The sequence below is a fragment of the Balaenoptera borealis genome (assembly GCF_965194805.1).
Source record: "Balaenoptera borealis genome assembly, chromosome: 3".
Classification (NCBI taxonomy): domain Eukaryota; kingdom Metazoa; phylum Chordata; class Mammalia; order Artiodactyla; family Balaenopteridae; genus Balaenoptera; species Balaenoptera borealis.
In genome coordinates this window covers 143,022,777-143,442,644 of record NC_138866.1, presented here as the reverse complement: position 1 = coordinate 143,442,644, position 419,868 = coordinate 143,022,777, and the positions used below count along the sequence as shown (strand labels likewise).

The following is a 419,868-nucleotide window of genomic DNA, read 5'->3' as shown; positions in this document are numbered from 1 at the left end:
CACTCAATTGTGTGAAAATAACACAAGCAGCATTAAGGCAGGCATCAATACTCCAGTGGCTAGCATCAGTTATAACAACACAAATGCTAATGCTCATGTTCACCTGCTCTCTTTTCACACATTTTCACAGCTATTATGAACCATAAACTCAAGAATGTGGACAGGGCTGTGACGGCCACAGATTAAGGAGGAGGCCCTTCCCAACATCCCACTGCAGGCCCTGAACACCACAACATCAAACACACCACCTATCAAGGGGACAACGGCCAACACACCTTGGAGAAAGACGAGGCTGGCATCCATTCCAAAAACAGCCCTTGCACCAAAAATATTGGATTCACACAGTTTACACAGGGATGCTCCACATAAAAACACCCCTTCAAGACTACAGTAGGTAATTGTTTCTTCTAAATTTGTAGAGACAAACATAAAATGAAAAAGCAGAGGAGCTAATCCCAATTAAAAGAACAAGAGAAATCCTGTGAAAGAACAAATAATGAAGCAGACCTCACCAGTCTACTAGACCGAGTTCAAAGAGGAGGTAATTAAAAAAAGTAATTAAGAAAGGTTATTGATAGAAATGCAGATGACTGTAACAAAAATTAGACACTATAAAGAGGAACCAATCAAAATTAAACAATTGCTGAGATAAAAACCAATCTAGAAGCAGTGAATAGCAGACTAAAAATGCAAAACAGTGAATAAGTGATCTGGAAGATAGAATAATGGAAATCACCCAGTCAAAACAACAGACAAAGACACAAATGAAAAAAAAGAGAAGAAAACATGTATGGGACAATATAAAACCTGCCAACCTACACATAATAGGGGTTTCAGAAGAAGAATAAGAGAAGGGCATTGAAAATGTATTTGAAGAAATTATGGATGAAAACTTCCCAAACCGAAAGAATGAAACATATCCAGGTACAGGAAGCACAGAAAGTCCCAAACAGACCCACACCAGGATATATCATAGCTAAAATGGCAAAAGTTAAAGAGGACTCTAAAGGCAGCAAGGGAAAAACAGAGTCAGTTACAAGGGAACCCACATAAGACTATCAGCTGATTTCTCTGCAGAAAATTTGCAGGCCAGAAGCGGGTGGCAGGATATATTCAAAATCTGAAAGAAAAAAAGCCTGCAACCTAGGATACTCTACCCAGAAAGATTATCATTTAGCTAGAAGGAGAGAGAAAGAGTTAGTCAGACAAGCAAACACTAAAAGAATACAGCAATACTAAACCTAACCAAAAAGAAATATTGAAAGGTCTTCTCTAAATAGAAAAGAAGCAAGAATCTATAGGAAAGGGAAAAATCACAATAGGAAAGGCAAATACATAAGAGGATTAAAATCATTTATATAAACCAGTACATACATTAAAATACAATCAAAAAATTTTTGTAGAAGTGATTATAACTTTTAGAATGTGTTTGTTTGAACTTAAATGACTGTAAGTCTAAAGCAAGTAGATATAGCTATGAGTTAACATACTTGAAAACCATGGTAACTGCAAAGCAAAAGCATACAATAGACTCACAAAAGCCAAAAAGAAAGGAACTCAAGCATAATAAAAAAAACCCCATCAAACCACAAAAGGAAAAATGAGAAGAAATGAACAAAGAACTCCAAAATCAGCTAGAAAACAAGGTTTAAAATGGCAGTAGGTGCATACCTATCAGTAATTACTATCAGTCAATAGACTAAATGTTCCAATCAGAAGACATCAAGTGGCAGATTGGATAAAAAAGCAAGAACCTACAATATGCTGCCTACAAGAGATTCACTTTAGAGTGAAAGACTCACACAGATGGAAAGTGAGCGGATGGAAAAAGCTTTCATGCAAATGGAAATGATGAGAAAGTGGGGGTTGCAATACTCATATCAGACAACATAGACTAAAACAAAGTCCGTTTAAAAAAAAGACAAGGACATTATATAATGATAAAGGGATCAACACAAGAAGAGGATATTGCACTTGTTAACATATATGCACCCAGTACAGGAGCACCTAAATATATAAAACAAATACTGTCATAAAGCAAGAAATTGATGGGAATACAATAATAGTAGGAGACTTTAGCACCCCACTGGCATCAGTGAACAGATCTTCCAGACATAAGATCAACAACACAACAGAGAACCTAAATGATACAATGGAACAGTTAGACTTGATATCTACAGGACACTACATCCAAAAAAACCAGAATACACATTCTTTTCAAGCACACATGGAACATTCTCTAGGATAGACCACATACTAGGTCACAAAACAAGTCTCAACAGATTTAAGAGGATAGAAATTATTTCAAGCATCTTTTCTGAACACAACGGTATGAAACTAGAGATCAATCACAGGAAAAAACCAAATACATGGAGAGTAAACAACATGCTAGTAAAAAAAAATAATGGCTTAATGATCAAATCAAAGAGGAAATCAGAAAATACCTTGAGACAAATGACAATGAGAACACAACCTTATAAAATCTATGGGATGCAGCAAAACAGTTCTAAGAGGGAAGTTCATAGCGATATGGGCCTTCCTCAAGAAATAAGAAAAATCTCAAACAACCTAACCTACCACCTAAAAGAATTAGAAAAAGAACAAACAAAGCCCAAAGTCAGCAGAAGGAAGGAAATAAAAAGATCAGAGAGAAAATAGAGATTAAAAAAACAAAACAACAATGAAATTAAGATGGTTTTTAAAGAAGATAAATCAACAAACCTCTAGTCAGCCTCACCAAGAAGAAAAAAGAGGACCCAAACAAACAAAATAGGAAATGAAAGAGGAGAAATAACTACCGATACCACAGAAATACAAAAACAAACAAAAAAACATACTACAATACTATGAACAGTTACATGACAACAAATTGGATAACCTAGTGGAAATGGACAAGTTTCTAGAAATATACAGCCTGCCAAAATTGAGTCAAGAAGAAACATAATTTGAACAGACCAGTCACTAGAAGTGAAATAGAATCTGTAAAAAAAAAAAAAAAAAAACTCCCTGCAAACAAAAGTCCAGTACTGGACGGCTTCACTGGGGAATTCTACCAAACATACAAAGAAGAACTTACACCAATCTTTCTCAAACTCTTCCAAAAGACTGAAGAGGAGGGAACAAGCCCAAAGTCATTCTATGAAGCCATTATCACCCTGATACCAAAACCAGAAAAAGAAAGACACTACAGAAACAAATCACAGGTCAATATCTTTGATGAATATTGATGCGAAAATCCTCAACAAAATATTAGCAAACCTTGGCAACCGGCAACCTAATGAGCAGGACGCATCAGGATCACCGGGTGGCAGGGACTCGTGGTATCCCCAGGCACATGGCATGGTCCCAATCCTTCTGGTAAACATTTCTTGGCCTGGGATTGGGGCTGGGGATCAGGAACGGGGGACTTGGCAACTTTTTTTCAAACGTTCCTGAGCCAGGTACAACTGCTGGGTAGGGGCGGGGAGGGCTGATTCCTCTCCAACATGCCTCCTGGTCCATGCTGGGCTGGTTCCAGGCACCAGAATTCACTTCAAAGTTACACTGCAGCATCCTGCTGGGGCTGCCTTCAGCCAGCACAAGCACACTGAGAAATATTCAGCAATGGAAAGACGTCCTTCGTATATAAACTTCTGTCAATTGGACACCCTTTCTGTGTGGAGAAAGTTTACTTTTATCCCCCACTGCTGCTGCAATGAAAAAAAAATCAATAAATAAGACTAATAAAAATATAGGAATATTTAAAATAAAATTAGCTAACTGAATTCAGCAATACATAAGAAGGATCATACACCCTGGTCAAGTTGAATTCATTCCAGGTTTCAAGGATGGCTCAACATGTGCAAATCAATCAGTGTGATATACCACATTAACAAAAGAAAAGACAAAACCCACATGATCATCTTGACAGAGAAAAAGCATTTGATAAAATTCAACATCCATTCATGATAAAAACTCTCACCAAGTGGGTATAGAGGGAACAAAGCAATTTATGACAAACCCACAGCTAATACGACATTCAGTGGTGAAAAGCTAAAAGCCTTCCTGCTAACTAAATTCAGGAACAAGACAAGGATGCCCACTCTCATCACTTCTATTCAACATAGTATTAGAAGTCGTAGCCACAGCAATCAGACAATAAAAGAAATAATAGGTATCCAAACTGGAAGAGGTAAAACTCACTATTTGCAGATGACATGATACTCCATACAGAGAACCCCAAAACTCCACACAAAAACTATTAGAGGGGAAGCGTAAGCTGGGTGAAGTGAGAGAGTAGCACTGACATATATACACTACCAAATGTAAAATAGCTAGTGGGAAGCAGCCGCATAGCACAGGGAGATCAGCTCAGTGCTTTGTGACCACCTAGAGGGGTGGGATAGGGAGGGTGGGAGGGAGACTCAAGAGGGAGGAGACATGGGGATATATGTACACATATAGCTGATTCACTTTGTTATACAGCAGAAACTAACACACCATTGTAAAGCAATTATACTCCAATAAAGATGTTTTAAAAAACTATTAAAACTAATAAATGAATTCAGGAGGGTAGCAGGATACAAGATTAATCTGTATACAAGATTATCTGGATAAGAAATCTGTTGAATTTCTTTACACTAACAATGAAATACCAGAAAGTAAAAAAAAATCCTGTTTAAAGTCACATTAAAAAAAATACCTAGGAATAAACTTAATCAAGGAAGTGAAAGAACTATATGTTGAAAACTATAAAACATTGATAAAGGAAATTGAAGATGATTCAAAGAAATGGAAAGATAGCCCATGCTCTTGCATTGGGAAGAATTAATATAGTTAAAATGGCCATACTACCCAAAGCAATCTACAGATTTAATGAAATCCCTATCAAATTATCCATATATTTCACAGAACCAGAACAAATAATCGTAAAGTTTACATGGACCCGCTAAAGACCCAGAATTGCCAAAGCAATCCTGAGGAAAAAGAACAAAGCTGGAGGCATAACCCTTCCAGATTTCAAACAATACCACAAAGATACAGTAATCAAAACAGTGTAGTATTGGCACAAAAACAGACATAAAGTTCAATGAAACAGAATAGAGAGCCCAGAAATAAACCCACACACCTACAGTCAATTAATCTACAGCAAAGGAGGCAAGAATATACAGTGGAGAAAAGATAGTCTCTTCAGCAATGGTGTTGGGAAAGCTGGACAGCTACATATAAATCAAATTAGAACACTTCATATACAAAATTAAACGAAATGGTTTAAAGACCTAAATATGACATGACACCATAAGACTCTTAGAAGAGAACATAGGCAAAATATTCTCCGTCATAAATTGTAGCAATATTTTCTTAGATCAGTCTCTCAAGGCAAAAGAAATAAAAGATAAACAAATGGGACCTAGTCAAACTTAAAAGCTTTTGCACAACAAAGGAAACCACCAACAAAACAAAAAGACAACCTACGGAATGGGAGAAAATATTGTAAACAGTGCAAATGACAAGGGGTTAATATCCAAAATATACAAACAGCTCATACAACTTGATATGAAAAGAACAAACAACCCAATCAAAAAAGGGCAGAAGACCTAAATAGACATTTCTCCAAAGAAGACATACAAATGGCCAACAGGTACATAAAAAGATGCTCAAAATCACTAATTATTAGAGAAATGCAAATCAAAACTACAGAGGTATCACTTCACGCAGGTCAGAATGGCCATCATCAAAAAGTCTACAAATAATAAATGCTGGAGAGGGTGTGGAGAAAAGGGAACCCTCCTACACTGTTGGTGTGAATATAAATTGGTGCAGCCACTATGGAAAACAGTATGGAGGTTCCTTAAAAAACTAAAAATAGAGCTACCATATGATCCAGCAATCCCACTCTTGGCATATATCCAGAAAAGATGAAAACTCTAATTCAAAAAGATACATGCACCCCAGTGTTCATAGCAGCACTATTTACAATAGTCAAGACATGGAAACAACCCAAGTGCCATCAATGGATGATTAGTTTAAGAAGATGTGGTATATGTACACAATGAAATATTATTCAGCCATTAAAAATAATGAAATATTGCCATTTTCAGCAACATGGATGGACCTAGAAATTATCATACTAAGTGAAGTAAGACAAAGACGAATATGATATGATACCATTTTTGCATGGAATCTAAAAAAATAATACAAATGAATCTATATACAAAACAGAAACAGACTCACAGATGTAGAAACTTATGGTCACCAAAGGGGAAAGGGAGAGGTGGGGGAGGGATAAATTAGAAGTATGGGATTAACAGATACAAACTACTATGCATAAAATAGATGAGCAACAGTGATTTACTGTATAGCACTGGGAACTATATTCAATATCTTGTAGTAACCTATAATGGAAAATAATCTGAAAAAATATATATATATACATACATAGCTGAATCACTTTGCTGTATACCTGAAACTAACAACACATTGTAAATAAACTATACTTCAGTTAAAAAAAAAAAAAAGAGTGTAGGCACAGGCAAGACACGCCACTGGGCAGTGTCTGTGATCTGATCTCAAGGGGCCCCTCAGTGGGCAGCCCAGTGGTTGGGTGAGGGCACCTCTGCTCTATACCTCAGCAGTGTGCAGGCCCTCAGAGCCGAAACTGGGCTTTAACACTGTGAAGAAATGCTTCAGGTGCTGAAGTAGGGGTATTACAGCACATTTCTCATAAAATTGATCATCACCTGAATGAATGAGTGGATCTCAAAAGTATGGTGCTGGTAGAAGAGCCAAGAGCAGAGATGCCCTTCACAGCCCCCAGGCCCAGCCCTGGGAGGGACACCCTGGCTAGATCACACTGTCCGCTCCTGCTGCAGTGGTGAGGACAGCCAAGGCAAGCACCACCTCCTCCCAGGCCTGAGATCTGGTCACTTGAGTTCAGCCTCTGGTTAGGCTGCTATAGAAACAGCCCAGACAGGAAGTAAGGGTGTATTTCTTGTTTATGCAGCCGTGACGTGAGTGTAAACAAGCCAAGGCTGGAGTGGCTGCATAGGGTTGGCTGCAGCCTCCTTCTATCTTGTGGCTCTTCCAGCTTCCATGCAGGCTTCCACCTCCTAGCCCAACAGGGCCACCTAGCCCCTGCCATCTCATCTGCATTCCAACCAGAGGGAAGGGAAGAAGATGACATGACTAGCAAGCCTCTTTAAGGACACATAACTTCTGCACACTCCCAAGGGAGGCTGGGAAGTGTCAGTAAACCTCTATTACTGAGCAAAGGGGAGGGAGGCTATTGAGAGACAATAGCAGCCTCTCCATATTTCCACCTGGTGTGGAGTGGAACCTGCCTACACTGACCTGCTCCCCCCTTCTCTGAGCTGGGGAAGCGGGACAAGCGTGCCCAGCTATCAGGCCACTTCAAGAGCCTGGCCCTTGCGTGCGTACTAGCATTTGTCAGCTGCAACTCTGCTGCCCCCTGACCAGTGCTTTGCATAACTGCCTCATTTAATCCTCACAGTGACGCCCTGGGAGGTGGGCATCTTTGTCCTCTTCCTGCTGGTGAGGAAACAGGCCAAGAGGTTAAAGCTGCTCACCACGGGCTCACACTGGTAGGAGGCACCAGGCTGCTGTGGGCAGAACGTGGTCGCTGGGGCTAGGCCCGCTGGGTTTGGGTCCCAGCTCTCTCATCTGTGTGCAGGCTTGGATAAACCATTTGATTCTCTAATAGAGGTTTAACAATGAACAAGTTCTGTAAAGCACTAAACACCTGGAGAGCCCTGGATACAGTGGGAGTGGCCACCACCATTGCAGCGAGTGGGATTCGCACCCAGGCACTGACCCACCGGCTCCTTGGCTTCCCAGGGGCCAGACCGACTCTGGGGTGAGAGAGGGAGCTTTCCCATCAGTGATGGGGCAAGGGATCCTGGGGACCTCGGTCCCAAGAGGACCAGCAGAGTTTTCATGGGTTGTGGCTCCCGATGCAGGAAAGAGGACAGGCCACCTGGAGGGTCAGCGTCCCTGAAGATGCTGCGTTTCCCAGGGCAAATGGGGGCACTGACTTCCTCCCCTAACTGCTCTTCAGCCAGCCCTCCCTGGTCCAAAGGGCCTTCTCGGCGGTTCTGGGCACTTTCTCCGTAAGAACCTTTGCCATCGACATCTTTGTCCCAAGCATTTTCACTGCCTAACTAATCGGCCATAAGGCAATTTTGCTGTAAAAGATAAAATAACTGGTTGACAGTTTGGTTTCATTTCTCCAGTGACACAATACTCCCATTTACATATTACATAAATCTTAGGAATTTTCAGGAACCTCTGGCATTTAGCATTTTCATAATAGCCTATACAGTGACGGGTAGATGCAGGGGTCTTAAAATAGTGGATGATAACCATTATGTATGTGGACGTGATAGGAAATACGGTGATGAAACTTACCGGAAGTGTGAAATAAAGTGTAAAGCCACACTGCCTGCTATACTAGGAAATGATAACATATCAGTTCGTAAATCCTTTAGTGACTTGAAGGCCCAGAGTTGAACCCACATTTCCCGTAGAACTTTGGAACGTCTATCAGCAGACATATGACAAAATGCCAAAAACAAAAGAGCAGTGAAAGAGGCTTTCACAACACAATACAGAGCTCAGCTATGAATATGCTCTTAGTACTTGGAAAACATACTTTCTTAATGAAGGAAGAAATTTTAATGAAAAAGAAGTGTGATGTCAATGAAACAGATGAACAAGCAAAAAAAAAAAATGTATAAAATACTATGACTTGGAAGACAAGGGCTTAGATACAACTCACAAAATAAAATCAGCTTTTTGTGCAGTATTGCCATGAATCTACACACATTTTAAATGTATTCAAATATTTTGTATTTCACAACGTTTTTAATTTTGTTATTCATTTCTCATACTTTATTATGTTCTTTTTAACATTCCTCTCTTATTTTTCATTATTTTATCTTTTACAGCAAAATTGCCTTATGGCCAATTAGTTATGTGGTAAAAATTCTTACAGCAAAGATGTTTAGGGTGAAAGTACTGGACATGCTTCCTGGTACACCCGAGCCTGTAAATCATAGTGGGGAAAGAAGGAGCTTTTTTTTTTTTTAAATTGAAGTATAGTTAACTTCTAATATTGTGTTAGTTTCAGGTGTACCGCAAAGTGATTCAGTTATACATGTATATATATACATATACATATACATGTATATGTCTCTCTATATATTTTTTCCATTCTTTTCCATTATAGAAGGAGCCTTTTGGGACTTCCCTGGCAGTCCAGTGGTTGAGACTTCGCCTTCCAATGCAGGGAGTGTGGGTTCGATCCCTGGTCGGGGAGATAGGATCCCACATGCCTCGGGGCCAAAGAAACCAAAAACAGAAGTAATATTGTAGCAAATTCAATGAAGACTTTAAAGAAAAAAAAAGGAGCCTTTTAAGCAGCTATTGTCTTTAATAAGCACAGCTTGGAAAGAGCTTTGGTTCTTCTCGGTGGGTATTTCGCACAGCAAGAAACTTGCAAACTCCATCCTGCCCCAGCCCCCCAGCCCCGATGGCTCCACCCACCGGCCTCTCTCCTTCAGGAGGGGGAACGTTCTTTTTTTTCTTTGGCTGTGTCAGGTCTTAGTTGCGGCACGCAGGCTCTCTAGTTGTGGCGCATGGGCTTAGCTGCCCCGTGGCACGTGGGATCTTAGTTCCCCAACCAGGGATCGAACCCACATCCCCTGCATTGGAAGGTGGATTCTTAACCACTGCACCACCAGGGAAGTCCCTGGAGGGGGAACATTCTTGAAACACACAGGTGGACTTCTTGATGGGGGCCAGTCTCCTGCTGCCTTCCTGCCCCTCCAGCAGCCGGGCCAGAGCCAGCCCACCTGACCTCTAGTCCCAGGCCCACAGCACCTGCTGGAGTGGCCCTGCCCAAGCCAGGCAGGTTGGGGAGATTCTCCAGCATGTATTCTCACTTGCCTTGTTGGTGCCTAGGGCCTGGGCTCGGCCTTATTAGCCATCAAGATGAAGCCTGGAGAGACCCCAGGCCTTCTTAAACTGGGGTTCGGGACCAAATTCAGGGGCCCATGCACTTGGATGGGAAAGAATTACACCCTTATTTTCAGGAAACTCTAACTGACATTTAGCATTTTCTTCAACTAGGAAGTAGGCAACCACTCCACCGGTCTCAGCAGTCCCCAGGTTAGTGTCTCTGGATATTTTCATATGACACTACAGTCACAGATATCTTGAAATACTACATACACTCATTACCATCTTTAAATTACAGTGATTCTTAGACCAGCCACTAGATTGCCTTACTTAATGTGTTAATAAAGGAGCATGGATATTACTATTAATATATTTTTTTAGTATTTTTTAGGTGTTATGGGTTGAATTGTGTCCCCCAGTTCATATGTTGATGACTTAACCCCCAGTTCCTCAGAATGTGACCTTCTTTGGAGACAGGGTCCTTGCCGATGTAATTAGTTAAGACGAGCTCACACTGGCCCCTAATCTGTTATAACTGGTGTCCTTAGGTGGAGGGGAAATTTGGACACAGACGTGCACACGGCAACGCATGTGAAGACTAGAGTTATGCCACCACAAGCCAAGAAACTGTAAGCAGACAGGAGAGGCCTGGACAGGCCCTGCCCTGGTGTGAAGATAGCGGGTCCTGCTGACACCTTGATCTTGGGCTTGCAGCCTCCAGAGCTGTGAGATGCTAGGTTCCTGTTGTGTAAGCTACCCCATCTGTGGTACTTTGTTATGGCAGCCCCAGCAAACTCATACTACAAGCTTCCTTTGCTGGCCTGGGTGTCATATTTTATGTATTTAAAAACATTCCCCCCGAGCAGTCCACAGAGGGGTCAGAGCACGGAAAATGTTAGAAAGCCCTGACCCAGGGTGAGCCGAGGGGCACAGAGTCCCGCACAGAGCTAGAGGGTCCCATCTGGACAAGAGCCCGCGACCCCGGCTCACTGCGGGATGTCCAGCAGCTACGGCCTCTGCAGGGCCCTCAGCCCAGGCCCCAGCAACCCTCCTGCCCCCCTGGCATCCCGGTCCAGGAGGGGCAGGGTCTGCCCAGCCTCAGGTCCATTCCAGGACCCTAATGGGCAGGACTGGGCAGGCACTGGGGTGGGCCACCCTCACTGGCAGCGGGGTCACTCTCTTCCCCGCCGGCTCGTGTGGCACTGCTCCAGGGGCCCCAGCCAGACTTCAGGTTATGTGCCCGAGCACCGGCCACTCCATCCCAGGGTCCCAGAGCTGTGCTCACACACTGAGCCTTCCCCTCCTGACCCTCTGCGTTCCCAGGCCATGGCTGCAAGAGCCGCCCCTGGGTTCACGTCCAGCCTTATCCTCCCTGACCACGGGAGGCCAGTCCTGGACCCTGGGTCAGAGAAGTGCCAGCTGGGACTGTTGGGAGCCCTGAATACCATGTACGAATTTGTAATGGGTGCACGGAGGCCAGGATCCCATTTCGCAGATCGAGGACATGAGGACCGGCCAGAGCCACAAGCTCCTCCCCCAGACGGCCAGGGCACAGCCTGCAGGTGGGATCGTGCTGCATCCCTGTGGCCCATCATCCTTCTGTATCCACTCACCTGGCCTCCAGGTGCTCACCCAAGCCAGGGACCCCCCGCCACCTTTGTAAGAAATGACTGTAAAAGATCTAAACAGAGGAGGGGAACTAGTTCCCACCACACGCTCTTCACCTCCTCTAGATACATGTCCATCTGATGCCAGGCTCTGGGATAACCCTCCGCAGGACCAGCTTTCGTCCTGCTTGGCTTTTGTGTGTCTCCACGTCCTGCTGCTCCATACAGACAGGACCCCGTGGCTCTCACACACTCTGGCCTTGGACCAGACACTTAAGGTCCCTGTGCTTCAACTGCCACGTGTGTAAAAATAGAAAACGTCATGAGTGGCCATGTCACTGGGTCCTTAGGAGAACTGAACACAAATGAGTCTTAGACACTCAAAGTCCTAAGACAGTGCCGGGCACTCAGCAAAGGTGGGCCATCATTATCCTTTCCTTGTGGTTCCTGTTGGCCGAGCGCGGTGGCCTTTCCTTGTGCCGAGACCCCACCACAGCTCAGCCTGTCCCCCTGCACGAACCCATGGGGCCGATTCTTATCTGTGGTTTCTAGGTTAGCGGTTATCAGTTGAATCACCATGAACATTTTTGCACACATCACTTTTTCCTTCTCTTGTCAATGCTTTGGGCCATATTATACCCCAGAGTGGTTTTGGAGGTCAGAGTGCCATGTAGTTTTAATGGAGAAGACACAGGCTTTGAGGTGAAAGGGCAGGGTCTGCACCAGAAGAGACTCCAGCTTCAAAGCCAAGCGGATCCAGATCGAAATCTGGCATCGCTCCCCTCAACAGCCTCGCCTTGGGCAAGATATTGTCTGAGACTTTACATCATCTGTAAAATAAAGGATCCTTTCACCTACCTGGAAGGATAATTAAAGGGCTTTAAATAAGAACATGTGTATTTTCTTCCTTAAAAAATGAGTTGGGTTGGGAGTGATCTGGGGGTGAGGAGGGCCCTCTCAGCCTCAGGCTCTGAGGGGAACTTAGGATGCCCTTGGGACACAGACCTCGGGCCTTCCAGCCATCCAAGGGAGATTGCTTGTCACCTGGAGCCCCAGGTGTCTCTGCCCTGTCTAGTTTAGGGCATTTTTTTTCAGGTGGGCTACAGAGGCCAGGGGTTGCCTTCAGGAGAAAGCTGAGCAGAGCAAAGCAACAGTGGCCAGTACCTGGGTGGGAATGGGGAGGCTCGGCACCGAGTGTGTGGGCCTGGATGGAATTTCCTCAGGGAGGATTTGGGATTTGGTTAAGAGAGCCTGGGGAGTTTGCGCCCATGTCCAGGGTGACCAGCTGTCCTGGTTTGCCTGGAACTGAGGGTTCCCAGGATGTGGGAAAGTCCCATAGAGACCAGGACAGTTGGCCACTCTTCCCGTGGCCCCTCTGGTGTCCCCTGGCCCTCCCGGCCCCCTGAGCTGCAGGAGACTTGCTCTGGGCCTGGGGCTGAACTGGGCGCTGCAGCTGACGTCAGGGCCCTGGGTTTAGAGCAGAGAAGGGGAGCAGTGGCTCTTTCAGACTCTACACATCAGCCGTGCGCCGTCCGGCAACCTCACTGCCTTTCAGATCCTGCATCTGTAAAGAGGGCTGGTTAGCCTTTCACGGGGTTAATTACACACACTCTAGTCTGAACGCGCCCAGGGGGCAGTCCCCGCAGGCAGGCGCTCAGTAACTGGTTTGTTGAGTTGAATTGGGTAAGACTGGACCATTTTCCTGGCCTTTCTGCAGCTAAGGGAGAGGAGGAGCCTTGCTGTGGGATCCCAGAAGAAGCTTCCAGACACCCCTGCACTGTACAACCAGCTAATTCATCTGATGTATGGGGCACCAACCCCAAGCCAGGCACTGGCTCCAGTGGGTTCCCATCTCCCCAGGGTCCAGCCCTCCCTGTGGGTGACAGGCCCACCCACACGCTCCGCCCCCAGCCAGGCCCCCGTGGCTCTAAAGTAGTTTGCAGGTAGACTTGTCACTGCTTCACCTGTAACACCCAGGGTGGTCCCGCCCAACCAGCCCCGCCCGTGGTGAGGAACCAGGAGAGGAGGGACCAAGAGGCACTGCTCCTGTCCCCACCTCCAAGACTCATCCGGACGCCAGCACTGAGGGCAAGGCAGGCTCTGAGACCGGACAGCTTCTTTCCCACATGCTAGCTCATTTCAGCTTGGTAATAACTTTGAGACAGCCCTACCTGTGTCCGCTTCACAGAGGGGACGCTGGTGCTCTGGGTCACATCTCCACGCTCCTATGAGGGTCTTGTCTCTTCCACTCTCCAGCTTCCCGCTTCTCAGGGAGAGACACGAGATTTTAACACAAGAGAAGAAACGACACCCCAAAGCCCGGGCTGCTGAGTTCTGCTGGGAAGTCACGACTCGAAGACGGGCCGGCTGAGGCTCCAGCTCCCCCTGTGCTCTCCAGGCTGCGCGCTGATGCTTGGGTGAGGCTCCCGGTGGGCCACGCCGTCCCGGCCGCCTCTGGCCCCTCCCAGGGGGAGTCTGAGCTGTGCTCTGGGGTCAGGCCTCGCAGACAGTGTGCATTGAGCCCTCAGGGTGCACAGCACAGGGTAGGGGGGACACACTGGGAGTCAGGCCAGCTGGGGCCCAGGTCACAGCCCCCCTTGTATGTGGTGACCCTCCTCCAGAAGGTCCCTTTACTCCTCAGGAAAATAAAGAGGTTACAGGTTTCCTTCAACAATGTCCATGTCCTCTGCCCCATGTAAGGTTCCAACTGAGTAATTTTTGTGTATGGATTAGGAAAACCATTATTAGAAAGGAGAAAGCATTCCAGAATTTTGGGGGTGGTGGGTCAAAGGAAACTCCATCAGAAATACATGTTTCCCTTTGAGCCCTGGCTGCCAGGAAGCCCCGAGCCAACCGGGAGGCTGAGCACAGAGGCCATGATCTCCCTCTTCTTGGCACACCTGCTTCCCCCTCCTGCCACGGCCCGGATTTTCATTTCATGAGCCAACAGTTACTGCAATCACAGGACCTCAGCTCCTGCTTGGAAAGTGTGCAGAGTCTTAAGAAACTTGCTATGGCTCCTGATTCTGAAACTTTTCTCCGTGGGAGACTGACTGCCTCCAGGAAGAGGGATGCCCTGTGTTGCCGGCGGCCCCGTCCCCTTCGGGCCCAGGCCTCCGTCTGGCGCTGAGAGAGGAGCGTTTGGGTCCATACTGTGCACAGCGCACACCCAGCATCGAGGGGCCCGGCCGCCGCTCGGGGGTCTTCTCCCAGGAGACCTCACGGGTCACGGAGTGTGAGCAGGTGTCAGGGCGAGCAATTCGGGAGGCCTCTCTCTCCAGGTAAAAGCCGGGGCTCCCGACGCTGGTGATGATGGGGAAACAGCCGGAAGCCCCGTCAGGAGAAGTGGCTGGTCCCCAACCCCAGGGAAGCTTTGGGACAGACGCTTTTCCCCTGCTCCTCCTTTCACACCTCCCTGCCTCCATCGTCCTTTCATTCCACAAAAGAAAGACACAACTCTCCCCTCACCTGAAACTCATTATGCTGCATGGCCCAGAGTACAAAAACTGCCAGAGCCTCCAAGGGATGCGTTAAAAACAGCCGGCACTGAGGACGAGGTTGACAGCAAAGCACAAGTTTATGAAAGAGGCCCGTGCCTTTGGAATTCAACTGACAAAAGCATGGCTGGGTTCCCCATCTTTGTGTGTCTGTCTGTCCACATGTCCATCCATCCATCCACCTGTCCTAGTTACCTCCCTATCTATCTACCTCTCTATACAATTCTTGGCTTGAACCATAATTCAAAAATGAGAGTGTTGTCACTGGGATGTAGGTTAACAATTTTTATTTAACTTTAAAGAACAAAAATCAAACTTTTTCCGGTGGAAACAAATTCCGAATTGGCCAGTTTGCCAGTAAGGATTGGCTTTGCTAATTAGGTTACGTGGTGGACATTTTCTATGAAGCAAACAGCTTAAATCTTCAGCCTTAAATCTATTTAAAGCACGTAAATACTGTGTCCCAAATTTTATATTTTGTAACTATTAAACTTGTGATATCATTTTAGAGATCAACTTAAAAACGCAAGATTGTTTTGCAATTATTTTCGGGAGGACACGTGACCCCAAAGGCCTGCTGGTCACTGTCTGGGCCTGCCCTGTGCTGGGCCGGGGCTCAGATGAATTCCTCTCTGCCTCTGGGCCCATGTGGGGCTGAGGCCTGGATGTGGAGGAAGAGGCACTGGCATTGAGCCCATTCCCAAAGCTGGCCCGAGACCTTCTCAGCACCTGGGGCCACCAGGGCAGTGAGAGGCAGGAATGTGAGGAATGAAGGGCTTCCCACAGGTTCCCCACCCAGGCAGGGCGCTGGTTCTGAAGGTCCCTTCCAGAGAGGCCAGGCCAGGCCCAGCGGAGGATGGGGGCTTGGAAGCCTGTCCCAGCTGGGGCAGAAGAGGGGTTCCTGCAGCCAGAAAGGCTCATAAGGATCATCTGGGATTCCGCTGTTTGGAATAAATTTACTGCATCATTGAACATAAAAGGCTATGTGGCCATTAAATATTTAATAAGTATTTAATGACTTGGAAAGATGTTCAGGATATATTATCAAGTGGAAAAAAAAAGCAGGGTTGCCCCATTTTGTAAAATAAAGTGTGTGTTCATAGAAAAGAGATTGGAAGGATATATCATAATGTGAATTGTGCTTATTTCTAGATGCTCACTGTAGGTGATTTTTAGAAACAGCTTTATCGGGTATAATAGATATACAATAAATTTCATGTATTTAAATTGTACAATTTTATAAATTTTGAGATATGGATACATTTGTGAAATCATCACAATCACTGTCGTGATATATCCATCACCGACGAAAGTTTCCTCCTGCCTCCTTGTTAATATATATATTTTATTGAGATAGAATTCACATACTGTACAATTCACCCACACCAAGGGTACAATTCAATGGCTGTTAGTATGGTCACAGAGTTATGCAACCATCATCAGAGTCTATTTTAGAACATTTTCATTCCCCCCAAAAGAAACCCCATCCCCATGAGTAGTCACCCCCCTTCCCCGCCAACAGTCCTAGGCAATTATTGATCTACTCTGTCTCCATGCATTTGCCTATTCTGGACATTTTGTATAAATGGAATAATACAAAATAATAAGTGGAGTCCTTTGTGACTGGCTCCTCTGACTTTGCATGATGTTTTCAAGGTTCATCCTTGTAGCAAGGATCAGTATACAATGATTAACCACTTGAGAAATTGTCAGAACATTTTCCAAAGCAGCTGCATCATTTTATATTCCCAGGAGCAGTGTATGAGGGTTCTAATTTCTCCACATCCTCCTCAACACTTATCTGTTTTCTTTTTTTATTATAGCCTTCCTAGTGAGTGTGAATTGATATCTCATTTTTTTGTGTATGGTTTTGATGTGCATTTCTCTGATAACTAATGATGTTGAGCATCTTTTCATATGCTTATTGGCTATTTATATATCTTCTTTGGAGAAATGCCTATTCAGATGCTTTGACCATTTTAAAATTTGGTTGTCTTTTTATTATTGAGTTATAACTGTTCTTTATATATTCTAAATAAAATTTCCGTGTCAGATTAATGATTTGCAAATATTGTCACCCATTCTGTGTGTTGTCTTTTCACTTTCTTGATGGTATCTTTTGAGGCACAAAAGTTTTTAAATCTGATGAAGCCCAGTTTATGTATTTTTTCTTTTGTCATTTGTGCTTTTGGTTTCACATTTAAGAAGGCTTTGCCTAACCCAAAGTCACGAAGATTTGATCCCATGTTTTTTTCTTAGCTCTTACAGTAGGTCTAGCATTAATTCTGAGTTAGTTGTTATGCGTGGTGTGAGGAAGGGGGGGGGTCTAAATTCATTCTCTTCATGTAGGTAACCAGTTGTCCCAGTATGATTTATTGAAAAGACTGTTATTTCCACATTGAATAGTCCTGGCACCCTTGTCAAACATCAATTGGCCATAAATGTGAGAGTCTATTTTTGGACTCTCAATTCTATTCTACTGGCATAAGGATAGATCGCCATGTCTATCCTTAAGCCAGTAATACCCTGTCTTGATTACCATAGCTTTGTAGTGAGTTTTGAAATTGGGAAGTGTGAGTCTTCAAACTTTGCTCTTCTTTTTCAAGATTGTTTTAGCTATTCTGGGTCTTTTGAATTCCCATATGAAGTTTAAAATCAGCTTGTCAATTTCTGCAAGGAACCATCTGGGCAACCACCAACCACCTCTGCCACTTTCCCCCCTTGGTGTCCACACATTTGTTCTCTACATCTGTGTCTCTATTTCTGCCTTGCAAACCAGTTTATCTGTACCATTTTTCTAGACTCTACATATATGCATTAATATATGATATTTGTTTTTCTCTGACTTACTTCATTCTGTATGACAGCCTCTAGATCCATCCACGTCTCTACAAATGACCCATTTTCGTTCCTTCTTAAGGTTGAGTAATATTCCATTGTATATATGTACCAAATTTTCTTTATCCATTCATCTGTCAATGGGCATTTAGGTTGCTTCCATGACCTGGCTATTGTAAATAGTGCTGCAATGAACATTGGGGTGCATGTGTCTTTTTGAATTATGGCTTTCCCTGGGTATATGCCCAGTAGTGGTATTGCTGGGTCATAGGTAGTTCTATTTTTAGTTTTTTAAGTAACCTCCATACTGTACTCCATAGTGGCTGTATCAATTTACATTCCCACCAACAGTGCAAGAGGGTTCCCTTTCTCCACACCCTCTCCAGCATTTGTTCTTTGTAGATTTTCTGATGATGCCCATTCTAACTGCTGTGAGGTGATACCTCACTGGAGTTTTGATTTGAATTTCTCTGATAATTAGTGATGTTGAGCAGCTTACATGTGCTTCTTGGCCATCTGTATGTCTTCTTTGGAGAAATGTCTATTTAGGTCTTCTGCCCATTTTTGATTGGTTGTTTGCTTTTTTAATATTGAGCTGAATGAGCTGTTTATGTATTTTGGAGATTAATCCTTTGTCTGTTGATTCATTTGCCAATATTTTCTCCCATTCTGAGGGTTGCCTTTTTGTCTTGTTTATAGTTTCCTTTGCTGTGCAAAAGCTTTTAAGTTTCATTAGGTCCCATTTGTTTATTTTTGTTTTTATTTTCATTACTCTAGGAGGTGGATCAAAAAAGATCTTGCTGTGATTTATGTCAAAGTGTGTTCTTCTTATGTTTTCCTTAAAGAGTTTTACAGTGTCCAGTCTTACACTTAGGTCTTGAATCCATTTTGAGTTTATTTTTGTGTATGGTGTTAGGGAGTGTTCTAATTTCATTCTTTTACATGTAGCTGTCCAGTTTTCCCAGCACCACTTATTGAAGAGACTGTCTTTTCTCCATTGTATATCCTTGCCTCCTTTGTCATAGATTAGTTGACCATAGGTGCATGGATTTATCTGTGGGTTTTCTATCCTGTTCCATTGATCTATATTTCTGTTTGTGCGCCAGTACCATATTGTCTTGATTACTGTAGCTTTGTAGTATAGTCTGAAGTGAGGGAGTCTGATTCCTCCAGCTCCGTTTTTTTCCCTCAAGACTGCTTTGGCTATTTGGCATCTTTTATGTCTCCATACATATTTTGAGATTTTTTGTTCTAGTTCTGTAAAAAATGTCACTGGTAATTTGATAGGGATTGCACTGAATCTGTAGATTGCTTTGGGTAGTATAGTCATTTTCACAATATTGATTTTTCCAATCCAAGAACATGGTATATCTCTCCATCTGTTTGTGTCATGTTTGATTTCTTTCATCAGTGTCTTATAGTTTTCTGAGCACAGGTCTTTTACCTCCTTAGGTAGGTTTATTCGTAGATATTTTATTCTTTTTGTTGCAATGGTGAATGGGATTATTTCCTTAATTTCTCTTTCTGATCTTTCATTGTTAGTGTATAGGAATGCAAGAGATTTCTGTGCATTAATTTTGTATCCTGCAACTTTACCAAATTCATTGATTAGCTCTAGTAGTTTTCTGGTGGCATCTTTAGGTTTCTCTATGTATAGTATCGTGTCATCTGCAAACAGTGACAGTTTTACTTCTTTTCCAATTTGTATTCCTTTTATTTCTTTTTCTTCCCTGACTGCCATGGCTAGGACTTCCAAAACTATGTTGAATAATAGTGGTGAGAGTGGACATCCTTGTCTTGTTCCTGATCTTAGAGGAAATGCTTCCAGTTTTTCACCATTGAGAATGATGTTTGCTGTGGGTTTGTCGTATATGGCCTTTATTATGTTGAGGTAGGTTTCCTCAATGCCCACTTTCTGGAGAGTTTTTAACATAAATGGGTGTTGAATTTTGTCAAAAGCTTTTCTTGCATCTATTGAGATGATCATATGGTTTTTATTCTTCAATTTGTTAATATGGTGTGTCACATTGATTGATTTGCATATATTGAAGAATCCTTGCATCCCTGGAATAAATCCCACTTGATCATGGTGTATGATCCTTTTAAAGTGTTGTTGGATTCTGTTTGCTAGTATTTTGTTGAGGATTTTTGCATCTATATTCATCAGTGATATTGGTCTGTAATTTTCTTTTTTTGTAGTATCTCTGTCTGGTTTTGATACCAGGGTGACGGGTGTCCTTGTAGAATGAGTTTGGGAGTATTCCTTCCTCTGCAATTTTTTGGGAGAGTTTGGGAAGGATGGGTGTTAGCTCTTCTCTAAATGTTTGATAGAATTCACCTGTGAAGCCATCTGGTCCTGGACTTTTGTTTGTTGGAGGATTTTTAATTACAGTTTCAATTTCATTACTTGTGATTGGTCTGTTCATATTTTCTATTTCTTCCTGGTTCAGTCTTGGAAGGTTATATCTTTCTAAGAATTTGTCCATTTCCTCCAGGTTGTCCATTTTATTGGCATAGAGTTGCTTGTAGTAGTCTATTATGATGCTTTGTATTTCTGCGGTGTCTGTTGTTACTTCTCCTTTTGCATTTCTAATTCTGTTGATTTGAGTCTTCTCTCTTTTTTTCTTGATGAGTCTGGTTAATGGTTTATCAATTTTGTTTATCTTCTCAAAGAACCAGCTTTTAGTTTTATTGATCTTTGCTATTGTTTTCTTTGTTTCTATTTCATGTATTTCTGCTCTGATCTTTATGATTTCTTTCCTTGTACTAACTTTGGGTTTTGTTTGTTCTTCTTTCTCTAGTTCCTTTAGGTGTAAGGTTTATTTGAGATTTTTCTTGTTTCTTGAGGTAGGATTGTATTGCTATAAACTGCCCTCTTAGAACTGCTTTTGCTGTATCCCATAGGTTTCAGATCATCGCGTTTTCATTGTCATTTGTTTTTAGGTATTTTTTGATTTCTTCAGTGATCTCTTGGTTATTTAGTAACATATTGTTTAGCCTCCATTGTTTGTGTTTTTTACGTTTTTTTCCCTGTAATTGATTTCTAATCTCATAGGGTTGTGGTCAGAAAAGATGCTTGATATGACTTCAATTTTCTTAAATTTACCGAGGCTTGATTTGTGACCCAAGATGTGATCTATCCTGAAGAATGTTCTGTGTGCACTTGAGAAGAAAGTGTAATCTGCTGCTTTTGGATGGAATGTCCTATAAATATCAATTAAATCTATCTGGTCTATTGTGTTATTTAAAGCTTGTGTTTCCTTATTAATTTTCTGTCTGTATGATCTGTCCATTGGTGTAAGTGAGGTGTTGAAGTCCCGCACTATTTTTGTGTTACTGTCGATTTTCTCATTTATAGCTGTTAGCAGTTGCCTTGTGTATTGAGGTGCTCCTATGTTGGGTGCATATATATTTATAATTGTTATATCTTCTTCTTGGATTGATCCCTTGATTATTATGTAGTGTCCTTCCTTGTCTCTTGTAATATCCTTTATTTTAAAGTCTATTTTATCTGATATGAGTATTGCTACTCCAGCTTTTTTGATTTCCATTTGCATGGACTACCTTTTTTCATCCCCTCACTTTCAGTCTGTATGTGTCCCTAGGTCTGAAGTGGGTCTCTTGTAGACAGCACATATATGGGTCTTGTTTTTGTATCCATTCAGCGAGCCTGTGTCTTTTGGTTGGGGCATTTAATCCATTCACGTTTAAGGTAATTATCGATATGTATGTTCCTATTACCATTTTCTTAATTGTTATGGGTTTGTTTTTGTAGGTCCTTTTCTTCTCTTGTGTTTTCCACTTAGAGAAGTTCCTTTAGCATTTGTTGTAGAGCTGGTTTGGTGGTGCTGAATTCTCTTAGCTTTTGCTTCTCTGTAAAGCTTTTGATTTCTCCATTGAATCTGAATGAGATCCTTGCCGGGTAGAGTAATCTTGTGTGTAGGTTCTTCCCTTTCATCACTTTAAATATATCATGCCACTCCCTTCTTGCTTGTAGAGTTTCTGCTGAGAAATCAGCTGTTAACCTTATGGGAGTTCCCTTGTATGTTATTTGTTGTTTTTCCCCTGTTGCTTTCAATAATTTTTCTTTGTCTTTAATTTTTGTTGATTTGATTACTATGTGTCTCAGTGTGTTTCTCCTTGGGTTTATCCGGCCTAGGACTCTCTTTGCTTCCTGGACTTGGGTGGCTATTTCCTTTCCCATGTTAGGGAAGTTTTCACCTATAATCTCAAATATTTTCTCGGGTCCTTTCTCTCTCTCTTCTCCTTCTGGGACCCCTATAATGTGAATGTTGTTGCATTTAATGTTGTCCCAGAGGTCTCTTAGGGTGTCTTCATTACTTTTCATTCTTTTTTCTTTATTCTGTTCTGCGGCAGTGAATTCCACCATTCTGTCTTCCAGGTCACTTATCTGTTCTTCTGCCTCAGTTATTCTGCTATTGATTACTTCTAGTGTATTTTTCATTTCAGTTATTGTATTGTTCATCTCTGTTTATTTGTTTGTTCTTTAATTCTTCTAGATCTTTGTTAAACATTTCTTTCATCTTCTCGATCTTTGCCTCCATTCTTTTTCCAAGGTCCTGGATCATCTCTACTATCGTTATTCTGAATTCTTTTTCTGGAAGATTGCCTATCTCCACTTCATTTAGTTGTTGTTCTGGGGTTTTATCTTGTTCCTTAATCTGGTACACAGTCCTCTGTCTTTTCATTTTGTCTATCTTTCTGTGAATGTGGTTTTCACTCCATAGGCTGCAGAACTATAGTTCTTCTTGCTTCTGCAATCTGCCCTCTGGTGGATGAGGCTATCTAAGAGGCTTATGCAAGCTTCCTGATGGGAAGGACTGGTGGTGGGTCTTCTCTCAACATTCTTATTCAGCATCACATTGGAAGACCTGTTAGTATTGGAGGGTCTCCTGCAGCGGTGGGGGGCAGCTGTTGCTCACTGTGGGGACAAGGACACTGGAAGCCAATATTGGCATCTTAACAATGTTAAATCTTCTGATCCATGAGCACGGATGTGTTTCCATTTACTTAGGTCTTCTTTCATTCCTTTCAACAATATGTTGTCTTCAGAGTATCCGTTTTTCACTTCTTCTTGTTAAATTTATTCCTGGTTTTAATTTTTTGAAGATGTTATAAATGTTTTTTCTTAATTTTTATTTTCAGTTTTTTTGTTGCTAGTGCATAGAAAGATAATTAATCATTTTATATTGAGTTTGTACCTTGCAACTTTTTTGATTTCGTTTATTAGTTCTAATTGTTTTTTAGTGGATTCCTTGGGATTTTCAACATCAAAGATCATGTCATCGCAGATGGAAAGAGTTTCATTTCTTCCTTTCCAATCTGAATGCACCCCCCCCCCACATTTTTTTTTGCTCAGTTTTCCTGGACCTTCAGCGCAATGTTGAGTAGAAGTGTTTGTGTCCCTTTTAAAATCCATCCCTCCTGCCCCTCCCCAATTCCCCACTGTACATCTCCAGCAACTACTGCTCTATTTTTGTTATAATAGTTGGCTTGCATTTTACCATTTGATAAATGGTATCATACAGTGTGGTCTTTGTGTGTGTGTATACTTTTACTTAGCATAATAGTTTTGAGATTCATTGGTTTTGTTGTGTATACCAAAAGTTTTTCCTTTTTGTCCATTTACCTGTCCATTGATATGTGGGTTGTTTCCATTTGGGGCTATTACAAATAAAGCTGTTATGAATATTCATGTGAAAGCCCTGTATGGGTATATGCTTTAATTTCTCTTGGGTAAACACCTAGAAGTTGAATGGCAGGATCATATGGTAGGTGTATGTTTACATTTTTAAGAAGATAGTAAACTGTTTTCCAAAGTGGCTGTACCATTTCACATCCCCACCAGCAGAGTATGAGAGTTCCAGTTCCTTCACATCCTTGCAATGTTGGCATGATTCATCTTTCTAATTTTAGTCACTGCAGTTGGCATATAGTGGTATCTTGTCATGATTTTAATTAGCATTTTTCTGTTATGTAATGATGTTGAGCATATTTTCATGTGTCTATCTGCCATCTTTATATCTTCTTGGATGAAATGTCTGTTCAAATCTTTTGCCAAGACATTGCTTGCATTGTCTGCTTTCTTATTGAGTGTTGAGAGTTCTTTATATATTCTAGATAGAAGTCCTTTCATAGATATATAATTTGCAAGTATTTTCTCCTAGTCTGCACTTCGTTTTTCCATTCTCTTACCAGTGTCTTTTGAGGAACATAAGCATTTAATTTTGATAAAGTCCATTTATCAATTTCCTTTGTGGATTGTGCTTTTTTAGTGTAATATTTAATAACTCTTTGCACAATCCAAGGTCAAAAAGATTTCTCCTATGTGTTCTTTTGTACCTTTATAATTTTAGCTTTCACATTTAAGTCTGTGATCCATTTGGGGTTAACTTTTGTATATGGTGTGAGGTGTGGATTAAAATTCATTTCTCCTCTCAGTTGCTTTAGGGCTCATGGTACATATCTTCAACTTCTCACAGTCTACCTTCAAGTGATATTATACAACAACTTCCTATATAGTACAAGAATCTTACGATAGTTTACTTCCATTTCTCTCCAACTGGCCTTGGTGCTATTGTTGTCATTTTACTCTTACGGACGTTAAAAACCCTATACTATATTGTTATTATTTTTGCTTAAACAGTCATCCATCTTTTAAAGAGTTTTAAATAATAAGAAAAAAACATATATTTTCCCAAGTAATTACTTTTACTAGTGCCCTTTATTCCTTTATATATATCATATTTCCATCTGGTATCATTTTCCTTCAGTTTAAAATATCTTGTAGTGAGGGTCTGTTGATGATGAATTCTTTTAGCTTTTGTACATCTGAAAAAGTACTTGTTTTGCTTTCACTTTTGAAAAATGTTTTCAATGAGTATAGAATTCTAGTTTGACAAATTTTAAAGATGTTGTTCCACTGTTTTCTCTGTTACATTGTCTCTTACAAGAAATTTGCTGTCATCCTTATCTTTGGTCCTCCGTACATAACGTGCCTTTTTTCTCTGGATGTTTTTAAGATTTTCTTTTTATCACTGGTTTAGAGAAACTTGATTATGATGTGTATTGATGTCATTTTTCTCATATTTCTTGTCCTTGGGGTTGGCTGTACCTCAACTATGGGTTTATATTTTTCATCAAATTTGGGAAAACTTGGCTATTATTTCTTCAGATAATTTCTTTCTGTCTCTTATCCCCTTTCTAGGACTCCAATTACAAATTTATTAGGCTGCTTGAAGTTGTCTCACAGTTCACTGATGCTATGTTAATTTTTTTCAGTCATTTTTTTGTTAGACATATATATGGTTTTTATCTGTAGGAATTTAACTTGCATCTTTAATTATATCTTTGATGCTTCTAAAACTTTTTGAACATATAGAACATAGTTATAATAAGTTTTAACTTCCTTGTCTGATAATTCTAACATCTGTGTCAGTTTACATGATTTTTATCCTATAAGTTTTTTTTTTTTTTTAACATGTGTAGTAATTTTTATTGGATGTCAGACACTGTGAATGTTACTCTGTTGTGTGCTGGATGTTTTTGTAAGTATTCCTGAACTTTGTTCTGGGATGTGGTTAAGTTACTTGGAAACTGTTTGATCCTTTTAGGTCTTGCTTTTAAAGACTTGTTAGGTAGAACTGCAGCAGTGCTTCATCTAGGGCTAATTATTCCCTATTACTAAGGAAAGACCCTTCTGTGTCCTCTACCCTGTGCCTTGTGAATGATTTTTCCAGGCTGGCTGGTGGGAATAGGCACTATACCTGGTCCTGTGTGAGCACTGGGTATTATCACCTCTAATCCTTTGGGATGATTCTTTTCTAGACTTGAACACTTTTCTCACATATGTGCACTGATCAGTCCTCTAATGAATACTTGAGGGGGACCCACTGAAGATCCCTAGAATTCTGTGTGCATCTCTCTCTTCTGTATTCTGTCCTGCCAATTCTATCTGCCTTCATCTCCCCTGATTCTCAGCTCCATCCCCTCAACTTGCGGAGTCTGCCAGATTCCATCTGAGTCTTCATCCTTTGCTGCAGCCTGGAAACTCGGGGCAGTTGCAAGGCCTAAGGCAGTCATAAGGTTCCCTTGGTCTCTCAGGGATACCTGTACTTTGTTGTTTGATTTCCAGTGTCCTTAAAACCATCATTCCATATATTTCATCTGGAGTTTTGGTTGTTTTGGGTAGGTAGGTAAGGTAAATCTGGTCCCTATTACTCTATCTTGGGTGGAAGCAGAAGTTCCTGCTATGGTTGATTTTCACTTATTTATTCTACTTATCAATAATTTCCACATTTTCTCTAATAAACATGTTTTTACTTTGAAACAGGGGGAAAAAAGATTCTATAAATTAGTGCTGTATGTTATTCATAAGAATGAAAAATTGGAAATACCTAAATTCCCAACAGTGATATATCTAGAAAGTGGAACAATAATAATATCTATAAAGTGGACTATTAAGTACCCAATGTTTGTATGAAAATGTGGAATGAAGTAAAAAGGATATAAATGTCTATATAGAACATGACTTTAATTTTGCTAAATAAAAATGTCTACAAAGACTGTTGGTGGGAATGTAAATTGGTGCTGCCACTATGGAAAACAGTATGGAGGTTCCATAAAAAACTAAAAATAGAGCTACCATATGATCCAGCAATCCCACTCCTGGGTATATATCCAGAAAAGATGAAAACTCTAATTCAAAAAGATATATGCACCCCAGTGTTCATAGCAGCACTATTTACAATAGTCAAGACATGGAAACAGCCCAAGGGCCCATCAATAGGTGATTGATTTAAGAAGATGTGGTGGGTCTTCCCTAGTGGTGCAGTGGTTAGGAGTCCACCTGCCAATGCAGGGGACACGGGTTTGAGCCCTGGTCCAGGAAGATCCCATATGCCAGGAGCAGCTAAGCCCGCGTGCCACAACTACTGAGCCTGCGCGCCACAACTACTGAAGCCCGAGTGCCTAGAGCCCATGCTCCACAGCAAGAGAAGCCACCGCAATGAGAAGCCCACTCGCCGCAACTGGAGAAAGCCTGCTCACAGCAACGAAGACCCAACACAGCCAAAAATAAAATAAATTTATAAAAAAAAAAAAAGATGTGGGGTGTGTGCGTATATATATATATACATATATATATATATATATAAATATTACTCAGCCATAAAAAAGAATGAAATATTGCCATTTGCAGCAACATGGATGGACCAAAAGAATATTATGCTGAGTGAAATGAGTCAGACAAAGACAAATACTATATGATATCACTTATATGTGGAATCTAAAAAAGAATACAAACGAATCTATATACAAAACAGAAACAGACTCACAGATGTAGAAAACAAACTTACGGTTACCAAAAGGGACAGGGTTGTGGGGGAGGGAAGAATGAAGAGTATGGGATTAGCAGATACAAACTGCTACACATAAAGTAGATGAGCAACAAGGATTTACTGCACAGCACAAGGAATTATGCCCAATGTCTTGTAATAACCTATAATGGAATATCATTTGCCAAAAAAAAAAATACCCTGAATCACTATGATGTACACCTGATTTACAGTATTATAAATCAGCTATACTTCAGTTTTTTAAAAATGTGTATGAAGAAAACATAATGAAATATTAGTGGATCGTTTCTTCTGGGTGATGGGACTATAGGTGTTTAAAAATGTTTTAAAAACAAATCAGTAGTTCCCATTTTTTTTTAGGGAATATGAGTTACAATTATATCAAACAATAAATCCCCCCTAAATGTTAAGACAGCAGCCTTGCAGAGGAGTGGCTCCTATCAGGCTGGGAGAGGGCAGATGGAGAGGATGTGGGTGTGAAAGGGCAGGTGGGGCTGGGGCAGGGATCACGATGGTCTAGAATCCTTGGGGGGAAAGTCAGCTGGAGGTTGGCACCAGAATCTGGGACTTGCAGGCAGTGCTCGAGCCAACTGAGCTTGGCTCAGACCTCCAGAGTGGGCTGGGGTGGGCCTGTCTTCTCTGCCCACCATTTTCATTACTTCTGGAGGCCCCTGGAGTGTTCCCTCAAGCCCAGGCCCAGTTCCCCTTGGGCTGTGCTCCTCCCACGGGCAACACTTCTGCCTTGTTCTCCCTCATGTTTACTCTGCTGCTTGGCAGACTCTAGTGGGATTCAAGGCCCCAAGGAGAGAGCTGTCATCCTTCAGGCCCAGAGCCCCAGCTACTCAAAGCCCAAGCTTCCATCAGACACAGAGATGGCTCCATCTCAGGGGCTGTTTGGAGACCCTGGGGGAGGGAGCCTCACCTGCAGAACAGAGCTGATCTCTGAGATCAAGCTTGGGGATCATCCAGCCTCTCAACCTCAGCTGCACGTAGGAACCACCTGTAACTGTTCAAATGTACTCATGCCTGGGCCCCATCCTAAAGGTTCTGGTGGGGATCCGCCACACGTGTGGCCTGGGCCGCTGAGGCGCAAAGCCCCCCCAGATGATTCAAACGTGTGCAAGGCTGAGAGCCGCTCTCTAGTCCAACCACCTACTTTGTGGATGTGACACATTCAAGGCCACCCAGCCCTTCAGTGACAAGGTCGGCACACACAACAATGGCAGGAGAAATCTACGGAGCACTGATTCTGTGCTGTCCTGTCATCTCATCATCACAGCAGCCCTTGGGGTCGTAGGGTTCCTACCTTGCAGATGAAGAGACTGAAGCCTGTACCTTGCCCAGAATCATGCAACTGCTCCCAGACTTTGTCAACAGGTTTGTAAACAGCCAGAACGTTCGTGGAGCATTATCTGCAGAACAAGAGTGGGATTCCATGGAGGGAACTTCCGTTTGCAGAGTGGAAAGGACCTCACTGCTCTGAGGGGTGGGACACTGGAGCTCTCTCCTTCTTCATCTCCCTTTCCACCCCCCCCCCCACCAACTCGCTGGGGTGGGAGTATTGGGTGCACCCAGGGTCTCTTGAACTGTGGTATGCGTAAAACTCCCCAGGGAGTTGGTGAAAGCTGCGAATTTCCTAGCCTCCTCCCAGGAGATTCTGACTCATTAAATCTGGGGTTGGGCCCAAGGAGATGCATTTCTAACAAGCAGCCCAGATAGTTCAAATGCAGGGGTCTAAAGTGTCCTTTGAGGAACACTGGTCTAAGGGCAAATCTTGGGTCTGCATGTGGGCAGGCATGGGCCTGCTGCTGGCTCTGGCTGGGCCGATCACCTAACTCCATGAGCCTTGGTGTGATCACCCACAAATGGGGGACTCGGACCCCCTTTACGTGGTCAGGTTCAATGGCATCATGGATATGAGACCTATGGGTTCCAGCCAGTGAGAGCCCCTCGCTCTTGGGCCTTCCATGGGAAGGTCATTCCAAGAAGACGACAAGACACTGGCAAATTTTCTTTGACCCAGAAGAATCTGAAAGCTTGGGGGAGCCCTGAAGTCACAGTAAATGCTCACACCTGCAGGCCCATATGTCTGCACAGTCCCAAGATCCAGGCTTTTATCTTGTCTCTTCCTGCCAAGCAAAAAGAAAGGGCACGTAATTTTTTTTTTTTTTTTTACAGTACCAGTATGGGGGTAGGTGCCATCATCCACATTTTACAGAGGAGGAAACTGTACTCAGAGATGTTAAGCATGTTGGCCCAGGGCACACAGGAGTGGGGCACCAGGGTATGAACTTGAGTGGCTCTATTTCCAGACCCGGCTGCTTTGGCTCTCCCAGCCCGCCTTTCTCGGAGACGCTCTCATCTCCAGTGGGAGAGGGTGAGAGAGCCCCCCTGGGCTTCCTGGTCACAGATTGGGCAGAGTGGCCTGGCCCACTTTGGGCTGCAATACCTGATGGGGGTGAGGCTCAGCTGCTTTGTAGGGAAGGGGGCTGGCGGCCATCCCAGCCCTGGCAGCAGGACTCTGTACGGTTCAACCAGAGGCCACCCATGGGGAGAGCCTTCTTGGAGTTAGCTGGAGCTGAGGGCCACCTGCCACCTTGGCCCTGCTGGCAGAACAGCGGCCCCTGCCTCTTCCAGGCCCCGGGACAGTCCTGTCTGTCCGCTCCCAGCACTGTGGTCTTGGAATGAGGGTGTGTGGGGCCTGGGCTTCGGGCTCAGCCTTGCTTTCTGGTCTGGAAGCTAGGGGGAGGGGACACTAGCCGAAGGCTGGTGGCTCCAGGTGTCATGTATTCTGTGTAGGCCGGAGGGTTCCAGACACTAAGGGCAGACAGGAGGGAGGGGTTGGGCTTGCCCTGGCTGTCAGGGAAGGCTTCCTCTGGGAAGTGACAGTTCACCTGAGCCAAGTGAGGGAAGGGGGACAGGTATCCCAAACCAGAAGCCCAGAGACAAGGAGCTCCGAGCCACGCCCTGGGCTGGGCACCACTGCCAGGCGATGGGGAAGGTCGTTCCTTCCTCCGGGCGCTCACCTCCAGGTACAGAGACGGAGGTCAGGTATGGGATTCTGGCACTGCTGCTGGGACAAGCTCCTGCAGCTGCGGGTAACAGGCTCGGGAATCAAGAATCATGTGCTGGGGACCAACATTCAGCATCTCACCGAATTGTCACAGCAAATCTGCAAGCTAGATACCCTGGTTCCCGAACTTAAGAGGAAAACAGGGATAGACAGGTTCAATAACTTGTCCAAGGTCACTTGGCCATTAGATGGCTGGACCGGACGTTGAGCCCAGACTCTGATCCGAAGTCTGCGCCTGTTCTTTCACTCACCCCATGGCCCCCCAGCCTTTGTCCACTGCCCCCTCAACGGAGCAGGACCCCAGCCGGGCCCCGTCCCCAGCTCCTCCCCCCAGCTCCTCCTGCGGGTGGAGGGAGCATTGTTTCAGGTGACCAGCGTCCAGCTCCTTTGTCCTTTGGATGCAGAGACCAGGCAAGGCTGGGAACCGCGGTTGTCCAGGCAACGGCCCAGCTTCAACCCCAAAGCTGCTGGGGGTGGGGTGGGAAGTTCAGGGCCCTCAAAGGATGTGCTGACGAGGGAGGGGGAGAAAAGCAGGCCCGGTTCTCAGCTGGTCTAAGGAGCTCACTCCCCTCACGCCCCCTGAGCCCCGCCAGCCAATCCCCCCAGAGGCCCTCCTGGGTCCCCCTCCCCTCCCACCTCCATCCCAAGGGTCCAGATACCGTTTCCCAGGAAGAAAGTCTCACCAAGGCGCCTGGAGGAGCAGCCCAAACTTCAGTGGGACTATTTACAGCTGTGTGAGTGATTACCATATGAAAGAAAGAGGCCAGAGGGACCTGGGGACGCCCTGGCTGTAACTTGGACACCAAAGGACTTGGGAGAGGATGTATGGGGGAGGCCGGTGGGGCCCCGCGGCCCACATCCCCCAAGTCTGGGGTGCACCAAGCTCTGCCTCCTTTTCCACGTCGGACTCCTCTTGGGACCCTGATGGGGGTGGCATCACGTCCACCTGGATTGCTCCACCACCTCCGGGCAACCTTCTGGCGGTGACCTGAGGCCCTGAAGGAATGGGGGTAAAGTTAAGGGAAAAGGAGTCTCCCAAGAATCCCAGAGCAGGAGCTGTGGTGGGCGAGGCCCTTGGGGGCTGAACCAGGGAGGCGGTGATGGAAGGAGGTTCTTGATCTTATTCCTGACGCTCTGCAGCACAGCTCACCACGGATCGACTTTTGTTCCCGCTTCCTAGGAAGTGACGAAACCTGGGCGCTGTATTTCCTCCCTGCCCTGCAAGCTCTTTTCTGGACTTTGCAGCATCCCAACCTCTTCCCGGCGTTTGGGACTCAGGTTTCTGTCCTGCTGCACTGGTTAGCACACTCCCTTCCTGGGCACATGGCTGCTACAACCTGGTTTCCCTTCCGGTGGGAGGTCCTCAGACACGAGTGGCCCCTTTTATCTGTGGCACCTTCTCCCTCAGGAGCAGGCAGAGCCCCCACGCCCCACTGGATGGATGGCCGGTCCTCGTGGAGCCCTGCGCGCTTTGCGCCTCTGCTCTTCTCCTGGAACAAAGGATGGCACCTCCTCCCTCTTCTGGCCTGCCTCCCACGTGGAGCCTGTCCCTGGCTCAGACCCAAGCACGATGGCGGGAGCAGAGCGGCGGAGGAGGGAGGCCGTGGGAACCACTCTCCCAGCCCCGCTGGGGGCGTCGGGACGCTGCAGCTGCCGTGACAGCCAAGTGCAGGCGGCAGAGAGAAGGGACCAGTGTTTGTTGGCTTCTGGGGAGGCATCTATTGCCAAGGCTGCAAGACTCCTTAGAAATCTGGGCACTTCCAAGTTCACTGAGCAAGGGAAAGCGCTTGGCAACCCAGCAGGACTTTTTTTTTTTTTAAACATCTTTACTGGAGTATAATTGCTTTACAATGGTGTGTTAGTTTCTGCTTTATAACAAAGAGAATCAGTTATACATATACATATGTCCCCATATCTCTTCCCTCTTGCGTCTCCCTCCCTCCCACCCTCCCCATCCCACCCCTCTAGGTGGTCACAAAGCACCAAGCTGATCCCCTGTGCTATGCGGCTGCTTCCCACTAGCTATCTATTTTACATTTGGTAGTGTATATATGTCCATGCCACTCTCTCACTTCGTCCCAGCTTACCCTTCCCCCTCCCCGTGTCCTCAAGTCCATTCTCTAGTAGGTCTGTGTCTTTATTCCCATCTTGCCCCTAGGTTCTTCATGACCTTTTTTTCCCCCTTAGATTCCATATATATGTGTTAGTATACGGCATTTTTCTCTTTCTGACTTACTTCACTCTGTATGACAGACTCTAGATCCATCCGTCTCACTACAAATAACTCAGTTTCGTTTCTTTTTATGGCTGAGTAATATTCCATTGTATATATGTGCCACATCTTCTTTATCCATTCATCTGTCGATGGACATTTAGGTTGTTTCCATGTCCTGGCGATTGTAAATAGAGCTGCGATGAACACTGTGGTATATGACTCTTTTTGAATTATGGTTTTCTCAGGGTATATGCCCAGTAGTGGGCTTGCTGGGTCACATGGTAGTTCTATTTTTAGTTTTTTAAGGAACCTCCATACTGTTCTCCATAGTGGCTGTAATCAATTTACATTCCTACCAACAGTGCAAAAGGGTTCCCTTTTCTCCACACCCTCTCCAGCATTTATTGTTTCTAGATTTTTTGATGATGGCCATTCTGACCGGTGTGAGATGATATCTCATTGTAGTTTTGATTTGTATTTCTCTAATGATTAATGATGTTGAGCATTCTTTCATGTGTTTGTTGGCAATCTGTTTATTTTTTTGGAGAAATGTCTATTTAGGTCTTCTGCCCATTTTTGGGCTGGGCTGTTTTTTTGATATTGAGCTGCATGAGCTGCTTGTAAATTTTGGAGATTAATCCTTTGTCAGTTGCTTCATTTGCAAATATTTTCTCCCATTCTGAGGGTTGTCTTTTGGTCTTGTTTATGGTTTCCTTTGCTTCCTCTTTTTGGTTGTCGCTTGGGGAGGGACAGGGAGCTTGGGAGCGTAGAGCTGGGAACTGAGGCAGCTCTGCCCACGTTCTTCGCATTACACCACGCGGCCAGCTGGACTGAGGGGCCTCTCATAGGGACAGCAGGCCTGGACTCCGGGGAGGCAGCCAGCGATTCAGGAAGAGCGGCACAGGTGCCCGCAGGCAGCAGCGGCAACAGCTCCTACCGTGCATTCCAGCAATTTTTCAGAGGATCAGACCCAGTAAATCCCTGTGGAGCTACATGCAAATGAGATTCTTCTTCCTGAATTAGTTCTTGGCAGCTCCCTTGTTCGGGGGTGGGATGAGGTGAAAAAAGTTGGCAAAGAAAGGCAAACTGACATTCATCTTTTTTACGTAGCAGAATCTATAGCAAGGACGTTTCTTACTGCGCTGATTTGACCGGAAATGGTTCTGACTCTTGGTGCCCCCGGGGTTAGGGTCCAGCTCCAGGGGACTTGAGTTCCCCGGGAGCTGCTTTGTGCTCCGGGGCTGTCCTCCTGAGTCCTGTTCCCGAAGGTACAGAAATAGGGTTTTACTGGGGAGAAGGGTCCCTCAGAGCTGGGCAGGGAGTGCCCCTTCACCAGGAACCCAGAGTATCCTGGAAGCCTTCACTTCAGGAAGCCCACAGGGACAGGAATACAACACAGTCACCACCGAGACTTAAAGGACATTTATTTTTTTTGAAAGGGTGGAGGGGGACTTTACAAGGGTCGGAAGCCGCTAACCAGAAAGGAAGATAAATAAAATACAAAGCCAGTACGTTGTGGCAAAATTCCAGAAAACACACTGAAAAAATCTTTACAGTTTAAAACTGCTTCACTTTATACATAATTACAAATTAATATACAGCATCTGGGTTTTAACCCCTTTTTATCTAATAGGATTCAGCACAGAAACGTTCATTTAGCATTTGAGAACAACAAACGAGAGCAGAGGTATAAGGTGCATGGTAATCACCCTCCTGCATGTCATGGTGTCCCCTGCGCGCCTGGCCGGGCGACACGCCAGAAACCTCAGGCTAAACCGTGACCGTGGGCCAGCCGACCGGGCAGGCCCCTGTCAGTGCTCTGGAGCTGCCCATCCTGGCAGGTGGTCACAAAAGGCAGATGCGTTCAAGGGGGTGACGACTGGGGTGAGCAGAGACTGGGCTCAGCCTGGGCGTCTGGAGCAGGCTGTCACCGTCTGCGGCAGGAGAGACGTTAGCCAGCTGGGTCTGCCTGTCTTTAAACCTTAGCAAGATGGAGAACTCACTCAAGGCCTGTCGAGCTTTTGACAAATTAAATTCGATTGGTACATGGAAAGAAGCCTTTGTTTTTTTCCCTCTTGTGGCAGCACTGAAAGACTTTTCACTTTAAAACCTGGCCAGCAGGCAGTAGATCCCAAAGCTCCGGTTAACTAGGAATGTTACGCTACATGGAAAGAAAATGACGAACCAAACCAAAACAATCTCTTTGCCCCTTTCCTTGTCTCCGAGGGTCAATCGGAGCAACAGCACCAGGTGGGGCCGTGACCCCAGGACCACAGGTGTGTGTGTGCCACACTGCCCCGCTGCAGGAAAGCAAGGCACACATTCCTCAACCACTGCCACCGTGGAATTGGCAGGGTTCTTTCTGGGCTTCCACATTCCAAGTGTGTCCACACCCCTTGGCAGTGTCTGGGGTCCCCTCCAAGCCACCCACTTCATGGCTGCTGAAGCCCACTCACCAGGACCGTCTCTCTCAACGCGCCCCGACCCCAGTCCCTGGGCTTAGCTGTCCTCTGGGCACAACTGGCCCCCCATCAACGCTGTATCAACAACTGCAGCTCCAAGGCCGATACCAAATCCTTGGGGAGAAAGAACTGGCTGTGGAAAAAGAACCTTTGTGACCAATGGATGAAATAGAAAGTACTTCTGTGAACGGGACCTTCGGGATGGAGTTCTGGCCCCTAAGGTTATGGTGCTACCTTTTATTTAAGGCGGGGCCTATTTATAAACCCTACACACAATACCCACTTTCCACATAAAGGTACGACAAACCCCAAGGATCTTAAAAATGTGTGCTCACTACTGCTAATACTAGGGGCTTGGGAAGATAACAAATAAGGGAGAATATCAGCAAAGTAACAACTTTTAGTGGTATTACCCTGAGACATGAGAGGAAAAAAGGTAAGATTCGTACCTTTCCAAAAAAAAAGTCTTGATAAGGATTTCTTCCCCATAGACAGCTCTCATGGGGGGTAGAGGATGGAATGTTGGCAAAGGTTGAATTATGGCAATCTGCATGTTTTTAACCCTCTCCATTTTCAAAGAAAACAGTTAGCATAGTTGATTGTCTCGAAAGTGAAGCTGACTGTAGAGAGCGTTTAAAGTGCACATGCCACCCGACTGGGATGACGACCACTGAGATGATGTAAGTTTTGAGAGAAGATGCAGCCTCCTTCCAGGCAACTCACGAGATTCTGGAACTCTGGATGGTGTTTCCATCTGTCCCCCAAAACCTAAATACAAGGAAGGCCAGGCATCTGATTTCCGGAGCTAGAGAAGCACGGCCCCTAGCGTGGGGACATTGTGGAGAACTGAGTCTGAGCTGTCGCGGGAGACAGCCCCTTCTCACATGAAAGACACCTCAGTAACCAGGTCAGGCCTCAAGGTCAGAGGAGACCTCAAGGCCATCAGCAAAAGCAGGAGCAGCAACAATCCCAGGTGGTTCCCCAAGCGCAACAACAAAATCCCCGACTTCCTTATCAAAGGGGGAGAGGGAGAGGATGAAGGCATGGAAAAGCATGGGTCCGGGTAAGTGGTTCTCTCTCTGCACCGCACACTGTTCTGGGGGAGATACCTTCTGATTCTGATTCTAAACTTGTCCAACCACAAGCTGACCAAAGTATTTTAAGTTAGTGGGGTGCAGGTGAAGGGGAAATCATCATTTTAAAAAAACTACCACCGAATAACCAAGGCAACCGAAACTTCACAACTAGTTGGGAGTAAAAGACCCTTTAAAGTTGAAAGCCAGCTGTGCAGCTATATACAGAAACTCAGCGTCCAGGGTGCTCTTTGTGAAGATCCTGCGTTAGGGCAAATGCTGTCAGCACTGAGCTCTGGTTTCAAGCCCGGAGACAGGGAGGCCCGGCCTACACGGACAGAGGAAGGAGGACGCAGGTCCTCACTCACCAGCCCCACCCCTTTAGAGCAGAGCTTCTCTCTGTGGGATGGGGACCCACAGAGGTGAACCTGAGCCAGCGACAGGGACAGACGGCTGGGCTCCCGGTGGATCTGAGAAAGGCACGACAGGCTGGCCGTACTCAAGCTGAGCTGTACGGACTGGTGGCAGGAGGCAACCTAACCTTTTGCTGTTTAGGGTCTTTGTGGGCGGGGGAGGGGGGTACATCAAGGTTCAATAGAAAATCAGCTGCTTCTGCTCAAAGTGTGTTTCTGAAGGGTAAGAAATCTCCATGACAAAACTAGGCAAATGTAGCCCATGGGTGGCAAGTTTCTTAACTCTCAAGCAAGGAAGAAGACATCCCTTGATCAAAGTATGAGGTGAGGGTGGGAGGAGGGAAGGAAATGGACCCCTCCCCCAACGCTTAATTTTCCTTTGGGCCTTCGAGGCACTTTGACAGACACGGGGGAGTAAGGAAGCAGCACCCGCTGCTTGACTGGACAGTTGAAACCGTTGGGCTGGTGTGTTCACCCTTAAAACACACACACACACACACATACACACATGCACACAACACACAAATAAATAAAACAAATCTAAGCTAAAAATTTTAAACCAGACCTCTTTCAAATAAACTGAAAGATAAATATCTCCATCTGCAAGGCCAGCTTGCAATTCATCAACAAGCACCAAGTTACAGATTTTTTTGTTTGTTTTTAAAAAGTATGTTCAAAGACCCATGCTCCTGAGGGGCAAAAGGCAGGAATCAAAGACCACATTTAAAGCACAGAATTTTCCAGGGTCTCCCCTCCTGGGGGGTTAACAAGTGTGGCAGGTGCAGGGGCCTCAGGGAGAAACATCCTGCACCTCCCGGCTGGTGACAAGCCTCAAGGAATACAGATCAAAACACAGTGGGACAAGAAAAAGAGAGAGAAGGAAAAGAACAAACAGGCAGCATCTGTGGGTTCCTCAAGGGGTAGAGTACAAAAAGCAACAGGCCTTTCGTTTTTAAAACTTTTTAAAGAAATCAAATTTTGCCAGGCCTCCTGATAGGAGAACTTTCCAAGCCATACCTTCTGGCCAGCTCTTCTCTCGGTCTGTACTGGTGGGAACCGCTTCATATGGGCCTAACACACCCACCTGAACCTGCTTTTCGGCCAGCTGTCTAGTACAGGGTGGGCATGCCCTGGCAGCAGGAGAAGCAGGCGGTCCCTGTGCGGTGGAGCGCGGACGGGGCCACCCTCTCGCACGGCGACTGCCAGGCAGGAGCAGCTTCCCTGGGGAGGCACCTCGAGGTCTCAGGAACGCTGCCAGGAGGCCGTGGCCACTGCTGAATGGCCAGTGACAACCAAAAAGTGTCACGCCACAGCGGTGATGGTGAGGAGGCCTCTCTACTTCGTCTGTGCCCAGAACATGTGGGCAAACATCTTGGAAAGCCAATATATGATTTCTTTTAGACTTGATAAAATTAGATATTTTTTCTTTTTAAAGTGACTGAAACACCAAAATCAAGGTGTTTCAAGATCGTCTGCTTTTTAAAGACATCAAGCCTTCTCTCACTGGTTCTCACAAATGTTTGTCGTCCCTTCTGAAGTGAAATGAGAAATACACGCGAAAAGGGGTGAGGCGTGCATGGGGTGAGTTTACAGGGAGACAGCCTGGGAGGGCTAGTGGGTGAGGCTCTGAGTGCGCGCTCCCTGAGCGGTGGCGGGCAGCGCCCCTCGTGCGGGGCTTGAGCCAAGCCCAGCAGGCATCTGGTATAGACCGTGCACAGTTCTGGCGCACTCCACGTGTATGTGCAGACGGGCTACTGTACGTGTTCAGATGAAGTCCAAACTATCTGCTGTTTGATTTTTGGTTCTGTTCCCTAAAATAAAAGGCAGTAAGAGTTTCAGACTGCATTTGGAAACACTCTTTCAGCCTCTAGGAATTCCTGACATGTCCAAAACCATCACCTGGACTTCTGGGGCCACTACTCTCGGTGTAACATCCACCATCCAGCAGGGCTGGCCCCAACCCGAGAGGCATTGGGTTGCCAATCCTGGGCCTCCTTTCCCACCCTGACCCCCAAGACCATTTGCTCTTCTGGTCCAGGACCTGGGCAGTGCAGGAGGGCTGAGCGCCGCAGGGCACGGGTGTCAGTGTAGGAGAGTGCGCGCACAGGACAGCAGGGGGTGGGGCTGTAACCGCGGCGGGACAGGAGCGGCTGCCTCGGAGAGGAACGGGGTCAGCAGAAGATCTCCTCCCCCTCTGCAGGTACTTCGGATGCAGGGCCATCTGGAAAAAAGGAAACCAAGGCGGAAAAAGAAATTCAGAACTGCTCTTTTCACCGGTAAATTCTGTTCTTTCCTCCCCAAACACAAGTCTTCTGGGATGCAAACAGATGCCGGGCTGGTGGGCAATGACATCTGCCAGCCGGGCCTCCAGGTGACGTAGTGCACGAGGTCGTCAGTGATGTCCTCCGTATCTACAGCTCCTTAAACTTTACAGAAACACTAGGCTTGCTGTTTATAAACAGGCCCGGAAGTAGGGATTTCTCTTCAACCTCCCACACAGAAGGGAGAGAGCAATCCTAATGAGAAGGACTCAGACCTTGTGCAGTGTGATTTGATAGCACGCCCTGTGGCGGCAGGCAGGTCAGTTAATCCCGAGCTTCAGCTTCCCAGTGTGTCTGGGGGTCAGCAACACCTCTCTCACAGTCACCTGCAGGATTAAAGCAGCCCTCAGAAAATGCTCACCAAGCCCCTGTTATTAATATTACTGGACCAGGCCTAGAAAGGCAGGGAGGACTGTAGCTGCTTCACTGAGGTGAGTTTCAGCTCCTCAGCTGGACAGTAAGTGTGAGAACTGGGCCCGCACTCTCTACTTCGTGCACGTGCCACACAGAGTGGGTTGTTAAATGTTCTCTGAATCTGTGTTCTTAGTGTAAGTTCCAACAGTCCTTTACGGGCAGAGCAAGTGGGTTTGGTGAGATGTATGTGGCTCAGCTTTTACACACCGGAATGGCAGCCACCTCTTTTTAACCACTCCCACACCGCCAAAGCCACCCACTCTTCAGGATCCAGGGACTACGCGGCCAGAGGGAGACCTGGTGTGTGTAACTCACCACCGGGCTGCGAGCGGCTTCCTTTGTTCTTCTTCTTTTTCTCCTTCTTTTCCTTTGGCTTAGCTAACCCAAACAGGCGGGTGGACGTGGACACTGGGGTCTGGCTCTGACCCTCTGGTACTCTGTTTGTCTGGCTGGTGGAACCCAGTATGTGAAAAGGCCCCTTTTCTTTGTGTGTCCGAGAGATGCTGTTCCTTTTTGGGGACACTGAGAGTTCTGAGTCCAATGACCCTGATTTGGCTATGGAAGGTGCCGGTGGCAAGAGGGTCTCCTCAGGATTCGGAAGGAAGGATGGGATCCTCATCAGCCTGGTGTGTTGATGTGAAACCTGCACATGGTCAAGAAAAGGGGTCTGACTTGGAGGCCAGCAGCATCCCCAGTGTCTACTCAGTGAACACTACCTGAGGTCACCGGCTGTGTCAGTGGGTCAGCCCCGTGTGCACCCACTGCCTTGGACTCCAGGGAAATGGTAAAAAGATTCTGATCTTCTCAGTTCCATTTCCTCCCTCCCTCAGGTAGTATCTATGAAAGTGCTAAAAATATCATCTGATACCATTACTATTTTTATTAACAGCAACATAAAGAATTAACAGTAGCTTGGAAGAGGCAGCTTAGAACTCCCATTCCCTGAAGAAGCAGGAAGAGCTGCTTATCCAACGACTGATTTACACGGGGGTGTAGATAATTATTTCAGGGCTAAGAGATTATAGAGGTCTGTTCAGGTTAAAGGGCAGGTGGAGACGTGCTTATACCAAGATCCTAGCCAAAGGTTAAACCAAAGATGAAGAGAGATAATCAGTCTAATCTGTGCTCCCGCTGGGCCTTGCAGCCTTCCCTGTGGAAGCCATCCTTGTGTCACGAAAAGCACACAGAGCCACTGGCTACTCCCCCACAGATGTGAAAAACTCTGCAGGAAGCTAAACTGCTCCCTCTGGAAGATGTCAGTTTCCTTTTCTTTCATGATCCAAGGTCAATCGATCAAACAAATGGCAACCTGAGCATCAGCAGACAGGAGGATCTGTGCGCTCCCAAGCTTCCCACCTGCCACAGGGGCCCGTTCCAGAATAACCGTAAAACACCACTGAAATAAACTCGGGGGGTCAGCGTGCTTCCCACATACGTAATTCCTTCCCATATTAGTAGCAGCTGCAGGAGAAGAAAGGCTTCATCCACAGTAGCGAGGCAAATCAGGAATTAAGCTGAGCCCAGATGTCTGAGCATCCCTGAGCAGGAATATCCTCTCTCCGTAAGAGGGGCTGCCTTCCACCATTTGCTGGGATGGGCTCCTCCCTGTAGTTGATGCCCACTGACCCCACCATGTGGGTTCTTTCAGGAACTCAGGCGTTACTGCTCTCTGTGAGCCCAGGCACTGTACTCTGGGGGGACCTGTGTCCTCGGTGTGTTGTCCCCATCCAGCTACAAGTTCCTTTAGCTGGGGACCATTCTGATTTCTTATGTGGCACAGGGCAGAGGGGTTGCTCCCCAAATCCTGGACGGCTGACTTCCATCATCAGAGATGCTGAGGCTACTCCAGCCTAAGCCACTGAGGGCTGAGGCAAGTGCCAGGCACCCATTAACCCCCTGGCCAAACCCCAGCCCATCATGCTGAGAGATGCCAGAAAAAGGCTCACTTCCTCACCTGCCCCCTGGTGGTGCATAAAGAGATCTGTAGAAGCAGCCTTTATATTATCTGCCTACTTTCCTCCGCTGCTCAGAGGGTTCTTGGTTATGTGGGTCGTGACCCGGCCCTACAGTACCGGCCCGACAGCGACCCGGCCCCCCAGCGCCCCGTACCTGGCCGATGTCACAGTCGGCGGGCCTCTGGCTGAGCCGGTCGGCCTCCCGCTTCAGCTGCTCCTGCTCGCGCTCGAGCTGCCTCTGGGCGGCGCGCAGGCGCTCCAGGTCGCTCTGGTAGGCGACCTTCCTGTGCTGCAGCTCGTCGTGCTCGCGCTCCAGGTCCTGGCGGCCGCGCCGCAGCTCGTCCTCGCGCTGCGCCAGCCGCGCCTCGCGCTCCTGCAGCGCCCTCTCGCGGGCCTCCCACTCGCGCTCGCGCCGCCGCTTCTCCTCCAGGTGCTGCGCCTGCTGCCGCTGCAGGTTGGCCAGGTCCTGGCGCTGCTTCTCCAGGCTGCGCTGCTTCTCCTGCTCGATGAGGGAGCTGGGCCGCGACGCCGTCCGCGTGAGCACCCGCTCGGTCAGCAGCAGCTTCTGGTCCTCGATGTAGCTGTCCTGCTGCAGCACCACCCCCTGCGGGGGAGACGCACGAGGGGGAACGATGTGCCTCCGCCCGGAGGACGAGGACGCCACCCCAGACTACGGCCCTCCCCTGGTTTCTAAGCTGCTCTGGGAAAATGCTCCAGCGTAACCCTGGGCGGCAACCAAGTCGCAATGTCAATGGTGCGGGGACTCGGATTTTTGCAGTCAGCAGCTTTGTCTGGGGTGGGGAGTGTGTGTTCTGGAGGTGGGAGGAGGTATATGAACTGGACTGGTTAGAAATTGAGGATATTCCCAGAAAGCTGTGTGGGGAGGGTCACCCTATCCAAATACCACACAGAGACATGGAATATGGAAACTTACAATCCTACCAAAGGCCTTCCAGACTGAAACCACCTCCTCTGTGCATGTCAGCACCCCATGTGCTCTGGGGCATGGCTGTCAAGGGTACCTGCAGTCCACCACGTGCTCATCAAGTCTAGTCTTAGCAGGTCGATGATACTCTAACCACTGCATTCTGGAACCTTTCTCATCATGAGAGCCAGTCTTCTCTAGTCTGAGGGCCCCATTTACCCATAAGAAACCTGTAAACCTCAAAGATCCAGGCCAACAATACCCTGGTCACTGATTCTCTCGAAACAAGTAAGTGAAGGGATAAAGGAGAAGGGCACACACCTGCAAAGTGCTGAGGAGCTCGTGGAGATGGACGACGCTCTGCACGACCTGCTGCAAAAGGAATCAAAGGACCATCACCTCAGACTCTGAGGCTCAGACTCCAGCACACTGCGTGTCATCTGACAAGAACCCACCCTACCACACAGCAAGGGGCTTGCATTTGAACCAAGTACTTTCAGACTGAAAGCACCACAGAGAATAAGCCGGTACAAGTAGCCAAGAAAAACAAGATCAAACGAAGTAACTGTGTATGTAGGAGGGAAGTCAGCACACAGTGAAAGGTATTACAAAGCTCCAATTATTTAAAATGACTGGCACAAAAATGGCACACACACCAATGTAACAAAACAGAAAGCCCAGAAGCAAACCGCAGCATTAGTATACGATACAAAGAGCATTTCTAGTCAATGGAGAAGGAAAGAATATTCAGTGAACTGTTCTGAAAAAACTGGCTAAATCTTTGGAAGAAATTAAGTTGGGATCCACAGAAAAAACATTCAAATGGATTGAAATGTTAAGTGTAGAAAAGAACTGTAAAAGAGCTGTAAGAAAATGTGAGAATGTTTTCTGATCTTGAAACAGGGAAGGCTTTTCAGAGACGGAAACAATGGAAGAAACCACACACACACACACACACACACACACACACACACACAATTTCAACTTTTACTATGTAAAAATGTATAATAAAAAGGCAAAGGAAACAGTGACCAGAACAAAGCAAAAAAAACCACTTTAATTTAAAAAAGGATCTCGTAGATCAATAAAATAATGAATATTCTAGTAGAAAAACAGGCACAGAACATAAACCAGCAATTTACAAAAGAAGAAATACAAATGGCCAATTATATAACATATTAAAGAGGATTCAACCTTATTTGAAATCAGAAAAATGCAAAAATAAAGAAATAACCACTTGAACTTATCAACAAAATGTCAATTAAAAAATAATTCCCAGTGTTGGTGAAAGTATGATGAGAATGGATACTCTTGTACTGACAGGGATAAACGCTGTATAACCTTTCTAGAGAGCGGATGACATGCTGAGGAAATAATCAGAGCTGTGCAAAAAAAAGTATGAAGATGCTCTTGGCTGCATCATTTAAAAAGAAAAAAAGTAGAGAAAGAACCACTGGAAAGATTAAATAAATTATGGCACATAACATAATAATATGCAGCTGTTAATTAGCATGTTTTGTATGAATATGCCCTGGGGAAAATGCTTCTGGTGTGTTAAGAGGAAAAAAAGGAGGATATGAAGCTCCAGGGAGTAGTGAAACAAATTGCATAAAACTATGTTTATGCAATTCACACTCACACATAAAATACACGTCCTGTATAAGAAAAGGCTGGAAATATGAACACCAAACATTTAATAGTAGCTATTTCTCAGTGGTACTATGTTTACTTATTTTTTTCCTCTTTTACATTATTGGATGTTTTCCAAATCTTCTACCACAAACATGTATTCCTTTTATAATATTTAAAACACAAAAACTTAATTATCAGGCTTAGCTCTTCTGAGAATACGATTTACCCCTCGTTTAAGTTTATTCTTAATTAACAGAGAGAGGGAAAAGTCACAGCAGACCAGCTGACTCTGGCTGAGCATCCGCAGTGTATAATCCATGCTGGAATGCCTGAAAACCACTGGGTCTTGTACTGTCTCTTATCTGACTCTTCTCACTAAATATGAGGGGAAAGTTGCCAGGTGAAAAAATCAACCAAGGGCTACTTTTTAAGCAGCACCAGAGCACAACAGCCTGTGTGGGAGCAGGTTTACTTCATTCAAGGATGGACACCCTGAAGGGGGTTACGATGTCAGCGTGTAGACTAACATGCCAACAAACAGAAGACAACACCCTTTTGTGTTTTAGGGAAAAAAGGAAAGATTTCCTTAATCTGAAATTTCAAAAGAAAGCTCCTCAGGGACTTAAGGTATATTCTATTAAAAGCAGGAAGAAACACAGAGAACACCCTGAGAGGTACACCCTAGCACCCCACTGTCCTGGGTCCAATTCCAGCCTGCTGACACAGTCACACGCTTGGAGTCAACTAGGTTTGGAGACGGTAGTAACCCTGGGGAGGATTTCCTAAGAGGGACCCAAGGAGATGGGGAAACAGTGAAAGACGTGGGTTATCCTGCAGGGTCAGCAGAACTCAGCGGAAGGCAGGTGAAAGACTTGCATGGGGACCTGATCTCTAGCTAGGAGACGAGAAGGCTACTTTTAGAGTGACACACACAGAGTGAAAAGCAGTGCTCGAAGAAGAAAACTCAAGCTGATTTGCAGGATAAGACATTATTATGCAAAATTACCCACAAGTTAATTTGCCACGTTCCAGACTGTGGCTTTTGGTGCCAGGCTTGTGTTACAGCAAAGGTGGCTACAAATTCTACTCAGTGTGCGTCGATGGAAAGAAATCACCATGGGAGCTTCATGGCCCAAGTTTAGAGAAAGCAAGGGGCTTCTCAAGGACAGAGAAGCGGAGGCACTACTCTGGCAAAAGGGCAAGACGAGGCCCTGGGGCCAGGGAAAGGAAACACAACCGCACAGATCAGCCCGGAGCCAAGCTTGTTCATCATGGCAAAACAGAAATGAGTATTCCTAACCTAGCAATTATAACAAAATCATATTCTTTTAAATAGCTCATAATGTTCTCACCTCACTGTTTCTTTTAAGCATAAATACCAGGTTAGCATTTCCACCCTATAAAACAAACAAAAAAAGTGCATTTAAAAACAACGAAGACTCTGAGGCAAAAATGATATTCAGCGTGTGTCTGAGTTATGCTGTGACTTCCCGTTTTCGTTCTTTTCTACAGTAGCTTCTCACTGCAGGGCAGTGAAGATCTGAGGCCGAACTGTTACTGAAGCCTTGCAAAGAGTTCAGGTGGGTGTGTGCATATAAACGAGCCTCTTAATGAAACTGGTCCAGCCACGGCCGCGGCAGAGCTGTGCACGTAGACACGGTGTCTGGAGACAGGCCCAACGGCCAAGAACGTGGGGCTCTGAATTGTACTGTTTGCTTAAAAACGTGCTTTCCTCTTAAGATAAAACAGGAAATAAAAACGGCAAATTGGGCATCCAAAACAAAATCAAAGTAGGCTAATTTCAAAGACTATGAATTTAGAGGAAGTGCCAGGGAGGACTTAGGGAGTGTATTTTAGAAAGAAATACCTTTTTCAGACCACTATCCGATTCTGTCCTCCTAAGATCTTGACCATCATCTCCCTCTTCCTTCTCACCTCCTAAACAAACAAACAAGGTTTTTTTTTTTTTTTTGCAGTTGTAAAACAGATTAGCCTAGGAAACATTATATACATAGCTTAGGGATAGAATATTTCTGAATCCTATTAATGCCAATGGCAGCTAAGTGATTGATTATTAATAATTTTACTGATGCAGAAGAACTAGAAGCAGAAAGGAAAAACAAGTGTTATTACCCCCCTTTGGCTATAGCTTAGCTGAGATCTCAGGAAAACCTCTTATATTACTCAAAATGAACATGACATTCATAGAGGTTCCTGAGTGTTTTAGCAGCTAGATACTCATTAGGGTCTGACTAAAACATTTACTGACTGATTGGGACAGAGGAGATAGAGCTACCAGAGTACAGATCACTTTTAGTTGTGATAGTTAAGGATTGCCCATAAGAACGCATGAGTTCAAAACCACTGACCTTTTGAAGCATTCATCTGATGGCTGTCAAATCCTCCAAAGGTCTCTGCTCTCCGGGGCAAGGAAACGGGGCCTACCATGCCTTCTTGTTCAACAGGGCTGCTGACAGCCTGCCCAAGTGTGCCTCCCAGGCTTCCACTCACCAAACCCTGAAGGATCTCCACTGCAAGAAAGGAAACATGCAAAACTGACATCTCCTCTTTCAATGGGAAAAAGAAAATCTCATGGTAATACACTATATGTACAGGGAAGATGAACAGAAAATTCCAAAGTGACTACGTGACTTCCTTTGCTCAGAGAAAGCTCTCAGCTCAGGATACATGCGTTGGATTCTACTGGAAATGCAGAGATTAACTCTTCAGCCTTATTCACATGAGACCTAGGAGATTTAAAAGGGTACAGGGAAGGCAGAGTAATTTACTGGAAGGAGCACGGCTCTTGGAGTCAGATCCAAAGCAGCCAAAAGGAATTCCCTAGGAAGTAAGGTGAGCCAATTTGAGAACTGCAGTTCAAACTGGCAGGCTTTTTGCCCCTCCCATAGGGTGGTCAAGGGGCTAGAGCAGTCTATGCATCTGAATTCTCAAATCCAACCAGCTAGGGTTCTCTTCTAGAGCAGCAGTGTCCCACAGAAAGGATAAAGTGCTGAAAGTGGAATGAAAATTGAGCAGGAGAGAAGCAACAGAGATAAAGGAAAAAGAAGGTCCAGATGGAATAAGGGAGGAAACAGAGGCAGGGAATCTCCTAAGACAAGCCATTGTTATTTTCTAAAAACACTACATGAAAACAAGACATCGGACAAGAGTCCGATGAAGTGAAACAAGCTATCTGAGCCTAAAAATTTAGGAAATGTATTTCACGCAAAAATGAGCAACAGAAAAACATCAAAGTCAAATCCCACACAAAGTTAAGAAAAGGCAGAGAGAGAGAAAGAACAAGGGGCATAACTTCCCTACATATAATAAAAGCACATCAGAGGGACATGTCCATAAAATAAGTGAGCTAATAAAATAAAGAAAATGACACAAGACATGAAAGAACCTAAGTCAGAATCAGAAAACACAGAAAGGAGGTGGCAAAACTCAAGTGGAAATGAAAGGAAAAAAGGTATCCCTTTAAGATATGAAAACTGAACTAGAATATGAGAGCAAATAAACCCAAAAGAAAATGACTTAAGATAATAGATGGTGAAAGGATATTTAAACATTAAAAAGATGAAGCTGTAAAAAGTACTATGGGAAAGCAAGTAGTATTGAAGACAGGCAAAGATGATCCAACGTATGGATAGCGGGAGTTCCTGAAGAAGAAAATCAAAGCAAGGGTGCAGGAAAAATACTAACAACTATAATATAAGAATACATCTCTGAAATCTGAAAAATCTGAAACTATATATCAAAATAGAACACTGTGAACCCCAGAACATCATTCCAGAATAACCAACACCAAGGTATATTCTAGTAAAACTACTCCGATTTAGGGGAAAAAAATCCTTTGGGCGTCTAGGCAAAGAGCATGCGACTTACATGGGGAAAATCAAATTACCATCAGACTCTGCCAGCAATGCTTTACGTCAGAAAAAAATAAATAACATATTCGAGAATTAAGATACTCAGAGGAAGAAAACGTGAACCAAGGATTTTATATCCAGCAGAACAGATTTTCAAGTATAAAGGGCACAAATTATTACCAATATGCAAGGACTCGGTATATTATCCTCGTGAACCTTTCCTGAGACATCTACTAAAGAATAAGCTTTAGACATCCAAAATGACTGGAGAGACACTGATAAAAACTGGTGGTGGTTCTTGCAGAATGAAGACTACAGGTCGGGTCTGAAAAGGGGAGAGTGCCGTATACAGTGGTTGTAAGCTGACAGTATAGACAGAGTACAGCTGGTAAATAAAAAAGGGGGGAGGGAATGGGGATAGCATAAAAGAGTCATATTCAGTGACAGTAGTTTTAGTATTGTTATTCTGATGTGTATGTTAGGGTAAATATAGGATATTTTATTTCTACGATGTATCCTTGAGAATGAGGACTCACAATGTGGAAGAAAAGAGATACAGATGTAATATAGAAGAGATTAAGCCCTGTAGTCCACAATTTGAATTAAATATGTATCAGTGTGAATTCATCACCCCATCCCCTCACGCACACACACAAGTATATTTCCCCCAAAGCGGCCCACTGAAAAGGCCCAACCTAGTAACAATGAAAACCCCAGCAGCAATAACCACCCCTAGCGCCTAGACAGTGGTCTTGAAACATCATTTCCCACTAAAAGAAACCAGAGCTTCTCAGAAAGATGGCTAATTCCAGGTATGGGCAGAAAACAAGATGAGCCTGGAACATCTTAACATAGCAAATAGCAAAGCAGCTCTCAAAGACTGCTGGGGTCACGCCAAAAGGACTCAGAGGCCCCACAAAGAGGTGCCCCTTGGCAAAGAGAGGACCTTTTTAACTTTTAATAAGGATAAGAACTGCAATGACTTGAAGCGCATCAGACATATTTAATTCATGGGTCTATAATAGTATGTTAAAAGTACTGGTCACTTTCAGAGAATGACCATAAATCAATTCACTACTTTGAAAACTGGTAAATAATGGGGGGGGGGGGTGGAAATCAAGCATTTATCCTTTTATCTTGTTTTTCCTATATGTTACAAAATAAAGAAGACAACTGGACATTTTGTGTCCCCAGATGAAAGAGCACAACACTACGGTAACACAGCTTGCCAAAGGGATTATGTCTGAGCAACTGAGCCTCCGAGTCCAGCAGAGGATCTGAAGGAAACGGAGGGCAGAAGAACAGAACCCCTGTGTGAATAAAACCCAAAAAGAGAAACCCATAGGTCAAAGCTCAAGGATAAATTGTGTGGAAAAGAAAGGGATGGTGGGGTGGGTGGGGGACTGTAAATAAAGAATCCTAAAAGGCATATCAAAAACCATGAATACAGCTGAACCACAGGGTCTATGAACAGGCACTTGGCCATAAAACCATAAAGAAACCTAAGTGATTACTATAAAAGTCACAATATACCTGTTCCTTTCAGGAGGGAGGGAGAGAGCTCTGATGGGGACAGGACATGTGGAAGGGCTTTTAGGGGTTTCTTGACCCGGGTAGTAGTTACAAAGATGCCCACCTGATAATAATTTACTAAAGCGAAATATGTATTGCGTTGTTTTCTGTATTTGTGATTTATTTTACAATAAAAAAGTATGAACTGGTAGATAATAATAGTGTGTAAACCACTGTGGGAGGAGACAAAGAGGGGGGCAATGCTGAATGTAAATTACCCTCATTTATTGCACTTTTCATTAAAGGCCCTCCTTTGAGAGCCTCTTCTGTGTTGGATCGGAAGAGGATTCTAGAGCTTTGAGTTGGGGAGCAATCCTCTGGCAAGGGAGTGCTGCACTCAGTCATGTCCCGGAAAATCATCTCCTTCTCTTCCAGTAAGAGTAGGATCTGCTGGTCCTTTTGTTGAAGTTGTTCTGCAGGTGCACAGAGAAGAGATCTGGTGACTTGACTGTTCACTATGATGAGATGACTAAGACATGAGCACCACCTTGTGGTAACGCCTGGAACCACAAGGAACACAGCTTCCCCACTTTCTTTTTCATCATGAAGGCAGTATCAAGCTTTTGACCTGTAATGTCTACCTGGAAAACTATCCCGGGTCTTTCTAGGCAAATACTAGAATTTCTGACATAACGAACTTGCACTCTGTTCCATTCTCCTGCCTCCTGTTTATTTCTCAACCCACACACTCTTCTCTGGCTCCTGCCCATCACTCTGCATCTGCTCTTTCCAAGGTTACCCTTCACTACTGAATCCAGTGAAGTCTTTCATTTCATCTTTTCCAGCATGGATGACTTCCCCCATTTAAAACTGTTTCCCGGACTTCCCTGGTGGCGCAGTGGTTAAGAATCCGCCTGCCAATGCAGGGGACACGGCTTCGAGCCCTGTTCTGGGAAGATCCCACATGCCGCGGAGCAACTAAGCCCGTGTGCCACAACTACTGAGCCTGCGCTCTACAGCCTGCGAGCCACAACTACTGAAGCCTGCGCACGCCTAGAGCCCGTACTCCGCAACAAGAGAAGCCACTGCAATGAGAAGGCCCCACTAGGTGCAACTAGAGAAAGCCTGCGTACAGCAACGAAGACCCAAGGCAGCCCAAAATGAATGAATGAATGAATAAAATAATAAAATAAAATAAAACTGTTTCCCTCCCCATCCGCTTTTGAGGACACTGCTGGTTCTCTTCCTACCACTCTTACTCCAGCACTTTACAGACCAGACCTGCCACCTGCCATGAATGAATATCTGGGCTCCCCCCACCCCCCAGCCCCGGGTTCCATCCTAGACTCCTTTCTATACTTTACATGCTTTCCTCTCGGGGACCTCAGTCACTCCCATGGCTTCAATTACCTCTTACGTGCTGATAACTCACAAAAGGCACCCCAAATCCTACCCACGTTTTGAGCACCAGACTGCTGAGTCCCACTGTCAGGCGGCCCTCTCCACCTAGACGCCTTGTTCTCCGCAGGTCAGAAACCTCTGTTCTCCCTTCTTGCCACCCCGCCTCCTCCCTGTAGCCTGTGGCCTCTTCCTCAGGCAACAACATTGTCATCCCCCAGTTACCCAGCTGGAAATCTGGGAGCGGTTTTGTCCCCTCACTCTGTCCCACCACCCACAGTGGTTCCTTATTTCTTACTCCGTCCATCCCCACTCCAGCCCATTTCTCACCAAACTTATCCCAAGAGTCCCCCAACTGGCTTTTCCACTCCCAGTGGGCTCCCCCAGCCCCCCAAGCAATTCTCCCAACTGGTGTCAATACCAATTAAAAAAAATTTAAGTTTAAATTTTACTAAAGAAATTGTATCTTTCCCTTGTTGCCTTTCAAGATGTGGTGGCTTCCTGGCTTAATCTCCCATCACTGAGCCCTGACTCTCCAGACATACCAAACCTTCATTCCTTGGCAGACATGTCAAGTCCTTTTTCACTTTTCACCTATTTTTCATCTGGTGAGGTAATTTTTTTCAGATGTAGCTCATGTGTCATCTTCTCTGGGAGACTCACCACAGGCAGGATTCGTGGGTCCTACACACTTTATATGTGCCTGTGGTCTAGGTGGCCTGTCATTTATGTAGATCTCCCTTGCCAGAGTGTGGGTTTCCCGATGGCAGGGACAGTGTTTTAGGAATTGTTGCATCCCTAGCACCTAGCGTTATGCCTGGCCAGGTGCTTCATACATGTGAAAAGAAGGCAGTTCTTATCTCTGCCATCCTAATCACAGGCAGAGATTAAAAAATGTGATACTGGCTCCAGTCTAAATCTGTCCATCTCTTCTTTTTTTTTCTCCCCATTGAAACAGAATGAAGTAATAAGTAAACTCCTTGGGTGCCTATATTTACTTGACTCTGGGCCTTACTTCTACCCAAAGCACAACACGTATTTACTTCAGAACACTCAGCAAGCACCGGCAAAGGGGCACGAGCACTGCGCCCTGCAGGTGAGCAGACAGGGAGCACAGCCCTGGCTCTGCCATGAACTGTGCGTGTGTGTGACCCTGGGTTGCTTGGCCTTCATGGGCCTCAGCTTTCTCACCTACACAGTGGGGATTACAATACAGGTCTTGCAGGGATGCCAAGAAGACCACATGAAACAGTAGGGCCTCGACAGATAGTGGCCAAACATAACCCATAGTACACTTCTCCCCAGACCACCTCATGACGGATCTGGAACGCAGGGCACAGTGGCGGGGGTAACCGATAAATGGATTAACTGGAAAATTCTTTCCCGCAAGTACCTTTCTCTCCTTGTTTTAATCTTAGATGTGACCATGAATTCTGGCAGATTCTTCTGTGACAAAGTACAAAGACTGTCACCAGGGTCCAAGGACACTGATACCGAGACGAGAGACCCAACATCCCCTCGATCTAGTATCAGACACATTCCTACAGCCATTGTTCACCGGGACCTGTGCCAGCTCAGATTTGGTTTCTCTTTTGTTAGGAGCTATGCCCGTCCCCGGTTCACATGCCTGCCGGGACGGCTCTGGGATGGAGGAGCAGCGGGGACCCTACGGGACTGCAGATGCCCCCAGACAGGGCCTCAGACTGCTTCCACCCAGCTTTACCTTTTAACTCCCGAGCTTTGGTGTCCAACATCTTCTTTTCTTCCTCATTCTCACTAGGAATTCCTTCATCTTCATCTCTGTTCCTAACACAACCACAACAAAACAGCACATTCTGAAGATGTCAATTAGTCTGATGGCGGCCCAACCATTATGAAACCACAGAGGTGCCAGGAGGCAGGGGTGGGCCAGGGTGTGTGACTCACAGGGTGCTGATCGTGTCCTGGATGATCTGAATCCAGCTGTTCCGCTCCTCTTTGGAGCTGGCGTGGACTTCCACCATCTCTGGATCTTTCATCCCCATACTGATTAGGAATAAACCTTTCTCCTCGTGTGCTACCTCTCTTACAATCAGCTTCTTTAGAGAGATCACCGTTGACTTCTGGTCCTGGAAAATGGGGAGAGCGCAGATATAAGACATGGATACAACATTCTAGCTCTTAAGACAACCTCCATCTAAGGTAAGACTAGATGCCTTTTAAAAGCATACGGCTCACTCACATTTTATCCAACAGAAAAAGATTTCCAAAAAGGAAACTAAAATTTAAGGTTATCAAGGTGCGAGTCCTGTTTTCTGCACGATGAGTCCTTTCCGGTTCGTCACAGAATCTGGTTGGCAATGTTATAAATTGGCAAGATTTGTAATACGTAATGTGTGAGACATACTCCAGTGACAGATTTCTTTTTAGATCAAATGCCAAAGGCTCTCAAAAGGATTATGAGGGAACAGAAAAATAATTGGTGGGGAGGGAGGTGGGCAGAAAATTGCAAGGGTATGTAAGAAATGACTCGGAGGCATTTGTCCTGAGCCAATTTTAAGAAGGTGGGAGAGCAGTAATACAGTGTTAACACTCACCACCTACTGTCATGGGTTTGAATACTATTAATTACAAACAGCAGAGACAAACAATTCAGCTTACCAATGACGCAAAGATGTATTTCTGGTCTTTTTCTTGAAGGAAAACTAAAATGTCAGTAAGCAGGACCGCTTGAACCTCTGTAGAGGGGGGAAGGGAAGAGAGAACAATGACCACTGAACGGTGAAGCACCTTCAGGGCACTTCATTAAAGGAAAACTCAGCAACACACCCGCACAGCACATTATTACACTCCTCCAAGGCAAGGGTTTGACATTTCTGCAGGGTCCAGATCTGATCATTAGATTTTTAGAGGCATTTTAAAATGGGATTTCTCACCAAAGCCTTGTCTTGGGAAGGTTTAAGCACTCAGTGCTGGAAAGATATATCCCAAAGGCAAGATTTTTAAGAATAAATACTTTAAGAGTAAAGCTGGAAAGCAGGACTTTAACAGATGCTAAATAGCAACACATTCTACAGGTCATAATACTCAGGTCATAGTATTTCTCAACTTCTGATCATAGTAATGGGAAGAAGGCGTGGGACAGCAGACAGGAAGGCTGCCAGAAGGTGATGTACAAGAATATCTCAGTCTAATGAAAGGCAGGCTTCATCCACACGTCCTAGAGGACACGGATGGCTAGACAACACCCGCTGCCGTCACAGGTACACGGAGTACAGTGGCTCCGCTCCCAGCTCCAACACAGCACAGTCAACCTCAACCCTTCTGCACCGTGGAAACAGCCTTCTCTTCTTCTCAATTAAGAAAAAACAAAAGCCAAATTAACATCTCTAGTTGGATCCAGGAATCAAAAGAATGCCACAAACTCTTGCTCTAATCCTCTAGGAGTATGAAGTGACATTTCCCATTATTCCCTTAAGGACAAAGTGGGACCTCCCTGGAGGTGAGCCGTCTACTGAGACCTAACAGGTCCCTCTGTACCACCTTTACTCTGGAAAGGGGAGCCTACAAATCTTTGGGAAAACAACGGGCTGACTTATGCAGCCGCCTCCTGGGTGGTCAGGACCCTCTTGGCCTTTTCTACCACTACTGCCAAAACTGGGGTGCCCTGTGTAATTCATTGCAAAGCTATGAGGAAAACAGAAGCAAGGGTGTCTGATTCCTAGGGTGGTCTAGTTTTTCAGCTTAGACCACAGTAATTTTCCATGCACTACCATTAGTTTTGACAAGTTTTTTTTTTTTTAAACTTTACTTTTAAATCGTTCAGGTGTCTGCCAAAAAAAAAAAAAAAAAAAAAAAAGAGCTCTAAAACATAAGTTTCAACTTTATGGAATCCTGAAGTTTACGTGATCACAGCGTCAGTAGATCAGAGAAAAACAATCCCATCCCTTTCAAGGGTTACCCAACACAGGACTGGCTGTTCTTGGCACAAGTCATTTTCACTTGGGGGTGAAAATGACTAAACACCAAACTCTTATCTCCACTGGAGACATTTTAGGCCAGAAAACCTATCGTTCTGCCATTGCTTTGACCGCAACATTATTCCAACAGCTGGAATCTATCAGTTTTTATTTCGGGAATGAATAAATAAACTGCTGTGTAAAGAAAATACAGCACTGGCAGCAACTCTAGGAAATCCATCCTTACAAGAGCGGGCAGGTGCTTCTCTACCACCAGGCTGCCTCCGACACGGCCTCACAGTGGCGGTGAGGCCAGAGCCCTCAACTGTGGTCTCAGGACATCATAGAGCACCAGGGCTGGAAGGAAGGAGCTGCAGGGATCGCACAGTTCAAGTTCATCATGGAGCAGTGAGAGGCACAGCTGGCTGGTGGCAGGAAGGGGTATTTCTTCTCTCTGAGATGACCCTGCCCAGGGGAGCCCTTCCCGGATCCCTGCAACAGTGACCGCCCTCGTCTCGGTCACTGGTACCTCCGCATCCCTGCTGTCCTCTACCCTGCCCCCAGCAGCTGAACTACACACACTCTAACTCACCCCTTTCCTGCTCAAACCCTCCATTCTGAGCCCATCCTTCGCTCACTCCCATCACCAGCATCCCTGCCAGCCCCCTGGTCCGGAGCACGCACCCACCCCAACCTGGTCCCCGGCCGATTCTTCAGCCGTATTTCCTGCCTCACTCTGCTGCCAGAGACCCCGCCTGCCCACCCCTCCCGACGGGCCAGACCCTTCAGCTCCACGCTTCCAGGCGTCCTCCTCCCTTCTGCCTGGCTCCCTCCTCCTGTCCTCAGTTCACGCCTCTCTATTCTAGCAGCCATCACACTGCAGAGTGAGAGCCTCTTCACAAGTCTCTTCATTCCGAGCCCAACTTCTATGCAGGGTGTCCTGCGACATTCACCTTTGAGAGCAGCTGAATGCCTGGGACTTCTTTACTCTGTGGTCTGAGCACGGTGAGACCCTAGCTAAGGACTCCTGGGAATTCTCCGAGAGCAGCTACCTATAGCATTACTTATACCTCGGCGACGACAGAAGCACACATTTCACTCCCCTGAGTTTTATGCCAGCGGGGCTGACGGCACTGGGCTGCTTTGTGTGCTCAGCTCACCGAGGCCAGGGAGGTGGGCTGGGTATACTCAAGGCCACTGGTGAGGTGAGAGTTACCATATAGGCCCAGAGGATACAGGTTTGATGAAAACAATTATTAAAAACAAACCAACCAACCAGATGTACAGATGAATGAACAAACCTCCTAACTTCCTTCACTTGATGGGGCTGATCATTTAAAAGGTAAAAACTAAAATCAAACAGAAAATGAGTACCTTTTATGATCTCTTTTGCTTAGAGAAAGATAAAAGATGAAAAACCAAGTCTAATCATAAATCTAGTTGCTGTGAGTTAAACTTTCGTTTCTCTAAGGTCTCAGGAGTTGAAAATTCCTCTGCCGTCTCTTAGGAACGAGTGATGTATTTTTAATCTCAGAGAATCTATGAATTGTGCAGCTGATGGTATTTCCCTCCTAGCAATTGTTTTGCCAGAGACCCTGACCCCAAATTTGTTGCCCCTCTTTCATAGGGAAAATATGTCTTCCAAAACACCTTGCTTTTTTGTATGAATCTTACCCTTTGCTTTGTTCTTTAAAAAAAATTTTTTTGTTTTTCATTTCCCCTGACTGCATCATTTCCTCGTTCTCTTACTGTATTCTATATGGTTTTGTAAGCCGTCTCAAACCAGTCTTTTCGGACACAAGATTAAGATCAATTAAATGACTGCTGCTCCTGTGTGATGTCTGGACATGGGTCCCTGGGAACAACCTGGTGACATCTGGATCCTGCCCGCTGCCCTCTGGCACACACTTAGACTCTTAGACGAGAGCGAGCCTCACCTTTCAACCTCCCTGTTGTGCTCTTCAGAAACACGCTCCCATCCCGCACGAGCTTCTTCCGCTTCAGATCCTCCTTGGCAAACATCTGACCACTCTTCATTCTCATGATCGACTTGCTATCTGTCTTTGTATAAATCTCATTGAGACGGACCTTCTTTTCATAACTTGCCACTTTGCTGTCCACAGCTCCAATCACATCCTTCACCAGGCCCAGGGACTGAGCTAGATCTTCCTGCTCCACTTCACTGTCTGAGAAGGAAAGAATAACTGTCTCTACTGGGCAGAAGGAGGGGGACCCTGCCTTCTTGCTCCACATCACCGTCTTCCCTCTGTGGGCACGCCGGCAGAGCGAAGCCAACACGTCGAAGGGCACGTGCCTACCCCTGGCTCTGTCAGAGTTTAAATCAAGTTAGATGTTTCAATGATACAGATGACATGCAATTATGTGCCGTGTTCTAAAGTGGAAGGAACCCAACATTCTTAGGGAGGGAGAGGAGCAACGAGTTTTTTATTTATGTCTTTGTTTTACCTAATCCTTAACATACCTGCCTAGGAGCAGGATTAGCTGAGAGAGAAACTACTAAGTCGTGATTAAACGAGAAACAGCGGTGATTCTAGCACTTGCAGGTGGGAATCATCTCCCAGTCTAGGGACAAGTGACAAGTTGCTCAGGTCACTGAACTCTCGTTGGGATCACTAAGTGGTTCCTTCCCTTCTTGTTCTCATTCACCCTAAGTCTGCTGATATCACACTTTATGTTTTCACTCAAGAAAACTGTTTTTAAGATAAAACACAGGCTCTCTTTTAGACCTTCTCGACGTAAAAGAGTTCTTCTACGGGGTCTCCGGTGCTGTTGGACAGACCGCAACAGTCCACTGGCAAACAAGACTGAGTCCAGAGAGAGACGCACCTTTGGTACATTGCAATATTCTTTGGAACAAAACCGGGTATTTGGTGATCCGCTGGGTTACAAGCAATACACACTCTGGGATTCCAAGCCTCCGTACGACCGAGCTGCTCATCTTCTTCTGCAAGGAAGTAAACCAAGTGTCAGGAACTACCCAAGGGAGAAGGCTCGAGCTAAAACTGACAGTGACACAATGCTCTGGACAACATGGAAATCCCCACCGTTTCACATCAATACCTTCACAAAGGCCTGAAAACGCTTATCCTTGGTATAGAGGTCTTTGAAGTAGTTTACAGACTGGTTGTGCTGCCCACAAAACTTGCCGTATGTCTTCTTTAAGCGTTTTGCGTTCTCTCCTGAAAACTGCAGAGGAAAGAGAACAGAAGTTATGCCATAACTCAGGGTGCTAAACTCCTATTATCATTTTGTCCAAAGTTTCCAGTCTACTTGTGAAACCCAAGAGAGCTTCCTCATAACTTCCCCCCAAAGATTAAAAGATTAAAATGGTACAGGAGCTTTGGAAAACAGTTCCTCAAAAAGTTAAATATAGAGTTACTATATGAGCCAGCAATTCCACTCCTAGACATAAAAACATATGTCCACACAAAAACCTGTATACGAATGTTCATAGCAGCATTATTCACAACAGCCCCAGAGTGGAAATAACCCAAGTGTTCATCAGAGGATAAATGGATAACGTATGAATGAAAAAAGCCAATCACAAAGGACAACATATTGCTTTATTCCATTTATATAAAATGTGCAGAATAGGCAAAGCCACAGAGAAAGCAGATTAGTGGTTGCCTAGGGCTGGGGAAATTGGTGGGGGTGATGATGATAAAAATGTTCTACAACTGACCGTGGTGATGGCTGCACAACTCCACGGATATACTGAAAACCACTGGACTGTGTGCTTCAAATGGGTGGATCACATGGCATATGAATTATATTTCAATAAAGCTGTTACATATATTTAAAAAACAATAAACACAGAAATATCTATGTACTGTGCACATAAGAAATGCAAGATGTGTTTTAACTCCCATTTGTCATAACCCAGTAATAAAACAGAGAGACTCACTAGAAGTCTTTCATGAGGTAGCAGTCTCAAAAAAGTCATCCTGCTAAGTTAGAAAGACATCAGAAACGGCCGTCATTACCTAGGGAATCTGTTTATCCTACTTACCTCAGGCCAGCAGGCCTAACAATTCTGCATGGCCCTTACATCATTCCCAAGCGTGTGCAATCTCAACGGTTCATCTGAAGCTACGTTCACTGTGGGGTACCCGCTGAGTTTCTGTATGTGGTCCACAAGACACGTGCTAAGCATCAATTCCCGCTGGACTAACAATCTCTGGAGGCAACACAACTTGATCCTTACCCCAAAACTTGAAAAAACGTTCAGGGTAGCCTTTCCTTTTCCCCTTTACCAACAGAGAAGCTGAGGCAGAGAGATTTTTAAGTGATCGGCTCCCATCACAAAGCAAGTGCTCTAAAAGGGTGATTCTAGCACTGGCGCTCAGAACCAACAAATGGACACCACGGGGCTAACATCTTACTAGAGGACATGCACAAATACAAGGAGCTACAAGGTCAGAGGAAGTACCAGTGCAGGTCTGAGGGTGGGGAGGAGGGGCAGAGGGAGAAACATGGAAAATGGCAGGAGGGGGATGTTTGGGGAGGAAGGGTCCTCACTTGCAGAGCTGATCGTGCCCACTTTGAGGCCCTGACCACCAGTGTGAACGCATTCACTACACTGCATCTGCATTTACTTCACGACATGCCTATCCTTCACTCCTAGAACATGAATTCCATGAAGCAGAGGTCTACACTATATTTACCTTTGTGGTTCCACATGGTACTGAGTAAATCCCCAGTAAATACTTGAAAAATGAATGAATGAAGGCACCAATGAATTAATAGGGCGAGGGGTACAGACTCAAGAATACAACGAAAGGACAATATTTCCAATTCTCAGGCAAATGTTCCAGCAAGTAAGCCTCTGCTTCCACAATGAGGCAGAGACTTGCCGGTGAGAAAGAGCTAGTCAGATGTGATGCAATGCCCCTCTGCCTATAAAGGTTATACTAGCATTATTCTTCTTTCAAAAAGAATGTTTTAAAAAAGAAACATTTAGAAACTGCTTATGACACATACATCTGAAAGTATCAAAACAATTTTTAGCTAAATTGCTTTTGACATAGGATTGAAACCATACCACACCTTGACGAAAATATTAGCAAGAAATATTTTATGAATTATTTTACAGATGGTTTCTTAGTCAAGTTTTTAGTCTCAGGTGGTTTTTAGATAAATGAGCCTTTTGATTTGAGTCACAGGTTGAAGTTGAGACTTCCAACAAATATTTTTTGATCTCTTAAACTATAGTATCTCTGATGTTGGTACAGACTCTGAGGAAGAAAAACTGGCTTTTACTGCATGTCTACCATGTATGCTGGGTACTTTATATATACATTATCTTTTAAATTTTAAAATAGCATTAAAAGAGAAAATCTACTGTCCTCAATTACAGAAAAAGAAACTGAGGGTCGGAGCGATGCAATCACTTGCGTAAGCTCACAGAGATCGTGAGCAGGACAGCCAGGATGTGAACGCACGGCTACGGGGCCCCCAGTGCGTATGAGAGGCACCAGGGGCCCTCCCGCTGCTCACCTGGTGCACAAGCACATCCCCAATCCTCTTGATGAGAAAGTTCTTTTCACTTTTATCCACCAGAGAGTCCTTCTTCCGCTCCAGGATCCTCTGTAAGAACTGGCTGTGGATACTGATCAGCTCATCCAAACAGGGGAAGAGCTTCTCCACCATCTGCTGCTCGAAGAGCAGGTCAGCCGTCATGCCCCGGCTGTACACGTCGCTCATGATCTTGAGTGTGCGGAGGTGGTGGAACTCCGTCTGCATCAGCTCTGGGGGAGGGACAAGGCTCAGTGGTCAGGAATGCTCTCCTCGAGGATTCTCCTGCAAAGTGTGTCTGCTGCTACTAAGAGCCCAATTTTGTCTTAAGGCTATTTACGGCCCAATTTAAACTTTAAAACTGAGTCAACAGCTGTCTTTTCCCTAAAGTGTTTTCATCCTATTCCTCGATTTTTTCATGGGACCTCACACTATTTTCTGACAGGTGTACTGGATTCCATCACTCTTAAGTGGTGGTTTCCAAAGTGGTCTTCATTGGGATTCAAGACCTTTCATAATTTACTACGTTCCTATTTCCCAGAAATGACTTGTGTTTAGTCTAGTTTCTACTGTAGCTGAGGAATTAAACTGTACTGTCACAAGAGATCTCTTTTTAGGACTATCGCATAAATAAGCACTCATATTAAATAAAATGTCCAATAAAAGTAAAGAATATAATTTTACAGAGAGAGAAAAGGATAGAAATAAGATGTCTTTATACCTCAAAGTTTTCAAAAGAAAATCTGAGATGCTACATACTTGAAAATTGACTTGACATAGCCCAATAAATCCCCTAATAAACAATGCCAGACAATGCAAATCAAATATTAGCACAGCACATTGAAGAGTCTCACCATAAATCACTTCTTGCCGTTTGACCACATCTTTCTTTTGCTGTTTCAGAAACTTGCTGTCCACTATCTGACTCCAGGACTCTGCTTCCAGCTGTTTGGACTCAAGCTCAAAGTCTCCCATTAGCTGCCCTTCATTCATGTCTGTACCTACTCCTCAAAATACAAAAAAAATCAGTATCAGGATCCTGCGTCTGTGACCTCTAAAAAAAAACCTCTGCTGGACGTTCCTCAGGGTGATAATTTCATGAGACATAAACACTCTACACTAACACAGGGACATTCATAGAATATATATTCTATTAGAAAAGATCATTTTCTGTTCCGGAGTGACATACTCTATATATTCAAGACTTCGGTTAAGGGTGATAAACGTCACATAAATCAAAGATGATTAAGACATGATCAGGGTCCTGGTGACTTTACTTGTTTAAGAGAGTAGGCTTACAACTGTGCCAAAAGAGCTAGAACTGAATGTGTACGAAAGTCTAGGGGAAGAAGAAGCGTTTGTACCAGAGTCTGACCACATTAAAATCAATGACATTCTTCAGTGGACAACCATCTAACAACAGGATAAGTGGGTTTACCACTCATTTTAAAGCATGTGATGCTTTACAGACAGTTTAGAGAAGTTTCACAGGAGTAAGGAAGAGGCAGGAGATGCGTTAGTGCTTGCATTCTAGGAGATGGCACAAAGTCTCTGCAGACGCACACAATACACGCCGTGGCTTCTGCTTACCCTCATCAGTAAGGGACTCTGTTGACTCATTGACCTTGCTGATTTTATTTAGTGAGTCTGTTGAATGAGACAGGAATTTCCAGGTGTTTGATATGTTCTCATCATTGCCAACTCTGGGGGCAAAAGGAAACACATACTGTCAGATACATTCTGAGAAGCCATAGTTTCCGGTCTTAAGTGAAGATCTGAAAAATTATAAAATGACAGCTGGCTGCAAGTACTACAATGATGGAAGACAAATTACTTATGCCAGGTACCCAGCAATATGCAACACAAACTATTAAGGAAGGTTGGAGGCATTTAACATCACTGCAAGCATGAACTTTTTGAGCCTTGGGTTTTTTTAAACGATAGGTAGCAAGGAGAATGCTCCTCCTTCAAACTGCATACACATTATATAAGAAATTTTTGTTTGAAACTCATGTCTAACCACTACACTTTTTCCCTGTGTTCCCTAAATAACTATAGACCAAGCACTTATATTAAACCATATTCTTTGAACTTTTCTTGACCCCAACTCACCAGCTAGCACATTAGGCACCCAGTAGATGTTTGTGGTACAACGCAAAAGTAAGCCAGAGTCATTTAAAACTAAATTTTATTTAAAGGCCAACTTTTAGAAGTCATAATATAAACTCATTTGGATAACATAAGAACTTTGAAAAGAAAGCCTTTGGTTAATTACAACAGAAAGACAAAACAATATAAAAATACCTGAAACTTTTTTTTTTTAAGGAGGGGGAAACAGTAGCCAGCACAGAGGTTAGGAAACACAGACAAAAGGAGATTTGCATCCTTCAGTTGGGAATTTTCCTCCAGCCTAGGTTAAGAGAGCTGCAAGAGATGTTTTGAGTCCTACATTTGAGATGACTTCTTTACTGGATGGGAAGGCAGGCATCTTACCCCAAACAGCCAGCAACATCATAATCGGCCCTGTGCTAACCACAGACAGCCGAGGCCTGAACAATCAGGGGCCACAGCAACTTCTGGAGGGACCACAAAAGGAACTCAGTGCAGATGAGGGACGGGGAACCTACTGTAGTACCCAGCCCATTATTCACTCCCATGACTTAAGAGTCAAGAGGCGAGTTTAAAAAAAAAAAAAAAAGCTACCCCCTCCCCCCAGGTTCATCTGACCAACAGAAAAGTGTGACATATGAAAATACAAGTGATTGAAACCAAACATTCAGAATTAAATCTTTTTTCCTATTCCCACTTCTTATTTTGATCTGAAAATCATCATTTTAGAAGGCAGGTTCTTTAAAAGCAGGGCTGATCATGTATAAAAGCAGAGGACAACTGGCCTAAAAATGGTGTTTAAAGGGGATCCTTGCTACAAAATGGCGATCGTGACGGTGCATCAAAGTGTAATCCTCACCCCACTCATCTGTAGCACTAACCCATTACGTTATACATTTCTTTCTAAAACAATCTTTTTGTCAAATGGTATACATTATTATGCTCTGTCACCTAGATGTCAACCATGCTAGCTTTACATCCCCACTCACCCAGCAATGTTCTGAATGGAGACACTTTTGGAGAGCGACACACTCTGCTGGGACCGTCTGTTAACAAACATGGGGGCGGCAGTGGTTTCATCAGCCAGGAGGACTGCGGACCGAGGGCGCTCCTTGGGCTGGGAGGCTGTAAAGAATGAAAGGACACCAAATGAAGTATCACCGACACATGCCCACCAGCACTGACTCACCGGATGAATGCCAAATAGAAGCAAACTGCTTTAAAAGAGATTTACCCTGGGAGTGTAAATAGGCACAAACACTCTATGCAAGACAACTTGGCATTAGCTGTTGAAATTGTAAATGCCTATATCTTTGATCCAGTAATTCCATTTAGGATATGTTTATTCTACAAGATTTACTTGTTTATATTTGAAATGACATATGTCCAAAGTTATTCAATGCAAAGTTTGGTAAAAGCAAAATGAGTATCAAAAGAAGATCAGTTAATAAATCATGGTACAGCCTACATGTGAATACTATGAAGCTTTAAAAAAAAAATGAGGACTCTCTCCATGAACTGACACAGATCTGCAGATAACATATTAAGGGGGAAAAAAATCAAGGTGCAGAATAAAGTGCGCAACAGACCACCTTTTATGTTTTAAAAACGTAATTAATAATCCAAATTGGTATTTGCTTTATTTTAATAAAGAAACTTAAGGAAGATAAATATAAAACTAAGAAAAGTGGTTTACCCGTGGGGTGTGATGGAAATGAGGCGACGAGGATAAAGAATCGTGTGAAAGTATCATATATTTAAAAATTTAAACTAATTCAAAGTAAGAGAAAAGGAGACCGAAAGAGTTTTAAGGATAAAAGGAGCCTCAGAGGTAACTGAGGCTGGTGTTCTTTGGGAGGACCTACCAAGAAACGTGTGAGGGGCTGGTTAGATATGCAAATTCCCAGCCCTCCTTGTTCTGTGCGGGTGGGACCTGGGAGTCTACACGTTTACCAGCTCCCCAAGCGATCCTTCTGTACAATGTCTGAGAACACAGGTTTTGACCAATTCCTTTAATTTACAGATGAGGAAAATGCAACATGTGTTTGATGTCACATAGCTAATTTGTCCTCATACTGCATATTTCTCTTGAACTTGACCAAAGAGGAAACTGGGGCTCTAATTTCATGCTAAAGTCGTCACACTGCCATCTGGGTAACAAATTATTTTTCCTTGGTAGCTAACTAAACTGCTGCATTATCTGTCCATCCCCAGGAGCATGAGGAGCTGAAGGAAGTAAGACTGGGGCAGCTGTTACGGCTTCACAGTATTACAGGATGTTTCTGACTTAATACAATTAATAAAACCATTAATTTCCAATTCAAATTCGATTTAGAAGGTGGTGATATAATAAACACCAGAAACATGCTACCCTACAACACGACCAGACCCTTCCTGCAGGAAGCACACAGGAAACTAGGAGATGTGGGTCCCACACCAACAGGGAAGAAGGGCAACTGGCAGGGAAGAGAACATGCTCAAGTGTTCAAGAGCCTGGAGCACATCCTCAGTGTCTCAGAAGGGAAGCTGCTGAGCAGATAAAATCTGATGGAGGAAGAAACACCGGTTCTTGAAGAACAGTAGGATGTGGGTAAGTCAACAGAAAAAGAGGACATTCTGAAGAAGAGAACCGTATGAAGGAAGGCAGAAACACTCTATTAATGTGAAAGGGAGGTAACAAGCAGAAGAGGAAGTAAGTAGAGTGGTGTATATAAGGGATCAGTGAAACGGCTGGAGAAGCAGAACGAAGTCATGTCATGCAGAGCCCTGAAAATCTGAAAGAACAACCTGCATCTAAAAGGCAGCATAGCGGGGTGAAAACAACTTTCCCTTGTTGAAGCCAATCCACTCCACTCAGGGAAGTTGCTAACTACTCTCTGAGCCTCAGCATCCTTATTTGTGATGGTGATGGTAGCGGTGAAGCAAACACTGAAGGAGGCCTACCACCAAGTACTTCATTGGTGTGATCTCACTTAAACCCGATGACCACCTGCTAATACTATTACCATCTTTTCACAGAGGAGGAAAACGAGGTATAGGGGATTTAGTAAATGTCCGAGGTTACGCGGCTGTTAAGTGGGATGCTGGGACTCAAACCCATACAACTTGAATCCACAATCTGTACTCTTACCGCTACGTTACCTCAGGAATAAAACGGGTAAAACAGGAATAAGAATACATGTGGGGGTCAGACATAATAGGTATTTTTTGGAAAAATGCTATTTTATCTGATTTGAAAGAAAAAAATGGTTTCTGAAATAAGGGATAATGTCACAGAACAAAAGTTTAAGGAAGATTAGACTTGTAAAAGGTGTTGGAATGGGTTGGATCATTGGTTAAAGTGGGTGACAGTCTGGCACAACTTTTCTTCTAGGAATCTACATGCAAAGATGGGCAATAACTGGACTTCTCTCTAAAGGGACTCCACACCCTCCTGGTGGCACAGTCTCTACAGCCATTCCGGAGCCATCTGGAAGCACGCAGAGCAGTGGGGCACAGAGCAGTGGGGCACAGAGCAGTGGTCCTCAAGCTCGAGTGTGTGCATCACCATCACCTGCAGCATCTACTAAGACACAGATCACTGAGCTCCGCCTCTGGAATCTCTGATGTAGTAGGTCTGGGTAGGGCCCAAGAATTGGCACTTCTAATTGATCCAGGATCTACATTTTGAAAAACACGGCCTGAATGTAAGTTTCACATGGGTTCCCACAGAGCAAATTTAGGTGATATTCATGACTGCATCTTTATGGCAGGAGTTGGAAACAACTCAGACAACCATCTTTGGGGGAACTGATAATTAAAATGTGGTATATATTTATGAAAGAACACCATACAGCGATCTGAAACAATAGCTTACATATAGTAACACGCATAGATCTCAAAACCATATTGAGTGGAAAAAACCCCGGCAGAATGGATAAGCAAGTCATATCATCTAATTTAAATTGAATGCACAAAATCACAAGAGACATTTCCAGAGGTACACATATGTCTAAAGATACGGCAGATTAGAGAGGTTTACATTAAATATACTGCAGTGCGTGCTGAAGAGGGGAAAGGAATGAGATAGGGAATGAAGAATGAAAAGGGGAAAATATTAAGTAAAACCAAAGTGAAGCTTTGCACAGACTGGAGAAGACAGGTTGATGTGAATGGGAGAGGTGTGATTTACCCAATTTGTGTGCCACTGAAGTCCTTGGGAAAAAAAGAACTATTTTCATAACTTCACAGTTTGTCAAGAAGTTTAATAAGCAAGATCTCATCTGACGCAACTGTAACGCTGCTAAAAGCAAGTTTCACTGTCGACTCATGTAAGAGAAATTTCAAGACACACAGGGCTAAGGTGCTGCCTTTTAAGCTAAGACACACACTATTCTAGAACCTTCCAGAGAGTTTGATGGTAGAATGTTAAGCTTTTGGTCAATGAAACTGCAACCTTCTCTAAGTATTCAAAATAGGTATTCAAATCTTGCTTAAGAATAACAAATAAATACTACAGAAGTATGGGTAAGTCCTGAACCAGAGAGGCGAAAAGGAATCACGAGAGGTGGGCTGAGCTACTTACACTTGTTTCTCATAATGACTGTGGGCAGCGAAGATGTGTCGTGCGCTTGAAGGCTCCCTTTGGGCTGCTGAAAGGAAAAGAAAGTCTGAGTGAGCGCTGCATTTACAGTTTATCTTCTGTCAAGTTTCAAGAGGCCTAGAGCAGGAAGCCAGCTGCTCCTACCTTCCCGCTCTGTTCCTGCCGACGGTCCTCAGCATCCTAGCCCTAGCGACAGCCACCCACTCCGGCTCTCCTCTGGACCCGCCAAGCACTCTGATCCTGCAAATGCTGTCCCTTCTGCCTGGAATGCTCTTTTCACCTTCACAGGCACGGCATTCTTCTACTTCAAGATAATCCCTCCTTGGCAGAGCCATCTGTTAGCTTCTTTCTTCTCCTCACCCGAGGCAGCGACTGGCACCCCTTAGAATCCTGCACGCGCCCCCGCCCAGTTTTTTCCTTATTTATGGTCATCGCCTGCTTGTCCATCTTCCCCACCAGAATGCTGGTTCCTTAAGAGCGGCATCTGTGCCCTTTTTGTTTCTATTTCTCCAGTGGCTCGCATTTATAAGGTGTTAAATAATTCTTAGGCAAAGTGCTAATTTTAAGACTTTTGTTGTAGCATGGAACAGAGACACTGTGTGAGAAATTACAGACTGAAGCAATTAGTCTGAGATAAATCATTAGTGAAAAAGGGTCCATTTAAAATGGAACTCCCCCTTTCAGGTTACATTCTCTTCTATGGGATATGCTGTATCCCTATCATTCTCCTTCTCTGTAGCACATTCACAGTAACGGCAGTCTTACCAGAGATCACAAACTCAAATGCCTGTGGGGTCAGGCAGGTAACAAAGGACAGAGGCGAGTTGGAGGAGGGGGTAGTGGCAGTCTGGGGCTTGTACATCTTGTCTAGAGGGGGCAGCAGCCACTCAGCCCCAGTAGATTATCACCCACCACCCACCTCTCCAACATTGAAGGAACTACAGGCCAGATGCTGTTCTACATGCTTAGGAGCTATTAATGGATCAAACACTCCTGACTTCAGGCTGCGTGGCAAGTTTGGTGCTTACAGTCTAGTGGGGGGAAGGTACAGATCATAAAAAGTAAATGTAATATAATAAATACAGTGTGTTAAACAGACCCTAAGAAGGTGATAAGTACTATGGAAAAAAAGAAAAAGAGCAAGGTGGGAATTGGGAATGCTGGGTAAGGGGAAATACCAGGGCTGTGAGATCTTCCATTTATTTCCTCAGGAGAAATCAGAAATCCAAATTGGTGTGAAATACGATTTTTCAATAAATACACTAACTCAAATTAAAAAAAAATTACTCCATGAGCCAAACAAGATTTATGCCCATGGACCGAATAAGACCTGGGGTACAGAAGTCTGTCATCTTTACACTAGTTCAGTGCTTCTCAAAGTGTGGTCCTCGGACTAGCAGCATTGGCATCACCTGGGAACTTATTAGAAAGGCAAGTTCCTGGCCCCTCCCCACCCGCCAAATCGGAAACTCTGGGAGTGGGGCCCAGTGTCATCTTATAACAAGCCCCCGAGGTGATTCTAATGCACACTCCAGTTTGAGGCCACTGCACTAGATAAATGCGTTTGGTTACTGGAAGCACACCGCATGCTGAGCATTTGTGTAGACGGAGCTGGAGAGCACTCTTCTGACAAGGAACAAAGACATTTATGAGTGACTACGACACTGAAAACCACACAGGCCACCTAAACGCCCATCTGCCCCCAGCCCCGTACTCTTTCTTTAAGGGCTCTGATATGCAGTGCCTGTTATCACACAGCTGCATACTCAGAGCATGTACCATCATACACTTCCTGCTCCTGTCATGTGATCCACACGAGCCTGTGGAGGAAAGTGCTGCCAGACAGGCCCGTTTAACCCTGACACTCCCCAGCCCATCAGCGTGTCAGAGCCCCTGATTTCCACCTGCTGCCCTCATGGTCCTGAAGAAGGAAGCCAGGCGTGTGAAAGGCAGAGTAGGTCTGCAGACACAGTTAAGCAGAAAACCACTTCAACGGCGACACAGATTAAAATCACAGAGAAATGTGCATTTAACATGGAGAAGTTCTGAAAGCATTTTCCCTTCCAAAAGCCACAAATTCCCGAGTGTGTTAAGAAGAGAAAAATCATTTTTGGTTATTTTAGTCTCAAAGTAGGTACCAAATGATGAAAATAAACAAAAACTACAACCCCAAATCTCCCAACTCTGAAGATTTTATTGGTTTAGCCAAAAATGTCTTACCTTCATTTTGACCTTTGCACAGGAGGCCAGACTTTCTCTACAGCCTTTGTGGACAAAAGCACTACAATCTGAAAAGAGAGCAAAACCCCAGGTGACATTAATACACAGCAAACAGATCCCCCAGACTGATTTTCCACTGCCACAGCAACCGACAGACTGCCAGGTGAAGTCACTCACACGTCAGAATGGGACTAGCCGAAATTACAGATTGCAGCCCTCTTCTAGGAAGCAGGCATGCGATGCCATTTGGAGGAGGAGAAACAAGAGCAGATGTGATTTCCGATTAATAAAAACTAGAAATCTGAAACTTCTCGGGCAGGAAGCTGAGAGGCTACAAAACTAAAACTGAAAGCATCTGCCGTCAATATGTTAAGTCTAAGTCACAAATAATACATAAATGATATACATTTACATATACATATAGACATTTACATATACGTTTAATAACACCCACAAATAACACATAAATACAGCCCCTTAACAGGGGCTGTGAAATCTGTATGGCTGTGTCAAAGGTGGAATGTGAATCTGAAAATCTACCTGTTGATGTCCTTTGACTTGGAAACCTAACTACCCTGAACTTTTTGCAACACCCCGAGTGAGTCAAGAGCCGCAGGAGAAAGGTCATCAGAACCACCCTAAAGCACCTCTGGGAGCCCTGACTCAAGAGAAAGTGGGAGACTTCCTGAATGATGAACAGAGATTTCCCACAAGATGAAGCACGGCCCATAATCCTCCAAGGACACGATTTTATTTCAACTCTTATTTCTCACTCCTTGGCCCACAAGGGCCACTGATGTAAAAACCCCTCCCTCTGTGCCTCACAAGGGTCATCATCAGCGTGTACTGCTGCCATAAAGTCATAAAACAGAACTGCACCAGGAGGCCAGAGGTGAAGTAAAACAAATAAGAGAGCTGTCTGTGGGGACACCCCATGACGAGCATCTCTCCAGGGAAGGACTGCCTGAGAAAATCAACAGATACCACCCAGCAGGCAACGCTTCACACGCTGAGTCAGGAAGCACCACGGGTCCTGCCTATGCTAACCCACGAATCATGGGCCAGGATGCTCTCCTGGTTCCCACGTACGGATTATGAGGATACTAGAATGGAGACTGCCAGAACCCCAGACCCCAGAGGCTTTTTCCCATTCCTTCCTCAATGCCTACTCGGTTCACAGGTCTCTTCCCTAACACCACCAGTCACAATGCGTTGGATAATCTTATGGTTTTCTCCTCCACTGAGTGCTCCTCTAGGGCAGGGTCCCTTCATCTACTGCCGAATCCTTAACTAGGTCTCCCTAGCATAATGTCTGGCTCATGCCACCTACTCAAACGTCTGTTTGAGATCTTATGTCTATTTTATCCAAACGCCAAGTGCCCTGACACAACCTAGATTACAGTATGTCAAATATCTTATCAACACTAAAAGGAGTACTAGAAGAACAACCATCACACTAAATGTGATTTAGGTCCTGGCTCTCCTGATTAGTTAATGTTACCCTATGCAAGTTCCTTCTCTATAGGTCTCAGTTTCCTCAGACCTATAAAATGAAAGGAAGTACCACATTCTCCTCCAAGTTCCTTTTCTCTGTGATCCTATAAGACTCCTTATGCTACATCTCTTGAAGAAAGAGATAATTTTCCAAGTAAATCCACTAGATTGTTCTATAAGGTTCATGTTGCAGAAGAGTTTTCAACTTAGTCATCTGAATTATCACTAGGACAGACCCATCCTTCAGGGCATGGTTAGGGAAAGTTCCAACTGGAGGAATCTTGGCTGAAGCTATTTCCATAAAAGAGGCGATAGGGAGCAACTCTACTTTTGTTGACAGGATGGCCCAGAGCGGGAACTTGTCTGGAAGTGGGGTGGGGTGAAGTATTCTGGGCCTTTTACTCTCAGGCCTACCAAGCCTTCTATCTAGCTAAGCTCTTCTAGCTCCACCCCAAGTGAAATTCACTGCCTGGTCATTTTTCTGATGTTAAACAATCAGAAGAGACATCCATTTGCCAAGGGCAGCATGAGGAGAGACTCTCCTGGGAAAGGCTCACTCAGGGAATCAACGAGAGGAAAAAACCTGGAAGGTTTTATCTCAGTCACAGCTCTATTCTTATTTCCATTGTTTTCTTCTCCAGGAGGAGACTGCAAGGGAGCTACATGGATGCTATGCTCCCTGCAATTTCTACTGTTTGTGATCATGACCATTTCCACATAAGTCGTGAAACTGTTCCAGAAGTCAGCAGTTATAAAAGGGTTATGTATTATTGAATATTAACGCCAGGGTTTCTCAGCAACATCCCTTTCTGGGCACAAGGAAGGCTCTGCAGAACGAGACCCCTGGGGAGTGACTCATTCTAATCAGCAAAAGGAAACATTTTGAGGATATTTTTCTCAGGAACCGGAAACCACTGGCCCTCATTAAATTGTCTAGTTCTCTGCTACTTGAAAATAAGGATACATTTTGATAAAGAAATCATCTTACTACTCAGAGAAAAAAGCGGAATCACAAATAGAAATCCACATAACTCTGAGATGCCAATGCTGTTATGCCCTTCTATACATCAGGCAATGTAATTCATATTCCAGGATCTAGACTTGGTGAACTTTGGCTAAAGACTTTAAGCCTCACAAGCCAATGGTCTTCCAGAAAGGGTCAAAGAGGCAACAGGTGGGCTGGACCGTTCGTCTTTATTGATTTGTATTCAAAACTTTTTGCCTCTCACTTCTCAGAAACTTTTTTAATGGCTACCCATCATCTTTAGGATAAAGCCCAAACTTCTTACTTAGCTTGACATAGCCCATCATGTGCTGTGTACATTTCTAGCCCCTTGCCATGTTGTCACACCTCTGAGCTCTGAACAAACTGCTTCCTGTACTTGTGTCCCTTTCCCTCTCTTCCTTCCCTGACTAGGTTGGCAGGAGTCAGCTCTCTGAAGTCTTCTCTGACTCTCGCAGGGAAGATAAGACTCCCCACCTCTATGCTTCTGGTATTCCATGCTTGCCTCTGTCATGGTACTGTACTGTGATGGCCACACTCTTCCACTGGAGAGAAAACTCCTGGAGGGAGTCTAACTCTGTCTTTCTAAATTTTATATCCCTACCCCCAGCCTCCGGCCCACAGTAAGCACTAGATGTCTGAAGGAGGGAGACGGGTGGGCAGGTGAGCTCCAAGCTGCTAGACCCACAGCACGAAGTATAACAAAGTAGTTGAGGCAAACATGTACATTCATCTTCTAGTGAGACAGAACATGTTTCCCCTCCGTCGGCCCCACTATCCTTACTCAGGGTACATGTCTCCCCTCCCCTGCTACACAGATGCCTGGGACCACGGAGTGGTCTTGTCGATCCATCATCTCTTTCTCATGCACAGGCTTTCCAGCTCCCCTCCCCATCTTTTCCCTCTGTCTTTCACATACATCTTCTTTAATCCCATTCTTCCTTACCCTCTCTTGAGTCTTGCCTAGGTACCCTAGGAGAACCTCTTCTTCACTCCATTTTACTTAAACAAAATATACTTTAAAACATGGGTGATAAGAATATGAGGAAAACTAATGAATTCATATCATGGACAAAGAAAAGCACACATTTCGAAATGGAATTAAAGGTAGTGCCACATCCAACAACACCATCTTAAAAATGTTTAAAGCTCCTCATAAAACAGTAAGACAAAGAACCAAACAGAAAAACAATACAAAGACTATGAACAGGCAATTCACAAAAAACACAAAATGGTGCTCAAGCTCTCTAGAAATTAGAGAAATGCCAGCTCAAACAACATAGAGATATCATTTCACGTCCAACCAGATTGGCCAAAATAAAAGTCTGCCAGTTCTAGGTACTGGTGAGGATATGGTGATGCAGGAGCTGGCATCATCTGCCGATGGACGGTACATACATTTTGGAAAGTAACTTGGCAACATCTAGTAAAGGTAAAAACGTGCTCACTTTATGAATTAGCAATTCCCTTCTTGGTATATAGCCTGGTGATACACACAAGTACAATTAAGGATGTTCCCTGCGGCACTGTTTGTAACAGACAGAAATTGGAAATAACCCAAATGACTTAGCAGTGGAACAGATTTGATATAATCAAAAATGAAGTATCATATGAGAGTTAGAAGTCAATAATCTAGATCCACGTGTTTCAATATCCTGTCTGGATCCCCCAAATATGATGCTGAGGAGAATAAAGCAAGTTACAGAATGAGATATACTGTATGGTACCACTTATATAAACTAAAAACAACAACAAAAATTTTTTAATATTGTTTATATATAAGATAGTTATAAAACACTGGCTACATACACACTGAATTCATGATAGTGTTTGTCTTGGGGAGGAAGGAAGAGGAATGGGATTAGGCAGGGCAACAGGGGAATTCAACCTTAACTATAATGGTTTATTTCTTCAAAACTGAAAAATAATCTGAAGTAATATGACAAAACGTTACTTTTTTTTTCATCTTGAGTAATGGGCACATAGGTGTTGGTTATGTTATCCATGTACTATTTTATATTAGTGTGTTCTTTTTTAAAACCCAAATTCTAATTCCTTCAAAGTTCCCTGCATTTGCTTATCTTTTAAAACAAATATAAAACAATTTTCAACTAGATTTTATTATCTTATATTCCAGTTAAAAAACAGCATTTTCTCCTTTGCTGTAATGAAAATCGATATTTTAGGCATGAATGGGCAACACAGGGTGGTGGATTTGCTTGAGAACTTGCCACTAATTCTGATCTACAAAAATGACCAACTAGTACACCGTGACTTGCTCTCAAGTTGCATTCTTCCTGTTCCTTTCCTCCCCATCAGTTCCATCACCCTATACAGAATTACACAATGGGAAAGGTACAATCACTTTTAAACAGATTTTAGCAATATTCAAGTTCTCAGGCCAGTGTTTGAGATTTAAAAGACAACTGCAATTGATGAATCATAAAAGCAGAAGTAATAGTTAAAATGCACTTCTGGTAAACAACTTTTCACGCAGATTCACTTTAGTTAACTGAGACATGTCCCCAAACCCACAACCCAGCTGAAAATTTTAATATGCTTTATTAACATGGTCACAAGTCTTAGAGATAAACAGTTTGCATGGATGTCTGGTTAACTTACTCAAGTACCTACTTGCAAACCACTCTACTTGTTACCAGGCTGTCCTGGACTCAGTTCATGGCAATGGTTTTAGAGGTATACGTGGGTGATTTAGAAACTCCGGCCCCACTGACATCAGCCAAAGTCGGTGTGGTTAAAAACCTCTGTTTTGGAAAACAGACAATTACTGAGAACTTAAGAATCAAAGACAAATCTAATACACTTTCAAGCTCTCTGCCACAAACTATACCATGTTGTTAGGGAGACCAAAGAATTATTTGGCCTTTTATTTATTTTTCAAAAAGATTTCCTGATAGCAGTAAGCAATATACTTTCATTCTTTAAAGTTCTTCATAAAGGTCTTGGCACAGTGGTTTATGGCAACAGAGCTGACCCTTAATTAGACTCCTCTGAACTTAAAAGCAAACAGCCCAGCCTTCAACTTCTTGCTACAAGGAGGCATCAAACAAAAGGATATGAAGGAAAACCCACATGACTGGGAGCTATCATCTATCTGTTGCTGCGTTTTTTTTAACCTCTGCCACCAGATCTTTGGTGAACTGTAATATACTATACACTCTCTTTCAGCAGAAAAATCAAACAACCCGTTAGAGAGACTGGCTTAAGAAAATCAGCATTAGGAAGGGTAAGAGGAGTGGCCATGCCAAATTGAAATTACAGCATGGCATATTCCAGGCCTCCCTGTTAAGGGAAGGATTCACCTTGAGTTGTGTTGGGGACCTGAAGGAAGGGCTCTTCTGCCACTTCAGTCCAGTGGGTGATGTGCTGAAGAGTTCCTCCTAGAGACAGGTCTGAGCAGCAAAACCCATCTGGGGAAAATTCTCTGACCCTTCTTAAGGATAAAGGTTGGCAAATTTTTTAACTTTAAGGAGAGAAAGGTGCAACTTCTTCCTACTGTGTCAACCCTAACCAAGAAAACTCAAACAAAACAACAAAAACAAAAAAAAAAAACATTTAAATACCAACAATTTAGAAATACACGCTCCAAAATTATTTCCACAACTTCTTGTTTAAATTCTTTGGGGAGTGTGAGACACTGCCTGGTCTGGACTGATAGAGTGTAGATACAAAAGCCTTGTAAGATATTCTTGGTAGTTGGTGTAATAACCACAATGCTGATGTACAGGACAAGAGGAAAGCCACAAATGAGCCAAATCATCTTAGCTGAAGTGCTCACCTAGCAGCAGTTTTCAGAAGAACACTGGTAAACAAACAAACAAAACCCAAAATGAAAGTGCTCTGTTTGGATAAGAATTGACTTTATTGCTTCGGCTCTTTCACCTTCCTTTTCCATAAACGAACTTCTTTTCCTTAATCAGTTATATGTATTTTACTATCTAAGCAATGAATTCTAAATACGAGAAAACTGCCTATCTAGAGAGCTGTCTTCCTGGATAAAATCTAAAGCTGAATCCAACCAACACACACATTCTAAACTCTTATGTTTCCTACTTAGATTGCAGCTGGTCTACTTGTTTATTTTTTTAATCAAGAGAACCAACCTACCACAAAAGTACTCAGAAGCTGCTAACACAACAGAAAATAAATCCACAATAATCTCAATGTCATTTTACATCTGTTTAAAGCAAACAAAACAGAACCACTGGCAAGATCCAAAAAACCCCGAACAGAACGGATTCCATACTCTGAAAGACTCCACACCAAGCATTCCAAAGACCAAATTATCCGTGGCAGCTGGAAAGAACAGCTGATTATTCAAGGAAAGCTTTACGTAACTACAAGAAGTAAGAACTGGAAAGACGCTCTTCTTCTTTCTCCACTCAAGTCACTGAAATCCTAAAATAAGAGTAGAGTTTTGGCTGAGTTAAAAAAAAAACAAACAAACAACACACACAACCCTGTCAAGTTTCTCATAAAGTGAACTACTTTGAAGTAGTCCCGACACGGGGCTTCAGTCCCTGCGCTCACCATTTGTTTGTTTTCCAGGAGCAGACTGCAGAGGAACCACAGGGAGGCTTCGCTCCTGCTCCTTGCTAATTCTAGCATCTGTGATCTCGACCAGTTCCACCTAAGGGACTCAGCTTTCACCACGACTATGACTTCAGACCGGTCCAGGTGTGTTCTACTGGGGTCAAGAGATGCTGATTTGTTTTAAAAATTCTATCCTGCTGAATCTCTTAATATTTGAATGCAAAAAGATATATTAAAGTGAATAAAAACATTTGAAAGACGGGCGAAGATCAACATCAACCATTGTCACACATAACCATGACGAACCACCATGCGGCTGATCTCTCTAAACCACGCGTCAAAACTGACTGAGCAGCCACTTGGGGTCTGAGGCTCCAGGGTCAGCAAACACGGTTAATGTTAAACCAAAAAAGGGAAGCTAAGAGCACAAGGGTTTCCTGGGAGTTAAATGAACTGGAGGGATGCTATGTTTCCAGAGACCCCTGGGAAGATCCTGGACATGAGAGGGGATGGAGGGAGGGGGGAAAAGAGATTCTGAGTCCCCAAATTACTCATATTTTCCACTTCCTGCCAAGGTTACAGATGGTGCTTCATACACACAAACATGCACTGCAGGCACTGTTCTTCAGGAAGCTGGAGAGAACCAGCCCATTACTTTTGTTCCTTTGGGAAGATGACTACACGTTGTTCCTTTGCTTTCAAGCCTTGATTTTTTCCCCTCTTTTTATAAGTGGCAGGCAGCAGCACCCTGTCAACATACAGACCTTAATGCCACCACTAAATGTCGAGATTATTTCAACATTACCTCTGGAGCGGACTGCAAAGGTATAGTTGAGATAGGTAGCCCCTAAGATTCTGAGGTGGGGTGGTATTTAAACTAAAAATGTATTTTTGCACCTTAGGTGCATAGTAGGGTAATAATCAGGCCCTATCAAACAGTTCCTTTTTGCCGTCTGATTCTTTCAGTTTATTTATTTATTTTAAATTTTATTTAAAAAAATTTTTTTGGCCACACCACACGGCATGTGGGATCTTAGTTCCCCGATCAGGGATTGAACCCACGTCCCCTGCACTGGAAGCACAGAGTCTTAACCACTGGACCACCAGGGAAGTCCCTTGATTCTTTCAGTTTAAACTGAAAAACATTAACTTTTCTTCCTTGTTTTGCTAAGCGGGTAGAACTAAGATAATCTGTGACATTTTCAGTTTGATCAAGTGATTTCCATAAGTCAAAGAACCGCTGGCAGAGGACATGATGACGATACTTCCTCCCCCAGACTGATTCTCCAAACAGAAAAGACTCTTGTCATGACACACTGGACTCCACGAAATAATCTGCTTCCAAAAGAAATAGACACCTGAGGTGACTTTAACATTAAAAATGACAAATTAAACCAAAAAACCCCCATCCTACTTATTATAAACACTGTTAGCATAAAACGAGTAGTCGACCTATTTTACTGATTTTCTACTTTTAAAAAGTCTTAAATAAAATATTGTTATATTGTGTGCTATCAAATATGTAAAATATTTAGTATAGATATTTGAACTATAATTTTAACATTTACTTTTGAAGTCAATAAAAGAGACAATGAAGTTGTTTTGATGGATCCAAAAATGAGAAATCAGGTGCATATTATACTTGGAATTCACTTAACTACCTCAGCATCTAATTTATGTCTGTATTTAGTTTTGCATACATAACATAGAGAATATCTTCATTTTCATAGATAAGCTGGTACAAATATTAGCAGTTAAAAAAAATGGCTTGCCTTGCAATTATATTACATTCTTCAATTAATTCGAGATGGAAGGAAAAATCCAAACAAGTAGGTAGACTGACAGCTAAAGTTAATATGCTGATGTTAAAATTTGGTTACACTTTTGAGCATGTATATTTTTAAGTGAGTTTTAAATTAGTTTAAATCCCAAAATCTGGAACTTGCAAAACACCTGTTCCACAAAAAACATTCTGAAAACCACTGTCCTATCTACCAAACTATTTAATTACTACACAGATGTGTGGCTCAGAACTTAAGTCTACAAGTCTCAAACCTCTTTTTTTGTTTTAAATTTATTTAAAATATTTTATTTTTTGCTGCGTTGGTTCTTTGTTGCTGCGTGTGGGCTTTTCTCTAGTTGCGGCGAGTGGGGGCTACTCTTCGTTGCGGTGTGCGGGCTTCTCATTGCGGTGCCTCCTCTTGTTGCGGAGCACGGGCTCTAGGCGCGCGGGCTCAGCAGCTGTGGCACACGGGCTTAGTTGCTCCGCGGCATGTGGGATCTTCCTGGACCAGGGCTTGAACCTGTGTCCCTTGCATTGGCAGGCGGATTCTTAACCACTGTGCCACCAGGGAAGCCCTCAAACCTCTTAAGTCTGTTTTCTCCTCATCAGTACCAGACCCCACACAAGTGATTCTCCATGGGTTGCTCTGGTATCCTTGGGCCACAGAAGCTTCCAAAAGGTATCCCAGGTGTCCTCTCCAGGGGGAGTTCTGCCACACGCTATACTGACAGCATAAAGCAGTTCAACAGTCTGAGGTGCCCTAGCTGTATTTCATCATGAAGTGAGTCCAATAAGAGACTTTCTATTTATGTTTCACAGGAAAAGGTATGAAGAAAACAAAACTGGGTTTAGGATGCCTGGTTAAAAGAGGTGTGTTCTCCTACATCATAGTGGGTATTTTTGCTACCTGACAAATCAATCATATGTCAGTTGCAGGTTCAGTAGTCACTGTAGTCTAACACAGACTAACGATACAGTCAAGGAGAGTATAATTCAACTCTTTTAACCTGGAAATAATGTATACTCAAAAATCAATGACAATGATAAGATGTTTCATACACTGACATGCATTAGACAACTTTTTCCAGCCTGCATTTAAATTGAAAAGTTATCTGGAGCTAGTCATGGAAAGAGTCATCCACTCACTATAACCACAAACCTACGGTCCTCTATAGCACAAAGAAAAGGATTCTTTGGGTCCTCAAACAAGATTTTCTCTCTCTTTTGTCCCTAAAGCTTCTGATAATATTTCACTTCACAACTCAGAACTGAGAGTTGGTGGAATCAACGATACTGCTTCTTATTCATGCTGGTGCTATACAGAGCAACTCTCCGTAGGTCTTCTGTCAGGCTGACTGCTTTCCAGAGATCATTTTGCTCTTTGTCATTAAGTTCTTCATTCAACATCAACATATTTTACTCTTTCATCAGAGACTAGCTGACAACCAGAAAAACCTTTGAAACTACCAGTGATCTGATGTTTACATTTTTTTTTTACTCAGAGAAACAATATTTAAGTACAGTCTTAAAAAATTCAAACAACACAAAAGTATAAAATAAAAACTTAGTCCCCTTCAATCTCTCCTCTCCTATCCTCTTTTTCAAATTGTTAACAGTTTGGTGTATATCCTTTTAGATATTCTCATACATCTACGTAAACAATTACTGTTTACTTCTTGGCTTTCTATAAATTGGGATCATACACACAGTTCTATTTATTGCCTCTTAAGTTATCAAAATGTCTTGGAAATCTGTCTGTACCTGCAGAGCTATCCCAGTGGCTGGCAAACCGTGGCCTGGGGGCCGAAGTCAGCCCACGTCTGTTTTGTAAATACGGACTTACTGGAACATAGTCACATTCACATTTATGCCTTGTCTATGGCTGCTTTTGTGCTGCAAGAGCTGGGTAGCGTAGTCACCACAGACACCCAATAGTCTGCAGAGCCTAATGTACTTACTATCAGTTCCTTCACAGAAAAAGCCTGCCGACCTTTGATCTATTCTATTTTTACTATTGGCCTAATATTCCACCTGATGAATATATTATATTTTACTGTTGGATATTTAGTTCCTTTAAAATTTTCCACAATATGAATAATGCTGCAACGAGTAAATAAAATACCAAGGATTATACCTTGAGAACCCTTCTTTCTTTCTTTAATTTATTTATTTTTGGCTGCGTTGGGTCTTTGCTGCGCGTGGGCTTTCTCTAGTTGCGGCGAACGGGCTACTCTTCATTGTGGTGCGCAGGCTTCTCACTGCAGTGGCTTCTCTTGTTGCAGAGCATGGGCCCTAGGTGCGCGGGCTTCAGTAGTTGTTGCTCACGGGCTCTAGAGCACAGGCTCAGTAGTTGTGGCGCACGGGCTCAGTTGCTCTGCGGCATGTGGGATCTTCCCGGACCAGGGCTTGAACCCGTGTCCCCTGCATTGGCAGGCAGATTCTTAACCACTGCACCACCAGGGAAGTCCCGAGAACTCTTCTTATAAGCCACTGTGTAATAAGCAACTTGAGAAAGGTGCCTCTAATTATATACTCCAACCACTAAAAAGAAAGGATCATCATGTGATGTGATAGAGGTGCTAAATATGGCTACAATGGCAATCAGATTACAATATATAAATGCATCAAATTAACGCTTTGCATTCTTTAAGTTTACACAATGTTACATGTCAAATATATTCAGTTTTGAGAAAAAAGAGTAAGAGAAAGGTGCCTGGCACATTCAGCTGCTCAATGAATATTTGTTGATGAACTGCTTTTGAATGAACCACAGTGTCTTGCAGAGTTCAGGCAACTGATCTTTGCTGAATAACTTAAGAAACTCAAATGCATACTTACTGGTAGTTAAATGTAAAAAATAAATCCAGTTTGAAGTCATCAAGATCTCCTAGAATATTCACCCAGCTCTCCCCCACTGAAGCAGAGGACAGAGTGGAAGCCATTTTCTCTTTTATATACATAATAAATATAAATCAGAACAATCCACTGAGGACACAGAACACTGAAGTATGTGAAAATCTCCATGAAGATTCTTCAAGAACTACTTTCATTCTTGAAGTTTTATTCAGTTATTTTTCAAACCTACCCTTTGGTTGCGTAGTACTCTGAGCAGTAGAGAGCATCCCCTCAACTGGGGACAGGATATGCGGTCTCAGGGCACATAGTGGGAGCTGGAACTGAGACCCCTAAATAAAGCCAACAGCTTTAAACTAAAGACTGTAACAGCCATGCTGAAGGGCCTGGAAAAAGTTCACCTACTACTGGCCCTGCAGAAGCAGCAAGGAAACCTGCCCTCCCCAGGACGCTGAGTGAGAATTCTGTATCACATATGAATCCAGGGTCCAAATTTACACCATCCATATCTCCTGGAACCCTGAGTAAAGAAATCTTCTCTAGAGGTTTAATGGAATCCCAATCTAGGAATGATGAAACCCTGAGGGATCCAGCTGAAACAAATGCAGAACTGCTGCCTCACAGGGTCACTGTGACAAAACAGGGAATCTAGAGGTTCCCACGGGAGGGAAAAATGTCTTATAAAGCTGAAGCTGAACTTACGAAAAAAAAAACCAAACAAACCCAGATACCACGTAAGGAAGCAAACTGCTATGAAGAAGCGTTAGCAAATGCACAGGCGAGAGAAGATGTTGAGAGTTATTAAAAGTCCCTAATGGAAAGAACAGGATCTATACTGTTCGGGGATTTTCTTTTCTGCATGCTCAGTTATACATTAGTTTTCTAAAAAATATATTTTATTGAAAATACATATTTAAAAATTACGTTTTATAGCAGAAAGCAGGTGTTCAGTCTGCTGTACTGATGAAGTTCCTTGAATATTAATTTCATGCTGCCAGTCAAGAAATATGATCTTTCCCTATTCTTCTCTGAGACCAGTACTCCCAAAATGGAGATCAGGCACTTTGCAGGAGGGATGCACAAAATGATTCTTTGAAATAGAGGAGGAAAGTTTTACAGCTCTCACTTATATTGACTTAAAAGAGAAATGGAGTTAGTATACAGACTGATAAATGGGTGGCTCACTCAGCCTTAATGTTAGGCGGCTTCCTGTTATGTTTGATCCTAGAGGATTCTGGAAGGAAGAAGAGGCCCTCGGAAGGTAGGTCAGGGATGTGTAACAGTGGCACCCTTCCTCGTTTGTTTACTTTCAGCATCTTGTGATGAATGGAAATTTACAGGTGCTCAATAAAGTAAACTTATAAATTATATTTAGTTTCAACTAAAATAAAATGAAAAAGAGACAAATTCCTGCAAAGAAACTGTGCATCTAAGACAATATAAAGAAGACTAATAACTAGCCAGCAAACAAGAAAATGGCAAACCTGACTTCTCATTCCTAGAATGAGCTCCTTGTAATTATAGTATAGGACATGTATGTAATTTTTTACACACACACTACACACACACACATACCCCGTGTGAGTAGACTAAGTATGTTTTAGTGATAGATAAACATACTAAAAAGTGCTTGGTGACTACTGCCCTAGACAACCAAGTTATTCTAGCATTGAGAAGCTGTCTGGGTCCAGTGGCTGAGAAACTAAACTGGTGACTGGTGTCCTAAGAATGACTCCTATTAGAACCTGGGCTCCAGAGTAACATGCTGGGGGGATACTGAACAGTGACATTCTTGAGGTCACATAAAATGTATTACTACACGGGAGTCGTTATCATCATCCCGGTAAGTCACACATGAAGGAGGACATAAATGTGTGTGACATCTGTACACGAGGATGAAAAAAAGAGATGAGAGCTCCCTGGAAGTTTTCTTTAAAAAAAAAAAAAAAAACAAGGACAGTAAAACAAATATGGCTGTAGACAATATTGAGGTATAATATATCCATACGAGGCATTTTACAAGCACGTGAGCATTAACGCCAGTCGTTTAAAAAGTCACAACAGCTGCAGCGTGGATAAGATAGGCTGTGTGCCAGCTGTCACTCCACTCTTTCTCTAAATATCAAGGAAGCAAGTGAGTGGAAATTATTATTGCAGTAACTTTGACTCTGCTCAAATAAAGTTTTAAAAATTTCAAATTTCAGTAACTTAACTATTTTTAGTAACAGATCACTTGGGATACTTCACGTAAGTGATTGAAATCAAGACAATGTCATGACATCATGGTCTGAGAAGTGCTTCTTGGAGTCTGAGTTAGTCACTATTTGGTCTGAATTGGTTACAGGTATGACAAGATGCGAATCACCTCAGCCTCTGGAAGAGTGGACCTTCACACTGGCCACTTCTGACCACAAGCAGCCTCCTTGATTTTCCTTGGTGTGTACTATGAATATTATTACTTTCTATCTGTGTGCAACCACAAAATTTTGCGATGTAGTGCCTCAGAGCAAGGATATGCAAATTAACAGCCTGTGGGCCAAATTTGGCCTGTAACCTATTTTTGTATGGCCCGTGAACTACAAAGGGTTTTTACATTTTTAAATGGTTGAAAAAATAGAAAAGATTAATATTCCATGACACATGAAAATTACATGAAATTCAAATTTCACTGCCCATAAATGAAGTTTTACTGGAACACAGCCATACTCATTGGTTTATGTATTATCTATGGCTGCTTTTGCACTACAGCAGCAGAGTTCAGTAGTGTGGCAGAGACTGTATTGCCCATGAAGTCTAAGAAGTCTGCTATCTGCTCTTAGACAGAAAAAGTTGGCCATCCTCTGTTTCAGAGCATCTTGTCAAAACCAGGAAGCACGTTCAGTTAACAGACTTGGCTTTAAGGTGGTAGCAAGCAGGTCAGCAAGAGGTCAATACGGAACGTCTCTGCACACGAAGGTACTCTCCCTCTCCCTTGGCAGTTTCCATGGCTTGACGTTGGTCAATGGCTGAAGCATATACCAAAGTACTAGAGTATTTTTAAAAAATGAGCATATATGACCTGACAAGGGACTGCTGGGTAGCTTGAGGGTTTGAGGTTATGAGACTGCTTTCATGCTGACATGGACTTCTGGAATAAGGTAGTGGCTTACGGACAATGGGACAGAATATTTAAAATTCGGCTGTCTGAAAAAATTATAGGCTGTATGTTATATATCTAGAATTAATTTCTTCAATGCTATTCAAAGAAAGATAGAAAAAAGGTTACTTCTCCACATAAACGAGGAACAGATTAGGGGTGGGAAGGACAGGAAGTTAGAAATGAGTTTTTCTGAGCCAAGAGCGTTCCATCACACAGGAAGAAGCACGTCTCTTACTTGCACAAGTATAGGCGTCTTTGTTGGTGAAAGGCTTCGTGCACTGGCTACAGCTGATGGGACCCACAACAGGGATGGAACTGAAAGTGTGCCCGTTCACAGTCTTCTTGTCCTTCTCCTTCTCTTTGGAATCTTTCTCCTTCTCCTTAATTTTATCTTTCTCCTTTTCCTTTTCCTGCCAAAGAAAACAGTCGACAGTTAACTGAAGGCCTTCAGTTAACACTAGAAGGCCTTCCCTTCTGGAAGGGTACCCAGCTGGCATGTGGTCAACAGTGGCTGGTGAATGTTTTGGATGAAAATTCAGAACTCTGTCCTGGACAAAATTTTTTTTTTATTAAGCTGTGGACATTTGAGCTACATTAGAAAAACCTTAAGAGGACTGGGAAGGCTAAACAGTTCTGTCAGTGGCTTATTCACTGGTTATTTATGCCAGCAGACACATTCATTGCCCAATGACCAGCACCAGAGAGAAAGAGGCTTCTGGTGCTGGAGGAGGAGGAGTCTGCAGTGGCCGTGAATCGGCCCACAGGGGAAGCCAGCAATGAGTTCAGGGCCAGCTGCAGGCAGGAAGCAGAAGAAAGGATGGTGACAGTCCTGGGACCAGCCTGAGGGAGAGGAAAGATGATTGGGCAGCATCAAAAATGACTCGAGGGTCCCCCCTCTGACTGCCTCCCAGCCATCACATATCCCCACGTGAGGGCATGTCTCTGATGTTTCCTCCCTTACTCTAGCCAGAAATATTAACTATCCCCCCACATACACATTTTCTGTCCTTACTAATTAGAATTTCAAGGTTCATAGATATTAACTTTGGCCCAATTTTCAAATTCGGGGAGGAGGGATTTAAACCCTAAAAATTTAAAGAAATACTAATGAGTGCTAGATCCTTAATAAAATACCCAAAGCAGCCAGGGACATTTCAGGTACACACTACTGTCAGGAGATGAGGGCTGTGGGTCTAACTACACGCTCTCCACAAGAGGTCCTTCACAAACATGGTTAGGCACACACTTGGCTGGTTAACCAATACCAAATGAATCATTTTCTTTCAAACTAACTGGACCATGAACTACAATTCACAGAGGTAGGTAGAATGCATTTAACAGTTGTCATCACCACTAGCTTTGGGGTACCCATTTTCCAGGGCATACAATACTACTGTTGTAATCTAAAAAAATTCCTGGAAAATAGGTACCCCAAAGTCAGTGATCCTGACAACTACCAAATGCCTTACATTTTGAGTCAATGCCTTCTACATACATTATTTCATCCGATTCAATAATTCTGAGGTGAGTAGGGTGGGCATTATGCTCCCCATGTTCTAACTGAAAAGAGCAAGATAATACATAGCAGCTAAAAGTTTGAACAGTTACTGTGTGCCAAGCACTGTAGTATACAACTGACATGAATTTTCTCATACATTGGGTACAATCCAACGAACTAAGTACCAGCTATGATCTCCGTTTCACATTTGAGGAGACTGAGGCTTAGAGATGTCTCATACTGTACTGGAGGCCACACACCAGTAACTGCCCAAGCTGGGATTGAGTTCCAGATCTGCCAACTCTAAAGCTCAGTTCTCATTCACTACGCTCTACTGCCAAGGGCTGGAGAGGTTTGTTGACTCACAGAAGGTCACACAGCAAATGATCTGCAGTTAAAATCAGAACAGGTCCTCTGACTTCCTATTCAGAACCCATATGCTATACTGAAATGGTGAATATTTGCTAAGTCTATGATTCATGTAAACTCCTTTGTTAACAGAATGAATATCATAAAACTCTAAGAGCCAAATTGCTACACTTTAGAACCATAAAAAATAATGCAGAGGAAGGGAGAAAAACAAACTACTTCACTTTACAAAACAGGAAACTGTTCTGAGTGAAAATTCGTAACTGCTAAAGTATGTAAACTAATAAAAATAATAAAAATTGAGTTTTGCTAATAATTTCTTTCTTTTAACTAAATTTTGCTAAAGGCTTCTTCATACATAAAATGTTAAACTGAAAAGCACCTGACATTTTGCTCAAGAAAGCTAAAAAAAAGCATGCTAAAAAAAGCAAGAGTTAAGAAAATCTTCTATGGGGACTTCCCTGGTGGCGCAGTGGTTAAGAATCCACCTGCCAATGCAGGGGACACGGGTTCGAGCCCTGGTCCGGGAAGATCCCACATGCCACGGAGCAACAAAGCCCGTGTGCCACAACTACTGAGCCTGCGTGCCACAACTACTGAGCCCATGTGCCACAACTACTGAAGCCCACGCACCTAGAGCCCGTGCTCCGCAACAAGAGAAGCCACCACAATGAGAAGCCTGTGCACCACCATGAAGAGTAGCCCCCATTCGCCGCAACTAGAGAAAGCCTGCGCAAAGCAACAAAGACCCAACGCAGCCAAAAAATAAATAAATAAATAACTTTAAAGAAAAAAAGAAAAAAAAACTCATTTCTACCTTTAAAAAAAAAAAAGAAAATCTTCTATGGCAACTCTCTCAAGCCTTGCAATGCTCTTCGAATCTGAAGAGATAATAAATAATTTCCTCATCCTTTGCAACAATCCAAACTAGCTCCTCCAGGGATAAAAACAACACAAAACAATAAACTCCACTGTCTCTTTCTGTATTTATTAGGTTAGTGCTTTAAAGAAGTCAGGTGCTTACCTCCCCATGTTTTGGTCCTATGAATCTCACTGTTATAAGGGGTGCTTCATGAAACCGACCCCATTTTACCGACATGATTCGATCCCCATGCCAGGAAATGTGTTCTCACAGAAGGAGGGGCTCATGCCGGCGGGGCACAGCCCAGGAGCTCCGAGCTGCCATCAGAGCAACCATTAGAGAAACGGTTAAGAGGAAGCCACGGACTGGTTGAGAAAGGGAAGGAGGGAGGGCTGAGGCTGCTTGTTTCCTTAAGACAAGCTTAACTATTTGCATGCTGCCGGTACAGCCAACCACCCTAGTTACAAAGAACACAGGACACGAAAGAGAACAAATGCCCCCTAACACAGTGTGTGTGGACAGTACTTAAGTTGCAAGATGGGAACTCTGGCAAGATTGAGGCCGATTTTTTAACACTAGAAGTTAAGGAACACATCTATTTAATTAGATGTGCTCATTTTATAAAAAGCAATACATTTATGAAGAAAACTTTTTTTAGTGAAGTCACGCCTGTGGGTAAGGCGGCGACTGGTAGTTTTCTGAAGTTTGACTTTTCCTTGTTTAACACCTGCCAAAATGCTTTTTAAACCTGTGTGCTGGGGAAATAGAAACTAACAATATTTAAAGAGAAAACTGCAGGTAACAACTATACTAGGATACTATGAGGGAAAGTGATTTTTTCGTTTTTCTAAACCTACCATTTGAGACAAGTCATTACAATAAAAAAAAAGTCAGAGAACTTTCTGGAAAACTGTGAAGCATGCTGTGATTAAGCAACTGTCACACTGTAGGTCTTTAATCAAAGAAGGAACGAGAGAGATAATGATATTTAATGCTGATTTAAGCCTTTGCAAACACTACTCTACCCTAGTCGGCACCTTTGAAAGGCGGAGGGGTTTAGTTCTTTTTCAGACACACCACAGGAACTGGGAGTTGAAGCTGAATGTCTTGTTACGAAGTCATGGAGTATATTAACAGCTGTGCAGGAGTCTGATCCCTACATCCGAAAATGCCTGCTTCAAGTCAGATTACGAATTTGTCTCAAACATCCCTAACTGTCTCCCTGTTGTTTGCAAAGAGGAAAGCTTAGAGAAAAGAAAATCAGTGTGACAGGATGGTTTAAAGAGGGTCACCCCACTCCCTCTGTGAATGCGGACATTATGCATATTAGTGTTTAAATACTCTGCAGCAAGTAAACTTACTTAAGCAGGAAACAGTACTACCTCTTAAAGATACTAAAAGACAAAAGCAGAAACTGCCAGTCTTCCTGTTATACTTCCTGTTTAGGTTCTCCCTCTTTCAAAAAAAGATTCAAATATTTATCTAATAACTCATGCCAGTTAATGAGAATTCTTAAAAGGACATATAAAGGATGAGTACTCAATTTCCCCCAAATTTCTCATATACTGGCTACAGGTATGAGAATAGATGTATTATATATATAGTGTATACTATGTTATACACATGGTATATTATATATACTATAGAGTGCTTACACTAAATAATATAAAAAACCAGTGCTAGCATTTATAGCAGCATTTTCAATTTTTTAAGCACTATGGAGAACTAACATTATTCGACAGTTAAGGAAAAGAGTAGAGCTAGCATCATCACACCAAGAAATTATTCACTTATTTTTGTGTTATCCTTTAGAGAATAAAATACTTCTGAATGGTAAAGCTCTCCTGTGGGTACAATGGCAAATAGAGACAAGGTATTTAATTTTAACATAAAATATATTACTTCACCATTTCCCCTATTTCTTACTATCTTTTGGTACATTGACAAAAGCTGAGCTGTCCTGTGGGGGGATAAAACAACCTTATTTAAAGTGAGCTAGTAACAATGATCAAAGGTGACTCTTAAGCTTCTTAATATATTTGGCTACTGGGGCATCTAAACCCCTGATAATGTGAAAAGGATTGCAATCCAGGGTTACAGATTTGTAACTTTTTGCGAATTTCCATCACTAGAGATAGCACAAGCCCCCAGAGATCAAACCTTGAAGCCAAGAGCCTGAAAGAGGAAGCAACCTCATTGCAAAAGAGTGCTGTCACTTTGACAAAGGAGAAGATGGGAGGTGACAGGTCAGCTGATGCCGTCTTGCCACTGATGACAGGCTGCACTTGTACACAAACTGCCTTCTCTTCTCCTGCCCCTTCTCTTCATCACCCTACTAGCAAACTCCAGTCCTTCGAGGTTATGAAAAAAGTTAAAGGAAAAAGATACTGTGCAGTAACAGTTCACTCTTGTTGAAGAGTGAACATGAAATGAAGAGTTCTACTTGCTAGAAGTCAGATCACAAGATATGATCAAGTCTGTTACCTGAAGCATACTTCTCTGTGCTTCAGTCTGTAAAATAAGGAGGCTGGTGCGAGACTTTTTTAAAGGTCAGGTTCCAGTTTCTAAATTCAGTCTTACATCGTTTCTTTCTTGTCTGTTTGCATTACCTTGTCAATGCGATCAGTGGTGTATTCACTGCTCTGCCCTTAAGTCGGTGGTACTAGGGGGTGTATGGAAAGGGGGATCTCCACTTTATACTGGTCTTCCAATTAAAAGTTTGTTTGAAGAAAAGATTCCACAGTTTAAAAACAAGATAAAAAACAACAGAAACATTTGAAATCATCCAAACCGATCATAAAAATTTTCAAGGTAAAGACTATGTGGCTTTGGTTCTTCTGGGTGCTTGTTAGTACCTAGCAGAATGCTGATTACAGAAGCCACTCAATAACATTTGGCCAAATTATACTGAACTTTCAAGGAGATTTTCTTTTGTTGATGCCAACCAGCGTCCAAGCCAGCAGTGATAAGTAAGATAGATATGGCTCTATTTTAAGCCTTGCTGCCATATGTAGAATAATGATAAGCATTCTGCCCTCTTTAACCTTAATTTTTTTGAATTATAAAACAAGGCTAAACATAAAGTTAACGCTTAAATATGTGACTATTCTAGAAACGATTTGCTAGACTCTTTTTTTTCCTACAAAATTCTGAATTTATTATTCCAAGATTAAGTATCATTTCTATATTTTATACTATTTATTTGTAAAATAATAGTTCACGATTTGCTAGACTTTGCATCTTTTCCAGTTTGTCCATTTTCTGTCCATTCTGCCTTTGGGCAGGAGAAATGAAGAGAAAACACAATTCTGGTGGCAGGTTTTATGGAAAAATTTATCTGAGCGATGACCAAATCTAGTATTTGCTAAAAGAAAGAGATCTTATTTACAAAACTCAGTAAAGTACATTGGCTCTATTTCTACCAGTCCACTTACCTAAGGACCTAAGGACCTAAGAAGCTCGTCTGCGTTTGCGCTGGCGGCGGGGGTGTGGGTGGGGTGGTGTGTGCACTTCTACAACGATACCCTTGAGTCCAATGCTTGTTTATTCCCATACTTCTAAGTATGTATGTACCTGTGTATATGTGTATAACACACACATACATATAGTGATTCCTGTGCAAGAACTCCATAACTGATTTCCTTTTTTTTTTTCTTCTTACTTTCTTGGAGTTTGGGTGGGTGAATAGAGTGTAGGGGAGTGCGAGGCAGAAAGTTTTTCCCCACTAATATGAAATGGAATCTTCTGGTTTAGCACCAGGAATTGGTATAAGAAAGTTAATGCCTTTTTTATCCCTTTCTTTCTAAAAATACATGAAAAAAATATTAGAAGAGTAGTTATCTCTATGTGGGATTATTACAGGTAATTTTTATTTCCTTATTTTTCCCAGATAAGGTACCTTACTCCTAGAAAAGGGAGATAATATCTACCATACATGGTTGTAGAAAGGATTAAATGAGATTCTCTATGGAAAGTTCTTAGCCTATAGTAAACACTCAATTGGTGGAATCACCTCTTATTGTTATTTTTTTTGCTGTTAGTTTTCTTCAAAGATTAGGCTATTTGAGCCAGCATCTCTGAACTTATATCCACCTGTCCCCATCATTTAATTAGTTTCCTGGTGTGTGCAGGTTGTGCCTGGAGCCTACGGAGGGCCGGCTGAGGTTGTCACACAGAAACGCCCACGAGTACTTACCCTGCTCTTCTTACTGCTGGACATTTTATTCTTGATGTAGCTGAACGTACGACTGACTTTTGTTCCACTCTTCCCTTCAAAATCTTTCTTGGAGGGGCTTTGTGGCAGGAAATTAAAGTTCTCTTCTGTTATACTAAATAGAAAAAAGAAGAGTTTTTGAAAAGATTACAGAAGTTGATTTTTAAAAATTACAACACTCTACATATAATTCTTTGTAACCATCGTTGTCATGTATTATTTTAGCTACAAGTCACAGCCAACTTATATACTCACATGAAAATGGGAAAAGGAATAAGAGGTGGACAGAGGCTGCTGAATGGTCTTATATAATAATATCTATCCGAGAACAGAGCACGCCAGAATGCCCATGTTCTAATGTCAAAGCTTGGCTAAGTTTTCTTACATCACTTATTAGTGTTTTACTAATGGGTTTTTGTGATCTGATGATAGAGTCTAAAGATCAATTATTCATTAATTATTTTATCTGAAATTTTTTAATCTAAGCACCCATTTATAAACTTCTTTGCATTAAATACGTGTTTGAAAAGAAACCCGTATATGTGATGCAAACCAAGGAATTTTTATGACTGAATGAATATCCAAGTTCCCTAACAGGAGCGATCACACCTCTTTTTCAGTCCTCTGGCACACTGGACAATCAATACGTGAATTCAGCTATGCACAATTTTAGGCAGGCAAAACAGTAGGCAAAACTGACACCTAGTGTAGAAAGGTCCATTCTAGGAGTTTCACAGAGATCCAGATGTACTGACCTACTTGTTTAGGACACCTGTATTCTAAGTTCATCCATGACGGGCATGTCTGGACCCTAGGAAATTCACAAAGGTTGATTTCCTCAAAGAATGCTGGGCCCTTGTACACATAATGATTTGTATACATATACAATTATGTACAGTTGTATACATAATCTATTATATAGAAATCTATTCAAACTACTTTTCCTAGGTGTTCTCGAACAGTTATGTTAGAAGTTTTCCATAGAAAGTAGTGTTTGCCTCAAGGGCCTCTGTGAGAGGGCAGACAGGCAGAACCACAAGGGTCCTATTCAGTAGCTAAAGTCTATTTATATATAAAATATTGTTTACAATATAAGGCAGTCTGTTACAAAGATAAAGGGGAAATGGTGTGAAAATCACCACTGTAGAAAGAACAAAGAGTAGGTAAAATATGACAGAAGTGCAAAGAAGAGCACTCATATTGAGAGAGTTCTGGATCACTGAGTCACAACTGATGCCTTTGTGAAAAGGAAGGCAACTTAAAAAACACCGTGGGGCAACAGTCAGAACCCCATTTATGCTTAAATTAGAATATTTAATCTCATAAGCTTGAAAAGAGGAATACAAAAATAAACAATGAGTCGAAATAGCAGTCTTTTGCCTGCTGTCAAGTAAAGAACCAATTCACTTACTTGGACAGAGGTGTGTACCATATCAATGTATACAGAAGAAAATAGCTTTAAAGCTTAAAATGGCTAAGAAGGCAGCAATACTGCATGAACACGAACACACACACACAAATTATGAAACAAAATGTTCTTAAGACTTAGGAATTATAAATTCCCATAAGCAAAGAGTGCAAAGTTCATAAAGTTAAATATAAGTGTATCCTTATGTGAATAAATGCAAACAATAATCTTTATTATTCAGATGGTGTAAAGAATAAAGGTGGGAAACTATTCAAGACGTTAATTAAAAAGGATATAGCCTTCATTAAAAAAACATTTCTAACCATTATTCCAAATTTATACGTCAAGGAATTAAGATTCCAATGAGCTCAATTAACTTAGTTTGCCTAAATGCCGTAAGACATTTCGGATTTCCTTTATTTCATCTTGGGAAAAGGAGTAACAAAATAAATATATAGTACCTCTCAGTCAGATTAGCATTGGTGTTGTGGAAGGGCCGTGAATCTAGAAAACAAGAACGGCAGAATAAAAGTTAGAACAAAAGGATTTTACCTGTATAACAGATAAAATGTTTAGCGTTTTTACGACTGACACAGATAAAGCAAAAATAGCCTTTGAAAGCCAGTGTGGGATGTCTTCTCCTCATGAGGGTTTGGAAGAAGGAAAAATTAAAAATGAAACCCTCAAATCAGAACTGGAAAATTGGCAGCAATGGGGAGTGAATTTCCCATGTGGAAAAAAATTTTAATCCAGGATTCAAGTAACCAAACAAACCCCAAATCAACTTAAAAAAAAAAAAACAAGCTCAAATGCACGTTTAATTCCTGTTCTTGTGAAGGTACAGAGTCCATAGGCCATCTTTCTGAGATGATGTCAGAGGAGGAATATACAAAAGGAAATTAAATGTCATCCTGTATGCTGTTAATTTTGCTTTCATATATTTCTATGCTAAAAGTCTAGCTAATATAGGTCTGATATTTTCTTAAGCATTCCTAGAAATGGATTAGTGAACAGGAAAGAGCATCAGAGCTAGCCTATAAGGTCTAGGCCCTGCCACTAATTTGGGGTGAGATCTCTGGATTTCATTTCTTCATCTATGAAATAAAGAAGATAAAACAGATGCTAAGGTTCTTTCCAGTCTGATACTGATCGAATGAGTAGGGCAGATACATTTTTCCTCCTCCCACAACTATCAGACCGTAAACTAAAATGGGTCATTAAATCTAAGGCTAAGTCAGATAGGACAATAAGTAGAACAAATATAGAAGGAACAATACCATCATTTTACCTACGACATGTTAATCAAGGTTGAGCTACTTTAGGACTTAGATGAGAGAAAGGCCGCAATCACACAATGATAAATGGTTTCCAAGGTTTTAGGAGATCAAGTATAGAAACACTTGCGGTGTATGATTCCAGGTAGACAAAGGTTGCTCTGTATAACTATTTTTATAATGTGGACAAAACACACCCTTTCTCCTTGAGGTTACTTTGAGTAAAACTTTAATTTGATAGAGATTTGAAAATGTTCCACTACCAGATTACCAGCATTTGGAACTCTTAAAAACTCCAAATTGTTCCAGATTCTGAACAGAAATGCTAAGTTGAAGTTATTACTCACATACAGCCAACAGGTGGAAATAATGCATGAGAAACTTAAAAATGAATTCTAAGTCTTTAAAAGATTGCTTTCTATAGTTTTTCCTTTTACTTATTTGGGGTTCTTCTTCTATTTCAGTTATAATGCATGGTAACAATAGCCAGAAGAAAGAGAAAGATGAAGAGTAAGAATAAGATCTGGGATCTATCTTCCAGTTCTGCATGATCTAGGTGTGAAACCATCAGCATTTTAACCTCAGAATGCCTTAATTTACTTAAACAAAAATCAAGAGTATGGTTTAGATTTGGGGGCTTTAAAATTTTTTCCACTCAAGGAGCCCTGAATGATATAAGCAGCATTAAATTCTCTCAGGCTGCCAGGATTCTGTTGTACACTTTATCAGTTACCTAGTAAGTTACCACCCTAGTGATATGAACAAAGTAAAAATAAAACCCATAAAGAAAAACACCAACCAGCAGAGAGCATGGCCAAGAATAAGCTCCCAGAAGGTCTCTCTCAAATAAACTAAAAACAAATACGTGATTTGAATACTGGGAGAATCTATGACTCCTATAAGGATTTCCAACTTTTTTGCTGCTGAAAGGTATTTTAATTCATTTACTATGACCTCTGAGATGTGGTTCTGAAAACAGTGATTAACCCACCAATGCTTCTAAAATCAATGCCCCTGAAATTCCTAAAGTGCCATCAACTTTTCAGGGCATCTAAGAATATGATATAACCAATGTTACTTCCATGATATAATTGTAGACAGAAGCAAAGAAATCTGTCATTGAAGTTAGCCTATGAAGTACTGTTGCACGTAAATAGAAAATTTCAACTAGACCTTTTTTTAAAAGGCATGAAATAACCTGCAGACCTAATATAACAACATTCCAGGACTGGAACTACTGGATGGACACAGTCAATATTTTTTAAAGTATGTTCCTTGGAACACCCATCTCATGAGATGTTACACATCATCATGAACATACTGTAGTTACCTAGTTAGTAAGTTTGGGAAACACGGCATACTGAACGTTGCCTTGGAAATTCACAATGTACACATTAGCCTTTGAAACTGGCTTAAAACAGAGTTTCCTAAATTTATATGGCCAAGAACCAACCCTTTTTTTTTTCTTCCTTTTCCCCCTTCCCCATAATTCTCACTGTATTTTTGAGTTTAAGGAACACATTCTGAGGAATGCTGGATATTTGATTCAAAGGTTTCGTCAAGCTTCTATATTTTTATGATTACATCAGGTTGGATTAACTGAGTAACCAGTGCTGATTAACTGAATAACCAGTCATAATTTTACTAGTGGTAGAAGAGATACTACTGGGACCTTAGTTTTTTTTTTTTTTTTTTTTTGCTGTGCTGACCTGTTTCCCAGCATATTACAAATACTTTGAGATGAAACAACTTTGAGAAGTTCTGAACACTCAAAGTTGCAGATGGATTTTCACAACTTCCCTCCTATGACAACTGGTATAGACTGAATATCTTGTGTGCCTAAACCAAATGCCTTTTAATTGTGAGAAAATATTGAGCATATAAGACCTTCATTTGTGCATAAGCCACTTTCCTTTAAGAACAATGCAAAAATGTCTCCCTGAGCTTGATATTGCTTAAATATTAAATTTTAATATTAAATAATTATTTAAATATTGCTAAAACTTAGGATCAGCAAATGGTAGGGAATTAGGATGCTTAATCATATGGCTATTGTAATTGCCTGAGACTCATATGAGTTATATGAAATGAAAACAATTCATTATTTAACTTTATACTAGAAGTAGTTTTTCCATTAAAAATAGTAATCCTGGAATCATCTAGGAATCCTGCACAATTGAAAACAGTGATTTTCATGGGGGTGGGGGGGTTTCATTTCCTCTCCAAACTTACTAAAACTGATACCTTATAACGTTTTTAAACTAGGTTATTATCAAGTAACAATATAATAATCTGAAACCTACAGTGTAGTAAAAGGATTGAAAAATAAAAGTTCAAAAGGAGAAAAGGTAGGGAAACAAATATCTAACTTCCACCCAATAATCCACGTGGTTTAATCGCAAAGAAAAGGTATTCTTAAATAAATGGTCTGGGGGAGTTCCCTGGTGGCCCAGTGGTTAGGATTCCAGGCTTTCACTGCCATGGCCCGGGTTCAATCCTTGGTTGGGGAACTGAGATGCCACAAGCCGTGCAGCACGGCCAGAAAAACTCCAAAAACAAACAAAAAACTGAGAAAGATAAAAAAAAAAAAGAAATGGTCTGAAAGGTGAGAAGAAAAAAGTTTAACATTAGTTTTTAAGTATCACAAGTGGACATCTAGGCATCTGTCCCACGAGACAAAAAAAGCAAAATAATGAAAATGAAATTTACATGATCAAATGTAAAGTTTTGTGAAATTACTACTCAGCATTACAAAAGGTACAAGGTGGGATGGGAAGCCCTTATGCCTTTGAAGGTATCTCTGTTCTGAGAGGGTGTCTCAGGCCCTGGAATCAGGTCACTGGATCAGTCAAGCACTGGTAGTGCAGAGACGACAAAAACGTTGTTGTTTTATCCAAATTAATTTTCAAAGCAAAGCATGAAGATGAATGATTTAGAAATGATGACATGCAAGGGGAGAAAAGTCCCCAAATTTCTCAGTACCAAGCCTATAGCATTTTCAGCACTGGTCAGACACTGGAGCACAGCCACTGGACCCCAAAGTTGCTTACTTACTATGCAACTCCTCCTCCTCATCACTGGAATAAGAAGAGCCAAGAGAAAAGAGAGTTTTAGACTTAAGGAGGAGCGGAGAGATGCTGACGGAGAAGGAGATCCGCCTTGTTGGCTGCATCTGCTGCTGGGCTGAGGAGTGGGTGGACAGAAGACGTTAGAGCATGCAGATCATACCAGAACAGAGTGAAAGGCACCTCAGACCCACAGTGCCGAGAATGATGTCACTGGCCTGGATGATTCCAGGAGAGGCTGTCTAGGTGGACAACGTAATGTTTTCACATTTTCATCTTTATTTCTGAATATGCAGAATTCTAATGCAGCTTAAGAAAATTCATCCAACAAATAGATACTTGTTACATTATGAAAACAAGAAGTATATTACTTTTCACAGTCATCATTTACAGCTGGAGTTTTTTTCCTTCAAAGTAAGGAAATGCCTGTAGTGGTGGTGTTCCTCAGGATCCCGTACTTGGCTCTCTTCCTCCTCACCCCAAACCCCCTCATTCACTGTCTCCCCTTCGAGTACAATCTGCATGTGATACAGTGGTGACTCCACAACTTTCTATTTTCAAGCCAGGTCTCTCCTTTGAATTCACGCCTCATTCATCTCACTGCCCACCTGTGGGTGGATATCCCACAGCAGCTCAAACTGAACAAGTACATATATCAACTTACCCCCTTCCTCCTGACCTGTTCCTCCTCCTTTATTCCTTCCTTTGGTGAGTGGTACCTAACATCTAACTAATTATCCAGAACACAAACCTGGGTACCATCCTTGAATCCTTTTATCACATCACTCAGTCCTTTTGATTTTGCCTTCTAGAATTCTCTGAACATCAACTTTTCCCCTGCTGCCAGTGCTCTACGGCCTGGTTCAGGCCACCATCTGCTCTCACAAGAATCCTGCAGTAGCCTTCTACTGATCTACCAGTCTCTCCTCCCCAACACTTTCTTCAGTGTGGTCTCTCTGAAGTGCGTGAATCAATTAATTAATCGATTTAATCAACTTAAATCACTCCATTGCCCTCAGACAAGAAGCCCAAATTCCTCAGTCTAGCTTTCCACATACTAGTTCACCCAGCGAATTCCTAGACTCCTCTTGGTCTCAACTCTGGTATCACTTCTCCCCAGTAAGCCTTCTCTGGTCCCTCAAGTCGGAGGCTCCTGAACACCCAACGTTTCTTTCAATTGCTGCATTTATCATCTTCTGTTACACTCAACTGTTCTCATGTCCATCAGCTTAAGTGTGGTGAGAAAAGGAACCGTGTCTGGAAGTTCATCCCTCTCCTTCTACTGTCTAGCCTGGTGCCTAGCAAAGAGTAGGTACTCAAATATTTATTGAATAAATAAACAAATTAATAAATGAATTTCCTTTTGTCAGGCTTTCTGGAAGCTCAATAACCTAAATAAAATGAAGGAAAAAGCCCTGTATCTACCCAACACAAAAGCCACTCCACACCCCAGATAAATGCTAAGTGATGACCGACTGCAGGGTGCAGCCACTGCTCGTAACAGAGATCATCTGGCACAAATTCACGTACACTGGCTTTTTAGGCAGTGATGGTCTAGTACAAAAGTAAGATACCATTTTAATGTGTGTTCTAAAGTATTTCCAAATGTAAAGCAAATTTAGGAAATGAAAAAGAGCTCTCTTATTACCCAAAATCTAAAAGTATCCCCTTCTTTTGTCACACGATCATGGATCATAAAGAGAAACCTACTTGTATGAATAAGGAGTATCTTCAACATATATGGAAAGAATATGTTCTGTTAACACAGGGATTCAATTTTATAACACACTCAACTTTAATGACTATGTATATATTCCAGCCTTGCAATATAATCAAAAAGACCAATATAAAAAGTCTATTTTCCTGACTGAATTTTTGTTCTGACAAATTTGTCAAATGTTATCTTCTCCAAACAGAACTACCCTAAGAAAATAAATGTATTCCAATAAAGTCTCATCCCACTGTCCAGTTAGAGAGAGAAACTAAGCACAGAAAGTAAAGATAAAATATCCTCATTAGCATTGATGCCTAACTTTCTATACACCCACCCTGATCTTTGGTCGCATGGATCATTTAGCTTTGAAGATCTGGTGCATTTTATATATGTAACTGCCACACTTCAAGTTCTGAAGACCCACTTAGCTTTCGTAGTCTAATGCAAGCTATACAATTACAAGCTAGTGTTGCCATCAAAACATGCATAAGGAACTTGGTCAATTCACACACCATGAGTGAAGGTCTGAGAATGATTCCAAGGACAAGTGCCATTTGTGAACACCATTCTTTGTGATAAGAAACCCTGAAAAATGAAGGGCAAAATGAAATCTCATTAAGAAGCCCAGGAGGTTAAATTGTCTGATGGGTGTCATTCTCTTTTTAAGATTACCACCACCAATATGCTTAGCAGGGATACAACCGAACAGTTTACTGTTTCTAAGCATCTTCTGGGTGCAAGCAGTGAAAAGTTAAAAAATATAGTCTTGTTAAGGGATTGTCTGTGATAACTGAATTATTCCATATCTGCAAAAATAAAGCTTGTTTTTAAGCTCTACCGAGAAACCATCTGAGTCTCCTGGCAAGCTGGAAGTCTCCACTCAACCCTATGTTGGGAACACATTTCCTGGAGCGGTTCCTCTGAGGGCAGTCCTCCCCGGCATTTTCCCACATGATACAGGCAGCATCAGTGCTTTTCTGATTCCCTAAAAAGATGAGCCGGCAAGATGTCTCTGTCATGTTCCCCCCCCCCCACCAAGACAGCAAATGGAAGACATGGGCTAGGACAGCCTTCCTGCCCATTACGGTTCCTAAATCAGCTGTTGCCCATCTACTTTCCACCCCAGAAAATGACACAGAAATATTTTCGTCATCGCCTTTATTTGGTATTGTCCTCTACATCAATGAATTTTTGAAACAGATTCCAGTTTGGGAATAATGCTGAGTTTGTCTGTTTTTCTAATCTGGCCAGTGACCCAATGATGGGATATTCCAGACAACAGCTCGGTGGACACACGTTTTCAGAAATGCTCAAATGGTAACAGCTATGAAAGGTTGTGGGAGAAGCAGCTAATTTCCTTCAAGGTAGAAGCTAGAACACAAGTAATAGCTGGGAAGTAGTGAGATAAGGCTGAGTTTAGGAAGTATTTTGTCCCTAGACAAGCACACTCGTAAGACACAGCCACTTAAAGAAAATGAGGGACCACGTTCTAGTTTCTTCATCATTGCTTAGACTCTGGTCAGAGAAAAACGGACCCCGGCACTGCCTGGACACTGTGAACTCATCCCATAAAGATAACAAACGCTTATCATAAGCCGGGAAACACGCTAATGTGAATTTTAAATAAATTCAACTTAAGCCCTATCATATTATTAGCCCTGTTTAATAGTTCAAGGACCCAAGGTCACAAAGCCATTAAGTGTGCTTACAATAAGACATTAGTTAAAATATCTTAAGTGTACCACACACTTTGGGTTTTAAAATCACTGGGTAGGTTTTAATTATGATAGTTTCAGCAAGGAAGACCATGGCCAAAGATGACTCATGCAGAGTATTTAAGAGATCTGGAATGAAGATTTGTGTCCGTGCAAGTCGAGAACTGCCCAGTTACCCTGAGACTTAAAGGCATAGCATGCAAGATACAAGTTTTAGCCTTCTGTTTAACAGCCAGAATTTTTACATCTGCAAAAAATTTATGTTTCTAGAGCAGAATAAAAAAATACAGTTGGGAAAATTAATTGTATGTGGGGAGGGACTAAGGAGAAATACTGTCATTAGAGTTGATGAGCCCTCCAATTATAGTATATGCTAACTTAGGGAAGTAAGTGGGGCTGGCTAATCATTCCAATCTGCATGAAATGTACATGACAAATCAGAATGAGGGTACTCTACTTTGATGAAAGGGTTGGACTCTTGCTCCAAGCTCTACTCATGACAGCAGTCAGCTTCTGATCTCAGTACCCCTCAGTGAGCTGAGCCACAAGTCCCCAGCAACGAGATGTGCCAGAGCTCCTGGCGCTAGAGGACAGTGTTTCCTGGGGGTGACCCGCATCATTTAGCTGGTTAGCAACTGAAAGCACAGTCAAAAACCATCTTGCTTTTTGGAGGAAAAATAATGAAGTGTTTCATGCACGAGGCAAGAGAGTGTGTCACAGAACAATGGAAAAAGCTCTCTCTCCGGGCCACGTTCTGTTGGTACTGGGCAGCTGTTGCTGCAGGAGCAGGCCCTTCACCAGGCCACGGGAGGAGGGGGTGCAGAGCTGAAACGCCTCACTGACTGTCTTTGGTTATCAAGTTCTAGTTCTCTGGGTTCAAAGCCACTATAAACTATTTTGTTATAATAATTTTCGTTCTACACCAGCAAAGCCACTAACCCAAAGCCAAATGAAAACCAAACCAAACCAAGACCCAAACAAAAACAGGAACAGCTATTTCAGTCAAGTTCTGTGAGGTTGTACCTGTTATCTTGGGGAATAGGTCATTATTAGGCACCTTTAGTCCAACAGGCCAGACTGGTATCTGAAGTACTAATCATATGAAAATGAGGACAAAGTTAACAGAATTATCCATTATGCCTTAACTCCACCGTGGAAATTAAGAAAATGAGGCCTCTAGTAAGTCATGAATGGAGACAGAACATCCCATTAATGCAGGGCAGCTACTCCTGTCCTCACCTCTTTTAAGATGAGTTATATATCAGGGGACGCTGAAGAAACACCAGAAATACCAGGAGGTATACCCTTTGCTTCAGCCTCCTGAATACATGATCTTTCAGCAAAGAATGTAATGTACCATACTCTCTTTGATGAGAATTTAAATCTTTATATCAAGATCCCACACTGCAACTACTCATGAAAAAGAAATCTATTTTAAAAATAAAACAAAAAGAGTGGGGTTTCCCAAAGAAACCTTTCTGTGGCAAACATCTGGATCCAATTCAAATATGTTTTCGAGCATCTTTAATTTGCAAACGCTCTGTGCCTCTGGATGCCCGACGTCGCTACATAACTTTCACAGTCGTGGATCCTGAATCTGCATACGGCTCCAGTAATCATTTTTGGCTGTAATCCTTTTGGCATTTACTTAACTGACTAAAAATGTATCTCAGTCTCTCTTTGTCCTTCAAGAGCCTGACATTTTTGAAGAGCTCAGGAAACTAGTACTGGATAAAATGTGGATAATTGTACTGTGATAATATAAGAAAATATCTTTGAGACATAAGAGCATTATATGTGTAACTTACTTTCGAATGTTTCAGAAAAGTCTTTCAGGACAGAGATAAAGACAGGGAGCAAGATGGATAAAACAAGTGTTAAGGTAACATTTGGAGGCTCCAGGTGAAGAATGTGTGACTAAGTCTTTGTACTGTTTTTGCAACTATTTTAAAAAACAGTTACTTTTAACTAGAAAATAGTTATAAATATTTTTATTTATAAATAAAAAAGTTATTTTTAACCAGAAATTATCTCAAAATAGAAAGTTTTTAAAAATGTTTGTCAGGTTTAGGCCTAAGAATACAATGAATTTAATGTGTAAAGGAGATTTTTATGTAGTAAAAGGAGGAAGATCCCCAAACTGAACTCTGTGTCACCTTTTTTGTAAATGATGAGCCATTCATTCAGAGGAACAGGCAGGCAAATGCCGTAAGGTAACGGCATAAGGTCTTAAAGTGGAAAAAAAAAGAAAGAGAGAGAGAGAGAGAGAGGAAAAATGTTTAAAATATAATATACTTAATTAAAAAGAGTAGTATACTCACTGTCCAACCCAGGATGGCTGATTGTCATTAATGAGATGGATTTCGTCAATGGAGAAGAAATGGCTGATGTACAGTAATTAAATCCCTGTTGTTTAGATCTGTGACATGTCTGTGAAGGAAAAAAAGTAAACAGGTTGTGAGTACCTGCTCTCATATTTCTACATAAGCACCAAATTTTACATTCCGACTCAGCCTAGGGAAATAAGGCAGTACACAAGAGGGATAAGAGCACAGGCTTTGTAGTCAGAAGTCTCCCCTGCCACGAAATAGCTGCTCAACTTCAGAGAAGCTACCTAGCTTTTCTGAGCCTTAGTGTTCTTATCGGTAAAATGGGGATAGTTAGAGTATCCATCCTTTACAGTTGTCTCGTATCCCTCATGATACCTAATGATGTTTCAAACTTCATTAGTGCTTAATAAAACATCTACTGAATGCATAATCAGATAAAAATAATTTCACTGGAAATACCAAAACTACATATAGTTCTTGCTCTTTGAAAATCTAAATATCACTTACAGATATAGTAGGATACCAGTAATATCATTCTTATTTTAAAGAGTTGGAAACAGAGGTACAAACAGAAAGTGTTTTAAGATCACAAGCAAAGTTGCCTGTGCATCTGGACAGAAGCCTAAATCATTTTCACTTCCTCTTCTAAGATTAGACTGCTTCTACATGAACATGAGGGTGACTGAAATTTGACAACTGAACTCCCTCAGTAAATTCACAGCCACTTCAAGGCCATGTAATCCAACCCACTGCAGAAGTTTCTGCAACAAAACCCACGACAGTCAACTAGTGTTTACTAGTATGCTTCCGGTGATGATGGGATCCCTCTCCTTTTGCTTTGAGAGAGGCCATTCTAATTGGCAACTAACTTTAATGACCATAAATCCCTTCCCTTCATAGTAAGCTGAAATCTTTACATGCTGAAAGGGAAGCAATGAAAATCCGTTACCAGGGTGAACTCAATTGCGCCAACGACTTCTGATTATTTAGAGCTTGTTCCATGGGTAACCATGGAGTCTGAGGCAAACAGTTGCTATGTTTTGAATACAACTGTGAGGTCTGAAAAATGACATCAGTGAAAGGCAGAGACCTTCAACACAAGTTGGCTGCAGGCAACTTGTGCACATCAGTGATACCAGCAGCTCAAATATCCACTCTGAGGTTACACACAAGATGGAAAACTATGGGTGGGCAGAGCCCCCGGAAGGCTAAGCACACAAGGTGCTACACTGTCCACAACTTCAGCTAGGCAGACTCAATCAGAAAGGCCATTAGAAAGACATCACTTACTATAAAACAGGGTCATAGCTAAAATTCCTAGGAATGTCAGTTCAGGAAATGTTATTACATAAACAATATTAAGAAAATTAAAGTGTTCTCATTTCCTCATTAAAAGTCATCTACTTCAAAGACATGGAAAAAAACAGTGAGACTAACAGTCTGGAATTCTGAGTTTAATACTGTTCAGCTAATAGCCAGTTACGAGGCTTAGGCAAGTCATTTAAATGGGCTTGAAGTTCTCACACACCAAAGCTTAAGTGGAATAGGAAGGGATATATTGGCTCTAAGTCTATGATTCTGTTCACAAACACACAATTTTTGGTATTTTACGTGGTCCTACAAATGACTTCCAAAGGATTCTATACACGTAAAATGCAACTTTTTCACTTGTCAGACTTTCCACTTGTCAGAGATGCTCTTGGTAGTCACCAAATTACTGTTTCTTATTTTTTCCCTCCCTTTTCCTGTTACCATTAGGCTAAATAAATCTAAACCATTTACTTCAATGAATATATTCTCTGTATTCTTGTTATTTTTCTTAACTTTTTCTAAAAAGTATCAGGCCAAGAAGCCATGGGTGGGGGCCAAGAAGCCACGGGTGGTGGCCAAAAGGAGGTAAAATTCCTTTAGGCCTTCAACTGCATTTTCCTTAGGCCTAAATTCTCTTAGGCCTTCACATGAGCATAAGCGATACATTCATTACTAAGGTAATCCTCTAGTGCCAAATTTATATTTGGTCATATCATTGCTATGTAGCAGGATGTAATAAAAAATTAAATTTCTACACAAAACCTTAGTCACCGATTCAAAGAACAGGTTAAGGTTTTTGTTTGTTTAATTTGAAATGTTTCCTTACATTTCTATCTAAAATGCCAGTCACCTATTCAGAGACAGGTGTTTAACTTTTTTGTTTGTTGAATTAGACATGTTTCATTTGAATGTGTATCCCGGAATCCTCTCAGAAGTTAATCCAAAGTCTCCTTGGCCGAAGAGGAGGAAAAAGGACTCGGAGTGGGGTAGGATGCTAGAAAAGCATATGATTCGAATTCTCAACTCAAAAACTCCCTGAGGGTAAGTGATAAAGAGAAGATGAGAACTAAGAAAAAGTCACTTGGTCTGGTTGAAAAGGAAGCCCAGGACCTTCAAGACAGGAATTTCAAGAGCGTGATAGTGGTGGACGTTAGGTGGGGAGAAAGAGAAGGCAGGGAGTGTAGACGCTGTCTCAAATAGCTTGGCAGTGATAGGAAGCAGAGAGAATACTTAGTTGTTGCCTAGACAATGCAATGAGACAAAGAATTTTTCTTCCCCAGGAAGGAGAAACGTAGGACATGTTTTTGAGAATTGGGAAATTTAACAATGGTAAGTAATACACTTCAAGACTCATTTTACTACTGGCGTGGTAAAAGAAGTCCTCAGACAAGAAGAAAAACTCAATTTAATATCCTGGATACTCTCCTAATTTCAAAATGTTTGCTTTGCTGGAATATTTAAATCTATGCAGATTAATGGCATTCTTTAATTAGTATTAAGTGCTAAAAAACTGCTGTGTGCTACACGGAGATTATTACATAGTGGGTAAGTAATCATAGCTCCTAGCCTTATATTAACATAAATCTTGCCTTCTTTGTTCCTAATATGAGGACATATTTAGGGAAATAAAACTAATTTTTTCCAAATTAGCAACATATACCCATTTCAGCCTTACCTGCTGATCAAACATCCTATGTTCTCTCTGGCCTGATTCCAGATCCTCTTCTGAAAGTGACACCAACGAGTCACCCCTTTCCTCGCCACTAAAAGGGTGTCTGAGCTCTTTGGTGTTTGAAGAGTTTACTTCCAGAGATGAGGATGGCTTGTTTCCAATACCAGCTCCTCCTGTCAAGCCTTCTAGACTGAAACTGAACACAGAACCAAGAGTTAATTCATTCTATTTCTGAGTTTCAGAAAGGAAGGAGGATACAAAATCCCTTTAGCTGTATCTCCCTTGCTCATAAGTATTTCTATGTCACCCAGCAAAACCATCTGCAAGGGCATAGCCATGAGCGCCACCTACCCTTCCCCGCAAATATCCTGGTATGCTGAGAAACATACTGCACTTAGATTTTTTTTTTTTTAACCTCATTCAACTTATTCAAATGTTGAACCACTTAAGGTCATTTTCTCAGACATTTTTCAATATACCATAGGGACAGGCCACATTAGCTTACTGATCTTTTATTCATGTGTGTTTTTTCCCTTGATCTGATGTGATCAATCTTTGCCAGAATCTGAACTCTGCAAATGCCAAAGAATTAAATGGCATAAGTAACTTTCAGAAGGCAAAGAGGGAGACCTAGACTTGAGAGAGAGAGAGAATATGAGCATAAGTAACTTTCAGAAGGCAAAGAGGGAGACGTAGACTTGCCCTTGCATCCATCAAGTGGACCTTTATAACTTCACATTCAACTATAGTCTAGGTGACCTTTATAACTTCACAGGTATGCATCCACCCCCAGAAATCCCACATTACGTAGGAACATGACCATCTGTGCACACCTGCCCGGACAACAACTGCTTTGACAGGTTTCCTGAGAATTGTTATTTGCAGACAGGCACATGTGACACCTTAAAGGGCAAAAGCTGAAAAGCTACTGCATCTAAAAGAGGTTTAATTTTTTTTTTTTTCCCCTTAATACTGACAAAGGGGAAAAAAGCAAACTTAAGGTTTGGTATCTAAAATGGGATCCCTGGAATAAAGACTATGTGGTTTGCGGAGCGAAAAGCATTTTTTTGTAAGCAGGAGGCTACAGAGAGAGGTTGGCCATCTATCATCCTTGGGGTTGCTAGCCAGAATAATTTACATGCAGTTACAACTGGATCTCAGAATACAGCTGTAGCGGACCATGTCCTCAGTTACAAGCATCTGGAATTGTATTTGAAGGTATACTGAAGCTATTTAGTTATCTCTGCTCAAAGTTAATTGCTACAGGGCTTCCCTGGTGGCGCAGTGGTTGAGAATCTGCCTGCCAATGCAGGGGACACGGGTTCGAGCCCTGGTCTGGGAAGATCCCACATGCCGCGGAGCGGCTAGGCCCGTGAGCCACAACTACTGAGCCTGCGCGTCTGGAGCCTGCGCTCCGCAACAAGAGAGGCCGCGATAGTGAGAGGCCCGCGCACCGCGATGAAGAGTGGCCCCCACTCGCCGCAACTAGAGAAAGCCCTCGCACAGAAACGAAGATCCAACACAGCCAAAAATAAAAATAAATAAATTAAAAAAAAAAATGTGTACCTTATTAAAAAAAAAAAAAAAAGTCAATTGCTACAAAAAATTTATGTATGCCAGTCTAGAAGGGTTTCTATTTGCTCTTTTTCCCCATGAATTACTTATTATGAACTGAAACCGTATGCCTCTATTTTCTTGAGTAAATTAAGCAATGGATTTTGTTTTTCTTATTTCAATATGACAATAGAAATCATGACTAACTACACGTAAATGTCTCTGTAAAACTCATTTTCAATAGCAGGGATAAGAAGACAGACTAAGTGAAGAAATTTAGTTTTCTATTATGAATTATTTGTAAAGCCTGGGAAAGCCAGATCTATGCTTACCACAAAATTTAAACCTGAAAATGTTTTAGTAATTAAATCTGGCTGCTTAGTTGAGAGAAGAATATGCAATGATGAGGAATCTGTGAGCTTGGAATCTAAACAGATTGGTGGTCTTTGGTCACTTTGTTATACAGCAGCAACTAACACAACATTGTAAAGCAATTAAGCTCCAATAAAAATGTTAAAAAAATAAAGAGATTGGTGGATTTGGAAGTGTAAAAAGATGAGTGCATCTTATTAGCTGCCTTGTTTGTGTTATTGTTTTCCGCAGGATGTAGGAATTCCTAGGATCTGGGAATTAGGACAGATCAAAACAAACAGAAAACTGATTTATCATACCACGGAGACAAGTCTGTGCAGGAAACACCAAATCTATAGCCACTTGAGCCAAAAAGGATGCATCAGGGTACACCATCCAACTCCTAGGCTGGACCGCTTCAACTGGATCAGTGGTGCCCACAGCAGAGGCGGCACAACACTGTGCTCACAGGCAAAGCAGGCTGCCATATGCATTCCAGCCACACAGAAGCCAGCTCCAAGCCAAAAGCTCAAGTGCCATATTTTATGATTCCCCCTTTGGTGGCTGGACACATAAATACCATACCTTCTGTAATTAAAGTCAGCGCTCAGGGCAGCAGAGTATTGCACACCAGAGGGACACCAGCTCATACTGGGGATGACATCAAGGGAAGAAACAGAAACGGAAGAAGAGGAAACAGGGATGGGATTATTGGGTTTAAAAAGAAAGGGCATGGTTAGAGACAGACGGATTTATCTGATTATCGAAAAATTAGGAATGTAACATTGATTTAGAACTTAGAAAACGGCTGGAACAAAAAACACGGAAACTTAAAATTGTTCTACTGATGTCCATCTACATAATGTGCTGGAAATGACTACGTGAATTCTTTACAGGATAACAAGCCCAATCTTGGAAAACCAAGAATTCCTCCTAGAGAACCCTGAACAGAGAATCCACCCTACCTGTGGCTTCTTCTTTGTTCCAACCTCCACTACTGGGGACAATCTCTCTATACATCCCACCACTCCTCCAACTCCCTTACCCCAGTATCTCTAATCCTTAACTAAAAGGAACGATGACAAACTGCACTAGGGTAGGCTCACTGAGTCATCAGTTTTTTTCATGTTTCCATTAAGGATCCATCTAAGCCAGACAATTCATATATCTTTCATAATGATACCCAATCAACACTTAGATTCACCTTCAAACCCTATTCACCAGGCTCCTATGCTAAAGATAAAGCATATAACAATGATCCTGTTTCCTTGTATTTTAATGATAACGAAGGGATTTCTTTCCTTAAAAAGAAAAGGAATTTTATAGTACTGAGTGAGCAATGTGTCTCTTAATTTTAGGTTTGTATCCACTTTCCCACAAGATTTTAAAAAATCCACTTGATCATCTACTTCCTTGACTATCTCAGCACTGATATTTATTCTCAAGCAGCAAGAACAGAAAATCTGGGGTTGGAAATGCTAAGTAAACATAACCAGCCAAAAAATAACCAATTCAAAATATCAGATACTCTGTGAAAGGAGCTGCATCCATAGGAGAGGATTTCTGATTAACAAAAGCTATCATTTAAAAAATAACACTGCTACTATTTTGGCCTTAAGGTCCTCAGTGACATTGTTTTAAGAAGGGGGATAACAGTAAAACCAATCAGCTTCCTGAACCTTCAAATGGGAAGACCTACAGACACCAAAAAAACTCACTTTCGTCTTGAATACAGCTGATAACTCTGTTTTGTTGACAAGTGGGAGGTTTTTGACAGACGAAAAAAGACAAGGAAAATGGTGGGAGAATAAATATGAGCTACCTCTATGGATCCTCTAAAAGTAAATCTTAAAAATAATATCATTAAAAAATAATTTAAATGGTAAAACATTTTAAATCAGATTAAATTAATAGTACAAAGCTCACAAGTGCAAAAGCAGATAGTGGAAATACACACCTGAGACATGTCTCTACTAGTCTGCTAAGCAAGACCAGACTGACTTATAATTTACTTGTGGGAGGGAAGCAAGACTTGATATAGTCTGCAGACACACATGAGATTCAGAAGTCCATTCTTTGAAAATTAACTTAATTTGATATCTCTAAACTGTTAATAAAAACGCACATTATGCCTAAATAGCCAATTTATTAAAAACAGAACATAGAAAAAATTAGTGACTGAATATATTTTGCCAATTTACCATTCATTAAAACTAAAATAATGTCTTTCTTTCTACAGATTTAAACTTCCCTTTACTCTCAGAAAATGACAATGATGTGAGAGACTGGGATGAAATTTAGGATGAAGAGAACGAAGAACTACAGGGAGACAGAAACCGCATCTGAAAAGCTTTTCTAAGGATTCAGGAAGGAAGCTGCAGATGGTCCTACAGTAGCAGAAAATTTCTTTCACAACTAAGAGTATTTTTGAGAGCATCCTAATTTCCTCAATTCCTCAACTGGGGGGAGGTAACAATTCATGGTTCTTTAGCTTTATTTTGAGATTTAGTAGTTCCAGATTTAAAAAAAACAAAAACAAGTATCCCGCTCCCCCCACCTTTTAATACTTGTTGGAATGTTTCAATTTTAGTAGCTAAGGCTTAACACAAAATTTAAAATTATAACCCATGTTCTTCGTACAGAAATGTGACTAGGGATGAAACCGTCACTGGAGCTGCTGTGATGGCTGTTTCTACATGCTAACCTGGACTGTATCCAGCAACTTGTCATCTTCCAGTGTCATCCAGTGCATGATTTTAATAAGTCCATACTGAAGAGTTTAAAAGAAAGTCAGACAAATATATCTCTAAAGGTTTTAGATACTTCTACTGAAAAAGGCATTTAACAACCTGTTCCCCTGGAGAAAAACTTAACCAGGTTCATGATTATCTAAGATTCATGAGAACATTTGTATTTGAGCTCAACTCTCTGCCTAAAATCTGGAATTAAAGGAAACACCTACTTGAAAAAGATGAAGTGGGAAAGAAAGACTGTTATTTGCCTGCTTCCCAACAAACAGCTTCAGCTAATAGTTAAAAATACCTCTTTACAAGTGTCTCCTAATATGAGACACTAACAGTAATCAAACCATCGTTTTTAGATTTCTAAATTTTTTTCCAAACAAGGGAAGAAAAAGTCACAAATGACTTCTGTACGGTAAATATAAAACAAAACTCAGCATTCGAACAATTTAAAGCAAATCAGCACTTTCTGGCTAGAAATGACTTTTCAGCTTATAAATCACTATAATTTTTAGCTTCAAAATTTTACATGACAAAAAATACTTAAGGAATTGAAAGACTGAGAGGGCCCCTGAGAAATCAGCTGATGCCTCTTACTTGCTTTAAGGAATGACCACATCAGCAGTGGAATGGAGAGTGCCAGGTGGCCTAGGAAGACAGGCTTTCATCACATTATTAAAGAACATGTTGAAAATATTTTAGGGCCTGTACATGAGCACACTCATGTTTCTGGTTCTTCCCCTTTTTTTGGAAAGAAAGAAAAAGTACTCCCCAGGGTCCATTACATAGGCACAACAGACACTTCTTTGAATTCTCCTGGATAAAGCTGGGGAGACCCTATTATCAAAATTATCTGAACACCAAAAAGCACAAGATGGAAAAAATATTTTTAAACTGTTTTTCAAAAAATAAAAGTAGAATACGAAAAAACTTCAAATTCGAGAAACCATTTCATATGGAATGGACATTAGCAATTAATAAGTACCTGTATTTTATTTGTCTGAAGCAGACATGACATTATTTAAAAATAGACTATTTAATCACAGATGAAGCAGAATGAGATGCTTGTTAGTATAAGCTCAAAGGCAAACAGTTAGTCCATCAAGTTAGTGAGCTCTGTACCTTCTCCTATGAATGGGAGGTCTCCTGACAACATCCCCAAGAACTCGCATTGAACTGAAAATGAATGGTGGAAGAGGTCAGTGTCGAGTTGAAATAAAATGGATACAAATGCATGAAACATACAGACATCACACTGGGAAGAGACACAGTCGCCAAAGAGAAATAGTTCAGGGAGTAAGGGAATGAAAGAATGTGGAATCAGGAAAATATTATGACCAAAAAGGCCTGATAATTTCTGAGAAGGGCTACTTTGCTCCCTCCTTGCTCCAAGGAGTTAATCAGGTGACCAAGAATGAGGTTTATTAAATTATAAAAGTAAAAGGATTTTTAAAAAAGGCCATTCAAAACTTTAAAAGGGTTTTCTTAAGACTCTACAATTCAGGTTACACTATATGCAGATAATACTATAAGAATTAGTCAAACTAATTAAAGTGAACCCTAACTCTCATTCCATTATCTCCAGAGGTATTGGGACAGGGGTGCTAAGCAATCCTTAATGATAAACTCAAACAGGAGGTTCCATGGTATCACATAGGTTGAAAATATAAACAATTTAGGTGATACGGTTCTAATCTTAGCTCAGTCCTAAAATCACCATGTAATCTTGGGCAAAATCATTTAATCTGAGCTTCAATTTCCTCATTGGAGCTACATGACCCATGAAGGCACATCTAGCTCGGAAATCAAAGTCATGGCAAAGGGATCCATAGTGGTTTATAAAGGAAAACAGATTATATATAAAATAAATCCTCATTTCTCAATGTTGTCATCATCTAAGACAAGTATATCCTGTCAAGAAGCTTCTCTTGCTTCAGGAAGGGAATTGTGGCTGTAGGGATCATTCCCCCAACCTTATTTTTTCTTGTGGTGTGAATGCTTAAAAAAAAAAAAAAAAAAAAAAAAAAAAAAAGTACAGCTTGAATACAGCTGGGAAAGCTGGGAAGGAAAGTTTTAGAAACTGCTTTTTACATAATCTAGGATTTCAAATATATATAAAAACTGCCCATCAGATAAAGCAACCGCTTATTTTTAAGCTTAGCATCCTGAACTCCACCCCAGAATAATACGGAGTTGTAGAAAGAGCGCCTGACCAGGAAACTGGAAACCTGGATCCCACTGACCTTGGGTAAATGATATAAACTACCTGCAGAGTCTCATCTGCAAAAATGGGGTTAATCCCACCTGACTCATGAAGAGGTTGCAAAATTACATGAGACAATATGTTATTAAAAGAATCTGAAAAGGGTAGCAAGTCAGGAAGGTATAAGGTATGATGAAGGCAGGGACTTTGTTCACCTCTGGGTCTCCAGAACGTAGAAATGCCTGACATGCAGGCGGTGCTTAATATATGTTGGCCGAATAAAAGAATAAATGAGTGAGTGAATGTGATCAGATTACATGTACTTATAGCTATGAGCCAAAATATTAGGAGGTCAAGGAATTTTTAAAAAGCAAACAAACCAATAACTGCTGCCGGTGAACCGTTTCTATCGATTGTTTTACAACTGTCAGCCTCCTCCCCTGGCTGCTTGTCCTCATTAAGAAAGCAGCTCTGGAGCAGGCACACCTTTGTACATACAGTAGGCATCATGGCACTTGTTCTTTACACTTAAAGCCATCTGCTTAAATTCATCTAGGCAGCCAATGGTCAGAAGCCAATCCAACTTTTCTTATAGCCTGCTTCCAAACTGAAGGTATGAGACTGGGTGGCACTTACAAGAGAGCCCCAAGACTGAGTGATACATGGAAAAATAGCAACAATTGAATGATTATTATGATCTCTTAAGGATTAAACACTGGTAATTTAGACTTCATCAAAACTCTCTGCACTAGAAACAGATGGCAATTTCTATGAAGCACTGTGAAGACTTAGATGTGTTGAGACTGTAAGAGTTCATGTTTATTTTTTAATTCAAAATTGACATGAAACTATTCCCCCCCAAATTTTCTAATCTCTGAATTTCATGAACAAATCTGGTCTGAAAAAATGCTACCATTTATTAAACACCCACGTGACTGACATACTTCACTTGTAATCTTTATTATTACAAATATTCTGAAAGGCAAGTGTTTTACAGATGAGAAAGTTAAAGCTCAGAAGGGTCAAGTAACTTGCCAAGGTTATCCACATAGTAAGTTATAGAGCTAGAGTTTGAACACAGATTTTCCTGATTCCAAAGCCTATATTCTTTCTTCTATACCATGGGGTCCCCTAAAATCTTTTACTAATAACACCAAATCAAAAGCAAGCAGACACTGAGAGACTAGACAAACAGCCTGCCGTCTCACCTCCGCTGGTTCATTTCTGCGTCACTGGCTGCGTTCTTCCCAGGACCCCAGCTGTGCCTCCGGAAAGGGGACAGAGAGCGCATAGAGCTCCTCAGGACAGAGCAGTTCGCAGGCACTTCGGTGATGCTGTCCATCTCCTCCTCTTCCATCTCACCGGAGCCAGCAGGCTCACTCTCACTCTCTCGACCCTCAGCTCCCACCCCATGGTTGTAGAAACCATCAAGACATTGTTGGTCTCTGGACCTGTTCAAATTTGAAATCTGTGGGAGGGACACATCACTGCCATGAGAAGAATGTCGATCCAAGGACGCTGTGTCATCGGTGGAGGAACTGGATCCAGTGATATCACAGGCCAACTGTTCTTCCTCAGGCTGTAATGGAGAGAAAGCACATATGGTTGGAAATGGCAGGACCAAGCAGACAGCTCTCTGTTATTCCCCATCGAGCCAATGCCTTTACAGTGGGTAGGACAGGCAAGATCACAGTTGGCTTCAAACAGATTTCTTTCTTAAAGCATGATCACAGATGGATTCAAACAGCCTCCAGTAAAGGTAGGGTCGAGGTCTATGCTCTTTTTACCCTTTTACTAGAGGTGCTAGATGGGAAGTACATCATTTTCCCTTTCTTACAGAGGAACAGATCTAATTCAAGTCAGTTTTTTTCAGTCAATACCATCAACTGAAATGAAGGGCAACTATGTCTCTGAGGTTTCTGCTTATGAAAACTCTAAATTCATACCATATAAAGTTTAGGGTTTTTTTGTTTTGTTTTGTTTTGTTTACAAGCCTTAACTGAAAACAAGGTAGTGTGCTTGTCTACAACAGTGATATACTGAAGTTTATATTCCAAAAGTAAGTCTAATTGTTTTCAGTAGCATTTTGAAAAATGCAGAAGAGCTTATTATCCCACCTAAAGTCTGCCACAAATGCCCAAATTCTGGCCACGAACACCTAAATGCAAGAAATCTATCCCCTTTTTTCCTTTAACTGAGTACTGGCTGAGTTTTATCGAGCCAAACTGTACATAAAGTCATCAGTCCTGGCAATGCAGCCTTTGATAAAGTGATGATACGCTTTCCCTGGCCAACTTTTAGAGCCTAACAGGAATTGTGCCATTTGGATCCCAGTAGCCTGACATTCTCTAAGTGCTGAAAGACACCAGAACACATAATTTGATGGGTGAGGGAAAGGTAAGCGTCATGGCATTCAAAAAATAAATTTACCCAAAAGATAAGTAAAGTGTCTAAAAAGACACATGCTCACATTCTGAGTTACAGATGTGGGCACTGTACTATCTTAATACCTTTATTTTGCGTTCTTATGGGATAGGGAGCAGGGAATAGAGAAAGGTATTCTCTGATTTTTTTTTCCCCCTTCACAGTATTTCCCTAATTAGTCAGTCTACTCAGTTTTAATTAGGAGTAAAGAAACTTACAGTTCTTCAAGAAAGATTTTAAAAATTATGGAAACTAATGAGCCCTGTTAGCTTTGAAACAGAAAACAACTCCCATACTAAAGGGAGTGCCACTTTAAAGGCTTAACATAACACTGCAAAAGCACTCTACCTTCTGAAAGCATTCTTTATACCGCTGGGGCTGGATCTCACAAGCTCATATGAGCTTTTTTTCCCACCTTGTAGAATACAGTTTCCTACGTTAATTGCTCTTTAAACGATGAGTTAGGGAAAGATACGAGGGGACCATTGGACAGTCAGAAATCTGAGGCCCAGACTGTCTCCTGGGCTCCCCCACCCCCCCCAAGTACAGGAGAAGCAAGATTTGAACGGAGGTTGATTTCAACTTTCAAACTGCCCTGTTCTGTTATCTTAAAAAAAAGAAAACCAACCCTGTAAGGATAAGATCACCTTAAAAACAAAACAAAACAAAACAAAAAAGAAACCACTCTGTAAGGATAAGATCTCAAAGTCAATATCAGAAAAGTCCTCAGTGTTCCCTTCACTGGGCCACACTGTAAAATAAAACTATATGCTTTACCAAGTAGATTCTAAAACAGGGTAGGTCTTGTTTTAAAATAAAATTATCGATGACTTCTTTTAAGTTAGTGAGGATTGACCTGGACATCCTAAAGTTTCTATTCCTGGGGCCACTCTCCACAGAAAGGGAGACTATAAATGGTCATGAATACCAACTTTAGAATACACTTTTAGGATGTCTTAGCTTTTTCACTGTACTGTGTTGAATAGTAGTGTCCTCCTCAAATGCACATCCTTTTCGGAATGTGACCTTATTTGGTTGAGTCTTCGCAAATGTTATTAGTTAAGATGAGGTCATATCACACTAGGGTGGTTCGTGAATCCAAAAGGAGTAGTGTCCTTATAAGCAGAGACAGCAGCCCCTCTGATACATTGCTTTCAGGACCTCCTGCCTCCAGAACTATGAAAGAATAAATTTATATTGTTTCAAGCCACCAAACTTGTGGTAATTGGTTACAGCGGCCCCGGGAAACTAAAGCTGCCTAAAGCTGCCTAAATGTCTAATTCTCCAAACAATACCAAGGGACAAGCAGAATGGGCATCAAAAAAGCAAAATGTGTGACTAGCCTGTTTTAAAACACACAGGCAAGGCTTCAAAAGATATGAAAGCTTTTGAGCTGAAGTTTCCATTTATCACACATTCTTCGTACAAGTTAGCTCTTCCCAGTGTGAAGATGACTTGCAGATGGTAGAACAGGTATTTCTCTGTAAAAAGGAGAAATCTGCCTAGCATACAGCCTCAACATAGCCTTGTTCCCTGTGTGTGCTATGGCATTTCTTGGTGTGTACTTTTAACTCTGATTTTTAAAAAAAAACAAAAAACACAAAATAAAAGATCTGGGAGTTTTTTCATAGTAACACGTGATTTCTTTAGCTTTGCATTCCTGATCCTGATTTAAGAATTAGGTTCACACAGTATAATATTCTTACACTCAAGTATTTTTGTGAGCTAGCATTTATTATCTGAAAAGGGAAAAATAGGACAAATTCAGAAATTAAGACTGAGCTCATTTATTAAGTACTGAGGCAAATGGTTTTAACTTTAGATTGAACCTAAAGAAGGCTCTAAATTACTTTTTTCCAAATTTTTTTTAGCGTTCTCAAAAGAATTTCCCAACTTCATCACATCTTTACACTACCTTTGCAGACTAGAAAGTAGTCAGTGGTGTAATGAGAACTCAAACCCGGAGTATGGTCGTAGCCTTTCTATAGCTAGGTATGTGTCTATGGATAAGTCACATGATGATCTTTAGATCTAAAGGTTAGAAATTAATATAACGTCTGTTGAAAAGTATTGTCCATTTAAATCATGGATAACAGAGGAAAGAAGGAAAGCAGGTTTTTAAAACTTTTGAACTGTTTTTGCAATGTTCCCTTTCCAGTCCCTGAATTTGTTAGTGCTAAAGTTCTTAGAGATATCTGCCAAATAACAGATGTGAGAACTACTACTTCCACCATTTTCCTCCCTTCTCAAAAAAGTACCAGATCTTGGGGGATACTGTTTTTTCATTTATATATATTAGAAAGGGAAAAAAATGATGGCTTCTGACATAGACAGAATGTTCCATGCCTAATATTTGAAGCTCCTCTTAAGAGTTTTTGAGCTATGTGTCAGTCTTTCTTCAGAGAGGTCTTTTCTCTTAAAATGTCTGCTAATTAAACGACTTTCAAGACTTAGGAAATTATTCCTGATTGTCTGCAGGAATGGTGCCATGGGATCAGTTAAACTAACACATTTTTTAAAACTTAGTTTTGAATCCATGTAAATCAAATGTACTAGTTAAACTGATCCCATGGCGCCATTCCTCCAGACAATCAGGAATAATATCCCAAGTCCCATACATATATATATATATATATATATATATATTTATATGAATACTTATGCATTTATATATAAATATATATAAGAATGAAAATATATGTATATATATATTTTCATTCTTATAAACAAATGGCCAAAACACAATTGTGATGAGTATTAAGACTGGGTTAGGGCAGAGAAGTAGAAGAGATATTAAAAGGTGGAAAGAGGAGAGAAGGGGTGGTTGGGAGTCACGTATGTATGCGAGACAGCAAGCATACTAGGGAAACTAAGACCAAGTCTGTACCTGAGACTGACACACAAATCCTTCCTCTCTTGAGTTTTCATAATTGGTTTCCCTCCTGCATACAGGAGGATGGGAACACACACAAAAAACTATCATCTCTACCATCAGCTTCTCTCTCCTTGGGGTTTATAAAATTTTGAAAATCTGCAAATGGTTATCAGGCTAGAAAAACCCAATAGGCGTCAGAGAGAATGCCCTCTGAGCACTACAAAGGTGTGAGAGTGGCTGGTCTTTCCAACACTAGCCTTACACAGACAGTTCTGGCTTCAGTGGCAGGGGCTGAGTCCAACAGAGTGACCCAAGGATACTTGGGTTTGCTTAATTTAAGGCCAAATAAACTAGGGAGAATGAAATTACAAAATAATTACATAAGTAAAAGTTAATGTAAAAGTCCAAAACAAATGATGATGTTTATATAAAGCTTGAGAGAATCTATTACTTAAATATATGTGCAGTATAGCTATTATATAAATTTGAATAATAATTATTTACTGGATACTCACCATGTGTGGGCCTCTATACTAAGTGATTTCGATGTATGATTTCTTTTAATCCTCACAACTATTTGATTTAGTAGCTATTCTTATTCCCATTTTATAGATGAGAAAACTGAAGCTCAGTGAGGTTACATAATAAACTCAAGTTTCTAATTTAACTGATCTGGAGTAAGGGCCAGACTTTTTGTCTTTGTCTTTGTCTTTTTCCCTTCTTCTTCTTCTTGTTCTTCTTCTTCAAGCTCTCCAGGTGATTCTAGGTACAGCTAGGATTCAATCCTATTGCTAAAGACTACAGAGCTGTTACTGCAGCTGGGGGCAGACAAATCAATAACAAGATAGGACACAGGTAGCAATAACTATAAAAATGTGATAAGTTACACTTCATCAAAATTTTAAAAATTCAGTGCATCAAGACATAATTATCAAAGTGAACAGGCAGCCATAGAGTGGAAGAAAATATTTTCAAAACGTAAATCTAACAAAGGACTGGTAACCAGGATACATATATAGAATTTCTACTTCTCAACAACAAAAAGACAAATGATCTAATTTTTTTAATGGGCAAAAGAGATGAAGAGACATTCCATAAAGGAAGATACACACAAGTGGCCAATAAACACATGAAAATGTGTTTAACATAATCATTAGGTGTCAAGGAAAAGCAAATCAGAAACATAGTGAGATACCACTACATGCACACCAGAAATGCTAAAGTCAAAGCAAAACAAAACAATTATACATGTTGGTAAGGACGTGGTGCCACTATAATTCTCATTCTTGCTGTTGAGAATAAAAAATGGTACAACCACTTTGGAAAAAGGTCTGGCCATTTCTTATAAAATTAAACCTACACTTACGATATGATCCAGAAATTCCACTCCTGGGTATTTATTTAAGAGGAATGATAATATTTATATTTCATTTATATGAAGTTCTGAAATAGGAAAAATTAACCTGTGGTGAAAAAAATTAGAACAGTTGCTGCCTCTAGTGGGTTAGAGAGGAGACAGACTTGGGAAGGGGCATGAGAAAACTTTCCAAAGTGATATATCCTTATGGGGGTTTAGGTTACAAAGATGGGTGAATGCATTAATCAAAGGTCACTGAGGTACAGCTGTTATGGAAAACAGTATGGAGGTTCCTCAAAAAATTAAAGGCAGGACTAACTGCCATATATGATCCAGCAATCCCACATCTGGGTATATATCCAAAGGAAATAAAGTCACTGTCTTGAAGAGATATGTGCACTCCCATGTTCAAAGCAGCATTATTGACAGTAGCCAACATATGGAAATATCCTAAGTGTCCACTGACAGATGAATGGATATAGAATTAGTCAGCCTTGAAAAAGAAGGAAATCCTGCCATTTGCGATAACATGGATGCATCTTGAGGGCATCATGCTAAGTGAAATAAGCCAGACACAGAAAGACAAATACTGCGCGATCTCACTTAAATGTGAAATCTAAAAATGTCAAACTCATAGTAATAGGGAGTATAATGGTGGTTACCGGGGCCTGGAGGGGTGGGGGAAATGGGAAGATGTTAATCAAAGGGAACATACTTTCAGTTACGAGATGAGTAAGTTCTGGAGACCTAATATACACCATGGTCACTATAGTTAATAATAAGGCACTGTATCCTTGAAATCTGCCAAGAAAGTAAATCTCAAGTGTTTTCACCACACACATAAAAAGTAACTATGTGAGGTGACAGATATGTTAGTTACCCTGATTGTGGTAATCACTTCACAAGTATGTATGTATATATGTATATGTATATAAGTATTATATATATGTGCATTTATATATATATATAAAAACAACATGTCATACACCTCAAATATATATGATTTTTATTTGTCAATTATAACTCAATAAAGTTGGGGGGGAGTCATTGAATGGTACTCTTGAGACTGCATACTTCATTGTATGTAAATTTTATTAAAAAAAACCCAACAACCCTATAAACAAATACTGAATTCTAAGTATTTAGGGGTGAAGTGTATTGATATCTGTAAGTTATTTTGAAGGGCATCAAAGAAATTAGATGAACTGGTGGGTGGAAGAATGAGAGACAGATGCATAACTATGTAACAAAGCAAATATAATAAAAAGTTAATTGCAGAATTTAGGTGGTGGATGTTCACTGCACAATTCTTCTAACTTTTCTGTTTCAGAATTTTTAAAATAAAATGTTGGGGAAAAAAATGCCTGATTGGCTTTCTTAACCAGCGTTACACCATATAGGTATGATATAGATATGTATATAGAGAGGTGTAAACATTATATACACTTACATACATAGAAATATAGAAATAGCTATGCAGTTTATACCTTATTACTACACCTGAAGGAATCATGCTTAATATTGCCAAAATACTAGTCCTTTCATTTTCATTCATTTGCTCGTCAAATACTTATACATTATTATCTATTATATTATACACAGGGCACTCTGCCATGTGCCTTGAAAATAAAAGCTCATATTTTAAAATCCTAATGTATGCCAATCACTTAATCCATTTATGTGCAATACTTTATTTAAGTATCTGATAGCAAGCATCAGCCCTGATTCACAGTTCTGAAATTACAATAATTTCAATACTTATGCATAAGTGATTATAGTTTTTCTAATTTGGATTCTGTAAACATATTTACTTTTATCTCTAAAAGTTTAAAATAAAAGGTAAATTTTTGGCTTGATGTTTCACAGTACATGTTGTGTGGATGACCACAGAGGATGGCTTTTAAGTACCTGAGAGCAAACTACAGCATATGAAATAAAGGATTTTCCTTTAAGGGTTAGCATCTTAGGGGAGTTACTTTGATTTTCTTAATCAATTGTGGATATGTCTTATAACTTGGAGGAAAAAACAAGGTGTAAGGGCTTTACTTTATCTCTGGGAAAAGAGGCAGCAACTATTAGTATTTTCTGTGGCCTTCAATTATCCTTCTTAGCTAGTGCCAGAAAGCGTCCTAGGATTTCTTCTCACGTTAAAAACAAAATTTAAATTTTATGCTGTTGATCTATGGAAAAGAAAGAACTTAGAAACGAGCAAATATCCGTAAGAATAAACATGAAGCTCACAACACTCACCAAAGAGTCATACTTGCCAGGAGGCAGGCATACTGAGTGGAAACATAAGATTAAGTGGAAAGTTCTGACAAACGCCGCAGGCTAATGTTAAAGAGACCTCTGTTAAGGCCAGAGTCACACAAGTGGCTGCAGGAAGTGACCTAACGCACGACTCATGGTTCACAGAAAAGGATGTTGCAATGCCTTGCCTACAGATTATTTTTTAGAGAAGGGAGAGTGGGAGGGCTGGAGCCTGAGAATAAACTCTGGGACAGTCTGATGTTTCACAGTACATGTTGTGTGGATGACCACAGAGGAAGGCTTTTAAGGAAGTAGCTGATGGCCTGTCTGCCACTGCCATGCTTCTATATAAAGCACTGGTTATTAATGCAGGTGTCTGGAGGTTGAGAGCAAAATAACAGAAAATGAACAGATTTCAGAGTTAGGGCTAGGTACAAATCTCAATTTTGTTACTTACCAGCTGAGTAATTTTGAGTAAACTTCTTTACCAATCAGAGCCTCTATTTCCTCAGCAGTATAATGAAGATAAGACCACCCACCTTGCAGGGTTGCTGGGAGCATGAAATGTGATCACATACGTAAAAAATTCTGTTCAGTGCCTAGTATAAAGTAAGCATCTTGTACACATGAGTCTGTCTGTCTCCTTTTCCTTTCACATGTAAACCCTTGGTTTTATGAATGCTAGAGAAAACATTATTGCAAAACCTCTCTGTCACTAACAACCGTGGTAGAGCGGAGACACTAAGAGGAAGGACCCTCCAAATCTCGCCCCAGGCCATCAGACATTCTTCTGTCAGCATGAAGAGGTGAAAGTGCATCGCCATTTCTAGACTTGCTGAGGCACCCCAGTATGAAATGTTGGTAAAAGTTTATTCAGAAATATGCTGCGACCTTTAAAAATTGTATCTGTCCAGTCATCCTGAAAAAACTGCCAAATCTAGCACTGGCCATTTGTATGAACAATCTCCTAAATGCTTTTGGCAGTTTGAATAATTAGGTAAAATGCAGTAAATTCTAATTCTCCTTAGCTAGGAAAATCATTCAATTTAGTAACCAGAAATAACTATCATTCTGCAGAGATGGTAACACCCAGGGCAAGCTGTCATGCACCTAGGAGGTTCAAGCAATTATTTCTTAACAGAGACTTTGCAATTTGTTAAAAATTTCTAACTAAGAAAATTTTCACACATATATAAATGTTTAACAAATCCTCATGCATCCATGACCCAGCCTCAGTGATTACTGATGACTGTTTTAAAGCTGGAACTTAGAGATATTATCTAATCTATTTATCTCAGACAAAAGCAATACATTTTTAAAGACATGCACCTTTGGAATGGTATTCCCCTTGGGGGGAGGCAGACACTTTAGGAGTCCTTACAATGAAAACCTCAAAATCACAGTGGAAATTACCTAAATTCTGTTGGTTAAAAAAAAAAGATCATATTGGTGTCCCTCTCCCTAAATAACTTCAGAGAAGGACAGATCCTCCAAGTTGTGTGGACTTTTTACTTTACAGAATCCCTTCTATGAGTAACAATTCCATGAGTCTTTCCAAGGCCCTCTGGAAGACAATGACCACAAGGAAAAGGAACGAGGAAAAGGGCGAGGGGAGGCCAAGCGGCCGTATGAGAGCCGCTGAGCAAAAATGAAGGGAAAGTGAAAGTAAATGCACAGAGGCTTAAATACATTCCAGACCAGAGTCCCAGAACAGTAAGCCCAGAACGGTAAGCCTTCTTCTAGCGTAACTTTTAAACCCAGCATCATCACGCTGCCTTGGAGAACCTAATCAGCCACTAACCCAACTGCTCTCATCACTTCTCCAAAGTCATCGTGAACCCTCACAAAGGCGTCTGCACAGCTGCCTTGTTTCTGCCCCCTCAACCACTCTCTATTATAAAGACAAGCACTTGTGGCATATAACTGAGTACCATTTGCTGATCCTGCTGTGGGAAAGGGCTCTATTCTTCTTAGGAGACAAAACCAACCTTGCTGCAACTAGATACAAACATAAGCAAAAGAAAGCAACCCCCCCACCCCCACCACTCTCTTAGAGCCTCAAATTATATGAAAACACGAGGTGATTCATGTGGATGGGCTTGGCTTTTCACTAGTGAGAAAGCTTGGATTCCTGAGCAGAGCTCTAGAAACTTCCAATGAAGCAGGCTCGATGAGGACGGGTGACATCACCAAGCTCAGCAGCGAGCTTCAGGCCTAAACACATTAATCAGAAGGCTCTGTGGTTAGTTTATACACATGACGTCATACAGTCTGAGCTGTGGTTCCTTCCTGCCCCCTGAGAAGTATTCACTGTCATCTGATTTAATTCACATTAAAGGAACTTCCATTTCTTTAGGCTTCAATGTGACCTTCAAAACCTGCACGTAACCAGCCATGATTCTACAGAAAATAAAGTGGCCAAGGCCTCTTTCTAAGGCCTGGCAACCTGGAGCTTCATTCTCTGAAAGGGAGCATTTACACTTCTCTAAGACCTGAAGAGAAGCCCTATAAGGCTAGTAGGAGTCACACACTGAGGCCAACAGTACCTTGGAGAAGATAATGCTGTCCACTTCTTCACTCGGTGAGTGGAAGAGGTCAGAATCACTCCCAGATTCTCTTTTAAGGACACCTTGTTTTGAGGCACACTCTCTGCCCAATCCAACATCCAGGAAGTTATCACATTCTGAAAAAGAAAATTTATTCAACCACTGCTTTAAAAAAAAAATCAGTTTCTTTTCATTCCAGCCTTTTAAATCAACCAACTGATCAATCCCCCTCCCTCCTCATACTAAGAAGCTGTAAAGGACACAGTCGAATTACTAGCTTTCAATTCTCAGTTGATACAGTTACTACAGGACAACCATGAGTTTGTCATGTAAACCACAGGTACAGAAAGATAAAACAATGATTTAGAACCATAATTCCACCTATGTATTTAAATAATGATCTTTTCCTCCCGGTAGTTACAGAATTTATTTCTTTTGCTACCAAAATCAGAAGTTCCTTATTAGGAAACTATGTGATAAGGTTTGTGGGCAATTTCTGTTTTGAGACTTAAGTTCTTTCTGGAAACTTGTTACTTTATCAAAATACCGAGATAAAAGACAAAGGGGGAGCATAACTAATAAAACGTATCAGTGTATTAAACTCACGGGTTCTATTAAGCCATACCAGAAATATAACTATTTAAATTCTCCTACCTTAAATAGATCTGACATTGGACGAATAATGTGATGAAGAAAAATATATAATCTAGAATCTGTTTTCAGTTCAACAACTAGGATATGGACTCTGGTAAACCAGACAGAGGGGGCCTTGATAGAAATATTACATTGGTACATCTAGGGATTCTAAAGATCTGTATGCTTAAATTAGCAAAGTATTTAACCCATTCTCTTCTTTAACTCTGTAAACAAAAAGGACATGTGACCTGATGACAGCAGATAAAAATATCTCTATGTACATAGTGAAACCAAGAAAGATATCAACCTCCTTCAAGAAGTTTTGAAGAATGAAGCGTTTCCATTCTAGTTAGCATTATGCATGATTTGGAAAAACATACGTATGTTTATCAAACCTGCAGGTGATACTAAGTGATGAGGGACAGAGTGGATAACCTGGCTACCTAGTAGTTCATGAGAACTCTACCTGGAGGTTTTGCTTGAAAGCAAATTCAAGAGGAGGTGACAATACAAGGTTATGGCAAAACAAACAGAAATACTAATAGTTGTAGGCTCTATTAATAGACAATGCACCCAAATCCAAAATGGGGACAGTCTGGCCAGTATGTGCCACCAACACTGCACCTATACGGTTGTGTTTGTTCCTAAATATTGATAAATTAAATTAAAACACTGATAAACAAAAATGCATGCATGGTAATGAGGTCACCATGAGTGGAAACACCTGAGATGCATTCAGGTTGCAGAGGAGCTTGAAGAAAATGTGTCTTGAGGATGGCTGCAGATTTGCCCTGTGCCATTCAGGAGGGAGAACAAAGTCCGCCAAGTGGAAGCCAGAGCTTCACTATAACGGGGCTTCGGGCCGTAGGCTGGCAGCCTTATAAAGTCATGAGGCTTGTTCACCAGAAGGGCTGGAGCAAAGGTTGAGTGACCGTGGCAAGACATTTCGAAAAAGCTGTCTGCGCAGAAGTGGAAGTGGAGACTGAACTAGATGACCCCTCATGTCTCTTTTAATTCTTACAGTCTATGCTTAGACAATAAATGTATGTGTGTGTGTGTGTGTGTGTGTGTGTGTGTGTGCGTGTGTGTGTGTGTGTGTGCGTGTGTGTGTACAGGTCTGTGTTCAGAGATTATGAGAAGAGGAAGTTTTTCTTACCTAAATTAACTAATAATTGATCATCAATAAATAAATAATTTGCCCTGCATTAGCCAGGAATCTTAGAGGAAGGGTCAAAGAGGCACTGCACTGATACAGGTCATGAATCACTTGTCAATAAAATTACCTTTTCTATTAGTTAGGCATTTGACTAGGTACTGGGAATTATCCAAATAAAAAGAGATGTCTAATGTTTGTGTGTATGTGGTGGGGGGGAGTAGTTTACAATTTTGTAGTAGAAATGAATATATTAAGAGGTAATTTCAACACAGAAGTACAGAAAGGATGCCATAGGAATAGAGGCACGGCCCGCAGATTAATCTGAAAATGTTTCAGTTAAAGAAAAAATTACCTTGGTCCATTTCAGTCTTGGTCCAAACTATCTCTGAGTGTGTTACTTAATGGGAATAACCTTGCCTTTCAAAGGCCTTTCAAAGACTGGAAATCATGGGGATTCTGGAGTTCTGGTCCCTTTTTTCCCACATCCCAGAGTATGTACTAACTTAGGTGGAGCTGGTGGCTGTGATTTTTCTACTTGTTCCCCCCACACCTTTTCCCCACTTGGAAAAATCAAAAACTCCACTCCATGGTTGAGGGGAAAATAGGGGGACTGGCCAAGGAAAGAAAGGGCTGCCGCAGCAACTATGCTAAGGTGCTAGCTGTCCAGCTGGCAGTCAAACAGACCACGTCCCAATTCCAGACCTGGGAAACAGAGCAGCTCAAGACATTCTAATGGAAAATCCACGGGGAAGATCCAGACTCAGCCCTGGCAGGAATACCTCACCCAGAAAATAAATCCAAGCCAGCACTACAACGGACCACAAACCAAGTCTGGGATGAGAATCTGCTGCTGTGATACAATGTTGGTTGGTGAGCTGGGGCGGAGGGAAGACTATGAAAACAAGGAACAAGGGAGAGAAAAGGACCTTAAGACATTATGAAACCCCACAAATGGAAGTGGGGGGGACCCTAAGGCAGAGCTAATCTATACCCCATTTCACATGTGTTGACAAGTTTTCAAAATGGATGAAATCTTTCCTTTCTTCTTACATGCTCTCTTCCTAAGGAATAAAGAGGAGCAGCAAACAAAGGTATAAACAGGAACGAGTAATCATTGGTTTCAGAGTGAGGCTGATGTGGCTCAAATCTGGATCTGAATACTTATAGCAAAAAGATCCCAGGCAAGAAGGAATTTGACCCTCTAAGTCTCCATTTCCATACCAATGAAATGGGATGATTTGTACCTCCCTAAAATAGTTGTAGGGATGGTTAGAAATAATTTATACATATAGTAACCAGAACTCCGCCCCTGAGGACACAGCAGGCATGCGATAAACATGCCTAATGGAGTTAAGGCTTCATTAACCTGTAACATGTGATTTGACAAGTATCCAGTAAGGACATTACACCTTGAGGTGGGCCAGCCCCATTTTATGACCCACATATAAATCTGTCTATAACTTTTGTGTCCTGAGCCACTAGCTTTTTAAAAGCTAACAAAATGTGCACTTTTAAAGTGCTATCTAGTCTTTTAGGTTTCAATTATACATATGTAAACAAATTATAGTTGAGGAAGGGTAGGAAAACTTACCAGCAGCCCACTCACTGGGCTTTGCTGAACCATGTTAATCATAATGCATCTGTATTTATTTCTATTTAAATAGGTTTGCATTTATCCTGGATTGAAGAGTATACAAAGTGATTTTAAATGTTACTATCTTATTTAGTCTAATACTATTGCTCTCTTGAGCTGTGTTTAAAAGTAAAAGAAAGAAACCTACATGACTGAAAGTACCTAGAATTCACAAAAAACTATGCCTAAAATAAAAATCTCAGGTCTGAAGTTCAGAAGCATAATCCAGATCTTGGGTTTTGATAAACTGAAGTTTAAAAAGAATCACTCTAAAAAGATCAAAGTCTTTTGGGGGCTGGGGTATGGAAAAGGTGAACAAAATTCAAGATTATGCCCTGGGGAAAATGCTCAGGGGTTCAAAATTCATTTCCTTAAACGAGTAAAATAAACTGCAGCATGTGAAGAAACTTCCTGTGAATATTCAAATTATGAGGCAACCTCTACATAGCAGACAGTTTCACTGCTTGAGTGGTTGAGAGTAATTACACTTTTAGAAAAGGCCCCAAACAGCTTAAAGAACCAAAACATAGTAAGTACTATACTTTTAAGTAGAAGATTCTAGGGGGAGAGATGGGGAAAATGTAAGTTAAATCTGTGAACAAGGTCAGTCTTATAATATTCGGAGACCCGAAACACAACTACAGCATAATAATATCCTTTAACCTCTTTCTCCACGTGAGAGAAAAATAGAAAAGAACTTTTCATAATTGTTCTGACACTTCCTTTGGAGCAAAGTCAGAGGATTGAGAACCAGTAGGAAACTTCTCTGGAGATAGAGAATTTGAACCATTTGTCTTTAAATTTAATACTACTGCAGGACATCCACAGCTAAACTGTCTCTAAAAGGACCAGTAAATGAAAACTCGGTAATTTTTAAAGCAGGTCAGTGAAAATCGGGAAGGTTAACAGAGGTTTTGTTGGGTAAAGTCGACTCAAGAGCCCAAAATGCAAATTACCAGCTGCAAGAACAGTCACAGAGACTTCAGTTACTCACCAGGTCATTCGGACTCTTCCCTTAAGAAAGGCCAGTAAGGCTTTAGGGATGGAAGACAATAGAGCACATAGACATTAGGGAACGTACCTTACGTCACAGTGAATTAGTGGCTAAACTTGGATAAAAAGTTGGGATTCCTAACTAACCACAGATCATGTGCTGTGTCATTAACCAGCAAGGTCTTAAGAGCATTTTACCCTCATCCAATGTTACTAATACCTCATGGGTGCTTAAGGAAACACTCAACTGCTGACAATACTTCCAAAGATTATGGCTCTCAATCTTGACTACAAAGCAGAGGAACCAACAGAGCTTTTAAAGATTCTGATGCCCAGACCACACCCTAACCCAATTAAATCAGAATCCCTAGGGGCAGGACCCAGAGATCACTACATTTTTAAAGCTCCCTAGATAATTTCAATGCATAGCCAAAATCGAGAGCCCCAGGATTAGCCCTTAATAATACATATTTATAGTTTTATCATATTAAGAAACCTTTATCACATGTACATACATGTACAGCACATACGCCTTCACAGATGAATTAATAAATCATAAAGCCACATGTGAAAACTTAATACTGAAGTGAAATTTAGGTAATTACATGTTCATTTTCAACTCTGAAACAAAATGCCTACAAACCCAAATCACGTACACCCCTTCTTCTGATTTATCCCATAATGCTCATGAAGGACAGACCTTGAAATCAAACAATCTGTTATTAGAGTGGGACTGTGGCTCTAGAAAATGGACATTTTGGATGCAGTCATTCAAGCAAATTGGAAGTTGGAGAACCCCTGCGTACCTGGGCTCTGCGTGGGAGCCAAAAGAGATGCTGCATCTGGGCATGGCTCAATGGTACACCAGCTTTCTCGGTTTATCTGAAGAAAAAGAAAAAGAGATTGAGTTTCAGACAGTGAAGTAGTGTGGGATGTTTATACAGCTGTTTCAAGTATATCTACCACACCAACACTCCTATCTTTTTCTTTAACATTTTACTGCAAAGTGGGTAAAATTATGTCAAGAAAAAACCTTTTTCACAACACAACAAGGCAATCTATATTCAATTAAGACTCTAAAGAAACTGTCAGTAAAAGTTAGGCATATAAAAGCAAGAGGAAAAAAGATATACAAAGAGGAAGATCATGGTGCAGGCCAATGGTGAAATAAAAAAGAAAAATAAGTTAACAGGTGAAAAGGATCAAATATTGAAATATGCATTTCACATCCTAGGTTGCAACTTAGAAAATGCAAAAATAATTCCTATTTATTCAAGAATTACTGTATGTTGGGCATCAGGTTAAGAATTCTACATATATTATTGCATTTAATCCCCACACTAGCTCCAAGAAGTTTGTAATATCTCTATCCAAAGAATAGCTTGGCTTGGAGGAGTTGCTAAGGTAATAAATGGCAGGACTGGGAATGGAATACAAACCTATGTGATTCTAAAGCATATTAAGAAGCACATACACCCGCCCTAAAACATTTTTTTTTTAATTTAGCCTTTACAACTCCAAACCATCTTAACATTATAACTTTCTACTTTCATTAGATTAAAAATAATGTAATTTTTAAAACTACCATTAGAGATTTCAACAGCCTTCTCTCAGTAATTGATAAAACAGGTAGACACAAAATCAGCAAGAATATACATAAAGAACTTGGAAAACATCATCAACCAATTTGATTTAATCAACATAACTGAGCCTTTTACCCAACAATAGAATACACATTCTTTTCAAATGCACATGGTATGTTCACCAAGATAGAATATATTCTGTCGTATAACACAAGTCTCAAATTTGAGGATTAAAATCATATTAAACATGCTCTTTGACCACAACAATATCAAATTAGAAACCAAAATCAAAAAGATGTCTGGAAAAACCCAATATTTAAAAAAATTTTTTTAAAAACTTCTAAAAAGAAATCTTAAGGAAACATTAAATATCAGAAAATATTTCAAGCTGAATAAAAATAGAAATACCACATATGAAAATTTGTGACATACAGCCAAAATAATGCACAGAGCAAAATTTATAATATTAAATCCCTGTACTAGAAAAGAAATGTCTCAAATCAGTGATCTAGGCTTCCACCTTAAGAACTCAGAAAGAGAACAAAATTAACACAAAGCAAACATGATAAGTAAAACAAAGAGCAGAAATCAGTGAAAGAGAAAATAGAAAAATAAAATCAATAAGATCAAAAGCTGGATCCTTAGAAGATCAGTTTACTGATATCAGTAAAACTTTAACTAGATTGACCAAGAAAAGAATTCTAAGTTAAAAATTACCAGTATCAAGAATTTAAAGGGGGACATCACTACAGATCCTACAGACACTGAAAGGATAATAAGGAAATATCAATATTACGAACAAGAAATACAACAAGTTAGATGAAACGGAAGCATTTCATGAAAGACACAAACTACCAAAATTCTTTCAAGAACGTACAGATAATCTGAACACCCTTATTCTATTAAAGACGTTGAATACATAGTTTAAAACCTTCCTGTAAGGAAAACTCCAGGCCCAGATGACTTCAGAGGTGAATGGCACCAGACATTTAAGGAAGAAATAATAGCAATTCTACACCAACTCCTAAGGAAAACAAAAGAGGAGGGAACAATATACAGCTCATTTTATAAGCCCAGCATTACCCTGACACCAAAACTAGACAAAGACATAAGAAAATTACAAATCAATATCCTCAGGAACACAGACGAAAAAATCCTGAACAAAAGTTAGGAAAATGAATCCAGCAATATAGAAAAAAGATAAACATCGTGACCAAATTCATCCCAGTAAAGCAAGGTTGGTTTAACATTTGAAAATCAATTTATTAACAGACCAAAACCTCCCACAAACTAACGATTATCAAGAGATGCAGAAAAGAATCTGGCAAAATTCAACATTTAAAACTCACAGAACACTGAAAACAGAAAGGAAATTCCTCAACCTGATAAAGTGCATCTATTTAAAAAATCCTGATACTTCACTCTGAGATCAAAAACAAGGCAAGAATGTCCACTCTCAGCACTGTTATTCAATATGTACAGGAGGTTCTAGCCAATGCAGTAAAGCAGAAAAAGAAATAAAATGCATAGGTGTAGAAAAGAAGTAATTTTACTACTTTATTCATAGATGGCATGATTATCTATGGAGAAAATCTCAAGGAATCTACAAAAATGCTACTAGAATAAATGAGTTTAGCAAAGCTGAAGGTTATAAAGTCAATGTACAAAAAAAAAATCAATACTAGTCCTATATATTTGGAGTGAACAATTAAAAATTGAAGTTAAAAACAAAAGTAATATAATTTACAATAGCATCAAGAAATATAAAATAATTAGGCATAAATTTAATAAAATATGAGCAAGACTTGTACTCTAAACACTGCAAAACACTACTAACAAAAATTAAAGCAGGCTTAAATAGAGACACCATGTTCATAGATCAGAAAACTCAATTCTGTTAAATTGTTAATTCTCCCCAATTCATCACTACTTGATCTCAAGACTTACTATAAAAGCTTTTTTGGGAGATTGGTTCAGGATGGCGGAGTAAAAGGACGTGCGCTCATTCCCTCTTGCGAGAGCACTGGAATCACAACTAACTGCTGAACAATCATCGTCAGGAAGACACTGGAACTCACCAAAAAACATACCCCACATCCAAAGACAAAGGAGAAGCCACAATGAGACGGTAGGAGGGGCGCAATCAATAAAATCAAATCCCATAACTGCCGGGTGACTCACAAACTGGAGAACACTTATACCACAGAATTCCACCCACTGGAGTAAAGGTTCTGAGCCCCACGTCACGCTTCCCAACCTGGGGGTCCGGCAATGGGAGGAGGAATTCCTAGAGAATCAGACTTTGAAGGGTAGCGGGACTTGACTGCAGGACTTGGACAGGACTGGGGGAATCAAGAGACTCCACTCATGGAGGGCACACACAAAGTGGTGTGTGCATCAGGACCCAGGGCAAGGAGCAGTGATCCCATAGGAGACTGAACCAGACTTATCTGCTAGTGTTGGAGGGTCTCCTGCAGAGGCGGGCGGTGGCTGTGGCTCACCGTGAGGACAAGGACACTGGTAGCAGAAGCTCTGGGAAGTACTCCTTGGCGTGAGCCCTCCCAGAGTCCACCATTAGCCCCACTAAAGAGCCTGGGTAGGCTCCAGTGTTGGGTTGCCTCAGGCCAAACAACCAACAGGGAGGGAATCCAGCTCCACCCATCAGCAGACAAGCAGACTGAAGTTTTACTGAGCTCTGCCCAACAGAGTAACACCCAGTGCTACCCACAACCAGTCCCTCCTATCAGGACACTTGCACAAGCCTCACAGATAGTCTCATCCATCAGCAGACAAGCAGACTGAAGTTTTACTGAGCTCTTCCCAACAGAGCAACACCCAGCACTACTCACCACCAGTCGCTCCTATCAGGAAACTTGCACAACCCTCATAGATAGCCTCATCCACCAGCAGAAGCAAGAAGAACTACAACCCTGCAGCCTGTGGAACAAAAACCACAGTCACAGAAGAACAGACAAGATGAAAGGGCAGAGGGCTATGAATCACATGAAGGAACAAGATAAAACCCCAGAAAAACAACTAAATGAAGTGGAGATAGGCAACCTTCCAGAAAAAGAATTCAGAATAATGATAGTGAAGATGATCAGGACCTCGGAAAAAGAATGGAGGCAAAGATCAAGAAGATGCAAGAAATGTTTATCAAAGACCTAGAAGAATTAAAGAACAAACACCTAGAAGAATTAAAGAACAAACAGAGATGAACAATACAATAACCGAAATGAAAAATACACTAGAAGGAATCAATAGCTGAATAACTGAGGCAGAAGAACGGATAAGTGACCTGGAAAACAGGATGCTGGAATGCACTGCCACGGAACAGAATAAAGAAAAAAGAATGAAAAAAAAGAAGACAGCCTAAGAGACTTCTGTGACAACATTAAACACAACAACATTTGCATTATAGGAGTCCCAGAAGGAGAAGAGAGAGAGAAAGGACCCGAGAAAATATCTGAAGAGATTATAGTTGAACACTTCCCTAACATGGGAAAGGAAAGAGCCACCCATGTCCAGGAAGCGCAGAGAGTCACAGGCAGGATAAACCCAAGGAGAAACACACTGAGACACATAGTAATCAAACTGGCAAAAGTTAAAGACAAACAAAAATTACTGAAAGCAAACAAGGGAAAAACGACAAATAACATACAAGGAAACTCCCATAAGGTTAACAGCTGACTTCTCAGCAGAAACTCTACAAGCCAGAAGGGAGTGGCATGATATATTTCAAGTGATGAAAGGGAAGAACCTACAACCAAGATTACTCTGCCTGGCAAGGGTCTCATTCAGACTTGACGGAGAAATCAAAAGCTTTACAGACAAGCAAAAGCTAAGAGAATTCAGCACCACCAAACCAGCACCACGAAACAACAAATGCTAAAGGAACTTCTCTAAGTGGAAAACACAAGAGAAGAAAAGGACCTACAAAAACAAACCCATAACAATTAAGAAAATGGTAATAGGAACATACATATCTGTAATTACCTTAAACGTGAATGGATTTAAATGCTCCAACCAAAAGACACAGGCTTGCTGAATGGATACAAAAACAAGACTCATATATATGCTGTCTACAAGAGACCCACTTCAGACCTAGTGACACATTCAGACTGAAAGTGGGGGGAAGGAAAAAGATATTCCATGCAAATGGAAATCAAAAGAAAGCTGGAGTAGTTATACTCATATCAGATAAAATAGACTTTAAAATAAAGAATGTTACAAGAGACAAGGAAGGACACTACATAATGATGAAGGGATCAATCCAAGAAGAAGCTATAACAATTATAAATATATATGCACCCAACATAGGAGCATCTCAATACATAAGGCAACTGCTAACTGCTATAAAAGAGGAAATCGACAATAACACAATAACAGTGGGGGACTTCAACACCTCACTTACACCAATGGACAGATCATCCAAACAGAAAATTAATAAGGAAACACAAGCTTTAAATGACACAATAGACCAGATAGATTTAATTGATATTTATAGGACATTCCATCCAAAAACAGCAGATTACACGTTCTTCTCAAGTGCGCATGGAACATTCTCCAGGATAGGTCACATTTTGGGTCACAAATCAAGCCTCAGTAAATTTAAGAAAATTGAAATCATATCAAGCATCTTTTCTGAACACAACACTATGAGATTAGAAATGAATTACAGGGAAAAAAACGTAAAAATCACAAACACACGGAGGCTAAACAATACGTTACTAAATAACCGAGAGATCACTGAAGAAATCAAAGAGGAAATCAAAAAATACCTAGAGACAAATGACAACAAAAACATGACGGTCCAAAACCTACGGGATGCAGCAAAAGCAGTTCTAAGAGGGAAGTTTATAGCTATACAAGCCTACCTCAAGAAACAAGAAAAATCTCAAATAAACAATCTAACCTTACACCTACAGGAACTAGAGAAAGAAGAACAAACAAAACCCAAAGTTAGCAGAAGGAAAGAAATCATAAAGATCAGAGCAGAAATAAATGAAATAGAAACCAAGAAAACAATAGCAAAGATCAATAAAACTAAAAGCTGGTTCTTTGAGAAGATAAACAAAATGGATAAACCATTAGCCAGACTCATCAAGAAAAAGAGGGAGAGGACTCAAATCAATAAAATTAGAAATGAAAAAGGAGAAGTTACAACAGACACCTCAGAAATACAAGGCACCCTAAGAGACTACTACAAGCAACTCTATGCCAATAAAATGGACAACCTGGAAGAAATGGACAAATTCTTAGAAAGGTATAACCTTCCAAGACTGAACCAGGAAGAAATAGAAAATATGAACAGACCAATCACACATAATGAAATTGAAACTGTGATTAAAAATCCTCCAACAAACAGAAGTCCAGGACCAGATGGCTTCACAGGTGAATTCTATCAAACATTCAGAGAAGAGCTAACACCCATCCCTCTCAAACTCTTCCAAAAAAGTGCAGAGGAAGGAACACTCCCAAACTCATTCTATGAGGCCACCATCACCCTGATACCAAAAGCAGACAAAGATACTACAAAAAAAGAAAATTACAGACCAATATCTCTGATGAATATAGATGCAAAAATCCTCAACAAAATACTAGCAAACAGAATCCAACAACACATTAAAAGGATCATACACCATGATCAAGTGGGATTTATCCCAGGGATGCAAGGATTCGTCAATATATGCAAATTAATCAACGTGATACACCATATTAACAAATTGAAGAATAAAAACCATATGATCACCTCAATAGTTGCAGAAAAAGCTTTTGACAAAATTCAACACTGATTTATGATAAAAACTCTCCAGAGAGTGGGCATAGAGGGAACTTACTTCAACATAATAAAGGCCATACACGACAAACCCAAAACAAACCTCATTCTCAATGGTGAAAAACTGAAAGCATTTCTTCTAAGATCAGGAACAAGACAAGGATGTCCACTCTCACCACTATTATTCAACATAGTTTTGGAAGTCCTAGCCACAGCAATCAGAGAAGAAAAAGAAATAAAAGGAATACAAATTGGAAATGAAGAAGTAAAACTGTCACTGTTTGCAGATGACGTGATACTAAAGATAGAGAATCCTAAAGATGCCACCAGAAAACTACTAGAGCTAATCAGTGAATCTGGTAAAGTTGCAGGATACAAAGTTAATGCACAGAAATCTCTTGCATTCCTATAAACTAATGATGAAAAATCTGAAAGAGAAATTAAGGAAACACTCCCATTTACCACTGCAACAAAAAGAATAAAATACCTGGGAATAAACCTACCTAGGGAGACAAAAGACTCTTATATGTAGAAAACTGTAAGACACTGATGAAAGAAATTAAAGATGATATAAACAGATGGAGAGATATACCATGTTCTTGGATTGGAAGAATCAACATCGTGAAAATGATTATACTACCCAAAGCAACCTACAGATTCAACGCAATCCCTATCAAACCACCAATGGCATTTTTTCCGGAACTAGAACAAAAAATCTTGAAATTTGTATGGAGACACAAAAGACCCTGAATAGCCAAAGCAGTCTTGAGGGAAAAAAACAGAGCTGAAGGAATCAGACTCCCTGACTTCAGACTATACTACAAAGCTACAGTAATCAAGACAATATGGTACTGGCACAAAAGCAGAAATATAGATCAATGGAACAGGATAGAAATCACAGAGATACACCCACACACCTATGGTCAACTAATCTATGACAAAGGAGGCAAGGATATACAATGGAGAAAAGACAGTCTCTTCAATAACTGGTGTTGGGAATACTGGACAGCTATATGTAAAAGAATGAAATTAGAACACTCCCTAATACCATACACAAAAATAAACTGAAAATGGATTAGAAACGTAAATGTAAGACCAGACACTATAAAACTCTTAGAGAAAAACATAGGAAGAACACTCTTTGACATAAATCACAGCAAGATCTTTTTTGATCCACCTCCTAGAGTTAGGGAAATAAAAACAAAAATAAACAAATGCGACCTAATGAAACTTAAAAGCTTTTGCAAAGCAAAGGAAACTACAAACAAAACGAAAAGACAACCCTCAGAAATGGCAGAAAATATCTGCAAACGAATCAACAGACAAAGGATTAATCTCCGAAATATATAAACAGCTCATGCAGCTCAATATTAAAAAAACAAACAACCCAATCCAAAAATGGGCAGAAGACCTAAATAGATATTTCTCCAAAGAAGACATACAGATGGCCAAGAAGCACATGAAAAGCTGCTCAACATCACTAATTATTAGAGAAATGCAAATGAAAACTACAATGAGGTATCACCTCACACCAGTCAGAATGGGCATCATCAGAAAATCTACAAACAACAAATGCTGGAGAGGGTGTGGAGAAAAGGGAACCCTCTTGCACTGTTGGTGGGAATGTAAATTGATACAGCCACTATGGAGAACAATATGGAGGTTCCTTAAAAAACTGAAAATAGAATTACCATATGACCCAGCAATCCCACTACTGGGCATATACCCAGAGAAAACCGTAACTCAAAAAGACACATGCACCCCAATGTTAATTGCAGCACTATTTACAATAGCCAGGTCATGGAAGCAACCTAAATGCCCATCAACAGACGAATGGATAAAGAAGATGTGGTACACATATACAATGGAATTACTCAGCCATAAAAAGGAACAAAATTGGGTCATTTGTAGAGACGTGGATGGATCTAGAAACTGTCATACAGGAAGTAAGTCAGAAAGAGAAAAACAAATATCGTATCTTAATGCGTATATGGGGAACCTAGAAAAATAGTACAGATGAACCGGTTTGCAGGGCAGAAATTGAGACACAGATGTAGAGAACAAACGTATGGACACCAAGGGGGGAAAGCGGCGGGGGTGGTGGTGGGATGAATTGGGAGATTGGGAATGACATGTATACACTGATGTGTATAAAATGGATAACTAATAAGAACCTGCTGTATAAAAAAATTTTTTTAAAAAAAAGTACTTTTAGAAGTTTGGATAATTTCCCAAAATGTAGAGATAGTGAAGGTTTTAGTTCAGTGAAGTATTTGTTTTTGTATTGTTAATAGCTTTAGCTTTTGGAATGCTAAAATTAAAAAATTTTAAACTCAAAAAAACAAAACAAAACAAAAACAAAAACAAACAGATTAAGTAAAATCCATACCCCCCCCCCAAAAAAAAGAAGAAAAAAGAAAAGCTATATTGTGGCTTCCCTGGTGGTGAGGTGGTTAAGAATCCGCCTGCCAATGCAGGGGACACGGGTTCAAGCCCTGGTCCGGCACGATCCCACTAAGCTCATGCGCCACCACTACTGAGCCTGCGCTCTAGAGCCTGCGAGCCACAACTACTGAGCCTGCATGCCACAACTACTGAAGCCCGCGTGCCTAGAGCCCGTGTTCCGCAACAAAGAGAAGCCACCACAAGGAGAAGCCCGTGTACCACAACAAAGAGTAGCCCCTGCTCGCTGCAACTAGAGAAAGCCCACGCACAGCAACGAAGACCCAACGCAGCCAAAAATCAATCAATCAATTTATTTTTAAAAAAGGCTATATTAATAAAGCCAGTTTGGTACTGGTATAAAGACAGGCATACAGATCGAAAGAACAAGAGAGAATCCACAAATAGACCTTCACAGATATGACCTATTCATGTTTGACAAAGATGTCTAGGTATTCCAATGAGGAAAGAATAGGTTTTTAACAAATGACGTTGCAAAAATTGGGTGTTCATGTGAAAACTAACAAATAAATCTCCCTCAAATCTCAAACTTTATATTGTCTATAAAAATGAGCTCAAAATATATCTAAATGTTAAACTTAAAACAACAAAACTTCTAGAAGAAAACAGGGGAATGTTTTTTGTGACACTGGGTTAGGCAAAGATTTCCTAGCATGCATTAAAAAAGCATGAAAAAAAACTTGTAAATTTGACTACATCAAAATTCTTTTAAAGTCTTGCTCCTCAAAAGGCATTGTTAGGAAAATGAAAAGGAAAGCCACAGACTGGGAGAAAATATTTACAAAACATCTATCTACTAAAGGACTGGTAATTAGAATATTAAAATACACATAACAACAACAACAACAAAACCTCTTACAATGCCATAAGACAAACAACATGCTTTTTCAAATAGGCAAAAGATTTGACTAAACATTTCATCAAAGAAGATGTATGAATGGCAAATAAACACAGGAGAAGATGTTGAACACCGTTAATCATCAGGGAAAAGAAAATTAAAACCACAAGGAAATAACAGTCTACAGCCATTCAAATGGTTAAAATTAAAAACTGGTAATTCCAAGTGTTGCCAAAGATGGAGCAACTGAAACACTGGTAACATTGCCGGGAGAATGCAAAATAGTAAGTCACTTCAGAAAGCAGTTTAGCAGTTTCTTATAAAGTCAAACATATATTTATAGACAACATAGCAATCAATCCCACTGTGGTATTTACTCCCCCAAAAATCAAAATATACCTTTACACAAAGACTTTTACTGGAATTTCAAAGCAGCTGAATTCATGATAACCCCAAACTGAAAACAGCCCAGACTGTCATCAATGGGTAAATGGATAAACAAATTGTGATACAGCATTCAATGCAATAGACTCAGAAACAGAAGGAATGAACTACTGATACAAACAACATGGACAAATCTCAGGATCACTATGTTAAATTAAAAGAAAAAAGCCAGACAAAAAGACTACCTACTGTATGGTTCCATTTATATAATACCTTAGAAAAGGCGAAATTAATACAAGAAAGCGTATTAGTGATCAACAGGGACTGCAGGAAGAGGCTGACTGCAAGGGGACGGGAGGGAACTGCAGGGGTGATGGAAACGTTCCTATCACGACTGTGGCAGTGATGACACAATTCAATCAGTTGTCAAAACTCATCAAACTGTGAACTTAAATTGGTGAGTTTTATTGTATATAAATTATATCACAATAAAGGTGAAAAAATGTATCCCCAAAAGAGAAGTATAATATTATATTTTAGTTTTTACCACTCCCAAACACCTTAACATTATAATCCTCTAGTTTCATTAACACTGAAACAGTCAGTGGAGTCTAAACAATATAAGTAGGAGTATCTAAACAAATTACTAAGTAGTTGAATATTTATAATGCTCAAAGATGATTTTACTTAACGGTTTCTACAATATCATGTGTACCTACTGGTAAATTTCGGATCTTTGGTGAGAAGATACTAAACTATATTGGTGAAAGGGACCAACAGTTTTACTAAGTATGCTACATGGGATAAGGTAGAAAGCTATGGGACATTCTGTCAAATTACAACTGTTTGACAAAGAAGAAATGCAAGGAATTAAGCTGCTTGCAAATAACCATGAAACAAAACAAATCATTAGCTCCTTTCAGCTCTTTCACCATTAGAGAGGAGAGGAGGTGGGGACCAGGGGCCATCAATGTTTCAATTCCTGGTGTGCTACAAAATGATGCCAAAAATTTGAAAGTGATGTTGAATGGAAAAGAATCTCCAGCAGGTTCCCTAGGATTATGCAAAATATCCCCTTTCAAAATGCAATTTGAATGTGCCTAAGGAAGAAACCTCAAATTCAGTAATGTTAACAAACCCTATCCACATCTTTCAAAGAATCGAAGCAGCAAATTTTCTTTAAAAAAATCTTCCATTTAGAGAAGGATTTTCTTACTGTGAACTGCATCTCATTTGAAATGAGCCAAAGTTCACTTCCAGTGAAGTTTCTCTGTTAACAGGAAAAGCAAGAGTCCAGAATTGCTGTACTTTTGCTCCATGAATACAGCAACAAATTTAAGTAGGTAACAGAAATAAAAAAGCAGATCCTTTAAACAGCGAAGAATGCCAAGCCGCTCTGAATTATCACGACATTGCTCTCTCCCCTTCTATGACCTTCAACACCTCTTCAGTCAACATTTTAGGAAACTTTGTTAAAATTCTTTATCTGAGAATGTTTTTCATCACCTTTTCACACATCATTCCATAGCCAATAAGTAAACCGAACGTTCTTGCCTTCAATATTTGAGGGACTAATACTTTACACTTTTCATGTAATTTTAGGCATTTGCGTGTTACAGAAAGTGAGTTATACATTTTGCAAAATAACATATAATGTAAATAATCCATAAATATTTATTTAAAATAATGTATTATTTAACAAAAATAAAAATATTTAAGAGTATTACTTAAAATAATATATAATAAATACTGAAAGAAATTAAAATTAAATCAAACCTCTAACTAAATACACTAATTTCTGAATAACAATGATGAGAACATATTAGTGATGGGAGGCAATTCCCCATGGGTCTCCCCTTTTTCTGCATGTCTTGTAAGCAAAGGACACTGACTGTCCTTTTGTTCTAGACTATCTTTTCAAGAATGTCTATATATCAAACAGCCTTGGAAGATAGAGATATTGTTTCTTTCTGAAGCAAAGAGCAGATGTGTTGAATCAGAGCAAAGGTCAGGTAGGCTTACCGCCCAATGTAAAAATTCACGTTTCCTAAGGTTGGGGTTCCTCAGCTGCGACAGAGCATCTACCTGGGCCCCTCTGTATTGCCCCCGTGAGACTAGGGAAGCAAGAAGAACCAACGAGAAGCTGATGCTCATGGTGCTTTCTGAACGATGAGTAATAAATTCATCTGTCTCTGACCCAGGAGTTCCGTGACTTCAGCCAGCAGCCATGAAATTGTCAGGCTAACTTGGTACCTTACAAGCAGGGTAAAATCTCAGACCCATCACATTTTGAAAAATTAGTCTATATTAAACAGTATTAAAACATTTAAACACAGTGGCAGCCAAAAATCTCTCGATATGATCACACCTATGTGGTGAAAAACTCTAATCTGATTCAATTTTTCACTGAGTGGTTATTCTTGAATTATCATAAAGAGACAACTAATATCCATTTTAATTTTTCCATAGCTTCCTGAATTTTAATGACTGTGTTACTTTAAAATTTTTATTTTTATAAACTTGGATAGTACAGAGTTCTCATACACAGGGTCTCACCAGTTTCTTCAATGTTACATAATCACAGTACATTTGTCAATACTAAGAAACCAACACTGGTACACTATTAATTAAATTACAGACTTTGGATTTCATTCATTTTTCTAATAATCTTCTCTACTGTTCCAGGATTCAATCCAGGATACCACATTGCATTTTGTGTGTGTATGTGTGTGTGTAATTTTGCATTTTAAGACCTTAATTGAAATATAATTCATATACTCTAAAACTCACCCATTTAACAGAGCTGTGTAACCATCACCACTAACTAATTTTAGAATATTTTCATGGCACCAAAAAGAAACTCTGAGTAGTAGTCACACACCCCCACCCACCCCTAAACCCAGTTCTAGGCAATCAGTAATCTACTTTCTGTCTCCATGGATTTGCCTACTCTGGACATTTCATATAAATGGAATTGTACATTATGAGGTCTTTGGTGACTGGCTTCTTTCACTTAGCAAGAGGCTTTCAAGGTTCATCTGTGTCTTAGCATGTATTAGTACTTAATCTTACTGCCAAATAATGTTCCACTGTATAGATATGCCCACATTTTATTTATTTATTCTTCAGCTGATGGACATTTGGGCTGTTTTCACTTGCTGGCTGTTATGAATAATCCTGTTATGAATATCCACATACAAGTTTTTGGTGGACGTGTTTCATTTCCCTTGGGTATACATCTAGGAGTAGAACTGCTGTGTCATATGATAACTTTATGTTTAAAATTTTGAGGAACTGCCAGACTTTTCCAGAGTGGCTGCACCATTTGACATTCCCACTAGCAACGTATGAGTGTTCTAATTTCTCCACACCCTTGCCAATACTTGTTACTGTTCTTGTCTGTGTTTTGGTTGTAGCCAAACTAGCAGGTATGAATGGTACCTCATATTGAGTATATGAGATATACTTCCAACCTTCCATTCTTTTAAAATGGAAAGTATTTTTTAATCTATTGGTTACTTTCTAGGAAAGGAAGATTCTATAAAGACACAATGCTAAGCACCCTCAGATTTGTTTCCTTCCTTCTTTTATTAAAAAAAAAAACAAAAAAAACCTAAATAGGGACTTCCCTGGAGGTCCAGTGGTTAAGACTTCGCCTTCCAATGCAGGGGATGCGGGTTAGATCCCTGGTCCAGGAGTTAAGATCCCACATGCCTTGTGGCCAAAAAAAAACAAAACATAAAACAGAAGCAATATTGTAACAAATTCAACAAAGACTTAAAAAAAAAAAGTACTAAAACCTTCTGTGTATCAAAACATTGTGTCAAGCCTTAAAAGCAGAAGTAGTAAAAGAACTGAGTCCTCAAAGAACTCATAGTTTATGTGAGAGAGACATGGAAATGTTAAGTAACTAAGCGTTCCATAGCGTTTTGCACACATCAGGCACTGAAATGTGTGCTGACTTGGACAAGGTGTGCTGTGACCAACAGAAATGGGAATTACAGTGAATGGGATACTCTAACGACAAACCGTACTTGAAATGGTTTATACACTTCTGCCCAGGTCACAAATGTGACATACAGAGACACTGGGCCAGGATAACAACTCTTCTCTTTCACTTCATACAAGGCACTGCACAATACACAGAGGGGGAGGTCAGAGTTGCCACGCCCTTGTCGAAGCAGAAGAATTCAGAGAGGTAAGAGTTTCACAGAAGTTAAGGAAGCACAGGGCTTGAAAAGAGAAGGTAGGTCCACAGTGCCAACTGCTGCTGAGAAGTCAAAACTGATAAATTTTTGAAAGGAAGTTACTGAATTGGGCAACTGTGAGGTTTGTGGTGAGTTTGGAAAGAACAGTTTTAACAAGACAGGTGGTACCAGAATTAAAACTGTAAAACATCTCATTATATTTCTAAATTCATGGTACTTTAAAGTTTGCAAAGTATTGTCACCTAGATTTGACCTTTTTCCTGTCCCACAAGGAGGCACACTACCATTTTCGAGAAGAGGCCACACACTCAGTGCGGCTAGATTTGGGGATGGTATAGCTTTGTGTGTGAACTATATTGTACTGGTAACTTTATCTGCTCCAAAGACTGTAAGCTTCTTGAGAACTGAATCCCATCTTTTATTCCACGGATCTCCCAATGAGTAGATGGTAGATGCTTAGCGAATCATCTTTGAATTCCTTATCGTCAACGATTTTACAGAGAGCTAAAAGTTGGGAGAACCTTTAGGATTATCACTCTGCCTCCCTTTACTAGCTCCATTAAAGGGGGATGGGGGCACATCCCCCTTTAATAAGAGACTCGAAGGAGGTTAACACAGCACTTAGAGACAGAGTGAGGACCCAGTCTTCCTCACTTCCAGTCCAGCGCTCTTTCACCACCCCTGCAAATGTCTCTTCTTATTCTTAACTTTGTCTCAGAATTCAAATTTTGTTTAAACAATTTTTAATAGCAATATGAAATTGGATAAGTCTGGCAAAGTGCATTTAACATCTCTGGAGAAGATTTGTTGGAAAATATAGTCAATGTTTAATTTAGACCAAAATATTTAGAAAATAAAGTATTATCATAATGCAACAACTAAAATATGGAACTGTGGATGCCGATATTCTGAACATTGAAATGCTGTAATTGAAAGAAATGTTTTTTGTTTGTTTGGGCTTTGTCTATTTCAAGGAGCCTGCATTTTCAATCACTAACAGTTAATTACCAATGATGTGCTGAGAATGATGTGTCTCTAAGTACACAAAAAACTTCAGGAAATCTGGCACTGATGCAGTTCCAGTCTGTTCCTCCTTTGGAATTAGGACTCATTCACAAACACTGAAAGTAAAACCTATACGGAAAATTAGTAAATTTCAGGTAAATCAAAGACTTCCTCACCAGGAAAGGATGGGGAAATCTAGCATAACAAGTCTTCCTAGAACTATCTTGCTGATTCATGCACACGTTGGCCAGTCGGCTTTTGGGGAGTACTGTACCCACTTTAGGCAAGGAACAGTGACAAGGTAGAGCAATAGAAAGACAAATCATGATCCTGATGACAACTGGCACAATAGGTCCCACAGTTTTAAAGTATGAGGGACCTCTGTTCATTTAAAATGTCAAGGGTTACATCTGCCTCCACATCCCAGGATGATACACGTATAACCATACGGGTCTAAGGATTATCAGACCCCATGAAATAACTCCACAAACTGAGGACTACAGGTTGGGAAACAGACTAGTTTGTGAAATACAATAGGTACACTAGTACCTGAAACCCAGAGAGGTAAGGAAGTCTCTAGTATAAAAAAAGATAATTTCTGGCTCAGAGATTTGGGAAAAGCTTATTAACAAAGCTGGTGGTATATGAGGTAAGTCCTACAGGGGGGGAGGTGTGCTTAAAAGAGAGAGATGGTAAGGCAGGGCACTCCAGCCACGTGACAAAGAGGATAAGCAAACAGTCAGGACACTTCAGAGCTGGAGTACACAGCCTTTGGTGGCACAGACTCCTTCAAGAATCTGAGGGAAGCCATGGACCCCTTCCCAGAAACACACATGTATGTGTCCAGTCAGTGGTTCTGGAGCACAGCTTTACAACTCAGAGCAGAGACTTTTCCTTAGATGTTTTTGAGGAGCACAAAAAGCCCAAGAGTGTCCAGAAGTATAAACTGAGGAAAGAAGAATAACGGGAGATATGGCTTTGTTCTCTACCAGGGTGGACCCCTCTCCCCAATTATATAAGCAAGGGAGTGAAAAAAAAAATCAGTATTATACTAGGAAAACAACTGTAGAAATGTACAGATAAAATGGGACAGTGGGGAGGAAAGAAGCAGCACGGGACATCCAGGACACACAAGACCAGTCAGGAGGGGCCCAGACTGCTCTGGTCTGGAGAGAGCGTGTGCCTGGACTGGGGACATGGCCTTTGGAGCACAGAAGAAGCAGCAGGTCAGCAAGCTGGTACAAAGGGCAGAACCCACAGAAATGAGAGAGAAAGAGGAACCAAAAATCCACAATTTAACAGACTTAGGAAATCCAGAGGAGATGATGATGGTGCCTTCTATTTGACTGTGTTGAGTTTTAAGTGTTAAGATGTCTTCCAAACGGTTAAACAAAGTTATAGCTATTGAGAGAAAGGTTGGAACTGGCTTCATCTGTTCTTGAGCAAAAGGTGAAAAGAATGTGTAAGAGAGTAGAGGCAGAACACACCAAGAGAAAAGACACACTGAAGGCAGCACGCATGTTAGATAACACACATCTACAGATGAAGTAGCTTGGAAAGCTGGCTTCTTACAAACATAAACAGCATAAAATTGAGTGTGGATTAACAAAATGCAAATAAATCAAAACCACAGTGAGATACCACATCACACCCGTCTTAGGATGGCTGTTATTAAACACACACAAACACACATACACACACCACCAACAACAACCACCTCCAGAAAACAACCAGTGTTGGTGAGAATGCAGAGAAACTGAAACCTTTGTGCATGTAAACTCTTGAGAATGTAAAATGGCAGTCACTGTATAAAACAGTAAGGGGGTTCCTCCAAAACTTAAACAGAACTACCTTATGATCCAGCAATTCCATTTCTGGGTACACACCCAAAAGAATTGAAAGCAGGGACTCAAACAGATATTTGTATACCAACGTTCACAGCAGCAATATTCACAAGAGACAAAAGGGGAAAACAACTCAAATGGCCATCAACAGATGAATGGATAAACGAAAGGTAGTATATACATGCAATGGAATGTTATTCAGCCTTAAAATAAGGAGAGAATTCTGACACATGCTACAACATGGATAAACCCTGAAGACCTTATGCTAAGTGAAATAAGCCAGTCACAAAAAGGACAAATACTGTATGATTCCACTTATATAAGATACCTAGAGTTGTCAAATTCACAGAGCCAAAAAACAGAATAGTGGTTGCCAGGGACTGGGGGAAGGGGGAAATGAAGAGTTATTGTTTAACAGGTACAGAGTTTCAGTTCGCAAAGATGAAAAAGTTCTGAAGATGGACCGTGGTAATATAATAGCTGCACAACAATGTGAATGTACTTAATGCCACTGAACTGTACACTTAAATGTGGTAAATTTTATGTTATGTATATTTTCCTGACCAAAAAAAAAAGGGAGTGTGCAGCAGTTAGAGAGAAGCGAGCTTGTTTAGAGAAAAGAAGCCGGGCAGCCCCCAGTCAGAAGGAGCATTGGTAATCTGGGCCAGATGCTACCAATCATGGTCAATGCCATTAACCAGAAGACAAACTCCTTATGCACGGAGTGTGGAAAGAATGTCAAAACATGTATCAGCGTTTTCAACCACATCCTGTATACAGTAATAGCAACACCAAGCAGATCATATTCATGTGTGAAAAATACTGTGCTTACTATATATATAAGTAAGCTGTTTAAGATATAAACTGGATTACAAAACATCTCTCCCTCTTTCTGCCCGGTTTCAGAATCACTGATGTGACAAATAAATTTACCCTGGTCTTGGGTCTGTTTTTCAACAACTCCCCTGTTTGTCACTCACACAATGAGACAACTTAAAGGCCATACACACTACGTGGCTCCACTTGAAACATTTTCAGAGTGCCTGCTATGGGCCAGGGAAAATGCCAGGTCCTGATCATATACATGATAACACACCTCTTCTCATGTTAGTCTCTCTTCCAAAAGGTGACTTCTAAGACTCAGGTTCCTACATTTACTGGATGACAACCTGGTTCTCTGTACTACCGACACTCTTCTTAGCCAGCTCTGAGACTAGGCTTGGAAGAAGATTCTGATCGCTAGCAGAATTAGGAGACAGACTAGAAAGAAAGAGCAGTGTTGAGATTGCTAATAATTTGAGCTTAAGAGAAAAACAAAGATAATGATTAATAATAAGTCCCTTTAATCCAGGTTTTGCCCTATGGAATCTTTGAATTATTAGCAAAATACAGGATTGGCAACTGATTGAATGGGTAGGAGAGGAAACAGTTCAAAATGATTCTGAAATTTTGTTTAGCAAGTAGTTGGAAATGAGGAAAACAGAGATTTTGCCATTAAATATCCACATCTTTTGGAAGAATAAGTTACCAAAAACCACTTTCTGGCTCTGACTCCATTTATGATTCTTTAGCTAAAACACGAACTTGGTTCCTTTGTCCATGTTACATCTCCATGACCACCAGCCCATGGACACTACAAGTATTGAACACTCAAAGTCCTGGTGAGTTATAGTGCACATGGAACACGGGATAAGAGAAGTTAATTCAAAAGAAATGTCGACCCATCCTGGTAATTTTTCATTCCTGTCACGAAGCCTGGGATCCCTTGTGATTATCTAAACCACACCTAAGTTGCGTTCCCATCGGTCTGAAAATAGAGTTGTACATATTTTCAGTGGAGAGAGAACTCTTTTGTTTTTTGGCAGTGTTTCTGCTACTGTTTATATCTGAACATCCTAATAATACAGCTCATGGTTACACCCAGCCTTCCCAGCCATTGCCTGTATTTACTTCCTCTGCAACTGTCTCAGGAGATCTAGCCAGAGTTACAAGGCTGAACAAAAGGAAGCAAAAACCCCTCCATCCGGACATGGAAGCCAACACTTGAGTCAAAGTCTTTTCAGGGAATCTGAGTGTAACTGAGCAGACAGGCATAGTTGTCTTCAATCCTTAGCCTCCTTATGTCTTTTGTCTGAAGCAGCATGGAAGTGTCTTAAAACAAGTAAACTTTTTAAAGGATGTGTATTTCTCTGGAAAATGACACTGGAGTTAAAGACAAACTACTCCTTCTGCGCTTTCACTAATGAGCTCAGGTGGCCTGCCCAAACATCAAGGATGGGGAGGGGGTCATCCTCCTCTGTGAACATTTTTATTCAATGCACGCAAAACATGGTTGCAAATCTTTTAACCATTCATCTGATACTCTGAATTACTAGTGACAAAGTAAGTTCTCAATAAATCATCCCTAACATGAAAAATCATGTTATTATTAGTTGGCAATGTTTTTCCAGGTACCCAAAGTAATAAAACTAGTAAAACAGAAATGGTCCCTGGACTAAAATCAGTTTAAGTCAGCAGTTAATCCTAGATTCCGACTCCCCTCTTTCTGCTATGCTAGTTTTGCAGTAAGTTCCTGACACTTGGTAACCTCTTGTGTTAGGAGTGGTCTCTTACTCAATGCGCTCATGAGTTAGCTACTGAACCGCGTCAGACAAAGGGTCCTATCATTCACCAACTTGTGAGCTCAACACTAGCTTTTTGAAGGATGCTGAGGAAAATGGGCATGTTGATACCAAAGGGCCTCTGCCAACAATTAAAATTCTTCCTTATCCCATTCTGTGCACATGATTCATAGTTACCAACCACTTATCAATCATAAGAGCCAGAAGGCATATATGCACTGGGGGAGACGGGTAACCAATATGGTGAGGAAGAGAAGTGTGTATGCATGTACTGGGCTGGGGGATGACAGCATGGGTGACCAAAGGATACTATCAACCTACACCTTATTATTTAGAAAAAAATTCAGAAAGGAGGCAAGATTTCAGAGGATGCTGGGGGCTGATGATGGGAAGCAAGAGCTGATCTGAGGATAAAGACCAGTGTGCCCAGCCTTAGGGAAATCCTAAGAGATGGCTTTGATGCAGAAAAGCTACCATGAAACTAACTGTACAGAACTGACAAAGGGAACAGATCAGAATGCGGAATAAGCCCAAGAAAGTATGGGTATATAAAAGAGGATCAGAATCTTCAAGTTAATCTACAGTGAATTATTCAGATGCCAATGGGAGGGACTGGAGTTGTAAATGTGTGATACCAAAGGGATAGGCTCACAATCTAAATTTTGTGATGACTGTCATAATTCATCTCTCTGTTCTTACCCCAATCTCATCAGTATATTAAGTATAGTTTGCATAACATGAACAGATATTAAAAGATTAACTCATTCAATTAACAAAACTTACTGAGCATTTAGTACGAATGAGGGACACTGTTTAGATATAGTGAGTAGATGAAAAAATGACAAACTCCTTACTATAAAATAAAGCAATCTTCCACAGAAAAGGAGTGAGAAAATATACATGATCACTTGAGAACTGAAGTGGCATATACACCCAATATAATTATTTTTTTTAGAAAAACACTGATTAAAGACACAAATTCAAAATGGAAGATAATTGGAGACCACTTCTGAATGATTAAAAATCATTCCAAAAATTGTGTGGCAAAATGAATTTAGATGAGATCATGCACCTGTCCAAAGTGTTGTAGAACGAATTCCCGCACCGGGAAAAAAAGTGCTTGCGGTAACTTCTAAGACTTCTTCCGATAGAAAAAGTTTAAGATTTTTAAAAATACATATATATATATAAATAAAAGTTGATATACATATTCATGTAATAAGAGGAATTGGCCGACTCAAAGAGGAGACCTAGGGTAGCAAGAAAAAACATGAACTTTGAAAACAATCAGATCTGGGGTTGCATCCTATTACCTACTATGTGTGAGCTGTGAGAACTTTGGAAAATTACTGACTATCCGAATCTGTTTTTCCATATGTAAAATGAGACAAATACTAGGAATGATGTAAAAATTAAATGCCTGTATCTCATACCCATCCACTTACTACCACTTCAGACCACAAAGCCATTTCATCATGCCTGGACCACCATAATGGCAGCCTAAGTGACTCCCACATGCCGGAATGATCTTCTAAAAAAATAGAGAAGTAACATATCTAAGCAAAGCAAACTCCTCACCATGGCTGTCAAGGCCCAGCCCTTCCAGGGCCTGCTTATGACTCCACCCCGCTTGCTCAGTATTTTCTCATCACAATGGCCCTGCCCATTCTTCCCTACCTCAGGGCCTCTGTATCTGCCGTTCCTTCTTTCTGGAACGCCTTCCCTCGGTATAGCTCCAGCATCTCTTTATCCTCTGGAGAACAGTTTTTTAAATGTCAGCACCTCAGAAAGATCTTCTCTCTGAAATACGATTCCCATTATTCCCACAGAGCACACTGGTTATTTCTATCAAATCACTAACAGTAATCTGTACTTTTTGTTTCTCTATTTACTTGCCTGTCTTTAAGCAATACGAGGACTTTAAAGACCCGTGTGCCCCTTGGACCTAGCATGTCTGACATCGAACAGGTCGTTAACATAGTTTTCATGTAGAGCTCTCAGTGATGTCACCTTCTCTGTCTCCAAAGCAAAGAATCAGCACCAAACTCACCCATCTCATTTCAAACTGGAAATAGCATATTTTAAGGACTCTTGGTGTTTACTTATTTGTAATAAATGCCTACTTTCTGAGAAGTGAAGTTTCCTCTACTGAAAATCTTTCATTACGTAAGGGCCGTATGGTGCAAAAAAATAATACAAACACAGGTACATCTAAAAAAAAAACCTAATTATGTCCTTTATTAGCTGTGGCCTTGTGGAAAAAAAATCACACCACTCAAGTCCCTTACGTTCCTCACCCTGGCTCAGGAGAATCCTCAATCTCTTCATATGAAGGGGCGGGGGAACCGTTGCTGCCCGACCAGTCAGTCTCAAACGAAATAACATACATAAAAGTGTTTTGTTAAAACTGCAAAACAGCATCTACGAGGCCAATAAGGCTGTGCTAATTCAGACCCATTCCTGAGGGCTTTCATGCCCCATGAGAGTGAAGAGTACTGAACATTTTAGCACTATTTTAAATGTACCATACTCCTTGTGATACTCAGATTGAGATTTTCTATCCTCCCTCCCCTCTCTTCCTTCTTTCTTTTTTCCCCCAGACAGGTAAAATCATAAAGAGTCAAGCATATAAAGGTTCTAAAAACTAGGCTCTCCTAAACATGAGGACAAAAATTTTAAAACATGACTGTGATTTCACAGCGGAAATCACATTTCAGAGAAACTAAAATGAATAATATCTCGGATCAAGTTCAAAATGCCAAGTTGCCCACTGCTCTCAGCCTCGGCCTGGCATATCAAACCACCACCTGACAGCGATCATGGAGGGACAGACAGCACTCCCTCCACAGTCACAACTCCTGCACCTAGCCCCTCGTCTGGCATGGTAGTGTCATTTCACTGACTTCTGTGTCTAGCCTTCTGAGCCGTTTCTTGGCCTCAACGGACCAATGAAAAGAATTAAGGAGTCTCAAGTAATACACTGAATTGATAAATCAGTACAAGAGCTCCACTATTTCCCTGACCAGGGCGATACATTACTACTTTGCCTGGACTCCCCCGGCTCCACACCTTCACAAGTTCAGGTACTGAGGTTCTCTTGGCAACTGTGAAGCACTTGCTTGGCTTCCAATTTCCCCTGCCTTTGCCAGAAAACTGCTAAACTTCCAAAAAGTGCTCCGTGAGTCGTCCAACATTCCCAGACTCCCATCTTATGGCTGGAGGAGTCCTTACTAATTTTAGATTCAAGGATGCCTTCTGTGAGCAATCAGCCATCCAGAGTCTCCGCCCCCATCCTGCTTAGACACTCAGCATCACTAATGGGAGAAAACAAACAAATACAGCTATTAACATTCAAAGGCTAGACCTGAACAGCAGTCAAACCAAGCCAAAGGGGCCACTTTGCCACTTTAATAAATAGATGGACTGGAGATCCTTCCAAAGGAAGTAAGTACTGTCTATCTTTCCCCTCAGAGCTGTGAGGAGAGACAGCAGAAACAACAGATAGAAAAGACTCAGGCAAAAGACAAAGAGACAGAGGCAGAAGGAAAGAGACTGACAGAGAAAGATACCCCTCCAGATGGGGGCCTGGGGTGGGGATGACAGGGACAGAGGGACACAGACATCTGAGGAAAGGGCAACTCTGAAGGTGAATTTCTCCATCTGTGATTTTCAAGAGTATGAGGTTCTCCTGAGCATAAGAATCCATTTTAAAGCAAGTCAAATGACACTGAAACAGTAAGTGGCTCAATGCTGATTCTGAAGTCCCCACTGTTTCTGTTCAGATATTCTGCTAAGAACCTTAAAATCACCAACCCAACCCAGCACTCCCCACTGTTCACAAACACACACTTCTCAGACGTTCTCCCAATACAGGGGGGCCAGGGAATCCAGCTACTGGATTCAGAGACAGAAGAGCCTGAGAGCTTTGGAGTGGATGGAGTGTGGCCCCTTACCTTCAGCAACACCACGTCCACAGTCCTGTCCACCTTGGAGATGTCACATAGGCTGTAGCGCCTCTTGTGCCGTTCATACATTTTGTCCAAATGCAGAAGAGAGGAAGTAAGATGCAGGAGACGTACCCACTGTCAACCTGGGGGACCACCGTGCTCCCGCCAAGTCCAGAGCTCCAAATTTCTTACCGTGAGCTGGAGGGGATTTACGACTTCCAGACTCCTCTGTGTAGAAAACCCTCAAAGGGTCAAAAAATGAATTAAAGAAAACCAAGCAGGATCCCAATTCCTTGAACAGACTGAGAACTTCCTGGCAACTTCAGAGCACTGGGATGATGAATTTACAATTTACAATTCACAATATGAACAATAAATGCTTCCAGATGCTATACTTTAGGCAGATCTTGACCGAAAGAGAAGCACACACCATTTCCATCACTGGCGATAATTCCAGTGGAAAAATTAAGAATTAACCGGCTACACATAACGGCTGACGCACGTGGTGGAATAGCCCAAAGCAGGCAATAAAAATCCAGTATGTACTTCGTCAGGAAAAGAGAAAGAGAGAAGGGAAGACAACTCTAATTTGAAGGGATGATAGGAAAAAATTCTCTCATTAAATCCTCTTCTTGCTTATAAAACAAAAACAAAGACAAGGAAAATCAATTTTTCCTTTACAGGAAAAAAAAAAAAAAAAGTTGAAGCTCTGAGATTCTGTTCAAAGTAAAGAGTCTGTAGTCAGCCTCTTGCTCGCCAGGCGGTAGGGCTTGGTTCTGATTTCAGTTGAAAATATCTAATGACAGCAGAGCGAAAGGAGGGGGGAAAAAAAAAAAAAGACCACTCCTCCCTTCTTGCTCCCTCCCTTCTTGGGCGCTGGCCCTTCCCTACCCCAGACCCCTCACCCCTTTTCCCTCCCTCTCAGGAACGTCACTACTTGCCCTTTCAGCTCTGCACCAGCAGCCTCGGAAGCTTGAAAACCTAATGGCAGTGGTGGGAACATGATTCATCCACAGACGAAGAAGAGAAAAACAAGGCTTCCTTTTCCAACCCGTTTCCTCCTCCTCCCCTTTCTCCTCCTCACACTGTTCCCTATGAAAAAGGCTCTGTCAGGCATTTCCAGATGCACCCCAAGCGCTTTGATGTCGGGGGAGGTATGGTAATAGAGGGAGGGGGTGTCATCCTAAACACCACAGGCAAGTTCAACACAATTATCTGTTCCACGAAATCGGGGAAATTGAAACTACACAAGGCAGACACTGCATCTCCCTGCCAAACGCAAGTCAGTGATTTAATATGAGAAAAATGCTAGCCAATATTTCAGGGCTATGTTTCCAGGATCCAGAAGGAGTTACAGAAGTGACTGACAAGGCTTTGAAAGCCACCACTCACATTAACTGAGCCCGGAGTGTGGCTCCACCACTCCATGTACCCGCTCTCTTACTATTCAAGAGCCCTCCAGCCCCACCCTAGCCAAGATTCTCAGGGGCAGACCTGTTCCAGAATTCATTTTCTTACCTGGGTCACAAATGATCTGGGAGGGAAAGGAGAAGGAACTGAGGGGGACAAAAAGGGAAGAGTGGAGAAAGGAAAACTCCAAAGATGTTCTCCTTCTAGGAGCATTAGGCAGCTGGCATTTTCCTCAAGTGGTCAGAGGAGTCCTTGGCTAGAGTGTGAATGAGGGGACTCAAACATCACAAGTAGAAGGAAAAAAGAGATTTAATACTTAAATTCCTGTCAATATCACAAACAGAGCTGGTGATGAGGCTTTCCAGGAGCTATGAAAGGGGTAGAGAAGGTCTGATGAGTCACCATTTCCTCTGGTCAGGCATTCAAGTAGCTAACCAGCTCAAGGAGAGCAAGGCAGCGAGTCCTGCTAGTACGCATCTCCCCCTCTACCTAACACACCACATCTCTCCCTCTACCTAACACACCGCAGCCGCTGAGCCCAATCCCACACTGTTGCATCCACCGCAGGGAGGTAGACAGCCCCTCCCCTTCCCCACACGTCCCCACTGAGCCTAGTTCTGTGATGCTACCAACGTGGACAGTGAACCAGATGTTGCTTTTCATTAGAGTGAGGATGGGAAACAGTAGAAACAGATGATTAGAGAGAGATTAGAAAGCTGTAAATAAAATTCTAGCTCAGGCTTACCAAAAGGGTGGGAACCTGCACAGGGATTTACAACTACTCTGAAACTATGTGGTCTAGGGCACAAATCGAAAGGCCCTTTAGGCTTTAGTGTAGGGGAAAATGGATAGTTTATTATCTTTTCTGTATGAACTTTCACCAAGCAATAATTTAGAACTCTCCTTCCTCCCCATATAAACACAAAGCTGCCACCCCTCTGTCCTCAATATGGTTTATTCCTCACTGCCCCTCCCTTCTGTTTTAATTAGAATCAAATGTTTCCTGCCTCCAAGGTTCCCAGGCATCTCCCTAAGGATCATAGATGCTTTAATCACCACAGAGCCTTTCTATTCCCAACCTCATGTAACTCCTGACTTAAATAATCTATACTGATTTAACAGATATTTTGTGCCTTGCAGCAAAGGCAAACAAAAGAAACAAAGAACAAGGTCTCTGTCCTCAAGAAGTTTATATAATTAGAAACCTCTTTCAAAGTTATACAATTGTCTGAAATGGCTGAGATTACTGTTTTGAGACAAATAGATTAATTTTTGTATTTCTGATGATCTGCTCGCTGTGTGCTACAGGCTGGAAATCGAGACTTCCTACTTTCTCTGTACACATAAACATATTAAAAGGATTTGGAATTGTCCTTGAGTATTTTGTTCCTTCTTGGAGAACAAATTCTCTGGGTAGGGAACACATACTCGGGTGGGGGGGGGTGCAGAGGGTGGGGGTGGAGGAGAGTCTGTTTTGCTTTCCCCTCTGGATTTGTTCAAGCACTCTCCACAGAAGACTTGAGTCTGTAGTCCTGTGCTTTTGCTGCTGATGTGACAATTCCAAGTTTTTATCAAAAACATCTGGAACCACTGAACAGTTACTCTGTTAGGATTTTGAAACACAGAAACCAATCATTTTACATCCAAACCATAGAGCTGATACCTATGAATTTTCATTTTGAGAATATTCTCCTTTTCTTTAATTTTGGGAACTTGTAGTAAAACATGTTTATTATTCACAACCTCTTACAATAGTAATTATTCACAAGATTAATTATATCTCCCTTCTTTCTGTGTCCTCCATCCCACCCTCCAGCCACAACAAGGAGCCCTACGTTCTTCAATAGAAGCTTCAAGTGCATAAAGTCTGTTCATACCACAGACCCAACATATATTCTTAAAGATTCCAGAAAATGAAGTAGAAAAATATTTTATGCATTTGAAGTTAACTAGAGCATTTCTGTTCATGAATTAAATTTTCCCTTGATATTTAATTCTGAAGGTCTAACCCTTACCCAAATTATTTCAGCATTCTTATGGGTCAACTCTACTTGGCTCCTTTTGTTTCAGTTAAGGCAGAACCCTATTTAAAGTCTCACAGCAAAGTTTCTGAATTAGGACACCACTTAGTGGGTATATGAAAGATCCAAACAGAACACAAAGGCCAGCAAGCACTGGGGCGGGGAGGGGGGTGTCTACTGCTACTAAAACATTTGTCCTGTACCCCAAAGTGAACATAAAGTAGTAGCATGTCACTGGCTAAAAGACCCACCAATGATCAGTTTCATCTCCGCAAGGAGCACAAGGTGAAAATCAAAGGTTCTTTCCATTCCTAGGTGTGCCACTATCTCACTGAGCATCCTGGGATAATTAGTTTGACTCTTGGACCTGGGCTTCCAGAACTGGAAAATGAGAAGGGCTGGACACTAGATCGTATCTGAAGTTCCTTCTTGATCAGATACGGTCAGTCTGAGACTAACAAATCTTTATCACTTGCCATATAGCTCATAGGATGTGGGTAGATGCAGAGGAAAAAGAAAAAGGGATTGAGAAATTCTCTCAAAACCTGTTGTAGAAAACATGTAGTATACTCTTGCTTAATTATATTTTCCACCTCCACTTTTCATGTGAAAAGGAAGGAAACGTCTACCACAGTCAACAATTTTCATTAACCTATGACTTCATTAACTTAAAAAATAGTGAGGTCATCCAGAGCTACACATTTGTTAGTGGCAAAGTTTACTAAAATATAGATAAAACACTGTATTATTTTTATTATTATAGCCTCCGCGTGAGCAACTGCAGTCTGCTTAAAATAACAGTCTGCTCCAAATAAGATGTTTGAGTAATTGAGAGAAGATGGGAATTATTTACAACAGCTGCATTGTTTCCAGCGAGCATTTCCTTTTTCATTTCAATTTAGGTGTTTAAGCACTACTGGTCCAGGAGAGGGAGGCCTAAGGCCCCCACTCCCCTGGCTTTTCTTCCACTCCCAGATTTGTAGGTTTCAAGAAGGTTAAAAGAATAAAGGAGAAGGGGAAGGCCTAAAGGGCAAGCAACCAGTCAACCAGCAATTCTCCTCAAACTACCATCCCGTGGCAGCAGGCAGCTCCTCTGCCTTAACCCTTTCTTGACTTCTTCAAGAAGAAACCTTAACACAATTTAGCTGGTAGCAGCAGGTTGTTTGACAACAATGACAATAGCAAAAAGTAATTAAGATGGAAGTAAGACAAGACAAAGCTTTAAAAATGTCTCTTCACCAACCTGTGCTCCTCACAGGAAATAGGTCTCGTGGAACAAGCACACAAATGTTAAATTTTACTAAAATTACCAACAACTTGGTGAAATAAAAGGCAGGAGGAGGGGAGAAAGGGAGACAGCCGAATCAGAATCCATCTGGAAAAGTGGTGATAGGATAGTTTAAACTCTAGGACAAGTCTTCTGGGGCAAGATTTATTAATAACAACAACATTCACTGAGTGCTTCCTGTATGCCATGTGCTTCCACATGTACAATTTCAGTTATTCCTCATAAAAAGCTATAGGGTGAAACATCACTGTCTACAGATGCAGAAAAGTCGCACTCAGAGTTTAAGTCAGTTGTATCAGGTCACACAGCTAATAAAACGAGTCTGCATTAAACTCGGTTCTGTAAATCTTTCTTTCCATATGCATCTTATTTTGCGGTGAGTAATCCCCTAAACTGAAAGAAATGAAACTATCATGGAGAAAATGTTAAGTTAAAATTTGAGGAAAGAAAACTTAGAATTTGTTATTCATATCATTGGCATTCTTACATTTGATTTTATACAAATGCCAAAGGATAGAAAAAGATTTTATTTTTGCAATAAAAATGACAAATGGTTCCTAATTTTAGAAAGTACAGGTAGAAAGTGTGTCATTACATTAAACGGACTCAACTTCTTTGCCAACATTTTAATACTTGATATTTAATTTTTTTAATAGCTTCTCACTATTGGTAATGTGTTATAATAATCAGAATGAACACAGCCAGCATAGAGACTAAAAGATTTCTGGATACTGACAACTGTTCTCTGGGTCTCCTTTAGAATGAATGGGTATAGTGTTCCTAGTTCTCCTCTTGGGAACAAACATTAGTTACTTCTTATGGCAGCATTTCAAATATCTGAAGATACTTATTACGACTCGCTACCCTCCTCAAAGCTTCTCTTCTGGATCATGGTTCCCACAACTGTTCCTCATGCCACAGGGTACCCGACTGAGGGCTCTCTAGTTAGTCGGTGTCCTTCTTGTGATGCGAACACCAAAACAAAACCCTCTGGTGTTGAGTACACTGGGATGTTTAAGATCCAACTGGCTTTCTTAACACGAATACCACACCATTAGAAGTATATAAGCTTGTGGTGAAGTAAGTCACTTCTCATATCTTTTCTTAGTTGGATGTGTCAAAACAGGTCTCCTCCATACTATAATCTTGTGATTTTATTGTAAAACTCACTTTACATCTTTCCTTGTTTAAAGTGTACTAGATAATCTGTAAACATTTAATTTTTTTAGGTTGAATTTTCAGTTTCCCAAGGAATGTGGCTTTAAAATACATTAGTATTTTAAAAACCTAGACTGCTAAGGATGCTAAAAAGGGCAAATTTACTATCAGTAACAATTTAAACAACCAAGAAGTTTTACATGGAAAATCCATAATACTGTTGTGATTGTAAACTACAACTTCTCATGTGTCACTGTCCTGAATCTTCAACAAGCTTTTCAGTAAATGAAATTCGTTCAATCATTAGACAAATATTCACTGAACACCTATTTTTGGCACTGAGAATATAACAGAGAACCAGACAGACATTAAATAGTTACAATAATGTGTGTGAGAAGTGCCAGAATAGAGGAATCACAGGGTACCACAAGAACATCTCCCTTTAGATGTAACATAAACGTCTGTGTCTGGAGCTCGGGAGAACAGCTGGGGCTGGGCACACCAATTTGGAAACCAACACACAGATGTGACATCGAGGAAACAGAAAGAAAGAATGGTAAACAGTGCCAAATGTTGTGAAAAAGTCAAGCCAATGAGAGATCTGGGTTTTGCTATGTAAATGTTTCATGGACCTTGCTTGGTGAGGGCAAGTTCTGGTGTAGTAGTAGAGTGATGAAAGCTGAATTTCAATATTCTACCATTTCACAGGGGAAAATTTAAGTTCTGCCTGTACACTTCATTCGCTTTTTCCAGTTTTCTCTTAAGACATTTTACCCTTCAGACAAAGTGCCTTAGTGAATCATAAAAAAATGGTTGCTACAGGATGGCTAACCTGGAAATAAACACTTTAGTGTGTAAAAAACTTTCTGAGAAGTAAATGAAGCATTAACAGAGAAAACGGACCATTAACACAAAGTGAGTTCTATGCCCGTTCTTTCAATTCTTTCCAAGAGATCCTGCCACAGAGACCAAAAGAGAACACTTGAGTGCACACACTGCACCTTGGCCAGGAATATGAACAGAGGTTTCATAATAGCTAGAGCAGGGAAGGAGGGCGGACAGTGTTTTGGCAAGGAAATGGAAACAGAAGGAACGGCCAACAAGTAAGAAACTCCCTTTCCATATGATCATCTATGGAAATAAGAACAAACCTCATTCTATAAACAAAGGCAATGAGGTCAGGGAAACAACACTGACAATTATGGACGAGAATTTCCTCATGGGAGTCTGTCATCACCAGCATGTCATGCCAACTAGTAGCCAACTAGCTAATATTAGCCAAATTTATTTATCTGTTCAACAATATTTAAATCTCTGCCGAAGTTATGGTGCTCTGTGAGGTGTTATGAGAGATATGAAGATGGATGAGACATTTCTGGGACCTCAAGGAAACACAGCAGGGGCAATGGTATGAAATATAAGACGGCATGGGTAGTACAAATGAAATGTAGGGTTTCAGCAAGGAATAAAGATCTCTGACTAAACTGATTAGGCAGAAAAGTTTCATGAAGGTGGTGGTTTAACATAAAGGAGCAGAAAGAGAGAAAATGGGAGGGAGGAGGCAGGCATCCCCAGTGAAGACTGTGAGAGACGGTGCAGACGTTGATGCGCAACAGGTAGGACAGAGGACGAGCGAGCCGTCTGCTACCTGCATCAGATTCCTGTGAGAGCAGTGCTATGGCCCTGGCCTGCAAAAGCATTCACAGGCTAGATTATGGGAGCACATGATGCCGTGCTAAAAAGTTTAGACTCTATTCAGAGGCAACAGGGAGCCATCGAAGATGTGCCAGCACAGAAGCGGGATGATTTGTGCTGTAATTCAGAAAGGCTGTACAAGTCTCTAGCCTCATCAAGTCTGATCTCCCTTGTCTGGATATCATACTATGCCATGATCCTTATCCAATCTCATTTGCTGTCATTCCTCAAGAAAAGTAAATGGGTGATCTCTCAAGGTTCCACAATTAGGATATGGGGTTCTTCCTACCTCAGTGACCCTGGCTCTTAGGACAATCATGGTTTCTGGAATTCACTACCGTGTCTCTTCCACCTTAACCACAATCTACCCTTCAAATCCCACTTTTCTAGTTAGGCTCTCTGCCTGCTCTAACTCTCCTTCTAACGCTGTACTGTGAATTAAGATGGTCCTTAGACTCTGCCGCACTGGCTTTACGGTGCTCTGTCCTGTGTTCTTCCTTGCTGCTGCTGCTGCTGCATGTTAGTCTTACTCTAAGTAGAATGGTGACTTCCTTAAAGGCAACAGGTACTTTTTTTTTTTTTTTTAAATTTTATAGCTACTTTATTTATTTATTTATTATTTATTTTTGGCTGTGTTGGGTCTTCGGTTCGTGCGAGGCCTTTCTCTAGTTGCGGCAAGCGGGGGCCACTCTTCATCGCGGTGCGGGGACCGCTCTTCATCGCGGTGCGCGGGCCTTTCACTATCGCGGCCCCTCCCGTTGCGGGGCACAGGCTCCAGACGCGCAGGCTCAGTAGTTGTGGCTCACGGGCCCAGCTGCTCCGCGGCATGTGGGATCTTCCCAGACCAGGGCTCGAACCCGCGTCCCCTGCATTAACAGGCAGACTCTCAACCACTGCGCCACCAGGGAAGCCCCAACAGGTACTTTTTAAATCTCTCCCAGAGTGCCAAAAACGGTACTAGACATCCAAAGGCTGGCTGAGTTACCGATTATGCATTCGTTTCTTACCACAATCATAATCCTAAGACTTTTCAAAAGGCTGACCTGATTCAGTTATTAAAGGAGAGAAAAAGTGTTTGTCAGTGTTAACCGTACACAAAAGGTGAGTAGTCTAAAAGAGGTTCTAGATTTAAAGGATAAAAGTCCTGGCCAGACATGAAAACTTGTGTTTAAAATAACCATATCCTTAGGAAAAATTTGAATCTCACATAAAATGAGAATGTGCTACTTTAGTCACCCGACTTATTCTTATTTTTCACTTCACAGCAAAAAGAACAGCTCTACCACAGTCAGTCAGTCAGACAAGCCAAAAAATGACTCAGCTTCCCATGGAAGACATCCCTCATCCCTCCCAGGCAAACACACGCCAGTACAGTCAAGCCTTCCCAAAAAATGAAGAGGTATAACTTGCTCTTTATATCAACTGTCCAAAAGACAAAACAAAGGGAAAAGAGAAAAATCCTTCAAGAAGAAAACCTACTTTTTAACACTACTGTCAAGAGATAAAAATAATAAAGACATATAGTTGTTTTGTTTTTGTTTTTTTTTAATTTTTGACCGCACCATGAGGCATGTGGGATCTTAGCTCCCCAACCAGGGACTGAACCCTCGTCCCGTGCATTGGAAGGCGGAGTCTTAACCACTGGACCTCCAGGGAAGTCCCAAGACATACAGTATTGATAAAAGAAAAATGTTGCTATGAGGAATAAAGGAATGAATACACATAAAGTATTTTGTATAATGCCTGTGGCATGAGTACTATATAAGTATTAGTTGCTATAATATTTTTTATTTTATTATCATCGCTACATCTTTGCCTTATTTTTTAAAGAGGTATTTAAGTCAGTCTACAAGGGAGCATATAAGAAAAAAACAAGTAACTGAAAATTCTGACTTAAGATACAGCTGAAAGAAGAAAACAGCTCTGCTTTGATTCAGACCACCATGTTCTCTCTGAAAATATTTTGTATCATGAGACAGGAAAGCAGACAGAGGGAAAAGTTAGGTTCTCTTTCCTCTGATAAGTGGAGAAGGTAGGTAGCTGCCCCAGAAGCTAAGACTAAAGGAGCTACTATGCATCTGAATGCCGAGCTGTTTTATACAGAAACAGTTCTTTACAATTTAAGGTCAAGATAGGACTGGGAACTCAGATGGAAGAGTTAGCCTTGGGAAAAAAAAGAAAAAAAGCCTCTTTATCTGAAGCAAAGGGAAAGAAGTAAAAGACAGATATTTATAGATATTTTTCCTGGCCAATCCCCAAGTGCCTAATTTGGATGGAACTCAAAGTGTCCCTGAACAGTCCCCACCCAGACGGCCGAAATACCAGTGTCACCATCGGGACAGAAAGCATGTGGCTCTTGGAGGTGACTCTGGGAGGAAAGCCTAGCACCATGCCAGCCTCTCGGGTCTCTCCTCTCACCTCTCCTTGGAAAACTCTTCCACTGCAGTCACACGAGTCAACTTACTGTGCTCAGATTAGCTGTGACATCTGGCTGCCTCCACGTCCTGGACCTTGCCCTCCTGTTCTTCACCACAGAAGCAAAACCAGTCAAGTCTTTAAGACCCCTTCAAATGCCATCACATCCTGATACCTCCACTGAACACCTCAGTCAAAAAAACTGGCCTGTCAGGACTTCCCTGGAGGTCCAGTGGGTAAGACTCCATGCTCCCAATGCAGGGGGCCTGGGTTCAATCCCTGGGTCAGGGAACTAGATCCCACATGCACGCCGCAACTAAGAGTCTGCATGCTGCAACTAAAAGATCACGCATGCCACAACGAAGACCCGGTGCAGCCAAAATAAATAAATAATATTTTTTTAAAAATGTGATTCTGTATTAAAAAAACAAAAAACAAAAAACTGGCCCTGTCCTTCCTCCAACTCTATTAGAACTGCGTTAGCACTCCTATCACACTTAAATCACAGATTATCACAGTTATCTGGGTACCTGTTGAACAAGTCTCTTGGACCGAGACATCTGTTTCTTTGGCTTTCCTATAGGTTCTGGGGCTTATTTAGCATTCAACAAACGGTTCCTATGTGAATGAGTAAATACCCATCTCTTTGTCTGAAGAGGAACTTTCAGGCAAGGTAACCCATTCTCAGGAGTAGATCAAACTGGTGCAGGCAACCTAGATTCAGAAGCTCCTTTATTCATAAATGTATACAACCCCTGGATTTTTGATACAGAGACACGCACTAGAGAAAAGGGATCTACTCTGCTCACCACAAACAAATGGCATTAGTTAGACCTTATCAATAAATGGGACATGTCAGAACTTAATCAGCAAGTAAAAGAACAGAATTCTCTGCCTACCCTGAATTTTTTTTTTTTTTTAAATAAAAATTGCAGTTTGGGTGGGCTCTATAAGATTATCCATGCTGGAGATCTGTCTGACTAAATACATACTAATTTTGGGGTTACTATTTTATTTGTTCATAATTTTTAACCAACTGATATCCCAGTACCTTCCTAAATGTGCCTGTCTCTTTTCAAAATTAATGTGAATGTTTTTAATATAAACCCTGAAGAGAGAAAAAAAACTTCCCCTCGAAACTTAAAAATATACATACTCTGCACACAACAGTCAATTCAGGACCAAGTTTCATGGAAGCATTTTGATAATTTCTCCAAAAATATGTGTGTGCATATGTATGTATGTTTAATGGCTCAGAAGATTGCACAGCACTGACTGGCTGTGCACTATGTCAAGGACAGTGCATCTAACAAACCAGGGAACCCATGGAGATAGTGTAAGTAACTGGTAAGAGCATGAAGTATTATGAGGGTCAACCCCTGAGTCCCCAGCACTGAGCAGGAAGGACACAGAGAAGGCCTTGCTCTGTCCCTGCAACTTGCCATCTATAAGATTATTATTAATACTTCTCTTTTGCTTCCCTGTGAGGATGTGATAATAATAAGTTTTAGTAGTCTTCAAAAGAGCACAGTATTACAGTATTATTTAATATAGCTTACTGTTGCTATCTTTCTTTCATACAAGTAGAGTTTTCCTGGGTCTGAATTCTAATGGCTCTATGCCTCTAAACCTTTTACCGATAAACCCAAAGAAGCTTTGACCTATTCTGTGTCACTACAAAGGCAACTCTCCAAATTCTACATAGAGGTTCAATCCCAAATACTCATATTAATGGGTTATCAATGAGGAACTTCCTTTTCTCCACCTAGTTTTTAGTTGCAACTCCTGCCATATTGATTAAACCATTTTTAAGCTGAACTAACAAAACGTAAAAGCCTCAAATATATTTGCTATGAAAACAGGACATAGAATTTTAAAAGAAACGGAACTACTAAAGGTTATCAGTGCCCTAAGGAGAGAAATTGATAAATGAAGTATACTCTTAGGTAAAGTCCACTGAAGTCGTACCTACAAAAAAACTGTCAATTAACTAGAAATCTGCCTTGCCAAAGTTCTTCCTGTGTTTCTTTTTCTTTCAAGATACCCACCAGGCATCCTACATTGTAAACGCCCATCGTGTGTGAGACACTGTGGCAGGTCCCTGCCCACGAAACATGGCTAAGGCAGCGTCCCTATCAGGAGGTGTGGTACTGCGCAGGCCTCACGGTTCCCAGCACGGTTCCACCACCCAATGCTCCAGAGAGGGTAAAGATGGTGAGAGAAGGGTACGTGGGAGGCCTGAGAGAGTGCGGAGTGCAGCCCAGGACAGCGCTTCTGAGAAGGGTCTTAAAGAATCGAAGAGTAAGTACCCAGGTTGCCTCCAAGGATACATTTCAGGCAGAGAATTCCTCGTGGATAAAGAGGGGTCTGGCGTGGCTGGCAGCTGGACTGTGGAACAGAACAGCAGAGCTGACGGTACCGTCTGAGTAATCTCAGGAGCCAGACTGTGAAGTCCATGCCACACCACAAAGTTTAGCAAGAATCTCTAACATGAGCCAGAGCAGCGGGTCTCAACACGTGGTCTGCAAAACCTTCAGGGGCCCAGAGACCTCTTCAGGGCATCTGTGGGGTTGAAACTATTTTCACAGTAATCCTAAGATGTCATTTGCCCCTTTTACTGTGTCGACATTTGCACTGACAGGCCTTAGCACAAACCAAGGCAGCGGTATCAAAGTGAACCAGCAGTCACCATGTTCTTCGTAGTATAAAAAACAAAAACGGGCTTCCCTGCTGGCGCAGTGGTTGAGAGTCTGCTTGCCAATGCAGGGGACACGGGTTCGAGCCCTGGTCTGGGAAGATCCCACATGCCGCGGAGCAACTGGGACCGTGAGCCACAATTGCTGAGCCTGCGCGTCTAGAGCCTGTGCTCCGCAACAAGAGAGGCCGCGATAATGAGAGGCCCATGCACCGCGATGAAGAGTGGCCCCCACTTGCCGCAACTAGAGAAAGCCCTCGCACAGAAACGAAGACCCAACACAGTCATAAATAAATAAATAAATAAATAAAAAGAGAAATGCTTCTCTCCCCGTCAATGGGCAAAAAAAAAAAAAAAAAAGAAGCTAGGGATGTCACTGATTGATGAGCAGCTTCAAAAAAAAAACAAAAACAAAGAAACATTTTCACACAGAATGTCCTTGATGAAGCTGTAAACGTTATTAATATCATTCAATTTCAAGCTTTAGATACTCATCCTTTTAATACTCTGTGTGACAAATGGGAAGTAGACATAAAATACTTCTGTCATGGAGGTATTACAGCTGTCTTGAGGAAAATCACCTGTGCAATTGTTTTAAGTTGTGAGCCGATGCAGACACTTTTGTCATGGAACAACATTTTTATTTGAAAGAAAGACTGGCAAATGAAGCATGGCTCTTCAGCACTTGCGTATTTTCCTGAAAATGAACAAAGTGAACCTGTTTCTCAAAAGAAGCAACTGGCAGTATTTATTGCTGATGATAAAATTCAGACTTTCAAGGGAAAATGAGAATTTTGAAAACCTGTATCTGCCACTGTGAACTTGCCAATTTACTAATACTTAAAGACATTTCAGATGAGATTGGTGGTGATGCTACCAAATGTGATTTTCTGATTTGTAGAATGAAATGTTCAACATTTGGAAGAGCTGTATTATTCAGTGAATCAGCATTTCCTAAATGACCAATGCATGATGTTAGAAAATCATGCATGGATAAAAAATCCATTCAAAGTACAAGATAGACCAAATGGCTTTTAATGGGCTAGAGTACAGAAAGTTCAGTGATATGATTTCAGATTCCACACTACAGATAACTTTTAAGAACTTACCATTTGTCAATTCTCATCAAAGTATCAAAGAAGAATATCACAATTATCTGAGAAAACTATTAAAATATTCCTCCCTTTTCAAGCATATATCTGTGTTAGGCTGGACTTCCCCTATTGCAACAGTCTGAATGAATAAGGGATATGAGAATCTGTTTTCTACTGAGCCAGAAGTTTGAGTAAAACAATGTCACTCTTCTAATTTTGTTTTTGTTCTGGAAAAGTTATTTTTCATGAAAATATGCTCTTTATGTTAACAAGTAGTGGGTTTACTATTGTTACTGTGAATGAATTACATATTTTTAATGTATCAGTTTTAATTTCTAATATGGTAAATAATTGAAGATATAACTCATATAAACAAAATTTCTTCGGAATGCTCAATAATTTTTAAAGTATAAAGGAATCTTGAGACCAAAAAGTTCAAGAACTGCTGAGTTGTAAGGCAGAAAGAGATTAGTGGTAAGGAAACCAAAGAGTCCAGGTGAGAGACGATGAATATCTAACCCAGAAGTTTGAAGTGATAAGTTAAATTTGACTGAAAAATATTTTTTTGATTTGTGCTAAGAAGAAGGAATCTGGGATGAAAGCTTTCTAGCTTAAGAGACTGTATGCAGTCTCTTTAGCAAGTGGTGCTGGGAAAGGTGGACAGCCACATGTAAATCAATCAAGTTAGAACACATCTTCACACTACACACAAAAATACACTCAAAATGGCTTACCGACTTAAATATAAGACATGACTCCATAAAACTCCTATAAGAGAACACAGGCAAAACATTCTCTGACATAAATCGTATCGATGGTTTCTCAGGTCAGTCTCCCAAGGCAACAGAAATGAAAGCAAAAATAAACAAACTTAGAAGCTTTTGTACAGCAAAGGAAACCATAAACAAAATGAAAAGACAACCTACGGACTGAGAGAAAATATTTGCAAATGATGCGACTGACAAGGGCTTGATTTCCAAAATATACAAACAGCTCATACAACTCAACAACAAAAAACACAAACAACCCAATCAAAAGATGGGCAGAAGACCTAAACAGACATTTCTCCAAAGAAGACATACAGATGACCAACAGGCACACGAAAAGATGCTCAACATCACTAATTATTAGAGAAATGCAAATCAAAACTATAATGAGGTACCATCTTACACTGGTCAGAATGGCTATCATTAATCTACAAATAACAAATGCTGGAGAGGGTGTGGAGAAAAGGGAATCCTCCTACACTGATGGTGGGAATATAAACTGGTGCAGCCACTATGGAAAACAGTATGGAGGCTCCTCAAAAAACTAAAAATAGAGTTGCCACATGATCCAGCAATCCCACTCCTGGGCATGTATACGGACAAAAATGTACTTCGAAAAGATATATGCACCTCTATGTTCATAGCAGCACTATTCACAATAGTCAAGACATAGAAACAATCTAAATGTTCATCAAAAGATGAATAAAAAAGATCACACACACACAATGGAATATTAACTATTCGGCCATAAAAAAGAATGAAATAAATGCCATTCACAGCAACATGGAAGGACCTAGGGATTATTATACTAAGTGATGTAACTCAGAAAGGGAACAACAAACTTCACATGATATCACTTATATGTGGAATCTAAAATACGACAAATGAACTCATCTGTGAAACAGAAATAGACTCACAGACACAGAGAACAGACTTCTGGTTGCTGGGGTGGTGGGGAGGGGTGGTCTGGGAGGTTGGGGTTACATAGCAGATACGAGCTATTACACATAGAAGAGATAAACAACAAGGTCCCACTGTACAGCACAGGGAACTGTATTCAATACCCTGGGATAAACCACAATGGAAAAGAAAACGGAAAAGAATTGTATATATACGTATAACTGAATCACTTTGCTGTACAGCAGAAATTAACACAACATTGTAAATCAACTACACTTCAATAAAATAAATTTTTTAAAAAAGAAAGAAAAATAGAGAGAGACCGCATGAAAGCCAATGCCTTCAGTTTCATATATGTGAAGCGAGGCCCAAACAATTTCCTAATATTCTGAATGAAGCTGATGAATTAAGAGTAACTACAGCAGGAATGAAAAGCAGAGATGGTTTTCTGAAGAGCAAATAAAATTCTTTAGGAAAAGACTGTTTCCATGGTCTATGTGTGAATGAATTTAGCTGAAAGGCACTTTCTCATAGACCACATGGCCGACTGTGTCTCATTCCATTTTTGAAAGACTGAGGCAAATGACCAAGAGGTAAACTGATGTGAGTAACTCTTTCATCCAAGTTTCTGGACTGCTAGTAGGATTAGTGCCCACTGATGGACATCTTTATTACACAACAGTCAAATGATAGCCATAATGATACTCTTGAGCCATCAAGAAGAGGATAAATTTTGTTCAGTATTTAAGAAGCCAGTCAAATACATAGGTATTTTAGAAATATACTACAGCAAAGACTTCCAAAGGGAAGCACCAGCACTTAAGGGTTTACCTCCAGCTATCTGAAAACTCTGCAATTTCAAAAAGATTCACTTGTCAAAGCCTCCACAGAGTGGAAATGTTTCAGTCTAATTATACAGTGGCTCTTCACTCCTGGGGCAGGTAATATGAGGAACCACAAGGCACAATTCTAAGGAATGGAAGTTAAAAACACGGTCGAAGACTTGATATATTTTTCTCTCCCTGCCAGAGCTGAGTTCTCTCTGCTGCTCCCTGTGGTCATTAGAGCATACATGCATTTGGGGGATGCGGGGCGGGGGGCGGGGGGGAGTTATATCCCTTTAAAAGGCCATCCTGTTAAAATGTTTAAAAATGTAAAATCAATGACAAGCATTTGTCAAGCGTCTTACTACTATTTCTTTATTAAAAAGAAGTTCCTAAAGAAACATTTGTTTTGTGAAAACAAGTGCCAATATTTAAAGTCCTGTCTATTACACTAAAGATGGCCCAGCGGTGCCTCTGCTTAGCAACAGCTGTTGAAATTTCCTGAGTAACTGTGTACATCTAAAAGTTAGAACCTTGCTTTTAAAAATATTTTGACAATTCCCACTTTCTACTTATTTAGATTTGTGCAATTATCTCCCTCCATTAGACTAAGTTAATTGGTTACGTGATAAAATCCTTTTCAGAAGAGAAATCGGCCAGCTCTACTTCTTTTTTTAATATCTCATTTTATAATCTCATCTTCCCCAGTCTATGCTGGGGTGATAAATTATAAGAACTTATACGAACAACTGCTAGAAGAATTAGACAACCTAGGTCTTTTCACAGCTGTTGCCGTTCCAGGCCTTTAGAGCTTGGTCAGTTGTGGATGCTGTAAAGAGGCTTATGATTTGTTACCCTTCTGCTTTCTCAACCCCCACATTAAAGCTCTCCTTCATCCTCCCCTTCCTTTCTGCTACCTCCCTCCTTCCTGCTCCATGTTCCCACTAACCAGCCTTACGGAGGAAGGATCAAGGCAACTTTTCACATCAGTCGCTTTCAGGGCACCTTCATGTTTGTCCACTAATAAATGGCTGGGGGCGTCCCTGGTGGCGCAGTGGTTGAGAATCTGCCTGCCAATGCAGGGGACACGGGTTCGAGCCCTGGTCTGGGAAGATCCCACATGCCGCGGAGCAACTAGGCCCGTGAGCCACAATTGCTGAGCCTGCGCATCTGGAGCCTGTGCTCCGCAACAAGAGAGGCCGCGATAGTGCGAGGCCCGCGCACCGCGATGAAGAGTGGCCCCCACTTGCCGCAACTAGCGAAAGCCCTCGCACAGAAGCGAAGACCCAACACAGCCATAAATAAATAAATAAAATAAAAATTAAAAAAAAATAAAAATAAAAATAAATGGCTGGAATTAGGTAACCCATGGGGACTCTAAGTCTAAAAAAAAAAAAAAAATAACAAGATTGAGTCAAAACAATCACAACACAAGCATCACTTTCTGGAACTGGAATGAAAAGACTGGCTCCCAATTTTAAGGCCAGCAAGGCTGTCAACAGGGGAAAATCCCCTGGGTGAGACATTTCAGAACTCCACTTAATGCCTGATGTTATAATGCCACCAAAAGTAAACAGAAGGGACACTGGTATATATAAGCCTAAACAAGAGATGATTCTTGAAAGGGCATGCATTATCTTGTTTTTACTTAAACGAAGAGCCATGCCAAGAGATAGACATGTGGCAATAAAGGTCCCCATGGGGAATAAAACAAAGATGAGAAAACTAAGCATTATTAGGCACTGATGAGCCTTCCACCCCCAGTCCTCACCAGCTCCAGGGACAGCTGACAGTAGCTCCCAGTATGACACCAAAACCAAAGTGAGTAGGTAGAGATACATGGTCACTATGACACTGAGCAGCAGATGTCAATCATCTGTATTCAGCATTGCCAGCATTTCTTAAGAACCTCCACTGAAAAAAAAAAAAAAAAAAAAAAGAACCTCCACTGGCTTTATCGAGCCTGGGGGGCTATGCAGGTGGAGTGCGCCAATGACAAACTCTCTCTCAAAGCCTACAGGACACAGTCTTTCGACTTATAAAGCAAACCTCAGAGTACTGTCCACATTATGTGCCAGTCTTGAAACAGCATTTCTGCTCACAGCTTGCAAGGCAGGTTCAGCTGCAATAGCAAATGTACTAAAGTCCCACGTCAAGAAAGCCAGGATTTAAATCCTCTTCCTGAGTCAAGGAGGAAAGAACAGTCTCAGGTAAGGAGAAAAACAATTCAATGAGCTTGATGTGAAGCAGACACAGCATTAATGAGGGAGGAGGGCCAGAGCTCTATTTTCTTCCTCTAGATCATCCCATTAGGGAAACCTAATGACTCCTAGGAAGGAACACAGCCTATTGCGTTGTGTACAATGGTGATAGAGACAGGAACTGTTCCATGGCAAAACAATCACAACACAAACATCACTTACTGGAACTGGAATGAAAAGACTGGCTCCCTATTTTAAGGCCAGCAAGGCTGTCAACAGGGGAAAATCCCCTGGGTGAGACATTTCAGAACTCCACTTAATGCCTGATGTTATAATGCCACCAAAAGTGAACAGAAGGGACACTGGTATATATAGGCCTAAACAAGAGATGATTCCTTCCCTAAGTTCCCATGACTCAGATGCCAACTAGTGGTTCATTCCTTTATCTCTCCTAACAGAGCTTCTTGAGGGATGGGATGTTTCTTACTCATTTAACCCGTCAGGCACCCTCAGTTTCTATTATAATGTTCAACACACAAAACAGTAGGTGTCTGCAAATTAAAGGCTTGATTTAGTTTTGGAAATGTACAACAGTAAGTCAGTCCTGTAGGAAGGGAATACATTCTAACAGTATCATTTACCACTGGAATCTTTTGTTATAAACGTTTTAAAAGTAAGGAACTCATGCATGGATATATATGTGCTCTCTCCACGCTTCCCCTGCTGACAAGTCAGTCTGTGGCTTCCCATAATCCCTGGCCTCACAGGGGTGGAATGAGAGAAAAATCTCCTGAGTCTCTCAGAATGGATGTCCTGTTGCCCACAAAGTGGAGGTCACACACTGCACGGGTTCTGGGGCTTCTTGTCATGCATCCCCCTCCAGACTGGTCCAGGCCCTGGTCCAATCTCAAGAGGCCTGTAGCTGAGGCAAGCTAATCGATGATGTCAGAAACACAAGAGCCCACAAGCACAATTCCGTAAGTTATTATTTTCATAGAAACAGAAAGATGAAGGGCACTGGAAAGGAGATCCTCCCTTTCTGCTTTTCCCAGGGATGCTGGGTTATCTTCCCTCGTGGAGGACACGGCAAGCACAAGGCTCTTCCCTGTCTCACGCCATTCGTCTACCGTGGCACGGGCAGGAAGCATCATTAAACCCACCTGTAGTCCTGACCGACTCACACGGGCTCGTTTGGAACCAAAGACCTCCCTGCCCTGGTAAGTAACAATTTGCATTAAATTACAGGGAAGGCAACCCAGGACAAGCACACATCAAAATCAAGCTGCAGTGCTCTGGAAAGCAAAAAGCAACAGTGAGACTGTTACATCTGTCCAGATTGCCCTGCACTGTGACCGGCACGAGGCCCCACCACAGGCCTCCAAGAATCCACGTGAGACGGCACTTTGCTGTAGGCAGCACTGCAGAGCTGACCAGGCAGCAGATGCCCGCAGCACAGGACTCAGTGTGCAGATTCAGCTGTGCCCTTCCCATGGCTGCTCTCCGTGTATGGGGATGGCGCGAGGATTCCATAAAACAGAAGAGGGTCACTGATCAGGAGAGGTGGTCCTGTTTAAGTATTTCCCCAGCAGAGAAGGCACAGGCCTGGAGAGATTCGCAGGGTGCCTCAGCTTACAGTGGGACACTACGGAGCTGACTTCAGTGAGATGAGGTGATCTCTCAAGTAGAGGTGGGCAGGCAGGGAGAGGCTGGCCCACAGCAAGGCTCCAGGGTTTGGGGTCCTGGGCCTGGCTCTGTGCTAACCAGCTGGGCAAACAAGGGCAGGCCCTTTGAGCACTGGAGCACTCTGGGTATAGACTGCAAACTACAGGGTATAAACTGCATGACAGAGACTACAGTTGCCGCCCTACAATAAGATTTTATAACAAGAACAACATGTTCTGGAAGATTTTGATTTCCTGTAGTTGCAGAATCTGGAATACAAACAGAAAAGACCTTTATTTTTTTAGTTTTTATTTTTTTTAACATCTTTATTGGAGTATAATTGCTTTACAATGGTGTGTTAGTTTCTGCTTTATAAAAAAGTGAATCAGCTATACATATACATATGTGCCCATATCTCTTCCCTCTTGCATCTCCCTCCCTCCCACCCTCCCTATCCCACCCCTCTAGGTGGTCACGAGGCACAGAGCTGATCTCCCGGTGCTATGTGGTTGCTTCCCACTAGCTATCTATTTTACGTTTGGTAGTGTATATATGTCCGTGCCACTCTCTCACTTTGTCACATCTTACCCTTCCCCCTCCCCATATCCTCAAGTCTATTCTCTAGTAGGTCTGTGTCTTTATTCCCGTCTTGCCACTAGGTTCTTCATGACCTTTTTTTTTTTTCTTAGATTCCATATATATGTGTTAGCATACGGTATGTGTTTTTCTCTTTCTGACTTACTTCACTCTGTATGACAGTCTCTAGGTCCATCCACTTCACTACAAATAACTCAGTTTCGTTTCTTTTTATGGCTGAGTAATATTCCATTGTATATATGTGCCACATCTTCTTTATCCATCATCTGTTGATAGACACTTAGGTTGCTTCCATGTCCTGGCTATTGTAAATAGAGCTGCAATGAACATTTTGGTACATGACTCTTTTGGAATTATGGTTTTCTCAGGGTATATGCCCAGTAGTGGGATTGCTGGGTCGTACGGTAGTTCTATTTTTAGGTTTTGAAGGACCCTCCATACTGTTCTCCATAGTGGCTGTATCAATTTACATTCCCACCGACAGTGCAAGAGGGTTCCCTTTTCTCCACACCCTCTCCAGCATTTATTGTTTCTAGATTTTTTGATGATGGCCATTCTGACCAGTGTGAGATGATATCTCATTGTAGTTTTGATTTGCATTTCTCTAATGATTAATGCTGTTGAGCATTCTTTCATGTGTCTGTTGGCAATCTGTATATCTTCTTTGGAGAAATGTCTATTTAGGTCTTCTGCCCATTTTTGGATTGTTGTTTGTTTTTTTGATATTGAGCTGCTTGTAAATCTTGGAGATTAATCCTTTGTCAGTTGCTTCATTTGCAAATATTTTCTCCCATTCTGAGGGTTGTCTTTTCGTCTTGTTTATGGTTTCCTTTGTTGTGAAAAAGCTTTTAAGTTTCATTAGGTCCCATTTGTTTATTTTTGTTTTTATTTCCATTTCTCTAGGAGGTGGGGCAAAAAAGATCTTGCTGTGATTTATGTCATGGAGTGTTCTGCCTATGTTTTCCTCTAAGAGTTTGAAGGTGTCTGGTCTTACACTTAGGTCTTTAATCCATTTTGAGTTTATTTTTGTGTATGGTGTCAGGGAGTGTTCTAATTTCATTCTTTTACATGTAGCTGTCCAGTTTTCCCAGCACCACTTATTGAAGAGGCTGTCTTTTCTCCACTGTATATTCTTGCCACCTTTATCAAAGATAAGGTGACCATATGTGCATGGGTTTATCTCTGGCCTTTCTATCCTGTTCCATTGATCTATATTTCTGTTTCTGTGCCAGTATCATACTGTATTGATTACTGCAGCTTTGTAATATAGTCTGAAGTCATGGAGCCTGATTCCTCCAGCTCCGTTTTTCGTTCTCAAGATTGCTTTGGCTATTCGGGGTCTTTTGTGTTTCCATACAAATTGTGAAATTTTTTGTTCTAGTTCTGTGAAAAATGCCAGTGGTAGTTTGATAGGGATTGCATTGAATCTGTAGATTGCTTTGGGTAGTAGAGTCATTTTCACAATGTTGATTCTTCCAATCCAAGAACATGGTATATCTCTCCATCTATTTGTATCATCTTTGATTTCTTTCATCAGTGTCTTATAGTTTTCTGCATACAGGTCTTTTGTCTCCTTAGGTAGGTTTATTCCTAGATATTTTACTCTTTTTGTTGTAATGGTAAATGGGAGTGTTTTCTTAATTTCACTTTCAGATTTTTCATCATTAGTGTAGAGGAATGCAAGAGATTTCTGTGCATTAATTTTGTATCCTGCTACTTTACCAAATTCATTGATTAGCTCTAGTAGTTTTCTGGTAGCATCTTTAGGATTCTCTATGTATAGTATCATGTCATCTGCAAACAGTGACAGCTTTACTTCTTCTTTTCCGATTTGGATTCCTTTTATTTCTTTTTCTTCTCTGATTGCTCTGGCTAAGACTTCCAAAACTATGTTGAATAACAGTGGTGAGAGTGGGCAATCTTGTCTTGTTCCTGATCTTAGTGGAAATGGTTTCAGTTTTTCACCACTGAGGAGGATGTTGGCTGTGGGTTTGTCATATATGGTCTTTATTATGTTGAGGAAAGTTCCCTCTATGCCTACTTTCTGGAGGGTTTTTTTAATCATAAATGGGTGTTGAATTTTGTCAAAAGCTTTCTCTGCATCTATTGAGATGATCATATGGTTTTTCTCCTTCAGTTTGTTAATATGGTGTATCACGTTGATTGATTTGCGTATACTGAAGAATCCTTGCATCCCTGGGATAAACCCCACTTGATCATAGTGTATGATCCTTTTAATGTGTTGTTGGATTCTGTTTGCTAGTATTTTGTTGAGGATTTTTGCATCTATGTTCATCAGTGATAATAGTCTGTAGTTTTCTTTCTTTGTGCCATCTTTGTCTGGTTTTGGTATCAGAGTGATGGTGACCTTGTAGAATGAGTTTGGGAGTGTTCCTCCCTCTGCTATATTCTAGAAGAGTTTCAGAAGGATAGGTATTAGCTCTTCTCTAAATGTTTGATAGAATTTGCCTGTGAAGCCATCTGGTCCTGGGCTTTTGTTGTTGGAAGATTTTTAATCACAGTTTCAATTTCAGTGCTTGTGATTGGACTGTTCATATTTTCTATTTCTTCCTGGTTTAGTCTTGGAAGAGTGTGCATTTCTAAGAATTTGTGCCTTTCTTCCAGGTTGTCCATTTTATTGGCATATAGTTGCTTGTAGTAATCTCTCATGATCCTTTGTATTTCTGCAGTATCAGTTGTTACTTCTCCTTTTTCATTTCTAATTCTATTGATTTGGGTCTTCTCCCTTATTTTCTTGATAAATCTGGCTAATGGTTTATCAATTTTGTTTATCTTCTCAAAGAACCAGCTTTTAGTTTTATTGATCTTTGCTATCGTTTCCTTCATTTCTTTTTCATTTATTTCTGATCTGATCTTTATGATTTCTTGCCTTCTGCTACCTTTGGGGTATTTTTGTTCTTCTTTCTCTAATTGCTTTAGGTGTAAGTTTAGGTTGTTTATTTGAGATGTTTCTTGTTTCTTAAGGTAGGATTGTATTGCTATAAACTTCCCTCTTAGAACTGCTTTTGCTGCATCCCATAGGTTTTGGGTCATCGTGTGTTCATTGACATTTGTTTCTAGGTATTTTTTTGATTTCCTCTTTGATTTCTTCAGCGATCTCTTGGTTATTAAGTAGTGTGTTGTTTAGCCTCCATGTGTTTGTATTTCTTTCAGATTTTTTCCTGTAATTGATATCTAGCCTCATAGCGTTGTGGTCGGAAAAGATACTTGATATGATTTCAATTTTCTTAAATTTACCAAGGCTTGATTTGTGACCCAAGATATGATCTATCCTGGAGAATGTTCTATGAGCACTTGAGAAAAATGTGTATTCTGTTGTTTTTGGATGGAATGTCCTATAAATATCAATTAAGTCCATCTTGTTTAATGTATCATTTAAAGCTTGTGTTTCCTTATTTATTTTCATTTTGGGTGATCTGTCCATTGGTGAAAGTGGGGTGTTAATGTTCCCTACTATGATTGTGTTACTGTCGATTTCCCCTTGTATGGTTGTTAGCATTCGCCTTATGTATTGAGGTGCTCCTATGTTGGGTGCATAAATATTTACAATTGTTGTATCTTCTTCTTGGATTGATCCCTTGATCATTATGTAGTGTCCTTCTTTGTCTCTTGTAATAGTCTTTGTTTTAAAGTCTATTTTGTCTGATATGAGAATTGCTACTCCAGCTTTCTTTTGATTTCCATTTGCATGGAATATCTTTTTCCATCCTCTCCCTTTCAGTCTTCTGTGTCCCTATGTCTGAAGTGGGTCTCTTGTAGACAGCATATATACGGGTCTTGTTTTTGTATCCATTCAGCCAATCTATGTCTTTTGGTTGGAGCATTTAATCCATTTACATTTAAGGGAATTATCGATTTGTACGTTCCTATTACCATTTTCTTAATTGTTTTGGGTTTATAATTGTAGGTCTTTTCCTTCTCTTGTGTCTCCTGCCTAGAGAGGTTCCTTTAGCATTTGTTGTAAAGCTGGTTTGGAGGTGCTGAATTCTCTTAGCTTTTGCTTGTCTGTAAAGGTTTTAATTTCTCCATCAAATTTGAATGAGATCCTTGCTGCGTAGCGTAATCTTGGTTGTTGGTTTTTCTCCTTCATCATTTTAAATATGTCCTGCCACTCCCTTCTGGCTTGCAGAGTTTCTGCTGAAAGATCAGCTGTTAACCTTATGGGGATTCCCTTATGCGTTATGTGTTGTTTTTCCCTTGCTGCTTTTAATATTTGTTCTTCGTATTTAATTTTTGATAGTTTGATTAATATGTGTCTTGGCATGTTTCTCCTTGGATTTATCCTGTACGGGACTCTCCGTGCTTCCTGGACTTGATTAACTATTTCCTTTCCCATATTAGGGAAGTTTTCAACTATAATCTCTTCAAATATTTTCTCAGTCCCTTTCTTTATCTCTTCTTCTTCTGGGACCCCTATAATTCAAATGTTGGTGCATTTAATGTTGTCCCAGAGGTCTCTGAGACTGTCCTCAATTCTTTTCATTCTTTTTTCTTTTTTCTCCTCTGCAGTAGTTATTTCCACTATTTTATCTTCCAGGTCACTTATCCGTTCTTCTGCCTCAGTTATTCTGCTATTGATCCCTTCTAGAGAATTTTTAATTTCATTTATTGTGTTGTTCATCACTGTTTGTTTGTTCTTTAGTTCTTCTAGGTCCTTGTTAAACGTTTCTTGTATTTTCTCCATTCTATTTCCAAGATTCTGGATCATCTTTACTATCATTATTCTGAATTCTTTTTCAGGTAGACCGCTTATTTCCTCTTCGTTTGTTAGGTCTGGTGGGTTTTTGCCTTGCTCCTTCATCTGCTGTGTGTTTCTCTGTCTTCTCATTTTGCTTAACTTACTGTGTTTGGGGTCTCCTTTTCGCAGGCTGCAGGTTTGTAGTTCCTGTTGTTTTTGGTGTCTGTCCCCAGTGGCTAAGATTGGTTCAGTGGGTTGTGTACGTTTCCTGGTGGAGGGGACTAGTGCCTGTGTTCTGGTGGATGAGGCTGGATCTTGTCTTTCTGGTGGGCAGGTCCACGTCTGGTGGTGTGTTTTGGGGTGTCTGTGTCCTTATTATGATTTTAGGCAGCCTCTGTGCTTATGGATGGGGTTGTGTTCCTGTCTTGCTAGTTGTTTGGCATGGGGTGTCCAGCACTGTAGCTTGCTGGTCGTTGAGTGAAGCTGGGTCTTGGCGTTGAGATGGAGATCTCTGGGAGATTTTTGCCGTTTGATATTATGTGGAGCTGGAAGGTCTCTTGTGGACCAGTGTCCTGAACTTGGCTCTCCCACTCAGTGGCACAGCCCTGACGCCTGGCTGGAGAACCAAGAGCCTGTCCACCACATGGCTTTCACGTCGCCCTAGTCTCGAAGTTCCCGCCCTTGCTCCTCAGCCCAGGACCCCATGGGAGCAGAAAAGACCTTTAAATGGTCCCAATACAAATCTTACGATCCCATTCTATTTCTGCAAACAAACCAACAGGGTGGCGAGGTATCTCCAACTTAAGTACATTTTTCTACTGGTCTATCTTTCTTCAAGGAGACTCTGAGCAAGAAAGTCAGTCATACTTTTTCACTATTTATCCCCCCTCCTTTTTTTTTTTTTTTTTTACTACTGCTTCAGGAAAGGGGTAGAGCAAAATTTCCCAGATGCTGTGATGCTCGAAAAGTATCTCACGTTCTATGTAGTAGAAGAAATACACACGTTTATGTATACAGTAGTCCCCCCTCATCTGAGGTTTTAATTTCCATGATTTCAGTTACCTGTACTCAACCGTAGTCAGAAAATATTAAATGGAAAATTCCAGAAGTAAACAATTCATATGTTTTTAGTTGTGCACCATTCTGAGTAGCCTGATGTAATCTCGCATCATCCCGCTCTGCCCCACCTGGGACGTGAGTCGTTCCTTTGTCTGGCGTATCCTGCCCATTAGTCACTTAGTAGCTGTTCTGGTTATCAGATTGACTATCTCAGTACACACTGTGGTGTTCAACTAACGCTTATTTTATTTAATAATGGTCCCAAAGCACAAGAGTAGTGATGCTGGCATTTTGGATCTACCACAGATGTAAAGTGCATCTTTTAAGTGGAAGATGAAAGTTCTAGACTTAATAGGGAAGGGGGGAAAAATCGTCTGCTGAGGTTGCTAAGATCTATGGTAAGGATGAATTTTCTGTGAAATTGTGAAGAAGGAAAAAGAAAATAGTGCTATTTTAACCATAGCACCTCAAACTGCAAAAATTATGGGCACCGTGCGTGCTTAGTTAAGATGGAAAAGACATTACAGATTTAAGGTATTCTGAGAGAGAGATCACATTCACATAACTTTTATTACAGTATAGTTATAACTGTTCCATTTTATTATTGTTGTTGTTAATCCCTTACTGTGCCTAATTCATAAATTAAACTTTTTCACAGGTATGTATGTGTATGAAAAAACATAGTCTATATAGGATTTGGCACTATCCAAGGTTTCAGGCGTCTACAGGGGTCTGGGAACACACGCCCCACGGATAAGGGAGGACTACTGTATATCTCACATGAATGAAAGTTCCAAGTCAAATTTAGACATTCAAATAAACACTTTCTACAGTGTCCGCTTTGGGGAGCTATACACTTAATCTAATTATTCCTGTCATAAGTAGTTCAAACTGTTCCAGAAATCATCTTCTGCAGCTATCTTCAATAGAAATCCAGGAACCAAACACAAAAAATCTATTTCATTCTTATACTTCGGTTCGACCCCAAATTCCAACCGCATAATGACTAGGCTTTCAAAACTCTTAAATATATATCAATTCTGATGACTCAGGACAGAATGCCAACTGCTGCACAGATAAGGAAGATCAATATAATAAATATTTGGCTTACTGTGACTTCTGAGTAAGACTTAAACTCAAGATATTTTAATTGTGCTCCTAAGAGTATTTCCTGTTCTGAACTTTATAGAAAGTATCTTCATCATCAACTACCTTTCTATTGAAGACTACACACGTGGCAATGACTTAAGACCACGTCACAATTCTTTGGTTCCACAAGGAGGGATGGGGCTTTGGGGGTTCTCAGAATGGAAGCAAAATGGCTATATCACTGTATGAAAGAGGCAAGGAGGGAATGTAGATTTATACTGGCTGAATGGAAATATTTAAACAGAGGTACTACTCTTTTTAATTCCTACATGGTTCACATATTACCAAATACTTCCATTCTTCATGCTTCTTTTGGTAAATGTTACTTTTCAGTTTCCTAAACTGAAATTGGGGCGTTTCTGGCAATTCTTAGATCTTGGAAGGGCCAAGTACATTGTGAAAGCAATAAAGAACTATAAAGCTGGAGAGCACATCAAAGGTTCCCTGAACCTATCCCTACTTTCTAATGAATATTTATACCACGTGTGTTACAACAAGGTTATCACCAAGGAAACATCACTACATTTCAGACAAGCACTTCTCAGGAAGAATTCATCTCTCTGTGAACTTCTAGAGCACCTTAAAGGCACCTATGGCACGTCTCACATACTGCAGCCACAGATTGTGATTATGCCTGTATGTGCTTTCTTTATTTAACTAAACTGGGGACAAAGACAATATCTAACCTCTTTTCACTTCCCTACATATTCAATGCAATACCTTGAGAGGGAAAGGCATTCATCTAAAGTTTACTAAATGAATGAATAAAGGAAATCAAAGCCACAGACTACATCACAAAGTTGAGCAGCCTAATAGGCCCAAAATATCAGAAATCAGTACCTCTGAAACCTTTTCTGGATAAACAATTCCATACACAGCGTGCACCTTTTCTCTTATGGTGGCCAACCAGCAAGGCATCTTCTTAAAATACACAATCAAAATCTCAGAAATCTATAACTGTCCCAATTATGTGCGTCACTGAGAAGGACCTAAGCCTTTCTCCACAGATCAAATGATGTTTTTCTTTTAGTTTTTCTACTATGGAAGCTTCTTCTCTTAAGAGGAGAAAACAAGCAGCCATAAAGTCATGTTTATGTCAGTAAGATGAACATAGAACTTGGGGTCAGAAGCAGTACACTAGTTTTCCTGAGAGGTCGCCTACTGGGGGCCCTTCCAAGTCCACTGGCAGAAATAACGGTTACACCCAAGCCTGAGTTTCTGACACGGAATGCACATATCTTCACCCCCACAAAAGACAATCCTCCTTTAAAATGAAACTTGGGAAGCCACTTGAGGTAAACAGTGTAAAAATAATACACCATTCCTTAGAAACGTCCCTCCTCCCAGGGGCTATATAGGAACTTAGAGAGAAGAATTTACCATTTATCTAGCTGAAATATATCTATTCATAAGCCACCCTGAGTTTGTCTATATATTTTAACACTTACCAGACTGTATCTTATTGGTTTAGTAATTGTCTCTTCCCACTGGAATATGAATTTGAATGTGGAGACAGGCCTATTTTCATTTCAGCATTTCTAAGGTCTAGCACAGAGTTCAAGAACATTTGTTGAATGAAGTACTGAATAAATCAGTGCACCCTCACAGTAAACACAAACTGACATGGTAATTTAAATAAGTAACACTATGGCCTGATACAGTTGGTAACTTCTTCCAAGATCATTTTAACCATCACCTATTTAAAATCATTCATCCATCGAGTCTTAAGAGTGGGTCTGATAATTCTTAGTTTAAAATGAGATAGAGTTACACCCTACTGCTTATAAAACGTCTAGTACATGCTGGACACTATACTAACTCTAGTTAGTACAAATAACTCTTGAAGTTGGCATCATTATCCCAAATTTATAGATGAGGAAACTGAGCCTCTAAACAAATGGATCAAAGTGGCAGATCAAGGGCCATAACTGGGATTAAAACCGTGGTTTACTGGGCTCCATAATCTTTCCACTGTGCTTGGCTACTAACCTTGGCTGTCAATATAATGAGATAAGAATGAACAAAAGTGAGATGAGGAGTGTAACAAATGGGCCAAAAGAGTGATAAGAATCACATGTGGTTCTTTTGTCCCAACAGGAGGAAAAAAGAAAAGGCACACACGCCTCCTCCAAAATGCACATATGACCTATGATTAAGCAGTTCTTTGAGAGAAAGAAGTGGATTGTTAATCAAAGTTAAGACTGCAGAGCAAAACACCCTGGAAAATGTTCAAAGAAAAAGTGATCAGTAAGAACTGGCCATTAAAGAAAGTGTGATTTTAAAAAGTTCTGCGCGGTTGCCCTTTTACTCCAGTACAGTAAGATATACACCCCAACATTCATGAACTTATTCCTATCATTTTAGAATCACACACTGGTTAAAAATTAAGAACCTGAAGAAACCTTAGAGATTACCTAACCATTATACAAGTGGGAAAATGGAGATCAGAGAAATTAAATAATTTCCTCAAGGTCACTGAAAAATGTATAGCTATATACAATGGTATATTTGCACTACTACTCAGCCATGAAAAAGAATGGATTTTTGCCATTTGCAATAATATGGATGAACTTGGAAGGTATTACGCTAAGTGAAGCAAGTCCAACAGAGAAAGACAAATATTGTATGATATCGCTTATACGTGGAATCTAAGAAAGTAAAACAAACTAGTGAATATAACAAAACAGAAAGAGACTCACAGATAAAAAGAACAAACTAGTGGTCACCATGGGGGAGAAAGAAGGAGGGAAGGGCAAGATAGGGTCTGGGGATTAAGAGGGACAAACTACTATGTATAAAATAAATAAGTTACAAGGATATATTATACAACAGAGGGAATATAGCCAATATTTTTTAGTAACTATATATGGAACATAACCTTGAAAAATTGTGAATCACTGCTAAACAGCTGAAACATATAATACTGTACATCATCTATACCTCAGTTTTTTAAAAAAAGGAAAAAATGTATAGTTAGATCATTAAATTATACTCTTACAGATATTTTTACATTAAGGTTGTAGTTTTTCCACTTACAGCTTTATGATCTGGGCTTCTTTAAGGCACTTCTTTTTTGCAACTATCTTCTCTAGAAGAACACTTGGAGAATTTCTTGTTGACCCCATTTCATAAGAGACATCCAGAGTGTCTCCAAAGATTCTGTATGAAACAGCTGAGGAGTATGTTTCCCCGTGACTGAAGCTAGCTCTAGATTTGGACCCAAAAAGGAAAATTGGCAGCGGGGGGTGGGCACGGTGCTAGTTCTCTTACATGCCAAATATACGCAGAGGAGACTTACTGGCGACATGAAGAGGTCACTCTGCTTTTTCCTAGATGACACGTATACCACAAAACTATACATATGTAAATATGATAGCAGAGACATTTTTAAAAAGACCTTTTTTAAAATTGAAAACTGTTAAATAAGAGGGTAGGATGTGTGAGTCATTTTGAATATCAGTGCTACGACCGGTCCAGTTAGTTACCAGATACCCTGAGAGCTGCCATATTTTCCTATGGCAGGTGTGCATGAAGGGTGTGAAGAGCCACACAAAACGAAAACTTTTTTGAAGAGATTCCTGGACTAGGGATGGAAATGCAAGCTCGCCCCCTTGAGACAAGAGGAAGGAAACACAGAAAATAATCAAACTACAGGGAGAATTCAAGATTTTAACCAGAAATAGTCCAACACTGCCCTTACCACAACCTTGAAGAAACAAATATTAATATTGTTGTAAAAATAACTAAGAATGGAAATTCAGTTAATTTAATGTTTGGCTGTGTCGTTTTTTTTTTTTTAATAAATTTATTTATTTATTTGTTTATTTTTGGCGGCGTTGGGTCCTCGTTGCTGCATGCGGGCTTTCTCTAGTTGCGGCGAGCGGGGACTACTCTTCATTGGGGTGCGCAGGCTTCTCATTGCAGTGGCTTCTCTTGTTGCGGAGCACGGGCTCTAGGTACTCGGGATTCAGTAGTTGTGGCTCGCGGGCGGGCTCTAGAGTACAGGCTCAGTAGTTGTGGCGCACAGGCTTAGGTGCTCCGCGGCACGTGGGATCTTCCCGGACCAGGGCTCGAACCCGTGTCCCCTGCATTGGCAGGCGGATTCTTAACCACTGTGCCACCAGGGAAGCCCTGTGTAGGTATTTTTTTAAAAAGGGAGCATGGTTCTGATTGGGGAGTGTGTGTTAAATGAAGAGTAGACTTTCCCAGTAACCTAATACTCAACATATGGGATTTTATAGTTGTGCTTGAACATATTTGTTCTTGAGTGTTTGGCTGCCAGGACCATGGGCATCCTGACAAGATATACCTGGCTTGCTGAATTAACTCTTCCATATGGCTAATGAGCTTTTGCAATGATCATTTGGAAAAGGAATTATTACAGAAATACCTTAAGGAACAGATACCCCAGGGAAGCAAGCTCCTTCCTAATGAACTTGGCCACATGTTGAAAAGATTCATAGAGGACATGCAGTATGCTGGTTTGCAGCACTGGGGCAGGGAAGTAGGAGTCAGAATTCCTTCCTGGCCACCATGGAGCATTTTCTCAAGGTGAATGGTCCCAGAAGGCTTTCTGTTCTGGACTCAAGTATTGAATGTCACGTCTACACCCAGTCATATCATTCTTTAGGAAATAAATGGCAGGTTTGGAAAATCTTAGTAATTTGTGCATCAAATGCAAACTCTCTGGACAAATACCATCTTGATGGTACTTAGCTACAGCTAAACAAATTATAATAAGAACATGAGACTTATTTTAAAGTGAATCAGCTTAGATCCTAAAACAGCCAAAGGAATTTCTCCAACTATCACCGAAAGCACGAGAGTATAATGCAATGGTTTTAGAATCTTAGGGTGTGTAGGCATCATTCAGGGGTACTTGTTTAAAATGCAAAAACCCATCCAAGTGAACTGAATTCCCCAGAAGTATACCCTCAGGATGACTTTTCTGGAAACCACAGTATAGCAGAAACATCACGGATACAGAAATGAGGTTCTAGTCTAGTGTACAGAATTAACTAGTTGTAAAATGAGGCAAGTTGCTTAACTTTCCAGAAACCATTTTTTTCCTCCTATAAAGCAAAGGTATTAGACTTCAGATAATCTTTAAGCTTCACTCAAATTCTAAAGGTCTCAGAAGTAAAACAAGCACCATGTTTCCCAACTTAAATTAACATTTGATGCTATTCCTGACGCTTTTTTAACAACGTTCAAGAAGCAGAACCTGAGGCGTGATTGTTTTAGGAACCACCATATGCCACTGGTTACACAAATGAGTAAAAAGGATACTGGAATCTAAAGTTATAAAACTAATTAATAATAATAATGCTAAGTGCTACTTATTGCATGTCAGGCTCTAAGTACTTGATATATATTAACTCACTGAGGGGAAAAAAAGAGGACTACAGGAGGTAATCTGAGAACCTTGAAACCAGGAATGTATATAAGAAGGGATAATGTTGAATATTAAATTGTAACTAGTATTAAGGCTTTGGCAATACTTAATAAAAACCATGACTATAAAATGCTGATAAAATGACTAATGCGAATGGACCATATTGTGTATAAAACCTGGCCTTTGGAATTGTGAACAATTTTCGATTCAGTGAAGAAGTATCTGTTAGGACCACGTATCATGTATCAAGACACCTGTAGCATTTAACACATACATGTGTTTTCTCTGAGGATATAAGCAAGCACTATTCTTGATACTGCCTAATTCCTTTATGAACCTATGCTCTAGGTTTTCAAGACAGTAGCAAAGCGTAAGATACACAGTTTTTTCCCGTTTTACATTTGGAAAAGGATGATTCAGTGAAACAATGAGTCAATGAAGCAATGACTGGCTTATTCCCAAGGCCAACAAAGAGACTGGGCATGTGTCTGAAAGATCAAATTAAATAATGCTAAACAAATGCCACTCCACCCTCGACTACAATCACTAGCTCAAGTAACCCTTTTCAGACTTCAAACCCAGACTCCAGAAGGTTAAGGCTAGAAGACGAATAGAGTAAGGAAGCTGAGCCCTGGAGAGACTAAGTCAAAAAGCAAATTCAGGAGAAACACAGAATCGGAACTCTCCGCCTTCCTACGTGCAGTTTAATAACCAGAGCTTTCACGGCAAGCTGAAACAATTTATAAAAGAAAAAAATTCTACTTGCTTTCTCTTTCTTTTCATCCACTGAAGCACAAGTATTCTCTAGGCCAGGAGCCCACAAACTACCACCACTAGGCCACCGCTTGTTTTTGTACAGCCCGTAAAAAAAAACCTAAGAGTAGATTTTACATTTTTTTAATGATTGAAAAAAATTCAGAAAAGAATATTTCAAAATATTAAATTACTTCATGATATGAAATTCAAATTTCTATAAAGTTTTATTGGAACACAGTCACACTCTTGTTTACATGCAGCCTGTGGCTGCTTTCACACTATAACATCAAAGTTGATTAGTTGTTACAGAAACTGTATGTCCCACATACCCTAAAATATTTACTCTCTGTCCTTTACCAAAATCGTTTGGGAACTTCTCAATGAATATAGCATGTGAAAAGTTAAATGGGAAAAAAGAGAAAATGGGGCATTGGAAAGATCAAATTGTGTGTCCATGCTTTCTCCTTTCAATCCATAGCAAGTAAGGCAAGGCTGGCAGAGCAACAGGGAGGGGAGGTCAGTGGTCAGATTTCACGTCACTTTAAGAATGCCGTGAACACAAAACGCTCCACTGTGTAGACCTGAAAATCTTCATGAACTAAAAATTCCATTCACGTATGCTTTCTCTAACTACGCTAAGTGAAGGCAGACACAAAGCACAGATAACCCCTAGCAACAGACAACCCCTAGCAACAGACAAATTACATGGTTCTCACATATTGATGCTCCTTACAATATACCCCACAGTCACAGAGCCTGGGGTTAAGAGTCAGGGAGGAAAGCACCCCACTGGGCAAGTCCTAGGTTAGAACCAAACTACAAGCTCCCATTCTAGCAGGCTCTGACCTTGAGGTAGCCATGTGACTCTCTGAGGGTGTAATTCTTTTATCTGTAAAATGAGGCTTCATGACCAACCAGAGGAATATTACCTCTCTCAACTCCTAAAACTGGAGGAAAAATGAGAAGAGGAAAGAGACGAGAGGAGGAACTTTCTTTTAAAAAAACAGTGTTTTGTTTTCTTTTTTATAATAGTCAAGATACAGTCAGGACAGAGATATCCTCATGGGAAAGCAAAAGGTCTATGGCCAAGCATCAGGCTGCACTCAAGGACACTAATTAGCAAGACTTCAGATGGAAGACTACGAAGCAGAGGCATTTGAATTCAAGGATGTGAGTTTGTTCCTTTCCTTTTTTAGGGGCTCCTGGAAACAAAGACACATGTACCCATGCAGGGTGTGTTCTCTTTTCTTTCCCCAGGGGCAAAAGCAACATTTGTCTGTATAATGCCTGCTGTACTAGCAGCCACCCAGGCATGAGTCATGAATGCTATCTGTAATAAGGGGTGGGTGAAAACAGTCAGCACCTCCCGACCACTGTACTCCAATAAAATGAAGCTTGTTTATCACAGTCTATACACTTGAAACAGTTTGGGAGGGTATAGTTCTGTTTCTGTACTGGGGTAACTTTATGAAAAAATACTTAGCCCTCTGAACAGCAAACACAGTGCACCCTCAAGTCTAGACAAGGAAGGCTCATTTTCCGACGGGCAATATGATTTAGGCCAGTAACTCGATTTTTCAGCTTCCAAAAGGTGTTCTTTTTTTTAAAACAAGTGTGGAATCTAAAGCTTAGAACCCTGTTTCTCTCAAGTTTAAGTTCTCTAGTTTTACAAGTTAATAGCTTTAAACAAGAAGAACAATAATCTCAAGACCCTGAAGAAAACCATTTTTGAAAACTTAGTATTAAATATAAAATTACCATATGGGTCAGCACACCCATTACTAAGTATATGAAAACATATGTCCACACAAACTTATATACAAATGTTCACAGCAGTTATTATTCACAATAGCGAAAAAGTAGAAACAATCCAAATGCACATGTGGTATATCCATACAACAGGATATTACTTGGCAATAAAAAGAAATGAAATACTGATCAATGTTACAACATGGATGAACCTTGAAACGTTACACTAAGTGAAAGAAACCAGTCACCGAAGGCCACATATTCTATAACTGCATTTATATGAAGTTCCGGAATGGGCAAACCCATAGAGACAGAAAGGAGATTAGTGACTGTTAGCTGAGGGGGGTGGGAGTGAACTGCTAATGAACACGGGGTTTCTTTTCAGCATGATGACAACGTTACAAAATTAGATGGTGGTGACAGTTTTAAGACTTTGTAAATATATTAAAAACTACTAAACTGCGCACTTTACTTGAATGAGTGAATTTTACGGTTATGTGAACTATGTCTCAAAAGAGCTATTATGAAAACCTAGTGAACTTTTTTTTCCATCATTAAAAATGACATACTTCATATTTTAGTCAGTGTTGAGCTTTAAGTTAAAATCTCATTTTTGCTATCAGTTTCTATATAAAGAAAGAAGAGTCAGGTTTAAGAAGGGTTAATAGATCCCTTTTTCCGGTAATTCCCATTTTGTGACATGTTAAACCTCATGACAAATTGCAAAGTCTTGTGCTCACAGGAAAAGCGTTTTGCATTATAATCTCCAAGGGATCCCTGCAGGAGGGTCCATTCTAAAACTATGCTATGCAAAAGCTTCACTGCAACATGTCCACATTTGTATATGAGGGAACAAGGGAGAAAGGGAAAAAAATCCTACTGTGAATCAAAAAAATCCCCCAAACAAGGCCATAAATCAGACACAGCAGAGCAGGCTAAACACACTTTGTGCTCATACAGACTTACCGCCTGGGTCTTTGGGCCTTGTTTCACCTCCGGCGTAGAAGCTATGTTTCCTACAGCCACCTCTTCAGAAACTGAACTCTCCTTGCTATTACTCAGAAAATCCACTTCATCTTCAGCTTTCGTGTCTGGCATTTCTGAAGAGAACAAGGTGGTTACAAAGTGCATTTGAAAAATTGATTCCTGGGCCTTACTATTTACACAACATGCTCCAGGTTTCATGTGTTTTGTTTGCCTTTCCCTTTGTGTTAAATAGAAAGTATTATTTTGGAGCGGGTGTCATTTCTGACCTTGTGCTGAGCTAGTCCCTCATCACCTGGTTGTATGGTTTTCTCCAGCTTCTGTGTGGGTTTGTAGCTAAGGTAAGACCCAGTTCAATGTCCACTGAACTTCCATTTTCACTACTGACTTTTTCAATGACAATTTGATGAGTGTGGTGCTGACTTGCACATGGAAAAGAAAACTGACAAGCTTTAAGGGAACAGATTAATAGCTAAAGCTAGTAGCCCATCCTGACCATTATCAAAGAGGCAAGAGATGTATTTGTACAGGACAAAAAGGAAAGAGCTGCTGAGAATGAGATAAAGCCTTTGGGAAGAGTCTTCCTTTAAAAACATACTACATACACTCACCTACCCATCACAGCAATTGATAAGACTGAACTATTCTTAATAAATTAGTTTTTGTTTTAACTTTTATTTCTTCCCAAACCAAAACATAATTACACACTATCAACAGCAATTCCTTTTCTGAAGAAAAAGTTTTTTCATGTTTTCTTTAGAATTATGCTCAACAGACCAAACAGTAGTGGTTTTGTTACACGACTACCATATGGTCAAGCTAATACAGCAAGGAAGTGATAAAATGATGCCTGAGGCAACTTTAGGCTTCGACACTTCATTAAAGGGGACTGATGGTTGAACAGTCAAAATTCACCTTGATAATCCAAATACAAATGGAACTATCATCTCGATTTCATTTGGAAAATTTTCTGTGGTTGTTATTAATCTAGTCACACTACTACTCTGGCAGAGAAAAATGTTCCCTACACCAGAGGGCACAGAAGCTTCTTTCACCAAAGAATAAATTATATTATATTGTATTATGTATTTTATAATTATATAAATAAAATATATTAAGATTTTATTCTAATAGCACACTGTGAGAGTGTATACCTTTATACACTGTGACATATATAAAGGTCTACTTTAGATTTAGAAAGTGACATTCCCATAAATGAACAGTTGTAAGTCTCCTTTCTTTGCCCTAATTTTTTAATTACCTAATCTTACTAGTAATTTAAAAAATGGGCAAACACGTTTCCTTGCCCAAAGAACCAAAATCGTTCTTACATTTCATAAAATGTGATTAAAGTTAAAAAAAAAAAAAAAAAAAAACTGACTAAGCAACCCCCTTAGAAGTATTCCTTGATCAAAACATTTCTGAGTAAGATAGGGTTGTTTTTTGTTTTTTTTGGAGGGGGGCTGTTGATGATTTTTATTTTATTTATTTGGGGATGTGATTTCTGACACATCCTTACTATCCTACATCCATCAACTGAAAATATGTATCTTGGCAAGTAGCAACCAGTCACAGCGGTAAACAGAGATGAGTGAGACCTGTGGGGTGTTGGCAGCCCCCTCGGGACTGGCCTGGCTCAGTTATGCAAAACTAACTTCCCAAAGCACTGCGGCCAATGCTCCTGATGGGTAAAGGGCCACGTCTCCGCACTCTAACTGGAAGTTTTGTGTTTTCCTCATCTCAATTTCTATTTGGCTTTGTCAACAGCAGTATATAAAAGCAAAAGCCAATGCCATGTGGCTCCTTCCAAATCAGCAGTTAAACCGATGTCTCCTCACTTATAAAACAGTATGGTTAAATTCATAAATGGCATGTAAACTTCCTAGGAAATACCCTTTGGTCTGAGATCACACTCAGGTGCTTTTTCTCTAGGGCAATGTGACCAGGGACTTTCTCCAATCCTGGCTATTTTCTGAAAAAAGCACCAATTTCTTCATCACTGGTTACTTCTCTCTGTCCTTTGAGGCCATGAGCCTGGAGCACATATGACTCCTCTGGATAGCAGAATAAGTAACTCACCCCCCACCCCCAACACACACACCAAAATCCTAAGCCCAGAGACACTGCTGAAACTTGATTTTCATCTCATGTTCCTTCCTAAAGCCTTAAAATCTTAAACATAATTTCTTAGCACCTTTACTATCTTTGTGTGCTATTAAAAATCAAAGTCTGAAAAAAAAATCAAAGTCAGCTTGGTTTCTACCTTTTCTCATAAGGTACTATAGACACAAACCTTACATAGTTTGTACTTGCTTGGGTTAAATTCTGACTACTGAGCCAGAAAGAGAAATAATTCCAGCCCATGTGGCTAAGGACGCAGCACCCAAATGAAAACAACATAGCCAGGCATCAGCTTACAGCCACTCCCGTTCTTCTGAAATGTCAACCTGCCAGGGCCCCCAAAATAGACTTGCTGTTGTGCCTTCTTTTAAAAATTAGAGACCTTCTCATTGAAATTCTGAGATTGTTAGTGATAGAAATTTGTTGGTTGCTAACAATCCAAGACACTTTAATAAAACAAAAAGTGTGAAATCACCAAAAATACTACCTCAGGTTTCTTAAATCCCTCAACTGGAAAAATAGATTATAAATGGTTAAACACCCTCTATCAGGGAAAATGACCACTGTGTTTAAATTGCTCTTTTTCTAAAGCCACTTCTCTCCTTATTCTATTTGTTCATTTCTATTCATGCCCCACCCCCAAATTCTTAACACCTACTACAGTAAAGGGGTTTTCAAAAATTAGAAAGAACGGCAAGAACAATCAAACAATAAAAACAAAACAGGCTTCTTACCTACGAGAGCCTGGGGGCAAGCATGGAGATAGGTCCTCTGTCTATACCTGGTAACAGGTGGTGGTCGCAAAGTGTGAATCAAACTGACCTCGAACGACTTCAGGAGTCAAAACCGAGTCCGACTCCAGTTTGAACTTCAGCCTCAACCCCCAATAAGGAGTTTTATTCAGATCGTTTCTTTCCACAGAACACCAGTGGTTTCTCTTTGCTCTCTCTGGACATGGTTAGCCACAGACAGAACGGGCTGGTGCTGTGTGAGCAATCTGCTTGCTGCAGCTGCTTCACCAAGATAAGGAGACACAACGTCTGCCCTGTGACAGCAGCTCAGCAGACTAAGCTCTGGCGGAAATCCTGTATCCTATCCCCTGCACTTCGCAGGGTCCTCAATTCCCAGACTGCTGCCCAAGAGCAACAGGCAATGGAACTGGAGGTCTGCTCCTCAGGCAGGAAAAGGAGGGAGTTCCCTTCCCACAGCCTCCACCAATGACCTAATACCACCATTTGGGATGCTGGGCCATCAGCTTACAACGATACTTAGAGCTGTTTGTGAAACCACTCTGACTAAATTTGCTCAGGACACAGACTAGGATGATAGGGAAAGAAAGGAGTTTCAGGTTTGTAAATAAAACACACTTTTTCAGCACTGTTTGTTATGGTTCTCGAGAAAAAGGACTAAGCCATGTGAACAAAAACATCTGCTAAATTCCTTTATCATTTTAGAGCACCTGGGATCTAGGCACTGTTTTCCAGGTTAGGAAAGTCGTGACTGCTCCAGTGCGACAGATAGAGCATTTATAGGCTTTAAGCAATCAAGCCAGAAGTCTGGAATGCAGGGAGCAAAAACTGTCCAACCCTGAGATGACGTGCCTCTCCGGATGGTGTTGACTGTTAACCTGGCAACCTACCCGATGAACGCCCGCCCTCTAAACAACAACATGACACCTATGTTTTTACCAGCATATCACAGAGACTCTTAAGGGAACTTGTTTCTCGAACTGTTGATTTTGTACTCTGCTTTGCTTACCTGTTGCCGGAGTTGGTCCCTGGAGAGACAGAATAATCTTCTCTGGCTCCTCCCTTCCAGCAAAGCATCCTGCAAGGTTCCCAGAGGCTTCTCCACGACTACTGCCCATTGGCGGGGTCTCCGCAGGCTGGAAAGCACTCGCCTTCCCTGCAGAAGCACTCTCCAGCTGTTCAGGCCCTGGGCCCGACTCGGAAGGACAGGGCAGTGACATGTGACTGACTTCCCCCTCTGTCGTCAGTTCTCCCGAGGCCTTGACTCGTTCTATGACAGCATCCACTATGCGACTCGCAGCCTCCTCAATCAAGTCTGCTGTCTCAGGCAGAAGCACGGCTTTGGCAGCGACGGTGCAGGGCAGAGGGGCACCATCCCTTCCCCTGCCTGGGGCCTTGTCACCACGGCTTGAGAGCCCCGTCTCTGTGGGGTGCTCTTTGGCAGCAGGCTGCGGCGGGACGTGATGCGCTTCCTCATCCACCTGTGTCTCCTTGGAGTCGCCTGTGCTACCGCTGCCATCTGCTCCCCCCACCTTCCCCTTCTCCCAACCCAGGGACACAACCTCTGGGGGTGCAGCTCCCTGAGGGTCAGTCACACCTTTGTCCGGTAAAGGTCCCGGCAAACCCAGGATCATATTCTTCTCCTGGCTCAAAGAGACTTGCGGAATCTGGGTGTCTGGAGCGTTGTGTGGTATGTCCTTTCTCCTGGCCCCAGTGGTGCCTTGCAGAGCACTGACCACGGCACCACCCAATGCTGCATTTCCACTCACCTCACACGCAGTGGTCTTCCCCTGGGACTGAGTGTTTTTCACCTCAACATCCAGAGCAGAAGATGGCTCACAAGTAAGAACCTCGAACCCACCTGGTAACAGATTTGGCAATGGACACGAGCTGCTCTGCTCTGTACCTGAGGCCTCCTGGCTTGAGTCTGCAGCCAGACTTGCTCCTGGTGGCACCAGGCTCTGTGCAGCCCCACCTTCCACCAGCGGTGCGACTGGTGGGGCCACTTCCTTGTTATGTTTAGTTTCTGCGTGAAGACAGGCCATGGGTGTGCCCAGTGAATTACCGTTCCGAGGAGCCCTGTCCTCATCACAGGCGGCTGGGCCAGGTTCTTCACAGAATCCCGGGGCCTCCTGTCCAGGAGGTGGTGTTCTCGGCTCTTCCTGCAACGTTCCTGAACGAAGAGTGCTGTCCTTAATGGAGGAACAGGTCACTGCTTTATCCTTGTCTTCTGGTCCCTGCGCTGCAGGGCTCTCTGGAACCACCTGATCTTTCCCTTCTTCAGTCAAAGCGGAATCAGAGGCCAAAGTGGCCTGACCCACATGGAGCAGGGAAGAGTCAGTGGCCCCCTCGACGATATTCAGGACTTCAGGGGCTGCTGAGAGGCAGGGACGCTCACACTCCCCACCAGGTCCTACGGGACTGGTATTTCCCATGCCGGGCTGAAGATCTAGAGCAGAGGAGGGTGGGCACAGGCCCACTGCACTGTCTTCTGGTGGCTGCTTCTCCAGATCATTCGAATCCCCATCTGGGCCATCTCTACAATCTGTATGTGGTTCAAGAGTTGCTGTTCCTTTTTCATTCTGGGAGGAGGGGACAGGAGAAAGTGCGTCATCTTTGGTTACTGATTCACTGCCGGGACTGCCTGTCAGAGAGGAAGTCCTGCCTGATGTCACTGCCTGGTCTGACACCCGTTCTTTCTCAGCTTTGGGGACAAGAGCATGTGGATGTGGAAATACCTCAAGCATATTTGCTAAAGATGTTTCTAGTTTCGAATCTTTTCCTTGGCTTTCTTCATCCAAAACTTGGAGAGGACAAAAATCCACGTGTTCCTGGGTGTCTCTAACAGGGTCAGGGGTGACCGTGTTAGCCTGTGGGCCTTCCGAGCAGCTGGCAGTGGGCAGCGGTTGTGTGTTGAGCAGCCCTGTGGTGGTGCCTTCAGGCTGGGTAACTATGTCATCACAGCGTTCTACAGCCAACACACCACTAGAAGTCCCCGTGTTCTGTCGACATGCAGAGGCAGCACAAAGTTTATCATCTCCAGTTGTAGAACAGATGGGTGATTTGCTGTTTTGGCTTTGAACACGAGATGAATCCGTTTCTGATTTCTGGTTTGGCATAACATCTTTTTGCGGCCTGGGAAAGGTTAAATCAGGGGGTGACACCGCCACACACATGCTGGCCCAGGGAGTGTCAAGTTCGGGCCCTTCTGAAATCTCATCTTTTGCAGCAGCTAGAATTAACTGAGAGTTCTGAGCCCCTGGAGCATCAGCACTCTCTTCACAACTTCCAGAAGTTTCCGTTTCTGCAGTGTTTTCATCAATGGCAGTTTCTTCATCACTAACGACAAGTAAAGACTCAGCAGGCTTGTCAGCAACCAGGGAGCCAGCGGCAGAGACACCGTTGGGAACGCTGGCTTTGTCCACAGGCTCGTCGGTGACTTTTACGTCAGAGGCTCCAGCTGTGCTGATATTAGAGTCCTCAAATCTTTCCTTCATACTCTCCCCCGCTGCAAGCACATTCCTCTGGATGGTGGCCTCTGGGTTCACGAGACTGTGTTCCGTTTCCCCTGCGGTGTCTGGGACGCTGGCACCTGCTGGTGAAGGGACCACCAGTTCACCTCCAGAGAAAGACTGGGCCGTGCCGGGCTCCAGGGCTACGCCTCCCTGCAGGACGCGGCCTCCACTGCCTGGAGATTCCTGGCCTGTGGCCATTGCCGAAGATTTTGTTCCAGTTTCTTCACTTCTGACTCCACAGGATGGAAGGCCTTCTGTGTCCTTTCCTTTGCAATCAGGTGTGCTCTGACGGCAGCTGTCGGGATCAGACGCAGTCCCGGAGTCCACGATAGGCGCTGGCTCCTCGTCTCCTTTTCTCTCCACGCCTGTATTTTTCTTCCTATGGGAAGAGTCTGTATTCTCTTCCTTAACCACATTTGACAAATCATAGGAACTTTCAATCTGCCCCACAGTGCTCCCATGGCAGCACTGAGAGCTCTCAGCACCTTCAGGAGAAGCAAGCTGCTGGCTGGCTGTGGGCGCTGATGCACAGGGGAGAAACTGACCATCTGTATCTTGGTCACTGGGCAGACTTGAAGGTTCTTGTGCTGTCACCACTGAGGGCATAAGACTGTCCATCTGTTTGAGGTTTGTTTTCTAGGAGGAAATGGAAGATACTTTTAAAACATTGTCCGGGGGAAAAGATGTCACTGACACCTATAAGCAAAAATTCTGTTGGAGAGAACTCAGTAGCATTCCAGCCTCTCTAAGGTCACAGGATAAGCCAACCTAAATAAATACAAATAAATTCTCTCTTGTTCCTGACATTAATTTCCTCTTACAGTTGCATATCCACTAGAATGATAAAAATGGCAAGAATACAGTATGACTATTTTCTATATTATGAACTTATTTTAGAAAATAGATAAAAACTGAGCCTCAAAAAAGCACAGTGGCTATCTTCAAATGAGCAGCTGAGAAAGATACTTTTTATAGGGGCTTTAGAGGGCCAGAGGCTGCTTCCATCCCACCTCATACATACAAGTAAAAACAAATCCTGGCCAGTCTGGTAAACTCTCTTTAATCACAAGGCACAGACATATGCTCCCATTCCCTAAATTCTCACTGAGGAGTTACACAGCATCCTTTAATCTCCAAAATATGCTCCATTCAATCTAGTTTAACAATTTTAGTTATGGGGTTATAATTTCAAAAAGAGTGGCACGGTCGATTCTTTTTACTTCTTGATAAAAGCAGTTCCTCTGTTCCTCTAATACTGAATATTAAATAAATAAGAATACATTGAACTAGTAATACCTAATTCTTGATTAGTCTCAGATGATACTGTGCTTTGAGGATATTATAGGTCATCTCAAAAATAGTTTTTGCAACTTGAAAAACAGATGTAACCAACTATACAGGAATGGTTAAAACAATCATGGTTAATCAACCTGACGGAAAATGCTACACTGTTATATAAGTGTTAACTATGAAGACCACGGTGAAATAAGGAAAAGATATTTATAACATAATGTTTAAGAAAGTAAATAAAACTTATAGTTAATCTAAGGTTATAATTATGGAAAAACTACAAGTACATGTAGATAAGGCTTAGGAAAGAATGGAGAAAAACAAACACGCTGATCTTTAGAGTGGGTTTACCTTTATATCAAAATTTCAGGAATCCTTAAAATGATACAATTTTTTTTCAACACATAAAAACTATTTTTCTCTCTCTTTTTTTTTTTTTTGGCTGCACTGCGCCACTTGCGAGATCTCAGTTCCCTGACCAGGGATTGAACCCGGGCCACGGCAATGAAAGCCCAGAATCCTAAACACTAGGCCTCCAGGGAAGTCCCAAAACTATTTTTCTAACGCCTGGTTTGCTCTTCACTCATTATCTGATCTACTACAATAATCTCACGCAAATCCACCGTGCACTGTCATCTCATTCACCTACCCATTCAGTTCCTGTGTCGAGCACTTACAGTACTCCATCATCAGCCGATTCCTGTCTACTCACTGGGTCTGATGTAAAAGTTCACACATGTAAGTGTAAAACGAGTTATGCTCACTAAAGCCCTTCTAATAATAGAGTACACAAAAAATGAATTTTCACTGAAAGCGTCTGTGCTATGCTCCTTAGGGTATTCAGAACGGCTTGCCTCCCTTCCCGCTGAGAGTGTAACTGACTCCAAAAAAAATTATGAAAGCAGGTCATTAAATTTAATAAAGGGTGAACATTACAGAACAGAGATTTGCAGAAAAAAGTTATATTGTTTGAAAAATTTTAGATGCTCCTAACACAAGCATCTTCTCACAGTTTTAATTTCTCATGGTTTCCTGTAAAATATTCCCACACCTTGCAGGTAGCTTTGGCATCTGCAAACTCCTGTTTTCAAATGGACTGTCATTCACCCAGTAAGAAGAGCCCTAAAGGAACACCTGACCTTCCGGCAGTCTCTTCAGAGGAAAATAAAATGACACCTATTCTGGAACAAATATGACTCGGAGAGGCAGAGGCAGGTACATCTACAACCCGCTATGAAGTGTCCTGGCCTGCTGTTCTCTGAAACAAGCAAGGCCTGCTCCCAAAGAAGGCTCTGGCATTGAGCTGACCCCAGATGACCTTAAATGAAATTACTGCCAAGCTTTTTCCAAATCAAATCAACTCTGAAATAAAATGGGTGGAAAAATTATCTAAACTTAGCCTTTCAGATGTTGCGGCCAAGAGAGATGTACCCATGTGACGTTTATATTACCCATAATAAATGCTACCAGGGAGTATGCAATGTCTTTATGTCTGGCAACAACTTCATCTTGAAGGCTTGAGTGGATTATAAAATTTTTATTGTTTTAGTGATCTTTTTACCACACAACTACCAATTTAAATACAGTATCACAGTCATCACTCACTGAAATAGCTGTGAAAAGGCTCCATTTCTGAGTAAATTTGGTTCTTATTCTTCAGCAACAATCTCAGAAACTGTTTAGCTCATTTCGTTTTATAAAGTTAAACCAACAAATTTATAGAGTTAAATAAATGTCCTTTTACGCCAGGAAAATTTAGTTCTAGTTGTTGCATATTTCTGTATCTGTAATGTGTATGTTTGTCTTTCGTTATTTTAAAAGCCTGGCAAAATACAATGAAAAATTCTCGCAGTCTCCTATTGCTACTACCCCAAGGCTGAGCTCTGTCTCTATAAGTGTTAACATCTAATATAGCTAAAACTGCTTTACAGGTTTCACAGTCACAGAGGGAAGCACTGTTATGTTCTAATTATAGCAAGGCTAATTGGGGGAAGGGGTGAGGGCACAAAAGCCTGAAAATGGAAATTTTCTGTCTTACCATTAGCTGCTGTTGGATGTTCATAAGCTTAAAAATATGTCCAGTGCAACTGTCTCCAGGAAGTGGGGGTTCCTGGTGTGGTTCAGACTCAGAGGTTAACGTATAGACGTCCAGCTCTCGGTGATGCCTCACAGAACAGTCTCCATAAGGGACTTCATAGGATAAACTGCTCCAGGAGTCTGGTTCTCGAGCATCCTCCCTGGAAGCAAGCAAACTCTGGTTAATATATATGTATATTTTATGCATAATATACATGAATATATTATAATAATATATTAATATACTATATATATATATATATATATGGATACATATACATATATATGTATTCTGCCTCCCAGGTATAGGTTTAACCCTCTAAGTCTTATGTAAAATTTCAAACCTCATTGCTCTTTGAGGCCCTGCAGCAGAAATTTGGTTTGCACAGTTCCCCAGTAATTCAGGCATATAACTAACTGTTTCATTCTCTTCATAAGAGGTCATAAATGGGCTAAATGAAAACTGCAGGATTCCTCCCTAAGGATGTTCTTTTGATCAAGATAAAGAGAAAACTGGGATCCTAAAACAGTTAATATTATGCTCACAACCAAATAACGAGGAAATGTAAGGAGGATGGTTTTGCCCTGGTTTTCAAAAAAAGCAAGGCTTATTAAGCGTTTCTCTTAAAACGGGTTATACCATATGCTAAATGCAATTGATCATATTGGGAAGGGAAGAACTAATCAATCCAATCCGTGCAAGGGCACTCCAATTTTTGTTAAAAATAGGTGGAGGAAGCACTCTCAAAATTCTCGAAGTCAACTATATAGAGGAAAACTATCAATATTATAATGCCTTATCATACTATACTTGTCAATTTAATTATCAAATCCTATTTTGAATGAAGCACTTGGTTCCAAGAACTTTAAGCTATAACTTTAAATTTAAAAGACAAACAACTTTGCTCAACTCACATCATTATAGATACACCTCATATTCAAATAAAGCCGACAAATGCCCAGGTATGTAAAAAAGCATTTCTGGGATAGGCCTCAAAACATGAAATCTCTTTACGTGGTTCTAATGAACCAGTACGCTGATAAGGTATCCCAGAGATTCTGGAAGAAGGCGGAAGGTAGTGTTTGAGATCATTATCATGTTTTAAAATAAAAAATAAAACTAAAGAATTAAGAACTAATAGACATGCCATCCACTGACAAATATGAGAGGGAAACATTACTTCAACTCTCTCTCCAGTGTTCTGTCTACTAAATCATACCTGTCAGTTCTTAACAATTCACCAGAGAATAATTGGAATTTGAAGGCTAAAAATATGCTATAGTGAAAAACCTCTAACAAACTGGAGAGTCATGCACTGGCTAAAGGTAACAATTAAGGCTGCTCCAAAAGAAAACTATTATAATTTCCATACTCAAGAGTGACTCCCGAACAGCTGCTTAAAATGAACTTAGCATATGCTATGCTAAATGTTTCATGCATTTACCAAGCTGCTCTACACTGAGCAAAGTGACCTCAAATAGAAAAAGTACCTAAAAGATAGTCACTTTAAAGCTCAACTGAATGACTCAAGAAGTCAATCAGCTCCACCAAATGAGGGGGAGGCAACGACTCTGTAAATTCAACTTTGGAGCTTGGGTTGACATTGTCACTAACTCTGCTTAACTGCCTGACAGGCATTACTGGCATATCTGCTTACTCAGATTACCACTTATAGCCATGCTCCAATTTAAAAAAAAAAGGTCTTTGAAAACAAAACTTGATTTATACACCACCATTGAGTGTGAACCAAATACAACAAGCTAGGAGGGAACTGTTTGCCAAGGCAGGGGCAATTTAATAGTGATACAGTCCATTCCCAGCAAGATGGAGTTTTCTACCAACCTTGCCACTATTAATTCTCAAACTGCTTCTTTTCTAATATCTAAACCCTGGGAAATTCCCTTCTGTAACCACAACCTATTTATCTCCTACCTCTCCCATGCTCTCACCTTCCAGAAGAATGTGCTTTCGTTGCCACAAGTGCTAACCCTTCAATCTCCCAATTCATCGTACCTGTGGATTTTTGTTGCTTCCTAGCCCACCTAGAAACCAAAGACTAGTTAATGCAATTATTCTCCCAATGGCTTCCATGAATATCTGCTGCTATTGACATTCTTCAAACCCATCGTGCCTGTAGGTCTGGGTAAACCCCACCATTCAGCAAGTATTTGTGCCAGTATTCTTGGTGCTGGTGATACAAACCAAAATCCTTGTCCTGTTGGAGCTTATATACTTAGCAAGGGAGACAAGAGCAATCAAGATAAATAAAACACCTAGAATTCTGAAAGACAGCAAGTGTGGTGGAGAAAATAAACCAGAGATATGGGCTGCAATTTGAAATGTGGTGGGTCAGGGAAGGGGCCTCACCGAGGTGACATTTAAGCCAATGCATTGTCTGCTCTGTATTCAGCGCTGTATAAAACCTTGGCTGCATCCACTGATAAAACTTGGCAAAGTTCTACGACTAATAATGTTTACTGCAACATTAGGTGTAATAGTACTAAAGACTGGAAACACCCTAACCGAGTCAGTAACTAGAGGGATGTTTGGTAAATTAAAGAACAGATCTACAGACTATTATGGAGCCATTAAATATAACTGAAAAAACAGTTCAATAACATTGAAATCTATATTCAGTGAAATAAGCAAAATAAAAAGAGCAAAAAAATATAAGTATAGACAGTAAACTGCATAATAAAAATAGTGTCAGGGTGGTTGGGTTATAGGTTTTCTTCTTCTCTAGGATTTTAATTAATGTCTTAAATAATTTTTTAAAGTTCCTATTCAGCCAGGCCTCCCTGCTGCTCTGTAATGCTTTTTACTCATGTGTGTTAATCCATCCTCACGGGGGTTACCAAAATGTTCTATAATTTCCTCAAAGGACTAACATTAACCTTGTCTACTTCATTCTCAGGTGACCTTTTCTCCCATCTTAGTGAAAAGCTTGAGGCCATCTAACATGAACTAAACCCATCTTCAATCCACCAAAAAATGCCTGTGCCCGTCTCCTCTAACTTCAGGGCACCTCTCCATACAGTGGGTTTGCTCTGTTCCACACCCCCGTCCTTAGGTAACTGGCTCGGTAATTGCCCCCTGGATGCCTGTAGTTTTCCACCTGCTTCTGGACTAGCTCCCTCCCCATCCACCTGCAAGTACCATGAAAACCTCACCAGTAGACAGAGCAGAGGCAGGAAAAAGGATTACTGCACAGGTGCCGGCAGCAGCAGCAGAAACCTTTATTCAGCCCTGCAGACCAGCGGTTCTCTCTGAGGAATCCAGCCCCCAGGGGACATCTGACAATGTCTGGAGACATTTTTCGTTGTCACAACCTGGGGGTGGGGAGGGGTCCTACAATGCACAGGACAGCTCCCTACAAGAAAGAATCATCAGGCCCAAACTGCCAGTAGCGCTGGTGTTGAGAAATCCTGCTGTAAACCCCCAAACCCCTTTCTGTCTGCCCTCCTCTTCCTTCCCTTCTACCTCCTTACCAGCCATTTGAACAATTAAAGGCTTTGCGCCTACTCCCTCCCACTGCTACTAAAAACTTCTGTCTCGGGTTCCATTGACAAAATAAATCTCCAAATCCAATGGCTTTTCTTTGTCCCCACTGTCCTTGAGTTTTGTAGAATCTTAAAATGGTGACCTGATTCTTCTTTTGACATTTATTCTCACTTGACATCCATAAAGAATCATCCTATTCACCCACTGTTTTCTCTGGCTTTTTCTTCTTCTTCTCACATCTTAGATGTGAACATATGTCAACTTCCTGAACTTGGTCTTCTATTAAATGGTAGGCACTGTGCTAGATGCCAGGGCTACAAGGATAAATATGATACCTTTCTCAAGAATAATGTAAACACACAGCCTAAGGTCAAACACGAATTACAATTAGATAGCCATAGTTTGGCTTACTGGTGTTACTGTCACCTCCATGGAAACGAAAAGCAGAAACAATCTCATGGGAGTTTTACCCTTATGAGTGTGGCATTTTATGCACTAAATATACCATATTTCATCAAAATTACCATGCTATTACTTGTAAAAGCAACATCATTTTATGTGTCACTAAGAAGGAAAAGAACTATTGTGAGTTAAATTATGACACAAGTTAGAAAAATTTACATCTTAAAAGAGATAATACAGGGAATTCCTTGGCAGTCCAGGGGTTAGGACTCCTCGCTTTCACTGTCGAGGGCGCGAGTTCGATCCCTGGTTGGGGAACTGAGATACTGCAAGCTGCGTGGTGCGGCCAAAAAAAAAAAAGGAGAGATAACAGAGTATAAATACAGTCAACTGTCCCTCTGAATACTGGTATGGGTGGTGCAAACAGTTCAAATGAACAAACAGTTCCAACATCAACTGCTTAACTTCATGTGCACATTCACCTGTGAGTCCCAAGCCTGCAACAAACGGACAGCAGATACAAGTGAAAAGGGCAGCTCAGAGGCTTTAGACAGACTTCAACACCTAAGACACTAGTTTTCAAACTTTTAAGTAGCTGAACAGTTTCAAATAAAACCACATGCAGAAACAGTTGCTCCGGTGATAGGGGCAATAGAGGGAAGGAAAGGCAAAGCCCGGCCCTCCCTCCAGCCACCATCCCTCCTAGGTGGGCTGTGAGACTCATACCTAAACCCAAGGAGTAGCTAAATGTTCTTAATTCCCAAAGTACAGGCTTTCTTTATGTACAACTACCACATTTCCCATTTTAAGGTCATTCTCCTTGTTTAGTCTCCTTTGCACTTGTAGAATAACTACTCCACATTCTCCTGATTGAAGCCCTTTGTATGCCTACAGTTAGTAATTAAGTTGACCCCTCGGCCTTGTATTTCTGCCATGGAGAAGAATATGCCTGGGTATCTAAAATATACCTTAGAAATACACAAAAAGATTTTATGTAATCAAATCAAGTCTGGCAGGACAGAAAAGCACATCCACGAATGCACTAGAAATTCTGGTTATTTCAGTTGGTGAATTAAGAGGCACCATAGCCTCAGCTGAGGCTTTTTTAAAAAAATGAGTGAAAGGGAGATCTGTAGATGAAGGAGTATAAATGCTGCGGGAAGGTTTACAGAGCTCTCCACGACCTTTCATTTTTCACCCCTATGAGGACACCACCACTCTGAACAAAGAAAAGGGTATTTTTACTACCAATTGTGGCAACTGTGCAGTATAGGCGTTATTTCATTACTACGACATCAGATGGTATTGGGGTAGAATTTCTTAGATTCTTACGTTCAACCACATCCCAGAACAGACTTCAAGTTATAAAGGACTGATATTATGATTACTGGAAACTTTCAATCATCCTGTCAGTAAGGCAATTAATACTGTTTTCAACCATTCTCGGGCGCCTTGAATTTCATCTGGAGTATCCAGCACAACTCCAAGCGCAGTCTCCCGCCTGTGAGCCCTGAAAGACTTGTTCTGCACTGTAACCTTTTCTTCATTCGTCCGTAACCCCCAAGGAGGAGCAGGACCAAACACCTTCTGACTTGCTGGGTCTCACTACTCTGCTTCATCTCCTGACACACTGTAGGTACTCAAATATTTGTTGGGATTTCACTCCAGGGCAAAAGAGTAGGGATATTCTTTATAAACGAATGGTTTGAGATCACTCTCTGTGAAAGGACAGATAACCTAAAGAAGTAATTCTAGTAAGACCCAATGTAGTGGCAGTAATGGCTTAAAAGGTCTAGTTAGTAAAGGAGACTAAAAAGTCATGACAACTGAATTCAGTATATGATAAAGATCAGGAGGAAAAATCATTGCTTGAAAGGATATTTTTGGCAGCTGGTGAAAAGGGAATATAAACTATATATTAGATAATCATAATATATTAATGTTATATTACTGATTTTGATAACTGCCCTGTTATAAGAACATGCTGAAATAATTAGGAATAAAGGGGCATGATATCGGCAACAACTCTCAAAAGAGTTCAGTAAAATTCTATCCATCTATCTACACACACAGATAAAGCAAATAAAACATTAACAATTGGTGGACTTAGGTGAAAGATACACAGTGGTTCACTGTACTATTCTTCAATTTTTTAAAATTAATTAATTAATTTATCTTTGGCTGCATTGGGTCTTCATTGCTGCACACCGGCTTTCTCTAGTTGCGGCGAGCGGGGGCTACTCTTCGTTGCGGTGCACAGGCTTCTCATCGTGGTGGCTTCTCTTGCTGTGGACCACGGGCTCTAGGTGCACAGGTTCAGTAGCTGTGGCGCACGGGCTTAGTTGCTCCGCGGCATGTGGGACCTTCCCGGACCAGGGCTGGAATCCGTGTCCCCTGCATTGGCAGGGAGATTCTTAACCACTGTGCCACCAGGGAAGTCCCATTGTACTATTCTCACACCTTTTCAATGAGTTCAAAATTTTTCACAACAAAAAGTTAAATATAAAACATCAATTTAAAAAAAGGCAGAGGGTAGTAATTCTTTCACTATTCTATGATTACTATTTACTTAAGGCAGGGAAGAAACTAATATTTGGGTATCTACTAAGAGACAGGCACCTTGGTACCCCATATATTTAATCCTCATACGAGTCTTTCAAAGAAGTGTTATTTCTAGTTCAGAGGAGGGGAAACTGAGACTCAGAAATACTAATTCATTTGCTTAAGATATAACACATACATCAGACTTTGATAAACCTGGCCTCAAATGACAAATTTTACCACTTACGAGAAGTAAGCATTTGGGCTAGATATGTAGTCTCTTTGAGTATGTATCATAATCTGTAAAAAGACAGTAAGAGTCCCTTTAAAAGTTGCAGTGGTAATTAAAGGAGACAGGAAACAAAGTATCTAATAATGCCTGGCACACAGGAGGCAGTCAGTAAACATTAGTACTCAAATATGTAATGGAGTAGCAGATCTGGATCCATGTTGGACTGACCCCAAAGCCTGTATTCCCCCCCACCTAATGCTGCACTGCTTCCAGTGGAAAGGGCTGGTCTTTATAGGAACTCATCAGGTGCCACAGCAGGAAGCACTGAGGCTCATCTGAAGGCAGCATGGAGCAAAGAGGCCTTTAGGGGAAACATTTCTTCACGAATTAAAAGAATGTCCACTCCAGGCAGAACATTTTTCAACACACAAGCTTCTCCAATGAAAAGTTCTAAAGTCTGCCCTCTTCTGAGTTTCTCACAGAATGAGCAAATCAACCACAGTCATTCTCTGGTGTCTGGTGAGACTCTGACAAAGCGTAGGACAAATTGCAGAGCCCACATTCTCATTACCTAGCTATTTTCAAAATGAGCACATTCTACTCATTTGAAGGACAATATCAACTTGGGCATTTATCCCTTCAATCTTTTTCACAAATGACACAACCAAACTGTTCACCACATTTTCCATAAAACTGACACCAATCGGTACCTACCTTTTCCTAATGGGAAAAAAAATATTCTACTCACCATAAGAAATCACCACAAATTCATCTAATTATGTTTAATTTAGATTTCCCTAGAGGCTAAATCACCGGGCAATACGAGGGGAAAAGCATAGGTATTGAGGTCTGCGTAGAATCACATTTATGCCATGGTCTGATCTAAGAAAAATTATTTAGCTTCTATGAGCCAGAGTTTTTTCATCTGCTTTTTAAAAAGTGGGATATTAGCTTTCTTACAGAGTTGTTTTAAGGATTAAAAGATAAATGGATAGAGATAGCCTTACTATATGTATGTCTAATATTGGGTTCTAATTCCTTCCATAAGCAAGGGGTACAAACATAACCACTCCCTTTTACAGCTAAATTTAATTATTTAACAATGTGTCAAATACTGAGCTGTGTGTTTTACATATCAACTAATTTATTCTTTTAACTATCCTGTGAGGGAAGATACTATTACCTCAATTTGCAGATGAGGAAACTGAAACTGTGGGAAATTCAATAACTTGCCTAACAGTCTGTTAAGCCAGAATTTGGGCTGACATTCTAAACCACCACACAAAACTACCTCTGCTGCCTTTTTTTTTTTAAATTTTTTAATTTAATTTGTTTTTTTATACTGCAGGTTCTTATTAGTCATCAGTTTTATACACATCAGTGTATACATGTCAATCCCAATTGCCCAATTCATCACACCACCATCCCCACACCCCCGCAGCTTTCCCCCCTGGGTGTCCATACGTTTGTTCTCTACATCTGTGTCTCAACTTCTGCCCTGCAAACCAGTTCATCTGTACCATTTTTCTAGGTTCCACATACATGCACCTCTGCTGCCTATTTTGCACTAGAAAATGCAGACCAATGAAACAAACTAAATATTTTTAACATACGGACTTCAGAGGATTAAGTTTTGGAGATGCAAGTTCTAGATTATTGTGCATTGTGGACATGGGTATAGTTTGTGGTCCACGGCTTTTGTGTCATTCTTCTCTGTTCCTTTTCACTCTGAGGGGCTACTTGGGCTCTCTTACTCCATGGTTCCATGACTTTTGGAATACCTTGCTCCTCTAACAGCCGAAGTTCTCCATTTTCTAGCTTCACCTTATTGCACTGCTTTCAAATCCTGAAAAATAATTTTTAATATCCGACCATGATACTAGTTATATTTACATCAATATCTAATATACCAACATTCACAGGGTAAGTAAAAATTAAAGTCAAGTTTATACTAGATTAACATCTAAATATTTATTGATGTGATCAAGCTACTTAGTTGTTGACTGTTCTTACTTAATCAGATTTAAGCCACCAACCTAATTCAACAAACTCTCAGGAATTAATTTTCAGATGCAATGTTAAGTCTAATTTTCCCACTAAAGCAAAGTTCTTAATCTTAACTGCATTTTAGAATTACCTGGAGAGCTTTTAAAAATCCTCATGTCCAGATCACACCTCACACGAACTAAATAAAAATCTCTAGAGGCGGCCCTGAGGCATCAATATTTTTTAAAGGTTCCCAGGAGATTCTACTGTATAATTAGAATCCCCATGTGATTCTAATGTGCAGCTAAGGTTGTAAAACACCACATTAAAGTAACCTACAGGTCCCAATTCATTTACATAAGAATAGCTAAGGCTAGCAAGACTGCAATGAATACTAGAGTTGTTAATATATCCTTTGACCTAATTATACAGTTCCCTGGAATTTATCCTACATAAATAATTTAACAGAAATAAAAATAAGTAAGTAAAAAATGAGGCTCACTGCAGCATTCATTAGTTAATTTCTGGGTTTTTTAAGATTAAAATTAACATTCAACGTTAAATGGTTTAAATACTCATGATAAACAAAATGTTTTAGATGCCCTAAAAGATAATTATAAAGACCAGAGAAACAGATTAAGAGTATGAAAAAGTGAAAATATATCAGAATATAAATAGTCATATGAATACAAATATTCATATTCAAATATGCAGAATAATTGATCTTCACTGGTGGATCTAACGCCGTTCTCACCCAGAACTGATTTGTATTGGGATCTCTAGACCAGCTCTGTTATTTCTATTTGAAGAAATGTTTCAGGCTCTGCTTATGAATTCATGGTAAATACATAGCTGTTTGACTAACAAAAAAAAAAAAAATGCAGAATATCAGCTGCAACTATTTAAGCAATTCCATGCAATGTGGGAGGTAATATCTGATAATAAAATAAACCTGTCTTCTGGTGGCAGCATTATGAATAATTTTGTTATGTAAACTTAATTGTTTAAAAAAATGCTAATTCTTCCCTCCCTGTTATCTTTCTTGCTTCTGGCCTAAGTCAGAAGACAGAGGCAGCTTAGTGCAGGCATCGTCAAGAGTTGCATCAAGGGAACATGGAGATATAAACCACAACACAGGGACTTCCCTGGTGGTCCAGTGGTTAAGAATCCACCTTCCGATGCAGGGGACACAGGTTCGATCCCTGGTTGGGGAACTAAGTTCCCACATGCTGTGGGGCAACTAAGCCCCCGCACCACAACTACACAGCCCATGCACTCTGGAGCCTGCATCCCACAACTAGAGAGCCTGCGAGCTGCAACTACTGAGTCCGCGCACTGTGGAGCCCGTGTGCCACAACTAGAGAGACCATGTGCTGCAACTACTGAGCCCAAGTGCCGTAACTATGAGCCCACATGCCGCAACTACTGAGCCTGCATGCCACAACTGGAAAGAAGCCAACGTGCCACAACTAGAGAGAAGCCTGCACACTGCAATGAAAGATCCTGCATGCTGCAACTAAGATCTGACACAGCCAAGAATAAATAAATATTTAAAAACAAAAAACACGGGACTTCCCTGCTGGCGCAGTGGTTAGGAATCTGCCTGCCAATGCAGGGGACACGGGTTCGAGCCCTGGTCTGGGAAGATCCCACATGCCGTGGAGCAACTAGGCCCGTGAGCCACAATTACTGAGCCTGCGCATCTGGAGCCTGTGCTCCGCAACGAGAGGCCGCGATAGTGAGAGGCCCGCGCACCGCGATGAAGAGTGGCCCCCACTTGCCAAAACTAGAGAACGCCCTCACGCAGAAACGAAGACCCAACACAGCCATAAATAAATAAATATTTTTTTTTTAAAAAAACATAAAACACAACACAGAAGTCTCAGCTTGGACTCTGATACAGTTACATTTAATTCATCCCCAGAACAACACCAGGCACTTCAAATAGATCTTCAGGTAAGAAGCAACCCAGATGGATCAATCTCTACTCACTCAATAATGCATCCTCTCTTTCTCAGCCCCCTCACTTCCCAGATGACTTTAGGTCAGCTAAGTGATAGAGACTTCTATTTAAATATTACTGGGTTTATCCTTATATAAAGCTAGATTGATCTCTCACAGAACTTATGATTCTCTGCCTATTCCATGACAGTTATTGGCTTAATACCTACTTATGTCCTTTGCCTACAAAGTGCCTGATGTTACTTAATAAGAGTGAGAAACACAGGCACGTGGGAATTATTTTGAAAGGGAGAACATTATCACTGTTGACTAAAATTAAATTATAGGTTGGAAAAAGATAGAAATGCTTACAAAATAGTCTGAAACTTGGGAAGAAAAATAGAACTGTATGAAGTAACTTCAGACTGATGACAGAAAACAGATCAGGAAGAAAAGTCCAATATCCAACTATTAGAAGAGAGGTAATATGTCTTTAAAATGTTAGTTTCTTCTTCTTTATCTTTCTCATGGAGCAAACACACAAACAAAATCAAACAGCAACCCTATATGTTTACCGATTTAAATAACCTATTCATGATAGAGGAAAAGGAACGCACATCCATTTTTTCCAATCTTATTTCTGACAAGCACTTGAAACTCAATATGATAGAAAGATTAAATGCTAAATATGAATCCCAAACTCCAATGTAATGGTGACCATTAAAATCAGTTGATTAACAGGCTTCCAACAGTGAAGAGTCTATGATTCTATAGATAAGCTATTTGTTCTACTTATAGAAACTGATAACTTTAATACAACTCATCACTCTGTAAACTAGCTTTTCCAGTTCAGGAAAAAGAAAAAGAATATTTGTTCATTAATATGGGCAGGACTCTCATCCTCAGGCATGAAGTTCATTTGACTTTATAGCAGGTTACTGTCATTAAAATTTAAGAAAAGAACCCATACTTAAGTCCAATAAGCTTCTAATGATCTTGCGTATTTTTATAAACCCCACTGCCCTTATTCAACACTTTTCATAATTCAATTGATGAAATGGATTAATCTTACTTAAAAGCAGTTAGATAAGTAAAATAAGTCAAAATAAAGACTAGTCACAGACCAGATGTGACTTTTTTTCAGGTTTCCTCTAAGTTGCTACTTTTGCAGAAACCATAAAACATTGATCTACTCTCCCTGATTACAGCACTATACAGTAAGTAGATTAAATGTGTCAGACGAGAACTTCTCACACTATTTATGAATTTCCAATTCATCACAGAAGTAAAAATTCTAAAAATTACTAGAAAAACAAAATTTACAAGATAACAAAAAACATACTCAAAGTTTTAATAGATTCAATAGACATATAATTACTCTGTCAAATTACTATTACAAGTTTCTAAACACATACAGTACTCTCATTATACATTATACTGATCTCATCACGGACCAGTGACAAAGAGTTGGCAGATCAGCCCTGATCCAGGGCCTCCCTCATTTTGAACAGCAGTGTGTTATACAACAGAGATCCCTCCAGACTGCGAGGAACCACATTTTACATTCTTAACATCTAGAGACCCTGGAGAGAAGGTAAGTGGCAACAGAAAGAAAAGTCATGGCATAGACTGGAATATGGAATGTGGTACCAGCTACAGACCCACTGGACAAATTTCCTTTTCTCCCAAGGTATACTTTACATCGGCCTGGAAAAGCTGAAAACTAACTCAATAATATTCAAGAGTATTTTAAAAGTTCAATCCCAAACAGTGTTTATAATTATTATTTTTAGAAAATCAAAAGCACCTAAAAAAATCCACTTTAACAGACACGTCACAAAGAGCTTCTGTAATTTACTGACATGATTTCCTTTAATCAAACATGAAATACAGGAAACTAATCACTGTACATAATAAAAATGATACAGTTGACCCTTGAACAACACAAGTTTGAACTGCACAGGTCCCACATATACATGGTTATTTTTCAATAAAGACATATAGTACTACACAATCTGCAGTTGCTTGAATTTGAGGCTGCGCAACTGCAGATATGGATGGTCAACTATGGGACTTGAGCATCCATGGATTTTGGTATCAGTGGCAGGTCCTGGAACCAACCCCCCGTGGATACTGAGGGACTACTGTACACTGTAAAGCAGTACCCAGCTTTTCAGAGCTCTTTCATTATAAATATCATTTGTAATATTCCAAGTGATAAGGCTGATGTTCTGCGTGTAGACGGAGAACAAAGTTCGGGTAAACCAACCAAAGTTTCACAGAGCTAAGGGCTGAATGAAGGTTAAAATACAATTTTTTTAATTCATTCCAAGCAATCTATTCCTAAGCAATTTAGTATAGTAACTTATGTGGATTAATGAGCTAAAAGAAAAGCTACAAGCTAAATGTTTCTTTAGATTACCCTTAAAAAAGGTACTAAGAAGTATCCTACTGAACACCTATATCTTAACAAACTCATTTTCATATTAGCACATATTCTCTAAAATGGTATATGTATAAAAAGATCCCAGAAGATATTTACAGCATAAACATATAGAGAATTTTAACTTACTCTGTACAAGTTTAAAATGAAAATCTAAATCCTATTAAATAGGAGGCAACTGGGTTACACATGTGGCAATTATAAAAATACTATTTCTCAATATATGAAAAGCTCTGTATGAATACTTGTTTTCAAATGTTCATATACATATTTTTCTATTGCTAAATAAAATGTTACCAAAAGTTCATTGAAAAGATAACACTACAGATGGTATGCCACTGTATTACAAATGCATTCTACCTGGAATTTGGTCTTCTCTATGTTGTTCTTAAGTTCATATTTCAAGATATTTTAAAAAACCATATTTTCAGAAAATGAATAGTCTAGGTTATATATTTTTTCATTTATTCATTCAAACATTCAACAAACATTCATGCAGTATCTTTTATGTTCCTAGGTACAAGAAATATATTGATGAATAAATAAGACAGCCAAGGTTCCTACCATAATGGAACTTACAGTATAGAGGGGTATGATTACAGTTAGAGGTAAGTGCTTTAAAGAAAATAAAACAAGATGTTTAGCGCAGAAAATTCCCTGGAGTGGAGACAGTGGCTTCTGAAGATAAGTGTCAGGAAAATCTTTCAGGAGATAAGGCAACTGATCTGAATCATACAAAAGAGCCAGCATGTGGAGTTTACTGGGACAGAACGTATCAGGCAAAGGGTACAGCAAGTACAAAGAGCCTGAGGTAGCCACCAGCTGGCCAGTGCAGCTGGGGCCAGTGTAGCTGTGCAGAGAAAGCAATGGAAATAAAGTGAATGTTATGAAATGAGGTCTGAGAGTTGTACAGAGTTCAGATCTCATGGAGCTTTGCAGATCATGTAGGAACCAGAATTTTATTTTGAGTGGGGTGAGAACATATTAGAAGGAGGAAGCCAAAGGGGAAAAAAACAAAAGAATGAAACCAACAATTCTAGTACAATTAGTACGGTACCAGGTGTATATTATTGACTTTTAATCCTTACAACCACTTTGAGGCAGGGGTCAGTGTATTTCCATTTTTCATGTGAGGACACTTAGGCTTAAGGAATAACTTGCCCCAGTTCACAGTAAGTGAAAAGGCCAGAACTTGTACCCAGATCTAATTCTAAAACTTCTGTACTTCTTTACACTATCCACAGTAATACTTACCCTCTAACAGTTTCAAACTATTAGCACATATTCAAATTATGCAAATTATAAGTCTGATATACTATTTATCAGAAGCTAATCAGGTATACTGGGTTTTCTGTTATAAATTGTATAATATCCACAGCAAGTTTTCAACTGTAGAAAGACACAAATTAAGACGCCATTCCTCAGAGAGAGGATTACATCATCCAAACTGAGTATCCATAGCTGGCCCAAAACCTCAAGGTTTATGTATGTGGTACAACAAAACTCAATAAGCTCAGAATGAATTTCAACTTATTTCCCAGCATTCCAGTTGTTATGCAACAGTCAACAACCAATCAACCTCTGCCCTCTTACCTTGTCTAGCACATTGCAACTCAAGAAGAAAGTTCAGTTTGATGCTAACGTACGTGTAAAACCCTGTCAAATCAACTGCAGAGAAAAGCATTTTTCCCGTACTAGTCATTCAGGCGGAAGCTCAAAGATACTTGCTAAGATACAGCAAAGAGCCAGATCAAATGGCAGAGAATAAACAATGAAGGTCAACAATGCAACAGTTTGGAAGCTGATACTCACTTACGGCTGCCCAAGCACCACGAGTATCGCAAGCCCATCCTATTTGGGTCCTGGCTTTAACAGCAGAGGAAAACCAGCCAGGTCAGCCCTCCCAGAAGGCATGTTTTGCTGAGTCTACTTCTGACAGGAACTGCAGCACCTAGTTCCTTATTTGAGGGTTACAGCAATATCTTCCATGAAACCACATCACCCTAACAGTGCCAAACCTCAAGGAGTCCTACAGAATCAACCACAGCTCCACTGAGATGGAGTGGGAGAGGCTAAATGCCAGAAAAGGGGGAGGGAGGGGGAAGGAGGGAGAGGGAGGGGGAGGGGAATCGCTGATCCACCTCAAAATGAATAGGAGGCTACTACCTTAGGTGTCAGTAGGGAACTCACTGCTAGACTAGTTATGCATTCACAAACATGCAGGTTCACTAGAAATTTTGGCACTGATACTCTCAGTTTTTGTCCTCCCTCCTTCCATTTTGACATAGTACTGCCACTCTGCCCTTAACAGCTAGAATGGGAAGAGCGCAAAGGAAAAAGAACACATAATTTGAACAACTACTGTGCATCAGCAATTTGGTACAAATTTTATGCTGTTAAATAATTTAAAACAAAAGTTTTATAAGGCAACGGTTAGAACACGAGCTGGAAAGTCGGACAGACTTGGTTTGACTCCTTATTCTGACGTTAACACCTGTGGGATCTTGGGCTACTTACCCAAATTTCTCTGCAGCTCAATTTCCTCATCTGTAAAGTGGGAGTGACTAGGTTTGCTGTGAGGTCAAATGACCTCGAATGTAAAGTGTTACCAGCATAGCGTTTGGCTCTCCCAAAGTGCTCAATAAATTGTGACTATATGGGACACCAGGGCTGGTGTAACTCTAATGAGCAAAACAGAAGGCCATTTCTGAGTATTAGACGTTAAAAAAGGAAAAAAAAAAAATTAAAAAAAGGCACAGAGACCTTGTTTTTGGGGTAACTGTCAGGCAGCCAACCCTAAATCTCCCTACCACTAGAAGAAAACAGGACTCTAATTCCCTGCTGTTTCACAGGATAGCGTTACAGTTGCAGGGTGAGTTTGACCAGGAAAAAATACGTCAGAAACTGGATGGTGGTGCAAAGAGATGTCATATTCATGTAAAGCTGAGTGATCATCTCATTTCCAATGAATCTTCATTCCTAGTTCTCCGAATAAAGGGACATGCTAAAGTTCCTAACAACTTTATAAGCATGTTCTCATTTAATACTAACAGACCTATGAGGTACATGCTATCATTTCCCATTTTACAGATGAGGAAACTAAGGCTCACAGGTGACAAGCAATAGGGATGCACTCAAGTTCAGCTTTGCCATTTTTTTAAATATTTATTTTTATTTTTGGCTGTGTGGACTCTCTAGTTGTGGTGCGTGGGCTTAGATGCCCGGCATGCGGGATCTTAGTTCCCCGACCAGGGACTGAACCCACGTCCCCTGCATTGGAAGGCGGATTCTTAACCACTGGACCACCAGGGAAGTCCAGCTTTGCCATTTTTAAGGCCAAACAGTTGAATGCCTACCAAACATGTATGTGATCAACGATCAAGTACATAATTTAATGTGCACATCTCCTTATCTGCTTTTGATGCAAAAATTCTAATGACCACTTAAAGCATAAATGTGTATTTACTATAAGAATAAAACACTACAATAATTAGTGTTTGTGAAAATTGTTAATGCTATGCACACTACAAGAGTGTTTCAAGTGATTAAATTAATAGAGAAATAGCTTGACAGTTAATATAAATATTAAGAGAGTGCAATGGCTAGATAACTTTATGAAGATCATTTTACCTTTTCTGAGCCACAACTGTTTATAAAAATTTAAATGATATAAGAAAGAATTACAGAATTATAGATATTACATTATATTAAAAAAACTCTAATTCTGATTAACTTTTTGTTAACTCATTCATAACATTAAATAAACATTCACTAGAATAAATGTTTTAAGTTGTACTATCTCTTTCCATTTAAGCCAAGTGTCCTTCAAGGGAAAATTCTATTTGTAAATTATTCATATCTTAAAAGAAAAAAAATTAAAAGCAGAATGTCAACACTGCCACCTCCAAATTTACAAGGAGAAATGGCCAAAACCATGTATAACAACTAAGACAAATCATCCTCAATCCGGATATAAATGTATGAAGAAATGTATTAGAAAAAAAAAGAGGTACCTCAAATATGTTTTGGTTTTGCTAACCAAATGTCAAAACAACAGACCTTACTAAGAATACTTCAAGGGGGCTTCCCTGGTGGCGCAGTGGTTAAGAATCCATCTGCCAATGCAGGGGACACGGGTTCGAGCCCTGGTCCGGGAAGATCCCACATGCTGCGGAGCAACTAAGCCCGTGCACCACAACTACTGAGCCTGCGCTCTAGAGCCCGCGAGCCACAACTACTGAAGCCCGTGTGCCGCAACTACTGAAGCCCGCGTGCCTAGAGCCCGTGCTCCACAACAAGAGAAGCCACCGCAATGAGAAGCCTGCGCCCCACAACAAAGAGTAGCCCCCACTCACTGCAACTAGAGAAAGCCCGCGTGCGGCAGCAAAGACCCAATGCAACCAAAAATGAAATAAATGAATAAATAAATTAATTAAAAAAAAAAAAAGAATACTTCAAGGATATAACAATATACAGCCGTGCCTCAGTATCTGCAGGGGATTTGTTCCAAGACCCCCCACGTATACCTAAATCTGTGGATGCTCAAGTTCTTTATATAAAATGGTGTAGTATGTAGTTATAAGTGTATATGGACACTAAACATTTGAACAAAACCTTGTCAAAATGATTGTTTTACAATGCTAAACAAGTTCAGCAGCTCAAGTACCTTTGAGATTCAATAAATCTAGAATCCTAAGTACAAAATTCCTCTTAGAAAACATATTCTGGAAAAACTCCCCTGAAGTATAATCTTCTATCACCCACCTGGTTAGAGACACTAATGCTCCAGTAGAAAGTGAGTGTGCTGTTAATGAATCGAGAGCAATCTAGAAGCTGGTAATGCTGAGAAATTATTGTTCTTCCACTAAAAAACTTTTAAAATAAAACTATTAAATCTTAATAAACATACAGAGTTACATTTTATACTATTCCATATTTATTCCTGTACGACACAACTCCATTCTACACTGGTGATATTCAGCTTTGGCCACATATAGATTTTAGCCAAAATGTTTATTCAACAACCCTTATTTTTTTCCTTGCTTAAAAATCATTTTTATTTTTGTTAATAATAAATGCAGGTAAAATTTTCAAGTCATTCTTTCTACTGGTATGCCTTTAAGGAAATTTCAAAATTGATCAAATAAAAATAATGTGTAATATACTAAAGGTTTGTGTTTTTTAGAGGGTAGAAGGTGCCAACTGATCCTTCATTTTCTCACATACACCTATCAAGTCCTATACTCCAGGTTCACGTTTACTTCCACCTGGGTCTGTAGTGAAGTCAGAAATACCTTCAAAAATCACATGCTGTTGCCATAGAGAATTTGTTACCACAGGTTAAGCTGTGTAACTTCGTAACTCTGAAGAAAACCTCTGAGGCCTAAATGTTACACCAAGAACAAACATAGGCTGGGGCCATTTGCGTGCATACAGCAGGGAGAAAAGAGAAGTGTACGGTAGGAACCACAAGACATATGAAATGGCTTTGTTATTCCAACCAACTTCCAATACCCACGCATCTTCTTAGAAAGCCCAAGACAGTGTAAAAGGCCATGGGTTTTGGATTTGCAACCTGGTTCAAATTACTGCTCCATAACTTACCAGCTATGGTGATCACCTTGTGACCTGAGGATAATATGCCCACCCCCAAAGGGTCTGGGAGAGGAGAAAACGTGAGAATTTGCACAAAATGCCTAACACAAATACAATAAATAGTAACTAGCGTAATTGTTAAATAAATACAAACATTATCCTCAGAAAGTACATTTTGCAATTTTCCAGCATAGGGCAATCCTGAGATTAGTAGTTGAATGCTTTAAAAAAACTATGAAATGTCAAAATTCTTAAAATGCTTCAGTGAGAAATCTACCAAAAAAAGGAAAAAAAAAAGTCACTGAAAGTCAGATCTATGAATCATTGTAATTAAATTAGTTTGGTTATAAGTCTGACAATGTTACCAAACATGCCTCCTCACAAAATTCTATTAAAAGAGTTTAAAAACAACCAAAGGACAGGCTTGTGAATAATGGCAACTTACTAACTATATGGCCTTGGGCAATCTAGCCTCTCTGGGTCTATTTTCTCATCTGTAGAAAAATACTAACTGTATTAACTATGTCTTAGACGCTTCCTGAGAGGTTTTAAATAAGAACACATGTAAAGCACCAATGCAGCAGGTAATCAACATTCAGTAACTGTTACTGCCCTTCCTCCTCTTTCTAGTTTCCACTCAGTCCTACCACCTTATCTTTACCAAAACACAAAGATCCAGATCTTACAATGAGAAAGGAGGATGAATTACATGAAATTTCTAAAAATCTTATATTTGTACTTGTATGGAAATATGTATGGAAATATGTTAATAAAAAAAAAAAAAAAAAAAGAAAGGAGGATGAGTGGATGGATAAATGGATGTGGTAGGACTTAGGCCGGAGAAATATAAAGATAAGTTTGTACATTTGTTTCATCCTTTCCCCTCCTAAGCAAAAGCAAAGGCTCCAAACTTGTTTTGCACCAGATGGGCTACTGAGGACTCACCTGTCTAGCACCTGAAGAGAACCCTAAAAAGGCAACCACTACGTTAACAGAACATCTTGCTCAACAGGACTCGTTTCCATTGTGAAATATGTACACTTGAGTACTAGCTACTCTACCACCTGACCCTGACCCAGGTTTCAAGTGCAAATGTGTCAAAAGAAGGACTTGGGAACTACAGACACAGACTCTTTGAGAGGGGCCAATACTGCATGCTACAGTAATAAACCACTGACTGAGAGCCTAGTGTTCGCCAGGCTGGGTCTGTGCTCTGCCTATGCACACGGGTCATCTCAACCTAGGCAGATCGTTCACTGGACTCTGAGCCTGAGCCTGGTTCATAGCCTTGTGATGTTGGGCAACTCACTTTACCTCTCTGGCCTCAGTTTCCCTGATTATAAAACAGGGATAATACCACCGACCCACTCATTAGGCTGTCGGGAGAATCAAAATGTAAAAAGACAGCCTAAGGGTAACCAAAAGTAGTTTTAAAACCATATGATGAGTAATACAAATGTAAAGATTTTAGTGAGGATCTTGTTCTCCTCAGGAAAGTAGAGGCTAGGACTAAATGGAAAGCCTGTTACCCTTTCCTAATTAAGTGCTGGTCATCCAGTATCCCAGGGGCCTTTTCCCAAGTCTCTTTCCTTCTGTCAAATTTTTGTAGAGGGAAGAATATGGGCCTTGGAATTCCACAGATGTGTGTGTACTAGTAGCTCTACCATTCCTATAAAGCCTTGGCTAGTTACTTCAATTCTCTGAGCCTCCATATTGCATCTGTAAAACAGATAATACATATTTCAAAAGGCTGTAATAAGGTTAAAATGAAACATTATGTGTAACGTACCAACCATGACTTCTAGTGCATTGTAGGCATTCAACAAATAAAGATCTGTTGAACTGATACTGAAAATGAGATTAAGTATGAGGACAAATACTTTTAAACTCACTCTTAGGGCAAATAAAATATTTTAGCACTTTTACGTCAACACTAGAGAGTTGAAATTCTTCAAAGATATACTCTTCCTGTAAGGGTAACAGCATTGTAAATGATTCCTTACCAATCTAGAGTTCCTAGTTCCATCAACATCACAGCATGTATCAGAGAGCCAAACTAATTTTTTAAAGTGTTATCTATTACACAAGGGAATAATTTCAAACTCTTATTAAATAGGGATGTCCAAATGCTGCCTGAAAATACTTCAAGACTGTGGCCATACTTTCTTAATGTATGAAAAATTGATACAGGCCTAGAAGGAAAGGAAAATTAAGAGCAATAACAGATAACATTTATGTCAGTCACTGTTTTATGCCCCTCTCTCACTGAAATGTTATGCATTCTTTTGTTCATTTCTCAAAGCAACCCCCTGAAGAGAGTCCTCTTATTCTTCCCATGTTACAAACAAGGCACTGAGGAGGTTAAGTGGATCACCCAAGATCACATCGCTCCACAAGAGGCAGACCATGGAGTCAAAACTAGCCTGCCTCACTACAATTCCCCCAACCTTTCTACTAACTGTAATTCACAGAGAACTACAATAAACATTACAAAAAAAGATAGTGTAACCAGATCAATCAATGGGAATGTGAGTTTCACTGATCAGTGAACTATCATTTCACTGATTTTATGACTACATAGGAAACTTTCACATAGAGCCCCTTAGAGTTTAACAAAGTATCTGCACAAATCTCACTTGGTTCTAACGACCTGATGATGTCAACGGACTAGATATACTGTTCATAAGGAATGAGAAACATGAGACTCAGAGTGGGTAGGTGACTTTTTGTGAGTCATACATTCTACTAAGTGAGGAAACTTAGATTTTAATTAAGCTTTTCGTCCCTAAGCAATTCCACCATACTACACCGTCTCTCTTCAAGCTGAAATATTTATAACCCCTACATTTGCTCCAGGAAATAACCATAATCTGTGTGACAAATAAACCCTGATTTTTTACATTGTACACACCCAGACCTTAGTTATCATTCTAGGAAGTAGACATTATTATCCTTTTTTAAAAAAAATCAGATGAAGACATTTAAGTTTAGACAGGAAAGTTACTCAATGTGACCAAAGTAATACAGCTAAAAATGGCAGAGCTGAAATGCAAGTTTATGCTTGACTCCAAAGTCTGCACATTTTGCCATTACCGGGAACTGCCTCTCAATCTCAGCTCTAATGAGTGACCCAGGTCCTAAGATTTCTTATTTGTCATATGTGAGCGAGTTATCAGGCAGCATCTGGCTCTAACATTCTCTTGTTAGATGGCTCCAATGCAACACTCATCTAATATCATCACTTCTTAGCATCCTAAACTAAGAGCCTGAAGACTCGGGTTCTCTCCCTACTCTGCCCATCGCTGATTAAGGGACATTGGGCAGGGTGTTCAACCAACTCCTCTTCAAAATGTGGGAGATGACTGTGCATCTACCTAAGAGCAGAAGTAGGTGTAGGTGTTCTGGGTACTCCTCCAGGACTAAGATTTCTCAGGCAAAACTCGTAACATTTGTGTTTAAGGTGAATTTTCAGATCACAAATGCATCCATATTCATAATGTACATCAAAATATAAGCTAAAGCAAAAGAGCTATAAGTCGACAAAATCTCTCTCTTCCCTGTCACTGAACGAAGTGAAAGTTAACAGTTTCGGGCTACAGAAAAGGGGAACTGCCAAAAATGTCCTAAATAGAGTTCCCTAAAGACATGAGTCTTATTTAGAGAAAGCTTCTTCTTCTAAGCACAGGAGAATCAATTTTCACACAGAAATGACTCAGTTTATCAAAATGGACTATCTAAATAAGCCTTAGGCACACAAACACAAAAAGAACTTGGACCCTAATAAGCACAATGCCCTCCCTTTCCCCCCTCAAAAAAACAAGCGTAAGCAGCAAAGAATTAAAACAACAAATTTATTTTGGGAGAGGTATAAAAGGAGTAAAATAAACTTGATATTTCAGTTAGGGCTGGAATAAATGTAAAGTGTATATACTTCAATTAATAAATGTAAAGTGTATATACTTCAATTTCGTATTAACTGAAAAGAGAGGATAAGAGACAGGCCTATATGAAAATTTTCAATTTGAAAGGGGGAAGGGGTAAGAACACCCAAGTCTAAAGATTTCAGTGAACTACTAGAAAGATATCAGCATATAGTGGAGCGACTCTTAACTTTCCACAAATCTCTTTGTGAATTTCACAAAACAAACTCTTTATTCAGAAACACACGTGCATAAACTTTTACCTGTAATTTCAAAGGATGTAGATCCCATGAAGTCTACTCTTGGGTTCTTTGACCCCTAGGGGTGGAAGGCGCTCTGGACAGCCTCTTAGGAGATGTGGCTTCTGTTTCTGGCCCTGCCACCTTGTCATTCTAATCCACTCAGTTTCCTCATCTGTTAAAGATGATCTTTCCTGACTTCATGGTTGAAATTCTAGCAAAGTCTACTGACATCACAGTAAGAGTGAAGGATTTAGGAAAATCACCACCTGATCTTTTTTAAAATTGTTAATTACGACTCAGCATTTCTTCTAAGTTGCAGAACAATAACAGCCAGAAGAATCTAAGTTCAGAGCTAGATCTGCAGCAAGGTGCTCCTACTCTCCTACTACAGTCCTCCATTCGAGGACTTCTCAAGCTGGCTTTCCCTTACCCATTCCGCTTCAAAAGGAGCTAAGTTGCTCTCCAACATTTAACCGAAGTAGCACTATAAAGCAAGCCAAAAACTATTCTCCAAGAACAAACACACTCTAGTTTCCTTAAAGCTGTGCTGTAAGAACAGTCTTGTGACATCCTCACCCAGCATATAATGAAGCTGTTGTAATCACTATTTCCCCATTTGGATGGCAATCCTTAACCAACTCTGCTGCCCAGCAAAACCTCTGAGCTCTAAGATTGAATTTAGAGAAACTGCACTTGAACTTCACAATAGTTATACTGAGATAATTGCTTCAACTTCTGGGAAGAGGCCTGTCTTCCTAAGGCCATGAGGCAAACAAGCAGAAGGAATCAAATCACTGGCCAGATGGGAAGTACAAAGGAATGGAACATATTACTCTCTGGAACACTGTCCTAGGAGAGCTCGAGTATCCAAAGCTCATCTGAGATGAGGTGTGCCCCTCCTGCCGTCATTGTATCTACAGCACCCATCAGAAAGCTTTCTGCAAAGAACCTTCTGTCTGGCTTCATTGGGGAAGTTATAAGCATGGCAGATAAAGAAAAACAAACAAACAAAAAACCCCTATTTATATAGCACTAAGTATCATTACATTCTGCAATCTCTTCTTGGCCCTTCCAGATTACCCCTCACACACAGCTTAAAATGATAAAAAAATAAAATGCAACTAAATTAAGTCTAACATGGGCAAAATATCTGAGAATTTGGGAATACTGACTTAATTTACAAGGATCCTTCAAAAAATAACATAGATTCAATGGGATTGATTCTTGTTTAGACTATGTGGTAGAAAAGATAATGATGACCATAAAGCAATAAAAAATCATTAAATAAGAGGAACTATACTTGAAATTTTCTGCCTTTTATAATATTCCAATGAAAAGTGTTGGCTGTCATAATGCATTTATTTTTCTATTTATTCAAGAAATAAGAAAAAAGAACTCTTCCAATGTTTTGACTAACAACCTTCCTTCAAAGGACTCTCTGAAGAGTCAGAATGTATAACAATTGAACCCACAAACACATAGACAGGATTTCCTACTGCACGTTTCCAGGACAGCTCAGTTGCTTTTTACTGCTACTCATATGAAGAGACCACTGCTCTCGAGTCTATTTATAGAAATTACATTCAAACCAAAACTCAGTGTTCAGCATACTTTCCATAAGCAATTATTGAAGTATTTCTAGTTAACGCTTTCAAATCTTGAAGACATACCAGAAAGAAAAGTATATGGTACAGAAAAACCGTTTCCTCTTGTACTAAACCAGGAAAAACTGGATACCTTGGTAATGGAGTGCTACCCCTACAGACCAGACTTATTCTGAGTTTTCAGTAAAATTTAAGAGGCATGAAGCAGTAAGGGCAGGGAAACAGAGGAGAGAAAAAAAATGGGAATATGACTTACGTGTGTTACTCTCAGACAATGAAGTCGTGAGCGGGAGCAAGCTTATAAACCTCCAGCGAAAGGCAAGGCACAGAGCTGAGGTTTTAGTTCCTGGCGAAGGCTGGAGATGCCAAGGGGGCAGGGCTACTATGAATCGGGGGTGGGGCTGGCGCTGAGAAGAAGGAAATGGGGAGAAGGAGCACTTACTCAGTTAGAAGCCTGTGCAGCTTGTGATAACCCCGCTCCAAGGCCAAGCTCACAGGGGTCGCTCCTTCTTGGTTGTGGATGCTGAGAGCTCCGCGGCCACCTGGCTTCTGCAACAGGAACCACGTCAACCTCAGCAGCCCCAGCCGTGCAGCAAAATGCATCAATGTCTCTCGGGGGCCACCATCTGTAGATGGGGGAGAAAATGAAAATCAGTGAGGAGAATGTGAAAACCCAAAGTAAACAAAGAGATGGCTCAGGTAAACACCACTGCCTCCAAGCACCTAAGATCCTCAAGTTAAGCCACAACATACAACACGAACAATTTTCTTGTGGCAGAGTAGAATCAGCTCTCAAAGACAAAATGAAGCTAGAAAAAATATAAGAAGCAAAATCTCCAGTAGGAGACAGTCCTACAGAAGAGAACCCATTTCTATATTCTGATTTAATGCACTTGTCCAACAAATTTATACAGGCAGACTTTAAGGGTGACTGTACTACACATATGTTCTTTTCCTTACAAGAAAAAGAAAAGAAAAAGAAAGAAAGAAGTGAATGCAGCCTCATAACACGGGGATCAGGATCCAAGGGGAATAGTTATTGGGGCATAGGCGGGTATATCAAAAAGGGTATAATTACTTAGAAAAAAAAATAACACCCAGAGAGGAGGTGGCTAGTTAAACACTAAAAACAGGTTCTGCTTGTTAAGTACACACAGGTCTTTTTATTCTCCCACATTAAGGGCAAATCAAATTGCTGGCACAGCCAGCTTTTTTGGTTGGTTGTTTAATGAAAGAAAGAAATGCATCTCCAGGCATAAGAAAGACTGACTCCAAGATGATATGCTAACAACTTCAGAAAGAAAAACATGTGCCTATTTCACCTGAGGTAAGTCAAGGCCCCTTCTTGGTACAGAGTCACTTTGAAAGTGGCAGAGGGGGCTTCCCTGGTGGCGCAGTGGTTAAGAATCCGCCTGCCAATGCAGGGGACACGGGTTCGAGCCCTGGTCCGGGAAGATCCCGCATGCCACAGAGCAACTAAGCCCGTGCGCCACAACTACTGAGCCTGCGTTCTAGAGCCCGCAAGCCACGGGTGCTGAAGCCCGCGTGCCTAAAGCCCATGCTCCACAACAGGAGAAGCCACGGCGGTGAGAGGGCCGCGCACCGTGGTGAAGAGTAACCCCCGCTCGCCACAACTAGAGAGGTGCCCATGCGCAGCCGCGAAGACCCAACGCAGCCATAAATAAATAAATAATTAATTAATTAATTTAAAAAAAAAGAAAGTGGCAGAATGAGGAAGGGCTTTGGAGTCAGACAAATCTGGGTTCAAATTTGGCATTTACCATCCATGTGACTGGGCATAATCCATTTCAGTTCTCTGAGCTTCACTCTCTTCATCCCTAGAGTGGGGTACCACCACCTCACTCCCATGGCTGCAGTAACAAATCAGAGGGGTAGGTGACATGCTAGTCAGATGATGGCCTGTAGCAGGCACTCACTGAATAAACGCTGGGTTCCTTCCCTCCCCACCCACCTTCTCTGTCCCTCCCAACTTCCAATCACATTCTAGGTTCATTGGCAACACTCTCTGTGCCTCAGGCATCCTCTTGTGCCCAACCTGTTAAGGCGGGAGCTACAGCTACCCGAGGGCTTCAGTACACAGCCCATGATGCTGGCTGGCTTACTCAACCACAGGGAGCACCACTCAGAGTCTGGAAACGGGAATGGTGTCCTGCAGTTGCGCTTGCTTTCATCCCCTCAGCTGAGCTAATAACATCTCTCATTCTCTGTGGCTTCCCGCAGGGCTCAACTTCCTCACTGAGCATTCTCAGACTTCTTGGACCCCAGTGTTTTCTCCTTACACTGAAGTCCCCGATGCTTCTGTACGTGAGCAGCACGGTAAGAATGAAGGCATCTTTGACCCTGTGGTTTTACATGAACTGCACTGTCTTCTAATGTCACATGTGCCTTAGTCTCGTCTCCTTACTGCTGGGGTAAATTTCCTTGGAAGCAAAAACCATCTTTCATATTTTACACTTTCCCTATAGAACTCTGCACACTGACTAATTCAGGATTTATATGATGTTCAGCACAGGCACAGGCTGGAAAGACATCAACACTACAGAAGAAACCACAGCCCGTGTAGGTACAAATTTTAATAATCAACAACTCAGAGCAGGTGGCCAGGCCGGACAAAAGGACAGAAAGAACCTTCAGAAAAGATCAAATATCACCATCTGACCTGTGCCTTACAGTTTCACAGGCACTCTGACATCCTTATCAAATACAAAAAAGCTAATAAGGTACTACCCAGGAACTAGGTGATTTTTTAGAGACTGGTTAAGTCCGGTCTCACTACCTGACACCTCCTTAAAGTAGTTTCCTCTACACCCCCGCCCTTTCTCATCCCCTACTTGCTCTGAGTCAGCTCAGCCTTCAAGACTAGAGTTCCAACACCAAGAGAGGAAAGTGTGGGTGGCGGGTGGTGGTGGTGGGATGAACTGGGAGATTGGGATGGACATGTATAAAATAGATAATAGGAACCTGCTGTATAAAAAAATAAATAAAATTCAAAAAAAAAAGAAAGATCTCACGTTCTTTGGGGGGGGGGGGGAAGAGTAGAGTTCCAAAAACAAGGCCATACACCTGCTCCAAGCTGGCACCCCAATTCCAGCACCTGCAGGCTCCCAAGTCTCATCCTAACGTCCTTAGCAGCAGGTGCCACATCTGCTTTTAGGTCACCCCCTCTCTGTAATCAACAGATAATAAGAAAAGTAATATCTGGTGAAGACTAAGTGCCGTGCACTGGGCTAAGCGGTTTGTATTCACTTTTTTCATTCTCACAATAACCCTGTGAGGTCTCGTTATCCTCATTTTGCAGATGAAGACAGGTTAATAACTTACCCACAGCAAAAATCATCAAGATTTGAAAATTCTTGTCTTGGGTCTAGAAACCATACCCTCTCCATTACTCCACTCCGTCTCTTTTTGTAAAAATCAATCATGCAAGCATTCTAATGTTGTAGTTTAAAAAGTACCTTCTCATGTTTTCCTCCAAAAATAATTTCTCTTACCTAACATACCTTGCATCATTGCTTTTGTTCCTTTTGTCTCAGTTTAAAATCCAGAGCACCTACAATTTAGAATCAACCTCTTTTCTCTACTCTCTGTTTTCTTCTCTCTTGTGATCTTTGTGTTTTCCCTCTGTATTGTGAGAGCTACTCAACTTTGTTTTTCAGGTCACTAACTGCATTTCCTATGATGTCAATTGGGTCCTTTATCCCCAGTTTGAATTTAATTATGCTCCGGGATTCTGGATGTCCTTGCATCATTTAAGCCAACTCCCTTCCATCTTTGCCCTCATTGTGATGGCTTTTCTGCAGTAATTAAAGCGCCTAATCAGTTGATTTAATAAGGAAGATTATCCTGGCTAATCTGGGTAGGCCTAACAGAATCAGTTGGAAGGCTTTAAAAGCAGGGCTGAGATTTCCCCTGGAGAGAGAAGAAATCCTGACCGAGGAGGACAGCATCAGGCTGTGCTCGTGGAGTGCCATCCAGCTCAGGATTTCCCCTTCCTGTCTGAGGATGACAGCTTTGGCTCGTGCTGGTGGGTTTGAGCTTGCCCGTGATTTTCTCTTCCACTCCTACCCTACAAATTTTGGACTTGCTTAGCCAGCCGCCACCATTGTGCAAGCCATTCCCTGAAACAAACCTTAATACATATTTTCCTACTGGTTCTGATACTCTGGGTGACCCTGACTGACATAATCATTAAATTTATTTTTCTCCTTGTTGCTTCCTTCTCCTTCCTTCCTTCCTATTTTATAATAGGTCTGACTTCTTCAATCTTTTAAAGGACAAATGGCAAACCTCTTCTAAATTTTTCTTTGGTTTCTTAACGAAAATTAGAGTCTTCCATCTGAATATTCAGGATACTTTTCCATTTCCTTTATGCTGTAGTGTTATTTCATAGGCCATATGTTGGTTGGTTAGTTTTCCTGTTTAACCGTGTTCAACTGGAAAAATCTCTCTGTGGGCCCAGCTTCCCACGGAGAAGGTAGGAGAAAATGTCTGAAGTCCTGCTTATATCTGCTTGTATGCTGGAAGCACCCCTCCACGCATTCCCTCAGCTCTGCAGAGAAAGGCGTTGGGCCTCGCAGGCATTAGACCATGAGAAGCAGGCGAGATGGCTGCACCTTTTCAAGTCGTCAGATTTTCTGTCTAAGCAAAACATTCTGAGTTCTGTGAACAAAATAGTAATCAAAGGCTACAGGTACTCTTCCTACCCCATCGATCCACACTGCTCACAGGACTCTTTGAATGCGTATCTATGAGACTCCAAAATCACCATTCTTTCTACTATTCTGTACTACTTCTTAAATAAACCTCAAGTCCCACATGATGCAGGAATTCTCACACCCCGTGGGGAAGGGAAACAGCAGGCCCATGTGAGAAACGGGCATTTGGAAAAATGACACCTGTAACCTTGTGACAGAATCAAGGTTTGAGAGGGAACAAAACCTTTTGGAGTTAAAGTGCTGCCATTACGAGGAACCACTTGTCCTGGAGTCAATCCCTTAGACTATTACAATATTATATATTATTAAAATATCTTTTACTATTTTATTATTTTCTTTTTTTGCAGCTACGATAGCTGAAAACATACAAAATTACTAGTGGGTGTAGCTAAGGAAAAATTTTCATGGAAAGCTATCAATCTGGAAAAGGTGTGGGAACTGAAACACTAAATGATTAAGGTTGTGGTTCTATTAACCAACATCAGATATAAAGAACTGAGAACACACAGACTGCTTTTATTGCAGCCTGGCTTAAACCTGTCTCATCCTTCTCTCCATCCAAATTTCTCTATGTGGGGAGGGTTCCCACCCCAGAGGTGATTAGATCTTCTTTTCGTTTAGTTATACAACACCATGACTAAATACGAATGCAGATTTCCCCCAGGACCTTTCTCCTCTTTGCTTTCTTCAGAGCAAGTCTTCAAAGGCCCACCCTTTGTTACCTGAGAGTTATGCTGATTGCTACTGTACAAGGGTCTTTCAGGGGAAAAAACATCCTAATTCACCATTTCACTAACCACAGAGGCACTGAAGAGCTGAGACAACTAAGTGAAACTTGGTAACTCAGAGGGAAGATATTCCAAACCCACCATTCACCATCCACCCAGACGAATCCATATTATTTGCCTTTAAGGCAGAACTAAGGCGAAAAGTACAGTGCTTTATGTAACTAGGGGTTAAAGAACTCTTGGAAGAATAAAATGGACAAATTCCCTCTTGCTGATGTTTAAAGTAAGGACTGCCTGTAGAAATAAGCTTTAAAAAAAAGCTCTCATTCTGCTTCAAAGAGGTTTTTTTTAAGTGCTATATACTGTTTTATCCTTTTATAGAACATGTCACTTTCCCTCATCAGAGTCATCAGTGTTTTGTCTCCAAAAGGTTACTGGATATTGGTCATGGTACATTAAAAATGAAGAGCCTGCAAACTAGCACACACTATTGGATATATTTTCCTCCATTTTACAGATGAAGAAATTGAGAAACAGAGAGATTAAGTATTCTGCACAAACTCTTGCAATGAAGCCAGGATATCAACAAACTGACTCTGCAGCCTATGCTCTTTCTACTTTACAATATCAAGCCTAAGCCAAGAGTTCTTACCATCACGTTCACGCCTGCAGTTCAGGGAGACTGAATCCCTGAAACTATATGTAAATTTTTGCAGGTAGCCCCTATGTATATTTTTTCCTGAGGAGAAATCTGAGCTATTTTGAAAGGAGTCATGGACCTGAAAAAAAGTTAAAAAGCACTACATCTTAAACGATTAGAGTGGGAGGATTAACCATAAATCTTACATGACTCCTTTGTACAAGTATTAGGCTGGAACACCTGTAAACATCCTAGCTTTCAACAGCAAGTAGTCCTGTTATATAACAAGGTGCCCTATTTAGCTGCATGATTATCCCAGGCAACAAGCTGACTTCGTACCTTCTTCCTTTAAACACCTTTAAAAAAGCATCCGATGCGCAACTCACTGCTGTAAGCAGAGTGTTCCTTTGCATTTGTCCCCCAACAGCAAGCAAGGACCTCTTAACTGATGCTATTCAGCCTTAAAATACCCACTGTTTGCAGATTCTAATCCACAATTAACTGAACAATTTCAACTGCAGAATGTGAATCCAGCACTTGAAATCAGACTCCTGATCCCAAGGCTGACAGGTCCATTAAGTCCCTTGCATGCATTTCACCTTGTAAAGTATACAGTTAACTTGTTCAATTTCTTTTGTTCTTTTGTTTTTAGTTTATGTACAATAAAATTCACTTTTGGGGGGTGTACAGTCCTATGAGTCTGAGCACACGCATAGATTCTTATAACCACCACCACAAAACCATTTTTTTTTTAAGACACAAAACCATTTCAACACCCAAAGAATTCCCCCATGATACCCCTCTGTGGTCAGACCTTTCCCCTACTTCTAGCCCCTGGCAACTACTACTAATCTATTTTCTGTTCCTACAATTTTGCCCTTTCTAGAGTATCATATAAATAGAATCATAGAGTAAATAACTTTGGAAACTGACTTCTTTACTTAGTGCAATGCATTTAAAATGCATTCAAGTTGATGCACACGTCAACAGTTTGCTCCTTTTTTATTGCTGAGTAGTATTCCATTGTATGGATGTACCACAGTTTGTATATATAGTCACCCAGTGAGGGAGATCTGGGTTGTTTCTAGTTTGGGATGATTATAAATAATGCTGCTACAGGCACATTTGTGAAAAGATTTTTTTGAGTAAATATAAGTTTTCATTTCTCTAGGACAAAGAGCCAAAAGTGGGATTGCTGGGTCATATAGTAAATGTACATTTCACTTTATAGGAGACTGTCAAACTGTTTCCTGGAGTGGCTGTATTATTTTGCATTCCCACCAGCAATGTCTGAGATGTTGTTCTGCATCCTTGCCAGTGCTTGGTATTTTTAATTTTGGTCTTCCTAAAGGTGTGTAATGGCACGTTATTGTGGTTTTCAGGCATTTCCCTAAGTGTTCAAATTTGATTTAGTCTTCACTAGCACTGCTTGAACAATTTTGTACATCAGAAACTTAAGAAGCACATGGAAAGACTATAAAAATATTACAGCTGGTGAGCTGCCTACTAAAGACAAAGATGCTAAGACCCAGAGAAGGGAAGGATATGCCTAAAGTCTCAGACCTGTGCTTTTCTGACAGTTCTTTCTAATCATGTGGCGTGAACCAGCTATCCAATTCCTGTACCCTCTAAACAAGACAAAGCAAAACCACACAAAATAAACTTTAAGCCCCACAAATAACTAATGAAATCCTTTTTGATACTGATTTATAAAGGGCAACCAGAATAATCATTCTGATCACAACACAGAAACAGCATGAGCTAGGTTTCCGAACATTAGACTTCTGAAAAGGTGCCCGTGCCCTGTATAATGGCAAATATTTTGATCTCTAGATCCCAGCAATGCAGAGGTTTCTTAGACATTATATTAATAAGAAAAGGACAAGGGACAAGTGCTTTTTCCCTTCATTTTAGAGTCCACGCTTTCTTTTGTATTTTACCTGGCAGGAGGGCCCCCAGTCGTTATCTTGACAGGAAGCCCCTGATAGTGAGGGACACCATTCTTGCAGCTGATCACCACCTTAATGGTTAAATTCAGTGGGTTTAAGAGAACCAAAACTAGCAAACACCTCCTCGCCATTCTTCCACGGGAGGAAGAACACAGTTACTTGACAGGTCTACGGGAGCAGGAACTGAGCGCGCCCCTGGCTCAGCCCCTCTCAGCGCTTCTCCTCAGGATCTGCTGGCCTGCAGGGTGGCGGGGGGGGGGGGGGTGACTTCTGGGTGCTCCCCTACATAACACAATAATCAAAGCTGGTGGATGCTGAAGGGCAGTCCTGTGATTGTCCAGCTCTTTCAGAAATAAAGTAGAAAGGATACGCAACCCCTTCCAGCAAGCGGTCTGAAGTCAGCCTTTCCATCTAGCTTTTGTCAGTAAAAAGGCAAACATTTTAAACTCTTTGTAACTCCCAAATCTTTCCATGATTTGCACTCAGGAGGGAAAGACGATGTTATTTATTGGACTCCAGGTATATGTTGCTTCATTAAATACGTGTGTGTGTGTGTGTGTGTGTGTGTGTATACACATACATACATATTCACAATATCTAGTAGACGTCATTTGCCACAAGAATAACTACACAGGAAATCCCCTGTCTGAATAAGAGGAACATAAATAGATACTTATTACATCAGTGTTTTTTAAAAAGTAGAGCCCTTCCTTCAATGAACTCTCATATGGAGAGCCAGTAGATAAAATAAACAAGGGTGAAAATACTCTGGTTAAAAATGTGCGGGGTTTTCCAGAGCTCAGCCTGCTCTCGTGCTGCCCCCCAATTACTTCCCAGTCTTTTCCTCTCCTCCAACTTCGTGGACTCTCTAGAGAACTTGAGAAGACAATAAGGAAAACCCTGCTTTGATAATTAAACATGAAAGAAGTATCTATCCCAAGTTACTCTCCTACCCTCCTCATGAAGGTCAGGTCTCTTTCTACACACAGGAGATCAAGCCTGAAATCTGGGCCCATGGAAGGGCGACATGCCAACCTCTACTTTATTTTGTTTTTTTTGAATATTATTTTATTTATTTTTTATACATAAGGTTCTTATTAGTTATCTATTTTATACACATTAGTGTACACATGTCAATCCCAATCTCCCAATTCATCACACCACCACCACCGCCACTTTCCCCCCTTGGTGTCCATACGTTTGTTCTCTACATCTGTGTCTCTGTTTCTGCCCTGAAAACTGGTTCATCTGTACCATTTTTCCAGGTTCCACATATATGCGTTAATATACGATATTTCTTTTTCTCTTTCTGACTTGATTCACTCTGTATGACAGTCTCCAGATCCATCCACGTCTCTACAAATGACCCAATTTTGTTCCTTTTTATGGCTGAGTAACATTCCATTGTATATATGTGCCACATCTGCTTTATACATTCATCTGTCAATGGGCATTTTGGTTGCTTCCATGACCTGGCTATTGTAAATAGTGCTGCAATGAACACTGGGGTGCATGTGTCTTTTTGAGTTACGGTTTTCTCTGGGTAAATGCCCAGTAGTGGGCTTGCTGGGTCGTATGGTAGTTCTATTTTTAGTATTTTAAGGAACCTCCATACTGTTCTCCATAGTGGCTGTATCAATTTACATTCCCACCAACAGTGCAAGAGGATTCCCTTTTCTCCACACCTTCTCCAGCATTTGTTGTTTGTAGATTTTCTGATGATGCCCATTCTGACCGGTGAATGAGGTGATACCTCATTGTAGTTTGATCTGCATTTCTCTAATAATTAGTGATGTTGAGCAGCTTTTCACATGCTTCTCGGCCATTTGTATGTCTTCTTTGAAGAAATGTCTATTTAGGTCTTCTGCCTATTTTTTGATTGGCCACCCTCTACTTTAAATGGGAGCTGCCGACGACAACAGCGAGCTCTCTCTGGGGTCATTTCACTGCAAGAACAGGACTAACAGCTCAGCTGAAGAACCCAGGAGAGAGGCCACCGAGGTCACTCCACTACAGTAACTGCAAGGTCTATTCAGCCACCGTGGCAGATGTGAAGACAATCGCCATATAAAAACAGCCCCATCCAAAAACAGAAGAATTCCAAATTCAGAGACTGTGGGTCACTGAAGTTCTTACCATGCGAAGTTGCATCTGTTCCCAACACATTCCACTCCGCTGGCAGCTTCAGGTGCCTGAACGCCAGGGCAACCTTCTCATCAAGGGAATTCACGTCCCTGGACGGGGGTCCTGACCGATCCAGGAAACGGGTGAAGTTCAGAGCCTGCTGATTTCCAGCACTGGTTGCCAGGAACTGGGCTGCATCGTAGGCCTCATCCTGGATGAACTTGAAGTCTTCTTCCGCCACCACAAACACAGGCAGGCCCTCTCTGGAAGCACAGAGCAGCACCTTCACCGTCTCGCAGCAGTCATGACCTAAGGAAACACACGCAGCAAGGAAAACAGGATTAGAGCCCTCCTCCTGAAAGGAGGACATTGCGGGGGGGGAGCTTCTCGGCTCTTCCTGCGTGACATACAAGCTCCCCTTACTAAAACAAACCTCTCCTTCCTCCGAGCTCTAACAGCAATCTTCCAAACTTCTTAAAACTCCATTTCCAACTCATTTTTACAATTGCTATTTGCAAATATGAATTGGTTCCCCTACCAAACAGCAAATAACTTTGTATTCCAGCTGCCACCATGCCGGCAGCATAGTGTTTGGTACTAACAGTCTCTGAAAATCTCAACATACACTGAACTACAGCGGTTCAATTTGAACAAATTAAAGAATGAAAGCTGAAGGACCTTGCAAGGCCTAGCGTACAATGGGAAGTCTAACCCCTCCCGAACTGTGCTGGATCCGAAAACCCAACAGGGAAAAAGTCACTCATACAGGTTACATGGCAGGAATTGTACAGATGCCCCAGAACCTGCCTCATTTTCACCACGATACAATCGAGCAAATGAGGAAGCACTTCAAAAAGTACAAAACGACTTGATTTTATTTTACTATTATGAAGCAATTCAAGGCCTAGAAAATAACTTCTGCTCTGAGATACACGTTCTTTCCTGTAACGTAAAGAGAACTTCAATCAAATCACCTAGGTCACCCAGGGATGACACAATGCTATGGCTAGAAACCTGGTTCAGGAGAAGCAAGCATGCCAGAGACTGCAGTGCCCACTGTCCAGAGGGGCAGAGACCTCACGAGCTGCGACACTGGCAGCAAGCTGCGTGTCACCTCAGAGAGCTTTGCTCAAGTAAGATCAGGAAGGTTTAACAGCAGTGTTTCCCGTGGGGAGGCCTTCCTGGAGAATCAGACTTTCTCTGGGTTTTCAGCCTCACAGAACTAAGTATTTCCAAGATATAGAATATTCATCAAAACACGTTTTTCCTCATCTTTCAAGCACTGATCTCAACTGGCTGGAACTATGCTCCTAACATCATCATTTCTTTCATAAGTATCTTTCTGATGAGAAAAAAGAAAAGGAAATGAAGTTGATGCTTCTGTTTGAGTTGCTCCCCCTGGTGCTCTGCCTGATAAACTGCAGGCACCTGAGGCCTGGGCTCCCCTGAGCCCACCGGCACGCACTGACCGCTTCCCAGCAGCGGGATGAGGAGGAGGGTCCCTGAATCTGGCTCTCCAGACCACAGGCACAGCCAACCGAGGCTTCGCACTTCACAGAACAAAGTAAGCTTTCTGCTGTCTTTGAAAGAGAAAACAATTATTTTTTTTCCATGTGACCAGTGAGAGTAATAACAGATTTTCCACATATACTTTTTCCCCAGGGGCCTCCTTAAGCCTTTGTGACAAAAGAAATCTCCCCCTGCTGTGTAATTTGAGGATGGTAACAAGTATCAATACTTACTAACCAAGAAACTACCACATACCAGGCATCTGACATGTCATTTTCTCTACACAACAAATTTATGAGGTGTGTATTGTCCTCACATTACAGATGAGAAAACTGAGACTTCAAGAAGTAATTTGCCCAAGTTTACACACATGTGAAGAAGCAGAATCCATCATTCAAATTCAAGTCTGATGCCAAAGGTCATGGCCTATTATATCATGATGCGAAAGTTTTGTAACACATTGCTTACAGATAAAGAGGGAAGGGTGACAGCTACGTCCCTACCTGCGAGGAGCCCAATACTTGGAATGACAGGCCAGTATGACTATTAAGCAAGAGGAACAGGTTCATGAACCACCGAGATCAGTCTCCACACAAACGCATAACTCCACCAAGGTGCTCCCACTGCATTCCCAGTTGAATTCCTTCCATGAAGGCTGTGGGAAAGTGAAGCATCCTCTGGCATGCATGCGTGCACACATGTGCATGGCTGTGTGTATACACCCATATTTGTATTTCAATTCAATAAATATGTCGAATTTATACATCTACTATGTGAAATGAAATTAGAAAAAAGAATCTTAATCTTTCTTTGAAGGGCAGCCAGCCTAATTACATAAGACAACAACATCAGGATAAACAAATCAACTGATTCAGGTAATAAAGGTTTGGGTGTTTTTCTGGCAGAAAGTAGTTCTTCTAAACTGTTCTGTAACATTTAACGACTAACATCTGGGGAATTCCCTGGCGGTCTAGTGGTTAGGACTCGGTGCTTTCACTGCTGGGGTCCAGGTTCAATCCTTGGTCGGGGAACTAAGATCCTGTGAGCTGTTCGGGGCAGCCAAAAATAACATCTGGACATCCACCAAGCCTAGCACACTGTAATTAGAAGTTAATCACAGTGAATCTGAGCCCTCCAGAGGTTTAGAGTCTATGAGGTGGCAATCAACCAAGCTGCAGATCACTGCAAAATGGGGTGGGTTCTAAAGAAACACATACCACGCAACTCGCCAGAGAGAACCAGTGAATTTCACAGGTGAGCAAAAGAAAGGTGGCAGTCAAGGAGGACCTTTTTTATAGGCATCCTGCTCCCAACTCTCCAACCGCAGCGGTTCTTCACTGCAACCCTCAGAACTCAGATGCATAGTCCTATCCTATCCCTCCCTCCCTCTCTATCTATCACTTCTTTAATAACATCTACCTATCTATCTATCTATCACTTCTCTAATAATTTCTCTGTGCCAGGCACCATCCTCAGTGATTTCCTAATAACAGTTTATTTAATTCTCATAACAACCCTAGCAGTAGGTACTATTATTATCCCCATTTGCCAGATGAGGAAATCAAGTCACAAAAATGTTAAGTAATTTGCCCAAGGTTATAAAGCTCCGAAGTGGCAGAATTAGAATCTGAACTCAAGTTTCCTTGCTCTCCTGTCTGCCCCTACACCCAAGATTCATGGAGACAAGAAGGCTTAAAGGGGAAATAAAGGTACCATGGAAAAACTAACAGGAAAGGAAGGAAAACACTATGCTCAAATCCTGACTATAAGACTCCTAAGTTGCATGACCTCAGATCATCTCTGCTTCTCCAGGCCTCAATTTCTTCATGTACAGAATAAGGGCAGCCTCTGCAGGCTCTATGGTTTCCCCAGCTGTACAAACCCGTGGGTTTTACCAGGCAGAAGGTGGGGAGAGACAGAAACTTAGGAAGAGATTCCAGGAACAAGAAACAGTTTCAAAAACATAAAAATGGAAGCAGAGAGTAAGTTCAAGGGATGGAATAATCTCTGCAAGAGACAGTTTCAGGAAGATATTAACTAGGCTACACCTAGATGTTTCGTGTGAGGAGAGACCTGGGTTCAAACCTATTTTGTTACTTCCTAAGCTACGTGGCCTGAGGTAAATGACAACTTCTCTAACACTTAAAAATCTGGAGAGTATCCTAATCTCGTAAGTCAAGAGCTATAATTTAGAAGACTCCTCTCAAATTCTTTAATACTATCACCCAAAACAACATACACAGGCTCATTTCACTTCCAATCAAACTAGATAGACAGACAGACACAGCAATACATATTCAGTCAGGATAATTACTGTTGACCCTTTAACAAGATGGGTTTGAACTGCCTGGGTCCACTTATATGTGGATTTTTTTCTTCAATACTACATATATGTACTACTATATTTACGATCCATGGTTGGCTGAATCTCCGGATGCAGAACTATGGATACAGAGGGCCAACTAAGGGACTTGAGCATCTGCAGATTTTGGTATCCATGGGGGTGCTGGAACCAATCCCCTTGCAGATACTGACAGATGACTGTACTTTAAGAATGTTGTGGTTCTCATTCATGAATCTCACCAGTAATCATAGCATTTCCCATTTATTCAGGATTAAGCTCATTTTTAACTTCCTGACAGTCCTTTGAGGTAGATACGAATAAATGTCAATAAAAACTAAACTTACAGGTTTCACAATTCAATGATGAGGATGTGAATAATGTGGGATCCAAACTGAATTCTACCTTCAAAACTTAAACACACTCTGTCTTAGAAGAGATATTAAACTAACCTACAATAATGACATCCACTGCCCCATCCATCCAAACAGTTATTCTTTCTTACTCGTCTCCTTCCCCAAGCCTGTGCAGAGGTGTCTGAGACACCTGAGAGCTTGAGCCAGAAAGCGAGTCACACCGTCGCTAAAAGTCAACATCATCACTGCTCTGTAAAATCACCTCCTGTATATACACAGGGTCCAGGCCATAGTCCAGATCTTCAACTTCATCTCACACTCTCCTGCACAGGCGCGCGCGCACACACACACACACACACACACACACACACACACACACACACACACACACACACACAGAGCCAAAAGCCATGGTGAAGCAATACCACCTTAACTCAAAACTGGAAAGTGCAGACGTAATACATCTGCACAGAAATCTATCTGAAATTGCTAAAATGACTTTACTTGGCTAGGACGGGGTGGGGAAAACAAAGAGGGAGAAATAGAAGGTGGTTTAGGGGTATGTCTGTGCACATGTGCACACGCCTGTGTGTGCACATGTACTTAGCAGCATAAGCATGCATAATTCTTTCTGCTGTTTCAGCAGAATCTCTTAGAAGGTGGATGGGTGGATGGGCAAACTATCGTCTGCTCTATTTATGCAGAACTAAAACAAAACCGTGTATTAGAGAAGGTAGAATGTCAGCAAAGGCCATGAAATAGATATCTAGGAGAAGCCATCCAATTGTTAGCCCAATATTTTCCCTTTAGACATGAACTCACAATCTGAAGGAGAAACTATGAATCATCCTAAGTAAAATGTGCCATAAATCTGGAATTTGTTTGGTATGATTATAGGCTTCCTTTTCCAAAGAAAAACTGAGAGTTAAAAGAGGAGTGAAGGGGCTTCCCTGGTGGCGCAGTGGTTGAGAATCTGCCTGCCAATGCAGGGGACATGGGTTTGAGCCCTGGTCTGGGAGGATCCCACATGCCACGGAGCAACTGGGCCCGTGAGCCACAATTACTGAGCCTGTGCATCTGGAGCCTGTGCTCCGCAACAAGAGAGGCCGCGATAGTGAGAGGCCCGCGCACCGCAATGAAGAGTGGCCCCTGCTTGCCACAACTAGAGAAAGCCCTCGCACAGAAATGAAGACCCAACACAGCCATAAATAAATTAATTAATTAATTAAAAAAAAAAAAAGAGGAGTGAAGAACTGAGGGTTTCCTGGCTCACTCTTTATTAAACTTTCAGTAAATTGGAAGAATTAACTACTGAGCTCGAGCAAAGTGCCTCCCCTACTGTCTGGAAAACCACCTCGCAAGGCTGGCAGGGCTACTGTCTCACATTCACATTTTCTATTAGGCTCAAGTGGTTCACAAAATTAGTTTTTAATGCCTATGACTTTTCAGATAAAGCATCTAGAAAAAAAAAATCAACGTTTTTTAAAAAACAAAGGTTATGTAATATGGAGCCATTAATAAAACTGAAGTCACTGCATCTGTTCACATAAAATCTCTTACTACCATAAATTAGCTCTAAAGACACAACTGTTTTCAGGGGCCATTAGTCTCATGACTGCCTTTGTATACACAAAATACAAGGTATTAACGATGTCTACATCTTCAGGGCAAAAACATGGGGATAGGAAACTATATCCAATTCGACATAATAACCACAATTAACTTCTTTTTACATGAAGACAGAAGCTGCAGCATAAAGAACAGTAACAAGGTTTTCAGCTAGTTCCATGGTGTTTTTCCTTCCACTCAATTTCCTGGTAACAAAAAAAGAAAATAAAAATCACAAGTCCTTTTAAAAGGGGAAGTTGTGAAAATTTTACTGAGCTTCTTTTGAGGGAAATACCCACAGAGAATTGAGACAGGGGAAGAAGAGAGATGAACTGTTAAGGAACATGGCCTGAACCTCAATTCCATTTTTTAAAATTGACTTCTGAATATATGCTACAATCAGGTCCAAGTCGATTACAACAGAAGTATGAAGTAAATTTTGGGGTGGGAGAGATCAAATCCTTACTGAGTGAATTGTAAGAGGTACTGAAGTATGCTGACAACTAGCTGTATAGTCCGAAGATAGCAGGTTTGAATCTCACCTCCACTGCAAACAGGCTGGGTCAACCTGAAAAAGTCACTTGACCTTGAAGTCTGTTTGCTTGCGCACAAAAATGGAACATCACCAGCCTTCCAGGTTATTAAAAAAAAAAAAAAAAAAAAAAATCAGAGATGGCTGTACACAAAGCAGACACCTGGCATAAACAGGCATCTAAACCTGGTACTTATTATCAGTACTACCTATTAAAATCCTCCTATTCAGGTGACTCAAGGAAAAGAGATGCCTATTACTCTATCAAGAGCTTCTGCATAAGCCCAACACAGCAAATGCTGCCCCTGACACTGTAGAACTGAAAAAACAAAGGGAAGGAGGAAGAATGCCGAATAAACAACACACAACCAGGAGCACCTAGGTGGGAAACAAAAATTTAACTGCTGATGGTCCTCTTAAAAGCACCTAATCCAAACCTTTTTTAAGCTCACACATCAGGAGGTGTGTGCTCCTGAGGTCGGAGAGCTTTTCCGCAGGCTCCTTATCACTATGTGAAGCGCTCATACCCATGGAAACGAAATAGTGCTACAGATAAACAAAACTGCTGAAGCATGACCCAAGAATTACTTCATTTCCTATTAGGCTAAAAGTGGCACACATCCCATCCGGGCCTTCTCTTTTGAGAATGAAACAATTGGGACTTTGTTTCACCAGCTATCCAAAAAGGAACCCTGAAAGTGCTTGCTGGGCCAGCCAAGCCCAGACCCACTCAGTCATTTCCTACCAGAAGGCTGCATTTGTGGTCAAAGGTGGAAAATATAAAAATTATATCTTTTACTACTTCATTTTGGCATCAAAAGTATTTTAAAATTTGGTGTCTTTTTCTTCCCTTTGAAGTGGCTATACAGGGTTGAAGGAAATTTTCAGTCTTCAGACCCACACTCTAACAGGAATAGGATTACATGCAGAAGCATGTACCTACTGCTAGTTTTCGGTGGTCCAATGGTAGATGTGCAAATTTGCAATAGATATCAAAGATCTCTGTATGTATAGGAGTATTTACACAGAGGGGGAAAAGACGGCAGGCACAGGAATCATGTATTGATACATCTGGGGGGAGAAAGGGGCTAATTAACACTAAAAATTTGACGTGCCATATAATCCAGCTTATTACTCTAAGGCAGTGCTTCTCAACCTTTTATTCATTGTCATCCCCCAAGGAGCCTTTTTAAACATTTCTCTCTATTTGCCACACCCATCCCATGAAACTTTAATACCACAGATATACCATATATTGGTACATGTGTATCTGTGCTCTATATATAAAGAGTTAAGTTTTTTTAACCCCCCTAAGAACCAATTCTCACCCCCTTGGGGGGATATTGGCCCCAGTGCAACGTGTGTGCTCCATTCTAGTGCTGTGTTCATAGTTCCAAGGTGATGAAGTATCCACACAGGCATTACAACAGGACAGCAGACAGCAGATACGCTTCCCTTCAACTAGTCCTCAGTTTGTTTTTCCAGGATACCCACTATATATACTGACTAGCATTGGGACAGTAATTTAAGCCTTTTAAAATATAAAATCATGTCTGTCTAGAGACAGCCTTGTAGCAGGAGTATTTTAGGATAGTATTTTAGGATAACTGATTACTTTGGCAGAGAGAGAGGGCACCAGGATTCTCTGATTGTGCCAGTTAAAAGCCTAGAACTTCTTTTCAAATGTGTTATTCAATTTGGCAACCTCTGGACGTCCGCTGCTAGAAACAGAGTCTTGGTTCACAAGAACTGAGAGACACATGATTTAACTGCAGGACTACTTGTTGAGACCTGGGCTGTAAGCACTGGTTTTTAATTAAGCCACAAAAGACTTCTGATCATGGTAAATGTACTTTTTTCTTTCTTTTTAATAACAAATCTACTTTATATAGTACCTTCCCTTTGATTAAGTGAGAAAGAAAAGAAAGATACGAAAGAGCGGAGTCAAATTCTGGGTCAGTGAATGTTTGCAGTTTTCCTGTCAAACAAGAACCCTTGCTGCGAAGTCTAAAAGTAAGTAACAGACATGCTGAAAAAAAAAAGATTTCATTTTATGATAGATTCTGCACCAAAGCCTTTCACAAAAATAGTATGAGCATCCACTAAACATCCTGTCTCATTTTCCATTCTGCAAGTATTGTCTGCTTGGTCTAAATTCTCATTTAAGTAATAAAAATGAATCCATGACAGTACCTCATATCCCCCAAGAATTACCTTCCAAGGATACTCAGATTTCTTTATATTACTTACCAGTCCTATAGTCTTTTAAAGAAAACATCTTGGCTTCATCCCTCAAGGAAAATCACTGTTTTGTTAAAATGGGATTTGGGGTGGGATTTATTTTATATGAAGAGAAAAGAATGGAGATGTTTTATTTTCATTTATTACAAATGCAACACCTTTTGTCTGTAGAGATATATTTTCATTTCAGGATGTATTTCACAGCAAATTATATTCTTAAACCAGCCAATTCATAGGTATTTTGAATGTGGTATTTTATTATAAAGCTTGTTTGTCTTTGTTTAGTGTTCATTAGCACAAAGATAGTTTATTTTCAAAAGAGAGGACATTGTTTCCAAAGTCTTCAATATGTTTTTATTAAAAATTACTATATTCAATATGTTAAAAATAACATGTGCACTTCTAAAACATTCAAACAATTTAAAGGCAGATAAAGCCTCCAAAGGCTCCAACTAACTGTCCCCTAAGATGCTACTACTCTTAACATAATTTCATTTTTAAAGAAGGAGGATTGTATCACGTCTACAGCCTTTCTATAGTGTTAAGGCAAGAGAAGATTACTTTAAAAAGACTTTACAATTTCTTTATAACTAAACATACATACACAATTCATTGTAAGCTTCTCATCAGAAAACAAGCAGAAGAGTGAGAAAACATGAAAAAAGGAAAAAAATGGACTGTAATCTCGGTATCTGAAGTCAAAGAGGTTTTTTTCCAGGAGACTATTAAGAAATGTCTCATCTCCCTACCCCCAAATCATAAAAGGTTACAGACTAACATCAAGGAGTAGCTGTCTGTGAAGGTCAATCAATCATCTGGTTTTAGTGAAAACTAAAATAGTACAAAACACTGACAGTGAAACACGCAGAGAACTCAAAGAAAAACCAGAGCCAGCAATCTGGATGAAACATGACATTAAAAGCAAGATCCAGACACAAAGCTCTTTTTCTTCCCATTGTCAGCAAAATGACGAGGACCTGAGGAGCTAGCCCCACACAGGAGCAGAAAGGGTGCAGGGACATCCCTCCCGGTCGCAGCTGCTGCAAACAGACCGTGCACGTTTACCCAATAACTGGGATGCACAAAGCAATACAGACTTTCCACGAAGAACCTTGACTAATCGGACACTGCCCTCCACAGACAGCAAATTTGAGGCTATCAGTATGGCTAACTGATGCACAGAAATCATCAGAGGTAGCTCTGGAAAGAGAACACAGACCTCTGACCCAAGCCAAGAAGTCAACTCAAGAAGCCAGACTCCTCTTGCAGTTTTCAAAAGAAAGGATGTGTGTGTGTGTGTGTGTGTGTGTGTGTGTACACATGCACATACGTGTGCACAACCTTTCTAGAAGGGTGCTTCTGAGAACCAGGATGAGTTTCAACACGGTAGAAACTCAGTCCCATCAAGTGGTAGGAATTCACAGAAGCCTTCTTAGCATATACCAGTGAACATAACAGACACAAATCCTTGCCCTCAGGAAGCTGACACTGCAGTAGAGGCAAGTAGAAAATAAATAATATATATAATGTGTCCGAAGTTGATAAGTGCAGTGGAGAAAAGTAAAGCAGGGAAGGGGAACAGGGAGCGTGGTGAGGAGGCAGTTGTATATTTTTATAAGGTGGACAGGGAAGGCCTCACTGAGAAGGTGATATCTGAGTAAAGACCTCAAGGAAAGTACAGAACAAGTCAAAGAAATCTCCCAAAGCAGATTTAAGGCAATTTAATTCTAGATGAAACTATTAACTCCATGATATAAACAAGCAATTCAAAACTAACTTAACCCCCGTAAGTCTCCCTATCTCTACCCACCCCTCCACAACAATTACTGGGCCAATCTGGACAGCAGCCGAAGAAGACAAGTGAACAGAAAAATGACACGTGTTATGACCAGAGCAGCAAGATCCACTCAGGAATCCCCTTTGTTTCAATAGTTAACAGAGGTTCTACTTCACCAAGGAGGGAGGCTCACTGGGACCCCTGCACATATCAAAGTCTCACATGCTGCCTTACTCTTTGTTCAGCCTGCTTGTACAAGAGGGCCTTTCAGGGACTCTAATCCTTTGTCACCTCTGTTGTGATTAGGGGCCTCAGGCAGCAGGCTGACTGAATTCAGGTGGGTAGCAGAACATTCAGGCCAACTGGGGGCAAAGGGGACAAGTTGTAAGAATATGGTAAATAGGTAAGATCATAATTTGAGGGGAGGAGAGCTGATTAGTGAAAAATTAGGAGAAACCAGGTACTGTGATTCCAGGCCCCAAGCAAATGGGTCAGGAATGATTACTGAGGATTCGGATCAAACTAGAGGGAAAGAGCAGAATACAATGCCCATTCTGGTTGGCTGGAGTCAACAGGTCTAGGGCACTCAGAGTCAGTCAGTACCAAAGGACACCCAGAGACGGGCGAGGCTGGAAAAGAGGGGGGCCTGAAACAGGCTGAAGAATTGTTAGACCAAAGGCAAGAGAAGAAATGGGAACTAAAGTTCCAAAACAGTAGGGTGGGGACAGTATACAAGGATGTGGTACAAACCTAGAGCTCTTGGCTGTCATACAAGTACCGTGGGTCCGTGAACCCGAGGAGAGTAACTGCTTGCAGTCCACACTAATTTAAGTACCTCGTCATTGAAGGTATACGAGCCACCAGGCACATCGCTCTCCACCAGGAGGCTGGACTCTGCTGGTACCTGTGACTGAGGATGGCAGTGAGGGCACAGGGCTATGTCCTTGTAATAGCCGGCCTTCCTCGAACACTCTCCTTATGTCTACTTGCACGCTTTCTCGCTCTCTCTCTATATATAAGAACACACAAACATACACACACACACACACACACACAAACTTAAACTGCTAAAGCATTTCTAAATCAGGAAAAGAATAAGTCTATATAAATTACCTCCATTCCCTTCCTAATAAGAGCCCAGTCAGGGACTGACTGATTCTACCTAGCTGAGGGTCTGTTTCTCACAGTCACCCACACATAAGAAATGTTTAGCAGTGGTGACACTGGATGGCACCCGCTGGAGCAGACGTCAAGTTCCAGATCAGCCTCTCTGACATGATATACTTCACAGGAAACAAGACTAGAGCTTTAAGTTACAAAGAAGGATACTTAATACTCTTTCGGGAAAAAATCAGTACCTATCCTGAACTCCTTGCTAAATTTCCTATCCCTAAAAGTTTGGGGGGAATATATATAGAAATTGCCAAGAATCTTTAAATCCTGTATTTTCAAAATCACTTTTGTCGAGTAGGAGGATAAATACAGCTTTCAACTGTCATAATCTCAGTTCTTCAATGTGGTTTAACTTCCAGGATCTGGTAGGCATCAGACGTGAAGATAATGTATGGAAAATAGCACAGCAGCAACCAAAAACTGACCATCTGATCTAATACCAGCAAGACCAGATATTGAAAGTGCTTGATAAACTAATACTTTTTTACACCATCTATTTCAACAAAGTGGAATCAGAGTTACATAAAATCACTGGTTACAGGAAATGTTTCAATAAGAACTAAATTCATTTTATTCTCTAAAGGCAAATGGTTCAACTGTCAACTGTCAACATTTTTAGGGGTTCCCCCTAAATGTGCCCTCTTTTGTATTCTGATGAAAATTAACCAATTATTAACTTTGAAGCAAGGTCAATTAAAGAAAGAAGCAGCTCATTTCCAAACACGAATCAATATACCTTCAGATACCTGGGGTCGGTCAAAAGACAGTCAAAGTTATCAGCTGCTTCTGGTGGAAATAGCAATGACTTAATGACTTTATAAAGAATTTTTAAAAGTAAACATTTTCCTTTTAATTCTGTTAAATGGATAAATGCAATAGTGATTAAGTATTCATTTCACCATGAACTATATAATCTTGTTAATCTGGGGAAGCTTTGGCTTTCACGGAAGATTTTTAGTCTTTCCCTCACGGATACTGAGGAATGTGTCACTAACTTCATTTTACCTTTGCTCTTGCCACAGTGATATTCAGAATCAAATATGCAGTCATACCATAGTAACCGCATGAACTTTTATCTTTCAAATGTGTTTTAGTTTTCTTCCACATTCCAATAAATTAATATTTTTGCTGATCTTAATTACTGTCTTTCAATTTATGACACCATTTTATTTCAATTATTTCTAGCTAGGCTCAGATTTTTGTGCAACAAGCAAGAAATAAAATACTTTAAAGTGTATTTAAAACAAAGATCTAACAATAGTTCTATCACCCTGATTACTCTATACTAGAACACAGAATAAATAAAGGCTAGTAAAGATTCCATCCAAATACTTACCAGGAGCAATGGTCTCCAGCGTATCAGAACTGACCTTCCGAGTACTTGTACAGTGATGGAGGGTGGAACCCGAAAATACCAAGTAAAAAACTACATCATCCTCAACTTTGTCCTCTTCAGCGAGCAGTACAGTAACAACACAGTCGCCCTAGGAAAAGGGAAGAGAGAGCAAGTTTGCATTAGTAAGGTTCCTCTTGGGAGCCTATCTTTAGAAAACATCAAATTTAAGGGGAAATCAAATATATCATCTAAACTGTGCCCATTCTAGTGAGTTCATACAGATATAAACACTGATTGAACCCCTATGTGCCAGGAAGTATTCTAGGCATTGAGAATACAAAACAATCTGAAAATAAGATCTCTGTCCTCTTTAAGCTTACATTTTAGTGGAGATGGTTAGACAAATAAGTAAACCAACAAGATAATGGTACATTCACTTGGAAAAAAAATTTTAAAAGAATGCAAAACAGCTCCCTAAAAAAGCTCTGTAAAAATTCCAGGAAAATCTAAAAATAAGGCAGAGAGGATGGAGGAAGTATATTAAACAGTTACATCCTTATACTCAGAATGCCCCTTAACCTCTGTGTTCCATTTGCAGCAATAACTCTCTAAACTCTACATCCCACAGAATCACTGCCAAGTCCACCCATTCTCCATCAAACATGGAGAGCCTCTAACAGAGCTGGCCTGGAAGTGGTAGAGTGCAAAGAGCTTGGGCTCCAGACAAATCTGGGTTTAAATTCCATCTACAAAGACTTTACTTAAATCCTCTAAATCTCAGGTTCCTTGACTATATAAATGGAGATAATACCTTCTCTTCTTACAGCTAATATGTGAGAATTCTTGAAGCATATTCACCACTCAGCCTAGGATAATATTCTTAATCTATGACGATGGGAGGGGCGCTCTTCCAACAATTTGTGTTTCCTGACCATCTGGAATCGCTACTCTTCTTTATCCACCCCTCCCTTAAGCCCACGGAATCAGACATAAATCTTGTGCCAGTAACTCTGCCCGTGACTCTGCAACTATTTAGAAGTTAAGACATCTTCGTCCTTTATTTGCAAATATTCTTCTAGCAATTTTTATACATTTTTTAAAATTGAGGTCACTGGCTAAATTAAATTTATTCTATGAAATACAGTCCTAATTACCATTCTCCCAATCATAAACATTATATAATTCATGCGGTAACCATAAACAAAAGATTTTAAAGCACTGAGGTTTAGTACTGTGTAAACCTTAATGATGCATTATGGAAAATCCAATTTAGAGAAAGCCAGGCCATTTTAACATTATATAGGGGAGAGAATTCCCATTGCTTAAAACATTTTTTCCTTTCCACTTTAGCAGCAATAAAGCCTATTAGAGAACCATGGCACCCTGTGGCCACAACTTAATGGCCAGCAGCAGAAAGGAGCAGCAGGTAGTGTTTCACTAGATAATAAAAACCAAAAATCATGAAGTCAAACTTGCGATCAAGTCTAGTAACAGAAATGCTCCGGCAGGTTGATTCTGAAGACCAAATTCAAAGTATTTCCTATAGCCCTGAGTGTCTCTTTCTTATTTTTCCCCAGTACTCTGTGCAGCGCCCTGTATACGGTAGGGGTTCCAATCTGTTTTAAGTCAGAATGAACTACAAATAAGCTGTAACTTACTAGGACTGTTGAACTGGAAAGTTCCAAAGCACCCTAACACAGGAATAGCACAGTCGGTACAACAGAATTATCACTGACTTCAGACACTATTTAGAATTATACTTTTGGACTTGTATATAAGTCCCTATCTTGGGGACTCTATTAATAGTACTGAAATCACCTTTATGTACTTATTAATAAGTAAAAAAATATATATATTATTTCCACTTATATTTCTAACCTGGAAATCTAAGAATAGATCTTCCTTTTCTAGATCAAAGATTCTCTCTCTACATTAGACCTACCATCTTGCTGAGAGACTCTCCATGCCCCAAGATACTAGTTGTGTCTGGGGCCTTCCTTTAACTGGGGACAGTAACTTGATTTGGGGAAAAAAATGAAATCGGGAAGAGAAGAGCATCTGAGGGATGGGAGAGAGTGACTTACAGTGTGGGGCAAACAAGGCCTTGGAAACAGGGAAGATGTTAGATGGAGATTAGAAGAATGAGATAGGGAGTTATGTGGGAGGAATGTTAAAAGAAGGGATAGCGCTGATCTCTTAGATAGCAAGACAGTGTCAGTCCTAAGGCTCCTGAAGGAGGGCACAGTCAGCAGCAAGGTAACTGCAGTGGTACGCTGGAGCTGGCCTGTACAGGCTTGCGAGAGCGCATCATATTTTCAGGATTTCTGCAAGCCAGGTGTTAAACAGGCCACTATTAAAAAGTAAATGATGTAAGCTTACAATTAAATAAATTAAAAAGAGATGTAATAAATACTCGAAACATCACATTTTAATTCTTTTGCCACATCTTACTATTATCTACGCTCTTGAGGTTTACATCTGTTTTATCTGTTATGTGTGTGTGCTGGTGTGCTACTGCACATCTTTTCCCAGCACACCTCTTGCCAATTCTGTGTTCAGTGATGTGGCATTGATACCTTGAAGTCAACGATTATGGGTATATTTACACCACTGAAATTGGCAAATGCTACAAATCAGGGTTTGGTTTGGTTTTTTCTTTTTAACCATCACATCATTGAGAACAGATCAGTAAAAGGGAAGAGGGGGAAAGTAAGAGAATTTCCTTAGGGAGGCCCAATCAAGAGAGGTCACTGCTTACACGGAGTAAGAGTGGAGGAGTAAGAGAAAACCCTAGGCAAGTACAAAGCATCTCAGGTATAGACAACAATGCTGCCATAGTTCTGTTCCCAAGAGTTCAACAGAATCACCACCTTAATTTGTTTTCTAACTTTCAGACTTGGCTTATAACTTGTTACCATACCACAGTAGTTAAGAGGATGGTCTCTGCCTGAATCACAGTATGGCACATCACTTTGCAGCTGTTTAACCTGGGGTATACTAAATTCTCTGCCATAAGAGAGCAACAATCACACTTACCTCATAAGGTTGTTTTAAGAATTAAATGATTGATAAAAGCAAAGCACCTACAGCAGTGCATTGCCACATAATAAATGTTCAATAAATGATAGTTATAATGTACCGTACAGCATGATGACTACAGTTAACTAGTTAACAATACTGTATTGTTCATGTGAAAGTTGCTAAGAGAATAAATCTTAAATGTTCTCATCACAAGAAAAAATCTGTAACTATATGTGATGGATGTTAACTAAACTTACTGTGGTAATCATTTTGCAATATATACATATATCAAATTGTTATGTTGTATACCTCAAACTAATACAATGTTATATGTTAATTATATCTCAATAAATTAAAAAATAAATGATAGCTATTATTATTTACCAGAATGTAAGCCCCATGAGAACATGTTTTACTCACTGAGATATTCCCTTTGTCTAGAATAATAAGTAGCAGGTGCTCAAAACACATATTTGAAAAGAAAGAAAAGGAGACCCCAAAACTTTAATAGTAGTTATTCCTAGGTAGTAATTGAAGCCAATTTTAATTTACTTTGTGCTTTGGTTTTCCAATTTTTAAAAATAAAGATGGATTATTTTAAAAAGAAAAAACTTACTTTTAAAAATAATCTGCTCACTTATAAATTACAAAGGGAAAGACAGAAACCTGGCACATACCACATGAATCAAGTGATCAAAAAAGTTAACAACACAAATAATGAAACGAACTAACATCACATGTCTTCTGATCCCACCCACTGAGAACACAGCATCACTTAGTGTTCCTAACAAAAATGCCATAACCTCAACCTAGTCAGAAGAAAACATCAGACAAACCCAAATTGAGAGGCCTTCTATAAAAATTAAAAAACAAACACACACAAAAAAACTGGCCTGTACTCTTCCAGAATGTCACTAATGAAAAACAAAGGCTGAAGTACTATTCCAGACTAAGGAGACTGAAAAGACTTTCCAGCTAAATGCGATACGTGATCCTGGGCTGGATCCTGAACAATAAAAACAAATTGCTATTAAGGACATTAACGGGATAAGTGTCCAGATTTGAATGAGGTTTACACATTTAACACTGTACTAATGTTAAAATTTTCCTGGTTTTGGTAACTGTGCTGTGGTTATGTAAGAGAATATCCTTGTTCTTAAGAAATACACAACGAAGTATTTGGGGTAAAGGAGCATGTCTACAAGTTACTCTCAAATGATTCAGGGTAAAAAATGAGAGATAATGATTAAGCAAATGAGGTAGAATGTTAACAGTTGGTGAATCTGGGTTTAGAATATATGGGATTTCGAACTTTTCTGTAAACTTGAGATTATTTTAAAATAAGAAGTTTCCAAGAAAAAATTTTTCAAATAATTTATATGATCAGATATTCAAAGTTAAAAGGTGCAAAATTAAGTTACATTTCTGAGGCTAATTTTTATATCTTGCAGACATAAATATTTAGTACAGATATTCTGGCAAGATCCCAGAATGATGAAGTTATAACAATAACTAGCTTTTATTCAAGAATCTTAAAGGAGGTTCACAGGTCTTCCCAAATCAATTTCCCAGTTTGCCAAAATGACAAGATTTATACCCAACAATCATAAGGGAAAAGTGAAACAAAGAAAGTAAGTAATACTAAGTAAATACTGAGCATTACTCCAAAGTATTATCTTCCCATGAGGTGGTAAATATTATAGCACCAAAAGAATAACTCCAAAGTGAGTCCTTGTATAATTCAGATACTATATGCATCCATGCAATTAGCTTCATTCTCGCCTTTAAATATAAGAGTACAGGTAACTGGCATGTCCTTTTGCATAATCATTTCCTAAAGCAACCAAAGATTGACAGTCAGCTATAGCTTTTCCACTGTCTGAAATGCAAAGTCTGTCCTTTGGAAACGCAGGGCAGCTAGTTTTTAACTTCATTAAAGCCTCACACCACAGAGGGACACCCAGTAGCAATGAGCATACCTAATGCTCAGATCTTGGTCACTGATACCATTCTTCACTAAAAGGAACCAAGACTGCTCAAAGAAATGGCTGTTTCCAGGTCTAGGTCAGGATATGTACAAGATGAGACTCGAACATCTTGTTTTGACAGAAAATAAGGAAACTGATGGAAAATAAGGGAACAAAACATCTTGTTTTGACAGAAAAAAAGGATGGGGACATGCTGCCATGCTGCACATTGACGTAGCTTCCTCTGGCCAAATCTGGGACCAATTTTAGACCAAATTGCCAATTAAGAGCAGTAATGAATTATAAACAATAAAAAAATAGGAAGTCATGAATCTATATTAACAATAGACAGAAAGAGGAAAAGCGAGAACTCTTATGTATGGTGGAATGATGAAGCCTGACAGTCAAAGTGGGAAAAGTGCTGAAGTAGTAAAACTATCATTTTGCAATTATAATGGTAGAAATTGATTCCAGCAAAAATTTTCAATGAATGCTCAACTTAGGGGGAAATTCTGATGAGTAACAAGATATGTACACTGTCTTAAATGTGTCTGCCCCCAGACTTCTAACAAGTTACAAGGAAGAAAAAAAGCAGTATTTATTCAGGGAATAAATCTACCAAAACCTTGACCAGATAATCAAAATAAACATCCTCAGTAGAGATAAATGAATACTGTGTGCCTCCAGATGTGATACCCTGAGAAGGACATAAAATTACCTATGCATTACTCTGACCAGGAACACAAAACCTCAATCTAACCACAAGGAAGCACGAGACAAATAAAAAATGAGAAACGTTCTATTAAACAGGAGAGGGGTACTGTGTTCTTCAAAATGGTCAAGGCCATAAAAGATAAAGAGAGGCTGTGGACACGTCCCATATTAAAGAAGGCTAAAAGAGACATGACAACGAAAAACAGTAATTAACCCTACTGTGATTTATAAGAGAGAAGCTCCAGTCTTAGAAAATTCAGACTGAAGCACTTCAGGGATAAAAGGCCAGGATATACGCACCTTACTGACAGATAGTAAAGGAAACACTGTGGGTGTATATAGGTTTTTAGCTAGAGAGTGCAAATGATAAATCAAATGGGGTAAAATGTTAACAGGTGTAATCCTGAGTAACTAATATTTGGGTATTCTTTGTACTGTTTTTTTACCACTTTTTATAAATTTGAAATTATTTCCACACATAAAGTTTTAAGAACATAAAGGAAAAAAATGTTTAATTCAAAAGGCTTTAAAGGGCTTAAGGAATGGGGATATGTTATGCTCTATCAACACAGATGTGGACAAAGCTCTATACCAACAGCAAACTTTGTTTATAAAGTTCCGTTGGCGCTCCACCCCAGGCTGGGAGCATAGAGCCTGTCCTCACCCCTGTACAACTGTCTCTTACCCAACAACAGAGGAAAAATACCTAATACAACGCAGCAACCATTTTAATCACAAATTAGTATTCTATAAACAATAAACACGACAGGAGATTGGTGACGGGAGAAAGGGACACAGGCTCACTACAACCATTTTCTGCAGGTCGGAGGCAGAACCAGCTGCTTTGCAAACACTGCAGGGTGAGTATCTTTACCCCTGCTTTGGAGATGAGAAAACTGTAACCCAGAGGATTTTTAATGTCTTGTCTAAGAACAAAGCTAGAAAGGGCTAAAGCTGGGATTCAAACCCAAGTAGGATTCCAAAGTCTGTATTCTTTCCACAATTCTGACACTAAGGTTAAGTGCAGGAGACAGAGTTAAGTGGCAGAAAGGAGAAATGTGCATAGAGGCAATTATCAGTAGAAGAAACACATGTTCAATAGCAAGCAAGTGACAGACACCAAAAGGTCTATAGGTAGAACAGGGGTACTGTATTCTTCAAAATGGTCCAGGCCATAAAAGAGAAAGAGAGGCTGTGGACACGTCCCATATTAGGTAGGAAGAAGGAAGAGGGTGCTGAAAACAAGGGAGACAGAAGTATCCAGAGGTGCTGAAGGAGAGATCAGGCAGGAGACACGCTTACATTTGGGGTAAACTCAAACCTAGGCACACCGGCTGCTTGGACCCAAGGATGTGTGACAGAGCCAGAGTGTGTTTAATTGTACACTCAGCCCACTACATCATACATACTTCTCATCACCATCTGAAGCTTACGGAAAGCAAGAACTGTGTCCTTTCGGGCACTTCACACAATGCCTATGTAGCAACAGGAAGCTTTTCAATAACTATATGAATGAACAAAGGTAGCAGAGATCAGTTTACGTAGCATATTAATGGCAAGCCAAAAGATTCATACTTGAACCTGTGTGTAGGCAAGAAAAAAAAACACAGCCTTGTGTGGTAGGTACTGGGAGAAAACTGGAGGTCAAGGAGTGGAGGGTGACATGTTAAAAGCAGCAAATGTTCTAGAAAGGTTTATCTCACAGCAGTATCCTAAGAAGGAAAAAGAGAATAGAGGCAAGGAAATCATTTGGGGAAAATATTACAAAAACATAGTGTGAGGAAGCAAAATGGGCTTAAACTGCTATAGTACCAAGATGATCTAAAAAGAAATGTGAGAAAGGCATGTGGTTGAAAATAATTTGATGAAATATGATAATTGACGATGGCGGCTGAACAAAGATAGGAAGAGAGTAAACATTAAGCAACATTAACAGAAAAAGGAGTATCTCTCTAAGGAAAAAAGGGAGGGGGTATGGGAATGATTTGTGAGAAAGAGAATAATAAGCTCTAAATGTCAAGTTTCATCTACCAACAGGATGGGAAATTGTAGATATTACACACCCAAGAGGTAGTTAGCAGGACAGGCTGTCAGAAAAGGTCTGGGCTGGTGAGGCAGATCTGAGAGCCAACCTGCACTAAGTTAAGAAGTCCTGACCATCAATGAGGTCTCCATGGTAACAGAGAGCCAAGGACTAGACCCCGGGTTCCTGCAGGGGAGGGCAGGGAGAAACAAACCAAGCAAGGAAAAGCCAGCCAGATAAGAGGAGAAATCAGGGAACAGAGGATCAGTGATGCTAAAAGAGGCAAGGATTAAAGGACTTGCAGTTTTAAAAGGAATGGTTTTTAAGCAATCCTCAGAACACACAAGGGAGGAGAGATTCAAAGACAGAAAAGCAGCAAACTCAAGAACTGTTTCATTTTTCTCCAGCCTTAAATGGGTCTTCTCACAACATACTATTAATCTACCTATTCCTGTGCCTCAACCCCAGAAATAGGATCCTTTGGACCCAAAAGGAACTCAAACTCAAATGCCATCAAGAAAGATTATGAGACTTACTATATTTCTCTTTCTAAATGGCAGCCACAATCGAGCCCTCTTTAGCCAAAAACTTAAAATACTTAGATTTTCTCACTTTGAGTATTCCAGAGAGCTCATAACTAAAATAAATATCATTTCCTAGATTCATAATGCAGTTAATTTCCCACCATCTAAAATATCTCAAATTTCTCTTTATTTTAACCATCTTGTTAACAATACCCTCAGTAACTACAAAAAGTCTTTGGGGATGATAAGATCTAGGCAAAATATAACTGTTGATCTGTACTAATCAGGTAGAAAGCTAGACTGAATTAATGAAAGTTAAAGGACTTTCAAATGACTTATTGCTATCACATATAATAGGACTGCTAACCATTAGTATAGGGGTTATTTTGAAAATATGAATATCTGAAAATATGAATATTATACTAAACATTAATGTTATATGTAAATGAGCCTTAAAATATTTGAAAATATTTTATTACTTTAAACACTTCCTTTAGTTTATTTTACTTTGTTATTTCATAATTTTTTACTGCTAGTATAAAATTTTTATTCTAGTCCATCCATCAAGTAGATAAGTTAAATAGTTGAAAGATATTTAACAGCCCAATATTAATGTGTTCTTTACCTTCCTTTCTGTTCTGTTCCCATTAGCAAAGCCTTAAGTTATTCATCCATTCATGCTAAACAAGCACGAAGTGCCTCTATTTAATATAGTTTGTCTCTGCTATGAACTGGTACTAGAATTATAAATACTTCCTGTTGCCTGCCCTCCAGAAGCCTAGACAGACGTGCATATAGACGGAATACCACCGGGTAAGTGCTATAATTAGCATAAACACCCAGCGTCTCTAGGTGCAGAGGAGGAGATGGGTGCCCAAAGTTTGCCTTGTGGGGTATACTAGGAAAGCCTCTGTGGAGAAATGGCTGTGCCCAGTGCTGCTCATGGCTCAGGACAGATCGCCCCAGGCAGGAACATGCCTTCTGAAAGCTTAGCCATTTACAGTGAAGTTGGGGAAGAGACTATCTCGTTCATCTTTGACTATCTAGGTGATCTTTGTACACTCAACATCTCTTCAAAGGGCCTGACATACAGCAAGGGCTCAGTGTTTGCTGGGCTGAGCCAAAAACACTTCATCCTTTTAAAAAACAAAATGTAAAATGCTACAAATAAGCCAAACACTAAGTTTGGCTTGCTTATCACTTCCTTCACTTAACTAAAGATTGGTTGAGCATTTGGGTAGGATACTACAGTAGATACTGAGGATATGAAGACAAGACAATTTCTGCTCTCTTGGAGTTCATAGTTTTTCAAGGGAGAAAGAGACACATAAAGCAATAATTCAGCCACAATAATTTTGCTGGAAAAGCAAGGTTCAGGTACTGTAGGAATTAGAGGAAGCACTGGACACAAGACTGAGCAAAAGTCAGGGGAGGGAGGCTTCCCACAGGGTCATCTCAAACACAGGCCACTGGAAGGAGCCAGAGGAACAAGAACTCCCTCTGAAAGAGATGGTGGTTGCAATGAGTGGACAGGGGTGTGGGAGGAGGTGAAAGAGGCTACAAACTAAATGAATCCAAAAATCATTCAGGAAACAGCTGCCAGATCAGAGGGGTTTTAAACACTGGATGTAATGAAGCTTAAAAAAAAGAAAAAAAAAAAATATATATAATATTAGCAAACCTCAAAGAAATAGCAATCTTGTATTTCTATCTTTGTGAGCACCCCAAACTGCAGTTCCTTGGACTTCTTTACACTGGGATTCATTCAAAAGGAGAATACCACAAACTTTAATTACAGAATGACACAAGAGTTACATTTGTGCTGCCTAATTTACTGGAGTGTTCTAGGTAGGGAAATAAAAGGCAAGTTTATAAGGCACAGTCATGGCAAAGTAGTACCCTGAGTGCCTTTAAGATAAGAACTAACATAAATGCATGATGTTGTTGCCATCAGGCTAAAAACAGAAGACTTACCAGAAAGAAAAAAAAAATCCCAAACCCAAATCACTGGACAGGGCTGTTCGGTTCTGCTGGCTTTTTAATATTTCCCCAAAGTAACCTGTATGGTTCTCAGAGTGGCTTCCATTTTCTGGGCAACTAACACCATCACAAAGCACTAGCACACATACACGGGGTGTGTGTGTGTGTGTGTGTGTGAGAGTGAGAGTGAGAGAGACAGAGAGAGAGAGAGAGGGAGAGAGAGAGAGCGCACAAATGTGCCCACACATACACAAATCAATATTATTTAGCATCCACTATTTCTTCAATGTAACATGTTACTCACTAACAGAGTATCTGCCACCACAAAGGGTAGTGAAGTAGGAAAAAACGCTGGCACGGGAGTAAGGTCAGAATCACTTAATAGCTAAGTATAGCTGGTTGTTTTATAGACCTGATAAATAACCACTTGAAACTCATTTTGTTTGCCGGCAAAATGGGTTTATTCATTACCATATTTATTGATCATCAAACATGTGTCAAACACTGTTAAGAATTAGGGAATAAACATGAAAGAGACAAGGCTTCTGGCCTCACAGAGCTTATGTTTTAGCAGGTAAGACAATCAAATTACAAAAAATAACATCGGGGGAAAGTTCTATTACAAAGAATAAGACAGCGTAAGGGATTAAGGTGTGTCTGAAGTGGGCGTGAGAGACTGCTTCAGGTAGGCTGGTCAGGAAAGGCTACTACAGGCTAAGTCACATTTGAGCAGAAACCTGAATGAAGAAGCAAGTTACAAGTGTTCGAGGCCGAGAGAACAGCAACTGGAAGACAAGTATAAACTTGGCATGTATACAAAACAAAGGTCAGTCTGGAAGAGCAAGTGAATAACACTGGATAGGAGATGAGGATGGAGTTTGGATTTTTTCCCGAGTGTGATGCTAAGCCACTGGAAGGTTCTAAAAAGAGTGACATAATCTGATTCACATTTTAAAAGAATCACTGTCGTTCCCTCTCCTTGGAAAGACTTCATCCTTTGTCTGCCTAGTCCACGCCTACACGCTTTGAACAACCATGGCCCATTTGAGGAGTAACATGCTATGGCTTGAGCACAGAGAACAATAAGCAGGAGACGAGTTCACAAAGAAATGCCAAGGACTCTGGCCTTTATACTAGTGCAAGGGGAGCCATGGAAGGCTTAACAACATTACTTCCCCCGTGTACTTTCTACACGTTGTTGAAAGATCAAATAAGAAAATCATAAACAACTTTTATGTAACATTAATGATTATTCTTCAAATGTCCCCTTATCAGTTAGGTCTTCCCTGACCATCCTAAATGAAATATGGAACTCCCCCGCCCCAACTCTCCTTAGCTCGCCCTGTGTTTTTTCCCCATAGCAATTTTTACTCTCTGACGCATATATTTACGTTTATGTGTGTACATGAGTTTATATATACACACTCAGTGTATATTTTACATACATATCATATACATAAAATTCTAAGAGTATATATTTATTTACATATTGCCCTGATTCCGTCTTCTCCTCCCAACTATTATGTAAGCTTCATGAGGTCAGGGAGCACATTTGCTTTACTCAATGCAATAGCATGGCCTAAAAGTATAGCTGGTTGTTTTAAGTGCTCAATAAATGTTGGATGAATGAATGAATGAATGAATTCCTAACTGGACCTTCTTCCTGCGAACAATCTGCGTCTCTCTCCTCAACCCATTTAAACACTTAAGATGACAACATGAGAAATTAAAAGACCGTAAATCTAACGCTCTGGCTATGCCAAATTTTTAGCTCCGTGGTCCTTAAACAGTCACGTAAAATATAGCTAAGGCTCAAAAGGGCCAGTGACGAGAAGAGAACAAAACAGCATCGTCCCTGTTTTTTTACCCTAGGGACTTTACCTATCTCTCTCTTAAGTGGAAAAATATTCAGATACTCTTCCACTCCCCTCCAGACTGGCCAGCAAAGCCCTTTTCATAACGCTTTCCTTGAAAGATGTCTCAAAGCACCTCAAGTAACATGAACAAAGTCAACTGTGAAATTCATTAATTTGGGGCATAAACTAAATTCATTCCATATAAGCAGATTTTGGTTGATTTCAATGTTAGAAAACAAGTAACCATTTTATTTGACATTTGAAGTTAGTTTTTATTTCAACCAGGCTAATCTTTTGCCAGATATAGATATGGGTCAGTGAAATCCCTATAACCTGCCTTCATTTTTAATCAAATATGTCTATATTCCAGCCCAAAAGCATTCCCCTTCTCAATGAAAAACTATTATTTTAAATACTACTACTAATTATGATCAAAATTCATATTGTCTTCCAGCTTCATAATTTTGCAACACTAAGATATACACAAATACTTAAAGATTTCCAAGCACCACCTATTTGGTCCATTAAAATACAACCAGCAGATGGCGCTCAATGAGTCTGTAGAGTGCTCTGCATGGAATGGTTTTAGGAACTATCCTCTGTAACAGGGAAGAATCCTGAAACTTCAGCTGGAAAAGGAATCAAAATTACAAAAAGTTTGGAAATCATTTAATGTATGGTCCCCTTAATGGAAAGTGTTCCTTAAAAATAAGAGTTTTTTAGAATTCTAAGAGTATGAGCTTTTTGTTTCAATGTACAACCCTGCCTCTCAGTCTATTCTTGTTAATAAGCAAAGCTAAATTGGTTGAAGGGGGTTAGCTGGTGGCTTTAAAAAGCAGCCTCACCCTCTCACAAATGTTTCAAGGCTCTCTGGAACTGCTAGAGTAATTAGGTCAACACTTAAAGAGACAGTCCCCCTCTGCTAACAGGACCAGATATTTGGTTAAAATGCAGAGACCATAAGGATTTTTATTAATTCTTGACAGAATATTCCTCTCTTCCTTCTCTGCCCTCCCAGAGAGCAGATGATTCAAGTGGGGGACATTCTATAATTAAAATCTATCAGCTTGACTTCTGTTCCACCCATCTCCCATACTTATCCACCTAGCTTCCTTGGATATTCCCTGGTCACTGTTCTTGGTTTTCCTCTCAAGTCATCTATGAAATTGGGTCTCCAGGCTTCCAGGCTAGCCCTTCACACAGTAGGAGGCTATAGAAGAGTCTCCTAAATACGATCTGATCAAGTTACTCCCCTGAAACTCACGGACGGTCAACAGGATAACATCCTAACTCGGGAGCGCGTCCCTTCCACCTGCGGCAGACAAGGCCCCCACAGCCTGGCCCTTGCTAACCTCCCCAGCCGCGCCTCCCTCCCGGAGCCTCTCCCCACACACTCACCACCATCATACCAAACCAGGAGGACGCCAAGAGGCTGAAGCCCCACTCTTACTACACGTCTCACTCACTACCTGGCCATGCTGCTCCCTTTACCTGTCACATCCTCCTCTCACTTGACTGATGACTGGCCCAAGAGAGGACAGCATGAAACAAGCCCTGCCTTGCTTTCCTGAGGAGACACCTGGGCTCTTTCCTCAGGGGAAAGGCCTCCTTACCTGACCTAACACACTATGCCTCACTCACTGCATGTAGGTCAAGGTCTCTCCAATCCCTCCGCTGTCTGTGCAACGGGCATGTGTCCGGGCAATGCCTCAGGAGGGAAACCCAGCTTGTCAAGTTGAACCACACCTGCTCAGATCTCATTCCTGGCCCAGGATACAACAAACCGTGAGACCATGAAAAGAGATATTCAAAGCTGGCCAGTGGGGACACTGTCAACTACACCAAGATTAGGAGGGAAGATGCAAATACAGAACGGGAGGCATCGCTTTGGGAGGCAAGCTCACTGGCCTTGAAGTCGCACGACTCAGAACACCAGCTTCAGTTGTCACCATCTGTGTGACTTCTAGGAGCCACCTCGAGTCCTTCTGGGGAACCACTAGGTTGTAAACTCCACAAGGGTAGAAGCTGTGTTAGGATATCCATATATTTGAAGTACCTGAAATAATTTAATAACGGCTCTTTCATCAAGTGCTCACTATAAACCAGCACCACTTCAACTGCCTTACACAGATTAGGGTTACTATTTAATCCCCTTAAGTACTAGTATTTTAACAAGTATCTAGCATACAGCAGACACAGAATAAATGTCCCCACTCATTCGCAAGTAAATAAAAATATCCCCCATTTCAGAATCTCCATGTTTTTACTTTCCTTTATACTTTCTTCTCGTAAAATATATTATTTCTCAAACAAAGCAAAATAAAGTAATAAATTTTACTATTTTTGGGCTTTATTTAATTATGGGTGAAGGATTTCAACTGGATGGCAAAATTGGCTTTATGACACCTTCTGAAAAGCAGCCATAAAGGAAGGGAGAAAGAGTTAAAAACTTGATTAGTTTTAAAGGTAAATTATAAAGCTTTCTTAAAGCTCGTTAAGCTTTCTAACTGATAACAAACAGTTATATGGGCATTAAACGATCCATAATACTTGAAAACCATAAAGTTGTAAGAAGAAATATTCTGCCATTTCAGATGATAGCAACATTTTTCTTATCCAGCCTTACTGGTAAAACCATTGCACATAAATATCCAGAATTTGCTTGTTTGTTTGTTTTTTTAAGTTTTCCTTTTAAAGTGTCAAAATTTTAGAAGGAAATAAATTAGCTTTATGAAAATCTAACTAAGGTGCATTACACATTTCCTGGCCTTCTTAAATGCGGACAGGGAAGGGCAGGAGTGGTAACTGAGCAACTCCCATGTGCTAGGATCTCTATATGTGGGGACAACAGTATTTAACGGTTGAAGAGTAAACGATGTATGTGAAGCATTTCTCAAAGAACCTCGTACTTAGTAAGTATTCAGTAAGTGCTAGATATTGTTGTCATTTTAAAAATCACATTTAACCCTCACAAAAACCCTGTAATACAGGTATTACCCTGCTGAATTTTACAAATGAAGACTCTAAGGCTCCTACAGCTGGTTAGTACTAGAGCAGGAATTTAAAACCATATCCTGGGCTTCCCTGGTGGCGCAGTGGTTGAGAATCCGCCTGCCAATGCAGGGGACACGGGTTCGAGCCCTGGTCTGGGAGGATCCCACATGCCGCGGAGCGGCTGGGCCCGTGAGCCACAACTACTGAGCCTGCGCGTCTGGAGCCTGTGCTCCGGAACAAGAGAGGCCGCGATAGTGAGAGGCCCGTGCACCGTGATGAGGAGTGGCCCCCGCTTGCCGCAACTAGAGAAAGCCCTCGCACAGAAATGAAGACCCAACATAGCAATCAATCAATAAAATAAATAAATCTTAAAAAAAACAAAACAAAACCATATCTACTTGACACCTACAAAGGAGTCACTTTTCTCTACACAGGTTCTCCAAGTGTTGTCCCAGAACCAAAAGTATCACCCGGAAGCTTATTAGAAATGCAAATTCTCAGCTCTGCCCCAAGCGGAGTAAATCAGAAGCTCTGGAGCTGTGGCCCAGCAATCTGTGTGTTAACAAGTCCTCCAGGTGATTCCCATGCAGGTTCAAGTTTGAGAACCAGTAGTCCGCACTGCACTGTACCCCACTGCAATGGTTATCATAGAAGGTCTAATGTCTGTCCCCAAATGGTTTCCCTTCTTTCCAAACAATTCCACTTTTCACTGGCTCCTTCTGCCTTCAATAATCCCATCAATACCTTTATTTTACAAATCCTCAGCAACAGCCCACTTCTTCCCACACCATGCAGGGTAAGAGGAGCCGACACACAGTAGCAGTACACTGACATCGGGAGCCCGGCTCCTGAAGTAAGAAAGGTTAGTGTGAACTCCAACTCTATCCCTTACTAGATGCACGACCTCAGCAACTGGCTGAAGCTCTCCCGCCCTATTTCCTCACCTTTTAACATACAGAAGACAATAGTTATCTCATGAGGTTGTTAGCGTGATTAAATGAGAAAATGAAAGGACATATAGCATAGTGGGCAAGTACCAGAAGGTATTCAATAAATGGAGGCTCCACAGACATGGAAAACAAACTTGTGGTTACCAAAGGGGAAGGGGGTGGGAGGTAGGGGCACGGATAAAACAGGAATTTGGGATTAACAGACACACACTACTATACATAAAACAGATAAACAACAAGGACCTACTGTATAGCCCAGGGAACTATGTTCAATACCTTGTAATAACCTATAATGGAAAAGAATCCGAAAAAGAATATATATAGTATGTATATGTGTGTATATATATGTATGTGTATATGTACGTATGTATGTATACGTATAACTAAATCATTTTGATGTATACCTGAAACACTGTAAATCAACTATACTTCAATTAAAAATTAATTTTTTAAAAATGGAGGCTCTTAGGATTACCATTTTAATACAATATGCATTTCTGCTGCCTTCTACTGTATATACATAAATTACAGCAAATGAAAAATCAAGACCACAACCCCATAATCAACAGGAAGACTGGAGTTGGAATCTCAACACACCACTTCTTAAAATGAAAAATAAAGACCACAAACCCATAATCAACAGGAAGACTGGAGTTGGAATCTCAGCACACCACTTTTTAAAATGCCCACTTTTGTCTCATAATAAAGAAGACCCACTTCTAATTCTGAGACCTAGTAAGATATGGACAACCTATAATCATACCCATACATGTGGCAAGGATCAAAGAACCAATTGTATGGAGGTCTGGAAAATGAGGATTTGTGGAGAAGAGACACTGGCTGTGAGAAACACCCACAGTAGCAGCTCCTTAATATCATGCTGCCTGGGATCCCTTAACCACACAAGATAGGATGAACCAGACAATGTTGGCAAAACCTAATAAGCTTTAATCAAAGTAGAATTTAAGAATGCAGGAAGTGACCAAGAGGAATTCATAGTCATGAGGGTAAGTTAAGATCACCCCTGGCCTTTTAACTAGTTCAAGAAGATGACAGGAATGGCAGAAAATAAGTCCACAATCAGATTGGTGGATCCTATGGACCAAAAAAGGAATGTACCACTGCCTGAGTAGTAAGATAAAACTCACATTTCCTTCTGTGGACATAACAAAGAGAGACAGCTGAAAATTCCATCCTAGCTGCCAGATGCTCTGTATATCACACGGGGTCGGCAGTTAATCCAAACACAGAGCTTTGTGAAGGGCTCCAAGGATGCACAAGGGCCAATAGCTCTCTTTTGGTTTAAAAAAGGATAAACAAGCAAACAAATCTCTGAGAGTACAGATGATGTTCTCTATACTTAAAGATAAGGACCCACATAAAAGGAAACAATCAGAATCTCTGGAGGAGAAATGAGTAGGAATGAGAAAAAGTACTAAAGATGCACATCACCAGTTCACTAATCAATCAATAAATTAGTGTACCTCTCAGAAGAATCTGATTTCTACATCCCTGCTGATATAAATATATTCCTAATGTTCTATCTGTATGGAGTTATTTTCAGATTTTTGAATTACAGATTCACTGGGGGGGGGCTCTGTGAATCTACCTAACAGTTTCATCTCAGATGGCATAGCAAATTCCAAAGAGGGCAATAAAGATCTTTAGTCTTATAATTTACTTACTAAAACTTTATTTTATTTTTTTTACTGAAGTATAGTTGATGTACAATATTATACAAGTGACATGTGTACAATATAGTGATTTACAATTTTTAAAGGTTATACTCCATTTGCAGTTATAATAAAATGTTGGCTATATTCCCTGTGTTGTACAATATATCCTTGTAGCTTATTTTATACTTAATAGCTGTACTAAAACTTCAAAATATAAATTTTACTCAGTTTCCCTATCTGTAAAGTAAGAAAACAATTCCTCCTAATTCACAGGTTTGTCAAACCAATAAAATGAGATCAGTACAGAAAGAAGCAAACACAGAGAGTTCCAAGTAAAGAGCCCATACACAACACAGAAGTATTCAACTATTTGGGTTGAAATTCAGTTTTTCATCAAGTATCATTCCCAAGTTTTCCTAGAGGCCCCATCTCAGGGGTCAAAGTGACCCTTTGTCACTGGTTCCAGGTCACAAAGTCCCCTATGTTGTTTGATCTCTTGAGTAGCCTACCCTTCAGGGTCATAAGTTTTACCCCCCCACCCCCCGCCAAAAAAAAAATCTCATCTTTGACTAATCAGACATTTATAACCATCCATGCATGCAGCAAAGCTCTTTCCCAAACAGCTGTAAGTCTATTATATTTAATCAAAAACACTGAGAACCTATTATGTGCAAGGTACTGTGACAGAAGCTGAAGTTAAAGTGAGAGCAATAAAAACAACTCAAGTATAAAGTCTCTGTACTCAAGATGGACACAGTAAATGAAAAAAGGCATGTAAGCAAAAGTGCAATCATCTAAAGTGCTTGAGGTGTTATAGTAAAGTCTGTACAGAGTAGCTGGGGCCTGGAGAGAGGAGTGATAGATTCCACAGGAGGCTGAAGGTTCAGGAAGGGCTCCACAGAGACAAATGACAGAACTGCATACTGAAAGATGAGCAGTTTTCTTTGTTGTGTGGTGGGGGTGGTGGAGAGGGTTTACTGTATTTCAGAGAGAGGGAGAGATGCAAAAACTGTTTTACCTGGCTGAAGGCTAGCACACACAGAGCTGTAACTGGTTTCCCTGCAGTACCACTAACTCAGCATAGGGTTCATAGCTAAACTCCCAAGTGCTGACTTCAAAGTTTTTAAAATTCATTGATGCCGTCCAGAAATCAATTACAGAAGCCTGTTTACAACACCGTTCCAAAACCCAGGTGCTCTTATGAGTTCCATTTGCATCATGAACTGCTCTGCTAACTAACTATAAAGCAGATCTGGCTTTAATTATTCACAACCACACAAAGAAGAAATCATGAGAAATCTTAAATGACATAAAAATACTGTGAAAAATAATGCAAAGTATTAACTCCCTTAATTGAAAATCACTACCACCTCCTGCTAAGAAATAAGCAGCCCTGTGTTCAATATTGCACACCTTGACGTTATTTTGAATCAATAATCTAGTAATAATTTACTCAGGAATCCACCATAGATCCATCCATTTGAAACAATATCCTACTTAATGCATATCATTTCCCATATATCTCCAGTCAACCACTGCTGATGGGTTAACTTAACAGTCAGCCATGTTGGAAGATCTAAATCTACCCAAGATGCTCCAATTTAATTCATACGAAAGGGGCTTTTAAAACTATCCTTTTTGTTCACTTGGTTCATGCTTAAACACTGGGGTGCATCAGAATCATCTGAAGTGTTTATTTAAAAATAGTTTGTAGGGCTCCACCCCAAGCATTCTGATTCAGCAGATCTGGGTTGGGCGTGAAAATCTGCATTTTTAACAAGTTTCTAATGATGTTCACACTGGTGGTTAGGCACCACACTTTGAAAACCAGTGCTCTAGAACAATTCAGTTGAAAGTCAGTCCGGGTAACTCTTCACACCAATGATTGCTGTGAGTGAGCAAACAATGTTTATAGGATCTCTATCTTACAGTTGAAAAAGCATGGCAAGTGGAATTCAGTGCTAAAGCCAACCTCTAAATGTAGAATGTGATAATAAGCATCAGGCTTCGAGTTCCCAGGTTAAGAGAGGGTGGTAGCAATTTGAGGGACTGGTAGTGAAACCATCCTTACTTAGAGAGACTAGACAGAAAGGGCAAGAGTTCTGAGTTCAAACCTCTGTTTCACCTCTTACTAGCTATTGTCCTTCATCTATAATATGGGCCTCACAAGGCTGAGGAGAAAATATACATAAGTCACCCTACGTGGAAGGTACTCAGTAAATGTTGTTCCCCTCCTCTTTCTAAGCAAACAAGGGAAAGAGCTGTCAACACAAGTGCATGTGCAGAGATGCAAGAGGAAGCCACACAATATGTTTATACACTTTTGCACTGGCAAAATAAAGGAGATGGGTCTCTTTTAAAAACTACCTATATATTTAAAGTTTCTATCCATCATTTGTGAAATATGCTTACACCATTTAATCCTCACTACCAACACCACCATCACCCCCCCCCACCCCACTCCCTCCACCATAGGCTGTTGTAAAGACACAGTTGTTCTCCCTCAGACTGCCAAGGCAGCTCCTCCCTCACCCACTGGTGCTACACCATTCTCCCTCTGCCTCTCACGGTAAAATCCTCAGTGTTCATATCTGTGGCTCTTTGATGCTTTCAGTCATTCTACCAAACAAAATCCATTTGTTCTTCGAACAGCTTATCCATCCTCACATCCATTCAGCGTGCTGTAACGGTGAATAGGCCCACTCACTTGATAGCCCCTCACTGCTCTTCCTCTGCTCCCCACACCTCTCCATCAATGTTCTTTGGGTAGTACTTTCATCATGTTACTATCTGCCTAATCAGAAGACCTCCAGTTGCTCTCTATCCTGCTTGTAAAATGCTATATTCCATCAGTGCTGGCCAACAAAATTTTCTGCAATGATGGAAATATTCTATATCCGCACTGTCCAAAATGGTAGCCACCAGCCACATGTGGCAACTGAGCACTCTGCAATGGAAGAACTGAATTTTTAATTTTATTTCGTTTAAATTAAGTTAAATGGCTACATGGGGCTAGCGACTACTATACTGAACAGAGTAGATCTATGCAATCTCATCTCCACGTATTCTCCCATGTGAACTGTCCTCTCCAGTCAAGCCAGATCCCTCACCACCACTGCTAACACCATGTCCATACCTTACTTCACAGACTGTGTTCCCTTCTCTCGCTCTGCGCTTCCCTTTCTCCACAGCCAAATCTGTCCAGGCTAACAGAGCCCCCATCTTTCCTGAAGGCTTCCCTATCATTTCTGCCAACATCTCATTCCTCTCTCTGCTATGAACCGTCACTGTGTAACCATCTATATAACTCATCCAAGCACCTGAACAAGTACTGCTTGTGCTGTCATTAAACTCTTCAAGCATCTGAGCCCCGGTGAAAGAATCTATTCCTCTAAGACCAGGTCCTCCATTCACTAACAGGTGCTTCACAAATACTTGGTGAATGAGCTAAGGGTACAGAGCACTACATTTTGGTCTTCTTTGGACAGCAAAACTTCTCTTCACTAGAACCAAATGGAAAATTTAACTCCAGCCCCACTGCCCCATATCCAGATGCTTGGGAAACACCAAGTTATCATAAAGGCATCATGTAGACAGACCCTGAAAAGGCTGTGACCTCTATGTATCTTCATTTGCTCTGAAAATGCCAAGGAAAAATAAGAAAGTGCTACCTGCAAATGCAAAATCTGTTAACTTCAAAGCACGTTTCTGGAGATGGATTAAAAAGTCCCAACAGAAGGAAACTGAAGCTCTTGCTCTGTAAAACCATCAAAAGCTAAATTGAGGAACACTTGACTTCCTTATTTCTTCTGGCACTAGTGACAAAGTTGTCATTATTTAAACACAGTCCTCAGATCTGGCTGGAAAGAGCCTCCAGGCTACAAAATGTTGGAGCTGACCCATCAGACATGTATTGTTAAGGCTAAGGTAGGTAATTCATTTAAGAGATCAGAAGGCTGATAAAGCTCTCTTTGTAAGAGAAAAATGTGACACAGTAAGAGCCAAGCAAGAGGCATAGCCAGATTGGTTCAACTCCTGCTATGGAAACACATTTCCCAGGAAGAGATAAAATGTTGCTATTACCAAATAGGTCCTCTTCCCTGAAAAGAGGCAACTGAGAAGATTAAAGCTGGGGTAATTTAAATTCTGCAGCCCTTCACAGCTTTATTTATGCCAACTATACTTATGCAAGAATAAACTGTTCTAATTGCTCATTTTAAACCTGCTTCTTTCTGAGCACATCTCCACTTGCACTGTCATCTTCTGGTACTGCTTGGGCTCTGAGGCCACTTCTGATTAGCACACACACAGCATATTAATCCACTGCACAAAGTCCTCTTCACTGAGGCTGGACACAGAAGTCCAGAGTCAACAAGAATCCAATGTGATGGCAGGAAATCACTCTTAAGTTTTTCTCAAGATCTAAATGTGAGACAAATGGAAAGGCTCTTCTGATTTCCCTTATTTAAACGGGTTTGGGAATCATTCACAGGATTTGAACCCTAGGTCCACCACAGCTGCAACCTCAGACAAGTCAGTTACCCCTTGGAACCCTCACTTCACTGGCTCTAAAGTGGAAATACGGACCAAATCTTTTGTCTCTTGTGAAGATTAATGAGGGAATGTGTATAAGTGCCCACCAGGGTACCCTGCCAAGAAGAAGTTCTCAACCAATAGCAGCACCCTAAGCCACCTTTCCCTTCCTTGAGAAAACAGAGAGCAACATCACCTTAAGAGACGGACCCTATTCTAATAGAAATAGTTGTAATCACTGGATATTGTATTGCTTTGTTCATTTTAAATGAAGAAAGGAATCCAGTGCCAAAGATCTACCTTCCTATGATGTTCCTCTACTGTCAGGATGTTCCTGCCTCCTCCCAGAAGCAGTTATAGGCAAACACTCAGTGCTCAGGAAAAAGAGAAATGCGAAAGGACAGAATAAACCAGATCTGTTGGGGTTCTGGACATTTGTTTTGTAATTAGAATGGCTCTTCCCCTTGAAAATCTAATAAATGTGGGTTTCATCCCAATCATATGGCAGGTAATAAGTATCCCATACATAACCCTGCAGCACGCTTAGAACAGAATTTATACCTCACATTATCTCTCTGCTTCTAAAAAAGTATTTAGTTTGTAAGGTTAAAAAAAAAAATGCCTTTTGGTTTTCCTGAAGGAGACCTAGAGATGTGTTCAACAGACCACAAATCTTGGGGACACCAAAAAAAAAAACAAGTTTATAATTGAAGGATCTGAGAAATGAACCCCAAGTTTTTCCTCTTTAAATGTGTCCTTATGGTCATTTTAGTTAGTGAATCATCAGCGTCCAATATAAACCTTCTGAGTCAGTGTTAAGAGTCACAACCATCCATTCTGGAGTGTCATTAACCATAAAGTGCCCAATGCCCACTGGAACACTTTGGCAACCAGTAAGGACATTATTCTAATACAGAAAAGCATCAAAGACCTGCAGGAGCTGCACTTTACAAGAGAAATGCCTCACTTACTGTTCAAGGGCCTTGATCTTCCCTTCCTTTCACTGGTCCAGGGCTAAAAAGCCACCCACCCTCCTGAAGATAAGTATCTGACCAAGTAATTCACCAGGATGGCTATTACTGGACTTGCCTACATCCAAAGTTACAACCCATATTTTATTTTTACTCTTTTTCTACTGAAGAGGGATTTCAATTAGTAACTGTAAACTACTCTCCAATGTGTCTACAGCCCAAAAGACATTCTAATCCTTACCTGTTCTACTTTGAAAAAGAGTTCAATGCTATCTTTTCAAATATTCCTCTCTTCTTCAGCGTTCCCACAGCTACCTTTTTTCCTCTTACTTAGCCCACTTACCACCAGACTTACACCACAACTTCTCTGTGTATGTACTCTCAATCTTAAATTCAAACCACTGCCTCCTGCACACTGGCTGGGCTAATTATTTGCAGATCCTGCTACCTGACCAGATCTATCACAACCCCTATGAAACTTCAGGCAAATCCCTCAATCTCTCTGTAGCTCAGTTTCTTCACTCTTCCCGCAGAGTGAGCTCAACCACCCCGAAAATACAATGATCCCTATGACTCATCAAATTGTTCTCCAGTCCTGACCTCTCCTACAAAGTTCATCCCCACACGGAGCGCTGACTGTGGGACAATCACTTGGGTGCATCATCACAACTTTTTCTCCAGAAAAGTAAAGGTGATGAGAGGAGAAAGGAAGTGACTTTCTCTGGAATAATCCGGATCTCCTTATCCTTGACCCCTATTGTCTCCTTGTGCCTTATAGACCTTCAGGTTTGGCCTGGCCACATTTCTTCTAGAATTAGCCTGAGGCCTGAGATAAGAGGCACCCAAAGACCCTTTCATCCTCCTCCTTCAGAAGTTTAAAAATCTTTCATCCCCTTCAGCTGTTAGTCTGGGGGAGGATTTATTTACTGTTGCTAGTGTCCAGTTGCTAGGTTGCTAGGTCTCCTAGTGCTTAGTGCGTGGGGGTGGTGGTAGGGCCTATTTTGTTTTATAAATACCAACCTTTGCTTCCTGTGCCTGGCTTTTTCTTTTATCACCTGATAGCATTCCCCAGCCCCTATCCTTTCTGGGAAAAGTCTATGCTTTTTTTTTTTTCATTGGGGCATGGTTGTTTTACAATGTTGTGTTAGTTTCTACTGTACAGCGAAGTGAAGCAGAGTTCCCTGGAAAAGTCTATGCTTTTATCTTGATAGTGAGAACGGCTCTAGAGCCAGAGGGTACATGTACTATGTTCATAAAAATTATTAGCAGCCACGTGGTTTGCTGCATGTTGTTTACTGTAAACAAGTGGCTCAGACCATAAGTCCCATAATGGCTAGAGATAATAGTTCAGGACTCAAGAGATATAGGCACTATGTCTAGCATGCCTTTCCAATTCGCTAAATGACTAGGTAGGCTAGTTATTTCACAGAATACATCTCTGGAATAAAATCAGATAGTCTAGGCTACACTTTGCAGGGTTGCTGTACATATCTCCTAACAATTGTAAGGAAGTTACATATGCACAATAAAGACATCGTTATCACATTTATTTCCTTGTTAGCAATGCTTTTAATCACAAAGATGACATCACTGACTATTCAGGACTCACACAAGGTAAACTTAATCAATAATGAAATTTGGGAAACAAATGAGCATCTTTATATTTTTTAATGAGCAACTTTTAAAAGGCAGTTGTTCTGTCAAAAAGAAGCAAAGTGCTACAAAATAACTGGCTAACTGGCCTATACTCTTCCAAAATGTCGGTATCATGAAAGACAAAGAGAAGCAAAGGAACTGTTCCTGATTAAGAGATTAAAGAGACTGTAAATAAATACAGTGTGTAATCCTGGATTAAATCCTGAACTGGGGAGAAGAGGGGAGGAGGATGCTATAAAGGGCATTACTGGGATGATCCGAGAAATTTGGATATGGACTTACATTACCTAAGAGTATTACATCAATGTTACAATTCCTGTTTTTGTTAATTGTACTGTGTTTCTGAAAGAGAATGTCCCAGTTCTTAAGAAATCTATCCTGAAATATTTAAGGAGAATAGGGTATGATGCCTGGGAAAAGCAACTTTCAAACAGTTCAAAACATGTATGTAATACAGAAAATGATAAGCAAATCACATTTAGGTCACACCTAAATGTTAATAAAAGATAAGTAAAGGTGAAGTTGCTTTCTTCTAACTTTTCTATAAATGTGAACTTATTTCAAATAAAACATTTAAAAAATTTAAAAACTTGGGTTACTTATTTTAAAAAGGACTTTATATGTGCAAGTCTCTATCACATTAAGTGGGATGAGATTTGTGTGTTTTATGTAACAATGACGGACAGCAACTGTGCATGTCAGCTTGGTATACAGAAGAAAGACAACGGGTTTGAGAGTCACCATTTCTAGGTAAAGCCCTAACTTTTGCATATACTAAATGAACCATCTTGAGCTCTTGTTTCCTCAAGTATTATGAGGGTAAGAATGAAGCTTCCTCCACCCTCACAAGGTTGCTGTGAGAACCAAATGATATAATGTATGCAAATGTGCGTTTTAAACCAGGAGGTAGTATATGAACATGAACTCTTGTTTTTAAGGAGTTGTCATCCAGAAAGGTTACAGGTGATGCAAATGACTGTGACACCAGTAGGTGAAGCATTCACAGAAAACCAGAAAACGAAAGGACTACTATGAAATCCTATCATACACCGTTCATTCAGGTTCACAAATGGACTAAGAGCAAGTTTTGAAAATACATTTTTTTCTCCCCAGAAGCAATTCAACCATGAAAGAATATAAAAACTAAGCAGAAAGTTTTAATTACACTGTCCTTTAATAAATGAGAGCCAAATCTGCTTTAAAACGTTCCTCCATTCAAGAAAATCCAATTTACGTCTAAAACACGGATCTTAAAGATGACTACAGAGTACTAAAACTATTTTTCCTCAGATGGATAGATAGTCCAAAATACTACACTTAAACTGCCTGAGAATCCAGTCTGCCCAGGACCCACAGCTCCACATTAGGATTAATCCAATATCCTTAAGAGGCCTGACCTGACCCCGAGCCAGCCACCGAAGGCTCTGAAGTTCAAAGTACACTCAGAGGTGGGTGCTGTGCTGGGCTTCAGAAGTGACGAAAGGCAGGCCCTAGGGAGCTCACCCAATGGTCTGCGAAGTGCTTCAAGATCAGGCTTTTCCCTGTCTCCTCCCTGAATCTCCAACCTCATCCAGGAGAGGACGCACCCCACCCCCTCTGCACTCTGAATCCCAGCAGCCGTTTTTTCTGTTCCCCACACGTATCAAGCCTAGCCCTCACTTTAGAGCTCTGCACTTGTTCCCTTGGGCTAGAACACTGTGCCAGGATCTGCATGTGGCTGGCTCCTTCTGGTCATTCAGGTCTCAGCTTAACTGGCCTGCCCCTCAGAGGCCTTCCCCGACCACCCAGCCTAAAACAGCCTCTACTCAGGCACAATCACATCACATCCTATTGTTTTATTTACTTTCATTAAACTGTTCTTCCTGATGTTTTCTCGTTTATGATTATCTGTCTTCTCCTCACTATAATACAAGTACCATAAGAGCAGGGACCCTTGCATTCTGTTCATGGCTAAGTTTCCAGCATCCAAAAAGGGGTTTGCACAAACCAGGCACCTGAATGAAAGAATTCCCCAGCTCCAGCTCAAAATTCACTTCCAGTACTAATGTGTGATTGAAATTTAAGAACTCCAGGAATAAAAAGTCAAAAGACTCACATGCAACCCAGATTTCTCGAACTCCTTCCTCCTCTCTTGATTCAGCTTTGCCTTCTCTGCCATAGTCCATTATCCTAATTCCATCCACTCTTATCCGCTCAAAGAACTCATCTATTCTCAGAGTCAAAAGTACCAATTTCTTAAAGATGACTCAAACTCTCTCTAGTTCAAAACCAACTTTCTTACTCCACAGCTCCAAGCCCACATCTCCCGCTGTAATCAGGACATCAATATGCCCTTCAACATGTCTAAAGAACAAAGTCATCGTCACCTTCCTTCTTTTCCACATCTGGCAATGGCATCAGCTGTCATTCCCACTCAAGTTCTCAATCAACTATCATTCATTCTTTTTCAGTCCCCACATCTAATAAAGTGTGTAGTCCTACTGCTTCTCTTAAATATTTCTTGCATCTGCCACCGCCTCTCCATTTTTACTGCCACTAGACAACCTAGGCCCTCCCCACCCAGAGGGACACTACGAAAGCTGTCAATGTTTTTACCATTGCCACCCAAAGGTCCTGCAACTGCGATTCTCACACATGCACCTGGCAGTAATCAACATTTTTGTAGAGGCTGAGGGAAGCACCTGACCTGGTAATGTGACTAGCCTGCCTAACACAAAGGCTGTACTTGTGGAATCGCAGAGCTGACAGGCGAGGAGACCAAGGCACAGCCAGGTCACACTGCTGGCAGCCAAAGTTCCAGGTTCCGCGTGCTCCACTGTGAACAGTTCACAAAAATAACTCGTTACAATAGCTTCATTTAAACACTCAACAGTACTGCCACCTGTACAGTATGGGACATTTCTTACATTTTAACTATTGCAGCTTATTGTGGACACATTTTTATTCAAAGACTGGTTAAGATGATTATTTGGAATATTTGGAATCCAGCCTATTTTTCTTAACTTTCAGGTAAAAGTTCTTCTCAGGACCCAGTGTTTTTTCCTTATTAACTAGCAGTTTTCTCTCTTCTGTTGATGACATGTACCCCTAGCATATCTCAAATATAAACTAAAAGAAAAACTTCAACACGCTCTATTCTTTTGCTTAGTACTTCTTTCTCTAGGTGCAGAGAATTGACCCCCTTACCAATGGACTGTCTTGTACAGTTACAGTAGTCCCCCCATCCTCAGGGGGTACATTCACCCCCAGTGGACGCCTGAAACCGTGGACAGTACTAACCCCATATATATTTTTTCCTATACACACACACCTGTGATAAAGTTTAATTTGTAAATTAGGCACAGTAAAGAGATGAACAACAATAACTAATAACAAAATAGAACAATAACAATTATACACTGTAAAGTGATGTGAATGTGGTCTCTCCTGCCCTCTCTCTCAGAATATCTTATCATACAAATTTAATGCCTTTTCCATCTTAACAAAAGAACTTCTCATTGCAGTGGCTTCTCTTGTTGCGGAGCACGGGCTCTAGGCATGTGGGCTTCAGTAGTTGTGGCACGCGGGCTCAGTAGTTGTGGCTCATGGGCTCTAGAGCACAGGCTCAGTAGTTGTGGCGCACGGGCTTAGTTGCTCCGTGGCATGTGGGATCTTCCCGGACCAGGGCTCGAATCCGTGTCCCCTGCATTGGCAGGCGGATTCTTAACCACTGCATCACCAGGGAAACTGCCTGTAACTTTTGCAGTTTGAAGTGCGAAAGCAAAACCAGCATGAATCTGTTTTTCCTTCCTCACAATTTCATGGATAGAAAACTCATTCTTACCATAGATCTTAGCAACCTCAGCAAACGAATTTTTTTCTTTCATTATTAAGTCAAGAACCTTCACCTTTTCACTTAAGGAAGCACTTCATGGCTTCTCTTTGGCATATCTGAATTGCCAGCATCACTATTCTTGCGCTTTGGGGCCATTATTAAGTAAAATAAGGGTCAGTTGAACACAGCACTGAGATACTGTGACAGTTGATCTGATAACCCAGACGGATGCTAAGTGTCTAGCAGGCAGGACACACTGGACAAAGGGATGATTTAAATATGTCCCCTACAGGACGGAGCAGGATGGTGTGAGATTCCACCATGCTACTCGGAACAGTGCACAATTTAAAATTTATGCATTGTGGGACTTCCCTGGCGGTCCAGTGGTTTAAGACTCCACGCTTCCACTGCAGGGGGCACGGGCTCGTCCCTGGTCAGGGAACTAAGATCTTGCATGCTGCATAGCATGGCCAAAAATAAATAAATAAAATAAAATTTATGAATTGTTTATTTCTGCAATTTTCCATGTAATATTATCAGTCCATGGTGACTGCAGGTAACTGAAACCACAGAAAGCGAAACCGTGAATAAGGGAGAAACTGCGACACTTTTCTTCACCCAAACAGTGTAAATCCCTGAGACTTGGCTTAGTTCACTGAAAATGGAGTACACTGTCTCTCTTTAAAAAGGGATAACCAATTGCCTCAGTAAGTATTACTGCTGATCGACATACTTGAAATCTGAAATTTAAAAGAGTCTTCCCCAGTACAGCCTGCCCAACTTCATTAAACACATAAATCATATATAAAGCACTACTTTATTAAGTATATTCCCCAGAACTGATGTCTAAGAACCTTGCTTCCCTAACAGAACGAAGCTTTCTTAAGCTTCATAAGCTTTACAGTGGTTTCTATGACTAAGCCCAGAAAATACAGATTTAAATCACAATTTACCATCATCGATGAGCTGTGTGACCTTATCACAGTGTCTTCAGAACTCATTTCCTCATCTCTAAAACAGAGAGGTTGAAGCAGATATCATCTGAAGTCTCTATTAACTCTAAAGTTCTCAAATTCCATGATGGCAAGCTCAGAAAACTTCTAACTTAATCTCTCTGCCTCTACTCTCTCCTTCTAAATTACCCAGCACACTACCACCAATTAATTTTCCCAAACTACTACTGTATTAGCTTCCTATTGTTGTTACAACAAATTACCACAAACTCAGAGGCTTAAAAGAACACAAATTTTATTACCTTACAGTTCTGAAGGTCAGAGGTCTGAATGACTTTCACGGGGCTAAAATAAAGATGTCTGTGTTCCTTCTAGAGGCTCTGAGGAAAAACTGTTCCCTTGCTTTTCCCAGCTTCTAGAGGTGGCATTCCTTGGCTCATGGACCCTTCCTCCTTTTTCAAAGCCAGCAGTGTGGCATCTACAAATCTCTCTGACTCCCTCTCTCACTTACAGGAATCTTTATGATTACACTGGGCTACCCATATAATTAAAGGATAATCTCCAGTTTCAAGATCCTCAGCTTAATGAAATCTGTGAAGTCCCTTCTGCCATGTGAGATAAACATTCACAGGTTCTGGGGATTAAGACATAGACTCACTTGAGGAACCATTATTCTGCCTACCACAACTACGTAGTTATATCAGCCCCCTGATCAAACACTTTCAATGGCCAAAAGCAGACAGAGACATCAGAAGAAAACTACAGAATATATATTTTATACATAGACACAAAAATCCTCAACAAAATACTAGCAAACCAAATCTAGCAACACACAAAAAGGACTATACACCATGACCAAATGAGATTAATCCCAGGAATGCAAGGTTGGTTTAACATTCAAAAATCAATCAATGTAATTCAATAATGGAATGAAAGAAAAAACCCACACAATCATCTCAATAGACAGAGAAAACGTTCAACAAAATCCAACACTTTTTCATGATAAAAATACTCAAATTAGGAACAGAAGGGAACTTCCTCAACCTGATAAAGGCATCTATGAAAACCCACAGCTAGCAACATCATACTAATCTTTTTTATTTTTTTAATTTTATTTATTTATTTATTTATTTATTTATTTATTTATTTATTTATGGCTGTGTTGGGTCTTCATCTCTGTGTGAAGGCTTTCTCTAGTTGCGGCAAGTGGGGGCCACTCTTCATCACGGTGCATGGGCCTGTCACTATCGCGGCCTCTCCCGTTGCGGAGCACAGGCTCCAGACGCGCAGGCTCAGCAATTGCAGCTCACGGGCCCAGCTGCTCCGCGGCATGCGGGATCCTCCCAGACCAGGGCTCGAACCCGTGCCCCCTGCATTGGCAGGCAGACTCTCAACCACTGAGCCACCAGGGAAGCCCCATACTAATCTTAATGGTGAAAGACTGGATGCTTTCCCTTTAATACCAAAAACAAGACAAGGATGTCTGCTCTCACCACTTTTACTCAACTCTGCATTGGAGGTTCTACTCAGGGCAACTAGGCAAGAAAAAGAAATAAAATAAAAAGATTGGAAAGGAAAAAAACTATTTTCATCATCTTGGATGTAGAAAATCCTAAGGAATCCACTAAAAAAGTACTAGCTAATAAACAAGTTCAGCAAGGTTGCAGATTAAAAGATCAATGCACAAAAATCAGTTGTATTTATATACTAGCAATGAGCAACCTAAAAATGAAATTAAGAAAATATCATTCACAATAGCATCAAAAAGGATAAAATACTTAGGAATAAAATTCACAAAAATAAAAGGCATGTACACTGAAAACTACTGATATAAATCACTGCTGAAAGAAACTGACCTAATGAAGGATGACCTAAATGAAAGGAACAGAATTGAGTGTCCAGAAGTAATTCCTTACATTTATAATCAATTGATTTTCAACAAAGGTGCCCAAGAAAATTCAACCGGGAAAGAATAAAATTGGATGACTACCAAAAAAATTGCTGTTCACAGCAGCATTATTCATAATAGCCAAAAAGTGGAAACAGCCTAAATGCCCACAAGCTGAGGAGTGGGTAAATAAAATGCAGTAGGTCCATATAATGGAATATTAGTTGTCAATAAAAAGGAACAAAGTACTTATACTTGCTCTAACATATACCTTATATACATGACGCTAAATGAAAGAAACCAGTCATAAAAGGCCAGGTATTGTATGACTCCCTTTATATGCAATTTCCAGAACAGGTAAAACCATAAAGACAGAAAGTAGATAGTGGGTGCCACGGGCTGGAGGAGGGGGAATTGACGAGTGGCTGCTAAAGGGTGCGGAGTTTCTTTTGGGGTGATAAAAATGTTCTGAAGTTAAGATTACACAACTGTGAATATACTAAAAACCATAAATGAGTGGATTTTATGGTGTGTGAATTTTATCTCAATAAAGTTGTTCGAGACTCCTCCGGTGGTGCAGTGGTTAAAGACTCCACGCTCCCAATGCCCGGGTTCGATCCCTGGTCAGGGAACTAGATCCCACATGCATGCCACAAGTGAGAGTTCTCATGCCACAACTAAGAAGCCCACCTGCCGCAACTAAGACCCGGCGCAACCAAATGAATAAATAAATATAAATATTAAAAAAAAAAAGAACTTTAAAAAACAAACCAAAATATAAAGTTGTTTTCTTAAGTCCAAGGTATTCAATTCATGTGCAAACCCACTGGTGAACATAATAAATTGTCTCCAAGTAGTCTGGAGAGAAAATAAGAACATAAAATATCTTCTAAGAACACATATATTTTCCTTTGTATGTTACATTTAACATAGAGATAAACTATGGAGCATGATCACATGATTGCTCTATGATAGAAAGGTATATGACTTTTATTAACACGGCATGGTTAAAAATAAATACATAAAATGAACAGCCTGTTTAAACACCATTAAAAGCTCCTCAGCGGTCACAAAATAAACTCCGCACACCTTCCTGTGTGCTTTCACAACTAAGTGTCACCCACCTCTTCAGACTTATCTCCCATCACCGCCAACACAAATTCAGCAGGGCCAGACTTTCCACTACCATCCTTCCCCGCTCACTGAACAACATGCTCACTGCCACTCATCCCTCTACCATCTGGTCTGTGCCTTGAACAAATTCTGAGGATTTTTCAGCCAACGAAATGATCCTTCATCTTCAAGACCTGACTGAAGTCCTGTCCCATCAAATAAGTTTTTTTCACGTCTCCAGACCATACCAACCCCAAACCCTCCAGCCTCTCACAAGTCTAACTATCCATGCCTCTAAGCCAGCTCCTCACCAAACAGGCACTTTTCACCAGTCTGATTCAGATAATTCACTCTAACAACAGTTTTTAAAAAAAAAAAACACACACACACCTAGAATTTACTTTTTCCAGCCTCGATTCATTCATTTATCCATTTCATCTTATAATTCCCTCACTTTAGGGAGATGATATATCAGCTTTCACCCAGATTCTTAAAGTAAATAGCACTTTTGCCAATGAAAGAGTGCCACCTAGTTGTGGCACAGGGTATAACTGACCATGGCAGTAGGAAGCTCTACATGCTACTTTTACAGAAATGCACTGTACATAAAAATAAGCCGGAGTATCGTTTGGCAGGGCAATGCAATTGTTTTATACACACATCTTATCACCCCGATCAGTCTACCTCACAAGTCTTACGGGCATTATTTGTTCTCCGCTCAGTATCATGCATTATTAGTCACTTAACATTTACTAAATCAAATTCAATTTCTGAAGTGTATTATGCCAATAAATTCATGTGTAGATGGTTAAAAATTCCTTTGATAATCACATGAGAGCATTTTTTGAGTTTATTATAAGAATTAAACAGCAAAAATAAGTATAAAATGAAATCTTGCGATTTACTCACATATAATGGAGCTTGTTGTGGATTAAGTTTCATGACCCAGGACACTGAAACAGAAAAGGGAGAAATAAATGAGAATAAAATTAAAAGTTATCGTCAAAAATTTAAAACCCTCCAAAAGTCCTAGATGTCAAGCAAGGTTACAAAAGCACAATCACAAGTCTGAGATTACTGGATGCCCAGCTTTCCTTAGAGGTTTGGGGAGGCAAGAAGGTCAAAGGTTGCAGAATGCCTTGTAGCCCAGATTCCATCTTTTCAAGTGGGGAGAAAGATTTTCTGATTGAAAAATAAAGACAAAAGGCTTCACTGTCATAGAAGAAGTTTCAACAACAAACCAACAGGATATTAAAATCAGTTACCAAAGCAAGAACAGCGTGTGTGCAGTTATACTTTTACATAATCCCCCAAACTCACATGATGCTACCTAACCAGGGATTCCCCCCAGTCTCACTGGGGCGCTTAGGGTAGGAGGGATCGGCAGACCACTAGAGAGCCCTCTTCCTCTCAGCCCTCCTCTCAGAGAAAGGGGGGCTACTGCTGGCCTCCAACAACGAGAAGTTGTCACTTTCCTCAAAATTAATAGCTGGATTCCCTGTGGTTACCTGCACTAAATGAATTCTCACAAAAATCTTAGGAAGAACTTTAGAGGAGACTTCCAGCATTACATAATACATTTGTGAATACTGAGAATAGCATGTTCTTAAAAGTTTAACTTGGTAATTTGACCAGGATTTCCTCTAAGCCAAAATGATCATCGTCCAGTATTGTGTACTTCAGAAGGGCAGGTCTTTTGCCAAATACAATGAATTTGAGAATAAGCTGATCCCATCTTCACAAGAGTCAGAGAAGCAGACCCAAGTGATTTCATTATAATCAACTTTAAGTGTCTTACCCATGATAGGGGACTGGATTAAATTATTATCCAACAATATAAAAAACAACAGTACAGGAATGTCATTCATACATGCAAAAAAAAATTAAATTCCCATATGTGGTATTATACCAGACCAGATCACAAAAGCGTAACAATTAATTGAAATCCCAACAGCATAAACTGGAGGTTATCCAAGACCAGATTTTAGAATAAAAAGCAATGCCTTAGCAACCGTGCATAACTCCAAGACCAGAATCCTCTCAATATTAAAATTCTCACAAATCTGCCAGTTTGGTCAGGCTGTGTGTGTCTGAGGATCAAGGCTCACCCAAAAAAAACAGGTAACACACACCTGTGGAAAAAAAGTATCTATAACCAGGCACCTAAGCACAATCACCTCCAACCAGCAGGCCATGGGTTTCACTGTGTTCTGCTGGAAGACATGCTCACAGCCAGGGAGCCCCCGCAGTGACTGACCACCTCCCTGCCTGCCCCGTTCATCCTCTGGTCTACCTGCCACACACACACATTGTAAGAGACTTCCCGGCTCAGGGCACTCTTTCTTTCTGCCAGCCTTCATTTAATGATTTTGCACCCATAGGTGCTAAAAATCACCTGCAAAAATCCACACTGAAAACCAAGCTTGAGAAATGTAGCAATAACCAACGCTTTTAGTAGAAAAATAGAGATTTCCTGCCCATCAGATGCAAATAGCAAGCATAAATAAAAAAAAGAAAGACTGAAGATTGAGTACTTTCTCAACGCATTAAATATCCATTTAATTTAAAATTAAGCTCACTGTGCTCACTGGTCTTTTAATCAGCTTTCCAGGTCCTATTCAGACTTACCTGGGACAAAAGACTAAAAGAACCTATAAATTTATGAACCAATTTGCCTTAATAACTTCTGAAGTGTTCCTGTCATCCCAAGCAGAAGAAATATCAGTGGAAACCAAAACAGGAATTAACACTTTGTAATCCATAAGGTTTAGAGAAATCCACAGAGACAAACTAGTGACTTAACAGCCCTCTGATGCTTCTTGATTTGCCAAAAAACCTAGAATGACGTGTATAAGGACCACAAACATCAACTTATCTGATGTTCCCACTGCATTTGATGAAAGATCTGGTGAAACTCACTTGGCTCTAAGGGCTGATGCCATCTGAACTGTCTGCAATCATGAACTTGCCAAAACTTATTTCAAAGCCAAACCCATACAAGTTATTCTGATATGAGGATTAAAGAGGGATGACAAAGTGTCTGTCCATTCACACTGGTCAAATGGACAGGTCATTGTTGTGTTGGCAACACAGCCGTTGAAAGAATAAATCTGTCAGAAGTCATCGAGGTAATGACCCCAGAAGCATCGGATTGGTAAATTCAGATTGCCCTTATTCTTCAATGCTGACATACCAGGGGAAAGCGAGGACTAACATTTATAGAGCTTTATATCTAATATAATTTTTAATCCCCATAAAAAGATATTATTTTCTCCCATTTCATTGGGAGGGCAAAGTTCTTTCAATGATTAAATTATTTAATATCAACATCAAGAGGTGGGAGAACCCAGATTCAAACCCCGTCTGATGCCACAAATTGACTTGCCCTACGTCTAGCCCTCATTCTACAAGCAATACAGACTGTCTTTGACTTTGTTAATTCAACTGTCACTGGGCGTCTCCAATGTGCCAGGCACCGTCGTACTCAAGGCACTGAGAGTACAGAAGCTTCACAGAGCTTATCCTAGGAGTAACACAGATAAATAAAGCATTAAAATAAACAGTTTTCAGATAGTGATTAGTGAGTGCTATTGAGAAAAATAAAACAGAGAAGCGGGAACAGGAAATGAATAAGATACAGTTTTAAATATGGTGCTGAGAGAAGGCCTCTGTGAAGTGACTTTTACCCAAAAAATGAAAGAGATTAAGAAAGCTAGTAATACAGATAATAGATGAAAGACCCTCAAACCGGTCCTAAAACTGAGAACTCAGAGTTCTGATGCTAAACCATCGAAAACTTGCTACGTATAATCCCTCAACTTATTTCACACATTTAAACAGACTTACTTTACTTACTTTAGAACTGTGTTGTAAAAAAGGAGCATATTATAGGAAGGCAGTCTTTTGGGTCAAAGTAAATGCACTTAAAAATCAACGTATACACCAAGACCAATTTGGAGATCACTGGACTCTTTGCTTTGCCAACAGACTTTTTATCAAGCTTTCTCAAATGGAAAATTAAAGAAATGCACTATGTCCATCCAATCATTTCATCAAGGAATTTTAAGAGAGAAAACCCTAGAATTTCTTCCATACCCAATAACTAACTAGTGAGTGACCTTGCACAAGTTCACAAGTTTACTGGGCTGCTTCCATGTAACACAAGCACAACATGTGACAGACACAGTGGGACAGTAAAGGTTGCATGCCATTTGAAAGAGACCATGAAGAAAAGGAACTATCAAAACTCAAAGATTTAAATGATGTGATTTTAAGTATGTTCACCAACTCTGCCACTCAGTAGTAACCTGCTACAGTTCCGAGGAGTCATAAATTCAGGGGGTGTGAAATAATTACAAGCACGGTAATTAAGTATTTTTATTCTTCCCACATTTTGCATTTTATTTCAAAATGCTCAAAGGAAAACCAAATTTAATAGCTTGCTATTGTATAAATGTCACACGTTCACTTTATGTCAAAACAAGACTCAACCAATTTTAATGCAACTGTCTCAATTATAGAAATCTACACACTCCCACAACACCCCCATGCAAGAAGTCTCAGGGTACTGCTGATTATGATTAGACTTTGTGCTGATCCCTTCTTGCACTTTAACATAAACTATCACCATAGGGTGCAATGCACAAACCATCATCAGAATGTACACCAGCTTTGTATGAACATTAACAGTAGCAAAAGTTTTGGAATATTTTGCAATTCACTCTACCTGAAAATGACTGTGTAGAAACTCAGTCACTATACAGGATCACAGAGAAACTCAAGCGAGAAGTGATACGCCCGTTTGATTAGTTTGGGGGAAGTAAAGGACAGAAAGCGCTTCCACCAACCAATGTGCCTGAGCAAACGAATGCAAAACCTTAGAAGCTACAAAAAAAAAAAAAAATTTACACACCTAAATAAAACTTGGTGTCCACAACAGGTGTCAGCAAACATTTTTGTAAAGAGCCAGATGGTAAATATTTTAGGCTTTGCAGGTCATACGGTCTCTGCTGCAATACATAAATGACTTGGGTGGGGCCATGTTCCAATAAAACTTTATTTACAAAAAGAGGAAGAAGGCTAGATTCAGCCAGTAGGCCACAGAATGCCAACTCCTGGTCAAAAACTAAAAAAATGCCTCTTAATAATCCAAAGGAGCACTATGTCCTCACTCAACAGTTTTATATGTCTCAAAGAATATTTTCATCTAAAAAAACACTTCTCAATACAGGAAAGGCATAGGGTGTGGCACAATATTCTCTAGATGAGAAATCAGATTAAATGGGTAGGCATCCAAGTTCTTTACTAATGAACTGTATGAGCAAGTCACTTAACTTGTCTGAATCTCAGTCTCCTTACGTGTAGAAAGGGCATAATAACTGCTGCCTATATTATGGAGTTGGTGTAAGAATCAAAAGCAAGTGCCAAGTACTAATGTAGAATATGTCTCCAGTGTATATACTGTGTGAATAGAGTGAGATGCCAAACAGTACGCATAGTATCCTCTTTTTGTGTAAGAAAGGGGGAAATAAGAATATATATCCATGTTTGCTAGTATCTGCATAAAGAAACACTGGAAGGATACATTAGAAACTAATAAAACTGGATATGAAAGGTGAGGGTCACACGGTAGAAGAGGATGTGGGTGGGAGAACGACTTCTTAATAAATCTTTTTATATTGAACTGAAAAAAAAAAAAAAGTGCCAAGTAAAGCACTTAAGCACCCTTGCCAGGCACAGAGTAGAAGCCACTGTTCCTTCTTCCTGGCAGAGTTTCTGGGTCTCAGTGGAGACTACCACATAAAATACTTTGAAAAGTATAAATGGTTAAATGAAAGGCTTCAGGTAGCAAGAGATGCATTTCTGTCTTAAAACACGTTGGTGGGTAAAGTAGAATTACAAAATATAACAAAATAACCATAGAAAAGGATCTGGAGGAACAAATACCAAAATGTTAAATGTATGTATTTCTGGGGGTTACAGGGAATTTTCATTCCTAAATTATGTTTCTTAATTATAACTATTTAAACAATGAACAGGTGTTACTTTTGCAATCAGAAAGGAAACATTACACACAGCACATCTGGTTTAAGTCCCCGGTCATTCAGTGTATCGCAACTGACCTAGAAATAAGTAAAAAGACCTTTTTTTTTTTCCTAAATGAAAACACTGAATAAATCTACAATCTTTACTAAAGGTCCCTAGAGCTAATAAAAGCAAAGCAATTAAAACAAGAATGTCTGCAGCCATATGTTTGTAAACTTAAACCAAACTCACTATTCTTTAGCCACAGCCACATAGTACACTAAACAAGCCTTTAACAGGTGCTCCACCCTTAACGAAATGCCCAAGGGGAGGTGGCGGGAGGGGGAAGAGAATCACAGGGCCCCCTCAACACCGTATCACGTAATTATACTGCAGACTGCAAACTCTCTTGAACCTGTGAGCGTGGAGATCTCAGCCCATTTCCTAAGGACCAGCTGTCCGTCTCTGACAAACCTATCACTTCAATTGGTTTTTGCGAATGATTTTTGTCATCCACAACAGGAAAGCTTCTAAATCCACAAAAAAGATGTGCAGCCCCCAGTCTCATTAGGAGGAGGACAGCTGTTTGGGACACAGCCAAGTGTAAACAGAGTATTTTTACCTGCAGGGTACTTCCATGGCAAAATGTGCTTCAAATGAATTTCCCTGGCCAGAGACCCTGCTAAGACTGGGCTACAGTAAATCCTTCGAAACCCACAAACATTTGGGGTGAGGGTTAACATGGAAATGACAATGCATACTCTGGATTCTTGCAAAACAGTCAACATTCAGGTCTTCCTCAAGGAAAATAACAAGATCCAAAGACTCCTTCCTTCATTCCTAAGGAGTCTGGGCTGGTGGCTATAAACATGTTATGAACTGGTTGAGGGTGGGAGCCAGGAATTCTGAACAATAGAAAAAGAAGCACAGCACAAAGAGCAGACAGACTCTTCCTGGGGAGGATGTCAAGTTATACAAAAAATATAGAATACTACATGTACGAAACACATTTCCTGAATTAGGGACTGAGGAAATCTTACAGAAGCCTCATAAATGTCCAAGTTCTTCTGTTTAAAAAGATGCACTGATTAATAGCTGAGCAGTCTGCTCTAAGCAGTGATTCTCAAATCTTAGTGCACATGAGCATCCACTGGAGCCTTCTTAAATAATGCCGACTCTTGCCCGGCCCCCTCCCCCCACTGCCACCATCAGAGTCCAAATCAGAAGACGAAACCTTGTGATGTTTTTGCTTTGAAATCATGGCCCACACTTTTGGAAACAACGGTGTTGAGATCCATAACACGTGTCTGGTTCTCTCACGGCACAGTGAGCCTTGCTCTGTCCCACTGTCTCATGACACAGTACTTACTACACACCAAGAAAAAAGCAAAGCACTAGTCGGAATTGGGGTGAGATGGGAAGAGGGGCCTATGGCAGGTAGTCAGGACATGAAAAGAATGAAGAATCTAACAAAGTGCAATACTTACAGTAAAACAAAAGGATTCAGCAAACTAAGACAAAAACCCAAACAACAGAACACTAACACCCACATTCACTCATTTAATTTCTTCTTTATCAGTGCTGGATTACCCAATAGGCAGAATGATCCTGAACTTAGGGCAAACATACACACGCAAAGTAATTATCGTGGAACAAAAAAATCAGAACTCTTTCCACGATAATTAATTAACTAATTAAAATAATTAAGAAATTAAACTTAATTTTAAAACTCTGACTTTCTTACACTCATCTTAGAGCTTGCTCTAAAATTCATACGGGAGAGTACACCATAGTCTTTTTAGAGCTTAAGGCCTCCTTTTCTTTATATATGTATATAATTTCTGCCCGGCACATAAAGACTCAATAACGGGAGATCATCTCATATTTCTGAGCCCTTAGAATATTCCATGTACAGCTAGATGCTGAGCTTTAGGGATAAACACCACATGGCCGGTACCAATTTCATAAGTGACACATATTAAGTAACCAGGTAATTTATAGTACAATATGATTAAGTGCAATAATAAAAATTTTACAAGGATCAGGAAGGAGCTATAAACTCTCTAGAAGATGGAGGCCCAGACACAGCTTACTGGAAGAGGCCAACCCTGAGGCAATTTTCACCAAGTGGACATAGAAGTGTACTGCAGAAAAAACTGCATAACCACAGACAAGAGAGCACAGTAAGTTCTTAAGAACAATACAGAAGAAATGAGAAGTGCAAGCAGGGGATGATGGGAGAAGTCAGGAGAGGCACTCATGTAAATTCACATGCCTCAAAGCTGCTCGGCCTCAGAAGCCAAGGGAGGAAGACAGAGAAAATATACAAACCAGTGGACACAGCTCTAGCCTAAAGAAATTATGGTCATACAATGGCACTGGCATCAACAAATCTCTGCTTTGTTTTTTCTTCTTCATTTTCTTTTCTTTCCTTTCTTTGTCATCCCTCTTTTTTTAAAGCTCAGCTCAAATGTCGGATCATACACAACTGCAGGTTCAAAGATTCATTAAAAAGTTTCACTGGAAGGTAATCATGTAGCCTAAACTCAAACCCAGACAGAGCAAGTATCTGTTGCGGGTTACAACCAGTAAGGCCAGGCCAGAACCTCACCATGGCTTTCCTGAGGTGCAGCAAGCAAAGGCTGGCTTCCCAATCAATTTCCACAGGTCCTGGGATCCTCATCCCAAACCCTAGGCAAATCCTATCAGCCATGGAACTCTATAAACGCGGACTCAGAAGCAGCCCACAATTACCCTCCTTCCCCAAGTAGGAATCACTGCCAGTCTACCTGCCTCTGCTTGTAGACGTGAGTGCCAGGGCCTTATCACCTTGAGAAAATCTCTCCATGCTCCATTTGCACCTGTGACTCAACCTTCCTAAAATGCTTCTTTCATTCTGCAGCTTCCTCTCTGCCTACATAGTAGTATGCAATCACTTAGCAAGGTTCTTTGGGGGCACCAACCTCTTTTCTTTAGGAAGTTCTAGGCAATAGCACTAAGATCTGCCTTGCTTCAAGAAAGGGAGGGAAAAGCCTAAAAATAAGATGTGATCACAGTTTTGGGAACAGATTTAACCCATCTTAGTTCTTCTAAAGGTGGAGCCCTGCACCCTAGGGCTCATAAGCCCAGATGCTGCATCCACAGACACACACGGGCAGCTTGGGACTGGCAGTTGCCAACAGAGAGATTAATAAGCTCACTACATTTCCTCTGCAAAATATTCCATATCATATTTATTTTACACCAACTCTCTATAAGCCACTTTGATAATAATGAAGATACTAAAGGAACAGATGACTGCACAGTGCCCATCTAGATTGGGGAATCAACCTTCTAGCATTTAAGAATTCTTGGCTGCGGGGGCGTGGGGAGGAGGAGGCAGGTCCGAGAGGGAGGGGATATATGTGTACATGTAGTTGATTCACTTCATTGTACAGCAGAAACTAACACAACACTGTAAAGCAACTATACCCCAATTAAAAACAAAAAACAAAAAACAGAATTCTTTAGCAACCCCTCAAAAAAGAATGCAAGGATAAAAATGAGAATGGCAATATAATTCAGAGAAGGAGACAGACAGACGTGGATTTGAGTTGTTAACTCTTGCACTTCTGGCTGCATACCCTGGACAAGTTATTTAACTGCCAGGCTTTATTCTCATGCGTAAAATGGGGGAAAATAAGAATAAAAGATGTGTGTAAAATGTTTATACAGTACTAAGCAACAAGAAAATACTCAATAAATTAAGTTCCTGTTCTTATTGCCTGGTATGAGTTATGTGATTAGCCATTTCAGCACTCACCTCACATCACATTCAACTACTCTACCATCCTAATCACTGCTGATGTCTAATTCTAAATAAAGGGCATTGATGAGGGAAATGGGGACCCCAACAGATACAGTGCTCTACTAAATATGCCCTTTATCTTTGGTGAACTCTCAGAGGCCATCCAGGCTCCCCCACTACCCCTTCTGATGTCTCTGCATAGTGTTCAGTGCATTATCTACGCGGCCTTATTTAGCACTCCTCTCCCCTACCCCATACCCTCCCTTCCACTCAGCTCCTACACACACCATCTGCATGCACCATGCTCAGTCCAGTCCTCACTCCTTTGCTCAAGATAATGCCTTCCACCTTGCTGATAAGCTAATCTATACAATCAGCAGTAAGTCACACACTGCGTTTTATTTCTCTTTTATTTCTGTGCTTACCTTTTCCCCTTAACTTGTTTATCCTAGCCCACCACACCCGTATATGTCTTCTGTAGCACTCCTCCACACCGCTACTGCTCCTGTCACAGCATCTGGCATAGTACTGAGCACCCAATAAATACTAAAGAAATACCTGATTGACATGAACATCAGAGACAGAAATTAATCAGCTTTTCCACACCATTTGTTGGTAAAGGATCCACAACTGTAAGAACAAAAATCAATCTTACCAAAATATCTAAGGTCAGTCTAGTCCCAGAAGGCTTACCTAGTAGCTTATTTAAGAAATCCAGCCTGGATCAATTTGCTTGATTGGCCAGAGAGGTAACAGAGACCAGAGTGGGGGAATTCAGCATCATTTAACTGGACAACAACCTCAAAGTAAAGGGGAGGGCAAAGAGCTGCTTCACACCATACTTAGGCTCTTGCATGATGACTGGTACTTCAGGGAAGAGGAACACTTGCACATGTTATTTCAATCCTCTTTTGGTGTTTAACACAGGCTTGCGGTTTCCTGCAAAAATAGTTTCTGCTGCTTTGCAGAGACCTATATAGAGAACAAAACTCCAAATGGCTATTCCACAGGTGAGAATTTTGCCGCCAGCTGTATCCTGTTATCCAAAGGAAACGGAACTGTAAGCTGCCAGGAGGTCCAGATACAGGAGAGCAAGACCATAAATTCAGTAAGTGCTGACAATCTTATCCCTATGGTAATAAGTATAAACTTTAAATTTAGAAAAATTCACACACAGCTGGGTTTTATGTAAATTAACCTCAGCAGGGGTTAAGAGAGACATCCTGTAAAGAGACTGCCAAATTCAAGCCTTATACGTCCTTCATCTCCCCCCAACCTCTATCATCCAAAAAGCAAGCAATCCAATGAGCTAAACCAATTATAAACTATTTGGAAAGACTAAATATAGGCAAGTGGGCGCTCACACAAATGTAGACATTACCGAGCTGGATGACCTAACCTGGACAAATCCCAAGGCCTGGAGTGGCTACTTGGTTAGAAATTATTTCACAGTGACACACAGCCCACCTTCCTGGTCACATTAACATGACAAAAGCACTATCACATCATTCCCACAAGTGGCAGGCAGAAGAGGTATTAGAAACAGATGTTAGGAATGTCAATGTTAGCTTTTAAATTGTTAAAATGGTTCTCGTATCTCGAGGATAAATATTGCCTTCAATGTTATTCTCCAGTAGTATGTCTTTAAATTAACATTTTGAGAACAATGGTATTTGAAAACATGAGAGGTGGCTTTTGTTTTTTTTAAACGATCTCAAAATCGGAGGGGAAGTTTTAAACAACAAAGACTTCAAGTAAAAGAAATTTGTATATTTCATAATTAAATGAAAATTCTAAAAAGTCAAAGAAACTCCAGTATTTTCAGCAGCCCGCTATTAGAGTTTTTTGGGTTTTTTAAAAATATTTATTTATTTTGGCTGCACCGGGTCTTAGTTGTGGCACGTGGGATCTTCGTTGCTGCATGCGGGATCTTCTAGTTGCAGCATGCGGACTTCTTAGTTGTGGCAGACGGACTTCTCAGTTGAGGCATGCATGCGGGATCTACTTCCCTAACCAGGAATCGAACCCAGGCCCCCTGCATTGGGAGCGCATAGTCCCACTGAACCACCAGGGAAGTCCCTGTTAGGGTTTTTTCAAATATTACTTTATTAACTTCTTAAGTGAAAATTTTCCTTTTTAAAGGAGATTTTCTATTCATAAAGCATCCCTGGCCTGAGTTATCCGTTAGGGAGTCATTTTGTTTTTATATCATACAATGAGCAGAGAGTATTTTTTAAAATTACTGATAAACTTAGTTTAGGTGGAAACAACTAGTCCAGTCAACTAAAAGCACACGAAAATCATCACCCCTACATCTAACAATCTAGATGCCATATAGAACCATAACAAACTATAGAACCTGTGATAATGTGATTAGCAGTTTTAGCGGAGACTTTAGCCACTTAAAAGACCAAAATGTATCCGTGTTCTGACATAACAGAACTGTTTCTCACCCTCTCACTATATGGGAAAGGTCTCCCTCAGTAATCTCTCCTCCAAGTCACATTGAAGGGGAGTCTAAAGGAAACACTGCACTCATAGCGTCCACGGTAGGGGAGGAAGTGCCTATGCATTTTGAAAATGGTGATTTATAAGAGTTGTGGCTAATTCTGTTTGGATGTTAATAAAGACAATTCACTTTCAATTAGGACATACAGCTTCACAAAACAAACACAAGTGTTTGACAACAATGAAGTAAAGAACTGGTAAGATTATATCTCAACTGAGTCGAAAATCAACTACAACATGTTCTGCAAATTCTGCTAACTTGATCAGTTCATTGAAAAATGGTTTAAAAATAATGATTCAAAAGGCAGCTTACCATCAAATTATTAAAAGGTTATTGCCCGGCTAAATTTGGGTGATATTACACTTGTTCTGGATTTAGAAATAACAGAGTTACGAGAAACTTTAGAGGTTATTCCCTGAATTTCAAATTTTCTGAATTCCTCTTAATAGGAAACTCTTAGAGGATCACATATATTAATTTTCCATTTCTTATTCTATCAGTTATTAATTTCCCCATTTGAACTAAGTTAAAACATAAGATCGTTGCTTTAAAACATTTAGCATTTCTAGCTATGTGTGAGTAGATAAGTGGCACATAACAGAAATGCATAATGATGAATTGTTTCAAGTAAATGTGGAAACAGACAATATTACTATGCACATGAAACTTCAAATATTTAATATATTTAGAATATACAAAAAAAAAAGCTACAGAAAGTCAGGCATCTGCTACACAATACGCTTTCCTTTAAAATTACAATATTTCAAAATACAAAAAATATATATAGGTGTTTCATAAAATAAATGTTATCAAAGAATGACCCAAGTGCTAATAATTTGGTCATAATGAACACTTCAGTTGGCTACTTTTTTCTGAAAATCTTTACAATCAAAAAGTAAACTGGAACTTATTTGCAAAGCAGAAATAGAGTCACATATGTAGAGAACAAATTTATGGTTACCAAGGGGAGAAGTGGGGGATTGGGATGAACTGGGAGACTGTGACTGACATATATACACTACTATGCATAAAAAAGATAACTAATGAGAACCTACTGAATAGCACATAGAACTCTACTCAATGCTCTGTGGTGACCTAAATGGGAAGGAAATCTAAAAAAGGGAGTGGATATATGTATACGTATGACTGATTCACTTTGCTGTATAGCAAGAAACTAACACAACATTGTAAAGCAGCTATACTTCAGTAAAAATTAATTAAAAAAAAATTTTTTTAAGTAAATTAATTTAGGGGAAAAGAGTAAAGATTTCCAGGCGTACTGTCCCCAAAATAAAACTGTTGCTTTGCAGGTTTTGTTAACTGGGAATGAGGGTGGGACTGAAGAACAGGTACCTGTACATGTGTCTTCCAAGAGCCCAGGCTGTCCAGAAAGCAATTCGATGCGGAAGGGATGACGAAGAGAAGATGTAAAGGATGCAAACAAAGGTATGTGAAAGGCAGCAAGAGGAAATAATTCAATTCAGCAAGTATTTGCGTGTGTACTCTAGACAGAGACTGCAGATAGAACAACAAACTATAAATAGTCCAAATAAACTCTCCTGAGAGCTCTGTGATCTTGGCTTTCTGATTCTCCACATAAATTAAACAGGTCCCACAGAGATCCCACCCCCACTGCAGCAACAGTTGGTTCAGTGCTGGATTAGTCACAGTTAGAAAACAGCCAAAACTCAGACTGCGCCGAAAGAATGAAAAGCCACGGTTGCTCCTAAGATCTGAGATGGGAGATAGAAGAGGCAACACCTTCAACGTGCCCCGCCAACTGATGAATGGATGAACTGCTCTGACCAGAGTAAGAGGACCACCCGGAGGAGGGCACTGAAGTCTGAGCCCTTGCCAGCTGTAAGACCTTCCTCCTCTGCATGAAGCAGCTGGTAATCACGGGCCTCTGAGAACCACTGTGGGTCAATCAAAAGTGGGCAGCTCTTCGGTACAGTAATGACACAGAGTAGACAGATGTTCTATACACTTTGTCTTTCACTGGCACAAACCCAGCCAGGCAAACCTGACTTGGGACAACCAACAAGAAAAAAACAGTAATGCAAGATGGAAAAGACTGGGAAACAGAATCCTTACTCGTTACTTGCAGCAACAGCAGAATCCTTGAGAAACAGAGGCCACTCAACTAACCACTAGTTTGGAAGCTTAGAGTTAAAACCTCAGTGATATGAACTCTCCTTCTAAGTGACTTGAATAAAATGAAAAAGGTGTTTTCCACTATCAAACTTGGGCTCAGGAACAGCTGACTTCGTGGCTGGCTCTCCATCAGCAGGAAGTAAAATGGTGAAAACCACAAGCCAACAGTCTCAGCGCCTACCCCATGAGGTAAAAGTTCATAGATCAATTTTTTTTCATAGTTTTAAAAATATATTCCTAATTCCTCTTTCTTTTCCTCTGTTGCCCTCCCCAAATGCTGGTACAACCAAACTAAAGATCGCATTCTAAAATAACCTCCAGAGACATTTTAAAAAGAACAAAACGGCCCCAGTACCTACTACAGGAAAAAGCTAAGCAAAGATGAAGGCTGAAGACTGACTGCCGGCTCTATCCCACATTCCCCTCACCCTCCCCAACTTGACACATGACATACCTATGGAGAGACCTAGTCATTTTCTAGCTCGTATGTTTGCACAAAAATAGGAACACTAAATGTTCAGAGAAGAGAGTAAAAGGATTATCAACTAGTTCCAATTATACCAACTGATCTCATCCTCTTGTTACAAGCTGCTTCCTGGCCTCTGAAATCCATTTCTGAAATTCAACCAAGGGCATTTTTTAAAAAGTATTCCTTCCTCCCTCGTTTTCTCTCTCTCAAGCATACACTGGAAATACACTGGGTGGTAAACAAGCGCTCACTGGCTTTCAGAATTCATACTCACCAAAAATGTGTATATACCTCACTGACAGGTACATCGTAGCCTCCTGTTTCATTCCTCAGTGGGTGTTCTTCTTATTCTTCATCCAAAAGGCAAACATCGTAATTCTACCATCCTAACATCCTACAGCTTATCAGCTATGAAGACATAACGACCACCAACATCACCTTCACTGCCACTTATATAGAAGAGTTTTCTTCATCTGTTCCAGGCACCTTGCTAATCCTCACTTAATCTATTTTACAAATGAAGAGATTCATGGTTAAAGTTAAGTAACCTGTGTAAGGTCCCACAGTTAGTAAATGGTGGGAGCCAAAATCTGAACCCAGACCTTAACCCTTAGACTACTACACTGCTGCCTCTCCTACTCTGTAGTAAGCCTCACGACCTCCATTTCTTACTCTGTGAATGGAAGGGGTTGGAGGAGGTAATCATGAAAGTTCCTTCCATCTCTAGCACATCATAATTCCACGTATAGAAACACTGGGTACCTTAGGTATATAAAACAAAGGAGGAAAGGTGATTTTGTGAGCTGGGAATTAAACACAGTGAGGATGAGAAGAATTTCAATGGAAAATGCTTAGTGGAGGAAGCAGCATTTCACTAATTAAAGACTGAAGGGTGAGAAAGAAGGCGAAAACATGCTTGTTTAGAGCTTCTCTGTAGACTAATTCATCTGTTTCATCTCCCACCAAACTGAACCATTTTAGACTACTTTACAGAGGTGCCCTATTCTCTTTTTCCAAAGTAGTAGGTAACGGCCTACAGAAAAAGTCAGCTGCGTAATAAAAACAAGTAATGCAACTCAACAGACCAACATGTTCCTACCCACATCCAAATGGAAATGTTTACAAGCTTGAGAATCAGCTGGGAATGGACAGACTCACTTCTACACAAACACAGGCTAACATCCGCCAGCTAAAATCTGCTGCCCAAAAAATTTAGTTGCTGTTACAGGAACTTCTGAGAATGTTTTCTCCTAAATTCTACAAAAATCTGATAAAGAAAATAATCAAGCTTAAAAACCAATGCCCAAGCTTCAAAAGAATGAACAGGTAGTCTTTCACATTCAAAACTGCAATCAAAGTGAATAACGTTTCTGTTGGTACTACATTAAATTTTACAAACTGTAAGTACTAAAAAGAAGTACACCATCCTATCACTTCATGGCACATACTGGAAAGTACATTGGCTTTTCATATAGGTAATTAGCAGTCTTCAAGTCTGCTACTAAATTGAACAGAAAATTAAAAAACAAAGCAGTTAAAAGCAAGATGAACAGACCAGAGACGTGTACTGTGACGTTCCATTATAGACCTTGATGGCTATCCCAGGTCAGAGCAAGGAACAAGTGAAGAATGCAGCCACCCACAGAATGCCTCCCCACCCAGTACAAGAGAAAAAAAGAATACCACAGAGTTGGGGAATCTAAAAACTCAGTTATGGAATCTCCAAGGAGACACTCCTTCTTAGTTGATATTCAGATATGGGCTAACAGCCTCAGGCCTTGAGCTTTAACAAATAACAACCAAAAACCCCTCTAAGGGTCAGCATTAGCTGCACTTACCAATCCCAAGACAAGCTCTGCCTTTCAAGGAGTCTAGTCAAAACGGAACTAGAAGCAAGGAAAACATTTTATAAATCTTGCCAACCAAATCAACCTATTCCTTTCACTTTCAAAATTTTCAACTCTTGAGTTAGGTTTCCAGTACCTCATTAGAAGATATACACCATGGAAAGTTAACTGGAGATGACTGAAAAAGAGCTCCACTAGTTAAAAAGTCAACAAAAAAATAAAGGCAGATTACCCTGTAGTAGACTACTGTGCTTACGGATAAGCAATTATAACTGAATAAAATATAAAAAGTTACCATTTGAAGGCACTGGAAGAAGATAAAAGCAGACAATGAGCTGAAAAAAAGAGAAAAGTACTGGGTGAGATTCACTTTGACATTGCTTTTCAACTAAGGTTACTTCCCAGACCACTTGAGACAGTAGACAGAACTCAAGCAGAAAGCAGCACCCTTAAAATCTGCATGTCAGCTTTCCTCAAATCCTTGGTAGACTCCTGAATTGTACATATACTGAGGAGAGTCCAAGATTTCCAACAGAAAGCAAATCTGTGAGGCTGAAAGAACTGAGCAGAGATCAAATTAAAGTGGGAGTTTGAGTCCAGTCCAATTAGCTGCCTGCCAGAACAAAAGTTAACATTTTTCAGAAGATAAAAAACAGAGTAGTCTCTAAAACATATCATCCACAATGTGTAGCATACGATAAAAAATTACTAGATACGTGGAATCACATATCTCATTTAACATCTTACTGGATACTTCATTAATAAATGAATTAGCTAAAATCTTCAAAACATGTTCATTTTATATTTGAGTAAGGTTCATAACTTTACCTCTGAGAAGCCAAAGACAATATCCACAAATCACATATCTAAAAAAGTACTCATATCCAGGACTTCTAAGGAACTCTTCCAACTCAGTATTAAGAGCCCAACTAAAAATGGAAGAAGTAGACATTTCACTAAAGAAGATATATAAATGGCTAGTAGGCACATGAAAATATGCTCAACATCATCAGTCATTAGGGAACAGGCAAATTAAAACTACGAGATGCACATCTACCAGAATCAGAATCTATTAAAGAATTTGAATTCTTAGCTAAGTTTTATCACAAAGAAAACTCCAGGCCCAGAGAGCATCAAAGTGACAGGTACCAAACAGATAAGGGGAAAAGAATGATATCAATACCAAAAAAATGGAGGGGTGGGGGGATTTTCCAACTTACTTTATGAAGCCAACATTACCCTGATACTAAAACCAGACAAAGACACTACAAGAAAAAAATACAAACCAAACCTCTGATGAACACAGACACAAAAACCATTAACATAATGTTACCAATTCAAATCCAGAAATATGAAAAAGTATAATACACAATGACCCAACTGGGTTTATCCTGGGATACAGTGTTGGTTTATCTTTTGTAAATTAATGGAATTCACCACACTGACAAAATAAAACAGAAAAATGACACAAATATCTCATTAGATGTAGAAAAAGCATTTAACAAAACTCAATACTGATCCATTATAAAAAAACTAAGGAGGGGCTTCCCTGGTGGCACAGTGGTTAAGAATCCACCTGCCAATGCAGGGAACACGGGTTCAAGCCCTGCTCCAGGAAGATCCCACATGCCACGGAGCAACTAAGCCCGTGCGCCACAACTGCTGAGCCTGCACTCTAGAGCCCGTGAGCCACAACTACTAAGCCCGCATGCCACAACTACTGAAGCCCGCATGCCTGGAGTCCGTGCTCCACAACAAGAGAAGCCACCACAATGAGAAGCCCAAGCACCACAACAAAGAGTAGCCCCCACTCACCACAAATAGAGAAAGCCTGCGTGCAGCAACAAAGACCCAATGCAGCCAATAATAAATAAATAAAATAAATAAATTTTAAATTAAATTAAATTAAATTTTAAAAAACTAAGGAAACTAAGAATAGAAAGGAAATTTCATCAACCTGACAAAAGGGAATCTGCAAAAATCCTATAGCTAAAATTATACAGAAGTATAAAAGTTTGATTACTTATCCCTAAGACAGGCAACAAGAATATTAGCTCTCACTGGGAATCTACAAAAGAGCTACTAGAAACAAGTGATTTTAACAAGGTGGCAGGTCAATAAACAAGAATCCACTGTATCTCTACATGCTACAACAGACAAATGGAAGTTGAAATTTCAAACATCTATAATAGTTCCAAAAATATGAAATACTAAGTATAACTAATAAAATGTTACAACTGAAAACATGTTTTTAAAAAATACGTAAGATATTTAAAAATAGATACACATACCATAGCTAAATGCCAACTGTCCCCAAATTGAGCTACATATTTAATTCATTTCCAATAAAAACTTCAGTAGTCTTTGTTACAGAAATCAACAAGCTGATTTGAAAATGCACATGGAAATGCAAATGACCTATAATATCCATATGAATTTTGAAAAAGAACAAAGTTGGACGGCTTACACTATCTGACCTCAAGACTTAAGCACAAAGCTATCGTAATCAAGACAGGGTAGTACTGGTCTAAGGAGAGATATAAAAGCAATGAAACAGAAGAAGCCAGAAACAGACCCACACATATATGGTCGATTCATTTTTCAATAAATGGGTCAAGGTAATTCAATAAGGAAAGGATGGTTTTTTTCAACAAATGGTGCTGAAACAAGTGGGTATCCATAAGCAAAAAATGAACCTCAACCCTTCCCTCACACCAGCTATAAAAGTTAACTCTAACAGACCACAAACCTAAATCTAAGAGAGAGAATTTCTCACAGGAAACATGAGAAAATGTTTGTGACCTTGGGTTTGGCAAAGATTTCTTATACAGAACACAAAAAGCATAAACTGGAAAGAAAAAAATGGATAAACTGGATGATGACAAAATTAAGAACTTTCTGCTCTTCAAAAGACACCATTAATATGAAAAGGAGAAATTATCTGCAAAACATATCTGGTAAAGGACATGTATTCAGAATATAGAAAGAACTCTTACAATTCAGTAAGACAAATATCTCAAAAAGAAATGAACAGATCTTTCACCAAAAAGGATATATGCTCCATATTAGTAGTCATCAAGGAAATGAAAATTAAAACCACCACGAGATAAGTACTATCCACCCCCTGCATGGTTTAAATTTAAAAGACTGACGATACCAATTTTTGACAAGAGTGACTGGACCCCTCATACATTGCTGGTGGGAATGGAAAAATGAATACCCACTTTGAAAAACAGTTTGACAGGTTGTTTGTAAAGTTAAAGATATACTAACTATATGATCTGGCAATCCCACTCTTAGGTATTTACTCAAGAGAAATAAAAATACATGTCTGCAAAAGACTTATATGCAAATATTTCCAGAAGCTTTCCTCATAATAGCTAAAAGCTGGAAACCATCCAAATGTGCATCCAACCAGTGAATGGATAGACAATTTGTCATATAGCCAAACAATGGAATACTTCTCAGCAAAGAATGGAAATATTGACACATGCAGCTATATAGATGGATTTCAAAAGCATTATGAAAATGCCAGAGACAAGACACTCTAGACTGTATGATGCCATTCTTATGAAATTCTAGAAGATGCAAAACTGTAGTGACACAAAGTATATCAGTGCTTGCCTAGCACTTTGTGGAGTGACAGAAATGTCCTATCCCTTGATTGGGGTGTTGGTTATATGACTGTATGCGGCTGACAGAACTAATAAACTGTATACTTTAAATGGATGAATTTTATCGTATGTAAATTATACTCTAACAATGCAGATTTTAAAACAATTTCTTTTTTATTTCTTCAAACAATTCAACAATTCTTTAAAAAGCTGTAATGCCTGATGTCACTGTGTTGAACATCAACTACCCCTGGTCCCACGGCTGGGCCAGGATGACAAAGTCTCAGCTTCTCTCACCACAAGCACAGTAATGGGCTGGCAGCAAGAGGCCAGCAAGAAGTCACAAGGAGCATGAAAAGTACATGAAGCGAGGTAACTAAGACATTGTCATACATCTGTTAAATAGCACTGACAAGCACGTGGATAACAAGAGTAAAGTTACAATGACACAGCAGCCACAGGATGTTACTGCTCACAGAAAAGTATAAAACTGAATGTTCCTGTGAAGAAGCATCTCTGTTTCTCCCCACATCTCCAAAGAGACATCAAGTCACTGAATTCTCTTCACTGTCAATGCTTAAAGCTCTGGGCCTTTGTCTAACTGCACATCTGTTGAATGCACACTGGGTACTCAGATCAAAAGAAACTGATTAGGGCATACTGACTTCATTAGTTATAACATCCAAGGCAGGGAGGGAGGGGAGAAGATATTTTGAAAAGGGAAAAGCTATTTTTAAAAATCTATAAGCTAGATAAGGATTTGGAAGAACCTTGTACAAGCCACTCAATCGCTCTAGGCCTGTTTATTCCCCTATACAACAAACTCTATAAACCCCATGCTAATATTTTAAGATTTTCTATTTAGGGTCTAAGGTGTCCTGGCTAAAGTCTGTATGCATAGTTATTAAAACAGACAGATCAGTTGTGTTATTTAATACATGCTGCTTAACAGTCACAGGTCCTTGGGTTGAAAGGAAAGAGGTTAGTAGTTAAATCTATATCTTAATGGTAGCAGGTCCACCAGAAATGACCCTCAGGTGATTAACTCAGAATTGCATCATATCAATCACTGAAATAATGGCAGCTGTGTTACCAAGTTGCTATTCTAGAAGTATGCTTAGGGGTAAATGCTATAATTTTACACCTAAAACAGTACCTGTCTAAACCAGATTAAGCTGTTTATCACAATTTGGAGCAGCTTGGAAAGAGGTAGCTTTGATGACAGTAACACCCAATAGTAATACACACTGTACGCAGCAACTACAGCCAGTAACTTCAGATCTACCTATACTAGAAGGCACTCTCTGGTTGCATAGGACACATGCACAGGTATTGGGTCTCTCATTCATCCTCTTAAATATTTCTGCATCTAATGAGGACCAGAGACTGTGCTACTCTGCAGACACAGAAATTAACCACTTGGTAGTCACAGCCCTGAAGGAGCTCTCGACCTGTTAAGAGAGATACGTAAACACCTAACTGCAAGGCAGTGATAATCATTCCACAGATACTTACCAAAGTAGAAAGGGTGGAATAGGGCAAGTTTCACAATAGCACTATCTGAGCTAAAAAAAAAAGTTAGCAAAGACTAAACTCTTTCCCCAAATATTAACTGAATTACATTTTAAGTAAGACTTTATACAGAATTCTACAAATCCAGTTCATGTCCTAAGCCCTTTATACCTGTGCTGCTTTGTTTGGGTCTCTTCATATGATAAAGAACAAAACTTCTGAAAGTGATACATGGAACTCATCTGAGAGAATCAAGACATCTCGTTAGTACCCCAATCTTCTTTAAAATATCAAAGCTACATTGTTAAAATGCTAATGTACTACTCTTACAAGCTATAAGTCACAACTGATTTTACCACAAGTTAATTTTATTTCATAGTCATTTTTCCAAAGATATTACCTCTCATCTACTACTAGAGATTAAAATAGTCCAAACTTACAGAACTACCACTAAATCATAATATAGTCATAGTCACAATACACTGTTATTTTCAAATGTTGATATACTTCTAGAAGGGCTGGGATTGTCACCAGCCCTAAAGGGTCATCAGCCATAGCAGCATATGCACAGGCTAATTTAAACATGTAATGCAAATTGTGAGCCAGGTTAGATAAAACTAGAAAGCAAAAACAGGATTCCCAATTTCAGTTCCTTGCAGCCTTAGTGGGTTTCCATGGAATATCTCAAAACTTCCTTTACCCCGAAAAATACAAGAAAGCTTTTCCACCATGGTCTCGTAATATTCACTGATCTATTCAATACTCAAGAACCATCTCCCTGCACAATACTTTCAGAGCAAATAATCAGAAATTGACTCTCAATCTGCTTACAAAGTGAGCTATTCTGGGCTGTTCCTATACCATGTAAGCCATGAAACAGTAAGTTTTTGTTGTGGTGGTTCTTTCATATTATTCTGAGACAAAACTAGAGAAAAAATTAGTATGTAAATTTTAGTCACTGAGGATATTAAAAACAGGCATCAGAAATGACCTCCTCAACCCTGCTTTTAGTCAACACTTAAGTCAGTAACTTGGATGAAGACAGAGAAAGCAGGCTGATCAAACTTGTTGCGTCTAATAATGGGTAGCAGGTTCGATAACAGAACCCAGATCCTAAAAGATTACAGGCTGGAACATCAGGCCCTGACTCTGTTCATTTGTTTATTTATTCATTCATTCACTCACCAAAGTTTAGTATACAGCTACTGCTAGGCATATTGTGTTAGATGCTGCAGACGGAAATAATAATAAAAACACAGTGTTTGCTCTCAAAGTATATACATTCCAAGGGCAACAGAGAGGAACACAAATTAAGTGGAATGATATGCCTTAGTTATCCAGGTAGATGACACGAGAGTATGGGGAAGAAAGAATGGTCCAGAAAGGCTTCACAGAAGAAGAGGTGATTCTTGAGCTGAAAGAAGCTGAAACACATCAGAGATGACAGAAAAGAGGGGTCCTTCTAGAGAGATAAAACTGTGTGCATACTCATATAGAGAGGCATATATAACTCACAGATGTTTAGGGGTACAATTAATGGTAGTTCAGTAGGGCTAGAGCACAGGTTCTATGGGGATGGTGGGTGGGTGGGTGGGTGGGAGGGAGGGAGGGAGGAAAAGCTTGGGGAGTAAGCAAGCAAAAATCAGAATCATTCAAACATTTATTAAGTGCCTACTATGTACCAAGTACTAAAAATATGCAAGGCATACATTTAGAATCAAGGTATACATTTAGAATCAATTATATCAAATAAAGGCATGTAAGATGTAGCACAGCAGAAGCACTTGTAAAATACACTTAAGGGTTGGTTGATACTAAACTCAAATGAAGAGTTGACAGCATAAAAGAGCTGCCCAAATCACTGGTATGCATTAATACGTGTACTCAGTGTCTAAAGCAAAGAAGCTGACAGATGATTCCAAACCACTGTTTACTCAAGATATCTAGAATATAATGGTCCATTCTGGGAACCCCATCGAGACAGACAAAAAATTTTAAAGGTTGGGAACAAAGTGAAAGGGATGGTAAGAGAAATGAAAACTATGTTTTAAAAAGTAACATTTGATAAAACTAAACAGGTTTAACCAGGAGAAAAGATCTAAGGATCTTTAAAGGATTTTTAAGATTCTCTTAACTCCAAGATTCTATAGCTTGACGACAAAGCATAAATTTTAAAAGCTTATTTATGGTGATTCAAAAGTTTTATTCACGCCATCACTGTCACCAGTAAAATACAGTGTGCCTATGAGTAGGATGCAGTGCTAGACAGTGAGAAGAGGAAGACGGAAAGGATGTTGAATCCTCTGCAGAATTCAAAAGTACTAAAATCCGAGTACGCATTTACTTTTAAAGACCAGAGACTAGAGTACAAAAGACAGATCTATAAACAGATATATAGCAAGGTTAAATTGTAATAAGTGCCTAAAGATCAATACAGATAGTTACATTTCTGTTTAAAAGAAAACTATACAGTTTAGTCCCTCTGGTTTTATCATTAATCTATATGTAAACTGGTAAATGGGGGTGGGGGGGGGAACGGGGTACCAATTGAAAAGTCTGAACCTACATAACTTTACTATTAGGGATATCCTGATATAAATTTGTTAAGAGCCCTAGCTCTGACATCAGATTGCCTGAGGTTAAATTCTAGCTACATCACTTACTAACCACATAATCTTGGGCAACCCAATTGTACCTCTGAGCTTCAGTCTTCTCTCTGTAAAGATAGAGGAGTGAGAAACTACCGGTTTTAAATTCCCACTGTAAAATTAATTCCTTAAAACAGAATTACACAAAAATGTACAAAATTAGAGATGACCTAGAATAACTGGCTATGATGAAACCAAAAGGAAATCAAAGTAATCAACATTTATGTGGAAGGCATATTATTATATACAGATTCTTGTAAGCTTCCATTAATGCCTGAGAAGTAGACATTATCCCTATTCTACAAGAAAATGGGTATCAGCGTTCAAGGAACTTGTCTAAGGACACCTTGCTCAAAATCGGTAGACTCTGGAGTCAATCCAACTCCAAAACTCTTTCTTTTTTAATCCTAGACCACACTACCTCCCAAAATCGGTAACCAAATTTCTAACACCTATCTAGGACATACACTTGTGCACACATGTGGATGGACACAGGAACTAGAGGGACAGACGGGGAGATGTTTGAATATTTATGACCAGGGAAGTCACTAGTCTGATAAAGCCTAATAGAGGCACCCAGTCCTCATGCCAGACTGAAACCCTCTGGCTGCTGGATCACAAGGAATGTGCTGGAAGACAACCAGCCATCTTGGGGGAGGTCCAAGGACAGCCAGAGCAAAGAGAAGTGGGAACAAGGGCTTGGGGCAGTATTTCAAACTTCTAACAATCAGTAGGGCCTCACCAGTGCATACTAGCTGGATGTGAGCATGCAAGCATGCATTTTTTAAAAAGTTACGGTCAGAATTACAGGACTGTGGCCTCCACATTTCAATCCAGGCATATTAACAACGACTCATTACCAAGTGACTCCATGCACTGCCACCAGCAACATCATCTAGGAGAGAAAAGCAAAGACCCAACAAAGGCCTCCCCAGAGGCTACTCTCTGCCAGAGCTGACTCTGATCTCAATAGAACTCACTGCCTTTGATCTAGCCAGTCCCGCTCAAATGTATCAGGCTCCTTTTTGCCCTTTCTCAGAAACAAGAGGGTAGCAGGAAAGGAAAGCAAAGAAGAAAGGCAAAGGGAAAAGCAGCACAAACAGAAAGATTCAGTGTTCACTGCAGACCTCCAAAAGAAACCACCCCTGGCACGTTTCAAAAACCACTGTATTCTACCACTCTGCGCAATTCAGTCTTGGCTGCAACTTAAACTACTGATGTCCTAACAGGGTGGATCTGTAAGACCCAGAAAGAAACACTACAGGGACTGAAATCAGTCAGTCTGGTTAAGACCAGACATTTGGGGGAAAGTAGGGCAAGCAAGCCTCAATTCTTCCTAGGTTCTATGCTCATCATCCTTTTCCCCCTTCTTCTCATAAACAATGTCAAAACAGTAATGATTTCTAGTTAATTCGTTCATCAAATTAGGAAATATTTATATCCCTATTCCCTCAAATAATTTCTTCTGTCCCATTCTCCCTCTCTACTTTTTCTGGAACTTCAACTGCATGCATATTATAAATCTTTTTTAAACTGTCCCACAGGGCTCTGGGGTTCTGTTCATTTTTGTTTCAATCATTTGTCTTTCTGTTCTTCAGATTAGGCAATTCTTATTGATCTAAAAGTTCAGTGATTCTTTTCTCTGTCCTCTCTGTTAAATTTAACCTGTAAAGTTTTTATTTCAGATAGTTTTTCTTTTTTTATAGTTTCTATTTCTGTACTGAGATTCTGTAGTTTTTTCATTACAAGCAGATCTCCCTGTACATAACTAAGTATAAATAATAGCTGCTTAAAAATCCTTATCCCCTAAATCCAACATTTGGGTCATCCTGGGATCAATCTCCGTTGGTTAGATTTCTTTTGCGAAAGGGTCACCTTTTCCTGTTTCTTCATATTTTGAGTAATTTTAGATTGTATCCTGGATATTGTGGAGACTCTGGATTATTTTATTCCTCTAAATAATCTCGATTTTTGTTGTTTGTTTGTTTTAGCAGGCAGTTAATTGAACTCAGACAGCAAACTTCTGTCTCTTGGATAGCAACTCCAATCTCCAGTTTAAGCCTTAGCTTGGATCCCCTATGTTCCTTCATGTTCAATGGCTGTGATTGCCCTGAACTGTGTCTTCTGGTGATAACAAGCCATAAATATAAATACTGGGGGTTTCCTATGAACTTAAAAATGAGAAATTCACCCAGTGATTGACTGCCTGGTCCCTTCCTCCACATATCAACTGCCCTCCAGAGTCCACTTTGTTGGTTACTCTCTAGTACTTTTAATATTGTTGTTTTTGTATTTTATCCAGAATTTATAGTTGGTAAATTATGACAGGCTAAGTGAACCTGGAATTCATGCCAGATTTACACTGGAATGCAGTTTAACAAAAAGAGTGGGAAAGTCAATAATTTTATTTCATTTATGGAAATTATCAAAGTAAAATTTTGGTTCAGATTTCTTTGTGAGAAAGAAGAAGTACACACCACCTGTAAAGAAGCACTGAGTAAATATAGTAAGACTGGACATCTATACAAGTTTCTCTCCAAAGGGACTCAGAAACAATGCTACTCTAAACTGTCATGTGCAAATGATGTAAGAAAGGCTGTATTGAAAGCAAAAACAAAAAACAAAAGAACACCAACAGGAGAAGAACCACCATAGTTAAAGAAAACAGGAGCAGAGGGACTTCCCTGGTGGTCCAGTGGTTCTTAAGAATCCACACTTCCACTGCTGGGACGTGGGTTCGATCCCTGGTCGGGAACTAAGATCCCACATGCAGTGCAGCATGGCCAAAAAAACCAAAAAAAACAAAAAACAGGAGTAGTAAGTAAACTAAGTTAACAGGAAGAAGGAGACAAAATATTTAAAATGAAAAAACAGTAACTCAAAAAGAAGCATGAGGAATTTACGTGGCAAAGATCCTAAAAGACATTTATAAGGTTACAAATATCACTATATTATTTAATTCATATGCTCAAAACTTTTGGATGTTAACAATGTCTTAGCACTTGTACTACATGCTGAGGACAGAGGTGAAAAAATATATAATCCTGTTCTCACAGAGCTTAAAATCTAGTGAAAAAGACAAGAAAGCAGACATTTAATACAATAAGATAGATAAGATACAATGGAAGGATATTAGTTCTCATGCTTTCATAACAAACTACCGCAAACTTAGTGCCTTAAAACAACAACAAAAAAATTTATTTTACAATTCTGTAGGTTAGAAATCTAAAAACATGGATCTCACTGGGCTAAAAACCAAAGTGTCAGTAGGACTGCATTCCTTTCTGGAGGGTCTCAGGGAAAATGTTTCCCTATCATTTTTTGCAGCTTCTGGAGGGCACCTGCATCTCTTGGCTGTGGCCCTTTTCTCCACCTTCAAAGTCAACAACATTGAACTTCTCTGACCCTTTTTCAACCTCCCCCTCACTGGGGCTCGCTCTCACTCGCACTCTTTCCCTCTCCCTCTTCCCCCCCCCACACCCCCCCAACCCCGTCCCTCTACCCACCACCCCCATCACAGCCAGGAAAGGTTCTCTGCTTTTAAGGACTCCTGTAAGGTTAGACTGGCCCACCTGGATAATTCCAAGTAATCTCCCCACCTCAAGGTCCTTAATCATATCTGCAATGTCCTTTTTGCCATGTAAGGTAACTTACTCATACAGAGATAAAGATGTGGACATCTTTGAGGGGACATTAGTCTGTCTACCACAGGAAGTATCATAAAAGGTTCAATAAACATGAAGCAGGTGAGGTATTTCTGGCCAACACGGGGTGACACGGTTCATGAACAGTGACACAAGTGAACTCAGCTGTATCTTGTAAGAACTTATAATCATGCTAAGGTAAAATGCAGGGTAAGCTATGTGAGGGGCTGTGTACTCTCCAGCAGAATGACTAGCATGTGCAAATGCGTATGCATATAAAATTTCACACAATATTCAGATAACTGCTAGAAGTTTGGTGGCAAAAGTTTGGTGAGAGAGAGAGAGAGAGAGAGAGAGAGTGTGTTTGTGTGTGTGTGTGTGTGTGTGTGTGTGTGAGAGAGAGAGAGAGAGAGAGACAGAGAGACAGAGAGACAGAGAGACAGAGAGACAGAGAGACAGGAGATAAGACCAGAAAGCTAAGAAGAAACAATTCTAGACTGTTAAGGAATGTAGACTTTACTCTAGAGGCAATCAGAGTAATGGTTACTCTAGAAACCATTAAGGTCTGTAAGCATTAAAACAGCACAATATGTATGCCCAAGAACGTAATTTCTGGCCATGATGAAGAGACTTGAAGAGGTAAGTCTGTAAGTAGGAAGATGAGAGGCTATTGTGATTGTCCTGATAAAAACTAGTGAGTTTAAATATGTTAATAAGGATGGAGAGGAGAAAACAGATCTGCGAAAGGCAGCCTAGCTAGAATTTAGTAATCAGATACCCTTGGTAGTGAAGACTAAGTAGGAATCTAGAAAGATTTTTACCTTGACTATCTAGATGATGGTACTACTGGGAAAAAACAGATGAGCATGTGGTAATTTTAGGGGAATATAATGAGTTAAATTCTAGGTATGCTGGTTTTGAGGTATCCTTGATATAGACAAGAATAATAGCTATTGACAATGAGCAAAAGAAAGATGGATACATGGATCTGAAGTTCATGAGAAATAAGTTCCCATAAATTTAGGAATCATTAGCATATAAGTAACAGTTTATGTCACAGTAGACATGAAATCACGTAGACAAGTATATTCAGAAAAGTAGGACCCAACCCAACACTCTAAGGAAAACAAATATTAGAAAGAACCTGGAGAGTCTGGAGAAGCAAGAGAGGATGGTGTGATAGAAGCCATTAAGAGGAGACTATTCTAGCAACATAGCAAGATTGATGCTTATAATAAAATAATGGCCCTGAATCATTAAGGAAAATTTAAGCTATTAAGCAATCTACTACAGTACATAACGCTTTTCAGAAAAAAACTGTCCAAAATGCTTAAAATAGTTTTGAGGGGAAAACCTATCAGTTCTAGAAATTACCAACTATTCAAAATGATTTCCCCAAGTTTCAAGGCAGCAGAAATCTGGTTTCTGCTGTGCATATTACGTACTTAAAAATCAAACAAATATTTTTAAAAATACTTGAGGGCTTCCCTAGTGGTGCAGTGGTTGAGAATCTGCCTGCTAATGCAGGGGACACGGGTTCGAGCCCTGGTCTGGGAAGATCCCACATGCCGCGGAGCAACTAGGCCCATGAGCCACAGCTACTGAGCCTGCGCATCTGGAGCCTGTGCTCCGCAACAAGAGAGGCCGCGACAGTGTAAGGCCCGCGCATCGCGATGAAGAGTGGCCCCCACTTGCCGCAACTAGAGAAAGCCCTCGCACAGAAACGAAGACCCAACACACCCAAAAATAAATAAATTAATTAAAAAAAAAAAAAGAACCTCTGCTAAAAAAAAACAAAAAACAAACAAAAAAAAAACAAAACAAACCATTAGACAGAAGCTGTGTGGCTTTACAGTATATAGTTCTCATTTCCACAACTTACATTTAAAAAAAAAATTTAAAAAAAATACTTGAATCTACAAGGATTTTATTTATGAAAAAAAAAATCTGGAAACAACTTATTTAACATTAGGAAAATGATTAAGGTTATTTAAAACCATAAGAAGAACTTAATAGCATGTACAAATGCTTATAATGTAAAGTGATAAAAATCAGAATATAGACATGTAGCTCTCTCATACATAGTAAGGAGGGAGGGAACAGACTCAAATGTTCAGTGATTATTCCTGGAAGGTTCAATTATGGGTAATTTTTATTTTTTCTACTTTATATTCTAAGATTTCCACAATGAGTTCTACGTATTCCAGAATTTCCATAATGAGCAAAAATCAGGATAAAGGGGATACTTTTAAGGAATACTTAAAAGTTATTTTCCTCAAAACTGCTTAAGGCAGATGCCTCATCCCTTAAAGGGACCTACTCTCTATCTGGCAAACATTCAAATCTCTTTTCTTGACCCCTTGGCTTAGAAAAGTCAAATTCACGGCAATTAAGTAATGTAGATACAACTCAAAGTCACCCTCCACCAAGGGCTAGAGTTCTGTGAAGTTCTGCTGGAGTATGTGAAGACACCGTAAATGGAAGAGCCTAAAATAAAGGCAAATCATTTTGTTACCATACAACAGATGTCTGCATCGGACAAGGTTTGATGAAAACAGCTGTTCCAAGTAGAGGGTGACGTACAGATCACCACAAGGAGTCAAAGGCTACAACCAACACCATGGTGCTGAGACAGGCAACCTCCACCTGCGTCAACTATGGCTCCAACTCTGCACACTGATGAAAGGATTCAGCCCACTGCTTCCAAAAGAAAGGTAGGTCCTCCCCTAAAAAACTCAATGGCTCCCCTCACCCTTATTTTTAAAAAAGTCTTTGAAGGCCAAGAATGTATTTTCTTCCATTTCATATCCTCCAAAGCAGCTAGCACAGCACCACATCACGGCAGGCCCCCAACAGCAGTGAGAAAAATCACTTACTCTGGAAGTCAAATAGACCTAGATTCGAATTCTAGGTATGCCTCTTACTATTTCAGATAAGTTACTCTCAAAGACTGACAAAAACACGCAGATATCAAATAGATTACTTCTATGAAGTCTGGAGCAATTCATTTAATCTCTCTAAGCTTCTGGTCCCTTGTCAGTAAAAAGGGGATCATACCTTTCTCACAACATTGTTGGGAGGATTAAGCAAGCAAATATAAGTTGAATGCCTGGCACACAGTAGATAATAAATTGTAGTTATTATTGTTTTAAGTATTGAATGGACTGAGAAACATCTCCCCTGAGCCATAACCTCATGGAACTTTGAGGGAAGATTCACGAGCGCAACAAAAGCCCGTAGGCAATAGTTTTACTTGAGCCACTAGACTCATTGCAGGGAAAGAAAGCTGCCGACCTAAGCAGTAAGAAAACATAAAGTGAAGGCAGTGAGTCTCCTACAGACTCTGAAGCAGTGCAGTCCTGATTATTTGGATTCTGATTAAGAAGGAGTGGTCAGGATTAGTTTTCATCTCTAACACCTTATTAATAGTCACCTCCAACCCAAAGCAGAAAAACCTGTTTAACTAAAATGTTCAGTGTATACAGCCGAGTGACTAAACAATTAAACACTTCTGATTTTGTTTACAACAAGAAGGATGAACTTAACAACAGTTTAGAGTAGAAAGGCACAAAGGGTATGAATCTTTACTCCACAAATGACCTGAAGTTGGGAAAAATGCCACGGACTACAAAAAGCCTTATCAGGTTTTCTATGTTTGAGGCAAGACAAGGAAGGAAGATCTAAGACCCACTGCTCAGGGTGGTGGTGTACAAAAGGAAGTACATAAAGGAATTCCTTATCCATTCCAGTTCCTCCTTTTCTCCCAATCAGAATGAACTTTGGACTACACGATAAAGCATAAACAACAGCAAAGAAAAAAATTAACAGCCCAAGACATGGAGACACTGTCAGAGTGTCTGACTTAAAGGAGTTTGTCCCAAGCTAGAAAGAGAGACTTCCCAAGTCCTGAAAGATTATTTAAGAATAAAAGAGATGAAATATTCTGTAATAACCTATATGAGAAAAGAACCTGAAAAAGAATGAATATATATGTATAACTGAATCACTATGTTGTACACCTGAAACTAACACAACACTGTAAGTCAACTATACTCCAATAAAATTAATTTTAAAAAAAAAGAATTAAAGAGATGGAGGATTAGAAAGGAACAACAGCAGCTTGCAGTAAGAAAGTAGATTCCATAAACTAATCTACTGAGTTTTATCTCAATATCAGACACAGATTGTTAAAGGGATGTTTTGTAAGCCTTAGAGAGGGAAGCAACAATCTAAAAACCCAGCATATAGCCACAATTAAGACACACCAGACAGTTCATGGTTTCTTTTGTTTTTTTTCCTTTTCAGTAACTTTTTTCATCCTAGGGATTGATAGTGTTTCTGAATTTCAGCAAAACACCTAGCCAAATCTCCCATGATATTGCTGTGAACGAAGTGAAGAAATCTGTGTTGAGAGAACACGGTAGGCTCAGATTAAGCATAGAGTGACTAAAATTCTCCCTTCCCCAGCACATGATTCTGTCTGTGCTTCTAAAGCCACAGAATGTGCTTCCAGGTTAAAGCATGTTCTAGGAATTTGGGGAAACACTGTGGGAGGGGGAGAATATGGCCCATGGCCCACTGTTGCCATCCTAACCCTGTAATAGTTTTCAACAACAAAGCAAAACGAATAACTGATGAACATCTGCAAGAAACAAGGTTTCTATTATAGGTAACTGCAACTCTTCACCATCACACCTCTGTCCAATTCTGATGAGCACTTTACCAAGGGCTTGAAATATCTAATGATAAAATGATCCAATATACGGACTATCTGAGATTAATTAAGAACACTAATATATTGAAAGTTAAGACTGAAGATCCAAAAACGCTGAACAGCTAAAAGGGTGTATCAAGGAACTGCAGGAGAGACCAAATGTACCAGGATGAAATTTAATATGGGTATAAATGAATCCTGCAATTCTACATCAAAACACCCAGAACTTACAACAAAACACCCAAAGGAACAGAGAGAACCTGAGAGAAGAAACCTATCTTACTGGCATATGTAGAAAGAGACCTGTGACTCTGGTAAAAAACAATCTTTCCTTTTGTCAATAAAATAAATTAAGGTTCTCAGGTCTAGGAAGGTAATAATCTGGCTCAATTTCTTGACAGCTGTTAAGAGCCCAAACAAGAAAAGCAAACTGAGCCTCAGAGAGTGTTAAGTGGGTTGACATAAAATAGTTATTAAATGCTAGGTCAAGATGGCAGCTCAAGGGTGCAGGGCTTCTCTTGGGGGTGATGACAATGTTCTAAAATCACTGTGATCGAGAAGCAAGAAGAACTACAATCCTGCAGCCAGTGAAACAAAAATCACATTCACAGAAAGAGAGACAAGATGAAAAGGCAGAGTGCTATGTACCAAATGAAGGAACAAGATAAAACCCCAGAAAAACAACTAAATGAAGTGGAGATAGGCAACCTTCCAGAAAAAGAATTCAGAATAATGATAGTGAAGATGATCCAGGACCTCGGAAAAAGAATGGAGGCAAAGATCCAGAAGATGCAAGAAATGTTTAACAAAAACATAGAAGAATTAAAGGAGAAACAAACAGAGATGAACAATACAATAACTGAAATGAAAAATACACTAAAAGGAATCAATAGCAGAATAACTGAGTCAGAAAAACGGATAAGTGACCTGGAAGACAGAATGGTGGAATTCACTGCTGTGGAACAGAATAAAGAAAAAAGAATGAAAAGAAATTAAGACAGCCTAAGAGACCTCTGGGACAACATTAAATGCAACAACATTCGCATTATAGGGGTCCCAGAAGGAGAAGAGAGAAAGGACCAGAGAAAATATTTGAAGAGATTATAGTTGAAAACTTCCCTAACATGCGAAAGGAAACAGCCACCCAAGTTCAGGAAGCGCAGAGAGTCCCATACAGGATAAACCCAAGGAGAAACACGCTGAGACAGACAGTAATCAAATTGGCAAAAATTAAAGACAAAGAAAAATTATTGAAAGCAGCAAGGGAAAAATGACAAATTACATACAAGGGAACTCCCATAAGGTTAAGAGCTGATTTCTCAGCAGAAACTCTACAAGCCAGAAGGGAGTGGCATGATATACTTAAAGTGATGAAAGGGAAGAACTTACAACCAAGATTATTCTACCCTGCAAGGATCTCATTAAGATTCGATGGAGAAATCAAAAGCTTTACAGACAAGCAAGAGCTAAGAGAATTCAGCACCACCAAACCAGCTCTACAACAAATGCTAAAGGAACTTCTCTAAGTGGAAAACACAAGAGAAGAAAAGGACCTACAAAAACAAACCCAAAACAATTAAGAAAACGATCATAGGAACATACATATCGATAATTACCTTAAACATGAATGGATTAAATGCTCCAACCAAAAGACACAGGCTTGCTGAATGGATACAAAAACAAGACCCATATATATGCTGTCTACAAGAGACCCACTTCAGACCTATGGACACATTCAGACTGAAAGTGAGGGGATGGAAAAAGATATTCCACGCAAATGGAAATCAAAAGAAAGCTGGAGTAGCGATACTCATATCAGATAAAATAGACTTTAAAATAAAGAATGTTACAAGAGACAAGGAAGGACACTACATAATGATCAAGGGATCAATCCCAGAACAAGATATAGCAATTATAAATATATATGCACCCAACATAGGAGCACCTCAATACATAAAGCAACTGCTAACAGCTATAAAAGAGGAAATCGACAGTAACACAATAGTGGGGGACTTTAACACTTCACTTACACCAATGGACAGATCATTCAAAATGAAAATAAAGAAAGAGAAGCTTTAAATGACACAATAGACCAGATAGATTTAATTGATATTTATAGGACATTCTACCCAAAAACAGCAGATTACACTGTCTTCTCAGGTGTGCTCAGAACATTCTCCAGGATAGATCACATCTTGGGTCACAAATCAAGCCTCAGTAAATTTAAGAAAACTGAAATCATATCAAGCATCTTTTCTGACCACAACGCTATGAGATTAGAAATGAATTACAGGGAAAGAAACATAAAAAACACAAACACATGGAGACTAAACAATACGTTACTAAATAACCAAGAAATCACTGAAGAAATCAAAGAGGAAATCAAAAAATACCTAGAGATAAATGACAATGAAAACACGACGATCCAAAACCTATGGGATGCAGCAAAAGCAGTTCTAAGAGGGAAGTTTACAGCTATACAAGCCTACCTCAAGAAACAAGAAAAATCTCAAATAAACAATCTAACCTTACACCTACAGGAACTAGAGAAAGAAGAACAAACAAAACCCAAAGTTAGTAGAAGGAAAGAAATCATAAAGATCAGAGCAGGAATAAATGAAATAGAAACCAAGAAAACAATAGCAAAGATCAATAAAACTAAAAGCTGGTTCTTTGAGAAGATAAACAAAATGGATAAACCATTAGCCAGACTCATCAAGAAAAAGAGGGAGAGGACTCAAATCAATAAAATTAGAAATGAAAAAGGAGAAGTTACAACAGGCACCACAGAAATACAAAGCATCCTAGGACACTACTACAAGCAACTCTATGCCAATAAAATGCACAACCTGGAAGAAATGGACAAATTCTTAGAAAGGTATAACCTTCCAAGACTGAACCAGGAAGAAATAGAAAGTATGAACAGACCAATCACAATCACTGAAATTGACACTGTGATTAAAAATCTTCCAACAAACAAAAGTCCAGGACCAGATGGCTTCACAGGTGAATTCTACCAAACATTTAGAGAAGAGCTAACACCCATCCTTCTCAAACTCTTCCAAAAAATTGCAGAGGAAGGAACACTCCCAAACTCATTCTATGAGGCCACCATCACCCTGATACCAAAACCAGACAAAGACACTACAAAAAAAGAAAATTACAGACCAATATCACTGATGAATATAGATGCAAAAATCCTCAACAAAATACTAGGCAAACAGAATCCAACAACACATTAAAAGGATCATACACTATGATCAAGTGGGATTTATCCCAGGGATGCAAGGATTCTTCAGTATACGCAAATCAATCAATGTGATACACCATATTAACAAATTGAAGAATAAAAACCATATGATCACCTCAGTAGATGCAGAAAAAGCTTCTGACAAAATTTAACACCCATTTATGGTAAAAACTGTCCAGAAAGTGGGCATAGAGGAAACCTACCTCAACATAATGAAGGCCATATATGACAAACCTACAGCAAACATCATTCTCAATGGTGAAAAACTGAAAGCATTTCCTCTAAGATCAGGAACAAGACAAGGATGTCCACTCTCACCACTATTATTCACCATAGTTTTGGAAGTCCTAGCCATGGCAATCAGAGAAGAAAAAGAAATAAAATACAAACTGGAAAAGCAGAAGTAGAACTGTCACTGTTTGCAGATGACATGATACTATACATAGAGAATCCTAAAGAGGCCACCAGAAAACTACTAGAGCTAATCAATGAATTTGGTAAAGTTGCAGGATACAAAATTAATGCACAGAAATCTCTTACATTCCTATACACTAATGATGAAAAATCTGAAAGAGAAATTAAGGAAACACTCCCATTTACCACTGCAACAAAAAGAATAAAATACCTAGGAATAAACCTACCTAAGGAGACAAAAGACCTGTATGCAGAAAAGTATAAGACACTGATGAAAGAAATTAAAGATGATACCAACAGATGGAGAGATATACCATGTTCTTGGACTGGAAGAATCAACACTGTGAAAATGACTATACTACCCAAAGCAATCTACAGATTCAATGCAATCCCTATCAAATTACCAATGGCATTTTTTACGGAGCTAGAACAAATCATCTTAAAATTTGTATGGAGACACAAAAGACCCCAAATAGCCAAAGCAGTCTTGAGGGAATAAAACGGAGCTGGAGGAATCAGACTCCCTGACTTCAGACTATACTACAAAGCTACAGCAATCAAGACAATATGGTACTGGCTCAAAAACAGAAACACAGATCAATGGAACAAGATAGAAAGCCCAGAGATAAACCCACACACCTATGGTCAACTAATCTATGACAAAGGAGGCAAGGATATACAATGGAAAAAAGACAGTCTCTTCAATAAGTGGTGCTGGGAAAACTGGACAGCTACATGTAAAAGAATGAAATTAGAACAGTCCCTAACACCATACACAAAAATAAACTCAAAATGGATTCGAGACCTAAATGTAAGACTGGACACTATAAAACTCTTAGAGGAAAACAAAGGAAGAACACTCCTTGACATAAATCACAGGAAGATCTTTTTTGATCCACCTCCGAGAGTAATGGAAATAAAAACAAAAATAAACAAATGGGACCTAATGAAACTTCAAAGCTTTTGCACAGCAAAGGAAACCATAAACAAGACAAAAAGACAACCCTCACAATGGGAGAAAATATTTGCAAACAAATCAACGGACAAAGGATTAATCTCCAAAATATATAAACAGCTCATGCAGCTCAATATTAAAAAACAAACAACCCAATCCAAAAATGGGCAGAAGACCTAAATAGACATTTCTCCAAAGAAGACATACAGATGGCCAAGAAGCACATGAAAAGCTGCTCAACATCACTAATATTAGAGAAATGCAAGTCAAAACTACAATGAGGTATCACCTCACACCAGTCAGAATGGGCATAATCAGAAAATCTACAGACAACAAATGCTGGAGAGGGTGTGGAGAAAAGGGAACCCTCTTGCACTGTTGGTGGGAATGTAAATTGATACAGCCACTATGGAGAACAGTATGGAGGTTCCTTAAAAAACTAAAAATAGAATTACCATATGATCCAGCAATCCCACTACTGGGCATATACCCAGGGAAAACCATACTTCAAAAAGACACATGCACCCCAATGTTCATTGCAGCACTATTTACAATAGCCAGGTCATGGAAGCAACCTAAATGCCCATCGACAGATGAATGGATAAAGAAGATGTGGTACATATATACAATGGAATATTACTCAGCCATAAAAAGGAACGCAACTGGGTCATTTGTTGAGACGTAGATGGATCTAGCGACTGTCATACAGAGTGAAGTAAGTCAGAAAGAGAAAAATGAATATCGTATACTAACGCATATATGCGGAACCTAGAAAAATGGTACAGATGAACCAGTTTGCAGGGCAGAAAATGAGACACAGGTATAGAGAACAAACGTATGGACACCAAGGGGGGAAAGTGGTGGGGGGTGGGGGTGGGATGAACTGGGCGATTGGGATTGACATGTATACACTGATGTGTATAAAATTGATGACTAATAAGAACCTGCTGTATAAAATAATAAAATTAAATTAAAAATTTAAAAAATAATAAAATAAAATCACTGTGATGACTGTTACAAAACTCTGTGAATATACTAAAAGCCACAGACTTGTACATTTTAAAAGAGTGAATTACATGGTATATGAATTACATCTCAATAAAGCTGCTTAAAAGAGAGTTGAGAATCAAACCCAGGTCCATACCCTTTCCATTTTATTGAAGAGCTCTCTTTTTGTTTTAATCTATTATTTTAAAAAGCAAATCTGAGGTTCTGTCATTTTCTGACTATACACCTCCTTTTTTGGCTTAACCCATTCCCCATTCCTTCCTTAAAGTTCAGAAAGCAGGATAAAGAACATTAAGTCCTGTCAAGTAGCACAAAACCCAATGAAGTCACGGAAACTATGGCTCAAGTCTTCCCACACGTTGTTTATCCAGTGTTCACTTTGCTCCAAACAAAAAAGGAATCTCATTTACCTGACTTGCATTTCCAACAGTATGACACCGTCCACATTCCACAATAACATTATCCAACAGATCCAACACACAGGTTCAACGTAAGACACTCTGCATGACGGCATCAGTCCATACCACTCCCCAACTCCACCTCTCTGTCCTCATTACAGAATCAGCGTTATTTCTATCCAAGTCTCACTCTTTTACATATTAGAATGCTACTTCTGTGACCACTAATTAACTAAAGCTCACACATTCATTTAACATATAATTACACAGCTCCTACTACCTGCTAGGAGACTTACCAGGTATTGTGGAGACAATGCTGAGTCCTCTGATGGTTTAATCTGTGCTCTCAGAGGGCTTAGAGTCTAGCGAGGGACAAAATCAAGTAATCACATAAACAGAGAAGTGCAACAATATTGCAAAGATGAGGTACATGATATTATGAAAACAAATAATAAGGAGATTTTACCTCTTTGGAGAAAGTCAAGAAAAAGCTTCCTTCAGAAATGAATTTTTGGGCTGAGAGCTAAGAAACAAATAAAAAAGAGAAGAATCTTTTAGGTACACAGACCCTAGCAAAAGAGTAAATATGACAGATTAAAAGAAATCAAACATGAGTAGAGCAGAGAGAACGGGGGGAATATGGTGTGAAATGAGGCTGGAAAAGAGTGTAGGGGCCAGACCATTTGGGGCCTACTATCAACTATTTTGGTCTTTATTTTAAAAGTAAGGGTCATGATTAGATTTTTATTTTAAAAGGCTCACTTGTTCATGTAATGGACAACAGAGTGAAAGAAGGCAGGAAGTCGATACAGAGATTCCAGCTAGAAAGCTGTGGCAATAATTCAGGTAAGAAGGAACAGCTAGGGCTAGGGTGAGAGTGATAAAGATGGAAAAAGGCGGTAGATGACAGATATCTGGATATTAAACACAACAAGATCTGTTGATAAATGTCACAAAAATAGGGAGTAAGAAAAAGGGAGTATCAAGGATGATTTCTAGATTTCTGCCTCCCATGCAATAGACTGACAGTGATGCCGTTTATTGAGTGGAAAAGAGAGAATCATGAATTCATGTGGGCCTGTCTTTTTCCCCAGCAAGACTTTCGCTTCTATGATAGTTACACAGTGGATCCCCAAATACTAATTAACTGACTAATGGTATATGCTGGCAACAGCCCTATCTAAGTGATATCCCCTTTTGAGTCAATATTCTGAAAAATTCTAGCTGAGCAATAGAAAAGAGTTTTCATGAAAACTACTTTAAAACTGAGCTAAAGTCGAATGGCTATCACACTTTCCAGTTTAAAAAGGTACACCTCACAAAAGCACACTCCAAAATACTAAGCATATTCCCCTAAAACACCAGAGAGCTGTAAAGTGTCGTATGCTAGATGGAGTTCTGCTGCCAGCACTCAACTTCTTTCCCAAAAACCTTCTTCTCTCCTGCACTAAATAATCAAGCTACAATGACATTCTCTAATAAAATTATAAAACACTAATTATTTTAGTTCCATGTTTAAATGTCCTTTTTATTTCCTACACTTATTGCTAGGATACACTCAAACTTTTGAGTCCTGTTTCTAGGAATGACATTATCAGAGTTAAATGGAAATGTTGATAATAAAGATCCAGTTCCTTTTCTCTTATAGGGAAGGAAAATGAGACCCTAAGAGGTAACTTGTTCAGAGGTAGAACTGGATGGGACTCAAACCCTGACCACCAAATCCCCTCACACTACCAAGGCAAGTTTATCCAACATAAAGTATTTTTTACTTAATTGGCCCCCTCTGAAAATTTCTAATGATTACAGCAGCTGACTGGAGGATTAGAAATACAAAGTTCAATGAATTGCAGCTCATCTTCAAGCCCCAATACAGCCCATGCAGCACTGGCAGCAGCATCCACACTGATATGAGTAGAGTGAGGTAGGAGGAGAAGAAAGCAACAGACTCAAAATCTATTATTGCTATGGCTACACTTCCTATCTCATCTACAACCAAAAGGGGCACAAAGCTGCTCTAACTTCCCCCAAAAACAAAGCAAGCAAAAAGAGGAAAAGAAATTCAAATCAACTTCTGCTCATTAGTTTTAAAGTTACTACTAGCAAAGGGAAAGATCTGGGGAGAATAATTTTTAACTATGAGTTACTGGACTCTGAATGTACCAAATTACTATCTGGGACCATTCAGAACAGATATCAGAGTATATGATAATAATAGCTAATAACTATAACTTGAGCTTATGACATACCAAGTTCTGTTATAAGGGTTTTAAAATAAGAAATAATTTAATCCTCACAATAACCACTTTATCTCAGCTTTACAAAAGAGGCAATGGAGCAAGAGAGGTTGAACACACTGTCCAAGGTCACGCACCTAGTAAGTGGACAGCTAGTAAGGACAGAGAAAGGTTTAGGGCCCAGGCATTCTGGCTCTAGAATTTATGCTCTTATTTACCATGCAGTACTGCCTCTCACAGTATACACTGTGAAACCCAAATATTTATGCTGTCATATATTTATACAATGTTTAATGATACGATGGATTTTAAGTTAAATTCTCTTCATCAGAGCCCAGCTCTCTAGGAAGGGCTGGGCAAAGCGGGGAGGAAGAAAAGGCATGTTTACCTGGCCAGACAACCTAGGCAACTTACTACCCCCAGGCAGCCCTCACATCCAACAAATATTTTTCCATCCCGAGTCCCTCAGTTTCAACTATCACGTATATGCAGATTGCTCTTGACATTGACTCTCTAGCTCTAACTTCTTTCCTAAAGCTCCATACCCTCCTAATTGCCAACTGCCTGCTAGACACCCTATTCTCCATGGATGTTCTGTACCAAACCCATCTCCTATACCCTCATTCTCTGTCCTTCATCCTCATTAATGGTCTCACCTCAAGCTCTCATGCAATGATTTCCTTCCCCTTTACCCCCTACGTTGTATCTCAACAAATTCTGCTATTTTACCTCTACAATGTCTCTCTAACCGTTCCTACTACCCAAGTCCTCATCCTCCCTCTTGGACTATATAGCTTCCCTACTGTTCTCCCTGCCACTAACCATAACCTCCACATTATCACAAGGCTCAACTTCCCCACAGTTTGATTATGATTTGTGTGTCGATTCTCTGATCAAATCCTCCCTCCCAAGGATCCCTTGCTTTCTTCACAATAAGGTCAAACTCCCTAGGCCCAAATTACATCAATATCTTTATAACCTGCTGCCGTCACAACTCTAGCAATACCAGGCTGCTCTCAACAACCATAGCACTTCTACAACTAAGTAAAATACATCGAAAGAAAAACTTCAGGTACAGTGCCATTACGATGAGACAACATTGGATAAATAATCTTTGGCTCTCTCTGTCCCTGCCTGAACTTTATTAATTTAATTATAAACTGGCTTTTCTCACAGTTGATAAAATCTTTCAACCCAAGTCAGTCTGTAAGTAAGTACTACAATAAAGGTAAATCATAGTACTATGGGAGCCCAAAGGAAGATGTAATTAAATGAATTTTTAATCAGAGCACACTTCTATATAAACTACCTCCATAATATGACAAGCAGATAGGAAAATAGAATTTAATGACATTTCAGGACACAGACTATCTTAAATAACAAATTTCCTGCATCAATGATCACTAAAAATCCTAAGATATATCAGTTTACCTTTCTGTCTCCAAAATTAGAGCACATCAATCAGTTTTCTCTAGGCTGACTCTCAGGGGTGTCATCATAACCTATAACTTCCACTGTGAGCTCTAGAAATGCAGGTTTAGAGACAAGTGCCTTTCAGTGGTGGTAAAGTGCCAAGTTGTTTACCATTTTCTTTGGTGTTTCAGGGGCCTCAAAAACAAGGCCCAGGGCTTCCCTGGTGGCGCAGTGGTTGAGAGTCTGCCTGCCAATGCAGGGGACACGGGTTCGAGCCCTGGACCGGGAAGATCCCACATGCCGCGGAGCTACTGGGCCCGTGAGCCACAGCTACTGAGCCTGCGCATCTGGAGCCTGTGCTCCGCAACAAGAGAGGCCACGACAGTGAGAGGCCCGCGCACCGCGATGATGAGTGGCCCCCGCTCGCCGCAACTAGAGAGGGCCCTCGCACAGAAACGAAGACCCAACACAGCCAAAAAATAAATAAAGAAATAAAGAAGCTTTCATTTAAAAAAAAAAACAAGGCCCACAAACTATGCTGAGCATTCATTAAAACTATCCAACATCTTTAAAAAATGTAAATAACCTCAAAAGAGGCTCATTCCAAAGAACTATTTTGATCAGATAACTTCCCAGTACTTATCGGAGACCAGAGGATAAGGGTTTTTTGGTTGAGTAAGCATATGGAGGGCGAGGGAAAAGAAGGGAAGAGTTCATTTAAAGTCTCAAATATTCTAAGAGAAGACAAGACATTAAATGGGAAAACGGTATGCGTGACGCTGTGCAAATTCTCTCTACCTTCATTTCCTCAGCTGTGAAACAGTTTTCCAAACAGCTGATGATTGTACCATATGAAGAGTTAACTATTCTGCGGTAACAGAATACCCCAGGGCAAAGGGGCTGGGAGAGAAAGCCTCCGGGAAGCAAGAGGTCCAAAATGGAAAGTAGAAGGCCACCCAGAACAAAATCCACTCACCAGGAAGTGCTGCTGGAATCCTGCTGTTAACCTCAGTAAATTTAACTGAATTGTAATACCTTTCCCACAAAGCCTACGTGGCCATGTCTTCTGAAAAAATTAAAAACTGATTCTGTATTTCCCCTCAGACATCCTGAAAGGGTAGTGTTTTGTCTGTTGGTATTTCACTCAACCACTAACAGCTTCTCTTTCCAATTTTTCTGAACACGTGAAAAGCAAAAATATCAATGCAAAGTGAAGATTTTACTCTAAACAACTTCCTACTCCCATGTGGATTTCTTCTGCAATCAAGTCAAAGGTTCACTGGCACTAGAATAAAAGGGATAAAAATAATTTCCTTTAGGATTTCTTTATTTCCTCTAGGATTTAGGATTTTTTTATTTCTTTTAGGATTTCTTTTCCACACCTCCAAAACCACCTTTTACCATTTTTCACTCTGATTCACTGGTCCAAATATGTTAAGATGATCCCTGGAGGCTGCCACCTTCAGTTGTTTTCTGGTTTAGTTGTTTGTTTGAATGAGCCTGAGGTAGCAGGAAGATGTTCCGCTCTAGCCTGAGTTCTATGTTCAGCTCAAACATAACATTCGTCAGGAATAAATACAATTCATATAACAAGTAGTTGGCTCAAGTGGAAAGCCCTAAATCACTAAACAAAACAGTTTAGTGATTAACAGAATGGGTTAATATAAAGACTCTAATTTTAACTGTCCAGAGTCCAGAAATCCCACCCCCCTTAGCACTCATTTATACCCCCAGGCCTCAGCGTGAATCACAAGAAAAAAATTTCTGCTGGCGTCTGTCAGTGAGGGCGAAAAAAATCTGGATTCCTGTACAAACATATCAACCACCTTTCTGTTTCCAGACAGGATACTATGGCAACAACATAAGCAACAGATTAGAATAGTTACGCTATTTGGTAAAATGAGGGCGTCAATGGGACATTCTAGCTGTCAAGAAGGCCTTGACAGTCATAAATACCTTCTAAATGAGGAGGAAGAAAAATGAGGCTCCAGGATTACATATGTCCAATACAGACACACTCACGTGTGCGTGCGCACACGTGCACACACACACACACAAAGAGTACACTGCCAATTGACGCTTCTTACCCATTAACTCCAATGCAAATGGTTTGGTGATTTGAGATTTAAGGGCACTTAGGAGAAGACAGAGGTTCTTTCAACACTCATCCTTGTGGCAATTACTCCTGACCCTATCACCAGAAATTTATTTCATGTTTCCACTAAGACAAAAAATTAGAAATGCTGATGTACCACAGAAAAATCTTTGGTGAGTAGCTGATTCATTTTACAGATGAAGAAACTGAGTGGTCTGCCTGGTAATCCACAGCTAGTTATTAGCTAATGCTAAATAAATTATAATTGCTGATGAAATCAATCCAATTCAAGGGATTTTCCTTGTTAAAAATCCTCGCTCTCTTCTTTATCTTTCTATTCAGCTAACAGTACCAAAGTTAAAACTAAGGCTCTTGGAACTGAAAGCACAGCACAGAAAGGGGAACAGAAAGAAGGCTTAATTTGAGCAGGACGTAAGGAGACCGTGGAACTTCTAATTCTGAGGGAGAATAATAAAAGGGAGACCACATGAGTCAAAAAAGAAAGAAAATAAGAAATATTTCATCCTCTCTTCTTTTAAAGCCTTTCCAACCATGAAAGAAAATACAGGTTAACTATTTTAAATGAAAGATGCTTACACTTTCCCCCTGATTTTCAGATTTATCACACTAGCTGAATGACATTGGGCAAATAATTTAACCCAAGATTGTAAAAAAGCAGGGGGGAGGTAGGGAAGATGGAGAGAGAGAATACATTTTTAATACTAAAATTTTTAAATTTAATAAATATTTTAAATAATATATTATAATTTTGATACTTCATGGAGCTTTATGAGATACAAGGCTTGGCTCACAATAGATGCTCATCAAATATTAGCTCTTAATCTTTTCCCTTCCCATGAGAAATGCAAGAAAACAGGCCTGAATCCATCAGTAGATCAAAACATTGTTCCCAAAAACTATGCTATACAGAGTCCACATACCAACCACACAAAACTTAAAGTACTGCTGTGCCAAAATCAGGATGGTAGTAATGGGGAAAGAGAGGTTTTTCTTTATACTTCGGTAATTTCCAAGTTTCTGTAATAAACGTGTTTTACTTACAAAGTTAGAAGTAACTGTTTGGAAAAAGAAAAGAGAATGTTTTAAGAAGGGTTTCATCATTCTCACGTTAAAACTATTTTTAACAAATGTTCAAGTCAGCTTATACTATCCTAGGCTTATCCAACCCAAACTGTGTCTTAAAATAAGATTTCATGATCACCCTCAGAGGGAGAGGATAACAGCATCTTCTTAACTAAAGCCAAGCTGGCTAAAACTCTACTCACTGTTTACAAAGACCCTGTGGATGTCATAATAGATAGAATCAGAATCAAGCAAAGCAAACTACGGTACAAGACCTCCCTACAATAAGGCCAAAACTCAAGACAAACCCCTTCCCTCCCTCTTCCCCTAACTTGGCCAGAAAATGAAGGCTTCTGTTCATTAGCACATCCAAGACTGAGAGGTAGTAATACAGCTTAAAAGAACTGTTAAGAATCTTTTCAACAAATGGCACTAAACAAGTGAATATCCACATGCAAAAAGAAAAAAAGAACGTAAACCCTTAGATCACACCACACACAAAAATTAACCCAAAAGTGGATCACAGACATAAAACATAAGAGCTGAAACTGTAAAACTTTTAGAAGAGAAATAGGAGAAAATCTTTGTGATACTGGCTAAGGCAAAGATCTCTTAAATATGACATCAAAGGTACAATCCACAAAAGAACACATGACAAACTAGACTTATTCAGAATTAAAAACTTTTCCTTCTAAATATTTACATATGTGAAAAACATAACCACATAAAGACCTGAAAAGAAATGCTCAAACTTTCAAATGGCACCAGACTACTGAGCTTCGAGTTAAGTATGTTTCTTGCAGTTTCTCTTGCTATCAAACTGCTATTTCAGCCCCTTTAGTGAAATCCACTTGCATTGTTTAAACCACTCTAGAATTTTTTTTTTTCAATTTCCACCACACTAAGCCATCCCTAAACTTAATCCTTGGCTTCTGAATGGCCATCATTACTTTGCTAGAGGCTAGGAAAAGAGGTAAGTAACCTTCTTCAAAGTGCAATATGACAAGAGTAACTGGATGACTGAGAAAGTATAGTTTTCCTAGGATAAATAAAAGCGTGTGAGAGCTTTGATGCACCACCGTGTTGACATCTTTGCGGCGGTTTACTGCTTAGATCTCTCCTTTTCTCCTTTTTGGCACCTGACCGACCTTAAGGTAAGTGAAAACTGGTTAATTAAAGAAAAGATTCACCTATGCAATACCAGATAGGACAATTTCTACTGATGGATATAGAAGAATTGCTCTTTTATCTCTATGACAACTGTCTGTTGAAGATTTTGCACCAGCTCTCTCCATGATATCAAAGTCAAGTCCCTCCTGGGTAGGATCCATGAGTTTACACTATAGTCAGTTAAAATAAAAAGAAGTATTTCAGAACACATGAATAAATTCCAGAAACAGAGAAATTTAACTTAAGAGTTTCACCTGTAAAACAGAAATATGCCTAGTAAATACGGAGCTAAAGTTGAATAAACAAGTTTGTATGTAACCTGTAAGCTAGCTGAAAACCTGCTAGTTACAGTCAAAAGAAAAGGCAACAGGAGGGGATGACCAGGTGTCTGCATTGATAAAGGGCAGAGACATTTGGACTGGTTCTTCTGGATGCACAAACTGGTTCCGCCGAAGTAACTGCTAGCTCTATAAAGGATGGGCACGGAACACCATAAACATGGATAGTTTTGTTGGGTGTTCTTTTTCCTTCACAGGGAATTTCCAAATGCTTGCTTAACTATTCAGTGACAGCCTGGTTTTAATGAACCTACTCCAGATCTGGTCTAACACAAACACTCATGTGTTTACAAAGCTTAGCTAATAATATTGAAGGGATGATCAAGAAGTCCCCAGAATTGGGTTCAGACTAAAACAAAGACCAAGGAGCTTATGAACTGACTAGATAGTCATAGCATTTCTAAGAGAGGTATAATCTCATTGTATTTTTCCCCCTATAAAACAAGAAACGGTAGGAAAACAAAAGCGCCCACTGATGACAAACATGTAGCAAAATACTCCCTTACTCGGATGATAGGTATGAACTATAATGCAGCCAAAGCATTTTAGATAAAATTTAACAAAATTTAACAATTTGTATAAAAAAACTTGAAAATGTTCAATGTTCAGTAATTTTACTTTATCACAAGGAAATAATGATAAAATTGAAGGAAAACCTGTTTTGGAAAAAAAAAAATTTTTAATCTACTAACAATTAAATTTGATAACTCCAAGCAATAGAATTATACTATCCCTTAAAATAATATTCAAGAAACTGTATTACATGGGAACACACTATTAAATGAAAAAAAGCAGAAAACTTTATATAATCGGATCAACTATGTATTTTTTAAACATGTACAAGGAAGTAAAAGGCTAGAAGAAAATCAAAATGTTAACTATCTCTAGGTAATGGAATTATGGGTAATTATTTCCTTTATTATATATTTGCCAAATTCTATGTATCACTTATATAACTGGGAGGTAGCAGGGGGAGGAGAGAGCCCCACCACCAGCACCTTATAAAAATATGATGGCAAATGCTTTCAACCATAAGAAACAAAGTTGTTGGAAATCTTCCCAGAGCTCTCTCTCAGTAGTCTTCTGCTCTTTTAGAGAAATAAGATTCTGCATGATAGAAATCAGTCTGTGGCAAAACGGGCAGGATCATAGGTCATTCTTTTTCACCTTACAGTAGCTTCATAAAGTCCAAATTCGCAAAGTGAATGAAAATCTAGTCGTATAATGAAGCTTACACATACCCAGGTATTTTTCAGATGACAAAGTAAAGTTTTTCCTGGTTTCTATATTGAAGTAAAACTGTGTTGACTCCTTCAAAACCTAGAACTATCCTAGAACAGTAAAGGCATCAACAGTAATCTCTGTATCACCAGTAAGCTGCTACCGAATGATGCCATGAGAGGAAATTCAGTAGAATTCTCCCACATTTTACAAACCACTGCTACATAAAAAATGTTTCAGCTATCCTCAAACTGAATCAACTTTTTTTAAAGACTGGCAGAGGCATGAACAGAGCTCAAGGGGTTAGGAAAATAATGAGGAAAAAAGATAATCCAAAACAAATATGTGTTAGCTTGCATTTTTTCCCCTCATGGAAGGAAAAATACATTTTTATAGCAGATAAAAAGTGGGCAGGATATTGCATCCAAAATAAACTATAAAGTTAGGCTAAGTTAGAAATGAGGTTAGAATGAGTTGAGACAGCTAAAAGAGAAAGCTGTTTTCTACTGATCTTAGGTAAAGTCATATTCTACTGAAAAGGAAAAAAAAACGTGAACTGATCTGGTATGTAATATTCAATACTCAAAAACACAGAATCCCAGAAACACAGTTGGAAAGAGCTCCTCATCTAAACTGCCTCCCAGGTGCTTCCCTGGTGGCTCAGTGGCTGCGTGTCCACCTGCCAAGGCAGGGAACACGGGTTCGACCCCTGGTCCGGGAAGATCCCACATGGCAAAGAGCAACTAGGCCCGTGTGCCATAACTACTGAAGCCCACAGGCTCCACACCAAGGGAGGCCACTGTAATGAGAAGCCCACGTAAAGCAGTGAAGACCCAACACAACCAAAAACGAATAAATAAATTTTAAAAAAGAATCTACCTGCCAATGCAGGGGACATGGGTTCAAGCCCTGATCCAGGGGGATCCCACATGCCGTGGAGCAACTAAGCCCGTGAGCCACAACTACTGAGCCCACGAGCCACAACTACTGAGCCCGTGCACCATAACAACTGAAGCCTGCGCGCCTAGAGCCCGTGCGCCGCAACAAGAGAAGCCACCACAATGAGAAGCCCATGCGCCACAACAAAGAGTAGCCCCCGCTCGCTGCAACTAGAGAAAGCCTGCACACAGCAACGAAGACCCAACGCAGCCAAAAATAAATAAATAAAATAAATTTATTAAAAAATAAACTGCCTCACAATGAAATTCAGAAGTAATTAGTAAAAAAGTATTTCTATCAATTGAACTTTTGAAATCTTCAAGTGCTCAGCTATTTCAGTCATTATTTCTATCAGATGATGACAAAGAATCATAAAATCTTAGAGCTGGAAAAATTCTTAGAAATCGTCTGCTCCAGCTCATCAGCTGATCCAGATACAACCAAAGAAGATTGCCACTCTTCCTGTACTTGTAAAAATGCAACACAAATTTATCTTTTAACTTAAAAAAGACCTGAAGATGGGAGTGATACTGCACTGTGTCACTTTTTGGTCCAGAGAAGGTCATGCATACACATGCCACTCATTGGGTAACTTTTCTGTAGACAGCAGTTTCCAAAAATCTGCTGTCTACTTCACTCTCCATTTCCTTCTCCCTGACCTGACCACAATATATAACATAAGCATGTTGCTCCTTATATAGTTTTAAACAGTCTATGTTCTAATTTCAAACATGGAAATTGAAACAAATAATCACCAATTAAATCATTTATTTCGGATATCCTACAATGAATTTTTGCACACTTCAGAGGCCCTCTTTACAAAGTAAATGGTTTCCCACCCCTACCTTACGTGACAAGACAGTTTTCCTTAATGGCTTTCTTTTGAAAACTTACAGTGTGTTTAAATACTATAGAGAAGACTAAACAAGACAGAGTTTGGTTAGATAAATGGATTTCTCGAAGTCATTTTAACATTAAAGGCATCTTTTTCATACACCAAACCCCAGATATGCACAATTACATCAACCCTTCCTTCTGATCAATAATTGTCACTTGACATCTCTTCTGCCTGCATCCCTCCTACCAAATGCAAGCCCACAAACACATACAACTCTACTTCATATTTTTCAAGTTTTATCTATCCTAAGGTCACTCTGCTAAAATAACCTGGTAATCGATTTTCTTACCATTTACTTCACTTTCACATTAGCAAGAATATTTTTAAACATAAACCACTCTAAAATGTTTTAAAATATTTCAGAACTTGGAATTTTAATATTCCTGAAGTAATTATCTATGGCTGGAAATAGCAGAGCTTAAGACCACCAACACAAGTCTGCTTAACACTAAGGGACAAAGTAACCAGCACCTCAACACTTGATCATCTCCACCTCAGAGCTTTTACATAATCTAAATTTAATACTATGATTTTCCTGTTGGCTCATAATAGGAAGGCAACATTTGAAGCTTACTATTTGCAAGATACTCTGCTAAGTATTTCATATTGTCTTATTTCACCTTCACAATCTCTCTTTGGAGTAAGGTACTAGTACTACCCTTGTTTTACAGGTGAGGAAACCGAGGACTGGGAAGGTTGAATCATTTGCCTGGGGTCACAGGACAGGCAGAACTAAGGTATAAATGTAAACAGTCCAGCTCCCAGACTGAGCTCTTAATCACTATAATGGCATAACCAGTGGTATTTTGGATTTTCCTGATACATCTGGTTCCTAAATTTGTAACAAATGTGCTTCTAAACAATGTTATAATGTTTACTGTCCTTGGTTGAGCATGAGCCTCTACACCATTAGTGTGAATGTCTGGGAAGTAATACACTTGTGACTATTCCATCCGCTGGAATCAAAATCCCCAGTGACTATACAAAAAAACAAAAAAAAAAGGCTAACTGATGATGAAGACCTGGCCTGGTCCTGGTACAGCAAAGTTAAAACTATGGGTTCCCAGCACAGATATGGATTTCCATTCATTTTAGTTCTATGACCTAAGGCAAGCATTTAAACCTTCAAAACTTTCTCATATGCAAAATATGGATAAAAACAATACTACTCACATAGGTATTATTATGAATATTAAGGTAATAAGTGTAAAGCCATCAAGCATAATGCCTGGTATATAGTAAGTATTCAAATGCTAGTTGTTATATGTAATGATTAGGATACGAATGGAGGCGGCTAGATAAACAGTAACTGTCAGACATGTTAAAACAGGATGAAAAGCAGAAACACTACAAAGGCCCACAGTACCACTTCAAGCACAAGTGTAGGAATGACTAAGAACTTCAAGACAACATAACTATACAGCTGGAAATCAGACAGGCAGGTTCAGAGAAATATAACTTACAGCTTTTAAGCAACAAACCTACCAACTGCCACTAACATACTAATCACTTATCTCCCCTGATGGGAAAGATTCTGAGTCATACACAGCATCTCTCTACAACTGAAGAGAAAGTGTCAGCATATTTCTATACGGAAAACAGAGTTTACAACTTCAACCAATTTCAAACTGCTTCGGAAAGATAATTTAGTGACAACTGTTAATGAACTTAAGAAATTTTCACTACTTTAATGCAGATAACTTGAAATTGGGAGCCAATAAAACATTACCGATAAGAGGTTCCATTTGACCTGCTAACAAGGATTAAAAAACATGTAACCAGCACACTCGGTAAACAATGGTGCCTGTCCGCCTCCAAAATACAAATTTAAATTAACAGAGTCCAAATTAATGAGACTTTATAGAAGATGATGATGCTTTGCTATTAAATACACAAATTTATCCCCAAAAATATACAAATAAATGAAGTCTACTATACTAGGTTCTACAACTAACTCCTAGAAAGACTGAATGTACTTCTACTTTGGAAATTCTGCTTAAGTCAATCACAGATTACATTCACAGATCTACTAACTAGACAAGGGCAATGAGCCAAAATGCACTCAAAGTTCAACTATTTCCACTTTAAAGTACAGGCTAGAGGAAAATGCAAAGGTTTATTCAGAATATAAGAACAAACCTGTTTCTGAGAACTAAGTAAGAGATTATCCTCGATGGCATAAATCACTGTGCCTATTGGAATCACAGATTCCTGCCCTGCACCAGACCTACTGAATTAAAATCTCCCTAGTATGTTCTGATCTCGAGCCAGGATTGAGAACCACAGCCTCCCTGTAATATCTGTATAAATTTGTGCTCCCTTCCCCTTCTAAACAGCTGTTTGTTTGGTTTTTGGTTGGTTGGTTAGACAATCTATGGCCTTGTGGCACTTATCACAATGCCAGCTGTACATACTTTAGCTCCCAAACTAAATCCTAAATCTCCTGAGGGCCAGAAGAGAGGTTACTATTTTCCTGGGCACCACGCATCACATCATGTCAAACAGATGCTCAACCAATAAAGGAAATTAGTCCAATAAAAACAAAATATTAAGAAGCAGTTTAGGGAATAACCTCCCATGTGTCCCACTTCCCTGGCCTGTAAAACAACTTTCAGATGGACCATTAGTCTTATAAGGGAGACAGGAAGGGAGAAGATCATCCAGGGAAACTCCAGAAGCATGTGATCCTAAATTAGAAACTCAAAAAAATTAAGAACTCAAAATCCACCAGGGAGAAAGGGAAAACACAGATAAAGAGCCTAACAAGTATAAAAGTAAAGAATTAGGTAGAAAAGAATGGTGGTTGTTAGGCCATTCTAAACAAGAAAAATATACTAATTTGTCTTCCTTGGTCATCAAATAAATGTGACACAAGATCTTTTGAGTCAAGACACAGTGAATTACAATTCCACTAGCTACATAACATGACTTCATTCACACACCACAGTTTCTTTATCTTACCCTATAAGTGGGGTGAGAACATTACCATAAGATAAAAAGAGATAGCTGTAAAGCATCTGGCTCCTCACCTAGATGTTCAATAAAGATTAGCTCCCTTTCTCCTCAGGTGGAAACTCAGAAGGTAAGATATCAATAATAAAAACGATGATAACCTAGTAGAAAAGGACCACATGGTCATTCTATATGACCATTTTTGAATGTGTGCCTTCTCAGGTGTTTGCTGTTTTTTGATTCCTGTAGGTGTGTCAGTCCTCAGTGCTATCCTCAGCTACCATCTCTGATATATGCAAAATCACAGGGAAGCTAAAAAGTAAATGTAAGGCCCAGAAATCTTTTAAGTCCCTTTTAGAAACCTTAACAGCAGAAATGCAAACCCACAAATGACCATTTAACACCTGCCCCTCACCAGCCACTCTGAAAAAAGAGGAGAGGCCTCATCTTTACTGAGGTTCAGGGCCTGACTCCACAAGACGCTAAGAAACAACTTCTATCCTTCACAGCTTGAAATAAGGGTACCATGTCCTGAGCAGGTCTGGAGGAAAGTAAAAGGTGTTACTGTGATCTTGAGGCAGTAGGAAAGGCAAGAGAATCATATTGAAGAAAACAGGTAAAAGGTCAGCCTTGCTCCTGTGGCCAGGAACAACACTTGAAGTCAATGACCTGGGGAAGCTGCCTGGGGCATCTGGTTTCAAACAGTGCTTAGGAGTATAAATTGGATGGTAAGACAAACTCATTTGTCAATGTTTCTCTGAAAATAGATAATCCAGGACTAAGTACATTAATAGTCTGACTCTCCAGGTGTGGTCTTCTTCTCTAAGAGGCCACCAATGTCCCTTTTTTTGGACATTATACTTTTACTATTGCAATTAAAAATGAATTTAGCAATTCATTCATTCATTCATTTATTTATGGCTGTGTTGGGTCTTCATTTCTGTGCGAGGGCTTTCTCTAGTTGCGGCAAGTGGGGGCCACTCTTCATCGCGGTGCGCGGGCCTCTCACTATCGCGGCCTCTCTTGTTGCGGAGCACGGGCTCCAGACGCGCAGGCTCAGCAATTGTGGCTCAGGGGCCTAGTTGCTCCGCGGCATGTGGGATCTTCTCAGACCAGGGCTCGAACCCGTGTCCCCTGCATTGGCAGGCAGATTCACAACCACTGCGCCACCAGGGAAGCCCAAATTTAGCAATTCTGATGGCCATGTCACTCATGACTAAAGTACGCTTATTATGGCCAATTAACGCTCTAATTAAACCAAGACCTCCTTCATCTATTCCTGCATAACTGGTTTTCTGGACCCAAATGCAGATCTTTACATATACTTCTACTACAATTAGTCTTATCAGATCTGGCGTGCTATTTTAATCTCTTTCCACCTCTTTGACCCTTAGGTTTCTCATCAATAAAATGAACAAACTGGACAAGATGATTGCAATGATTTCTTCAAGTTTCAAAATTATATTGTAGCATTTACTAAACATTTATGGCTAACATTTTACTTTTAAAGCAATTTTATTCCCCAGGATTTTCAAAGGCCTTTTTTTTTTCCCCAAACCACAAATGGCCACAGATTTTTGCCTAAAGGAGTCATTATCCTTGCATGCCACTCATGCCCCTGTCATAAAACCACCCTACAGAGCTTTTAGTTCAAGATAACATAACCTTCTCAAAACTTTATACTGGGAAAAGGAAGAACAAACCCCAACATTTCTGATGACCAGGGTTCTCTACTCCTATTAAAGCATGAACAACAAGGTTTTAACTCCTATAAACCAGAAGAAGATCTTGTTGAAACAGGATTTCACACATGCAATCTAAATCTCTAGTCAAAGTAACTATATACATATGTGACGGCCGCAAGAATTACTTAAAAGAAAATTCCTCAGAGATGGTTATGAAGGAGAGGGTATGATGTAGAATGAAGTCAAAATCTCCTGCAATACATCATCCTTTAAAAAACATTTAGGGGGTGGGACAGGACTGCAGCTAGAACTTCTCTCCTCTTAGGATTTTAAATGACAAAATGTGGTAACTGAGCAGAAACTGCACTCACCAGTCAGGTAAACCTAAATCATCCTGTATGATTTTCCACCAAGTTTTCCCTGAATGGCAGTGAGAACTCAGAATATTTTTTCTCCTTTACATTTTCATGATCACTTTATGTTTTCCTCAGCCTAAATCCAAGTGTGAAAATACTCTTTAAATATGGGCAACTGCTTTAGTTACGCTAAAAAAATAAAAAAACAAAGATTTATCCACAGACTGTGTTACCTCAATATACAAGTGAAACCGCCTAAACAAAAACTTAACTCTCTTAGATTTTCACCTCTTTTTGTATGATCCTTGACAGTACTGTCAGAGGCCCCCAACAGTAAAGGCTCATTCATTCACTGTAAGAGATGATTAAGTTCTCAACTCACTGACTGAACACTGCTCCTTTGCCCCCCGCCCTAATCAGCACTTGGCTTAATAATTATCAAGGCCTCATGCAACAGTGAAACCTTACGTTTAGATTAATTAAGGGAAACACCCATTACTATTACTCACTAAACCAATACAGAATATTAAAGACTTTGATAACACAGAATCCTAATAGAAATGGGAAGCCTTCTGGAGAACCACACTTTCTTATTTTCAAACTAGCCATTTACCAGTGCAAGCACTTATGAGTCAAAATTGGAAATTATACAATGAACCACTGATTATCCTATTCAAGGTCCTTTTGGAAGAGTCAATTCTTACTCCACCAACACTGCCATTGTTCAAAGTATTTTTGGAGCTTCTCTTTTATAAGGATCTTCAAAATAGCATTAGATATTTATAGATGTGTCTCATTTTCTTTCTTAACACAGAATAGTTCTTTGCAATTTATTATCTATTTGTTTCTAAATAACTTTGGGGCTATTTTTAAAAACCGAAACTCTCACCCCAAAAAACATATCTATCCCGCCAGTTAATATCAATACTTTCAAAGAGGCCTTTGTCCTGGAATGAAAATGATATGTCTTCCAAGTGTTGAAGTCCTTAGAGGACCTTCTTTAAATACCATCTGATACTCCAAGAATTACTTCCCAAGAACTGAAAGTTTTTATCTTTTACACTTTAAACATGCTCCCAAAATTATCATTTATAACCAGGTTTTTCTTTATAAATAACATAAAGGGAATTCCAGTAAAAATACAATAAACCTGAATATATATAATGTTGTACAATATTCAAGCTCACTTGTATGTTGCCCATGCAATATATTATCATTAATAAGGTATCAATATCATATTAATAAGAAAATATTGCACTAAGTATTTTTCAGTCATCCATTTTACTACACAGCATCCACATTACTGAGATGGACTTGCTGCCAATATAAGAAAGTGTACAATAACACAACTTCTATCCACAATAAAGTTGAAATGGGTTTTTTCCTTAATTTAGAATCATGTACAGGAATATACTGGGAAGGGTGCAACATGTGGTTTGGTTTGGTTTAATTAGGTTAGGTAGGATTGATAACTTATTCCTTCTTAAACTGCTCCACTGGAAAGGAGCTTTGTTCAAATTATAAGAGGAATTAAATCCAAACAAAACCAATTACTCTTCCTCATAGATGAGTCAAAATGGTAGGTAACCTGAAAACTGAATATAGTACTTGTGCAGTGCAAGGGACAGGTTCTCCATGCCTCCAAGCCTTTCCTACTCTAACCCCAACTCTTCCCCAACTAATTCCTCCCCATCCTTCAGAACATGGTAACATAAACATCACTTTGTTCAAGAAACAATCACCTAATTCTCTCAATGCATGGAAAACCTGGGTCAAGTGCCCCCCCCCACCAATACTCTCCAAAGCACACTATCAAACCTCTTAACACAGCACCTCCATACTGCTGTTGTTGGTTGACTAGTCTAGCCTCTCCTACTAAAATAATAAACTCCCTGAGGGTGAGATTAGGTCCTAAAAATGTATATCCCAGGACCACACATACTGGTTGGTATATAGTAATCATTCAAATGACTGTGGATAAATCATTTGCAGAGAGAAACAATGATAGAGCCCGTCATCATGTGTATTACTCCTATCAATCCTCTAGCTGTAGTTGTAACAAAGGCCTTAGGAATGCTGATGTATACTGGAGCACCTATTTTAGTGCCAGGCAGTGTTCTAGGTACTGGATATGAAAAGGGGTGGGAGGAGGGGAGACCTCACTCATAGAGCAGCGACAGTGGCGTTACTAAAGTAAGTATTCCTTAATGAACATGGGAAAATGCAGCTGTTTAACAATGCATACAAACTGAAAAACAGCAACTTGAGAAATGAACTTTTATTCAAACATTTAAAAACAATATTAATAAACCTATGAAGTAAAGAAAAAGCCTATAAAGTTCCCTCTGTTACCCGCCTTGGACCTAGGAAAATTTGTAACTCATTTACAGAGGAAGAAAAGTCTTTGCCTCTTCCATTACATTATCAAAATCTGGACAAGAATAAGTAATAGATTGGAGGAGAGAAAGGTAAAGGAAAAAAAAAATATATGAACAGGAACACACACACACACCCCTCCATAAAAACATCTGCTACTCTCTTGGAACCTCTCCAATCAAATTTTGCTTTTATTTTGACAGTGGCAGAGATCATCAAATGTTCCACGCTATTCCTTCCACTTTCTGTGCTCTAATCTAAGCTCCTCTCACATCTCTCTCTCAAAAATGCCCTAAGAGCCAGTGAAGACTTCTCAATAAAACCGCTAACAGAGAGGGAGAATTATTTAGCTGGGAGGGGTAAGGGAATTAAGAGACCCGCTCCAGCTGCTTCAAAAGTTCAAATGTGCATATAAGCCTCCAGCTATTTTTAGTTTTAGCTTTGCCCACCCTTTAAGAGTCTCTAGCACACTACAAGAGCTCTAACACAATCTAAAGCACATTCCCCCTTAATTTATCCCAATTCTATGCGCGCCATGGACTGTTCTGATGCCTAGATATCTAACAAAAGACTTGTTTATGTTATGAGACTGTCACTATTTTTTTGGTCACCATTTATTCATTTATTTATTTATTTTTGGCTGCGTTGGGTCTTCGTTGCTGTGCGCGGGCTTCCTCTAGTTGCAGTGAGCGGGGGCTACTCTTCCTTGCAGTGCGCAGGCTTCTCATTGCAGTGGCTTCTCTTGTTGCGGAGCACGGGCTCTAGAGCGCAGTCTCAGTAGTTGTGGCATGTGGGATCTTCCTGGAGCAGGGCTTGAACCCGTGTCCCCTGCATTGGCAGGAGGATTCTTAACCACTGTGCCACCAGGGAAGTCCCATCATTTTTTAAAAACTTGAGAAACCACACAAACATATTCAAAATCATTATTGTCTGGATTTCTGAGTCATTGTCCATTTGCACCTTTGTTTAATGAGATTCTACTGGAAATGGTCTGCAGACTTCCACGTAATTCAAGTTTCCTAATCTGTGAAAAACTAGGAATGGGCCAATAACCCCTTTAAGTGTGAAATCTAATATTTTTAGGTGTAAACCCTTAAAAATGTTTTCCAATACTGAAGAAAGGAGTAGAAAGAAAAATTATTTTATATTTCAGCTTCCCTTCCTACAATTCCATGCTGTTCAGATAACTTCTCTCACATAAAATAGCTAGCTCTTGAGCCCCTTCAAAATGTATCTCTGGTCCCTACATTTTTACTCTCAATAAAATTTCCTGGCGTTATATTCTGGTAAAATAAGGTATTCCTCCTCCATGTCCCAATAAGGGTATAAGTTCTAAGTATCAACTTCCAACTTGTATTTGCCTTTTTTATCTCAGCAGATGGTCAAGTGACTGCTTTACAAATAGCTGGGCAATGGTCTTCACGTTGAATAAACAGTAACAACCTTGCACCCATTCCTTCAAGCAGGAAGAGTAACAGACTGGGCTAACAAGCCCAACAATTGCACCCAAAGTCGTGGGTCAGACCTTCTGTTCTGGGACTTCCCTGGTGGTCCAGTGGTTAAGACTCCACACGCACTCCCAGTGCAGGGGGCATGGGTTCAATCCCTGGGTGGGGGAAGTTCCAGTTCCACATGCTGCGCGGCCAAAAAAAAAAAAAAAAAAAAAAAGAAGCTGTTCTGCAGATCATCATAAAAATAAAAATGAAGTGACAAGAGTCTGCATAGTGAAGCTACCACTGCTGTGTAAGAACATTGTTCCAAGGGTCAGACACCCTTAGGCATCTAGAAATGACATGACAATATAAAAGGTGTGTCTTCTTTCTCCCATCCTCTTCACTCTGTAACTCCAGAGAAAAAAATGAAGTGAACAATTTCCCTTCTCATTGCCCTATTAACCCTGAGGCAATGACCTTTAGCAACAGAAAATATGACACACATGCATGTTTTGTCGCTGACAAAATGCCATTATCTTTAAGAGCTTTCAATTTTTTGAAACAACAAGTAAATGCTAGTTAACTAATCATTTCTATTTCCTCTTTACCCTCACCAAAAAAATCATCACTGAATTTGGAAAAACATTACTCTCCTTCCCAGCCCAAATAAACTAGAATGCAACAAACTCTTAACTTTAAATGATTAAGCACCTATACTTCCATCTACCTTGCAACCAAGCAATCCTGTACATAATGATATCCAGGTCAATACTGACAATCATACTCTAGGTGATGTTACTTGTATGAAAAGCTTAGTCAAAAATGCACACCAAGTTAATCAACATGATCAACCGGTCTTTACCAGGAACAGAAACGTGGCAACATAATGGCAAGTCACAGACTGTCAGAAGAAGAGTATTTTAAACTTGTTCTGGGGCTCTGACATTTCAACCCTCTCAGTACAGTATAATACCTTCTTAAAATGCACGCAAAGAAATCTGCAAAGCACTTTCCTGAAATCCTACAACGCTGTGAGACAAAAGTTGTACCTAAAGCAAACAGTTTTCATGGTGAAACATCCCAAAAGATATACAGTTTGACTCTTCCCATCATCCCCTAGTTTTTCTTCTCAACACCAATCAGATGGGGAAAAAAATATATCTTTCTGGAAACAATTGTTCTAATTAAACCCTTGAGAATGAGATTCTTAAGAGTTCATTTCATATTTTAATCCCTAAACATATAACAATGCCTGGCACACAGTAGGTGCTGAAAATAGACTGCTGAACTATCTACCTTAAATGCATGTACACTATTTCAGCTGTTCCCCTTTTGTGGTTAAAAGTGGTCTTAGTCATTTGTGGTCTTTATTATTAAGGATAAGTATATGACTGAATTCCTTAAAATCTCCAGGCTAAGTGTAATTACTTGCCTTTTAAATACTGCTCGACTATTTTATTTTAACCTACATCACCTACTCCTGTTCAGAGGGGCAGAATTTCTAAATATGGGAAAGACAACCAAATATCTGCATTACCACAAGGCTACTCTGCCACTTTTTCTAAGGACTTATTTTATTAAACTAGTCAGTGCTATAATCATACACTATAAGCGGAAATCAATCAAAAACATGCAAAACTTCCGGCTGATGTTGAACTCTTCGTCCCCTGACACTTAAGTAGAATAGAGTAGTGGCAACAGCACAGGCGCTAGGACTGCACCATCCAACATAGGAGCCACCAGCCAGCCACATGCGGATACTGAATTCTTACACACTGACTTTCAGACTTAGTATTATACAAAAAAAGAATGTACAGTATCTCAATTTTTATATTATATGTTGAAATAATATTTTGCATATTTTGAGTTAAGGAAAATATTAAAATTAATATCACTTGTTTCTTTTTACTTTTTTAATATGGTCACTAGAAAATTTTAAATTACATATGAGGCTCACATTATATTTTTATCAGACAAAGCTAAGCTGGAGCCAGACTGACCTGGGTTCATTTCCCAAGACCAATAACTCCCGTGGCTTTGTGCCATTTGAACAGCTGATTAATAGTTACACTTAATTTCCCCTTCTGTGAAACTACAATGATGTCACCTTCTTCACTGGGTCACGGTGAGGACTAATGAGCACTTAGGACATAATGGCTAGAACATAGAAGAAACTCAGTAAATGGTAGCGCACACACACACACACACACACACACACACACAAAAGGATAACAAATTCTGCCAATGATGCCACTGCGCTCAAATAAGTATCACAAAAAGTCTGTGAATGGGTTAACAAAGGACTGTTCTTTTAACACTGCATGACTTGTCATTATATTTCAACATTTCTGTTTCTGCCAAATACCCTTTTTAACCATACTGATTAACTTATTAACTGGACAACACTGATCAATACTCCAAAACTACATTTCAGTAATTTCTGGTTTATTTTTATATAAATAATATCTTCTAAGTTAAAGGTCTACTGTTTGAATGCTGTTCCAATTTTACCAAAAAAAATCATATCAGAACGATTCATTTGGTCATACATAGCAATTTTAAATTATGACAAAGAAAAAGCAAAGTCAAAAATCCCTCCCAAAATGAGGTTTCTAAAATCTCGAAGTCCAAAACTATTGGAAGCTCACCTGGTGTATATTTAGGGGAAAAAAAAGGCTTTGCCCCTACCTAGGATGAACATATTAATATTTCTAATACCATTCTAGGGACTTCCCTGGTGGCGCAGTGGTTAAGAATCCGCCTGCCAAGGCAGGGGACACGGGTTCAAGCCCTGGCCCGGGAAGATCTCACATGCCGCAGAGCAACTAAGCCCGTGCGCCACAACTACTGAGCCCGCGCTCTAGAGCCTGCGATCCACAACTACTGAAGCCCACGCTGTCCTCCACCACAAGAGAAGTCACCGCATTAGAAGCCCGCGCACCATAACAAAGAGTAGCCCCCGCTCACCTCAACTAGAGAAAGCCTGCATGCAGCAACGAAGACCCAACGCAGCCAAAAATAAGTAAATAAATAAAGTTCAAAACTCAAAAAAAAAAAATTTTTCTAATACCATTCTAGAACTTAATCAGCAAAAAAAACAGAAAGCGAGAAAAAGTTACCTGTTGTTCATAAGTCAGCAAGCTTACAAGAAAAATTTATTACAAAAATCAAGTTAAGTTGTTCAAGTTAAGCATTAATTAATATTCTTTTGGGAAGAAAGAAAGCAAGACAGTTTGGTGAATAAAATCCCATATTTCGCTGGAGAGGGTGTGGAGAAAAGGGAACCCTCTTGCACTGTTGTTGGGAATGTAAATTGATAGAGCCACTATGGAGAACAGTATGGAGGTTCCTTAAAAAACTAAAAATAGAACTACCATACGACCCAGCAAGCCCACTACTGGGCATATACCCTGAGAAAACCATAATTCAAAAAGAGTCATGTACCACAATGTTCATTGCAGCACTATTTACAATAGCCAGGACATGGTAGCAACCTAAGTGTCCATCAACAGATGAATGGATAAAGAAGATGTGGCACATATATACAATGGAGTATTACTCAGCCATAAAAAGAAATGAAATTGAGTTATTTGTAGTGAGGTGGATGGACCTAGAGTCTGTCACACAGAGTGAAGGAAGTCAGAAAGAGAGAAACAAATACCGTATGCTAACACATATATATAGAATCTAAAAAAAAAGATGGTCATGAAGAACCTAGGGGCAGGACAGGAATAAAGACACAGACATAGAGAATGGACTTGAGGACATGGGGAGGGGGAGGGGGAAGGGTAAGCTGGGATGAAGTGAGAGAGTGGCATGGACATATATACACTACCAAATGTAAAATAGATAGCTAGTGGGAAGCAGTCACATAGCACAGGGAGATCAGCTCAGTGCTTTGTGACCACCTAGAGGAGTGGGATAGGGAGGGTAGGAGGGAGACGCAAGAGGGAAGAGATATGGGGATATATGTATATGTATAGCTGATTCACTTTGTTATAAACCAAAAACTAACACACCATTGTAAAGCAATAATACTCCAATAAAGATGTTAAAAAAAATCCCATATTTCATATTGAAACCTCGTACATCTCTATGATGCTAACATATCAAACTCCACCACAGATAACAAACGTCAATTCTATTAAGTACATAACCCTTAAAGGACAGGTCATCTTCCACGTTACAGTACAATTTTAAAGGAGTGTGTGTAGAGGATGCCTAAAATTTATATCTTTTAATGGAGAGGGAGGAAGAAGAATGAAAATGGAAACCATGGTCTTGGTGAGATGGACTAGAGCAAACATACCGGTTTTCAGATGGGTCGATTTTCAGGAGAATGACCTTGACACTATTTCTAACATTCCAACATACACCAAAATTCCAATAATCTATCATGATACGATGTGATACTTTACATGTCCTGTAAGTTACAGCAAGTCTCCCAAAAGCTCTCAAATTTCCTTTTCCCCACTGAAAACTAGTTAACTGTGGAAGAAATTAAGCACCTTGGACACACTCATTGACCACTGAAGTCCCTAAAATTGTTGTGGCTACCACTCATGCCCATGGGTACTAATGGCGAGAGGTATAAGGTGTGATTTTACATTAATGAGGTGGATGATTTCCAAAGCAATTTAATAGCAGGAAGGGGGGAAATTAACAGAATGAACAAAAGGGCACCAGTCTGCCACAGTATCTGGCTACCCACACCAGAGTCTTTAACCCAAAGTTAATCAGGCTGCTCCAAAAAATTACTGAGGCAAGACCACCACATATTTCTTTTGTAACTCCTTCCTCAAGCACCTATCACAGAGCTAAACATAAACTGCACAAAGAATAGTTTAGAATAATAATTCTTAAGTGTCTGCCAGTCCAGTGAACTCTGAGTTTATAAAAGGATAACCTCATCCCATTCTTCTTTAACACTTTCAAGGTTTTAGACTGTATAGGTGACCCCTGAACAACGCATGGGTTAGGGGCACTGATCCGCGGCAAAGCTGAAAATCGGCATATAGCTTATAGTCGGCCCAATGTATATGTTCCTTGGTATCCACGATTCCACATTCACAGACCATGTAATACTGTAATATTTACTATTCAGAAAAATCCACATGTAAGTGGACCCACGTAGTCCAAAACAGTGTTACTCAAAAGTCAACTCTACTTCCCTCCTTCCCTCCTCAACTCCTCAACACAGATACAGTTGCTCTATCATCTGTTTCCACCTTTGTTCAAATCTTTCTAATGCCATTTAACATACTGACTCAACATCCTTCTGTTTACAAATCTGCCTTGACCCATGAATTCTGAGCTTACTCAAAGCACCTCAGATACCTCCCGTCACATTTTAGGAGCTAATAATGTATCTACTCGTATCTCACTTTAAAAAGTCATTTCTCTCTGAAATTTCTCAGGAGACTAACCAAAGAAAAATGATCAATTTCTAGAATAACTTGACTACCACCCCAAACCTGAAACTAAAATTTAACAAACAAAACATCCCAACCCCAGAGAACTCAACCAAAAAAGCTCACACGACACCCTTCGTCACACTCTGAGGTTACAAGTAGATTTTTTTTCCTCATCAAAAAGCCGCAATCCTACATAATACAAAGCCCAGAATCAAATTTAGAAAACAGAAACTAACCCTCCTCCCAGGCCGTGTAAGTCACATCCAGTCATATACTTCCCAAATACAATGGGAAGGCTGAAAGAAGAAAAAGGCTCAAGCATATGCCAACAGTCTCAGAGTTAGGACATCTTTTCAATTTGTCATTTGCTCAAAGACAGTCATTGAAAAGAACCAAGAACAAATTAACCATTCATCTTAGAAATGCACCCACACCAAGAAAAGGCATTCTGACATAAGAAATTAACAAAATATGTAGTACACCAACTTGCTTAGCCAATTCTGGAGCTCCCTAACTCTTCCCAAATTACTAAATAAAGGAACACTCTGAAGCCATATCATTTGTATTTATAGCACGTTTTCCATCTTCATTCTGTATATAAGCAGCTACATCCCACTAAAACTCATTTTCATTTATGTCTGGGAATCTTTTTTGTTAATTATCATTGGAATGAACAGCTACTGACCAGTTCAGAGGAAAAATGCACAATGTTCATATTTTCCCCTTCTTTTTTTTTTTTTTTTTACTGTGCAACTATTCATAGGTTTTTGTTTTATTTTCCCCTCATTTTAAAAATCCTTCAACACAATTAGCAATTCAATTCTACCGCAAAATACAGTTTTAGAAATAATTAGGCAATCTTTACAACAGTTTAAATTTGCCTCCTGTCAAAGCCTATTTACATAATACAAATCCAAAGGACAAGTTCCAATTACACACTGGCAACAGCAGTGCTGAGCAAATGGAAGACTTTGGTTTGAAAGCACATTATGAGAAACCTGGGAATAAAACGACTTGGTGAAGACCAAAATATGAAAAAAAGAATTACACCTCCTTTCCCTGCTCTTTGGGCTAAAATAGGTACTTATATTTCCATTTCCATTGAGGTGGTTACAAAGAAAGAAAACGAGAGTTTAATAATTATAATAAAGTATAACAAAAATATATATACTCTTTAATAAAGAGGTATAATGTGTAATATAAATAAAGTTCATGTAATTACTTTCAAAACAAATTTACAAAGACAATTTTGAAGTATCTAAACAGTAGAAAGTCAAACTGCTTAAGCACTTGGGACACTGAGAGTACAAACGCTTGTGAAGTTCTCTCGGTCAGCAAACCTAGCAAGCAGAAACAAGTGTTCTGCAGATGATTCCAAACGCGAGGGCCCAACTGTACACCACCCAGAGTGGAAACTGTGGCAATATACACTCCTGTGCAGGGTGCCTGGGTGGGGTGGCTTCCCTTTTTCTCAATCTGCTTTCACACTTGCTTTTCTCTCAGTCACCTGATGCTCTCACCAAATAACCCAAGAGCCTAGGATCAGACAGTGCTATCCTCACATTCACCGCCTTCAACTCCATTCCCGTTTCCTCTTCTGCCAGTGGGGAAACCCATTTCTGATCCAAAACAACACTTTCAGATGACCTAAAGTTTCTGTACCCCTGAATGAAACCAAGAAGGGCTACTAGTCCAAGCAGTGGCCTCTGAACTACGCCCACCCTGTAAATCTCCCCAACCTTGAGCTACATTTACATACTAACTACTACTAATCTATAAGACATAAAGCCTACAGCCTTCCAGTCAGGGTCTGCTGTGAAGTTCTGCTCACCTTCTAAGGATCTGGTTCCACCAAACAGTACAAGACTACAGCCCGGGTTCAAAAAAAAAAAAAAACATAGGCAGGACCTTCAACCACTGCATGAGCCCTGCATGAGCCATCTTCAGATAATGCACCTTTCGGGACTTTCGTGAACCACTCTCCTGGTGGTCCAGTGGTTAAGACTCCGAACTTCCACTGCGGGGGGCACGGGTTCAATCCCTGGTTGGGGAACTAAGATCCCACATGCCGCAGCACGGCCAAAAAAAAAAAGATAATGCACTTTTATTCTAATGACTGATCTGCAGTGTGTATACAGCGCTGATTCATAACACACGCTTTTCTGTGCGGTGGTAGAGCAGCATGAAGAGCTCAGGCTTTTCAATCAGGCTTGAACGAGGCCTAAAACTTGGCTCTGCTACTTGCCTCCTGAATAAGTCTGAGCCAATGACTTAACCTATCTGTTTTCCTGTGCCTTTGTGATTTGTAAAACTGGGAAAACACATGTATTGCAAGATAAAGGATCCAGTATGCCCCCCGGTGAGGGGTGGGGCGGGAGGGTACTATAAAGACTGAGATATGATAAAGCTAATAATTTTCACTGCTTCATCAAGAACATTTAGTGAAACTGGCACCATTTTTCACTCCGAGAACACAACTGTTCAACTACCATGACTACTCAAGCTCAGCTGAGTGACCCCGCCTTGGCTCATGCTAGCACATCAGCAGTTTCACCCAGCACTACTTTTGCAGTGCCAGTGCCTACGTCTGCACAGTATAAAAATGTAAATAACATGTTAATATTATGAAAATAGTGTTGACCTCACAGACCCACTGAAAGGGTCTCAGGAATCCTCCAGGGTCATGCACTGACTACACTTTGAGAACCCATATTATAGATCAATGAATATCTATCAATGACCTATGTGTACAGGATTGTACAGAGCATAAGACATGATTACTACCTCAAGGAACTAAGGACAGGAGACATGCGTGTGCACACACACATACAAAGGCAAACAATACAGAGCAGTTAAAATCAACTGCCTGATGAACAGCACAGAAAATAAGTGCCATAATAATTCTGAAGAAAGGAGACGATCCCTATGGGTTGGAGCAGCTGGAGAAGGATTCAGGATTCAAGGAGGAAATGGATTTGAATGGGGCTTTGAAAAGCAAGGCAAGGAGAAGAGGTGAGAGCACTACAAGCTGAGGGCACAGCAGGAGCACAGGCACGCTCAGGGCACAGTGAGGACATCTGAAGTCACAGACAAGGAGAAACGTCCCAGCTGCCAAGCTCCTTAGCCCAGCCAATGAAAATAAAATGCCTTGACCAAGAACCCCAACACAGTAATGACCTGGGAAGCAAAAAGGCTGGAAAGGAAGGTTATATGGTTAAGGTGGAAGGAGTCTGACTGCCAAGCTTAGTAGTTTGAACTGGATCCTGGGAGCATCACGAAGCCCCTAAAAGAGGTTCAGTTTTAATTTCTGAGGTGCTGTGGAAAGACCATTCTAAACAGCACACAAGAAGAATAAAGGTAAGAGAAATATGAAGCAGGAGACCTGTTTGGAAGCCACTGCCATGATCCAGGTCAAAGTTAATGAGGAAGGGCATGAGCAGGTTTCAGGTAACTACAACACTAAAGGGATGTTACACAAAAGAAGCTATGGCAGGGCCTGGTTCTAAATGGACAGCTGGTGATGAGGGACCAGCCAAGGGAAATAAATTGTGATGCTTATTCTAATAACCATAGCTATGAGGCATGAAAAAGAAAGAAAGGGGAATGACACCATTCAAGAGATACTAGGTCAGGAAACCACACCTAGAAAGCAACATTCCAGAAAAAGAATTCCAACACACCTTCAACTAAACCCAGAAACTCTAAAGGAAAAGGGAAGAAACTGATTCGTTGGTTTGAACTCAGTGAATTTACCTCAGAAGCAACAACTCTCCCTCATAATTTAATGTTCGTTAAAAGAATACTGGCTGCATCAAAGGCCACAATCAAAAGAACAGAATGGGAGAAAACATTTGTAAACCATATATCCTATAAGAGGTTAATATCCAACATATATAAAGAACTCCTTCAACTCAATAACAAAAATTCAAACCCAATTTAAAAAATGGGCAAAGAACTTGAACAGACATTTCTCCAAAGGAGATATGCAAATGGCCAATAAACACATGATAAGATGCTGAATATTACTAATTATTAGAGAATTGTAAATCAAAACCACAATGAGATACCACCTCACACCCATTAGGATGACTACTATTGAGGGGGAAAAAAAAAAAAACAGAGAATAACAAGTGTTGGAAAGGACCTGGAGAAACTGGAATTCTTGTGCACTGCTGATGGGAATGTGAAATGGTGCAGCCACTATGGAAAACAGTACGGAAGTTCCTGAAAAAAATTTTTTAAAACTACTATATAATCCAGCAATTCCACTTATAGGTATACACACTCAAAGAACTGAAAATGAGGACTTCAAGAGATATTTGCATACCCATGTTCACAGCAGCATTATTCACAACAGCCAACAGGCAGAAGCAACCCAAGAGTCTATCAATGGATGAATAAACAAAATGTGGTACATCCATACAATGAAATACTATTCAGTCTTAAAAGAGAAGGATATTCTAACACATGAGTGAACTTTGAAGACATTATGCTAAGTGAAATATGCCAGTCACAAAAAGACAAATACTATATGATTATACTTATATAAGGTACCTAGAATAGCCAAATTAAAAGAAAGTAGAATGGTGGTGGCCAGGGGCTGGGGGTTAGGAGAAAATGGGTAGTTATTGTTTAATGGGTACAGAGTTTCAGTTCTGAAGACAGATGGTGGTGATGGTTGCATAACAATGTAAATGCACTTAATACCACTAAACTGTACACCTAAAAATGGTTAAGATGGTAAATTTCATATAATGTGTATTTCACCAAAATTAATTTAAAAAATAACGATTACTGGCACACAGTAAGCAGATGGTGTCTTCTGGATGAATAAATGAACTCTAAAACAGACAGTAAGCAAAAACAAAAACCAGTGAAAGGGGTAATCTAAGCCAACCTCCTACAGGAAGCGCACTCCTTCATACCCACCGTGCCAGAAAGAATCATGCCCTAAGTACACAAGCATTCACCCAGCAGCCTAAGCTGGAAACTTCCAGTCACCCTGGACAACCACCACCCCCCCTTCCTGCCCACCATCTACTCACCAAGCTTAATCCATTCGACCTTGACAATGTCCAGGAGATCTGCTGACACCCCTCTCTTCTCACTGCACCATCCAGGCCCTCATCACCTCTGTCCTAAACTATTGTGATGGTCTCCTCTACCTCTTCTGAGGGGCAGTGCTCCCCTGCCCCCCACCAAGTCACTACCTATACTGCTCCCAGAATGAACTATCCAAAATAAAAACAGACGATCCTCCCTTTAGCTTCAGGAGGGCAAACGCAATTCCCTAGCGTGACACGCGGACACTCCAACCATTCCACCTTAACTTTTCAACCTAATTCTGTGGCTACACCCCACCGACACTACACACCTCCACCCACTGCTCACTCTGCTCAAGCACATGGGGCTGGCTGTTTCTTTGCACAGACTCTGTCCCTGCAGGACCGCTGTTCTATTCCTTCTCTCCTCAACCCATGCCTGGCAAACTCCTATACTCACACTTTAAGGTCCAGTCCAGTCACATCCCTCATCTGTGTTTCTTAGAGCTTTTTATATATCACTGTTACACCACAAATTTCCATCTCACCCAAAAATTATCTTTGCATTCCTAGCGGCTGGTTCCATTCGTTCTGCTCATTTTTTTTTTCAACGAGCTAATACTACTTGTACCTATAATTGGCATAATATTTATTCTTTTTGTTTTGTGAGCAAGATGCTTATCCTCCAGAGATGAGCCTTCAGTGAAATGGGACTGTGCATTATTCTCCATCAGTTCTTTCAGGGCCTAGCCCATAATATATGATGTTTCAAATGTTTGCTAAACAGAATCCCAAGATAATTTACCCCTAGAAACAAATCAAGTTAGCTTCATGCTTATATACTTTCCCCTCAGAGTGTCTCTGCTCTGCTTTAAAATGCTGATTATGAAATTTAATTTTACTTACAAAACTTAGCAAAGAAACAAAGTTGCAAATAACTTATTAGAGCACTAGACAATGCTTGTATCCTAAAACAGGAATACACAAATATCATAACTAACTTACTTCTCAACAGGAGCCCACACTGGGAAAGTCAGTGCCTGCTGTGTAGGTTTTCTTTTACCTTCCAACATCCTATACCACGATTTGTACTTAAAAAAATTTTTCCCAATAACAGCTACAACTACAGATGAAATCCAGCAACATGCTATATAAAGCAGGTGTTGCTTTCTCCATTTTACACACAAGAGAACTACAGCTCAAAAAGGCTACATTATCTAGCCCAAAGTCACAAAAACTAGTTAAGAGCAAGCATGACTTAAACCCACACTCATGAAACCACACAAAGCTGTGGGGATTTCAGTCAAGTCCCCTTATCTCAGGACACAAAGCACACTAACAAAAACAAAGGGGATTACTCCACTATTACAGAATACATGGTTTAACAGAAGATCCAGAAAAAGAGTTCATCCAGTCACTCCTTTGTATCACAACATTATTCTACAAACAGTATCATATGCAACATACAGTGCTTCCTTCAAGACACATCCAAACCATCCTTCATTTTGCCCCAAAGGCCACTCTATTAGAAAAACCTAGAACTGTCTGCAATTTACAACAGAAGGAACCCTGGCTTTGGAGTGAGACTGATTTTGGCCAATGTTCTGGATCCTGCTCTTACCAGCTGTGTGGCCTATACAAGGATCCTAGCTTCTTTGAGCCTCAGATTCCTTAACTGAAACATGGAGATAAAAATTCCCTCACAAGAGAGTGAATAAAGTGAATAAACAGCACCCAGCATATAGTAAGCATTCAATAAATCTAAAGTCTCCCTCATCCTATCCCAACTCCACCAGGATGCTGTCTCCAATTTTTGCATCCACACTAGATTAGAATTCAAATGAACTACTTGGTCCTCTGTAAAAATCAGAAAGAGAATCATAGGTTCTTGTCAAGCCCACTTGTTTTGTGGACATAAAGTTCACAACCAAAACTAACAAAGTTAGCTAACAGCCAAACCAGACAAGAATCTGCATCTTTTTAACCACCCATTTCGAAACTCTGAATCAAGGGCCCACATCTTTCAGGAGATTGTCAGCAGAGACAGCAAAACATCAAGACAAAACAAAGTTTGAATTGGCATACATTCTTATGCCCTAGACTCATCCCATATGTCACATTAAGAAACTCTACAGTAACTCTTTAAGAAAACACAAAACAGACCTTACGCTGTGGTAAAGAAGGCTCATCAGGTGTCAGTGTGTTAGAATATAGCATTCTAGATATGTTTTTTTTTTAAATGCCATTGCCACATAAGGCCCTACTACATAACCATACATAAGTTGCTAAGAATGTACAAATACAAAGATAACAGCCAGAAGACAGCAAGTGCAAGCAAGGAAGGCAGAAGAACTTTAAAGATAACCAACACAATTTGTCAAACAAAAACAAATTAATCACTGACTGACTTTTCAACACGACCACAATCTAACAACCATTCACTCGGTAAATATTAGAGTCCCTACCCTTTGCTGGGAGCTAGGTGCTAGGGAAAGGTGTGACTCTATCGTAGCAAAGGGAATAAGACATAACGTAAAAATTTACAACACAGGAAAGAAAGTGGTGTGACAAAAACGCTTGAGAAGTCAGAAAGAGAGATTATATCCAACTATAAGAATGAAGCAGGGTTTAAATAGGAAATATCCTTCAAGGCTCATATCAAAAGCTAAGTCAAATTTAGACATGCAGAGATGGGAAGGAACAGTCTGTGCGTCCCCAGAGTCAAATCTCAGCACTGGCACGCAAAGTGATCAATAGGTGTTTCTCAACTGTATGAATGGGCAAAGGCACATGCTGGAAGTACAGTTCAATGTAGCAAGGGAACAGTTTTAAAGCATGTGGCAGGTCTTACGCAGATTTTACTCTGTGAGCACTGAGGAACTATTAATGTTTTCAAATAGGGTAGTGATATGACCAAAGCTGTGCTTCTGGAAGAATAAACTGACATAACATAAAATGGATGATAGCTAAAGAGAAACTTTGCTGTTTAATATGTATTTAATATCATTGAGCTTATCTACATCCAAAGTAATTCTGCTCTGCTCTCGGTCAGTCCCTCTCCTCAGCGATCTGTTAACACTAATGGGTATTGACAATGCATGTAGTAACATCAGCATAGGCCAGGTTATACTATGCAAACAAACAAGCAGAAGGTGGCAGAGGCTGAACTCAATAAAGTTTACTTCTCGCTCACTCAAAGATCAGCACGGTTCCAGGAAACTCTCTAGAGCAGCTGTGCTTCATGCCTCGACTCAGCATTCAGTCTGCTCTAGTCATACGGTAGGACCCCAACAGTAGGGAAAGAGAGAGAAAGGATTTCACATCTGCTTTTAAATGCTTCCATCCAAGCGTGATGCGTGTCATTCCTGCTCGCATTTCATTGGATAAAGCAAGTCTCATAGCCACGTGGACTTGAAAGAGGCTGGGCAATGGATCCTTAATAAGAATAAGAAAGGAGAACCAGAAACCTTGGTGAGCAGCACTAATGCCCATCACAATGTGATGTCTTTACAATGTCCAGTAATAAACTACATTTTGAAGAAAAAAATGCCTAGTTTCTTTGCAATTAGATAACATCACAGTAAATTTGTTCCCGAGGCACCAAAATTATTACCAAATTTCCCATATAGCTTTATGGATATCACGAATCTCATACTGATTACTAAACAATCTAATCTGTTTATGTTCACTGATTTCAAAGAATTTTGTATCATCTATTGTAGACTCCTGTTTGTTTTCACATCTATTATTTTTTTAGGAATAGTTTCCAAGCCTTCATATAGACTATTTCATCTCGCTCTAATCAGAAAAATGTCTCATTTATTCCATATTTACAAGATAAGGAATATATATTCAGTCTGATCAAACCATTTCTGCCCTATGACTGAGAGTCCTTGGAATATCTTAAGCAGTTAAGAACAATGAGGGAATTCCCCAGCGATCCAGTACTGAGGATTCGACGCTTTCACTGCCGTGGCCTGGGTTCAATCCCAGGTCAGGGAACTGAGATCCCACAAGCCGCGTAGTACGGCCAAAAACAAACCCCAAAACAATGAAAGCTGCCAATTACTTATATTACCTGCTTTCATTAGTGAGAAACATGAGTAGTAATAGTGCTATTGATAATTTCTTCATGCTACAAAACTCCTGTAAATTTAGGAGAGGCAAGCAAACAATAAAGCATGCACGTATTTTAGAAGTGCAATCCTAGTTTCAAACCCCAGCTCTACCTCTTACGGGCTGTGGGAGCTTGGCCAAGCTACACAATCTCTGTAAGCCTCAATGTCCTCACCTACAGCACAGTTAACTCCAGCAACTTCACAGACCATCCCAGGGTTAAATGAGACAACTTATATAAAATGCTACAAGGCAGCTGCTCAAAAAAGTGACAGGTAGTATAAATATGTTCTGATAAGTATGGAATATGATTTTCTTTACTCTTTTATTAGGATTATCCAAGTTACAAGAGGCAAAAAGTACTTTGATTTCTAACTGTGCATTGAGAAATATCTCATGTGCAGTGGACATCAGGGCACAGCCAAATAGTCAAACACCACAATTATCCATTGTGCTGCACAGTTACTTTACAACTGAGCCAATATTTCCCTAACTCTGAGAATTACACGAAGAACAAAGACTATGGAGGAGTATTCATAAACTCCACATCTTAGCATCCAAAAGCATTTTCAAGATGTTTCAGTCTAGATGTTTCCAAACTGATTCTTGGCAATGTGACTTTCTTCAAAGTAAATACTACAGGAAACCCACAAAAGTAAAAATTAAAAACAGTGGAGTTACTCTATGGGGGACAATTTGGTCTCTTCCTCATGCCCTGCCCAACCCCACTTGGCCCCCTGATATAACTCTAAGGAATCCCCAGGGCTTGAGAATACCATTTGGGGTGGGGCGGGGGGGAGGAACTAAACTAAAAAACAAAAATGAATGCACTTCACTTTTAATGGCAGAAACCGGAGACGGGAGGGGTGTGTCTAAGTGACCTGCCCAAGGTTGTCAGCAGCAAACTAAGTCCAGAACCCACATCTACTGAATCCGAATCCAGTGTCTATCCACTAACCATCAAGTTTTTCTCAGCTACAGAATGCTCTGCATCAACATTTACCCTTAGCATCTTTATCACAGTCAGTGAGTTTCAATTCTCCGATTTTATATCTGACATCCTTACTTTCTTATTATTCTTATATTACTATATTACTCTCACATTACACATTCTCTTATTACTTTGTTCCCCATTAATCTTGTCATGTGTCCCAAAACAACTGCAGTAAAACATTTAACTCCTAGCACTGGTATATTACCAGGCCTATTACGTTAATGTCCAAATCCATACGCCAGGAAAGAAAAAGTCACAAGACTCAAAGGGAGAACCCTCTGAAATGTTAAGAGGCTGAGATCCCAGTCCTTGCCTGCTCTGCTCAATGTTATTACTCCCCTTTCTATCTCCAAAAGGGCAGTTTGTCAAGAAAACGCTAGGATTAAAATGACTAGCTTCTTTGATAAACAAATTATAGCTTAAGTTACCAGCGGGAGGAAACAGTGAGAAAGCAGGATGGCACACTTTTAAGATTCAAGTCCAAGCAATGTGATTGTAAGAGGAAAAAGAGGAGGGGGAGGAGGAGGAGGAGAGGAGAAGGAGAAGAAAGAAGAAGCAAGAAGGAAGAAGGAAGGAAGGAAGGAAGGACGAGGAGGAGGAGGGGGAAGAGGGGGAGGAGGGGGGAAGAGGGGGAGGAGGAGGGGAGGAGGAGAGGAAGAGGGGAGGAGGAGGAGGGGAGGAGGGGGAGGAAGGGAAGGAAGGGGAGGAAGGGGAGGAGGAGGAGGAGGAGCGGAGAAGGAGAAGAAAGAAGAAGGAGAAGGAAGAAGGAAGGAAGGAAGGAAGGAAGGAGGAGGAGGGGGAGGAGGGGGAAGAGGGGAGGGGGAGGAGAGGAGGAGGAGGGGGAGGAGGAGGGGAGGAGGGGAAGAGGAGGGGAAGGAGGGGGGGAGGAGGGGAAGGAGGGGAGAAGGAGGGGGAGGAGGGGAGAAGGAGGGGGAGGAGGGGAAGGAGGGGAGGAGGCGGGGAAGGAGGGGAGGAGGAGGGGGAGGAGGGAAGGAGGAGAGGAGGAGGGGGGAGGAGGGAGAGGAGGGGAGGAGGGAGAAGAGGGGAGGAGGAGAAGAAAGAAGAAGAAGGAAGAAGGAAGGAAGGAAGGAGGAGGGGGAAGGGGAGGAGGGGAGGAGGGGGAGGAGGGGAGAAGGGGGAGAAGGGGGAGAAGGGGGAGGAGGGGGAGGAGGGGAGGAGGGGGAGGAGGGGGAGGAGGGGAGGAGGGGAGGAGGGGGAGGAGGAGAAGAGGAGGGGGAGGAGGGGAAGAGGAGGGGGAGGAGGAGAGAAGGAGGAAGAGGAAAAGAAGAAAGAAGAAGAAAGCTCACCTGATCCCAAAAGATTTCTAAAACAGAGGCCCTTTGAAAATTTAGGTTGGCAGAGAAGATGTCCTCAAAATTCCACTTAAGAGGGTTCCTACCAAACCAAAATAACACCCAGACACATCAATGAAATCTGAACAGTTCAAGAATCAGGTACGCTACATAAAAAACTGGGTATTTCCAAGAGGATCACAGAAGTCCTCCCACAACTGAATAACAATTTACATGTTCCGGGACAACACTGTTATAGAGCCAGCATAAATCAATTCTTCTACTTCTAGTGAGGATTTATCTACTAAATTAACCAGCAAATCCTTCTCTATAACCAGAACTAGGCTAAAGATCAGCGAGATAATACTGCTAAGAATGCCCAACAGAACACAGACACTTTGGTGTATCAAGAGTACCAGGAGACCAGCTTATGCACCTATCTGACTTATAACTTGCTATGCAACTGATTCTTCCTACCTATAGTACAGAAAATCTTAACATTATCTAATTAAAAATCATTGCTATCATAGTTAAGACCAATTAACTCATCCATCTCACAGAAAAATGTCTGGCCAGATTATTAAGTCAAGAGCATAGACCAATGTTTAATTTGATTATTTTCTTGGTTATTTAAACCATAATGTCAACACATGACTGTGATTTGGGGAACATACGTAAATTCTGCATGTTATAATTAAATTAGATGTAATATTAATTTTTAAAGCTTCTTATATGCATTTGGATGTGGAACAGAATGGCCACGGGTCATCTCTCATAGAGCACTTTGTGTAGAAGGGTACCTTACTCCATACCATCTCTATAAATTTTATCTCAAACATTTCCTTATCTCATTGCTGGAGTTAATTAGGACTGGCAATTAAGGAACAGCCAGAGAACATGATTATCAGTGACTTTCTTTACTTGAAAGTTCCATTGTGTGCCTTTTAATATTAAGAACCAATCTTAGATTAACTCTCAGTGCTTAAGAAAGCAGGGACTATGCTTCATGAGTTTCTATTCTTTTAGAAATACAGAGTTCTTTTATTTACAATTGGTTGCCAGCAGTCCAGTAATTCTACTAATAATTTTACTATGGCATTTAAAACTTCCTTTTAAATGCTGGATTTTTAAAAAACTTTCTTAAGATTATGGAAACGGAGTTCCCTGGTGGCCTAGTGGTTAGGATTCTGGGCTTTCACTGCTGCGGCCTGGGTTCAATCCCTAGTTGAGAAACTAAGATTGCACAAGCCGTGAGGTGCGGCCAAAAAAAAGATTATGGAAAAATAAATGGTAAACAGGCACTCATACTCTGCCAGTGGGAGTGTAAATGATATAAGCTTTCTGTAGACAACTCGACAGTATCTATTAAAAGCTGCTGAAACATACAGCCTTTGCCCTAGCAATTCCATTTCTGTGAGGAAAAATAAGAATACAAAATTATGTACATGGCTGTTCATCAAAGCAGTGCTTACAACAGGAGAAAGGGAGAGAAGGAGGGAAAGAAAAGAAATACCACCTAACTATTCAAATAAGAAGGTAATGAGGGGGACTTCCCTGGTGGCGTAGTGGTTAAGAATCTGCCTGCCAATGCAGGGGACACGGGTTCGCGCCCTGGTCCGGGAAGATCCCACATGCCGCGGAGCAACTAAGCCCGTGAGCCACAACTACTGAGCCTGCGCTCTAGAGCCCGCGAGCCACAACTACTGAAGCCCATGCACCACAACTACTGAAGCCCGCGTGCCTAGAGCCCGTGCTCTGCAACAAGAGAAGCCACCGCAATGAGAAGCCTGCACACTGCAATGAAGAGTAGCCCCCACTCGCCGCAACTAGAGAAAGCCTGCGCGCAGCAACAGAGACCCAACGCAGCCAAAAATAAATAAATTAAAAAAAAAAAAAAAAGCAGGTAACGAGGGAATTCCCTGGAGGTCCAGTAGTTAGGGCTCCGGGCTTTCACTGCCAAGGGCGCAGGTTCAATACCTGGTCGGGGAACTAAGATCCCGCAAGTTGCGTGGCATGCCCAAAATATAAAAATAAAAATTTTTTTTAAATTTGAAAAGGTAATGAATGATCTAAGGATAAATCTAAATCCATACAATGAAATACTATATAGCCATTAAAATGATTACATAGGTTACCTGATATCGTGTAAATGTATAGTCATGAAATTTGTTTTATAACCTGTTTATATTCAACAGCATATAAAATATGATCACATATGGTATATATAAATGCACACACACACTCCCTCTACAAATTTAGTCTGGAAAGAAAAACACCAGTTGTACCACAAAAATTTTCCAGGTAGTGTCATTTATTCATATGTGTACTTTTTGTTTATGTCCAATTGCTGAATTTCTGGAGGGACTGTTAATAAAAATAAAACAAAAAATATCTCTCATGAATCATGAAAACTCTCTGATGACTTCTAGAATAGGAGATTATATAGCAGAAAATTAACTATAAAAATAAATTTACTGGCAAAGTCAAAGTTACACAAAGTTCTGCCAAAATCACAGCTCACAGTGCATGTTCCTATCACATAATTACTTGTTTCAACTCTTGCTAGAAATGTTCTTGATGTATAAAGAGCTTGGGTCCTAAAGTCAGAGACTCATATTCAAGTCCCAACTCCGCCACATGCTGCGAGACCCTGAGCAAGTTATCTAGCCTCTCCGAGCCTCAGTCTCCTTAACCATGAAGTATGTATAACAGACCCCACCTCTTAAGAGTCGTGGGGATTAAAATGAAATAAAGGTGTACAGAACATATAGAAGTAAGCTTAGCACATGGAAAGCAGTAATAAATGACTGCAGTTGTTACTATTATTATTGTTGCTATCACACATTAATCAAGAAACAAAATCATGAGCACTTTAAGGGCAGTGACCATGTCTTATTTTTGTTCAGCCCTGGATCCCCGGCACCTAGTAGTGGCCTTAAATGATTGCTGATTAAGTATACAAATAATTAATTACCTCCTTGCACCTCAATCTCCTTCTTTGGCAAAATCATAAAATCACCTTGCAGAGGTGAGAACTGATTAAACATAAGATACCTAGTTCAACAGAGGCTCTCAATAAATGACAGCTGTTGTATTAAGGAACATGGCCCCGTAGATTTCAACAGGCATGAAGGCTGAAGGGAGAGAATAGATATAATTTTTTTCTCTGAGTTTCCTTTAGTATTTGGGTCCTGAGATATCTCACAGTTAAACCATTGCTTTTATTTAGATTCAGGAAAGAAAATTCTCCATTTACAGGCACACATCCTAGAGAGCTAACTATTAAAGTGGTAATCTTTAGACAGCCACAGCACTTTTGGCAAAGCAACTCAAACTGTACTTTACCACAGAGCAGGGAAAAAGTGTGGTATTTCAGAGAATTCATGAGCTTAGAACATAATGTATACAAATACGGGCTATGAAAAACAGTGGATCAATTGTTCTTGGGGCTTCAAATGAAAGCTTTTAAGATGATGATTGAATTAAGAAGCATGAGAAAAATCAACAATATTTTTACATACATCACCAAATGAATTCTTAAGGAAATACTAAATTTATGAAGGCATTCAATTACCTGAAAAGTATTTCCTTCACAACAATCAAAATAAACAGGAATACATTTTACGAAGAAAAATAAATTCTCAAAAGAAAAAAGAATCATTAAATTCTACGGCGAGGGGGGGTGAAAAAACTACTGACATGAAACCAATAATAATTTTGTATAAATCATAACATTCTTGTACTAGTATTTAAGAGAAAGTCATCCAAAAAAGAAGAAAAAAAAATAAGCCTAACATAAGAGCGAACTCAAAAACTGCAAAGATCAGTAACTTGTGCAGTTCTGTTTACTTTTCCATGTCTAATTTGACAGAAACCTCAGATTTCATACAAAAGTGCTTAATAGAAGGTTTATGGTCCTATTTCTGTAATGATTCTATTGAAAGGAAAAAAAGGCTACTCAGCACTCATTTGCTTTGAGTTAAAGTTGTCTGTTCCATATCCTGGAAACACATCATGCCATGATTTACAGAGACATTTCATGGTTTACAGTATTAAACACTGGAGTAAAAATACCATTTAAAATTCACTATTAAGAAAATAACAGTCTGGTAGTAACTTTCAAAACAACTATAATAAAAATATTAAAGTGAGACAGGGGTAAATTTTATTCTATATGGATTATATCACAATACAACTGTTATTTTAAAAATGATGTTGCAGAGAATAGCAAAATCTCACTAATTCTCCAGAATCTGAGTAATGGGTATATAGGGATCAATTCTACTGTTCTATTTTGAATATGTTTTAAAATTACATTTTTTTAAAAATTAGGTAGGCAAGCCACACCTACGGCCATATGTGAGCCACACCAGTATGTCAGTGACGAAGCTGCTGAACAGGTTAAAATATAAAGTGATAGACAGAGACCTACACTGCCCAAGCACAAAAACCAGGGAAGAGCTGAACAAATTTTACTGCCAGACTTGGTCAACACTGGCCAATCTTCCATTTAACATGGTGCCTTCTCTTCCCCAAAAACGGATGATTTAACTCACCAAAATCAAACTACAATTGATGCTGGGAGAAAAAAATTAAATTCTGTTCATTTATTCTCAAAAAATAGATTTTATTAACATTAATCATATGCATATATTATTTATATACAGTTGTATCACAAATTCATTCATCAACCAATCCAAATATTTCCTGAGTAGTAACTAACTGCTATGTGCCATGCACAATACCACATGCTGGGAATACAGCAATGAACAAAGCAGGTAAAATCTGTCCTCCAGGACCTTATAATCTAGGAGGAAATACAGACATGTGGGTTTACTTTGTCCCTACCTAGTCAGTGAGCAATGTGACAAATGAATCCTATTGAATTAACTGGGAGAGGGGAAACAAGCAGTGGGCAAAGACAACATGGAAAAATTAAAAAGGTGACTGAAAATAGTATAACCCAAGATACCTAACCTAAATAGGAAAAACAATCATTTATCCTAGTTGCTGGCACAGTATCTCAGAAAAATCCATTTATTTCTGTAGCTTATGATACTGCTATAACCAACTACGTGTTTCCAAAACGTCTATCTTGTCTAATTTATATAAAACTTGGCCCAAAGTCTTTTTCAAAAAAGTAAATATGTTACCTATAGACATCCTCTAAAATAAAACGGTGGCTTTAAACATTTAACTAAGTTAATCTCAATTATTCAAAGTTCACATAGTGTATTATTATTCAAGGTTCAGCTGTATAAAAAACATTCCTTCCAAGTTACCAAAAACCTTGGTAAAACAGAATGAAAAACTTAAACCTGGGTGTATTTAATGTTACAAAAAGGTTCAAAAGCCAATTCATCTCACTTGTTTTCAGATTTTCACGAAGTGAAGGAAAAGGGCAGTGGAAAAAAAGAGAAAGATATGAAAAACAACACAATTCGATAGAGGAAAAAATTCAGGGCTATTCCTACCTGGCCCCATAAAAAGAACAGATTCCCATTCATAATAAAAATGTTATTAAATATACATGCCAAGCTCTCAGACTCCTCCTTTCTGCCATCACATAGTAAGGTTTCTCTGGCAAGGTCACCTAGGCAAAGATTCATGAACAGGTTCCTCTGAATGACAGGGCTATAAGTAATGATGAAAAGGAACTTGCATGCCCTGTCTTAGGAAATTACCCAGACACAATATTTATCAAAGGGTTCTATTTATTGCTCTGTATTAGGGGAAAAAAGATGTGTGAAGTACAGCAATGTGGTTGGCAATAACAGTAAGAAAATAAATTAATTATTCCAACCAAATTAGGAAGGAAGAAGTCACTGCAACTCTGAAGAATCTTCACTGATGTGAAAATATCCTCCGTTCCATTTTATATCCTCCTCCAGCCACCCCTCTAAGGACCCAATGAAAGGTGAGTTTAACACATTATTTCACAGAACAAAAGTACTCAAGGGCAGACGAACAGCAGTAACCTGCTCAAGGTCACACACCTACTTAGGTGACAGAAACACAGCTGAACTGAGACTACTGTCTCCTTCCAAATCTTTTTCCAGCTACACAACCTTGCCAAGTAAAAGCCATTTTACTGGGGGGAGAGGAGATGGAGTCAGGTGACAAGTGAGGAAACTAGCAAAGTATTCAGTTACAGAGTTATTATCTCCTAAGCCAGGAGTGAAAAAGAAAATATTTTTCCCAGAAATTAGCATGTATAACGACTCTGTTCACTTGCCAAAGTCTCTGTGCCAATCACTTCCCATCTGTCAAAACCCCACAGAAATTAAGGACCATTCACATTTAGTTTAAGGAACTACAGAAAAGAAAGCTGCAATACAGTCCACTGAATCATCCAAGTCTTTGAACCCCGTGTCTTTCAGTCCACATAATTCCATTCCCTTGCATTAAGCACAAGATGTGTACACCCAAGAAACACGCCTGCTGTGAGCTAAGCTGGGCACAAAGCTAGGGCACTGAGTAGAGATGTTTAATATTGCACGGTTCCTACCTACATTTTTCTTGCTGAAGACTTACTCCTTATGCCCTTAACATTTCAGTACTGCTAAAATGAACCTAAAAAACTGGTTTTTCAACTTCCAATATAGGTTAAACATGAACTAATTAACTGTTTGTAAAACACTTTGAAGATGTGAAAAAGTACATAAATGTTAATTATTAATGTTGATCCACAAAGCCCCTGCATCTGAAGTAAAATACAATTCTTCCGGCAAGTTTCTGCTACTTTCAAGGCACGAACATGGAAGCCCAGCATGTTTTTAGGAATTCTAGGAAAACTTTAAAGGCAGACCACAATGATTTCGATTTACAAGAACAAGCTGGAATTTTAAGCTGTCTATGTTGGATATAATTATATCAGAGTGAATAAAAAATGTGACTTACGGCATATATAATAAAACTAGAGTAGGTTTATAGTCACAGAGTCCTGGATGAAAATTATAGTCCATTAACCTGAGAGAGGCAAAGTAAAATCTCTGAACCATACTTTTCTCATCAAAAAAGCCAGAAGGATAATACCAAACTTACAGTATTATTGTAAAGAATTGAGAAAATGTAAATGAACACACAATACACAGGTAGGCACCCAGTAAAAGTTTCTTCTTTCCTTTAGTGACTTCACTTTTTAGAAAACACCTTTTGGGAAATGGCCTGATCTTGAGCAAAAGATCTCTCTAGAGTGAAAAAGTCCTTTAAATACACACTGTCCTATGCTCTAAGCATACAGCACCCTTTTTAGCAGGAGGGCCCAGGCAAAAGCTTCGGTCATTCCTGTCCACTGACCCATATGCATCCTTAATCCTCAAACAGAGAAAGCACCTCAGCCAGACCCCAAGGTTTCATGTGACCAAATGAACAATTAGAACTCTACTTCTCAAACTCTCGGTGTCATGTTGTCTTCCTAAATAACTCCCAAACTCCAAGGCCACATCCAGGATTCCTTTGTATTCTGAGCCCAGCCTCTCTCTACACAAGGTATCCAAGAGGCAAAACACCACTTTCTTCTAGATTATAAAAGGTAACAGAAATGATTCCCATGTAACGCCACGATGGATCTCTCTTCTCCAACTCCAGAAACACAATGATTTTAAACAGGGCAGAACTCAACTGGCAACACCAGGTAGATGGATTAACTGACAGACATCATTTCAAATTATACTAAGTGTGTTTTCAGAAGTGACTCATAAATTACAGAAAATGTCAAATCTGCAAAAAGTCCCTGTTACCTTTGGCAGTTATCACCTGGGAAAAGGAATACTTCTAAAAATCTTAGTGTGGATAGTTATAATTCAGATTTAGAAAAAAAAAAAGTCATGCTCGATTCAATTTATCTGAAGTGCTCTGCCCACCACAATGCAAATGCAACATAACATCCCCTTTGAACAAAGCGGTGTCACAACCAGCCTGCTGGGGAGAACATGTGCTAACAATTTTCCTGGGAGCTGTTGTGGACTCATATCAAAACCACCCATACTCTTTCCCCCGATTCCCCCCTGTGATCAAGGGCTCAAATTTTCAAGACAACAGACCATAGTCAAAGACCCATCTGTAGTGTTAGCAACCACAAACAAATGAAACTCATCAGCCCAGAGGCTCACCAACTGAGCAGATGCTCCAAAGGTATTAACTCTCTTTATTTAAAAGAGAAAAAAAGAGAGATTAAAGAAAAACATATACATTGCAAAGTATTTAGAAGATGAAAAGACACTCTACCATCATCTCACTCCTCAAACGAAACCACAGTTAACACTTTGCAACAGCCTCCTCCCAAACTATCCTGTGTACGGTGTGTACACTACACGTAATGACACTCCTGAGTCACATTTAAAGATAACTGATATAGAGACTGAAAATGTACAACAGATTTCACCGATGTTACTTTTATCGTGCTCAGAGGAGAAAAGTTTTCAACAGGTTTGGAGTCCTAACTAACACTGACACAAGGTGCTGTTTCTGGTCACTACCATCTTGCTTCTTTCATATCTAGCCCTTAGTCATACCCAGTTGTTGTTGTTGCTTTTTACCACTGTCATTATTATTACTAGCTGCCACGCCATGTTGCCCTACTATGTGCCAAGAGCTTTAGATATCATTAATTCCCACAATAACCCCCACCCTCCCTTCTCAAGCTACAATTCTCTACTTTGTAAATCCAGTCCAGCCTTCAGCCCTCAACTCCAGGTCTGCACATCCAAATGCTTACTGGTATCTTCACTTAAAAGTCTCACAGATCTCAAACTTATCATGTCCAGAAGTGAAATCAACTTCTTCCTCGCCGCAAAACCACTTCACTTCTTCCACTCAGGAAACCACACCACCATTCACCCAGCTGTCCATGACACCTAGGAATCATCCCTGATTGCCTTCTTTGCTCAACACCTTTTCCCAATCCGTGTAATCCTATCAGTTCTATCTTCACAGGAACATAGATTCCAACCTCCTCAGACTTTCACTGCCACACCCTAACCCAAGCCACCATCTTCTCTAGACTGGACTAGTGTAAAACTCTTCACTAGTCTCTCTGTTTCCACCTCCTGCTCCCTACACGCAGAGTGAAACTTTCAAAACCTAAATCAGCTCTTGTCATTCCTTGCTCAAATCCTTCAGCTGCTTCCCATCTTACTTAAAAGCCTATTTGACCAAGCCTCTACGTACACATACATTATCTCCTATTATTCTCCTTTCTCGCCCCATCCTTAGCCTCCCTGTTCATAATCCCACCTCAAGCTCTTTGCCCTTGATGCTCCCTCCACTTGGAACATCCAGAGACCTTCAGGTGGTTTGCTCTCTTCACTTCCTTCAAGTCTCTCTCAAATCTCACCTCCTCAGAAAGGTATTGTTTGACCTCCCCAATTTTTGCTAATAATCTTCAGATTCTTCCTATAATTATCACAACCAGACATCACCAAAGTTGTTTTTTACCTGTTTGTGTTCTGCTTCTCTCGCTAAAATGTCAGCCCTTTGATGGCAGCAACTACATTTTATTTGTTACTGAACTCTCATCACCTAGAACAGTGCCTGACGTACAGAAAGCACCCAAATATGTGTTGAATAACAAACAACCCTACAAGGTATGTCACATGCCCACTTTACAAATGAGAAAACTTGAGTTTCAGAGACAAAAAAATTTACTTAAAGCCACACAGCAAATAAGTCACCAAATGCATATGAAAGAGCCAATACTCTACCCACTGACCCACTTCATCCTGTGCCATGAAAGGGAATTATAAATACAGGCTAAGAAACAAAAATGTAAAAGAAAGCATTTCTATAAGAAAATATCAGACCACAGTGATCTTTCTCTTTCTGCTCATCACTAGAGCATTTCACATCTTTGATTAATCTCATGTATGTACTATGTACATACCTCTTCAACTAGAAGATATCTACTTTTTCTGTATTACCTACAGAGTAAGGGCTAGCTACAGGCAGTAGACATTTAACAAACATTTCTTTGATATTTACACCCAGAAAGACTTGAAGAATCCTATAACGAGACTTTGAGCACCATCAATAAAGTATACTCTTCCAAGGGATTTCAGTTTCCAACCATGATGGAGTAACTGGATCTTGACTCATCTGCCACACACCCCACCCCCCAACAACCAGAAAAATGGACAAAATATACAAGGCAACATCTTTTAGCTACTGGACAACCAGCAGCACAGGACTGCAATCCCTAGCAAAGGGAAGAGATGAGGTGAACCCCACAAGTGCACCAGCTTTCTCAGCCTGGAGTCACATGCTGGACCACCTGCAATGAGGAGCCCAAGCAAAGCATGGTGGTTTTCTCAAGCTAAGAAGTCAAAGAGTATGAGAAGGCTCAGGAACCTAAAAACTGCAGAGTACTAGAAAGGAGGGAGTTGCATGAAGAAGGATCTCCATAAATCAGCACAGAGGCCTGCTTGAGTCTAATATTGAATAATAAGCCATGTGTGCATATTGTAAAAAAATCTACAAAGGCAGGCAAAGAATGACCCAAGAACTATATGCTACCTTACCCCAGAGCTCACACAGTGCTGGCAGACATTCATATTCTGACCACCCAGAGCAGAGAACATCTTATTCTTCAATGGAAACTACGGAGGCTTCAGGCCTTAGTAATGGGGTGAAACAAGCCTTAGAGTAAAAGGACAAGAGTTAGGGTTGGTCTATCTTAGACCAATCAACAGCAATCAACAACTTAAAATTCACCATTTCTAGGATCTAACAAGAAATTACAAGAAGATGTGACCCAAGACAGGGGAAAAAAAAAAAATCAGCCCATAGAAAGAAATAATGGAATTAATGAACACGGATTTTAACAACTATTATATGAGTATTATACATATGACCAAGAATCTTTTTTAAATGAACATAGACAAATAGAAGAAATAAAAAAGATTCAGTAGCAAATTGAATCCAACAAGATATAAAAATACATCATGATGGGGACTTCCCTGGTGGTCCAGTGGGTAAGACTCTGCACTCCCAGTGCAGGGGGTCTGGGTTCGATCCTTGGCTGGGGAACTAGATCCCACATGCATGCCACAACTAAGAAGCCCACATGCCACAATTAAGACCTGGCGCAGCCAAAATAAATAAATAAATAAATAATAAAGAGATTTTTTAAAAAACACATCTTGACCAACTGAGGATTATCGAAGGAATACAAGGCTAGTTCAACATTCAAAAATCAGTGCAATTCACCATATCTACAAAGTAAAGAAAAACAACATACGATCATCTCAATACATGCAGAAGCCTGTGACAACATTCAGTATCCATTCATGATAAAAACTCTCAGCAAACTAGAAACAGAACTTTCTCAGCTTGATAAAGGACATCTTTACTACTACAAAAACAAACAAACTTTAAAGAACATGTTAATGGTGAAACACAAATGTTTTCCCCCTAACATCAGGAAAAGATGTCCACTTTCAAAATTCCTGTTCAACATCATACTGGGGGTCCTAGCCAGTTCAATAAAGCAAGAAAAAGAAATAAAAAGCATACAGACTACAAAGGAAGAAATCAAACTTCCTGTATTTGCCAATGACATTACTGTCTATGAAGAAGATCCCAAGTGAGTTTAGCAAGGTTGTAAGACACCAGGTCGGCAAACAAAATTCAATCCTATTTCTACATACTAGCAATGGACAACTGGAAATTGAAATTTTAAAAGCACCATTTACAACAGCACCAGAAAGCATGAAATACATATTAACCTTACAAAATATGTGCAAGAGCCAATTATTAAAACTACAAAAAACTAATAAAAACGTCAGAAAAGGTCTAAGTAAATAGATATATCATGTTCATGGCTCAGTATTATTAAGCTGTCAATTCTCCCCTAAGTGATTTACAGATTCAATACAATGCCAATCAAAAATCTCAGCAGGATTTTTTATATATATCAACAAGCTGATTCCAAAATGTACCTGAGGGAATGCCCTGGTGGTCCAGTGGTTAGGACTCTGTGCTTTCACTGCTGAGAGCCTGGGTTCAACCCCTGGTCGGGGAATTAGGATCCCACAAGCCACGCAATGCAGCCAAAAAAATAGATATAAATAAATAAATACATACATACATACATACATAATGAAAATAAAAATAAATAAATAAAATGTCCTTGGAAAGGCAAAGCAACTATAACATTCAAAAACAATTCTGAAAAATAACACAATTAGAGAACTCATACTACCTGATTTCAAGACTTAGTATAAAGCTACAGTAATCAACAGTTTGGTAATGGAAAAATGAAAGACACAGATCAATGGAACAGAATACAGAATCCAGAAACAGACCCACATATATATAATCAACTGGCTTTCAGCAAAGGTACAAAGGTAATTCAATGGAGAAAGATGTCTTTTCAAAAAACACTGCTGGAACAACTAAACACCCATATGCAAAAAAATAAATCTCAATCTACACTTTGCACCATTAGAAAAAATAACTCAAAGTGATTCATATACCTAAATATAAAATTCTGAATTACAGCAGAGGGCAGACAGCAGAAGCAAGAAGAACTACAATCCTGCAGCCTGTGGAACAAAAACCACATTCACAAAAAGACAGACAAGATGAAAAAGCAGACAGCTATGTACCAGATGAAGGAACAAGATAAAACCCCAGAAAAACAACTAAATGAAATGGAGATAGGCAAAATTCCAGAAAAAGAATTCAGAATAATGATAACTAAAGATGACACAGGACCTCAGAAAAAGAATGGAGGCAAAGATCGAAAAGATGCAAGAAATGTTTAACAAAGACCTAGAAGAATTAAAGAACAAACACCTACAAGAATTAAAGAACAAACAAACAGAGATGAACAATACAATAACTGAAATGCAAAATACACTAGAAGGAATCAATAACAATAACTGAGGCAGAAGAACGACAGAATGGTGGAATTCACTGCTGCAGAACTGAATAAAGAAAAAAGAATGAAAAGAAATGAAGACAGCCTAAGAGACATCTGGGACAACATTAAATGCAACAACATTCGTATTATAGGGGTCCTAGAACGAGGAGAGAGAGAAAGGACCCAAGAAAATATTTGAAGAGATTATAGTCAAAAACTTCCCTAACATGGGAAAGGAAATAGCCACCCAACACCAGGAAGCGCAGAGAGTCCCAGGCAGGATAAACACATGGAGAAACACGCTGAGACACACAGTAATCAAACTGACAAAAATTAAAGACAAAGAAAAATTATTGAAAGCAACAAGGGAGAAATGACAAATTACATACAAGGGAACTCCCATAAGGTTAACAGCTGATTTCTCAGCAGAAACTCTACAAGCCAGAAGGGAGTGGCATGATATATTTAAAGTGATAAAAGGGAAGAACCTACAATCAAGATTACTCTGCCTGGCAAGGATCTCATTCAGATTCGATGGAGAAATCAAAAGCTTTACAGACAAGCAAAAGCTAAGAGAATTCAGCACCACCAAACCAGCTCTACAACAAATGCTAAAGGAACTTCTCTAAGTGGGAAACACAAGAGAAGAAAAGGACCTACAAAAACAAACCCATAACAATTAAGAAAATGGTAACAGGAACATACATATCGATAATTACCTTAAACGTGAATGGATTAAATGCTCAAAGCAAAAGACACAGGCTCACTGAATGGATACAAAAACAAGACCCATCTTTATGCTGTCTATAAAAGACCCACTTCAGACCTAGGGACACATACAGACTGAAAGTGAGGGGATGGAAAAAGATATTCCATGCAAATGGAAATCAAAAGAAAGCTGGGGTAGCAATACTCATATCAGATAAAATAGACTTTAAAATAAAGAATGTTACAAGAGACAAAGAAGGACACTACATAATGATCAAGGGATCAATCCAAGAAGAAGATATAACAATTATAAATATATATGCACCCAACATAGGAGCACCCCAATACATAAGGCAACTGCTAACAGCTATAAAAGAGGAAATCGACAGTAACACAATAATAGTGGGGGACTTTAACACCTCACTTACACCAATGGACAGATCATCCAAAATGAAAATAAATAAAGAAACAGAAGCTTTCAATGACACAATAGACCAGATAGATTTAATTGATATTTATAGGACATTCCATCCAAAAACAACAGATTACACTTTCTTCTCAAGTGTGCACGGAACATTCTCCAGGATAGATCACATCTTGGGTCACAAATCAAGCCTCAGTAAATTTAAGAAAACTGAAATCATATCAAGCATCTTTTCTGACCACAATGCTATGAGATCAAAAATGAATTACAGGGAAAAAAACGTAAAAAACACAAACACATGCAGGCTGAACAATACGTTACTAAATAACCAAGAGATCACTGAAGAAATCAAAGAGGAAATCAAAAAATACCTAGAGACAAATGACAATGAAAACACGACGATCCAAAACCTATGGGATGCAGCAAAAGCAGTTCTCAGAGAGAATTTTATAGCTGTACAAGCCTACCTCAAGAAACAAGAAAAATCTCAAATAAACAACCTAAACTTACACCTAAAGGAACTAGAGAAAGAAGAACAAAACCCAAAGTTAGCAGAAGGAAAGAAATCATAAAGATCAGAGCAGAAATAAATGAAATAGAAACCAAGAAAACAATAGCAAAGATCAATAAAACTAAAAGCTGGTTCTTTGAGAAGATAAACAAAATGGATAAGCCATTAGCCAGACTCATCAAGAAAAAGAGGGAGAGGACTCAAATCAATAAAATTAGAAATGAAAAAGGAGAAGTTCCAACAGGCACCACAGAAATACAAAGCATCCTAAGAGCCTACTACAAGCAACTCTATGCCAATAAAATGCACAACCTGGAAGAAATGGACAAATTCTTAGAAAGGTATAACCTTCCAAGACTGAACCAGGAAGAAATAGAAAGTATGAACAGACCAATCACAATCACTGAAATTGACACTGTGATTAAAAATCTTCCAACAAACAAAAGTCCAGGACCAGATGGCTTCACAGGTGAATTCTATCAAATATTTAGAGAAGAGCTAACACCCATCCTTCTCAAACTCTTCCAAAAAATTGCAGAGGAAGGAACATTCCCAAACTCATGCTATGACGCCACCATCACCCTGATGCCAACACCAGTCAAAGGTACTACGAAAAAAGAAAATTACAGACCAGTATCACTGATGAATATAGATGCAAAAATCCTTAACAAAATACTAGCAAACAGAATCCAACAACACATTAAAAGGATCATACACCATGATCAAGTGGGATTTATCCCAGGGATGCAAGGATTCTTCAATATACGCAAATCAATCCATGTGATACACCATATTAACAAATAGAAGAATAAAAACCATATGATCATCTCAATAGATGCAGAAAAAGCTTTTGACAAAATTCAACACACATTTATGATAAAAACTCTCCAGAAAGTGGGCACAGAGGGAACCTACCTCAACATAATAAAGGCCATATATGATAAACCCACAACAAACATCATTCTCAATGGTGAAAAACTGAAGGCATTTCCTCTAAGATCAGGAACAAGACAAGGATGTCCACTCTCGCCACTATTATTCAACATAGGTTTGGAAGTCCTAGCCATGGCAATCAGAGAAGAAAAACAAAAGAAATACAAATTAGAAAAGAACTAAAAAAAAACAAAACAAAAAAGAAAATTCTGAATTATAAAAATTCTAGGAGAAAATACAGGGGCAAGTCTTCGCACTCTCAGATGGGGCAATAATAAGAAAGCAAACAACTCTAATTCAAAAAGTTTAAAACTCCAATTCAAAAAGATACATGCACCCCAATGTTCATAGCAGCACTATTTACCAAAGCAAAGAAATGGAAATAACCCAAGTGCCCAATACACACACAATGGAATATTATCCTTATTTTTTTTAAAAAAATTTTAATCAACTATAAAAAGATATTTGGAGGACAAATAGGGAAAGTTGAATATGCACTGAATAATTCTATAGAATTGTTCATTTTTTTAGATGTTATCATTATATTTGGTTATGTAGAACAAGGATTAGCAAACTTTTTCTCTAAAAAGTGAGGCAGTAAATACTTTCTGCTTTGTGGACCACAGGGTGTCTTGTAACTGTTCTGTCAGTGTAGCACCAAAGCAGTCACAGACAATATGTAAATAAAGGAGCACTGCTGTGTCCCAATAAAACTTTATTAAAAAAAACATGTTCACTGCAGCTCTATTTACAATAGCCAGGACATGGAAGCAACCTAAATGTCCATCGACATATGAATGGATAAAGAAGATATGGCACATATATACAATGGAATATTACTCAGCCATAAAAAGAAACGAAATTGAGTTATTTGTAGTGAGGTGGATGGACCTAGAAGCCTGTTATACAGAGTGAAGTAAGTCAGAAAGAGAAAAACAAATACCGTATGCTAACACGTATATATGGAATCTTAAAAAAAAAATGGTTCTGAAGAACCTAGGGGCACGACAGGAATAAAGACACAGACATGGAGAATGGACTTGAGGACACAGGGAGGGGGAAGGGTAAGCTGGGACGAAGTGAGAGGGTGGCATGGACATATACATACGACCAAATGTAAAACAGATAGCTAGTGGGAAGCAGTCACATAGCACAGGGAGATCAGCTCAGTGCTTTGTGACCACCTAGAGGGGTGGGATAGGGAGGGTGGGAGGGAGGGAGATGCAAGAGGGAAGAAATATGGGGATATATGTATATGTACAGCTGATTCACTTTGTTATAAAGCAAAAAAAAAGGCAGTAGGCCAGATTGGCCTGAGGGCCATAGTTTGCAGACAAAACTCTAGTGACAGAGAGCACAGTAGTGGTTACCTATGGCAAGGTAGGCAGCAGGGTGAGGGATGAAGGCAGAACTATCTGGAAAACAGCACAAGGGAACTTTCTGGAGTGACGGAAACATTCTATACCTTGATTGTGTTGTTAAGTTACATGCATGGGTACATTTGTCAAAACTCATCAAACTCCATATACTTAAAATGGGTGCATTTTATCATATAAACAATAACTCAGTAAACCTGATTTGTTTTAAAATGTACTCTTTTCAGGTAACAGCATCAATGATGTGAAAAGCATGCCCTTTGGAGCCAGAGTAATCTGAGTTCAAATTTTAGCACCAAAATTTAACAACTATGTGACCACTGTCAAATCACTTTTGAGGGTGTTTCCTCCCCTTAAAACGGGTTAATAATTCCTGCTTCACAGGTTGGTTTCAAAAACGAAATAAATGTATGTAAGACACGTAGTATAACATCTGGCACATAAGAGGCACACTCCCTGATTATTTTTTAATTTTTTTAAAAATAATTTAAGAAAATTAGTCAGTAAAGATCAGACAACTACACTAGCTTCTTTTGTACTCTTCTAAAACATTCTGACATTCTTTGTTCACTGTTTACTGTGGTTTCACCTGACTTCAAGCACTGGCATCCAATGTCAGTTCCTGTGATTTCAGAGTAACTTGGGTCTCACAGCAAGCACTGAGTTTAGAAAAACACTCCATGACAAATATGTTATAAAAGGAAATCTGAGAAGATAAGAGCCAAAAGTAAGAAGTATCCATTTTCCCAAGTAAGGAGAATGGCAATAGAAATGGTATAATATTTATAAGGAAAAACCAATAAACTTAGTTGGATGTTTTCTCCTTTTATAGACTAGGATTTGAATTTTATCCAAACCAGTAGCCAACCAGCAAAACTACAAAATGACAAAGCATCTGTATAGTGCTTTATCTCGAGCGTTTCTCAGGACAGTAGTGGGGAGTAGGTAGGATGACAATATCAAATTTGTTCTTATTTTATAAGTAAGGATACTAAGTCTGAAACAGATGAAGTGGCCTGCTCAAGGACACACTGCCAATAATTGGCGAAGTTCGGATGTGAAGTCAGCCATGTGGCCCCGTATCATATGCCTTCAGTAGACATCACCATCAGAGAGTCATCTTGGGTCTGTGAAACTCCACATAACTGCTAGGTGCTGTTCTCTTGCTTGACATCTTTGGCTGTCTAAAAGACTAATTCATTACAGTCTGACATACTTAATTCCTAACCATTCAGGAATAACTAGCCTTTTGAGGTGGTAAAGACTATTTTTGTGGCCGAATATGGGCTTAAGATAGGACCATAAGTGAAAATTCAAAAGGACTGATTTCTGGGACTTCCTTGGTGGTCCAGCAGGTAAAACTGCACTCCCAGTGCAGGGGGCCCAGGTTCGATCCCTGGTCGGGGAACTAGATCCCACGTACATGCCACAACTAGAGTCCGCATGCCGCAACTAAGACCCGGCACAGCCAATATAAATAATAAATAAATAAATATCAAAAGGACTGATTTCTAATAGAAGAGCCTACAGAGTGACATAAATGGTAAATCCCTCACACCGTCTCCTTCTCCCCATCCCAATACCCACATCACACACACTGATATCCAAACCTTCCCCACGCTCTGAACACAGCTCTGAAGAGATAAAAAAGGAAAACACACCATTGTCCCACACAAGTATTTGTAACAATCACAGTATCTCAGTATCAGGTCTACTGGTGCATTCTCTGAGCAAAGACTGACAAAAATGGGTTATCTACCCATCTTCTATTTGTATGTCCCAATCAACCGAGAGGTGGACCACAAGACCATAAATGTGAAGACATATGAATGAAACAAACTTCCTTCCACGAACAGCTCCCTCCTCTCCCCCCGCTTACAGTGGGGTAAGACAGCCCGACAGTGACTCCGGAGCACTGCTTCCAAATGGATGCCTGTCCCCATCAGTAATAACCAAGTTTATTCAAGCGCACTTCAATGTTAACTTTAAAAGAGGGGATTACCAAAAGTCCAAGTGTGTTCATCTAGCTTTGTCAACTTTGTTTTTTTCCTCAATCTGTGAGTCTGGTCAATTATAATTTTTAAAGATTTACTATAATCCTTCATGGTTAACTTTTTGCCCTTATTTTATAAGAAAACAAATGGAAAGATGAGATTCAATATACAGAAATGTCCATGACAGGTTAGTATTTCTAGAATGTATTTATTCCACTTGGTATTCTGAATATTCTAAACAAAGCTGGTATAACTGATTTAAATCACTGTTTCCTTCCGCAAATGGTGGCGCCTTCAAAAGTGTTATCTTGAAGGGGAAGTAAATGATTTGCTCAAGTCTCTGAATTGTACTACTGCTTTATTAACCCACAGTCCAGTTCCATCTTAATCAAATTTGAGAAACGTAGTCATAATCCATGCCTGTTGTTTTTCAAAATTAAGGTAAAATAAGGAAGAAAAGCTGCAACTAAGTAACTCAGATATCGTATTACAAATGTTGAAAACAACCCATCTCTAACGATTTCCTAAACTATAAATGCATAGAGTTCTGTCCTACAGAGACACTCTGCAAAGTCCACTCAAAGACTAAGAGCTGACTGAGAAAATAAAACTGCTCTTTCTATTAACATTCAGTTCAACCTGCACCTTTAAAAAAACTGCATTTAAGACTCTCAATTCTCAGAAGCATTCCCTCTTTACGAAACAAACAGCTAAACCACTGTTCTCAGAAGCATCAGACTTTTAAAAATGCTCTCTTAACTCATACAAAAATTATCCAAATTATTGTCATTACAGCTACCAGGTAATAGGCACCTACTTAATGTTAGGCACACTATGAAGTATGTCACATAGTTTCATTTATTGCTAAGAATGCTGTAAAGTATGTTACTATACCTTACACAGTAGGAAACTGAAGCTCTGAGGGGATAAGTAACCTGCTCAAGGCTACCCAACTAGTCAATGGAAGGGTGGGGATTTGAACTCAAATTTACCTAATTCCAAAAGATGTACATTCTTCTAAACTGTGCTACCTCCCCAATTCACAACAGAGGTATGAACAGGCAGAGGAGTGAATGGATTTGTCCAGCAGTCGTAATCATTTCACCAAAAAAGGGAGAAATTTTCTCGATTAGAACCACTTTCTGAAATCCATAGCTCACTGTTTAAACCTCAGTTCTTTTCAAGAAGTAATTAACAGGTTAAAAAGAAAGGTTAGAAATCCTTATAAAGTACACTAAATTTCATCACAGATCTGCAAGTGAGCTGTCATGTTTAACAAGTCCCCAGAGTTAGTGGTTCTCTGGGTACCACACTAGGGTGAAGTACCAAGCACTTCACCCAATTCAAATGCATCCTGAGCACCTGAGCTGTGTTAAGACTCCTTCCTGGCACAGAGGCACAAAGCTAAGACCCATCACAGCCCTCAGGGAGTTAACAGGCTAGAAGAGGAGTCCATTTATACTACATATGCAGTTACTATTAGGCAAAAAAAATGAAGTGTGAGAAATCCTAAAACAAAAGTATGTATAACATGCTATCAGAGAGGGAAAGCAACTGGCCTACTTGTCATATGTTCTAAGTAGTGTTTGTTTACATTTTGTCCCTCCCTGACAACACCTTCCAACCTCTGTCACCATCCCTCCCCACAACCGCCCCCCACACAGGTACACACAGCCACACAACCAGGAAGGAAAGCCCTAAGAGCAAGGACTATGATTCCTAAAAGTGACCTTGTTGTTGTACTTTAAAAATACAAACTTATGCCATCAGGACATGTTTCTTTAGCTTTGTCAGGTGAAGTAAGTTGCTTTCTCAGAGCAAAATTAGGCCAACCTAACCAGGAAAACCTGGGCAACACTTCACATTACTCACTTAGCATGAGAAACCAATCAACGCATATTGACCCACACCGTATTTCTCAAATTTTTCTTGTTAATTTAGCAGATGGCAAAGGGATATGCAACTGATAGGAACACATTCTGGTCATTTTGTTCCACCACGCAATTTGACAGACATTTAGGCTTGTTCCACCAGGGGGACTTAAACAGAATCATTCTCACATCATAAGCCAAATGAACTGAATTCAGCAGAACCGATGCACCCAAAGCTTGACAACACGGCTTGTACTTCTTGCAGCCTGCAAATCCCCTAGAGACCACGAAAGCCTACAGGACTAACAATGATTTATCTCAGCTGATCACAACTCCTTTACAAACTTGCAAAAAATGATCTTTCCAAAACTGCCTGCATTTATCCTGATCTGGGCAATCCAACGGTTTAAAGAAATAAAGTTACTTATGAAAATAAAACTGGGGGGGGGGGGGCGGGAGGCAGGGATGTTGAATAAGAAAAAAAGGCACACTGCTTTTTCCTTTAGTTCTATATGCCTGGGGCAACAAACTCTCAAAATAACTTCACTGAGGAGTGTAAAAGCTAAGACGAACACCAAAGTATTGCTCAATCCAACATACACTGTCAACTCCTGAGTTCACAGTAAGATCTAGAAACTTAAATGTGACGGAATCATTTTGCTGTAAGAACTAGTTCAAAAAAACAAAAACAAAAAGCCAATCCTTTCTTCTGATAGAAAAACTCTTGACGATTTCCCCCACATTTATTTTAAAATCTTAACATACTGGTTGACTCTGGGGGGAAAAAGGGGGGGAGGGAGAGGGGTTCAGTAAGCCATATTTACCCAAAAAAAAGTTTGGTTTGGTCTCAAAGTATGGCTGCATTTGAACTCGACAGAGCTGAGCCCGTGGCACGGTCCCAAAGCGGGTCCCCTCGGGCTGCACGTCTCCGACCCGCGCGGGTGCCCCGGCCGCGCCCCCGGGAACAGGCGCCGAGAGCGCCCCCCTAAGGCGGGTAAGGCCCGGCGTGTTTACCGCTCGCGCCGGCCTCCGAGAGCCGCTCCCTCGCGGCCGCAGCACTTGTTCGCCGACTCCCGGACGGGAGGGACCCGCGGAGCAGCCGCAGCTCCCGGGGGGCCACCGCGGCTCCCGCTCCCACAGGAGCCGACCGGGCAAGGCCGGGGGTCCAGGCACCTGAGGGGACATCGCGGCCGTGCGGGACGGCCGTGCCCCCCACTCCGGGAGTGGAGGCGGCCCCGAAGTTGGGCTGCGGGAGCGGCAAGGCGCGCCGCGGCCCCGGGGCAGACAATGCGTGAAGGGGGCCGCGGAAAGAATCGGGGGCCGCAGAGCCGGGGGGCGCTCCCGCGACGCCCATTCATCCCCGCCCGCGCGCCCGCGCGCCCCCGCCCAGCCCCCGCAGCCCCGGACCCCCGCTCCGGCTCCCGCCCGGAGGACCGGCCGCAGGGGGAGGGGCCCGCGCTCCCCACCCGCGACCCCTCCTCAAATCACAAAACTTCCCCCAACTCCGCCAACTAAGTTGCGCTCTCACCGTGAGGCGCCCAGGGTTCCCCCGCGGGCCGAGCCGGAGCAGCTCCGCACCTTCGCTGCGGAGAAAGACAATAGGCGGCCGCTCCTCCGGCGGCAGAGGCGGCGGTGGTGGCAACGGCTTGAAACTGCGGCGGCAGAGGCGAGGAGCGGGCGCGGCGACCTCGGCGGAGCCTAGAAGCTTCACCGCGGCGGCTCCGGCTCCCTGCTGGCCCTGCACACAGCCCCAGCCAGCCCGCGCATGCGCCACAAGCTACTCGGGGATGGGCGGGGCACCCGGGGAGGGCTGTAACGCCTACGAGCTCTCCTGTGAGTAAGCGCGGAGCCGGGGGCCGCGAGCCGGGGTTGCACAGCAGAGCTGCCCATCAAGCTCCGTGAGACCAATAGGAAGACACCTGGGCGGTCCCCTCGGGTTGCTAAGGAAGGCTGAGGTTGACCGCAGCTGCAGCGCTGCGGCAAAGTGATCAAAGTCGGGTGGCTGGTAGAGGTGTAGACTGAAATGCTCACTCACCCTCTCCTCTGCGCCCTGACTCCGGAAGCCGCCCTTCCTCTGTGTAAGGGTGCTTACCTGAGCTGTAGCACTTACCGTAACACATACTGAAATGATTTACTCTTCTGTTTCCCTCCACTTGAAATCAGAAAGTGGGGTCTTTTCTGTGTCCAGTGCCTGAGAGAGTCGTGGCTAGGTATTCAACAAGTGTTTTAGTTGGATGGATGGATGGATGGATCTATGGTGGCATCAGGATTGTGACAGGGCGTCCATAAACTTTTGGCTTCCCGATCACCGCAATATCAGACAATCTGCAAGTTGCAAGGACCTCAGGAATCATCTGGTGGCTTTTGAAAAGCAAAATGTGGTCTGTTAATACACGAATAAACTCATTTTGATAGTTGTGCGTTTATTTTAATGTGTATTGGAGGAAAATGCCTTTCACATCAAAAGACTGTTTCATTGATGTTATTTCTTAGATAAGCTGTAAAACATGAATCTACTTAAAGAAAAAATTTAAGTAAAAAATTTACGTTATATAGAAAGTATGTATGTACTTATACTTCACATAAGTTCAAAAACGTGCAAATTGATAGTAATCAAAGTAAGAACAGTGGTTACCTAGAAGGAGAAGCATTATTGGCTGGGAAGGAGCAGGGCAGGTGCTGGGCAAGTTCTGTATTTTGATCTGAATGGTAAATAACAAAGGTATAGACTTATGTGAAAATTCATCCAGTGTACAATTAAGATTAGTGCACTTTACACAGGTTACACACGTATTTTATATCAATTTAAAATACTTATATAGGATATGACCCCCAAAAATGTGAAGATGCAAAGGACTATCTTTTGGGAAACCTGATCCAACCAAGCTCCCTACCAGTGACTGACTACCTGAGAGGGGCTACTGTGAATACTTACTGCCTGAATCAGGCACTTTCATTGTTGTTTGGCTCTAAATCTTAGAAGTGCTCCTGGCCTTGAGCAGAAATTTGCTTCCCTGTAAGTGAACCTGATTCTCACATATGTTTTCTTACTTCAGCCTCACAGAATGGAAAACCAAGGCCAAACGTTTCCAGTGCTTCAGGTGAAATTATTTCCCAATCACCTTATTATTCCCTCCTCCATACTCACTCTAATCTGTCCTGTCAATATATTTGAAAGGTGGCCCAGAGAGAGGAGACTCCTAGATCCTAGTCCTGACTCTGTCCCAAAGAAGCCCACCCTGAGGAGGTCACCCCTTCTCAAAGAACTTCAGTCTCCTGTAAAGCAAGGGGACTAACCTAGAAAATCTCTTGGACCCTAACACGTGAAAACCCCATGGTCTTCTGCTGGAGCAAACAGCAGCAGACATTACCATGTTGTCTTTCTAGTGACTGCTGACAACAACATTCCCTGCTCCCAGCCTCAGCAGGATTTATACCTTCCCAGTGAGCTGCAGAAAAGGTCGAGAGTCCAGCGTTTTTCAAAGTTTACCATGCCTACAAATCACCTGGGACATTTTGTTAAATGTGGATTCTGACTCAGTAGGTCTGGGGTGGGATCTGGGATTCTACACTTCTAACAGACTCCCAGGTGATTCTGATGCTGCCGGTCTGGGACCCTGCTTTGAGGGGCAAGGGTCTACTCTACTCTACATTCCCCAGACAGCTAAATCTTCTGTCTTCTTGGGAAGTCCTAAGTAGTTATCTGCATGGCTGGCACATTCTCATCATCCAGGCACCAGCTCTAACGTCCCTCGTCAGAGAAAACGTCTATCTAAAATAATTCACTCTCACCTAGTCCCTCTCATTCATATTACTCAAACCTATTCTCAGCATTTATTCCGGTCTGAAAGTATCTTATTTGGGTGTGGTTATGGGCTCTCTCCCCCAACTGTAATGCAAGTTCCCTAAAGTCTGTTTTGTTTACCCCTCTCTCTCCTACACCTAACAGAGTCCCAGTGGGAACAGTAGGCACTCAGAAGTTTTGCATGAATGAATTTGTACAGAAGGAGCTACTATGAGGTGCCCTCAAACTGACGGTCCCTGATACTAAAGACTTGTTCTTCCAAGGGACACCAAATGTCTCTATTCAGTATGCCTCATTTCACCAGAAAGAGATTTGGGGTTTAGTAATTCTCTCACTTTTCCTGAGTAAGTTTTCAAGCCAGGAAAGATACCAGGGCCTTATCAAGCAGCAGTAGGATTTTGTATCTCTCAACTATCTCTAACCTGTCTCTCCAGTCAACTTACAGTTCTCCAATTGATTTACATAGGTTATAATACCTATAACTCTAACAAGAATAAACCCCATTTTACAGAGTCCCTGGAAATTACCAAAGCAAGGAAAAAACAAAATCAACACAGATGTAAGAACATGAATTTCTCTTGAGACCCATGGTCCCTAAAATGTCTACTTTGGTAAAAGAAGGAGCGCTGGAACCAACTTGCCTCAGGGCTCTTCTTTCATAGCAGTGGACTCTTTATTCCTTTCACAGTACAAATAGTACCCTGCTGTTGCCTTAAGTAACTTTCACTTTCAGCCCCTTGCTTGGGGTGAAGCCAACTCCACCACAATCTCAGTTCCATGCTTAAGCATACCATCAAACCTGAGCCAATCAATGCATCCTATCTGCAGGTCAACAATTATTAGTTCAGAGTTGGGCACATGACCCCAGACTGGCCAATTAGGGGCAATAGGAGTAAATTCTACCCTCTGTTTGAACTATCGGGGTAGCTGACATTTTCTCAACTGGAAACTGGAAGATAGGCTTATCAGCTGTCTCTGCCATGAGGACAGAATCTCTTCACGTGGAGCCAACACAGTAGAAAGGTAGAGAAATTAAAAACAACATCTTGGTGACATTGATTGGACAGCTGAATCTAGCAATTCCTGAAGCTAGAACAACACATAGACTTTTCAATCATGTAAGACAACAAAGACAGTCCGAGTGGAGATTTCTGTCACTTGCATCCGCAAGAGCTCTCATTGATACACCACCGGGGAGCAGATGATCCCTGGTCAGTTCTCTGACCTGCTTTCAATTCAGTTAGAAAGTAACTATTGAGAGTCTACTGTGTGCCAGGCTTAGGCTTGGTCCTGGGATTCAAGATGAAGAGCATTGTTCTTGTCTTTAATGAACTCTGTAAAATGAGGGAAATAGGCAAGCAAGCCAGCAGGAAATCAGAAGTGTAAGTGCCCCCCCAGAGGCAGACACGGGGTGTTATGAGGCATAGGAATACTTCTACTTAGAGGGTGAAGGTTCAGGGGAGGCATCCAGGAGGAGTGACAGTTAAGCCAGGTCTTGGAGGACAATCCACTGGGTAAAGAACGGTGGTGTAGCTAGTGCACGAGGCTTGGGAGTGCGTGCACAGGTAGCAGAGGCCATTCCCAGGAAAAGGAAGAGCCAATCCAAAGACACCAAGGTATCAGAAACACAACACACACAAAAACAGGAGCAAGAAGAGGTAAGAGATAAAGCTGAAGGAAGTGAGTCAAAGTCAGGTTACACTGCTTTGCTAAGGAGTATGGCCTTTATCCTGAAAGGCCAAGAAGAACCTTCCAAGGATTTTAAGCCATGGAACCAGGATGAAAACAGATTTTCATCTTGAAAGATCACCCTTGCACCATGTGCTTAAGCTGAATTTAAGTGGGGGATGAGGATGAGGGTGGGGGACAGGAGAATCTCTAAGAGAAACCTGGCTCCAGGGAGGAGGTTTGACAGTCCAGAGCTAAGTTTTCACTTCTTAAGCGACAGAGAGAAACTTTCTTCCTCAATATCAAGCCCAAAGCTGTCCAATAGAAATATATGGTGATCCACATATGTGATTTAAAATTTTCTAGTAGCAACATTTAAAAAGTAAAAAGAAACAGATGAAATTAATTTTAAAGGTATTGTATTTAACCAAACATATGATAAACATTGTAATTTCAACATGTGATACCTACAAAAATTTATGAATGAGGTATTCTGTTTTATCATACTAAGTCTTCAAAAGAATCCAGTGTGTGTTTTACACTTAAAACACATCTCAATTCAGTCTAGCCTTGTTTCAAATGTTTAAAAACCACATGTGGCTGTGACTACTATACTGGACAGCACACTTCAGGTTGATTGATTCTGATAGAGCATCCCTGTGGGAGTTTGTTCCAAACGTTAACGTGTGCCTGGGCCATAATGCCTTCACTATACCTCATTCACTTGCACTGTCTCATTTATTTTTCACATCCCTGGGCTGGTGCTGTTATTCACCTTTTTTTTTTTAATTGGGATATAATTGCTTTACAATGTTGTGTTAGTTCCTGCTGTACAACGAAGTGAATCAGCTATACGTATGTATATATATATATATCCCCTCCCTCTTGGACCTCCCTCCCCCGACCCCATCCCACCCATCTAGGTCACCACAGAGCACCGAGCTGAGCTCCCTACACTACACAGCATGTTCCCACTAGCTATCTGTTTCACACATGGTAGTGTGTGCCTGTCAATCCCAATCTCCCAGTTCATCCCACTTGCCCCCACCCCATGTCCATATGTCAGTTCTCTACGTCTGCATCTCTATTCCTGCCTTGCAAATAGGTTCATCTGTACCATTTTTCTAGATTTCACATATATGCATTAATATATGAATTTGTTTTTTTCTTTCTGAGTTACTCTGTATGACAGACTCTAGGTCCATCCATGTCTCTACAAATGACCCAATTTCATTTCTTTTTATGGTTAATATTCCATTGTATATATGTGCCACATTTTCTTTATCCATTCATCTGTCGATGGACACTTAGGTTGCTTCCATGTCCTGGCTATTGTAAATAGTGCTGTAATGAACATTGTGGTACACGACTCTTTTTGAATCATGGTTTTCTCAGGGTATATGCCCAGTAGTGGGATTGCTGGGTCATATGGTAGTTCTATTTTTAGTTGGTTTTTTTTTTTAATCTTAGCGAATGGGTGTCTTTATTTATTTATTTATTTATTTATGTCTGTGTTGGGTCTTCGTTTCTGTGCGAGGGCTTTCTCTAGTTGCGGCAAGTGGGGGCCACTCTTCATCGCGGTGCGCGGGCCTCTCAGTATCGCGGCCTCTCTTGTTGCGGAGCACAGGCTCCAGACGCGCAGGCTCAGTAATTGTGGCTCACGGGCCTAGTTGCTCCGCGGCATGTGGGATCTTCCCAGACCAGGGCTCGAACCCGTGTCCCCTGCATTGGCAAGCAGATTCTCAACCACTGCGCCACCAGGGAAGCCCTATTTTTAGTTTTTTAAGAACCTCCATACTGTTCTCCATAGTGGCTGTATCAATTTACATTCCCACCAACAGTGTTCCCTTTTCTCCACACCCTCTCCAGAATTTATTGTTTGTAGATTTTTTGATGATGGCCGTTCTTACCGGTGTGAGTGATACCTCATTGTGTTTTTGATCTGCATTTCTCTAATAATTAGTGATGTTGAGCATCTTTTCATGTGTCTCTTGGCCATCTGTATGTCCTCTTTGGAGAAATGTCCATTTAGGTCTTCCGCCCATTTTTTTGGTGAAAGTAACTCGGGCTTAGAGAGATTAAATAACTTGCTCCAAATCACATAGCTACTAAGTGACACAACTTAGCTTCCAAAGGTCAAAAACTAAAGGAACGTTGCTAAATCCACTTTAGAATAGCACACTGGCTAGGTCTTCCCTCACTTGGGCCCTCTCAGCTCCTCCCCTCCCCTTCTCCATTTAGGATTGTGAGTGTTCAGCCTAACTACAGAGTAAGTGCTCAGTAAACAGCTGTTTAAGCACCCAGTTCCTTGTCCAGAATATATTCCTGTAATACGTATTAGAAATTCTACAGACACAAACACAGCAATAGCGAAGAAATAGATTAGAGCTATATGCTGGATTACAGATCAGTGCATAGTAAATGGCATTTATCATTATGATTATTACCAGCTCAGATAGTATTAACATTTTTAGGGACCTTGATGTACATTCATTGCAAATAGTCCTCCAGAAAGATTATGCTTGTTTACCTCCTTGCTGTTAGGGTGTTAAGAGTGCTTAACCTCTCTGATTTAAGTTCTTCTTCTATTAGACAGAAAGACCAGAACTTTAGAAGCATCCAGGGCTGGCTTTAGATCCTGGATGCTCAAATTCTTTGTTTGTAAATCGGTCACCCCCACCCAATAGCCACACAATGATAAATACATAAAAACAACCTGTGCGTAGCCCTTAGCACATTGCCTGGCACAATGCAAGTGCTCTGCCTGCTTTAACTCCCTCCTCCACTTCTCCCTTTATAGACAATAAGAAAATGACATTCTAGGAGTAAACCTGATCATGCGGAAATAGTGCTATTTAGAGAAATTCAGGGAAACATGGACCCTGCCACAATTGTAATAGAGAATTTCCAACAAAAAGTGCATATTGTCATGTATTGACCTCTCCAATAGGTGTGACCGCCATCTAGTCTCCTGCCCTTGAGCGGTTTCCCAGCCTTTAATTAATATAGGCCAGATGTACCACTTAGTGATAGAACGATTTATTTAATTGCTGAAACCCTTGCTTTTCTCCATAATGACCCTTCCAGCAACAGGTTTGCTAAAGGCTGCTCATGGGATCAAATTAAGCTTCTAAAGTCATTATATTTCCCATGGTAGAAGAGTTAGGGGGCGGCTGGGTTGATGGAAGGAAGGGAATCACAAAAGCCTTAGGATTAAGGGAACACCCTGCCCTCAAAAAAAGTTATTGCCATATTTCTCAGTCAGGAGTTAAAGGGATTTAATTTTAGGGTCCAGAGATATTCCCTCTATAACTGTAAAAGAAAACCAGACTCCCTTTTGGGGGTTACATAATTTTGATTTGGTTAGGTTTGGTTTGGTGTTTGCTTTAAACGTAGGTTCCAGTTTGGAGAAGATGGGGACTGTTATTCTGATTCCGGAGAGATTTATGGGCTGGCTCAAGGACTGCACATTTCATCCTATTGCTTTTTTCTTTGTGCCTGGGCTTTTCCAGTTTATTCAGCTGCTCTCATAATTATCCCAAATTATTTATAATGGTGGGTTTCTGAAGCTGGAGTTAAAGAAACACCATGGTTTTTCTGAGCCTTAAACACTATTTAATGGAAAAAGGACTCTAACGATTCATGGGAGGCCTAAATTCAGGTTTTCTTTTATTTTTTATTTTTTAAATTTTTATTGGGGTACAGTTGATTTACGATGTTGTGAAAACTCAGGTTTTCTTGGGCAGATTATTTTTTTAAATTTTCATCTTTGATACAATATTTTTTCCTAAATTGTATGGAGTTTGCAATATTAAAGAAGTCTTTATTCGCACACAAATGTCACCAATAACTACAATTTCAGTACAGCTAAAAACAGCTTTTTTCTTTTCTTTTTTCTTTTTGAATGGAACGAACATATCACTTATAACTTTCATGTTTTTAGGTCTTATAGTATAAGTTCCCAGGTACCAAAGTACTTCGGGAAAGACCTGGTCAATAGGATGTAATTGAGTCAGAAGCTTATTTTTTTCCCTACTTTGTATTATCCAATGTACAGTTCATTTTCAAACTTTACCAGTTGTTCCAATAAGAATTTTTATAGCTGTGCTTATTTTTCCCTTAAGTGATCTGATAAAGTCTCATTCATTGCATTTATTAATAGTATCTCTTTAGACTGTCATAATTTAGAAGGGTTTCCCCATCTTTTTTTCTTTTGGTCTTCCATGACATTGACTTATTTGAAGAGTCTAGGTCAATTGTTTAATAGTTTGTTGCACAATATGGGTTTGTCCGATTGGCCCCTCCTTGGTAGAATAGGGTGATTTTTTTTTTTGCAAGAATACTACATAGGTGATGTTATATTCTAATATACATGTATGTATATATATCTATATATATAAAATAAATATATTTTATAAAATATAAAAATATAAAACTATTTTATAAAAATATAAAACTAGTTTCTTTTTCTTTAATGTGATTAATACTTTATGTCAATTCACATTGAACCTCTGTCTGTAATTGTTAGCTCTTTTTAATTCTGTTCTTAGCTTTATTTTGTTTATTTATTTAAAATTTTTTATATATTTTTTTGGCTGTGTTGGGTCTTTGTTGCTGCCTGCGGGCTTTTCTCCAGTTGCAGAGAGCAGGGGCTACTCTTCGTTGAGGTGCACGGGCTTCTTATTGCGGTGGCTTCTCTTGTGGAGCACAGGTTCTAGGAGTGGGTGCTTCAGTAGTCGTTTCTCGCGGGCTCTAGAGTGCAAACTCAGTAGTTGTGGCGCATGCGCTTAGTTGCTCCACGGCATGTGGGATCTTCCTAGACCAGGGCTCGAACCTGTGTCCCCTACATTGGCAGGTGGATTCTTAACCACTGCGCCACGAGGGAAGTCCCTAAACTAGTTTCTTTTACAATGCTCTCCTTAAAACATTGGTTTCTGGAGCTCTTCCTAAGAAGAAGCTTTGTCTATTTAAGGGAATATAAGAAATGCTTTATATTCTGTAGTCCTGTCCTCTTGAGGATTCACTGTGCATAGTACCATTACATATTAAGGCTCTAAGAAGAATTGCCTTTAAAAAACCGTTTAGCTTTGTTTAATTCTATATTTCTCAAACTTCTTTCATCATGAAACCAATTTCTCTCGGAAAATGCATTAATATCTCATGTTGCATTAAGGGCACATTTTGAGAAACGGTGTCTGGAATCCATTCAATTCATCTTCCAGAAAGAAGAGTATAGGTATAATTGAGTCTGAAGCATCATTTACTATTTATCCACTGTTATCAACTGAATGTTTGAGCCTCCTAAAACTCATATGTTGAAGATATGAAGTGACATAAAGAGGTGGGGCCTTTGAGAGATAATTAGGTATAGATGAAGTCATGAGGGTGGAATCCCCATGATGGGATTAGAGCCCTTATAAGAAGAAGAGGAGACACCAGAGCTTCCTCTGTCCACTATGTGAGGATATAGTGAAGAGCAGCCATCTGCAAGCCAGGAAGAGGGTCCTCACTAGGAACCAAATTTTAGACTTCGTAGCACCTTGATCTTGGACTTTCCAGCCCCAAAACTGTGAGAAATAAGTGTCTGCTGTTTAAGGTACACAGTCTATGGTATTTTGTTATAGCAGCCCAAGCTGACTGATATACCCACACTGTCCATTTCAAAGAGTCTTCATTCCTGTCAGTAAAGAAAGACAGATGCTTCCTAAATCTCATCTCTAACCTAATCCAATCATTGCTGTTAAATTTCTACATGCAGTCCCACTCACTGCAAGTACCTTTTCACTTGGATAGTCTGCTGAACCTCAGAATTTATTCCAAAAGTGAGGTCTCCTTCTTTCCCTCAACTGCTCCATTTCCTGCTTTCCTTTTCTCTCAGTTCCATCTAATCATTTCCAAAATTCTGCCTTATTCATTCCACAATCTCTTTTACAAATCAAGGCCAAGTTTTCTTTTCTGCTTCTCTCATGTTCAGTCACCAACTCATGACTGAATGATAGCAATAGTCTCCTAATGAGTTTCCCTGCCTCTAATATCTCCCAACTAGTCCATATTTCTGCTATAGAATGATTTTCCTAAAGTACAACCCTAACTTGTCACTTCCCTGATCAAAAAACTTAAATGGCTCACAGTTGTTTACAGAATAATACTAAACATTTTAGCAGAGCATCAAAAATTAATTGACTTCCAGTGTCAATTTGCACAAAAATTATAATAGACTCTTTCTTTACCTAAACACAAGTCCCTGCTCAAGCTTCTAACTCTCCTTTTAGCCATCTTTTCCAAGAAGTATTTTACTATCCAATCGTCCTGCTTAATATAATTTATTTTGGTCCCCTCTGGAATATTATTTTATAATTTAAACTTTTTGTTCTACACCTTTAGTCCTTATCCTCTGCTTTCAAACTTAGTCAAGCCTCTATTTTCCTAAAAAATAAATTAAAATCCCTGACATAGATACATTCTTAAGACATTGCCCCATCCCTCTTCTTGCCTTCCCCATCATGCTTTTTAGCCTACAGTCACTAGTAATTCCATCTCCTCATTATCTGCCCTCATAAGTCAACTTTATTTATGTAAAATATACATTCAATAAATACACTCATTTTTAAGTGTACAATTCAGCGAGTGTGACAAATGTCCCCCTGTCTTGTTAGTCCTCACCACCACCCATGACCCCAGACAACTTAGATAAGATTTGTCTTCCCTAGGGTTCATTTAAGTGGAATCAGAGAGTTTATGCCTTTGGCAAGTATATTGTTTACTGCCATGCAACAAATGATCCCAAAATGTAGGTTAAAATAGCAAAACAATTATTATCTACACAGTTTCTTGGGGTTAGGAATCTGTAAGTAGCTAAGATGGGTGGTTCTGGTTCAAGGTCTCTCATGAGGTTGCAGTAAAGCTGTCAGCTGGGGCCACAGTCTCTGGACTAGGGCTGGAGAATCTGCTTCCAACTTTACTCTCCTGGCTGTTAGCAGATTTCAGTTCCTGGTTACCTGGTCCTCTCCACAGAAATGCTCACTGCATGGCTTGTTACCAAGTGAATGAGGAGAAACAGAGAAAGAAGGAGAGACAGAGAGAGAGAAAGAAACAGATAGCTGAAGCAACACTACTTTTTATGACATAGTCTCCAAGTCATGTACGAACATTTCTTATTATATTCATTAGAAGCATGTTGCTAAGTCCAGTCCACATTTAAGAAGAGGAGATTATACGAATGACTGAATTCTAGGAGGTGGGAACCACTGGGGCTCATTTGTAGGCTAGCTATCACAGTCTGTTCTCTGACCTCACATTGATTCACATTCTTCTCACATGAAAAATATCCTCATTATATCTCAAGGCTGAGAAAAATATTCTCATCACATCCTAAGGCCTTCAGAAGTCTCCAGACCACTTTAACATCAAAGTCCAGAATTTCATAACCTAAATGAGGTCCAGGTGTGAATGTGGCTCCTCAGATGTAGACCTTAAGTATAGTTCCTTGAGTATAGCTCTTAATCTTTAAACTAATCCTATGAAGTAGACAAATGATCTGTCCCCTCCTCCAAAGCACACATCCAATGTACAATTGTGAAATAGGCATCGGATATTCGTTATAGATATCCTGTTCAAAAAGGGAGGAACTGGGAGGCACAAAGTCATCACTGGTCCATAGCAATTCTGAAACCCATCTTGGAAAATATTGTGAGTTCCTAGATTCGGACTCAGTCCTATCTCTGCCCAGGAATGGTTCTCATAGCTCTTGGTTCCACTCTCTGTGTTATCTTTCCTTTTTCATGAAAGGTAGCATATATCTGCAACTAAGTAGTTTCCTCAGTTTGCTTCTGTCCTGTTGAATTTCGAGAGCTCAAAATCCTTTCTACATTTTGTACTGTTTTCACCTCTTTTAGTCTAAGTTGGTAGTGTTTCTGCTGATATAATTATTTTAAATACTTAGTGGGTCTCCTGTGAATCTTATTGGGGGTCCACTCCATTAAAATAAAGCCACACTCACAAATCTCTTTGATATAGTTCTTCTCTACTTTGGACGTCCGTGGAAAGACAATACCCTAAAGCTTCTTAGAAGTCCCATTGTTTGATTGAGAGGACCTGTTAGTCACACCCTTAGCATCATAGAGGACTTTTTGTTTGCCTGAACACTACTGTGAGGCAACACATTTAAGTTTTCCAAGTATTAACAAAGCATTTTACAGACACACACTGGGCTTTGTCTCTGGACCAGGTTTTCCCGGCAGTGCTCTGGATTTGATCTTTTCTCAGAAGCCATTTTTAAATTTTAACATCATTTGGCATCTACAGATGATGAGACTGTTCAAACCCTTCAGTTCCTTTTTTGTTTAACAATCCTTCCATTAGTTTATCCCTCTCATTTGCATTTTACCGTAAGCAGTAAGAAGAAACTAGCTGGCACCTTCAGCACACTGGCTGGAAATTTCCTTAATTTGATCACCCAGTTAATCAGGTACATTTTTTACCACCCATGTTACTGCAGGCAACAATATTACTAAACTTTCTGCTACTGCACAATGAAGATCCCCTTTTATACAGTTTCTAATAAGCTTTTCTCCATTTTCCTTTAAGCCTTAACTGATGGGCTCTTCGAAGTCCATAATTCTACAAATCGTGTGTTTAAGGCACTTCAAGCTTTCACTAACACTCTCCTCAAAATCCTTACAGCTTTTCTAGTTTCCACTCACTTTGTGTTTCCAAAACAACTTCGACATCTTAGATTTTTATTATATCAGCACTCCATTATTGGTACCAAAATCTGTATTAATTATCTGCTGCTGTGTAGCAAATTACCCATAAACACATCAGCTTAAAACAACAAACACTTATTATCTCACACAGTTTCTGAGGGTCAGGAATTGAGAATCGCTTAGCTGAGTGGTTCTGGCTCAGAATTTCTCAAGAGGTGAAGCTGTCAGTAGGAGTTATAGTCTCTGAAGACTTGACCAGGGTTGGAAGATCCACTTCTAAACTCAAACCTGTGGCTGTTGACCAGAGACTTCAGTTTCTCACCTCATGAGACATTTCACAGGCCTGATCACAACATGGCTTTCCTCAAGGAGAGTGATGAGAGAGAGAAAGAGAGAGACACGGAAGAGTGGAAGCTATACCACTTTAATGATTGTCTCCAAGTCACACACCATCACTTCTGTCTCATTCTGTTCATCAGAAGCAAGTCACTAGGTCTAGCCCAGACTCAAGGGGAGGGAATGAAATAATGGCATGAATAACCAAGAGGTCGGTTTCATTAGTGTCATCTTGGAGTCTGGCCACCACAGCAAGCTGCTTAACCTCTCCTGTGTGTGTATTAATGTCCTCACCTGTAAAATACAAACAACAGTTTTTTACTCACATAGTTGCTGTGAGGTGAAACGAGAGAATAAATACAAAGCACTTTAGAACAATATCTGGCACCAAGCAAGAAGGTGACTCTTGGCTCTTATTATTGTTTTAAACATGTGAATGACTCTTAAAACTTTATCTTAGTGCTCAAGTCACTTTCTCTAACGTCCTGGGCACTAGTTTTTCTTTTTTAACTGTCTGGATGACTCCCAGTACCTAAAATATATATGTCCAAAAATAACATCTTTATATTCATTAAGACTCTTTTGGTTCACTGGCTCAAGAAAAAAAGAAAAAGGAAAATTAAATCCAGAGATAGATTTCAAGCAAGTCTTGTTCCGAGTGATTCAGTGATGCCATTAGGAGGAATCTGTCTCTCCCCATCACCACCTTCTTTGTTTCTCGCCATCTCTTTCTCTTGGCTCTGCTCTCTTCTGTCTTGGTTTCTTTCTCAGAAAACTCTTCTCTCATAGTAACAATATAACTACCAGAAGCTCCAGGCCCCCATTTTATCAGCTTTGTACCCCCAATGAAATGAGAGGTCCTGTATCCCAATACTTTGATCAAAAGTCTCAGGGCTATCTTTCACTGGCCCAACTTTGATCACATGTCCATCCCTGAATCAATACTGGTGGTACCATAGCACTGCAAGCAGGTCACTGGAGAAGACTTAGCTCCCCTATAATCATGTCATCCCCCTGTTTTTGGTGATTTCTTAATCTTACAAACTGCTATGCAAATACAGCTCAAAGTTTCACCGTCCCACCATTATGTTAGCATTCATAAGCAATTCTATATAAAATTATAGAGTCAGCCCTGATGGTCTGGGAGACGAAATGTTCTGATTAGTCAGGGCTGGGTCATGTGTCCACCCATTGAACCATAGATGGTGTCAGTTACTCCTGAGCCACTTGAGTAGAGGATACAGGATGGGGTGTGTGCTTAAAGGAAAATTGAAGTACCATGGATAGAAAGAAGTGGGATGGATGCTGGGAAGCCCAGATCAGCAGATGCCCTTCTCAATCACCTCGCCTTCCAAATTCATTCCTTTCCCTGTATTCCATTCTTCAGTAAAGGTCACCACTTGAACTGAAACCTGCCAAGTCACCTCTGACACCTCCCTCTGCCCTGCCCCAAACATCCAGACTGATGCCAAGCCCTTTTAATTCTTTATCTTCACATGTCCAGAACATGTCCTCTTGTTTCTTCCTTTCCGCCCTTGTTGGTGTGGTTACCGCTACCCAGAATCTCCTGCTACTGCATCACTGCCTGGCTAATTCCACAAGTCTTAAAAGCCAGCTCAAGAATACCGCCTCTATGAAGCTCCCAATTTGGGAGGAGTCAGATCAGTCAGAGACTTATAGGAAGATAGTTCTGGGTCTCACTTTTATTTGGGAGCTGCTCTCACAGTTAAACAGAGCTCTTAAACCAAGACCTTTGGAACTTAGGAAAATTTGGAACCAGGTACAAGTTAAAGCTGGCCCTTCACCTCCCTCTTCTCTCTCTCCTGTCCACACATTCATTTCCCCTCCACAAAGCAAGTGCCTTGCAAATGCTAAAACTGCCTAAATGTAGAAACCTATTCATCCAGAACGAAGGCATTGGAGAATGCTTTTAAAATTTCACATCTGTGTCTCAACTCATGAAACTTGAATGAAGTTTATGAAAGAACTATTTAATTTTATTTTCTTTCCCCTTTCTGGCTTCTATTCGGATTTGATGGATCTCCGTCACACTAGTTTGAGGAGGCCCTCCGTTAATGCACTTAAATCTTGGCCTGCAGACCCCAGAGGGTGTATAATTCCCAGCTGAGCTGTGACTAGAGCTCCACTTGCGGAGGCCTTGGCCTCAGCGTACATTAGGAACAAAGCTTGTGACACAAGAAACTCTTTAGCTGGGGTAATTTTAGCTGGTCTCTTGAAGTGGATATCAGGTCTATTTGGAAATCTGCTTTCCTCTCTTTATTTTTCTCTTGAAGATCTTCTTTTCTCTCTTTTCAAGTATGACACTACCTCCTGATTTTCTACTTTAAGTATTCAGTGACAGAAAGACAGCAGCTGTGTAATACACACACACACACACACACACACACTCACTCACTCATGGGGAGACTGATTTTAAAAGTAAGCTCAAACCTGTCTAACTTCAGCCAGGCTGCCAAATCAGAGAGGAGCCTTCAAAATAACTTTTGTGTTGGGACCTTGCCTGTCTGAGCTGATTATTACACATTCCAGCTACTCGTTTGTTTCTGACTTGCTTTCCCAAATGCTTCCATTGAGTTATGCCACTTATCACCTGCTTAGTATGTGACACTTTATCTGCCAAGACAAATGTCATATTAGAAAAGCCTTCCAGTGAATGAGGACAATACAGGATTGCAACAGAGAAAGTTTGAGCTTTTTCTTTTAATCTACTTTCTAAGTCTGCTTTCCAGATCTTGCCTGCTGCTGAGGTCAGTGGGATTTTTATTTTATGCCAGCGTGTTGTATTTAAGTTACAGAGACGGAGCCTCAGATAAATGGGTCCTGATTGGTAGGATAAACTGCCCTTGAAACTCCAAAACCCTGACAGTAAATTTGATCAAAGGAAGTGACAATGATTAAAAACAAATGTTCACAAATGTTGTGGAGCTACCAAAAAATGAGGTCATCAGATTTTCAGGGCACTTCTATAGACTTCTCACAATCATAATATTTTTTTAATTAAACGAACTAAATGCTTTTGAAAGTGAGAAGCTGACAGCTTTGGTTAGGGCCAGAAATAGAAGGCAAGCACAGGGGTGCCTTGAGAGTGAGACTTTACAGTCATAAACTGCTTCTGCCAATAAATTTCAGGGCTGGGTTACAGCCCTCCTGCTTTTTCACTCCTGAGGGGCCTCTGAGAACTCGTTTGTCAGAGTGAAGATCATTGTCTCCAGATTTGGTAAAAATCTCAAAACTCCTGTTCATGATCTGAGAGCCATGGACTTAGCTCTGTGGGTGAAAAGAGAGCCAAATGCTCTGGTCATAGTGTTAATATTCTTATTCAAATCCAATCTCTCCCACCCCAAACAGCGCCATCAACACAAAACCAAAATCCCATCTAGCATGTGGTTCTTTGACAATTTTAATTTTTGGAAATGTAATTTTCTCTTTCCGTGGGGTAGGGGTGGTGGGGGTAGGTAGTGTCGTGAGTTCATAAAAACAAGTCAAATCTGAGGACATAAATTGTCATGGCAATTTAGGAAAGCAAATCTGATCATGTTACCCTTCTGCTTGGAATGCTTCAAGGACTCACTATACATTTCGTGTTAAAACCAAAAACTGCATAGCTTAGCTCCCCAGACCCTTTGCGATCTAACCTCTGCCCAACTCTCCAGCTGCTGCCCTGGTCTCGCCCTCCACTATCCTCTGGTCCCCTTGGTCAGAACCAGTGGTGATTTCCTACTCTGTGCCTAGGCGTACGCTGTTCCCTCTGCAGGCAGAGCCAATCCCACCATCCTTCCTCATCTGGTCTACTCCTGCTTGCCCTTTCAGGCTCCCACCTGCCCCCCTCCCCTTCATGCCTTATTTCCCAACACACACACCCCCTCCACACACACACACACACACACACACACACACCCCTCAAACAGTTCCCGAGAATCCCATTTAGATACTCTTCCCGGGACTTGCCCAGACTCTAGTTTTGCCCTTATAGATCTCACGACTATAGTCTGATTTGTCTGTTTCCCCCTCTAAACTGAGACCCACAACTCATTTATACATCCCCAGCTCCTAGTTCAGTCCCTAACCCAGAACACGTGCTTCACCATTTTACGAAATAAAAGAATAATTAAATTGCCCATTTCTGTTTCTGGAACACAGGGAGTATCCCAGAGTGGCCTTCAGTGCATTTCTGATCAATGAGTCCTGTATTAGAAGGAACAGATGATTCTAGGGCTCTCAGAAGGATTTGGGAATACAGAAAGAAGCACAGGTCAGCCCAGGAGATTGGGTGACCACGATCTAATCAACCATGAGCCAGACATTGTCCTGGCCACGTTAACATGTAAGTAGTCTTCTCAACAACTTTCCAACATAAGTCTTGTTTTCTCCATTGTTACAGATGAATAAGCTGCCCAAAGACTATGCAGACAGGAAGTAGCAGAGTTCATTTCCAGATCTTTATAGTTCTAAAATCCTCTTCTCTTTCCATATAGCATGGATGCATAACTCCCTCTTCTTTCTCTAGGAGGATCTGGGTGAGCAGAAAATGTCCTGGTTTCTGTGTTTTGAAAGAAAGAGGTGCAGATTATTGAGACCTACAAGAGCCTAGGTCTGTCTGGGGTTGGAGCACAAGGTGATGCTGACAACCTCTGACCCCAGAATTTACTCACAAAGTTCAGGTTCAGAGAGGGAGGTGGACCTGGAGATGATGGGGGAGAACCCAGACCAAGGACAAACTATGACAAACCTTTTTCATTTTGTTTAGGTCTCTACAAACCCATGCCATTATTTTTAGGATAGCACGCAGGCACTGTGTTGACACTTTATTTTTGGCTAGTCCACGTTGCAGATGTTATATAATAATGCAAATAAATCTGTGCCTCTGTGCATTAGACACACCTTTACTGAGTATCTGGGTACAGTGAAGAGGAGAATTAAACAGGTACGCTGCCACCTACATGACTGTAGGACAGTCTTCTGCCACAGCAGCCCCAGTGAGATTCAGTCGATGACAACAATTCCAATGACCTGCCCAGTGGTCTCTCTCAGGCCCAGTAGAACTGCCCTTTCTCCCTAGGGCAGTCCACTTCGGTCCTCTGGAGTTTGTGAGAGCAGCTGCACCTTGGCAAGCCCTGGCCTGGGATTAATTTGGCAGGAGGTTATCCTGAGACTTCCCTGACTCATATTTTTGGGGCTAACTCTGAGCACCAAGCCCCAGCCCTGCCCTCTTTTGCTTTTTCTTTGTGCTGATTCACACTGGGTTGGGATTTTATTGTCAGCAGTCATAATTGTGCATGGGTGGAACTTAGATGACAGGAGGCCAAGTCTAGGGCCTCTGTTAGCTTTGTTATTCACTGTGTCATTTTTCTTAATTGAAAAGAGGAAGGAAGGCAAGGAGGGAGGATAGGAGAAAGGAAGGAAGGAAAGAAACAAAATAATGAACTCACCCAACCCACGCTGGAACCTATTCTCTTTCATCTTCTATATTTTCTCTAAGCCCTTGGAAAGGCCTTCTCTGGATATAGTTCACAAGAAAAGAAGCCAGATATAGTAGAAAAAGTATGGATTTTGGAGTCAGCATATCTGAATAATTGGGTGATGGTGGGCAAGTTGTTTAACCTCTTTGAACCTCTGTTTCTTCATCTGTAAAATAGCAGTAATAATATTGACCTCGTAGGATTGTCATGCTGCTTAGGAATATTGTATATAAAGTGCCTGGCACATTAGAAAGCATTTCATAAATGACGAATATAATTGTTACAGCTATATTTATTAAGAGGCCCTTTGAAGCAGTGAGGACGTGACCTCACAGAGTAGACTGTAAGTTTACATTTCCTTCCTCTGAGATTGTGGCGGATTGTAATACGCTTCCCTTGAATGGGGTCTGGGCTGTGTCTAGTGTCATGGTGGTTGTAGGGTCCCAGGGACTGACTCAAGCTGTGAGAATACCCCAAACAATCAATACCGGAGAGAATGAGGCAAGAGATGGGGGGATAAAGAGCTCTGTCAGGCTCAGTGGCCGGCAGCTCTCCCACTTACTATCAGCATAATCTTGGGCAAGTTGCTTAAATCACAATAACTTAGCTCTTTTGTCTGTATCTGTCCTTTTGTGTTGTCTTGAGGATTAGAGGAGGTCACACATGTAAAATGCCTAGCACAAAAAAAGGGTTTAGTAAAAAAATATCTCAGATGTTAAGGAGACACAAGTTGAAATGTATGAGATTCAAGTGAAGTTGGGCATAGACTTTGGAGAAAAACTGCCTTGTTCAAATCTGATTTCCCCTACTCTTGGCTTCATTTTCTCATCTGTAAAATGGATATAATAATAACTACCTTATCTGTATTTATTGCATACTTTTATTATGAAGAATAAATGAGTTAATACACATAAAGCAATTTAGAACATGACTTGGTATATGGCCAAATACTATATAAATATTTGTTAAATCGATAGAAGGGCCAGTGCTGGGACAAGAACAGAACACAAAACCAGAAGAGTAGAAAACAAAGTTGGTTGACCCTGGACCAGAATGGGGCATAAAGAACAAAAACAGTAATGAAGCAAGAGCTTCCAAGGCAATTGCCCTAAATGGAGCTGAAATATATTCAAAGCACTTTTTTTTTTTTTTAATTGGCTATGGGCAGTGAAGTGTGAGGGTGTGTCAGCCTGGGTTAAAGACAAGGAACTGAGTGGACACAGTCCTCCCAACCAACCATGGACTCCAGGAGAGTGCCACAACCTCACTGGAACAGTAGGTGCTGCTTGTTTAGCTTCCAGACCTGGTGCCTGAGGAGAGTGTCTCGAAACTTTTTCTGGGGGGATGGGTTTGCTCAGGGAAAGCCCACTCTTCAGGGAAGGGCCACGGCTTCACAAAGGCCTAAGACCATTTGCAAGGTCAGTGTATGAGTTCCTGAGAAACCACAGCCACTTTTGCTCTCTAACTTTGGTGCACAAGCAGGACGCAAAATATTCAAATTCCAGTGATAGAGCCAACTGTGCAAATTCCTGACGGGCAAATTGAGGCCCATTATCTGTAATTACAGTCGCCCGAATAACATGCCAGAGAGACCTTGTTTTCCAGCCGTCAGTAATTGCAGCTGCTCTCTAGTGCCAAATGCATCCAGGGAAAGTCCCCAGAATGGAGACGAGCAGCCCACACAGAGGATTCCTGGCAGCCGCTGTCAAGTAACCCAAATCTCCTCTGCTTACTACCTTCAAATGGCTCCTACAGCTCTCAGGATAAACTAGTTAGTTAGGCTTGTCATCATCTGGTCCATCTTGTCTTGAACTTTTTCTCCCCTTCTTCACTTAAGCAGAACTGAATTACTTGTTTATTATGAACAACCTGGTCTCCAATTCCATCATGTTGCCCTTCATTACGGTGCTTTCCCATATGTGATTTAGTCCTTCTGCCTGAAGTTACCTCATCACAAACTCCAACTCATCCTTAAGCACTTAGTTCTGCCCCTTTCTCTTCTCTGAGAAGCCTATCTTGACTCCCTCAGGCTGCATTTAATTCCTTTTCTCTGGGCCCCCTTAGTACCTGTGCCCACACAACATAACATGATCATCCTATGTTTGATTTGTTTGTCTCCCCAACTAGACTATGAGCTCGCTGAGGGCAGGGACCACATCTTATTTGGGTATCTTAGAACCTAGCACAATATCCAGCATCACTAGGCATCCATCCAGTAGATGTTGGCTGCGTGAACAAATGATGACTTCCTTGCTTAAGCATTAATGGGATTATTCCTTCATTTGGTTAGATCAAAAGATTCCTCTCTTGGGATTACTGCTCAAACCAACTTTAAAATCAACCACTGAAAATCCAAGAAGAGCATTTCATTGATATATTGAGGATAACTTCAACTTACCACATGCCCTTCTATCTTTAATACTGTTTAATCTAAAGAAGGTGGGTTCCCTAGGTATATAATAGAACATAAGGACTTAATTAACCTTATTGCTTCTGTTTCATCATGGTGCACTTACGAAGGCCTTATTTAAATATGATTTGCTGTTAGTCTGCTTGTAGTTATCAAATAAAGTCCAAAGGTTTTTATTTGACTTTTATTCATGACATTACGTGAAGTGTAACTATTAACAAATGTTTATTTTAAGCAGAAGAGCAGAAACCCAGGTATCTAAATGACTGGATCCCCTCACTGCAGACTTTTTTTTTTAACATCTTTATTGGAATATAATTGCTTTACAATGGTGTGTTAGTTTCTGCTTTATAACAAAGTGAATCAGCTATACATATAAATATATCCCCATATCTCCTCCCTCTTGTGTCTCCCTCCCATCCTCCCTATCCCACCTCACTGCAGAGTTTTTGCAGGTCTAGACACTTCTCTTGTGATAACATTGTGGCTGTTCTAGATATTCTGGGGTCTCTACCTTTTTTGCTTTCAGAGACAGTGGATGAGCCTTGCTTAAAGAAGGGTGTTGATACTTTAGAACCCCAAACAACAGCAACAAACAGTATCGTTCATTGAAATGTCCACCTTATTTCACTTCTGGAAACTGCGTAAGGTTTTCCAAAGGTTGAATATGCACACCATTAGAGGGATATATTAGGTCATACTCACACAATTTTAAATTAAAAAATTAATGGTTACATAATTATTTTAATGTGCATTAATAATATTGCTAATATAACATAACATACATATAACATAACAAGCACATCAAACTCATAATTTCATGCATATTGCTTAAGGAAAAGTTAAACTTAAAAAACAGAGAGTTAATTTGCTGAAAAATGGTAAACAATCACGCATGTTACGAGGGTAAGACAAAGATAGGGAAGAAGGCACATGTACGAGTAAAGTGTGAGAAACACTGAAGGAATGAAAGGAGCAGGGGCTGTTGGGTCCCGATTATTTTACATATTAGCTGGGAGCCTGTGGGCAAGTTACTTAACCTCTCTGAGCTGGGATTGCTTATCCCTACAATGAGGAGAGAGAGATGCAGATAAGGTTCATGGGGTACCTAGCACAGGACCTAAAAGGCTCCATAGTGAGAACCGTTTTAAAAAAAATCACATCCACTCTCATAGGACAAAGATAGGAGTCTACTTTAAAGAAGTTGCCACCAGGTCAAAAGAGACACTTCATTAAATGTGATGAGCCAAGGCAGGCAGCCCAGTGGATAGCTTCTTGACAATTTCTTTTCTTTTTTTCTTTGGCCGTGCCTTGAGGCTTGTGGGATCTTAGTTCCCAGACCAGGGATCAAACCCAGGCCCTCAGCAGTGAAAGCGCCAAGGTGTAACCACTGGACTGCCAGGGAAGTCCCTTGACCATTTCTTTGAAGCTCAATGTATTCATTTGAACCTATTCACCTGAGCATGTTTGCTAAGGCCCCAATCATATAATGAAGGAGTCAAGTAGCCACACCTTATATAATGCTAAATAATTGATGCTGCCCTTGAACTCCAGAAGTTTCTAAACCCTTAGACATTAAGCCAATGGGAAGCTGTCCTTTGCTGACCCTTACTAATGCCTTCCTCTCTCTCCTTTTCTCTCTCTCTCTTTTCTTTGGCTCACTGGAAGCTCACAGGCAAATTTAAAGCTCAATGCTAGAACTCTCTTTTACCTGATGAACTACTTGCTCTTCCCCTCCCTCGACACCTCCTGTGCTAATGTGCACTTTCCCTGGTCCTGATATTTTTTATTCTCACTTTACTCTTTCATTATACAGATTCTCAGTTTTTATGTGTGCAATAAGAAAGGAAGAGTACCCAAGTGTCTTGGTCAGCTTGGGCTGCCATAACAAAATACCATAGACTGGGTGGCTTAAACAACAGACATTTATTTTCTCACAGTTCTGCAGGCTGGAAGTCTGAGATCAGGGTATCAGCACAGTCAGGTTCTGGTGAGGTCTTTCTTCCTGACTTGCAGATGGCCACCTTCTTGCTGTGTCCACACCTGGTGGGGGAGGTGGGGGAGGGAGAGAGAGAGAGCAAACTCTCCTTATAAGGACACTAATCTCATCATGAGGGCCCCATCTTTAGTACCTCATCTAACCCTAATCACCTCCCAAAGGCCTCATCTCCAAATACCATCACACTGGGGTGTAGGGCTTCAACATAGGAATCTTGGGGTGGACACAAACATTCAGTCTGTAGCATTAAATAAATAAGCAGATGATACAAGTCACGTCATCTTTTGCCAGGAGCCAGCAATTTATCACCTGTGTCCCACAATAATTCCCATACCTTCCAAAAGCCTCCTTTCTTGAATCAGTCATTCTAAAACCAGGTAGACATGCTAACAGTGGTTGTCATCCTGAGCCAAGTATATACCCTTGGTTGTTCCTCAGTCATCATGGATTCACAAAAGATGAGCAAGATCTCTTGATGTATCATTCTAGTGAGTTCTCTTTCTCATTCTGGTTGGTTACCCTACGTGTAGATAACCTATAATGAGAGCCTACAATGTGGCAGGAAGGATGTTATAATCTCACCTAATCTCACAATAATCCTGAGAGTACAAATTATTACCCCCCCTTTTTATGTGAGAAACTAAATCTCAATGAGACTTCAGTAATTTGTAGAGCAGGTAACCAGTCATTGGAGGAGTCCAGATTTGAACCCAAGTCTGTCTGAGTCCAAAGGCTCTGGGAAGATTTTGATGTTTCTGGAATCCCTCCTTGAATTGCTTGTCCAAATAGTCATTCACTCATTGAACCAATATTCACTGACCTTCTATCCTGTGTTAGACTCTGTGTAGGCAATGGGGACATATTAATGAATAAAACAGACCAAAAAATCCCTGACCTTATGACTTATATTCCAGTTATGGAAGACAGACAATGAACAAAACAAATAAGTAAAATAAGTAGTGTATCATATGGTGTTAACTGACAAATAGAGCAGGGAGGGGGACAAGGATTACTGGGTTGGAGGAAGTCATAATTGAAAATACGTTGGTCAGGAAAAGCCTTACTGAGGAGATAGTTAAGCAAAGATATGAAAAAGATTAAGTTCTATCAGACTGTCTTTAATCTGAGGCCCCAAATCTCAAGGGAGAAGGACTTTTTTTGAAAAGCCATTGTGTCAGGACTTTTTCTCTTGCAAGTGATACAAAAACAGACTCATATTGAGTCAAACTGACTTAAGCAAAAAGTGGGAATGTATTAACTCAGGAAATTGAAAAGTCCAGGCCAGGCTGGATTCAGGGGTCAAACAATGTCATTAGGACACGACCTTCTTCATCTGTATCTGTCTTACTCTGTTTGAGCTGCTATAACAAAAATACCATAGACTGGATGGCTTAAACAACATTTATTTCTCCCAGTTCTGGAGGCTGGGAAGTCCAAGATCAAGGTGCCTGCAGACTAATGTCTGATATGGGCCGGCTTCCTGTTTCATACATGGCTGTCTTCTTGCTGTGTCCTCACATGGCAGAAGGGGCAAGAGAGCTCTCTGGAGTCTCTTTTATAAAGGCATCAAAGCTTTACCCATTGATGAGGGCTCCACCCTTGTGACCGAATCATCCCCAAAGGCCCCACCAACTGATACCACCATACTGGGGTTAGGATTTCAACATATGAATTTGGGGGGACACAAGCATTCAGTCCACAGCAGTATCTCTGCTTTCCTCTGTGGCGACTTTATTCTCTAGCTCCACACGGCGGTAAACTGGCTGCTGTCACCTCCAGGTCAACATCCTGCCAGGTTCAAACTCAGAAGGAAAGAGAAGGTGTCCCTTTACCTACAGTTCAAGCAAAAGTCTCATTGCATCTCATTGGGTTTCAGGCTCATCTGGACACATTACTGTGATCAGGAAAGGAACACATGGCTCTGATTGGCTGGGCCTGGTCACCTGCCTGTCCCTGGAATCGGAGTGAGAGTCAGCTTACTAACAGCAGGGAAGGGTGGGGCTCAGAGGAAATTTGGGGTGTTGCCGGAAGGAGTGGATGACTGCTGAGTGGAGAAAGCAATGAGTGTCCACTATATCTCTGATCTAAAAATGATCTGTCTTATCGCATTCTGTGCAATGTTGATCCAGTGTGCTCCATGCCCAAAGGATAGTTCAGCATAGATTTCTCCCTAAGAGGTGGCCTGCAGATAGTTGTTTAAGCTTGTCTAGTGGGACTGGTGGTTTCTGGGGTCTCCTTCCACCATACAGACATGTGGGCAGCACACTCATGGGCAGTCAGCCCCTGGAGGATGGCTGGATGTGTGGTTTTGGCCTGTGACCCCTTGTGTTTCCTCTGTGGGCTTCAGGGAGCCACAATCACAACAATTGCCTGACATCACCAATGTCAGAAGCTTGTGGCTTTTAGAGTCTTGTTCCACTTCTATTGACCGACACATTACCCATTGGGCCTGACAACCTGCTAAGGTCTCAGTCCTAAATCCTGAAAACACAGCCCACTACTTTAGTAGAACATCACTGTTTTCCTGGGAAGTTCCATGCTTGTGCTTTGGGTTAGATGGTCCTGGGGCTGGATCTTAACTCCACAGCTCACTTGCTGGGGGACCCTGGGCAAGTCATGTGACTTCCTGAGATTCAGTTTTCTTGTTTGCATAATGAGCTCACTAAGAAGAGTAAATAAATGTGTAAAAAGAAGCTAGTACATGGCCTGGCACACAGTGGGGACTCAGAAAAATTTGCTCTTTTTTCCTCTTCCCTGGTCCCTGATCATTCTTCCTCAGAGTTAATGTTATGCAACTTAACAGAGAATCCTGTCAAACGAAAAGAAAAGGAATGAGAGGTATAGGCAAGGAAACCCTGGGGCACAACTGGGGGCTGTGCGGTTGAGTGGAAGATCATAGGGTTTGGAATTAGACTGGGTTTTGAGTCCAGAAGGCCTTGGGAAAATTACTTAATATCCCAGAGTCATTTTTCTCATCTCCAAAATGAGAAAAACATTTATTGCTATTTACGGTTGTTGCGAGGATAACTGAAATAATGTATGTAAGGAACCTGGCACATTGAGGTCTTCAGTAAGTCTTAGGTCTGTTTGTTTTTGAAAGTAACTAATGCCTAAGTGAAATCTGATTGGCAATCAAGAAACTCATACGAAAATGCCCAGAGAGAATTATCTATTTTTCTGTAGGCTGGAATGTCCAGATCTCTGCCCTATTCTCCTCCTTATTTGCTTGCGTGATGCTTTCCCTTATTTCGGAGGCTGGGCAGAGGAAATAAAAGGTGGCTGGGCAATCTGTCATGAATGAAGAGGATGCTATGTGTCAGAGGTGGGAGACCAAGTAAATAAAATACATGATGCTTGTCCTTGAGAAGCTTCTGACTTAATTAAGAGAAATAAAACATGCAAAAGAGGCTATTTTTAAACACCCATGAGCAAAATACTAGCCTGTTTGCCAAATGCCAAGGTAGAGTGAAGGCATGACCAGAGCTAGGTGTGAAAAGTCAGGGAGGTTTCTAAGGGCAGAGAGATCAGCAGGGAGAAGGGGCCCCAGCAGAAGCCAAGAGAAAGAATGAAGAATCTCCTGCATGTGGACTTATCTGCACAGAAGGAAAGATTATATGGAGATAATGAGATAACAAGTCAAGAGGCTCTTAGGCAATCGAATGAGGTCAATCAAGTCGGTGTTATTACCTGTTGCTAGTGCTGGTAACCAAAGCAAATCCAAATAGTCTCTCCAGACTGACCAGTTGGAAGAAGAGTTGAAACTCTCATCCACACAAGGTGGGGACCATCCCTGTTATCATAGTTTTATGATTGCTAGAAAGTGTGAACTTTCTAGCAATTCTTACAAGGTGGCAAGGCTACCTTTCTCTGTGTAGGGTTGCAATGAACAAGAGCTAGAGGTCCATTAGGTGCTGTATGTCAGCATAGAAGAAGTCATGGTGCCACCTCTTGTTGGCAGCAGATCACTGGATCTGCCACCCTCACAGGCGAGGACAGAGGATGCTGAAGGCGAGGGTCTGTCTCTGGACACTGGTCTACAGTTTCAACCTCCCAAGCCTACGTTAGCTTCTGAATAGAACCTTCCTCTGTGCTATTCTCTATAGCTGGGCGACATCATGGCATGGTGGTTATGGGCATGGCTCTGTTTCTTACTTGCTGGGTAATTTAGCCAGCCAATTATAGGGATGATATGAACACAGGCAAACGTTGGAGATATTGTTGATTCAGTTCCAGATCACCGTAATAAAGCGAATATCGCAATAAAGTGAGTCACGTGAATTTTTTGTTTCCTAGTGCATATAAAAGTTATGCTTTAAGTGATGATATTGAAGCACCATTTAAGAGGGCACAGAGGGCCTCTCATTTAAGTGGACAGAGGTGAATTTTAGGTGGGATGCCATTCTATTCTCCTCTTACAATGTATTGTACATCCACCCTTTGAGCTTAAAACCCTCAGGTTGTTATAATTACTTATCAATAGAAGATGACTATTCACGCGAACGAATGACAAAGTTCTATTAATATTTAAGCAATAATTTATCATTTGGATTCCCACCAGAGACAAAATCTTGGAAAAAAATGTTCACAGGTTTTCAGAGAAAGTACTTCCCCATTTTGCAGGTTAGGAAAATGAGGTTTGAAGATATTAAATGCCTTGTCAAAGACAACGTAGGATATAAAGAGCAAACCTGTGTGTTTTGTTTTGTTATTGCATTGTGCTTTATTGACTTTTAAGAGAGTATTCTTCACTCTCTGAGTCAAATTCACTTAGCAACTTTTCCATGTAATGAATAACTAAAATATGCTATATCCATAACTCATTTAATGGATCTGTTTGGATACCAACCATATGACAGTGGTACAAAAACCAAATGCTATTCCTGGGAGCTTATAACTGAGTGGTGAAGAAAAACACTGAACAGATAATTGTAACTAAGATTTGGGAAACTGATTTAATTCTTATATGTAATATGAACAGAAATTGAGAGAGAAGCATATCATTGTCTTTTATCAGATGCTTTTTGAGTTTGGAGAAACAGAAAGAAAAGGAGAAAATCATTGGTGGACAGTCTGAGAAAACATTGCAAATCAAAAGTTTCATTAAATGATCAACTAGTGTAAAAAAAAAAGTTATGCTTACACTATGTTGTAGTCTGTTAGTGTGCGAGCACTAACAATAGCATTATGACTAAAATTACATACCTTAATTAAAAATACTTTATTGATGGGACTTCCCTGGTGGTGCAGTGGTTAAGAATCCGCCTACCAATGCAGGGGATATGGGTTCGAGCCCTGGTCCAGGAAGATCTCACATGCCGCAGAGCAACTAAGCCCGTGAGTCACAACCACTGAGCCTGCACTCTAGAGCCCGCAAGCCACAACTACTGAGCCCAGGTGCCTAGAGCCTGTGCTCCGCAACAAGAGAAGCCACCACAACGAGAAGCCCGCGCACCGCAACAAAGAGTAGCCCCCACAAACCGCAACTAGACAAAGCCCGTGTGCAGCAACGAAGACCCAATGAGGCCAAAAAAAAAAAACTTTATTGCTAAAAAACGCTAACCATCATCTGAAACTTCAGTGAGTCATAAGTTTTTGCAGTAGTAACAGCAAAGATCACAGATCACATAGCAATCATAATAATAATGAAAAATTTTGAAATATTGTGAGAATTACCAAAATGTGACACAGAGATATGAAGTGAGCAAATGTTGTTGGAAAACTGGTGCCGATAGACTTGCTTGATGCAGGGTTGCCACAAACCTTCAATTTGTTAAGAATGCAGTATCTATGAAGCACAATAAAGTGGAGGGCAATAAACGAGGTATGCCTGTAATGGTAATTCTCTCCTATGATTGCTGGGAGATAATTAATTCAAAAGGTTCAGTGCAGTGTCTGGCGCACAGTAATCACTTACTAAATGGTAATTTTTTATTATCTTAAACTCGTTTGGAGTTTGGTGAAGTTGGGATACTGTTTTTCTCTAGAGCACAAAGGGCAGATTTATCTGGCCCAGAATGGACTCAAATTTAGGTTAAATTCAGGTGTGTTTCTAGCATGGTGGAATGGAGAATCTTCTACCTTTAATTTTCTGGTGATTTGAATGTTTGAAACACTCTTCAGTAGGAAGGTTCATGAAAAGACTCAATGGGGAATTCCCTGGCGGTCCAGTGGTTGGACTCTGTGCTTTCGTTGCGGAAGGCGCAGGTTAAATCCCTGGTCGGGGAACTAAGATACTGCAAGCCGTGTGGCGTGGGACTCAACGGAACAGAGGCCTGTGTGTATGCTAGCTTTTTTTTTGAGTATTCAAAGTGCAATTACTTTTTCAAAGCATTGCCTAGAAATGGACCTTATGTATTTGTCTGTTATGCATAAAGTAATATATACAAATAGTTTATACATGTATATGAACTACACCATGTTCATTAACTTTCAATATGATGGACCAGGTGCCACTGGAGACAGAGAGACTCAACAATGGCTTTACCACTTACTATATATGTGACCTGGAGAAAGTTATTTTATCTCCTGCCTCAGTTTCCTCAACTGGAAATTGTGGCTAAGTTATCGAACTCAGAGGGCTGTTGTGAGGATTAAACGGGATAAAGGGAATGCATCTGACATAGAGAAGTACTTAACTTTAATTTTTCCTTTTCTTCAGTTAAACAGAAGTTAAACTGGGATGTAGAGCATTGTCATCAAGTCTTGGTGTCTTCCTCAGCTCCTTTACACTCTAGGACTGTTTGGAAGAAATTACAGAGAAGAAAAAGCCTGCTTGGTGAGGAAGAGAACCGGGTGGGTGAATATATTTCATGCTTGATGCAACCGATGCAATTCCAATGATTGTAATGACAACTGGAACATTCTTTAGACAGATGATGATATCATGCAGCCTACTTAGGTAGCAGGTTTCAAAATGAATTACCTTGGCAGTGTTGCTAGGTTGTTTAGATAGCAGATTGCACTTATGACCTACATCCACCCTCTCTCTGGACCACAGCTGGCAAATGGAAGCATCTGGATTCTCAAGGTTCTACTCCAGGAGGCAGAGAGGATGCAGTTCTGTAGTCCTGGGCTGGAAGTGAAGATGCCTGCATTCTGGTCCCACTCACAGCTTGCCCGTGGGCATGTCACTTCATATCTGGGTTTCAGCTTCCAACTGATGTTCTCCAAATTCCTTCCAAGTTCTAGTATCTTGTAATTCCACCAATGTGCAGCTTGGTTCCTAGTTGCAGAATATGGTCTTAATGGACCAAGGCAAGGCCAAAATGAATTTGCCTCATTCTGTTATGAAATTTCTCTGGCTTTCTAAAAGGGGCAGGGAAGAGTTCAGCGAGACTAGTAATGAGGATGAGCAAATATGTCACTAAATTCAGGACGCAGAGTCTTGTCTTTAATGACTTGGAGGTGGTGCCCTGTGATGCCTTCAACAGTCCCACCACCCCAGGGTCTGATTCCCCTTGGTTGAGAAGAATCATTTTTTGTTTGTTTGTTTGTTTGTTTTTGGTTTTTTTAAACATCTTTATTGGAGTATAATTGCTTTACAATGGTATGTTAGTTTCTGCTTTATAACAAAGTGAATCAGCTATACATATACATATATCCCCATATCTCTTCCCTCTTGCATCTCCCTCCCTATCCCACCCCTCTAGGTGGTCACAAAGCACCGAGCTGATCTCCCTGTTCTATGCGGCTGCTTCCCACTAGCTATCAGTTTTACATTTGGTAGTGTATATATGTACATGCCACTCTCTCACTTTGTTCCAGTTTACCCTTCCCCCTCCCCGTGTCCTCAAGTCCATTCTCTAGTAGGTCTGCGAGAAAACCATAATTCAAAAAGAGTCATGTACCACAATGTTCATTGCAGCTCTACTTACAATAGCCAGGACATGGAAGCAACCTAAGTGTCCATCGACAGATGAATGGATAAAGAAGATGTGGCATATATATACAATGGAATATTACTCAGCCATAAAAAGAAATGAAATTGAGTTATTTGTAGTGAGGTGGATGGACCTAGAGTCTGTCATACAGAGTGAAGGAAGTCAGAAAGAGAAAAACAAATACCGTATGCTAACACATATATATGGAATCTAAAAAAAAAAAAAAAAAATGGTCATGAAGAACCTAGGGGCAGGACGAGAAGGATTGTCTTTAATCTCTGGCTGAGGTTGTTCTCTCATATTCAGAGCTGGTTTTCAAACCACATCATTTCAGAGAGGCTTCCCCCTGCTCTCAGACACCCAGCTGCGGCAGTCCACGACCTCTTTCCACTTGTTGCTGTGGATGGATGTGTCAGAGCAAGTCGAGTCATAGGGAAAGCATGAACTCTCTTACATGCTCCCCAATCAATTCACCTCAGAGCTGTTTTCTCTGGAACCAAGCTCAGTCACTTGCCATACTCTCAAAACAGAGAGGTCTCTAAAATTTTATGAGGTCTCTTTGTTGCCAGGTGAAGTGCTTTGTTGTGTTTATAACACTGATAGAAGGCTTCTTCTGAGAAAAGCCACCCATTGAAGGGTGAGAACTGGCCACCCAGAATATAAATGGGAATTTTCTAGCACAGAAAAATACAATCGGCCATTTTTACAATTTTTAAGCACTTGGCCATTGATGAAGCCCCTTCACAGGTCTTGCATCACCTTATTGGCTTCACGACATCACTATCTGGCAGGTATTATTAAACTCACTTAGCAGATGAGAAAAGTGAAGTTTAGGAAGAATACGTTTTGCTCAAAGTCACATAACAAATAAGTCGTGAATCTGGGACTATACATCCCAGTCCTCTGATCCATGAATACAGCAGAACCAGGAAGTCGATTTAAGTCCACATCCCCACATAAGCAGGAAGAATCTGTGAACATGTCTCAGTTCATGATCTCATGACTCATTGGCCCACTTTGTTTGCCAATACCATTTTTATGGTGCTTTAGTCATTTTCCTGATACTCTATGTCTCATGCAGATCTAAATTAAGTAGATAAGATACTGGAATTGCTCGTAAGAAGTTTACATTCCAGAAAAACAATTCAAGTGAGAGAACACGCTGAATTTTATGTTTTTTGTTTAAAATGAGGGCAGAATAAGGGACAGGAAACTCAAAAAACTGTTCTTATGGGAAAAACTGTTGCACTAAGGCAACGTGAAGTCATCAATACATTCTTTCATTCATCAAATAGTAACTAATCATCTATTATGTGTCAAGCTCTGTACTAGCAGCTAGGGATGCAATGATGCATAAGACTTAGTTTCCACATTAAGTAACTGATAGTGCCATGGGGGAGACAGAATTGTCTACCAGTCATTGCAAATTGGTGCGATAAGGGCTCCAGGAGAGATGTATATGTGAAGTTGTGTGGTGGTATGCTGAGACAGGGGAGGCCTGACAGAGCAGGTAATATTACCCAAATTGTAAAGGATTAATAAAATCTTGCCAAATAAATAAAGGGCAAATGATCATTTCAGAAAATCATCATCATTACCATATAATTACTTCCCATATGCCAGACACTGTTCTTAACATTCTGTAGATGTGAACTCATCTGATCCTTACAATAAACGACAGGAGGTTTTGTAATTATTCCCTTTATTCAGATGAGAAAAATGAACAGAGAGATTAAGTGACTTACCCAGAGTCACGTAGCCAGGAAGTAGCAGAGTCAGGATTTGAACCTGGGCCATCCAACTCCAGAGATCATACTGTTGACCACCGTGATGCCTACAGTGGAAGGCCCAGCTGGTGCACAGATGAGCAGGTGTGTGAGGATGTTTGTGTGAGGAACGGGGAGCCTGTCAGTGGGCCTGGAGCACAGCACACAAATTGTGTCTGCCTTCATTGCCCTCCAACCTACTTTTCTGTATCCCTGCTCCCATTTTCTCATCATGTTCTTCATGCAGTACCATTTTAAATTCATAGCTTGAGCTTTTGAACCACACCCGCGATGCAGACCTAGGCTGTGCCTCTGCAAAAATGCTAGCCCATGGTTACAACCCCTTAGAGACAGGTTGTTTTTCTCTTTTCTCCTGACTCTGCTTGGCAGCAAGACCTCACTCCCTGCAGTCCATGGCGGTGTTGTGGGAGGAGCCCATTTACTTCTGTTTCATGCGTCCTTGAAAAAGTACCTGTGGAAGACCTGGCAATCCCAGGCCTTGACTTCTGTCCTCTGTCCTGAGAAGCCATCAAAACCACAGCTCAGTTTCACAGCTTGGATGATCCAGGTTAACAGACGCCTTCAGAAGAAAAGTGATTTTGATGCTCTGCTTACTCCTCTGGGTTCTTGCTTCCTTCTAGATTTAGGCCTGTATTTTTTTTTAAACCATTTTGTCAGTTCTTTGATACTTTTATGAAGATGAAAAGAAAAATTAGCCAGCATGCTTGGCTATTTCAGCAGGAGGGTTGATCCAAATGGCTCGTCCTTCAATTACAGGAAACTCGAAGTTCCAAGACTCATCCAACTTTCACAACAACCTTAGGCTGTAGATACAATTAACCTGATTTTTCCAATGAGGCAAATGTGATTCAGGGAATTTAAGTAACTTGCAAAAGTTCACGCAGCTAATAGATGATGGTGCCAAGATAACAACCCAAGTTTCTCTAAGCTGAGTCCCTATGTTTCTCCCTCCACATTCCCAGGTTTACCGCTTGCTAGCTGTCTGACCTTGGTGAAATCACTTAAGCTCCCTGTGTTTAAATTTCTTCATTTACAAAATGAAGATAGTAAAATAATCTACATCAGAGATTGTGCAGATGAAATGACTTGATACATGGAAAGACTTATAGCTATGTCTTGCACATAGAAAGAACATGTTTGTGGTTATTATTACTATAATTCTCTAGGGAAATCTGGCTTGTTTAGAATCTGGAAGTTTATGACTTGTTTAGAATAGACTATTAGCCAATCTCTCTCTCTCACATTCATTAATTCACCATTTATGGGCCACCCCTTAATAAGGCATAAGGCCTCTGACACAGCATACATTTAGGCCTTCTAGAGCTTTGGGTCAAGGCCATGGGTGTCTCCCCAAGTTGGAATCCTATTTTCCAAAGGGAGGTGTTATTTCCTTTCTGGTCTCTAGGATAAGAGAGGGGACCTGTTTGAGTAAATGTTTGTAGTTACAGTATTTGTTGATCTCGTTTCCTAATTTTTTCTCTGTTTTTGAAGTCTGCTTCCTTCCAGCCTCCAGATACACAGTGGATACTTTCGAAAACAGGGATTTACTATTGTGAAGGTTCTACCACCAGGCCTTTTCCTCTTTTAGACTACAGGACTCCTAAAGCATTAGTTAATTGTCTCTCTCTCGCTCTCTCTTTTTTTTTTTTAACCTTTAGCTACCTCTTCAGAGACAGCTAGACCCTCTCTGAAAAAAAGAGAAGCAAAATCCAGCAGAGCCAGAGTCATCTGTGAGATGAATATCCATCGAGTACTTGCCATGAGCAAGGCACTCTATGTTGGCATTGTGGAGGGTATGAAGGGTAAGTATGACACAGTCCTGTGACAAGGGAAAGAGCCCAAGAGGTCACGAATAATAGTTAAATTTAACAATAGGAGATTGTCATAAAGCCATATCTGGGGGCAAGGTACATGGAACAGCTAACTGGGTTGGGTGCAAGGAATTCAGAGGGGAAAGAGGCAAGTGTGTGCATGTGTGCATGTGTGTGTGTGTGTGTGTGTGTGTGTTTTATAGTTGGTGTTATGGTCCCACTTGGGAGGCAAATTGAGTGAGAACACTGTCCATGGGATGGGAGTGAAAAAATGGTGGGTTTCAGGTTCAGGAAAAATGGGCAAAAATGACTGGAGACAAATATATCCAGTTAGAGTACAAAGATTCTCATGGAGGAGTTCATTTAGTTTTGTTTAGTTTTTTTAGATTCCATATATAAGTGAGATCATGTAGTATTTGTTTTTATCTTTCTGACTTATTTCACTTAGCATACTGCCTTCAAGGTCCATCCATGTTGTCACAAACAGCAAGATTTCATTTTTTTAATAGCTGAATATCACATTTTCTTCATCCATTCATCCATTGATGGATACTCAGGTTGTTTCCATATTTTGGCTATTTTAACAATGCTACAATGAACATGGGGTGTAGATACCTTTTTGAATCAGTGCTTCTGTTCTTTGGATAAATACCCAGAAGTGGAATTAATTCCCAGATCATATGGTAGTTCCATTTTTAATTTTTTTGAGGAAACTCCATACTGTTCTCCAGAGTGGCTGTACCAATTTTACATTCCCACCAACAGTGTGAAAGCATTCCCCTTTCTCTACATCCTTGCCAACACTTATTTCTATCAAGATATAGTTTCATTGAAGATTTTAATACTAATAATTCCATTTAAAAATATTTATCATTTTGTATAAAGCACATATTGTTGAAGCTCTGTTTGCTCTATATTTCTTAATCTTAATGTCTCCAGTTAAATGGTTGTGAGGTATATTCAAGACACTTCTTTCTTGTGTTACTTTGACAGAAGGGATAAGGGAATAAAAATAGCAGGATGAGCAACCGAAAAAGGAGGGAGTGGGGTTTCAACCTTGGTCTCCAAGAGGCAGCAAAGGAAAAACAACACAAAGCGAATGAGAAATCCAGAAAGTCATTGAAAGGACAGGGGACTGCCTCAGGAAATGCAAAAGAAAGCAAAGGCCAAGGAGTAGGAAATAGAGACTGAGAGCCCCAGTCATGGGCACTAAAGGGACTAGGATAGTCCCAATTGGAGATGGAAACGTTTTCAGAAAGATGAAAGCCTGTCACTGCTAGAAAAGGAAAGGAGATTGGAAGCAGAGCGTGATGCAGTGACTGCTGCTCTGTGGTTTATGTGATCGATGCCAGCCAAGGTGAAATTGTATGAGTAGGAGCTAAGAGGGAGAACTGTTCCTTCTCCATGGGCAGACACATGCTGCAAGCCTGGAAATGATTCCAACACAGACCCCTTAAAAAAACACGAAATGGTATATGGAAGTGGATTTCCAACAATTTACTAAGTGTTCAGGGTTGCAGCTGGGCTGAGCTGGGAGTCCCCGTAGATTCACATGGAGTAAGCTTTTGACCACAAAGGGGAAGGGAATGGACATTGGTTGAGCAGCACAACAATGCTGTGAAAAGGATGCTATTATCTCCATTTTACAGGTGAGCCCAGGGACGGAGTCTAAGGTGACAATATATTACTCATCCATGCCCAAGGTCACACAGCTGAGAAGTGTGAAGCTGAGATTCACACCCCAGTCTTTCCATCCCTAAGCCTTACCACTTACATCATGCTGGATATTATTTCATTTTGGAACTCTCACCCAGGGCCAGGTTCTTTATATACTTTCTTTGAGCTATAATAGGATCCAGCCATGCGCTTAAGTGTCAGCATGCCAGCATTTCAAAAACTTGCCACTTCCACATGACCCTAACACCTAGATCTAAAATTGGACAGGATCTCAGAGCCCAAGTGTTTCTTTCCTTTTCTGATGATTTCATGGGGGTGGGGGTGGGGGTGGGGTGTGGATCCCTGAAGGGGTAGAGTCCAGATTAGGAAATGTGTCCTTAACTGGCACTTGGGCTTGCTCTCATATATTCTTTCCTCATATTCATAGTCTTGTTTAAGAAATACAGACCCCAGAAGAGGAAAAAAAAATCCATATGTTTTCCTTCTGCTATTTGGAGGAATGATGTGATATAATTATATCATTGTCAAAAAACACTCGACTAGGTCTTCTGTCTTAAATTATTTGAAAGTAGAAGCATAAAAAAAGAAAGTAGAAGCATTTTCAATAAAAGTATCTGCTGTTTAGGGGAAGGTAAGAGACATTCACTGTGAGCTTGTTATGTGTCAGGTGCTTTAATCTATATCATTTCACTTCTGGGAGGAAGGTATCAATATGCTCACTTATAGACGAGGAAATTGAGGTTCAGGGACATTACAAAAATGGTAGGTGGCAGAGCCGGGATTTGAACCCAAGGATACTTGAATTTTTTTTTTTAATTTTAATTTTAATTTTAATTTTTTTTTGAAAGTTCATAATAGTGCAATTGACAAGGAAATTTAGTTTTTTCTGAGATATACATTTTAAAGTAATAACTAGAAGTATGACTTATAACATTATACCAGAACATAATAAGATTTTTAGAAATTTCACGTAATGTCTGAAGCATTTATATTAACATATAATGTTAATTATATGTTAATAATAACATATAATGGACACTTGAATTTTAACTAGGCAGCATGCCAGGCTTTAAGAAGGAAATCTGGGTATTAAAGGAGATAAAACCATTAAGGAGCGATCTTTAAGGGGCTTAGAACAGTATCTGGAACATAGGAAGTGTTCTATACATGTTAATTACTGTTACTGGCATTATTATTATTATTGGAAGACCACCTGAAAAACCACCTTTTGCAGAGAATCTCTGACACATGCATTTCTCAACCAAATCTAGCATATCCACTAATACCTGGAGATATGATCCCTGGAGATTATTCTGATGATAACACAGGCCTGTTAACATTCACAGAGTGATGTGGGCTCTGTTAGCTTTCCAGTGTCTCCATTCCTGGGGGCAAAGAGCTGTCATACAGACTTCCAGAAGACTTGACTTGTCCTGGCTTGGTCGACAGCTGGAAGGAAAGATATAGGAATTGCCTAAGTTCAGAGCGCTGGTGGCGGTTTTAAAAAGGCAAACTCTAGCCATCCTTGTGATTACAAGAAAACAGTCATGGGTCAGAGATAAGAGACAGAAGGGCCGAGGCAGCTGAGAAAGGCTTCCCTGGATCTCTGTCTGCCTGACATGTTCCGAGGTTGGAGAAGAAGATTGGGAGGGAGCTTATTACTGAAGACCCATCGAATTAAGGTAAGAACAGAAGGAATGGCTAATATTTAAGGACTGTAGAATCAAGTTCAAATTTATCCCAGCTTTCGCCTTTAAAACTTGCTCCATGTGGGTTATTAGCTTGCTATTCAATTTTTCAAGTGTTTAAAAAATAAGTTACATTTGGGTCATAGTACCCCTACTACTTCCTCGGTCTGGGCCTTTGTTCATGCTGTTGTGTCCGTTCGCCTTCTTTGCTGGAGCACTTCCTGCTACTCCTCATGGCTCCTTTCAGCATTATCTTCCCAAAGAAGCCTTCCTGAACTGCCTGCCCCACCTTTCTGTCTCCCCACTCTGGGTTAAGCACCCCTCCTCTGAGCTAGACAAGACCCCGAACGTACATCTCTACCTACATCATGGCTCGTATCACTTTGAATTGATCTCTTGTTCTGCACTGACAATATCTGGTATGTGTCTGACTCTTCTTTTAGACCAGAGCATCTGGGCCTTCTGTCATTCATCAACATAATGACTGGTGTGCAGTAAGTTTCCAAGAATGAGGACTTAAATCAAACTATACACAAAACAGGGTAAACCAATCTTGGTGAACTATGCGGCTTAGATCAAACTATACACAAAACAGGGTAAACCAATCTTGGTGAACTATGCAGACAGTGGCTGGAATCACATGCATTAAAAAAAAAGAAACCCCTACCTTCTCTTGCCCCGCCACCCCCAACCCCGCCCCAGCCCAGTACTCTCTCTAATCCCCGAATCCTGTTTTGAGAGACAAGAAGGTATCTTTTGAAAAGCAAACTTGAAAAATCTAACTGTAAAAAGAGAAGACAAAATGACCACAGATGACAAGGATGAAAGCTTGGATGATGCATTTTGTCTTTTCCAGAAGGCAGACTTCCTTGGGCCTCCCTGAGGTTGCCGCCATTCACTTCATGTCCCTTTAGGTCTACAGCCAGAAACGACGATGGATGCTAGCTCCCGCAGCAGCAGACTGCCCCTAGCTCATCTTCCTTCCAGTTCTAAGCTGGGATCCAAGCCTGGTGTGGGCTATGGTATGCAGGCTTTGAACGTCCCTGGCACTTGTACGAAACAGTGTGATCCAACTGGTAGCAGAAATTCCATGTTTATGCGGAACAACATCTGCAGATTTTATCTCCAGTACAGCCCAGTTACAGTCACACTTGGTATTTGAAGAATGAAATGAAGCAACCACAGAAAGAGATAAAATGGCAAGTACTCTCTGTCCGGCGTCTCTGTAGCTGTTTCAAATACAAATAGGCTTCATAATGAGAAAAGGAAAATAGGAAAATTGAGGGTTGGGGGGAAGACAGAGATATGAGCATTTATCTGTCAGAGCCGGCATACATAATCAGTCCTGTGTCAGCTTTGGAGAGGAGGGAACATAAATTATTTAGAGGGAGAAAGATGTGGGCTCCTGGCTCTGGCATATGCAAAATGATGTAAGTACAAAGCTATTCATTGCAACATTGTTTATAGTAGCAAAAGATTGGAAAAAACGCAGTATCCAACAATAGAGAACTGGTTAATTAAATTATGGTATGTCCATACAATGGAATACCATGCAGCTGCAAAAGGAAAAGAACGAGGAAGGTCTTCATGTGCTGATATGGAAAGATCTACAAGATTACTTGTGAAGTGAAAAAAAGTAAGGCACAGAGCAGTGTGTATAGCATGCCATGTTTTGTGTACAAATGGAGGAAAAGTAAGACTATATATTCTCATTAACTGGTATATGTATAAAGAAATGCTGAAAGTGTATATGTAACAAGGAATACATGATGGTGGTTACCTGTGTATGTGGCAAAGGAGATGAGATGAGGGCAACTGGATACCTGGGGGTCAGTGGGGATGAGAGACTTTCTATTGCATCCCTTTCTAGGCTTTCTGATTTTGAAAGATGTGATTGTATTATCTATTTATAAATTAAATCAAACAAACAAGCATCATAGTTCTGCCATTTTGCTACCAGCTGACCCTGGAAAATTACTTAACAAAATGGATATATTTATATTCGCCCCACTGGCCTGTTAGGTCACTGGGCAACGGAAAGCAGAAAGCACTAAGCCCAGTGCCTGGAGAGGTGCTCAGAAATGTTGGGTGATTTCCCTTCCCTATGGAAGTGCCAGGGTCTCTCTGTCCTGGGGCAGAATTGTGATCCACTGGCTCAGAGTTTCTCAGGAAGCATTTTAGGAGCAACTTTCCCCTGCTTGCCTTGTCATGACTTTATCTGAGTCCTCACTCCACTGTAAAAATGTCCAGTGACCTTAAGAATTCAGTGGTCTCTGAACACTATTTTGGGCGGGGCAGCCTCTAGAAACGTCTGCCTCATTTCCCCTTCCACATCCGCTCCTCTTGTAGTGTCAACTCTTGCCCAGTCTCCTGGGGAGCAGTCCCAGGGCTCAGGTGCCTCCCCAGGAAGGAGGCTGTTTGCCTGAGTTCTGAGGTTCGTTCTCTCTCTCCACCTTGCTCCATTGCTTTCTCTCCAAATCAGTTCTCTGGGCTTCAGAATCCGAGTGAAGTGAGGAGACTGACGCCTGTTATCTGTGAACCAAGCTTTCTGCCCCCGGAGAAGCCTGGGAAGACACCCAGGAGTCGGAGGAGGGGCTTGGAGGGACCACCCAGCATCCCACCCCGCTCTTGTGATGCAGGGGTCGCGGGGTGCTCTGGCTTCGAGGCTGGTGTTTGATCTCTCTCAGGTCAACGCAAAGAGTCGCAGGCAGAGCGCGGAGGTTAGGAAAGCACACCCAGTGCTGGGCTGAACAAAGCCAGCTGCGCACACACTCGCTCGGGCCCTTTCCTTTCCTCCGTGAAGGGATGGAGCGCGGCCTCTAGCGGCCCCTCCTACACCTGCCCTTGTGGATGGATCATCTGAAACTCGGCCACGGCTCCGTTGGAAACAGGCTGCGGGACTGCTTGACGCGGTCCTCGGAAACCTTCACCGGGCATAGTCATGGCCCGTCCTGCAGGCAAGCGTGTGAGTCAGGCTGGACCTGCCCAGGGTGAGGTCGGGCTCCCGGACTCCACCCGCGCATCCACAAGTGCATCTAGAGCGCCTCCCCTCCCCCTTCCTCTAGCTCCTCTCTGTCCGACTCCTCCCCCCTGCTCGGTTCCCCTCTCCATCTCAGTTATCAAGGGCGGCCTGCCGCACTTAATCTCAGGCAATGTTTTGCAGCGCTGGTTGCTGCATTCCTTCAAACTCTCCTTTGCACAGATTCTGGGACCTAATATTTCTTGAATGAGTGAAGCCAAGCCAATTAGAATAAACTGAGAGCGGACCTGAGATTGAACCGGTTCCATTCGCCTTAATCTATTTTCTACGTTATTTAAAAAGAGACAGCATTGACTCTTCTCTTTTTCTTGTTACAAAATTTTGGTATTATGGAATGCTGTGTTGGAAATACTGATCAAATCAAATCCTCTGATTTTTGTGGAAGATCAGTATAAATCCAATCTTTGTTCCCTATTGAGAAAAAAAACAAAAGACAAAAAACCACCCAAACACTTGCGCACACATTGGGTACATGAAACTGTCTTAGGTACTAGTACCACATTTTCTTGAACCCAAGGTGGATTCCTTTAGGGCACTTAAAAAGACTTTTTGCACATATTGACTTTTTGCACATATTCCTTCACATTTCTGTTTTCTATATTTCAAGCTACCGTCCACAGTGGGTCATAAATCCCCTGGAGAAGTCATATGTTACACCACGTGATTTGCTTTGCATCTGTTTTGCAGCTGTTCACTTTGCATTTTTATTTTGCCTTTTGGAAACCCTAGAGCAGTGCTTCTCAAACATGAATGCGCATACAAATCACTTGGGGGATCTTGTTAAGATGCAGATTTTGCGTCAGGAGGTCTAGGGAGGGCTGAGATTCTACAGTTCTAAGGAGATACGCATCAGGTGGTGCCAGTTCTTCTGTTCTGGACACCACACTGAGAGTGGTAAGGTTGTGGAAAAATAGGGACAAAAGGACTGTGAGAGCGCTCACAGCATCCATGTGGATGAGCTTGCACCAGGAACCAGTCTGGCTGTGGAGGAATTTTCCTTGGTGTGTCTAGTCTACTCTTCCCCTCACCCTTCACTTTCCCTTTTCTTTTTTTTTTTTTTTTAATATATTTATTGGAGTATAATTGCTTTACAACGGTCCCTTTTTTTTTTTTTTAATATTCTTTCCTGTTGTCTTGATTGGAGAGAAACTGGGAGAGCAAAGCCAAAAGCTATGTTGATACAGGACGTGTGGGTAGCATCTTATGCTTCTTCAGGTCATCTGGGCTGGAAGAAAATAAAAGGATCCTGCAGCCAGCTATCACCGAACCCTGTGTGGCCTCTGCTCCTTGTGTAAGAGCAACCAGAAGGAGACCCTAAACCAGTGGTTTCAGTTCCCTCAACTTTATTTTACTAATGTGAGAGAAGCAGCAGGCCTCTGCAAGGGGCTATGCTCTGTTCCTTCCTTTCCGTGTGTTGTGATCGAGGGCAGGGTTTCTCAGCTGCTGCACTGTTGACATTTGGGGCTGGATAATCATTTGCTGTAAGAGAACCTGAGTATCCTGCACATTGTAGGATGTTTAGCAGCACCCCTGAACTCTACCCTTTAGATACCAGAAGCACCCCCTCCTCCTCCATCTGTGACAAAGAAAAATGTCTCCAGGTGTTCCTAGATATCAACTTTGGGGCCAAAATTGCCCCTGGTTGAGATCCACTGATCTAAGATAAGGAATAAGCTGTCAGTTCTACTGAATGTCTATCTTCCCCAACCTTACCTATCTGCCTTTGCAAATAGCATCTTATTTTCCACTTTCTAGGTGGAATGTTTCTAAGTGGGTTACCACAAAATGAAACTTCCAAATAAATGAAGCTAAGGCATATGGGTTTGTACTTTGTGCCTATTCCAATGGATTAGTTCTGGCTACTAGAGACACTAGGTTGAAAAGGATTCTGAGGATTCCATATGCAGCAGGAAAGAACATTGTCTGCCATGGGTGCGGGGTAGAGAGGCCATTATGCTTGCCATGAGTTTGT

The 419,868-nt window shown here is 40.6% G+C and overlaps 1 protein-coding gene and 1 long non-coding RNA gene across 14 annotated transcripts; one reads left to right on the top strand and one right to left on the bottom strand.

Moving 5' to 3' along the window:
* Positions 1-33,968: 33,968 nt before the first annotated feature.
* AKAP13 (A-kinase anchoring protein 13) lies at positions 33,969-377,272 on the bottom strand. 13 transcript variants are annotated; one of them, XM_082388883.1, is made up of 40 exons: positions 377,139-377,272; positions 279,840-279,883; positions 246,298-246,445; positions 233,437-233,733; positions 223,690-223,873; positions 198,802-199,000; positions 192,968-196,109; positions 189,071-189,204; positions 128,705-128,780; positions 123,481-123,617; positions 113,237-113,607; positions 110,948-111,001; positions 107,670-107,735; positions 105,183-105,375; positions 102,188-102,296; positions 96,427-96,555; positions 92,560-92,602; positions 90,673-90,805; positions 83,984-84,158; positions 68,923-68,990; positions 66,685-66,751; positions 63,110-63,245; positions 61,602-61,714; positions 60,866-61,018; positions 59,994-60,244; positions 57,558-57,683; positions 57,324-57,441; positions 56,414-56,662; positions 53,179-53,255; positions 52,465-52,646; positions 52,262-52,344; positions 49,419-49,613; positions 46,126-46,287; positions 45,624-45,694; positions 45,109-45,153; positions 42,446-42,496; positions 41,354-41,803; positions 39,560-39,887; positions 39,046-39,156; positions 33,969-38,730 (listed from the first exon to the last, which is right to left on the bottom strand). In XM_082388883.1, exons 2-39 carry the CDS (start codon positions 279,870-279,872, stop codon positions 39,095-39,097), a joined length of 8,610 nt encoding a protein of 2,869 aa, XP_082245009.1. In that variant the 5' UTR covers positions 279,873-279,883; positions 377,139-377,272; the 3' UTR covers positions 33,969-38,730; positions 39,046-39,094. The 13 variants fall into 13 exon arrangements, with proteins under 13 accessions (XP_082245009.1, XP_082245015.1, XP_082245014.1 ...); XM_082388889.1 differs by having other exon boundaries at positions 42,446-42,493; XM_082388888.1 differs by having other exon boundaries at positions 60,866-61,015.
* LOC309627210 lies at positions 153,723-165,571 on the top strand. The gene is made up of 2 exons (XR_014243596.1): positions 153,723-160,707; positions 161,062-165,571. It is a non-coding gene; the product is annotated as an uncharacterized lncRNA (long non-coding RNA).
* Positions 377,273-419,868: the final 42,596 nt, after the last annotated feature.

What these genes read in the sequence shown, in the direction of transcription:
- AKAP13 (XM_082388883.1), bottom strand. Translation starts at nt 279,872, where the DNA reads ATGAAACTTAATCCACAACAAGCTCCATTATAT. An exon ending in GCTGGAGACCATTGCTCCTG is followed by an intron (nt 233,734 to 246,297) that starts GTAAGTATTTGG and finishes GTGTTTCCTTAG; the next exon opens with GTCATGACTGCTGCGAGACG. An exon ending in ATAGGATGTTTGATCAGCAG is followed by an intron (nt 102,297 to 105,182) that starts GTAAGGCTGAAA and finishes TTTCCTTCACAG; the next exon opens with ACATGTCACAGATCTAAACA.